The 529922-nt window shown below is 49.7% G+C and overlaps 6 protein-coding genes and 1 long non-coding RNA gene across 53 annotated transcripts; 3 read left to right on the forward strand and 4 right to left on the reverse strand.

Annotated features, from left to right (window-relative positions):
* The first annotated feature begins 11286 nt into the window (after window positions 1–11286).
* RNF214 (ring finger protein 214) lies at window positions 11287–33678 on the forward strand. 7 transcript variants are annotated; one of them, XM_043500858.1, is made up of 16 exons: window positions 11287–11455; window positions 12370–12492; window positions 13086–13662; window positions 14530–14589; window positions 15854–15994; window positions 16827–16966; window positions 18098–18166; window positions 19929–20025; window positions 20544–20632; window positions 21211–21301; window positions 23194–23292; window positions 23721–24097; window positions 25178–25310; window positions 25667–25774; window positions 26360–26455; window positions 27575–33678. In XM_043500858.1, exons 1-16 carry the CDS (start codon window positions 11364–11366, stop codon window positions 27845–27847), a joined length of 2565 nt encoding a protein of 854 aa, XP_043356793.1. In that variant the 5' UTR covers window positions 11287–11363; the 3' UTR covers window positions 27848–33678. The 7 variants fall into 7 exon arrangements, with proteins under 7 accessions (XP_043356793.1, XP_043356794.1, XP_038236635.1 ...); XM_038380707.2 differs by lacking the exon at window positions 27575–33678 and adding an exon at window positions 27294–27548 and having other exon boundaries at window positions 11303–11455; XM_038380711.2 differs by lacking the exons at window positions 11287–11455; window positions 27575–33678 and adding exons at window positions 11590–11771; window positions 27294–27548.
* On the reverse strand, window positions 29372–52754 carry BACE1 (beta-secretase 1). The gene is made up of 9 exons (XM_038380615.2): window positions 52046–52754; window positions 42625–42713; window positions 39739–39955; window positions 38787–38924; window positions 38409–38543; window positions 37470–37571; window positions 36781–36930; window positions 36118–36289; window positions 29372–35524 (listed from the first exon to the last, which is right to left on the reverse strand). The coding sequence occupies exons 1-9, from the start codon at window positions 52304–52306 to the stop codon at window positions 35283–35285; spliced, it is 1506 nt and encodes a 501-aa protein (XP_038236543.1). The 5' UTR covers window positions 52307–52754; the 3' UTR covers window positions 29372–35282.
* Window positions 47334–156739, forward strand: CEP164 (centrosomal protein 164). Of its 29 annotated transcripts, XR_006276621.1 has the most exons (36): window positions 55724–55882; window positions 60906–61018; window positions 61857–61968; window positions 62503–62716; window positions 64044–65771; window positions 69684–69842; window positions 71492–71620; window positions 72485–72562; window positions 77936–78046; window positions 80556–80996; window positions 83638–83712; window positions 84974–85057; window positions 88977–89062; window positions 90177–90335; window positions 95665–95877; window positions 101065–101196; window positions 102275–102491; window positions 104651–104728; window positions 104970–105101; window positions 105449–105571; window positions 106278–106421; window positions 106628–106711; window positions 107823–107891; window positions 109577–109755; window positions 110573–110699; window positions 111908–111975; window positions 112472–112679; window positions 113868–113975; window positions 115163–115277; window positions 116733–117098; window positions 121172–121238; window positions 129011–130268; window positions 132329–132430; window positions 139656–139698; window positions 146553–147881; window positions 156728–156739. XR_006276621.1 is itself a non-coding variant. In XM_043500844.1 (34 exons), exons 2-34 carry the CDS (start codon window positions 60931–60933, stop codon window positions 124139–124141), a joined length of 4512 nt encoding a protein of 1503 aa, XP_043356779.1. In that variant the 5' UTR covers window positions 55724–55882; window positions 60906–60930; the 3' UTR covers window positions 124142–127070. The 29 variants fall into 29 exon arrangements, 25 of the variants coding, with proteins under 25 accessions (XP_038236528.1, XP_043356785.1, XP_043356788.1 ...); XR_006276622.1 differs by lacking the exon at window positions 156728–156739 and having other exon boundaries at window positions 127915–130268; window positions 146553–155748; XR_006276620.1 differs by lacking the exon at window positions 156728–156739 and having other exon boundaries at window positions 146553–155748.
* On the reverse strand, window positions 151900–459522 carry DSCAML1 (DS cell adhesion molecule like 1). 7 transcript variants are annotated; one of them, XM_043500855.1, is made up of 34 exons: window positions 459397–459522; window positions 455220–455378; window positions 440027–440344; window positions 432554–432700; window positions 269337–269483; window positions 264754–265032; window positions 261920–262195; window positions 260362–260658; window positions 256392–256664; window positions 250044–250322; window positions 249557–249676; window positions 248292–248468; window positions 226441–226640; window positions 225420–225516; window positions 223999–224127; window positions 220848–221015; window positions 219384–219454; window positions 216986–217226; window positions 210768–210914; window positions 209901–210056; window positions 195940–196079; window positions 187981–188134; window positions 187438–187555; window positions 186952–187115; window positions 185783–185881; window positions 176769–176957; window positions 175175–175462; window positions 171941–172096; window positions 170042–170072; window positions 165501–165619; window positions 164534–164686; window positions 162304–162498; window positions 154889–155200; window positions 151900–152723 (listed from the first exon to the last, which is right to left on the reverse strand). In XM_043500855.1, exons 2-34 carry the CDS (start codon window positions 455239–455241, stop codon window positions 152305–152307), a joined length of 6081 nt encoding a protein of 2026 aa, XP_043356790.1. In that variant the 5' UTR covers window positions 455242–455378; window positions 459397–459522; the 3' UTR covers window positions 151900–152304. The 7 variants fall into 7 exon arrangements, with proteins under 7 accessions (XP_043356790.1, XP_038236539.1, XP_038236535.1 ...); XM_038380610.2 differs by lacking the exons at window positions 455220–455378; window positions 459397–459522 and adding exons at window positions 153000–153089; window positions 449566–449768 and having other exon boundaries at window positions 152583–152723; XM_038380611.2 differs by lacking the exons at window positions 455220–455378; window positions 459397–459522 and adding an exon at window positions 449566–449765.
* A 17088-nt stretch (window positions 459523–476610) lies between these two features.
* Window positions 476611–483429, reverse strand: FXYD2 (FXYD domain containing ion transport regulator 2). Its single transcript, XM_038380416.2, has 6 exons — window positions 483326–483429; window positions 480435–480473; window positions 479665–479739; window positions 477761–477797; window positions 477574–477604; window positions 476611–476824 (listed from the first exon to the last, which is right to left on the reverse strand). Exons 1-5 carry the CDS (start codon window positions 483378–483380, stop codon window positions 477580–477582), a joined length of 231 nt encoding a protein of 76 aa, XP_038236344.2. The 5' UTR covers window positions 483381–483429; the 3' UTR covers window positions 476611–476824; window positions 477574–477579.
* Window positions 483430–490745: 7316 nt separating this feature from the next.
* Window positions 490746–524901, reverse strand: FXYD6 (FXYD domain containing ion transport regulator 6). Of its 7 annotated transcripts, none has more exons than XM_038380845.2 (9): window positions 524785–524901; window positions 501683–501718; window positions 500811–500873; window positions 497529–497564; window positions 497278–497352; window positions 496554–496590; window positions 495523–495572; window positions 495352–495394; window positions 490746–493776 (listed from the first exon to the last, which is right to left on the reverse strand). In XM_038380845.2, the coding sequence occupies exons 3-8, from the start codon at window positions 500866–500868 to the stop codon at window positions 495366–495368; spliced, it is 285 nt and encodes a 94-aa protein (XP_038236773.1). In that variant the 5' UTR covers window positions 500869–500873; window positions 501683–501718; window positions 524785–524901; the 3' UTR covers window positions 490746–493776; window positions 495352–495365. The 7 variants fall into 7 exon arrangements, with proteins under 7 accessions (XP_038236773.1, XP_038236771.1, XP_038236775.1 ...); XM_038380843.2 differs by having other exon boundaries at window positions 497529–497567; window positions 524785–524897; XM_038380847.2 differs by lacking the exon at window positions 524785–524901 and adding an exon at window positions 524318–524552 and having other exon boundaries at window positions 497529–497567.
* LOC122457202 lies at window positions 503573–507082 on the forward strand. The gene is made up of 2 exons (XR_006276627.1): window positions 503573–505805; window positions 506648–507082. It is a non-coding gene; the product is annotated as an uncharacterized LOC122457202 (long non-coding RNA).
* Window positions 524902–529922: the final 5021 nt, after the last annotated feature.

Raw genomic sequence — 529922 nt, forward strand, 5'->3', positions numbered from 1 at the left:
AGCTCCCTCTGTAGGGTTTCTGGGGTCCCGGGGCGAGCTCACCGCTGTAGGGTTTCTGTGGGGTCCGGGGCGAGCTCCCTCTGTAGGGTTTCTGTGGGGGTCCGGGGCGAGCTCCATCTCTAGGGTTTCTGTGGGGTCCGGGGCGAGCTCCCGTCTGTAGGTTTCTGTGGGGTCCCGGGGCGAGCTCCCGTCTGTAGGGTCTGTGGGGTCCCGGGGCGAGATCAGTCTGTAGGTTTATGTGGGGTCCGGGGCGAGCTCCCGTCTCTAGGGTTTCTATGGGGTCCCGGGCGAGCTCCCCTCTCTAGGGTTTCTATGGGGTCCCGGGGCGAGCTCCCCTCTCTAGGGTTTCTATGGGGTACCGGGGCGAGCTCCCTCTCTAGGGTTTCTATGGGGTCCCGGTGCGAGCTCCGTCTCTAGGGTTTCTATGGGTCCCGTGCGAGCTCGTCTGTAGGGTTTCTATGGGGTCCCGGGGGGAGCTCCCGTCTGTAGGGTTTCTGTGGGGTCCCGGGGCGAGCTCCCGTCTGTAGGGTTTCTGTCGGGTTCCTGGGGCGAGCTCCCGTCTGTAGGGTTTCTATGGGGTCCCGGGGGCGAGCTCCCGTCTCTAGGGTTCTATGGGGTCCCTGGGCGAGGTCCCTTCTAGGGTTTTATGGGGTCCCGGGGCGAGCTCCCCTCTCTAGGGTTTCTATGGGGTCCCGGGGCGAGCTCCCTCTCTAGGGTTTCTATGGGGTCCCGGGGGCGAGCTCCCGTCTGTAGGGTTCTATGGGGTCCCGGGGCGAGCTCCCGTCTGTAGGGTTTCTGCTGGGGTCCCGGGGCGAGCTCCCGTCTCTAGGGTTTCTATGGGGTCCGGGGCGAGCTCCCCTCTCTAGGGTTTCTATGGGGTCCCGGGGCGAGCTCCCGTGTGTAGGGTTTTTGTGGGGTCCCGGGGCGAGCTCCCGTCTCTAGGGTTTCTGTGGGGTCCCGGGGCGAGCTCCCGTCTGTAGGGTTTCTGTGGGGTCCCGGGGCGAGCTCCCCTCTCTAGGGTTTCGATGGGGTCCCGGGGCTAGCTCCCGTCGGTAGGGTTTCCTGTGGGGTCCCGGGGCGAGCTCCCGTCTGTAGGGTTTCTGTGGGGTCCCGGGGCGAGCTCCCGTCTGTAGGGTTTCTATGGGGTCCCGGGGCGAGCTCCCGTCTCTAGGGTTTCTATGGGGTCCCGGGGCGAGCTCCCCTCTCTAGGGTTTCTATGGGGTCCCTGGGCGAGCTCCCCTCTCTAGGGTTTCTATGGGGTCCCGGGGCGAGCTCCCCTCTCTAGGGTTCTATGGGGTCCCGGGGCGAGCTCCCCTCTCTAGGGTTTCTATGGGGTCCCGGTGCGAGCTCCCGTCTCTAGGGTTTCTATGGGCTCCCGGGGCGAGCTCCCGTCTGTAGGGTTTCTATGGGGTCCCGGGGCGAGCTCCCGTCTGTAGGGTTTCTGTGGGGTCCCGGGCGAGCTCCCGTCTGTAGGGTTTCTGTGGGGTCCCTGGGCGAGCTCCCGTCTGTAGGGTTTCTATGGGGTCCCGGGGCGAGCTCCCGTCTCTAGGGTTTCTATGGGGTCCCGGGGCGAGGTCCCCTCTCTAGGGTTTCTATGGGGTCCCTGGGCGAGCTCCCCTCTCTAGGGTTCTATGGGGTCCCGGGCGAGCTCCCCTCTCTAGGGTTTCTATGGGGTCCGGGGCGAGCTCCCGTCTCTAGGGTTTCTATGGGGTCCCGGGGCGAGCTCCCGTCTGTAGGGTTTCTATGGGGGTCCCGGGGCGAGCTCCCGTCTGTAGGGTTTCTGTGGGGTCCCGGGGCGAGCTCCCGTCTCTAGGGTTTCTGTGGGGGTCCCGGGGCGAGCTCCCCTCTCTAGGGTTCTATGGGTCCCGGGGCGAGCTCCCGTTCTCTAGGGTTTCTGTGGGGTCCCGGGGCGAGCTCCCGTCTCTAGGGTTTCTGTGGGGTCTCGGGGCGAGCTCCCCTCTCTAGGGTTTCTATGGGGTCCCGGGGCGAGCTCCCGTCTGTAGGGTTTCTGTGGGGTCCCGGGGCGAGCTCCCGTCTGTAGGGTTTCTATGGGGTCCCGGGGCGAGCTCCCGTCTGTAGGGTTTCTATGGGGTCCTGGGGGAGCTCCCGTCTGTAGGGTTTCTATGGGGTCCCGGGGCGAGCTCTCGTGTGTAGGGTTTCTATGGGGTCCCGGGGCGAGCTCCCCTCTCTAGGGTTTCTATGGGGTCCCGGGGCGAGCTCCCCTCTCTAGGGTTTCTATGGGGTCCCGGTGCGAGCTCCCGTCTCTAGGGTTTCTGTGGGGTCCCGGGGCGAGCTCCTCTGTAGGGTTTCTATGGGGTCCCGGGGCGAGCTACCGTCTGTAGGGTTTCTATGGGGTCCCTGGGCGAGCTCCCGTCTGTAGGGTTCTATGGGGTCCCGGGGCGAGCTCCCGTCTCTAGGGTTTCTATGGGGTCCCGGGGCGAGGTCTCTAGGGTTTCTATGGGGTCCCGGGGCGAGCTCCCGTCTCTAGGGTTTCTATGGGGTCCCGGGGGCGAGCTCCCTCTCTAGGGTTTCTATGGGGTCCCGGTGCGAGCTCCCGTCTCTAGGGTTTCTATGGGTCCCGGGGCGAGCTCTCGTGTGTAGGGTTTCTATGGGGTCCCGGGGCGAGCTCCCGTCTGTAGGTTTTCTATGGGGTCCCGGGGCGAGCTCCCGTCTCTAGGGTTTCTATGGGGTCCCGGGGCGAGCTCCCCTCTCTAGGGTTTCTATGGGGTCCCGGGGCGAGCTCCCGTCTCTAGGGTTCTATGGGGTCCCGGGGCGAGCTCCCGGCTCTAGGGTTTCTGTGGGGTCTCGGGGCGAGCTCCCGTCTCTAGGGTTTCTATGGGGTCCCGGGGGCGAGCTCCCGTCTGTAGGGTTTCTGTGGGGTCCCGGGGCGAGCTCCCGTCTCTAGGGTTTCTATGGGGTCCCGGGGCGAGCTCCCGTCTCTAGGGTTTCTATGGGGTCCCGGGGCGAGCTCCCGTCTCTAGGGTTCTATGGGGTCCCGGGGCGAGCTCCCCGTCTCTAGGGTTTCTATGGGGTCCCGGGGCGAGCTCCCGTCTCTAGGGTTTCTGTCGGGGTCCCGGGGCGAGCTCCCGTCTCTAGGGTTTCTATGGGGTCCCGGGGCGAGCTCCCCTCTCTAGGGTTTCTATGGGGTCCCGGGGCGAGCTCCCGTCTCTAGGGGTTTCTATGGGGGTCCCGGGGCGAGCTCCCGTCTCTAGGGTTTCTATGGGGTCCCGGGGCGAGCTCCCGTCTCTAGGGTTTCTGTGGGGTCCCGGGGCGAGCTCCCGTCTGTAGGGTTTCTGTGGGGTCCCGGGGCGAGCTCCCGTCTGTAGGGTTTCTGTGGGGTTCCTGGGGCGAGCTCCCGTCTGTAGGGTTTCTATGGGGTCCCGGGGGCGAGCTCCCGTCTCTAGGGTTTCTATGGGGTCCCGGGGCGAGGTCCCCTCTCTAGGGTTTCTATGGGGTCCCGGGGCGAGCTCCCCTCTCTAGGGTTTCTATGGGGTCCCGGGCGAGCTCCCCTCTCTAGGGTTTCTATGGGGTCCCGGGGCGAGCTCCCGTCTGTAGGGTTTCTGTGGGGTCCCGGGGCGAGCTCCCGTCTCTAGGTTTTCTATGGGGTCCCGGGGCGAGCTCCCCTCTCTAGGGTTTCTATGGGGTCCCGGGGCGAGCTCCCGTGTGTAGGGTTTCTGTGGGGTCCCGGGGCGAGCTCCCGTCTCTAGGGTTTCTGTGGGGTCCCGGGGCGAGCTACCGTCTGTAGGGTTTCGGTGGGGTCCCGGGGCGAGCTCCCCTCTCTAGGGTTTCTATGGGGTCCCGGGGCGAGCTCCCGTCTGTAGGGTTTCTGTCGGGTTCCTGGGGCGAGCTCCCGTCTGTAGGGTTTCTATGGGGTCCCGGGGCGAGCTCCCGTCTGTAGGGTTTCTATGGGGTCCCGGGGCGAGCTCCCGTCTCTAGGGTTTCTATGGGGTCCCGGGGCGAGCTCCCCTCTCTAGGGTTTCTATGGGGTCCCGGGGCGAGCTCCCCTCTCTAGGGTTTCTATGGGGTCCCCGGTGCGAGCTCCCGTCTCTAGGGTTTCTATGGGGTCCCGGGGCGAGCTCCCGTCTGTAGGGTTTCTATGGGGTCCCGGGGCGAGCTCCCGTCTCTAGGGTTTCTGTGGGGTCCCGGGGCGAGCTCCCGTCTGTAGGGTTTCTATGGGGTCCCTGGGCGAGCTCCCGTCTGTAGGGTTTCTATGGGGTCCCGGGGCGAGCTCCCGTCTCTAGGGTTTCTATGGGGTCCCGGGGCGAGGTCCCCTCTCTAGGGTTTCTATGGGGTCCCGGGGCGAGCTCCCCTCTCTAGGGTTTTATGGGGTCCCGGGGCGAGCTCCCCTCTCTAGGGTTTCTATGGGGTCCCGGGGCGAGCTCCCGTCTCTAGGGTTTCTATGGGGTCCCGGGGCGAGCTCCCGTCTGTAGGGTTTCTATGGGGTCCCGGGGCGAGCTCCCGTCTGTAGGGTTTCTATGGGGTCCCGGGGCGAGCTCCCGTCTCTAGGGTTTCTATGGGGTCCCGGGGCGAGCTCCCCTCTCTAGGGTTTCTATGGGGTGAGCTCCCCTCTCTAGGGTTTCTATGGGGGTCCCGGTGCGAGCTCCCGTCTCTAGGGTTTCTATGGGGTCCCGGGGCGAGCTCCCGTCTGTAGGGTTTCTATGGGGTCCCGGGGCGAGCTCCCGTCTGTAGGGTTTCTATGGGGGTCCCGGGGCGAGCTCCCGTCTGTAGGGTTTCTATGGGGTCCCTGGGCGAGCTCCCGTCTGTAGGTTTCTATGGGGTCCCGGGGCGAGCTCCCGTCTCTAGGGTTTCTATGGGGTCCCGGGCGAGCTCCCCTCTCTAGGGTTTCTATGGGGTCCCTGGGCGAGCTCCCCTCTCTAGGGTTTCTATGGGGTCCCGGGGCGAGCTCCCCTCTCTAGGGTTTCTATGGGGTCCCGGGGCGAGCTCCCGTCTCTAGGGTTTCTATGGGGTCCCGGGGCGAGCTCCCGTCTGTAGGGTTTCTATGGGGTCCCGGGGCGAGCTCCCGTCTCTAGGGTTTCTGTGGGGTCCCGGGGCGAGCTCCCGTCTCTAGGGTTTCTATGGGGTCCCGGGGCGAGCTCCCCTCTCTAGGGTTTCTATGGGGTCCCGGGGCGAGCTCCCGTGTGTAGGGTTTCTGTGGGGTCCCGGGGCGAGCTCCCGTCTCTAGGGTTTCTGTGGGGTCCCGGGGCGAGCTCCCGTCTGTAGGGTTCTGTGGGGTCCCGGGGCGAGCTCCCCTCTCTAGGGTTTCTATGGGGTCCCGGGGCGAGCTCCCGTCTGTAGGGTTTCTGTGGGGTCCCGGGGCGAGCTCCCGTCTGTAGGGTTTCTATGGGGTCCCGGGGCGAGCTCCCGTCTGTAGGGTTTCTGTGGGGTCCCGGGGCGAGCTCCCGTCTGTAGGGTTTCTATGGGGTCCCGGGGCGAGCTCCCCTCTCTAGGGTTTCTATGGGGTCCCGGGGCGAGCTCCCGTGTGTAGGGTTTCTGTGGGGTCCCGGGGCGAGCTCCCGTCTCTAGGGTTTCTGTGGGGTCCCGGGGCGAGCTCCCGTCTCTAGGGTTTCTATGGGGTCCCGGGGCGAGCTCCCGTCTCTAGGGTTTCTATGGGGTCCCGGGGCGAGGTCCCCTCTCTAGGGTTTCTATGGGGTCCCTGGGCGAGCTCCCCTCTCTAGGGTTTCTATGGGGTCCCGGGGCGAGCTCCCCTCTCTAGGGTTTCTATGGGGTCCCGGGGCGAGCTCCCCTCTCTAGGGTTTCTATGGGGTCCCGGTGCGAGCTCCCGTCTCTAGGGTTTCTATGGGCTCCCGGTGCGAGCTCCCGTCTGTAGGGTTTCTATGGGTCCCGGGGCGAGCTCCCGTCTGTAGGTTTTCTATGGGGTCCCGGGGCGAGCTCCCGTCTGTAGGGTTTCTGTGGGGTCCCTGGGCGAGCTCCCGTCTGTAGGGTTTCTATGGGGTCCCGGGGCGAGCTCCCGTCTCTAGGGTTTCTATGGGGTCCCGGGGCGAGGTCCCCTCTCTAGGGTTTCTATGGGGTCCCTGGGCGAGCTCCCCTCTCTAGGGTTTCTATGGGGTCCCGGGGCGAGCTCCCCTCTCTAGGGTTTCTATGGGGTCCCGGGGCGAGCTCCCGTCTCTAGGGTTTCTATGGGGTCCCGGGGCGAGCTCCCCTCTCTAGGGTTTCTATGGGGTCCCGGGGCGAGCTCCCCTCTCTAGGGTTTCTATGGGGTCCCGGGGCGAGCTCCCGTCTGTAGGGTTTCTGTGGGGTCCCGGGGCGAGCTCCCGTCTCTAGGGTTTCTATCGGGTTCCCGGGGCGAGCTCCCCTCTCTAGGGTTTCTATGGGGTCCCGGGGCGAGCTCCCGTGTGTAGGGTTTCTGTGGGGTCCCGGGGCGAGCTCCCGTCTGTAGGGTTTCTGTGGGGTCCCGGGGGCGAGCTCCCGTCTGTAGGGTTTCTGTGGGGTCCCGGGGCGAGCTCCCGTCTCTAGGGTTTCTGTGGGGTCCCGGGGCGAGCTCCCGTCTGTAGGGTTTCTGTGGGGTCCCGGGGCGAGCTCCCGTCTGTAGGGTTTCTATGGGGTCCCGGGGCGAGCTCCCGTCTCTAGGGTTTCTATGGGGTCCCGGGGCGAGCTCCCCTCTCTAGGGTTTCTATGGGGTCCCGGGGCGAGCTCCCGTCTGTAGGGTTTCTATGGGGTCCCGGGGCGAGCTCCCGTCTGTAGGGTTTCTGTGGGGTCCCGGGGCGAGCTCCCGTCTGTAGGGTTTCTGTGGGGTCCCTGGGCGAGCTCCCGTCTGTAGGGTTTCTATGGGGTCCCGGGGCGAGCTCCCGTCTCTAGGGTTTCTATGGGGTCCCGGGGCGAGGTCCCGTCTCTAGGGTTCTATGGGGTCCCTGGGCGAGCTCCCGTCTTAGGGTTTCTATGGGGTCCCGGGGCCGAGCTCCCCTCTCTAGGGTTTCTATGGGGTCCCGGGGCGAGCTCCCCTCTCTAGGGTTTCTATGGGGTCCGGGGCGAGCTCCCCTCTCTAGGGTTTCTATGGGGGTCCCGGGGCGAGCTCCCCTCTCTAGGGTTTCTATGGGGTCCCGGGGGCGAGCTCCCGTCTCTAGGGTTTCTATGGGGTCCGGGGCGAGCTCCCGTCTCTAGGGTTTCTATGGGGTCCCGGGGCGAGCTCCCGTCTGTAGGGTTTCTGTGGGTCCCGGGGCGAGCTCCCGTCTCTAGGGTTTCTATGGGGTCCCGGGGCGAGCTCCCCTCTCTAGGGTTCTATGGGTCCCGGGGCGAGCTCCCGTGTGTAGGGTTTAGTGGGGGTCCCGGGCGAGCTCCCGTCTCTAGGGTTTCTGTGGGGGTCCCGGGGCGAGCTCCCGTCTGTAGGGTTTCTGTGGGGGCGGGCGAGCTCCCCTCTCTAGGGTTTCTATCGGGGTCCCGGGGCGAGCTCCCGTCTGTAGGTGTTTCCTGTGGGGGCCCGGGGCGAGCTCCCGTCTGTAGGTTTTCTATGGGGTCCCGGGGCGAGCTCCCGTCTGTAGGGTTCTGTGGGGTCCCGGGAGCGAGCTCCCGTCTGTAGGGTTTCTATGGGGTCCCGGTGCGAGCTCCCCTCTCTAGGGTTCTATGGGGTCCCGGGGCGCGCTCCCGTGTGTAGGGTGTTCTGTGGGGTCCCGGGGCGAGCTCGCCCGTCCTCTAGGGTTTTCTGTGGGGTCCCGGGGCGAGCTCCGTCGGTAGGGTTTCTATGGGGTCCCGGGGCGAGCTCCCGTCTCTAGGTTTCTATGGGTCCCGGGGCGAGGTCCCCTCTCTAGGGTTTCTATGGGGCCCTGGGCGAGCTCCCCTCTCTAGGGTTTCTATGGGGTCCCGGGGCGAGCTCCCCTCTCTAGGGTTTCTATGGGGTCCCGGGGCGAGCTCCCCTCTCTAGGGTTTCTATGGGGTCCCGGTGCGAGCTCCCGTCTCTAGGGTTTCTATGGGCTCCCGGTGCGAGCTCCCGTCTGTAGGGTTTCTATGGGGTCCCGGGGCGAGCTCCCGTCTGTAGGGTTTCTGTGGGGTCCCGGGGCGAGCTCCCGTCTGTAGGGTTTCTATGGGGTCCCTGGGCGAGCTCCCGTCTGTAGGGTTTCTATGGGGTCCCGGGGCGAGCTCCGTCTCTAGGGTTTCTATGGGGTCCCGGGGCGAGGTCCCCTCTCTAGGGTTTCTATGGGGTCCCTGGGCGAGCTCCCCTCTCTAGGGTTTCTATGGGTCCCGGGGCGAGCTCCCCTCTCTAGGGTTTCTATGGGGTCCCGGGGGCGAGCTCCCCTCTCTAGGGTTTCTATGGGGTCCCGGGGCGAGCTCCCGTCTGTAGGGTTTCTATGGGGTCCCGGGGCGAGCTCCCGTCTGTAGGGTTTCTATGGGGTCCCGGGGCGAGCTCCCCTCTCTAGGGTTTCTATGGGGTCCCGGGGCGAGCTCCCGTCTGTAGGGTTTCTGTGGGGTCCCGGGGCGAGCTCCCGTCTCTAGGGTTTCTGTGGGGTCCCGGGGCGAGCTCCCGTCTGTAGGGTTTCTGTGGGGTCCCGGGGCGAGCTCCCCTCTCTAGGGTTTCTATGGGGTCCCGGGGCGAGCTCCCGTCTGTAGGGTTTCTGTGGGGTCCCGGGGCGAGCTCCCGTCTGTAGGGTTTCTATGGGGTCCCGGGGCGAGCTCCCGTCTCTAGGGTTTCTGTGGGGTCCCGGGGCGAGCTCCCGTCTGTAGGGTTTCTATGGGGTCCCGGGGCGAGCTCCGTCTGTAGGGTTTCTATGGGGTCCCGGGGCGAGCTCCCGTCTCTAGGGTTTCTATGGGGTCCCGGGGCGAGCTCCCCTCTCTAGGGTTTCTATGGGGTCCCGGGGCGAGCTCCCCTCTCTAGGGTTTCTATGGGGTCCCGGTGCGAGCTCCCGTCTCTAGGGTTTCTATGGGCTCCCGGTGCGAGCTCCCGTCGGTAGGGTTTCTATGGGGTCCCGGGGCGAGCTCCCGTCTGTAGGGTTTCTGTGGGGTCCCGGGGCGAGCTCCCGTCTGTAGGGTTTCTATGGGGTCCCTGGGCGAGCTCCCGTCTGTAGGGTTTCTATGGGGTCCCGGGGCGAGCTCCCGTCTCTAGGGTTTCTATGGGGTCCCGGGGCGAGGTCCCCTCTCTAGGGTTTCTATGGGGTCCCTGGGCGAGCTCCCCTCTCTAGGGTTTCTATGGGGTCCCGGGGCGAGCTCCCCTCTCTAGGGTTTCTATGGGGTCCCGGGGCGAGCTCCCCTCTCTAGGGTTTCTATGGGTCCCGGGGCGAGCTCCCGTCTCTAGGGTTTCTATGGGGTCCCGGGCGAGCTCCCGTCTCTAGGGTTTCTATGGGGTCCCGGGGCGAGCTCCCGTCTCTAGGGTTTCTATGGGGTCCCGGGGCGAGCTCCCCTCTCTAGGGTTTCTATGGGGTCCCGGGGCGAGCTCCCGTCTCTAGGGTTTCTATGGGGTCCCGGGGCGAGCTCCCGTCTGTAGGGTTTCTGTGGGGTCCCGGGGCGAGCTCCCGTCTCTAGGGTTTCTATGGGGTCCCGGGGCGAGCTCCCGTCTGTAGGGTTTCTATGGGGTCCCGGGGCGAGCTCCCGTCTCTAGGGTTTCTATGGGGTCCCGGGGCGAGGTCCCCTCTCTAGGGTTTCTATGGGGTCCCTGGGCGAGCTCCCCTCTCTAGGGTTTCTATGGGGTCCCGGGGCGAGCTCCCCTCTCTAGGGTTTCTATGGGGTCCCGGGGCGAGCTCCCCTCTCTAGGGTTTCTATGGGGTCCCGGGGCGAGCTCCCGTCTGTAGGGTTTCTGTGGGGTCCCGGGGCGAGCTCCCGTCTCTAGGGTTTCTATGGGGTCCCGGGGCGAGCTCCCCTCTCTAGGGTTTCTATGGGGTCCCGGGGCGAGCTCCCGTGTGTAGGGTTTCTGTGGGGTCCCGGGGCGAGCTCCCGTCTCTAGGGTTTCTGTGGGGTCCCGGGGCGAGCTCCCGTCTGTAGGGTTTCTGTGGGGTCCCGGGGCGAGCTCCCCTCTCTAGGGTTTCTATGGGGTCCCGGGGCGAGCTCCCGTCTGTAGGGTTTCTGTGGGGTCCCGGGGCGAGCTCCCGTCTGTAGGGTTTCTATGGGGTCCCGGGGCGAGCTCCCGTCTGTAGGGTTTCTGTGGGGTCCCGGGGCGAGCTCCCGTCTGTAGGGTTTCTATGGGGTCCCGGGGCGAGCTCCCGTCTGTAGGGTTTCTATGGGGTCCCGGGGCGAGCTCCCGTCTCTAGGGTTTCTATGGGGTCCCGGGGCGAGCTCCCCTCTCTAGGGTTTCTATGGGGTCCCGGGGCGAGCTCCCCTCTCTAGGGTTTCTATGGGGTCCCGGTGCGAGCTCCCGTCTCTAGGGTTTCTATGGGCTCCCGGTGCGAGCTCCCGTCTGTAGGGTTTCTATGGGGTCCCGGGGCGAGCTCCCGTCTGTAGGGTTTCTGTGGGTCCCGGGGCGAGCTCCCGTCTGTAGGGTTTCTATGGGGTCCCTGGGCGAGCTCCCGTCTGTAGGGTTTCTATGGGGTCCCGGGGCGAGCTCCCGTCTCTAGGGTTTCTATGGGGTCCCGGGGCGAGGTCCCCTCTCTAGGGTTTCTATGGGGTCCCTGGGCGAGCTCCCCTCTCTAGGGTTTCTATGGGGTCCCGGGGCGAGCTCCCCTCTCTAGGGTTTCTATGGGGTCCCGGGGCGAGCTCCCCTCTCTAGGGTTTCTATGGGGTCCCGGGGCGAGCTCCCGTCTCTAGGGTTTCTATGGGGTCCCGGGGCGAGCTCCCGTCTCTAGGGTTTCTATGGGGTCCCGGGGCGAGCTCCCGTCTGTAGGGTTTCTATGGGGTCCCGGGGCGAGCTCCCGTCTCTAGGGTTTCTATGGGGTCCCGGGGCGAGCTCCCCTCTCTAGGGTTTCTATGGGGTCCCGGGGCGAGCTCCCGTCTCTAGGGTTTCTATGGGGTCCCGGGGCGAGCTCCCGTCTGTAGGGTTTCTGTGGGGTCCCGGGGCGAGCTCCCGTCTCTAGGGTTTCTATGGGGTCCCGGGGCGAGCTCCCGTCTGTAGGGTTTCTATGGGGTCCCGGGGCGAGCTCCCGTCTCTAGGGTTTCTATGGGGTCCCGGGGCGAGCTCCCCTCTCTAGGGTTTCTATGGGGTCCCGGGGCGAGCTCCCGTCTCTAGGGTTTCTATGGGGTCCCGGGGCGAGCTCCCGTCTCTAGGGTTTCTATGGGGTCCCGGGGCGAGCTCCCGTCTCTAGGGTTTCTATGGGGTCCCGGGGCGAGCTCCCCTCTCTAGGGTTTCTATGGGGTCCCGGGGCGAGGTCCCGTCTCTAGGGTTTCTGTCGGGTCGCTGTCAATAGCGCTCAGTGAGCGGTCCCGGGTCTGCGGGGGCGGCCTCCGGCCGCAGGGGGCGCTCTCGGGAGCGGAGCTAGCTCCCGCCGGCGATGGCGGCGCCTCTTCGCCCCGCAGGCTCCTCGGCGCGCGGCCCGGGAAGTGTCGGGCGAGGGGGCGCCGCTAGGCCTGGCTCCGGCCGCAGGTGGGTGCCCGGCGCGGCCTGCCGCCCCTCCCCCTCCCTCCGGCCCCCCTGGGGGGCGTCTGAGCCCCGCCCCTCTCCCGCCGCGTCGCCTTGTGGGCCGGGTCCCGCGGCCGCGCCGCTGCGTTCCGCGAGCTCCGCCGCTTGTGCCTGCTGCGGTGCCCGGCAGCCTCGGCCGCCCCGGGGCTTTCCCTGGGCTCGAGAAGCGCTGGAAGCGGAGAGGGCGCGTGGAGCCGCGGTGTTCCCGGCCGCCCGCCGCCTGCCCTGCTCTCCGGAGCTCGCGACAGCTTCGGCTCCCGCCAATGTGTTGGCCTCTGAGGTGCCCCAAGTCCCCTCTTGGTTTTGCGAATGGAGCCTGGCACGGCTGCTGCTCTGCAGTGAGTCGCACGGGACAGTCGTGTGTTGTGCGGCCATGGGACAGCCCACGGGTCACCGGCAGCGCCTTCTTTCCTCTTTCTTACTTTGTGTGCGCTTGTCACTGAGACCCTCTTGATCGTCTCTTTAATATTGGAAGACGGTACAGCTGTCCTTTGAGTGGCTTTATCGTTCCCCATCGCTTAACTAATGTCTGGGAATAATGACCCGCCCTGTCTGTAAATGCCGTGTACACATGTATCCACTTTAATGGGTCCCAGAGATTCTGTTTTAAACCGCTTTGTCTTTGTTGTAATGTGCTATACTTTTAAAGTTATAAATAAATAGGAAATGTATCTCTTTTTAAGGCTTCATGTTTCCCATCCGTAAAATGCTGATAGTGATACCTTCTTTTTTCAGCTCTTTGTCTCGTCTGTGTAGACGGTAAACTCTGCCGTGGGGCTTCTTATGACATGTTCATACAGTCCTTAGACAAGGGCGTCCTCATATCGCCAGGGACCTCTATGGGCTTCTGTAATACTAATGATAATTTTTAACTGCAGTGAAAGGACTATGGCATCAGAGCAAACCAAGGATGAGGTGCCAGTTCCTGAGAAATCTGCTGCTGGCCAGCTGGCCCTGCGAGAATCAGACCCATACAAAGAACTTGACAGTTTGCCTGTGAGGTAGGGGTGTGTGTGGGTGTGGGTGTGTGTGGGTGTGGTCACTCGCTGATGCTTTGTGCACAAAATCAGTCAAATGGTTCCTTTTAATGGCTTCTTACTTCTGCAAAAGCAGCACTGACCTTAGTGGCAGAAGTCCAATGTGTTGTTAACTTATTGAACTAGTTTGTTTTGAGACAGCATATGGAGGGCATAGACAATGGGGGAAAACTGAAGACCATTTCTCTTCTAGTCCTCTTCTCCCTACAGCCCAGTGATTGGTGTGGTGTTCTAGTTGTAGATTCTGAGTGAAAGTACCAGCAAAGAGAATGGAACCAATTAAAGAGTGTACAATAAATAGAGCAAATGTGGGAGTGTGGCCTAATGGTAACTTGGGTCTCCTTGGTCTGAGATTTTGGCTCTGCTACAGACTTGCCGTGTGGGCTTGGATAAGTTGCTTCTCCTCTATCTCAGTTTCCCCATCTGTAATATGAGAACATTGAACTACCTCACAGGTTGATTGTGGGATATACTTTTTAAAGCACTTATTTAGAGACTTGGGTGAAAGATGCAATCGGAATGCAAAGTATGGATTAGTATCTGTTTCTTTTGAATAGCATAAGTGACCTTTCTGTACAAGAAAATGAGAATGATCCCCTATCATTGGAAGCTGCCGATCATAGCCAACCAATAACAAGTGAGAGTACAGGAGATGCTCATTCAGGAGGAGCAGAAAGTGATCCTGGGATATTGCTGACTGATGCATCACTGCTGGCTGCAGAGAACAAAGGAGAAGAACCTATGCCCAGAGCGGTAGGACACTCTGGTGCTGTTTCCAGAGAGACGCAGGCGCGTTCCTCAAATGAAGAGCTTTATCAGTCTGGTTCAGAGGGTTCAGACAGTGCGGTGGAAGAAGAAAGAACCTTGCTGACTGGGGAAAATCTGCAAACAGTTTCTCTGCACTTCCAGGTTGATGTCCATGCAGAACAGCAATATGTTACCAATAATTGCTCTGAAGGTGAACTGGAAGCTTCACACTTGCAGCAGGCCAGAGGGGATGAGGGTCAGGAGCTGGATAGTAAACCCCAGGAGGTGCCACCAAATGGAGAGAATGGGATTGAAAACAGCAGAGTTGCGCAGGACTTAGATCAGGAAGCTTCATCCCAGAAGCCCTCTCAGAACATTGCAGTGCAGGTCAGGTACCAGTTTCCTTATGTTCATGAAGCTTGAGTTTTCTCTAGCTTGGGTTTTTTGATGGGGGGGGGGGAGGGGCAGTGTTGGCGGGTGGAAGACAGAAGCACTGATTCCCAACTGAGAGCCTGCTGCATGCACCCCGCAAGCTCTTCTGGTTTTCTGGTTGTTTTGTTTGTTTCAGGCAAGTAAATGCTTAATTGCTCCATAGGGCCTTTTAATCCACCAATCCACAGTATGTGATGTGGCAGAGGATCCTGCTGGAACTCTTCCTAGAGACAGGATCCCTTTTAAAGTCCAGTCATCATCTTGGGTTTGGACCAATCCTGGTTGTCCTTTGCCAGTATGTTCATGCGATATGTGCTTCTTGTAGCAGGAAGAATTAAAGCTTCTGTGTATCTTCTGAATGGTTTCTGATTTCCCTGGTTTGTAGAGGTCATTTTCTAGGCTCCCTGGAAGGGCTCTTTTCTTGGTAGGGTGTTACAGATGTCAGCTATTTTGTAGGAGGGAAGGATGTGAGAATGGCAGATAGCATAGTAATGAGTGAAATGGACTGCAGGCATTCCCGATACAAAGCATTACATCCCTCTATACCTTGTAAAATCTGTTAGAGTATGTGTGTTATTGTCTTTTGTAAACAAAAAAGAGGGTGGGGGAATTATGAGCACCAACTGATGTGAGCACTGAGTCTGGTCCCAGTCATGCTGCCCAATTATCTAATGTTTCTTCAAGGCTGATGAATGAAATGGTGTCAGGGCTGGCTCAGGAGACAACTGAAAGTTCCTCTAAAAGGGGGAACTGTCTGTGCATGAAACTATTGTTTGAACCTCCAAAGAGCTCTAACACAAGTAATCATTTCTACCTTTGCAGACTGACTTCAAGACTGCTGATATGGAGGTGAACACAGATCAAGATATTGAAAAGAACTTGGTGAGTACAGTACTAAAGAACAGCCAGTCTTGTGATTAGAACAGGGGACTACTTCTCAAATTCCTGGGTTCCAATCACAGATCTTTTACTAACTCTGTCACTGGGCAAGTTACTCAGGCCTGAGAAGGCCTCCATTCTCTGTTATCAGGGTTTGCAACTCAGTGAAGTCAGTGGGAACTCAGGATCCCAACAGGACCACTGAAAATGAGGCCCTAAATCCTCTCTGTTTACTTACAGGTAAAATTATATTGGGTGTGTCTATACTGCAGTGTAGCTCTAGATTCAGGCTCGAGCCTAGCCCCTTTCTGTCTATGCACAAATCATGATAACCCAGGGTCCTGGGACCCCATAAGGTGATGGGTCTAAGCCAGATTCAAGCCCGGGTTCAAGCCCTGTTGTTTTTCTTACAGTATGATACCTTGGACCTACCTTGATTTCACTTTGGCCACAAGGCTGTTGAAATACCACCGACTTATTTCTTTCTAAACCTCCCTCACCCTTGCTCTTTTTGAGCTCCTTTGCTCCCAAAGAGTTTGACAAAACCTTCGTGAATTGTCATAGCACTCATGTTAGGTTGGGAAACGTTAATATCGTATAAAGAAAAGGAGTACTTGTGGCACCTTAGAGCCTAACAAATTTATTTGAGCATAAGCTTTCGTGAGCTACAGCTCACTTCATTGGATGCATGCATCTGATGAAATGAGCTGTAGCTCACGAAAGCTTATGCTCAAATAAATTTGTTAGGCTCTAAGGTGCCACAAGTCCTCCTTTTCTTTTTGTGGATACAGACTAACACGGCTGCTACTCTGAAACCTGTTAATATTGTATCTACATCTGAAAAAATTGCACCCTGGAGACATTAAGTGAATTTCCAAAAGGTAGTATCTAGAACCCATGAATCTGATTCTTAGTCCCCCTCTGCTCTAACCACTAGACATACTGCCTCATTTAAATGGCAGCTTTTCAGTCCTGTAATTAGTTGTTGGACAAGAAGCTGAAAACTAGTTGATGCCTGCTCCAATGATATGGGGGTGTCTGCCTTTTCTGATCCAAGAGGGCCTGCACTTTTTAACTGGGAATCAAACTAACCATGGCTCTTCACAGCCTGCATCTTGCCTTCTCCTGAGCTTTTATACCCTACTGGGATGACTTGCTCTCCCCTGATTGCATCATCACTTTGTACTGCATGACAGGTCTGTTTGCATCATTCTCTTTGATGCAGTAGGGGAGATGAAACATTTACCTACGCTTTTGTCCATTACAGGGCAAAATGATGTCTGAGAGGGCTTTGTTGAAGGAACGTTACCAGGAAGTGCTAGACAAACAGAGGCAGGTGGAGAATCAACTCCAGGTGCAGCTCAAGCAGCTCCAGCAACGTAGGGAAGAAGAGATGAAGAATCACCAGGTATCAGATGAAGCACTCTTTCTCTCAACATCCAACCTGCCCAGCACCGTTCACAATTGTACTGCTAAACTGGGGTAATCCCGTGCTGTGCTATAGAGCACAAGATGATGCTTGGAGAGGTCAGGCAGGAATTTCTCTTATGGGGAACATAGCACAGCTTGCCAAGTGTGTGGGGATTCTTCTAAACATCAGATATTGGTCACGGCGAGAGTCAGGGCTAAGGACTTGTTTAGACTTGTCGATTTTTCCAAATCTTTAATCATGTGACTACATTTAAATAAACAGCATCTCGTGGTCAGGTCCCTTCCCGTTCATGATCTGCTAACATCCCCATGACAACAACAGCAATAGCACTAGGGAAGTATTTCATGTATGAATCACAGGAACTGGGAACAAGCAGAGTTAGCACTGTGTGACCAGTGTGGCCCGCAGCTTGAGAGCCATTGGATTAGACCAGTGGTTCTCAGCCTCTTCTTCCCTACTGCAACCCTTTGTCAGAACAGAAAAAAGCTTCAGCTTATCCTCTCAACTAGATTTAAAGAAAGGGAGGAAGGTTATTAACCCCTGACACCTGTCTGTGACCCCCCACTCCTCCCTGCACGAAAACCTGTGATGTAGACCACTCATCTGTCTTGTACAGCAGATTCTAGTTTCCTGTTCATAATCCTCAGCCCATTGCCTCGCTTAACCAATGTTCTAACATTAATCTTTTAAAACCTTTTGTGGCACATTTAATTGTGTGAATAATTACTTGTACCAAGTTCAGAATTTAAAAAAACAACCTTGTGGTGAGCTTACGTTCTTTATTTGCTTGGTGGTGGCTATACTCTAGGAGATCCTGAAGGCCATTCAGGATGTGACGATCAAACGAGAAGAGACCAAGAAGAAGATGGAGAAAGAGAAGAGAGAATTCTTGCAAAAGGAGCAGGATCTGAAAGCCGAAATTGAGAAGCTCTGTGAGAAAGGCAGAAGGTATTCCTGTGGGAGAACAAGTGTGTGTTTGAAATAAAACAGTGTGTGATTGAACACTAGGGCCCCTTCTGTTTAGTTTGATGCACTAGATGGAGACTGCACCACCATGCGACCTTTCTGGACTGTCAAAAGTATCTCTAGCAGCATGTATTTTAATATATTAGGGGTTTTCAGGTTTTTAGCAACTTGGTCTGTAGTAGATCTAAGTATACAGAGGCTCCCCAAAATGAATGTATTTTCCAAGAGACAATGTCAAGGTTGTTGGCTGTAAATGCTGACTGATCTTGACAAAGGAGACATACAGCTGAAGCCCTGAGTAGTTGGGGTCACTCAGTCCTTTGGTGCTTTGCCATCTTGGTGTTGTGGCCCAATTTCAGTTTGATTGATGACTCCCTGTCAACCCAGAGTTACCCGTGTGGATGGTTTGCTCAGATGCTGCATGGATGGGTGCCCTATAGAAAGCTAACAGTTTTGGATGGCTGAGTATTTCCTTGTTGCTCAACCTGAGGTGCTGTGGAAGATTGAGTTGGGATGCACTGTAAAACAGCTGCTGTTCTTCTCTAGGGCCAGATGCTGCTTGCCTTTCTCATGCAAATTGCCTCACTGGTTCCAATGGGACTGTTACATGGATAAAGTGAGCAGAATTTGGCTCATACTTTGTAAAGTACTTTGGGTTCCTTTTGGGAGAAGGGAGGGGATGATCTTAAACTCTCTCCCAAAGTGTATCATCCACTGTCCCATGCTGTAGGTCTTATTTTGAGAGCGCAGCCATTACATTTTTCTAAACAGTCTTTCTAAAACTATCTTCTTCATAATAATAATAATAATAATAATTAATAATAATTAATAATAATCCAAGTACCAAATCCACTTCCTGTATGTCCCTCTGCAAATCGGTGCTTGGACAATGGCTTTCTTTGCACAATTTCATGATATAGCAAAGATTATGCTCCCCTGAAAGCATCACTGGAATCCTTACAAAAATACTGATGTGGTTGATTTCTCAATGTAGATCACTGTATGGAGCTCCTGACTTTGATGTGCTTTTAGTTCTGAGCCCTGTAGCAGTGATAAGTGAAAGGCTCCACATTTGCAGTAAGTGACTTGGTCTGTCCTTTCTCCCTTTTGCAGGTTACTGAAAGAACAGGAGGAGAAGGAAAATAAAATTGTTTCTCTAATCGCAGAGCAGTCTGATGAAAAGTAGGACCCTGTTTCTATAAAATCAGTTCTGTGGAGTGCTCTCCTTCCATTCCCTTCCCCTTGATTCATTGGAAACATTAAATCACACACACTAGCTCCAAAGTGAGACTTGCTTCACCTTTTTCCCTGTGAGGGAATGTGATGCTCCAAGTGAGAGGCTGATAATGCGGGCTAGAGGCACGTGGGATAGTGTGCATGCTTTTTGTCTCCTCCCCAGCTCTGCCAATGCCCATCAGTCCCTACCTGTGTTATGCACAGGCTTCTCGTGAGCGGAGACTGCCAAGTGCTTCACTGGTGTGGATGAGAATTAGGCCATACAGAATGACTTTGTCACCTCTACCTGTAACTGAACTTGTGCTTGCAGAGGTCAAACTAGTCCATTTATCCCATTGTGCTATCATATACTTTTGCCCTAATGCTGTTTTTAACTTTGGAGTATTTCTGTTCTGAGTAGAGACAGGTTCGAGCTTCAAAGTTCTGATCCAGAGCCAAACTTGGGTGCTCAGATAATAGTAATGGGCAGTAATATAAGACCCTAAAGATAGAACTTCTTCAGAGTTTGGGCTGTTTGGATCAAGGGTTTTGATTCATCTGGAAGGGACCTCAAGAGGCCATCTAGTCCAGCTTCCTGCACTGAGGCAGGACCAGTAAACCTAGACCTCCCCTCACTGGTGTTTCTCCAGCCTGTTCTTAAAAACCTCCAATCATGGGAATTCCACAACCTCCATTGAAAGCCCCTTCTAGAGCTTACCTATCCTTATAGTTAGAAAGTTTTTCCTAATTAACCTAAATCTTCCTTTCTGCAGATTAAGCCCGTTACTTCTTGTCTTACCTTCAGTGGACATGGAGAACCACTGATCGCTGCCCTCTTTAGAACAGCCCTTAATGTATTGGAAGACGGTTCCCAGGTCCCCCCTCAGTCTTCTTTTCTCATGATTAAACATGCCCTGTTTTTTTAACCTTTCCTCATTGATCAAGTTTTCTAAGACTTTTGTTGTTGTTGTTGCTGCTCTCCTCTGGACTTTCTCCAGTTTATCCACTTCTTTCTTTAAGTGCGGCACCCAGAACTGGAGACAGTTCTGCAGGTGAGGCCTCACCAGTGCAGAGTAGAGCGGGACAATTACTTCCTGTCTTTCATACGACAGTCCTGTTAATACACCCTAGAATGATATTCGCCTTTTTCACAACTGTAGCTCGTTGCTGACTTATATTCAATTTGTGATCCACTGGAACCACTCCATCATTTTCAGGTCTCTTTCTAGTTCAGACTTGTTTTTTATTTTTTTTTTTCTGCCAAACTTGGACGCAATCTTGGCAAGGAGTAACCTTCAGCATTGTTAGGCACCCCTTCCCCCCCCCCCCGGCCCCCACACACAGACAAAGAGAAGGAGAATGGACCATTCATTACTACCATCTTTGAACCCCGTCTTAGAAGGTATAACTTTGAGGAATGAAAGTTTGCAGGGATCTCCATGGCTGATTCAGTGGTGCCCATTTCAGAGTAAGATGTTCAGTGTCCTGCTCTGAAATGACTGGTCACTTGTATGCACTGAGCCAGCTTGGTCTTGAGATCTACGGCCTCTACATGTCTGGTGAAGGTCATTGCTGCCATAGTCTGCAAACTGGGTGCAATCCTTGGGCTTCAGGCAACCAAGGAATGTACTGACAGCTTACCCAACATTTTGGCGGCTCTGTGGTCCCAGGTTGCCAGTCAGCATGTCACACTAGTGCCTAAACAGACGTGTTTTGCTTTTGCTTCTAGGGAGGTATGGGAGATGGAACTAGATAAGCTGAAGAACCAGCACAATGAGATCAATAGGAACATCCTGGAGGAAACAGAAAGGGCTTGGAAAGCAGAGGTTGGTATAAGCCGCATGGTTGCAAGTCATGGATTGATGCAGAACAGTGCATAGTCCAGTAGTTGTCAACTGATTTACCATTGTGGGCCACATATGCAGCTTTGTGTGTGTTATGTGGGCCACATCCGCACAATAGATGAACTACCTGTATGGCCCTGAGAAGTCACATGGGCCGCAGCTGTGTGCTGACTGGGCCACAAGCGGGCCGTGGATTGAGAACCACTGGCCTAGATTTAATAATCATGGCAAGCTGGGAATGGCACGGTGCGCGTCTTCCCTGCAAAATGGGTGAAAGGAACAGTGGAGAGTCAGGCTCTTTGGATGGGTCTTGCTCTTCACAGGGGGCAAGAGAAATTACTGCACTGTGATCTGCTGATGAATGTTTGTCAGGACTGGGGTCCCGTTGTGCTAAGCACTGTGCAAAGTGACGAGCTCAACCTGGGAGGATGAGCAATGTGGCCTGCGGGAGATAATCAAGTACATGAGCTCAATGTGTGTGGTCTCTCTCTCTCCATTAGATATTGTCCTTGGAGAGCCGGAAGGAGCTGCTGGTTCTGAAACTTGAAGAAGCCGAAAAAGAGGCGGAGCTACACCTCACCTATCTCAAGTGAGTTCTGTATAGGCCAATAGGGAGCGAAGTAACCCCGTTTGCACCTATTCATGCGTTCCTAAAACCCCAACTAGTCTGTGCTTGAATGTGAGAGACTTTGTTACAACCAAGTTAGGGTTTTCTGCCCTGAGGTCCTCAAAACACTGGATGGTGGAGTTCCAGTTTTCCATGTTTTTTCCTTAATCTTTAGCTACTCCATATTCTTTCCTCTTGTCCGCTGAGCATCTGTCATGCACCAAACCTATTGAGGTTTGTGTGCTGTAGTTTTCTTCACACGAATCCAGGAGATGCACATCTTGTGCCCTAACTCCCATGCTGCACCACCTGAAGTTCTGCCCTCTTATACAGGGGGAACCTGTGTGGATTGGACCCTCCTTTCCTGGCTTTGAGGAGAAAGTGGGTTAGAGTTGCAATGGAGGGACAGGGGAAGAGGGGCAGGGTTGGAAGAAAAACGATGGGGAGTAACATGTAAACAGGTGTCTCTGTTGTTCTGCTTGTAGCTGTTCCCATTTTGCCACCAAACAACATGGGCTCAAACCCTCTTTTCCCTTTTAATTCTTCTTGCCTCTGAGTAGGTCAGCACCACCCACGCTGGAGACCATACGACCGAAGCAGGAGTGGGAAATGAGGCTGAACAGGATACGAATGACCAAAGAAAGCGTCCTGGTAGGGTCTCTGCTGGGCATCAAGCAACCCCTAAAAATACTTAGGAGGGAGGAATGGGAACATAAAACAAATTTAAGTACTAGATTGGGTTTATTTCTCTCTCTCTCTCTCCCCCCCTCCCCCCCTTCATTGATTCTGCAAGTCTTGTCAGGTGTTCTCAAGCAAGCCCTTAAATAATCATTAGATTAAACTATTCGGGATTCACACTGTCCCTGTTCTGTATCTCCTACAGCTCCAACCACATTGCCAATGCTTAATGCTTAAACAGGTGATAGGAATAACTGCGTAACTCTGTCAATGAGCATGAAAATGGACATTCCCAAATGGCCAGGTGTTAATGACCTTGACAATGCGGTGCCTCAGGTGTGGTCTCAAACCATAGAATCATAGGGTAAGAAGGGACCACAAGGGTCATCTAGTCCAATATGCAGGATTTGTTGTGTCTAAACTATTGAAGGCAGATGGCGATCCAGCCTCCTTCTGAAAACCTCCAGTCAAGGAGCCTCCAAAACTGCCATAGGCAGTTTGTTCCATTGTCCTACAGTTCTTACAATTGGGAAGTTTTTCCCTGAGATTCAGTCTAAATCTGTCATTCTGTAGTTTGAACCCACTGAATTAGGGGACAGCTAAACACAGAAGAAAACTTTCAGGTAAATTCAGAATGCTGCTCGGACAAAGAGAAACTGTGACATAGGGTGTATAGTTAGTTTTTTGGGTTCTTGTTGCCTTCATGACAGGCTGTATACCTAGAACCCATCTCTGTATTTGTCTGTGGCGTTCAGTTGCGTTATTGTTAATCACACTTTCATGTAAATATTCTAACAAAATACATGAAGGCTGTTGTAATACACACATACGATCTTATTTGCAATGAAATCTCTTCCTAACATAGGGCTTTTGAAGATATGTTTGGTCAGCTAGGGTCTTTGTTTATGTGGGGCTGAAGGTCATTGCCTTGTGCTGTTCTGAAGAAACTTAGCTTCTCTTTGTAATAAAGTCTCAGATTTGGTCTGTGATGTTATTGTGGCAATAACTTTGCCATTTGTTAGAATATGTCTGTTCCTCACACGAATAGCTGCACTACTTTATATAGCAAGGCAGTTATAAAATGATCTGTCTTGTCCAGCCACTCTATGGTGGGCATGCAATCAGTAAGTGAAATAAATGAGCATTGTAAAAGATAGACTTGATTAGATAGGAAACACTAATTATGGGCATGTCCAGATGGGTCAGGGCCTAGGAATTAAAACACAAAATGCAAACAAGACAACTCAGGCAGGCCTGAGGATCTGGTTGATGTCTAACCTCAGTAAAATGCCCTCGAATACCTCATCATCATCTCCCCAGGAGGTTTGTAGGCTTGTTTCTCTTTCTTTTTTTCTTCCTAAATAACATTGTGTAGTAAAGCTATTTAGTCCTGGACTTGACTCATCTTGAGTCGTGTGTATAGGATTCACTTGAATGAGTGTCTGAGATTGCATTTGAAAGTTTGTACATCATCACTCTTTCCTTTGGTTTGTGAGCTGTACTCCGGGGACATGGTCCTCCACAGAAATGCAGTGACCCCAGATTAACCCTCAGAACTGACTATGGATAGGTATGCCTCAGCTTGCCCTGTGCCAGTATCTGAAAATCCAGTATGTGCACATGGCAGCAGGGGCTGGGGCTAGGCTTTTGCATAAGCAACAATTCCTTTGCCTCCCCCATATGGTCCAGTCCAGCAAAACTGTAGCTGTGTTAGGGTGTGGAATCAGCCTGCTGGTGCTTGCTGTTAGGACCCTTCACCCAGGCAGCCATGGCATGCCGGAGCGAGGGAGATTCTCGGGCTGATAGGGTTTGGTAACACACACCCCTTATGTTTTTTGTTTTGTTTTTTTCATCCTTTCTCTTAGGACCAGTTCAATGCTCACATTCAGCTGGTGAGGAATGGAGCAAAGCTGAGCAGCCTGCCACAGATTCCAACCCCCACCCTGCCACCACCCCCATCAGAAGTGAGTGTCACACCCCAAATCCTGGCCCAGATGCTCCGTGTGAAGGGTTCCTGGTCACTCGTGCACAGGGCTTTTCTAAGGCTAGCAAAGAGCCTCGCTGCTGACCTCAGTAGACAGTTGCCTGTATTGGGCAGACTGGAGGTGCAGGCTGGTCACAAACCCTGGCTTAGGTAGTGGTCTGGCACGTGCACATGTTCATGGTATTAGCCACTTGCCTGCTCAGAAGTTACAGTGCATCCCTTGTTCCTCTGGTGATAGCATGGCAGCTGCACTCATCGGCCGGCTGGGAGATGAAACTAGGGATCTTTGAGGTGTGGGTTCCTTGCCACGCACCCCCCCTGGTTTTCATGTCTGTGGTCTGGGTGGAAGGAGTTCCTGGCTGGCTTCCCATGAGCCCATTCTAACCGGTATTCTCTTCTCTCTCTCAGACAGAGTTCATGATGCCGGCATTTCAGCCCAATCCATCCCTTACCCCCAGGCTGCCATTCCCCATTGGGCCGGTCCCAGTTCCCATGGTCATGCCCAGTGCTGATCCTCGGGCGCTCTCCTTCCCGCTCCTTAACCCTGTTGTCTCCAGGCCTAATCAGCCCTCATCCCCTCTGCCTGCTTCCCAAGGGAGGAACAGCCCTGTATTGGCATCTCTTGTCGGCACCCATGGCCCTCACATGACATCTGCTGCCTCTATCCCGCCTCCGCCAGGGCTCGGAGGAGTCAAGGGTGCTCATGAGTTTCACAGGCCACAGCCGGTCGATAAGCTGGAAAAGATCCTGGAGAAGCTCTTGGCTCGATTTCCCCAGTGTAACAAGTGAGTGTCCCTGTCTGGGGTGGGGCCCTACATGTGGGGTAGCAACAGAGATGATAAAAGAGGCTGGACTTGAGTCTCCGAAAATGTGTAGCCAACAGTGCCATAGAAAAGGCTCCACGGTGTTTGTCTGGAGCATGGGAGCAAGCCCCGAGAATGCAGTGCTGCAGCGGTTCCAGGAGTAGGGCTGAGCAGTGCACGGACCGTTCTCAGCAAATAACCTTGGGTCCTTGAGTAGCATCCGTAACTGCTCAGCAGACAGCAGTACCTCGCTCTCGGTCCTTCAGCTTTCTGTCTGCATAATGGAGATCCCTCTATTTCTCTGTCTCAGTCAGGGCTTGGGACTGACTCTGTTACCAGTTGGGAAGTGCACTGAAGCCAGTGCATGACGTGTGTTACAGGACTTCGCGGTGTTCGCTAAGACCCTTCTGGAAGGGGCTCAGATACTGTGGTGGGAGGTGCAGTCTGGGACCCAGAAAAAAAGCACGCAGTAGTGTTGCATTGGTGTGTTCAAACAGCAAGGATGGCTGCTGCTGTTTGCCCTCACAGCAGGGCTCTCTGGGTGGACATAGATTTTTCTGGGTTCACTAGCACCACTAGACTCGCCTCACCCTAAGATATCCCAGTATTTCCAGTGCAATGAGAGCATGATCCCGGGGTAGGGCGCTAGCTGTGACACACTCTCCCTGTGTGACCTTGGACAAATCATTTGATCTCTGTGCCTCAGTTCCCCCACCTGTAACATGGGGTGATAGTATTGCCCTGCCTCCCAGGAGTTCCCTGAGGATCAGTGCATGAGGTGGTGAAGTGCATGGAAACCACAGTACTGGAGCCATATGTAGGCTGATGGTGCCCTGTTGTCCAAGTGCTGCAGCTTTCCTCTGGAGGAGAGCATGGCAAGTAATGGTACCTGTGACTGACCTCAGCGTGTGGTTAGGGAAATGCCATGGCAGACTCCAACCTATGGCAGCATCTCGGGTCCCTTGCTAGAGGGGTGCTGGTTGCCACGGTGAAACTGACCTTCCAGCTGACTGGCACCTGGGACCAGAACTTGTGCTCCTGACCCGCTCGCTGTCTCTTCAGGGCCCAGCTGACGAACATACTGCAGCAGATAAAGACAGCGAGGAGAACCATGGCAGGGCTGACCATGGAAGAGCTGAATCAGCTGGTAGCAGCGAAGCTGGCCGAGCATCAGGGCGCAGCAGTGGGTACCCAGGTGGGTCAGCTGCATGAGTAGTGGCAGGGTCCAAGTGGTGGCGGGAGGGGTCGTGTTGAAGGAGGCAGCGTTCGGCTCCTGGGCAAGGCAGCCCCGCGGCAGACGGTTGGAGCTCGTCAAAGGGGGGCTGGGCAGGAGAGCATGGGTCTGATCTGTGCTACTGTACAGGGCCAGTCCCTAGGAAACAAATGGCATCCACAGAGGCAAAGCCGGAGCTCCCCATCCTGTGCAAGGAGGCAATAGTCAGAGTCCAACAGGTCCCCTTCCTGCAGGCCCCCACCCCCATAAATACCCTGGGGTGACTTCGGTGCTCCCTCTAAAACATGCCTAATACCTTTTATCATCTTTGCTAACAGCCACTTGGCCGAATCAGGGCCCCCATGTTTCCTGCTCCTCTGCCCCAGATCAGCGCCCCTATGTTCCTGCCACCGGCTCAGGTGTCTTACCCAGGGACACCATCACATGTAAGATGTTCTTAGTTACTGGGCGTTCCTGCATGTTCCCCAGCATGCCTGCAGGGAGCTGGGTGCACCCCTGCAATGTGCCCCACAGGCTGGGCAGTACCCACAGTGCAGACTCTGGGCTCTCACCTTAGACTGGTGAGACGGGGGGAAGGGCTAGGGGCACAAGCACCTCACCATCTGCTGGCCGTGAGCACTCAGCGCAAGGGGAAGGAGTGAAACAGCCACCACAGCAGGGCACAGGTGAGGGCCTGAGGGGGCATACCAGAGTGCCTGGGATAGGCAAGCATGCAACACTGGCATGGGGCGGGAGAGAGCCCAATCGCGGTATGAACAAGCTGAGCCCTGAGGGAGACTGTCTGCTCAGTGCCACATAGCCGGTACGCTTCCCTGTCCCCAGGGTTTCCCCACTTAAATGTTCAGCCTTGGCAAGGCTCCCCTCCGTACCTTCTTAGTGGGGATGGGGACAGGAGGCACCATATCTAGCAGGACGTGGACCCTGGGGGATGCAGGACACTTAGAGCTGCGCCTGGTGACCGGGCTTCCGTGACTCTCATTTCTGTGTGCACGCTTGCTGCTGTGACCCAGGCCCCTGCTACCTGTAAGCTGTGTCTAATGTGCCAGAAACTCGTGCAGCCCAGTGAGCTCCACCCGATGGCCTGTTCTCACGTGCTCCACAAGGAGGTAAGTGTAGTGCACAGCCCTGGCTTGGGACACCATCTGCTTGGCCAGGAAATGCTCTTCTTGCGTGGCTTGTGCGGTTCAGGGTGCTGAGCCTCTCCCTGGGCTGGAGAGCCAACATAGCTGGTGGGAAATGCAGAGCAAGGGACAGGAATCCCCTGGGAAATGAGGATCCCAAAGGAAAGAATAGTCCTCCCTGGGGCAAGTGAAATCAGTGAGCCAGCCTTTCCATGTCCTCGTGTCAGGCTGGGAGATTTGCCCTCTTTAGATGGCCATTTAGTTGCGGTTTTTAAGAATGCACAGTCATCTGATTCCTGCTCTAAATGCTTCTCTCTCGCCCTCTCCGTGTTTGGAGGGTTAGACCCAAACTGTGCCCCGCTCTGGAGTAGGTCACAGCCGAAGGCTCTAGAATAGAGGGTGAATTGCTGAGCTGGCCCCCACTGAGTGTGCATCGCTTTGGGACCTGTGAATTGTTAACTGGGGGGAGGAGAGGCTGATCTTAGTGCCGGTACAGGAGACATCTCAACCATGGTTCACTAGGGTGAAATGCAGGGGGGGCAAAGCCCAGTTGTCTGCCCTTTGTGGTTAAGGAGGAAACAGGAAGCACATAGAGCATGAATGGTTGCTTTTTGTATGAGGAGAACTTAGTGATCTTGCCATGTTTAAAAAGCTCCCCGCTGTGGACTTGGTCCCCCAGATGCAGAAATCTTAATGGTGCAATCTGGAGCAGACCATTCCTTGGAGATAGCGCCCCGAACCAGCAAGATACTGGTAGAATCTCTGTATAACACACCACCTTCGAATCGGGCTGGTGGCTCCTTATTGACTCTCTCTTTTTCAGTGCATCAAATTCTGGGCCCAAACCAACACAAATGACACTTGCCCCTTTTGTCCAAGTCCCAAATGACAGCCACTCAAACAAAGCATCTGTTTTGGAGACGTCGCTGTGAATAGGCAGGATCGGTTCTGAGATTTCTACAGTTATATATTTATACAACCATGTATACACATGTACATTTTTATTATATAGGTAATGTGTGTATAGGAAGTCTGTATACATACAAATTCATAAATAAAAGTATGTATATTATGCATAGATTTGATATGGTTCCTCCTTTTCAGATCATACTTTGTAGCCTAGCTGTCTTCGTTGCTTTCGTGTCTGTCTGTCTGTCTCACAAGATGCTATGTGGGCCGAGCTGTTCTGCAGTTGTTGGAACCTGGAAGGAGCCGTGGGCAGTGCGGCTCTTGGGTACTGCATTGGGCTGTCTGGGCGCACACCTTGTGGTGGAAGAGCTCTGCACGCCGAGGCTCTTGAGATTAACAGCCCAGTATTCAGTGCTGGCTTCTTGGGGGAAGGCGAAGCTTGGTCTAGTCATTGGAGTGCAGGGCTAGTGCATGGGAGACCTGGGTTCTCTACGCTGCTCTGCCGGTGATCTTGGACACGTCACTTCTCTGCCTGTTTCTCCACGGGTATCACACTGCCCTATGCACAGGGAGAGACTCTCTTCCTCCTGTGCTTAGCTCCTTGTATGAAAGCACTATCCTGATAGGGGCTGGGCCTGGGTCTCTTGAGCTCCAGCCATGATCCCATTTCTCACCCATCTAGGCCACAGCACTTCCTGCTCCCCTGGGAGACGGCATGGGCAGCTCACAAAATGGGTTTCCCTATGGTCGTGTCGCTCCGTAGTACCTGCTGCCTTAGGTTAAAACAGGCAAACTACCAGTAGCCCAAGGGACCCCACTGCTGAAGAGAGGGTGAACGTTGCACGCTGTGTCGAAGGGTGATCGCAGTCCGTGTGGGGGAATGCGCAAGATCAGCATCCTACACAAATAATCGCAGCCCAGCACATGGAACTGGCCTCACTTAGCATGAGGTAGATGGTGCTTAAGCTACCATTAAATTGGCAGTTCTCAAACCTCCTGTGAAATGCCTTTGTGTCCACAAGTCTTTCTTCACTTTAGGGTAGGCCTGAGGCACGTCTAGCTGTTCAGCAATCCTCCATCCATGCAGCAGGTGCAAGCTTCCCTCCTCCATCCTGCCAGCGTCTCAACCCTGCCTTCATGGTTTGTCCAGTCTTTGGCCTCCACTGAGCCCCCACCGCTAGTCTGTTTGTACTGTAGACACCTTTCCCTGAGCTGAAACAGGTTGCTCCTCTCAGGAGCCCAGCCTGACTCACAGCTACTGCTGGCCTGGGCCGGATTTAAAATGAGGAGCCAGGCTTCCTATCTCACTAGAGGAGTGGACTGAACCGTGCAAAGCACATCCTGCCAATATTCAAACCTTGGAACAAACTCACCCTGGCTGAGTCACATTAGTCTTTGCTTTCTGCAGTTATGCTATTCAGTGGGATTGCTGGCAACAGCAACTTCAAATATTAGTCCCAAAATCTGAGAGTTAATGATCATCCAGGTGTGCATGGAAATGAACTACATGATTCTGCCTGCTGCTGCTGCACTGTTAAATACCTGGACTGAGCAGCAGCCCAGAGGTCATTGGAGAAATTAAGCAAATAATTTCAACCTATGAATTCATATGAGAAAAGCATGAACTGTTAATGGAATTTGTGTTGCAGTGTAATACGTCAGAGGTTCTCCCTCGCCCTACCCCGTGCCTGACCTGTGAGCCATCCCCACCTGTTGAGAACATACAACGAGGGAACTGCTAGCTCAAACTCCACACTGTTACCCAGTGTGCTTTCTTCCACCATGACCTTTGTGTCTTCCCATGGTACCTGGGATGTCTGTGCTCACTAACAACTTCAGTGCATCTCATTGAGTTCTCCACTCAAGTCAGGCACTTCCCTTACCTGCCCTAATCCTAAAGAGCCCTCAACAGCTCAAAGCCCCCCACAACCCTCCCCCACCTCCTTCCTTGCACGCTCTGAGTTGCCCCCCAGGCAATGAACAGGCTGTGAACACAAGGCTTTTCTGTTTAATGTAATAATTTACTGTGTAACATTCATTATTCATACATTGACATTAGGGTTACAGAGTATGGAAGTCTATAGTAGCCGCTAAGAGTAACTATCCCCAGTCCTTGTCCTGCTCCCCAAATAATTGGACAGAGAGTTGGACGCATGGTGTGGTCCTCGCAGTCTCCTGTTACTCTAACTCAGGGCCCAGGGGAAGGGAGTTCTTCAGGTGATAAAGCTGGCTGCACTGCAGCTCAGAATAACAAAGCTTTCAAGACCCAACTTGCCCCCTCTGAGCACTTCTTACTACATCGGGCTGGCATAACCAGAGTGATCGCTACTGATTACAATGGGAGTTAATGGTGCCCAGCACCTCTCAGGATCTGGCCCCTACTTTGTAGATTCTGCACAATCTTTGGGACAAAGTCAGCACTGGTGTAAGCAGCTGCAACTCCACTGAAGTCAATGGAAGTGTCACCTGCCTGCAGCATGGCTGAGTTTGGCCCATCAGTGAATTTCTGCACGCACACGGACATGTAAAGGCAGTGGTCCAAACTGAGTGGTGTCCCGGAGGTGTTCTGGGCAGGCACTGGGGTGTGGAGGTTGCAGTTGCATAATTTCCCCCTTGGTTGGAGTCGGGTTGCTCCCTGAGTGCAGGACTGGAGCAAGTTATGGGAACCAGATGGTGCTGGCAAAAGCAAAGCCTCTGTGTCTCGTGAAGTAGGGAGACATGGGGGGGGGAAATATCTTCTACTGGACCCGCTTCTGCTGATGAGAGGACACGCTTTGGAGCCACACGGAGCTCTTCTGCAGGGCTGACCTGTCCGTAAGCTTGAAAGCGTGTCTGTCTCACCAACAGATGTTGGTCCAATAAAAGACACCCCCCCTGTGTCTCTTTACCCTGGGACCAACACTGCAAACAACAGCGAAGTAGGTTCATAGAGTGGGAAGGGGTGGGGTGCTGCAGCTGTACCCACAGCCAGAGTTCACTTGGTTCGGCCTGTTTGTAAGGTTTCTGGCTACCCAGTGCAGGCTCCTTAGCTAGTGCCTCACTCCAGGGACTTCTTGCTGCTTTCTTTAAGGAATATTTTCGTAGACCCCTGCTCTTGTCACTTTTTATGCTGTTAGTTCTCCCATGCTGGCCAGGCCAGCCTGTGCTGCTGGGGAACGTTAACATTTTTAAACAAGGATGATTCTCATCAATGTGTAAAGCAAAAATTCCTGAAAACACTTCATGCCAGAGTCCCTCTTGTACCTGCCTATGCTTTCTTTTCTCCTCCACGAAGGCTCAAATTTGGGCCTACGCTCCTTGCTGCTGCCCCTTGAAATTCTTCAGAGCCCTGTTGAGCCTTCCCTTGGGGTCATGGCAGCAGCTCCTCTCCAATTCATCCCAGGAAAAGTAAAGTAGGGTAGGGAGATTTGCTGTTGTCGGAGCCATTGAACTAGGGTCACATATTGGAATCAGCTGGGGCTAGTGCTCATGGTCAGTTACTTGCCGTCAGGGGAGAGGAGAGCCCTACAGTCTGCCCTCCATCTTGCGCTGTCTTGCTGCCCTTGGAACTGTTCTTGCACTGTGCATGGGAAGTTTCCAGTAATGCTGCTCCCACCAGCACAGCATCTCTGGATCCCAGCTAGCAGGTGAGAGGTTTCCACTGAAGAGAGGTTTTTCTCTACCCTCTTTAGGAGTCAATAGCTCCTTCACAGTTGCAGCTGCCCCTGCATTTCCACCTGACAATGAAACTGTTGCAGAACAGCAGGGTGTGGTGCTACTATACATTTGTGAGGTACACTTGGGATCTAAACCCCCACCTCCCAAGCCTCTCTGCAAAGTGAAACAGTTCTGCATTCCTCCCGAATGGCTCAGCTTTATCTTGCTGGGCCATTTAGGGGCACGTTAAACCCCAAGTCCCCTTTAGGAGCTGCATTAGCAAAGCTCTGTAATAAGCAGCTCCCAGGCTGGGCAAATGTTCCTACAAACAGCTAGTTTCCTCGGTTGTCTCATTCACTAAAAGCTCAGGTGTTTGTGCTTGGCTGAGCACCTTCCCCTGCCCAGGCTGCTCTAGTACTTTTCAGTCTCGCCATGAAGGCCTACACATCACCTTGTGCTGAGGCTAGGAACAACTGTGTTACCAATTCCCCAGGAGGAGTCATCTGCAGGATTAAGTAGGAAAAGAACCCAGGTTGGGAAGAAACAAAGTTGCTTTTTAAAGCAACAATTAGTACCAGAACTGAAGCAAAATGTGCAAGCGTTGGTCACTGGGATTCAGGATGAGGGGTTCTTATGTAGTAGGAAAACCTACTTGAACAGAAATGGGACAGAAGCAAAAACAGCCTTGAGCGATATTTTTTTTGGCTTGTGAACCACTGCTGTGTGCGTGATCTAATTTCACCCCCCGCAACCCAGTGCCCCCATCACCTTCGCCAGATATATTACAAGTGATACATCCATCACAACAAATGCCAGATCGCCAACGATCCATAAAGTGCTTCCATCAGACAAACCACTGCTAAGCACCCCTGACTTGCAGCCTGGCCCCTTTGCCCACAACCAAAGCAAGGAGCTTAAAAACCCACCAACCCCCTCGAGTTGGGTTTCCAATGAACCAGGGGCTTTCAGCACTAGATTAAAAATATAAAAATATGTATATATTGTACAGGCAAGAAGCATTCATTATTGGTACACTCACATACAGCACAGCCTGCTACGTACACACGCTGCCCTCTGCTCGAGCACAGCATCCCCGGCCCTTTGCCATTATAAACAAGGAAAATTAAGTAAAACCATGTGTTTCAAACACACTAATAATGATGATGGTGAGGCTGCTGCTGACCCCCTGAAATAACAAGCGATTTATTGTGGTGGGCTGGGGCCTTCCCCCACAGCAGCCAGAGGCAGATATTCCAGGAGCTAATCGTCTTGGATGGTTAAGTCCAGCGCAGGGAATGGGGTTTCCCCTCATGACCGGTGCAGTGTGAGGCAAGCCTGTCTTGTGCTGCACGCCTTCTGTGGAGGGGCTCCGAGAGGAGACGACCCGCAGCTCTGGCTTTCCTGGGGCTTTCCCAAGCAGGCCCGGTAACAGTCTGGTTTCGTGGCTTCCACACCTTCCTGGGCTGCTGGTCCTGTTCTGGGGCTGGGTTCCACCCCGCCCCAGCAGAGGCTGCTGGTTCTCCCCCAGGTGCTGCAGAGCGAGGCCCATCGAAAGCTTCTGTGTGCAGTGCTTGGCAGGAGAGCTGGGAGCCAGAGGAGGTTAGGCCCTTTCCCATGATTTGCAGCCCAGGCAGAGATGAGGGGAATGGATGGTTTGCCCTGCCCCCACCTTTCCCCCCAGTCTTGCATGGGAGGGCAGAGGGCTCTGCCCCAATCCACTTCCCAGGGCCCAAGAGATTGAAAAGTGGAAGAACATCGTACCTCTCCCCCATCCCTTCCCTGATCCCAGCAGGCAGGACCGGCTCTAGGTTTTTTGCCGCCCCAAGCTGAGGTGGGGCTGGGGTTCGCAGGTGGTGCTGGAAGCAGAGGGAGTCACGTCCCCTTCTCCCAGCGCCTGCAGGGGCTTTCCCCCTCCCCTGCCCGGCTGCGCAGAGAAGCCCCGAGATAAGGGGTGGCACAAGGCAGTGCAGCAGCCGGTGCACAGATGCGGTGGCGCAGCCCTGGCTCCCCGGCAGGATTCGCCCTCTCCTCCCCAGATAGCAGCTGGGCCCTGGCAGCTCAGCATCCCGGGGCTGGGGCTTCCCCTTCCCACTGTGGCCGGGGGCGCGGTGCCCTCGCCCTGTCGAAGGGGCGCAGCTCCAAGAGCACAACTGCCCCGAAAAAAAGGATGGCCGGAATACCGCCCCTGGAAATGTGCCGTCCCCAGCACGTGCTTGCTTTGCTGGGGCCTAGAGCCGGTCCTGCCAGCAGGGGCTGCCAGAGCTGCCCCCTTAGCGGCACTTCTCCTGGGGAGTGCAGGGAAGCAGCTGTTCCCTATGAGCTGCAGGATGGGGAAGCGACCTACCCCTACATCGACTGGTCTAAGCTGCAAGCTGTGGAGCCGAGACCCCCCTTGCAGCCTGAGGTGCCCAGACTTCACTCCACCAGCCCGCAGCGAGCAGTCCGTCTCCAGCCCAGGCACGGAGAGCTGGCCTGGAGAGAAAGCTCCTCGGCCCACCGGCAGACCCCGGCACTCACTGCTGGGACGGCTGTCCTGCTCCCTGTACAACAGCATGGGATTGTGGTGGCTGCACACAGTGCCTAATTTGTGCCGGGGCTTGCCAGGGCTGAGCCCCAGCACAGCGAGGCTCGGCAGTTCAGGGTTTGTTGTGTCAGTTCTGAAAGTTAAAAAATGGCTTGAGCCTCAGCACCTCTTTCATTACCCATTAAGCCACTGGCTGCACACCACAGCCTTCAACCCCCCTGTAAGGAGGGGGCTGGCCCGAGTGGGGCCCCCAGAGCCAGGGCAGTGAGGCGCAGAAGAGATGCAGGAGCCAGTTGGGGGAAGATCCGTTCTCTCTGCTCCCGCTTCACCATGGCCAAGGGCCCTTGAGATGCAAGGGGTTGAGTCCAGCTCATGTAGGCATCCCACGGGGACCGGATGAGGGTGGGTGGGGTGGGGAGAAGGGGGCTGCAGCAAACAGGACAGCGACACGCACACACACTGCATTGGACTGCACTGCATGGACCCTCCTAAATTCCAGTGTGTGTCTGTCCCAGCAGTGCCCACCAGGGGAAAGGGGAGCTGCGTTGTTAGGCTGACTCGCTGCTAGAGGCCAGGCTCACCGCAGCTCCTGGGCTCTAGCTGAGAGGCCCAGTCCCTCCCGACGCGGGAGTGAAGGTAATATTGGGTAGATCTTTCCAGCTTGGAGATTTGAAAGGGGCACCTCCTGGGAGAGGTCATGACCTGCTGGCATCATAAATTAGTGGTTGCCTGGGGAGGAATATCCCCTGGATTTTAAATGGCTATTTTAGAATCTACAACTGTTCACAATATTTGAAAACCCAAACTATTAAGATGTAATGACCATGGGTTATGTAGGCCCTAAACAAAAACAATGTTTCGGGCTCCCTCTGCTGGCTTTGCAGCAGCAGCAGCTAACAAGCAATGCTCAGACCCGGGCTGATTCCCCTACAGACTCTGGGTGTGTGTCTATGCTCCATTGTAAACTCGGGTCTGGTGGACCTGGGCTGTGCACCTGGTGTTTCCAGGCTGCACTGTAAACCTGGGCTGACAGCTGCTGTACCCGGCTCTCCCAGCCGTGCTCCCGGGTCCATGCTGAACAACACAGACCGTCCGACTCGGGCCTGAGCTCTGAGCTGTGTCCACACTGCAAAGTAACAGGGCTTGGACCCGAGCCTGTAGGGCTCAGACCTACCCCCAGCAGGGTCCTGAGTGCTGGCTGACCCGAGTCAGACGGGTTTATGTGTGGACGGAAGTGGGGCTTGGGCTCAAATGTGAGTCAGAGCCCGGGCGTAGAGTGTGGCCTAGGAGTATCCTGGAGCACAAGGGCTGTGGTTTGGCGAGGCTGTATCCCAAACAGGGAGAGGGAGCGAGTCCACGTTGGCCAGAGACCAAAGGGGTTTGATTCCCAGGCTCTCCGGGGCTGCCACACGCAGAGGGAAGTTAAACAGCGAGCAAGCTTCAATGTTGACCGTATAAACCTGCCAACAGGCCCAGTGTCCTGGCCTGCTGCTGAGAACCCCTGCGGTGCTGTTCCGGTGCCCGCTTCCAGGGCAGAGCCAACAGCTCCAGGAAGTGTTGGCTGAGCCGCTGGAGGGGGAAGGGGAAGAACAGACCCGGCTCTGGCCTGGGGCAATGGCTGGTGCTGTTTCCAGCCTCAGCCAAACTCTGTGGGCAGAGGAGCCTGTGCCGATGAGCTCAGCTCATGCTCTCCCTCCCTGCCTTCCCCCCACCGGCTGCTCCCTCGCGCCAGCAGAGCGGGCGTCACTTGAGCAAGGATATGTCATCGGCGAAGTCATCGTGGTCTCGCCGCAGGCAGCGGAAAAAGCGCCACTGGAAGACCATGAGGCACAGCGGCAGCATGAAGAGGGCGCAGATGGCCGCCATGACGTAGGCGATGGTCATCAGGGTGGACTCGTCCGTCTGCGGGATGTTGTAGCCGCAGTCCTCCATGTTGGGGTGCATGTAGGGCCCCTCCACCGCCGCCGTCCGGAACTCGTCGTGCACTGCAGATGGGACCCCCAGTTCAGTGCACCAGTGATGGCCAGGCTGGGGCCGTGGCTACACTTTGCTCAGCAGGGGGAAGCGCTGGCACTTTCAGCTGCCCTGGTCACCAGGAGGGAGACCAGAGCTACCCTGTATGCACAGGCCTGACTGTTCAGAAACCGCATTGGAGTGGCATGAGTGGGCCCCCTGCGAGCCCCCCAGCTCGTCCCTGGCCTGGGGGGGGGCCCTGGAGCCGCCATACAAAGGATGAGGGCAGCTGTGGGCCAGGCTGCAGAGCTCCATGGGCTGCACCAACTGTGAGCAATAATTGTTCTTGTCCCCTGCCCCCTCTAACCACATGGACCCACGGCTCAGCTGGGTGGATGCGTCTGCCCCACAGGGACCGGCACCGCCCCCTTCCTTCCTGCAACCAGGAGAGGGGAAGCTGGGTGACCCAGGGGCGCTGCCATCTCCCCTTCTCCTGCAGCCATCCCTCTGCTTGCAGGACACCAGAATGAGCCAGGATCTCAGCCCTGTGGAGACGCTATCACCCGCCCCTGAATGCCCTGCCAGCCCCTGGCTCTTCCCCTGCGCTGCATGCCCCTCCCCTCACCATGGCAGGTGCTGACAGCAAAGCCGATCCGCTTGCGGGCGCGGTCGAAGACCACGTAGAAGCCTTCCATGATGACAGCGCCCATGACGGTGCCTGTGGAGGACTGGGAGATGGCGAACTTGTAGCAGTCGTCCTGGGATGTGGCCACGTCCTCAACGGGGCGCAGGTATTGCTGGAAGGAGACCGGGGGTGGGTGTTATCAGAGCCCCTGGGGGCGGGGAGCAGAGAGCTTCAGCCTCCAGCTGCGTTCTGAGAGGAGCAGCCACCTCCCTGTAGCCCCAGCTCACTGGCCAGGGACTTGTTCCTGGGCTGGGGGCTTTACCACTCTGAGTCCAGGGCAGCCCCCTTCACTCGACAATGCCCAGGCCAGCAGGGCTGGTGTTGGAGAGGGGCCCACATAAGCTATATTTTAAATTGCCCCCCCAAAATGTTTGGGGTGCTGGGCTCCCAAGTTCTGGCTTAACCCATTAGAGAGAGGGGGGCCAACTCTGAGTTGTGAGCTCCTCGCCTCCCACATAAAATCCAGGATGTCCGGTGCTGGCCCATGTCCAAGGGCTGCTGCTCCTGCAGACCCCCAGGGACTGAGCTATGCGGCTCCTTCCTGCTCACACCCTACCCGAGTGTTGCCTGTGAGCGCCCTGCCGTGCCCCGCTGGGGACCCACCTGGGGTAAGATGGTGATCCGGAAGGACTGGTTTGTCGCCTCGCCCATCAGGTAGAGTGATATGACTGGGAAGATATGCCAGGGGGTGGTGCCGACTTGCCAGCAAACCAGCTGCTCCCCCAGCCAGAAGCCATCCGGGAACTTCTCCGTCTGCCCCGTGGGGAAGGAGAGAGACCGTGAGACTGTGTTGGTGTTCAGTGACGCAGGGCTAGACTGTGTCAGTGCAGGGTGCTGCAGGGGATGGGTGTCAGTGCGGGGAACCTTCCCTCCAGGGCGGAGCTGATGACGGGGGTGGGGTGTTGTCATGCTAGAGACTCTTTTAGCTGAGACATGAAAGGAAGGCCCTGTCAGTCTGTGCTCTGTGCAGGTGTCATGGCGCTCTCCCCAAGGGCAGGGCTGCTTGCCCACAGCCTCCGAGCCATGTGTCAGCTCACACTGTAAGCGTCCCACCGTCCGAAGATTCCTTGCAGTTTCAAACGGAAACAGCATTCTTCCTGTCCTAGCCAGCTGCCACCTTTTACCCCAGAGGAGGCTGCCTTTCAGTGGTGGGCAAAGTGATCCCTGAATACAGTCTGCTAAGCACTCTGTTAGTGCCGGGTCACAATGGCTTGGTCTCTGGGGCCCTCAGCATTCATCAGGGATCCGGCTGGGGAAGGGAGGGGATTGGTTTGTCAGAGGGCGATACTGACCGAAGACACCATTTTGATGGATTTCACTGCAGCCTCAAACACCTTCTTTGGCAACCGGAGGTTGGTGGTCCCGCTGTCCACGATGCTCTTGTCGTAATTATACTGTGGGAGTGACGTGGCAAATGAAGGACCAGCCCCTGCTTCTCTCCTTCTCCATGGGCCCCCCGAGGCAGCACCCGCCCTGCTCCCACCTTAAGCCAGGAGGCTGCCATCAGGCTTAAGCAACTGTTCCTGAGGGAGGTGGAGTCAAAGCCCAGGGCTTGGGCTGATTCAAGTTGAGCAGGTCACCTCCTGCTGCCAAGCCGCCAGCTCTCCCATGACTCCCCCGGCATCAGTGACAGTCCCAGCAGAACTTCGCTGGCTACATGGAGACTGCCAAAGGCAGCCGGGAAGGCAAAGTACGGCACATGTCTGGCTGCAGAGCTCAGCGGGCAGCTCCTCGGCAGTGCATGGGCACAGGGGATTTGTCACATGTACTAATCCAGGGCCAAGCATGTGTGCTGGCTGTGGGGCTGGCGCATGCACCTGGAGAAGCATTTATCTCCCTGCTCTGGACGAGGAACAGGCCTGCACACAAAGAACTCACCCCGTTCACTGTCCGCATCGTGCTGCTCTGGGTGGGGGGCCCCTGCGCTGCCTCCAACCTCCCACCTCTCCTGGGCACAACGGGCCTCAGTGTGTAGGGCTGGGGGGTGCTGGCACCCCCCCATACACCGCACAGGTCTGCAAGGAGCCAGACCCAAGTAGTGTGCGAGCTCTAAGCCTAGCCTCCCTTGCCTCCATCCCTGCTGTGGTAATACATTGGTCCCGTCAGTGCCATGGAAGGCCTGAAGGTCAGGGTGTGCCAGGGGGCAGGGGAACAGTCCCCGCCATTTCTCTCTCAGTGCCTCCCACAGGTGTGTGGCCCTCGCACATGCAGCCCCTCGCCACCCCCGTCACCTCCTTGCAGTCCATCTTCAGGTCCTGCCCATTGATCTCCATCTTAACGATGATGACCTCATAGTACCACTCCTTGCGGATGGGCGTGTACCAGATGCTGCCAATGTGGAGGGAGTGGTCCATGCCCCCGATGATCTGCAGCAGGGAGAGAGGTGTGAGCCGCCATCAGCCCCGGGAGCAGGGCACAACCACAGGGGCTTGTGGAAAAGGAAATGAGCAACCAGTGAGAACACAGACTCTGGAACCAGCCCCAAGGGGCCCCTCCCAGTAATGGGTGGGGGCGCTCTCTGCCTCGCGACCGCTTGGCACTGCTGCGGCCGGTGCCTGGCACCGCCCCGAGCCCAGGGTCCCAGCACCGAGCTGAACCTGTGCACTCACCATGCTGCCCCCGACCGACGCCAGGGCCTCGGACTCGTTGGGAGAGAAGCCGGCCCCACAGAGCTGCAGGGAGAAGATGTTGGGCACCCGGGTCTGCTTCACCAGCGAGTTGAAGAAGGGCTCCAGGGTGTCGTCAGGCTGATGGGTGAGACAGAACCGCAAAGCTGTGAGCAGCCGGGAGACGGGGCGGCCTGGGAACACTCCTCGGGGACCCCGCGGAGGCCTGGCTCCATTCCCCTACACTTGCTACAGAGAGCCCTGGTGTTGGGCTCCTGGTGGCTGACACGGTTCTGAAAGCTGGAGCCAGCTCCCCCAGGGGCTGGCGGGAGGTGACAGCAGAGCTAAGAGGAGAGGGGATTGGCCTGCTTCAACAAGGCGTGCCACAGTCAGGGCAAGGAGCAGCCGGAAGGGCTGCAGCTGGGAATTTAGGTCTGGCTGATGGCAGCCAGAAAATATCGACAGTCTGGGATAGCCTCATACCTCATCTCTAGAGCAGCGAGTCCTGGGTCACTGTTACAGCCAGGCCTCAGGGCAGGACACAGGGGTTCTGGTCCCATCGCTGCTACAGCCTCGGGCAAACTGCAGCCTCTCTCTGTGCCTCAGTTTCCCCTTCTGTAAGATGGGGGCAGCACTAGGTGGCTGACTTGTGGGAGGGCTGGAGAAAGGCAGAGTGTTATTGCTCTCCTTTTTGGAGGACTAGGTTTGTGGTGCAATGACAGAGCTGGGGGCTGAGGGGCCGGGTTTGGGGTGCAGTGACAGAGGCGGGGACCGAGGGGCCGGGTTTGGGGTGCAGTGACAGAGCTGGTGGCCGAGGGCCCGGGTTTGGGGAGAATTAACAGAGCCAGGGGCTGTGGGGCAGAGTTTGAGGTGCTGGATGTGCACCTGTACACAGTAGCTGCCTGGCCCCTCCTAGGTCTTGTAGTGCTGAACCCCCCCGGGCTGCCGCGCTCACCCGTGCGATTTCTGCATAGGCCAGCCCCAGAATCCCTTCCCAGTTTGACCCGTTGATGAAGAATTTGTCGGACTCTGTGATGGCAGCAATGTTGGCGCGGACGGTGACGTTCGGGCCGTGGGGGATGGTGACCAGGTCCGTCCCCAGTTCCCCTTCCCATTTGCCCTGGGTGTATGGCACGTAGACCCCTTTCCGCAAGTCCCGGTAGGTGCTGGACCTGCAACGAATGCCAAAGACAAGCAAGCTGTCAGGCTAGTTGTACGAGAGCATGGGAGGAGCTAGGGAAAGGGTGGAAGTGGGGGGAGTGGGCAGGGGCCTGGGGGGGGATGGCAGTCTGGGCGGGGCCAGTGAACCCCCAGGATTGTGGAGCTGAGAACCGGTGAATGTGCAAATCTCCACGTGTGTCTGCGAGTAGAGGGATTGTGAACTCACATGTATGTGTGTGTGTGCAAGCAGCCATACATATGGGCAACACGCTAGTGAATCTGGATGTGTGTGTCTGGGAACTGGCCTGCGTGTCGGTGTGTTTGTGAATCTGTGTCCCTCGGGGTGTGCATATGAGCAGGTACCAGGAACACCCCCCCACCCACACACACACACAATGGGCCCCCAGCCCAGCTGCATCTCCACAGCTGGACCATGACCCCCTCTCCCCCTCCCCGGGACACCAGAGGTGCCCAGGCTAGACTGAACTGCAGCATCCCCATAGGCCCCATCTGCTGCTGGCCCTACCCTGAGGGAGTGGGATGGAGTCTGCTAGCAGCTCCAAATGCTTCTTGGTGTGGTCCCTGCACAGGGACTGGATTGCAGCTCTCCGTGTGCAGGGCACTCTGAGCCGTGGGGCTGATTCTAGGGCATGGGGGAGCTCCCCCCTCCTCAGACACTTGGGCCAGGACCATGGGAGCACAATGGGCCCAGCCAAGGGGCAGGCGAGGAACAAGCCCAGACATTGTGCCCAGTGGCCCGGAGGCCAGGCAGTGTTGTAATGTGCCAGGAGAGGCAGGGTGCAGGAGGATCTCCTCTGCCCCGCTCAGCACAGAAAGGGGCCATTGAGTCCGGCCCCAGTGCATACGCTGCTATCACAGAGGCCGACCAGCACCTGGCCGTGTTGGCCCTGAGCCCGGACCAGCGCCGTGCCTGGCATTGCCAGCCTTGGGATTTGAGGGCCAGAGCAGAGGCCCCAGCACATACAGTGCACAGGAGGGGGCTGCTCTGACCCCGGCTGCCAGGGAGAGGCCTGCATAGGCCCCCTCCGGTTCCCCACCAGGCCAGCAGCTGCCTGGGGCATCCCAGCGATGGAGCACGCAGGAGCCAGCCATGTGGCTGGCCTGGGGAGCAACTCCTAGGCTCGGCAGCAAGGACGCCAGACGCTCTCCCAGAGGCAGTCTCAAGGGTGGTGCCCCATGTCCAGGGCCTGTGTGTTGCTCCAGACTGTGGCAGAGGGGTGCATCTGGGGAGAGAGGGGCACTGAGCGACATGGCTCTACGCGCTCAGAGCTGGCTCTAGGAAGGCTGGGGGCCGATGCACTAGACTGCAGCTCAGCTCCCACCTTTGCCACTACCTCCCTTCGCGCCCACCCTCCGGGCTCTGCTCCCCGTCTGCAAGGTGAGGGCAGACACATCCCTTGGGCCACCCTCTTCCTGGCCTAGCTAGAGTGCTGGCTGCCTGAGCCGGGACGCTTTCACGAGGAGCGTGTGCAGTGCCCAGTACCGGGGTCCTGCTGCCAGCTGGGACCCCGAGGGTCTGCAAATAATGACACCAACGGACTGCGGTGGTGGGTGAAGGGGGATGAGCAGCGGCAGACGGAGAAGGGGGTCTGACGTCAGAGAACCGCGATAAACAATGTTCCAGGCAGGAGGCCAGACTCCTGTCAGTCACCTGGCTGGAAATCCGGAGTGGCTCTGCTGCAGCGGATGGGCTTACTGCACGTTTACACTGGCATCCCTGGGCATTGGCGCCTGGGGTGCATGCAGGCCAGTGACCCCTCAGGCCGGCCCCGCAGCTAGAGCTCACTCCGTTTGTGCTGTGTGAAGCGATGGTTCATCTCATTATTCCATGGGAGCATGCTGCGGGCCCCTGGGCCAGGCCCAGTGAATAAACCTGACCATTGCCTCATGCACCGGCTCCTTTCCTGCCCATAATTCCTCTCCCTGGAGGGGAACAGCCAGGGCTCTGCGAGTGCTAGCGGAGGGCCGAGGGGCAGCCTCGCCTCATGCAGCTCCTGGGGCTGAGCACAGAACCACCACCCTGCCCAAGGGGGGAGCCCAGACAACCCCCAGTGGATTCCATGCCAGAGTGAGCCGGCTCCTCGAGAGCCCCCTGGGCCCCAGGCTGTGAAAGGTGCCATCTCCAAAGTGGGATGACTGATCAACCTGAGCTGTGGGCACAGGGAGGGAGTGTTCCTGGGGGCTGCAGTCTGAGGGCGATGGCTGCTGTCAGCTCCGGGTGTGATTCTGTGAGAAGTGGCTTCTGCAGGCTGCCAGGCCAGGAGCCCGGAGCGGCAGATGGGGCCGCAGGGAGGTATGGGTAGGTTGGGGGGTGGAGAGGGGTACCACACTCTCTGCGTGGGCTGCTGTGGCCATGACCTCCCCTCACAGCAGCGCAGCTCAGGGAACACAGACCCCTCAGCATCTAGCTCTGTCCAGGGCTCTGGGCTCAGCAGGGAGCCCCCGGCATTGCTACAGCTGGGGATGCTGGCTCAGAGCAGGGTCCCCTCCCCAAGATGAGAAAGAGCAAAGTGGGGGTCCCCTTTCCGGGGCCAGGGCAGTGGGTGCCCCATGACGGACGAGACCCCCATGGCTGAGCCACCAGGCGGGGTGACTGGGCTTCCCCAGTGCAGCGCCGCGCTCTGCCCCCGCCAGCCCATAGCACCCTGGCCATACTCACAGCTGTCGCTGGTAGTACCTCCGCAGGAAGGAGTGAGGCGCTGCCCCCACGGCAAAGTTACTGCTCCCCGTGTCCACCAGAATGTTCAGCTGGGGAAGGAGGGCGGGGGCAGGTTACTGAGGAGCAGGAAACATCAGTGCACCCAGCCCCCACCTCTGCCTGGCACCACGGGGCTCCCAGCCCCCACCCTGGCCTGGCACTGCGGGGCTCCCAGCCCTCACCCTGGCCTGGCACTGCGGGACACCCAGCACCCACCCTGGCCTGGCACAGCGGGGCTCCCAGCCCCCACCCCAGCCTGGCACCCCAGGGCTCCCAGCCCCCACCCCGGCCTGGCACAGCGGGGCTCCGAGCCCCCACCCCGGCCTGGTCTCTGGTGCTCTTTGGGCTGTTAACGTCTTAGCTTTTAACGTTTGCATTTATTCACAGGGCGGGGAGAGCAGCAGTGCCCAGATTTCCTCTGCCCATGCCACATGCTCCAAAGGCCTCCACGGTGCCCATTCCTGAGTCCCCCAGCTCCAAAGCCAGCTGGGAACGGGCCCTTGCTGCCACTATTCCCAGGGAAGCCTCAGACCTCAGCTCTCCAGCCTCTCTCCCGCTGTGGCTGTCTGCGATCAGCTCAGTGGTTGCTGCGGCAGGACACCCGACTCCCGCCACCTTGCAGGAACCAGCCCACTCAGCAGCACGGCTGGGCACTGCGGATGTATCCGCTTCCCTGTGGGGCAGGGCGGGAGAGCCAGGGCTGCACCAAGGGCTCCGCATTACTCCGGCAGGACACCCTGGTGGGCGCCAGGCGTGGTGCAGCCAACCTCCAGGGGCTTAACCCGGAGCCCAGGGAATGGCTGGCTGGATCTGACCAGGGTCATCCAGCTCAGGACCTGCTCTGCCAGTGGCAGCTGCACAGGGATTTCCCCCTGGAGGACAGTTCTGGGAATCCAGTCCCCCGGAAAGGGTCCCTCCCTGGGAATCGCCCCCAGCCACCCCCACCCTGTAACTCCTGCCCAGACCCCCTTTGAGGTGTTGGGTCCAGTGCTGATGTGGAAGGAAGAGTCCAGCCCAGTGAACCCATCCCCATGCCCGGCAGTGCCAGGTATTGGTCCAGCTTGACCCCAAGGTGCCGGGCAGGGGGTAGACAGGCATTCAGAGGCATGAGAGCAAAGGCCAAGCAAACCCCTTCAGTCACCCACATGAGGAGGGTGTTCCCTGAACGCCTCCCAGTCCCACAGCCCCGAGCAGGAGCCTGTGCCTCCCAGGGGAGCAACACGGAGCAGGGTGAGTGGAACAAAGGGAAAGAGACAAGCTCCAGGCCCTGGTACCAGGCGTGACTTATCCTCCCCAGACTCCTCCCCATCAATTTGCACAAAGGGATCTGGCCCAGGCTAAACTCCAGGCAGACCCTAGCCCTTTGGCAGGCTCAGCCTGTGCAATGGGGCAGTGGGAGACCACTGGGTATCGTTCTACCAGAGCCTCTGCTGGGCTGATTTGCCAAGGCTGCCTTGTCTAACAGGCCCCAGAGGGGCTTCTGCTCTTAATCTGCAGAGCCAGAGGGCTAATGCACTTGTGCTAATCAGAAAATCACTCCAGCCGCAGCGGGGAGAGCGCTTACACCAGCGTCTCAGTACTGCACCTCCCCAGAGCAGGCTTTTTCTATTGCACCTCTGCCTCACCGTGCTGCTAGCTCAATGACGTGCGAAGCACCACTGTCTCTACGCGCTGCTAGCTCAATGCTGTGCGACACGCCACTGCCTCTGCGCACTGCTAGCTCAATGCCGTGCGACATGCCACTGCCTCAGCACAATGCTAGCTCAATGCCGTGCAACGCACCACTGCCTCAGCGCACTGCTAGCTCGGTGCCGTGCGACGCGCCACTGCTTCAGCACACTGCTAGCTCAATGCCGTGCAACGCGCCACTGCCTCAGCGCACTGCTAGCTCAATGCCGTGCGACGCGCCACTGCCTCAGTGCAGAACTGTGTCCTGCTGTTGCAGTGCCAGGCTGTCTCAATGCAATGCTGTTTCACGGTTAGGTTAATTGCTGTTTGGTTCATTGAGGAATTCTTTGTGAGCTATTGTTTGGGTGAGGCAGGGCCTCTGCTTGGAACAGCCACAGAGCAGCGAGATGTTTCTCCTTTGCCTTATGTTCCTGCTTTGACCCCTCCTCCTTGCAGAAACAAATCCAGGTCCCAGAGTAGCAGCCATGTTAGTCTGTATTCGCAAAAAGAAAAGGAGTAATTGTGGCACCTTAGAGACTAACAAATTTATTTGAGCTGTAGCTCACGAAAGCTTATGCTCAAATAAATTTGTTAGTCTCTAAGGTGCCCCAAGTCCTCCTTTTCTTTTTGCAAATCCAGGTCCATGTCAGTGGCCTCTGACACAAGCCTGCGCTCTGCTCCCGGTGGGGTCCCTGTCAACATGCTCTGTGATACCATGACAGCAGCCCTGCGCAGCCTCCTCGCAGCTCTCAAAACACATCCTCAGCCTAACCTGGATAAAACACACCCGGCTACAGCATCAGTTGAACCCAGACATCATCGTTACAAAAGAACCCCCCTGCCCTAGCCTTCTGCCCCTGAAATCCTGGGGGGTGGGGAGAGGGTCAGAGAGCAGCCCCCTCTGCTCAGGTGGGACCCATGGCAAGTGCCAGCAACCTGCTGGGTCTCCTTGTGAGCAGTGAGACCCACCCAGGGGGAGTTAACACCTCATTCATTTTCACTCCCTGCAAAGTACTGGGGCTTTAACATGTCATTAGTGAATGTTAATGCGGGAGCCGGAGGGGGCATCGCATGGCCTTCCCCTACACCAGTCCTCCTCTGCCCCTCTGTCTAGCCCTGTAGGCCCCTGTTAGCCAGGCCTTACACCTCCCACAGCTCTGCCAATGTCCCACAATCCTGCTCTGCAGCCCCACCTGCCCCTCATTGTCTCCTTTAGAAGCGGCCATTTGTGCCACTACTGTGTCCTAGATGGGTGCTGTTCTGCGGGGTGGCTAAAAGCGGGGGAAGGGGCACTGCTCATACCACCCAGTGATGTGTTTCACAGGGTGGAGCTCTACATCAGCCTAATGCACCCTCCAGATGAACCCTGCTCAGGTGTGTGTAAGTCAATAGGCTTAAGAGCACCCAGAGCTACCGTCAGCAGCTGGATCTCAACTGATATAGCAACACCTGCACTAAGGAACCCCATCTTCACTAGGCAACCCGGCGTCTGCAGCCACCACCTCTAAGCCCCTCTGCAGGGCTTCCATCGTTCGATCGTTAATTAAAGGCCATCTGTGCTAGGCAACTGGTTTTTGCTGGTTCCTTGAGTGGTCACTTAAGAGAGGTCTCGCTGGACCAATACCCTGCTAAACAGGCAACATACAGCAGCAGGGAGAGAGGATCAGCCCAGCAAGATGAATGGTTTGCAGCCTGAGCCCTTACCCCATCCGCACATGAACAGTGACCGAGGCGAGGCCCTGGGGAGCACACGGGTAAAATCTGCAGGGTAGCTGGGACCTGTGTGCTGGTAACAGGGTAAAGGCTTTGGACCGCCCAGGCGCTGTCCAACAGGCTGGGACCTGGCCTACACTGTCATTCACATCTGGGCCAAGTGGGCACGAAATGGCACCCAATCTGCATTGCAGCATTTTCCGTGGTTTTCATGTGGTGTCAACGACAGCACGAGGTGCAGGGCAGGAGGATCAGGCCCCTGCTAACTTGGGTTTTATGGGGATGATGCCTCTCTCCCTGAGACTCCACCCAGGCATTGCTCTGGACGGGGCCATGGGAGCCAGCAGTGCCTAGGTGGGGTGTCGGGGAGGGCCCTCCACTCCGGAATTCACCCTCGGTGCCCTTGGTCGGACGGAGCCCCCGTCAATGGAACTCCCAGGTTCCCTGCAGAGGCATCTCTGCACCTGAGGGCGAGAGGTTGGGGAGGAGCCTATGGGTGGCTGGGAGCGTTCACATGCTGACATTGCCACAATATGCAATGGGCTCTGAAGTCCGACTTGTTGCTGAACCTAGAACTGGGCGGGGAATGGTGGGAACAGAGAATCCTAGTGGAATGAAATACATTATGGATAGTGACTCCCTGGGAAGGTGCTGCACGGATCCATAATTACAGCACAATTGAAATGGCATAAAAATCTAGTGTCCAGAGAAATGAAACCTCGTGAGGGAGACGGGGCCAACCAGGAAGGAATTCGGGAGGTGATGGGAAGGCAGCAGGACTGAGACAAGAAAAAGCCTTCCCAATGGAAATGCCTCCAGGCTGATTGTTGGGGAGCAAGTTCCACCCCTTGGAGGCTGCCAGGGACCCCATCAAGGCACGTGATGCCCAAGCCAGGCTGTGCTCTAGGAGGCATTCTGGATGCAGCCAGGGCCTGAGGACAAAGCTCACCATAGCCGGTGTTAGTGAGTGACATCAGTGCTTAATGGGTCTGAAAAAGCCGGGAGTCTATCATAATCTGGGAGCAGCAGCTTTGGTAAGAAAGTGCTTAGAGTGCGCCCATCGGCCCGGCTGGCTTATAAAATATATTGGGCTGGGTCTGCAACCCCTGGCAAACCCCTCAGTATTGCTCGATGGCTCAGCCAGTGAGTGCGTCCCACTCGTTGAGGTCAAGACACAGGCTGACACATCCCACGATGTGAGAGGGCCAAGGGGCTTGAGGCTAGCCGCTAGCCAGCCCTGTTTGGAGCTGGAGCCCCTTTAAGAATGGAAGTTGGGCTTGAGAAGGGAGGATCAGACCCAGCTGGGAAGGGGGACAGGTGATCTTGATAGAGGCTGAAAGAGCCCAGCTCAAAGGAGGGGCTGCAGGAGGTGGTTGGAGAAGCTTATGTTGAACTGATTCACTCTGTTTGAAGAACAAGCTGGGTCTGAAGGAAGGGCCTGAGCAGACCTGGGGCTAGTCCTTCCTGGGCTGGGGAAAGCCTCTAGTAGTCTTACACAGGGGAGTGTGCTTTCATGTACAAATTAGGGGCAGCCCTAGGCTGCTGGTGAATGGCCAATGGGATCCCTAGGGTGGGCTAAGGTCAGGACCCCAGGCTTCACTGGCTGTATTGGAGCACTGCACTCTGCAGGTCTTTCTGGTGGCCAGGAAGCGTGGGGCAGCAGGGAGCTGAAGTGCCCGTGTGCCTGGACAGGGCTGTGCACACAAACTGGCCTGGCTGCTGAGTGAAGGTGAGTTACAGATTGGTGCTGGCCACAGTCCTTGTGTCCAGGCCTGGTAACAGGCAGATTCTTAGTAGGGCTGTACTTGGCTTCTGCCCTGGTTAATTGCAGAAGCTGATTTGACCCTGATCCTGTGGAGGGCTTAGCTCCCACTGTGGGTGCTGAGTGCTCTGAGTCTGCAGGATTGGGCCCTTCCTCTTTAAGCAGGGATTTTCTCTCTAATTTGACTTAAGTTGCACTGCTGATGCAGCATGCGCAGCTTGGTACTTGGTTGCTGCTCTTCACTGTGTCATTCTCTGCTCATGTCTGAGTGAGCATGACCTAGTATCGCTCTAGACTAAGGACCCATAAGGCAGTGGTTCCCCACCAGGGGCACGTCAAGGCCTTCCAGGTACATCAGCTCACCTAGATATTTGCCTAGTTTTACAACAGGGTACATAAACAGCCCTAGTGGAGTTAGTATGAACTAAAATGTCCTACAGACGATGACTTGTTTACACTGCTCTGAATAGATACTGAAATGTATGTACCATGTTTATATTATGATGAATTTTATAATTGGTAAAAATGAGTAAGTCAGCCATTGTTCAGTACTGGTATGGCTGGGACATTTTGTATTTTTATGTCTGATTTTGTAAGTGAGGGGAAACTTGGGGTTACACAAGAGCAATCAGACTCCTGAAAGCGGTACAGTAGTCTGGAACAGTTGAGAGCTACAGCCATAAGGGACTTAGCTGCAAAAGAAACAAGTGTATTTTACAAGCTGAGGCTGTGCAGTGCTGGGGGAAAGGAGCTTGCCGTGATGCAGTGATCCATGGCAGGCTCTGCCCTGTGGGCCCCTTGGTGGTAGAGAGGCAGTGCTGGGTGTGCAGGGTTCCCTTTGAGGAGCAGCAAGAGAGGGCAGGGGCTAGGGGAAAAATTCAAAAACTGTCCGAAGGAACAGTGGTCAGGGATGGGACACATGGAGGAGGGTGTGAAATTTGGTAACCCGGGATTTGTAATATCACTGCTGCCCTGTACCCTTTATGCACCCTTCACATGTAGTTCTTGAAGCACTTTGCACACATTAATGCATAGCCTTACTCTCCCCCTGGGAGACAGGGCAGTGTAATTACCACCATTTCATAGGTGGGGAAACTGAGGAGTAGAGAGAGTGAGGGGGAGATTTTCCAAAGGCAGTGAGTAGCTCAACTCCTGCGGAGAGTCAATGGGAACTGGGTGCCTGACTGCCTTGGAAAACCACCCTGTGAGGAACAGACTGAGGTCTCTCAGTGAATCGGCAGTGGAGTCAGGAGTAGAAGCCAAATCGTGTGGACATGCACACGCTTTATATAGACTTTATGCCCGCTAAAAATGCCTGCTGAAGGGATTTTGCACAAACTTAAAAACAAAATAAAAGCCCACTGTGGACGGGGCCAAACATGAAAGATCCTGCCCGAAGAGTGAATTTTTCAGAAGTGGGGGGGGGGGGAGAAAGGGGAGGGTCTCACTGAAAATGTCTGGCAGTCTGGATATATGGCAAGTTCCAGGCAATTGCTCCAAACAGACCAGTCAGCACCTAAAGCTGTACTGTATTACAAGGGCTGATCCTGCATCGTGCCCTGTGGCTGTCGGGGAAGTGCACAAGGCTACAGCTGTATTGTGTTTCCAGAGGGCTCCTAGGCACTATGGCAATGCAAATAATAATATTACAGGGGTAGGACAGGCATGCCAGATGCAGGGGTGTGCACGTGTTTGGAGGGTGTTGCAGGGAGGGGAGCTCTTTATACCAGAACCTGGCTCCCACTGACCCATTAGCCATTCTAAAGAGCTGCTCCCTGCTCTGTATGGGGTGGCTGGAGCTGCACAGTGAGGCTGCCAGCAGGGAGTTGGATGGGTGTAGGGCAGCCACTGGCTTGGGGAAACTTTCACTGTCCATATATGTGCATCTATCCCAGGCCTGGCTTTGCCCAGCACCAGATCTGCTCTACAGTATTATTGGTATAGCCCCTCCGCTGTTTGCATCCACGATGCGCATATGTGCACTATCATGTGCCACATGAGATGCCTGTTTGCAGCTCCCAGTGGACAACTGATCACATCTTATAACTGGTACCCATAGGTTGCCTCTGCAGTAGGCCAAGGGCTGAATGGACTGCAGAGACTGGACCATGCTCCTATCCCCAAGGTGGCCCCTCTGACTCATAACTGGGGCAAGCTACCAGGGGGCAACTTGCCTTGCAGCTGCCCACAAGCTTTCTGGAGCTAGCCAGAGGACTCCAGCCTTCAGGGCTTCCTGTGTAGCATTTCCGACCAGCCCCTTGGAAATGGACCGTGCTGAGCTGCTGGCCCAAGGGACACCCAACTCACAGAGAAGTCGGCAGGAATCCAGCACCCACCCAGGGGCAAGCACTGGGCCTAAAGAACAATCCATGCGACTTGGGACACTACTGTGAGCATTCCCAGGTTCCCCCTGTGCCCGCCAGCCACCTGGATGCTGATACCTGTGAGCATCACTGCCCTGAGGAGAGGGTGGAGCTACACAAGGCCACCCAGGCCCAAGGAAACCCTGCTTCTGATTAGATTATTTAATCTGAGAGGGGCTGGCTTGTTGCAAACTCCAGCTCTTTTTAGTTTGCTAATATGTTCACAGCATAGCCAATGCAGCTCACTGGCTCAAGTCTCGTGCATGTGAGTGTGAGCTACTCAGGAGCTGAAACCAAAACAAGCCCTGGAAGGTTTGCACTAATCAGGAATTCCATCCTGAATCCAAGCAGATGATGATCATGCTTAATGTGCTTAATAGAGATATTCTCTAGAAACTCAGACTCCACACAGCTGTAAACGCATGCATGCTATGCACACGTGCACATACTCGCTCACACATGCACACAGACTACACGTTCACCTCCTCCCCATGAACTCTGTTAGAACCTGACTCTGCATGACTGCAATCAAGAGGAGCTTTACTGTTGATTTCAGCGGGTGCAGAAGCAGGCTTGTATTGTGTGTGTGTACACACAAAGATACAATCCCCAACGTATCTACATGCTCATGCACACTTTTGTGCAGCCATACACCCCCCCATCCTTCCTCTTTTTTTTTTTAATTGTCATGTGGAGTGAAGCTCAAGTTCTCTGAACGACTGCACCCCACTTTCGTTTCTAGATGGCTGAAAAAAATGAAGAAAAAGCTGGCTAAGTGCCAGGCTGGTCACTCTTGTACGGCTCTGTGTTTTCAGTAGAGCAATTCTGCCATTTCTGAATCTTCCTGATGACGGGTGCACAGCTGTGGTGACATTCTCAAAACAAATACTTGTCATTTTAAAATAGATCTGTGTTTCTCCAGGGGAGATTGTATCCCCACGCCCTGCCCCCCACCCCCTTCTCATGCACATCTACATTCCGTAGGAATCCAAGATGAAGTTGCTAAGGCATCAGAAAACCATTGTAACCCCTGGATATTGCTGCTGTTAACAAGCAATGCAAGTTCCTTACTTGCAGGCTGGGTCAAGCTAAGCACAACGAAGTCAGCTAAGGACAGAGGCTGGCTTGGCGCTTTGCATTTCAGTGCTGCAGGGTTACCACTAGGATCCTGTAGGGCTGAAGGATCCATTTGGGGCCAAGTCTTGCAGCCCTGGGCTCTGACATCCTGGGAGTCTGCCTAAAAGAGAGGTTGAATTTGCCTCTTTGTGCTGCACTTCCTTTAGTGATTTGAATATTGGTAAAACATGTTCAACAACAACCACCATCATCCAGATGCCCAAAATAGCCAGCCATGAAACACAGGAATCAACAGAACTGAGGCCTATTCTGTGACTATATAGGGAGAGTATTTACCAAAAGACCTCTCATTTGTACATCACAGACCGTAATTGCCACACACAGTCCTACAGCCTGGAGTGTTTCATTTGCAAACACCTATGGAGAGCATTTTATAAACTGCTCTCCAATTTCTAGACCAGGCCCTGCTTTTTGTGTCCAAAATGGGTATCGGTAATGCCTTGTGCAGGCACACGGATAATGGCTCTGTACTCTGGCTACAAAATTCCCTTGAGTGAAGTTTGTATTTCTTGCTCTCTGGCAGTTGGAGTTGTCACTTTCTAAAATCGTATTTTTTCCCTGCTCAAAGACTGTTTTAGATTCTCTCTTGACCAGTGTGTGGTCTCTCTCGAGCACAGCCACACAGCGGTACACATACCAAACCCCACATGCCTCAACTTCTGTGAAGTCGGGGCTTGGTCTCAGCTTCGCAAACCAACCCAATAACCCATGGCCAGGGAATGAGGATAGCGTGCCTTACCTTTTGTGGGGGGCTCCCTAGAGTCATCTCCACATAGTAGCCCTGTCCAGATTTTCCTCTCAAGTTATCTATCATGTTCATAAAACTGTTTCTTTGTCTGGAATCCTCCCGCTCCTCCTCAGCGGAGCGCTGCATCTTGTGGGCCTGTTGCAAGGTCCCCACCCGATTCCTCAGAGGCACCCGGATCCCCAGATGTGGCTGGTTGGCTTGCACCATGCCAAACCCCAGCCACAGCAGCAACCAAAGCAACACATGAGCCATTTTGGTGAAAGCCCTGCCCAGCTGTTCCTGAGGTGATGGTGCTGTTGCTGTCCTTTTTTCTTCAATGAAATCCCTCCCCTTGCAAAGACGAATGCATAAGGACCAGGTAAAAGTTTTACTCAGATAACCAAATGCTCCTTCATAGCAAGCCAGCAGTCACCAGTAGCATCTTTGGGGCAGGAGAATTCCAGCTTGAAAATATATCTCGATTGGTAAATCTAAAGTAATAACCATCAAGCATCTAGGAGAGGAGATTCAGTGCAAATAAGAAACTGGAAGCAACAGTCATGCTGGGCTGATTTTTTTTCCTCCTCCTTCTTTTGGTTAGCTGAAGCATGGGAAAATCAGGCAATCCGGTCAATTTCCAGGCTCCAGAGACAGCATTTGTCAGTCCACCATAATCTCTTCACTCTGCAATCAGCATTTGGAGGCGGAAAGACTTGTGGCTGCCGCTGTCAAAGCCAAAGGTCCCCCCCCGCTCCAAAGATCTCTGGGAAGTGTAGTTTTCCACTTTTCCTTCCCGTTCAGGTAACAGCTATATCTGGTTTTGGTGCCCTTGGTGAAGAGAATAGCGTCTCCACTACCTGGACTGAATGGTCACAATTCTGGCTTTGTAGTCCATGAATTCCAAGAGAAAGGGGAAACAAATTTCAAGAACTTTTTTTTTCCCATATAAATTTCAGCCAGTGGGGGCAGCTGAAAAAGAAAGCTGCATAAGAAAATGAAGTTGCTGTTTGCTTTTTTTAAAGTATAAAGTTTATTTGCAACATGAATATGTGTAAAAAGAAAAGGAGGACTTGTGGCACCTTAGAGACTAACAAATTTATTAGAGCATAAGCTTTCGTGAGCTACAGCTCACTTCATCGGATGCACTCCAGTGAGCTATAGCTCATGAAGGCTTATGCTCAAATAAATGTTAGTCTCTAAGGTGCCACAAGTACTCCTTTTCTTTTTGCGAATACAGACTAACACGGCTGCTACTCTGAAATCTATGAATATGTGTGCAGCCTTCAAGAGGGTTATGAGTACGTGTGCTGAGGGATAGAGGAAGGTTGCTGGTCATAAGAAACAAGGTTGATTTCAGGATATGTAGTTTTTAGAGAGCCGTCTGTCTGTCTATCTTATAGCAATATTACCAAACCCAACCATTCAAAAAAAGCACAAGACGTGACCCCAAAAAATCATGAGATTGACTTAAAAAATGAGATTAAAAAATAATTGGGGGTTCTTTTTATTTGGGGAGTCACTTTTTTCCAGCTTTTCTCCGCAACTACACGACCCAGCCATGTATTTAAAAAAAAAAAAAAATGAAAACTGAGATTCTTGCAGAACTCCAACAGAAGGGGCTTTAAGAAAAACACCAAATATTGTAAGACTCACAATAAAATCACAAGAGTGGGTTATACTACTATAGAGCACCCTACTTCCCTCCCCCTACATTTTTGTTTAAATTAGTCTTGAATTAAAAATCTGCTTCCCAAACAGTTCATTTTCTTTCATTGTTTACACACTACTTTTATTTGTGTGTGTGTGTGTGAGTTTAAAATTAATTGAACATTTTTATGACCATAAAACAAAAAAAAGGAATTGAACCAGTTTGCGTGGAGATAATTTATATTCCCTGAAAACCCATACAAAAAAAGTGAAATTGAGCAGAAACCATCGTGAGTAAATGACCAGGCTCTAGGGCAAGCAAAGTGAAATGCACAAAGTCTAAACATATGGATCCTAATCCGGAACACATTTAGGGCTTGTCTACTCTGGAAAGTTATGTTAGTATAAGTACAAGTATACTGGTATAATTATACAGGCATAACTGCCTGTGTGAACGCTTTTTTCCTTTATAAAAGTGGACACTTTCAGTTTACTTTAAATCCCTTCCCAAGCAACGTAACCTAATTTAAAAAGGTCCTCCTAAACTATAAGAAGTGTCCCACAAGTGTGTGTGTCTGGTTTTTTATAGTGTTATAACTATAGCAGTTTAAATTCACAATATAATTTTATACTAGTAAAATTTATCTATGTAGACAAGTCCTTACTCAAGGACGTGCACTAGTAGCCTAATTGATTTCAATCTGGCTACTCAGACACATAAGTAACTCATGTAGGAGTGGTTCCCCCCACCCCTTTAACTTTAAAGCAAAGTTACCAAAAAAAGTTAACATACTATATTGTACACTACTTATTCAAGATCAGGTTAGTATTCAAAGAACATGGCTAAAGATTCTGGCTTGCTGGCTGGGAAGCCCTCCTCCGCTGAGTATGTTAGAAGGGGTGACCAAATTTCTAAATAAGGCCCTTAATTTTAATGGGGCTAAGTGTAAATACCAGAAGTTATTCAAATAGTTCCCTTTGCAGCATCAGGCCCTAAAATTCATTCAATTTTAATAATCTCAGGTAGAGGTTCTTTAACTCTCTCTTAGTGTGGATTACATCCTAACAGAGAGAAGGCCTCAGAGACATCTCCACTCCAGCGAGAAGGCCTCAGCGTTGCACAAGATCTTGCAATTACATCAATTGCATACATGGAAAATTAAAATTAGGAAATATGTGTATTTTTAACTGTCTCTTTATGTGATTTAGCTGGAGCCAGTGAGGAGGAGAGCTAGCAGAATATAATAGCAAGCCGGCAAACCTTCTACAGGCCACAGTTTGGTGCCTATTGATCTAAAATTGTGCTAAAGAAGAAAGGATTTTTAATATATTATTTTATAGTATATTTAAGTATTATTGTTTTATAGTGCCCCTTTAATGGGCATTTCAGTAGCTCACATCATAAAAAAGGATGTAGTTGGCAATTAAAAATCAGCTACTGTCTGTGGACTGTTCAGGCGAACTTGTTGAAATTGATGGCAGTGTGGAGCGATGGGCAGTCGTGACACTGTCTTAAAAATAATGAGATTTTAAATAAATAAAATTATTGTTAATTATTTTTCTTTCCCTTCAGATTTTCAAATCCATAGAGGGTCGTGTTTTCAAGCTTTTCTCCGCAACAGGGAGGGCTGGAAACTTGCTTTGTTTATTTAAAAAAAAAAAAAAAGTGACCCCTGGAATTCTCAGGAAGTGACAATTTTGGGGGGGTCGGGCCCCTGTGTGTGTCATCACAGGAGGTTTGGGGGGGCATGCCCCCGGGGAGGCATGGTGGCACCCAGTGTTGGGGGGTGATGCCTGGGGCCATGACACGCGGTGTTGGGGGGCACGTGGCTTGGGGGCTCGAGGGCCCTGGAGGGTCCCTGGCCCCGGGTTTGGGGAGGGGGCCGTTATGCCCAAGGAGGGTCAGTGCGGACCACAACTCCCACAAAACCCTGGGCGAGCGGCAGGAGCCACGTGACTCGGTCAGACGTCTGCACCAATCCACGGCCGCCGGGCCTCCCCGGCGCCCAATCAGGCGGAGGCTGGGGCGGGCCCTGCCGTTGCCAGGCTCAGACCAAGCCCGGAAGTAGTTGCTGGCCGGTGCAGGGCAACCCCCAGGCGTCCCTGGAAGCGGAGGGTGGGGAGCCCAGGCCGGGGGCCGCCTCCCCCCTCTGGCGCTGCCCCAGGGAGCGGGGCGCGCCCCGGGCTGGGGCCCCGTGGAAGGTAAGGCCGCCCTGTCATGGGCGTCTGCTGTAGGGGGCGTGAGTGTGCAAAGGGGAGCGGGGCGGGGGACCGGCGTGCAAGGGAGAGCGGGGGTGGGGGGTGAGTGTGGGCGTTGAGTGCGCAAAGGGGAGCGGGGCGGGGGACCGGCGTGCAAGGGAGAGCGGGGGTGGGGGGTGAGTGTGGGCGTTGAGTGCGCAAAGGGGAGCGGGGCGGGGGACCGGCGTGCAAGGGAGAGCGGGGGTGGGGGGTGAGTGTGGGCGTTGAGTGCGCAAAGGGGAGCGGGGCGGGGGACCGGCGTGCAAAGGAGAGCGGGGGTGGGGGTGAGTGTGGGCGTTGAATGCGCAAAGGGAGCGGGGCAGGCTGGTGCAGGGCTCGCTGTGCACTGGTGGGAGTGGGGGTGCCCCAGCTGTGCCGTGGGGGTAAGAGTGGGAGAGTTCCTGCGGAGAGCCGGTGGGGGTGCCCGGGGAGCGTGCGTGTGGAAAGGGTGTGAGGGAGCAGGTCTGCGTGCTGGGGGCTTGAAGTCTGTCCCTCATTGTGCCTTTGGCAAGGAGATCACGAACATCTGTTTCCTGGCCGGCTTCAGAGCAGCAGCCGCGTTAGGCTGTATCCGCAGAAAGAACAGGAGACTCGTGGCACCTTCGAGCCTAACACACTTACTAGAGCAGAAGCCTTCGTGAGCTACAGCTCTTGGCCAGCACTCTGCTTTGTTTGGTTGGTTGTTTTTTAAATTTTCTCATAGGTGGTGATTAAGGGAGGCATTGTTGTAGCCACTCATACCAAGCTGGGAGCAGCATACTCACTTGATTAGTGTGGTAGCTCATGGCTTCCCAATGTGTGTGGTGATATATACAGTACACACAAGTGACTTTGGTACATATACAAATTGGGATTCAATTAACTGGAATAAATCAGCACAGACTCGATCTTCTGCTGCTAAAGACTGTGTGTGAGCGAGATGACTATAAACACTAGTAAAGAAATAAGAATGGAAACCCCTTAATCTTAAATTGTTCATATTCAGATGTTTTAGGTCACGTATGTTAAGGAGAGAATGTGGAGTAGGATTTGTGACGCTGCTTTGATCCTGTGGTCCTGAAAATACTGCAGTCTGGGACCTAGTAGGATTAATTGCTGGTTACTTGGCTCATTTTACATAAGAGTTAAAAATACAGAGCCATCTGAGGTCATTGGAAAGGGAAAAGGCAAGGAGAGCTCAATGATGCCAGCAATGTGGTGCTAGTACTTAGAGCTGTCATTGTTAGCGTGTTGACAACATTGCCTGATACACTGCCTGCCCTTGATAGTGATAATTGACCAGTACAAAGGCCCACAGGAAGTGAAAGACCCACTGAACCTCACCGAGGAAAAAATGGATGGTTCTTTTGTCTGGCCTTTATGTGGGGTAACCTATGAAGTAATCATCACAAATAAGTGACTGTTCGTGTTAATATTGGGGATCGTCTTCTAATAACTTTATAAATGGGACACGGTATCATTATCATGGCAAATCCAAAGGGACATAGTGTCCTTGCAGATCAAGTGCCATCTGGATTGATCTCTAGCTAGATCCTTACGGTGGTCTGGCTGGATATTCATTTTATATCTGTCTTTGACAATCTTAGGACACAACTGAAGCTTTTGGTAACCATGGTAATTGCTGTCTGTGTAGCGGCATTCCTTGGTGCACATGCTTCATAATACATTGGTCTTCCATTCTAGTAATGTGTCTGTACCAAGAAACCGAACCACTGAAACCGAACCAGTGCTGATGGAGGCAGTTGCTGCGTTCAACGTCTAATATCCTCATTTGTGGTGTTGTCTTGCCACTTAATATAAAGCAGCTGACAGAGACAATGAGAATTAAAAACCTCAGTCTGGTGTTCTTCAGCTTTCTTGAGCACCCACATCTCACTGCCATACAACAGCACAGATATAACCAGGGTTCTGTGGATCTGTAGCTTTGTGGCAGGCTTGATGCCATAAGGTCCTCACAGAGGCTGCTGAAGGGCCGGCAATGTGGCTGCTCTACAAATGTCCACATCTTTTGAGAACCCTCCAGCACTGTCTGTGCTGCTTCCCAAGGATTTGACAGTTGCCACCTGCTTGATGTCCCATCTAGACAGATTAATACTAAACGGATTGTAATTTGGAGTTGGAGGCTGCTTGATGGTGGTGGCCAGGCATTAACCAGACCAATGCGCACTGCTTCTTGCCCAACTAGATCAGCCATCAGTGATTCACTAATCTGAGCCAACAAGGCAGTATGATTGGCATGTTTGACATCTCGAAACAGAAGGGTGTTCAACTCACTGTCACCGACAGCTGGCTCCTCAAGCTTATCCGTAAACTAATTGGTGGCGATATTGAATAACGATAGCGACAGAACACAGCCTAGCCCTACTCCTGTGTTCACAGATTTCTGTTTCTTTATAGTGCTCTTCTATCATTGACATTATCTTCCCAGGGATTCCAAGTCATCTCATCAGATCCTGCGAACTTGCTCAATGCACTGAATCAAAGGCCTGATGGAGGTCCATAAAAAGTGCTGCACGCAGCTTATTAAATTCATCCATCTTCTCAAAAAGCAGTCTCAAAGTAAATATCTGGTTGACAGTAGAATGACCAGGTCTGAAGCCACAGCGAGTATCCCGGTCTTTGCCATGAAGTGCATTGCTGGTTCAAGACATTAATATGGAAATGAAGGCTCTCCCTGGGACTGACAAAAGTATAATACCTCTGAGTTGCTACATATGGCCTTATCACCCTTTGGAACAGAGTAAAAAATAATGCCGCCTTCCAACTGTTGGCAGTTATGTTAGTGCTCAGAGGGTCTGGAAGAGTCTATGCAGCCTTGGTACAACAATACTCTCACCTGTCTTCAACAACATAAGGGTTATGTTACAAACTCCTGGTGCCTTCCCAGACTTCATCTTACAGACTGGAATCCGGATCTCTTCTTGGCTGAAAAACGGTCACTCTACCGGAACTTCTTGGCCCTCTTCAGGCAGTGGATAATTGAGGAACATCATGATGTGGTCTTGCAGACTCTGGCTGATGCTGCTATCCTGGTTCTTTACTGTACAGGCTGGTACCACCCTCCACTGCAGACACTGCACAGTTGCATAGAGACTGCAGAGATTGTGCCTGGTGGCAGGCAGCCTGTCCAAAACTGGCTGCCTGAGTTGACCACTAGGATTCCTGATTTTTCTTGCACAGTGACTGGATGCTGTTTCAAAGTTTAATCTATCCAGCCTCTGCTTTTGCTCGTGATAGATATATCTTTTTTTCTTTAATTCCAGCTGCAGTGAGCATCTCCTCACCAATCAGTGCTTGATGTTTGAAGGGCTGTGGCCACAGCCCTGAGCTCACAGTCATCTTTGGTGACTTGAAACAACTCCATTCCTTCCATCTGTAATGTTTCAACAATCTTGAGCAGCCCAGAACAAAAAGGCATCCAATGCCTCAATTCTAAGAACAGCTTTTGGTTGAATTGGACTAATTTCAGCCTCTGGCTGTGGTAGAAGTGGGAGGTGCACTCTTGTCAGCAGAAGCTGATGGTCATGTCAAGTTTAGCATATTGTGAACTTGTACATCCAGGACCATTGACTACCAATGATTTTTAATAAGGACATGATCAATAACAATTACAGAGAAGCCATGTGGCCTATACCAGGGCTGCTTGTGATTCTTTGTGTGTCGGAGGAGCGAGTCAGCAATCACCACATCATTGGCAACTGAAGATTTCAGCAATTGCTGCCCTGTCAATGCACCTGAGCCCTGGTCTGCGCTTCCCGATCATGGCCCCCGTAACCCTCGGAGTGCCTCCATGCCTACTGGCAAACTCCAGTCAGGCCTGGCAAAGACACTACACCTAACATACGCTTGTCATGGCATTTATCTATGAGGAATGTTGTATAAGGTATCTAATGAAAACGTATAGTGTACTGGTCATTAATAGCTGTGTGTGTGTGTGCGTGAACACTATAGGAGGAATTATAGATACTTACCGATATTATGCTTTAAGTCTGTAATCAAACAAAGAGAAAAGCAGGTTTTCTTCCAGACAGGAGAGGATGCAGTTATCTCCCTGTCTCTAAAGTTAGTTAATCAGGATTAGCTAAAAACAATGGGGACTATATTCGCATATTGAGGCAACAAAAAAAGCAAATTAACAGAAGGGTAACATCGACAGCTCGGCACCTACACCTCAAAGAGCAACCAGCAGGGCAAGGAATGTTGTCTGGAGTTACGCTTCACAGGATGCACTTCAAAGATGTCCTGGGGTATAAGAAGAGGGGGAAAAAAGACCCGAGGTTTATCGACATACTGAGGAAACCCTTTATAGGGCTTAGGGAAATCATGAAAGTCTGGATCCTGGTATGTCTGAATTCCAGCAAGCACTACAGGAGAAGTTTTAGGTTAGACACTGTTTTAGAAAAGATTAACTTCCTAGGGTTAAGTTCTAGACTTGCAGAAACATTTCTTTTTTTTTTTTTTAACCAGATTTTTCTATTATCTTTGCTTAGTATTATCACTTGAATTTCTGTTCTTTAGTAATAAACGTATTCTTGGTTTTACTATATGTTCTCCTCTTTGGTGTTGTAATACCAAAGTGTGGATCCTCAGTTCACCTAACGGGCTGGGGTGCGCACTGTCTCTTTGGGGACAGAGGATCTGGTAATTTCTGTGGGTGTCCAGTAACAGCTGGATGTGGAAGAGGCACATTCTTCCAGGGAGTTTCTGGGACTAGGGTTCATCAAGTGTTACCCGCAAGGCAAATTAAAAGCTGGCAGAGCTTTGGCGGAGATTGTTTGGCTGGCTAACACGCTGGGCTGACGGAGCTGTCACCCAGTTTAGTTCCAACAAGTCTCTCTCTTGGTAAGAGAGAGAGGGTAACGAGGTCACCCATAGTTCTGGGCTCCCCAAGAAAGCGTCACAGCCCCATATGCATATCTGCTAATTAATATATGAGTGAAATTCATTTATATCTGGCTAAGGACATTGGTTGTGTTTTCACTACTAGGTGCAGTCAGTGTGTCCCCTTATGAATGGACATGGCAGGACCTGCTATACGCATTGGGGATCAGCTCATCCTAGAAGAAGATTATGATGAAACGTACATACCCAGTGAGCAAGGTAACTAGCATCTGCCTTCCTCAGAGCAGAAAGATAGGGCTCAGGAGCTGCTCTTCAATATTGCAGGAGGATGAGTGACGGTCAGTATGTTGGAGAGTTGAAAAGATAGCTCTTGTGTTAGTGGCACTCCATCCTGCTGTAGTTAGTGCATCAATAACAGCTAGTCTCACAAAGAAATTCTGATCTGCTAGCAAATTCAAGCAGGAGGGGTTACAAGGCAGATTTAGAGGCTGACATTAGTCCAGTCAGACTGGCCAGTGCACTCACTGAAAAGAGGTGCTGTGTTGGCTCTTGGTTCCTTTCCCTTGCAGCCTTTGGGACTGTCGCAGAGGAAACCGGCCACCTGGGGCTGAGCAAGAGAGCCAAGCTCTTTTAGGAAAATGAGGGGCAAGTGTTTGTCAAGAGGAGATGGTGTCATCTAGTGGCTAGAGTGGGACACTAGGATTCAGGGTTCTTGGGACCTGATTGCAAGTAAAAGGACACTGGTTTTCACTGGAGTAACTCCTTTGACTTCCATGCAGTTAATTCTGATGTACGGCGGTGAGATGATAGAATAAGGCTCCTGGTTTTCATTCCCATGGATATACATCAGTTTGCACTGCCTCTATCTCCTACCCCTGCAGCCTTCAGCCTTGCCTCGGCCATTGTAAGATGCTCCCTGGCACATGGGATGTTTTCTATAGCTCTGTGCAGCCTAATTCTAGTGTCTTCAATGAGGGGGTTTCCCAGCACCCCTGGGTTGTACCTAGCACAGGTTTGCACAGTAACGCACAGCCTTGCTTGTCTGCCACACTGTCTTCTACTGTCTTTTGTTTCCTCTGCTTTTGTTCTACTACAGAAATTCAGGAGTTTGCTAGGGAGATAGGGATTGACCCTGAGAATGAGCCGGAGTTGATGTGGCTGGCCAGAGAAGGCATTGTGGCTCCTTTACCTCCAGAGTGGAAACCATGGTGAGAACTCTAAATCAGCAGCTATTTCAGTAGATTGCCAACCTCTCCTTGCTAATCCCTCTCTGGGAGCTTGTCAAATAAGTAGGGGAAAGTAGCCTAGTGGTTGGAGCAGAAGACTGGATATCAGGGCTCCTGGGTTTTATTCCCAGCACTGCAACAGAACCAGTTTGTGATCCTGGGTAAGTTACTTCCCCTCCATGCCTGTACACGCACCTGTAAAATGGGGATAATACAATACCCTACTTCACAGGGGTGCGGTAATGCTTAAAAAATGGTGGAAATGCTGCCTTTGTCCTAGGGAGAGGGAAGAAGTAGTTTGGGAAATGTGTGTGCTGTGGGGCAGCTGCTCCCCCATCCTGTGTATTTGGGCTTTTCTGGGGCAGCATGCTCCGCTTCTGCTATGCACCAGCTCCTGAGACGAAAGGTTCTGTGGCCACACAAAGCAGTATTGCTGCTCGCTGTGTGTCCTGATTCCCATGCACAGAGCTGATGCCCTGACTCTCTCCTGTCTTCGATTTCTTTTCCCCACATCAGTCAAGATATCACCGGCGACATCTATTACTTTAACTTTTCTAATGGCCAGTCCACATGGGACCACCCTTGTGATGAACATTACAGAGAACTTGTGATCCAGGAGCGGGAGAAGCTTTCGGCTCATGGCAGCATTAAAAAGAAAGACAAGAAGAAGAAAAAAGACAAGAAGGAGAAGAAAGACAAGAAGGAGAGAGAGCCAATGAAACATGCTGTGGTGAGTATACCAGAGGTGCTTATTGGGGAGGGCCAGAAGAGCCAGCCTGAGCGTAAGTGACCAGCCGCGAGTTGGTGATGGCTGCTGCTTATTGTGGTATTGGAGGTTAGGCTGAATGAATGACCTGCCTGGCTGGCTTCAGGCATGAAGTGGTTGTGGGGGGCTGTGCAGAGGAGCAGACAGAGGCAGGCATGGCATCGCTTTTCAATTATTGTTCTTTAACTTAATTTTTAACAACTGGGCCAAACCCTTTAGTAACCCGAGGCCAGAGGAGAAATTGGCCTGTTCAGGGGAGCTGCTACTGCCAGTTTCACCCTCAAGGTCACTGAACTCTCACTTTCCCCTCAGCAACTCAGCACTTGGTTTTCTGTGATGCTCCCAAGGACTTTATGGCCTGAGGGGCTGTGAGGTGGAAGGAAGATGGGGCTCAGTGGATGCTCCCTCCCTCCAGTCTTGCTCTTAGAAAAGGGAGCTGGGACTGTGGAGTTGCTGTGGTGCCAGAGGAGCCCCGTGTTGGCATGAGCAGTTCAAAGCCCCCTTCCTAAATCAAGTCAAGGATACTGCAGGGTGCAAAGGTGTCTCTTCTTTGCTTTGTTTGTGCTGAGGGCTGTCCAAGGTTTTCTAGCATATTGTTCTTCCCAGTTGACTGGGCCAAGGTATCAAGCTGCTCAGGTGACTTTGAGTTAGAGGGGGTCTTTGGCACACCCAGAATGTCTCTAGGATCCTCCTGTTTCCTAATGCTTTGCATACTCCCGTTTGGTCACAGGCCCTTGCAGAACATGGGCTCAGAGCTCTGAACTCATGCCATTCCTCTTACTTCCTGCCTTTCAGGGATGGAGTAATTGCTGTGCTGTGACGGTGGGTGCGGGGGCTGTAAAATTTTTGGAGCCGTATTTCTCATTGGAAGGAACAACCAATGTTATTTATGCAGTAACTGTGCACCTGTTGCTATGGTATCTAGGCTCCAGGCACAGTCTTAAAAGCAACAGATTCATCTGTTTTGCTGTTGGTTGACAACAAGAGTAGTCATCCCAATGGCAAACCATTCCTCCCTTTTCAAATAGAGAGAACTTTCCCAGTTCAACCAGTAATTGGTTAAATGTTAGGCTGATAAGATGTGCCTTGAAGGCCAACAAGCTCTTGGGGTTAGAAGTCTTTCAGGCAGGGACCTTCCATGGAAAAGGCCCAAGCCTTCAATTTGAGGGACTTCTGATAGTGTTTCTTATTTCAAATGCTGCAAGTATATCCTGTTCCATTTCGTGCTGTAGATGAGTGTATGTATTGTATGTTGTCTATTTTAGTTATCTGCTAATATTTATTTACTTAGGAAATGCAGCCAGAGCCAGGGATTCTTCCTTCAACATCCTTTTATCGAATGTCCTCTCCCATCCTGCCCTCTGAGTGTGCAAGTCCTGATCTAGATCAGGATAGCCAGATTAGGAATGAGGGTTTTCTTAAGAAAGGTAAAGGAAAGACCTCTGGGAGACCACCGGAGACAAGTGACTCAAACAGACAGTTTGCAGAGACTTCCTCAAATAAATTGCAGCCACTTCTCACAGCAAAGTCCAGCAGAACTCACCAGATCTTAGCTGATGTGGAGAAAATTTTAGGAAGGACGCCATCTTTTAGCAAATCGGATGTAGACAACCAGCAGGGCCAAGACGAGTCCCCAAAAATTGGAGAAAAGCCTTGTCTTGGTTTTTCTGACTCGGAGTTTGAAGGTTTAGATGTTGTTAGGACAAAGCCCATTTCCTATGTGTCAAAGAAATCGTGTTCACAAGACATTGATTCCCCCAATATCCTGGAGGACAAAGGTATGCTCTTTGTTGAGGAAAAGCTGTCTGATAACCGGAAGGAGGAGGAAATGACAGGAGAGTGTGTCTGTCAGCCTGATGACTGCTTATCAGTCAGAGAAAGATCAACAGGGCCTGGTGGTGATAAGGAAAGAGGCCCAGGTTTATCACAAGCCAATGAAAATGAAGCTTTCTTAACCCCCAGTGCCCCTGACCATGTTTTTTACAGCAGGAAATGTGAAATGATTCTCTTTGATGCCAGTCCCCCAGAAGACCCGAGTTTGATGGCGGAATTTGATGCTCACTATCCCCAACGTGAGCTGAGGGCACACAACAAAGCAGTCGAGAGCAGAAGGAAGAGAGAACTTCAGGATCAGGCATTGAGTCAAGCCACCAAACTTTGCAAGAGCAGTGAGGCTGTCGGCAAGCGTGAGAGAGAGAGCTCAAAGCAGGCAGAGTTGTTTGAATCTGAAGGAGCTGGCCTACATGTAGCCCAGAAAAAAGACATATTAGACAGCCACCTGGCAGTCCCTGAAGTGACTGCAGAAACATTACCCTACACCATAGGGGTAGAAGTTTGTGCTCAAGCAGGAGCTGAAATTTCTGCGTCAGAGCCTGTTTCTCTCTGTGCTGGACAGCACAAAGAAAAGGAGAAGGCAAATGGTTTGGGGCCTGAACCTGATAGCAGTGTTGCAAGCAGTTCAGCTGATCATTTTGTATCACAAATTTTGGGAGAGGTCGATAACTTCTCCTGGGATCTCCAGAGCTCTCATGAGTCTGACAGACGGACAGACTTGCTTGCTGCTGCTAAAAGTGCTCTACTCACTCATCCTTTCTCAGGAACTCTCCAAGCTCAGCCACAAAGCTCAGCCAATGAAAAGTCGCAGAGTGACTGTAACTCTAAGGATGAGAAGTTCTATCAGCATGTGCAGGAAAACAATCAAGTGCCTAGTCAGGAACATAGTTTTGTCAGTTTTAACATGAAACTGAATAGGTCATGTGATGCCCCTGAGAAGAACAATGAGGGCAGACAAGAAGAAACAGTAGAAGGACAGCAAAGGACAGAGCCAGTTCCTAGAGGGCTAGAGGCAGATTTGTTCACAGAGGGTTTACAGGTTTCTCCTGGTTGGTTTTATCGGACAGCTGAGTGCCAGGAAAGCAGCAGGCTCTGTTGGCAAGTGGAAGGAGAGTTGACCCAGAGTGGAAAAGCAACTGAGGATTACAGCAAACTGGAGCTTTGTGAAGGAGCAGGCAGTAATGAGGTAGGCAGCTTAGACTTAAAAAATCCCTCTGTAACTGGTCCGCTGTTCCATTATAAATGAATCCGAGGAGTTGAGTGGGCATTTTCTCTCTGCTGAGCTCAGTTTCAGGAGAAAGGGAAATTACCTTCCTGGTGGTAGTCACATGAGTTGATGTGGCAGGTATTTTGGGGGTTTATTAAAGCTTTGGAGTGCAGGATGAAAAATACCTTGCTGCTGACCTTCCTGGCATGGTAAGCACTACATAACTTACATCCTGGATGAATTCTACAATAATATAGTATAATATTTCTGTCTTGTGAACTATCGAACAGGTCACACAGAGCAGTACATGGGTTGGGATTATTACATTTAATTACAAAGTAATTTCTAGGAACATCTCCCTTATTTGTTTTTCACTTGCTTTGAGGCTCCACCTTAGATCAGGGCCCATTGTGCTAGCCACTGTCCAAATACATAGAACCACTCCCTGTCCTGAAGAGTGAACTGTCTAAATAGATAAGGTAGACCAATGGTGGGAGAAAGAAAGTGTCTTCATTTTACAGACAGGAAACTGAGGCACCAGGCAATCTATTGATTTGTCTGGAGTTATGTAGGAAGTATGAGCAAGCCAGGAATTAAGTCCAGTGCCTTAACCACAGGGCCACGCTTTCTGGTGAACTCAGAAAAACAAAGGTTGCATGAACTTGTTTTCTCATGGAAGTTGGGCATTAGCACAGTGACACCCCGCCCCCCGGTGCAGGCCTTTTTACAGGCAGGTGCTGCACAAACTACTTTGAGCAAACCTCAGTCTTGACCTGAACACCACTGCTGTTGTCTTATGATGCATCTTGGCAAACTCAAACCAGGTAAATTCATGGGAGAGCAGCAAAGGTGGGATTGGAATGGTGCCATCTCTGAAAGCAGTCTTCTCCCTCTTTCCTCTCCACCTCTGCTCTTGGTAAACCAAAAGACTCCAGAGCACCCATTAAAAGTGATGCTTCCCTGCAAAGCTGACAGTGAAACCGGGGACATGGGGGTATGCAACAGATGGCAAGCAATGCTCTCCGACTGTTTTGCTTTGAATATCATGGGACAAACTCTCCGCTCTTCATAGCTTGATAAAACAATTCTATCCAAAGTTTTCTTGTTTCTTTTCAGAGGTCCCACCTCTCCATTATTAGGACATCTATCCTGGGCTACAATTGCCTCGTTAATTAAAAACAAAAATCCAGGTAGTATTTAATGTTGGATGACGACAAGTGCTCAAGCTGTTTTGCTCTGGCCTGCAGCTGCATATGCTTGAAGCTCACTCTTCCTCCCCAAGAGGCAGCGCAGTTGAGCATCCCCCATTGCTATAAGATAGACTAGTTTTGGGCCATGGTGCTTTCCTCTACTGCATACAGTGGGAGGTGCCTCGTCGGTGTGAAGAGTGTCCTGGGCTGGCTTGTTCTTTGTTTCATAAGTAATTGCCTCGTTTTAATAAGGACTTGCCAAATCATGTGTTCTGAAGAAATAAAATGTCAATGTGTGTAATGTTAGTGAATTGCTTTGGTCCCGTATTGCTGGTATCCAGCTGTGACTCCACTGAATTGCTAGCTTCGATTTCCAGTTACCAGCGTGTGGTAGCACCCCTTTAGCTGATAATAACTATGACTATAAATATCAGATAAACTGCAGATTATCCTGAAAGTTTTAATTAGCTGGATGGAAGTGAGTTTTTTCTTGCTGAAGGACAACTAACACCCCCAGCTTCACACACACAGTTAATAGCCATCGGTAGAAAATCACTAGTTAAGCCCAGAATGTGTAATTTACACTATAACCATTGATTTGGCAACGACTTGGTGGAGGAGAGATGAGTGTGCGTTTATCTTCCTTCCCTGTCCCCTGGTGGGCTAGTGAATTAACTGTGTTTTCAGTCTGTAATTTTGTGTAAACATAGTGTACTGGAGACTGCTCTATTGATGCACACGGGCGCTGCCGACGCACACGTGTTTTGTTGAAGAAATGCTACAGAGCTGTCCTGGCAAACCATAGGTGTATTTGAAGCATGCATTAGTTTCCAGTTTACCTCGGGTTGGGTATTGCAAGGTATGATTTACTGGATAAAAAATTCTACTGTGTAAAATAGAGCTTTGAGATGCTCTGTGGTGGTAATTCAGGTCCTTGGTGGGGGGCCTGTTTGCGTCACTGCTATATGAGAGGGATTATTTCCGAGCTAGCCTATAGTTTCTCAGCCCACCTTTACAAGTGCAATTAAACTTTGGCTCTTCTGATCAGGTCAGTTGAGTTCAGCATTTTCTCCAGCTTGTCCTGTTTGATTTCAGCCCTTTATGGGACTTGCATTTGTTTAGAGATTTATAGATTCCAAGGCCAGAAGGAACCACTGTGATCATCTGATCTAACCATCTCCATAGCACAGGCCACAGGACTTCCCTAAATTAATTCCTGTTAGAGCTAGCACAGACCTTTTAGAAAATCATTTAGTTTTGCTTTAAAAATTCTCAGTGACAGAGAATCCACCACAGCATTTGGTAAGCTGTTCCAGTGGTAAATACCCACACGGTTTTAACAGTGAATCTGATTTCCAGTCTGAATTTGTCAAGCTTCAACTTCCAGCCCTTGGATCTTGTTCTACCTTTGCTGCTAGGCTGAAGAGTGCATTATCAAATATTTGTTCGTCACGTAGGTACTTACAGACTGTAATCACCCCTTAACCTTTTTTTTTATTAAGCTTAATAGATTGAGCTCCTTGAATTTCTCACGCTAAAATGTTTTCCAGTCCTTTAACAGTTTTCATGGCTCTTCTCTGACCCCTCTAACTGGGATGGAGGGAGGAATTATTCTCAGTGTTTTTGCTGTGCTGTAGATGGGAGAAGCCTCAGTAGAAATGATTAAGAGACCCTTGGTGAAGTTCTACAGCAGAATTGCCTGCCACTGAACAATTGTACTTCTCAGCCAAAGTCATTGCTGCAGTCCCAGCTGCTTATTGCAGCTTCTGGATGGCAGGAGACTTCTTGCCATCTCAGTGAGACTGTCATGCCTTTTTCTGCTTAGAGTAACAACAAGAAAATGATGAGAACACCCCCCTAACCCCTCATGGGTAATTGGAGGGGGAAGCTGCACAGTTAGCCCAGGTCCTACACAATCAGTTTGTTGGGCTGCTGAGCTGTTATCACTTCATATGGGCATCCCTGCTCCCCCTCTTCCTGGCCAGCAGCTTGAAACTCAACAGTGAGGCAAGGCTGGCATGGGAGGAACCAACTCAGGGAAGGGTTGTTTCAAATAACAGCAAGAGGGTACTAATCCTTTTGGTTCGTTCTTATTTGAAAAGTCACGGATTGATATATCTGGACAGTAATTCACCATAAACGTCACTTCTTTTTCTTTGCTGAGGAAACCGAATTTGTCAGCCGTGGTTTCTACTTCAGTTATTCAGTGCTGTGCAAAGCAGCAGAGGGCTACTAGATGGGAAATGCTGTCTGGCCTGATTTTATTAGACTAGGACAGAGATTCTGACCACCCTCCTAGGCATTCATATAATGTTCTTTGTGAATGTGCATCTATAAAGTTTGTGTATGCCAATATGGTTATATTGTATTTTATCATCTCCCTGATGTTTTGGTGGTGGTTTTGTGAACTTTGTGAATCAGACAAACTCCTGGCTTTTGTGAACTAAATAACTCTGTGTTCATATGGTCCTGAGCTATATGCACAAGTGAATCTACCTGTTATTTCTCACACATCTGAGTGTTGGGTCTCATTAGCAGCTTTTGAGCAGTGGTAGTTTAAATGGTAGCAGGCAGTGTTTAGATAGGAGTGACTCTTTCTTTATTTTTGTACCTACTTGCAGACTGTAAATAGTGCTTGCTCTCTTTCTCTTGATTCATCTCAATTGTGGTCAGATACTTACCTTGTCCTTGCATGCCCTAGTCTCCAGGTTCCCTGCTAGCACCTGTCCAAGCTCCCCCGGGGAGTCTTGCTCCTTTACGTGGTGTCGTGGATGGTTCAGCCAGTGCCCTCCGTGGCTCGCTAAGCACCAGTGTGGAGAATTCCGGAGTACCCAGTCTGCTGCTCAGAGAAGGAACTCTGGTAACTCTCTCCTTCTTCACTGAAAGTTCAATTTTTGGGATGTGTTTTATTGCAATGCGCCAGGTTTTCAGGAACCTCCACGGACACTGCCTTTGAAACACCATTCTAGTATCCCTGTCCCTCGTGCATGGTTTTTGTCCTGTTTTTGAAGCCATGCTTAGAAATGTGAAATGTGTTTCCTCCATCTACATTTCCCTCCCCCCCACCCGCCCCAAAGTCTGTACAGAACCTAGTCCAAAGTGGCCCTGATCCTGGGCCTGATGCTCTCCAGCCCACAGCAGTCAGAATGATGCTGCTGGAGCATAAGAGTTGCTCCTCTCTTTCCCCACCTTCTAGCTGTGGAAGCTCTTATGTTGGTGCCCATCATTCTAGTATTTGAGCCCCCAGGGAAGATGGAACACTCATTCGCTGTGATAATAGGATATCACAAGTGCCATCACACTAGTGGCTGAGCAGCTGTTCCCATCCGATGCTGAAATGAGATGGCTGGACTTGAGGCCCAACAGGAGAGGAAACATTCACTTTGTAAAATGGCCGCTGGCCCCTCATTGGTCACCCCACAGAGAGGGGAAAGACTAAATGGGCTGCAGAGACTGAATTTCCTTTTAGAAAAGGAGTACTTGTGGCACCTTAGAGACTAACAAATTTATTAGAGCATAAGCTTTCGTGAGCTACAGCTCACTTCATCGGATGCATCCGATGAAGTGAGCTGTAGCTCACGAAAGCTTATGCTCTAATAAATTTGTTAGTCTCTAAGGTGCCACAAGTACTCCTTTTCTTTTTGCGAATACAGACTAACACGGCTGCTACTCTGAAACCTGTGAATTTCCTTTTGTTTTCCAGAGGAGGTCCCTCCAGCAGAAAGCTGAGACATAGGGCTTGTTTACTGTGTGCTGGATCAAGGTGTGAATCTACAGTGCACCAGCTTGCTGTGCAGGACCATCCCGTGTGGACACTGCTGCAGCACACAGAAATCCTGGGGCGTGACTTTCAGTGCACTCTAGCAATGTCCATCAGGGATGTTACTGAGTGGCAAGCTGTTAGGCTGTAGATGCACATGCTGGCTTGTCTTTCAATAACTTGCCATGTAGAGAAGCCCACACTAGTGGGGGTGGGAGTGAGAAAATTTTGTTGCCATCGGTTTCTGTACTTGTTTGGTGGGTATAGAGATCTTGCATCCCCAGAACTATCAATCTTACACCTTCTACCAGCAACAAATTCAGCTTAAAAAAGAAAAGCGGGAGGGCGAAGTCTGTTGCAAATCCAACTTGATGAATTTGTATTTTCTTTGGTGGGGAGATTTTGCATGTGTGTTTCTTTACAGTGAAAGCACCTTTGCTATAATGGAAAGTTTTGCCTAAAGCAGACCTCACCACCTCAGTAGTCGAGATATATTTGCAATGATTCTCTGCAAAATAACTGTTTCAGAAGTCAAGTTAGCCTGCATAGTCCTTGATATTCTGGCTGTTATGCTGCTGTGTGCTACTTAGCTGGTGAGAGAGTCCCTCTGCTAGGGATGGAATTGGGCTGCCATGCTTTGATATGTCTGAGAGGATGCCTGTGTCCTTTCCTGTTTGGCTTGCTCTGGTCTAACTACTCTTTTTCCTCCCCCCCCCCTTTTTTTTGTGTGTGTGTGTGTGACTTTGCAGCCTCCACAGACCCTTAAATCCACCGGCTGCACTAAGAGCTTGCTGGGATCCATGCATGAAGAAAAAGCCTCCTTAAATCTCCTAGCTCTAGATGAAGGGGAAAATGAAGAGGAAGAGAGTGAGACTCAGGTAGCAAGAGTGCTGAGAAACCTGTTAAATTCCTATGAGTGCCGTGTGTTGTTTTTGTGAGCTGTGTGTAGATCCCATAAGAGAATAGACACTGATAGTCCTTGCCTCATGGGGGTTTTCAGCCCAGAATGTCCTGTGGTTCCAATGATTCTGGGTTTAACTTAGGCTAAGTTTCTTGTCTTTTTTCCCCAGGGTAGCTAACCCTATTCTCGCTCTGGTTTGAACTGTTAGGTTTTTGAAGAGGGTGAGTGCTACTGTCTGTAGGGGGTCTTGGCCATGAATATGTCAGCTAGGGAAGTTTCCCTTCCAAGTGCATAGCTGTGCTCTCTTCTACTCCTAGATGTATAGAGGGTTTCAATGTTTATTATGGCCGCGTTCACAATCTCTGTGGGCCTGATCCTGCCCCTTTGACCTCATTGGCAGCTTTGCCATTAAATTCAGTGGGTACAAGATCCCAGACATAGTGGACTAGACTGAAATCTGTATGAGCACACTCATTTGTGAACTCATTGTGCTACTGGGAAATGGCAGTTCAGGATAGCAATATGGAAGAATCCTGCCAACCCAGCAGAGAGACCCCTTACCCAGGTGACTGCCTGTGTGGATCACCTGCTTGCCATGTGTAGCTGGCCATCGCTCGCATTTGTAAAGAAGAATAATTCCCAAAGCGATACACTGCTAAGGAGGGTTTCTGAAACGAATCAGATGGTACCATCATGTTGCTTTAATACATTGTCTTGCAGTTCTCCTGCCCCGTTTCCACCAATTACTAAATCCTAGAACGTCCTCAAGCATGGCCTGAAATATGGCCAGTTGCAAAGATACAAACTCATGTGCAGTTGTTTTCCTTTTTTGAATATATAGAGTCCCCGTGGGACAGCGAGACTGCTCAAAAATCTGCACATGGATGTTAGCACCCTGGGAGGTGGCTTCGAGTATGAGGTAAGAAAGAGCATGTCCTTGGAATCGTCATGGGCAATTAGGGAAGAAATGGGTCACTTGAGATAGTAATGACTGGCTTGATATTCCCAGCTGTTTTAAGCGGATCTGGGGCTGAGTTGCTCTGCAGTTCATTAGTCACTATCAAACTTATTGTTCATATCATTTGCGGGAACCTGGGCTTTGTAAGGGAGGTCCTAGGATTGCATTTTTAAAATAAGGCTGATGAATTTACATTAGTTTGCATAAAAATAACTTTGTAGCATTGTGAAATATTTCTATAGAACTCGCTGTTGTTCAGGCTGCGTATCTGTTTAACTTGTGAGCCCTTTGTTTTCACATTATAGCTTACTAAAAAATTCACTTTTGGGGATGACATTTTCCTTGATTGGTCTCTGTCCAAAGATGAGTCTTTTTTTTAAGTTTGAACCAAATCCAGTCAGACTTTCTTTGAGTTCTCTGCTTCTTGGGTAGGTAGATTAAAATTCCTGTTTAAAAACCACAGTAAAAAATACCACACTTGGTCATGTAGGTAAATTTAAAAAATGGCTGAACTTTGAAACTTGGCATGTAAATAATGCTAACTGATGTGCTTTTGTATAAGATTGATTGAGTGAAAAAGACATACTGCGCATGCCCAGAATAGGTTTTTTGGGTATGTGTCTGCTGGGGTATTTAGAAGAGCATAATGGTATTCCCTCTGGAGCATTGCAGTCCATGTTTTCACTGCTTGGCCTGATCAGGGATTTGTATGTTCCAGGGTTTACTTCTCTCAAGTCAATGGTGGGGCTATTTATCTGAGAGAATTAGTATATGTCAATTGAAGTACACATGGCAGGATCTTCTAAGTTGTCAGGGCCGTAACATGAAAAACAGGAGAAGATGGCAGATTGCACCATTTTATGGGTCAAAGGTTTTTGCTGTATTTGGCAATATTCTGCAAATTCTGAGGTGTGGGTTTGTTTGTTTTTTTTTTCTTTCGGGGGGGGGGGAATCTGATCTCCTGTTGGCGTAAACAGGGTGTAACTCACTTGAAGTCAGAGAAGTTGCACTTGTATAAACTGATCATGCCTATGCTAGGTTTTTCTTCCAAAAATGTCCCACTATTGCTTACAATGGTGCAGCTACACCAGAGTTAACAATGTGGGAAGTTCATGTACAGACAGAGCTCCTCCATTTGCTGATGTTCTTAATGCAGCATTGTCTAGATCTCATCATAATACACAAGCATTTCCCCCACACTACCTAGTGTAAGAGGCAATTACATTTAAAAAATATATCCGTTAATGGAACTTCAAGTGTGCACAGTTAAAACTAAGTCAGTGAAGGGTCCCACAGCAATGATAGCTCTTCCCAGTTGTGCATCCTGTATATTTCATGATGTACATTTATGGCATAAATAGATCCTAACATACTCATGTAACTAGAAAAAATGGAATAGAAATACTACCTACGTGCAATGTGGCATGGTTATTATTCAGTTAAGAGACTTGTGCTTTCCAGAGACGCAAATGAAAATGCGGTGCCTGCCCTAGGAAGCTTAAAAGACAACCATGGATAATATGAGATACCCCAAGAGCATCTGTGGCTGGAAGTCAGAGTGCTTGTGGTTTTGTTCTTTGGTTTTATTTTTGAACTTTACCTTTTTGTCCTTCTTTTATAACGTCAGGGTCAGGTCAGTCATTGCCTGTCCTGGGTTAGCGTCTGTGGGTCTTCAGGAGAAGAGGATCTTTAGGAGGGATTAGAATGCAGAAAGTGAAGGGCCATCTATGGGGGTGATATGGAAGGAGGCATGAAAGCTGGAATGGGAGAAGTAGATTAAGTTGGGGAGGGTGGCTTTGGGAACGGAGGGAGAAGATCAGAAATGAGATGAGATGTATGGAGGGACCAGAGTGGGCTCTGAAGAGGGGAGTGATGGGTTCTGATTGCACACAGAAGATAAAGTTGGCAGTTGTGTGTTGACAGGACTGGGGATGGGGGAATTGGGAGCAGGAGGTCACCCAGAAGATGAGCATTGGGCCTGGGTGAATGTCAGGACAGGAAAGAAGGTTTGGTTTTTCACTTTACTCTGAACAAAGAAGCAGCAAAACTTAGTGACCATCTGGATGTGAAGGGAGGAGGGGAGGCCAAGATGACCCCAGGGTCGCAAGTCTGAGTGACAGGGGAGTTGTTGGGTAAAAGGGAAAAGGTGAGGGTTCGCAAGGAAAAATCAGAGCTTGGTTTTGGCCACTGTTGGGTCCAGCTGAACTCTTGGGGGCACAGTTGGGGAGGCCGTGGAATTCATGCAGGTGGATACGGATATCCCAGAGGTATCATATAGTGGGAGAATATCTGAGGGCCAAGCACAGAACCATCTAGCCCCTTCTTGAGCATTAAGGTTACTTGCAGGAGTGGCGGTATTTGCATTGGGCAGGATTTCATTTAGTCTTTGCCTTTTCCAATGGGTGAATAGAGGTAACATTCGCAAGTAAAATAACCGAATATGAAAATATGACAATTATATTTCAGCGAGATCTTCAGGTTTTTTTTTTTCCCTCTTAATAAATACCACTCCAGCTTCATCATTCCTTTTGGTAAGTGTGTTCTGGTTCTATTGTTATGTAGAAACTGAGAGGAATATTGGCACATGGCCACTTTCTTTAGTATAAACATAGAACCTTGATCACTGCTCCCTTTTCTGGTGCACTGTTGCCCTCAAATTCCTGCCCTCAAATGTTGAGCATCGACAATGATTTAAAAACATGTGTGGCCTTGAAGCATATATTTTTATTTTTCATTGGGTTGGGGTGCTCCTTTCCTGTACATAATTAAGAGCGATCAGAGTTAGGATGACAAGGAAACAATGGTTTATGTGTTGAAAGCAGTTTGTAGTGATTTAACCAGACTGTTCCTGTGGGCATTAATCCCTTCTTGATGCTTTAAAAATTCCGCTCCAGCATCTGAGAGGCAAATTAATTGATTTTAAAATGCTATGCAGTATTTTCATTATCCTTTTTCATGGCACATGAAAAGTAAGCTTTCAAATGCCTGCTGCACTGGGCATAGTGTGCAAGGCGGCTTGTGTTAAATTGGATGTGAATAGGAAGGACCCAAGCGGTCTTCATCTCCAGAACAACAAGAGTTCTGCTGGGGCCCAGTTCGTCACTGAAATGTTAATGTAGCTAGGAACAAAGAGAGCTTAGCATTCCACTGCCATGGCAGGGCTTTGGGATCTGTTATGAAATGGCAGTTGCCCCCCGACAACCAGACTGCCTCATAAGAGCTAGTAACCTAGATGGATGTTACCTTGAGTCCTGATGGGTTATTAATGCCCCACTGGAAATTACCATTCATGTTTAATGCCATAAGATGGCAGTAGGAAAACATGTTAGCCAACTCTCTCTCTGCATCCCAAGTCCTTCTCTCACTTCCTTTTGATTTTGTAATAAAGCTAAGATCCATAAAACAGGCCCCACAAAGGAGTGTGGGAATGAAGTGATAAGCCAGTTTGCCTACAGAGCTGGTAAAAATTCACTCAGTGGATCAAAGACTGAGAATCCGTATTTGGAGACACTAGGTGATAGTTTTAGTGAAATGCAATGGTGCGGTGATGCTTGCTGGGAAAGGAGACTGAAAAGAATGAAATGAACTGGTTGAAAGAGAAGGAGAACTGAAAATAATTCATAGAAATCCCAAGGTGTGTTAAGGGGGGAGCTGGAAGCTGAGTAACTAAAACTGGGGAAGGGGAGTAGGAAATTCAACCAGTCAGATGTTGGAGAACTTGATTTGATTTTCTTACGTTTGTGCTCATGGAAACACTCTCTTTTTTTCTGGGGTTTAGGAGGTAAGGAGGGTGAAGATGATGGGGTTTGAATTGTCATTGTTAAATATTCTCTGAACTGATCTTTGAGGGATTTCTGGGGTAATTGCAGCAAAGATTGTATTAACATGACTGGGAATACAAGAGGACTTCAGGCTATATGGGAGAGGCCTGAAAGCTTCTGACTGGGGGTGACTGGAGAGAGAAAATTGTGTATGACATATAGTAGCAAATCATTCTGTACCTCTAGCAGTTCAGGGAGCTTTGGTGCTCTGCATTCCAAAAAGGTCTGTCTGCAGGTAAACATTTGGCATCACATGGCCTATCTAAACGATGGAACATTAAAATGCAACAATATTTTAGCAGATGGAAATGTGTGAAACGCAAGCCATCTCCATAAATAAATGCAGCACAGTACAGTGTGCTAGTGTGTATTAAAACAGAGACGTGTGCAGGAGGGAGTGTTGTGTGTTCCAAGGAAGTCATGTGACATCCATAAATCATCAGCACAGTGTTGACTAACTTAAGGGTAAGAATAGATAAATTGTTCATTGCATTATTCTCTCCATTGTAGTGAAGAGCATGGTTAGCAACTTCTGTAACCACTAGCCTTCTCTTTGGGCCAGTGGAACAAGCCCCTGATGTAGCGAGAGCTTGGTAGAACAGTGAATTAATCAAACTGAAAAGCAGTTTGAAAAGCAGAAGCAGTAAAACATGCAGAGCATGTACAGTTTGACATTTGGGAATCCAGGGTGGAGGGGCTTCTCACTGTGTCTTACAAATCATAGAATATCAGGGTTGGAAGGGACCTCGGGAGGTCATCTAGTCCAACCCCCTGCTCAAAGCAGGACCAATCCCCAATTTTTGCCCCAGATTCCTAAATGGCCCCCTCAAGGATTGAACTCACAACCCTGGGTTTAGCAGGTCAGTGCTCAAACCACTGAGCTATCCCTCTGCCCCCCCCCCTTTCATTTGATCAGCTTTGGCCTTTAGCCAAAGGTGAAGCTTACAGTAGCTGCTAACTGGCAATTAATTCATTTTAAGATGACTGACCATGTATCCCCATTTGGGATTGTCTCAATCATTGCCCTTTTGCTACCAGTGTAGCATCACATCCAGGATCTATCTCGGTAGAAGAGGCTTGGTAGAAGGTATTAAGTTAGACTGTCTCACCAGGCAGTCACCTTGGTAATCTGTTGCTGTCACTCAGAACTCTGTGAAAATCTCAGGTGAAGTGGGTGATTTAAATGCAGCCGACACTCTGGACTCTCTTCTTGGCTTGCATGTACATTATCTGTTTGTTGTAAAGTATCAAAATCAGTCCAGTTAGTTTTTAGGAGAGAGGGGACATATCTCCAGGGTTTGAATACTACTACTAGACCTCTTTTTTTTTTTTTCTGGAAACGTAATTTCTCTTGCATTTAAATGGTATCAGTAAGAGAGATGTAAGCTGTGAAACTCCTTTTTGGGGACTGTATGTTGGCACTGTGTGGTGTGCGGGGAGAAAGTAAATGAAATGCCTCTTGCACCCCCAGTTCAGATGGGTGGCAGCAGATGTGTGGTGTTCTGCTCATCAGGGCAGCTGCAGGGCAGCGGAAGACAATTGTGGTACCTGGTTAGCCAGTGTTGCAGAACCTGGGCTCCAGCACCTAAGGAGTTCTAAAGATGAAGCTGGAAGTCAGAGAGAGGTGACAGTGGATCTCTGCTTTTCACTGGCTCGCATGATGTCTCTGAAGCTTTGCATGGCGTAGAAAACAGTCACCTGCTAGTGCTGCAATAAAGCATCAGATTGTTGTTGTTGTTTTCTGGTGATTAAAATGTTGCATAGAAAAGATTTATCAACCTGAATAGAAAATGGGAAAGCTTTCTAGGCTAACATTGCAGATCCTACACTGCTTTGTGTGCTTGTCTTCTCAGGAACAACCCAAACTTGAGAGTCTGGCTTCAAACAACAAAAGCCAAAGAGCTCACATTTTAGAAGATTTTTGTATGTCATATGTTTGTTTGTTTGTTTTTTTGTGTTTTTAAAGCTAAATTCCCAGCATTATGACCTTTTGTGTTAAACTTGTTTAAATATCAACAAATAAGCAGCATTGCTACATTGTTTTTCATGGGGAGTAGCAATTCAGCTTTAGTGATTGCTGCTCGTAGTGGTCATTCATTTCTGTGCATCATGGATTACTCTATGAAATCCAGTCCCATTGGTACTGGTGTGTTTGCTCCAGATTTTTGCTGAACTTTGGGGCAATCAATTTATTTGATAGGCAGGAATTTCTCATCATTCAGAGTGTCAGTCAGCTGCAGGTAAAGTATCTTACAGCTTGTGGGAAGACCCACTAGAGCCAGTTACTACCTGACTGACTTGAGATAGCACCAGAATGCCTGGTAGAATTTGCTCTGCCCTTGCCAAATGGGAGATTTTGCATTTCTGCTTGCATGTAATTTTGCATGGTTCACTATTTTATAGAACAGCATGTAGTGATAATTCAGATATAACTTTCAAAAACTAGGCTTGCCTATGTCTGTTCTTACAACCCTTCTGAACCATTCCAGTGTGTCATGTAAACTTGCTTAAAGAGAAGTCTCTTATGCCCATGACCTGTAGACACTCCAGTGAATGCAGAGGGGAGTTGTTTGTGTTCATCAAAGGGAAGAATATACCTGTTTTTAGCTTGGTTTTGTTCTAGGAATGGAGAAGGGTCATGTTGGGCATGTAATCTACTGAACAGTAAAATACCTTATGAAATTAGAAAGGAAAGGGGTGGCCATCGCTAGGCATTCTTAAAAGTTAAGTTTCTTGACTGTTTAGTGGTGAAACAAACAAATTCCAAAATGGACTCACTCATACGATACATCAATCAGTGGCCAATCTCTGCTGACACAGTAACATCCAGGAATGAGAGAAACTTACTCAGGACTGGGAATCGTATGAGGTCATGTCTGGGAAACATGAAAATATAAAATTTTTCTCTCATGTCAAATAAATGCGTCCCTTTGAAAAGCCCTGTAGAGGTGACCAATGCTAATCGTGCATTTGTAAGCCTGTGCTAACGGGGCCCTGAACTGAAGTAGGTTCAAGTTTTCATTTTATCACTTGGCAAATTGCCGGTGACACTCTGAAATACAGGTGTGGTGCAGTGTTTGGGGAGAATATCCAGTGACTTGTTGCTCTCCCCAACTCCGCTAATAAATCTCCTGAGTCCTGCTGAATTCCCGCATCTGAATGGCAGCCTGCTAGACATTCTTCCAGCATCTTGGCATTCTGGGCTTCAGAGTGACACTGTTCCAGCTACCCCGTGGTAAAAATGCCTAGATAAAATATGCTGTTTGTGTACAGTACAAACTGTACAAAAACTTTAGCTAAAGCCTTTGACAAGTCTCCACAGCATTAATAAAACCAGTGAGAAGCTAAGAACTGTCAGTGACTCGGTTTGCATTCTGATGAGGGAACCTTTCCCAGCTGTCTCCTGGTGGTTGTACTTTTTGCTGTGAGTTTCCTGAGCTGCCTGGCTACTATGAGATGCTGCTGAAGCTTTGGGTGACTAAGCTTGTTCAGATCATGTTTTCCAAGTCTAATATGTCCTGTTCATTGGACCTCAGGCTAGACTAGCTCCTTTGCTCTCATTGGTATCCCTTTTCCAGTTTTATTCTCATTCTGGGCCTGAAGATTGTGGGTTAGAATCCTCTGTCTGTTCTTGGCCTGGCACTGAAGGTAGACAATGCAGTGGGCATATCCTGTTTACCTGGTCTAGGTGACTGTTCCAGGCAAAAGTTAAAAAAAACAATAACACTCTTTCTTTCAAATTGCCTTCTCTTACTAAACAGATTGCAATGTCTAGGGCTGTGTGTGAGAGCTAGTGAGGGGCATGTAATGACTAATGTGCTGGCCTCTGGTCCCTGCAGCATCGGACGCTAACTCGCACATCTTGGGATCCCTAGGGTACGAAAGCAGAATTCCAGCAAAACAAATTCCCCCCCCTCAGAGATGAGGACACGCCTCACAATGAGGTTCCTTTTCTCAAAGAGTGGGATAAATTTAAACAAATTCAAACTGGCCTTGCTGAAGTCACCCAAGCTTTGTGATTCCTTGTCCTCCTGTAGGAGAATATAGACCTGTTTTGGTACAAAGGAACCTCCCAGAGAAGGGGCAAAGCATGAGCACTATGTAGCTCTAATTGTGTTTAATTTGCTGCCTAGAAGGAGTCCTTGAAAGTGAGTCATCCTGAAGAAAGTCAAGAGTTTCCTTGGGATTCTGATGGTGTGCGCCCTCCAACTCTGGACGAACTGCTTAACAGAGATGCTGACAGCAGCCTGTGTGGCCTAAACAAAGAGGAGTCCAATGGGAAACCCATGGGGAATGAACTGTTAGAAAAGGAAGATATTGATGTAAAAGATGTGGTTTCTGTAACTTACAAACAATCAGGAGCTCCGGAGGAAAGGACAGCGGTGGGGACAGATGTGGTCAGCAGTCAAGGGCATCCTGTAGCTGCGTCTCCAGATGTTAGAGCTGCTGAGACAGATCAGATGGAAAGTGTGGCTGTCACCATTGACACCATGTCTGTCAATGAAAAGATTGTAAATGGAATGAGGGAAGAAGCAGCTGATCTGAAAACCGACAGCAAGCTGGATGCTGGCAAAGTAAGAAATCTGCCTGCATGGGCAGGGCTTGTTGTGAGAACTGCTGCTTGCAGCCTCTACCGCTTTGTAAGGCCCTCATTCAGGAGAGCACTTTAAACATGTGCTTAAATCCCATTGACTGCAATAGGACTTGGCATGGACTTAAAGTGAAGCATGTGTGTAAGGATTTCCTAGTAGTAATGCATTCCTGAAGTAGGGTGCAAGTACTCTACAAATTCCCAGTTTTGTCTCTAGAAAATCCCTTGTTTAATGCACATAAGAAGTGCTGTCCAGAGCATCCAGCAGGCAAAGATCCTGAACTGGGATACACATTTCAAACCTTAGAAGAGAAATAAGACTTGGGTTTCAGTGCTGCTATCTGTAGTAAGTAAGCTGTTTTTTACAGCAACCTAGTAGCTTTCTTTGACAGGGGAACAAGCCTTGTGGAGAGAGGGGAAGCGGTAGATGTGGTATATCTTGACTTTTAGTACGGCTTTTGATACTGTCTTGCATGACCTTCTCATGAACTATGGAAATACAACCTAGATGGAGCTACTATAAGGTGGGTGCATAACTGATTGGAAAACCGTTCCCAAAGAGTAGTTATCAGTGGTTCACAGTCAAGCTGGAAGGGCATATCGATGGGGTCCCACGGGGATCAGTTCTGGGTCCGGTTCTGTTCAATATCTTTATCAGTGGGTTAGATAATGGCATAGAGAATACACTTACAAAGTTTGTGGATGGATACCAAGCTGGGAGGAGTTGCTAGTGCTTTGGAGCATAGGACTAAAATTTAAAATGATCTGGACAAACTGAAGAAAGGGTCTGAAGTAAATAGGATGAAATTCAATAAGGACAAATGCTAAGTATTCCACTTAGGAAGAAACAATCAGTTGCACACACATAAAATGGGAAATGACTGCCTAGGAAGGAGTACTGCAGAAAGGGATCGGGGGTCATAGTGGATCACAAGTTAAACATGAGTCTACAATGTAACACTGTTGCAAAAAAAGCAAACAGTCTGGTTGCATTAGCAGGAGTGTTGTAAGCAAGACCCAAGAAATAATTCTTCTGCTCTAGTCTGCGCTGATTAGGCCTCAACTGCAGTATGGTGTCTAGTGCTGAGCACAACATTTCAGGCAAGATGTGGACAAATTGGAGAAAGTCCAGAGAAAAGCAACAAAAATGATTAAAGGTCTAGAAAACATGACCTATGAGGGAAGATTGAAAAAATTGGGTTTGTTTAGTCTGGAAAAGAGTAAACCGGGGCGGGGGGAAGGACATAAAAGGTTGTTACAAGGAGGAGGGAGAAAAATTGTTCACTGAAGAAGGAGAAGAAGCAACGGGCTTAAATTGTAGCAAGGGAGGTTTAGGTTGGACATCAGGAAAAACTTCCTAACTGTCAGGGTGGTTAAGCACTGGAATAAATTGCCTAAGGAGTTTGTGGAATCTCCATCATTGGAGGTTTTTCAGAGCAGGTTAGACAAACAAACATCTGTCAGAGATGGTCTAGATAATACTTAATCCTGCCCTGAGTGCAGGAGACTGGACTAGATGACCTCTCGAGGTCCCTCCCATTCCTACAATTCTATCATTCTATGTTCACACCATGCCCGGCTATCAGTGGTTTCTCTTGGCTTGTTTAGAGATGGGGCAAATGTGTAAAATGAGTTACCCGTTCTGATATTTACAGCTCCAAGGAAGGACGCTGAAGGGAGGGTGAGAGGCTAGAGGGGACCAAGCCTCTGGGGTTTGGTTCCAGATGTGGATTGACTCTGCAGAATGTGATCCCTTCCAGTACACATGTGACATTTCCCACCATTCTTCCATTGAGACCCTAGAAAGCAGCCAAGCCAATAAGCAAGGTGTTTTACAGTGCAGTCTCTGGTGAGAGTCAGAGCCTGAAGTGTTCCCATTCCAGCAGGGCGTGTTAACTCTGCCCCCTGGAACTGGGTCCAAACAGATGCACAGTGTCCAGTCCATAGACAGCATCTCCCAAAAGGCCAATTCCTCGCCAGTCTGGCTCAGGTTCATAAAGTTAAGCATGTGTGTAAGTTTTGCAGGACTGGGGCATAGGGCACATTCCTGTACACTCTTACCCCCAGGAGTTGTACTTGCTTCTGAGCATAGTCCTTTTAAAGACCATATGCTGCTCACGGTGGTAGATGCTTCTGTTGTGTGTTCCAGGCATTCAGGGCAGAGTGAGATCTGGAGTGGGAGAAATAGCGAAGCTAGGTGCAAGGCTTGAGTTGGGAGCCAGAGCAGCAGGCTGGACTTGGGGAGGGAATAATGGTCAGAATTGGCAGTGGTTGGAGTTCTGAAGAGCTTTGCAGGAGAAGTGGAGGAGCATAAGCACTGTACGAACACCATTCATCAGGGGATGTCCAAATGTTGTGGAGACAATCTGAAGAGCACTTCTTTACCCTTTCCAGCCCCTCCTCCTTCCAAAAGCCCTTTCCCTCTGCAAAGTGGTGTCTTGTGCTTGTCTGTGGGTCACAGGCTTAGAAATGACTTTCGTGTAGCGTCTAAGAAACTTGGGTGCGTCTCTCTGATACGTACAGATTGGATTTGTTTTCCTAGTACCTGTAGGTCTGCTTTGTGTTGGAAATGGCCATGTATACACACACTGAAATGTAACAGTATCAATTTTGGATTTTTAAAGGAGTCCGAGGACAGTGAGTACATGAAAGAATTGCAGGTTTCTGACCGTTCGGATCATGAGCTGCTTCGTCTGACGGTGAGTCCTTGGGCAACAACCTTGTGTTCCTCTCTGAGCACTCAGCAAAAGAGTCCTCAGGTCTCCTGCAGTCCCCTATCCCTGTCTCCCCACTGCTGGGAAAGAACTTCACAGCATGGCCCAAACCACCACAATATTTTGCACTTGCTTAGCCTTGCTTCCAGGAGTCTCCAAACACTTTTTAAAGGCTTGGCTCGGTATAACTCCATTTCACTGCTGGGGAAACCCAGACCCAAGAGCTGATGTGTCTGGACTGAGGTTCTGCTGTGAGTCAGTGGTAGAGTTGGGAAGGCAACCCAAATCTGACCCTGGGGATATCCAGAGCTGTGAGCCACTGCACTACCCACCACCTCTGCTGGAGATTGGACTGTGTATCCCTCCCTGCCTCCCCAGCAAACTCCTCTACGCTCTTCCAGCCCAAACCTCGCCTGGCAGGTAGCAGTCAGTGAACTCCAGCCCCGAGCTCCTCAGAGACGGTTCTCTTTGACACACAGACTCTGTCACCGTTTGTTCACAGAGGATATTAAGTTTGCTGCTCTGTTAAAGCGTTGTTATATTGCATCTTAACTTAACTGGGGTATACACCCCTCCCTTAAAGCACAGCACTGAGTTCGTTTATAGCAAAAATAACATGAATTCATGAACAAAAGGATATAGGTTAAGTGATATCAATTAGTGGGATAAAGGTAGAAATGGTTACAAGCAATTAAAAGTGAAAACAAGAAGACTAAAACTTAATCTAGCAAGACTACAGTCTTTTGTTCAAGATGTTTTCTCTCACCTACAGTCTGTTTTCCAGATTTTACTGGCCAGGATCCATCACAGAGCTCAGACTGCTTAAAATCAAAATGACCAAACTGGGTCAGACCAATGGTCCACCTAGCTCAGTATCCTGTCAGCCAACAGTGGCCAATGCCAGGTGCTTTAAAGGGAATGAACAGAACAAGGCAATTATCAAGTGACCCATCCCCCATTGTCCAGTCCCAGCATCTGGCAGTCAGAGGTTTAGAGACACTGAGAGTTCTGGGTTGCATTCCTGACCATCTTGGCTAATAGGTCGATCAATGGCTATCTCTTGTTTTCTCTACACCATCCTTGCTGTTCAAATTTCAAATGTTCTGAGCAACTCGCTCTCACTGTGCAGAGGTGGGAAGGATATCCCTGACTGTGGTAGGTCTGTGCTCTGACTTCTAGGGATCACTGTTAGAACCTATGTACCCACCTGAAACCAGCCCCTTCTCCTTTTTTTTTTTTCTTTTAGGACTTTGGTTTCCAAAGTCAGATCTCTGAGCAGATCCTGGATATGGGTATTCTTTCTGCTACTCTGGACAGCCCTAAGGTTGAGGTGAGTGGTGGCCATGTGGTCAGCGAGGAGCTGTGGACGGGGGATAATGTAACGCTGGCACTTGCTCTGAGCTTCTCATATGAGGCTGTCTGAAGGGAAACAGAAGTGCAGTGTGGAGGCCATACAATAAATAGTGGAATAGCTGGGCTTAGAACCACGATCTGCTTGAGCCCCAGTGCGGTGCCCTGTCCATGCTGAATGCAAACCGCAGCTAAATGCAGAGGCAGCTGCAATATGTTCCTTGGCTGGAAAGTTGGTTCCCATTTAGAGCCAGCGTACGCATACCTTGTAGTGTCTGTGTATGGGCATGTTGCCTTTCCTTGGGTCCCTCTTTCTCTGGTGATTGCTGGTGGGACGGTGAGTGTATTTTATATTTTCCTGCTGTGTGCGTGTGTGTGTTTCTCTCTTTCTTTCTCCTAAGTGGATGGGTGGAATTTGGATAATGGAAAACAATGGCAGGGAAAAAATAAACAAATGTCCAAGAAAACCAGGGGCTGACTTGCTTGGACAGATGTCAGTACGAAGAGGTTCCGGCGTCTTACATTTTTTGTGTGTGTGGCCTAATTTGTTGGGAAAATGAGACCCTCTCTCTGGGTCAATGTGGCATGTGAACAGAGGTGTGTGTTTGTGGTGTGGCGAGTGTGTGCAGTTACCACATCCAGGAAGTGACTGAATGAGCGCAATTCTGGTTGAAGGAGGTTTTTGGGCATCTGGAGGTTTTATCTCTCTCTCTCCAGTTTGTTACCAAACCAATTTTTCAGCCCCCACAAGCCAATTTTACCTCACCCACTGTACGAGGTAAGCTTGGCAGTGCATCAGCTGAAGGAATGTGCTGCACTGTGTGTCAGTAAGCATTGGGTCGGGGCTCCAGCTGGGGTTTACTCAGCCTTGATCTGATTGTAAGTGAGTCGATCAGCCGAGTGGAAGACACCCCAAGTGGCAAACTCGCCACCTGTCTGGCAGAGAGTAGAAATCCAAGTTTGCTTAGGTGGCGTTTGGAGAATACACCTGTCCTCTTGTGCCTAATAATGAAGATAATCGGGTGTGAAAGGAAAACAAAATATGTGCCTGCTGTATATTTTCCCCTCTCCTTTTTGCTACAGCATAAGTATCATGCATACAAATTCCTCGTTGGATCAGACACATTTTTGAGTTTATTACAGCCTTGTCTCTAGGAAAGAGAGGTGGGTTTGAAATATTGCCCCCTGCAGAACTGCAGCTGCTCCTTTGTGTCGAAAGAGGATGTTTTCAAATGACACTTCTGGTTGCTTAGAATGTGTTTATTTCTACATAAAGGGCTTGCTTTTGCTTTGGCAAAATATCCTGTTTCTTTAAATAAAATTGCCTGTGTGACAGCTGAGCGACCAGTGTTAGGGTTTGCATTTCTCAGTGCGTACCCTGTGTCGGGATCTGCAGTAGACGAGCTCAATGGCTCAGCAGAGGCCGTGTTGTTTGTTGTCTAGAGTAAGGGATTGGACTCCCCCACTCATGATGAATAAGGCACTGCACTCTCCCCACCCTGCCCCCGAATCCTCCTTTTATAGATGGGGCGAACACCTACCTGGAGGGAGGGTAGAATGCTCTGGGGTTTGCCAAGGGCTTTGAGATCTCCAATGAAGATTTTGTATAGACTGGAAATATTTTTTCTGGCCTCTCTTTAGGGCTGGAAGGGAGGGGATTTCTCCTCTGCAGGTTGATGGTGGTGATTTTCATTTGACTCGGAGAACAACATTATTCATATTGGTCTGATCTATACTAGCATTTTCCCTCCAGGTGTTCCCATTATTGCTACGCCTGGCTCAGCTCCAGCGGTGTAGCTAGAGTGGACCAGGTGCCACAGCCGCAGCCATGTTAACCCTTTGCTGTATAGACTGGCTCTGAGCAGGCTTAGAGGACACGGTGTTTAAGCTGCTGACATTTGGCTCCACCAGTGAACCTGCATCAATGGTAGCAATAGTGGTAAAAGGCTAATAAAGAAACAGGCACAGGGCCTGGTCTAATCGCCTTCGAAGTCAATGGGAATCTTTATCTTGCCGTCTTTGGGTTTCGTGCCCTTAGAAAGGAATTGGGTTAGATTTACCTCTTGGAGAACAGCTTGTCATTTCTCCTCCCCTTCCGTCTCACTCTCAATGTTGTGTTTCATCCTGAGTGGTTTCGCAGATCTGCGTCCCAGCGGAACAGGAGACCAGACTAATAATACCACTTCACTATCATCCAGGATCCCCACTGGACGGTACTGAGGTATGGGGAGGGGAAGGGACTTGCCCAAGGTTGCACAGTGAGTCAGTGGTAAAATCTGGATTTAAACCCTAAGTCTCCTGACTCTCAGCCGCCAGCTCAATCCACTAGCCCAAAGCCGTCCCTGGGGCTAGAATTCTGATGCCCTGCAGAAGACACAGGCTAACCCCAGCTTTTAAAAATGAACCGAAGCAATTCCTTTAATTGCAGTGTCAAGGGGTGTAGGTCGCTCTTTTCTTTTTGCGAATACAGACTAACACGGCTGCTACTCTGAAACCTCCAGTTAGAGAGAAAGAGACCAAGTGAGAGCCCAGTGGCAGCTATAAGTGTGAGACTCCCCACCAATTACTGTAGTAGGGGAATGAGATCTTTCTATGTATAAAAATAGCCATTTGTGCTTTCAAAGGTGACAGTAGCGGATGCCATCTGAAGCCAGGGGATGTTTGCTGAGCTACCTGGTTTTTGGGACCTGAAGCCATTAATTGCACCGGGCAGGAGAGAGGGCATGAGAGGGAGCTGCCTGGGAGAGGTCTGACTGGGTTGATGTGATGAGAAGTGACAGCACTAGGAGGGAATCCTTCTGCTCTTTGCTTTGCTAGAAATTTGCATAAATCATTGCTATTTATAATTTCATTTTTTTTAAAACGTTGGCCCTGCCGCTTGGTGCACTTCCATATGGCAAAGTCACCGCCTCAGCTCCGGAGCACTCCGAGAGCCTCCGATCAAGAGATGGGCTGTTAACACTTTCCCTCCCAGAGAGCCACTCCCCTCACAGGAGCAACAGCTGGATTGCAGGGAGGCCTTGGGTCCAGGACGTGTAGGCTTTAACGGGCCTTGCCTTGCCCTCCATGGGTGGTGGGGGAGGCTGTTTCTGATGCCCTAGCCTTGTTCTCATCTGTTGGCCTCATTGTCTGCTTCTCACCCCGCTTATGTTCCTAGGCACCTTTTAAACTTGCAGGCTCCCTGGTTTCCTCTCTCCCCTGCTAGAAGATCCCCACTTTCCTTGGGCAATTGTGCAAGGCTGCTTTGTGAACCAGGCAGCAGCAGTCACTCCAAGTGGATACTAGTGAGAGAGTTTGTCTCCATGTGGTGGGATCTGACAGTGCCTGTACACACCTGAGTCTGGCCCCTCATGATCTGATGCTGTCCTGGAGAGAAGCCATGACGTAAGACTGAGTCAGGAGTAAGGGTCTGTTCCCAGCTCAGCCACTGACTCCTGCTCTGAATTTGGCCTGTCATTTCACTTCTGCATCTCTGTTTCCCTTCCTGTAAAATTGGGCTCGGGACGCAGGCCAACATTTTCAAAAGTGACAAGTGGTTCTGGTGCCCAACCCGACTTTCCAAGGTGCTGAGCCCCCGCTCTCTGAAAACCTTTTCAGATGTGTCAAGTTGGCCCCCAAAATCACTAGACAGTTCAAAGCATCTTGCAAGGGTGCTGTTAGGTTTATTAGTGTTTGTAAAGTTCTTTGAGGTCTTTCGTGCACCAGAGAAGGACAGAGCATTTTGATTTTAGCAATTGCTTGGACTGCTTTCTGAGGGCCAGTTTGTTTGCTGCTTCGGTGTGGTGCTCAGCTATAGGGACAAAGCAGCACAGGCTTCCCTCATCTCTACTGCAGAGCAACTGTAAATTCTCAAGAGTAATGGAGTCTGCAAACCCCACACCGTTTGCTTTTACCTGCAGGCCCAGGGGCTGGGAGAAGAGGAAAAGGACCCAAGCAAAGCCAGCTTAGAAGAAGAGCAAAGCAAAAGAACCAAAGCTGCTGAGAGGTATGGTATAAACAGGCCAGTACTACAAATGGTGGATGTGGCAGTCTAGATCCCCACTGCTCTCCTATCTAGCCTATACCTGAGGCTATTGTAGTGTGATCATTGCAACCCCTGCAGGAATCCCCCTGTTAAACACCCCAGGGTTTCTACAGCTTATCTTAAGGTTTTTCACTTTCTTCTCTTCTCTTCTCTTTTCCCTCTCCCCTGCTGGGAGAAATGTTCTGACCAAAGCAGCTCAGTCTTCCCGCAAGTCTCTGCTGGGAGCTGAAGAATGTTTTCTTTGGAGAGGAAATGTGTGTTAGAAACCTAATCTTCATGTGTAGTTTCAAAGTATTCTGGTTTGTTGGGCATTTGGGAGCCATGGTTCTGTGCCCTAGTGCCGAAGATGGCTCTGTTCCAAAAAGGGTGATGGAGAGACTGATCTGCAGTAGTCCTTACGACCCGCCGTAGACACTGGCGAACCCATTGAACTTGTGCTCTGAGATGTTGCTCATATGAAGGTTCCCTGAAAATACATTCTCTGTGCAGCAAACATCTTATCACTCTATACCTGCTTCCCAAAGCTGTGTGTTCACTCTCTTCATTCTTCATTCCTCCCCTCTGCTGGTAAAGCTGCTTTGTACTTGTCTGGTGTCTCTTGTCTTTCTGCTTCTAAGATGCTGTAGGACTGTAGATATGGGCATGCCTGCCAGTATTTCTAGCTGTAGTTCAGATACAGTATAGATGTTGCAAATGGGGTTGATTTGTTTTCAAATATGCTTTGGGAAATTCTCCAAGGACTTGGAAAAGAAGGGAAATTTTCCTTGGAAGGGATTCAGCATTTAGAGATTGACAGACACTCACTCATACCCCCAGCCACCTATTAGTCTTTCAATGCTTGCAACTCCTACGCTGGTTTGGATGATGGAAGGGAGCTGTTGTTTTGCCCTTAGGCAACAACAGTGTTGGACTAACTAACTGGTACCCTTGGCAGGTATGCAGTGGTGTTGCAGATGTGTGCATCCCTCACTCTGGCTTTGCATCCTAGTCTCCCTCCATCCTGTTGAAATGGAGCAAGCAGTAGAATCCACTTTTCACTAATCTGTTATTCTGTTACCTTTTTACTGCCGCAAAGTGAGAGGGACCAGCGCCTCTTCAGTGCTTGCGAAATGGCTGAAGAGAAGTGTTTAAGTTTAAAGAACACCAGCCAGGAAGAGACTGCTGCCCTGGAGCAAAAGGAGGGATCGCTGGATAGTCTGACCAATCCGGAGGAGCCTGCAGCCCCTCACCAGGCGTAAGGGCTCGCATTAAATTCCTCTGGCACTCTGAGCAGGAGAGTTCTTGCCTTCTTGTATGCAGTTCTCATATGTGACCCTTGCTGAATTGAAGATGTGGCTTGGTGCTTTGTTGAGATTCTCAGTTGGCACTAGGAGAATGAGTTTAAAAACGAGCACTTTAGTGTGCAGCTCCTAAGTGCACATGTTCTTAAGGCGCTGTTTTGCTGCCAGCCCTGCAACCAATAACCCAGTGTGTCAATTGTCTGTATTAGGGAAAATGAATTAGCTGCTGTTCTTGCCCAGCCATTGGGCCTTAGAGTCCAGGCTTCATGATCTAGTTACTGAGCGTTGGAAAATTCAGGTGACGAGTTAAATCATCAGGTTCATTCCTAGGCAGTGCAGAAATGATTGAAGCAAGATTTGCTCACTTCCTGCTTGAGAGAGAGCACTTCAGCATCTCTGTGTTGTTAGAAAGGCCAACCATGCCTGTCTAGTTTTATGCCAGAGAGCTGATTTCTCAAAGTATAATTGTTGAGCACTGCCGAGACCAGAGCCACCAATATCAAATGCATTTAACTGCCATCTGTGAACAGTGGACTGCATCTTGGCTTGTGTTATCTGGTGAGATCAGAGCCCCAGCTGATAAAACTAGAGTCCCCAATAAAGGCCAGTGGCTTATCACTTACTAAATTGGTGACCTTTGCAATCCTGCAGTCCTACCACAGCAACAGATCTTGGTGGAAACAATCTTGCAGATTTTTGTGCCTGTACTGAAAAAAACACCAGGTGTAACTGGGCAGAACTGGTGGTGCCCTCACAGGTACATGCAACTTCGAGACAATCTGTGATCACTGGTAGGGAAGTGTGAGGGTGTCTCAGTGCAGTGTCCAGGAAAATACCTGCCTTGAAAAACAGGGAACAGTTTGTGTAAATGCTTTTTAAAAAAAAGAAAATGGAGGTGGGGAATGGGGGAAATAATGACCAGGAGCTTGGAGTGCTGTCCAGCTCAGGACAATGAGCACCACCTGTTTTCTTTGGGCGTTGTTGCATGTAGTGTTGACATGGGCAATGCATTGGGAGGTACCACGGTGGTATGAGGAGTGCATGATTTATCTATAGACCCAAGGGCCCGCCCCATGCTGCTCGATTTCTCTGTAGTGGCTGCACCCTTTTTCCGGAGGTACGGACATCGCTGAATTCCCTGTTCCCCAGCAGCCTCTGCCTCAGTTCAGCGGTGTCGGAGCGTGCCAAGGCCTGCAGCTTTCGATCTCACCACCTGGGAAGCAGAATTTTATTTTTTACCTAGACCAGTGCAGTTTTTTTTCCCCCTTGAGCCTCTTTCAGGCCTCATAACTTTGCTGCCCTTTGAAAAAGCTGAATTAAAAACACATTGGTTTCTGTTGAATTTTTGGAGACCCTATCGCTTTCTATTACTGGAGGCCAGCAAGCTTCCAGCACATTTATATTACTGATTCAGAAAAATACTGGCCCATAGGTAGCGTGTTTGTTTGAGCCAGACACTGGTTGGTTTGCTTTAGCTGGGGAAGGGGTGAAGCTGGGTACGTAAAATAACCAGTCCCCAATCCCGCAGTGCTCCCATGGCAGGCAATGGGAGTGCATGCAGGCTGCAGAATCAGGTGACTAGACAAATGAAGAGAAGGCAGAGCTCTCTCTGAAAATCGAGGTGCAGTGGAAAGAGTGCCATTTTTGTGCATGGTACTTGTGTATTTAAAGAACTCCGGCTTTGATCTGGTAAGCTCAAGGGGCGTTATTATTGAGTTACATTTTCTTTTTAAACTCTTGACTCTTTTTCTGTTTTCCTTCCCCCCCCCCTTTCTTTTTCTGCCCCCATGATTGCTGTTCACCAGAATATTTGTGGGGAAGCCTCAGCTTTTCCCTGTTATAAGTAAACTTCCTTCTGACTCATGCCACGCTCATCTTCCTTTAACTCTAAACATGAGCCCACTTCATGGGCTGTGAGCTCATTTATGGAAAAGAGGGAGAGCCAGACTTTCCAAAGACATTGGCTGCTGGGTTCTTTCGAACACGTGGCCACACAAGCATGTGTTGTCATAACATGTGGCCTTTCTGCATTAGCTCAGTGGGAAGGTGCTGCTACTGGAACTGGTGGAAGCTCACGTCACCCAGACACCAGTGCTCCCCCAGCTTGAAGAGGCGAAAGAGAAACTCTTGTCCCTTGCCTTCTTCTGCACAAGCTTGAGGACCAGGGGGTCCTTGTGAAGATCAGCAAATTCAGGCGGTGGCTGGATGAGAAGGGGAGAGCCCCTTGCCTCTATTTCCCCCAATGTAGGTAGTCACATCAGAAGCCCCACAGCTGTGGGAGGATGGTGCAGGGAGAAAAGCAGTCACTTAGGTATCTTTCGTATCCAGAGGCTGATCTTTACCCCTTCCATCAATGAGGCTGTGCTGTATGTCAGTTCGAGAAGCTGAGGCATGAAGAGGGGAAGCTGCTTTCCTAGGTCACTCAGCATGGAGCAGCAAAGCCAAGACTAGAACCCCACTCTCCTGAGCCCCAGTCGTGTTTGGTTTAATGGTTTCTTTAGAGACATTGCTGTGCCCAGTGATATTGCTGCTTCCCAAGCAAGAAAGCTGCCTTTGGTCACAATCCAGGCCGAGCTGAGAAAGGGTATGCAGGAGCTTTTCCATCCCTCTCTCTGTGTAAGGGTTGTCTCAATGCATTCTCATTCCGTTTGAGTGAAGAAGCCTGAGTTTCCCCAAGCTTCCTCTGAGGTCCTCACCTTGAGTGTCCTCCCAGGGTTATAGATAAATTACTGACTAGTTCATTACCTGTACCAGGGACTTTGCTGCCCAAGCAAACCAGATTAGATCTCGGGGCATGGCAGAGATCAGGAAGAACATTGAGGTGTTTCCCCTACCCTTGTCTGAATTAGTCTGGCACTTTGGTTAATCACCTTCTGCCTGTAACTGTTCTCTGTAGCACTAGTGCAGCCCGGTCAAACCTCCTGCTTGTTTTCTAATGTACCCTGTGACCTGAGGCCTCCTCCCATGGTGTCACCTGGCCAGTGAGAGGGCTGGCGTTGCATCGTGAACTGGCAAGGAACCCACTGTGTGCTTTGTGGTTGGGGGATCAGGGGTCTTTTTGCAGAACCCTAATGGCTGGAGCAGCTCACTGGCTAGAGCTGCTCACTGGCTAGAGCTAACTTTGCCAACCTCATGTATAGGTTACCGAACTGGAGGGGCAAGGTTTTGCATTCATGGGCTTTTCTCTTTGTTCTTGTTTTCTTGTGACCCCCTGTCACAAGGTGGCCCATTTAGATGAAGGTCCAGCTGCCCTGTGCCAGCTCAGATGCTCTCAGTTTAGCCAATTTAAAGGGCAAGGCAGCACCTGGGGCAAAAAAGGATCAGGGTGAATCAGAGAGGGAGGAGGTCCTCGAAGAGAGTTGTAGGAGGTTCCTAGAGGAAAGCTGAAGGCAGGAGAGGGGTTTGCCAGTTGGCCTCCCCAAGGCTGAGACAAGGGCTGGAACGCTGGTGGTGAAGGCAGGAAAAAAAGCAGAGGGCCTGCTCACTTCTAAGCCAAAGAGTTGCAGCTGAGGGCTGGAGAGGGCTGATGGCAGGTGAGCAGTGGAGCGGCTAACCCACTGACACCTCCACACTGGAGAGCTGGATCCAGGGGACCAGTGAGGGGGCCAAGGGGAGCGATGGGCGCTACCTGGTGCGGATGATCTCTCAGCAGAGAGGCTGAGGGGTTCCCATTGGGAAGAGTGCATTGCAGTCCAGCTGTCCTGGCAGAAGGACAGGAGAGGATCGAAGAAGAAGCTGGGTGTGGTGGAAGATGGTAGAGTGCAGTAAGTCCTAAGTCAATGGACTAGCTATTGTGGGACTTTAAGGACTACTTGCACTGGAGGTGACAAACGGTCTGCCTTTTGGGGCGTTTGTTACGGACTGTTTGCACAATGTTTTAGAAATAAACTGGCGCCCAGGAGGGGTATTTCTGAGGCAAGAGAGTTGTGTGGCATTACTGGGGACTGTGAAGGAGGGACGCTGAGGCAGGCATGCCTGTTTGGTTGTGGCCTGCCACAGGAGGGCACCTGGGGCCGCCTTATGAAGCCATGTGTTCCACCTGGAGTTCTGCTTACTTACTCCCTGCTGCCTGATCCAACTGTGAGGCTTATCCACTGCTCTGTTTCCTGCTTACGCTAGAGGTATTCTGTGTGTCTATTTTTCATGACAGAATAATTGTTCCCCAGAGGTTACTCGGTTATCCTGCCCATTCAGCCGAGACCTTTCTGGCCTATATGGAAACAAAAGGCAGCTGCCAAATCCTGCTCCTCTACATGAGGCATTCTCCGAGCCCTGGCCAAATGGGCCCGTAGAACATACGTTGTCATACTATAGTCACTGCATGAAACTGCAGCTTAGAGCCTTTGGCCTTTCAGAGTGAGCCCATTGTTCTCCAGGCCGGGCTGAGACTCTGCCTCTTCCCTTGTCACTACTTACTGTCTGTTTGCCAGTAGTGCCTGGAAGCTCCAGTTGCGGCTGCATGGTCACCAGGCACTTTCCTCCTGGCCTGACTCTCGTGCACTGAAGTCCTGGCACATCTTGCAAGCGAAGTGGTGATGGGCCAGTACAGAACAGGAGTAGGCGACAAGCAAGGAATACCTAGATGCTACAGGAGGAGGGGTCCTTCCCTGCCTCAGTATTGGATTCAGTCAGTGGTACTTGTGGACTCTTGCTGGAAGGGCTGTCTTTGGAAGGAAATATAAAACTCATGCCCTGGCTGCATGTCCTTTATACTTGTTGAGGGCTCTTTTTGTAAGCGTTGCGGTATTAACCCTGGTGCGCTGCTGGTTAAATTCCAACTTGGTAATGACATGCTGCCTCCCTGAATTCCCCCTGCCGTCCCAACTGGATACAGGGCAAGTGGTGTAATCGCAAACAGAGAGTTGGGTGGGAGCTTGATGTGAGAATGGCTCAGTTCTCCAGTTGTGCTGAGAGGAACACCAAGAGGATAAGTTGTATGGTGAAGCACATTCCATCTCTTCTCCCGCCTCAGTACTTGCACCCACCTATACCACTCTTCTTCATCCCTTGTCCTGCAGAGCTGGTCAGCAGCAGCTGTGCTCCAGCAGCAGCTGTGCTCCAGTCCACTGGCTACATACCAGTGGTGGTGGCAGGGATTTCTGGGTATCCCCTCTCTACCTCACCAAGGTGTGTTGAGGGGTGCTTAGCTGGCATTTGTACATGGCTTTGAGATCCTTGCAGTGTAGGTGGAGTGGTACTGTTCTCATTGCATTAGCCAGTTCTCTGTAACCTGTTTTCAAGACAGCTTTTTTTTTTTTTTTTTTTTTTTTTTTTTCCTGGCAGACAACTTGGGGAGGAAGTCAAGCAAGTGGTGTCCTTGAACTGGCGTTCTGCAGAATCCCTGGAGGAAATAGCCAAGGAGCAGGAGCTGGAGCAAGAAAAAATGCGTTTACTGCATGCAAAGGAGGAGAAGTTTCAGCAATTTCAGGAGGAGTTGAGGCAAGAGGAGGAGGAAGAAGCTCAAGTGCTTCATCAGCAGAAAGAAAAGTCCCTCCGGTAATTTCCTTTGATACTCTAACTCATCCCCCACACACCTCCAAAACCTTCCCCTGCTGTGACTCATTGCTGGAGGCCCCACGCTTGTGCTGTACCACAGTCTGCCATCCCTGTGATCTTGAGGTATCTGCAAACGACTATGTGTCCTGTGCAAGAGACTGGTGCCACTTTGCCAGTGTCTTGGGCACAGGGGGACTGGACTGGGATTTTTGGGTGGAGACGAGTGAGGGACTCGTTTTGCCTCCTCAGTCTTTGTGCTGTGCATGACAGTCTGTGCATCTCACGACCAGTAGCGTTCCGCCATAAACACTGCTTATGGACATGATGTAAATCCTTGAAGTGTATGTGCAGCGTGTGCATCTGTGTCTGGATAAAGCTCTTGGTCTTTCCAGCGTAGAGCAGGGAGCCTTTTCCTCCTAGTTCAGCAGGAAGAGCTGTGATCCGATACAAATGCAGCTTTCAGCATATGCACCTGTCTCTCAGGTTGTAAACCTGGGTAAAGTATCCTTCTCTGTGCTCAACGCTTTACAGCACGGCAGATGTTCAAGCCTAGGCTAAGTGACGGTGATAGAATTGGAAATTGGAGCCTCAGGGCACATGGGGTTACTCCAGGAGTGCCACATGCTGATCTCCCAGGTAGTTCAGAACAAGGCTTTTAGGAGTGGGGAATGAGGCCCGCTAAATGTCAAAGCCCGGTGAGGCTGCCTGGGCTTGAAGGTTACCCAGGGAGCTGAGCCTTGTCGGAAGCTTCAGGTTCTCTGCTTAAAACTTTCAGTGGCGCTTCTGTACTCGGTCGGTTGTGCCTGTGCTGGTTCTGTTAAACGTGCTCCTCGCAGGGTGCGAGCAGGCCAAGTAGCATCTTCATGGGCAGTGCTGTGGGGAATCCGAGAAATGTCAGTCTGGAGGCACCTCAAGAGACCGTTGGTGAAGTCCCCTGCTCTGAGGCAGGACCAAGTGAATCTTCTAGACCCTCCCCGACGGGTGTTTGTCCAACCTGTTCTTAAAAACCTCCAGTGACGGGGATTCCACAACCTGCCTTGGAGCCTATTCCAGAGCTTAACTCCCCTTAGAGTTAGACGGCTTTTCCCAATATCGAATCTATATCTCCCTGGCTGCAGATTAACCGACTACTTCTTGCCCTGCCCTCGGTGGACATGGAGAACCACTGATCCCTGCCCTCTTTAGAGCAGCCCTTAGTGTATCTGAAGACTGTTCCCAGGTCCCCCTCAGTCGTCTGTGCGCAAGACTAAACATGCCCCGTTTTTTTTTACCTTTCCTCGTAGATCAGATTTTCTAAACCTTTTATCATGTTTGTTGCTCTCCTCGGACTCTCTCCATATTACTCACTTCTTTCTTAAAGCGCAGTGCCGAGAACTGGACACGGCAATCCAGCTGAGGCCTCGCCAGTGCCTAGTCGAGGGGCAGTCACCTCCTCTGTTTCGTGTGACATTCCCTATTAACACACCTGAGAACATTAGCCTGTTTGGTAACTTATGACGCTTTCTCAGGGTGCCCAGGACTGTGAGTTACCCTGTTATCCCTCCCCCTTCCCCCCCCGCCCCAACTTGGTGAGGCAGGCTGTCTTGTGGCCATTCCCTGATGCTGACAGCCCTTCAGTCACTTAAGCACTCTCCTCTGGGCTCTGCCAGCCCTTGGTGTGCTCCAGTCACTGAACTCCCCAGAATCATCCCCCCCGTAGTGTCTAGCCCTGTCCCAGTAATGAGCAGGTTCGCTGTTCCTAAGGGAACTGTACACACACAACGGATTCGGCAGAGTATCTGCTCCTATGTAACAGCACAGCACTGTACTCTACTTATAGTGAAAACAAATAAGGTTATTAACAAAGATTAAGATTTAAGAGATAGCGAACAAAGACAATAAGAACAGCAAGTTCCTTTTAAAACAAAAGGTACAACACGTTTCTTAGCATCTACACGTCGGCTAAAATCCTCGTCTAAAGCAATTTCTCACCTATTGCAACCTCCTAGTGTCACTAGCCATCATGGCCAGGATCCAACTTTCCCAAATGCAGAAAGTGCTGTGCTGTTCTCCTCAGTGATGGATAACAAAATGTCGCCTTTGTCTTCCTCTTGTACCTCCAAAGTTCATTGTCTTTGTACCCCAGAGAGAGAACAACCCCTGGGGTTTGGTCTCTGGTGTTTTGCCCATCCCTCCGTTTACTCCATATGTAGATTTGGCCTACCATGTTTAATTTACATTTGTCTGAGACTCATCTTATCGCCTATCTGAAAGAAACCTGTTTGTGAGCTCTGCCTTAATCCAAAATGTTTGCAGCCCTGCCCTGCTTGCCATAGTCCACAAACTTTAAGTGTACTCTCTCTGCCATTATCCAAATCATTTATGAAGATACTGAATAGAAATGGACCCAGGACAGATTCCTATGGAACTCCATTCAGTATGCCTTTCCAGCTTGACTGTGAACCATTGATGACTAGTCTGAGAGCAATTTTCTAGGCAGTTGTGCACCCACCTTACAGTGGGTTTGTCTAGGCCAGTGGTTCTCAACCAGGGGTCTGGGGCCCCCAGGGGGCCTCAAGCAGGTTTCAGGGGAGCCTCCAAGCAGGGCTAGCATTAGACTCGCTGAGGTCCAGGGCAGAACACCGAACCCCCACTGCATGGGGCTGAAGCCCAGGTCCTTGAATCCCGTCAGCCGTGGCTGAAGCCTGAGTAATGTAGCTTCATGGGGCTCATGTCTCAAGGAGCCCCAGGCAATTGCCCTGATTGCGACCCCCTAACGCTGGCCCTGGCTTTTATATGCCGAAAACTAGTTATTGTGGCACACGTGGGCATGGAGTTGTTATAGCATGTTGGTGAGGCCCTCAGAAAGAGGTTGAGAACCCTGGTCTAGGCTATTTCTCTAGTTTGTTTATGAGAAGATCATGTGAGACAGTATGAGAAACTTTACTGAAGTCAAGATATATGACGTACTGCTTCTCCCATATCCACAGGCTTGTTACCATGTCAAAGAAGACTATTAGGTTGGTTTCGCATGATTTATTCTTGACAAATCCATGCTGACTGTTACTTATCACCTCATTTTCTTCTAAGTGCTGACAAATAGAAAGTTTTTGATTATTTGCTCAATTATCTTTCTGGGTACAGAAGTTAAGCTGACTGGCCCATGATTCCCCGGTTTGTCCTTATTCCCCTTTTTATAGATGTCCAGTCCTCCAGCATCTTTCCTGTCCTCCACGAGTTCTCAAAGATAATTGCTAATGGCTCAGAGATCTCTTTGCCAGTTCCTGAAGTATTCTAGGTTGTATTTCATCAGGCCCAGCTGATTTGAAGACATCTAATTTGTCTAAGTAATTCTCAATTTGTTCCTTTCCTATTTTAGTCTCAGGACCTATCCTTTTTACTCTGATATTCACTGTGTTATCTGACCACTGCTAACTTTTTGGGTGAAAGCTGAAACAAAAATGTAATTTAACACTTTGGTCATTGCTGCGTTCTCTGTTTTTGTCTTTCCCCCTCATTTAGTGATGGGCCTACCCTGTTCCTGGTCTTCCTTTTCTTCCCAGCATTGTAAAATGCTTTCTTGTTACCCTTTATATTCCTAGCTGTTTTAATCTCATTTTGTGCCTTGGCCTTTCTTATCTTGTCCCTAAATGCTAGTGGTGTTTTGTTTTATATTCAGAATTTGCAATTTGACCTATTTTCCACTTTGTGTATGACTCCTCCTTTTTTTGAATTGCAAGTCCTTGATGATCTCCTGGTTTAGTCAGGGTGGTTTCTTACCATACTTCCTATTTTTTCCTTTGCATTGGTACAGTTTGTTCTTGTGCCCTTAATAATGGCTCTCTTAAAAAAAAACTGCCAACTCTCCTGAACTCTTCTTTTTTTTTTTCCCCCCTTAGACTTGCTTCCAGTGGGATCTTACCTACCAATTCTCTGCACTTCAAGAAGGCAGACTTTATCAAATTCATAGTATTTATTCTGCTGTTTTCCCGCCTACCATTCCTTGGAAGCATGAACTACATTGTTTCGTGATCAGTTTCACTCAAGCTGCCTTCCACCGTCACATTCACAACTAGTTCCTCCTTGTTTGTCAGAACCACATCCAGAACAGCCTCTCCTCTGATCACTTCCTCCACCTCTTGTTGATTTCAGATCAAGTCTCCAATTTGCCAGCGTCATTTTGGAATTCTAATCCTGCCCTCGAAAGTGCTTGAAACGCCCTCCCAGCTTGGTGTCATCCGTAAATTTTATAAGTGTACTCTCCCCTCCATTATTCAAGTCATTAGTGAAAATAGTGATTAGTGAACCCAGAACTGACCCCTGTGGAACCCCACTAGATACACCCTCCCAGCTGGACAGTGAACCAGAGGTAACTACTCTTGGAGTACAGTCTTTCAGCCAGTCTTGCACCTGCCCAATAGTAATTTCACCTAGACCACGTTTCCCTAGTTTGCTTATGAGAATATCACATGGGACTGTGTCAAAAGCCATACCAAAATCAAAATATCACATCATCTGCTTCCCCCTCCTTCCCCTCTGACCCTTCTCCACCATCCACTAAGTTAGTAACCCTGTCAAAAAGGGAAAGTAGGTTGGTCTAGCATGATTAGTTCTTGACAAATCCATGCTGGCTATTCCTTGAAACCCTATTATCCTCTCGGTGCTCATAAATTGATTGTTTAATAATTTGTTGTTGGAGGAATGGAAGATGGAGCACCCAGAGGAGATGGGGAGAGAAGCCAAGGAACAAGACAAGGGATTTGTAGTAGAAGGGGTGCCTAGAAGCAGCATAAAAAGAGTTTGTTGTGAGAACACACAGCCCAAATTGCTGCTAATGGATCCAGCCAGCCATCTGGGGACATCTTTTCATTTTCAGCTTTCACAGCACTATGTGACTTTATTGAAAAAAGAACTCGGTTGCAGTAATTTCCTGTTGGAATCCAGGGACACACTACCCCACCCCTGGGCCTTAGATTCTTTAGGTTATTTTGAAAGAGTGCTGCAGAACTTTGAACCTCCCAGGTTCTTTTGTGCTCAGGAGCCAAATTTTAATGCATAAGGACAACAAATGGGACTTGAATTCTTGGGATATCTTCAGATAGGCTGATAACACCTACAGGAACCAGCATCTGATCTATGGGTTTCAGAGGGAAGCTGGTTAAGGTTGTTAAAACCTCTGAATCTCTTTTCCTGCTGCTAATCATGCAGGTCTCTTAAAGAGGAGCTGGCGAAAGCTTCTGAGGAGGAAGAGCTGCGGATGAGAGAGGAAGAAGTCGAGAAGCTCTCAAAGCTACGAGCCCAGATCAGCTCAGAGACTGAGACAGAAAAGGAGAAAATAAGGTGAAAAATTCAGTGCAAGCTGTGTAAAGCTATGGGTGTGAGCCTTCCCTTTGCTCCCTGTAAATAGAAACCCAGCCCGCTATCAGGCAGCAGAGTGGCCAGACTTACAAATGTGCAGTTACTGTAGATGATGCCCCAGCTAACTAGATGGTTTAATCTCAGTATTGACAGGGTTCCCTTATAGTAAGTATTGGGGAATACTCATAACACTGCAAACATTGAGGTAAATGTATCTGTTTATGTGTGGCAAAACTGGCCAGCTTTCTTGGTGCCCCTTGTACTTTCTAAAGCAGAAGAGGTCAGTGGGTATGGAAATGAGCAATAGCAACATCATATAGGAGGATGTCTTTGTAATGTGTATCTTCTGATTCCTTTTGGATGGCTCAGCCTGTCCAAGTGTGTCTACATAGCCAAAAAAATAAAACAAAACAAAAAGGTCGTGTGACAGAGGGTCTCGGCGCCCGGGCTGCAGCCCAACCTTGAATGTCTACAGTGCTCTTTTCAGCCTCACAGCATGGCCCGACTCAGTTTACCTTGACTCTGAGACTCACTGCTGTTGCTTTATCCCCTCCCTCCCTCAGAGACATCTCTTTTGATGACCTGGGGGCTGTGAATGAGCCCCCCCCCCCCACACAAGTGAGTTGCACTGTCCCTTGTGATTAGGATGCTTGAGGAGATGGTTGGATTGAGTAGACCTCTTCTCTAGCTCTTTGAGGGGCATCAAGACTAATGAGAGTTGGAGGAGACAGGCAAGGGCAGGAACTGAAAAAACATGAGCATAATTTTCATCTCTACTCTTTATATACACACACCCACACCCACACACCCCTCCCTGTATTAAATGTAGACTACAAATAGTCTAATAGCTGCCTGCCTAACTATCCATTTCCAAGGCATACATTCTAGGTAACACTTTACTTGACTCATGTTTGAGAACCCGAGTTTGCTTTTGTTCATGTCTTTAGGCTTGCAATTTGCACTTGTACCATGTATTCCTATTGCAAGCTTGGTTGCTAAATGAAATGCAGTATTGCAATATGACTGTCCTACTTACCTGTGTCATCTTACCACTTATCAGGGCTGAGCAAGAGGCTGCATTGCAAAAGCTGAGAGAGGAATGGGAGTCCCTTCAGAAGGTGGAGAGGGAGAGCTTGGAGGAGAGGAAGAACCATGTTTTGGAGAAGCTGAAGGTGGAAGTAGAGGAAGTGCAGCAGAGAGAAGCAACGGAGCTGGAACAGGAGAAGGAACGAGTCCTGAATGAGTTAAAGGAGAGATTAGAAAGAGAAAGAAAAGAGGTGAAACTCGCATTTTTACCAGGCAGAGTCAAAACTGAGAAGGCTTGTGATTGTACTGCCAACCCTATGAGATCAAATAGCACCTGCATGAGCATTGGGCAATAGTTTTCTATAAATGCTGATACCTCAAAGTGCTGCGGAACATAATAGAGATGCTTCAAATCGTTTCCTACCAAATGCATGGTCCTTGGGGCAGATGCCCAGTTGATGAACCACCTTATAATCTCAAAGACTCTCTGGTTTCAAGAACTATTGTTGTTTGTGTTTGGTAAAAGGTGCATGTTGGTTTGGGCAGAAATCCTTGCCTGCAGCTGGGCCAGGTGAAGACTGACTGTACCTGTGAGAGCTGTGTGAGTAGCTGCAGGGTGTAGGCTGGGGGAGAGCAATTGGTTAGGGGTGTCGGGAATCTCTCATGCATTATGTGATGCACCAAGCATGCTTGTGGGCTCTGAGCACTTGGAAATTGGAAATAGTGGGGTAACGCTTAGCCTGCATAACTGCACAAGCTGAGTAATGGTGAGACGTCTCTGACTGGAACAGTCTTGAAAGAAGTGGGTGGAAACTCCCTTGATGTTGAAAAATCAGCATGGAGAATACGTTGCGGTATTGGAAGGACTAGGCCTGACCTAGTCAGTCTCTTCCCATCTCTGATAGCTTTGATTCTAAATAACAGATCTCTGCTTTCAAGTGTATCGTTGTAGTGAGGATTTTGACACAGTCCCATATGACATCCTCATAAACAAACAAGGGAAATGTGGTCTGTGTGAAATTACTAGAAGGTGGATGCACAACTAGTTTAAAGATTGTACTCAAAGAGTAGTTACCAATGGTTTGCTGTCAAACTGGGGACAAACATCTGGCCAGGCCCTGGAGGGCTCTGTCCTGGGTCTGCTACTCGTCAATATTTTCGTGAATGACTTGGATAATAGAGTGGAGAAAATGCTTGTAAAATCTGAGGCTGACATGAAGCTGGGAGTGGCTGCTAGTGCTTGGGAGGATAGGGTTAGAATGCAAAATGACCATGACAAATTGGGGAATTGCTCCGAGTTCAGTAGACAAGTACAAAGTATTACACCTTGGAAATAAAAATCAAATGCCCATCGACAAAATGGCCAGGCGGTAGCACTGCTGAAAAGGATTTGGAGGTTATAATGAATCACAGACTGAATACGTGTCAACAAGGGGATGCAGTAGTCAAAAAGGCTAATTTCATTTTAGGATGTAGTAACAGGAGTGTTGAAGGTAAGACACGGGAGCTGCGAGTCCTAGTCAGGAGTTCTGTTTACATGGGCAAATGGATTCAGATGAAATGAGCCCTCACCTGGCCAAAGCAAGCCATTTTCCCCAGATCTGGATATGCCCTCCCTCTATCTGTCCCCCAGAAGGCTCAGGCAGCCCTTGAAATTAAGGGTGCTATTGTGACAGGCTCTTTATTAGGTCTGCCTGTGCTCATTAACAGCCTTGATGGGAGCTGATAGAGGGCAGCTCTAGAGGAAGCCAAAGGGGGGGAGCAGGAAAGGGCTAGTGGAAGTGGTGGCAGAGAGCTAGAAGGCCCAGGCAGGGCAGAAGACTGGGAAGCTGTAGCTAGCTTGAGGAAGCATCTGCAGGGAGCAGCACCGGCTCCTGCACATAGTAAAGGGACGGTTTGAATGATAACTCAGCTCTGGGAAGGAAGGCTAGGAACTCCTGTCTCAAGGAGAGAGAACTGTTTGGAATTCTGAAACCAGTAGCCAGATGGGTGAAGCTGGTGTGCAGTATTAATCTGTGTAAGGCCTAAATAAATTGGACCCCAGAAAGGGGAGTATTTTAATTATGACTGGAGTGTTATGGTGAGTTATCGAGGAACGCCGTGTGAGAAGGGAAACTCGGGCCACCAGAGGGATGGTGGAAACTCTGTTACCATCCGCATAGGGTTTGTTTTTTTTAAAAAGAGAACTAGTCCCTTGTAGCCAATGCGCCATTCCAATAGTATGTCTCATTGGTGGCAGTAAATTCAGGACACTCCAGATACCTTGAGTGCAGCTCAGATTGGAAAGGGTATGAGCGTTGTGCTTTCTCAAAGGTTATGTATAAATTGCTGATTGAAACAGGGCATTTGTACATCACCTTCACATGAAATGGGTTTTTTCAAGCAGGACTTTGTGTTGACTCTCCTGCAGGCTGCAGAAGTGCTAGAGAAGCAGTTTGCAGCTGAGCTCCAGGAGCTAAAATCTACAGCAGAAGAGAAACACCAAAAGGTAAAAGCCAGTGTTGCTAAAACTTGTAATAAATCTGTAATAATTCTTCACTTAATAGCTTCCCTAAATGTCATTGGTGCAGTTTCTTCCACCCCCAAAAGGTGATTCTTATCTGGATCAGCACTTGGGCATGCTCAGTCAGGGAGAGGCGAGCCTGAGTACATGGATTTTTGCCATGCTGTATACAGTGGGGTGGCCATATCTGAAGGCCAAAATGACTCCCTGGTTTCTTTTGTGGCAGGTTGTTTCCAGCCTCCGGAAGCAAATAGCAGAAGCCCAGAGGAGTGAGGAGGCCCAGCTGCACGAGGAACTGGAGAAAGCAGAGCAAAAAGTGCAGCAAAAAACATACCGAGTAGCAGAGTTTGAGCGAGAGGTGATTATTTTTGTGCAACAGCCTTGGAGATAGATTCCCCTCTCTTGCCCCTCCCCCACATATGCATGCTTAGCCCTGGTTGTGAGAGCTTGGTTTAAAGTCTCCCTTTAGGTGGAGAGGTATGCCATAGATCAGGTAAGTTCCATACCACCTGCAGACTGAGTTTCTTACCTCTATGCTTACCCCTGCTCCACCAGCCAGACAATGAGTGCACCTGGGCTGCCCTAATCTCAGCGCTGAGATGCTTCAGTGTTGCTGGAGCAGCAGTGCATGTTGGGAGTTGCTGCTTTGGGGGGGAATTGTGCCTTACCGTGATGTAATGTGGTCTGCCTCTGTGACCACTGCAGCTTAGTGAACTCATGAAAGAGAAACGCCAGGAAGTGGAGAGAGACCATGACCGGAAAATGGAGAGGATGAAAGAGGAGCATCAGGAAGTCCTGGCGAGGATTCAGGATCAGTATGAGGAGGAGGTAATGCTGCTGAGAGCCACAGTCAGCCTGTAGATGTCCTTAGCGATTGGCTTATTGTCCCAGAAATAGTTACCAGGAGCCCCATAGTGACAGTCCAGATCTGCCCCTCGTACAGCAAGTTTATGGGTTGGAACCATGCCAGGTAGTAGATGGCCAAGCCAGTCTTTTTCCATCGAGCAGCAGTATCACAACCTGGAATGTGTCTAGGGCCAAGGCTCTGAAGGAAAGTGTCCCGGATGACCTGCCAGAATGGATGTGCCTCCTTTGTGTGTACTCCTGACTTGGGCATGCACATGTGGATTTTTGCACAAGAAACAAGTGCACAGTTCTTTGCAGATGCATCTGTTGTGCCTCCATCAGAAAACTTGGCCTTGAATATCTGTATGCCTCCAGTTTCGGATTACAGAATCACTAGTGGCACGTGTAGAACTGTGTGCTCCCTAGGCCCCAGGCAATGAAAAAGTGATTTCCTCGTTCTCTGACCTGTTTCTCTCAATGTTGCCTTGCCTGTAAGAGATTGTGGTCCGATCCAATTAGTCAGTCTGCTTCCCAGACTGTTTGGTGGTGGGTTGCTTGCCCACAGGGTGGGGGAGACGGTGTGTGCATGTCCGTGGGGGTGGTGGGGGAGAGAGCACATATGCATGTGATGTTGCTATAGACCTCTACACCTTTGCTTGCTCTTCTTTCTTGGTTTTGCATCTGGGAGGAGAGAAAGCAAAGAGCCAAGAAGCTCGAGGTGCTGAAAGGGGAGCTGGAGCGCCTGAGACAGCTCCATGATGGGGAGCTGCGGGCTTTGCAGAAGAAGCTGGATGAGCAGCTCAGTGACTTGCGGCAGAGCCACAAGGCGAAGGTGAGTGGTAACTTCCATTTCTACCATAGCTACTGTCAGCTCTGCTTGGAATAGACCATAGTCTCTGGCTCCATGAGTATGTGCACTGCTCTCAGGAGACCAGCGTGTCACAAGGTCCGGTTTTCAGAGATCGTTGCTGTTCTATCTTGTGGTGAAGTTTTGGCTCAGCAAACCCCTCATGTCAGGCTCCTTCTCGTTCTGCACAGGAACGAAAAGTCCAGGAGTTGGAAATGGAACTCGAAATGCGAGCAAAAGATGCCAAGGCCAGATGTGCTTATCTGAATCACCAGGTGAGTCAGTCCTACAGGGCATTTTGAAAGTTTCCTAACTGGCACTTCTCATCTCCCCCTATTTCTTGTGGAGGGGACTGGTCAGTGTGCCTAACTGCACCCATTAAAGTCACAGGAAGAACTGGGAGGCAGAACTGGGCCAGTGCTGAATGCCCCTGGAAATCCCAGCCTCCATGTATCGTGCCCCTCATTATCAGAGCCAGTGCCTTGGGCTTTCTGCCTTGCTTTGGGGGAATACTTTTGTAGGGTAAGGGGCCACGCAAAGCGTGGTGTCATGGAAGTATGTCATTCTCAGGGTCACTTTTGATTTCGGACCGTGTCCTATTCCCCACCTGTACTGCAGGGCAAAACTAACAAGCAATTTCTGGCTTTTGGAAAGCAAAATGGGCTCTCTTCAGTATGAGAGAGAGAGAGAGAGAGAGAGAGAGAGAGAGAGAGAAGGCCTTCCCATTGAGCTGGCAGAAATCTCTGGCTATGTATCCTTGGCTGGCAAAAACCTGAAGCCCTGGATTGTTATAAAGGCTATAGATACCTCTGCTTCTATTATCTCTTGATTTGATAAACAGTATTTGAGAGAGGATGCTTATGAAAGGAAGGGAAGGGAACTGAGCAGTGCTGGAGGTGGAAAGCTGTGTAGCTGCAGGACAGTAAGATGCTACGCTATGGGGAATTCTTCCATGTCCGTGTAGCTGAGCAGGGCAGTCTGCTCTTCCCACAAGCAACAGCAGGTTTCAGGCTCCATGCTTGCTGAAGCCCTGGGAAAATGGAGCACTGGGACGTTCTGAAGGGCTTGCATTGATTAGCCAGCCCTGCTCTCAGTGCCATGGAACGTAGTTGGTGTCGTGGGGCCAAGCACACAAAGGAGGGAGCTACCCAAACAGCCCTGTTAATTTCACATTCAAAATACTGGGGAAAGGCCAAAATGAATGGGGAGAGATCAGTGAAAGAGTGGAAACACTGCTGAAGTATTTCCCAGTGGCCTTGAAAGCTGGGGTTGTGTCATGCCTAGACTTGACCCCAAGACCAACAGTGTTCTAGAGTCAACTTTCTTCTGTGCCTTGTGTCATGATGCTCCAGCATTCACTGGCTTGCTCTTCACTTCTCTATACAGGAAGAGGCCATGAGAAAGAAAAGGCAGCAGCTTCTGGATGAAGAGAAACAAACTGAGCTGCAGAGAAATGTACGTAAGCTCCAGCTCTCAGGTGGAGCTGCTGCCCCATCATTCGTTGTATGTGTGAAACACTAGAGCAGATCAGCACAGTGGCTTTAAAAACACAAGCTCAGAAATAACTCTTGAGTCCTAGATCTGAACACCCCCCTTACAGTTCTGCTTCAGAGAGGAACGCTGTATTGTTGGCAGACTGATTAGCTGGGAGTGCATTTCATCATGGTGCAAAGGGAGAGGTTACTGCACACGGCTCTGCTTTATGGAGAACAGGGTTTGCTTGTCTGGACCCACGTGCTCCTTGCCAGGAACGAGGAGGCTAACTAATGCGTCTGTTGCTTTTTAATCTCACTGGGTTGAGAAAACTCTAGCCTCTGAGCGCTCTGTTAATTTTAGAATGTCCCATGGGTGGGTTGGTGGGACAAGGCTGAGAGGTTGGCTGATGGCACCATGCAGTGTGAGGGGCTAGCTTGAACTGGGGCTAGAAATCTCCAAAGCCAAGCTGAGGAACTGCCCGTGGATTAGCTTGGACGCTCCTGGGAAGCACGTTGACTCCCTTTCTCTGCACGTTCCCAGAAAGGGCTGGGCATGTCCTACTGTCTGCCTGCCTTTGCCTGCTGCTGATGGGCATTCCACATGTTATGCAGGGGTGATGGTGCTGCAACTCCAGTGTGGGCTTTGAGGTTATTGCAGGTGTATTGGCAGGAGTTAAGCAAAATCAAGTGGTTGTGCACCACGGAAATGGCTCCTGGAGTTACACCGTAACCTAATTGTCTGCTATGCTGTGAAGGGCATGCACAGCAGGGAGGGAGACAGGTGCTTAGAGTGGGCAGAGGGACATGGACAAGGAGTAATGGGGTAGATCTGAACAAAAGTAAATGCATGAGGTATTGAGGAAAGCTTCCGAACATTGAGATTTAGCAGACTGCTGCTTCCTCCTGGTAGCGCTGGGAGCACTGCACTGCAGGGGACAATCCTTTGCTGACCCCCGAGGAGGAGGAGGACTAGATGGGACATGGTTGAGCTCTTCCTTCTCTAGTGCTATAGTTTACCCATGGGGGAGCAGACACCAGTCAGGCCATCTTTTGGGAGGATGCGTTAAGCATATGGCACAAGATGGGATGGGCATTGTAGGCAGATGAGGACAAGGCCTCCATGGAAGGAAACCAACGGGTCGGTGTCAGTGTGAGCTGTTCAGGCTCCTCCCCATCCTGTGTTCTAAAGTGGAGAACAGAGTCTGTGCTTGTGTCAATTACTTGGGCTTTGCCTCTCCTCTCCTCCTGCAACGCCAGGAGATGGCTGCAGTGCATTGGGAGTGTGGGCATGACAGCTGCAGGAACCCTGGCTGCTGAGCTTCAGTCTGAACTACTGCAGTCAGGTTCGTAATTTCCCCCAAGTCCTCCATCTTGCTGCCAACAGCATCCAAGTGTTGTATGTACTAGGCATAATCCAGGTCTGGAACCAGATTTCCCAGCAAGCTCATGGCTGTTCAGATCTGGAGATTCCAGGTCGGGGCCATTTCTGGGTATGTAAAAGCAGGGACAAAGACCACTCAAAAACACAGGTTTGGAGAATGTGTTGTGCACACTTAACTTCCATTGCCCTGAAAGCTCTGTGTGCAGCACTCACATCTCTTGCGTGTTGTGTGCTTATATTTTGGTGCTGGGGGAATGAGAGAGTGATTTTAATTTCACTTCCAGGAAGCTGCTTCAGCTGCTCAGCTCCGCCTAGAGGCGTCTAGGAAAGAGCACGCTGACCTTGTGGAATCCATCCGCCAGTTGCGCAGGACTCTGGAGGAGCTTCAAGACCAGAAAGCTGAGCTGGAGTCCCAGGTGGATCTGTTGCAGACCCGAAGCCAAAGGCTGCAGAAACGGATCAAGTGGGTGTCCTAGAGACGGTCTCTGCTGCTCGTATTTACGCACCCACCCCCACCCTCTGCCGCTGACCTTCTTAAATGTTGGTGCTTCAGATTCGTGCCAGATTTATGAGGGGCGGTGTCGCTAGATGTTAAAGCAGGGTGCTGGGGGATAGAATTCCTGCTTTCTTTTCCTAGGGCTGCCATGACTCGCTGTGCAAGTTTGGCTTAAGTCACTTAACCTCTGTGGGCCTTAGGTTCACCCTCTGAAGCATGTATCTAGCATTCATCTTCCTCAAAGCTGGCTTCTGAGGAAATGTTTGTAAATGCTTTGAGACCCTTGGGTGACTGACAGACACTAGAAAAGACCTTTCTGAGACCTCTGGGTGGCATGCTTCCTTGTTCCTGTTTTTAAGGGTGTACATTGGCATAAACCAACTATTGTCCCAAGTAGCCAGTGGTCTTTGTTACATTAAAATATTAGTGTAGACATGATATTTACTTTGTTGGACACAAACTCAGTAGTTTGTCCAGCAACACTTCTCAGCCTGTAGCTGTAGGACCCTGTGTTTAAATAGCAGTCGGCAGTCTCCTGGCTACCCAGCCTTACACCCAGGCGCTCTTCCTAATGGCCTGGACTGCAGAGCATGAAGTCCCTGGTATTTTCCCTTTGGGAGATTGTGAGCAGGAGCCAGTTTGAGGGGTTCAAGGAGATTTGTTTCCTGCAGAGTGTTGTGAATTCTTGTGGGTAGCATGGCTCTGTGTCCCTGTCTGTTCTGTATGTTGATGGCATGTTCTCCCCACCTCCCCCTCCACCGCACATTGTGGACATCTGTGACAGTGAACTAGAGGCTGCAGTCAAGAGCAAACAGGAGACCCTGAAGGAGCTGGTGGCCGAAGACAGCATGGCATCTCCCAGAAGGGAAGCTGAGCTCCACATTGAGGACCTGAGAGACACGCTTCAAGCCGTGAGTAAAAGCCAGTGCATTTGAGCTCCCCATGGAGATTGGTATGTGTGTGTTTGTGCCTTTCAAAGGCTCCCAAATTAGAGAGACTGTGCACATAACTCCCTTAGATACCTTTGAAAATCCTGACTAGGTTCTTTGCTGCCTGTTCCGGCTCATAGATGCAGAGATGGGTGGTTATTGTTGCAGGTGGGAAGGGTTATTTGTTTGATTAAATTAACGGAAGCAAAGTCTAGTGACAGAGGACACAGAACAGCAGCCAGGAGCCTGGGATCCTATTTCTGGCTCTGCCTAAGATCAGTTCCATCCCGGCAGGCAGCTCACTTCTCCGTCATTTTAATGATTGTTTGTACAGCGCTTTGGGTTCCTGAATGGGAGAAGCCCCCCCGCCGTGCACAGTGTTGTTAGTCTGTATGTTCATTTCTCTGGTGCTTTCGTCATCCCATTTCTATACCCCAGGGAATGTAAACCTAGAGCGCCTCCCAAAGGTCACCTGTTCCACTAGATCCTTGGCATTTCCGAAGTGACTACTGCTGGTCCTAGGCTCCCCTGAGCTCTTGGGTGCTATCGGTGTCTGCTCTAAGGTGCTCATATTGAGCACGCAGTAACAATAGCTGCTTCTCTGATTCCCATAGCTGCGTGTGTTTCAACAGGCAGAGGATTCCCTGAGTCTTTTCAGCAGGGCAGTGAGATTCCCGGGACTGGATTTCTTGTTTCTCATTTTGATGTGGACAAGGGCTTTAGTGTATCACTTGTGTCACTTCAAAGCAGTAAAGTGTAGCATAGAAATGCCCCCTTCCAGAGCTTTATGGTTCCATTCCCTCCCCTAGCCCCCAAAGGAACAGATCTAAACTCCTAATTTACTCCTCTTTGCTGACATTATTTGCTGGGGTTTTGTCCTTCAAAATAGAAAAGGAATGTGTTGCTCTGGTTTTTGTTATCTTTGTTGTGCATTGGCTGGGGAGGTTTGGGGTGCTCTTATTCAAAAGTGGACTGGGGAACTTGGGGAAGAAAGCAGCTCTTGGGCGGGGCAGGAGATCTCTTTAAAAAACAAAGTGTTCCCATAGAGAAACACTCCTCTACACTGGGCTATTCCTAGGGCAGTTTCCATGCAGCTGTCATTCACGCTCTATACTCTTGTTCTCCTGGGCTTATGAGGTTCTTCCTTCATTCGCATATTAATTGATTTTGAAATGTTTTAAACCCTCTAGCACTCCTCCAGAGAGCCTGCTTCCTTAACCTCGCACAGCAATGAGGATAGTGACTTCCAACTTGATAAGTAAGCATCAGCTCACAGGCCATTTTGAAAAGTGCTGTCCGTGCGGTAGTATGTAAATGTAACACATTGAAGTGATGCTGTCTAAGGAGAAGGTATTGTCAGAGGTGCAGTATGGAATGCACAGCCCAAGAGAACAAGGCTGAGTGCAGTGCTGCCCTCTGCCACAGAGCGTCATGACTTGATGGGTTATAGCACCTGGAATAGTGCAGCCGTCAGTGGATGAGTCAAAATTGCGGATCGTGGCTGGTATGCAAGGCTGTTGCAGCTACAGAAAGGGGCTGGCATGCTTCTTGACTGCATCTCTGAGGCCTATGTTGTGCAGGAGAAGCAACCCTGTTAACTCTGAGGGGTTTTATCATACTTACCTGGTTTATTCAAGTTGGGTAGAAAACCAGCCTCCAAAATCACTGGGAAATTCCTGATGTCAGATAGCAGCACTGACACATTTCCAGGATAATGGGCTTTAAAAGCTCTCTCCCTCGATTCCTTCCGGCAGTGTCAGACACTACATTTCTGCAGAAGGAGTCTCCATAAAGAACGCCAAGGAGTTCCTGGTGCGTCAGACTCGCTCCATGAGGAAAAGACACATTGCACTGAAAGCTGCAAAGCAGCAGTGGCGTCACAACATGCAGCAGGCACAGGACGCGGTGCAGGATCCGGATAGTTCTCAGCTCCTGGAGGAGATGCGCCGGAACTTGGAGGAGGTGAGTTGGCACCCCTGTGTTCTGAGACTCGGGTGGCATTGTGGTTCTGGCCCAGGAGTGGGAGCCCAGGGACAAAGCGTGTTCTTGTCTCTGCTATCAACTTCCTGTGTGCCGTTGGCCAAGCCACTGAGCCTCAGGTTTTTGAGAGTGGCCCCTGAGTTTGTGAGCCCAACTTCAGACCGGCAGGACCTGACTTTTCTCAGAGATGTCGAGCACCCACAACTGCACTTGACGCTGGAGGTGCTCGTCCTCCTGGAAATTGGCCTCTGTGTGTCTCAAGATGGGCACCCAGAGTCACCATTCAGCTATGCACATCATCTTCCTCATCTGTGTGACAGGGATTAAAAATCTCCCCTACCTCTCACGGTGGCCGTAGAGATTTAATTCATTAAAGTTTGTAAAGCCCTTTGAGCCTCTGCTAGAATATGCAATGTGGTACTTTTATCACCTGGTAAGCTAGCTTGATAAAAACCTAACTCCGTTTCATCCTAATGAAATACGTGAATTTGGACCTTCTGTAAAATGACAGATCCTCCAGAGTGTTGCCACATCACAGAATCTTCTGCAAATTGGAAGGGATGAGCAACTCATGGTAATTCTAGTGCCTGCAATTCTGTAGCTGTGGTTTTGCAATTATTTTACACTTCTTTGCGGATAGATCCTAGGGCATTTGCTAAATGAGCTCATGCTCAGATTGTAGACAGGGATCATGCCACGGCCTCTGGCACGATCCTTGCAGGCTGCTTCGTAGTGCTCAGCATCCCTCCCTAACATTTGGAACAGGAAGTGAAGAAGAATCCTCTCTCCAGTGTGACTGAAAGTTAGGGCCTGCAGGATGTAATTACTCAGACTGTAATTTGGTCAGGATACCCGGGGGTTAGCACCTCAACTGTTATCCACACGCTGCTGTGGGATTTCCAATGAGAACAAGTGGCTGGCTGAAAACGTAGAACCAAAGCAGTTGGCCTTGTGGAAAGGGCAGGTTGGGAGCTGTAACTTCCTTTTGTCGAGAAGCATAAGAGTTTCCCCGCACCCTTCTCTCCTGTGCTGTTAGGGGTTTGGGCTGTGTTGTGACTCCAGGAACACCATCTTCTGGGTTGGGTTAAAATTATTTAAATGATTAAAAAATCCAAATCAGATCACTCTGATTAAATTCTCCTCCCTGGCTGGGTGGTTGCTCCGCGGCAGGAATCAGAGCAGCTGGACAAGATGAAGTCGGCCATGCGGAAAGGACAGGTGCTGCTGAAGAAGAAGGAAGAGAAGCTGAGCCAACTGGAGTCTTCGCTGCTGGAAGAGGTAACTGCCAGCATCTCAATCACTTGGCAGTAACCAGCCACACACCCACAGAGCAGCATCCAGAGAAAGCCAGATTCGCTCCCTGATGAGAGGACTTCATAGGGATTTCAGTTCCAGTGAGGGACGTTTAGTTGAAGGCTGAGGGTTGGTGGCTGGAGCTGGATTGCTTTGTGAGCTGGCTGGTATCCGTTGCCTGTGTGTGAGCACAGTGGGGAGAGGAGGCTGGTTACAGGTCTGCAAGGAACTACAAACCAAACGGGAAAGAATCTACATGATTCACTAGCTGTGTAGCAAAGAGGGGCTGGGGGATGGAGGGCTTCTCTGACGTGAGCAGCTTGCCAGGAAGGCTTCTGTTTTTAGTTAAGAAGCTGAGTGGAAAAAGCACAGTTGTTAGAGCAGAATGAATGATTCTTTCTTCAGAATTAGTCCATGAGGCTAGAAGCGAGTCAGTGCCGGCTCTGATGTACTAAAAAATAGAAAAATCCCATTTTTGTGCTGGTTTAAACAGAGGTTATATTAACTGTCTACATGGGTGAGATTACAGATACTGTACGTTCCCTTGGCTTGCATGGTACCTGCTCACCATTTAATTGTGTGACCACGGGGTTTCTGCGGTAAGTAAGCAGGAAAAATACTTGGTTATTGGTGTCCTCGGAAGCCGAGGACACATTGGCTAGTGAGTACTGTTAGCCAGTAGGCCATCCTAGATGCTAAGGGAGGTGTCTGGGAGCCAGTGCTCCTGGACAATGTTCTCAGCTCTGTCAGTGAGTTCTATAGGCCCAGGATCAGTGGGAGATTGAAGAGCATAACATCTTTGAAAGTCAAGCTCTTAATGGAGAGACCTCCCTGCCTACTCACCTCGTTCTGGGCCTTATGATTTCTGACTCCAGGGAGTCACTGCAGAAATTGTAATGTTCAGTCCCCAACACAACCCACCCCCTCCACAGACTGAGCCGTCTCCCTTTGCAACACTCCCAGCCTTAACTGACCCAGGAGCAGGGAACCCCATTTGTTCTGCTATCTTCACGTTTCATAATGCTCTAATGTGCAGCCTGTGAGAGCCGTTATGGGATATCTAGCTTGGAGTCACAGAAGCTTTAGACCTGGTTTAGTTTCCCAAGGGACAGAAGCGTGTAGGAGATCGTATTTTATTTTCCTCTACTGTAAATATTTCCTTCTCTTGGCAGCTTTCTGATGAAGATACGCTGAAGGGTGCTGCATGTAAAAAGGTGGTAACCTTTGACCTTAGTGATTCAGAAGACACAAACAGCCTGAGCAGCACAGATGTACCTCGGCACAAACGTAAGGGTTCAGTGTCTCTTGTAGCAGAGCTTGCCCTGGGCCGCATTTCAGAGCTTTGTGCATTGTACCCAATATTTGACATTCTGCATCTCCACACCCCTCCCACTGTATGTTCCTGGTCCCTGCCTTGTCTTGTTTTCGCTTGTGCTCATTAAACTCTAAAGCATGTAGGACAGGTGTGCTGTTTATGCCAGCACTCGAGGCACAATATTTTATACCAAGAATTGTTCCCTGCCTGTAGCACTGTGTGTATGTGGATTATGAATGTGGCTTAAAAAACATGGTTTTCACTATGGTGCCAGAAACCTTCAGCCCTCCCCAGCGATGCTAGAGCCAGGCCTATTGCCCTACTTCTTGGTGTCCGCCAGTCCAGTTTGGTGGACTGGGTTTCCTTCCTCTCCCTGTCTCCTTGGCAAGAGAGGCTGTTGCAATTCCTTGTGCCTTGCTCCTGTTGGGATTGTTCTTTACTGTCCCGTGATTAGAGCGGTGTGTGTGAATAGCGGAGCGCTCAGTAAATGGGTAATCATGCAGGAAGACTGTGCTTTTTCTAGAGATGCTGGCCAGGCTGATGGCTACAACTTCACCCTCCATTTAAAAAAAATAAAAATTGAACTATCTGTAAGAATCCAAGAAGTTTTAGGACCTTCTCCCTCCGTAGAATGAAGGTTCTCATATTGATAAAATCCCCACAGTCCTGCCTCTAACCTTCCCAAGCGCCAGGTTTCTTTGTGATGTGCACCTGTGGAGTGCAATCTGTCCGCTCTGTCTCCCTGCTCAGTTTGTGAACAATTTGATTATTGAAACGTATCAGGCTCCCGCTGTTCCAGTATTTCAGAGTTCTTGTACGTTTCAGTGTAGGGAGCAGGCTTTGTGCCGCTCTGCAAAGAGCTAGCCATCTGCAGGGGAAGTCCGTGCGCTACAGATGGGTGGCTGTCGCGGCGCCCAGTGGAAGTGCACTGGCCCCGCTCATAAATTTGTAGTGGGCAGGAAGGACAGAAGCGCGCTTATGCTGCAAATCAGGGCTTGTGCTGCAAGCCATATTTCAGCTCTGCCATCCCAGTGCTTGCTGTCCCTTTGTATCCTCCTTTCCCCATCAGAGTTTAATCCTTGGAATCTCCAGGATCCTGTCCCTTTTCATCTCATTTCCCCAACTTTCTCTCCTCCACACCACACCTGACCAGGCTTCTCGCCAAAGTTCCCTGCTCCTCGACATGGAACTGAACTGCCCCCTTGTCTCTTAATCCTTAATCCTTAGCCTGCAACCAGACCTCCCTCACTCGCTTAGTTGAATGTATAAAGTTCAGCCTCTGTGAAGCCTGGAGACGGAGTGCATGGGAGGGTAAGATGCTCTTGGTGGGGAGATGCTGGAGAATGGTGCTGCCTGTGAGGATAGACTCAAGGTCTCCTTTAAATCTTGTCCCTCTTTTGATCTGGGTTTTCTTTTTCTTTGACTAGTTGACTTGAAACCAGATGTCCAGTTCCCCCAGCTCGACAAGATCCAGCACTTGACCAACACTCTGCAGCACATCACCGCTGAGCTGAACGGGGTCCTTGGCACCTTGGGCTCTCTGAACCGTCAGCAGCCTCCCCTTTTCACTTCTCTGCTGGTGCCGATGCCTGCTCTGCCCAGTGATGGAGTTCCTCTTTCCGCGTACACCTCCTTGGCAAGAGTCCAGGCTGCTGGCCCCATCGTGCCTCCTGCTGGGATTCCTTTGGTTAACCAGCAGGCATGGAGTACTGGTTTGAACTCCAGCCGCTCTTCTACGGCTGGTCAGTCAGTAGACAACATACTGGCAGAGAAATGGCGCAAGTATTTCCCAGGTAAGGGTCTGCTGCAGTTCCGCCTCCTTCCGGGTTTGCTTATCATGTCTAAGTACCTCTTACGTGTTGTCCTGTGGGACTGCTCAGTAAGGGAACACACCCCATTTGACCAAGCTGAGTGAGCTGTCTCCGCTCACTCCCTGGCACTGCACGATCTACTCGACTCACCCTTCATCCTCCCAAGGCAGATGAACTGAGCTCCATGAAAAGTCCTATGTGGGCATGTTATCAATGAGCTCATTTAAAAATAAAACAAGATCCCATCTGTATTGCATGGGTGCTAGTGATGCCATGGCCCATCCCATAATGTCAGCAGGAATCTTGGTGTCCTTGGCCACAGTTCTTCTTTTCTGCTCTGTCTAGTGATTTCCTTCATTTCCATAGCATCTCTGCTTCCTCCAGGTATTTAACATAGAAACAAGGTTCTCTCTTCCCAGCCTGCAGGAGAAATGGCCTGAGTCATTATGATGGATTTTGTGTGTGCGCGCGCGTGGCATCTCGTGAGAAAGGCAAGTCAAAGCTGTGAGTGTCGTTTCAGTTCCGAGTACCATGAAGTCCCTGGTCTCTTATCTCTACTGGGAGCAAGTTTTATAACCTTGGTCCAGCTGCCGTGATAGTCTGTGTCCTGCATCCCAAGCCTTCCCCCGGGGCTGACAGTTCCTTTGCTCTGCAGTAATGTACCTTGGGGGCAGGCCAAGGTTGTAGAGGGAGAGTTGTGCCCCAGGAAGCCAGAGCCAATCCCACGGAGTACTTAGAATGTCAGGACAGGGGCCTTGAACTGGACTCTGTTCAGCTGGGCACCAGGGCAGCATGTTCAGTGTTCTGTGACACTGAGCAGATGGGCTGCTATGCCTTGTACCAATTGTCAGGGCATGCGGCTTCACTCCTAGGTACAATCTGCAAAGGCCAAGCCCGGTGAACATGAGCACATGGGTCAGCATGGCCAAGTCTGACACTGTCTGACAGGACAGAGTGCAATTTGCTGGCCAGTCGCAGGTGAAAGGGGCCTATTTAGAGCAACCAGTAGCAGCGAAGGATCTGGAAGGACCCTGGAGGTGGGGCTGCTGCTGACTGACCTAGCAATTTGCAGGTAAGTGCCGATGGCAGTGAGAGATGTTATAGAAGAGTCAGGTTCTTTAAAGCTCTCACTCTTCTACCAGCATCACCTCAGTCTTGTGTGGGTTCAGCTGTAGTCAGGTGCTGAATTCAGCTCGCTGTTGATAGAACTGTTGACGTCCTACATGAAGGAGACGTAGAGGTGTGTGCTGTCCGCACTCGGCTAGTGCTTTGGCCTGGGGGATCTTGCCAGCTTCTGAGGCTCTCTGTTGAGGGGTATGGATCCTGTGGGACTCTGCTGGTGGCAGTTTTGGAGGTGTAGTTGCCCATGATGACTCCCTGTTGTACAGCATGCTGGCTTCTGTCTCTCCCTTCCAGATGTAGCTGGACCTCACTGCTCAGAAGAGATTCCAGTGTAGTTTGTGGAGCACTTTGGGACAGATGGCCCAGTGTGGGCTATTCTGAGATGAAGATAATTTCTCTCTGCAGTTAACATGGCCCAGGGGCGCTGGATATAAAAATACCCACAGGGAATCGCTGCTGAAAGGAAGGGAAGCTAGAATTCCATTCCCTCTAGCAGGCTGGGCTAACACAATGGGCATAATACAGGGTCTGCAGCCTGTCTCAGGGAGGGCCAGAACCAAACCTGGGACCAAGCAAATGTGATGGGACAGGAGATAGACCCAGACTGGCCTCATGGAGGGTTAAGAAGGCAAGGATGTAATGGAGAGCTGCACTCTTTGCTTCCTTCCCCACTCTTGGCTCTGCATCCACTCTGAAGGGGAATGACTTCTCCTGAAGTGCCGGCTTGATGAATTGCCTGCAATGTGATGGAAGCTCTTTAAAGAGAACCAGTGGAGCTTCTGTGCAAGTCTGAGCTCAGGGCTAGTGACTGACTAGTCTGTGCTGCGGGCAGCCGTTCACCTCAACAGGTGAGAGTGAAAATCACAGATGAATGTGACTTTGTGTCCCTAATAGACAATGAGCTTCAGTGGCAGACAGTCCAAGGAGCTGGTGTGTGTAGCTCCTTGGACTTGGGCACGTGGCAGATTTGAAAAGAAGAGGAGATAACAACAGCTCATTTGGGAAGTGAAGTGCAAAGCTGATCTCATTATACTGTTTCCAGACACTTCAGCTTCTGACATTTGCACAAAATAGCAGTCATTAAAGGAGCCAGCAAAAGAAGAGGAGGAACTTTCTATTAGATTACGCTGCTGGCTGAAAACACACTGATGGGGAGGGGTGTTGAGACAGATGGTACACGTGGCTCACAATTTACAATTTCCTTAGGAGAGCAAATTTTTCTTTTCTATTTGTATCCCATTTAAACCCATTAACCAAAGACAAAATCCCCGGCCCCTAGTCCTGCTAATCCTTAGCCAGCAAAACCATGGCAGCCCCAAGATTAACGTAATGTTTTTTTTCACTCTGAAAGTTCTTGCTAGTCATTCTATTTTATATGCCCTCTTTGGATGCGGTCTGCTTTGATGTGGGCCAGCTGCTGGCATCAGTGTCTATGAAGCATTGCATGCATGTATTAAGGAAACAATATTCCCCTGGCCTAGACCGGTGTACCCAGATTCAATAGAACACTTAAGCACATGCCTAAGTCTCATTGACTTCTTTAGGACTTACCCATGTTTAACTTTAATCATATAGTTAAGTGCCTTTAGGGGCCTTAAGACAAGCATTTTTATGGGGCCTATTGACTTGTTTTTTGTGCCATGTTGCTTCATTTCGTGGGTGGGAATTGTCTCCCTAGCCTGGCCCTGAGTTTGGAGGTTGTGGCAGTAGCAGGCCCTCTGCTCATGTGTCATTTAAATAGTGTTGGAGAACTTGGAAGATTCCAGGTGGGTGAGACCCTCTTCTCTGCCTTTTTGGGGGCAAGGAAACCCTCAGGCTCTTTTGGGAGAGTGGTGCTTATTTTTATTAGAGATGAAACTTTAAGCACAACACAGACAGGGTATCTCTGGCACAATCTATGCGAATGGAGGGATTGCATCTTTGTTTGTGTGATACCGTCTGTGGCATGTACCATCATCCATTCTGACTTGTATCCTCTCTGGAGTGGCTCCTTTTGTTGCATGCCAATCTCCTTCTTGTCAGTGAGGATGCTCTTCCCTAGAAGAGTCTGTTGTGAGTTCTGCCCTTGGTCTTTGAAGTCACCTGGCAAGGCATGTTAGTCCTTTTGCCTTTAATTCGTTCTCCTCATGCTGTAGGTAAACTCCCATTACCCACAATTCAGAACTGTCCTCTGAAACTGTACTTGTGTTTTTCTGAAATTCTGATTATTCTCCCCCAAAAATTCTGATTTCCCAGATTTTGCATCTGTTCCTTGAGCCATTGAAATAACCCAGGTTTACTAAAACTGTGTCTCCTGCATTCGTTATCTCTTGACTGTGGATACTACCCTGATAGTGTTAAAATTAATGGGAGCCGCAGTGCTCGGTTTCTTTGGAAAATTAGGCCATTATGCCAGATGTCTGAACATGGATTGAGGTGTCTAACTTTGGGCAACATGTTGGAACATTTTGGCCTTGGACTGTGTTAGCAATGAAAGTGCCAGTCCTTGCAACACGAAAATAAAGCACTTTCAGAACATGGCGACCACCAGGAGCATAGACTATTACAATTCATGCCTCAAGGCTTATCAAGAATCATCCAGTTCCTATTCAGTTTTTCCCCTTAGTGGGAATAAGGGATGTCCCATTCTTGGGGGGGGGAGGGGGGTCCCAATAGACGTTAGCGATGAAGAGGATGTAACTTTAGAATAAATAACAGGAATTGGAGGGGGAATTTGCACGTTTCTTGTTCCCTGCCTTCCATTGGAAACGGAGTGGTAAGCACCAGAAGATCCTGCTGCAAGATTTCGCACGAGCACAGTCCAAAGGGCCTCAGCATGTGACTGTACCATGCAGGGATAATGTGTTTATAATGCAAACAATGACCAGGAAGAGGGAAGCCTTTCCTGTAGGGTATGTTTCTGTATCTGTGCTAAATGTTTCTCTCTCTTCCAGGTGGGTTCCCGTCGCTCAGTGGAAGTCCTGCCCCTCTGGACAGCAATCTAGGTTATTTACCTGCAGGGTAAGACTCCTGGTCTTTTGAGTGTGGCTGTTTCACAGAGCTGCTGTTTTTTGTTTGTTGTGGTTTGTAGGTCAGATACGATTTTGTTCCTACCTGCTTGTTTCATCAAATAGGTTAGATTCGGAGCTTAAGTTATTAGCCAGGTCCCCATTTAAATACTCAGTTGCAGGTTTTACAGAAGTGCTCCCAGTAAGGCTCAGCCGATAGCACTCTTGTTTCAAGACCAGAATGTTAGGGGTTCCAGTCCCACAACAAGTGTGATTTCACACTTATGATCAATGCTGCAGTGCAGGTCTGGGTAGGAGGGGCTGCCGCACTCAGGGCGACAGTGTCTTTTTGGCTGAGTTGTTGAGATCCTGGTGATGAGGTGGAAATAAAAGATCCTTTGGTGCTTTTCATAAAGAGCAGGGGATGAACCTGTTTTCCCAGGAAGACATGTCCCTCTGTTAATAAAAGAGGCTCTTCTCTCTAGCGCTGCAGCTGAGTTATTGCTGGGGCTGCAGTGCCCACTGTGATGCCGTGGTGATAGGCATGACCACAAAGCACGCCCTGTCCAAGGAGCAGCTTCACTGGTGGCTCCCTGGCCTCTTGTAATGATCCCCCAAGTAGGCAGACTCTCCCTCGCCCAGGAACTTTTCCCAGAATGCCTTTCTGCGACTAGTCCAATAGGGCTGCAGCTGCTTGGCTCTGCTCGATTTTAAGTCACCATTTTGCAAGTGGACGCTTGTGGGATCACTGCGTTTCATTCTAACTCATTGCTCTGTGAGATTCTTGGGTACAACCCCCAAGTCTAGTCCATTGCAAAAGTCTTGGTATTTTGTAGTTCCAGACCTGGCAAAGGACCACCCCAGCAGCACAGCTCTCTGCTGTCTGGGTTACACTAGGCTCAGAGTTTGTGTTTCACCTTTGCTGAACAGCTGCTCTTCCGAACCTTGAAGGCAGTCCTTTTAAAAGTCTTTTCCCAGGCCCATAGAACTCGTGCCTCGCTAAGCAGCACCTGGAGCGAGGGGAACACCTTAATTCCCAAGCTTTCTCTTCAACTCCCTTGTATCTTAATCCAGTTAAAGAAGGTGGAAAATCAGCCTAGAGTGTCTCTGTCTCTCTCTCTCTCCGCTGGGCTTTTGCTACCCAACAACACTGCATTTTTCTCAAGGGGCAGGGACTAGTGGGGAGCTGCCTATCCCCTTTCTTCCTGAAGAAGAATGTGCTGGTGCTGCTTGCCGGCAGAGGATAATGGGGTAAATGGAGACCCCTATGGAGTTAGCTGGGGATGCCTGGGTCCTTGCCAACAACGGAGGCTTTGTGGTGCTAGAGAGACCAGGAGAATGGCAGCAGCTGAGTAACGTGGCGGCTGAAACTTCTTCCCAGTCTGGTAGGGGAGAGGAGGGCAGGACACTGAGCCGAGAAGAGGTTGCTTTCTGTTGCATCAAGCTGTGGCTATTTCCATGGCAGCCCATCAGTTTCAATCTAATTCGTTGGCTCATTTATTGCCATATCTTTCTTTCTCTCTCTGTCATGACAGTGAGCAAATCCGCCTGTTCCAGCGTTCCCAGCTCCGAGGCCCTGAGACAGACAGGACTAGTGTCCAGGGAATGATTGATGCCAACAAGAAATGGCTGGAAAATTTCAAGAAGGATTCAAAAGTGTATCCTTTGCTTTGGTCTTGTCTTTATTTGCACTCCTGGCGCTGCTGTAGGTAGAAGCGGAAAGCAGCTGGTGAGTGACTATGGAGCAGCAAAGCATTGAGCAGTAGCTGTGAAACCTCAGAGCCTCTTGGTTTTGGTCCCTGCAAGGGACAGTGTATCTAGTGCTTAGAGCAGAAGGTGGACTAAGACTCTGGACTTCTGGATTCTGTTCCCAGCTGTGTCTTGACTCACTGTGACCTTAGAAAAATCCCTTCTTTGTGCCTCGCTATTCTGCAGTGATGGGCCCAAGTGCTGCCACTTCTAGTCGAGATACTGCACTGCTCTGGGTGGTCACGGGAGCAATAGCAGAGAAGGCAGCTGGGAAATGAAGGATTTAGTTTCTTGAGGTCAGTCTTGTCCCTGTATGCAGTGTAGTTGTAGCTGTGTCAGTCCCAGGATATTGGAAAGACAAGGTGGTGAGGTAAGATCTTTTATTGGACTAACTTCAGTTGGGGAGAGAAATATGTGTTACCTACTTATGCTAAACAATTTGTTCCACCTCCTATTTAGCTGGGGGACACTAAATAAGTATCCCAGCCCTGAAGAAGAGCTCCATGCAGCTCGAAAGTTTGTCTCTCAATCTCTCCCCAACAGAAGTTGGTCCAATAAAAGATATTGCCTCCCCCACCTGGTCCCTGTAAGACATTTAGCAGCACTGATGTTGGTGCTAGATACACTGTCCCTTGCACTGATGTTGGTGCTGTGGGCAATTTCTGATGAGAAGCTCAGGAATGGGAAGCAATGGTTACTGTGCTGTGCAATTGACTCAAAGGGAGAAGAGCCGCTAGAAAGAAATCTCCCTTTCTGTTAAATGGGGTAACAGGTTCCTTGTGCTCTCTGACAGCATTATGCTGCAGCTGTAAATCTCTCTGCAGTGCACATTGATATGGGCAACAAATCCCCAGGTTCCTGTGACAGAGCGATCTGTCTTGAGCACAGAGCTGTGTTGAGCTCCGTAACCCTGCTGTAAGTCTATTGGACCTGTGTGCAGAGGTCCGAATACAACATGTGAGCATGAGGCTTGATTCCTGCTCTTGTGACTTGTCCTCCTCCCATGTCTACATTCACGCAGGCTGAATTCACATGTAAGCAATGCTTTTCCTTCACTGAGCTTCCAGTCCTCTCTTTCCAAGCACACAGAAGCCTTCTGCCAGCAGCCCTTGCCTGGTGCAGCTTGGACTGGATGAAAACAACCAAATTAAAGTGTATCACTACTAAAAGGTGACGGAGCCCCAGCAGAGAGGGGCATAGCCTTCCCAGCCCTATGCCCCAGGAGACAGCCTGGCAAGAGAGCAACACAGCTGCACTCTGTTCCCTCTTACAATACATTGCGTTGCAGTGGTACCCAGCAGTCTCTCGTCTGTCTTTTTGCTCTGCCCTTGAAATAAAGTATCTTTCCAGGAGGAGGGAGGAAGTGGACTTCCCAAGTGAATTCTTCTAATCCTGTAATGTGTCCAAATATACTTTATAGACCGCTTAATCCAGTGGTGAAATGTCAGGGCTTCAATAAATCAACAGTTCCCTCATTAGTATTCCAGTGATCACCTGGTGGAAATGTGGCTCACTGAGGACTTGGAATAACTTGTTGCAGGGGAGGAGGTGAATTCCAACAGAAAACTGTTGCTAGAGGAAAAGAATGCACTGTGGATTCACAATAAACGGTGGTTGCAGGTGACCTCAGACCCGGACTCTGTGGCACAAACTTGAGCTTGGGAGAATGAAAAGCAATTGTCTATAATTTTTTACATGGAAGAGCACAATTGAAAGCAATATAGTCAGAGCTTCTGGGCACCACGTCCTGACTATAACGGGAAAAGAAAACCAACTCTGTTCAGTCAGGATTCTTTTTAATATCCAGTGTTGAGTTTGTTTCTAGTTGAAAATGTTTTGTATTCAGTGTGTCTGAGTTAGGAGGCTCAGGCTGATCCTTCAGGGGACAGTGTAGGCTAAGCCTCTGGGAAGGGTTTTAACAAACCCACTTTATTTTTGACAGGCAGAAGCCATAGGAGGAGACGGTGCCCGGTGGGGATGGCTTACAGGGCTGACGCGATGGAGGAGACCTCCCTACTCCCCCAAACTGCGCAGTTCGAGTTGGGGTGATTGGAAAAGCCTGCGGTGGGAGTCTGTCTGGATTCTCTCCAGTCTGGATTTGCTGAGAGCCAGGCTGGAGGACATGGTGGGCAGAGACTGTCGTGGGAGAGTCTGTGGCTGGTCTCCAGTAGTGCACCCATTGTTACTGCTGTCGATGGAACCATACCACCAATAATAATTTAGAGCCCCGGCCAAGCCAAGTGCTCTCGGTCCCTGGGGGAGCCCAGCTCCCGACTTGGGCTGGTATGGGGTCATTTCCGATAAGGGCTGAGCTTGACGATACACGAGACAGACTAGGAGCGGCTTGCTGCTCTGCAGGACTTGTGTGGGAGAGCTGGTTTGGTCAGTGAAATGGCTCGGACTGGGCCGGAGAGGAGGCTGACGTGTTGGATAAGGTTGTTTCTGCTTTGCACAGTTGCTTTTCTGACTGCAGCTGTCGTGAAGCCGCACACCTAGCTTTTAAGTCCCTCTGTTTGCTGGGCCCCTCCAGCTGGTTTCAATGTGTGGAGCAAGCCAGCATCGCTCCGGAGAGGCTGCTTTCCTGGGGCGGGAAGGGCACTTCTGTGTCCGAGCACTCACTCCTGCTGTAGTTCCTGAACCTGCGGAGGCAGCCGAGAGACTGCGCAGCTCGAAGAAACACGGAGCAGATGAGCCATGGGATTATACGGCGGGGAGGGTGTGTTGGGAGCCTGCCCAGGATTCAGACTGCCAAGTATCTGTCAGCTTCCCAACTGGGGGCCACTGAAGTCCACTGTAAGACGCTTTCCTCGGCGTTGGATCAGTCCCTTGGAGTGGCTTCAGCTTGATTTCGTTGCCTTGTGGACATTAAAATCCCATTTGGCATTTGCCTGAAGAGAGCCTTTAAAAAATATCATCCTATCCTGTCCTCCGTTCTGGGTCAGGGCAGTGAGGAGGAAATGCAGAGATGGGTGTAGAGGCAGGCTGCGTTTCTAGCTGCTGTGTGGTGCTGTGTCATTAGCCATCATTCCTCTAAGCTGGTTTGGGATAGTTATGCTTTTTAAACAACAATTTTCTTTCTGGCCATTATTGTTTGACTAAAAATCTGCATTAAAGGGATGAGAAATCATCCTTCAAACAGTTCCTACCAGAGATGACTAAAACAGAAAGGACTGGAAGTTGTAGCTTTCCACCCTTTCATATTGTTTGTGTTGCTCAATCTGGATAGTGAGGATAGGCTAAAATAGTCTGGTTCATTTTGCCTTCTGATTTTCGTGCGCCAGCACCTAGTTGCAATAGTTTGGGTTGCAAATGCTTCAGGGGACCGTTTACATGCAAACGGAAAATGTTTGTTTTACTTAAATTTTTAAGCAAGAGAAAATGTCCATTTTTACACTTTATAACTTTTAAAATAATACCTAATTTTTAAAATGTGAGCTACCTGACTTTGTTCTCCTTAAACAAGGGCTTGGACTGGTTCTGCAGACAGATCCAGGGGAGTGGATTTGTGCTCACAGGGTCTGGCACTAACATCTCTTACCCCTTTCCTTGCTGATATGCGAGGGCAGGTGACTCCCAGAGGCACTGCTGTATAACACAGCATGCTGATGTCCTTGCCTAAGGAAAGAAACCCTAGGGCACACTTAGCAGTACTGACTGAGTGGTCTTGAGTGGCCACTGAGAACCGGCAGGAAAGAATGGATCGTTATGTAGGTTTCCTGTCCGCTGTACCAGATTACACAAATCCTCGTCTGCTGGGATTTTGCTTTTAGTCTCTCTCTGCTATTGAGAGAACCACTTGGCAGCCCTAAACATTTTTTTTTAAAAACAGCCCCACTTGTCCTGGCTTTTCCCAGCACTGAACCCCTCTGCAGTCATTGGGATATTACACCCGAAGCACACACAGAGCAGAAGACGTGCCCCCTTTGGAATCATACCTGTACATTCTAGAGAGCATATATTCTTTGTGTGGGTAAAAGACTATTTTAGTAACCAAATTACTGTGTTTCTGTCGCAGGTCTCTTCTCCCCCTTGTGAAGCTTTAAGATGTATCCTCTTTTGTATGCAAATTAAATTGGCACGGATCTATTTTGTAAAATGGTGGTGTTTGCAGCTTTTGTTTTTTTCCAGCTGAGATTTTTGTCTCCCTCCCTCGAACCCAGCCCTGGTATCCACCTTGCTGTTCCCTTTCAGACACTTCCTTCACTCCTCTCCAAGTTGTATTGCTGTTATCCTGTCAAGGTCGCCTCTGCCAAGTTCAAAGACCGCTGCACAAACAAGTCTATTTGTTATCAGGTTAGGGTGCTAAATGGGGTACTAGAGAGCTCGAAAACGGAGCTACAAGAGAGAGTGTCCAGGCAGCTTTCAGCCAGCAGAAAACTCAGCATGGGCAGCCCTGAGCCAGGTTTCTCCCCGGGCCTTTCCCCCACCCCTTTCCATGCACCTCTGCAGTGGCTCCCTCCTCCCAAGCATGTGCTAAGGTCATAGGGCAGGTGTTGTGCTGCGATAGACTGGGGTGATACCAGCTGGAGGGCTGGGGAGAGGTGTCTCTGGCTGGGGTGGAGTTAATTACAGCCACGCTCTTTAAAGGGGTGGTGGGGTCTCTACACAGCTGTGCCTGTGCTGTGTGGTACTTGGCGGGGACCACCTCTCCCTGGGTTACTTGGTGGCTCCACAGGCCGCTGGCTGGCACCTGGGGATGTGTTAAAGTTGGGTAACTCTGCGGGTTGGCTGTCGTTATTGACTTTTACATTTATTTTAGAACAGCAATGCCTTCCCAAGTGCTATTTCAGCATCCTGCTCTCACCGAAGTCTGCTGATTGGATGGCTGAGAGACCATTTCCTTGGGAATCCAGCAGGATTGGGGCCCCCCCCTTTTTTTTTTCTCAAGGTTTATTTCTTTCCCTCTCATTTCCTACCATTGTCTTTTCTTCCCCTCCCAGCCCTTCTGCCAGCTAGATGACTATCCTCTGAGCTCTTCCTGGCTGGTTCTGTGCTGCCCCTGCATGGCTTTCCGTGTAGGAGAGCTCTTGCATCAAAGACTTAGCTTGCCGACCATCCCCTCGAAGCCCTGGGGCTTATCGAGAGACAGCCTGCATCAGAATCGCTCGTTCCGGGTCTGAGGGCTGCATGGTGCTGTTGCCTTGAGTGGCCATGGATGTGCATCATGGACGACTGTGATATGGCTGGCTGTGTGAAAGCTCTCGAATGGCCGGTCTGTGGCTCCCTGGCTCTCGTTCACCCACCCACCACTGGCGCAAGGAGCCTTTTCTTCTGCCTCCAACTGCCCCAGCACGCCACTGCCTTGTGCTCTGCTCACCTCTGTGACCTCCGCTGCTGCTACTGCAGAGATCAGTTGGCTGGGGCCAGCTATGGGCTTGCTTCTGCCGCCTCCTTTCTTCCCTCGGTCAAAGCGCGGCATGCCCAAACCATGGCCACCTGGACTCAAGGCTGCTCTCCAGTGTCTGTCTGGTAAAGTGGTTGTTGGCAGCACCAGGGGAAAGGGAAAACACATGGTGATGTATAAAACCAGCCATGTCCTGGGAGGCATAGAACAGGCGAAGCCTGATTGTCTGCCTATAAACCAGTGTCCTTGCAGAGCCCCTGGTGACTCCCACAGCAGTTGATTTAGTGTGGTGTGTTTGTGCTCTTGCTCCCACCACTGTCAGTCGGGAAGTCATGGTCCTGTATGGAGCTGGCAGAAGAGAAGCACTCCCAGTGAGGTGAGAAGACCATTGTGCTGTTGAAACTCCTATGTTTCTTGCTGAGCTGATCTCCCTTGGACATTGACCTCCAGGGAGAAATCCAGAGGAGAGTATTGGCTCCTCATCTTCCATTGCCCTGATTAGAGCCAGATGGAGCTCTGACGACTACTGAAAAGCAGCTCTTGGGGAGTAAAACTTGTTAAAGTCCTGGATTTGCCCAAGAGGAGAGTGATTCATAGGGGATGAGATGCTGCAATAGAAGGGGCCAGGAAACTAAGCTGGGGGGAAAAGGAGTCTACTCCAAGGGTTTGATTGTCTTTCTTCTTCCATCTAGTTCCAGCTTTGCCATCCTGTCTCTCCTGTGCTCAGCTCACTCCATCAAGTGCCTTGCGATCCTTTTGTGATGAAAGGCCTGCAGGGCTGGGAGCTTGAACAATGGGTTTGAGCAGTCGAGACACCTTAAAAAGTATGGGATGTGTGTGGGAGGGGGAGGGGGATGGGATGGTCAGGGCAGCCAGAGCAGAAGTCTGATGGAGTGTTACCCTAGGCTGTTGAGGTAAGTCAAATAATAATACCCTAGGCTGGCTGCCTCTCCCGAGGGGCTGTGTCCAGCACCCATCACTCTAGTATCAAAGTGCTTTGGAAGTACACTTTCCGGGCGGTTTTCTCTGACCTCGTTTAAGGAGAGTGATGCTGAGTTCCATCTGGGGAAGTAAATGGTTCCTTTATTCCCGTGACCGCTTGTGGCCTGCTGGTTCCATGGGGTTGTAGGGGCCCCTTGTCTGGGTTTCTTTCAGCTGTGGTGCTTATTGCTGGCTCAGTAAGAGGCTCCGTGCCCTGCTTTGGCAGAGGGCTCCCTCACCCCAGCCGTTGCTAATTACATTTGAAAAATCAATTAAAAGTCTGATTAAATGCCAGTGTCTTGCAGTCTACCCTGGGGTTCGTCCCCTCCAGCTCAGGTGGGGTCTTGGGGAACTGCGCAGAGAGCACCCTGCCAGCTATTCAGGTGCATCTTGGTCTGATACACGTCACTTTGTCATGGCAATAATCGAAGCAGTCGCGTCACTCCTCCCCCCAGCCCTGCCAGCAGCTTTGGCCATGCAGGGAGCATTGCAAAGCTCTGAAAAATCCCCGTCCCTGATGGAAAAGCAGATGGTTACTGGGTGCGAGAGGCATTGCTGTGCTACTGTAATCCCACAAGCCACAGACTAGTGCCTGCCTTTGCCACATCCCTGTTTGTTTACATCCTCACTCGGTGGGCCCATTCGTTTCTTGAAGGGGGTGGGTGAAGAGGCTGCACTGGTGCCGTATGTGCTGGACAAGCCCTGGCAATTAGAAGAGCGAAAGGACAGCGAACAATTACTCTGGCAGGAGGAGAACGAGCGCTAAGCTCATTAAGGGGTTGGGAGGTCATCTGCCCTGTTGCAGCCGGAGAAGGGGCCATTTCAGTTGCTGGTGACATTGTGACAATCGGGTCTCTGTCTTGGAAGATTTTTCTGTTTCCCGGAAGCGGGGGTAGCCGATTGTAGAGTCTGACCATGCTGGCCACGCTGATGACCGCGCTGTTCTTCATGGTGAGAGCGTTCGGACAGGTGAGTCCAGGCTGGGCTTTTGGGCTTGCTTGGTGTAATGAGAGGTTTTATTTCTAGGGAGCTTGTTATTCCGTTAATTCAGTGTGTGTGGCTATATTATGGACACTGGGAACTAGTCGGGGACTCTGGTTCTTGTTGGCTCGGAACTACCCCAGCCTCTGGCAACCAAGCCCAGCGGAGCCTCCTGCCGGCCACGGCTGACCACGGAATGGTGGGGTTCGTGGCCAGGGTTTCCAAGGCAGATGGCGCTGGCTGTGAAGCACAGAGCTGGGGCTGTCTGGGACACACCGCACGCTTGGGGACACCCCCTATTCCCTAGGCTCCATTAATCTCTCTCAATGAAATGTACGGGTGTTTTCCCCCCTTTTTCAAATTCCAGTGGTGTGTGGCTAGAGAGAACATGATGTACGGGAAGGTCGTAGAAAGCAGCTGCGGGATCCTCTCCAGTGCAGTGGCTTTAGGCACCAGAGCGAGTCTTCCACGGTGTTGGCTTAAAGTGTATTTGGGTGTTCATCATCTTTTGTGACAGCTCTGCCAAGCAGTGCTGTCCTTTTTTCACCTGGGCACACTCTGGAGCCAGCGTGAGCCCTGGGCTATGTGCTGGAGATGGCGGCTGCTGCTGCTTCTGCAAATCTGAATAATGGGGACAGAGCTCATGGGGCTGAGGGTAAGACTGCCGATTCCCACCCTTCCCTTGTCCAGGGCTATGGCTCTGCCTCGTGTGGGGTCCCCCAGCTCAAATCTGTGCTATCTACTTTGCAGTCAAGCTTCTCAGCTGCCCTCTGGAGAGGGGAACCAGCGGAGGCTGAAAATACACTAATTTCTCTTCCCTCAGACTGTGTCAATTTCCAAGCCCGTTATGTAATTATTGGAGGTACTGACTCTTTTTAAGGAAACACCCCTAGTGGGGGAGGAGGAAATCTAGCTGCACTGACCCTACGTCCCTCTTCTGTAGACCCTTCTCTAGCATCAGCCATCCATGGATCTCCAAGTGCTTTTCAAACGTTAATGAATTCAGCCTTGTGATGCCCCGAGGAGGCAGGTGTTGTCCCTATAGTGGGGCAAAGGGAAGGGAAGTGACTTTCCCAAGGCCATGCACTGAGCTACTGGCAGATATGCTCCCTCTCCATGTAGTGTGAGCTGTCCAGGTGCGACCCCAGAGGAAATAAAGGGGGCTGGAGCGCTCTCTGCATTTTCCCCTTTGAGAGTGTTTCCTGTGAGCAGACTACGCCTGGCAAGAAGCTCCTGCCGCTTCTGCCATCTCCAGCCTTGGGCCTTGCGGAACGTCCCGATGCCACATGGCAAACCTCAGCCATCCCGCTGAGCTGTAAATGTGCACCTGTGGCACTGGGTTTGCTGTCGAGTCCCCATCTTCTCCTCGTAATCTGCTGCCTGTGACCTCGTAACCATCTCCCCAGCAGCCGATTGTGATGTCACAAGCGGAAGATTGTGTCCGAACCAGGGTATGGGCATAAGCAGCAGGCACAAGGATTTGCAAATGTTACAGCCTCGCAAATAGGTTTGGGGGTCTTAACCTAATACCAAATGGGCCACAAAACTGCCCCTTGGTCCTGGGCTGGCATCTGAATAACACCTGGCATCTGCACTGCTGCGTTCCTTCATATTACAAATTGTATTGTAAATGTAACTGTCTTCTTGCTCATCCTACTTCCCCAGGCCCCCTTCGCAAGTCGCTGAGCCTGCATCATTGCTGTATCTAACCAGCCAGAGAAAGGAAGGCCCAGTGGTCAAAGTGCTAGCCCGGGGCTCGGGGTCCGTTCCCTGCTCTGCCCCAGACTTCTTGTGTGAGCGTGGGAAAGTCCCTTCGTCTCCCTGGGCCTCAGTTTCCATGTGTACAGTGGGGTACTGGCCCTGTCCGCCCCCAGGCATGTGGCAAGGATGTCACAGGACCTAAGGGAGACGAAGGAATTGTGCGCACAGGAGAGCACGGTGCAAACATAAGCACTGGCTCTTGCTAGTCTCCCTGGAAGTGGGCAGCAGGTCTGTATATAGACGAGTCTCTCTCTTTCTAACCTGCATTGCCTTTCTCCACAACTTAGCTCAGAACCAGCCTGTTCCATGAGGAGCCGCTGCCCTATCTCGTGTACCAGCCCCTGCCGTGGCAGGTCCAGTATGTGACCCAGAGCCGCCGGGACAGTGGGGTACGTGTCGCTCTCCTCGTCTCCTTTTGTAGTCATCGGTGCTTTAGACGGGGAGGGGCCAACTGCCCACAGCTAGAGGCTTGGCAGCGTGATGCTATATGGCCACAAGCCAAGCAGCCCAGCACCCAGGGGTGGGCTCATGTGCAGTGTCTCGTGAGAGGGATGTGGCAGTGTTGCCCAGTGGGTAGGGCACTGGAGTAGGTGTTGAAAGACTCCTGCCGCTGACCTGCTGGGTGTCTTTGGGCCAGTCACACCCCCTCCTGTGCCTCCGTTTCCCCCCCTCACCTGTGTCTGTTTTGTCTGTGTCGATTGTCAGCTCCAGGGGGCAGGGACTGTCTCTCATGATGTCTCTGTGCAGAGCCCACCGGGATGTACTCCTGATCTGGAATGCTCTGTCCAGTTCTGGAGCCCACCGTCTGAGAAGGATGCTAATAAACTGAAGAGGGTTCGGGAAGAGCCACGGGAAGGATTAGAAAACCTGCCTGATAGCGATAGACCCAAGGAGCTCAATCGGATTAGCTTCACAAAGAGAGGTTAAAGGGTGACCAGAGGGCAGTTTGTCCGTACCTCCATGGGGAATATATATATATATATATATATATATATATATATATATATATATATAATGGGCTCTTCAGTCTAGCAGAGGAAGGTGGAACACGATCCAAAGGCTGAAAGTTGAAGCTAGGCAGATTCAGAATGGAAGCACAACGTGCATTTTTAACAGTGAGAGTAATTAACCACTGGACAATTTCCCAAGGGCCGTGGTGGATTCTCAGTCTCTGACCATTTTAAAATCACGACTGGATGTTTTACTAAAAGATCTGCTCTGGGAATTATTTGGGGGAAGTTCCCTGGCCTGTGCTAAACGGGAGGTTAGCCTAGATGGTCACAATGGGCCCTTCTGGGCTTGGAGCCTATGGGCTGATGCATCTTGGAGAGCTCTCCATGCATTGCCACAACACGCAATGATATGAAGTCCAGTCATGCAGGCTAGCTGGGCCCAGTGTTGCAAATCCAGCAGTTGCTCTGTTTCCTCATGGGTGCTGCAGACCCAGAACAATGACTAGTTCCCTCCTGTTTGGTTAGTGAGGAAATGCCCGGCACTTAGAATCATAGAATATCAGGGTTGGAAGGGACCCCAGAAGGTCATCTAGTCCAACCCCCTGCTCAAAGCAGGACCAAGTCCCAGTTAAATCATCCTAGCCAGGGCTTTGTCAAGCCTGACCTTAAAAACCTCTAAGGAAGGAGATTCTACCACCTCCCTAGGTAACGCATTCCAGTGTTTCACCACCCTCTTAGTGAAAAAGTTTTTCCTAATATCCAATCTAAACCTCCCCCATTGCAACTTGAGACCATTACTCCTCGTTCTGTCATCTGCTACCATTGAGAACAGTCTAGAGCCATCCTCTTTGAAACCCCCTTTCAGGTAGTTGAAAGCAGCTATCAAATCCCCCCTCATTCTTCTCTTCTGCAGACTAAACAATCCCAGCTCCCTCAGCCTCTCCTTGTAAGTCATGTGCTCTAGACCCCTAATCATTTTCGTTGCCCTTCGCTGTACTCTTTCCAATTTATCCACATCCTTCTTGTAGTGTGGGGCCCAAAACTGGACACAGTACTCCAGATGAGGCCTCACCAGTGTCGAATAGAGGGGAACGATCACGTCCCTCGATCTGCTCGCTATGCCCCTACTTATACATCCCAAAATGCCATTGGCCTTCTTGGCAACAAGGGCACACTGCTGACTCATATCCAGCTTCTCGTCCACTGTCACCCCTAGGTCCTTTTCCGCAGAACTGCTGCCGAGCCATTCGGTCCCTAGTCTGTAGCGGTGCATTGGATTCTTCCATCCTAAGTGCAGGACCCTGCACTTATCCTTATTGAACCTCATTAGATTTCTTTTGGCCCAATCTTCCAATTTGTCTAGGTCCTTCTGTATCCTATCCCTCCCCTCCAGCGTATCTACCACTCCTCCCAGTTTAGTATCATCCGCAAATTTGCTGAGAGTGCAATCCACACCATCCTCCAGATCATTTATGAAGATATTGAACAAAACGGGCCCCAGGACCGACCCCTGGGGCACTCCACTTGACACCGGCTGCCAACTAGACATGGAGCCATTGATCACTACCCGTTGAGCCCGACAATCTAGCCAGCTTTCTACCCACCTTATAGTGCATTCATCCAGCCCATACTTCCTTAACTTGCTGACAAGAATGCTGTGGGAGACCGTGTCAAAAGCTTTGCTAAAGTCAAGAAACAATACATCCACTGCTTTCCCTTCATCCACAGAACCAGTAATCTCATCATAAAAGGCGATTAGATTAGTCAGGCATGACCTTCCCTTGGTGAATCCATGCTGACTGTTCCTGATCACTTTCCTCTCCTCTAAGTGCTTCAGGATTGATTCTTTGAGGACCTGCTCCATGATTTTTCCAGGGACTGAGGTGAGGCTGACCGGCCTGTAGTTCCCAGGATCCTCCTTCTTCCCTTTTTTAAAGATGGGCACTACATTAGCCTTTTTCCAGTCATCCGGGACTTCCCCCGTTCGCCACGAGTTTTCAAAGATAATGGCCAAGGGCTCTGCAATCACAGCCGCCAATTCCCTCAGCACTCTCGGATGCAATTCGTCCGGCCCCATGGACTTGTGCACGTCCAGCTTTTCTAAATAGTCCCTAACCACCTCTATCTCTACAGAGGGCTGGCCATCTCTTCCCCATTTTGTGATGCCCAGCACAGCAGTCTGGGAGCTGACCTTGTTAGTGAAAACAGAGGCAAAAAAAGCATTGAGTACATTAGCTTTTTCCACATCCTCTGTCACTAGCTTGCCTCCCTCATTCAGTAAGGGGCCCACACTTTCCTTGGCTTTCTTCTTGTTGCCAACATACCTGAAGAAACCCTTCTTGTTACTCTTGACATCTCTTGCTAGCTGCAGCTCCAGGTGCGATTTGGCCCTCCTGATATCTTTCCTACATGCCCGAGCAATATTTTTATACTCTTCCCTGGTCATATGTCCAACCTTCCACTTCTTGTAAGCTTCTTTTTTATGTTTAAGATCCGCTAAGATTTCACCATTAAGCCAAGCTGGTCGTCTGCCATATTTACTATTCTTTCGACTCATCGGGATGGTTTGTCCCTGTAACCTCAACAGGGATTCCTTGAAATACAGCCAGCTCTCCTGGACTCCCTTCCCTTTCATGTTAGTCCCCCAGGGGATCCTGGCCATCTGTTCCCTGAGGGAGTCAAAGTCTGCTTTCCTGAAGTCCAGGGTCCGTATCCTGCTGCTTACCTTTCTTCCCTGCGTCAGGATCCTGAACTCAACCAACTCATGGTCACTGCCTCCCAGATTCCCATCCACTTTTGCTTCCCCCACTAATTCTACCCGGTTTGTGAGCAGCAGGTCAAGAAAAGCGCTCCCCCTAGTTGGCTCCCCTAGCACTTGCACCAGGAAATTGTCCCCTACGCTTTCCAAAAACTTCCTGGATTGTCTATGCACCGCTGTATTGCTCTCCCAGCAGATATCAGGAAAATTAAAGTCACCCATGAGAATCAGGGCATGCGATCTAGCATTCTAACTTCTAACCTGCTCAGACCTTTCCTGGAGCACAGCTGGGGAGTCGCCTCCATGCTCTTTTATTATCTGTAGCCAGCCGTCTGTATGTTTCTGGCCAGGAGTCAGGGCGAGCCGGGGATGTTCAGCAGCCAAAGAACAGAATTGTATCTTGACGGTGCTGGCCAATGCCACTTGCAGCATCCCTGCTAGTGCAGGCGCAGGAAGGGAAATGTGGGTCTCAGGAGGCAAATGCCAGGCTTTTGAATTGTTAGTGAACATGCACCTTAACACACAGCTGTGACTCTGGAGAACTGGCCCCGGCTCACTCCCCATATCTCCCGGCTCCATTGACACAAGTAGGTGCCTGTTCCTCTTAGCCCTGCAGGGTAGTAAGCTGGAATTCCTTGCTCCGTCTCCAGCCAAATGGTTCAGAGTTCCAGCTGCAGACTCTGCATTGCTGATGGTAACACAGTGATTAGTAAAAAGTAAAGGAGTACTCGTGAGACTAACAAATTTATTTGAGCATAAGCTTTCGTGAGCTACAGCTCGCTTCATCGGATGCAGTGATTAGTAGAATTTATTACTGAGTTGTGGTAGTGCCTAGGGACCCCAACCCAGACCATGGTTCCGTTGTGCTAGGCGCTATACAAGCAGAGAACCAGAGGCTCTCTCTTCCCTAAAGAGTTTACGGTCTAAATAGACCTGGCCAGACAGGGCAGTGGAAAAATAGAACATAAAGGCCAAGTGACCCAAATGAGAGTTTGCAAGCCCCATCTTAATGCTAAGATTTATTTATTTTATTTTTGGGGTAGGTTTTGTTGGGAAGGGTTTAGCGAGACAGAGGCAAGGAAGGCAGAGGGGACATTTGAGGGAGGGTGTTTAAGGACCGAGAAGAAGGCAAACCTGTATGGGACAGAAAGAATCCAGCTGGCGGTCAGGTCCTAGGGGAATTTGCGGAGGTGAAATCATCTGTGAACTGTAAGACTGAACAGCGTGGGTCTGGACTCTCAAAGAGAGTAAAAGTGGAACTCCACAAAAGAGCCATTCGAGGGAGGTGTGTTTTAATGTATGTGATAGGAAATAGTTCAGGGGAAGACGCGAATATAATTCTCTGCCTCTGCCTCGAGAAGGAAAAAATGCAAGAGCACAATAACACAACAGTGAATCAAGCTACACAGCAAGTGGTCCCTGCTTACAAACTACATCCAACCCCACTTCCTTCTGAGGGTCAGTCTCCAAACAACTTTATCCAATCCCAGCTGACAAGTCTTTTGAACTTGGCGACACAACATGATCCAGAAAAGTAGTGACCTCGTGCAGTAATTGGAGTTTTCCAAAACTCCATGCACTTTCCCTTTCCCTCCCTCAATTCCTTCTCCCTCATAGAAATGTGGGGCTGGAAGGGACCTTGAGAGGTCATGTAGTCCAGCCCCCAGCACTGAGGCAGGACCGGTACAGCTAGACCATCCCTGACAGGTGTTTGTCCAACCTGTTCTTAAAAACCTCCAATGATGGGGATTCCACAACCTGCCTTGGAAGCCTGTTCTAAACTTTAACTACCCTTAGAGTTAGAAAGGGTTTTCCTAATATTTAACCTAAATCTCCCTTGCTGCAGATTAAGCCCATTACCTCTACCTTCAGTGGACATGGAGATCAGCTGATCGCTGTCCTCCTTATAACAGCCCTTACCCTATTTGAAGACTGTTCTCAGACCCCTCCCCCCCAAGCCTTCCTTTCTCAAAACTAAACATGCCCCATTTTTTAACCTTTCTTCATATGTCAGGTTTTCTAAACCTTTTTATCACTTCTTCTGTTCTCTTCGAGACTCCAATTTGTTCACATCCTTCTTAAAGTGTGGAGCCCAGAAATGGACCCAGTGGATCCAGCTGAGGCCTCACCTGTGCTGAGTAGAGTGGGACAGTTGCCTCCCGTGTTTTACATCTGACACTCCTGTTAACACGCCCTCCTCGGCAAACATGCCTAGGGTATTAAGCACCGTTGTACCGGCCAGAATGATCGTGGTTGATGGTGTTGCACCAGGTGTTGTGTAGTGAAGTTTCCAGGTCTGTCTCAATCCAGCAGATCCACAGTCTGTGGGCTGGCCCTGCGGGATGTCGATGGAAAGCTTGAGAGCACAATGTGTGGGGATGTTTTTGCTATCCTGGTGACATGGCTGAAGAGCTTCCAATGCCACTTTTGAGTAAACTGAGCAACTAAAGGCAGCCAGATCTTTGTGACTTTTTGCACAAAGTCAGACAACTTTATGCTCAGGATTTGGTGCTACAGCACCTGTGCAATGCCTCTAGCTGCTCCAAGTCTGCCTGTAAGAGGGTCCAGGTTTCCAGGTGGAAACTGGAACTAGGAGTGACCTTCCTGGAAGAGAGTCGCCTTTCTCTCCTCCAGCCTCCGCTATCTTTGGGCCTATCACCATCCCCTTTCCCCTTAAACTCTTCCTTGCCACTCCTGTGCAGAAATACTAGGGTAGGGTAGGCATGAAGTGGTTCTCAGTCCCCTGTAGCTAAAGAAGCAGATCTCCAGCTCCGCTCCATGGTCACCCATGCCACACCTCCCCAGTGGCAGCACCACACACAAGGCTGCCTCTCTTCTCTCGCTGGCCAATGGACTTGGTGCTGCGTGCTCAGCCAGCGGCTGCTTTGAGCACAGATGGCTTCCATAACGGTTGTGACTGGCTAAGGTATTTCATAGTAGGTGAGCAGCTGCGCCTTGGCTGAATTTCCCAGACCTTGTGGAAGTCCAGGGCCCTTTCTGTAGGCCAAGGGACGGCAATAAACCATTGACCTCCATATTCCAGAGGCATTGGAGAGTTTCCTCAGCAGCATCCTATTTGTTACTGTTTTATTTATTAGAACTAAGGGTCTTCCATGCCTGAAATGTGAAAAATAACTAGTATTGGGGGACTACTTGGCCAGGTTTCCTGGGCTCTAGGTTAGACAGCTATGGAACTGCTGACTCTTGCATGAGGGATCAGGAGACCATGTTGGTAATGATACAAATGGGCATATTTTTATTTTTAATGAAAAAGCGGGGTGTATTTGTTAATTAAACAATCTGCTTAAAACGAAGTCTGTGCGGGAGAGATTCTTTTTCTCCAAAGGGCAGAGAAGAGCATCACTAAAGGGACAGCGCCAGGTAGAAAGGTTTGGGGGGTTTTAAGTACATTAAAACGGCTTTTCCTTTGGATGGAAGCATCCCCCTGCAGAGCTTGCATCGTAGGCATTGCAGCATCCTGCGAGGGCGTGAGCGATGGACAATGAAACCGACCAGGCTAGTTTCACTGCCTTCTTTCACCTGAACTGCATGTTTAGGCATTAATGAGGCTAGGTAGAGCAAATTTAATCTCCCGAGATGTCAGGGAAACAAATTAAAGAAATCTTGTTTTCAAAAACTTGATTTTTTTTTTTAAAACAGGAGCCTTTTCTATAACTCTGCCTTCCAAGTGCTCTCATAAATATTAATTAATGGAAGCGTTACTCCATGGTGCCCCTCTATGGGGACCACTATGCTATAGTCGGGGTCTCAGAGTCACTGTGAGCAATGGAGAGTTAAAAGCACATTGAAACCAACCCTGCCTCCTTTTAGCTGCCTTGGCAGGGACCATCCTCATGGGCTCAGAACTAACTCTCTTCCTATTTCTGTTTTGTTTATTTCCAGAAAGGTGGGAGCTCTCGGCACGGCAGCATCTACTCGCGGAAAGGTGAGTGTGCAGCGTGCCTCTGGCGTGACGAGGAGGGATCGGGGACCTGCTGAGATGTTAACTGGAACAAGACTGGGTTTGTGGGAGGGATTCGCACCCCCGAGCAGCGCTGCTGCGACTCAGCAGAGGCGGCACACTCCACTTTTAATTAATTTTTAATCATTTCTGTGCTGATTAGAATGTACCCCCAGCCAGAGCATCTGGGAGTGTGTACAGGATCCCAAGCAGGATGGCAGCTGTATTAATTATAACTGGCAGCATCAATAGCCAGACGCCCACCCCGTGTATCCTTTTGGAGCCTCGCTGCTCAGACCCATTGTCCAGCTGGTGCAGAGTTCTGTGCTGTGCAGCAGGTCTGTAATGTGCTTGTTTCTGCAAGGAAATCCCTCTCCTCCTGCAAACCCGCCCAGCTGAATTTACAATGGACAGAGGTGGGTGTTAGAAGGTCCCTCTTTCCCAGGCTACCCAGGGTCTCATCCTCTTCCCTCCTTGCCTGGCAGGAGCCACTTTGAAATGTCCTCAAATTCTGCTGCCTCTAATGAAGTCAAGTGCTCAGCAAATAGGATTTGTCCACATCTATTCTCAGTGCAGCTCAGGCAGTAATCGGATGAAGGCCGGCGCACTGATGCTCTCTGCGGCGAAGACTGGAATGTGCTGCTGAGCTGTGCGCTGAGTCCAAGGGGGATTGGAGGCTGCTGCTGAGGAGGATGGACAGGAACTCTGGCAGGGAATCCAGTGTGACGACTCCTCTCTGGAGTCCCGGTGGGCCACTGGGCTGAATTCCAGCTTCTCATGGGCATCCTTCAGGAAAGCCACATGCAGCAGAGCAGACGATGCTTCTTGCCTCGGTCATGGTTGCCCTTTCCCGACCCCTTCCACGGCCCCCTGCAGGGGATTCCGCAGCAGGATCTGGTGCTCAGCGGGTATGGGCCGTGTGGCTTCGTGCTTCTGACCAGATCATCAATGCTCCAGCGTGGAGCTGGAACAGAAGTTTGAGACGTGCTGCTGTGACTTGCAAGTGTTTTGGAGCCAGTGTCTCTTGCTGCTTTCTGGCAGGGGCCTTGACAAGCCATTGGGGGAACTTAGGGGCTTCATCATTCGTTCAGCTCTTGTCTGAACAGCTCCTGTTTTTCCAATGGCCAGCCCTTTGAAATCGAGATAGACTGTTAACGTTTCCCTGTTGCTAACCCTCTCAGAAGCACTTCCAAGTGTGCCTTGTGGATGTCTGATTTTTCCAAGGCTCTTGGGCATTTGCACAAGAAAGATGCACTGACTTAACTCAATCTGTTTAGAAACTTAGTTGGTTAAACCAGGGTAATGCCTGTCAGCTCGTATGGGTTAGCTCGTACAGATTTGACTGGGCTGCACTGACAAGAATCTCTCCACTCCATTTCAGTGTCCATATAAAGGATTTGCACCCGTGTAATTAAATTAGTTTCTAAACTGGGTTTAGTTACATGGGTGCAAACGTTGTAGTTCAAATGAGGCCTAAGTAGCTAGCACCTCCCGTTGTCCCTCCTCTCCAGGCTGGTATCAAATAGAATAGGACTCGCGTGTCCGAAAAAGGGCTACAGTGTAATGACGTGGTCTGATGTAAGCACCTGAGCATTCTCACCTGTGTGAGCTGCCGGTCATCTCTGTCCCAAATGTCCAGCATAGTTACACAGATCACCAGGTCCCTGTGTGACTGCCATAAAATTAAAGTGTAACAATCCAGGATGCCAAGCTCCATAGCGTTGGAAGCCAGGAACTACTGAATTCTATTCCTGGCTCTCCACTGACTCCTCCTGTGGCTGTGGGTAAGTCACGTCTCCTCTGTGTGCCTCAGTTTCCTGCTCTGAAATGGAGCTGGTAATCCTGACCTACCTCCCAGGGTGTCATGCAGGGCAATTGGTTCTTTGAAGGTGGAAAGTGCTATATCAGTGCTAAATGTTCTCCATAGTTCCGTACGGGGGCACTGTGATGGAAGAGGGGCAGTGTAGCCTTGTGGTCAGACGTGCCAAGTGCAGGGATCCACACTTACCAACCAGGTGGTTTTTGCTGCATCTGTTTGTTGTTCTGTAGCCTGCAGTGATGGACAGTGAAAACCAAAAAGGCCTAAGTGACTTTCACCCTAACAGGAATATTTTGGCTGCTTCCCAGCTGAGAACTGGATTTGTGGGGTTACAGCAATGCAGCGTTATCGATAGGGTCAGAGTAGCAGCCGTGTTGGTCTGTATTCGCAAAAAAGAAAAGGAGTACTTGTGGCACCTTAGAGACTAACAAATTTATTTGAGCGTACGCTTTCGTGAGCTACAGCTCACTTCATCGGATAGCTCACGAAAGCTTGTGCTCAAATAAATTTGTTAGTCTCTAAGGTGCCACAGGTACTCCTTTTCTTTTTTTTTTTTTTTTTTTTTTTTATCGATTGGGTCAGTATCTGCTCAGCCCCGCAGAGATCCTTTGGCTGGTGTATTTCTTTAAGAGCTGACAACAGTCCACATAGAGATGGGGCTTATTCCTGGTTTACTGCTGCATGTTCCCCCCACTTCCAGCTGCCTCCATGGCCTCTGGCGTTCGATAGTGCCGAGAACAGGATTTATGGCCGATGAGGTCCGTTATAGGCAGGCAGGCAGGAGCTGATTCCCAATGTGGGCTGTTTTATGTGTCTTTTACTTTGCAGTTCCTTTTAGGATGTGAATAAAAATGAGTTCAGCTGACACTGATGAGTTTATACAGCAGCATCTGGCTCGGGCATGTCGGATCACTGCTAGGGGGTGCTTAGCTGTGACACATTCGCTTAAAAGAACGCTGCCGTGCTGCTTTGATTCAGTTTCTGTTGAATTTCACAATACCTCCCTAGTGCAACATTAAGCATCGGGCAGGGAGTGCTCCCATTTATCAGCATGAGAGCTTCGTTCCTGTACAGCGCCACGCTTCCTTTTACTCTTCTCTGTGTTTGCGCCAGCGAGTGAGCATCCCGCTCCATGATTAAATGCGGGGAGGGCTTTGGGGAGCGCAGCTGTCTAAATAGTGGGATTCGTGTTGGCAGAGAGCGAGGGAGGGTTCTCCCTTCTGTATCACTTGCCCGCTCCAGCGCTTCTTTGACCTGGATGTTGTCCATACAGACCCGAGTTGAGTGGTTGTGTGCCATTTCTGGGGCCCTTGGGGGGAACTGCACAGTGCATTTGGAACAAGTCTATGGTGTAGACGCCTGAAAAATAGGCAGAGAATGGCAAATTCATTGAACTTGTGGCGTGTGCTGAGAGCCTGGATTTTGTCCTTGGTAGCACCTGGCTATTTATTTTTAGTCAATAATGAAAAAGGGTTTTCCCCCCTTCCCCCCACTGGAGCAGGGACTCGGTGCCTTGGAGGATGGCCTCTCTGCAGAATATATGGCAGACAGGCTGATTTTGACCAAAGGACTCAAAGGCAGATCCCTGACATAATTCTCCTCCGCTTACCCCAGGACCTGGGTGACAGCTGACAAGTCCGGCAGGCACGGCTCCAACCCCCAGCTATGATGGGTTCAAATGACCCCCTCCATTGCTGGGCACAGCTAGCTTTTTGGCTTTGTTTCATTTCTACCCACGGGGTGCAGAAAAAAATAGGTCTCTTGCTAAAATGGGGCAAACCTCGAGGAGCTTTCTATCCCAGAGAGGGCAGGGTGCTCCCTGAGAGTTGTAGTGAGATCTTCCTCCAGAGTGTGGGCTCTGTTTAGTGTGAGTAACAGGGTCTGCGCTCCTGCTGTGCTCTGGAGGGATGTGAAACGTGCAGCACCGTGACTGTCTTGGGCAGCTCGTCTCCTTCATGGCAACAGTGGTTGCTTGGCCTCATGTTCTGGGTTATCTCCCCAGCCCAGGAAGTGGGGAGTACTTGGGGTGGCAACCAGTCTGGGATCTCTGAGGCCCTCACCCAGGAAGTGACAGAACTTGTGCGGTGTGTCAAGAGCTTCCCTGGGTTCCGCAGTCCCGGGGCGTGCAACCTTCCTGGCATAGCTGCATTTTTCATCATGCGAATCAAACTCTCTAGGCCTGCTCAGTCCCTCGCCTTGGAAGTGCCCTGTACAACTCTGTAGAGTCCAGGTGATTAATTACCAGATGCTGCATGGACTTGTGTAATATAGCAAACGGGGCCGAGAACCTCGCCTAGTCTCTCCATGTTTAACTGCCCCTGGGAGTAACCTTCCCATCTCCTCTAGCTGCTGGAGGCGGGGGTGAGCTCTGTTCAGCATGCTGGGTGTGTTACACCTTGGAAATCTAACGATTTAACATCGTTCTAGCAAAAGGATTCCCTCCCTTCCTCTGGCTGCCTCTGAGACGCAGGAGCAGCACAAAGCTGCTTGCAATGTAAGTGATGTGGCTGTAGATGAGTGAGAGGGCTCTGAATCCAGGCTCAGCCACTGGGGTACAAATACAGCAAGCAAGACAGCGTTGTATAGCAGATGAGGTGTCTTGAATGCCAACTATTAATATGCTGCCTTGGTGGAGGGGCTGTGTGGCTCAGGGGCTTGGCAATAGGCTAGTCACAGCCTGGCGCCTTGTTCAAATCCAGACTAGGTTGGTGGTGACTAGAAGCTATTACCTGGTGATGGCTGTTCCCTGCCCTGCATGTAAGGAGGTTTGTAGTTCTTGGTTCAGTCCAGTGAACAGTTCCTGGTGCTGCAGTAGGTGTAAGTGACTCCCTTGTGCTGGTCTGGGTGGAGATAGGAATGCCCATAGTGGGTCAGACCAATGTATCCTGTCTTCTGACAGCGGCCGGTGCCAGATTCTTCAGAGGAAGCAAACAGAACTGGACAATTATCAAGTGCTCGATGCCCTGTTGTGCAGTCCCAGCTTTTAATGGTGGAGATTTAGGGTTGCTCAGCCAATGGGGTTTCATGCCTGGCCATCTTGGCTAATAGCTATTGATGGACTTATTCTCTATGAATGTATCTAGTTCTTTTTTTGAACCCAGTTATACCTTTTGGCCTTAACAAAATCCCCTGGCAATAATGAGTTCCACAGGTTGACTGTGTGTTGTGTGAAGAAGTATTTCCTTCTGTTTGTTTTAAACCTGCTGCCTATTAATTTCATTGGGTGACCCCTGGTTGTTGTGTTATGTGACTAGGTAAATAACACGTCCCTCTTCACTTTCTCCCCCTAGTCATGATTTGACAGACCTCTGTCATTTCACTCGTTAGTCAGCTCTTTTTTTCTAACCTGAACGGTCCCAGTCTTTTTAATCTCTCTTCCTACGGAAGCTGTTTCATACCCTTAATCATTTTTGTTGCCCTTCCTTGTACTTTTCCCAATTTTAATATGTCTTTAATGAGATGGGGCGAACAGATCTGCATGCAGTACTCAAGGTGTGGGCGTACCATGAATTTACGGAGTGGCATTATGATATTTTCTGTCTTATCTATCCCTTTCCTAACGCTATCTAACATTCTGTTTGCTTTTTTGACTGCCGCTGCACGCTGAGTGGATGTTTTCAGAGAACTATCCACAGTGACTCCAAGGTCTTTCTTGAGTGGCAACAGCTAATTTAGATCCCATCATTTTGTATGTATATTTGGGATTATGTTTTCCATTACTTTTCAGTTATCTGCCATTTTGTTGCCCAGTCGAGTGAGATCCCTTCACGGTCGGCTTTGAACTTAACTGTCTTGAGTAATTTAGTATCGTCTGCAAATTTTAGCACCTCGCTGTTTACCCCTTTTTCCAACTCCTTCGTGAATATGTTGAACAGCACACGTCCCAGTACAAATCCTTGGGACACCCCACTATTTGCCACTTGCCCCTGTGAAAACTGATCCATCGTTCCTACCCTTTGTATCCTGTCTTTGAACCAGTTACGGATCCAGGAGAGGACCTTCCCTCTTTTCCCACTTTTACAGCTTATTTTGCTTAAGAGCCTTTGGCGTGAGACCTTGTCGGAAGCTTCCTGATGCTAAGAGAAGTGCTAAGGATTCAATGGGCCATGGAGGCCTTTGCTATCTCATCTGTGATTTTTAAATAAGGGGCATGAGTCTCTCCAGGGTCATCGACCCAGCTACTCTCCCCAGGGCTAAATCCACAGTTAGAAAGAGAGAACTGGAGTCTCCTTCCAGTTGTGTTTAGTGCTGAGTTCCCCGAATGCTGGCTTCTGTGAGGAACTCCCCCCGGGAGCAATTCCCATCCTTGTCGTCCATTTGGGACTCCCCAGCGCACTCTAACGAGACCACCTACAGGGTGGGGGAAGTGGGGATAGGTCTGGTTAAGAACCCTAGGTCAGCCCTGGTTGGGCAGGTTTTGTTCTGCAGAAATGTGGCAGCCTGTTTGTGTTGGCCTGGAGAGAGGAGCAGCAGATTAAGGATGTCATATGGACGGGTGGCAGATAAGACCCCCCGCATCCATTACCGTGCGGGAGCAGAGGCCTGCGAGTTGTCAGCATAAGCGGGGGCTTCTGTAAGAGTGCAACAGAATTCCCAGCTCCGAGGTCTGCCCATCGCTCGGGGGCAGGAGGCTGGAGCAAGTCTTGGCAATGGCGCACTAGAGCCTTTGGCCTTGAGGCCGCTCCGTTACGGTCAGTTCTGTTTGGCAGCGACTGACCATTGCCACCTGCGGTCTGTCTTGCAGCCCCCGGTGGACGAGCACCCACGTGCCAGAAGACCCCCTGGCTGATGGCACGAACTGGGTCCCTTGGTGGTGGTGTTGGTAAGGCGGAGGCTGGCCTGGGCCACGTACACTGAATTCCCGCTCGTCCCTAGGAGTGGTCAGCGGTGACGTGCTGGCAGGGCTCTGCTGTCCCTGCCGTGTGGATCTAGAGTTCAGTCTGCAGGGCTGTTGCTGGCGCCTTTCACCAGCACGCGTTCAGACGGTTGGATTCATCGTGTTGCTTGCCTGTCTCCCCAGGTAACATGATTCCTGATTCGAGCAGCAAGAGCCAGTGCTTGTGTGACCCGACCGAGCGGGCTGCCGTCACGATCCAGACTCACTACAGGAAATACCAGCAGCACAAGCACGCGAAGAAATAGACATGGCCGGGATCCCTTTCTTATGTGTTTCCTTGTGAACAAGAAGTTTTTCCGTCACTGTTGTGGTGGCTCCCTGAATCCACGCTCGCTTGCTCTCTGCTCCCTTCTCCTTAGTGCTCCCTATGTGCAGAGATTTAGAGACATGTCCATGTTTGTCAGGGTGTCTACGTTGGCCCTCAATTGCAAGCCTTGTGGCAAGCCCATCCCCGCATGCCGTAGGCTCTGCTGGGGGTCTGAGCAGGGCACAGGGAGAGCAAGTGTTTGACTGGGTGGGAATTGGAGGCCAGAGACTGACACGGAGCCCAGCTTTGAGACCTGCGGGCCCAAATCTCGGCTTTGTGGGTGCTAATTGGGGCTCCAGCACCCTCACGCCATCTTCAGTGCTGGAGTGCCTGTCGGTTGGATGTATGTTTTTGCACACTGCTCTTTTCCCGTCTTTCTGGCCTCTCGCACCCAAGGAGGTGGGTGGGAGGGAGCAGAGAGGCCACATCTGGCAACTCTAAGCATCTGGGCTTGTCTGAAATTGGCATAGGGCAGGACACCCCTCCCTCAGTGCAGTGCAGTGCCGAGCTAGGTTCACTGTGGCCCCTCGTGAGATAGGTGCTGGTGCCACCATGAGCAACTAGACCTGGAATCAGCGTAGCAGCCGTGTTAGTCTGTATCCACAAAAAGAAAAGGAGGACTTGTGGCACCTTAGATAATAGTCTCTAAGGTGCCACAAGTACTCCTTCTTTTCTTTTTGTAGATCTGGAATTAATCCCTCCATGGTGACCCTGAGCTCTTGGGCCAGCTCCACCGTCTGGCCATGTGACCGCGGTTGACTGGGCAGGAGGCAGCAGTCCCATGTCCACGTAGTAACTAACCCAGCATGCCGGGGCATGTACTGCCTGCTCTGGAGCCCTTTTGGGAGCAGGTCTGTGTCCTGGAGCCCAGCAGGGGCCAGTGCTAACTCTTAGAGAGCTAGGTACTTTTAGCAGGACAAAAGCTAGAGCGAGGGGCCAGGTTACTTGGGGGAAGGGGGAGCTGGCAGCAGGGGCTGTAGGGTTTGTGGTAAGCTGGGAGGGGTCGTGGGGTCACGGGAGTGGGTTGAGCAGCTGGGAGAGGCATAGAAAGGAGGCGCTTGCAAACGCGCGGATGCTGACCACCACCCCTGCAATTAACTTGATACACGGTTGACGGATCTTCCCTGTCTCCTTTCTCCTGTCCCGTCCCCCTAACCAAGTAGTCGTTCCCTCTGCTAATCGCTCCCGCCCGACATGGGGCTAGTCACGTGGCTGTTCTCTAGCTAGGCCATAGTTGTCCATGACATACGGCCAGGTAAGAGACCCACTGTTTGCCTGGAGGAGTTTACGGTGTCCTCGGCATTAGGCCAGAGCAGTGCATGCAATAGACTGGGGGGGGGAATGTGGTGATAAGCCTTCACAGTTATATAGGGCTAGTGACATGTACTTCCAGGAGGTGGGGGTGGAGTTGCTAAGTCCCTGTCTCTCTGAGGGTTTTGTAAGAGGACTGTTTTTGAGGGGGAGGGGGGAAATCCAGGGGGAGCAGGGTAAAGGTGCAAAGCCCTGGGATGTGTATCTGCATTGGGTAACCCAGGAAGTGCAGTGAGAACGACACTGAGGGGTCAGGATGGATTGGCTGGTTACGTTAGAACAAACGTAAGGGAATTTTATATGCTGGTGCGTTGCAACCCTCCAACAGCTGGAGAGACTTTGCCCTGGGAGGGTGTGGGCGGACAGGCATGGTGACCTATGACTTGTCTTGTGCACAGGATATTGCTAGTGTTGAACTATATTGCTCTGGCCCCTTGAGAAGGGTTCTCAGCTGCCTCCTTGCTGTAGCTGACAGTGATTCTGTGCAGTACCCACAATGGACTCTGGCCCTTAACCCTCCTTGAGAGCACCTGGTCCCCCATCTCTAGCCTGCTCTTCCCCTCCCCTCCTACCCCGTGCCCCCAGTTGCAGGCTGACCTAGCTCCCTCCCACATGGTGACAAATGCCGCTGCACCCCCAGCTGCGTGCTCGTTAGTCAATGCTTGTAAAGTGCTTTAAATATGTAAAGCCCAAAGTCAATGCTCAGTGAGGGGGTTACTGTCTCTGGGTTCTCTCCTCTCCCCAGTAGTTAGTTCTGCGCCCTCTTTTCCTGTATCTGCCTCTCGAACTCTGATCTCCTATGTACTCGTTCCAAGCCGTGGGCTAGTGACAGCTTGTTCTCCCTCTATTATTGCACAGCTGGTTCCAGCTCCTCTGCACAGAGGGTTGTGAATCCAGAGCTAGTGAAAGCCTAATAGAGTCTTTCTTTGTTGCTTGTATTGTGGAGGCACTGTGCCAGGATCAGGGCCTCTTGTGCTGGATGTGGCACAAACAGCAGGTAATGGGGAGACTAGATTTGTGTCCTTTTTAAACTTTGATTTTTTCACTCAATATTTTCTTGCACCTCCCATGTTTTAAGGCAGGTGAAACAATAGGGAGTTAGTTACAGCTTGGCCAGTTTGACTTGACTTGAATTCCTTTAGGCAACTTTCTCCTCCCCTGAAATGCTGGTTTGTAATTTCCTACAACGATATGCCTGTTATAGCAACAATAAATGAGGCTGGACTAGGGCTGAGCTATTTCCCCATCTTTCTGTAGTGGTGGAAATGAAGCCAGACTGGATAAAGCTGTGCAATAGCATGGCCTGTAGTTGCATGGGAAAGTACAATGGAGAATTTGTGTTTGTTAGAATGTAGGATTGAGATTTGTACCAGCTACATGATAATAAAGAAGTGACACTCTAGTCTTCTGCCTTTCTTTATTTTGCCAACCCACTTGGTCAAACAGCAGAGAGCATTCTTGGCTCTTTCTTTCATTTGCAGATCCTCAGAGGAACATGTGGTCACAGACTACAGCACTGTGCTGATGCCAGGGGTGTTTACAGGGCCCTCCTTTTAGGACTCGTGTGTCTGCCTTGTTTCAGACTGTTCAATTGTAGTAGAAATGTTTTTAAAGATTGTGAAACCGTGTTAGTGAAATGTTAGTTTGCTTGTAAACGTTCCTGCCTTGGTCTAATGGGGAGAACCAGAAGATGACTAGAAACAGGCAGGTGACTGGTCTCAGTGTAAAATCTAACCGGCACCCAGGCTGAAATGTATGTATGTGATCTGAAGAATGATAATCCATGCTGATAACTGAGGGGCTTCTCAGTAAGGATCGGGCACAACCTTTATTTTAAATCTAACCTGACTGTCTCGCTGTAGCACGTAGGGGCGGTGGGTTGTTCTTAGAGAACTTGCTGCTCGGAAAACATTGCCATGGTGGTGGTCTACCGGGATATGCGAAAACGTAACGTGTCCCGGTGGTTAGAGCACCCTGGTTTGCCCTGTGTCTGTCCCATCCTTTGTAGAGCACACTGTGGTCTTTTCCCCAACCAGCACCTCACAGTCTGATGGTCTCCGCTTCCTGTTTGTTAGCTATTAAGTCTTCGCGGATCCACCTCCTCTCAGCCCCCAACTGGGGGTTTGCTCCGTCTCTTCCTTTGGTTTGTCCTTGTAGAGACTCCCCTTTGCTCCTTCACCCCTTTCTCCAGCATTTCCCACCTGGACTGCACATTCTGGGTTCGTTGGTTTTTGTCTAGGTTTTTTTTTCTCTGCCCCGGCATTTCCTATCTGGGCCTCATGGTTTTGGCTTGTGGGTTACTCATATCCCCCTGCTTGGGGGTCTGGGTCCTACACTGACCCTTCTGTGTCCTAGTTTCCTCCAGTGCGCGGCCCTTCATATCCTTAAAGGGAATGGGTTCCAATCGGTCCCCGCAACCATGGGATGGGGGACCTGTACCTCCTGCACAACTCGATTGGGATGATGCTGCTGGAAAAGGCTTTCTTCCCCGTGTATACGCTCCATTCCTAGAGCATGTACCCCTCCCAAAACCACCGTGACGTAACCAGCCTGCTCCGCAAGAACGAGTCACTGGCCTCCGAAGAAATAAATAACCCCATCTCCGGTTGTCAGCCCCCCCTTACCGGAATAGTTTTTACTCCCTGCTGAGAGCTTTCCATCACCCCAGTCTAGCCCCAATGTTCCCCCAGACCACGTTCCGTATATGAGCTGTCCCACTTGATGCCTTTTCACCTGCGCCGCTAGCAGGTTATATCCTGTCTGACCAAGCGGCCTTCCTTTCGTCCTGTCTCACGCCTGCAGGTCATACTGCTTGCGTTGGACAAGCTGCTTTTCTTTGAAAATCTTGGAACGCTTCTCGGCCAATTTTGACGTTGTCTCTGGTTGGTGTCTCCAGACCCTCGTGGTCTCTGGAAGGCTCTGCGTAATACCACAGCATCCTGGACTGCTTCCACGTCTTGCCTCAACCAGTAGTTGGCCCAATCTGTGCAAATGCTCTGGGCCTTACCCCATATGTCCACCTGGGCTGCCCTGTATTTTTGCTAGTATCTTTTGGCTGACACAACCCTACACGGTTCAATATAGCAGCATTTAACACCTCATCGTTCTTGGCCTGCTCTTTGCTCGATGCCAGGTAAGCACTTGGGCTTCTCCCGACAGGTGAGGGCTAACTATATGCCCACAAATCTTTACCCCAGCTCACACCAGCAGCAGTTCTTTTGAAAGTCAGTACAAAGGCACTGGGATCCTCCCCGGGCCCAGCCCCTCTCCCCAGTGGCAGGACTTGTCAGATTCTGTAATACCTGCTGTTGTACGTGGATCTGTTCCTTCAGGAACTCTGGAAGTAAATGCCTGCCGTTTCTTTGCCTGCCATCCCAGTGGGGCTTGGTGCTCTGCCTGCCTTTTCTTTCCAGGTTCAGCCTGTCCTCACACAGGCTGCCTCTCAAGCTTTCCTGGCTCTGTCTGGCAGATGTGCCTGCTCCCTGCCCTGCTGCAGGCTCACAGCTACTACCGAGAAGCAAGACAAAAGGTAGGCAAGAAAGCGTATGCCCTCGCCATTCCTAGTGCCCCCAGCTGGCCTGACACTTGCCCTCTGGACAGCATGGGAGGGGGGAGAGTTTCCTGCTGCTCTGTGATGGATTGGCTTGTGTCTCTCCATTCCGTGCCTCCCTGCAGGCTTAGTGTCCTGGCTAAAGCTTTGCACATCTGCCTAAAATCCGTGGCTGTAAACTGCCACGGGCTACTGAGAAGCTAAGAGCACTAAACCCTTCTCTCAGCTATTTGAGCTCTTCTCCCAACCCGGTCCACTCCTCGTGCAATCCCGAGGCTTGAATCAGATGGAAAACTCCAACGTATAAACATAACTTTTATTGCACACGGCGCTGGGTTTTTTCATAGAAAAAGGTATTAACACATAAGCATTTGCAAATCAAAGCAACTCCTGTTGTTTTCAGAACAGTAAACAGCATGCAATGTCTTTGAGAATTTGCTTTTCAAAACCACCAATATCATCAGGGGAAAAAATCGCTGAGTCTCTTTGTGCTCCTTTCAAAATGATGTGAAATATAAGATCACACATATATATATTTTAAATCTGTAACATCAAATTCTTTGTGCCCTGGCTTCTTTTTCAGTTCTGGAGAAGAAGAAAATAGTTTCATTTATACAAAAGAGTTCATTATGTACAAGAGTTTATTTTATTTCAATATAAATAATGCAGGAAACCAGCAGTTTCTTTTAAATTGGTTTTCTAATTTCCTACACAAGAGTGTAGGATTTGGAGTACGCACCGGCCCCTTGTTTTTGAGATCTCCCTATACCGGATGTACTCATTTCTAGTAAAGAGTCTCTAGAGCCTCCCATTTTGGTGTGTGTGGGCACGCGTGGCTCAGCGCTGGCGGCGGGATCGGCGGCAGGAGCAGAAGCGGAGTTTGCCGAGACAGGCATGGTGAGTGTTCTTTGAGGTAAAGTAGTTGTGGAGGAGCCCGGGTGGGGCAGGCCCAAAGGCTTGCTGCCTGGGTCTAGCGTCATATGCCTCGCTTGCGCGTGATAAGCCCTGGCTAGGTTTCGGATGGAGGCTTCCCTGGGTGGGACCACTGGACAAGGGTCGTGGGTGTCGGGCTTGCGGAAGAATGCTTCTGATGATTTCATGTACAAGGGAAGGTTGCAGTAATCGCCTGCAGGGAACAAAGACAGAGGTAAGGCGCTTGAAATGCCTAGCAGTTTCGCATAGAGTGTGGGAAGCAAGAGTAACGACCGACCGACCGACCCCTGTGTGTGCCTGAGAACAAGCACCCGTTTGTCTTTCGCTCTTCATAGGTCTCCTCTTTCTACACAGGCACGAGTGGCGTGTGCTTTCACGCCAGGAACCTTGCCCTGCCTTTGTGCTTTTCTTATCAGGATCAGAGAGGAAAGATCCCTGTTCTTTATGTGTGCCACGATTTGATACTCACTCCCTCTTTTTACAGCATGGGTCCTTTATCATCCTCGGAGAAGAATCTAACGTATGGCTGCTCTCCCTGCCCAGTAATGATGAGGAGACCCTAAGGAAATTACAAACCATGTGAAGTTATTTTCAGTCTGTCTTACTGTACCTTTGGGGTAGCCCCTGTGTGTTTTTAGCAGCTGTGAGAAGCCTGCTTGGAGTCTTAAAGAGAGTGTTCCATTGCAGAAAGAGCAGGATTGTTATATTTGATGATGTCTTCTGCGGTAACATTTTGGGAACACTAGCTGGTGAATCCACCCTGATGTAAAGTAGCGTTAGCGGGAGGAAACCGAAGGTTGAGACCTGAGGGGCCTCTGCCGCTGAAATGCAATTGAAATAGCGATGGGGGAAGAAAGATGCTGGAGTTTACTTTTGTTTGCTGGGACTGGAGTCCCGTTCCGCCCCAGGGCCTTCATGGCTGAAGTTTGAGAGGATCATTTCGTTCTAGCTTCCCCCAGCCCAGCAGCGGTCGAGAGAAGGAAACCCATGCCCCACGGGAACATCACTGCAAAGGCAGAAGAGGGGTCTAGGACAGTAGGTGACCCTTCCTGAGACTGTCGATCGTGAAGTAATGCAAATGCAGGCGGCTCTTATACAGATCACAGCAGATTCAGGCCTGGTGAATGCTAAAGGTGGAGTGATGGTTATAAGATAATGAATTCTCTCGAGTTCAGCACCCCGAAGGCACCTATAGCTCAGTAGCAGGTAAAACGCAAAGCTGGCCAGCGTCTCTCAGCAGCTTGGAATGGCATGAGCCCTAGATGGAAAAGCATTGCATGGAGCTAGCAAGGCAGCAACCGCGCCCATAGGATCCAAAAGGTCAGTCCCTAAATGCACAAGATAAAGGGGAGAGTGCTGTCCTGGTGCAGGTGGGAAGCTAGTGGCTTATCTAGCCCAGCTCCTGCCGAATGCAGGGTTGAGTCCATCCACTCCTAATTAATAAGACTTTGTGGGCTGTCAATTGGGATAAACCTCTGGTGGTGAGATTCACCTGTGTCCCCACTCAGCCAAACCAAGTCATTTGCTCTTCTAGGGTCCAATTCCACGGGAGTAATATCTGTGGAGGCAGTGTTTGCAGGACTGAGCCTTTAACCTTGCCACATCGCTGGACTGCTCTTTAGAATTTCAGGAGTGAGGACTGAACGCAGCACCCAATACATAACAGCACAAGCAGTAAATTACCAGGGACCATCTGTGTATAATAATCCTTATAACAGACATGTAAGGCTAGTAGGGAGAAAGGAAAGCAGGCTTCATAAGCATTGATCACAGTGTGAACCTGAAGGCTCTAAGTTAGCCACTGGAAAGGATTATGGAGGTGTGTGCAGCCTAGAGGACAGCAACAGGGTCAGTGGCACTTGACTCTGCTTGAGAGCAGAAGCTCTGTCTAGTTGTCATCCACGCTTCAGTTTGGCCTTAGAAGGGCCGAGAGCGTAGCGGGGTTAAACTGATGTGACGCGTTCTGTGGTAAGCGATCGCTTCCCTCTCCGGGCCCGTGAGCCCTTAAAAAGTGGGAGCTAGGGATCAAACTCTTATGTAAAATAAGCCTTGTTTTTTGTTGTAGCTACCGCCAGAATGATGGAACAAAAATGGAGGAGACGGTAGCAGCAAATTTAGGTGAGCACTCGCCTTGCAGATGTGGCCAGACACACACGGGCCCACACCCTGTTGGTCGACACACCAGGGCTGCTTGAAAACCAGTCCCGAGGAAGGCCGTGCGCGCGCTCTACGGGATGACGGTGCCATGCCGAGCGCCAGCCCTCAGGGGCTGGGACCTCAGTGGCTGTAGTAGCCACGTTGCAGCCCGACTCCTGCCTGGGTGACGGGGGCGCTCTTAGCCATCAGAAGGATACTTACTCTTGTTAGCTCTGTGCGGGATGGGCACCGCCACGTTCTTGCCTCTGTCGCTGTCCTGCGGCTTGGGTGGGGAGGCGGTGAACCTGCAGATGCCTGGCTCGGACGGGGTGCTCATGGAGGTCATGCTGTCTGCGTTCTCGTTGGTCCCTGTGGTCATTTGGTCGGAAGAGCTATCTGAGATGAAGCACTCTGTGATCTCGAACTTGGCGTGCTGCAATTGCTCCTCGAGCTTGGCGTGCTCATAGGCCCGGGCCAGCTCCTCGTAGGTGGATGAGGCGCTCTCCGTAGACACCATGCTGTTCCGCCCTTTGTCTGAAAACAAGGTAGGTAATCAATGAGATCCGGCCCGGGGACGGGGAGGTGGCGGCACGGGTGTGGAACGCTGAGGGTAGAGCTGTTTACTGACTAAAGTTTATTTGGAAACAACCATATTGAAATGAAGCAGTCTGCCTTTTTTTTTTTTTTTTTCCCAAACGTTATATTTATGTTAATCTAAAAACTCGCACCCAAATCACCAAACATTAAAATATTTGTGTAGGGTTAGTACGTATCCTTATTGGTGCGTATGTTTTGTGTCAAAAACAGGTGTGTCAATTTGCGAAGGTATGTATGTTTGAAACTCTGTGTTTTGTATTTATTTAACCAAACAAGACGCGCATCTTTCTGGGTATTGTGTATCGAAACAAAACGTCAAAGTTGGATGTGGTGTTCTTCCTTAGCGAGCTTTTCCCTTGTGAGGGGCAAAGTCACTTAGTGGATGGGAATGTGTCTGTCTGTCGCACTGCCCACTGGTGCATGCCCCAGCCACTCATGATACTGACTGACTGCAGAGCAGGGTGGATAAAAGTCTAATCTATGATTTAAAAAAAAAAAAAATGGGAATTGTTAGATAGATAGATAGGTTTTTTTCCTCAAAAAGCATTTTCTCAATCTAAAGAAAATGTTAATTTAAGATAGATAGAGATCTCATCGTGGAATGGGGATTATCAATTCTAATTCTATAGTATGAGACAGACAATATATTCATGTAATGTTTTTAAGAAAAGAAGGTTTTTAGATTAGTTCTAATAGTTCATAGATTAGGGGACCCAATCTTATCGGGTTCGAGGAGCTTCCATATGGATTAATCTTTGTAATCTACTTTGATGTTGTTGGCAATCTGTAACTGTGTCCATCACTGTTTGTTTGTTTGTTATATATTTGCAGGAAATATTGTGTAAGGGGTCTATGGAGATTATGCTGTGTATCTATCTATCAATCAATCAATCATTTTTGTAGTTAGTTAAAGTTGGTTATGAATATTGGCTCTCTACTGTCTGTATTTCACGCTTATGCTGTGCTTCTGGGTGACACCGCAGATAAGTTGGTGTCAGCTCTGCCGAGCCTGCTGGATGGCCCCTTAAAGACCATCAGCGATACAACTGACTCACTCATGGAGAGAAGGCAGACGTGCCTGGGGACTTGCCCATGTGACTCCAAAGTCCATTGAGCTGTAATTTTCCACAGTCAGGACAAAGAGGGGTTCTTACTACAAAAGGCTGATGCCTCATCTCCATCTGGTCTTCAATCCTGCCTCTGGAGGGACTTACTTTGCTACAAGTGGAAGCGCTACACAAAGGACGGATGACCCATCCAAGCTGTGGATGGACTCCAGAGACTTGATTTGAACGTGCAGTTTCTTCTATCACTGTTATAAGCGTGAACCAAGAACTTTGCCATGACTATGTCATTGATTCCATTTAAGCAATTGTAGCTCTCGTCATCTATATCTTTTCCCTTTTATAAATAAATCTTCTGATTGATTCTAAAGGATTGGCAACAGCGTGGTTTGTGGGTGAGATCTGATTTGTCTATTGACCTGGGTCTGGGGATGGAGAGAATGTCTTTTCTTTTACGGGGGGTATTGGTTTTCGTAACCATCTGTCCCCATGATGAGCGGTACTGGTGGTGATACATGGAAACTGGAGCGTCTAAGGAAATTGCTTGTGGTTAGTCAGTGGGGTAAAACCAAAGTCTTTTCTGGTTGGTTGGTTTTTCCATAGAGGTGGCAAAACCCCAGCCTTCGGCTCTTACGGAGTTGCTTGAAGCAATGTGTTCAGAATTGGCACTCTCTGTTGGGTCCTGCTGGAACCCGCATCGTTACGCTCAGTGCTCTGTCTAGAAGATGCCCTCAGGGATGCTTAGTTTTGCAGTTCTCGACTGTGGCTTTGTGCCTCCAGAGATAACATAACATGCTTGTTAACAAACAGCACAAAGAAATGGAGAGGGAGAAGTAAATGACAGATCTCAAGTCTATTGTCCCTCTGCAAATTGGTGTACACAGAGTCAATCCCTAAGCTCTCTCAAAGTTCAATGAACAGAAGATTTGTTGAGGAGTAGATCTGGACAAGGAGAAGGGAGGGATGGGCAGTAGAAGCAACAGTTAAACTGTTTGTTTGGGCAGCATAGTCTGGATGTCTTGGGGTCTTTCTGAGTGTAGTCTTCATTGATTTGAGATCTACTGTACCATCCTCTCGCTAGAAGGGAAAACCTGTAATGCCAGGAGGCTGTAAAAGAGATCCAGTTTGGGATTATCGTAATGAAGTTCCTCTACCTGTGGACAAGACAGGTGTGTGTGTGTGTGAGAAATGTAAGGCCTGATTGCCTGAATGAAACAACATCATGAGAAGAGGGCCTCATCCTCCCTGATTGAACTAACCTTGTTATCCCTAGCCTGATTCTTGTTTGACCAGTTGGTATATCTGCCTCTGGAAATTTCCACTACACGCAGCTGACGAAGTGGGTAGGGACCCACGGAAGCTCATGCTCCAATAAGTAAGTCAGTCTGTTAGGTGCCACAGGTCTCTTTCTTTGCTGCTCTCATGAGAAGTGTTTCTTCTCAGGCAGGAACTGTGTTGAGGATGATGAAAGGAACATGCAGGATCTTCAGGTTGGTAAACATTTCTAGTTCATATTTCTTTTGTAGGGACTGCCTGTCCTCCTTCTGGACTATTCTTGGATTCTTGTGTTTGAGCAAGCAGCGATGCTAAAGGTGAAGTTTGTAAAAGCCAGATCCGCCCCTTTCAGCGGTTTGTTTTCTATCTAAAATGATTGATAGTACCAGAAAGCAGTACTGAGTGTCAGTGAATGCAATGAGTAACAAACACTAACTAACTAACTAACTGATGACGATAATAATAAATAAGTGCATTGACTTACGTTGGTGAGGAGAATTTGGTAACGTACAGGCTTCTGAAGCCTATCCACCTTCAAGATCAACATCATTTTCTATAGCGTCAGAGTTGTCTGCCAGGGATTGATTGATAGCAGTTCAGCCCTAGCAGGTATGTCACATAGGCCCAGTATATCCTGTGTAGCGAAAGGAAAGGATTCTCCATTGTTCAGAACCAAGCCTAGAGAAGTTTGTGATAAGACCCTGCCGATCCCAAAAAGAGGCAGGTAAGCGACCAAACCCAGTGTCTGGTTTGGTTATGCCACCCGTTCTCCTTTCTGTATGATTTGAGAACTCACAGCTCATGAACATGGTTCAGTCAGGGAGACTGGGATACGGTCTGCTGAAAAGAGCTGATGTTGCAGGCCAATTGCTGGACAAAGTGTATGAAAGGGAAAGCGATGATCAGTGTGCCACAGGTCTAGAGGGTGACATTGTGAACCTGAGTCTTGATGGGTGGAGCAATGGCCACAATGATCCTGTTGTGTTTGCTGGCGTGACAATGGAAGCGGGGCATGTCTTCCTTACGGAGACAATTGAGGCACTGGGAAATGCACACAAAGCGGAGTCCTTCCAAGTAGCAGTGAGAAAAGGGCAAATGTCTAGTAGGCAGCTCGGTCGTGGACAATGCTGCAACTGTATCTGAGATTAGAAGAGAGTCCCAAGCTAACAGGTGGTTGCGGTGCTTGGTTGATGCACTTTGTAGCTGAAGACCTCAGGGTTGTAGGAATGATGGACTGGTGTTGTGTTGTTTTGTGGGGGGGGGGGTGGTCTCCAGGTGAAGGAGGAGTGAGGGCGTGACCCTTGCGGAAAGTGCGTCTGTCGCTGTGTTTGTGGTATGCCTGCAGCTTGGCTGACGGAGAGAGACTGTGGGCTCTGATTGTTTGTGTGTGTGTGTGTGTGTGGGCGGGGGGGGGGGGGGGGGCTGTGTGCAGGTGAGCCTAGTGGTGTGCCCGGCAAGGCTGTGAGCACTAAGCCCCACTTAGCACTCACCAACCCCTGAGCAGGGGGCAGGGCCGGCAGGGCTACAAGAGGCCGGCCCCTAAGCGACCAGAGGAGCTTGCGAACAGGGGTGGCTAACAGGGGAGTTTCGCAAGGGAGTTTAGAAGGGGAGTGTGAGGGGGCCAGAGCACTGCAGCCGATGGGGGCTTCGGTCAGCATGGGCCCGAGTGACTGAGTGCAGGGCACCTGCTGCAAAACAGCAGCCAGGCCCACTGACTGTTGATTTCACCTCACAGGCATCTGCCAGAAGGATGGTGAGCAAACAAGCAAGCAAGTAGCTGCTGGGCCTTTGTCCACAGTGCAAGCCAATGACCCTGCTGGAAGAGAAGGCTCACGGACTGGAGAAACAAGGATCAACCCTGCCTTGCCTAGCAGGGCCAGAAGCACCATGAGGACAATTGGCAGCATGTGACTTCCAGAAGCAGACAGACCGACAGAGAAGCATCCCTGTACCAGCAATGCAGAAACAGGTGAGCACCCCCTTTCATGTTCTCTCCCCAGGTCCTAATGCAGAGAGCCAACTAGCTGATCCATCCAAGGGAAGGGAGCAGAAGGAGACTCCACCACTTGGAAGGGATGGAGGTTCCACGACCACCACTCCCAAGAGAGAGGAGGCAGCAGGTGGTGAGGGTCAAAAACTCCCTCCTAAGGGAGACTGAGTGGCCAATCTGCCATCCCATCCAGGAAAGCCAAGAACTGCACTTCGCAGACAGTCTAGAGGTAGGGGCTGGAAGAATGGCCTATAAGATGCACAGAAAGCCAGCTAGATTCTCAGGCTCTACAGCGAGCAAGCAAGGGCTCCATGTCAAGTTGCAAGCAGAGCACCCCAAGGGTCAGTCCTGCAGCCAGTTTGCTTCAACATCATCTTCGTTAACAATCTGGAGGATGGTGTGGATTGCACCCTCGGCAACTTTGCAGAGGATGCGAAACTGGGAGGCATGGGAGATGACGTAGATAGGATACAGAGAGACCTAGACAAATTAGAGGAGTGGGCCAAAAGGAATCTGATGACATTCAACAAGGACAAGGGCAGAGTGTGGCACTGCTACACACTAGGCAGCAGTTCTGCAGAAAAGGACCTAGGGGTTACAGTGGACAAGAAGCTGGATATGAGTCAAGGGTGTGCCCTGGAAGGTCAATGGCGTTTGGGGATGTATAAGTAGGGGCACTGCCAGCACATCGAGGGACGCAATCCTTCCCCTCTATTCGACATTGGTGAGGCCTCATCTGGAGTCCTGTGTCCAGGTTTGGGCCCCACGCTACAAGAAGGATGGGGAAAAATTGGAAAGAAAGAGTCCAGCAGAGGGCAACAAAAATGATCCAGGGACTGGAACGCATGACTTACGTGCAAGGAGAGAGGCTGAGGGAACTGGGATGGTTTAGTCTGCAGAAGACAAGAAGGGAGGGGGTTGATAACTGCTTTCGAGTCCCTGAAAGGGATGGAGCTAGACTGTTCTCCATGGTAGCAGATGACAGAACAAGGAGTAATGGTCCCAAGTTGCAGTGGCAGAGGTTTAAGTCAAGTCACATAGTAGGAACAACTCTTTCACGAGGAGGGTAGTGGTGGAATCTCCTTCCTTAGAGGTTTTTAAGGCCGGGCTGGGATGATTGACTTGGGGGTGGGACTAGATGCCCTCCTCAGGGCCCTTCCAACCCTGACAGTGTAGGATTCTAAATGGCAAAATACTTCGGCAACAACCACTTAGCTTGATTCCTCCCACAAGATGTGCAATGCAACAGTAGCGGACTGTTTGGAGCGCTGGCCTAATCAGCTGACAGTTTGCAAACAAGATCATGAAAAACAGAGGATGGCACAGTCCCAGCCAAAAGTTCTCAACATTGGGCTCCAGAGAAATGTACCCTGAAGCCTATTTCCGTAGCCTTGAAATAAATACCTGTTTTAATTTGGAAGGAACTGAGTGAGATCTTAAAAAGAGAAATATGAAATGACCGACTTAACTTACAAGCATTAAAAAATAACAAATGGCACAAGCACTATCTCCAGCTCATTTTCTTGCAAATAGTTTCAATACTCGGTACCACAGTCAACCCCTAACTAACTGCTGAAGAGGAGGAGTTGGCTATGACGTGGACATCCAGCACTCATCCCTCCAGAATGCCAACTATAATAAACTTCAGAGCTAAGCGTGAACCATTCAAACAATAGGGTGGCTGCCGATGTTTTACAGAAAGTCACCCCAGCGCTTGGATTCAGAGACTGTGGAAGTGATCATCTCACTTTTAACAGCAGTAGCTTCTTCTGCCAGTGTAGAAAGAATAGTTTCCTTCTTGCGACCAATTCATTCCAAACCGAGAAATCGTTTGGGAAGCCAGAAAGCTGATTTTTCTTTGAACACACAGGAAAATGAAAGTGAAGACGACCACGTTAGCTGCAGAATCCAATATCTTCGGTTTCTCGTGTTGACCTGACTGACAGTCAATTTAAAAATCTGGAGGGTGTGTTTGTTTAACACAAGTAGTTAGTTAGTTTAGTTAACTTCCTGGGGTTGGTTTCACTTCATTTTACTATACGCTTGTTTTGTTAAAACCATACGTTTGTTTGCTGACAAGAAAAATCCACAACACAGTTCATGGTTGTTTTTTCATTAAATAAAAAAATTTAAATGTCTGTCTGTTGATGTTCTCCTCCTCATACAGCAAGGCAAGAAAAGCCTCCAAATATTACTGATTAACCGGTTGGACGGGAGAAGGATACTTATGAAGTCATTGGGCGGTGAACTGCTTCAATTACCTTTGCTAAATGAAATAACCAATCCATCATTTGGTTTCTGATATAGCTGTAAAACTCATCTGAAAAGCTTTTCAAAATAAATCACTTTAGAGTGTGTATCTTCTAAAATTGAAAGCTATATCCATCTCTGAAAAACATGGATTAAGGTTAGAACAAGAATGCTCTTTTGTGTAGAATTTCACGATTAAATCGAGTCTTCCTGACTAGTGATTTAAATCTAATCCACCCCACGGCAGAGTATGCTCTGCCTGGACTCTGAAGAAAATGGCAGGAGGCTTTCTGGGGATACCCTGGGCCATTTCCTGCTGGAGCCATGGGAGAGGCAGAAACTGCTCGCAGGAGTGAGGAGCTGAGCCTCTGGTTTTTCCTCTTACTCCGCTAGGTGTGCCAGCTGCCTGGCCTTTCCCTTGGACAGTGATCACCACCACATTCCCCATCCCGCTGACTCACCCGTGTCCTGAGATAAACTGGCACTGTAGCTGTCGCTCTCTGTGACCGTAATTCCATGCTGGGATCCCACGGTCCTCCAGTCAGATGTAAGAGTACGTGCAGGAGTAGATGCCTGGCATTTGGTGAGAGTCCATTGGCTGGAGTACCTGTTCCGGGTGCTGTGTGCAGATTTCACGCTCTTCCGGGAAACTGGGTCTGAAGCACAAAAGTTAGTTACACAACACAGTCAGGTTTGTTCTCTGAAACGGAGAGATGTGCCCTCATGAGGCAAACGCAGAGCCTTCCTGGGACCCACCGGTCTACAGGTGGGCACGGGCGTCTAGAGCTAGACATGGGCAAACACAGATGTCTGTCATTTACCAGCCCCGACCCATTTGGGGCACTAAGGGGTAACTCATCGCTTAGAAAAAGTTGATGGCTGGCACGGATCTAGTGGTCATCACCAGCATGGAGGTTTAAAGATTATCGTCGGGCATCCAATCTGAAAAAATCAGAAAAAGCGCCATAACTGGTAGAAAGCTTCTCAATACAATTGATAACGCAACCAAGTACTCAAAATAGTACTTTGGAAAACAAACACTTTGATACGAGCTGTGCTTTTTTGCCTTCCATTAGAGCAAGAGTCTGTGGATAACGTGGCACAAACGTCAAAATATTTGTCATTATTTGTAGAATAGACTGATTGATTTGAGAAACTTTTTGTTTGTTTGTTTGTTATTTTTATAAAGTTATACAGATAGATAGATATTTATTTAGAGTCCCTGCCCGCTCATTATAAAGCATTCAGCTGGAGACATAAGCAAGCCAGTCTAAAGCATACAGGTTACCACTCTAATTGTTTTCTTCTTATCACTAATCCACGTACACTATTTACATAACAGTAATAACTCTTTCTTTCTTAGCAGAAGGTCTTGTGTGCATAACAAAACATAACCATGCAATCCCTACATGCGACTATGAGCTACTGAATGTCTAACATAACACCCCTTTGAGCTCGACTGAGTGCCGGTAATGTGCAAATAGTTGAAACATTTTCACTCCCTCTCAGAATCTGTCTGCTGTTTGTTCAATGCGCTGCCGCACTCGGCCCTGTCTCAGGTCACATGCAGCATTGGCTGCACAGGTGCTCTCACAGCCATGCTGCACAACAGGGAGGGTGGCAACACCACCATGCTAGGTAGGTAACAGGAGCAGGCTTGGCTTATAAATGACACGGTGCAGTTAGGTTGCCGACACACACCACAGCTGGTATTTCACACTTACTTACTTACTTACTTACTTAGATGGGAAGAAATCGCTTTTCTTTGGCGGGAAAATGAGCCATATTCACATAGCACCGTGGCCTTCCCTGATGTGACCCACCCAAAGCTCCAACCCCCAGTAATCCAAGCTGTATTAGATTTTTCACTTCCGTTCTATGCACTTGTGCTGCCGTGAGGAAGACAAAAACTGCCAGCAGCCACCTGGGAGAGAGACAGGCCGCAGTAGCATTTTTGGTTCAAGCACTTTGGACATTTTCTTTTAAAGTTCACAGACCGTCACTGTGTCGTGTATGCTAGTAGGCGGCCGTGGGTCCCATGCCTGGTGCACGTTTGGGGTGATGGCGAAGGGGCTCCTGAGGTACAACTCACTTCCTCTCCTGCCATCTGACTGGTTTAATTTTAAAGCGCTCTAAAATGCAAACAAAACACAGCCCAACTGGCTTGGCTTGGCATGCCTGATGAAGACACGGAACAGAGGCTGGGGTACAATTTGAGAGTATAGAGCCTTCCTGTTCCTACAATAAGGCAAGCTACCTCAGCACCGCTTTAGCTGGAGCTTGAACTGAGAATGAGTGAGCTTAGCAGGGGGCCCCCATGCACAGAACTCAGACGTGCAAAGATGGGCACACAAAGCCACACAGCAACTGAGGTGCCTAAGTCCCACTTTTACACACCATTGCAATGCCCCAAACCCATGTGGCACCTAAGTTTGGGTTCAAATAGTCCTCTAGGTGCCTGCGAGCACATCTATTGCTGCCTCTCTCATGCCTAAGCCCCAGCAGGATTCTCGAAGCCAGGGCACCTAGGCATGGCCCTGGCAGGCATGCTCAGAAGCGGCCTAACTCCACCCAAGTTGGTTACAACACTCGGCTCGATGGCTGGGGTACTCAGCCAGCAAACAGCCTGGGTCAGTTGCCTCTCTCTGCCTCTTGAGGAAAGGGATCTGCCACACAGCCTCGCGTACTTACTGGTTCCGGGTCGAATGTCAGACATGTCGATCAAGGGTCCGGTGTTCTGTATCAGAGCTGGATGATGCAAGGACACCCCAGTGCAGAAGCTCTGGGGATTCACAGCTTGGCTGAACTCCGTGTCTGTCACTGGTATTGTAGCTTTATCATCCCCTGCAAGGAGAAGAGTTTGGGGACTGAGCTCAGACAGCTCCACCGAGCCATCTGTTGCAAGTAACCAGCATCACCAGCCCGTGCTGCCCTGACCCACTTGACAGTAGCTCCTTGCCTGACCGATCTCCGGCTTCGCTGCTTGGGGGAACTCCTCCACCTGTGTCAGGCTCAATACACACAAAAAAGCTGGGGCTTCACACAGCTCCCCCCGTGCGGTATGGGTGCAGCACTTCTTCCTTCCCAGGCATGAAAGGGGGGCAGGGCACAGGGGACTCTCAGCTTCCAACCCAGTCCCCCCCAGAACTGGAATGTGAGAATGATCCCAAGCGATATGGGCAACTTGGCTGAAAATGGAAGAAATACAAAGGGGAGAAAGATGGAGGTGGGAAGACCCTCCAGTCCTAAGGGAAACCACGTGCCCTGGCCAAGATGGGCTCCTGGCATGGGGAGCTGGCACTCAAAAGCCAGGGCAGGCAGATATCTACCCGAGAATAGTATTTCCCCGGCCAGAAGTGTGGCAGGGGAAAGATTCTCTTCTCCTAGGGCCCTTCTGTGGGTTCCCTCCAAGTACGGCCATACCTGTCCCTTCTCACAGGGCTTCCTGCAGCTGCCCTCATCTCTGCTGTATGAGCAGGAGTGCATCCCAGCATGCAGCTCTCCAACCGGGCCCCCAGCCAGGAGCCTGTGGGGCTATCGGTAAGGTGCAGCCATGGTATCAGCAGGGAAGGGTGGGGGGAAGGAGGGTGTGCTCAGCGATCCTTTAAACTGGAATAAGGCCAAGTGCCATTAGATCTGAGGCAAGAGCCCCACTCACCCAGCTGCTTGATGCCCTCCTTATCCTCAATGAGCAGCTGGACCCGAGGAATATCGATGTGCAGCCGGGGACCCTGGGGGGGGCCTTTCACTGGTGTGTCGAAGCTCCGGTTATTCTTGCTGCAGAGAAAAGAAGTCAATGAATACAGCAGAGTCTCCACTTCACTGACGCCTAACCAGCGACCAGGTCTATGACCCCTTTCTTCCTGCTGCAGGGGAGGGAGAAACAAAAGGGCTGTGGGCGAAGAACAAGTCCTCACCCCATCACATCCCGATGCCTGCCACGTATTGGAAATGGCTCGGCCATGCTTTGAAAAATCAAGCAGAAAGCGACGCGCCAGACCCGCTGCTGTCACGGGGAGATATTCAGTGTTACAAAGTCCCCAATTAGTGGGTAAAATGGCGTCTTTGCTGTGCTCCATTATGACAGGATCCAATCCCTGCAGCGCTGTGTGCACACGCTACCCCAAACGAGCAGGCAGGACTGGGAGGCGAGTCAAGCAGCCGCAGCCTGCACACAGCGCTGGGTCTCGGCGCCCATCAGGGCACCACGTCTATCCCCTCTTCTTCAGGGCAGCCTCCCACCTGCAGGGTCAATGCTGGGTATGATCCCAGACCCCCAGGGAGGGATTTAAACTCCCCCGTCTGGTGGAGAGCACCACAGGGCCATTTCTCACGCGACATTCATCTGCTGTCATCCGCTATCGTGTTGGCACTTCCCTTCATGTGGGCCACGTCCATGTCATAATCCTGCAGGCTTTGAGAAAAGCCACCGGCTACGCCCGCTTTCAAGCAGCATTAGAAAGGGAAGCTTGGAAGTGACACCCCTGATCACTGTGGGTCTGTCTACACTGCGAGTGGGAGGTGTGACTGCAACACATGTAGACACACGCTGAGGGTGCGCTCTGGTGCCACGACCGTGGAAGGAAAAGGCCTGGGTAGAGACCGTCGACTCGTGGAAGTCAACGAATGGCGACGCAGGTGGTGTCGGAGAGAAGGCTTTGGATTCTTTGACCATGGGATGGTGTTCCAAGAAGGAGGAGTGCTAGGCAGAGACGGGCTCCATCTTACGAAGAGCATCTTCACAAGCAGGCTGGCTAACCTAGTGAGGAGGTGTCACGGACTGTGGGGGAGTCCAGGGCCTGCACCCCTCTTCCTGGGATTCACTGCGACCCTCAGCCAGCCAGTAAAACGGAAGGTTTATTGGACAATAGGAACACAGTCTACAACAGAGCTTGGGGGTACAACCAGGACCCCTCAGTCCAGTCCTTCTGCGGGAGCAGGGAGCTTAGACCCCAGCCCTGGCACCTGGCTGCATTCCACCACCCAGCACCAAATTGAAACTAAACCCCCTCCCCCCACAGCAGGCTCTCTCCTGCAGCCTTTGTCCACATTCCCAGGGCAGAGGTGTTATCTCCCCCGCCCCCTCTCGGGTATCCCATCCGCAGGGAGTGAAACTCCCCCTGCCAGTTTCCAGGTCAACACTCCCCCCTCCCTGCTGCGTCACAGGAGGGCTTTAAACTAGGTTCACTGGGGGAAGGAGACCAAAGCCCCAAGGTAAGTGGGGAAGTGGGATACCGGGAGGAAGCATGAGCCAGGAGAGTGCGAGAGGGGAGGGCTCCTGCCTCATACTGAGAAAGCGGGACGATCAGCGAGTTATCTCAAGTGCCTATACACAAATGCAAGAAGCCTGGGAAACAAGCAGGGAGAACTGGAAGTCCTGGCACAGTCAAGGAGTTATGATGTGATTGGAATAACAGAGACTTGGTGGGATAACTCACATGACTGGAGCACTGTCATGGATGGATATAAACTGTTCAGGAAGGACAGGCAGGGCAGAAAAGGTCGGGGGAGTTGCATTGTATGTAAGGGAGCAGTATGACTGCTCCGAGCTCAAGCATGAAACTGCAGACAAACCTGAGAGTCTTTGGATTAAGTTTAGAAGTGTGAGCAACAAGGGTGATGTCGTGGTGGGAGTCTGCTGTAGACCACCGGACCAGGCGGATGAAGTGGACGAGGCTTTCTTCCGGCAACTCACGGAAGTTACTAGATCGCAGGCCCTGGTTCTCATGGGAAACTTCAAACACCTTGATATCGGCTGGGAGAGCAATACAGCGGTGCACAGACAATCCAGGAAGTTTTTGGAAACTGTAAGGGACAATTTCCTGGTGCAAGTGCTGGAGGAACCGACTAGGGGCAGAGCTCTTCTTGACCTGCTGCTCACAAACCGGGAAGAATTAGCAGGGGGAGCAAAAGTGGATGGGAACCTGGGAGGCAGTGACCGTGAGATGGTCGAGTTGAGGATCCTGACACAGGGAAGAAAGGAGAGCAGCAGAATACGGACCCTGGACTTGAGAAAAGCAGACTGTGACTCCCTCAGGGAACTGGTGGGCAGGATCCGCTGGGAGAAGAACATGAGGGGGAAAGGAGTCCAGGAGAGCTGGCTGTATTTTAAAGAATCCTTATTGAGGTTACAGGGACAAACCATCCCGATGTGTAGAAAGAATAGTAAATATGGCAGGCGACCAGCTTGGCTTCACTGTGAAATCCTTGCTGGTCTTAAACACAAAAAAGAAGCTTACAAGGAGTGAAAGATTGGACAAATGACCAGAAAAGAGTATAAAAATATTGCTCAGGCATGCAGGAGTGAAATCAGGAAGGCCAAATCACACTTGGAGGTGCAGCTAGCAAGAGACGTTAAGAGTAACAAGAAGGGTTTCTTCAGGTACGTTAGCAACAAGAAGAAACTTGCGGAAAGTGTGGGCCCCTTACTAAATGAGGGAGGCAACCTCGTGACAGAGGATGTGGAAAAAGCTAATGTGCTCGATGCTTTTTTTTGCCTCTGTCTTCACGAACAAGGTCAGCTCCCAGACCATTGCACTGGGCAGCACAGCATGGGGAGGAGGTGACCAGCCCTCTGTGGAGAAAGAAGTGGTTCGGGACTATTTAGAAAAGCTGGACGAGCACAAGGCCATGGGGCCGGATGCGCTGCATCCGAGGGTGCTAAAGGAGTTGGCGGATGTGATTGCAGAGCCATTGGCCATTATCTTTGATAACTAACTCATGGCGATCGGCGGAGGCCCCGGACGATTGCAAAAAGGCTAATGTAGCGCTCATCTTTGAAAAAGGGAAGGAGGAGGATCCGGGGAACTACTACAGGCCAGTCAGCCTCACCTCAGTCCCTGGAAAAATCATGGAGCAGGTCCTCAAGGAATCAATTCTGAAGCACTTAGAGGAGAGGAAAGTGATCAGGAACAGTCAGCATGGTTTCATCAAGGGCAAGTCGTGCCTGACTAATCTAATTGCCTTCTGTGACGAGATAACTGGCTCTGTGGATGAGGGGAAAGCAGGGGACGTTTTGCTCCTTGACTTTAGTAAAGCTTTTGACACGGTCTCCCACAGTATCTTGCCAGTAAGTTAAAGTAGTATGGGCTGGATGTATGGACAATAAGGTGGATAGAAAGCTGGCTAGATTGTCGGGCTGAATGGGTAGTGATCAACGGCTCCGTGTCCAATTGGCAGCCGGTATCAAGGGGCATACCCCAAGGGTCTGTCCTGGGGCTGGTTTTGTTCGATATCTTCATTAATGGTCTGGAGGATGGTGTGGATTGCACCCTCGGCAAGCTTGCAGATGACACTGAACTGGGAGGAGAGGTAGATACGCTGGAGGGTAGGGGTAGGATACAGAGGGACCTAGACAAATTAGAGGATTGGGCCAAAAGAAATCTGATGAGGTTCAACAAGGACAAGTGCAGAGTCCTGCACTTGAGACGGAAGAATCCCATGCATTGCTACAGACTAGGGACCGAATGGCTCGGCAGCAGTTCTGCAGAAAAGGACCTAGGGGTTACAGTGGACGAGAAGCTGGATATGAGTCAAGGGTGTGCCCTGGAAGGTCAATGGCGTTTTGGGATGTATAAGTAGGGGCACTGCCAGCACATCGAGGGACGCAATCCTTCCCCTCTATTCGACATTGGTGAGGCCTCATCTGGAGTCCTGTGTCCAGTTTTGGGCCCCACACTACAAGGATGTGGAAAAATTGGAAAGTGTCCAGCGGAGGGCAACAAAAATGATTAGGGGACTGGAACGCATGACTTATGAGGAGAGGCTGAGGGAACTGGGATTGTTTAGTCTGCGGAAGAGAAGAATGAGGGGGGATTTGATAGCTGCTTTCAACTCCCTGAAAGGGGGTTCCAACGAGGATGGATCTAGATTGTTCTCAGCGGTAGCAGATGACAGAACGAGGAGTAATGGTCTCAAGTTGCAGTGGGGGAGGTTTAGGTTGGATATTAGGAAAAACTTTTTCACGAGGAGGGCGGTGAAACACTGGAATGGGTTACCTAGGGAGGCGCTGGAATCTCCTTCCTTAGAAGTTTTTAAGGTCAGGCTTGACAAAGCCCTGGCGGGGGTGATTTATTTGGGGATCGGTCCTGCTTTGGACTAGATGATCTCCCGAGGTCCCGTCCAACCCTGATGTTCTATGAGCTACACCGGCAAGCGAGACTGGTTCTTACACTGGGAAACAAGGCGCTGCTCACCCACCTTATTAGCATTTCTGCCAAGCTCTTTGCATCTGCAATACAAAAGAGAGAGATGTTTGTAAGGGAGAGATTCTGTTCCCACTGCAGACTGATGCATGGGTTGGAGCATGTCTCTGCAAGCAGGCAAGTTTCTAGAACAGCCTTCTGTGTGATATGCTAGGCGGGAGGGTACGCGACATGCACACAGACACGGTCAACATTAACTCTAGTGTAAGGTGTGCCCAAGCACAGTATCCTGCCATCAAACTATATCCAACTACTATAATAGCACAGTTAGTTATTTTTTAAGTACCTGACCAAACTAGTTAGTTTGCTATTTAAAAAAAAAAAAAAATCCTTCCAGCCAATGACGCTCTTGGCCTCACCTACCCATCCAAAATTCAACCTTGTTCAGCACATGCTTAAAGAGCAACACAATCCACTGCCCAAGAGAGCCTCCAGGATCTAAACTAAGATCTACACTGAAATGGATGAGCACAGAATTTAGATGCAAAAACTCACGGGGGCACTGTGTCTGCCTACTTCTCCCAGGCACAGCACTGTCACGGCAGAGCAGCTTACAGATTCTTCTGTCAGATACCATCTCCCCTGCCTGTGCAGGACTGTTGCCTATACTTAGTGCTTTCCGTTAGGAATCTATGGTCTCCTATTAACTGTTGCAACGTGTTTAATCCATGTTAACTGAACCCCCATCAAAGTTTTCTGTTTCATTAAGCATCTGTCTATGCTTCAGGGACTGGGTAGGGAAAGACACAGGGAAACCTGCCCAAAGATGTGAAAGTGCAGGCTGGACTTTATAGGGAGATAGATAGCTCCCCCAACTCCCTCTCCTGCCCTGCCATATGCTGAGCTGCAGATGTAAGTTACAAAGACCAGTTGGGAACACAGCTGGCCACGGTCAAACCCTCTAAAGCCCAAAGGTGTTCAATGGCATACACCACCTTTGACGGTTGCAGTTAAAGAACTGCAAGGATCGCCTTCCAGGAAAACTCCCGTGAGACCTCAAATGCTTGTTAGTGTAAACTAATCCCCTCCCAACAAACCCACCCAAAATATCAACAAAGCTCATGCAACTAGCATGATGCTTCGTGAGCCTACCTTGTTTGCTCTGCCTAAATCCCTTCCTCCCGACCTGCTAGGGCTCCGCTACGCGCTTCAGGGCAGACTCTCATTCTATGTCTGTTCAGTGCGTAGCGCAGGGGGCGTAGGTGCACGACAGTAAGAGAAATGATGGCCAAGATAGTCCACAGTGACTAGCGATCTGGGAGGGGTCTCCGGAAAGCACCGAGTACACCTTCTGAGAACGACGCCTCTTCGTGGTGTCCGCAGCAAGGGCCCCAGAATCACGAGTCTCAAAGAAAAACCTCAGCCTACATACTTAAGTGAATAAAAGAGGAACTTCCCGATCACTTCCTTCCCTGAGGGACTGAAGCCAGCCAAGCGTTGATAGGGAGCAAAGCCTGCGTCTCATGAAGATCCCGCTGCTGAACATTCCTTCCCCCCGTTCACAATGCAGAAGCCGTCTGTCAGAATTTGCTTGCCCCTTGGGAATCGGACTGCGTGACTCTTGTTCTATCGTTTCTAGACAGTGGGGCACCCTCCCGTAGTTGCTGGCCTGAGCAGCGTTAAATTAACCCGGAGGAGGAACTAGTCTTTTCAGGATGGTGTAACTCACAGGTTCCCAACATGCTTTCCAGCTGCAAGCCTGAATCTCTCTGTCCTGTCCTGCCCTGCCCAGCGCAATCAATAATACGCAGCCTCCTGACCAGCTGGTATTTAATCAGTGCATCTAATGACGGAGGAGACAGACTCACTCAGAAGCCTGGCGTAGCTGCCGTTTTCCTCTACCGCAGGTGAAGCTAAACCCACCACCCCACAGGAGGCTGGACTCACACCTCACCTCTCAATCTCTTCAGACGCTTCTCCTTCCTCTTCTTGCGGATGATGAAGAGCAGGGCCACCCCGAGCGTAGCCAGGATCACAGGGCAGGCGATGGTGAAAAGCTTCTTCACGTCATCCCCCTCCCCCTGAGCAGATTTGATTGGGGGTATGGTACCTAGGACAGAACCACACACACACAAGGCAGTAAGACAACACACCCATGTCAGACCTCAGCTCGGGGACCTGAGCAGAGCCCAGGCCAGGCCCAGCTGACAGGGGAGGGCTGCGGACAACAGCTTCCTCCCAACTGCAAAGCGGCTTCAGAGGGATGTCAGGGTGGGGGCAGGGGGAGAGGTCTGGGACACCCAGATAAATGCATACATGCGCTCACTCTCTCTCACCGCTTCCAGCCAGGCTGGGAACCCAAGAGACAAGCTGGCTTTATGGTACCTGCAGCTGAGGCTGGCGGTAAGTGTGTTTAGATGAGGGCTCACTTGTGCAGACTCACCCAGCATCTGCACTGCAGTGCGAGGCGTGACACAGCTCGTGGCAGCATACCCACACTAGCGTTCGTCAAGCTAGCACGACCACCGACAGGGATGGCCTGGATCCCAGCATTGGCTGTACCGACCTGGGTGTGCATTCAGCTTGGCAGCCCGTGCTGCTGCATCTTCACTCCTATTTTTAGCCACTGTAGCCAGATTCAAGCTTTGGCAGGTGAACCTACCCACGCTGGATGCCTCTCCTCCAGCTGCAGCACAGACCTACTCGCAGAGCTGGGCTGTTGAGGGCTCACCCCAGCCAAGCCACAGGGCTACAGAGATTCACCCGATCCTTCTTACAGCCGGTCATGGGAACCCACGCTAAGCACACGCATGATACATGAAAGCACGTGCAACTGCAAGTCCCGGAAATGGCAGCTAAGAGGTATCCTGGCCCCAGCCACCTCTTCCCCTGCCAGGATTCACGCTCCTAATGCACAGCCACGTGCTGTAAAACGCTCTGATCTGACCCACCAGAGAATTTATCTGGCACAGAGTCACTGTCCCAGCCACTGACCATGGTAACCTCCTAAGGATGTCAGCGCGTGGAGGGTGGGGATGTGGGGCCACTGGGATGCATTGTTGCTCCCCTGAGAAGACTGCATGCAAATCTCATTTCCCTGCTGGGTGGTGTGGCCTTTGCAGAAGGGGGAGTGGGGGCGGGGTGGGGCAGGGCAAACAGTATTCAGTAGGTAACGGGCACACCTGCCCTGTGTCATCTCCATCTCCATCTCCCTCTCAGTCCACTGATAAAAACGAGGCACTTGCAGTCACCCTGGAGAACGAGCATGTGACCAGGCTCTGAGTAGAAGCATCTGTCGTAAGAACACACCAGCCCTACCACAACTCTGGCCCCACAGTCCCTGCTGACAGCTGGCCCTGCCTGGCTCGGGCGCTACTCAGGAAGGGGCCAGCATAGATCTCTGGCCTCTTTGTGCACTTGGAAGAAACCCACCTGCCCCCTGAGCTGCCCTTGTGGAAGGTGAAGAAACAAAGCAGGTGTGACCCTTAGAGGGGTTTGCTTTATGGCTAGAACCCCCCCACAGGCTGAATACTAAGGGGCCGAGCGTCTAATGGTAACAGCAAGGGACTAGAAGCCAGAACTCCAGGGTTCATTTCCTGGTCTTGCTACTGACTCCCTCACTGTGCAAGTCAGACCCCTGCTCTGTGCCTCAGTTTCCCCATGTGTACAACACAGATAGTGATACTGACCCCTGCAATCTTTGCAGGGCGTGGAGGGGGGCAGGGGAGGACAGGAACCAAAGCGGGGGAGCAGCCGGGATGATAGCTGGTTCTCCAGTGGCAATTACTGGGACATTTCTCCATGTTCTTTGGACAATAAGGGAGGGAGGAGGCATGGGAAGAGCTGGGGTATCCGTCCAGTTCCTGGGTGTCTGCATCACAAAACCAAAACCACTGCAGACAGCCTGCACAGGGATGCCAAGGACTGAAGGGGTATGTCTACACAGCAGCTGGGCGTTTGCTTCCCAGCGCGGGGAGGCAGACAGGCGCTAGCTGTGCTCGAGCTAGTACTGTGAAAACAGCAGGGGAGCTGCCTGTGCCTGCGCCCCGGGGTCAGGCAGGATTGCACTGGGATGGCTCGCCTGCATCGACATGGCCACACTGCTATTTTTCACATGCTACTTCAAGCACAGCAAGTGCCTGTCTGTCTACCTGGGCCGGGACGCAGGCTCTCAGCGACAGCGTAGAGGTGCCCGTGGAGAAAGGACAGCACGCTGCTCATTAAATCCACCCTTCCAGGAGGGAGGAGCCTAGGCCCTGGATGGGAGAGGAGGAATGGCTGCTGCAGCACTGCCGTGCCTTGTCAGACCCCAGCCAGCACAGATGCTGCAGAGATGGCGCTGGGTCACAAATGATCAGGCTGGGGGTGTGTTTAAACCTGACCCCTGAGCTAAGGATAGCCAGGAGCCAGAGCTAACGTGTACAAAGTAATAAGGCAGGAGAAAGACCTGGAGAAGTCTCTGGCTAGGACAGGCCTGTGATGAGCTAGGAAGACACTTAGCAGGGAGTCTCCAGCATACGCACTCTGTGGTTGGAGAGACGGCTTCCCTCCTGTACTCCTCTCCCCATCAGCCTAATCTAGTTCAGAGTGTGCTGGTTAGCCGTGTCACTCCCAGGATAGTAGAAAGACCGGTGTGTGTGCGTGTCTGTCGGTCTTTTACCAGACCAGCTTCTGCTGGTGAGAGAGACGAGCTTGCGAGCTACACAGAGGCCTGAAGAAGAGCTCGGTGCAGCTTGTCTCTCTAACCTACTTTAGGCAAATCTCACTGCTCGTGCTCTCCTCCCAGCTCTGGGCCCGGCGCCAGAGCCTCACGTGATCCCAGCTGGGGGGAGCTGTGGGCAGAGGAGGAAGAGGGGCAGGAGGAAGGCTAGTGGTAGCTGCATGGAGGGCCTGGCTAGAAAGTGAGGAAGGTGGGGTGGGCAGCACTTCAGAAGCAGCGAATTCTGGGTGCTGCAGCTGCCTGGCATGCAGCTGAGTGGCTCAGCAGGGCCACAGGCAGCAGCAAAATGCAGCATTAAGGGGCTGTCTCTCATGCTCAACACCGCCGGCGCACTGTGCAACCTGAGGCTGGCGCGGGAATCCTACCGCTGGCCCGCACCAGCCGCCTAACCCGCACCACATCCCCCGGCCCCCTAAAGCACGCTGTGCCCCACGGCCAGCCCCCGCCCCATGCTGGGTCAGCTCTTACTGCCGTCGTAGTCCAGCGTGGCAAACTGGGTGGTCTCGTTACCGCAGCCAGCGCTGTTGCAGGCCTTCATCCGGAGCTCATACCAGGTGGCCTCGCGCAGCTCCGTCAGGAAGACCTCGTTGGAGTTGTTGGTCTTGAGGCTCTGCCAGACCCAGTTGCCCTTGGGTCGGTACTCCAGGACAATGGCCACGATGGGGCAGCCCCCGCTGCTCCAGCCCTGCAGGTTCAGCCTGGCATGCGTAGAATTAAGGTGGGTGAAGAGGTGCTGGTCCTTGCTGAAGGAGGGCTCTGTGGAAAAGGACATGGCATGAGGGCCTGGGAGAGGGCAGCTCTTACAGGACAAGCTTCCCATCTGCCCCACACATGGCCTCCACTCACTCAGCCCAGCCGACAATAGAAGCTGGCTCTTACCCCATCCCCATCCTGCCAGCGACACTCAGCGCGCTCAATCCCCTCCGACCCAGCGACTGCCAGGCAGCCACATTTCATGCTGTAAAGCCAAGCTGGTGACAGAGCTCCCAAGCACAAAGCCGCCTGCCCAGAGGCTGGTAAATGCCTAGCAAGTGAGAAGAAGCAAAGGGCCCCTTCCGCCACATTGCCCAGGCAGAGGCCTGGCCAATAAACTGACCTCCTGCACCTTGCACCATACGTTACAGAATACGATTCTAAACACCTCCTGGGAGTGTCTCATTTCAGCAAAGAAAAGGACAGACAGTCGCACAGAGGAGTCAATTGGTGGCCCCTGCAGCAACCTTACAAAACCAAATGACCCTGCAACAACGGACGAGGGCAGGAGTTTTCCTGCTTCTCCTGCTCTGCCCACCAGTCTACCTTGCTTGATCCTTGCAAGAAGACAGAGCTGGCCTTACTGGACCCTCTCTGGACGCCTAACCATGGGCCCAGCACCATCCACGCACCCCCAGGATCATGCTGCTGTCACTCCTCATTGTGTTCCCAAAACTGCAGCTCAGCAAACGGCACTGGGGCAAACTGGGGAAGAAGGCAGGGTGCATGGCAGCGTGACAGGAAGATGGGGAGGGGTTAAAGCATCAACACCTGACCACACAATGGGCAGGTCAAATGGAAAATCTAAAAGGGAAAAGAAATGCAGCTGGTGAAAATCTCTGCACCGGGCTTGTGAGGCCCCTGGCCATGCTAGGGGCTGGGCAGTGGCACGGAACAGCGCAGAGCAAGTTGCCTCAGGACCTTTCCTCGCTGGGCTGTGGGAGGCCCTGGTGAGCGCGTGCCAGAGTACCAGCTGGTCCAGGATGCCCTGGGAATGGCCAGCAGCTCTGGAAGAACATCGTCCAGGACAGAAGCAAAAGGGAAGCCCTCCGCCTTTCCCTACTGACAAGCTAGAACCAGCTTGTCAAGCCCTGTGTCCTGTATTCTGCTTCCAGCAGCAGCCCGTAGTGCTGTGCTGAATGAGGGCAGTCTACTTCCTCCCCGCCCCAACCCCTCCCTCCTCAGGAGCTAATGAATGCATTAAAGAAGGGAACCAGCGCAGGTGGCCCGTGACGTACAAGCAACTCTACCGGCATCAGGCCAGCAGACAGACCAATTCCGAGTGGCTGGCCGGCCCCTGCTAGTTTACCTCTGCCATGTGTCTTGGCCTCGATGATCTCACTGATCCGGCCGGCCCCCACGCTGTTCTTAGCTGCCAGCTTCACCTTGTACCACGTGCCGCACTTGAGGCTGTCCAGCTTGAATGAGCGCTCGGTGGAGCTGATGAACACGTCCTTCCATTCCTCGCTGTTGTCCACCGAGTACTGCAGCACAAAGCCTGTGGGGGAGAGGGGCAGGGGCTGTTGGCGCTCAAGATCTAGAGGCAGTTGGGGAGAAGGGGACAGAGCACAACATGTTTCTCCTCTCCAAGGGGGAAGGGCTGGTCAAAGAAGCCCTGGCCGTTCAGGTCTATTGTGCTCTGAATCTGTGCATCCAATCAAGCAGGCCTCAATCCTGCCCGTCTGAAGATAGGTGGCTCTCAGCCCCATTGTACAGATGCATACGCTGAGGAGCCAGATTTGCAGTGCCTTTAGGTAACGCTCTGGAAGGTGTTGCATTAACTGCCTGTGCAAAGTACAAGGTTAGCCAATTTAATGTGCAGTTGGCCAGGCACTGCCAGCGGCGTACGGTTCAGGTTTGCATGCTGCACGTGCTCCAAGTTCACAGGAGAATCTGGTTCTAAGTTACTTGCCCAGTATTGTGCAGCCAGTCAGCGGCAGAGTCCTCCAGAGAACCAAGAAGTCCAGAGCCCTAGCCCACTGTTTTAGACTAAGGGTATGTCTACACGGCAGTTTCAACTCAGGCTCGAGCCTAACCCCGCTTCCATCTACATACAAATCACGCTAACCCAGGACCCCACAGGGACGGAGGGTCAAAGCCTGAGTCAAGCCGAGACCCTGGGTTCAAGCCTTATTACTTTGCAGTGTAGATGCAGCCTTCCTATCGCTCGTGTTCTGGGAATCCACCAAAAGTATCCCACAATCCCAAAGGGCGACTTTCTGTGTCCTCTGGATGGTCAAGTTTGGTGGACAGTCAAGTTTTCCCACATTGCACCACGAACAAAGGGTAGAGTGGCCACATTCTGGAAGGGTGCTAGGAAGTCTGGGATATGGGTGGTTGGACTTGGGCCTGCATAATGCAGTGCAGATCCTGGAATCCCAGGTTGGGAACCAGGGTTCAACAATTCCTAGCCTGGGGTTACAAATGAGTGTAGACACTCAAGCCCTAGGTTAACAAACCCAGGGTCTGCTAACGTGAGTTCTGCTGCAGCGGGGCTTACATTACAGGATAGACAGATCCTACAAGCTCCCTACTCCTTGGTTTGTTGCACTTTACAATTGTAACCCACCCCTGCCGCCAGGTGGTACTCTGCAGTTCCAGGAGCTGAAGCAGCCAGATGAGCAGACTCCAAAAAGGCAGGGGGAAAATAATCTTTATGCATCTATAACGAATGCAGAGGAAAACAATTCCCACGGCTCCCCCTTTGTCTCCCCCCAATGCAGACTGACACAGCCCTGGCATGGCATGGGGCTGCTAGCAGTGGGAGCCTGATACGCAGCAGGAACCCAGATCAAAGCGGCTCAACACCAGCCATGCATAAGGGCCCACCTGCATAATGCTAAAAGCTGACCAGCCGAGGGCACCAGCACGGCTGCAGATTGGGGACTGCTCCGCCCCACCAGTGTGTGTTTGGGGAGGGACTGCGCTAATGGCTCCCGCCGGCCACGCATCTCCAGACCCATCCTGGGGGAGAGGGGTTCGTTAAATCCCCAGCAGGAGGCTCTGAAGTGATGGCAGTGGAAGGCAAAGGCCTCTGTGAGATTCTGCTGCCGGCCCTGCCAAGGTGCCCGTCTCGAGGGCAGAGTGGGGAGTGCCATCTCTGTGACTGTCCTCGGCCAGTCCGTGCTGATTGCAAGGGGGTTTTCAGTGGGCTGGATCCCAGCTGGAACCTTGACAGACCCCTTACACACAGCCCCCCGAGGCACCTTCCAAGGGGAGCTCTCAGCCACCAACTCGCGGTTTCTCATCCCAGATAAAATCAGGCAGGTGTTAGCCGCCCCCCCCCCTTGCCAAATCAACAGCTACGCAGCGCTAAGGGTGGGGGGTGGGGGGGGAGTGTGACTCCACAGACTAACGCCAGACCACTGCACTCTAATGGCACTCCACAGCCTCTCCTACCCCCCTCTGGGCCAGGCCTGGAAGGCGCCCTGATTTCCAATTCAAATCCAGCTCTGCCTCCGCGCACATTAAACATGTCTTCCTGCCCAATTTCATACATATGAAGGGGGAAGGAAATGGAGCCCTCTTTTCTTAGATTATTAAAATGGAGCTGGAACGAGGGGGGAGATTCCACGCTTTTATTATTGATATTAGTGCCGGGGTTTGAAGCTGGCTCGCTTGGCAGCTACAGAGTCTATGGGCAGGAAAATCCAAGTCTCTCAGCCAGCACCAAATCCTTCCACAGACGTGCAGGTGTGTTGGGGCATCTGCCATCCGGATCGGTTTGTGGGGAGAAAGCTACTGACCCCACAGCTGTCTGAGCAGGATACTGGGGAAAAGGCAGGAGAAGGGAGTTTCCAGATTAAAAGGCATGGGGCCAAAGCCTGCACTGGAATACATAGGTCATGGACTCTGCAGCCTGTCACAGTCACAGTTCTCCAGCCGCCCTGCTCTGGCCCAGTGGGACTGTAGCAAACTAGGAATGTTGCACACACTCACACACATGCCCCCACCACGCTGCAATTCCCGTCATGGTGCAGGACCCAGTTCCAGCACAGCTGTGGGGACTGGGGGTGGGGAGATGGGGCCTGATCCGTGGTCTGGAACGACACTAGAGCCTTGGGCCTTTCCAGGGTCCAAAACCCATATAAAAATGTGGTCTGCTCCCACGTGCCCTGTGAGCTGAACCACGCCAGGGCTGCCATGTTGGAAGTGGGTCCCCCACAACCCAGTGAGAAGCTTGTGGTGTGGAGGGCCCCCGACCAAAAGGAGGAAAGGAACTTCAGCACTGTTTCCTTAGGTGAGGGGGCACTGTGAAGACTGGGGGGGGGTGTGAAGTGGGTGGGGAGAAGGGATTCTCAAATGTCGGAGCCAGCACTGAGCCGCCATGCTGGAGATACAGCTTCAGACTCCACTCCCTGCCTCCAGCTCTCCTTGGGAGAAGGGCCACAGTGCGAGGGCAATGCCAGGGGACAGAAATAACCACAGCTCTTGAGGATAATGGGCTTCCTGTCCCATGTTCCCCAGTGGGTTGTGGGGCAGGGCTGGGGGGCTGCGATACAGAGATCATTCAGTACAAAGCAAGGTGCACAGTTCTGGTGCAAGGCGAGGCATAACACTGCCCTATCACCTACCCCCAGCATGCCTGCAGCTTTCCTTGGGGTCTGCTGCCCACTCCCCCACAGGGTTCACAGTCTGTACACAGCATCCCCTTTGGGCCGTAGCCTCTGCCCCTCCGTCCTCCCAACCCTGATCACTCTCCAAACCACCGCCCTGGGGAAGGCGCATGCCCGCACCTGACGGCCTGGTCTGGCCCCTTCAGCAGCTGCCTCTCCCAGGCACTAGCAATTCTGGGGACTCCCATGGCTCCGGTCTCCCCGGCTCCCTCAAGCAACCTGCCTTTCCATCTCGCTCCCTGGGACACGGAGCGTCCTACCTGGCACCATCAATAGCATTTTCACCAATTACTTGTTTCCGCATCAGAGTTTGGTGAGTGGGGAATGTGATTGATTGGAGCGAGGCTATAAAAGGAAAGCCAGAATTAACTAGCTCCCTTGGGAAGCTGCTAGGAAGTGGCTTCTGTCATTGAATGCTGCCTCCTTTCACATGATTAAGAGTATTAGGAAACACACCGGGACCTAGATGAATAAACCTGTTACACTCCCATCAACAACATGTCTTAAAATGGCTCTCGGGGCTTTATTGGGGAGTGAGGCAGGCTCGTATACACACAGAGAAGCAGTTGTTGCACTTCATTGAGGTGATTATTATTCTGAGCTGATCCCCTTGCAATCCCAGAATACGCACAACAAAGAATCACCTGTCAAATGACTAACGCATAACCTATTCCAGCAAAGCTCAAAGGCCTCACTTCCATAGGTGTGTCACGCAAGATTCCCAAAGAAATGACTTGCTCACCCACACACACACACAATACTGCTGCTTTAACTGTAGGCTTGTCTACACAGAGAAATTGCCCTGTCTAGCGACAGTGGAATAATGACACTGTTACAGTTTGAGCCAGCATAACCCCGTGGTTTAGAACAGAGTGTCCCGTGCACACAAGCCCTGTGTTATGATTCTGTTTACACACAGAGCACACACGCATTCCCAGTCTGAAGGATTTATTTCAGAGTTGGAGAACTACAAAACGAGATTAACACAAGTCCCTAAGAGAGAGAGCACAGTGTCGTTCTCTCCTCTGATAGTCCTCACTGAACTGAATGCTTAGGGTGACCAGACAGCAAATGTAAAAAATCGGGACGGGGTGGGGGTGGGGGTGGAAGGGGTAATAGGATCTTGTATAAGAAAAAGACCCCAAAATCAGGACTGTCCCTATAAAAATCGAGACATCTGGTCACCCTATGAACGCTAAATGTCTGCCACTCCCTGCAGATTTTAAGATGTGATGCAGAGAAACCTCCAGGCTCGCTTTGCAAAGTGTCTGAGTGGGTGCTCTTATTTCTGCATCCTCCGATAACAGTTGGTGTGTGCAGGAGTCATTGGTTTAGGGACTACATTCAGCTTGGGCACCATTATGTAGGCTGCAGTAGCAAAGCGGAGACTCACCCGGGCGGGGGGGCGCCTCCTGCTGGTCATCTTGGAATTAGCTCTTTTCCAGCTTCAGAGCACCCTCTGCTGGCCAGTGGCTTGCCTGCCTCAGGCCCCGTGTCCCTCCCGGACCCCGCTGCCCCTTTACCTCAGGGTTCTGTCCCAGCAGTGCCCCCCACTCTCTGGGTCTCCTCTCCCAGGGGAACCCCCAACCCTCTAAACCCACCTTGCCTCAGTGGCTACTGCCAGTCACCATCTAGCCCCCGCTCACTGGGGCAGAGGGCCGTCTGTCATGGCCACTCATCACTGGCAAGAGGGGTAGGACCAGCTGCCTCTGCCTACTCCCAGCCTACCCCTCTGTAGCCCCAGGACCTTCTTCAGGCCTTGCACAAGGCCTGCAGCCTGGGGCGTTACCAGGCTGGAGCTCCCCAGCTCCTCTGGCTTTTCCCCAAGCACTGCTCTACCTCCGGTACCCTGCTCAGCTCCCAGGCAGCCAGGTCCCTCTCTCTCCAGAGCTAGAGAGAGAGAGATCCTCTGCCTTCTGGCCCACAGTCCTTTTATCAGGGCCAGCTGGGCCCTGATTGGCATGGCCCCAGCTGTGGCTGCTTCCCTAATCAGCCAACCTTGGCCGCTTTTAACCCCTGTTCTCCAGGAGTGGGGCAGCTGCCCCACTACAGGTGCCTGAGGAGGACACAAATTCTTAGGACCCAAGATGGGGCATTTCAGATCACATTCATTTCATAGGCAGGGACTGAAATATGCTGTTTTGTTTCCTCAACGGGAGCTCTTTGATGTTACAATGGAGCCAAGTATCTTAACGAGTAAAACCTACAACTCCCAGGATGGGCTGCAGATTCCTAGGGCTCAATGAACTTCGTGCATGGCTACTGTAGTTCTTTCTAATGGGAATCTGACATGCAGCTATTGGATTCCCGGCTTAGGAACTTTTGTCTCAGTTACTTTGGTGAGAGAACCTACGGACAAAGGAACGTTTGCTGTGTCAGGTAATGCAGGACTGTGCTTGACTTCACAGATGTTTTCACGGTGATCTAAGATGTTGGATTTATAGCTGAATGATCGTATACAGGACCAATACATACAATACACAAACTCATCTCAACTAACCACAGTATAAAGTTACAGTTGTTAGACACTCAAAAGAGCAAGGAAAGTCAAAAGTGGCAGCTGGTGTACCTGACGCATCATGAGTATAGGGTTCATGTCACAGTCCGCGTGTAATGAGGAAGACTTACCGTTGCCGGGGGATTCATAACTTGGAACGTCTTGACTTTTTTTATATACGCAAATCTCAACCTTCGCTTTGCACTGACAGGTTTATTTATTTTTGCATTTACTTTCGCTCATTCTTAAACAAAAATAGAACAGGAAGAGAGGCCCATGTTTGTGCAAATGTGCGTCATGAGCCAAATGAATGAATATTCAAATGAACGTAGTAATGTTCAATTGGACACTCTCAGATGCCTGTGAGATTTGACTGTCGGACAATATTTGATCTCTAGACGGACATACAGGTAAGTGCTTTTGGTTTACTACAGACATATCCACACAAACTCAATGGCAACCCAGGTGAAACAGTGCAAAAGATGGTCTTGTTAAAAGACACGGTGTTACCATAGCACCTAGACGTCAAAACTGCAGCTTCACTGTGGTAGGTGCTTCACAGACAGACACATAATAAGAGACCATCCATGCCTTAAAGAACCTATAATCTAAACAGACGAGACAGTCACATGGTGGGAGAGGAAACTGTGGCACAGAGAGGGGCAGGAACTTGCATCAGGTCACCCATCAGGTCGTTGGCAGACGAGAACAGAATCCAGGACTCCCAAGTGGCAGTCCAGGCTCTCTGCACAAGACTGCACTGTCTCCCAACAGCATGGAGATCTGGGTTCTGTTACCGGATTTGTTACTGACCATGTGCCACTCACTTTCCCTTTCTGCACCTTGGTTTTCCCATCAGGATAATGGGCAATAATGTCAAGCTACCTCTCGGCGTGGATGTGCAGCTGGATCAATTAGCATTGGCAGGGCCCAGAGACCCGGCATGAAGGGCAGAGGCAGAGTGTTGTTATTAACATGCATGAGCCCAAGGAAGCCCCATCCCAAACAAACTGGCCTAGTTACACATTTCACCACAAACTCAAAGTTCAGCCAGTATCGGGGAAGATTCATGGATCCACGGAGCCTGGGCCAGCCCCCTGACCCAATCCAGGGCCAGTTCAAAGCATGGGGTAAAAAAATGCCATCACATTTGCAGCAGCATGTGGCTCTATGTCATAAAACCAAGTAAGAAAAGGAGTCCTTGCGGCACCTTAGAGACTAACAAATTAATTTAAGCATAAGCTTTCGTGAGCTACAGCTCACTTCATCAGATGCATCCAATGAAGTGAGCTGTAGCTCACGAAAGCTTATGCTCAAATAAATTCGTTAGTCTCTAAGGTGCCACAAGTACTCCTTTTCATTTTTGCGAATACAGACCAACACGGCTGCTACTCTGAAACCTGTTATAAAACCAAGTGAATCTCAGTGGGTTTGAGTCTTCTGCTTCCAGAAGCTCAGGGGAGCGAAACCCACACCGAGCCGAACCGCAGGAAATACTCGCGCCTCTTCCCCAGAATGAAAGTGCCCGGTTCTGTCCGGCAGTGGCCTGCAGCACAGCCTGTGACTGCTCACACCGACCCAGCCACTCCTCTCCCTCAACGCCCATTTCACACCAGACTTCCATCCTGCCACTTCCAGACCAGCCCCATCAGATGGCGCTGTCTCCCCCTGCAAAGCCAACACCAAGGAGCTTTGCAGAAGGAAGAGCCCGGGACGGGGCATTTCAACAAGCTGTGCACTCCTGTTCTGAAGGCTCACACCACAATTCGCCAGGACAAGACACCCAGCCTTTAGTTATTTATTGATTTTTTATATGCAGCATGTTTTTAATATTTCTAATCCAATTATAACCAAATGTATCAGAGTCCACTGAAGTGAAAGGCTGCTGGCTGGGGAGATTTGCTTGTAATTACTTTCATGCTTTTAAATTAATTGTAAGTGAGGTTTCCATTCCCTCCCACCCCCAGTCTGCAGCTGTTTCAACATATAATTCATTAGATGAATCAGAGCAGAAAGGAGGCTTCGGAAAGCCAGGAAATTCCTAGAGCTCTCTAGCCGTCCAAGACCTGCTGGGAAGGGTAGAGGGAGGCAGGAGATGAGCCCTAGTCACTCAGGGTCCAAGCTTCGTAAACACCAGGTAGCTACAAGAGATCTCCCAGACAGCCAGAAACAGCAATTAGCAGCTTGGCTTTTGCAAGCCACTTCAGTCCCACGATCTTGTAAAAACATGTAACAAGCCATTTAATTGAGACTTGCAGCCCCCCTGCAAGGTTTGGAAGCATCACACTTACAGATGGGGAGAGTGAGGCACACAGACTAAATAGTTTACTCACCCAGCAGGTCAGTGGCAGAGATGGAAGTAAAAGCCAGGAGTCCTCCTGGCTCCCAGTTCTTAGCCCTAAGCCATAGACTAACGTTCCTTCTCAGAGGCAGGAACAGAACGAGTCCTGACTCGCTGTTCCCCTGCTCTAACCACAAGACTACATTCACCTCCTGAAGTTGGGTGTAGAACCAGAGTCCTGACCCTCGATTCTCAGCTCCAAGAGTGGATCATGCGCTCTTCCCAAACTGAGTCAAGTTTCTGCCTACCCCCAAACATGGCCTTTTTACATCTCTGCTGCAAACTGAGAAACTCTGGGCTTTGTGTCAGGGCACGGCAGCGTGAATGACATGGCGTCTCCAGCCTTCTTCTCTAGCAGCAACTGACCACCATGGGAGCCACGCAAGGATCTCCTTCAAAATAAGGATGCATGCCATTGCACCTTCCGTGACAGACTCATCATTCATCCTCAGAAGGCCAATTAGGATCTCCAGAAGCTAAGCCCTAATTGCTAGCATCTGGAGCGTCAAAGCCACTAGGCCTTCCCTCTTTGAGGCCATGTGCCTCCATCTGGCTTTGCTGCCCCAGTGGAGAAGTAGACCCAGCTAATCACACATGGCAGTCTACCCCCAGCCCCTCCCAGAAAACTTAGCAATATCAAGCTCAGACACAGGATCTGCCATCTCCCCAGCCCCTTCCTGAGAAAGGCATGCAGAATCCCCAGAATTTATGCCACTTCCTCTCCTCCCTTGGCCTTGGCTGTGGAGCACAAGCCATGCAGAGCAGAAAGAGGGAATCTTAAACCTGGGCTCTCAATATCACAGCCCTACAGCTGTCCAGCCACCCAGAGCTCATGATGCTCTCCAGTCCCTTGCCCTTCCCCGCCTCACCTCTGATGGAGCTGCCACCGTTGTCCCCAGGAATCCAGGCCAATGTGATGGATGAAGCTGAGGTTTTAGATACAGTCAAGCGTGGCTGGTCTGGGGGAACTAGATCAAACAGCATAAAGTCACTGAGTGCATTTCACACTGGAATCAGAGCCAGGCATCTGCACCTTTATAGGGTTGATTTCAAATACAAGCCCCGTGCTCATGGATGACCTTTGAGCACTGAGCCCCGTGTGCCCAGGGATGGCCCTCTATCCTTTCATCTAGTTGGGAAGAGACATGCAGCTTCCCAGCTTCATCACAGTATGGAGAAAAATCTAATGGTTGGATCTTTGAGGTACAGAATTTGGGGGCAGTTTACAAGGTGTTCAGCAAAACCTAACATGGAGGGAAATTTTTGCATGAGAGTTTTTTTAATTCAATGTTTCGGACACCCCCGGCAACCCAGACAGCAGCCATGGTTTAATGCACAAGACCTGAGAGTAAGACGGTCCTGAAACAGAAAACAAAATAATCGTGTCTCACCTGCCTGCTCCAGAGTGAGTGAAAAGTGAAGTGTAACACAACAGCATCACTAGCAACGGGTCAACCGGACCCCACCCTCCCAGTGCACACAACTTTCATGGCTTCATTAGCATCAACGCAGGGAAGGAAATGCCTGGGGCTCTCCCAGAGGCATCACACTGATCTAACTCCATAGACTTCAGGGGGGCTCAGCTGGATGGACACATCAGGCTATGTGAGACCAGAACCAATGCAATAGCTACATTGCTGGTGTGGGCACTTTCACCGGGCGAAGCGGTGTTTGGATGGATGGTGCTTGTGGAAAGCAATTCTCAGGCCCAAGGACAAAACTCATTTAATTGTAAAACAAAACTTGACTTGTGACAAAGTGCGATTGGCTTCGGGCAACAGCAGTTTATATAAAAGGGAAGCCTGCCCAATCAGGGAACAAACAACTGCATGTAACTTAGGTGGCCAATCACAGAGCTCCAACAACTAATTCCAAGCTCTGATGAGCTGAATGAACAATTCCAGAGGCCGAGATGCGTCTGCAGAAAATCTCTGTCTAGCCATTTCCAGAAACAATTCGCATTCTAATGATGGGCAAAGTGGACAAAGGCAGAGCATGGCTGAGCATGCCAGGCTGGGTATCCTGGCACAGCCCTTACCTTGCACCAGCAGGTTGATGATGATGGTATCAAAGCCCCATGTGTTGGTGGCAGTGCAGGTGTAATACCCAGAATCCTCTGCTTTCACCGAGCGCAGGACCAGCGTGCCATTGGCCTGGATCAGCCGGTGCCCATCCACTGCTACCGGGATGGCAGAATCCTCGCTGCAAGGAACAAGAAATGCCAGCAGCTTATCAGTGTAAATCCCCACTCGTGCCTCCCAGCAGCAAGAAGCTCCCAGCGCCTACGGATGGGGCTCCAGAGCGTGTTGCCCCAGGAGTCCAAGAGCCGCCCAGATGGTGTGCAGCACTGCCTGGCTGCTCTTCCATTCCACAGGCCAACGGCCAGGCAGTGCCCCCAGACAAAAGGTCAGCTCCTCCAGGGAACAAGGACCATGGAGCTTTTCCCTTTTGCCACCTCTCTGCCACAGGGATCAGGGCTCCTCCCGAGAGGCTGCACGGTGGGAAAAAGGTAGGCTGTAGTTACCTGTCCTTTGTCCATTTAATGGCAGGGGCCGGCTCCCCAACCGAATTGCACGGCAGCCTCACATCCTTCATCCACGGAGTGGTGACGGTGCCGCCAAAGGAGATGATCTTGGCTGGGGCTGTGGGGAGAAGGGAACGTCAGTCTGGCTGGACGAGCCACACACACAAAGCCTGCCTATCCCACCAGTGCAGAGCCCATCCTTCTGCACCGGGGGCTGAGATTCACCACCTTTGTTGATGACGCAGAACCTCCTCCAAGCCAATGGGCAGACGGAGTAGCCAGCGCTTCGCGAGGTGCTGGCTATGGCGAGTCCTGGAGACAAAGGGCCGACCCAGAGCCAGCACCAGGGCACACGTCAAACCCGAGCCTGAATCCAGAGTGTGCAGTGGGCCCCGCGCCTCTACACTAAGCCAAATCTAAATGCCAGATGACCTCCCCCACCCCACCCAGGACTCTGTTACCCAGAGCGAGACCTAGCTCCCCTCCATTCAGCCCCACTGCCCCATCCCATCTATCCACCACACCCCACCGGCCCTGCCTCACCTTTCCCAGCAGGCTCAATGGTGACCTTTTCACTGATGTTGCCGCGTCCTGCCGAGGTCACGGCCGCCACCCACAACATGTACTGCTGCCCGCGGTTGAGGTGGGCGATGCGGTAGAAGAGTTGCTCGGGGCTGGTCTCGTACTCACTGGGGGCCTGGCGGGGGAAGGAGGGGATGCAGCTGGTTAGCCAGGACAAGATGAACCCCCTTTCATGCAACTCTTCCTGCCCAGGCTTTGATGCAGCCACCAACCCCGCCCCACCCACCAGTACAACCATACTAGTCATAACAACAGTCTGGGCACCCTAACCCCTGCTCGGACAAGTCCTGGCTTTAAGGGACCACCTCAGATTATCCTTGTGTGACGGTCACCATCTCGGCTGACCCTAGGATCAGACGGGGACCCGCAGAGCTAAACGCTGGAGCTTTTGCTAATGAGCACAGACTCCACTGCTGGGGCGGAGAAACCCACAGGGATTGGGCACAGAGGGACAACCTGTAACACACCTACATTTAGGGACTGGGCAGGCAGGCAGGCACTCCAGGGAGGGCTATTTGCCAGGGAAGTTTCCGAAAAAAGCGGTGGACGCCCCAGCATTTGGGGTATTTTTATCTAGATTAAGCAAATTGTTATATGTTATTATTTATTACAGTGTCTTCACTATCTTTGAAGTGAAAGCCACAGGGGGTGGAGACAAGGGGTTCGGCGTGGGGGAGGTGGCTCAGGGTAGGGCAGAGGGTGGGGTGTGAGGTCTGGTTGGGGATGAGGGGTTTGCGGTGTGGGAGGGACTCAGGGCTAGGGCAGAGTATTGGGGTGCAGGGGTGAGGGCTGTGGGGTGGGGCCGGGGATGAGGGGTTCAGAAGGGGGCTCAGAGCTGGGTTGGAATGTGGCGGGGGGGTGAGGGGTCTGGCGGGGGTTGCGGGCTCTGAGGTGGAGGCAAGGATGAGGAGTTTGGGGTGCAGGCAGGCTGCCCCAGGGCTGGGGCCAGAGAACTCCCCCCAGCCCTCTCCCTGCCAGCAGCAGCAGCTAGCTCCGGGGAAGGGACCTTCCCCCCCCCCCCCCCCAGCCGGCAGCAGGGAGCTCTGGGGCCGGGGGAGAGGCCCACAGCAGCCCTGCAAGTCCCAGCTTGCTCCCCCACACCTCTCTCCTCTGCAGGTCCCTGCTGTGTGGCTATTTATAGCCTGCTGTTCTGCCTCTGCCCCTTCCCTAGTCTATGCATTCTCCAACAACTCCTGGCTAATGTCCCATGTAAGGGACAGCCCCAAATCCCTGCCTTTGCATCTCCTCTGAACAACCCGGGGATAGCAACACTTGCTTCTCCAGCCCCATGGCGTACCCAATCAACCCTGTAGTTCAGCTAGCAGCACACCTGCAGGGGCTCGGGGGCGCTGCCCTCACGGGTGTCCCCCTTACCTCGCGTTCCGAGGGGCTGGGAGCACGGTTTGTTGGGAGCAGGGCAGCAGCTGCTGCTCCTGAGGACTCCCAATAAAAGTAAACCTTCAGTGGTCCAGTGCCTCTCCCTGTTGTCTGCGTACGTCCCCAAGGAGGGAGGATTATCGCAGGCAGGCAGGCGAGACACGGGAAGGTGGGTGTGGTCGAGCTCTGGAAACACACCAGGCCTCTCGCTGGTATATTTCAAAAGGCTCATGATTTTTATGTAAAGGGAAGCTAACAAAATCTGCAACCCCCCCCCCCCCCCGCATCAAGCTCCCCCCGGCCACATCCCCTTCCTCTGCCGAGGATCCATCAGCTCGAGGAGGTACAAGGTTAGAGATGAGAAAGCCACCCCCCACTCTCACAAATCGCTGGAGTGGCTGGGTAGCACTCAGAGCGGCTCTCTCTCTTTGTGTTGGTTTGCTTGGCTCTAGTTTCTGAAAGCTAATCCAGCTCCATTTGCCATTTCTCAATGCCAGTGTAAACCGGCTGGTGTCGTCATTTCTCCAGGGAGCCCAGTTCTGAGCTTCAGGAACAGATGGTGGCATCGGTGTGATGTGTTCCAGCGATATCACTCCTCCAAGGGCCCACGATCCCTCCTGCTGATCTACAGCAAGAGCAGGGCAGGCTGGGAGGGCAGGAGCCCATGATGGCCCGATGAAACCTCCCCCTCAACAATTTGCTTTGCGGCTGCTCAGTGTGAAACATTCCACAAAACATTCGCCTCATCCAGCCCAAAATTCAATATCAAAAATACTGACCCCATGTTATGGCTCTCCCCACCTCCCACACACAATTCTTCGTCACCCTCCCATTTGCTGTACTGCATAGGGCCCTTCCTCACTCCCCTCTCTGTAGGGCATGCAAAAATCCTGGAGCCAAGAGACAGGTCTATTTCAAATAAATAAATGGATAAAAATCACCCCACCTCCAAACCCACTCCACTCACATAACGAGCTGCCCCAGTGCACCATAATTGTCTCACTCGCATTTAGGACTAGCCCTGCTCCTGCGCAGGTTTCTGGCACGTTGCTTGTGGGCTCAGTTGCCCTTTGGACATCAAACAGACCAGAGAAGAAAAACTGAGGGCCAAGCCAGGTTTCCAGTTCTCTCCCATGCAACAGACTGTCGGAAAGGAAACCAGCAGAGCAACATAGCAACCACGGGGCTCGCTGTTGCACATGAGAGAACCATTTGGTGGCAGCAACTTCTAGGAGCTTGCACTAAGGAATTGAGGGCAACCTGGGGCAAGAGGCATTCCTGATATTATGGGATGGGAGGAGGAGATAAGTAAGAGACGGGGAGTTGATCTCGTTACCCATTCGTTATGAGTAGCCATCCTATAGTGCACCTAGCAGCTCCTACCGAGATCAGGGCCCATTCTGCTTGGTTCTGTACAAACACAGAGTAAGAGGGAATCACTGCCCCAAAGAGCTTATAGTCTAAATAGACAAGACAGACAAAGGGGTGGGAGTGGGACGGACACAGTGACAGAGCTGGTATTAGAAATCAAGGCTCCTGATTCTCAGGGCAGTGCCTTATCTACCGGGCCACACGTCTCCCTCTCTAGTGCTTCCTGAGGAAGGGCTCAGAGAACAGCAAAATCACTTTTGTAGGCAGCCCCTGGCATAAAGGGTGCATGAGCCACAAGAAGGGTGGTAAACTATGGCTGGACTAGGGGTAACAGAGATTATTGACGAGGAGCCTCATGGAGTGCAGAGGCCGTTATCCTGTGCTCAGACAACGCAGCCAGCACGTTACAGCCGCTGCTCCCAGCGGTGATAACAGGGAGAACTCACAGGAAATCTGGCATGCAGAGGCTCTAAGAAATCTATGGCCCCATGCAATGTTAGTCTTGGCCACCAATGAACCCCCAGGATCTAACACTGAGGCCCTCCGCTTCACCAAAACCACATGCCTCTGACACTGGAGCTAAATTACAATCTCTGGCTTTTACATCACTAGGGGCGTTTCCGCCATTTGTGGGTGAGCCAGGTGAGGGCAGAAGCGCGTGCGCGCACACACACACACACACACACACACACACAGAGCACATGACCAAGTGCAATGGATACGAAAGCCATTGACTCTGGGGCAGTGAACCTGCTCCAGAAAAGACCCCTAATGAACAGGGACTGGCAGAGACTTCCTGAAACCAGAGGGGGCTGAATGCCAAGCTGGGATAGAAGGCACCTTCCAGGGCCATTGCTCCTCACCATCATGCCACCATAGGGGCATGGAAACGCTGCACCCCCAACTGTCAAACAACCGGAAGCCATCCACCCAGCCCATCATCAACATGTCGTTTGTCTGGTATCCCAGTCATAAGGGAAGGGATGGGCTGTGCGGGAGAGGGAATTCAACAATTAATTTTCTAGTCTATAGGATGGATATTTTGTTTATACACACAGACACACACACACGTACGTAGAGACCCATATACGTAAAAACACTTACATGTGCATGTGTATAAACACACACTATTCATTCCATAGAATAGAGACTTAATCGTGTATACACATATTTACATGTGTGTGTATACACATACATATATATAGATATGTATGTTACAATATATGTAAATATATCCAATAAATAGATATACAGATATAAATATTATATTGTATGCATAATTTTTTTAACCAAATGACAGTTTTGACATTATGCCAAGAAAACAATATCAGATCCCAGCAGTTTTACCAGTTGCTTTGATGAAAAGATTATGTTGCCCTGGAAACCAGAGGCTCAGATATTGAAATGAATTTGAGAAGGAGCTTTTGATAAGCACTAGTTTGCAGACCTCCTGTCAACCTCTTCCCCTCGTGAAGACGGGATGGGACCCTGTTTAATTTTTATTTTAATTTCGGTCAGCTGCTGGTAAGAGAAATGTCTTGTAAATTTGCCCTTTTGAAATCCGTGCAGGGACAAGGAGTGGGGTGGGTGGTGGAAGATAACAAACAGATAGTGAGATAATGATCCAATGCAAATTGTACACACATTTATTTGCACAAACCCCTCTGTAACAGGAGTGTGAGGACCTGCACCATGTGTGGAGCCGAATCAAAATCGACCTTCATCCACACCACTTGGCTCTATTATTTATATTTTTTTTCCTAGCCAATTAATCCCTCTCCCCTGCTCCATGCAGCAGCAACACCCAGTTCTGGGTCCTGCCGCTGTGAATCCCGCTCCAGCAGGAGCGGCCGCTTTGTTTCAGATCCTTTGCTTTTCCTTCCCCCTCCCCCAGCAAAGTAGAAATGGCATCAGTCTAGAAACCAGTCTACACCTGCCCCATGCAAATGGGGACATGAGCCCTCACCTTCTCTTAGGAGTTGGCAGAAGATGAACTGCCACAACTGGACCCAGCCTGGGTGCTGGGAGGGGCCAAAGGGGCCCAACTGGGCATGTGCTTGCAATGCAATATAGAAGCCTGAAGCCTCGGCGAGCTGGGGCTGGTACATCATGGAGCAGGAATTGCCACTCTGTGCCCGAGCCCCCATACTGCAGAGCACCCAGAACCAGAGAGTGACCAACACAGGAGATTCAGAACAGAACAATAACAGTTCAGGGACAGAGGGAGCCCCCAAAGAGAGAGAGGGGAAGAGCCAAGGCCTAAGTGTCCAGGGCTCAGGGCCTAAACTCTAGCACCTGAATAAAAGCAGCCTGAGGTCCTGACAGGATGCAGCACCCTGATTCTACTGGCTGCATGGCACCTGGACAAACCAGGCCATTGACATCTAGGCACCGGGTTTGAGGCTCCCAAATTCAAACCATTTACTTAAGGCTGGGATTTCCCAAGGGAGGCAGGCGCCCAGCCAGTGCCTATTGAAATCTTATGGGATTTGGGCACCAATTCTCCTCGGCTCCTTTGGGAATCCCAGCTGGAGTGTATCCCCATGACAGACTTTGGCTAAAATACAGCAAGGGGTGTGCAGGGAGACACACGAGAGCTGTGCCCACACAGTGATACCTCCCTTAATGGAGAGCAGGGCAGATGAAGATCATCTGCTTAGTCGAGCAGGGTCTTCTGAAAGGTGCAGGGATACTCCTGTGTAGCGCTCCAGGGGCTTGTCTACTTGGGGAGTTATTCCTGATTCACTCCCTGTGTGGATTCTCTTATTCCAGAATAAGAGTGCTCACAAAAGTGGTTAATCAGGAATAGCTAGTCTGCTTTAAACTCACGCTTCCTGGTGTAGACAAACCCTAAGACAGGGAGGATGGCTAGTTTAGGAGATTTCCTGTACAGGCTTCCTTTTGTCTGAAGAGGGTGGAATGTCGGGAGAAAGAGGAGTGGGTGTAACTAGGAGCAAGGGATGAAGCTGAGCAAAGGAAATTTTAGATCGTGTCTCAATGCCTCCCAGCAGGAAGAGTGATCAGCCTATACAACAGTGTCCCCTAGGGAAGTTCCCAGGTCTTGGATTCCGAGAGAGGAGATGGAAAAAACCAACGGCCCACACATAGCGAGAACCAATCCTGCACTGACCCAATGGAACCAGCTGGGCTATCTCCTCTGATTTCTGAGGCACAGTATCAAGTTATTTTGCTTTCAGTGGGATATTTTCATGCTGCCTGACACGGCCTCCCTTACACACACCTGCCGCTGGAACATCACTCAGATATTTACTTCAGAGAGGTTTGTAAACAACAGAACATGAAAAAAAATCTATAAAACATGAATCCACTAAGCAGCTTGTTTTAGACAGAGTCGGGCATGGTAGATGAAGTGGAAGTGTCTACAGGTAGCATAGACCTCGGGGGGATTGATGCCAGATGCAAGGAGCCTGAATCTTCCACAGGCCAGGCTCCTTGGAAGTGTCAGGGCGGATGTACGGGGACAGGGCAGATTCCTCCATTTTCCCCTTACACTAGAAGTGACCCGGGATCCCAGCTCAGTTCTTTAAAGGTTCCCCCTCTCACTGCTGGAGTTGATCTATTTTTTTTTAAACTTGATGCTACTAGTTTAAGGGAAGCCCTCCTACCCACATGGCACATCTCCCTGCCTGGCCTGCAGGCAGGGAGCTGCGCACCGTAACTAACAGTTTGGGCTTCTCCCCTCTAGAAGTAGGAATTCAAGTTAGTTCACGTTCAGGAAGGGACTGGGGGTGAGTGACTTCTATAGGTGGAGGGAGTCCTTCAGCTCTGCCCATTTCAGAATAATTAGCAGCCTGTGGAGCAGAGAGTCAGAACTGGGGTAACAGGGCCTGGTGGGGATCAGGGCTCTGGGGCATCAGCAGAGCTTGGGGGGGGGGAAAAACAGTGTTCTCTGGAATAACGGGGATGCTGCAGGTCCAGGCTACTGGGCAGCTGACGCGACCCTTGTGGGCTGTGTGCCTGGCTCTCCGCTCAGCCTCACAGTCTTACTGAAGACTAGCATTCACCCCCCAAATGTGTGCACTCTCTTACACATGCGCTGGCCTCTTTCTTTCTGCCCTCAAGTTTCCTGCAAGAAGACAAGGGCTCCTAGCAAGCTCTAAACACAAGAAATGCTGTTGCACTGGACACCAAGGCCTGTTTGTTGAAGGCGTCACCCAAGTAGAACCACCAAAAGACTGCTTCCATTCTGGAGAATTCCGCAGGGTCGGATAAATCCCCCATCCAGAAATTGTGCCACAGCAACAGCGTTGCTCTTTCTCCCAGGAGGGGCTCTGTGCCTGCAGGCTGCAAGGACTGGGGGACCATACAGGACCTATTTTAAAATATATCTTGTGATTTGGTTGCTTTTAAAAAGCACAAGCAATCCCTCACAGCAGTGCTGAGTTTACACCCATAAACCACTGACACCACAGCAATAAATGTACAAGCGGAGGGGTGTCTAAGACAGAAACCATCTGTGGTGCACTCAGAACGTCCACCCTTGCTAGAGAAATACACTAATCCATCGTAAAAACAACTGATTAGCTTTCATACGCAGGGCAGTGGGTTTCCGCTATCACTGCTAAGAGGTGTCTTTAGATTATGAGCATCAGGAATGCATAGGGCCAGATGAGCCAGAGACAATAAATGCAAAATGACAGACAAATGTTATGTTCCCTTCTACAGGATGGTCCATGTAGCAGATAACAGCCCACTACTCCTATCTGCTAACAGTTACTTGTTTAGGTCGAGTGGCAAGGACTTGTGCCCTGGGTTTGACTCTGGTGGGGCAGGTTGTTAAACAAACAAGGGGTGACAGCTAGGAGTATAAGAAGGCACCCAGGCTTTCCCACCTTCATTTCCATTTGACCCATTAACTCGTGTAGTTGAGGGCCCCCCCGCAGGTGCTTTCTGACCCCTTGAGCACTGAGCTGAATGTTTCCCAGCTCCCTCCTACGGCAAGCCAAGTGTGCCTGTTTGCCACATCCGGTGCCAGGCTGCTAGGCAGCCCAAGGTGGCTCTGCTAGCTGGGGGTGCATATTGAGGGTGGGGGGCCAGGGTGTTTTCATGCATGCCCTCCAGGGGTGCATGCGGTCTCCACTGAGCAGAAAGGGTAATTCTTCATTGCCAACCACCCGCCCAATCACCCAAGCTCCCTCGTGTCCTACTTACTGGCTGTCCGGACCCAGGGCTGGAGCAGAAGATGGTGTACTTCCGGATGATCCCATTCGGCTTAGTTGGGGGAAGCCAGGACACGACCACACTGCTGGCAGAAGACGGGACAGCTTTTATCCCAGCGGGGGGGCCTGGAACTGAGCGAGAGACAATTCATTTTAGACCCAGCAGCTTCAGCAAAGCCGGCTAGATCCACAATGACCTCCCGAGCAGGGCACTGATTCTTCTTCCCCGTGAGGGGAAAGGCCAGACCACTCTTCCTGCACACCCAGCATCTGCAGGCATTCACATCATTTGAGGTCTTGTTCTAAGAGGAATTCCATAACCAGGAACGCCACAATTCTAGAAGGAGTCAACCCTGCAGAAGGGCTGGTTCCGGATCCTGTCCTGGCTTGGTGTTGGATGCAGATGCTATTTTGGCACAGGACCACTTTGGGTGCACAGAATGGAGGAAAGCTATTCTAGAGGCTGCATGTAGGGTACACCCGCTGCCGCAGGGCTGAGCCTTTCACCCTCCCATCCCAGGGAGGGCAGATGCTGAGTCAGCCCGAGGGGCAAAGGAAGCAAATCCAGTGGTGGACAATCTGTCCTACCTTTCATTTTGGGTTCAGAGCTTGGCTGGGAAAGTGGGAAGCGCCTGGACTGGGGTTTTCACGGAACCATAGAAATGTGGGGCTGGAAGGGACCTTGATAGGTCATCTAGTCCTTCCCCTGTGCTGAGGCAGGACCAAGGAAACTCTGACCATCCCTGACAGGTGCTTGTCTGATCTGTTCTTAAAAACCTCCAGTGATGGGGATTCCACAACCTCCCTTGGGAGCCTGTTCCTGTAGCCTTAGAGTTACAAAGGTTTTCCTAATATCTCACCTATATCTGCATTGCTGCAGATTAAGCCCATTATTTCTTGCCCTGCTTTCAGTGGATATGGAGAACAATTGATCCCTGCCCTCTTTAGAGCAGCCCTTAGCACCCTTGAAGACTGTTCTCAGGTCTCACCTCAGGCTTCTTTGCTCAAGTCTAAACATGCACAGTTTTTTTAAACTTTCCTCACAGGTCAGGTTTTCTAAACATTTTATCGTCTTTGTTGCTCTCCTCTCTTCCATGACAGTGTTCAGCCCAGACCAAGACTCAAACCCTTAAATGGTAGGTTTGGTTCAAACACATCGTTACTGCTGGTGCCCTCCTGCAGCACAAGAGCACAGGTGGCATCTGGGCTGTGATGCCCAACAGTTTTGCTGTCTAACATTGTGGGGATTCTAAGGCCTCATGTTAAAATCTACTTCCACAGGGATCATTCCGAGGGGGGAAATCACTGCTGCCCACAACACACCATCGTGCTACGTCTTGACTTGTGCTCATTTCTACCACCTCGTGCAGCTGAAATACCCCTGAAATACAGGCTGTACATTGTGGCCCCACAAAGCCCTCCCTCCTACCCCGGCGCCATGCAATGCAAGGACACTTTATTCTGCCGGACGCCTATCATACCAGGATCTCAAAGCACTTTCTAAACATCAACTAGCCCCCCCTCACACACTGGTAATGCTAGATGCCTATCCTGGTTTTGCAGAGGGCCCCATGGCCAGGAGCAGGGACAGCAGATGCTGTCCACTCCTGCGTCCCTCCCTGAAGATTTTTGTCTGCAGGATTGAGGGTCTACTCATGTGTTGGCATCAACCTGTTAGGAGACCACATCTAACAGTGTCGCCACATCTAACGGAGGGCAGCACCTGCCTCTTGCCAAGCCGGAGGGTTAATTCCAGCTCTCACACATATTTAGAAGCTGTGATTGGCTTTTAATGTCTGTCTCCTTAATCCACTAACATGCCCGACTGGCTTATCCTTACGCTACTCTAATGTGCCTTCCCAGCATCTGGTGCTTTCCAAAGACAGGCAGCTGAGGGGCTCAGGGCCCCCGTCTCCTATTCCCAGCCCAAGGACAGCACAGAGCCAGGAAAACACTCAAACTCGTTAATGGAATTAAAGTAGGCCAGGCAGACAGTGTAAATATTTAAATAACCAGAGCTTTTTAAAAAAGTGTTTATTTCACCAAGTGCTGATGGGTTTGGCAGCAGGAGGCCGGGCTTGCGTTATTTTTACTGCACTGACTGTTTCTTCTGCTTCCAAATCTCCTCCACAACCCAAAGCACAAACCTCTCCAGACCCCACCCAACTGCCCTGTGTAGGGGGAACGAATCTGGCACAAGCCGTTACGGAAATGAGCTGGAAAAATAATGATCCAACCTCTGCGCCCCGCTCTTCCTAAAGGCCTAAATATCCATCCCTGTGGCCCCAGGAATTCACACTCTGCTCACTTCCGTGGTGTCTGAGCACACCCCAGACTGGCTGACATTGGAGATTATCCTGCTGCACAGCCAGCCCCCCTAGTCCCCTTGCAAGGATGCTGTCTTGGGGGATAGCTCCATACAGGGAGTTCCCAGAGAGTGCCAGCTGATCATCTCATTCCGCTCCAGAGCCATGGTGCAAAGGGGCTGTACTGCGCTGGGGGCTGATGCCAGCAAGGGCACGTGCAGAAAGCAGAAACTTTGGCTACAAGAGACATTCGTCCCTGGTTGGGATTGATCCTCTTCTGGGCCTGGGGACTTCAAAGAACCATCACAGTGGCTCCATCTCCCGAGAGACAGGAGCTCCCCACACACACTCCCTAACTCCCCACGTCCCTTGGCATGGAGGGTGTTGGTACCCATCCTACCCCTGACCCCCAGCCAGGTGGGGCGAACCGTAGTTCTATCCTAGAACAGCTGCGGTAGGCCCTGCTCTAGCCCCTGGCACCTGACCCCAACAGCAAGTGGATCAGTATTCTCCCCATAAAACATAGGAGGAAACTGAGGCCCAGAGAGATGAGATCTGCTGGATGCTCACAGCAAAACCTTTCCCTCCCCAGAGGCACTTGCTATCACCATCTCCCTCTGCCTCACACCCCCAGCTGGCAAAGCTCTCCCATGTAAATGCTGGAGACAGTGATTCCTGGCTCTCCAGCTCCTCTCCCATTTCCAAAGCTCCTTCTCTTCTCCCCGTGCCATCTTCTCCCCTGGTTCTTATAACTCAAGGGCCCCTCTGCAGTGGGAAGCCCACATGGCTCACAAGCCTATTTCCTTTACGCCTCAGCTTCCTTAGACATGGCCCCAGTGCAGGGGCCATCTCTTGACAAAGGACTGCATGGTGCCACACATTCTCACAGCACTGGACCACACCTGGATCCCTCCACTTGAGTCACACACACCTCCTGAGAGCAGGGACAAACCAAAGGCCTCTGGAAAAGAAACGACTACAGGAGGATGTGACAGAGGTTTTTTAAATCATGCCGGATGTAGAAAAAGTAAATAAGGAAGCGTTACTTACTCCTTCTCATAACACAAAAGCTAGGGGGTCACCAAATAAAATTAACAGGCAACACACAGTCAGCCTGTGGAACTCTTTGCTAGGGGATGTTGTGAAGGCCAGGACTATAAGAGGTGAGACAAAGTTCCTCCTCTGCCTTGGGGGGGTCCTGCGCTTTCTGGCAGATTTGCTCGCCTCAGAGCTTCACGGCAGCCCCCAGTTTGGCTGTTTTTGCTAGAGACTCAAACCTGCCATTCACTCAGCTGACCTCATCATTAGCTAGCACGGGGGAAACAGAGAACCACCACCGAAGTCTCTGTGTCCCACCTAGTGGGTCTGGGACAGGCCAGATCCCTTTCCAAATTAGACCTTCCCTTCTGGTGTTGCTCACAGACCAGGTCAACTCCTCCTGTGTCGGATCAGGGGATGCGGGGGACCCGGGCCTGCCCTCTACACCGGGCTCCAGCCCAGGGCCCTGTGGATAGCAGCTGTCTACAATGTCTCCTGTATCAGCTGCATGACAGCTACAAGTCCCTGGGCTACTTCCCCATGGCCTCCTCCCAACACCTTCTTTATTCTCACCGCAGGATCTTCCTCCTGAAGCCTGATCACATGTGTACTCCTCCAGCAGCACACCTTCTCACTCCTTGCATGCCTGCCACTAACTGATGGGAGGTCCTTTTTAAACCAGGTGTCCTGATTAGTATGCCTGCCATAATTGATTCTACTATGTTCTTAATTGGCTCCAGGTGTCTTAATTAGCTCGCCTGTCTTAATTGGTTCTAGCAGGTTCCTGATTGCTCTAGCACAGCCTCTGTTCTGGTCACTCAGGGAACAGAAAACTATTCATCCAGTGGCCAGTATATTTGCCTTCTACCAGACTCCGGTACCCCACTGGTCTGGGTCTGTCACACAGGGTTAAAAAAAGAGCTAGATAAATTCATGGAGGATAGGTCCATCAGTCGCTATTAGCCAGGATGGGCAGGGACAGTGTCCCTAGCCTCTGTTTGCCAAAAGCTTTGAATGGGCAACAGGGGATGGGTCACTTGATGATAACCTATTCCATCCATTCCCCCTGGGGCACCTGGCATTGGCTGCTGTCGGAAGACAGGATCCTGGGCTAGATAGACCTTTGGTCTCTGACCCAGTATGGCCGTTCTTATATTCATGGTCCCTGCCCAAAAGACTGGGCAGCCCAGCAGCCTGGGCAGCACAGCTGCAGATAGCTATGCCCAGCATACAGCAGTATGCCCTTTACCCATCTTTGGGAGACTCGCACCTTGTTCTGCCATTGCCTGAATGTGCTGCAGAATGGGGGCCTCTTGCAGGGCAGACAATGCACTGCCTCTGCCCTGGTACAATCTAGCCTAGCTGGGTCCTCCTCCTTCAGGGAGAGGAGGACTGGTCATCAGGCTGAGCAGGGCTGACTTTGTCAGCTCCTTGGAATTAGGTGCCTGGATTAAAGTGCACTAGATCAGCGTAATAAGTAGAAAAACATATGCTTGTCTAAAAAGCCCTTGACAGATTGCAGCCTGCAGTGGTCTAAAGATGTACGGAGCAACTTGGCACCACATCAGCCAGTAAACTGATTGCCCATTGAGCTGAAAATACAGACGTATCAACTGCAAAAAGGACCATGCAGAAACAGCAACAAAAGTCTGGTTTTTGATAACACAACGCTGGCAAGTGCGCTGCCAAGGTCGCCCAGTGTCCCTGGGCCTACCCCACTGGGCCCAGAGCTGCAACTCCTCCTGTATTTTTACAGCACCTTTTATCCCAAAATGCGTTCCAACTCTACACAAAGAGCACCTCTGAAATGCAGCCACATCTGGGGGTCAGGGTGACAGCTGGCTGGCTAAGCAGCAGATTGTAGAACAGTGAAGGTTGGGGGAAGGGATATTTCTCTAAGGACTTCCAAGGCAAACCCCATCCTCTTGCAGAAAGAGCAGCAGGACCTGCCAGAGATAGTCTTTAAGGACTCACCTTGGAGCCCCACACAGAATACAGTACACTGTGTGGAGCTCAGCTCCTCCAGCGATCTGCCGCCAGTGGCAGGCTCACTGGAAATAGCAACAGCAGGGAGATTAGAGGCCTTCATAGAGTGAAGGGCTGGGCCCATGCTGTCATTTACCAAAGAGTCCTGGAGAGTTCACATAAGGTGGTCCAGTCCCCACAGTCATCCCCTCCTGCACTCCAAGTCTCTCAGCATGGCAGTGAGCATCATATGCATACAAAAAGCAGCTAACTTTGGGCCGATTCCTGCTCCAGCTGGATTCAACAGCAAAGCTCCAATTGGTTTCAATGGCAGCAGGATCAGACCCTGTGGATTCACGTGCCTCCCCCCGCACGCGCACACACACACTCAGGATCTTTCTCTGCTAATATTCTTTAGCCAGAATCTGCTCCTGCCCATGTTTTTAGGCTAGAAATGTCTCCTACGACAGCACTTTAACGTACACTAATGTAGGAAACTGCACTGTCTGGCTTCCTGCCCCTCAGTCACCCAGGCCCTAATATTCAGAGCTGAGCTACATTTTCAAATATACTGATTTCAGTTACAACACAGAATACGAAGGGTACAGTTCTCACTTTATATTACAAATATTTGCACTGTAAACAGATAAACAAAAGAAACTATTTTTCAATTCACCTCCTACAAGTACTGTGGTGCAATTTCTTTATCGTGAAAATGCAACTTACAAATGTAGAATTTTTTTTTACATAATTGCACAAAACAATGTAAAATTTTAGAGCCTACAAGTCACAGCATGAAAGGGCATGTGAACATTTAGTGCATCTGGCATGTAAATACCTTGCAACACCAGCTACAACAGTGCCATCTGAACGCCAGTTCTCACTTTCAGGTGACATTGTAAATAAAAAGCAGGCAGCATTATCATCCACAAATGTAAACAAACTTGTTTGTCTAGCATTTCGCTGAACAAGAAGTAGGACTGAGTGGACTGAAATTAATCTAGTTAATTAGTTTGGCATTAATCGTGTGTGTTAACTGAGATTAATTGACAGCCCGAGTCCTAAGCATTGCACATGATCTGGTCCAAGAGGTGAATGTAGCTGAGCAATATCCCCAGCAATGCAATCCCTTTCCAAAAGGGGAACTACACAAGCAGGAGGCTAGTTAGCTGCAATAAAAAGGATAAGTGACAGGGCGAAGTGCCTGCAAGCTGCATGGAAATTCTTTAAAAGGTTCGTGAGTGTTGGGCTGGGTGGGAGGGCGAGCAAGCGAGCCGCTGGAGGGCAGTGATTCAGCCCGTCTCTGCTTCATCTCTGCTGACCGGGAGTGGCCTGGAGGTGGGTCCAGCTGACTGGGTAGGAGGCGCTGGGTGGGAAAGCCCAGAGGTGGATCGAGCTCGCAGCACAGGAGACGCTGTGTGGGAAACTCACTGAGGTGGCTGGCTCTGACAAGGCAGGAGGTGCTGGGCGGGAGAAGCCTGGAGGTGGGTCCAGCTGACAGGACAGGAGATGCTGGGTGGGAAGATCACTGGAGGTGACTCGTGCTGGCTGAGGAGGAGGATTTGGGAGGGAAAAGTCACTGAGGTGGTTGGCGCTGACCGGGCAGGAGGCGCCGGGTGGGAAAGCCCAGAGGTGGGTTTCACTGACTGGGCAGGAGGAGTTGGGGGGGAAAATTACCGAGACGGCTCGCGTTGACGGGGTAAGAGGCGTTAGGAGGGAAAGCCAAGAAGTGGGTTTTTCTGATTGGGCAGGAGGCGCTGGGCGGGAATATCATGGGGGGCGGCTGGCGCTCTCTGGGCAGAGGCGCTGGGCGGGAATATCATGGGGGGCGGCTGGCGCTCTCTGGGCAGAGGCGCTGGGCGGGAATATCATGGGGGGCGGCTGGCGCTCTCTGGGCAGAGGCGCTGGGCGGGAATATCATGGGGGGCGGCTGGCGCTCTCTGGGCAGAGGCGCTGGGCGGGAATATCGTGGGGGGCGGCTGGCGCTCTCTGGGCAGAGGCGCTGGGCGGGAATATCATGGGGGGCGGCTGGCGCTCTCTGGGCAGAGGCGCTGGGCGGGAATATCATGGGGGGCGGCTGGCGCTCTCTGGGCAGAGGCGCTGGGCGGGAAAGCCCTGAGGTGGGTCGAGCTCACAGCACAGGAGGTGCTGGGCGGGAATATCACTGGAGGCAGCTCGTGCTGACTGGGTAGGAGATGTCAGGCAAGTAAATCACCGAGACAGCTCACGCTGACTGGACAGGAGGTGTTGGGCCGGAAAGCCCAGAGGTAGGTCGAGCTCATTAGCACTGGAGGTGCTGGGCAGAAAAATGACTGAGCTGGCTCCTGCTGATTGCGCAGGAGGTGCAGGGCGGCAAAGCCCAGGGGTGGTTCCCACTGACTGCTCAGGAGTGTTCAGTGGGAAAAGCACGGAGATAGCTCATAGTGACGGCAAACGACATGCTGGCTCAGAAACCACAGAACCCAGCCCCAAGGCCTGAGCAGAAGCTGCTGGGCAGGTAACACAGTAGATGATACCCTTACTGAGAAGGGACACAAGGAAGAAAGTGAAACAGGGTCTTTGACAGATATGAAAAAAAGTACTGGGAAGGAAACTCCAAAAGCACCGTGCACTCACGAGACCAATGATTCTAAGGGGCAACTCTGTGTGTAGGCTTCAGCTTACCAGGAAAGAGATGCTAACAAAGAAAAAAAGGAGTTTGGTCTGACGAGGAAAAAGGTGCTGAGTTCTGCAACCTCTCCTGCTCTCTGCAAGAAATCAGTACCGAAAACTAGGAATTAGGGTAATTCCTCAGTCATACACTCAGCCAAGTCAAAACCAGCATACTCTGGCTACGTCCACCTGGACCTCCGTTCTGCTGGGCAGCGAGACCACCCTCTCCCGAGGGAACGGAGGTCTCTCCATTTCAGCGCTTTTCGCTCTGGCGCATTGGAATGCCACTGGCTTTAGGACCACCCTGTAAGCAGGGTTCGGGTCCCCTTTGCCATGGTAATTAAGCCACAGGGCACTTTGAGACGCCAGGTAAAATGACCGCCCTGTAACCGGGGGTAAGGTTGTAATCCTCTCGCGCTTAAACTAGGGGAACCTTTTTGTGCCTCCGGCAGAGCGACCCCCCTTTAAGAAGGGTTGAGGGTCTGTTTCTGTCAGTCAGAGTAAATTCCCCCCAGAATGATTTCTACTTGGCTTTTTGGAGATTTGAAGTGAAATCTTACTCGTGACTTATCCCGGGCGGATGGAACATGGTGTGGCGAAGGGCCGGCTGTAAGGGGATGATGGAGGCCGTGGAAAATTCGCCCCTTTTCTCAAAAAAGCCAAGAAATCGCCCAACATGTCACAAAGGCTGGAAATGAACAGGTGAGGTGGGGGGCTCCTTTCAGACCCTCACTTCCGTGTAATCCTTCCGCAAGTCCTCTTGCCCTGCCCAATTTACACTGCTCAACCAACCTCAACTGTGACCCTTTCTTTTCTTGTGCACAAGAAAGACACTGTCGGACTGATGAGGTTTAACTGTCGAGATTCGGACAGCTCCCTAAGTTGGGTCCGAATTCCAGGCCTTGTGTCTCTTTGGGGATAGTCAGAGGATATTCCTAGGGCTATGTTTGAAGGGATTGATGTGGCTGTCCTTTCCGAAATGTGGTGATGCTCGGGTCTTGGAGGTAGATGTGGTGATATTCAGAGCCGGCACGTTGGGTGCACCTAACCCTATTAACAGGGCTGCGTCACAAGTAAGAGGTGTCTTTTCTGGTCAAGGTTAGGGGGCACAAAGTTGTAATTTTCTTGGTGGGGTAGGAAGGTAAGTCGGGAAGGGTGTCGCTGAGGGAGGGAGGAAGGATTGATTGGAAAGGGGATACTCAGCAGGACCCCTCCCTTACCTGTTCATTTCCAGACCTTTTGACACTGGGGACTTTCCTTTCCCCCCCTTGTTTAAAGGACGAGTATTCTCCTAAAGAAAGGGAGGACCGCCCTGTAATCAGGGTTCAGGTCTGTTTCCCTTTTCTCCACTCTGCATTGGCCCTCTTAATGCCAAGCTCTAAAGTGAGCTCCCTCTAACTGGGGTGTGGGTCTTTCCCTGCCTTTCACCAGAGAACGCTGCCATGTGGAAGGTAGTTATAGAAACCAGCCTCTTGAGAGGGTTCAGGGTTTGTCCTACTCGCTGTGCTGTGCCCTCCTCACTCATGCACTCTGCCAAGTCAAAGCCAGCGTACTCTGGCTACGTCCACCTGGACCTCCGTTCTGCTGCAAGCTCTCCTGCTCTCTGCCAGAGATCAGTGCCGAAAACTAGGAATTAGGGTAATTTCCACCAGGGGCGAGTACCCTGCCAAGTCAATCTGAATGGACCTTGTAATCGTGCTGTCTACTGAGCCACACCTAAGCCGCTTCACCTCTCTCTTTCTTCCTCTCTCTTTCTAGCAACTCAACGCACAGAATGGACAAGACGACCCAAGCACCAAAGAAACTGCAGGAAAAGGGAAGGAAAAGCCACGGCGAAACGCTGCACACGCACTGCACCCCGTACCGAGGGCTCGGGATCGACACTTCTCCGCACAGGCTTAATCCCCCTTGAGGCGCCGGGTAAAGGGACCTCTCTGTAAACAGGGATCAAGGTCCATTCCTTGCCAGCCAAAAGGCTTGATGGGTCCCTTCCATAGCTGAGCCTGAGCGACCCCCCTTTAAGAAGGGTTGAGGTCTCTCTGGCTTTGAGCTCCTTAGGACCTAGCCTTTAAAAATGCCCTGTGCCATTGACCTCTCCCTGTAAGGAGGGTGCAGGTCTCCCCTTTCAAGCTTGACTTGGGCCCTTGGCACTGGCTGGGCAACGAGACCACCCGCTCCCGAGGGAACGGAGGTCTCTCCATTTCAGCGCTTTTCGCTCTGGCCCATTGGAATGCCCCTGGCTTAAGGGCCACCCTGTAAGTAGGGTTCGGGTCCCCTTTGCCGTGCTAATTAAGCCACAGGGCACTTTGAGACGCCAGGTAAAATGACCGCCCTGTAACCGGGGGTAAGGTCGTAATCCTCTCGCGCTCGAACGAGGGGAGCCTTTTTGTGCCTCCGGCAGAGCGACCCCCCTTTAAGAAGGGTTGAGGTCTCTGTGGCTTTGAGCTCCTTAGGATCTAGCCTTTAAAAATGCCCTGTGCCATTGACCTCTCCCTGTAAGGAGGGTGCAGGTCTCCCCTTTCGAGCTTGACTTGGGCCGTTGGCACTGGCTGGGCAACGAGACCACCCTCTCCCGAGGGAACGGAGGTCTCTCCATTTCAGCGCTTTTCGCTCTGGCCCATTGGAATGCCGCTGGCTTTAGGACCACCCTGTAAGCAGGGTTCGGGTCCCCTTTGCCGTGCTAATTAAGCCACAGGGCACTTTGAGACGCCAGGTAAAATGACTGCCCTGTAACCGGGGTAAGGTCGTAATCCTCTCGCGCTTAAACTAGGGGAGCTTAAGCCAGCCTCTTGCGAGGGTTCAGGGTATTTGGGGCGGTAGAATTCCAGTGGCAGCATTCCGGCCACCCTTTTTTTTTTGTTGCTGTTTTTGTTTCTGCTTGGGCAGTTGTGGTCTCGGATCTTCGGGTGGCAAAAAACCTAGAGCCGACCCTGCGCATAGTCACGAATCAGAGGCCAGCGAAATAAGTTATTCTGGCGTAAGGAAGTGCTTCATTCTCACAGCATCATCTAAATGAGACTTATTTTCATGGTCAATGACAGCAGCGCCGAGCCTTCACCATACCCTGCTCCCAGTCTTTTTCCAGTCCTGTTGTAGCCTCACTCCTGCCTTGCAATCAGCCCTGCTTCTGTCTTCCCTGCCCCCAGGTTACTTGCTTCTCATCCTTGGCTCTGATTCCTAGCTCCAACTCTGTTTTGATCCTTGGCTCTGGCATTTGGACTCTGACTACTAGCCCTGACTGCCTACAATCCAGTCTCCTGACAGTCACATAACTGGATGTTATCAGCCATGCCACTGTCTGATCTTTTCTGAATCCCAGTGGTCTTTTGGCCTCTAGGATACCTTGTGGCAAGGAGTTCAACATGTTAACCTTGCAATGTACAAAAAAGTGTTTCCATTTATTGATTTTAAAATTTCTTCCTTTTCAGTTTTATTAAATGCCCTGTTGCTCTTGTACTTGGAAAAAGGGAGAACAGAAGTGCCTGATTTACCATCTCTAACCCATTCATTATTATGTACATCTCTACCATTTCTCCTCTCTAAACTGAGCAGTTCCTCATCTGATCATGTATTGTCTCATAGAGAGGTTTACTTTGGTTTCTAGTTATTTTCACTGCCCATCTCTCAAACCTTTCTGTCTGCACTCTATGCTTTGTGAGACAGTGCGACTTGAACAGGACACAGTACTCCATAGGCAAACCACTGATTCCTAAGACATTGTTTTCAGTATTATCTTCTATCCATTGCTTATGCATTCAAACCTTCTGTCTTTCTTTTCCTGTTCAGATTCAGGGGTGGGTGTGTACATGCTTCTTTAAACACACACATGGTGTTTTGGTACTTGGTGCATGTACTCACCCCGGAGGGGGCACACCCTCTCTCTAACAGAGGTGGGCTCACACAGCACTAACCAGACTCACCTGTAAGGCTTGTTCTGCTGGGATGGAGGAAGCTCAAAAAGGAAAGGCTACAGGATCAGCAAAGGAAGACCATCACTGACCTTACTGCCCCAAGAGTGCATGGAACCGGTGTAAGAGGGGATGACGAAAAGGAGGAGCTGGAGGCAGTCCCTAACTCTGAGCACAGACCCTACAACCCGCAGAGAAACTGAACCTTAAGGGGTGACCAAAAGCCTGCCTAAGATACTGGCCACCTTTGCCTTTTTCTTTTACTCTGATTCTCGCCTGCTCGGGAAGGAGAAGGGAGAAGACCTCTTTCTATTTGGAGAATCCCTTGTATACCACAGCCAGAAGGATTATGTAAGCAGCTCCAGTCATGGTCTGCTGAGGCCAGGGGTGTCCCACCCACCACCCCATACATCCTCCACCCCACACACACTGTATTGTAAACATGCCAAATCTCTACTCCATTCAAAGTCTGCCAGGGAATGAGCTCAGCTTTCTGCAACTGGGACTATGTGTCGCTTCTTAACATGAGAAGAAGGGGAAGAAGCAAAAAATCAGCCGAAATTCCTGCCTAATCCTTTGTGAGCCCTAATTTGTTTTTCTTTTTGATTCTGTGGTCTGGGAAACATCTTGGCTGTTTTATTCATTGCTAATGACTCATTCACAGCTGAATCTTCTTAATTCTAATTAACACATGTTGATCTTGTATCAGCCAGGGGAAGGGGAACACACACAGATGCTTAAATTCATAACCTCCCCCCATTTTCTCTGGTAGCAGCAGTGGATGTGGTGAGCCAAGCCTCTGAGGTGAGAAGAGCAAGCTTGGCTGCATCTCTTGGAGGGAGGGATTTTTATATAAAGTATCTAAAACTCAGACCCAACCGCACTGCTTGGGTTGCAGTTCCCTTATGAAGAGCACAGGAAGGTATCGACTGCCCAGAGGTAGGAAATACACAGGGACCCCAAACAACACAACCAGGATGTACTTGGCTGCCCGCAGGGCTGTCCCCAGCCAGAAAAGAGGATGCCCATCCCCCTGGGGCCCAGTGCAGTTGGAAGGGACAGACACCAAACCTGGCTGTCACCTCCCTATCCTACACCCGTGTCTTTCTGCTTGACGCCCCAGCTATCCAGCCCGATCTCAGCATGCGAGCTGGGAGGGACAGACTGGCTAAGAGCTGTGGACAAGTCGATTAAGGCATCAGAAGCAAACCCCTGAAAGGAACTGAGAGCAGAGGGAGAGAGAGTGAGCCAGGAGTGCCCCATGTGCACCTGCCTGCACTCCTCCAGAGGACTGCAGCCCAGTGCCTATGACCCCTCATGGCATCTCACTGAAGGACCCCGGCACATCACTGTACTTGGGAGGGTGGGGGAAGTGAGTTACATGGGCTTCCCATATCCTTCCCTCAGACTGGCTCAAGCCACCCAGCAGCAAGAACATTCCCAGCTCAGCCTTAGAGACCCCACTGGCTTGGTGCAGTTGTGGGGCCAGCATCCTATTCCATGCTGGCCAGAGGGCTGACACAAGGTGGGGTGCAGGGCAGGGGGCTCCTGAGCAGCAGGCACTGGGCTAGCAATCATCATCTAGGGCTGTGCTCTGCAGGGGGGAAGACAGGAGCTGGGGCCCTCCCAGACTGTGTCTGGCTGAGTCAGCATTTGTCCAGGGGCACTGGCTGGAGCAATGGGTGAGGGCAGCCATTTCCTGAGGCTCCTCAGTTAAACAGGCGCTTAACGGCCCTGTTCAATATCATCTTCCCCTGCCACCCCCTGCTCCATTGCTATCTCCTTCCAGCACCCCGGGCATGCCATGCCCCAGCTAAACCAGAACCCACCCCACCCGAGCCATGCCCTGGCTGCCCCAGCACCCCGGGCATGCCATGCCCCAGCTAAACAAGAACCCCACCCCACCCGGGCCATGCCCTGGCTGTCCCAGCACCCCGGGCATGCCATACCTAGCTGCCCCAGAATCCACATCCCTGCTGTAGCAGCAACCTTCTTGCCCTCCCCCCTGACCTGTGACACCCTCTCCTGCCTTGCTCCAGGCCATGCTGGGCAGGAGGGGCCCATCATGCTCAAGCATGACTCACTGTCTTCCTTGGTCTGGATGTAGAGCACGTTGCTGCGGACGCCATCGCCAGCCTGCGTGTACGCCAGAACCTGGACACTGTAGTTGGTGAACTTCTCCATTCCCCGCAACTCCACTCGCTCCCGCGTGGTGGTGATGTTCTGCATCTCCCCCCACTCTGCAAAGGAAATATGACAAGGGGATCAGCCTGGGGCCTGGAACCAGCCTGCTCCCCAGGCAACCTCGGCAGGACTAGATTCTCTGCTCCTGCTCACCCTCCCATTGCAGGACACGGGGCCATGCACTTCCAGGTGTCTCAACCAGGCACCAAGATCACTCATTGCTTTCAGACCAAGGAGAGACACAGGAACAGTAAAGCCAGCTGCATTACAAGATTTCCAGCTCGTTTCTGCAGAGCTATTGCTTCAGCTTCTGGGCCCAGCTTCTGACCTTCTCTGTGACCAAGCTGGGTAGATTCCCAGCCTTCCTCCCCCATGGCTCCATGGCCTACCAACGCACAGGGGCCTTGAGAACAAGTGTGGGGATGGGCTCCATTGCTCTGCTCTATAAGCACGGGATCCAACTGACATGTTAGCTCAGGTCACAAGTGGCATCCTGGCTCTTTATGGACATGTCCACAGTCACAGAAAAAAACAAGCAATGCAGCAGGCTTGGCAGCAGACTGCAATAGCAGGGGGCCTTGAAGGTCAGGTGCTAAGTGGAGCTACAGCTGTGTGTGTAGGTGAGGCGGGAGACATGGACGGGACTCACATAGTTCCAGCCTCCATTATGGCAGATCTAGCTAGGGGTCTCAAATTCGTGTAACATTTTAGAATAAGGAGAGTAAGAAACAGAAAGCAAAAACAGTGAATCCCATCCGAGCCCTCACCTCCATCCATATAGAGAGACCAGAAGATCACCCTGTACCCCTTGAGCACGCCATTCAGGGTACTGCGTGGGGGCTCCAACCAGGAGATCACAGCCACATCTGACGTGATGGATAATGCCCTCACGTTCTCCGGGGGCTGGCTGGGAACTGATGGAAGAGTCCATGGAGAGAGAGAGAATTAATCAGTGAGGGAGGATGCAATGCTGTATGAGCAGAGCATCGGTAATGCTCTCACCATCTGTCTGTTCAGGTAGACTAGTCCTCACAGCATCTATTCTTAGGGTTTGGCTCCCTGCTGCATTTGTCAGCAATGAGCAGGTAAGAATTTCAGACTTTCACATTCGCCATCTCAGAGCATGTGAGAAGCCAGACCACAATGGGGTGCTACGTGCAGTTGGATCCCATCTGGACTGAGTCACAATTTCCCAATGAAAAAACCATTCCCATCAGAAAATGTGGGCTCATCAAAAGCGAAATGTTCCCACAGGAAAAATGATGATTTCAAAGAAACGTTTCATTTTTCGCCTTGTGTAACGTTTTGTTTTGACTCAAAATGTCATTTTAATGTCATGCTGAAACCACATATTTTATTTCAAATCAACATTTCAAAATGAAGAATGACGCTGTGCAATATCAGAGCACTTGACTTTGATTGGAAGAGAGGGAATGCGTCACTTGGACATTTGCAAATCAACCCTTTTCAGAATTTATCCAAGTTCTGTGAATCTTTTTGATATTTTGAGACAAAAACAAAAGTTGAAATATTGGAATTTTCCAGGGGCTGGAACTTCTGCTTTCCACTGAGCTCTAATCCCAGCCTTTCTGGGCAGCTAGGCCAGCACCTCTCACTGTCCTGGCAGCTGCTCATCCACCAGAGAGGACTCCATTCTGCAGCAAAGCTTGGATTGAGAGTGATGTTAGCAGCAGCCCAAATGTGGGTTAGAACATGCAAAACCAAATCAGTGGCAGGCAGCACTGGAGTAAGGGAGCCCAGTAGAAAGGTTCTTCGCTAAAGGGTGGGTGGTGTCTAGCCTGTGTCATGAGTAGGGTAACACAGCATACATCTACACTGCAGCTGGGGAGGTGTGACTCCCAGTGAAGGCAAACAGATTCGCAATAGCTCATCTCGAACTAGTGTGCAGAAAATAGCGGTGTGGGTGGTGTGGCACAGATGGGGGCTTGGGCTAACCACCCGAGCTCAGATCCAGGGGTCAGGCAGGTTTGGACTTGGGTGGCTAGCTCAATCCACCACCAGTGCTGCAAATTCCATGCTGCTAGTTTTAGTGTGCTAGCTCTAATCTGTCTACCCTTACTGGGAATGATTGCTCCCAGCTGCAGTGCAGACACACCCACAGGGCTCCCACCAGTCTTGACGCTAAAGCCCTGGTTCAAGCATGCCCTGGAAGTGAAATTAACCAAATAAAGGATGAGTTTGCAGCACAGGGTCTTGTAAACTGAGCAGACCTGCTGCTGTCTACTGAGATTTCATCAAAATAAAGTGGAAAATAACATACGTGAGACTGAGCTTGCGACAGGAAAGGGGGACTTGCATAGAACACAGAGTTTCAAAATTTAGGGTTAGGGCTGGGGTTGGCCAGTGGCAGATTTGGGGTTGGGTGGAGAAGGGGGACCGTGGGCTTGGCATAGGGGTGGGACCAGCTTGGGCACTTCTACAGGCTGGCTGCTTAACACAGGTGCTACCCCTAACCAAGCAGCCAGGTTCCAGACACCCTCCTTTGTCCAGCAAAGGGAACTCACTGCCTCAGGGTGTCAGAGAACACAGGTGGCAGGCATTACACAGAGGTGTCAATCCTGCCGGTGACCATCCACTAAGGCTTTCGCAGGGACTCAAAACAACCAGCCCAATGGGGTCATGGCTACACAGCATCACCACCCCGGAAGCTAGCACTGTAGATGCTGAGCTGCTTTCTGGGTGGCCTCCCAGGGGTCTATCCTTCCATCTCCAGATTCACACTGCTGAGCCATTCAGCATGGCTGAGGAGGGCACAGCACTGTGGGGAGGGGGGTTCAGTCTGACCAGCCCCGAATTCTCTCTGCTTTTGAAGTCGAGGCTCAAAACTACAGAAGGGGCCTGGCATTGGGTAAACAGAGCGGGAAGTACCACCAGTGCTTTGTCCATATTGCTTAGTATTAATCACCCAGGGGGAAGGCATGGGATGTGCCACACCCATGCCACTCTTTTCACATCTCCGTTGCCTCTGTCTCATGAAGTCCTGCCCCTTCCTGCACATTGCCCCCTGCCATCTCCAGCTCTTCTCTTGACTCCTAACAAAGTGGATTGTCAAGCGGACCTGTGAAATACCCCCAGACAAAGGGCCAAGGCAGCTTTTGTTTTCCCAGGGAACTCTCATCGGACTCTTGAGAAGTTACATAATCCCACTCCAGGACTGTGGCCTCTGCTCAGCTATGAGTCAAAACCACGCTCGCTTTCCCAGGTGCTGTTATGGATGGCAGCATTTGAAACACACCTGGCACAGAGGGGACCCAAGCCGAGCTGGGACCTCTGCGTGCTACCAGAACACAAGCAGTGCTGCAGAACTAGTAGGGTGCCCAAGGTCAGCGCTGTGTGAAGGACAGCCTAAAAATGTGTTGCTCTGCAGCAGCAACTGGCCACACATCTACCCACCAGGAAGGTGCAGAACTGACCCAGTCCCAGAAGTTTTGCCTCAACATTCAGTCCACCAAAAACTCTTTGCCAGCACAATTGCGTGAAACTTCACAGCTTCTTCAAAACCAACTAGAGCCCCATAATCCAGGAAACAGGAAAGAGGTCTATACTGCACTTAGAACAAAAGGAAAAAACGGGAGAGCTAGCTGGATGCAAGGTAATTAGATCCCATTGCCCCACAAGAGGTAACTCTAATTTTTATGAGCATTTAAATGATAATACATCATCCTAACGATCCTCTTTGAAAATGATTATTGTTTCACATTACTTAGGTGTAAAAATATAAGCACCATGTAATTAGGGACTGAGTGTAATAACTAATACAGAGTTCGTTTGAACAAAATGAAGGCAATATAATTATGGAAAAGACACTATTGCTAAAACAGGGGCCCTTGAATACCCCAGGAGGAGTGCTAATAGAGCCAGGGAATGATCATGCTTTGACAGGCTAATGAGAACCTTAATTAAGTATGAAAAACTGCTGAGCAAATGCAGTGTGAAACTTTTTTTTTTTGTTTTTAAAATGACTCCAAGGCCAACCAGGATCTCTCCCCAATGGAAACATCTAAGGCACTTTGTAAAACAACCCTGCAAGGAGCAGGTAGAGCAGCTGCTAGAGCTCACAGGCTGGGCCCCCTCCAGCTGCTACCTGCAGTTCCAGAGCACGTTCAGTCACTCAAAAAGGCTGGAAGCTGAGCAGGTGCCTGGCAGGGCAGCACAGGCTGGGGGAGCCTCAAATACCCAATGAGGCCTAGCACTTACATAGCACCTTTCAGACAGAGACCTGACACTGGAGGGCAAGGACTGCTAGTCCCACTTTACTGACATGGCAACTCTAGTACAGAGAGGTTACGTGATTTGTTCCAGGTCACACAGCAAGTCACTAACGGAGCCAGGCACAGAACCTCACCTCCTCACTGTGGCACTGGGGTGCCCATGCCCCCTTGCTCCCAGATGGATTTTATGAAGCTCTCCTATTGTTTGGACAGAGGGAGTGTGTCTCATGGTGAGAACAAGGGTGCATTGGCCAGGGCTCTATTCCCAACTCTGCCAATAGCAAACTGCGTGTGATCCTGAACAAGTCACTCAATCTCTGTGCCAGAGCTCACCTGTCAGCCAAATGGGCATAATACCTACCTACCTAGCAAGGCTGTTATGAAGCTTAATTAACACCCCTGAAGTGCTCTGAGCTCTTCAGAGGACAAGTGCCACCAGATGTGCAGGGAAGGACTGCAGTGCATGTGATTGTGTTTCATGCACCACCTGCCAGCAAGACCCTCCATGCTAAGCTCTTTCTTTTTAAAATAGAACCTTCTTCTGTTTAATTCCCACCCCCCAACCTTTTGCTTCCTTGTGATTGTCATTTAAGTGCTCCCTGCCTCAGCCATGGCAGAGGGAAGATAGGGGCTGCTAGCAAAACAGGAATCATGCCATGAGCATGAAAGAGGAGATGCAGCCATGAAATTTTAAACACAAGATGAAATAAATGCCAGTCTGAAGGACAAACTCAGAGCACAGAGCTGCGGGCCTGGGGCTGCTGAAGAGGGGGCCCCAGTCACCTCTGATACTCTGACACACTGTCTTTGTGTCTCACTCATGTGCCATGACTGGAAGTAAGTATTAATCATAATATAGGAAACCGATTCTTTTCTTAAGAGCTAGTCCCCTGATTCACATGGTTGTTTTCGCAGCATTCGCCTTATGCGCATGGCTGTTAGCGTTTTCCCAGGCTCCGAATTTGCTTAATAGAAAATTACTTCCAATTCAGCTGGAGTCTGTTCTGCGGCAGCCATTCAAACAGGCACCTGGCATCTGCCGCGCCCGTCCCTTCAAGGGCCTTGGCGCATTCTGCAGATATTAGCACTGCTACAACAAGGTGAGCAGCATCAGCCCATTCCACAGATGGGGAGGCTACATCACAGAGGCTATGGGTCAGATTTTCCCAAGTGGGCTCTCATTTTGGGTTCCTAGCGTTAGACATACGGAGCCTAATTTTGAGAGGTGTGAACACTCGCCATGCCAGCTGAAGTCAGTTGGAGCTGTGGGTGTGCAGTACTCCTGACAATCAGGCCTTTTGTGTGTCAAGCTAGGAACCCAGAATCATAGCCCACTTTGGAAAATCTGACCCAGATTTGAGGCACCCAAAATGTGGCCCTATCTGACCCAGTGAATCACAAGGGAGATAGGTGCACAACTCTCCTGGGCCCCTTTGCAAATCCCAGCTGAAGTGACTTACACAAGATCACGCAGAAACCAGGAGTTCTGAGTCCAGGGTCCTGCTTGGACCACTAGACCACAACCTCCCTCTGCAGGGCAAGTGGGATGGGGAAAGGGTTTGATCCAGTTTAAGTGACTAATGTTCTTTGCCAGGTACCAATGCTCTTTGGAGGGCACAGACAAATATTTCAATAGAAACGCACCTGCATCTGCTCCTAGGCTCTATCAGAGGTGGTCATGGGGTGAGGAATTTGCTCCTTTCCTGCTACTTTCAGATCTCTCTGCTGCTGGAGATTCGGCTGATATAGGAGGAGGATCTGCAACCGCATCACTCTCAGCAGAGTAAGCAGATTCTTTCCATGAAGTGTCATGCACCTCAGAAATGAGACACTGAGGGAAGGTACAGAGGCTTTCCTGATCCTGGGTTTGAATGACCGGGGCAGGAATGCCATTTCCCCTATGTAGGGTAGTTTAAAATACACCAGAGTTGGCAAGGACTCTGCCAACAATGGCCGTAATTGAATCAGATAATAGCTCCTGCAGGATTAGTGGGTCTCCATTCACTTAAGAATGATCAGGGATGTGGTAAATCCACCCTGACGTCCCTTGATTAGGCTACAAATCCAGTGTAATTTGGATCCCCGCACACTGACTCAGGTCTTTTTGTTCTTGGGAAAAATTTATATATATATCTATCTCTCTCAAAATCATGTGATCTAATGAAAGCCAGCCTCCCTGTCCATCAGGCAGAGAACAAATCACAGATGCTCTGCCCCTTACCAGAAGGGGGCAGAGCCCAAAAGCATTTTCTGTGCTGGCCACGGATGAGAAGTGGGCAGAGGGGTCAGGCAGCTGTAAATTGCTTTCTGCACGACACTCAGGAAATCACCAAGATGTTATTCCCATAGAGGGAAGGGCTGACAGATGGAGACAGAACGAGAGGCGGAGACACTGCTGCCCACCTGCTATATACGCTCCAGGGCTTTGCCTCTGCTGAGTTTCAGCCATGGGTGGCCAGCTCCCTGGACGGGGTAGACAGTCCAGAGTTGCTAGTTGTACCACTGCTGTTTGCTATGCTTGTAAGCAGGGTGTAAATCATGGTCTACACTAGGGGTCTGCATGATGCTAGACAGATGGTGCAAATCCCCCGTGTCGACAAGACCTACCCTACCTCAGAGTTTCGGCTGCTGCTGCCACAGACTAATCAGGCTGCACCAGAGACCTGGAGAACAAACACCCTCAGAATGGCTGGAGGCCCTTCCAGATGGCTCTGTGCCCTTGTCTGTATGCCCGGGCACCTTGGTATGCTTACCATCCTCGAGCGTGGTGGCATTGATCTCGCTGGAGGAGGGCCCCGTCCCCGCGCGGTTGAATGCCTGCACCACAACCCCATACTGTGCAAACTTCTTCAGGTTGTCCAAGGTGTAGACCTCACTGTCCCCCGTGGCCTTCATCTCCACAATGCTGTATTGCCCGTTGCTGCCGGGGCTGTTTTCCCGGTAGCCGATCTGGTAGCCACGGATCACCCCATTCTGGAGTTCCTTCTTTGGGGCCTGCAGAAGCGAGGATACAAATGAAACAGGGTCACAGGACGGGCAGCATCCACCCCTACCTCATCAGCCCGTCAGCACTCCCCCAGCACTGTTGGGGACAACACGCAGCAAAATGGGAGGTCTCAGTGACCGGAAGCAGCGTGCCCATGTGCACTGAGCATAAGGCGAGGGGCCAGGAATGGCCAGGTTCTAATCCCAGCTCTGCTCAGAGCTGGAGTGAATACTTAATGTGCTTTATTCACCCCTGGGGCTGATCCTAGCGACCCCCCTCACAAGGGGAGAGAGACTGTGAGACTGTCTCAGAATGTGTATGGTGCTTTGGAAATAGAAATTGCAGGTGTTTTATTAGTTGTCTACACAGCCCTTTGCAACTCAGCTCTCCCAACGTCTCCTGCCCAGCCAGAGCAGGTCTTCCATTGTTCCCCAGGTCCATGCTGGACTGGGATGAAGACCAGACTCTCTCAGCTGCGGGGAAGGGCCTTCTACTCCCACTCTGACATTCTTTAGGGCACACTTGGGCGCATTCATCTGAACTGGCCCATCCTGGCTGTTTGGGCTCCTTCCTAGTTTGCATTTCTTTGCTGTTTGTGTGTAATCTCATTCTGCATCCTTGGTGCCAGAGGACACTGCTCCTTTGGAATAGCGAGTGGCTCATCTTGCAGGCTACAAGGTTTTGCTCCTGGGCTCTATCCTTTGGTTTTTAGTCTGACCAGATCTTTGTTGGTTGATTTTTTAAAATACTCCTGCATTTTGGCTTCTACTAGGTAGAGCTCAGATGCTGATAATCAAATAGTAACAAAACCAGAGCCATTCAGAGCCTGGCAGAGGGGCTGATAACTGGATGCTGATTGGCTGATGAGGAAGTAACGATTTACAACACCTGGTTAGGGCTAGGACTCAAGTCGGATGATCTGATTAGGAGGGGGTGGGGGGAAAGGGGCTGACAGCCTTAAAAATGCATGAAGCCAGGTTTAAATCAATTTTAACAATATTTCTCTGAAGCATTAAGAAATCAATAGGGCTGATTGCAAATTTATGTTGTAAAGACAGAGCAATACATCTAGCTGAAATACTCTTAAAACCAAGTGACTTATCTTTCAAGTGAATCTTATTTTTCATTAATCTGTTTTTCAATGATAAAAGGGGAGGGGAGGAATAGAAGATGGAGCCCTAAATTTATTGACTTGCTGGTTCATTCTGAAGTCCTAACTTTATAATCTATTTTATTTTTCATTATGCGGCTTCTGAAAAATAAATCTGATTCTAAATTTTATTGCAAAAAGAAAAGGAGTACTTGTGACACCTTAGAGACTAACAAATTTATTTGAGCATAAGCTTTCGTGAGCTACAGCTCACTTCATCGGATGCATTTGGTGAAAAATACAGTGGGGAGATTTTTCCACCAAATGCATCCGATGAAGTGAGCTGTAGCTCACGAAAGCTTATGCTCAAATAAATTTGTTAGTCTCTAAGGTGCCACAAGTCCTCCTTTTCTTTTTGCGAATACAGACTAACACGGCTGCTACTCTGAAACCTAAATTTTATTGATCTTTGCACAAGCATTTTGTAGCCAAGCGTCTTGATTTTTACATATTTATCCTCTCCGCCCTGCATGGATATCCTGTAAGATAATAAGCATCTTATAAAACATGATTAGGAAGGGCCTCGTATGATGGAACTGGGGTACATATCTAGCCCTGAAGTTTTCATTCTGTCTAGTGAATTTTACTTTGGCCTGGGCATCATTGTGAAAGGTGACGATCCAATACATTCTGAACCACAAGAGCAGGGCTGCTGTTTAGGATTGTGATCCTAGATATTCTTGCCCCTAAAACCGGCTTTCTTACATCACTGCCATAATGAAACAACTATCTCGTTTCGCACATCTCTAGTGCATTTTCATCTAACAGTCTCAAAGCACTTTATGATCACTAACTGATTAAGCCTCCTTGTAAAATATGTGATTATATTTCCATTTCAGATGGGGAAACTGAAGCACAAAGGAATTAAGTGACTTGCCCAAGGCACCCAATGTGCCATCTAGGGTGCTGTGCAGTCAATGGGCCTGCCTCCATATATCACCAACATGAGGGGTATCACCAAGCCAACAGAACTCCACACATAGCAACCCCCTGCCCCCCCCCCACAACAATGTACCTTCCAGGTGACCTGGATGCTCTGCGATGTCATTGGCTGCAAAGTGACATCCATTGGGGGCCCATCCGGAGCTGTGGTTAAACAGATCAAACGGAGTCATGTTTACAAGCTGCAGAGAAAGGAGTCCCTTGTAGCAAAACTCACTTTAAAGAAACTCTGCAGTGGGGCAAACATCACAGGGAAAAACCAAAAACAGAGAGCTAGAGAAAAATAAATGCACTTGGGTACCACCACCTGTGTCCCTCCTGCCTTCTCTATTATTGAAATAAACTGCCTTAAATAAAGGCTTTTTCATCCTTCCCAGATCAGCTCTCTTATTTCCCACTGACTAATGCAGCACTGCTGAGTGCACGAGGGACGGTTAAAGCGATGAATGCAGCCATTCTAGAGAGAGAACAACATGCAGAGAGAGTGCTTGCCCTATCTCAGACTTAGAGAACGTTATCCAACATGCCTGCTGTATCACTCCTGTGATACACGTTTGACTGGGCCCACGTGCAGGTCCTAGCCAGAGAGGAAATCAATCCCCTTGTGAGTGTCTGAGGAGAGGACTTGGTTCCTTACAGGGGTTCACACACACACAGTGAAATGAGCAAAGGTGAAACACACGCACATAAAAACAGCTGTGCTTTAACAGCACAGATTTCATGCTCTGCCCAGAAATCTCTCTAAAAACTTCAGCTGAGAAATCTTGGATCCCAGAGGCTCACAGGCCAGTAAGTACACACATGTGCATTCCTGCACATCAACAGAACTGTGTGGGGGTCAAACTCCTGCTAAATCTCAACAGGTGCTGCAGGGAACATGCAGAACTTGAGTGTGACTAGCTGAGCTAGCTGCCTAGGCTGGAACGTTTGCTTTGCTGACAGAGATGGAGCAAATGGCACCGTTAACTGTCGGCTCGTGTGCAGTGCCCTAACTGTGCGCTGAAGTTAACAACAAAGGGGGAGGCCTGAGCAGCTCATTTCCCAAATCCTGTGGCGTGCGGTAGTATGGACACAGGTCAGGACAAGGGGCAGTCCCCTTCAGTTCCCTTATTCCTGAATCGCTCGGTCAGGACCATGGAAAGCTCCCTGCTCTGCATTGCCAATAGGAAGAAAGTGCTCAGCACAAAGGCCGGTTCCTGTGCCCTGGGCACAACTCACCGTGGTTGCCTGTTAATTGGTGCGGTGAAAGCCAGAGGGACCTGCTGTCACAGGCAGTGCAGTGATCCACTCCTGCCTGCGCATGGCCACTCCCACACACAAAGCCTCAGACTTTTCCCATCCAGCACCACAGGCTCAATGCTGCATCCAGCTTAATTTGTCCTTCCTGGTAACTCCCTCTCCTCATCACCTCCCCGAACAAATGTTGCTGCTCAGACTCAGCACACAGAGTGGGGGGGGGGGGGAAGGCCTGTGTAGCCAGAGAAAGGAGTGCAGGAGGCACGCACGCAGCAGAGGAAAATGCATGAGCGAGAAGCACCTGCTTCCTCGGTGCTGATGGTGAGCTCCTTGCTCGGCTCGCTGCGCCCAATCTTGTTGAAGGAGTACATGCGGATGCTGTACACGGAGGCTGGGTGCAGGTCCACTATATTAGCCTGGTTAATGGTGGGAGAGATGTTGCGGGTAGATTGCTTAAAATCCCAGGAATCTGGAAAAAAAAACACAGTGAAAGAGGACAACGATCCTATAAAGAGTTCTGGAGTTAATGGCTCTGCAGAGGCTCTGTCAGCCCCACAGGCTAGAATGCCCATTCATTTTGGTAGGATCTCAATAACAAAATGCCCCAGAACTTGTGTCTGCCTGTCTCACACACCACCACGTCTTCCTGGTCTCATGACTCCCTTCCCACTGAGCCACAAACATGCCAACTCCTCAGCACCTGACACATTTATGCCACCCATGCAGGGCAGAGCATCTGGAACCTACTGTAAACATCAGAGAGTGCTGAAGATGGAGAAGGAGCAGTGCTTGGTAATGCCAGGACATGTATTAACCTGCTGCCAAGAGTGTGCTGACTCACAGCTGCGGGTTGCTGAAGTGTGGAGCTGATGGCTTATACAGTTCCCGCTTTTAAAACCCAATTCACCAAATCACTGAGCACTTCCCTCCCCAGGAGCTGAGGCTCTTCAGTGCCTCCAGGAATTGTTCAGTATCCTGCAAGATCGAGCCCTTAATGCCTAAAATTATCCTGAGGAGGAGCTGGAGCAGTATGTGAGTGAAGTGTATGAGGCTCTATGTTTGGCCTGGGTTTAATTCATTTGGAAGCAAAATAGACACAGACACAGACAATTTTTAATGAGGTGAGCACAAGTTGATACATTTCCATGTCATATCTGATTGTTCAGAAAATCATCATCAGCTCATCTCCTGTAGTGACATTGTTGAAAAGCGACAGACTCTAGTGGAGGTGTGGGAAAGAGGCAGAATCTTAGGTTTCCAAAAGAAGGCACCTGAAATACCCCCAGAAGATTAGGAATCTACATCTTCCGACCAAACTACATATAGATGTTGGATTCATGCCAGGCAGAGGCACCAACATGAACTGGGAAGTTCAGCTGAAGAAATTAACAAAACTCCTGGTTCCTCTGGGCAGCACTGCTCACTACAGGACATTGATCCAGGCTGGATCACAGCAAGGGGGCCGAAATGGGACCTCTGGTAGCAAAGGGCATTTCCTAGCCATGCGTCCCAGGCAACGGGCCCTGCAGAGGAATTTCCAGGTCAATTCGACCCAATGTTCTGCAAGGTGCTGTGACGTCTCTGAAAAGTGCCTATTTCCATCAGCTCTGACAGCCAGGCTGGGGATGACTATTTTATTGTTTACTTATGGCCTTTGTTTATCTGGTTCCCATGTTTAAAGATGCAAGGATTTTCCCTCCTTGCTTTTGTATAACTCCAGGTTTGGCTGTTTGCAAATATTGTCTCTTTTAATATTCCCTTTCAAACGCTCCCATCTAACATGAATTAACATATTTCATTAATCCTGCTCTCTCCTTTCTTCATCAAAGGGACTGGGATGCAGAATATTCCCAATAAACACCATGAAAGAATGTGCAGACGAGGCCTGCATCCCCTCCCTTCCTTGAAATGACCCCACCTGTCTTCAGGAAGCAGAGGAAGTGGCAGTAGGAGTCCCAGAAGGAGACCCCTCTCCCCGAGAGAGACTGGGGAGGGGAGACAGGACTGAGCACCCTCCCTGCCACTGCTGAGCATGCAGGGCTGGAGCCAGCCCCAGCACTCTCAGTGGCAGGGTGCACTGGGGGCCACTACACCACACTCCTTCCCCCCACACTAATAAGTCTGTGTGTCTCTGTGCGGCATCAGCGATTAGGACGTGAAAAGATCAAACTGGCCAGCTAGCTTCATAGACATTAAGGCCCGAAGGGACCATGATGATCATCCACACTGATCTCCAACACTGCACCGGCCAGAGACCCTCAAACAGGAATTCCTGCATTCAGCCCAGAACCCCTGGCTGAGCTAGAGCATCTCTGAGAATGAACTCCACTACTGATTTCAGTACTTCACATGAAGGCGAATCCGCCCTGCCCCTGGGGATGCTATTCCAATGACTAATTACCCTTGCTGTTAAAAATGGGAGCCTTATCTAGTCCCTCTCCCTATCACAGGGTTTTCCTTCTGTGGATCTGGAACTACTGCATTAATCGTTACTACGGCAATGAATGCAGTCTTTATAAAGGAGAGCAGCCACTCAGAAAGAGAACAAGCTAAGCCTCAATTCTACAAGGTGCTAAGCACCCTGGAGTCTCACAGCAGTCGGTAGGAGCTGAGGGAACTTAGAACTTTGCAGGCATGGGCTATAAAATGCCCCTTTCAGAGCATGTCCTGATTTGCAAAGTCACAGTAAGATCAGCCTCCAGCTTGCTGCACTGGGAACAGAAGGCTCTACACAAAACTCAATTCTGTTCCACTATTACAGCAGGAAGCAGAAAAACTACCCTGGTAATTCCCAGCAGTTCGGGTCTCACCGGCAGTACCAAGTAGAGCTGGGGGGGTGGGGGGTAGAGAAACAGTTTTCCCATTCCATGAACAATTTTGAGATTTTGAAAAAAAAAATCCTGTCCAGAATTGACCAAAAAAATTAAAATATAAAAAATATTTGCAAACCAACCCCCCCGCTCCAAAAAAGAGGGTGTGGGGCCAATCACAATGTTTTGCTTTGATCATTTCAAATCATTTCATTTTGATTTTGACTATGTTTTTTTTTACTATAATTTGCTGAAAGTTTGAAATGGAAAGTAATTTTGAACCAGAAAACTGGAATTCTTCACAAAAAAGTCAAAATTTAATGTTTCAACAACTTCAGAACATTTTTTCCTCAGAAACTTTTTGAGTTGAAAAATCTGTCGTAACCAACCCTTTCCTGCCAAAAGCTTTGGTTCTGACAAATCAGCTTTTTCTGACAAAAGCCATGTTGTTGAAAGATTCCCTCCTAGTTCTAATTATAAATTCTTCCTCAGGCATAGTACATATGATCTCCTATGTTGACACACAGACTATTGTCTTCTTCCACTGTTTTAGATTTGTATCTATGGATAACAACTCCACAGAAGCATGTTTGTTTCAGTCTAGATTATACGTACATAGTGGGGGGAAATGCAATCACCTACCAGACTTATTCTTGTATTCAATATCAAACCCAGTGATGATGCTGTTTCCATCAAATCTCTGAGTCCAACGCAAGTTCATGCTTCGGGCTTTCACCTCGCGAATTTCCAGCTCTGGCGGGTCAGGAGGCTCTTGGAGAGAAAAAGTTGAGGCCAAGTGAATAAACCATTCCCAAAAATATGAAAACCATTTCACCCCTGGTGGTGACATTCTTCCCTTCCCCCACAGAGGAAGCAAGTTGGATGGTTACTTCCTTTTGTTTGGGCCTTAAAATACAAGTCGGCTCCTGCAACGGATTTCAAGGCAGAAGATCACAGAAGATCTTGCAGTCAGCATTTAGGTGACAATTTTGTTGATGATGCTGAAGGCAGACCAGACCCAGCTCCCTCTCCTGTAGCTGTATCGGTTGTGCAGGCGTCACACAGATTAAGCCTGGTTTGTACGAAGTGAGCGGGTCTGACTCAAAGACACACGGGTAAGTGGCATGTGGAGTAAGAAGCAGCCCTCTTTGTGCTGTCTCTTTCCTGCATGCACTGCACCTGGTCTCGTACGTGGCACCTTCTCTGTGACATGTTTTCGCAGGCCATGACTCAGGAAAGCACTTGCACATGCGTTAAACACGGGCTTAAGTTCCTCTAAATGGGACTTGAGCACATGATTAAATGCTTGCTTGAACAGGCATGTTCTCTTCATCCCCGTGGGGTCAAAGATTCCTAGGCTATAAAGCCACAAGGGACCACAGTAAGCATCTAGTCTGACCTCCTGCAAAGCACAAGCCAGAGGACTTTTGCTATTAACTCCTATTTGAATTAGAGCAGATCTTTTAGAAAAACATCTAAACTTAATTTAAAATTTTCCAGTGACAAAGAATCCATCCCAGGTGACCCAGGTTCCTCTCTGGTGTCCAGTTTCTCTTTAAGAAAGAGGTGGACAAATTGGAGAGAGACCCAGGGAGAGCAACAGACATGATGAAAGGTTTAGAAAACCTGAGCTATGAGGAAAGGTTAAAAAACTGGGAATGTTTGGCCTTGAGAAAAAAAGACAACTGAGGAGGGGGACCTGAGAACAGTCTTCCAATACACTAAGGGCTGTTGTAAAGAGGGCAGGGATCAGTTGTTCTCCATGTCCACTGAAGGCAGGACAAGGAGTAATAAGCTTAATCTGCAGCCAGGGAGATTTAGGTGAGGTATTAGGAAAAAACATCCAACTCTAAGGCTAGTTAAGCTCTGGACCAAGCTTCCAAGGCAGGGTGTGGAATCCCTGGCACTGGAGCTTTTTAAGAACAGGTCAGACAAACACTTGTCAGGGATGGTCTAGGTTTACCTGGTACTACCTTAGCTCAGAGGAAGGACTAGATGGCCTCCCCCGGTCCCTTCCAGCCTCACATTTCTATGATTCTACCTAGCAGGTGGAAAACGAGTACCTTGGACAGTGAGCTGGATCAATCCTCTATCTTCACCATAAGAATTGATTGCATGGCAGGAAAAGAAGACAGAGTCTCCCCGGTCGGCTGGTTTAAGCTGTGGATATGCAAGGAGCAAAAATGAGGTCATTTCAGAATTTCGCTGCCATTGTGACAGTGAGGGCACAATATGCCTTAATGCGGGAGATGTGCTTGTTATTCGCACAACGCTCTAACTGTACAGCTGGTGACAGACACTAAACAGAAAATACACGGGCCCAATTCTCTCTTCTGTTACGCTAAAGGTGCAGCTACCCAAAGTGCCCTCCATCCATGCCTTACAGAGCCTGCACCCAAAGCAAGGTCTCTCTTCCCACCCCAAACTGAGGCTAGTGTCTAGATTCCTTTTCTCCCCTCTGCTCTTCTGCAGTCTCTTCAGAGCAGCAGCATTCACATGAGGCACATTTCTGAACTTACGTTTTAGTGGATTCAAGTGCTGGCAAAATGAGCTTGCCAATCGCTAACACCACTCAATGAAAGCTCAGCCCTAGGTCTGGAGAGAAGGACCTGAGCTACTTCTTCAGGTGTGACAACTGTGCCACCCAGGCTCCCAACAGCCAGGACTGAGGAGCTCACACACACGAGCGGGCTGGAAAGTTTCCATCTTTGGATGAATTGAGGGAAAAGATTCGTTTCATTGGAAATTTTCCCTTTTCTCACAAACCCAATAAAAATCTTTCGAGGGTTTTTTTTTCAATTAAACTGAAAAATTTCTCATAAGAAATTAAAAAAATTTCCCCATAATTTCCCTAGCTGAGGGGGAAGATGGTTTTTACAGAGAAGCCCGAGTAATGCCAGGCACTTGCAGCCAAACCGCTCTCAGGCCGTTCCCAGCACAGACAGGTTGTGGAGCAGCAAATGGAAAGAGAAGGGTGACCCCTTGTGATCAGAAATGTAACCAAACCCCATTGGGGTGTGAAATGCACCCACCGCTCCACTCATGGACCTCAGCGCTGGTACATCTCACCCAGAGCTCTCTCACCTTGAGCGTTGAAATGACCTCGTCACCGTTATCCTTGGTGGTGATGGCATATCTCATGTTGCGGTCGGGGTCGATGATGGTGTCGCCTTTCTCCCAGCGAATGATGATTGGCCGCTCCCCTCGGGCTGTGCAATTCAGCTCCTTCATCTGGCCCTTGATCGCAATGGTCGTGTTGGGATGGGAAGTGATCATGGCTGGGACTGAGAGGAGGGGAAGAAATGAGTTCAGTAGCAGAGGCTTCAGAGACACGTGCTAAGGTGTGAGGCAGAACAGACCTTGGGGAACTTAGCAACTGCACTGTTCTGACACTCACATCTACAGCAAATCGATCTGGCCAAGGCTAAACTGGCTGCCTTCAAAGCAGAGTGCTGCAGAGTGCTAAGGTCAGCAATCCTCCAGCCACCAGCCATAACCCCCTGCTGCCTTCCAAAGGCTGCAATACCTGTCCCAGATAGTCTTCATTCACACACAACCCAGCACCTCAGAGCCATGTGCCGGGGTCCCCAGGAGCTGCTGTGCCCACAAGAGGGGGGATTACTGTTCAGTTAGCCTGGGAGCTCTGCGGCCAGAGAGGGCACAGGCCGTGGGGTTCCAAGGCTGAAATGAGCCAGGAATAGGTCTGCACTCTGTCATTGGCTTCACCATCCCTGTGCCCTGGACAGCAGCAGCTGATGTGGCTGGAGCCACCAGCCCCATAGGAGCCAGCAATAATCAGATACCTAATGAACATTGCTCTCCAGCTCTAGTAACTGACCAGGCATTAAAGAGGGGGCTGTGAGAAAGGGTGGTCTAGTGGGCAGGGCAGTGGATGGGACTCAAGAGATCTGGGTTCACCTCCCAGCTGAGCTACAGATGTCGACATCTCATCTCTCCAGCTGTACAATGGTGAGAATATTGTCCTGCCTCTGTGGGGAGTTGCAAGGATAAAACCCATTCCCCACAGCAAGGCCCTCGGACACTAGGGCGATGGAGGCCACGAAAGGACCTGGCTAACTGCAGTACTCAGCTAGCTGTCCTTACTCTGCACTGTGTGCCCACTAAGCGTTAGCAAGAATACGACGTGTTACGTGTGTGGCCAGATTCCAGCCATGCTCCACGGGGTGAAAGGCTAGAGAATTAGGAGTTGTTAGTGAACACACACTTCTGTATTAACCGACACAGCGAGGAACTTCCTTACTATTCACAACAAACCACCACCACCAAGGCGCATTTAATTGTTTTTAAGCACATTCAAACCAGTCCAAGATTTCCCTCATGCTGGGGATGCACTGAGACCCACAGGGGTTAATGTCCACTGCTGCACTTGGAGAATTAAAGACAATTCTTCCATCCCCAGGCATGTGGGTAGGGCGCACCCAACTCAGCACGCTCAAAGTTTATCCCACAAACAGCATCAGTGAGGTGGCCGAATGCAGTTTATCAGCTGCAGATACAGCCAATAGGCCATGCAGTCAGAAACAGAATCATTTTGTTGCATTATACAGCTCAGGATCATAAAATAATGAAGCAGATAAATTTTATAATGCATAGCATTACACCAGCATATACAATAAAATGTGAAAGACAAATAACTAGGTGCAAGTTATAATGAAGAGAAAGCCTCCAGTCTGAGACACACAACTATGAATTATTGACTAAGGTTTTACACTCTCAAGGATGTGAGGAGGAATATTTTTCCATCAAAAATTTGCATAATTCACTCACATAAACCTGGGCAGAATATAGAGTACGATTTTACATCAATGAGTCAGGCTTTGCATTGCAGATGCCAGAGATTTTTTTATATCCATACAGAATATTTCAATAAAATACAATAAAAAGAAAGGCATGCACTTCCTAGTGCCTCTTTCCCAGCTAAAAGGGGCAGCTCTCGACCGACCCCACAAGGGAACAGACTGAGCCAGTAACTACGGCTCGGCTCAGCTAGCATTTTCTACAATACACAGGTGAGCGGTCACATGGGGGTCAGCTGCCCCATCCTTTCACCAGCCTCACGCAAGTTACCTGGAAAAAGTGACAGCCCCAGTATGCCCTGGCGCAGGCTGGAGTGAACCCATTTACTGGTGGGTGTCATTCAAGCTTTGAGGGCCAACTATCACATTTCTGACAATCACTGGACAACAACAATGCTTTCCTGGGGCTTGGAGATAGTACGAGTTGGCCAGGACAGGTCTTGGCCTTGGTTCCCACCCACCTCGCACAGCCCTGATTTCATTTCAGCCTGAAGGGAAGACTAGAGAAGGGGTGGAGTCTCCTTGCTTGGAGACGAGCCAGCAAAGATGGCGACTGGGCGTGACAGCTCTTGGGACGTGCTGGACACTGGGCTGTTGGAAGCCGAGAAGACACCAACACCATACGCAACAGGCTGCCAGGCAGCTGAAAGAAGGCTGTCCAGACCCTCTAGGACTTGCACAACCCTGCTCACTCCTGTTCCCATCTCCTTGTGTCTTCCTCCCTGCTCCATAGCTAATCATTGTAACTGCCCATCCTCCAGCCATCTCTGCGCCTTCTGCCCCACACTCCTCTCAGCCTGGAGCACACCCCCACCCTGACCCAGCCATCTGGACCACAATACTCCTCTCTGCTCCAAGTCCACTTTGGCACGTCCTCTCCCAGGTAGCTCCTAGGTCTCCCACGCAAAGAAGGGAGAACAGTTTCACACAAGCTCAGATTGCAAGATCCCTCTGGCAGGGACCCTGTGCTCCTAGGTCACTGCAAACTATCTAACTTGCAGCCGGTGCAGTAACAATAGCTAAACAGTAAAGTCCCAGTGGAGGACAAGGACCTAAAAATTCAGAGGCATGCTGGAAAGAAAATGACGGCAAGATTTCTCTTATACTGTGGTCTCCTGAACTCCTAGTGCCACCTTCCCCTGCCCCAAAAATAACCAAGGAGAAAGCGAAAAATAAGGCTGCAGATTATAAACCAGCCTTTGTGTTCGACAAAGGTCACTGCTATAAAAGAATACAGGGAAGCTGTGTGGCATTGTAGAGTGAAGACAAGCTTCCGAAAGAAAGGCCAGCTTTGGCCAGCGAGTACCCTAAAACAGTGATGATGAGTCCCTGGCCCCATAGAGGGTGACCCTTCTGGGTCCCAGGTGGGAATCATCAGAGAAGCGAACAAAGGTCCCTGCAATTCCAAGTGCCTGCACAGCATCCCCCCTCTGGAGACACATGGGGCTTCCAGTCCTTCCTGCTGACAAGAAGTGAAGGGGAGCAGGCAGCATCTCTTGAGAATTCCCAACCCAGCAGCAGAGCAAAGCTGTCAGGATATATAGATATAGATACATACATACATATACACACACACACACACACACACACAGTGATTCATATATCCATGTAATATGTTATAGGTCATTGAGGCCTGGTATGAATGACGCATGCTTGACATGGATATGTGCATTGCAAGTTGGCAACCAAAACAAGAACTTAAGGTCAAGAACTATTAGAACTATATGTGGAAAAACAATCTTGTTATGTTCTGAGAAAAATACAGAGAATCAACAGAAAAGGAAACAACACCAGCTGGACTGATATAAAATTGTATCAGAAATTGAGGAAATGGCATGCCTTGGATCATGGCGGCCCGCCCAGGATTGTCTCTGGAATTGTGTGGGTAGAAGGCCTAGTAAACAAATGCAAAAAACTGATGACACGATGGAATGGACTATAAATGGATGCCTAGGATTTCAGCAAATCAGAGTCGTTTATTGATCCAGAGCCCCGTGTGGATATAAATGTGGTTTTCACTGGCTCCCCACATCTTATGATCAGAAGGAATCTCGACTGGCCATTAGGCCCATTCTGACCTTTGGACACTGGTATAGTATGTTTGGAGTGTGACTGTGGCGTGAGTAAGGTTTGTTTTGTAATCAAGAGCATTTAGAATATTATATATCAACAGTGTCCAGTATCTGCCTGCTCCCGATCCTGTAGGGAGACCTCTATTGTGCATCTAACAAGGGAACCCGGCCTCTGGAAGAAATGAGTTGGCCGCACTAATTACTGGGAAGGGGAAGCCAGCCAGCTCCTTGGCAATAACCTGGAAAACAGGGGCCTCAGCCTGGCCCCTCTGGGCATCTGCACACTGCTGGGGGGGGGCCACTCAGTCCCTGCCCTTCCACTGGCCTGGCCTGCTTCCAGCACCTCAGAATCTTTTCTTCAGTCTTGATCAGGCACAGAACTATGAATGCAAATCTGCATGGGAGTCCAGCTCGCTGGCCTGTGTCCTTTGTATATTTAACACTCGCTGGATATGGCAATTGGCTACAGAAAGTGATGGCCATCTCAGAAACTGAACAATAAAGTGGAACTGCTGGCAGGCCTCCCACTACGATAACGCCTTCCAAATAATGAGCCTTTGAGAATACTTAGGGTCCAGTTAATAAAATACACTCAGCCCCACCACACTCCAGGTGCTTGTGCATCCACAGCTGGTGCCCGGGTTCCATTCCCAGCACAAGAGAATCAGGACACTGTCAATACTAAATAAAAGTTTTGCCTCTCTAGAGTGTCTTCCACCAGCGGGCTTTGCAGACTGCTCTGCAGTCACTGTCCTGGCACCCATGCAAGGGAGGGTTACACCCCCATTTCACTAAGGAGGAAACACTCATCCAGGGAGGTTCAGTGATTGGGCCAGGGTCACACGATGAGCCAAGGGCAGACCTGGACAGTGAACCTCCCTTCTCCTGACTCTCGGCCTGATGCCCGACTCTCCAGACCACATTCCAATTGCAGTAAAAGTACAAGAATCCCAGGTGAGGAAACGTACTGACCAATCAGCCCCAGTTGTGTGCAGTCCCCCCCCACCCAACAGTGTCATGTGCTGCGATAGCTCCTACCCAACGTACCCCTTCCCGCTGTGAGGGATGGCACGACTGTAGTAAACATCATTCACCCACCTCGCAAGCACAAACACACTGAAAACAAAACACCGCAGAGCCCCTGACACAGACCAAGCCTGCAGTTAATCCAGCTTTAGGAAAATAAATTTGGCTTTCACTAAAAAAGTCATTATGTATCCAGCAAGGGAGGAAGGCTGCAGCTTCACAGTCCCCAGAGCGGTATATACCATGCAGGAAAAACAGGCTTCGGGCGGTGGGGGAGGGCTGGGTAAGCAGGGAAAAAAATGTAATGCATAAACAAACAGCACTGCTGAGTCCTGCAGTAATATATGATAATGACAATCCGCAAAGGCAACACACACTGTTCTAATGGGACACAAGAGAGTTTAATGAGCTACGACTTCTCGGCTTTCTATGGCAATGTAATTCAATTAACAGCTACAGAAACCTTTCCTCTCTGGCTACGTGTGCTAGTGGGGTGTGGAGCAGGCAAAGCAGATTTGGGGGAGTGGGCACAGAGGGGCGGGGGCTGTTTCTGACGGCTGGCAAGGACGTCTCTGCCTTGTGACAAGTCTTCAAAGCACCCTGTAAAAATTCCGCCTGGGGCCTGCCCCCAAGGGGAGCCGTGGCCACACAAAACTTTACACACGAATGACGTGAGTCTCGCAGTGCGGCTCCAATGGCGACGGCAGACAAAACCCCGGGGGGGGGGACAGGAGGGGAGGAGGGATGGCAAGCAACTGAGGAAGGGGAGGACCATTCCCAAGCACCAGGGAGCATGCGAGTCAACCGGGACACAGACGCCAAGCAGGGGGGCAAAGGAGAGCGCTCAGAGACGGATGCAAGAGCTCTCCTCCCTGGGTCGCTGTTCCATACCTTGGGAGGAGCCCCCTAGTGCAGTTGACTGCTGGCTGTATGGCGACTGGAGAAAGGGAAAAGGGTCACGGCAGATGTGTGTTACGTGGGGGGAGGGTGGATGGCCGGACTAGTAACTAAAGCAAGGGCTGGGAGGCTGCAATCTGAAACTGATGTCCCGTGTGACCTTGGGCGGGTGACTTCCCCCCTCTGTGCTCCAGGTTCCCTGTCCGTGAAAGGGGAACAGCAGCACCTCCCTGCCTCCCGGGCCTTGGGAACGGCGCCGAGATCCTGGCATTCGAGGGGCTACAGAAGTGCAAAGCACTATAATAAATCTGTACCCACCTTGGGCTTCCTGTTTGTCATGCTGCTGCATGCCAGGCCAGAGGGAACTTCACAGCCCCACTAGAAACAGAACCCGCTGCCACAGCCCTCGGGCTAAAGGAGAATCCCTTAGCAGCATAGGCCCCATGACACACAACTGGGCAGTTCTGATTCCATTCAATCCACAGCGCTGGTGTATGCACACACTAATCAGTACATTCGTGTAAACTAGTCTGGTCACTGCATGTGGTGAGTCTGGATTTCTTTGTGCAGAGGGGCTCAATGTGGTGTCATATTTCGTGCTTCATTCCAGCAAGTGCTAGTCACCAGCCTCACCCAGCCAGCTACAATGGTCACTCCCGAGTCCTGCTTGGGCTCCTGCCTCCACCCTTCCAGAAACGGCCCAATTGCCCCTGGAGTCACAGTCCTCTCAGGAGGTGGGCAAATAGCCCAGCTGCAACGGAGACAGGTGTTAATTACTGGCCATTCCACAAGCCCCATTACCTGCTTCTGAACAGAGTTTGTATCTCCCTCTAGTAGCTGCGGTTCACAGATGTATGAATCCTAGCATCGGTGCAGCTAATGAGGCTCAAGGGGTACAGGGCTGTGTTTGGGAGCAGGAGGTCTGGGTTCCAGCTGGCCACACCATATGTGGATTGTGTAGCTGATAAACATAGGTCTTCCAAGAGCCAAGAGGAGAAAAGATTAGGGGTGGATGAGTTCCCTGCACGCCCTGAGCTCAAACCACCCTGAACCAATGAGATGGGGCATAGGAGAGGGAGACTCTTGGATCTCAAGGCAGCCTTCATCCCACAAAGCTTCCAGCCTCAGTGACTGCTGTCCTGTGGATTAGCCAGCATGAGCCCGGTATCGAGATGAGCTGCCCCTGAAGCGTCTCTCCCCCAAAGAGAAGCAATAGGAAAAGACTTAACAGTTGCACAACAGAGCGAGGCAAAGCCAGGGCCATCCTGAAAGGGGTTAACGGCCAAGGTGCTACCCGCTGCAGACAGGTGACCTTTAGAGAGAGGACAGAGATTCCGGTGGTTACTGGTGCTTGCGTTGGTTACCCTGCACCTCTGGGGACTGCTGTGTGGCACTCAGCCTTCTGGCACATCTCTGCACAGACACATGCTCCCTGGTGGCCCCATGGTTCAGTTAACGGGGGACTCAAAAGAGCAAGTGCAGACACAGACATACCCACCGAGCAGCCCCAGGAACAATCTAAGTGCACAGCTGCCTCTTCCTTTGCCCATCCATAGCCTGTCATGGCAGCGCTGGCTCTTTGTTTCTAACAGAACTTTGCAGCCATCAGCTGACCTGCCCAGGCCTCGCTTATCACACTGATGCCCTCATGGCCCAGCCAGCCTGCAACAGCTTCCCTAGCAGCTGCCCCTGCAGAAAAAAGGGGTCATGAGTTTAAAAGGACGTTTAAAGAATAGGCACCAGGCACCGAAGGATCTGGCACACAACTGAGCTTTCAGATTTCCCCTTCACGGCACTGCTTGTGGGCGCTAAATGCCAGGGGAGCAGTAAGAACATACAGCCCTGTGCACAGAGCAGAGATGAGCCTGGAACCACACACCCAAAACTTTGTGGGAGGAGGGGGTCCATGAATCCCATGAGCAGTCTCCACCTCTGGACTGGCACCCCGGACTCAGCTCATTGGGAAGCAGCGGCCACGTCCAAAATTCCCTCTGGACTCGGGGTGTTGGTCCAGCTCCTTACAAATAACCCCAAACTTCAGGCTGTTTGCAATTCAGATCCAGATTGCGCAGCCCGAGCAGAGGAGGGGAAAGGCTGTGCATTTGGTTGGCAGGGGCGGGTACAAACCATTTCTCCACTGCCTGCCATGGAGACTGTTCACAGCATGCCGAATTCAGGGTGCCAAGTGCCAATGCTCCTTGCATGCCCAGCTGCTGAGCCCTAACCAAGTTATCACACACATTCTCCTGTCTCCTGCCGGGGGGGGGGGGATCCTGCAGAATGCGGCCACCCCAGAATTCCGGTCTTTACAAATCCAAAATTGGTTCTACAGAAAAGTGACCAACCAGCAAACCCGCCAGAGCCAATTTCTGGACAGGATGGGGGGCAAAGGGGGCATGGGAAATACACACAAGGCTGCTCTGCAGCTGAGCAATTAGCCCATTTCCCTGGGAGCAGTGGGCTCAGAGGGCAGCTCTATTGCAAGCTTTGCTTCGCTGACATGCACTTATTGATGTTTGATTAAAAGCAGCACACTGGATGTAAACATATCAACTTCTCAGTGCTGCCGGGTTCCCGGGAGAGCAGCGTGCTGCCCAGAGAGGGGAAAGCAGCAAAACCAACACCACATACATTTTACATTCTAATTTCCCACAGCCTGGATTGGCGCTCCAAGGATCAAATAGGGAGCTAAAGGATTTCCCGCTGCACCAATTCTCCTTGAGCTGGGCTAGGGCTAGGGCTATGCACCTCTTCAAGAGACCTCTCTCTCTCACTCACTCACTCCCCTGCCCTCTCACCGGTTTGGGCCTCTTTCCAGGATGACCAGCCCCCCAGGGAGGGAGAAAGCCAATCTAACCAATGAAGTGCTGCACCGTCCCCAGGGGACGGGGAGCAGGGCAGAGAGCGAGCTGAGGGGAGAAAATCAATTTCAGAAACTAGACAATTGTCAAGACATGGTGTCACCTGTTCCGGCTTGTGAAATGGCTCCACAGAGGCTCCTGCCACTGAGTGGGGCTTGGCCACCTGGCAGATGCTTTACATTTTAATTCAATAGTAATGGAAATGCAGCTACCAGCAGAAAAGCTCAAACTCCTGCTCAGGGAGGAGACGGGATGAAGAGACTAGAGCATGGCAGGCAATGGGGGAGTCAGGACTCCTGGGTTCTATTCCCACCTCTGGGAGGGAGAGTGGTTGTAGGGATGAGAGCAGGGGTGCAGGGAGCCAGGATGCCTAGGCGCTATTCCTAGCTCTAGGAAGGACTATGGGCTACTGGTCAGAAAGAAGGAAAGGGAGAGTCCGGTCTCTGCCCCCAACTTGCTGCAAGACTCTGGGAGAGCCAGTGGACTCTTTTTACCCGCTTTATGGACAGGGAAACTGACATTTATCCCATTCCAGGGGGAGCAGTGAGCCTTAGTTAACGGACGCTTGACAAGTGCCCTGAGTTCCTGGCCTGGATGGATGGGCCATGGAAGGACAAAGTATTGTTAGAGGACACTTCGCTCACCCAGGGGCTGACCCTCTCGACTCACCCCTCCTGAACATACTCCAGCCAAGGATTCACAGCCTCACCCACTGTGTGGCCTGTGACTTACTGTGGTGAGGTAGCAGCCCCCATGTTCAGACTGTTTACATAAGATACCCGTGCTAGACTGAAGCCCCTGATTAGCCACAGAGCCAAACCAGCAGGCCAGGGCAAGCTTCCCCCAGGCTGCACTCTTCCAAGAGGCCAGCTCAGGAGGCCAGAGGGGAGGGATCAAAGCTCATGACCCACTCCATCTATCAGCCTTGCTCCTGAGGCACCAGCTAGAGAACAAGGGGCTATGCGTCTACCCTGCCTGCCAGGAACCAGACTGACACCCCACAAATTCAGGACAGGTGGAAGGGAAAAACCCCCAGGGAGTGAAGGGGAAAAGTCACACTTTAAAGACTCTGCACTCATGCAAAGCGGCACAGGGGTCATGCTGCAGCATAGCTAATCCCATGCTTCCACAAGTCATGAGCCAGGCCCCAATATCACGAGACTAGTTTAAAAATAGTGAGATTAAAAATATAATAAATGGTGGGGTTTCTTTGCCTTCTGGTGTCTGACTCTTTAGGATGCATTTGGGTCACATTTTCAGGCTATTTGCTACAAACAGGAAGGCTAGAAATTAACTTTTTATTTTAAAGGAAAGTGGAAATTCTCCTCTCATCACAGGACTCCAGGAGCTGGGGCTTTAGTAAAACACGCATTACTGCAGGACTCATGATAAGGACGCGAGAATTGGTGATACAATAAAAGTGACACCCCCGCATGCACCCTCTCCCACCACATACCTTGGAATTTTTCCTATTTCATTCCAAGTTCAAACCCTACAGGGCACCTGTTCTGGATGCTCACTGAGCTGGAGCCAGGTGGGAAACTGGCTTATGTCAGACACTGGAGTTGGACCAAATGCTGCCACTCAAGCTAATTAAATCATCCCATCTGTGCAAGGTTTGCTGCACCACGGCTTCAGGAATTCCCCTGGCAGGGGCGCAGCCAAGGAAGGGGAGGAAGGGTTCTGACACAGCTTCTGGCTGTTACTGCCCGGGAAGTTCCTGACGGAGGAAACCCTGGAAGTGTCCACCTCTTTATGGAAGCTGGATACCGCAGCACAGAGGCTCGTCACTGGACACACTGGGAGCCGTTTCCGCCTAGAGTACAAAGCCCTGGGCATGCGTGCCTGTGGTAGAGGCGTGTGGGACGGGTGTGCCCAGGGGAACAGCTCCAGGTTGGACTCACATTTCCAGCATTAAGTCACTGGACATCCTGACTAATAATATTCCATGTGTCTATAGCCCCTTCTAGCCAAGGATCTCACAGCAGGGGAACTTTTCCCTGGTTACGGGTCCTACAGGGACCCAGCATGCAGCTGGAGACACTGTGGTTCAGAGGTGAAATGGCACCCAAGGTCACAGGATGAGACACGGCTGGGAGTGGAACCCAGGAGTCCTGACCTCCAGCTCCTAACTCTGATAGCAAGGCCACACCCTGGGAGAACTGGGGGAGCACGAAGCATCATTCAGATCTCCCACCCTGCCGTGGCTTCCCTAACCCCCCCTTGCAATATGAATTGGGGGCATGGGGCATCAGTGCCTCTGTGCCACAGGAATGGAGTCCCATGGCCTGGGCTCAGGCTGCAGAGGGTTGCTCTTTACAGCCAGGCTCTACCAGTCTCAGAAGGAAAAGTTCAGAAAAGCAGCATCCCTTCCCCTCTGGGGGTGGAACGTTAATAACCCTTCTCGTGCAAGGTCTCTTGCCCTGGTCTCTCTCTGTTAATAATTTCCTCTCTCTCTGCCTACATGGTTTTGACAAGTGGCTGAGATTCCAGCTGAGCATCCACCATGGCATGGGCTGCGCTGAGGTCCCTGGGGGGAGAGGAGCTGCGAAGACGGTGGGGAGAGAGGTCCGAGAATCCACTCCACTGGCCTGATTCACCTGCAAGGCTCTTTTCCTGAGGCATCACGCAGACTCCATGGGCAGATGTTTCCTACTGCACTAGTTCTCTCCTTCAGAGCGGTGTGCTGCCCAGCCCAGGTTGTGCAGTGATGCTCCCATCTGGTCTGAGCTGCCCGGGGTTCGCTCCGCTCCCAGATCAAAGGCTCAAAGGAACCCACAAGCTCAAAGCAAAATCAATGCTTCTCATGAATTTGACTGGAGACAGGAAGAGAACTCACCCTTGCCTGCGGGTACGTCTGCACTGCAATCAGACACCCAGGGTTGGCCCATGCCCACTGACTCAGCCTCACGGAGCCTGGGCTGGTGGAGACATTCGGGCTCAGGCTAGAGCCCAGCGCAAGGACCCTGTCCCAGAGCTCAGGCTGCAACCTGAGCTGGTACATCTGCACGGCCCTGAAACAGCCCCACAGCCTGAGCCCGAGTCAGAGGGCACGGGCCAGCTGCGGGTGTCTGATTGCTGTGCCTGAGGCCACACCAGCATCCAGCTCCATCCCCACCGCAGACCTGCATGTCATGGCTCTGGCCCCATCGTCACATCCGTCCCCATTGTGGATTCTGAGCTGCTTGCACCCTGTTGTATTTCGGCTTGTGGCAAGGCTGAGGGATGCCAGCACATCTGTGTGCAGGGCACTTGGTGAAGGATTGAGGAGTGAGAGCAGTGGTGAAAGTAAGACAGTCCGCCCCGGTACAGCATATCGGTAAGAGCCGGTGTGCTGTACCAGGACCGGCTTTCTGAGAGGGCAATTTAAAGCCCTGGGGTAGCAGCAGCAGGGCTGCGGCAGGGATTTAAAGGGACCCGGAGCTCCAGCTGCTGCTACTCCCCACCCCCCCAGGGGCCCTTTAAATCCCGGCGTGAGCCCTGCTGCCTGAGCCCTGGGGTAGCGGCAGTGGGGCTCTGGCAGGGATTTAAAGGGCCCTAGAGCTCCAGCTATTGCTACTCCCCCGGGGCCCTTTAAATCCTGGCCCGAGCCCTGCTGCCTGAACCCCGGGGTAGCGGTGGCGGGGCTCTGGCGGGGATTTAAAGAGCCCCAGAGCTCCAGCTGCCGCTAACTCCCCGGGGCCCTTTAAATCCCTGCCTGAGCCCTGCTGCTGAAGCTCTGGGGTGGCGGGGCTGCAGAAGGGATTTAAAGGGCCGGGACGGTAACGGCGGCTGGAGCCCCAAGCCCTTTAAATCCCCGCTTGAGCCCTGCTGCCCGAGCCCTGGCGGGGATTTAAAGAGCCCCGGAGCTCCAGCCACTGCTACTGCCACGGCCCTTTAAATCCCTGCCGGAGCCCTGCTGCCGAAGCCCTGGGGTAGTGGTGGGGGGGGGGCTCTGGTGGGCAGTTAAAGGGCCAGGGCGGTAGCGGCGGCTGCAGCCCCGGAGCCCTTTAAATCCCCGATGGAGCCCGGCCATCGCTACCTCAGGGCTCGGGCAGCAGGGCTCAGGCGGGGATTTAAAGGGCTCGGGGCTCCGGCAGCGGCTACCAGTGGAGCCCCAGGCCCTTTAAAGCTCTGCCAGAGCCCAGAGCCCCGGAGTAGTGGTGGCAGCCGGGAGCCCCCAGGGCTCCTCAGTGATTTAAAGAGTCTGGGGCTCCACTGCGGTCGCGGCAGCTGGAGCCCTGGCCCTTTAAATCAAGATTTAAAGGACCCCGGGGATTTAAGGCCACGCCTCTTCGGGTTGAGGCCACACCCCCTGCTCAGGACTGTTGTACCAGTAAGTCCTCTAACTTATTTTCACCCCCGTGCGAGAGAGAGGAGGGAAAGCACAGAGAGGCCATAGGCATGGCGAGGCCGGCACGGCCCAGCCCCACTGGGGTGGGGTGAGTGTAACCCAGCAGCTAAGCCAGCTGTGGACCCCCTTGCCCCTTATGACTTTCCGGTGACATAGTGCGCCGTAGTCCTGTCAGGGCAGGTACGGGAAGGGCATCGAGAGGCGTCTGCCCAAAAGTCTCAAGTCAAATCCTCTCCAGCTCACCTGGTTTCCCAGCAAAGGCCGGGACGCCCCTGCCAAGAGCCAGCCTGGCAGCAGCCACAGAGAGGCGGGGACAGGTGAGCAAGAGGACAGCATCCACAACTCACCAGCCCCGCGGGAGTCAGATGCCATCCCTTGACACAAACGACAGGCTGGACAGACGGACAAGCCTGGGATCTAGCAGGGTGGCCCCTCCCCTGCTAGGAAGGGTCTAAGGCCCGATGTACAATGCTGTCGTACTCAAGGCACTCCTGAAACATCATGCCAAGACAAAGCTCTTCCTTGTGCGGGAGGTCCCGGCACAGAAGGGTTTCTACCTTGGTGCCTCTATTTGTCAGAGATGCTGGGCACCCGCAGAAACCACTGGGAGCTGTGGATGCTCAGCACCTTTGAAAAATCAGCCCCTGTATCTGCGCACCATTCGCTTCCACCATGGCACACGGCAGGGTCAGGAGGGCAGCTGACACAGCGGTGGAACGTGCATTGTAGGGTCGCTGCTTTTTAAGGTTTCCTTGGGGAACTATTTTTCTGGCAGTTACTAACATTCCCCCACACCCCTCCTCATCTCCTCCCTCAAACCACAAGCCAGAACAGCCACCTCCTCCCCAAACAGCATTTCCTTCTCTTGTTCCCCCTTTCTTGTTAACAAGACACAGACAAGAGGCTGATCCCATCTGGTGGGCAGAGATAAGATTGCTCCAAAGGGAATTGTCAATGTGCTGTGCGTTCTGCCATCCTGAGCCCAGGCCGGGGGTAAGGAAAGCAGCACCACGCTGGAGTGATAATCGAATGAAAAGGACAACAAAGAATGATTTTTTTTTTTTAAAGAGCTGGCTCCATGATGTTAATTTGATTGCACCCATTTCAGCTTCTTGTCTACACTGATTAGCGAGTTTCACCTGAAGCATGAGATTAATTCAAATTGCATGGAAGCAATCAGTTATGCTCTTGGAGTACTGACAGCGAACCTCCAAATACATCCCAGCTTGGTGCCTCTGCTGGGCCTGCTGGCAGAGAGCATGCATGTGCCAGAGCGGGGGCACGCGCATTCTGCATGCGTGTGCACACCATCTCCCAACTCCATCTTAGAGCCTTGACCATGCAAGGTTCTGAGCGCCCTCCAGCACCAGGGACTTTCAAAGGGAGCTGACGGTGCTCAGCATCTCGAACGAGGAGCTCAGTACCCAGCAAGATCCACACCTAGAGTTTCCAAAATGTCCCCCAGCCCCAGTGAGAAGGGGTTTCCAAGTGACTGTATAAAGGATGACTCTCCCTTTTGCTGCATGCTTTCAATCCTGCCCTAGCTCACTACATAGTCTCGGCCTAGTCCCTAGGGAAAGTCTGTGAATCTCTCTAAACCACTACACAGGCTGGGACAGACTGGCTGCCTGACAGCCACGCGCTGGTCAGGAGAGTCTCAGGTACCCAAACAACTGGAGTGCAGCACATCGACACAGCTCATGTCAGAATTGTGCCCTGCTACCGCTTTTAACATCGCTCTCCTAAGCACTACTTTTAAAGGGACAAAACATATGGAAATAGTCCCATGCTGGGAATTTGCTAATAGAGACGAAAGCAGCTGTTTGGATTGTTAACTGCCCCTGCAGCATTTGCAAGCTGCAGGCCAGTTGCCACACCATTGCTCACACTGAGTAGTATCGTCCTCCAAAGGAGCCCCATTGCCTTCGGCCTTCCTCACAGGGGACAGGACAACTCAGAGTCGGGACATCATAATCTGGACTCAAGCACTGCACGAAGGCCAGGGAGAAAACTGATGGATATCTGCTCGCTGTCCAGCTAAGACAGAGCGCGGAAACATAAAAAGAGCATTACAGGTGAAATGCAAATCTGATTCTTCAAACTCCCGGACTTTTACACAAGGAAGCGTGCGTTTGTTTGTTTGAAATCGTTATTTTAAACTTGACAGCATCACCTTAAATTTCCCTCCAATGCACACGGAGCAAAAATGCTCTTTAGAAAACCCTGCACGTAAATTCACTATGTTATTATCACACACTTACAGCCTAGAGACTAGCCAAGAGTGGGCCCCATTGTGCAGGGGCTGTACAGACACTCCCTGGCCTAAAGAGCTACAAAAATAGGTATTTCAGCAGGTGCAGGACCAGGGGAATTGAGACCAGCAAGTGTGCAGGCACTGAGGGTGTTGCTCCTCCCCGAGAGCATGGCTGGCCTATGCACTAACAGTCTAGGCTTTGATGAAGCCGTCGATAAAATTATGCTTTTATCTTACAAAGTCTGAAAATCCATAGTCCAAAAAGCAGCATGACAGATCTAAACTTCCATTCCCACCTCTTGTCATCTCTCCCGCCCCCACTCACTCTGCTGCGGCATGTCCAAGACATTGGGGAACATGGACAGTTAGATGGAGGCCCAATGAGACTCCTGCCCTGTGGGTGAACGTCTGATCTCATGCTCCGCAAGCTCAGCCGAAGAGGGAAGCTGTTTCAGATGCTTTCCCACTTCTTTGTAAATGCTGTAGACATCCTGATTGTTGGCCTATTATCCAGACACTTGATCATCTCTGCAAAGGAAAGGTGATGGCCCTCTGCAATCTTCAATATTGTACTCATGTCATTGTCAAACCAGCTGACAGGGAATGGGGCTGGGGGAAGGGAGGATAGGTAGCAAAGGTGGAGAAAGAAGTAACTGCTTGAAAATGAGCTCAAGCCACTGGATGGGGACTAGGGCAGGGTCTGGCAGCCCCTGAAGGCCACTCCCACCCTCCAAAATGTGTCTTGCAAACAGCAACCTGAGCTGTCCCATAGCACGGTTGGTTTTTACATCTGCTGCTGTGTTTTCTGCATACACAAAGCATGTCTCTTTAAGTCTCTGCACCTTTTATTTCAGATTAGCGGGAACACAAATGAACAGATGCAACATCTCCCCAAGAGAGCACAGTGTGTGACTTGCTCTGCTGCAGCAGCCATCTTGAAGCAGAAATCTGTGTCCGAAAATGGAGGCCCTCCAAGCTGATGGGCAGGCAGGGTTCCTCAGGAAGGTAATGGGACAGCTGCCTTAACAGTTGCACTGCTGCACACTCCAGGAGAGAGCTCCAAAGTATGGCCCATATAGAATGACAGACACAGCTTTCTCAACCTGCTCCTCATCTCCCCTCAATTTACAAAGAGCTCCTTTAACCTGGCTAGCATCCACCCTGCAGCAGAGACGGGACTATCGGAGATCACTCCTGGACTGGCGGGGAGAGAATGCACCTGGACTTTGCACTGCAGACACAGAAACAACGGTACAGGAGCAGCCCAAATCCTCCCCAGGGGAGATGCCACGTCTCTTAAGCACAGTGCATTTCCACCAGACCGGATGCTCAGCGGATGCAAACTAGCATAGTTCCATCACATCCACATGCATGGACTTTCCACCCGCTAAGGATCAGGCCCTCCCTCTCGACACCCAGCATGGGGCATAACTGTGTTCTTGCCCCTTTGATCCCCTCACCGGCACTCTGCTTACTGAGCCTTCCCCCAGGATTACTTCTCACATTCCAAATACCTGAGCAACTTTTAACACCTGCCTTTCCGCCTTTAATAAACTCAGCCTGCTACAAAAAAACATTTCCCCTGAACTTCCTTGCCAAAATCACACTGGCCCAGCACAGGTGCTCAACGGAGCAGGATCAATGACTAGGTTCAGAGCATAGGGAATAAAATAGATCAATACAGTAACTCGTCACTTAAAGTCGTCCTGGTTCTGTTCATTGCTGGTCAATTAGGGAACATACTCCTTTAAAATTGTGCAATGCTCCCTTATAACGTCATTTGGCAGCCACCTGCTTTGTCCACTGCTTGAAGGAAGAGCAGCCCGTTGGAGCGAGCTGGTGGGGGCTTGGAATCAGGGTGGACCGGCAGACCCCCATCAGCTCCCCGCACCCCTAAGTTCTCTGTGCAGCAGCCACCCAGCAGGCTACCAATTGCCCCAGTTCAGCTGTCCCTCCCCCCACTGCCCTGTGCTGATCCTGCCCTCTGCCTTGGAGCTGCTCCCAGCAGCCTCCTGCTTGCTGTGCAGGGGAGGGGGAAAGAGGGGGGCTAATGTCAGGGTGTCCCCCTCCCCCTACTCCTGCCCCCTGCTTACCCCTTCTCCATATAGAGCGGGGTGAGGACAGGACAGGGCCTAGAATGGAGCTGCTGTCTCAACTTCCTGATTTTTTTAAAGGCAATGTACTTAGAGTCGGTCAGCGTACTTAAAGGGGCAATGCACATCACTCTCTCTCTGTCCCCCACACACAGAGGGCGTGTCTCTGTCTGCCATGCTGTCTCCCCTCCCTCCATTGGTGTTGCTTTGCAGAGTGTGAGGCTACATTAACAACAATGTGTTAACCCTTGAGGGCTCAGCCGAATGCTAGTTCATCATTGAGCAGTAAGGGATTCCCTGGGAAATATCCCACCCTCTAACTTCACCACCTCAACCAAGTTTCACAATTATCATTGCCGTGTACAATATTAAATTGTTTGTTTAAAACTTATACTGTGTGTGTGTGTGTGTGTGTGTATATATATAACACAAATAACAACTATATATATATATATATATATATATATATATATATATATATATATAGTTTTTTGTCTGGTGAAAAGAATTTCTCTGGAACACAACCCCCCCCCCCCCATTTATATTAATTCTTATGGGGAAACTGGATTCGCTTAACATCATTTCGCTTAAAGTCACATTTTTCAGGAACATAACTCCAACGTTAAGCAAGGAGTTACAGTACTGACTTTGCACTTCCAGAGGGAAAACCCCAAGTTTTAAGAGCCTCTCATGTCTTAATCAACCCAAGAGAGACTCACCGACTCTCATGTTCTGAACAGAACAGCTGTCTCCCCCCAAACCCCCCCGCCCCGCCCTCTCTCTGTGGAAAGAACCACACCAACATTATCAACAGTTACTTGGGATCCTTACACAAAAGCTTCTACAAACCCCAAGGGACTTTACTAACCATAAATCGTGCCAAACCATCTCTGTGATGCCTGTAGCATTATCCCCATCTAACAGGTGGGGAAACAGAAACTGGCCCAGGGTCACAGAGCAAGCCAGAGGCTGAGCTGAGACAAGCACCCAGGAGTCCTGACCACGAGACAATACTCCTTCATGAGCACACATACGTTCCGTACCGCAGTCTGGGAGCCAACGCACAGCCCCGTACTACCTTCTGCCCACTGGCATGCTCTCACGACTCCCACCCAGTGTTTGTTAAAGGCAGGAAAGAAGGGTGGAGAAATGGCAACCCAAGGGGTTAAACATCCAAGGAGGATAGAATCAGAGCTGTTTTCTTCACTTGCCACCTGACAAAAGCAGCAGTTCAATCTTTGTGGGGCTGGTGGGTTTGCAGGACCCCAAGCCACACCCATAAATCTCTACATGGGATATTCTCTCTCCATTCTGGGGATCAGCACAGTGCCCATCACTGCAGTATCTGGGCACATGGCACAGACACAGAACCTTCCCCACATATAAGAAGTCTCTAGACCCTTTTCAGCAATGTGGCTTTAAAAGGCCAGTCCCCGTCTCTCTACCGCACACAAGCACATTTTGTTTGGACTCTGATTAACTTTCATTTGACTCCATCCACAGCGACCTGCCTTTAAATGAAAGCTCACACTGATCTCACTTTAATTGGCCTGACATTTCGCTAAACAAAATTAAAAAAATGAAAAAACGAAGAACCCTTATAATGTTTAATTGGCTGTTGTGCTTTGTCTACCTATTCAGTCGAGCCTTTTCAAAGGCTGCCGAGGTCTCTGAGAAACGTAAAAGCACGTGCATAATAAGGTTATGTGCTATTCAAGTCAGCAAGCAACCTGTCCTGGGATGCAATTACACAAGGCAGTGGGGACGAGGGGACAGTTCAAACTCTGGATAGTTCTGCACATTCTACTCTGGATTAATCGTCCAAGCTTTGTACCTGCATTTTATTGAAGTATTTTGTTTGAAATTGCTCTTTGCAATTCATCAATCCACAGGAGAAATTAACACATGTGAGGGGTGGGAGGGAAAGACCTTGGTGAAGGGGCAACCAGAGCCAATCTGTTTGTTTCATTTTGGTGACCAATTTCTAATGTTTGAGTCCTGGCTGGGAACTGATAAGTGCCGGGTGCAGGGATTCGGGAGTGCCAAGCTAGGGAGGCCAGTCCCAGCTGGAGTTGGGGTGGCTGCGTGGCTCAGGCTGGGACTGGCCTCCCTAGCTTGGCACTCCCGAATCCCTGCACCCGGCACTTATCAGTTCCCAGCTTATTTTGTAACGAAAATCTTTGTGCAAACAAATACAAATAGGAGACCCTGGGTGCAGTAAGCATCAGGTGTTAACTGGCCCCATTTAAAGCTAATGGAAATAATCCCCCAACTCCTACCAAACCTGAGCACAGCCATTTGCAGCATGCTGGCAGACAGCCTCAACATGTGGGATGGGTTGTGCCTGGACCAGTCAGAGGGTCTAAAACCTCTGTCCAGCCCCTGCCAGTCCCTAAATATGCCACCATAAAGGTCTGATCCTATGAACCCTTACGAACAGGAGTAACTTTACTCACGTGAGTAATCCCATTGAAGTAAATGAGACACGCATAGATCTACTCACATCTATTTTCTGAATTGAGGCTTTATAACCAACCGGCTGGGGGAAGATGCATTTTAAATAATAAAATCACAAAGAGACAGATCCTGAAATCCTCACTCAGGCAAAGCTCCTACTGACTCCACTAAGAGCTGTGTACGTGCAAGGACTAAGAGGAAAGCATGGGTCATTAAGGGTTAGCCTGTCCAGAGTGCCTTTCTCCCAGTGGATCTCAAAGCATTTTACTTGTGTTAATTAGCTTACCAAAGCCAGGAAGGGTTCAGCACTGAAATGGAACAGGACAGCAACGCTACACTCTTTAAAGGCAGGAAGTACCAACCTGTGAAATTTGGTGAATAAATAGCTCAAAGAGCTCGCTGCAGCCCTGAGTGATATTGCTTCACAGCCTGGTAATAAAGCCCTGAACATCTGACGCTCTGTAACGGAGCCATGACATATTCTTAACTCAAGTGACATGAGTGAACCGCTGCAGTAATGAGCACAATTGGGATAGTCTGCTGCTTCTTTCAGATTTAAGCTCTTGCAACAACCAAACTAAATAAAAAGGAGCTGGAGATTATCTATTCCACTGATAGCAGCGAGAGAGGAATCCAATACCGTGCGCAGTGTGAACAAGGTGTCTAACACCACTAACAGGCCCATACGCAGGGAGTTAGCAAAGCTATTTTCCTTCCTCTTTTCCCCATGGATGATGTAGATTGATTGCCCGGTTTTATTAAGGACAAAGTGTTTTTTGATAGGGTAAGGTAAGCAGCTCCCCGGGGGATAGGAATCAATCCCTCTTTCAGCTCTCTCTGCATTGATTTCCAGGAATTCACATGCTGGCCTGCCGAGGCGGGAAGGGCTTTGTGTGCGATAAAGTATCTCCAAATATAAAAGGAGGGAGCTATCAGATGACACTGCACTGAGCTAGCTGAGACACACCGCTCCAGCGAGGAGAGCCTGGCCCACAGCCAGCACGCAGGGGCTGAGCTACGCAGCACCAGGTAGCAATACATATGATGGAAAATGACCATGCGTCATCTTTAGTACCCAGGTGTTTTGGAACTTTACCCTCCACCTGGCCCCGGGGATTCAATTTAAGACCTAGCTGGGGCATGAGGCAGTGGGGGGAAGAGACACAGGCCCAGAGACCCAGGGACATAAACCCGCCTAGACACTGCATTTGTTACTCCCCTCTGCTTGCCAACACCTGCAGCACACTAGGTGCTGTACAGACAGGAGACAAGGCACCCCCTGCCCTTGAGGACTTAAAATCTAAGCAAATTTGACTCCCAAAACCAGACGGTGAGATGCAATCCTGGCAGCCCGTAAAGGGTCCCATTCACCCCCGCAGAACACCACTGATTCCCTCACCCAGGGCAACTGTCCCAATGAATTTACACTCTGCAGCATAATCACTCCCATGATGGCCCCGGGATCTCTCTGTACCAGCCATTCATCTCTCTGGGTGCCCCTGCCGGTGGGGGGAAGTTCCCCCTGGGGAGAGCTGATCAAACACATTTGAAATTTCGATGACTTTCTTCATCAAAATTTCCCACAACTGGAAGAGTTTTCTGTGAAAATCGAATAACCTGACAGACAACCTCCAAGGCCAGTGTACATGCAATGTCCTACAGCGAAGCAGCAGGAGCCATAGTCTGTGCATTCCACGGAGACCCTCTAGCCGGTTTCCCCAGCTCACTAGGTTTTACCACACACACCTCTCCAACGCCTGGTGTCTTTGTTCTCTCTCTGGGACTCTGTGTTCCAATTTCCTGAGCTCACTGGCACCCTGGCTTTCCTGGCACCCCACTCGCATCCCAACCCCCAGCACGCCATGTGGCTCCACAAGTAACTGACCCTGTCTCTTCCCCACCATGCTGCTGTTCTTTTCCCACAAACGCTCATTTGCTCTCTCCCTCCAAACATTGCAGGCCACCCAGAGTAGGGAGCATGTCAAACACTGAGTCTGTTCCCTGCTTCCCCTCTTCTTTCCTCTCTGCATCCCATTTGCTGGGTGACTTCTCCCCTCTACCCCCTGGCTGGTTCTCCCCTGCTCTCCCCACCTCGGACTCGCTGTGAAACGGCTGAGCTACTTACTCTTGACGGTGAGGAACATGGACTTGCTGATGTCCGTCCCCACGCCGTTGCTGGCCTGGCAAAGGTAATAGCCAATGTCCTCCTCCAGCACATGACGAATAAGCAGTGAGCTGTTGGGAAGGATTTGAATGCGGCCCGTGAGGGGCACAGGATGATACTGCTGGGGGTTCCCGCTTCCTAGGAGGAGAGACAAAGAAACAATCCTGAGAGGACACAGCTGAGGCAGAGAAGGTTTAGGGGCGCCTGAGGCTGCTATTGTCTGTTGTTTTTAAATGTCCCCCAGATTCCTAACGCCTCCCTCTCAGCCTGCTCTGACCTCCCTCTACCCAGAGGAGTTCAAGAGAAAAGACAGCCGCCATTCCTGGGAGAGTCCCATAGAAAGCGTGAGCTCCTGGCTGGGTCTGCACACACAGCTGCCTGCCGCACACAGGGCTCAGAACCCGGCTCATACCATCGGCCAAATGGCGAGCAGATAAAAGATGTAGGCCATCAGCAAAAGTGACACCAGACTGGCTTCACCTCCCTCCACAGCACAGAAGGAGGAGAAATAGCCATGCCTGCTGGGGAGAGGGAGAGACTTAAATGTGTCAAGCTTCACAATGGCACCCTCAGAACGGCATCCAAGCGCCAGCACATCAGCAGCAGCTGCGGTAGAGGAGTGGACTTCTGGGCCGGACAGGCTGAAAAGCCCCAGGACAGGTCTGGTTACAAGACACTGACCTGCGCTGGGATTTTACAAACCAGCAGAGCTCTCTCCTAGGAGCCCTTGCAGATGGGCCCAGAGGGCAGAGCAGTATCTGGAGCATGCTGTGCCAGCCTGCGTGTGGCAGAGAGAAAGAGGGGCTGCAGCCCATGAGGGCCAGTGGAGAAGAGGTTTGCTATTTCCTTTCTAAAATGCCTGGTCAGGCTTCTCAGCTCTCCTCTGGAACGGGCTCAGAGGCTGGTGCAAGGAGGAACACACGTATGCAGGCGCTAGCAGTGCAGGTGGGATCCGAGTGAGCTATAATCCTAGCCGAGCAATATCACATACTGTCTAGCACCGCCTTGCTAAGGCAACTACCAGATAGTGACTAGCATCGAGGAGAGCCCCTGTAAGGGCTGTCATGGGATAGGAAACCCCCACAGGGAGGGGCGGCCACGGCTGCCATGTGCCTTTTCACCCCACAAGCATGTCCTTCGCCCAGGCAGAGCAGCTGCCACGAACGGGCCATTCCCCGAGCCAGGCGTCACATGCGACACGGTGAGACACGGTAGCTCACACCTACCTTTTGCATGCTTCCACATGACCTTGGGAGGGGGGTACCCATCCACAGAGCAATTCAACACCCCCGCTTTGCCATAGATGCCATCCTGGTTGTTGGGCTGCACCACGAAACGAGGCGGCACTGGGGAAAGTTAAAGAACAGCACGGTCACCATGGCTCAAATCCACCATGCCTCTTTGCAGGCTCATCCCGCTGATTCAGTGGCACCAGCCTCCTGCCTGTACTGCTGCAGTCTCACCAGTGCTGTCTCTGTCCCGCTGCCTCATTTCACACCCCACCTGCAGCGCTCTTTTCTCTCCCATCTATGCCTCTGAATGTCTCTCCTCTTGCCATCCTCTACCTCCGTCTCACTCACGCCCAAAGAGGGCACAGGCTGCTTTGGATTGCAACCGCTCAAACAATAGAGAGGACGCCCGTCTTGGTTCAGAGGACAGAACTACGAGCGCGCCCAGCCACGCCCCACCCCCTGGGGCTCCCCAGGCTCTCACCTCGCACGATCAGCTGCCGCTCACGGCTGACTGTGGCAGCGGCGTTGCTGGCGATGCATGTGTAGTTGCCATTGTGCTTGAGGGAGACGCTGGAGATCTGCAGGGAGCTCATGAACTCTTTGCTCTCGATAGTGACCCCCGAGCCAGAGATGATCACCTGCCCATCCTTCCGCCAAGTGATGCGGATGGGCATGTCCCCCGAGGAGACCACGCAGGGGATGTAGAGGAGCTGGCCAATCGAGGCCGGTGGGAACTCAAAGGGCTGGATCAGGGGAGGGACTGGCAAGGCAAGGAGCAAAACAGTGAGGAGCCTGGTTTGGAAGAAGGACCCAGAATCATTTAAAAATTAAGGCTGAAGTCACTGGGGCAAATTCAGCCCTGGGGGGTGTAGACCCAACTCCTATGGCTTCCAAGGAGCTGCTGCGCCCACTCATACTGTGGGGAACTGAACCCAGCACCTTTCTTGTGGCCACACAGTGTTCCCTGTGGCCCCACTAACAGTGGGTGTTATCAGTACTATTTTGCTGACCCACCGTGTCACACCAGGGCAATTTAACATGCCTTTAAGGGGGCACCTGGCCGCAAGTTGAGGGGCTCTGTGCAATGAATGATGTTATGTCTCATGGTGACATCTGTGGCACAAATCTATTGTCACATCAGCCAAGATGGCCCTCACTGCTGGAAACACAGAGGTTTTTATTCCAACAGTTAACGCTCTCAGCAGAGTCCTCTGTGGTGCTCTGGGAGCAGATAAGGGCCGGGGAACCTCTTTCCAATGGGACTAGGCTGCTCCATTAGCTCAGCCGCAGAGGAATGACTCAAGAAGCTGGAGCCATGGAGCCAGCAGTGCCTGTTTTCCATAATTAATGAATAATTAATTGTGTATGCTCTGCAGTCTATTGCAGAGGGGAGGAGGGCTTGGGTATCTGTGCACTGCTCTCTCCCAACACACCTCACAGGCCTCTTTAAACACCAACAAAACAACCCAGCCCCAGCAAGAATTCGGCAGAAGAACCTCCCGTGTTCTAACTCTCCTTGACAAGAACCAGCTCTTGAAGGGTTTTTTATATTCGGCATTAACTTCTTGATGTTGGGACAACTACAAATTCTTCTCTCTCTGGAGCTCCCGCGTGTTCAGCAAGAGCACACCCTAGCTACGGCAGCTCAGGAAAGCTCACAAGTGCACGAGTCCTTTTACTCCACAGACTTGGGTTTCAGAGCCTGGTAATTCACAAGTGGAGTAAGTGCATGTGGGGGTCTCATCCCAGACTCTTAGTCATTTTAGCACAGTGGTGCCAGAGCCCCGGATTGGAATTAACTGGGTGGGGGAGTGCAGTTCAGGCCGGAAGCCACACAGCTGGGCTGGGAGAGTCACTGAACGGGGTCACACGGCAGTGTTCAGGGTTTCCTTCACAGAGAAAGCTTGTCTAAATGTAAGCCCAGTCCAGTCTTGGCTCTGAGTATCGCTATTTAAATCACAAGCACCAAATCCACACAAAATTAGGTTAAAAGAAGATAGAGTTTTAGTCTGCTGCCTGGAATAGTGAGCACAGCTGTTAGAGTGGATCCCCGGGGGGAGGATGCTCTGACAGTGCTGTCAGAGGAGACAAAGAGACCACTAAGGAGAAGAGGTCCCAATGGTGACAGCTGATGGCTTCTGTAGCTGTAAGAAACAGGATGGGTTCAGGGCTCCATGTCTCCCAGAAGCTGCAAGAACTTGGATGAGCAAGAAGGCTGGGCCATGAAAGAGACAGGGATTCCAAACTAAATAGCACTAATGAAATCTGAGCAGGATTTTGAGGCTGGAACGTAAAACTGTTGGAGCCTAAAAGTGACACTCTATGGAGAGCATGGAGATCATTGCACTCCAAGAGACTACAGCCAAAACAGATTTTAATGTAACTGCTGATACAGAATGGGGAGGACATGGGGGTGGGGGATTTCCATCACTCCAAGTGGAAGGACTATCTCATGCTCACCTCCTCTGGATCACAAGAAGTTGCTGACCTCAGGGGGGCACTAAGACATTGTCACTTGGGCGGAGACAAGCTGAGCTGAACTCACTGCTTTTCACTTTCCAATTGTTTCCCAAGGTTGTCTTGTCTCTCTTCTTTTCTAGTAGGCCCCTAATTAGCACAATACAGGGCCCATTCACCCACCCCTGGGCTGGGCTGAGTGCACAGGGTCCGTCTCCTCAGCCCTCACCCCGAAGTGAGAGGGTTACATTTGTAATCAGGACTTTGGGTCAGCGCCTCTTCGGCTCCCTCTCCACTAAAGCGGGGATCAAGCCTCCCAGCTCGGGCAGACAGACTTGCAGTAGCCGGGCTCCAGTTAGCGAGCTGAAAATAGCAATGTGGACGTTCTGGCTTGGGCTGAGTTGGACCCGTAGCTGTCAGAACCCCAGCTCCAGCCCAAGCCAGAACGTCCACACTGCTATTTTCAGCTCGCTAACTAGAGCCCTGCCAGTGCAAGTCTGTCTGCTCGAGGTGGGAGGCTTATTCCCAGCTACAGTATAGACACACCCTTAGTTTCAGCTGAGTCTAGGCAGCACTACTGACAGAACCGGATCCCCGGGCGAGGAGCCCTGGTCCTGCACCCTCAGCTTGGCCTGGAGGTCAGTACGAGGTGATGCTGTAGGAACATGAGTAATGCAGCCGTCCCGAAACCATTACTGCTCCCTACTCCATTGCATGCCCCCTAGTCATACCACTACAGGCAGCAGCCAGAGAAAGCAGCTCAATTCCTTCCTGTCCCAAGCAATTCCCCATTCACGCCACTCCTGGGGAGAGCTCTATGCTGAGCATACCCACAGCATCAGCTCTAAAGTGACTAGCCCCCAAAGAGGCAAAAGCAGCCGGAGACTTAAAAACAGGACTAAGATTTAAAAAAAACTAGCATGAACACACTAAGCACAGGTGCAAGGGGTGCTATAAAGCTTGTATCATCACTTGCTTCGGAAGACTTGCATAACTCACTTGTTGCACTTAATGTGGTCACCCGGAACTTGTGGCAATAAAAGCTTTTCAGCATTTCATGCCATCGCATACTCTATATGTATATACCATTATATTTATTTACTCTGGTCTTTGGAGCAGCTCGGATTGTATTCCAGGGCATTTTCAATTTTTTTCCATGGGTCTTTTATCTGACGGCCAATAAATATATAAATAAATAAACAAACAACATCTAAATTCTGGTATAAATTCTAACCAGCCATGCTGCAGATGAAATAAACCTGTCTCCCTTCCAATCAGAATGGCCCTGTCAGCCAGACCGGAGAACATTTAAATCAGCTCACCTTTCTACAACTGCCACCAACTACTGATCAAGACAGTAAATCCAGGCTCAGAAGGATTTGCATATCAATGGGAACCCAGAATATACGGGTCTGCAGCTCATCTTCACCACACTTACATTCTCTAATGGCACCTTCTAGAGATTGAGAAGAGTTGAATTATGTTATGCTTCACGTGCACACACCCACATAGGCCTTCTCTTGCTCTCTCTCACACACACACACACACACACAAACACACACATTGAAATAAAGAAAAATTGTATGGCTAGCTAACAAAAATGTAACCCTGCCTCATGCAGCCAGAGAAGTGAGAGGTGGGAAAGACCTATGGGCTAACAAAGGGCTGTCCCCTGCTGAAATTTTTTCCTAGTGCTTTGGCCAACCTAGTTCTCAAAAAGAAAAGGAGTACTTGTGGCACCTTAGAGACTAACAAATTTATTAGAGCATAAGCTTTCGTGAGCTACAGCTCGCTACTCTGAAACCTAGTTCTCAAAGTGTCTCAAGTGAGGAGACTCCTGCCGCCTGCTGTTGCAGGCCGAGTTCTTTTGCTGGGAGGCTCCGTTCCTCAATGCAGCCACATGTTGGAGAGACACCCAGGGCATTCTCCACTGCAGTCTCCAGGTACTCCCTGTAAGCCCATCCCTTTCGCACCAAAACTCCAGGCCAGTTTATGGACATTTTCTCCTGAGCTTTAGCACCTGCACTAGACTATGCAGGTGTATAGAACATTGTTGAGATGGTTATCCCTGAGTGAAGGAGGAGAGATTTAGGGTTTGGTGCAAACTCAGGATATCACATGGTTTTCTCAGAAAGCATGATGTTTTCATTCCAAGTTTGGCTTTGTTTACTGTAAACCTGTACTGACGATCCACAAGGGTCAGCTCTCCCCACAGGAGCCCAATGAGTTTTGTAAAACTCAAACTACCAATAAAATCTCAGATGAACTGTAGTTTGACGTGTAAGGTACAGAAAGGATTCGTGACAAGAAGAAGAAGAAATGCAAATGTCCTCTTCCTCTTCCCAGCTCTCCTACTACTCATTTCACACGAACATCAAGGGCTCCCAAACATATGGACAACAGGTGTCTTATTGCCACACTCCCAAACTGTCCACCCTGAACCTACCCCACAAGGAACTCACCCAAGATATCCTCACTTGGAATCCCCCTGAACTCTGCATGACCAGTTGCCAGGATGCCTGGCAGCCCATTAACTTTAGTGCACTAGCAAGTGCTACTGAATGCACTGTGTCCTCTTGAGAGCTTGTGTTCATAGAATCATAGAATCTCAGGGTTGGAAGGGACCTCAGGAGATCATCTAGTCCAACCCCCTGCTCAAAGCAGGACCAATCCCCAATTTTTGCCCCAGATCCCTAAATGGCCCCCTCAAGGATTGAACTCACAACCCTGGGTTTAGCAGGCCAATGCTCAAATCACTGAGCTATCCCTCCTGCCGAGTTTCAGGGGTGGTGGCTTCCAAAATAAAATACCTCCTGCCAACAAAGATACCCAGTGCAGTTACCAACTCTGTAGGGCTCCTGATGACAGAGAAGGCCTTTCTGCAGATCTCTGATCCATGCCATCTACAGAACACAGCTTCCTCCATGTTCCTTTTGCAAAGCCTTGGAGGAGAGTACGAGCTAATCAAGTGGCAGAATTCATAATCAGCATGGATGTATGCTCCTGCTAACCCAATTCCAAATAAGGCTATGAAGGATGGGGCATCAGAACAAAACCCAATGCAGAACTCAAGGGCATTCCAGAAATACTCGGCTCCGCGAGACGGAGAGAAAGAACTGCCCTTCTTCTCCCCTGCTGTGGCTGTGTTTGTCGAAATGATTTACTGCACCCACCGAGCTGGCGACAGGCTGAGGAGCCCCGACAAGCCTGAGGATGGAAGATACTGTAGCATCGCACGCTTATAACACAATCTCAGCAAGTCACTGGAATGGAATGCATCAGATTCAATTCATTAGGACTGATAGCTCCCTGAATGGGGCTGAATAATTGATGGGCTGTAGAAGCTTTTAAGATGTTCTGTATGCTCGGAAGACTGAGTGTATTATTTTTTTAAAAGCTAACACACACTGTAAAACCTCAACGAAGGTGATCTGAGCAAAGGTTAGATGTTTTAATACTTTGTGTTTACACTGTAAATTCTTGCTCCATTGCTCGTAATGGGAAATGGATACACTATGGAGAGGGGCAGCAGAGGGAGCGGCAGGTCCAGGCAGTTATTCAGCAGTAACTGAACTAATTCACTGGGGCTGCAGCAGCTAACCCAGAATGATGGGAATTGATCTTGGACCCATGTAACGTTAGCAATGCAAGGCCACGGTCTGGACGAAGAGCCCATGGTGTGTCCAATGGAGCAAGACGCGTCCCTGCTTGGCTTATCCATCTTCATCCCACAACTTGCTCACAATTATTCGAATGCAACCTCTGCTCTGCCTGGGCCTGCAAATGTGCGACCCATGGTGAAGAAGTTGTCCACGTGCAACTGAGCACTGAGAGCTATTGGTGCCCCATGGCTGTGGGTGGGAGGCAGACTAGTCAGTGCAGCCGAAAGGCCCAGAAGAGCACGGGAGGGGAGAGGTGCCTCATGCAGCATCAGTCAAGATTGCCTGGGACTGGCAATTGGCAAAGGCTTCTGCAACGAACATCTCGCAGGCAGGAGATTGGGGATTTTCCAGCAGCATTCCTGACGGTTACCCTTTCTCCCCTCCCCACAGCTGGGCTCCCCAAGACCAAACAAGGCTGAGGTGACTGTGCTCTTCAGTTACAACTCACCTATGTCCCTCTTGGTAAAACCCAGGCATGGTGGGATAGTTCTGACTCTGGTGTGCGTGCGTGAAAGAGAGAGAGAGAGAGAGAGAATGCCAAAAGGACAATGCTGAAATTAGCCAGCTGGGCTGCTGGCTGCAACAGGCACCTCCCTGAAAGTCCCCTGCAACTAACACATGAGAGACTCCAAGAACTGGCAGGACACCAGAGTAGGAGAGTGAGTCCCCTGCTAAAGCCAGGGACCACTTCAGCACTCCCATCCTCCTACCTTTCACAGTAACGTGGACGCTCTGGCTGATAGAGAGCTGCGGCTGGATCAGGACGCTGCAGAGATACTCCCCTTCATCCATGCCCTTCTGCACATCCATCAGCTTAAGGGTCCCATTCTCAAAGACCACCTGGCGGTGGTTATCTGGCAGCAGCAAGGCATCCTTGTACCACTTGATGGAATAGTATGGATACCCGATCACCCTGCAGTTGATGAAGGTATCCCTACCCGCCACTGCTGTTATATTCTTCATGGCTCGGATACTCGGGGGACCTACATTGTGGGAAGGAGGAAAGAGGCAGGCTAGGTTAATTCCGAAGAGCAATTTGTTTGCACACAGATCTGTTGCTATTTCAGAGCACATTTCATAGGCAAGATAAACACTTAGGGTTTGCTCATGTTTGGGAAGGGGGAGGCAACAGCTCAAATATGGGTGAGCTCCCCCCATCCTGCACGCACTCAGAAATTGCAGAGCCAGCTTTTGATAAACTTTGGCACCAGAGTCACTTGTGCACAAAGGGTGGGATATTCCAAAGCGCCAACACAGCACAGGAGAACGCACCCCCACTGAAAGTTGCTGGGGCATGTGCTCCAGAACCACTTAGGTGCTTTTTAAAATCACAGCCAAATTGTGTGGGTGTCACTTCTACACTCAGCTGTGAAAGTTCTGTCCACGGGGCACTCTCTGCGTACCTCTGAAACCACCCCCAGTAATGCTAGGGACGGCGCGGCTTTGCTGAGGAGGTTGTATGTTTCTGTGCTGCTTCCCTAAGCTCCATTCAGCTTCTAACACACTTACAGCTGCCCTGCATGTCTCTGTAAAAAGGAATATGCCAGGAGCAGGACCTCCCACCACCAATCTCAACTGCAAACTATTTTACCTCCACTTTAATATCAGCCTGCCTGAGCCTCCAGCAAGGGATCCATGTTTTGCTGAAAAGGCACTGTTTAGCAGTTTCTTTCTGGCTTTCAGACTGGTTTATGGATCAGGAGAACACTACACTTGAGTATTTCAACACCATGTGTCTTAGATCAACAATCATATTGTTCTCCTGGTTGTCCACTGTTGCCTAAATGAAACAGCAAACTAATACTCCACCTACAGTGTAAAGATCAACTATATCTTGACTCCCAGCCTGAGGCGAAATGCAGAACTCCGAGTTAATGCAGGACACTGTTACGGGAGATGCATTTCCTTGGCATGTAACACAAACGCATTCAAAAGCAGTTTGCTGCTTTCACTTTTTAATGCTTTTCCTATCTCTCCTACCCACTCTCTCCAAAAATTACTGAGAAGGAATTTCACAATGGGGGAGTTTTTTCTGGAAGCTCTGAAAATAAGATGAGATTGGGGATGGGCGGAGGCAGAAGTGGGGGAAGGTGCTTTGGTGATGCTTTCAGCTGCCTCATGTTCTGGTAAAGCCACAACTTCTAATGCTCCAAAGCAGTCGGGAAATAATATAAAAAATGGATTTAAAAACGCTCTTTCTGCCAGCCCTCGTTCTGGGGTGCCGATGGTAAACAACTTCAAAAACAGAGAGTCCATCAAAAGAAAACACCCAGCAAAGAAAAAAGTATCTTATAAGAAGCATCAGCCACAAAGTTCTCCCCTGAGCACTGAAGGGGAAAAGGGCTGCACACCCCCAGACAGTTTTGGGAGCGTAGTGGAAACAATCCAGGCAAACCTAGAGCTACCAACCCTTCCTGCCTCTATCTTGACTCAAATTCAGCACCGGTAGCTTCAGATCCAGCTAACTCAAATAGGGCAGCCATTATTCAGGAACGCACACCCATGCATTATACTGGCCACGGAACGCTGGCTTCTTGACCAGCAGAAAAGAAAGGGTGTGGTGGGTGTGTAAAAGTGGGAGTAAATTTGACAGAGGACTTGGAAAAGTTTTAAAAACTTGCTCCTGATGAACAGCCCCTTGGCCCTGTCAGAGAGATGTGCATGTACCCAGACTAAGGAACCCTGCATTCTAATCTAGGGATCTGTAGTTAAAGAACAAAAAAAAGTTCAACAACAAACTTTGCTAGTGGTTCCCATTGCTAAGCGATGAACTTGCTCCAGATTTAGCGATCAACGGCTGCCAAAGCCCAGCTTCACTGGACTTCCAGACAAACACCATCGCAAACCGGAGACACAGATGAACACGGCCATTCAAACTTGCTTCTGGTAGATAAAATAATGTTACTTTTGGCTTTGTCTAGCTCGGAAGTGGTCAATCGGAAGCTTTAACTGTTAACGGTCACCCCGGCTAATACTGTACCTTGTGTCTTAGAATTTTGCCCACCAGAAGTCCCTGTAACGCAAAGAAGAGCATGCTCCAACCATAACAAGAGGAATGATTAACAGCACAATGGATTTTAGCAGACAAAGAAAATACAGCTCTGACAAATCAAAGAGAAAATTCAGCTCATTTGTCATGATTTAACAAATTGGCTCGCCATCGGGTTTAATCACATTCCAATGCCTAGGGGCAGTTAGTGCTGGGAAGGAAGGACAGAGTCAGAGTTATGAGGTGAACAGGTCAGAGGTGAGGCAGGGCCCCAAGGCACTGTGCAGTTAAAACAAGTAGGGAAAAGTTAGGCTGAGGCTTTGCAGGGCACATTCCCGCTGGCCATCACAACTGCTCACCCTCTGGGACTGGGCACGTGATCAGCTGGAGCCACTCTCTGGGGGAACAGACATATTTACCAGCTGCACTTTGATCAACAGGATGAGAGCAGAATGGGTGCATGCGCTAGCTCTCATCTCCAGGGAGCTGGGCTCTAAATCCTCCCAGGGATTAGTGGGAATTAAATTGGTGGCTCCTCCCAAAGGCAATAGTTGGTGAAGTTGGCAATATTTGCTCAGAAACCAATGACTGGTATTGCTGGGGGTGCTGCAGAGAACACTGCAGGTTAGGACCAAGATGCATTAGGTTTAGAAGGGAGGAGAAGATTGAAATAGCAGGAGGTGGAGCAGATCAGGGCTGAGTTACACTGGCAAAGCTGGGGCCGTGGGGCAAGCCTGGAATTGGGGGTGCTGCAGGTCAGGACTGCTGTGCACTGGCAGGGCGGGGCATACGATGCTTGTACGCTTCCTAACTTCCGGCAGCAAAATCCTTCACTTTGATGAGCGTTAGTTTCTCCCACAACATTTGCAGAAAAAGAAATGGAAGGGACATGCAGTTTTAAGGTGGAAACTGCAATGAACTTCGCTGGCATGTGACAACCACCAGCTTTGGGGGGATCTGGATCTGCAGTCTGCCCCAATGTAGCCCTGGAACATAACCCCTAAGGAGCAGGGAACCACATGGCACTGAGATGCGGGGGCTTTCCTCAGTCAGCACCTCTGCAGCACAGTGACCCTGACAACTCCCAAGGAATAGTGCAGAGCCACTCTCCGAGAGCTGGACCATGAGACATGGCTCTGCTTTACAAACTGAGATGTTTGCCTCAATATGTTACAAAATGTTTCGAATGGGACAGCCACCACCTTGGGATGGCTAGCCAGTGCCAGACCGGGGCCCATCCAGCCCAATCTCCTGTCTCCGACAGCGGCCGGCACCAGATGCTTCAGAGGAGGGTGCAACCCATTCCCCACTGCTGAAGCTTGGCTTCGGGAGAGCAACATAGGGGTTCACCACACTCCTCGTGGATTTTAATCCTCTAACACAGCTGTAGATGTCCACAATAGCCACATAAACACCCGATTCTTCTGGGATTCCTGCTAAGATTTTGGCCTCAATATAATCTTGTGGCAATGAGTTCCGTAGGCTCCCCACGTCCTGCCTCACTTGATGAACCACAGGGAAGGTTTGTTCGACCAAGTGCATGCTGATGATTTGAAGCAACTTTAAAAGTACAGCAAGGGCAGTGGGGGAGCTGGGTGGAACAGCACAAAAGAAGAGCGATTCTACCAAAAAACAGAACAGAACAAAGCCCAGTATGAGTCCTATGCTGATATTTAAAAGTAGACAGGCACCTCTTACGTTTATTCGCGCTTGGTATTCGGCGCTGCCCACCGAGTTCCGCGCGGCGCACCGGTACACCCCTCCGTCCTTGATCTGCGGGCTGGTCACGTTCATGTGGCTCACGGTGGTGCCGTCCGACATGGTATACTGATTGGTGCGGTGCCCGTTGTCCCTCTGGATGGGCTCATCATCCAGGGCCCAGGTGATGGTGGGTGGGGGAGCGCCTTTGGCAGCACACATCAGGGAGAACTGCTCACCTGGGTTGACCACTTTCTCGCTGAAGGAGGACACAATCCGGGGGGTCCCATCTAGGAGAGACATCCAGAGAGGGGCATGTTAGGGCTTCAGGCTGGGGCCCTCGCAAGCAGCTGCATTTAGGCACAAGCTTGACGAAGGGTTTGAAACACTACTTAGACTGTCAGTTCTCTGGGGGCAGGGGCATCCTGTTCTGTTTGTCCAGCGCCCAGCACAATTGGGTTCTGGTCCAGGGCTGTGGCTCCTAGTGCTTCCACGACACAGATAAACAACAAACCAATGGGGTGAACGTGCCTGACACGCCATGCTCCCTGGCCAGGGCCCCACCATGCCCAGCCTGCGTTCCCCAGGGAGGAGGGCTGCTGCTTTCACAGGGGCTGGTGAGAACCGAGGGGACATTGGCTTAGTAGCATTTTTCAGAGGAGACATAAAAGGGAGCATGAGGGGCAGGGACATAGGGCTCAGCCTGCACCCTGGCACATGCACTCAAGGGAAGGACACTACTTGGGAGGCAGAGGAGGGAGGATGCCTTTGGGGAGGATGGGCACATGCTCAAGGCCAGGGGACCACAATGAGCCCCATCTGGGCAGCTCCTCCTTTCTCCATCTAGTTACTGTTACTTATTTTGCTTTCTTGGTACAGACCCTCTCTGCAGAGGACAGGGCCCAGCTGTGGTTCTCTCCCTGCAGTTACTACAGCAGGTTACACTAAAGTCCTGGCCATCTGTTATCAAAAGCACCCTAGGACCTTCACTAATGGAGAGCAACTTCCTGACCACACCATGTCTGATAACTACATTCTGCCTCACCCAACTCCTCCTGCAAACGGGAATTCTTCTTCTTTTCCTTTCCTGAAATACTGAGCAGCGTTGCTAGGTGCTGTTAAATAACTGTTGGTTCTGCCCCACAGACGGCTGCATTTCAGTGCTGGGTTGACCCCTACATCGCATAGGCATTGCATGGCGTAGGTCAGTGAATTGTTGTGAAGCACCTTGGGAGCGTCCAAGCACTTGGGCAAAGCACGGGGAGCGCTTGGCATCGCAGAATCTCACTTCCAGGTGCAGAAATGGGCAAAGCTTGCAGCTGTGTATGGACACAGCTCTGGAACCCACTGACCAGTACACACATGCCTGGACACAGGCCAGGAAGCAGGGGAGAAGGGTCTAATTAAGGGGCAACAGTCTCCTCTCCTAGCGATGCTGTAAATCTCCCCTGCACTTGTTCTGCACACAGAGATTTCATGGGTGGCAAAGGACACTGGAGAGACCCTCTAATGACTCCCCTCCTCACCGTCATGGCTGAGAAGCCGACTCACCCTCCAGCGCAATGATGGAGAAGTCCTGCGCCGTTTGGGCTTTCCGGGTGGCGAAACACTGGTAGGCCCCAGAGTGGCTCTTCTGCGCGGCAGTGATGAGGAGGGTCTCGTTGCTAATGCCCCGGATGGAGATGTAGTCGTCCAGCACCACCAGGTCTGTGTTGCGATACCAACGGAGGGCATACTCTGGCGAGCCTCTGAGGGCGCAAGAGAGGATGACTGTGCTGCCAATGCCAGTCTTCAGCTTCTTTGGCGTGAGGCTCACGTGCAGAGGGTCTGTGCAAGACAGGGTGAGAAGCAAAAGAAAAAAACACTCAGGGCTCATGGCCTGGGGAAAGGATTTAGCGATCTCTCTCTCGGCACAGGAGGTGGAAGGCCCCAGGGGAACCCGACTGGCGCCAGCCGAGTTGCACCAGGGCAGAATCTGGCCCATCACACTGAGGGGCAGCGAGGTCTCCCTTCTACTCCCCGGGCTGCAGCAGGAGGATACCAGCAAGCTGCTGTCGGGAACGCTGCAAGTGACCTGCCACAGTGAGCACAGCAAGGCCTTGGCTTCACTAGGAATCAGGTGTGTTTTCAACACGCGCTAGTGAGCACACGCTCAAATCCTAGTGCAGACAAGGCAATTTGTATTCGAACGTGTGTTTGCTGGCTGGGGTCAGGAGTCTGCCTCGACCAGCAAACTCCTGGGAAGGGTAGACCAGCTGCAGGCCCAGACCCCTGCTCCTAAGCCTTTCCATCAGCCGCTGAGTCAAGAGCAAGAATTGATTTGGCGAGGGGAAAGGGGGCCTGCTGGAATCAGGAGCCTTACACAAAACCTACCCCGATGGGGGCTAGATGGGGGGTTAGTGCAACTGCACCCAGCACTGCCAGGAGGAACCATCACAGTGCAGGGGGCAGGGCAAGGCTGGCGTGACAGCTGGCACCAGCGAGGCTGGGAGATGGAGCACTCCTTGCACAGCGCACTCCATGAGTCCCTTGATTAACGTGGTCTCTCTCCCGGGGAAACATTAGCCTGACTGCACATGAAATGTCATTGCACAATAAGCCAGGTGTGTCCCAGACTTTCCTCAGAGTCTTCAGCAAGGGCCCCTCATCTTAATGTCACCCCCACACACGCTCCTCTGCGTGGTGTGGGCAGCATGCCCACCAGCCTGGAGTGCGGGGGGCAGGCAGTGCCTCCCCTGTGTATCGTTTTCGCTCTGACTGCACAGGAGCTGGCGTGAAGGGGCTGGCTGCGTTTGGAAACGGACATCGTGGCGGGCTGATGTGTTAGGTGCGACAGGCCTGCTCTGAGCAGAGACTTCCCTGGAGCTGCCCACTGAGCGTGCTGCTGTGTTGGGTGGAGCCTCCCGTTCCGATCCAGCCCCATGTGCGCCTGCCTGGGCATGTCGAGATTTTAGCCCCTCCACAAACTCGCAGAACATGCCGAGTGTCGCTGTGGGAGCTGGGGCAAACATGCCTCCCACCCCAGGGCCATGCTGCATAGCTGGGTTACTGGGGACCGAGGAGATCCCCAGGAACAAAGCCTGCAATAAATGCATGTCCTCCCCAGACAGAATTTACTGTTTGGCTGGAGTTTATTAAACATAAATTCAAACACAACACAACATGCAGGCCCTGAATATAAAACTAACACTAATAACCCAACCAGTCACACAACACAATGCTCTGGTTTTCCTCCAGTCCTGGTCTGTTCCCTCCATTAAAATGGTAAATCTGGGGCTCTCTGAGATATTTTGCTGTGATATAAATAAACAAACTTCTTTCAAATGCTCTGAGCTCTACGTGTAACAAGGCGTGTGCTCTGGCATACAGCACAGGCATGTCCCTGAGGCAATGTACCAGGCACTGTACGATGGCCAGGGCCAAGAAGGCGACTTCATTTTGATCACCCATCCACCGACAAAGCCCTGGCTGGGATGATTTAGTTGGGGATTGGTCCTGCTTTGAGCAGGGGGTTGGACTAGATGACCTCCTGAGGTCCCTTCCAACCCGGATATTCTATGATTCTATGACTCATGCAGTTCTGGAACAGGGACCAGCAATAGCCAGGCTAGAATCCCTCAGAACCACCTGCCCCATGCAAACAAACAGCCCTGGGATGACCTCAGGCGTGTCTCCAGATTCCTGGCCAGAACTTTGGAACAACCCAAGAAGGGGCTGCCCCCAGACAATCCATCCCAGGTTAACAGAGAGCCAAGGAATGCCGGGCCAGGACTTTGGGAGGTTAGAGAGGACGCCCCCACTATGGCATGATCAATGAAATCCAGAGTTGCGCACCTCACTATTGCTAATGTTTAAGGAGAAGACAGTAAAATAGGCCATAACACTAACACATAGAACATAACCCAGGGCATATAAAACCCACGCAGGCCACGGCATCAGAGCAACCGAACCTGACATGCAAGGGAGAAGAGAAATCAAAACTCAGTTACAGCACTGGGCTATCCGGCAGCAGTCACGATTCCCCTCTAACACCCACTTTGGCTGATTGTTCAGGCTCTGGGGAGTCCAGGTAGGCCCTTTCTGATCTGAGCAAAGATGGGCCTGAACCATGGACCTCAGATCCAGATTGGAATCCCACTTGACCCAAAGTCTGGAAGGGGGAGGGGGTGGGATCCACCCTCTTGGCCCATGCCCAGTTCCAGTATTAATAAAATGAGATGAACAGAAACCAGGCTTACTGTCTCTGAGGAGATGGATGGATCCTTTCTAGAGATGTGCCCACCTCCCATTCCCCTGATGAGCCCACTGCCCCCAACCCCCATTCCCCAGATGTGCAATGGAGCAGCCCATAAGTTTACATTCTCCATTGTTTTGTTGGCTCTCACCTATGACTGTGAGGGTCCCGGTGACTTCGGCCGACCCGAAGGTGTTTGTGACCTCACAGATGTATGTCCCACTGTCCTCCACACGCAGGTCACTGATTGTCAGTCCTGTGATGCGCTTGGTCCACCTGCTGTCTGCAGGGAGTGGGCGCCCATCCTTGATCCACCGGATGGCTGGGTTCGGGTACCCGGAGGCAATGCATGGAAGCTCCACCAGCTGGCCTGCCTTTACCTCCCTGGACTGAAAGCCATCTAGGATGGTAGGGATGGATTCTGCTGGGTCTAAGAGCAGAGAGGAAACAAACTGCTCAAAAGCAGATATGGAGCAAAGGCCGACACACCCTTTCTTCAGCCTGCACCATCTGGCTGGTGCATTACGTGGGGGCGGAGGGCAAACTAGAGCATTTGGTTATAAACATTGGGGACCCAGGAGTCTTGCCTGAGCCATCACCAGGACAGGGATACCGGGGAAGGCCTGTGCTTAGTGACCTGGGGGCAGCCACACAACTCAGCTACAAACTATCCAGACACAGGCGCTCCTCCTCTGAAGACCCCTGGTTATTCTAGATGGCAGGACAGCCACGGCATGGCCAGGAATGGGGCAGCCAGCTGTGGCCCTGGGTCCAGAATGAACACATGCTGCTGCTTTTGGGCTGGCCAGTGCAACGTACCCAACCTACGATCTCAGTTGGGGCCCTGCCAATTGCAGCACGGTTTTCATGAATACATGAGGTAGGGACAGGTGAGGGCAGGTGGGGGCCTAGCATGTGCTCAGCAAGCAGGGTGACTGGCCTAGGGTAGGGCAATACCTGGGCTGACCTTCCCTCTCCCCCGGCTCTTCCCAGGAAGGCTGGGAGACACACTCACTAGGAGAGGGTGAGATAAATACAGCACTGTAGGAACTACGCAAGGGGACCTAACTTGTGCAAAAGACACAAATTCTGTCGTATATTTCAAAATTTACAAGGACAGGGGCCCATCGGGCGGCCAGGAGGGGAGAAAATTAATCACAGAGTCTTAGGCATGAAATTCAATTCCAGCGGAAAGACACGGTTTTCATTGCTCCCACGCTGCAGTAGAAAGCCATGGCATGGAAATACTAGCCATGGCCAGCACGGGGCCAAGCCAGATTGAGCGCCCCCACCCCAAAATAGAACACACCCCATCCTGGGAGAGGACAGCGCAAAGCCCAGGAGGGGTGAGTGGAGGGGTCCTGTCCATATGAGAAGACTGTATGAAGCCTGGTGAGAGGGTCTGGGGGGTCTTGACCTCAGGAGAGGACAGCGCAAAGCCCAGGGAAGGGGCGGTTCCTGTTCATGCCCTTCAGGTAGGGACACATACCAGTAAGAGGTCTGAACGTCTGGTCTGCCTAGCTGCTAACTCTGGCACAACATGCCACGCTCCCTGCTGCAAACCCAGCTCCACCTCCTTCCCCGGGCCTGCCTCCTCGTGGGCAGATGTTGCCAACAGGTGACACAGGACCCTGCCCTTCAGACAACTACTTCGCCCAATAGCCATGGGGCGGCAAGGTGGTGGCTCTTGGATACGAATGACAATGCACAGGTCCTCAGCTGAGAGGTGCACTGGGGAAGTACAGGGTGCTAGCAAACTTTATTTAACCCATGCAACCCCGCTGTGGGGTAGCTACGTATTATCCCTCCTCTACTGATGGGGCCTGGAGATAAAAGTGACATGCCCACGGTCACACAGCGAGTCAGTGCCAGAACCTAGGAGCCCTGGCTTCCATTCTCCATCTGCCCCTCTGTTCACCACGAGCCCACACTGCACAGCCAGGGCACAGCCATCAACCAGTTATAACACGGGAGCCAAAACCAACACAAACAAGGCCAACAAACATATGGTCAAGAACTAGGGATTCGAAGTTGATTGGTGCAAGGGGTGATTTGAATTCAAGCTGAGTGAAGTCCCTCCAAATCAGAGTAACTTGGGCAGGCAGTGAAGCCTGGAGCTCCCCACGACACCCAGCAGTACAGACTGCGCTGTCTGCTGCAGTATCACTTGCATCTTCATCACATCGCATCGGGCTGCTCACATACCGGCCTGTCACATCACATCACATCACATCCCGGTGTCATGCTGCATGGCTTCCCAGGATACCTAACTGGCAGCTGTACTTCACTTCCAGGTTGGGGGGGGAGTGGAGTGGGGCGGGGCGAGGCTGGAAGACAGGTGGGCAATTCAATTGGCAGATGAGCTAACTTGGATGGAAGGCGGCTTGCGGCTGCATCTGGTTCTGCATGAAGAGCTGCCACTAGAGAGATCCCTCTCTGGCCAGCCAGACCTGAGCCAAGCCCCTGCACCTCTTCCAGTACCTCCTGATGATGGACCAGGAATGCAGGGGGGGTGTCTGTGCCTTGTTCAAGGAGCTGACTCCGAATCTCATTAACCTCCACAAAATCGCTTCCAGCACCACCTCATCCTGTGTCACTCTGCCCTGTGTCACTGTGAGGAGAGTCAGTGGACAGCAGGGAAAGGTGAGGACAATTGTTAAAGTGTGCCAAAGGCCAGGGTCAACTGTCCTGACACAGCTCAGGCCGGGGGCTCCAATCCTGACCTGTCACCCCCCAAAAACCTTCTTAAGCCCTGGGATCCCCACATGCACCTCTGCCTAGATACTTCAGTCCCGACCTCTAGTGCCTCCTGCTTTCCTGGTCCTGCCCCCAACACCCCACACAAACACACAGCTCAGCCCACGCCCCTCAGTGCTCATCTGCAGTACCCCCTGCACTTAATTCCAGTCGTGGGGTCCCCACACCAGCCCTGCCAACGCCCTTCAGACCCGAACACTCATGCCCCCTGTAATTCCAGCCCTGGGCTCCCCCACACCAGCCCTGCCAATGCCCTTCAGACCAGAACGCTCGCACCCCCTGCAATTCCTGCCCTGCGAAGAAACTGCCGTGGTCATTTCTGCCAAGTGGAAAAATGCTCAGGAAGGAGTGGGCTGGAGTCACCGCTCACGTGTGCTTATGACCTTGGCGGCCTTTGAACAGAAGCCCGTGGAGGTGAATGGCAAGTGCATTAACTTGCTGTACTATCAAGAGCCTCTCTAAGAACTCTATAATGTCCAGCTCATAATTAATATATAGAGGGAGTTAAGTCCATTATACTGCTAAGAAAATGGAAGTCAATGTAAATAACTGATCTGCTACCTTTTGAGGGCAAGAGCCATAAATTAGTACATGGTAAGAGCTCCTTCCAGCAGACAGGAGCCCAGCACGGGTCCTGGCATCTTGGCCAGGGCACAGTGCCTGGGTTTTAGATCTACCCCATACAGATCCCAATGATTCCCATGTCAGGCTCTGTGACAGGGTGCTGGAAAAGAATTGCTGACTCAGCCCTCTGTCACGCCAGCACCCATGAAAGGAAGTAAATTGGAGCTTGCTAGAGAAAACCTGCACCTAACTGGTGAATGGGAGACAGCTGTTCACCCTATTAGCCAGGAGGAAGGAAGCCAGGTGGGGGAGTGGAAGCAGAGCAATAGCTCTTCCCTCCCTGGTGCACACATTAGAACCCAAGCTGTGTATGGTGAAAAGGTTGGCAGGAGCACAACCCGTAAACCAACGACACCAGTGTTTACTGAACCCCAGGGTCTCTGAGTGACCCTGTCGGCACAGCAGGGGCAGGAACCAAGAGGGCCCTGCAGCACCCTGCCACAGGCTCCTGTCTGCAGAGTCACACAAGGAGCAATCAAACAGGACCCGAGCCAAGCCCCTCCATGGGGCAACTTGTGCTGGATTCTTCTTGTCAAGAGCTAGCACTCCTGGGGATGAACAGGAGGATAAAATGTTCCCATCTCCACCCCTCGCCCCATCCAGGCTTTCACTCATCCTCATTCTCTCTGTGCTACCACCATCTCCACACCCACAGAAAAAGCAAATAAACAACCCCCCACCCAGGTAATATAAAGGCCATTGTCCCTGCTGACTGGAGGAAACAGAGAGAGAACTATGGCCAAGATTTCCCAAAGTGCCTAGTGACTCAACTCATCACAATGCAGAGTAAACCTGCGGAACTCATTGCCAGGGGATTCTGTGAAGGCCAAAAGTATAACTAGATTTAAAAAAAAGAATTAGAAAAGTTCATGGAGGATAGCTCCAACAATGGCTATTAGCTAAGATGGTCAGGGATGCAACTCCATGCTCTGGGTGTCCCTAGAATCTGAGTGCCAGCAGCTGGGACTGGACGACAGGGGATGGATCACTTGATGCTTACCTGTTCTGTTCATTCCCTCTAACACACCTGGGATGGGCCACTGTTGAAGGATAGAATGCTGGGCTAGACGGACCATTGGTCTGACCCTACATGGCCATTCTTAATTTGAGATGCCAGAAAAGATGGGTGCTCAGCACCGTCTGAAAATCTAGCCCCTTTCAAGGCTCATGCTGGACTTCCCAGTCATATTAGAACCTCCTGGGCTGTCCTTTTATGTGCATACACTTTACCATTTTGGGAGACTTCCGATATCATGGTGACAGGAGCCAGATAAGAAGATTAAAGACACAGACTCGCACACACAGATTGACAGCTGAGTTCTGCTGGCTGCAGGTTCAGATCCAGAGACTTACCTGACACGGAGAGCCTAGCCCCATTGCTCTGGCGTGTCTCTCCACTGTACTTGTGCTTGGTGATACACCTGTAGGTGGACAAGGCATCTTCCTTCTGCACATCCGATATGTACAAACCTCCATAAAAAGTAATAAAAAACCTATTTTCTGGAGACACAAGCAGAAGAGAGGGAAAAGTCTGGTTATTTCTCTGTGTTTGATCAAACTAAACATATTGCATCGCCAGGCAGTAAGACGCATCCCAGGGATAGGGTGAGCGAATGCCCGCTCTGCAGAGAAGCATTCACCTGTGTATATATTGAACCCCAACCACTGGAGTCTCTCAGTGAAGATACCATAAAATAAGGGAACTCCCACAGGAAGTTGCATAAAGTTACGGAAAGGAACAAGGTCAAAGCTGAATTCAAGGGGGAAAATTGGTCTTTCACTTGCCCTGCTGCATCTCAGGAGCTCCGCAACTGCTAGCACAGGATGAGAGCCCGCTGTGGTCAATACAGCATCTGGGCAGTCCAGACAAACCAAGGGTTGGACTCCTCCCTTAGCTCGGGGGCTGCAGTTTTAAATGGGGATCTAAAATCAGGAAAGGAGAGCACTGCAGCGTATGTTCAGATCAGAGACACATACAGACGGAAAGCCGGATGCACAGATACCATTCTGAGTGTGGATGAATCTGTCTGAGAATGCAAACCTGGGGTCGGGGCGCCCCAATAAGTGGACCGTGACATTCCATAGGAATGGTGTTAGGCGCCCATTTTAGAACTTATTTGTTGGTCACAATCTTCAGGTTAACTTAAAATATACCCCTCATCTGATTGAATGTGCTCCCAATATAAAAGCTCAACAAGAGTAAGCAGTGGTGCCAGCTGGTTGCTGAAATGCACTGGACAGACAGAATTTAAGGCTGCACTCTCAGCTCTGGCACTGGCTTCACTCTGGGTCTAATCAGACTCCATTTTACTATGGGCAAACTAGTACGTCTCTGCAGTACCCCTCCACAAGCTCAATTTATGTGCAGAAAGGGACCTGAGACCCTGGGCCTGGGAGGAGAGTGAGAGGTGGTTCCGTGGTGGCTTGTTAAAGAAGGCAGGGCCAGGCGAGAGGCAAGCTTGCAACTCCAAACTCTGACCGCGCTGTGCAGTCTCAGAGTGCCATGCTGCAATGTGGCAATTAAAAGGGAATCCATCCTGCCAAGTCAATAATTAGCTGAACTTACTTAGAAGCTTGCAAAAACAAATCTTAAGTTGATACTTGAACACCAGGAGGAAGATTCCAGAGGACAGCAGGTAACAAGCAGCATAAACCGAGCCAGCTGGAATGGTGAGAGAGTCCACAAGGAGACATTCCCGCACTGAAGCACAAAAGTAAGGCCTCTCTGTCCATGCCTCAGGCTAGTGCGCAGGTGAAAAAGGAGTCATTAGCCCACTTATTAACCTGGTCCCCGCTTTATAATTCACCATGAATATTAATACATACTAACGAGCAAACGCCCATGCTGTGGAAGAACATAGCAGCAGCATGAAAAGGAAGGCAAGCAAATGGCTTTGGAAAGAGGCTAAAGTTGGCTTTCCCCATTGGAAAGCACACTGCAACCTGCTCTAACGGCGCTCACAATTCCTAACCGTTAGATAGAGCCTTTCACCCCCAAAGAGCACAAAAAGATTGGGCCCACCACTGCAATGCAGCCACCTCTTGAGTGGGACATGGCAGCTGTTTACTAGCAGCACAGCGCTGCCACATAGCACCACTGCACAAGCATGGAGAATGTTGGTAGAATGTAATTTCCTGAGTCTGATTTCGGTCATGAAAATGAGCAGTGCCATGGGAATCTTCTGTGACCAGAGATGGGAGGTGACATTATTGATATAATCTGTAACTGTATAGATCACTATTGCAACCACTGTTATATATTTACAGCAAATATTGTACAGAGATTGTCATGTGAGGTGTCTACGGGAAGGCTATGGTTTGCTGGTCAGGGATAATGCTATCTGTGTATGTATATCATTTTTGTAGTTGAAGTTATGAATATTGGTTCTATACTGTCTATTTCAAACTTGTGCTATGCTTCTGGGTGACACCCCAGACAAGTTGGTGTCAGCTCTGTCTAGCCTGCTGGATGGCCCATTAAGGACCATCAGCTACACAACTGACCCATTGAGAGAAGGCAGACACGCCTGGGGACTCAGCAAAATAGGCAGGAGCCTGCCTATGGACAGAACTCTGAGGTTTTTCCAGGCCATGTGATGGACAGCTTGTCCTTGGGACAAAGAAAGCAGAGACCACATGGCAAGAGACTATAAAAAGCTGCTGCAGCTCCTCCATCTTGTCTTCAGTCCTGCTTCTTGCCTCTGGAGGGACTTTGCTACGAACGGAAGCTCTACACAAAGGACTGATGACCCATCCCGGCTGAGGATGGACTCCAGAGACTTGATTTGAATCTGCAGTTTATTCTATCACTACTACAAGCCTGAACCAAGAACTTTGCTATCACTGTACGTCATTGATTCCATTTAACCAATTCTAGCTCTCATCTATCTTTTTCCTTTTATGAATAAACCTTTAGATTTTAGATTCTAAAGGATTGGCAACAGCGTGATTTATGGGTGAGATCTGATTTGTATATTGTCCTGGGTCTGGGGCTTGGTCCTTTGGAATCAAGAGAACCTCTTTTCTTTTACTAGGGTATTGGTTTTCATAACCATTTGTCCCCATAATGAGTGGCACTGGTGGTGATACTGTGAAACTGGAGTGTCTAAGGGAATTGCTTGTGTGACTTGTGGTTAGCCAGTGGGGTAAAACCAAAAGTCTTCTCTGTTTGGCAGGTTTGGTTTGCCTTGGTGTGCACAGAAACCCCAGCCTTGGGCTGTAACTGCCCTGCTTGAAGTGATTTGTCCTGACTTGGCACTCTCCGTTGGGTCCCGTCAGAACCAGCCTCGTTACTGGCAGAACCCCAGTTTTCTCTCTCATCTGAAAGATGGCTCGTCCATCAGCACAGCACCCCTAGCCACAGACCTGGGAACAGGTTCGATACTCATTCAACTGCCAGCACCTAGGATGGGGCCTTGCTTGAGAATCAGCTTCCACCATTTGGAAGTAGCCTGGACAGTTCTGTACTCAGGCAAAGGAAAGAGCATCTTTTATGCTCAAAATGGAAGCAGAGATCTTTTAAAGTGAGGGGGCCATAAATTTGAAACCAATCTGGCACAAAGGCTCACAACCCACTCCCTGATCCTTCCTGATGCCCCCCACCCTCCTCCACCCAGCAACACTCACAGGCTAGTCCAAAGAGGAGGCTTCCTACCACGTAGCATATCCGCAGCAAACCACGACACAAGGCAGAGCAATGGTCAGTCCCAACTCCAGCCGGCACATTCCCATCTCAGCATAAGAATGGCCTTACTGGGTCAGACCAAGGGTCCAGCTAGCCCAGTATTCTGTCTTCTGACAGTGGCCAGTGCCCCAGAGGGAATGAACAGAACAGGTCATCATCAAATGATCCATCCCCTGTCACTCATTCCCAGCTTCTGGCAAACAGAGGCTAGGGACACCATTCCTGCCCCTCCTGGCTAATAGCCACTGATGGATCTATCTTCCATGAATTTATCTAGCTGAATATCAGCCAGATATTCATTTATCCTACTCTAATTGCAGTAAGAGCAAGTTCTGTGTCAGGGATTCTTAACAGAGAGAAAAATAGTGACTTCAATGAACAATTAACATTCATCTAACTTAACAGAATGCCTAAATAAACACAAAGACTGGAAAGCCACATGCAAAAATGCCTTTAAGGCCCAGTAACTCAATGTCCAGCCCTGAAGCCAAAAGGAGACCTGACAAGAAATCAAAATGATCAATGAATGAGTTGTTTGTACACTCAGGTTTGCAAAATCTGGAAGGGGAGGGGAGAGGAAGGAAGGGAGAGAGAAGAGATATTTCTATCTCCGTGTTTACAAGGAGGGGCTAGATGCTCATTAGCCAAAATCTGCATGTGTTGTTTTGTCTCTGTGTTATGACATGGCAAAGTCAATGCCGCAGCACACACATAATTGCAGAGCCGTCACAGCTCTGAGCTGTCAATCTGAAGTATCGAGGGATTAATACAGAGATCCAAAAAAGAAAAGAAGAAAGAAAAGCCCCACAGGTGCAATTGCAATAAAATGCAAATAGATCATTAATGTTTCATCTCTCAGCAAACCAGTAAGCACAGAATATTGGCTGTACTGGAATTTTAAGCAAGGGGGGAGGCTGTTTCTATGGCAACGAGCGGCCGCTGCATCTTGCAAACTGCTGCTCCACAACCCTGACTGTCCTCATTCCTCCCCCCACTATTTTTTGGTGCATATTTAATTGTGGTACCATTTTCAGAACGCCGTGTTACTCCTCCGGAAACAAAGGCTTCCCGAGCTGGAGCGACACGCAGCGTGAGAGAGGGAGAGCAGACAGCAGCAGTAGGATGTTCAAACCTCTGGAGGGACCTTCTGCAACATGAGTTCTGCATGTTTGATAAGAATCAAATTATGGCCTGCTGTGGGGGAAATGGATGAGGGACCTGCTGAGCCTACACAGTGGAGAGCGAAGAAAAGCCCAGGGAGACCAAAGGCGGGTGGGGAATATCCCCCACCATGAAATGAATACAAATAAAGCCCTCACACCTATTTACACTTGGGCTCCCTGCCACCAGGTCTGAAAATGGCCTCCTTACGTTTATAAGAATGCTCCCTGCCTGCCATGCAAAGGCACTGGCTCCCCAGGGTGAGGGAGCAAGCCAGCCACAGGAGTTCAGCCTGCTAGAGGCAAGGTGGACAGGGAGCAAAGCCGGGTGGGAGTGCTGTGAGGGCAAATGGACGTAACCCATGTGCTGGGCCAGAAAATACACATATGGCTCCACCTCAAGCCATTAGACTCCAACGAGGAAGCTTGCCTCGGACAAGGGACAGCAGCTCAGCTAGCTGAAGAGGCTGCTTGTACTCTCCATACATGAAAGAAGGCAGGGAGCCAGCAAGGGGAGCTGGGATATGTGCCTCTCCAGCCGACCAGACCCTGGTCCCAGCTGTGCGGAGTAGCTTCAATGGAAGCCTAGAGGCACCGGTACACACAAAGAGCACTCTGCCGGCTCACTCTGAGCTTCATGAGCACTCACCAGCCCTGACTCAACTCCCCAGTCCCTGGGTGCCAGGTAAAACCTGCAGCAAACTCGCTGGGGTGGTGGGAATGTTTCCTGAGCTACTCCAAACACCTGGTCCGGGGGCACGTTCCCTGGACACCAACAGAATCAGCATTGGCGGGATGATCTGTGGAGGCAGGCAGACAGATCTCCTATTTATCCCAGCCTGCTGCCTGGAGTCACTCTATGATAATGGCATCACGACTGGTGGCCTGGTGCCAGGCAGCTGCCACTGAGCTCAATACAAGAGCTCAACACCCGAAAATCAGGCCATTCAGAATAAAGGGCCCATGGACCATTAGCACCACATTGATGCTTCTCATGTGCTTAAGAAAGGCAAAATGCCCAGCATTCTCCATAGACCCAACTGCAAGGAGCACAGCAAGTCCTTCACTCCTCTCAGTCTGCATCACGTGGGAGCTGCTCAGATTTGGACAGAAACATTCTGAGAGAGAGAGAGAGACCGACCCCTGGGACTCCCTAATAAGCCAGCCCTCTCTGCAGAACAGGACTGCCTGGACCATGGCACACCCTGTCCACACCTGGAACTCTGCTGGTCACTAGCATGTGCCACATTGCCAACCCAAGGGCTGAAGTATCATGAGTCACGACCCCCAAATCCAAGAGAGTTTAAAAAATAAACAGATTCTTTCTCATTCCCTTCTATCCTTTGAGCTGTCAGGGGTCACCTTTTCAATCTTTTCCTTGCAACCATGAGGACTGGAAACTTATTTTCCCCAGTGAAAGCTGAGATTCTCCCATATTCACATGACTCCAGAAGCTGGGGCTCTTAGAAAAAAACCCACCAAATATTGAGAGACTCACTATCAAGTGACAATAACTTGCCTGTGGCTCTGCCTGGATCTACAGGTTGAGTTCTGTATGAACTGAGTTATGTACAAGCTGTTCTCAAATCTGTACGGATTCCATGACCAGGGTATCAGGGAGGGAAGAGCTTCATCTCTGAAAGTAAGTGCAAGATGGGAAACAATTACCTGCATACACAGTACCCTGCAGGCCATCCTTCCCATGGGCACTCCCCAGGAATGGGGAGCCTGGGTTCTATGGATGTTCCATCATTTATCTTCACAGCAACAAGAGTGTTTAGATGTTAAACCCTTCCGGGTGTGCAGTAGATTCATCCATTTTAATACTGTTCAAAGGTTGGACCTTTTGAGTGAAGACAAAATCCCTCTGCACTGGAAGTAATGAGCACCTTGCCCATTATAATACACAATTTTAAAGATACTGTGACATTAAATTTAGGGTTTACACAACCTGATGGAGTCTCTTCAATTTTTAAAAAAGGGACAAATAACTTTGTCTAAGAGAATTACACTGGTTGGCGGGAAAGACGTGGGCGATAACTGATGTGAACCACTCCAACGGACACCTCCCCAAAGTGACTTATTGCCAGCTCCTCTAGCAAGATTAACGTCGATGGTTGTGGAATAAAGTCAAATCTTTCTGCCTGCCAGGAGGTGGGAAAGGTTTACAGGAAGCAGAGGATTAAGTGTATCTGTGGCCAGACTGAAGCTGCATTGTTTTAACAGCTCTCAGAGCTAGACACAACTAGCAGCCTCTGCAAATAACCTTCCAAAAATCCCACTACCAAGGGATGGTGGGAGGGAAGGGGACTCTGGTATCTCTTACTCCTCCATCCTCCCTCTCTTGTGTTCCCACAGAAGGTGGATCCAATGCATCACGCTCCCCGCAGGACATGAGAGTAGAAAACAGGGACACAGCAACTCAAGCAAGGTTTAAAGAGCCAAATCTGGGGAAGAAGGCAGCCACTTCAGACTTGCCTTGACTAAGTCCCTTCCCAGCTCCGTGCCTCAGGTTTCTCCTCTGTCCAAAGGAGCCGGCTTCACCCTCCGAGGGATGCTGCAGGGAGCTAGCTGATGTTTGCCAGGTACTACAGCGAAGGGCTACTCTTGTTATTTCACACCCATCTGATAACTGGCTTCAGCTCCCTGCCTGGCATATATGGGTTTGGCCATTAGTCTCGTGGTGTCATGGCCAGCCAGTGCTGGGAGGGGGGAGTGTGACTACAGTCTGGCTGTGCATTGGGTGACTTGTCTTGGGATCAGATTACCTAGACAGAGACAGGAGCATCTTGGCGAGCGGGCAAATGGATTGCAGAGTCGTCTCCATGCATGGCCATGTTTTGGTAGGTTATTAGAAAAGTATCTCAACTCCAAAAAGCACATACAAGCCTGGGGCATTGCCAAAGCCCATTTCCAGACCCAGAAGCCTGCAATGGCCAAGAAACCCCAGTATCCATCCCAGGTGCCTTCCAATTTCAAGTGAAAAATTACAATCAATACAGGTTACCAGTTCCTGCTCTATCCAATATAGATTTATAAAAACAGCAGGGTCAGGGCTGCAGGAGAGAGCACATTGTATAGTTCATAAGACTAATGAGATAACTTTCCCTTGATACTCTGGGGCCAATATTTCCTTACGCATTCTATTTTAACTGCTGGGGAATCAATAGGTGCCAGCATTTATGAATTAGCTGTAGTTTGAGCATATGCATCCCATGGCATCCTGGGCAGTCGGTGATTGTTGAGAGCTATTTCTGGCCACGGTTAAAGTAATGAATATATCCCCAGGGCAAAGACAGGGAGGGAGGCAGGGAAGCCCCAAAGACGAAGCCTGTGATTTTCAGTGTACCTCTGCTTTCCTATCCCGCCTTTCAATGTAGATGTCATTTGGAGAAGGACAGGGAGTCTGTGTTCTCCAGCTCAGCAGTAATGGAAAATCTCTGCCACCTGGCATCCAAGCACAGGCGTTATTTTCTAGGCCTGCTGCCCGGATCATGTTACCCCTCTGTCTCAGTCTATCAACACCCCTTCAGCTACCTCCCTCGAGATCCTACACAACCCAGATGCCAAGGAGCCATCCCCTCCAAGTCAGCAACTGGGGCATTGCACAATGGGCCTGCCTCTCCGCACAGCCACTGTAATTAGAAGGCTAACCTGCCGGTCGGTAGCTTTACACACACCTAAACTAGAGCTAGGCTAGATTAGACAGAGATTAAGGATCCATCCATCCATCCAATGGATGTTAAATAGAAGCCATTGATTAATCCAAATGCAAATGTAATAAGTACTGCGAGATATACAACAGATGTATTTACATGTTTCCCTGCATACATAATCCCAGGGGGGTTGTAAGGCAGTGGCAGGTTTCCTACCCCTTTGAAAGGCGACATATTTCTCCTGTGTGGCTGTACAAGGCTGAGTAGTACAGAGCAGCCAAACGCCCATACAGAACACATCCACCTTCAAGTTTCATGGGCAGCTGCGAAATAACCGATTCTAGCTCTGTAAGTGGGTCACGCTTTCTACCCAAGACTCCCTGTCCTCCTCTATCCGGAAAGAACAAGGCTTAGCTTGAAAGAGAATAACATGTCCTAGAAAGGTCATCTTGCCTCCACAGTGGTTTTGGGAGTCGGAGGTCCAGGTGAAACTCTCAGCCCTGCCTGAAGGGGCCATCTCCTGGGAGTGAGAGGGTAGTTCAGTCTGCAGGGCCCTGGGGTACACAGTGTGTATACTATAGAGATATGAGACAGACACTGGGAAAGCAAGATACCCTCTCCGAGCAGGGCGTGGCCAGCCCAGAGCAGGGAAGAGGCATATTCACGGCATGTAGCAGGGGAAGTTTGCACAGCCAGTGCCCTTGCTGCTCCCCCTTACAGTGGGGAGAAGAGGATCTCCAGTGGTGCCCAGTGGGGACTTTCACCAGCACTCAATTTACATGTGCACATTTAAACACTTACCTGACTTGTACTGAGCAAGAGAACTTCCTCCATATGAAAGGAGAGGCTACGCCTGGAGACCAGGGTTGTAGGATTGCCAGTGTATGACTGGGGCCCGTCTCAAGCCAGCCCAGTGCTCTGCTCCACCATGCAGTTTTTGCCCACACAACCTAAGGCTCCAATTAAGAATTCCACTGCGGTTCCATAGGTATTGTTCTTTTATGTGCTCTCATTTTAACTTTAGTCTGAAAGGGACCATTCCAGGAAGTGATTTTAAACAATAAAAAGAGGGCCGCAACATCTGAATGACCCACTTTTGCTCTGAAGAGCCTGGGCTGGGATTTGAATACCTTGTGCATATTAAGTAGCCAGAATACACACAGGCAGCAGGTAGGGTCTCTGGGGATGGGGTACCTTACAGAGCCAGGGCACTGGCCTCCCTGTGCAAAGCCCAAAAGAAACCTGCAAGGGAGGCTTGCTTACAGAGCTGCCTCAGACAGCGGAGCAGCAAGGCAATGTAGAGCTCACTGAAGACCTAAATAGAATCCCTTGCCACACACGTGCCGAGCTGCTGACCTCCCAGTGACTGAGTGAGGAGGCAGAAATGCTCCAGAAATTAAACCACCCCGAACACCGCGACTGATCCAGCTGCTGTGCTAGGTGGGATTTCTGTGTTCTTGACCCCTGAACAACAGGAGGGGAGGGTGCTGACATCTCACAGGGCTGGGGGCATTTGGAAAAACTGGTCCTCTCTCAACCAGCTGCAGCAAGTGACACTGAATAGATGCTGAGCTAGAGAGAGGGGAAAAATAAAATAGGAGGGATGAAAATTGGGGAGTCATGAAAAGCTTTTCTCTTTCTGTCCTTGATCTCTTTTACAGGCACATCTTTATCTTCCCCTGTTACAGGATTAACACCCATCTCTCATTCTCCTAGTGCAACTAGATTTTATTTCTAATTATGCTGTAATAAAACTGGGAGCACTCCCAGGGTTTCATCCAAATGACTTGTAGACACTCTGCAAGATTGGATCCCACTCGGCTCCATTGTAATAGCATCTCCCTGACATTCATTAGATATGCATGAAGGGGACGTTTTGAGAATGGAACTGCATTTAAATACATTTTCTGAGCGAGGAGAATGACACCAAAGAAGAGAAAAAGGAAGGGAGGAGGTTTTGAAAACAGGATGTAACTGTTCCGGGGAGTGAAAATAGAACTGCCCAATTCCGAGCCCTTTCCAACCACAATGCCCTGTCATTTGGTGGCACCCGATGGAGGCCCACCTGCGCTCAAAGTGCTACAACAGAAATGGCGACCCCTCTGAAACAGAAATGCAGATTTTATCCTGCAGGTAAAATCGCTAGCAAGCCAGCCATGGGAGCTATGCTGCACAGAGGGCCCAGACATTGCTGGCTGTGCGATTGCCCCCACAACAGTCAGCCCCTGAAATTCTCACCTACTGGGCACGCAGTGGGATGCAAGTGCTGCTGGGGCGGGGGTCAGCTCAGGTCACTGCAGAACAAGAGAAGCTGCTGAGGGAAAAGACTACGTAGGTGCCAGCTCCTCCCAGCCAAGGCAGGACAATTCCCTGCAGCACATCCTCTAGCGCTTTGTGCTGCTTAGTTCTGCCATGTCCTAGCTGATGAGCCTTCCCCCTGCCTCTCCCCTTGGAAGACTAGTCCACAGCCAAATAAGACTCACTGTCCAGATAATTCAGCCTTAATTTGCCCTTCTTTAATTTTTCCATAGACTGTAAAGCCGTGAGGGACCACTGCGCACTGCACAGGCCCTAGGACTTCCCTGGTTGAACGACAGCATACCTTTTTGAAAAACACCCAATCATGATTTTAAAATAGCCAGTAATGGAGAATCCTTCATGACCCTGGGTCAGTTGTTCCAATGGCTAATTACTCACACTAAAAAATGTCCACCTTATTTTCAGTCCGAATTGGCCTAGTTTCCACTTCCAGCCCTTGGATCTTCGGGTCTAGCGGAACAGGTGTAACAAGAGCCCATTATTAAATACGTGTCGCATGCAGGTACTTACACATTGTGTTCGAGCCACCCCATAACCTTCTCTTTGCTAAACTGAACAGATTGAGCTCCTTGAGTCTGTCACTACAGGGCATGCTTCCTAATTCTTTAATTATTGTCATGGTTCTTCTCTGAACCCCCTCCAACATCAACATCCTTCTTGAATTGAGGACACCAAAACTGGACACACATTCCCGTAGCAGCCAATCCCAAATACAGGGGTTATATTACCTCCCTACTTGATATTATCTTGTTTATGCATCCCAGGATCACATTAGCCCTTTTGGCCACAGCATCACACTGGGAGCTCATGGTCAGCTGATTATCCACCATGATCCCCAAGTCACTGCCTCCCAGGATAGAGTCCCCTATCCTGTAAGTATGGCCTGCGTTCTTTATTCTTGGATGTATATATACACATTTACATTTAGCTGAACTAAAAGGCATATTGTTTCTTTGTGCCCAATTACCAAGTGATTCAGATTGCTCTAAATCATTGACTTGTCCTCTTCACTATTTATTTACCACTCTCCAATTTTTGTGCTATCTGCAAACCTTATCAGTGATGATTTTATGTTTTCTTCCAGGTCATTGATAAAAACATTAAAAGGTGTAGGGCCAAGAACTGATCCCTGCAGGACCCAACTAGAAACATACCCATTCAATGATTGCCAGTTTGCAGTTACATTTTGAGACCTATCAATGAGCCGGTTTTTAAACCGTTACATGGGTGCCATGTTCCTTTTGTGTTGTTTTACCAGGACTCTGGGTTAGACTCCTGTGCAACCGCCTACCTGCTATTTCTATTGCTACAGCTCCCAGAATGTAGTCCAGGCACTGTCCAAATGCAGAGCAAGTCTCTGCCCCAAAGCGCTTACAAACAGTAATTCCGCTCTATCCTTGTTTACACCCATAGAGCTGCTCTGTCACCTCATTTGCTATCTAGGAACCAGACCACACAGGCTTCGCTCTTCTAGTCTTGCTAGGCTTCTACAAGCGGGGCCATATGTGTTTTAACGTGAGAACTGCCAGCCACCAACACACTGTAGCTGAGTGTTAGAACTCGAGTTGGACTGTGTAGGACGAATGCCACGCCCTGCTCAAGGCTGGGTCTGCACTGCTCTGGTTCGAATGTCAGCCATTCAGTAAATCCTGCCTTCTTTTTACACCTTCCACCTGTTTTTGGCCTGTCATCTCCCAGCGTTAAAGAGCTCTCCTTGGACTGCCGCTCCCCACCTATTATTGCCAAAGGCTCTTTTATTCCTTGTGCTTTGCAACACTTCCTTCTCCCCGCAAGCAACCCCTAATTAGCATTGCCTTCCAGCCAGCCCCAGACTCACAGGAACTCTTCCTCCCATGAAATGGCTCTGGGTAGTGAAAAGTTGAGCTCATTCACAAGACGGATGCTATTTCACACACCTCTGACCTGGAGAGAGAGAGAGAGACTTTCTGCCTCTTGCATGATTGATCGCCACAGCTGTCTCTACATCCACCTAATATTATCTCAGGTTTCACCTCGTCTGATGCGCGTGAGGTTTAACACATCTACCTCTGCCCTTTAATAGATGGCAATAATTACTCATCATTTGCAAATGCTCTGTTCTTCCTTAATGTCCCTATTATAGGAAGTCTCTCCTTTCAGCTTCCAGGGCCCACTGTACAGGGCCCTGCATTAGCGTGTTCACCCTCCCCCCGACCTCAAAGAACTCTGTGCTTAGGCCATGCCACCTCTTGGTCTCCACAGCGATCATGTACATTGGCAGGGTCTTACTGCCCAATACTATCGCCCTGCCAGGCCCTATGCTGGCTACTGAGAACCAGAGAATACAGATTTATTTTGTGGATGCTAATCCCCTGACAAATCCCATTCCGTGCATTTCAGAGCTGCAGCTCAGCAGTGGTGCTTTTCCAGTGAATTGGTTCTTTGGGGTTTAAAAAAGAACTGCAGGATCCCAGTCTAGCATTAAAAATGCCACATTCCCCCTAGCCTCCAGGTTTGGTTTCAGTTTTGATCACTGCATTTAAGCCTGGGAGAGCCAACAGAGCTGCAATGTCTTCTCCTCTACCAAAAACTGTAAAAAAAGAGTTAAAAAACCGTCCCTGCTGTGCCAGCTGCCATCTGCCACATCTCAGCTCCTGCACCAAACGCAGCTCCGCACCCTGCATTCAAATAAAGCAAGCTGAGGAACCACAACAAGGGTTGTTCGTCCAAAGCAATAGCCCCTTTTTTTGCAAAGCAATTATTGCCAGGTCAATTTAACCTCAGCTGCAGGTGGTGCTCTCCCTCTTGTTTCACGCCCAAGGCATTTGGAAATGTTTTCTGTCTGAAAGCTCACATTGGGTGTCCAGCTTTTGCAGGTCAGAACAGATGTTAGTCAGCATAAGAACACGGTGTTTACCAGACTGGATCAGACCCATGGTCCATCTGACTTGGTCTCCTGTCTCCATCCGTGCCCAGCACCAGCTGCTACAGAGTAAGGCGGAAGAAACCCCAGAAAGGGCACGTATGGAAAAATCCTCCCCCAGAGCAAAGTTTCTTTCTAACCCATCAGCCGGAGGTTAGGTTAGGTCCTGAAGCATAAAAGTTTATAGCCCTAGTACATTTCTATCTTATGCAACTGAGGGATCTGCTTAGCCATATAAATGTCTATAAATTTATATATATAAATATTATATATGTTTCTTTAATATATTTTTGAATCTTGCTTAGCTTAATGCTATGCTGTGGCTAGGAGTTCCACCAATTACTTCTGCATCGTTTTAAAGATTTATTTCCACTGACTTGTTGGAAACATTTGGCTTTTCAGCTTCCTTGGAGGATTACTAGTGATTGGGAAACTGGGCAGTTTTTTCAAACAAGTGTCCTGCAAATATTTGTTCAGGTTTTAAAACAAATTGGCCATGCCTGTCTGTTAACCCCTTTCAGCATTCACCTTCAACGAGAAGACCGGCAAACAAGTTCTGCAGCTGGAACATCCCTGAAAGGAGAAATTTTTTAATGCAGAGCTTGGAAAATATTTGTTGAAAGAAATACTGACTTTGTAAAATCAACTATTCACATCCCAAACCCTATCCCAAGAGTTCTGGAAAGTGAGGTATTACTATGAAGCTTATGTGCCCTGTCAAAACTCAACACCAACCAACCAAATGACATGTTTGTATACCAAATTGCCACCAGCAGTTGCTTGGACACAAGCCACATTTCAAGAATTAGTCACCAAAAGTATGGCAACTAATTGCAAATAAAACTAGAAGAAACTAATCTGTTCATGGACACTCAATGAATATAAAGAAGAAAAATTAATTGAATAAAAGGACATTGTCAGGTTAACAATCATTTTGAAAAACACCAATTTCCTGCGCTAAATTACAAATAATCCTGTAAATGTTAACAGGCAAAAGGCTATCCAGTGTCCTCATCTCTTTCCCATTAATGCAATTTGTTTACTTTTTTCCCCTCTCAGAAACGCACCAAAACAGCTCTTTTGTGCATGATAAGCTGGAGGTTTTAATGCAGGAGCAAAACGCTGCACCGTGAGCACTGCAAACATGGCATCTTTACATTGTTAAGCAAATAATTTTGCATGGATTTTTTTAATTTAATCAAAACCATTGTTATTGGTCTTCTGCTTTTTAAAAGCTTTGCTTTCTCAAAATCTACCTTTTGATCTAAAGTCAACCCCAAAGCCCCTTTTTAAAATGATCTTTGAGAAAATTCCTCAGGCCTTTTTTCCCCAAATTTCTTTATGTTTAGCTCCCAGTTGTGGGTGAGCATGTCCAAAAACCGGACCCACCTTTACAGATATGTGCTCATACCTCACTAAAACTGGTATTAACAGAGACCTCTTTTTAATAACTTCCTTGGGGGCCATGTCTTCTGTCTGTTATAAAGAATTATTAAATTAAGGGTAATTATTTATCATGGGGCCAATTTCTGTTCTCATTTTCACTGGGGTAAATCCAGAGTTACGCTACAGAAATCAATGGGTTTACACTGGTAAATGACAGCAAAATTTGGTCCATAAGGTTTTAATGCATCTGTCTACGCAACTTTCTATAAAAGAGACAGTGCTATCAGAAAAGTGGTGCCTTCTAATACAAGGCAGAGTATTTTTGAGTCATTTTATTTATATGCAGAACTTACTTTAGGAAAGACGTCATTATCACAAAAACAAACTACCTCCTCGCCTCCCCACCAGCCCAGCTGCCTCCTCCACGCCTGGGTGCAAGACTTGTCCCCTGCATCTCACAGGGGACAGGGCTGCAGTGTAGGAGGTAGCTCGTGGACTGAGGGGCGCGGCAGATTTCAAGAGACGAGGATTCTCAGGGAAAGAGTTAATGGGGGTTTCATGTAAATTAGCCATAACGACAGCATGGCAGCTGCAGAGTGCACCATTCTGGCAGATCAGCATTCACACTATCACAGGACAAGCAGGAATTAATCTCCCCGAGGTGGTCCACAGACGCCTAATACCAGCAGAAAATTACAGAACAGGATGAAGAACATTACAAAATGAATAGGAGGGGACTAGAGATTTCCATGGCTAATCCTGTTAACGAGACAATTTCTTATCAAACTCATTATGTGCTAGAGAGAGAAGGGGGAGCAGGGAGGAAAGCCAATTGGGGGGCAGGAGAGGGAAGAAAACTGATGCATTCCTGACTGTGAATTATAAATGGTAAGTGACGGACGTGGAATTTTTGTGAGCTGCAGTAACAGAGTCTGCCCCGCAGGGTACAGCCACAGGCCTGCACAGGCGGCTGGGACGGACACCACCGTTTGAGTCACATGCCTCATTTCTCATTTGCAAAGCTCAGGAACTCAGACGGGGAAGCACTTTCGCCCCAGACAGTCTCCAGGATGCACATAGTGCCCTAGGGAGCAGGGGACCCATCTTAGGGTTGCTAGCCCTCCAGGATTGTCACAGGATGAAACCTCCAGGACTACCTCCAACCAAAACTGGCAATCCTAGCCCAGCTTGAGGCCAAGGAGGGGTACAGGCCAGTGGGGACCAGGGGACCCAGTTCCAGGGACTGGGGCCTAGCTCCGACCCAAGGAGTGACCCAGTTCTGCTCCAACAGGAGCTCAGGATCAGTGGGGACCAGGGAACCCAGGTCATGGTCAATGGGGCACCAGAGGACCCACTCAGCCCCAGAGGGACAAGAGGACCAACGGGAGTGGGGGAGCCAGGTCCAAGCCAGCAAGACACTCACCTCTGGGCCCATGGGGCTGGGGATGACATTTTCAGAATCACCTACAGAAAACAGGCACCAAGGCAAGTTTTCCAGTTTTCCAACTGGCATCAGGACCTTGGCTAATGGAAGCCAATGGACTCAGGCTCCCTGGTGCCTAAAGTGATCCTGAGAACGGCCATCAGTCTCTTGGGACCATGCGATCCCTGGATCCCACTGGGCCTCAATGGGGGCTGCGCTCATCTCCCTCCCTGTCTCGCTCCTTGATGCCCTGTGGGAAATCCCATCCTCAAAGCGGTGACAGGTTTTTCAGCCCATCCCCCAAGATATTCCCAGCAAACCGTGGGGCGTGGCCCAACCCCAGGGCTGGCTGTTGGCTTCAGGCAGTGGCTGAGGGCTGCCTTTGTTCCAGTGAGATGGACGGGGTCTCTAGGGTAGTGACTGGAACCCCTTAGCGAAGGGGGAGCTGGCGGAGGATGCAGCTGGATTCATGGCATGAATTCAACTCCGCCTGCCTCTCACCCTAACACCTCGGCCAATCCATGCTCTCAGGGAAGCAACACCTCCATACGTCCCCCCAGGGCTGACTGGAGCTCTGCTCTGCTGCAGCTCCCATGCCTCCACCCTCCCAAAAACCCTTCTCCGGCATTGCTGCCCCAAGAAATGCGCTCCAAGGAGGGTACAGCACTGTCCAGTGTCTCCTCGCTGCAGCTCCGCCACCCGTGGGAATGCGCGAGGGAAGAGGGGAATCCTGCGCTGTGCATGAAGGTGGCAGGGGTAGGACACGTCTAGATTTCCTGTGGGAGGCGTTGGGACAGCTAGAGAGGAGGCTCATGCACCAGCTCCGTAAGGCATAGCTCTGGCTCCCAAAGCTGCCACACAGGAACCCAGGGCTGGGCATAGAAGCCCACGCTCTCCAAGCTTGCCTGTGAGCATCCACATTGCATGGACAGGAACACCCCGCACCCAGCTTATGCCCTGACACTGTGGCTGGGGAGCGTGAAGCCCAGGGTTCTGATCATCTTGCTCGGTGTGGTCACTCTAGGGCTTGGCTCACAATGTACTGTAGGAGAACTTGTCTCTCCATCCCACACCACTGGTCCAGAAGTGCTCTTAGCCCACCAACACATCCAGCTGGGGCTTCTCTAGGTCTGCACGCCCCTGCTACCAGAGACAGGTCCCACCACCCCTGTAAGAACATCACAGCTCAGCTCCTCAAACCTAGTTAGGCTCCTAACTCCCATGGAAACCAATGGAAGTTAGGCATCCACATACCTTTGAAGATCCAGGCTTTGATGCTCATCACTAGGGGACTGGAGCCACCGCGCCTGGGCACACAGGGGTGCTTTGTATGCCCACAGCCAAGGGTGCCGGGTGCTACCAATGACGGAGTATGAAGTAATGTAACTATCCCATGATAATTAATTTTGGCGGCCAGCGCAGCTTAGATACAGCTGCATTACACTGCTGTGCTTTGCTTTGCCATGCGTTGCAGCTTATGCAGTAGTATTGCTGGGCCATGGAATTCCGTTATTATGAACATCATAAAACCTGCTAATGTAACATCCTTGTTCTCGGCTGCAACCCAAGCACGACTGGAAACATACACTGCAATAAGAAAAGGAGTACTTGTGGCACCTTAGAGACTAACAAATTTATTAGAGCATAAGACAAAGGAGGTGCTGTCATCATCATGAATAGGTCGAAGTATGAACAAGAGGCTACTAGGCAGCTCTCCAACACCACTTTCTACAAGCCATTACCCTCTGATCCCACTGAGAGTTACCAAAAGAAACTACAGCATTTGCTCAAGAAACTCCATGAAAAAGCACAAGAACAAATCCGCACAGACACACCCCTAGAACCCCGACCTGGGGTATTCTATCTGCTACCCAAGATCCATAAACCTGGAAATCCTGGACGCCCCATCATCTCAGGCATTGGCACCCTGACAGCAGGATTGTCTGGCTATGTAGACTCCCTCCTCAGGCCCTACGTTACCAGCACTCCCAGCTATCTTCAAAACACCACTGACTTCCTGAGGAAACTATAATCCATTGGTGATCTTCCTAAATACACCATCCTAGCCACTATGGATGTAGAAGCCTCTACACCGACATTCCACACAAAGATGGGCTACAAGCCGTCAGGAACAGTATCCCCGATAATGTCACGGCTAACCTGGTGGCTGAACTTTGTGACTTTGTCCTCACCCATAACTATTTCACATTTGGGGACAATGTATACCTTCAAATCAGCGGCACTGCGATGGGTACCCGCATGGCCCCACAGTATGCCAACATTTTTATGGCTGACTTAGAACAACGCTTCCTCAGCTCTCCTCCCCTAATGCCCCTACTCTACTTGCGCTACATTGATGACATCTTCATCATCTGGACCCATGGAAAAGAAGCCCTTGAGGAATTCCAGCATGATTTCAACAATTTCTATCCCACCATCAACCTCAGCCTGGACCAGTCCACACAAGAGATCCACTTCCTGGACACTACGGTGCTAATACACGATGGTCACATAAACACCACCCTATATCGGAAACCTACTGACCGCTATTCCTACCTACATGCCTCTAGCTTTCATCCAGATCATACCACATGATCCATTGTCTACAGCCAAGCTCTACGATATAACCGCATTTGCTCCAACCCCTCAGACAGAGACAAACACCTACAAGATCTCTTTCATGCATTCCTACAACTACAATATCCACCTGCTGAAGTGAAGAAACAGATTGACAGAGCCAGAAGAGTACCCAGAAGTCACCTACTACAGGACAGGCCCAACAAAGAAAATAACAGAACGCCACTAGCCATCACCTTCAGCCCCCAACTAAAACCTCTCCAACGCATCATCAAGGATCTACAACCCATCCTGAAGGACGACCCATCACTCTCACAGATCTTGGGAGACAGGCCTGTCCTTGCTTACAGACAGCCCCCCAACCTGAAGCAAATACTCACCAGCAACCACACACCACACAACAGAACCACTAACCCAGGAACCTATCCTTGCAACAAAGCCCGTTGCCAACTCTGTCCACATATCTATTCAGGGGACACCATCATAGGGCCTAATCACATCAGCCACACTATCAGAGGCTAGTTCACCTGCGCATCTACCAATGTGATATATGCCATCATGTGCCAGCAATGCCCCTCTGCCATGTACATTGGTCAAACTGGACAGTCTCTACGTAAAAGAATAAATGGACACAAATCAGACGTCAAGAATTATAACAAACATTCAAAAACCAGTTGGAGAACACTTCAATCTCTCTGGTCACTCGATCACAGACCTAAGAGTGGCTATCCTTCAACAAAAAAGCTTCAAAAACAGACTCCAACGAGAGACTGCTGAATTGGAATTAATTTGCCAACTGGATACAATTAACTTAGGCTTGAATAGAGACTGGGAATGGATGAGTCATTACACAAAGTAAAACTATTTCCCCATGGTATTTCTCCCTCCCACCCCCCCCCCCACTGTTCCTCTGATATTCTTGTTAACTGCTGGAATTAGCCTACCTTGCTTGTCACCATGAAAGGTTTTCCTCCTTTCCCCCCCTGCTGCTGGTGATGGCTTATCTTAAGTGATCACTCTCCTTACAGTGTGTATGATAAACCCATTGTTTCATGTTCTCTGTGTGTGTATATCAATCTCCCCTCTGTTTTTTCCACCAAATGCATCCGATGAAGTGAGCTGTAGCTCACGAAAGCTTATGCTCTAATAAATTTGTTAGTCTCTAAGGTGCCACAAGTACTCCTTTTCTTTTTGCGAATACAGACTAACACGGCTGCTAATCTGAAACCTGTCAATACACTGCAATAACACATACAAAACCATGCAGGCAGGCCAGTTGTCATCAAGAAGCCCAACACATAGTGTGGCATCAACCACCAAAAACAACGTGGGAAACCGGCACGCTCAGTAAAGTGTCACTGGTCCAGGAACTGCCCCTGTGCCATCATTCTCTCCTCGAGCTGGGCTGCTTTGGCTCTCCCACAGCACCCTGCCCGCCCACCTCCCTCTCTCCCCAGAACTTCAGCTCTTCATCAGGCTCCTCCACAATGCCCAGATGCATTTCAGCCCCTTCTTTTCCTTTTCCCTTGTCGGGTGAGCATCCACTGCCCAGGGTTCTGATTCCTTGTCTCTGTCAACAGAGACGGAAGGACCTGCCAAGGAAGTCAAAAAGCACATTACCCTTTTTCTGGGACCGGGGAAATGCCACCATTTTTAGGGGCTGTGATATTTATAGCATCTGGGTTTTGGTTTGTTCAAAAGCTCCAGCAAGCCCAGACACACGCTCTGGGCAGAACTATATATTACACTCATTCTAAAATCTCCCTACAATTTGTACCCATGGTTGGGGGCTGGGAGTTCCTATGAAGGGCCCCATCACTAGCTTCAGTTTTAACCTCCTTTGAGGCAGGACAAGCCTTGGAAGGTGTACATTTGAGTCGCTCTCTGGTCATGGTGTGTTGTCCAGGCTGTCCATGCAGGTCAGTGCTGACCATACAGGGACTCAGGAAACGAAATATATCCACGGCACCCACTGGGATGGATACTCCCAGCCCAGGACATTTCAGCAATACCAGGAGGGTGTTTCTGGTACAGGCAAGTTACAAACAGAGCAGTGCATGCTGAAAATGAATTGGTGCTTCGTAAGGCTAATCCCTAACCCCCTCTCAGCCACAATGCGCAAGTCTAGTAAAACATTAATGCTAGCTGCTTGTTTTAATTTTTTGCCCTGGTTTGAAATCCATCTCAGCTGCCACGTGATGGGGTGGGGTGGGGAGCCATGGAGACAGCCCGGCTTCTGCCCTCAACCGAAGCAAAATGACCCCCGGCATGCAATAATAATTGTATTGGACGTAGCCTGGAAACTCCTCCCGTTTTTAATAAGTATAATATACAGAGGCAATTGCAACATACCAGGCTTCAGCTCAAGCTCTGCCTCTGTGGGCTGCTCCCCATGGCCATCCCCAAACCATTCCTCCAAATCTTGGCCCAGGAGGTCTACTGGATGATCTGAGGCCCATGGCAGCACTGTGGGCTGTTTGGGGGTCTATTCTGGTCACTCCAGGCTCTCCTCTGGTGATGTCCGTGTCCCCGCTGCCTCTGGGGCTAGAAGCATATTGCCCCAGCTCACAAGATGGTCATGCAGGGCTCTGCAGGGCACGGTTCTCAGCACCCCAGCACCTCCTCAGTTTTCGAATAAGCTGGTCTTGGCTGTGTTTAAAACCAAGCGGTCTGCATGGAAATGAAGGGTTAAACACCAAGCGGCTGCATTTAAGCCAGGTGCTTGTCCGCAGATCCGGGGAGGTGAGTGGGAAACTGTGTGATGGAAAGGGTGCGACACGCAGACACAGCTCTCTCACCACTAGCCTGGTGACACAAGCTGCAGCTAAATCCTCACTGCAAAGTGGGAGAGCCTGACCATGCCCTACAGCGGAACCCAGGCGTGTGCCCGTCCCCCGGGATGAGCACATTGGCCCATGTTCTGAGGGGATGCAGGCCCCTGGCAGAGAGCTGTCTGTGTCGACAGCAGTGGGGAGTGGGTGTAAGCCAGTCAGAGCCTGAGCACACAATGTAGTGTAGACGTACCCAGTTTGTCATACAATCCTATCTGCCAGGGTAGGATCCAGAACACAGAGGGAACTCCATGCAACAGCGCAGCCCTCACTCATTGAAGGCTTTTATCCTGGCCATTAAGATTCAGCTGCAACATGAGCGTTTACTACAAAGCATGGAGAGAGCAGGGGCTGGGTGTGTGCAGCAGGAAGGATTGCATTGGCAGAAACATGCATACCTGATGCCTCCCCTACCCGTAATCTAGCCAGTACTACCAGCACCTCAACTTCCTGGTTGCTAATTGCACCCATAACTTTTTTTTTTTTTAAAGTATTTTCATCCCAACGAGAGTTAAATATTACAAGAATGACATTTACCAAAAATAGTGCCTTATGCTTCCGATTTATCACTAGCAATCTCCCAGCTCACAGATTTAACGTGTGCAGATTATGACATAAAAAAAACATCCATGGAGGTAAGAGTCATTTCAAAATGATTTTTCCAGGGTAAGTGTTTTTAACCTTCTGTAATGACAAACTTCATTTTCCAGGCAGAGGCAAAAGTAATTGTTTTACAGCAAAAATTTTATATCCATTTGCAGTTGTGAAAGTGAGACAGAATCTGCAGGTCTGTTTTTACAGGGGTGGAGGTACCGGGAAATTATTGCTCATCAGAGTCCACCAAGAGGGGAAAATCACTTAGGGTTTCAGCGCATCTCTGCAAAGGCAGCTTGTCCCCATCTGCACAGACCACCTCTCAGCTGTGCCCATCTTGGGGTTTCCACAGTTAATGGCTTTCTCCTGTTTAGATATGCAAGAGCGAGGCTGGCATGACAAACCCCCATTGCTGATCATGCTTTGTTATTCCCAAAAAATTACAGCCGTATACACACCCGTTTCCCCACTAGCTCTCCCAGCACTCTGCCCATGAAACAGACCAGGAATCCCACTGTAACTCTCCCCCTACCTACACATACATACACACACAGTTTAAAAATTCAGAAAGCAGTTATTTAAAAAATGTGGAACTAGTCAAATTTCATGCTAATGAGAAGAAAATCCAGATCAAGGATTGTGCAAAAATTTGCATCTCAAAGCTGAAAACTGGAAGTCACTGAGAAAGGAAAATCCACCACTGAGTTGGTAACATTTATGGCCATAATTAGGCTAATGCTGCCTCTGTTCTGTCAGCTCATTTTCATCAGCCTCAGGGTAACAGGGGAAAACAGTCTTCTGCATAACCCTTTCTGCAACACAGAAACTTAACCCACTGTGCTGGCATCCACCTCCTCACAATCCAGAGAGCGTGGCTGCCATCCCAGACCCATACTGTCGAACCAGGGAAGGAATCACCACAATAAACGTAGAATCATGGGGACAGGGTAGGGGAAGGGGCAAAACATGTCTGCCATATTTCATATTGTTGAACTGTCTCTGGTTAAGTTGGGGGACATACTAAAAAGGAAGGGTTTCCCTTCTGTATTTAGCTATTCTCTGGTGTAAAGACTGGTTTATAACTAAGGATGTGACAGCTGGGTGGAATTGGGAAGCTCAACTAAAAATCATAACAGTGCTATGCCAAATACAGTGCCAAACAACTGGGCTGTGGTCCCAACACCTAAAATGTGCTTAAGTCCTCTGCTGTCCAGGAAAGCACAATTAATTTCTTTCCTGAACAGTGATCAGTGTTTGCAAAAGATACCTGGATCTAGAGAGTTCTCTCAGTATTGTCAGCAGGGTAGACAGGCCGCAAGTGCATTCAGGAATATGCATCAGCTACCACTGGAAAGTCAACTTCTCTCTTCATGTGTTAGGCCCTTACTGAACAGCAATTATGCATGTGAGCAATGACAGTGAAACTCAAGTCCACGATCTAGTTGATTTAGCACCATATTTTGTCCATTTTTTCATATTCAACCTTTAAATAGCAAATGACTAAATTGCACCAAGATTACCACTGTCAAAAAAAATGGGAAACTGGTTGCCCAAAAATTGTTTCTATTTTGCAGGGTTCTAAATGGGCAAAATTTCCAAGATATTTTCTATCATTTTTTGCCGAAATCGTTTTGAAATGTTTCACTTGATTAAAAAAAAAAAAAAACAAGTTTTTAGTAAGTGAAAAATTTCTGCAAATGTTTTTGTTTTTTGAAAAAAAAAAGCCTTTTTTGGTCAAAAAACTTTGGTATGATTTTTTTAAACAATTAAATATAAATGGAAAGTGCTTAATGGAGGTTTCCTTGTAAAAAAACAACAGTTATTGCATAGTCCCTTGACAGATGTGTCAGCAGCCTCAATGCATATCAGGAAGGGAATGATAAACATACAGGGGGAAAGTTACCATTTGCAACAATACTGCCCACACATGTCCCCATCCAAGTCAGAAGGAGTGTTACCATCAGTTCTGGCATCTGGGGAACATGTGGATTTTTTCCCCGTGTATATTGGCCAATGGTTATTTAGGCATTGTAATGAAATCTCAGGTTTCAAAGTAGCAGCCGTGTTAGGCTGTATTTGCAAAAAGAAAAGGAGTACTTGTGGCACCTTAGAGACTAACAAATTTATTAGAGCATAAGCTTTCGTGCATCCGATGAAGTGAGCTGTAGCTCACGAAAGCTTATGCTCAAATAAATTTGTTAGTCTCTAAGGTGCCACAAGTACTCCTTTTCTTTTTTTGAATGAAATCTCAGTAATTATAATGATGAACTATCAAAGAGCAAAGAAAAAACGCTAATGGAGTGGTGAAATAACCCCAATCAAGTTATTGGAAATGCAAATCTCATCTTAGATGCCATTCAACTCATAAGAGATTTTTGATTACCTTTAACAGTACAAAGAGCCACATTAGAATTATTATTAAACAGCTGAACAGCACAATGCAACTTTGAAAGCCATATTTGAGGTAGAAGATTTTGCTGAACAGAGCACAAAATGTTTGTGGTCAGTGCTGTCAAGTTTCCCTTGCTGAGCGCTGGTTAAAAACATTTGGGAGGGACATGCTTTTAGCATAATGGAGGCCATGGTAACCTGGTGTTCACACTTAGGCACTGAATGATCTCCCAGCCCCTGTTAGAGTTTTGCAACAAGCCATTCTAGTTGTAGAGAGGGAAATTGTCCTATGAATGGTTTTATATTAGATAATCTGAGTCTATTTCTACAGAGTAAAGAATTTAGACATTTGGATAGATAGAACATGAGTTACATAGTGAGCAATCTAAGCAGTGGCTTGGCGCTGATCTGAACAGCGACTACCTATTAGAGAGAAAAACTGGGGGAAATAAAAAAGGAAGACAACGAGGGGGGGGATAAAGAACATGAACAAGGAAAATAAGATGACAGAACGCTTGCTCCACAGCCCTCGGCTAAATTATAAACCAGTTTACTGAAGTGGAAAGATGCAGCGAGCTGGGGAGGAATATGTGGAAACCATCTGCAGATTTTAAAATAATCTATTTTATGATCACTCTGGAACATATTCTTTTGTGGAAACCAGAGAAGAATTATTTGTTTGTAGCAAACAGTTTAGGAAAAATTACTAGAAACATTCAGGGATTTCCCCCTATTTGAGATGGAAGTACAGAGTCTAAATATGTCCTCCCTTATGTTAATAATAGTCTTCGCCCTCAAAGCTTAAAAAAATTGTTGCAATTCCAGGACTCTGAAATCCAGGACCTATTTCTGCATTGAGTTAACAAGCATTTCTTGCTGACAGATGTCTTCCTATATACAGTAAATATAGGTCGTCTTTCCCTAATCAGAGAACTGTGTATTTTAATTAACCAGGCCACTAGCAGCATCTGTAATGATTTGTGCAGCTTGCTATGTAAATCACCCCTTGATCAGGTATAGGAAAAACAAAATGTAGGTGGAAAGAGTACTATCACCACTCCTCAGCTAACTTCCTGGCTCCAGCTACAGCTTTCCATGCAATCCCTGCGATACAACTATGCTCATTATTTCACACTCTGAAATCTGTCTAACAAGACAAAAAGGGTGCAGAGTCACTCTTCCCTTCACGCTAAATATAACCAATAGTCTCTCTACCCATCAGTAGGAACCCGAGCCACCCTCACCTCCCTCAAGCCCCAGCATTATCAATCACGGCCAAGGGGGGTTATTAAGCTTTGTAAACTAAAACCTCGATCCCCATTGTGAACCGCTCCCAGCTTAAATGACTTGAGGCTCGGAGGGCCCCTGACAAATGAGATAATGATATTCATGCTGCAGTATGATGAAGTCTCACTGAATCATTCGGCAGAGGGCTATGGAGCGGAGGCTGCGGTGGCTAGAGTCCAGCTAGAGCTATATGGGGCACCCTGGGTGCGTAACCTTGCAAACGTGTTCTCCAACATGACAGAAAGGCTTAGCTCTCACCACACTTTGTAAGCCTTTTTCAACTCTTCTTCTGGGAGCACTACCGTCAGGGGAGCACTCGACTTGCCACATTTTTATGAAAGGTAACTGCGCTGTCTTATTCTCTCACTCCCACTGCCCCCAAACGATGTACATTTTAGTCCCCTTGACCATGTGCTGGGTTCCCCTATATGCACATGAGAAAGCAAGGGAGAAGCACAGACCAGCGAGAGGACTCTCCGTGCACTGTCCTGGATTAAACAAAGCAGTCACTGACCAGATCATCAGTACACAACGAATTCCCCTATGACCTGCACGGGGAGTCGCCAAGACTAAGGGTGCTGTGCTGGCGGGCCAGCGAGGTCCTGCCTGGCCGTGCTTGCTCATAACCCTATAACACTGTGCACGAGGAGAAGCACTAGCCCCAGCATGCCAGCTGTTCCAGCCAGGCTAGCAACACTCTGTTTTCCTAAATGCCTCTGCAGTTTTATAAATGGATACAATATCCTTCTTCACTTCTTGCCCATGCTGTGCACTGTTGAAGAGCTGCAGCATTCCACCCCAGAGGTGGCTGCATTTTAATGGTGGATGAAGGTTATGCCTGTGTGTCATTTAAATTTATTTACACTTATTCAAATAACTTTATCATCATTCAGAAAATACACACCAAGCTGGAAAAGTGAAAAAAGTAAAATTCAGCATCTTCAACACACATTTAAACCTACTTTCCTGGAAGTTGTGCTCAGCTGCTCTCAAAATCTACCCAATTTTCTTTAGGTGCCTAACTATGGATTTAGGAGCCTAACTTTAGGCATCCACATTTAAGACATTTTTTACTTTACTTTATTCTGCACATAAGTGTTTTTCACAAGCATCGGAGCACTGTGCACAACCCAGACCACAAAACCGCAACTAAGGGGCTAAGGAGGACACTTCACCAGCACAATGGAAAGGGTTTGTAGATGGAATTTTGAATTGGTGCACTGAACCAGCCGCATGTCCCACCAGCAGGAGAATTGTCCCCTGCTCGGAAACCAGCTGGGACTTAGAATCAGCAAAGGGAATGGATGAGATCACATTAAAACTCAACTACATCCATGGAATTCAAATCTCCCAGGGAAACGGCATCCCAAAGGGAAGAAAATCACTCAAGGCAAAAATCGCCGCCGTTTGGGACAGGAAGTGCAGAGTGCTGTGTCCATTTGAAACTACGGGGGAACAATGGTGTAAACACAGAAGGCCTTTTAAAAAATTTCCCAAGATGGCTTCTAAAGTCACCTGTTTCCTGAAGACAGGCTAAACTAGGCTGGTACTAAAGGAAACCCTGGAACTCGAGGGTGGCCATGGTGGAGCCCACGCATATGGTTTGGATCTGCCTGCAAGTTGTATTTGTTACAGGGAGAAACAGCAGAAACTTAAACATGATATTGTAAGCAGCTCTATCCACAGAGCCCAAAACTTTATTTTGGGGATCCTTGTAACAAGAACTTCTCTGTACTGAGATGAAGTCTAGCTGCCAAAAGGTTAATTTGACAAAAACGGAAGTCTGCAGAACTGAAGATCATTGCCCAATGTAAAGCTTAATTGATCTAGCTCAAGTGAAGAAGATCAGGTTTCGATCCAATGCGGAAAACAGAACACAAAAGAAACCTGCTCTGGCCTTCTAAAACTCAGAATTAAAATTGGATAATACTGTGCAATAGTTTGCTACCAAGCCTCCCTCTCTCTCTTACACACACACACACACACTTTTTGTACCCCCTACATTCCCTCTCTGTTACTTACCCTGGGAAAAATAATTGAACAAACTTCAAAACAGAGAAGAAAAACTTCTTCCTGGCTCATCATCCCTGGAAAAGCAAAGTAGTTCTCTGTGCTTCACCCTGGACCCAGCACACGTTTTTATTAACAAAACTTGTGCACAAAGAACAAGTGTTTAAAGAAAAGCAAAGACAGGCACCCACAGAAATAGGAAACACACAGTTTGAGTCTGCAACAACCTGGCTTGTGCAGGCAAATGCCTGTTTGCGCAGGCACATGCATACATATACACCCATTGCTCCTTATTTGGAAATCTGGCCAATAGAATTTACACTCCTGCTTATAGCTGAGCGACAACCTTCTTGGGAGCTGCTTTGTGTCCCTTTCATAGCTTTCTTCCCCTCACAACCACTCAGCTGCGGTAGCCTGTCACTTTTGGAGCCTGTGGTTTGCCAGACATCCCCACCCTTTGACCATCAGCGCTCTGGGGAGACCAAAGACTAGAAGAGCAGAGACTCCTGCAGTGTTAGATGGAGGGACATGGGGGAGAAAGCACAACCAATCAGCTTTCTGAGCACTACAATTCACTACCAATAATGAAGATGATAGATTACAACTCCTTGCACAAATCAGTAAAGCCATCTGTTTTCTTCACAGTCAGGTTGTCACAAAGGCCTTGGGTTGTTTGCTTGGGTTTTAAGAAGCTACGAGCATTTGATACACCTACAACATTCTAATATTTTATCTCACACAGAGGAATCAGGGTGCAATGCACTTTAAAAGGAGGAAAAACAAGCCTCAAAATTGCACTGGGCTTTGGTCCCCCAATAGTTAAATTAGAGGGGGCTGTCAACAGCTGATCCAGGAATTAGATAAACAAGAGCATCTTTTGCATATGCAGGGTCTCTAATGAGATCAGTGCAGCAGGAGCTGGGTTCCTGTCAGGCACGTGATCCGCTGCATCTTATCAATAATTATTAAGACAAGAGAAACATGTGTTGACCTAGTTAGAGGTTTAAGAATATAAATAAATAAGGCTGCTTCACTTCAGGATACCATGGTTAATGTAATGGAGAGAGGGGGCAGACTACACTGGCCTGTTTGGATGTTAAAAAAATTCTGATCGTTTCCTGAAACTTGAGGCATTGTGCCAAGAAAATGTACTAGGGGCTGGAACCAGCTTGTGACACTGCTTCCAACAGCAGGTGAGCTACTTTGGGAGCATAGTGTGGAGGGAGTTGGAGAGGGGATGTAATGTACAACCTTCCCAACCCCACCCAAAAGGAAGGAGTGGAGGAGGAGCAGGAAGGAACTGTCTTGCTTTCAGTCTTTTCCCCAAACAAATGGCACAGACACACACCTAATCAGGAGCACATCCAACAGAGTAACATGCTTTAAATACTTCCCACCAAATCGGTACATTAATCGGGCCATCAAACACTTCCCAGAAGGAGATATTGCAGCATACGAGTGAGCGTGGACAGCGATATTACCGAAGAGTGGGATCATATTTATAAGGTACTTCTATTTTTCTTTTTAAGACTCAGATTTGAAGGCCAGCAGGGACCTCTGTGATCATCCAGTCTGACCTCCTGCACCACTTGGGCCAAAGAATCCTACCCAAGGATCCATCCATGAGGGCTTCACAGATGAACACCTGTAGCCAACATCCTCTTCACTATGGAGAGCGCATCACGGCCTTGTCAGCTAGGTGACTGAGAATATCACGACTCTCCTCCATGCTCCTTGTGATTTCTCTTGTCCTAGTTATATCCTGCCTTTGGCGTGTCGTTGGCCAATGAGGAAGTATTCTGATGATGTAATGATTGTGTTGTGCATTTCATTGGCTGCCGGTGGAGTTTTGTAAAACAGCAAGTGCTCTACTCCTGCTCATGCAGTTGAATTTAGCTTTTCATAAGAAGATTTTTTCCCCTCCTGCTCTGGACTTTGCCTCTGGACCATAAATTACCATCACTCCCAGCACAACAGTCTCCCTCTCAGACAAGCTAAACATGAACAGAGACCTCTCATGCATGAACTAATAATACATGAGTAAGTGGCTCCTGAGCAATAATTCCTACTGAAGAGTTCCCTTGTACAATGTACAAGGACGAGAGGATAGCTACCAGGGCCGGTTTATGATGATTGTCTGTGTATTTAGCTGTCTGGCACAAGGTAACATCTCTTTAGAAAAGAAACACACTTCAAGGCCGCCCTCTGTGTTTCTGCATGATTGGCCGGAAGTATTCGAGTATTGCAGGATTGCTTAATCCATTTCAGCTGGAGGGACCCTCTTTGCCGATAAGGATGGAGTTGCAGAAGCAGTTCTACTACGAGAATTGCTTGAAGCCAAGTGGTTCTGGTGACCAAAATGCTAACAAGACAACCCCCATGTGAAGAGGCTACCCTCGGCACTATCAATACATTACAGGTTGCTATGCAGGAAGCATGTCAAGTGGTTGAAGTGGAAGACCGGGCTCTTTTCCCTCAGTTCACGTTGATGTTCTTCCCGGCTGTATATTTGCCCCTCTCTCTCTCTCTCTCTCTCTCTCTCTCACACACACACACACACACACACACACACACACACACACAGGTAACGTTTACTTAATTATATATTTTTCAAGGGCCTTCAGGTACCCCGAGGAAAGGCCACCCCTTGTTTCTGAGGCGGAATTGCAATTAAAAATTAAACAGGAACCGTGAACTCCTTGAGCTAGTCATAGACCTGCCTCTTAGCAGAGCCCCCAAAGTACAACCCCTATCTTGCTCTCCTTTCTCCTCCCCATCACCTGCCAAGATTGCAACCCAAAGCTGCTGGCATTTCCCCATTTCCAAACATCCTCAGTGCTCCAAGAACAATGTTTATACCTGGACTCTTCTGTGTCCAGCACTTTATGGCAGTCCATTTGGGGTCTCTATTTTGAGGAAGTGCACAGACTCCTGGAGTCACAGGGTTGGTTTGCTGTCACAATAGCAGACACACGACGCCCCCATGCTCTGATTATGCTCCTCTGAGTTCAAGGGTGTTTTGGTTCCTGCGAGTTAGGACCTGCTAATTTGTCACTGACTCAAAGTGGGATCTACAACATCACACTTACCCCCGCAATCCTCCCAACACACACACACGATCATGGTGTCCCAATGATGCCCAAAGTTTGCCTTATTACAGGAGGTATACCAGATCTCTCCATTGGTTTAAATGAACACTTGAAGGGATATCCCACCATTCCAGACAAAGCAAGGTCAGCCCTACACTTGTTCTATGTAAGTGAACAATGCACGGCTACTGTGGCTTCTCAGAAAGACCAGTCATTGGTCTAAGCCACTAAACTATTATCGGAGTCTCCAATCATGCCCTGCCCTGCTGAGATAGATTTCAAGGAGAGCCCATGGTACATCTCAGAGAGATCCAGCTGTGGAGAAGGGAGCACATGAGATCTCTAGGCTAGTGCTGAAGATAAGACACCCAGGAGAGCAGCTAGGCGTGAGTGTACCAGCTGGTGGGGTTTTACCTTTATTTTTTGTGCTGCACAAGAAAAGCAAGTTTCTAAAGCTAGGCCCAGCCTGGAGCCTCGATCCCAAATCCCTTTAAACTTCAGGGTATAGGGAAGGATGCTTCGATTCCCAGGATCCAAACCTGCTCCTGTGAGTGTCTGGCTGCAGATTGGCTCCCATTCCCCCCAGGAGGAGAATTCTCATGTGAGTAGCCATCCTCCGGCAGGCCTGTCCCCAGACAGCAGGAGTCTCATGGCATTCGTGAACCTGAAACCACACACAATCAGACTGGCCCTCGAACACCATCCAACCACTGGTCTCTGGGGCCCATCTCTGCCCTGGGACAGCCACCCAGATCACCTGGAATCTCCGACAAAGTCTTTGTTGGATGATGCCCAATATCAAACATCACAGGGAACACATCCTGAAATATGCAGAGAGCAAGCAACTCCGGTGGGGCTCCACAGTGGTGTAGGTTCCCACTGCCTCTCCAGAACTGGTCCATTTGTTCATGGCCGAGCCCTAGGAGACCTCCCCAACCCCTCTCCTCACCAGCTGCAGGTGCTCTCTATTCCCCACCCCCATGCCAAGGCTCGACATTCCAAAAAAAGTCTTTCAAAACCAATGGTGTACAAATTATTCAGTTATCACTGCTATTTAAGCACAGTGGCCCACCATCCTGCACAGCTGCTACTGCTGCACGTGCATTCCTCTATGGTCCTTCTGAAGTGTGGGCTACACAACATTGACTAGATGTTGACACTGAGTGGGAAGGAATCTGATGTCACCAAGGAGGGTCTCGTCATTCGAAACCATCAATGAGGGTCATTTAACCGCAGTGCACACAAAAGGGGAGGAAAATTCAAAAAGCAGCCCTTGGAAAATGGTGCATAGATCATTACACACAGTGGCCATCACAAGCTAGGATCAAAGGTGTCTCTACACTGAAATCACAGGTGTGATTCCAGCATGTGTAGACGTGCCCAAGCGAGTTTGGATCGAGTCAGCACAAATACCAATAGCATTATAGCCACGGTCACACAGGCTCAGCCGAGCATATACCCATCGTTTTCAGTCACTTCCTGTGCTACTGCAGCTACACGGCTATTAGACTCCTGCTAGCTCAATGGGAGCTAATGCAAGCCCATGTACCTGAGCTGGAATGACATCCCTCGCTCAGCCTGTCAATGTAGCCTAAAACGTGTGTGTTAGTACTTGCTAGCTAACCCATGCGAGCATCACACCTTGAATCCCAGCTAGACAAAGCCTCGGTGTTTGGACTGCATTTAGGATCCCAAACCATAAGGCCTAGAGAATGTCTGTTCAATCGATAGGCTGGGTAGGAATCGGGAAGTATCCCACCCCCCTCTTTCCATGCATTAGACATTGCAAGAGGTTCCCAGCTCCCAACTTTGGGGATGAATTTCCTTTCGCTCTTGGTGCATTCCCTGGGGAAGCACCAGCTCGCTATGGTCTGCAGGCTAGTGTGGCATCAAGCACGAACAGCCCCCTGCATGAAAGGGGCAAGCTACACACTGGCATGTGGCTGTGCTGTGTCCATGCAGCAGAACACCTGGTTCCTGGGAGTCATGAGGTTCACCTGAAGATGTGTTACAGAAGCACCTCAGGGCGCCAACCGGGGTTCCACTGTGCTGGGTGCTCTACACACACCAGAAAGGCAGCCCCTGTCCCAAGGAACCGACAATCTGAATGGATCGGAAAGGCTGGATCTCAGCTGGGTCCAGACTGAGTCCCCTCCGTTCTAATGCCCAAACCTGGTCAAATGTCTGCAGAACAACACAGCAAGGGCCTGTGGTGTCCTGCCAGTTACAGTCCATTTCTACTTTTGCCATCTGACCGGTATGGAGGTGAGACCAAGGGCTCAGACAATGCTGGAGACGACTCCAAATCCTTTAATTGCTGGTTCCTTTTGCCTCCTCATAGCAGGCTATTTATCGGTTCCTATTCCATTGTCATTAATCGGATCAGCTAGGGTAAACCTAAAACTGGGGCTGGGCCAATAACCAACAAATGTTATTCACAAATGTTCATAAAAATGTTGCAATGTCCATGCATATTCATGAATATTCACTGGATTACTCACGCCCCCCTAGGAGCCAGGTGAATAATGAGAAAAAAAATTGAATAATGTATTCAAAAACTCACTGAGAAATTAACTGAATTGATTATTCCAGCAGCTCCGCTTAGCCTATTGAGCATCTGCCAGTACTTGGTACATTATATGACAACATGTATTTACATACAGCCTTCCATCCTATAGTACTTTAAAAACCGTTTGCCTCCTCCCCCACCCCCACCCTCTCATGTTGCCCACCACTGAAATGCAGCTGTTGTTTAAGATCACACAGCAACACAACACACCCTATCATGTGTGCAAGGCTTGCTGTATGGTTTGAGACACACCCAGTTCTCAAAGGAATGGTCAGGAGGTATTTCCTTATCCGCCAGTCTCTCTACCAGGTAGGAGAATCAGGCCATGACTTGCCAAGGCAGCCTGCGACAGTCACTTGGACAACTCGTCTTTCAGGCCAACAGCAGGTAAGTGGAAAATAAACCTACAACAGCGGGTAGGTGGAAATTCACCGTAACAGGATTGGGTCACTCCATGTATACAAGACACACACAGCTCTAGTGCATCACCTGCCATTTAGCGCTTCCATGCACAAGCAGCACAAACATCAACCAACACTGCTGCTTTGGAGCTCCTGATGCCAGCAAAGATACAGACACACACACCCATCTTCAAAGGCAAGATCTTAGCCACACTCAGAATGTTTCCACCAGACAGCCCAGCTAATTACTTCTGCTAATCCCTAACAAACCAGCCCAGGAGAGCAGCTCCCCTGCCCTGTAAAGAGTTTGGCCCAAAGAAGCCCTTCAAAGGGAACTAACATCTCTGCATGTCCCAAGCAAAGGAATTAGAAAGGTTCAATGTAGCCAATTTCCTGGAGGATGAACCAGGTTTTCTCTGCTCTGGCCCTGTGCTTCACCCCATGCACAGACAATCTCAGGGGTACTTTTAAGAGAGCACTTTGCATGGCTCACACTCCCAGCCATGATTCAGCAACGAGATTTTTCAAAGGCTCCTCAACACTCACAACATGCAAAGAGACATGACGAAGAAGTAGTATTAAAGTTCTCTCTTCAGGCTTCTTTCATGACAGCAGCAGAGCACCCGTAAAACGTTAAAGGTACAGTAGAGGGACCCAAGTACACGCTCTCAGGGGAAACAGCCTTAAGAACTCTGCAGTGAAGCCCATGGTAAAAGCAGCTCAGCTCCCCTTCAGACATAACGTATGTGTCTTCTCTTTACTGACTTCATCTTGATCCCAGCACCAAGACAGGAGCTGGCCAGAGTCAGCGGATCCACGTTCAAATTCCCCTTCTTAGTGACAGGTGCTCTGGATTACCCAGATTTATTACTGTTTCACCAACTTTTAAGTACGAGTGGAAAGAGCTTTGCTAAAAGGGCTGCCACTGAAGTAACCTGCTTTCTTCACTGCGATGTTACTTTTGAATCACAGAATCATAGAACTAGGGATCTGCAAGGGACCTTGACGGGTCATCAAGTCTAGCTCCCTTGACTATCCCTGGCAGGTGTTTATCCAACCTGTTCTTAAAAACCCTCCAATGACAGGGATTCCACAACCTGCCTTGGGAGCCTGTTCCAGAGTTTAACTCCCCCTAGAGAGTTAGACATTTTCCTAATATCTAATCTAAATCTCCCTTGCTACAGATTAAGGCCATTATTTCTTGTCCTGCTTTCAGTGGAGGTGGAAAACAGTTGATCACTCTCATCTTTATAATCAACCTTAACATGTTTGAGGACTATTACCAGCCCCTCCCTCACTTCTTTTATCGCCCAGCTTTTTTAACCTCTCAGAAATCAGGTTTTCTAAACTTTTTAGCATTTTAGTCACTCTACTATAGACTCTCTAGAATTTGTCCACATCTTCCTTAAAGTATGACACCCAAAACTGGCCACAGTTCTCCAGTAGAGGCCTCACCAGTGCCAAATAGAACAGGACAATTACCTCCTGTGTCTTATATTTGACACTCCTGTTAATATATCCTGGAATGAGATTAGCCTTTTTTACAACTGCACCACACTGTTGGCTCATGTTCAATTTGCGATCCACTAGACCTCCCAGACCTTTTCAGCTGCACTATCACCTAGTCAGTTATTCCCTATTTTGTAGTTGTGTATTTCGCCTTAAGCGTAGTATTTTGCACTTGCCTTTACTGAATTTCATCTTGTTGATGTCAGACCATTTCTCTAATTTGTCAAGGTCATTTTGAACTCTAATCCTGCCCCGCAAAGTACTCGCAGCACCTCCCAGCATGGGGACATCTTCATATGGTGATTGTTATTTAACATTTGCATTGTGGGAGCACCTAGAGACCTCAGTCAGGTCCTCAGCGTGCGAGGTGCTATACAAACATATAACAGGGTCCCTGCCTCACAGAGCTGACCATCTAAGTAGATCGCTCTAAGCATGAGAGTTAGTAATAGGATAGGAAGTGGAATGCTCCTGAGTAAATTACAACGTATATCACCATGCCACAACAGCTTCCCCTGAATTTCAGCAGGGGTGGTAGAAGCATACCCATCCTGAAAAGCTGTGTGGCAGTTGATTCACTGACATGACTTGACCCTGCCCTGAAAGTGCCTTTTCTGCACTGGTTCTTCGGAGAATTACAGTTCTTTTCAACTGCAGAACAGTATTTAGTTGGATAAAAGTATTTTATTCAATTTTTTTTAAAAAGCTCACTGTCACCAGTGCAAAAGCAGTCCCTCACCCCGCCACTCCAACCCCTTGCTGAGGGACAACAACATTCACTCAAGGTTTCCAAACCTCTCCATCCAGCCATGTTTCCTCACCAGGTTCCATACCAATCAAGAACCGCCCCAGCAGATCCCACATGTGCTCACGCTATGTCGTGGCTGCATGGAACCCGTGTTTTCCTCCTGACCAGACCGTATCAGTCACAAACATGGAGGAGTCTCCCCAACCTTTCTTCAATCAAGGGTTCTAACTCCTACTGGAACTTCCTTGAGAAGAACAATTGGCTGCTCTGACCTTGCCCCATACAGAAATGCTCTCACCACATAGCTGATCTCATTCTCATCTCATCCACTCTCAGGATTCATCTGTAAAATTTCCGCATCTCTTCCCTCAACACCTTTACTGCATAGATTCTCAGATGCCCAGCTGACATTTTTGAAAAATCTGGGAGAAAATTCATTCTGGGTTCATCCAAAACCACTTTTTCAAAATTAACAATTAGAAACAAAAAAACCCCATTGTGTTTAAATTTTGAGTGGGTTTATTGCATTTTTTGTAATTTTTAAATAAAATTGAAGGAAGTTTTGAAACAAAACGTCATCTTAACCCTCTAAAAATCAAAATGTTTCAACTTTGGGGTTTTTTTCCCTCCCCATCCCCAGCGCAAACAATTTGGCGAGATTTTGAAATGAAATTAAAGATTTTGGGGTTGCTGAATCTGCATTTTTGCCCAAAAGAGTTTCAGTCAAAATCGGTCACACCCTGCTGTAGTCCTAAAAGCGATATGCTGTGGTTCCGCAACAAGTTATTGAGCCTGATGTTGGGATCACTGGGAGAAATTCTATGCACTGTTCTAGGCAGAAGTTCAGGCTAGATCAGTGGTTCCCAAACTTGGTTCACGGCTTGTTCAGGGTAAGCCCTTAGTGGGCCGCGCAACACTTTGTTTACCTGGAGCATCCGTAGGTATGGCCACTCGCAGCTCCCAGTGTTCCCGACCAATGGAAGCTCTGGAAAGTGGTGGCCCAACCTGCATCACTCAGGTGAACAAAGCGTCTTGTGGCCCACCAGGGGCTTACCCTGAACAAGCCACGAACCAAGTTTGGGAACCACTGGACTAGGTGATCACAGTGATGATCCCTCTGGCCTTAAAATCTGTGAAAATGAATTGTGGTTTCAAAGGAAGTTTTGCAAAAGGGACCAACTCTCGATCTAAGAAGGGGATTCAAATAGCATTCGGGATACAGAAAAGCAGGGTGATTTTTCTTTTATTACCCCAAAAGGGGAAAAGCTCCAATTATGGCAAATATTCGCCCACTAAATTAAAATACAATATGAAGTTCTTTGCACTACTCCTGCCCTCCTGTTCCAAATCTTTCCATCTCTCACTCTTCTTGGAGCCTTCATGCACAGAATGCCTGCTGTCTGCTCCATCATCAACTCTTCCTCTCTCTTTAAATCCCCACTTATTTGGGGCTGGATCCTGTATTGTGCTGAACGCTCTGGCTCCAACCCAGGAAAGCACTTTTACACAGAAATAGTTCCCCTGATGACAAAGGGTTAACTTTCAGTGAGCACTTATGTGTTGGTTTGGAGACAACATGGCCAGTACTTTGCAGGACTGAGCCCTGCGGAGACCTCGCAATTACAACCGAACCAGGTACCTGAGCAGGTAGCAAAGGGAGTAACCCACCACATTTGGGTCAGTATCAGGATCTTCCTGAGGGCCAGGGGTTGGACTGATCCAAAAACATTGGGAAAAAAGGCCCAAAAAGGGTGACATTATTTCCATTTCACTGATTTTCTATACAGCCATTATTTTTGCATCCATTCTTGTTGAAGTGGTTATTATTTGCATTAAATATTTTTTTTAAATCCCACCCTTGGAATGATCTGACCCATATGGTGAGATTTCAAGAATCTTTTTAATTTTCAATTTAAAAAAAAATCAGAAAAAAAATCACAGAAGTGTTTGCAAAAAAAAATGGGTTTTTTATTTTGAAAATGGGGGAGTGGGGAGGGAGGGCATTTTTCAGGGCAAAACATTTTGTTTGAAAAACTGAAAGGGTCCAGTGGGGAATCTTCTGACGTAGGGTTTGGCCCAAGCCTTCTCTCTCACACTGCCCTGGAGCCACCCATGGGAGGTTTCAACTGCCAGCCTACAAGCTGTAGTAAGTCCAGGGACACCACTGTCACTATAGTCATGGCACATGCAACTAGAACTCAACCCTCCTGCCCCAGAAGCCCAGGCCCTGCTCAGCTAAGGGAGCATTTCCACCGTCTGCTTGCAATACAAGGCCTACGAGACATGTTTGAGCAGGAAGAGGGCCTGATGCTGCCGGCATAGTAACCCTTCCATGCACAACAAACATGCCTGCACAGCACTGTCTGTTCGTAATTTGGATGATCACATATTTGACAGGTTTCAGAGTAGCAGCTGTGTATGTTCCATTCTATGCATCCGATGAAGTGAGCTGTAGCCCACGAAAGCTTATGCTCCAATAAATTTGTTAGTCTCCAAGGTGCCACAAGTATTTCTGTTCTTTTTTCAGATATTTGAGACAGGGATCTCATCTGTCCCTGTGACCACACGACTCTTAACACAAGTGTCACTGCTCAGACAGAACTTAAACCAAAAGGCCAGGCTCCAGAAAAGCCTCCAGTGCTGACTAGTGACACCCTCCGTCCGTAGCCGATGGTGAAACGTGTGATACAGCAAGGTTAGGATCAGGAGACACAGGTGCCATCTGGACAGATGACAAGATTCCTATTTATACATATACATGCACACACAGGGAAGGCTGCAGAGGAGAACAGCCGCAAATGAATTCAGCATCAATTATTCTAAAATATTTATGTTAATATGGGGGAAGGGGCTTGGCAGCTGAATTCATCTCAAATTCTGTTAATTTCAAGCATCAGAATATGACTGAGCAAGATGACAGCATCTGACATCCGAGTAACACATCCGTGAGCCTGGAAAAGGGACAATTTTTAAAAAGAAGACAGACTGCTACATATTAAAATACTGTGCACAAGGCTTTATGTTGCCATTGCAGTCTGCTTCAGAGACTATTGCTGGGCCATGGTGAATTAAAACCAGAGCAGATTATTTCATTTTTAAGCAAATTCCATCTCCTCTTCATCCTGGCAGACAAAGCAAGCTCTCTGGGAGCAGTGTTCCTCCCCAATAAACCCATATAAAAATGCATTTTCATTAATATAAATTGTTTGCAGTAGAAAAATTAATTCTGCGAATGGTTTTCATACATGACAAATTATACAGGCAGTGCAAAGACGCTCTACATTCATAATAAAAATCTCTGCATTTTCTTTAATGCAATAGGTTTTCTGGGTAAAATGTTTGGTTTTATTAATAAATAAAAAGGGGATCGAATTTGCAATGTTTAAAAAGATCTTCAGAGTTAAAAGGATTGAGCTGGTCATGCTCCTGCTATTGAACTACCAGCAGTTTCTGTAATAATACAGCTCTGACACATATTCATTATGATGCCTCCTAACAACAATAATAATATTTAGCACTTAACTTTGCTAGGAGCGCTCTCCAGACATTAATTAATCCACCCAATAGCCCCATGTGACAGGGGAGGGACTAGCAGCCCCATTGTTACAGATGGGGAAAAGAGAAATTTGCCAGTCATATTTTCAGAACTACCTCTTGACTTTGAGTGTGCAACTTGAGACACTTTGGCCCTGCTTTTTCAGAGGTGCTGAGCACCCACTGGGATCTGCCGATGCTCAGCACCTCTGAAAATCAGGCCCTGATGGTAGGGGCCTCAACATAGGCTCTCAAAAATGGTGGCACCCAACATTAGAAGCTGCTGTTCAACATTCAGTGTGAAGTGACCCACCTGGGGTCACCCAGCAAGTCAGCCCATACACAAAATAAATATGATGCTATTCAACAGTAATGAGCCAAGAACCACTGCTGCAAACGACACTGTTTAACTGGTGGGCTCAGAACTCAGGGGCTGTTAGCTCGTAGCCTGTCTTGGGCCCTCAGCACTACCCAAGCACAGCTCCCAATGAAGGTCTATTCCACAGAAGTGAAAATTGCACATTTGGCTCATCACTGCTGGGTGCGAATGGCTGCGCCCTACCAGTGCTGATTAAAAATGGACCGTGCCATCTGGAAACACACCCGTCAGAAGTATGGTGTGAATGGTGGAGGAGTAATAGAGGGAGATGCTCACCATAGGCTACTGCAGTATTAAAAAACAAGTGAAAAAATTAAGTTCTCCCCTCAAAGTTTCTCTTCTACTTCTGAATCTTGTCCTCTGTCTCCGTTACCAGTACCCAGTCATGAGCTTCTGTCTATTGAATGAGGAGTGATATATAATTGATGAAATCACAATGTGATACAGCCTCAGAATCATCGTCTGCTAGAAGACATCTGTTCAGCACAGCGAATTCACTCAGCTACTGTCACAATGCATTTACTGTACTGTATCAGAGACTTACTGAATATGCTGAAATCAGGCAAGCCAAGATCTGTAATATTATATGTCTCAGGATGTAGAGAGCCAGGAACACAAGCATTTGTTTTAGATATTTATGTCTCTACTGCTGCTCTCTTGCCTTCCATGCCCTGCATTTCTTCAGACTTATTTCCATAAATTTCCTTCAGCTTTCTGACTGATTTCTCATATGAGCAATAACACACGCTTCCAACTTCCCTCTCTTCATATCACTTTTCTTGCAAAAAGGCTTCAGGGATTGGATTGAAAAGGAGAGAGCAGAGAGCATTTCACGGAAGCAAGAAGCCAAAGACTAGTGCAGCTTGCTTTGACTGTGCTAAGAAATTTCCTCTCCAGGTATTTCATGTGCTCCCTGACCTTCCCACACCATCTCTGTTGGCCTCCCTTGTTTGTGCATTCTGAAAGGCTCATCTTGGAGCCAAATGCTCAAGTTACAGGAAGATATGACTGCTACAAAGCAGACTGGGTTTGGGGAGCGTTGGTGGGTCATTATTTCAAGATGGCAATATAACAGTGATCCTTCTCTGCACGATACACATGATGGATGCACATCTCTATAGAAATATCAAATGCTTGTGCTAATGTGTTGACACACCAGGCTGGCTAAAGAGCTCATCAGAACCAAGCTCCGCTGGAATTCTTTTCTGAGCAATCACAGCCTGATTTTCAGAGGTGCTGAGCAGCTGCAGCTCCCCGCAACGTCATGGTTTGCACTCAGATCAGATCCATGGCATCCTGCTGATAGCAAGTGGCCCTTTCTCTGCTACACATTTCAAACAACAATGCAAATGCCTTTGGTAGAACACTGTCACAGACAGGCCTAAGTCACTCCTACCCGAGTTGTCACATATGTGCTGATGACCTTTCCTCATAATTATATCTCTGAAAATCCAGACTAAATGAGATCCTGGTCCAAAGCTCGGGACAAAGAAAGAATCATGCCATGCAGCTTTAATAGTCCTGTGGATATCACCTCTGGTTCTCATTACTGGGGACTTCTCTGGGAACCATGCAGGGAAGAGGCAGCATTGGCACTGCAGTCTGACACATCAGAAAATGAAGAGTGATCAAGGGTTTTGTGTCACCTCTTAATTACCTATTCTGGGTACCTTAAGATGGAAGAAATGCCTGTCACGGTGACAAAGGATTCAAGATGAGTTCTGTATTCAAAATATTTGCACTAATTATCAGAGATCCCCTTTGAAAAGTGCTTTGAGGGAAGAATGGCATTTCACAGTGAGGCTCAGCATTGCGTGGCTACACACACACACACAGTCTGCAGGCCTGGGGTCACCATCTTGGTGTCAAGTACTATTCTGGACCACCTCATGGCACTCTGCATTATGTCCCTATTTACTGCTTGAGTATAACCTGTATGCCTAACTATTCTTGCACTAAATCTAACACATATACCACTAGGTCACCCCTTTTCTTCAGCAAACATTTAATCTGACTGGACAGGAACAAAACCATGTAGATACAAATGGTCCAAGAAGAAAATAGCAGGTTTCAGGTTCCTTGAGAAAGCATATGGGAGCAGGAGACTTATTAATACATTCTTTTTTGTTGCATATAGTCTGTGATAAATAGGCACCCTCAGCATCAATAACTGCAAACATCCTTGGGAAAGAGATATACACACAAACCCATCGTACCACTGAAAGCAGAGGACTGGATTCAATTTCAGTTCTGAAGGCTAATTTCACAGCCCTAAACAAAATTATCTGAAAGGGCTCCTGCCACCACACACACAATAAATGTAAGGTTATAGCCACTAAAGTGGGACAATGTCTCCCAAGAGTTGTAATATCTTAAGCTAAAAGAGGGGAAGAATAGACCCATTCAAGACTCTGCCTTTGGAAAAATAATCTCTTATTAAAAATAATGCTCTTACTGGGAAGCACAATACTTTGGAAATTTTAAAGCCTTGGAGATAAGTCAAGCTTTCCCTGCTCCCTCTACAGCAGTAAGTACATTTCCAAAAGATTTAAACATTGCTGAGCCCTTAACTTGGGGTGAGAGGGAAGAGGGAGCAATGGCAAAGAACATTCCTAATGGCAAAGATAGGAGAAATGCTGCCTTTCTTATTATTAATTATTATTATTGCATTAGATTGATCATCACTGAAATGAAATAATGAACAGCTACCACCTCCTAATTCATTGCCTGGGGAAACCAGTTTCACTCCACTTTTGTATGACAAGAGCACCACAGTTTGGGGAAACAAGTTATATTTTAAGAGGAGGCCATTCTATTGTGAACAAATAGTAAGCTAGTGTAATGAACATGTATTTAATGCATGAAAAAGCCCAGCTCCATGCTCAGAATGCAAATGAAACTCTAGGCTCCTGGGTTGATTAATTTAACAAGCAATAAAAAGGGGGGGGGAGCTAAAAGCTGGGGATCAACTCACTTGGCATTTACAAGTCTTGCATGTTAATATCTCTCTTCCTGGTGTGTGTTGGGGAGGTTGGAGGGCTTGGGGGGCAGTTGCACAGAATGGTTACTATGATGAGCCACCATACAAAGTACAATATAAATTTTTATTATTGTTGGTGGGTATTACTTGGGGAACGCCACAGTTCTGCACGGAGGTTTTCAGACACAGCATAATTACATTCTGCAGGTTTGCAAATAATGACATAACCCAGTCACCTTACTGTGGGTATGATTTATTGCAAACAACAAAATGTTATTATATGGAAATTAGTCTCCACACAACAGCAGACTGGAGGGGATAGCTCTGTAGTCAATTTAATCACCAAAGTAGCAATCAGCTGCTTTTCAGGACCACGGACAGCACAAAAGCAAAAAAACCCCAAAACCCTCAGCAACAATCTGAAAAGCCAAACGGGGGGGGGGGCCCTTAAACCATTCACAGACTAAAAGGATGGAACAAGAAGCATATCACATGGCCAAGGCTATAGTCAGGCTAGAGAAAAACATTCAGTCCAGAACAGGCCTTCCTCATTGGATGGGCGATCCCAATATTCCGATTTCCATGCTATTGTGTAGTCTCTTAACGTCTTCATTTGCTCAGAACACACGTGCTTCAGGCCACATGGGATCCAGCTCTCCCCACCAGACCACTCCTTCTGCCCCAAGTGCTGCTGTGTTCTCACTCCAGGGGGGCCAGGGTAGCCACACTGCGGAACATTCATCAGCCCTGGCCCCCTCAGCCATCTGCTGCCTTAGCGCTAACCTGGCAGAGCAAGCCTTTATCGAGTTACACTGAACCCCCGCACAAGTTTCCCAAATCCTGCCCTGCCTTGCCCTGCAGGACTTCACCCACAACCACTGTGCGCTGGCCTGCAGTGAAACAAGGGGCCAAGACTTACCCACAGAGGTCCTAAAGTTCATCCTGGAAAAGGGCTTTGGGATGGGCGGAGGGGGACTATTTCTTCTGTAAAAAGAAAAGGAGTAGAATCATAGAATCATAGAATATCAGGGTTGGAAGGGACCTCAGGAGATCATCTAGTCCAACCCCCTGCTCAAAGCAGGACCAATCCCCAATTTTTGCCCCAAATCCCTAAATGGGCCCCTCAAGGATTGAACTCACAACCCTGGGTTTAGCAAGCCAATGCTCAAACCACTGAGCTATCCCTCCCCCTGTACTTGTGGCACCTTAGAGACTAACAAATTTATTAGAGCATAAGCTTTCGTGAGCTACAGCTCAGCTACAGCATCAGATGCATCCGATGAAGTGAGCTGTAGCTCATGAAAGCTTATGCTCTAATAAATTTGTTAGTCTCTAAGATGCCACAAGTACTCCTTTTCTTTTTGCGAATACAGACTAACACGGCTGCTACTCTGAAACCTATTTCTTCTGTGAGATTCACATGCAGCACAGCCCCTTCACGGGGACTCCACTTACTGCCAGCGGGTTATTAAGATAATTTGATTTTCCTGGGCGAGGAGGGGTGGGGGGAAAGGCAGGTGCAGCTGGTGAATTTGTGTGACCGTGAAATTAAACACATTTCCTGCATGCTGGGACAAAGCTGCCGTACTTTTATGGGGAGCAGGGGGGTCTAAAGGTCCCAGGACACAACTGGGTCCAGGCACAATGGAGTTTAAACCCAGCTATGTTCCTACTTCCGTCCAAGGCCTAGCGCAAGCCACTTCACCCCTCTGTACTAGACCCCTCACATGGATTGACCTGCCCCTTGCTGCACTGTGAGGGTCAGGTGCCATGCCAGATGCTCTGAAGATTAAAAACCCTCAATCAACGTAATGTTTGTGCTCCTCCCAGCTCCCACTTGTGATTCACTTGCAGCCCCCCCGGCCTACTCCAATACAGGCCTCATTCCGAGCACATCACCCCAAGCATCACTCCAGACTGTAGGGAGTGCTCTGATGTGGACCAGCGGCTCCTAGATGCCACAATCACAAGACAACATATAAAGCAGGCTAGGTTCTGAGTCCAGGTATGGAAAGAGTGCGTTGAAATCAACTGTGCTATCTACCCTCTTGGCCTTCGGAAGACTCATTTTAAAAACAAAAGTAAGAACATCCCGCCCCGCTGCAGAGATACAAGTGAATTTGGAAGCCATTTTTTTCTTAAGGATGTGCCATGGAGCATGCTCCATTAGGGAGACTCAAACATGTATTATGTCTTTAAAACCAAAAGACAGTGTGTTTTACTCATGTTTAAAATGTCTAAAAGGCACTGTGAGTGCCAGAGAAAGCTATTTTAACAGCAGCTTTGGCATGGGATCCGCCCCTTTTTTTCCCTCCACATTAATTCTCTGCTCCATAACCATGTTTCTATAGGCTTTCACTTGAAGTACTAGGAGTTTGAAAGGATAAAGTGCATTAAGAGTTTTAACACTGAAGAAGATAGCACTCTGACATTTTAATAACCCTAATGCAGTGGAATTTGCAGAATTATCACTGTAATGTGTATTTCAGCGTCATTTCCTTCCTTAGCACAAGTTTTCTATGCCATTAAATACCACGACCTTTCCCTCACCTTCAGCCATGGGAATCACCCTTTTATAAACATCTGCACACCTGAGATCTGTGCAGGCTTACCACCACCTTGCATAGAGACATCCCAGGGATTCATTACTGCTCTTACAAGAGGCTTGCTTACCCTCCCCTTTAATAAAGCTAGAGTTCTCATTTGCATACTGCTCTTCGAAGCAAAATAACCCCACAGTGTAGAAACTAAGGCTCTTCCTCTCACACTTTTTTTGTACCCGCAAAAAAACAAGCAGTGCTAAACGTTATCATTTCCTATGTCTTGTCTTGCAGGATCATTCCTAAGTATTGCTTACACGAATGTGAATCTGTATTTAGCATTACCCGAGATCATATGTTACTCGGCTTGCATCAAAGCAGAAATTCAACATGAGCCAGCACTGTTTAGCCACCGTGTAAATCAACAGGATAAGATGCATTTTAGATGATGCCATGAGGTATAGACAAATGCCAAGGATTCATTTAAAAACAAAGAGAAATGTTGCTGTTCAGAGGAATAGAGTGGAAAGAAATAGATGTAAACCAGCTCTGCTGAAGCAAAAGCCGGAGCATGCCAAATAGTACTATGGACAGGCTCATCTGTTTGCCTGTAAAGCAATATCAAACTTTGGAGTCCATTGAATAGTACGGGCAGCCTTTCATATCTACAGCAGGACGCTTCTTTAGATTAGTATCTCACACGCCATCCCTTACTACAGTTCAGAACTACCAGCATCAGCATTTCATTCTGCACCACTATTCTCTGGCTCAGATTCTCTGATCCTTTATGCTTTCCTGCCAGGCCCCTTCTTTGGGTCAGAGGCCCATTTAAACCAAAATAAATAAGAAAGTTGACATGAGTGATGAGGTGAAAAAGAGGCTAAGATCCAGTGACAAAAGTACTACGGGAGGTAACAGGAGCAGGCCGAACGAAGTAGCGAAGTTCTCTGGGGATCGCATACAGCATCCAACAGAGCCCTAATCCATTGCTCCATCGCTCCCTTGCACCTTCCACCTCCTCACCCTTCCCCTGCCCCTCCCTCTCATGGCTGAGTAAGGTAGTTAAAGCCCAAAGAGAGTTGAGAGGATTAGCTCAAATTTTGGCCAAAAATGTAGATTTTGATAAACACACACAAAGATACAATTAAAGGCAGATCAATAGCAAAGCTTCTTTTGAAAGCTAACAGGAGTGTTTATTTTCTCTCTCTCTCTCTCACACACACACACACACACACACACACACACACACACACACACACACACCCATGCACACAACACTCAGTGCCACAGACAAATGCCAATGAATTTTTTTTAAATATCAACTGAAACAGTTTAATTTTGGTGACTAAATAAACATCCCCCTCAATGCTTGCAACTCAGCCACCACCACTCTGTGCTAATGCATGAAAACCTGAAAGTGAAACTGACTAGAAACTCAAAGCAATCTGTATTTCATTGTGCAAACTCATATACCAGAAATAAATTAGCTGCACAAACAGGAGTGATTGCAATTGTTAGATTTCATTCACGTTGAATAAATTTCAGGTAATACTGGCAAATTCTACTTACTCAAGGACAGTACTAATTATCTGTTGATGGGCAAGCAAAGTACTTTTTTTTTAAATCATCAGCCATCATCAAAGGATAAGAGAATGTTTTCCAGCCTGTGTTGGTAAATTTTCATGATACTTTTCCAAGTTCAGTTCAGTTAGTGAAATTTGTTTCTCAAATTATATTAGGTCAGATCCTCATCTTGTATAAATGGCTGTAGCTCACTGATGTCAATGGAGCTAAGTCAATTTACAGAAGCCAAGAACCTGGCCCATTGCTTCTTAGAAAAATGGCCCCACTAAGAATAAAGTAATCAGCATAAGAAAAATTTGGAGGCATTCCGTTTGAATACTATAGCAATGGGCACTATAGAAAGCCCTACAATAAATCAGATATTTTGTTTTAAAAACACTTATGCCAATTACCTCTCTTTAGTCAGAGCTGTATAAAATGCTGCAGAACTATACTCTGAGCTCTGCGCCCCCAAAACGTTGACAGATGAGTGTTTGTGATTCGTAATGAAAGCACCATTATTAATGTCGGCAAATTTCTCTCCGCGCCTGATTCAGGATCCAGCAGGCCAAGTTGCACAGACAGTTTGCTGTGGCCTAGGCAGCAAGAGCTCCCGGTCACGTGAGGAAGCCTCATGGCTGAGCTGTGATGCGTAAAAGGATTTACAGATGTAAAGCCACATCTCGATAACGCTTGGAACAAATCCCTGACATTCTTCACACAGCTCTGCACTAACAGGGTAGGCTCTACCAGAGTGGAAATGCCAGCGCCCCACTATCTGTATGTTTCAATTCCCATTAACCATTTAATGGCTTTTCCATTGCCAAGGCAAGAAAGGTTTGTGGGTTTTTTCCCTCCTCCTTTGCAGACAGGATTCTGAATGGTGACAATTATTCTCTGTTCAAGACCAGTCATTTGCATGCAATTCATTTGTGTTGCAGAAAAGCTTGAACCTGTCATCATCATTTGGCATCAGCACCATGCCATGAAAAGATGCTGCTCAGAACATGCGCATAGCATTGCATCCTAATGTCTTTAGCCTAGGCTACAATGACAATGAGAGAATTTTTCCCCCCGAAAGACAGGACCTTAATTCTCTAATGAGTGAAATGGACACAGCTCTGCTCTGTGCTCTGAAGTTTTTTCTACAAAGGGCTTGAGGGGGAAGAGACTTTGCCCTGCTTATAGGCAGGAACTAGCCAAGCTTGCAAATATCAGCCCTGAGCATAAGGAAACACACCTGGTCCCACCCTCGCTGCTGGAGTTTACTGAATAAGCTTAACTCCTGACAAGTATTCAAAGCCACCATTTGCTGCACTTTCCAGAGCCTAACAGAAGACACATGCCACAAGCACCCTTGGGCACACTCTCGCATCCAGCACCTCCTCCCCCTACTCCACAGTAGTTATTCTCCACTTAAGGACTAAAGTAAAATCAAAGCAATTTTGGAGCACAGATTCCTGCAAAATGCTCACTTCCTGTGGCCATTGCGCTGCTTCATAGCAACTGGTGGCAGCAGGGACACAGTGCTTTTCCTCCCAGAATTCCCTCGCCCCTGCAATCTAGCTAGGGGGCATTTTAGAAATGGGAAACCTGTGGGGCAGATAAGTGACGTGACTTGCCCATGGTCACCATGAGCACAAAAGGTCGCATGGCCAGGAATGGAGCCCAGGAGGTCCGGCTCACAAGCCAGGGCTCTAGCCGCTAGGAAATGATTGCATGCATTTGTTCTGTACAAGCCATCTCTGCATTTCTTGTTTCTGCTTGTACCATAAGGCTTACCATGGCAGGTAATCTGGATTTGACACCAGGTGTCAAAGGAAATGCTCCCCCGCCTTCCAGCATCCATGCAGCTGGCTTGACTTTATGCTGGGTGAACCCGAATTTCAAACCTAACCTCTGAATTCTTCACACCATAGGAATGACCAGACTGGATCGGATCCAGGTCCATCTGCTCCAGTATCCTGTCTCTAACTGTGACCAGAGCCAGATGCTTCACAGCAAGGGGCAAGAAACCCTACAGCAGGCAGATGTGGGATAATCCCTAGTAGCTGGAAATCACCTTAAGCCCTGAAGCATACATTAAAATATCTCTTCCAAAACTTATGTTAGCATAAAGTATCACAGCTCTGGGTATTCCTGTTATCCATATAAACACCCCACACCTCTTTGAATCTTACTAATTTATAGGCCACAATGACATCCCTGTGGCAAGAAGTTCCACGGTCCAGTTACATATTGTGTGAAAAAGTATCACTTTTGAATTTGCTACCTGTGTGTTTCACTGAATATCCCCTTGTTCTCATGTTATGAGGCCTTCCCAAACAGATGTGGTTGTGCACATCATACCATCCTATCCATAGGCCAACAACATCTGCCCCATCTTCCAACCACTGCCATGTTTGACAGCCTGGCAGCAAATTAGCTGGTGCAACTGGGATTTTCAAAGATGTTCATGTGAATTAAGTGCTCAAGTCCTACTTTTCTTTCTGGCAAACCTCCCTCCTACCCCCTCAGTGAGCCCTCTGCTCACCAGGGAGAGGAGAAGCAGACACTGGTTGTCTTCCAGGGAGCACAGTCCACTAGGTGCTGGGATCTGCGTGCTTTGCAGAGATGTGTGCTTTAGAAGCCCCAGGGACTGCACCACCCACTCGCTCGCTGCACAAGCTGCTCGGCTGCCCCAGAGTTTGGAAACAGCTCTCTCCCTATGTCCCCTCTCTGTGTTCTAATCAGTGCAAATCACAAGCAGTGTCTGTGTCCAAAGCAGAGAGGCTGTGGCCAAAGCCAGGGCCTCAGATCTGTGCTGCTTAGTTCTTCTGCCTGCAGAATTCCCCAATTGATTTTGCTTATTAAACATTTAAAACCAGAGACCCGGACACCGAGTGTGTGTCATTAGCACATGGCCAGCAGAGCTCGTGTCAATCCTCGCCGGTCTGGTCATCGCTCTCTATGGTCTAGCCCCGCTCTCCTGGATAGGAAGCGGAGTGGGGAAAGGTGCAACAACTTGGGGCGCACCATCCAGCAAGAAGGGTTTATCTGCACAGGTCACCAGCATGGGGGGCTCAGTGATCTGGGCATGATGGCTCCCATCCAGCCTTTTCTCCAGCCGAGTCCCCCCCGTACGTCCCCACACACACAGGCACATTGACTGACAAATAGACTGATGCCAGAAGGGACCATTATGATCATCTAGTCTGATCCCCTGTACACCGCAGGCCACAGAACCTCCCCCACCCACCCACTCCTGCAATAGGCCCAGAACCTCTGGCTGAGTTACTCAAATCTTGATTTCAATACTTCAGGTTACAAAGACTCCACCGTCTACTCTCGTTCTAACCAGCAAGCGACCCGTGACCCACGCTGCAGAGGAAGGCGACCCCCCAACCCAGGGTCTCTGCCAGTCTGATGGGGGAAAATTCCTTCCTGACCCCAAATATAGTCACCAGTTAGACCCTGAGCATGTGGGCAAGACCCAGCAGCCAGACACCTGGGAAAGAATTCTCTGAAGTAACTCAAAGCCCTCCCCATCTAGTGTCCCATCGCCGGCCATTGGAGATATTTGCTACCATAGGCCACATGCCATTGTTGGCAACTTCGTCATATCATCTCCTCCATAAACCTACCAAGCTCAGGCTTGAAGCCAGTTCGGTTTTTTGCCCCCACTACTCCTCTGGGAAGGCTGTCCCAGAACGTCACTCCTCTGACAGGTAGAAACCTTCATCCAGTTGTAAGCCTAAACTTGCTGATGGTGAAGGTGACAAGCCACACATGTGGCCTTGCGATGCTTCTCAGGGTATCAGGGTTAGGGCCACACAAATATCTCAGCGAGAGCTCTAAACGCACCCCAAATCAGGACTTTCCCTTTGCACCCATACAGCAAACACAGCCCATCTTACCGGCCCCTCCACCAGTGCCCCCACCACATCCCGAGGGCTCCCCACATCTTATCATGGCTGTCCCCAAGGTAGCACTTGTGGCCTTTCTTCAGGTCCTTCCCACGTTGGAGAGCCAGCTGACAATAACTTGGGGCCTTTAAAGGTGAATCACCACCAATGACCACTGGTTCCCAGTTTAAATACACCCTCCCCCAGAAGAAGGCAGAGAGCACCCGTCGTATGACACTTTTCATTCCAACTTGGAGTAGAAACTAACCTCGAAATACCAATATTCCCACACGATGAAAATGCTGTTTTCCAAATGCCCCTCTCTCTGCCCAGCCCAGAACTCCAGCTAAAGGGGAACCAGCTGAGGTGGTTTCAGTACTGGTTCCTCCGGAGTCCAGTTTGTGTTACCAGCAGGGTTCATTCAGCATTTGTGTTACACTACACAGTAACCCTCATACATATCCATGTAAAGGAGCATCTCAGACAGGCTATCGCTACATAGCTCAGCAACGTGGTTTGCCAGTCATCCCGAAGAGCCAAGAGGGTGAGAGCATAGTATAGACAGCCATTCTGTGAGCAACCACACCCCAAAGGACACTCACAGCCATAGGAGCTGGCCTAGGCACACCTACTTCCCAATATCCTTAACATCTCTCTCTCTCGAGTCAGTCCAGCCATTCACTTGCTCTTTGGTTATTAATGCCCTCTCTGGTGGGCATGGGCACCTGCCCTGTGTGGTGCCCTCTGGGAGATTGCTAGTGATACCCAGGTGTGACTGTGTGTCTATTTAGCAGCAATGCACGGAGCAGTTTGTGAGCCATCTTGATCAGGCCACCATTGCAAGAAGGAAACCTGTTCAAAATGGATAGAACTAGCTTCAACATGGACTTTCACTGATCTCAAGTGATTTCCTGTTTGATTTGATCATAAATCCTGCCTGACTTTCCTCTGCAGCTGTAGGCATGCAGCTTTGGGTCACACTTTATGCCAAGCGTATATTTAGAGAGGGTTACTAAATGTTGTTTTAGTACCTGGTTAATCTTTTTTTATAGGTTATTACAGAGTACAGCGGGTTAACAGATTGCTTATAACCATCTCTAATGTCTTCTACTACTCTGTTTATAGCCATCTATTGTACATACTACTCAGGCTTATAATCACTTAGTAACGCTTTGTGAACAGTCTACACAAAGGGTGACGCAGACCCCTCTTCTCACCCACTGTGAAGAGAGCCACCTTGGACCAATAAGTGCAGAATTGACCATTCCACCACTTGCCATCAAACTTCCCTCCTCGTTCGCATGGGACAAAGTTCCCAGCACGGCCAGAGTGACACAGCATGCTCGTGGCAGCCACGGGGTGTAGCTGGGAGAGACCGAGCAGCCCAGCTAGCCCCAGTCCCCTGCCAATGCAGGAGTGTCCCTATCCTATAGTGCATCGTACAGTCTAGTTACGATGGCCCGAGCGACAGGGCTCCCCCCACACCAAGGCACTTTCTCAGACATGGTACAGAGAACTCGGAGGGAAGACCTGCTCTAGCTCAAGCAGGAATTCGTTCAGGGAAGTCCGATGCCCTATGCTCTGAGGAGCTCAGGCTAGATGACCATGATGGTTCCTTCTGGCCTTAGAATTAAGACAGTTGGGGCAGCAGTTCATGGCAAAAGGCCAGCCCCATGTCTCTGTTCTCCTATTGCTGGTACAACAGGCTGCACTTGGGTTTACGGAACTGGTTCTAACCCACAGGCTCCGGTCTGGGAATTCAAACACCAGCCCTCTCTCCCCCGCCCCCGTTCCTTAAGCTGTGTCTGTCATAAATACCTATCCCCCACAGGTGAATGGGGTTGACAGAACCAAGATGCTAGCTTTGCAGGGGATATGGCATGGAGAGAGGAAACACTTCTCACTCCTTGGGTTGGAGGAAAGGCAGAGGCCTTAGGAAAGGTCAGTACTGCCCGGTGCTCTCTGGCACCCATCACCAAAGACCTGGTGGACTCCTGCCTGTCTGAGCAACACCCAGAGCACTGTCTTTGGGAGGAGGACAGGAGAGGGGGTGTCATCCTGGGTAGGGAGGTGGGGGAAAGTCTACAGAGTCTCACTGCAGTCACTGGCTTTGGGAAGCGAAGGTTTCACTCACTTTCCCCACCTCCTGGCTGGAGATAAGTAACAAGATGAGCTGCTTCAAATGGATTTGAAGAAAGAATATTCAGTGAAGTTTCTTTACCTACTTTCAAATGGTATTATTTCCATTCCAGATCCCAGGTAATACAGTCAGACAAGTCCAGCATGTCTCATGACTTCGGAGGGATTCTATTTTCATTCTGACAGGTTTCAGAGTAGCAGCCGTGTTAGTCTGTATTCGCAAAAAGAAAAGGAGTACTTGTGGCACCTTAGAGATTAACACATTTATTAGAGCATAAGCTTTCGAAGTGAGCTGTAGCTCACGAAAGCTTATGCTCTAATAAATTTGTTAGTCTCTAAGGTGCCACAAGTACTCCTTTTATTTTCATTCTCTAACGCAGCCTCATCCTATCAATCTCTGATAGACACACACTCCCTACGCATGCATGGCAGCCCCCGCTTTCAAATCAATTTTAGATACAAAAGGTTGATTTGCTTGAAAAATGAAGCTGCCCTTCACAGAGGTAATAAAGAGATCAATACTAGTTGCATGGACTTTTCTTCCCCCATTGTCATGATCCATCTGCACTCCCTGCATCCACTCAGAATTCCAAGAGGGGGCTGAGCCGCCAGCACACTCAGACTTACTATCCCTCCGATGGAACATGTATGGTACCCACCCCTGGGCAGGCAAAAGGAGGTGGCAGGGGGAAATGGGAGAGAAAAGAGCAGGTATTATTTATAATGCATCATTAATTTGGTGAACAAAGCCTCATGTAAGGTATCCGTGAGCCCATCGCAGTCCCTTTGAATCAATGTATTTCCAGCTGTCCAAATGTGTTAGAATTTTGCCAGTAAATTATCATTTAAACTATTGATTGCTTATGTTCCTCAATGTGCATTCAGTGTTTGCTGTTCAAGAGAACTTGGTTAGTTGTGGTTGGTCAGATAAAGTCACATGGTATCGTGTCTGTTCCCTGATTTCATGAGCCCCTGGGATTGATTCCACAGAGAGTGTATATAATGTTTGGGTTCCACAAGCGTTCGCCCACATGGCTGGAATCTGCTTTGCAAACACTTGTGGGAAATGAACCCAAAAGGGATGCAGATATGGACAGAGAAATTAGAACTTGCAAACAACATTCACGGAACTTGTTTGCAGCATGTGCCCGCTGCAGTAGCTCCTCCCCAAGGCCTTCATGGAAAATGTGGCACATTAGAAATAGAACCAGTCAAAAAAAATTCATTCTAACATCTTTGAGAAGACCAGCTTTTCAACCAAAATGCAAATTTTTGTGGAAAGTTTTTCATTTTGATCAAAAAAATTTCATTTTTCGAATGAAAAAACAGTGTACAATTTTGTGGTTGTGGGGTTCCCCCTTCTGCCTCCTTTTTTCTCTCCTCCCCTCCCCCCCACCCCTTACAGTATTTTTCCTCCACGGGAAAAGGAGTGAAAGCAACAAGTAGAGAAGAGGGGAAAGACCCTTAAAAACTTTTGAAGAAAAAGGAAATTTTTTCATTTGATTTGAAATTTCTAAGTTTTTGACCAGCTGCAATCATCAGCCTCCTCCTTCCCCATACATCCACCTGCCCAAAGGAATCCAGTTAGCTCTTCCCTGAGATGATATTTCAGAAAGAGCAAGTAATAAAAAGTAGACCACAGAGTTAATAAACATTCACTGTCGCCTGGTTATTGGAAGAGTCATTTCATAACATGCTGACATCTACCTGGAATAGCAGGTCACAAGGGTAAGCCAGCCCCCCTGCCAGCACACACACACACCAAAATGTCACTAGTGCAAGAGCCATGCCTTTCTTCAAAATTAACTGTAGCATCCACCCTGGATTGTTATTAAATAATAGGAACCCAAAGTACATTAGACATTTCACTGATGGGGAAACTGGGGCACAGAGGGGGGAAATGACCAGTCCCCAAAGCTGCACAGGCAGCTAGAGTCAGGGACAAAACCCAGGTGCCCGAACAGTTGCAAGCACCCGACTACTACTGAAAGAAAAGAGCTGCATGTAGAGACTGGAGGAGATTAACAACCCCGCGTGGGGGGGTGGGGGAACTGTCCCTGCTCCAAGCCCTTCATGTTATTTCTAGGTTCCTCTCTTTTCAGTTTTAATTTCATGCCCTGGTAGAAGAGGCCAAAAGCAAATGACATGAGCTTCCGAGCTGACAGTGTTTGCAGACCCAGGTAAGTCCACCGGGCGTATGGTACTTTAGTATCACACACAGGCTTGTTAAACATGAGTAACACATGCCTTGCCTAGCATATTTCTCATCCAAGTACCAGACACCCTGGGACAGGAATCACTCAAGCAAAGCCAGCTAGCACTGTAACCCCAAATGTCTCTCACTAACAGCTGCTGCGGATGAATGGCATTTCTCAGAGCTCCCCGCCGCCTGAGAGGCGGGGGACAGATGAGCACAGGTGTGAGACAGGCCTGTCTGGTGACATGTGATTAACCTTGGTGCCAATGTCGCCCGGGAGGAAACCGGCCACGTTTAATGGCAGGAGACGATTGGAAAGGGCTTGTGGTTTGTGCTGCTGGCCCACACAGCACTAAGGAGATGTTGGTTCGCACAGATACAGCTGGAAGTGTCCCTTGTGTTCAGCTCCGAGACGCTCCTGCTACGCTGGGTGCCGTTCAGATGTGGCACACCACCGTTTCCTGTGCTAAGCCTGGGCGGCAATCATGACCTCCCAACCTGCATTCCTGGATTTTTAATGGTCACCACCACATCCCCCTTCCAACTGCACATCCTTTACCCAGTTACAGAGCTTGGGTTTGGAGCAACCCACATGCCACTGAAGGCAAGGTAAGGAGAGCTGGTGCATTCAGACCCAGCGCAGAGGGCAGGGGAGCCCTGAGTACCAGATTTTACTCTATTGCACAAATCTCACCAAGCGAGTCAGAAGGAAGGAAGGAGTTTGACCAGCCGGTGAACCCACGGTTATCCTTTGGAGCAGAGGGGGAAGCCAGCACCAGGAGCACTGCCATGCCTATCCCGGCGTACACGCTGCATGTACCATCCCCGTTCTGCTGGCTGATATATCCAGGGCCTCTCGCAGTGCTTTCATTTCTGGCCTTTTGCCACCCCAGCATGACGGGGAGCACGGACGTGCCTGGCTCTGCACAGACCCAGCGTTGAGCTACAGTCTGGCATCAACTTATTTGTGTTCCAACTGCTGTGGGTGCCACTGGCAAGTGCCCAGTGGAGCTGCTTTGTTAGGGAATGCATGCAGCTAGGCTGTTGCTCAACACACTGGGTGGAGAGCTCCAGCTGGTGACTTTGAGCCCAGAGCCCAGGATTAGTAACTGAGTCTTGTGCAGATTTATTCCCCCACCCCTCCCATCACAGGCATTTTAGCAATAAACAGACAATAAAATGCAAGGACCCTGACTGCAAATCCCAAAGGTCAGTTTCTAACACACACTAATTAAATACACTCCAGATCGGATTCTTTCCTCCACCATTTCCTGGTACAGAATCCTTAAGACAAAGAGAAGGTTAAGACAAAGGCCTGGTTACAGTCTGTAAGTACCTACATGGGGAATAAATATTTGATAATGGGCTCTTCAGTCTAGCAGAGGAAAGTAGAACATGATCCAGTGGCTGGAAGTTGAAACTAGACCAGTTCAGACTGGAAATATTGCACATTTTTACATTGGAACAACTTACCAAGGGTTATGGCGGATTCTCCAGCACTGGCAATTTTACAATACAGACTGGATCTTCTAAAAACTGATCTACTCTAGGAATGATTCTGGGCCGGTCTCTGGCCTGTGCTGTACAGGAGATCAGACTAGAGAATCATGATGTCTCTTCTAGCCTTGCAATCTGTGACGACGGAACTGGAGCACCCCCCAAGCTCAGGTGTTCCACTCCAGGGTTCTGGGCCTGGCCCTCCCGAGCAAAGGGGCTGCCCTAGTCTGTGGGGTAGAAGGAGTCCTTGCAGCAGCCCACACCATCTCGCAGTAACAATTCCAGGTTCATCCTGGAGCCAGTGGACAGACAGCCTGTGGCTGCTCCCTGACCACCAAGAGCCATGTGACTGCAAGGTCTCAGCAGGCAGGGTACCAACCCATGTTTCCTGACCAGCATAGCCTGGTGTCTTCTGGGAGTCCCGCTCGCTTAGCTCATCCCAGCTAATCCTGCTTGGATGCCTCTGCCCTGGGTTTATTCACAGCTGTAACGCAGATCTCAAAATGAAAAACCAAGCCCTGGCGACAGTGGTCAGGCAAACTGCAGGGAAGCACTGATGTGGTGCTGTGGTTTGGTTTGGTTTAACAGTGCGGGAGATTAACGGCTGAGGGAATTGGTGGATTCTCTAAATCCAGACTGGCTGCCTTTCTGGAGGATGTTTCAGTCGGACATGTTACTGGCTGCTTACGGGGGTAGCTGGGTGTTTAATGGCTTGTGCTATGCAGATTAGATCACAGTGGTCCCTTCTGGCCTTAACCTCCATGAAACTATGAACGAGTTTAACTAGCACCAATGTTTGCCGACAGCTCACTGTTACCTGCCACATGCCAACACTGTCTCCCAAAGCCCAGGTCTCCAGTTGCAAAGTGAGGGTCTCTTGCCAATCCAGATCTGGAAAATCTACTTAGTGACTATTTACTTGGACTGGCTAGGCTGTCCCCTACTGAATTACCAGCACTGCTGGCTGTGAAAACCGGGTTTTCCTTGAAAGGTTTCCCATCCAAGTACTGAGTAAACCCCATTAGAAACCAATGATTCCTCCTCCCATTCCCAGCAAGGAAATCCCCAATGTAGCTGTTGTTCCCACTGCATTTGTAAAGAGCTCACCATGCTACATTTCCCTCACCCTCTGTCCACTGGCACTAGGAAAGCATGTGGTTGCACCAGCCACAGTGGAAACTCAATGGGCTGGAAGCAGGTTTCACTCTTCCCAGACTCTGCAACTGGATCTGGTGTGATATGTGATGCAATACCAATCAGTGATATGATACCGGATTACAGTGCCCAATTCATTTTGTATACACTCTAATTAGTGTCTAGGATTACAGCACTGTTACTCCACGAAAAACAGCAAAGAAGCAGGTTGGAAAAGCTTTATACATGCATGAAGGCAGAGACAGAGCAGCTCCACCCCGGTTTATTAAATAACTCCTGCGGGTGAGAGTTGGATCACAGAACAGGGCCATTGGATGGACAGTTAACACCCTGGATACAAACTCCGGTACCAGACCCCAAGGTACAGCATGAGATAGGAGGAAGCTCTGGCTGGCTGCAGCTACCAACTTTGGGAGTGGCAGAAAGGCAGTGCTTTCTCATGGCTCGAATCAGGGCTGGGAGCCAGAGGATCCGGCCTTGGCCCCCATCTGTGCCACTAACAGTGTGTCATCCCCGGATGCTTATTGTTCAAAACCAGGCAATTTTTCATACAATTTCAGTCTACTTTGTGTTTCACTCCTTGAGATCCAGAAGTGGAGCCAGGCCCTTCAGGCAGGACCGGCAGCCATGCCACATGGAATAGTTTCTCTTCTCGGATTGTAAGCGTTACACTCAGCCAATCAGGTTTCTCATTCAGCTGGGTAAGCCATTGTTCGCTGTGTATTTCAAATCCCCTTCGCGGTGCAAACCCAGGAGTATGAGTGTTACAGCTCCCACAGCGCAAACAACAGCGTTTCATGCTTTCTGCTGTGAGGGTCCCCAGTTCCACACCCAGGCACAGCCAAGATGGTGGTCAGCACAACAGCTCACGGTGAGTGAGTTACACGTTCATTTGGGTGAGCATTCAGTCGTGCAAACTCAAAAGCCCCTTTCCATGACCCTTCCTGCTAGTGAGCCTCAATCACCAATGCTCATAGGAAGCGAGCACAAGACTTTCAGACATGGGGAAAATGAACTTGTTTAAACATTCGAACAAGTGTTCGTGGAATTATTATTATTGCAATATTCTCCTAGCTCTGCAAAGCACTTGGAGATCCCTGGACGGGCGGTGCTGGTTTTTGCTGGAGGTTCACAGAGTGCAGGCCACTTCCAAGTGCCGTGTCAATTGTCTTCCACTCTATCTTGGTAGAAAAAAAATACTGCTCACACTATACCCAGAGGATCAGATTCTCATTTACATTGAGCCCACGTACATGACTCCAGCAGTGTAACGGGGCCTGGACACATAATTAACATCTGCTTTAAGTCATTTTCACCTTGCCAGAGTGGGGTAAGGGCCCTATGGCATAAATGAGAGTCTGGCCCCGGTGTTAAAAAAAAATAATAAATCTCCAAAGCATTTTAAGGAGTGAAAAAATGTATCACTAATTTGCCACATTGCACATCAGCATGGCTTGCTCATGCCGTTATTCCCTGCAAATATACTGCACTGTGCAATGCCTGCGATATTTTTTTTTACGTTAATAACTTTTTGTAATTGGATGAGTTTATAGAATCATGTGAGCAATTAACTATAATTACATTTAAGACACTTAAATTCCAGGATGTGCCACAAACACTGAATTATTAAGCTCTAATATATAACACCCTCTATTGTACATTCAGATTACATTAAGGTTCTGTTGGAAGGAATGTTTTCCTGATTTCAGGAGTGCGGTTCTGCTCTGTTTATCTGAGATTACGTCAGACAATAGGTAGATGCATTTTAGCAGCAACACTCTCTGCATCTCCGTGAGCAACACACCACTCGTGCGTTACACATTTGCCTGATGGACAAACAGGTATGCAGGCATGCAAGCCAACCAGGTGACTGGTTTAGCAAGTGTGCAAGGTGAGGACACTGGCTGCCGGGCCGACACAGGAACACCCCTAATGACCCAGTGCATGGGATTCTCATTTTTCACACGTATACATGTGCACATCTGCTAGCACACACATACTGCAGTGCTATACACACATTTATTTGGCCTCCAAAGAGTACTCGGAACGTCTCATGTAAGACATGGGCCCTATGCCAAAAACATTACAGTCTTATAAAAAGGGAAAACAAAAACGGGAGCAGGGGAAAGAAGAGACAAATTATAACCGAAGGCCACCCCATTGCTTTGGCAACTCATCTGTGCATCCTATTGGTTTGGTCCAAGGTTTTAGGGGGTTTAAATGTATTTTTTGCATTTTACAATGTTATACCTGTAAAATCCTCCCCACATCCCTGTCTTATCACCACAAAACGATGCTTGAGAATCCATGTTCCCTGCTCATTGCAGCAGCATCCCGATTAAACAGCAGAGTCAAATCATGGACTGCAGTTGGTTTGTGATCGGTGCAGGTTTGGAAAGCACCATTAGCTTGGGCTTCTGCGCAATGGATACACACTAGAAATGAGAGTGCAAACCCAAAGAGGAACTGGGTCAGCGCTTATTCCATTTTAATCGCCAGGTGCCAATGCCAATTATTTGCACGGTCTGAGTAACAGGTACGGCATTTTATTGCAGTGTCTTTAATAATGCAGGACTCATGATACTTCACACTAAAACCTAAAACATCAAGTCACCTCCAGTTACTCTTGCCACGCAGAGAACCGTCCCCCCGTACTACCCTTTCTTGTTCTAGCTAAGGGATCTTGTGCAGGGGCCCGTCTGTTCTGGCACACATGCTTGTAGCCAGAACTGCCAAAGCAGGCCCACACACAGCTCTACAAACCCCCTAAACACATTCATGCTGCATTTCCGGCATAGCTTTTCAATGCAGCAGAACATGGCATTGGGGGAGGGACCATACCCCAAGGGCATTGAGCACCCTATGGGAAGCTTTGGATCTCTTTTTAAAAAAATCCAGGTGTGATTTAAACATTTCCAGCGACGGAGAATCCAATGCAGTCCTTGGGATGCTGATAAGTCGTCTCCCTAAAATCACTTTTAAAATCATGACAGTGTTTCCATCAATGGTAGGTTTTTGATAAAACCCGTGGAACTTTATTGGACTTTAAACCCAAACTGAATGTCAATGGAAAGCACCATTGGACTTCAAGGCTCCAGTCCAGATCACCTTGTTCAGCATTCAAATGACTCCAGTGGAACACACTTATGCGCTGGCACCTCTCTGATGAAACAGCACTCAGCATCCATTTGTTCCCTTCCCCACCCCACCCCTCGGCCCAAGGATTCTCCCAGAGCGGAGGGGTTGGTTAAATTAGCGTATTTCATGCAGGCAGTAACCCTACCCTTGCACATGCTCTGTACAAAGATAAATTCACAGTACAAGCTCCAAGATCCGCTCCGTTATACTTCTAAAGGGCAAATTATGCCACGAGTCTCCTCCTACAGTTCTTTCTAAAAGAGATTTGATTCAGCAAATATTTACTTTGCATGGGGAACAGCTATTTGACTGTTTCATTGGGGGGAAAATAAATATGTTTCCAGCACTGTTTAAAGTTTGTGTTACACTTCAATCCTCATTCCCATGTGTGCCTGGAATTTTCACCACAAGCCACGAATCAGAAACATTTGCAGAATGCAAATAATACATCAAGGAGCCCCATCGGCTAATGGCAAACGCAAAGGGGACATGGCAGCGTAGCGCCCAAGTGACCCCTGCAACAAGTCCCCATAACTCATTTGCCCTCTGTGGAGAAATGGATGCCAAGGAAGAACCCGGACTTGGGAAGAGGTACAATGCTGGCAGACTCCAAGCTGGATTCATCCCCACCAACTCTGGCAACTCATCTCACCCACACTAGATCAGTAAATGCCCCGCAGCGCTGACATGCAGACCCGGTTATTCCAGTTCTGGACCCTCAAACAGCTCTGCTGATGTCCCTCAATTCCAATCTACCCCACCTGGGCTCACGTCTTACCTACAGCTCTGCCAACACCCCTCAGTCCCAACCTGCAGCCCCCCTGCTATTCACTCCCCATGGGAGACTCTCCCTCACCTTTTTATCCACGGTGCTCCGCAGACAGTGGGGTGAATTGACAAGATGAAAGTTGGCTCAACACACTGAAGCCAAAACTTGTTTAATTATGACTGGCAATCTAACCCCAGCTCTGGCGCTCTGAGTGGAAGGCCCCACCAGCCTGCCCGCACTACAGACTGGGGCAGAACCATCTTGTGCTTTAACTTGGGTTTGCAAACCCAAGTCACTCTGGTGAGAATGGTCCCCGGAAGGAAAGTGCATCACATAGGCCCTTTCACCTCGCTTAATTCAGCGTGCAGCACGCTGAAACGTGAGAAACCAACCCACATGGCCTGATCAGAGAAAAGGGGCCATTTTAAAGCCACAAAGATTTTGGGGCAGCAAAGCAAAAGCAGCATAATGTCTCCCATTTTGGTCTGGGCATTTGCTGCCTTCCTGTGCATCAGGAAAGGCAAAGCACCTGCTCCAAAGAGGCTAGCTAGACAAGCTTCCATTGGGGTATGAAGGAAAATTCTAGGGGGAATAAGATTCCTGGTGATTCAGAACCGGAGAAGTATCTACCAAGCTTCAGGACTCTAGAAGGAAGCAAGCACTGTTTAATGGTAGGACCCCATAATGGCTTCCAATGAACCAGTGAGAGCCCCAGACTGCAGAAAACCTGGTTTTCCATTTGCATTTTCAGTCTCTGGCTTGGAGGGGATTTTCCTCCCATTTATCTGTTTCTTTCCCCTTCCCCCACATAACCCATAGCAACTGGTCAAATGCACTGTGGATGGTTTTGCCTCTCCTTGCAGCATCTGGTTTGGATCAGTAGCAGAGGAAAGATACCAGGTTGAAAGTACCAGTGATTGGATCCAACCCTACATTCTTGCAAAATGTTCTGCACAACACTCTGTGGGGTGACTGTTGGTACATTCCTGCTCCCAACTGCCAGCCATGCTGAGAAGTAATTGTAACTTCAAAGCTGACAAACCTTAAAGATGCTATAATTTACTGGAGAACTTCCCCCAGATTCAGATTATGGTTTTTTTTAATTGTGGGGGAGGGGGAGAGAGTGGGCAATATAACTGGTTGCTGTCCTCACAGGAGAACAAACCAGCAAAGCTCACTCCAACTAGTGCCAGAGCTGCATTATCATTAGACAGAACAAATCTGGAAGGTCAGTGGCAAACACCAATAACTCCCTTCCCCGTGTCAGGATGGTCCCCCCATTCTCCCCGTAGGAAAGTGAGCAGCTGCAAGGCAAAGTGCTGTTGCATAAGGCTGCTGCCCATCAGTTATGGCCCATGCCGCCATACTGTCATTTTTAAACACACTAGTGCATGTATGTCTACCTGAACCGGGAATCGTACCTCCCAGCTGCAGCGTAGACATACCCTAAAGGTGCTTGCCGATGGGCCTGTATCTAACACAATGGTATTCACCACAATTAAAGACAGGACAAGGGAATAAAGCAAGGGAAGTGGGTTCTAGACATGTCATGGATATCCCAGGTGACCTTGTGCAAGTGACTTCACTTCTCTGCGTCTAACTGCAAAACAGGGACAATAATATTCACACATTAAAAGAGACACAAGGATGAGACTGTACGTCCACACCGTTCTAGAATATCAGGTCCATTCTGAGCTAGCAGCCCAGAGCTACCTCCAGTTACACACACACACACACGCACACACACGCACACACACGCACACACACCCCTTCTGCTAAACAACCAACGCATACACAAAGTTTTGCGAGAGAGGAGCAAAGCCACGTGCAGGGGAAGGAGTGGTAGGTGGTTTTTTCATTCCACAGGCTCCTTCCTGCCGAGTGATTAGAGGGGAAAGTAAATCATTGTTTTCTAGGTTCTCCACTGCTTATTAAGTACACATTAACAGCTCCCTGCCTAAAAAAATTGGCCAGGCTTGTCAGTGGCGGTTTACCACAAGCCTTTACATTCAGACAGCACAGTATGACATTTATAGTGGGAAGTTTTATTCCGGTTCTAAATAACCTCTAATATGGTAGGTTATTACACTAATTACAGAAGATAATTAATTTTCTAATTCTTGTTAGACCGCTGCATATTACAAGGAGAGCACAATTCATTATTTTTTTCATGCAATTCTGACCTCGCTTTCCCTCCTCTCCCCTAGCCCCAGGTCACCTCAGGATTTTAACACTTGGACAAATTATTTATCAGCCATCAAGCAGTTGCAAAGACAGGGCAACTCACAAGCTCCTCGCTTCCACCCTCTCCATTTAGACCTGGGATAAAATCAACAAGCTTCCCAGTCACTCTCCATTCTTCTGGAGACACCGCAGAGCTCAGAGACGGGGGAGCTCCGCTAGGTCACCGCTAGCCCTTCTCCCTGACAAGGCCAGACTGGGCCCTAGCCCAGCACAATTGCATCTGTAACTTTAGCAGTCGGCCTCGCATGGTTTTACATGTCACCTTCCCTCTGTTCCACAGCCCAGATGACCTGGCTGTCAGGAAACTGTTGCTAATACTTGGCCTAAGCTTTTCCTCATTTCATCCTGTTACTCCCTTAAATAATCCCTCTCCCCCAGCCCTGCTGTTTATACCCTTGGGGTAGCTGCAGGGCTCGGTCCTTACTTAGTTACTGAGCTCTGAATATCTAACTCAATCTCCACCTCTCCTAAGCTCGGTTTGTTGCTCTGCTTTGAATTGCTGCCAATTTGTCAGCCACTAAGGAGGCGCCAAGAACTGAAGGCAGTAGCCTAGGTGAGTCCGTCTGGATAAAGAAAAGGAGTACTTGTGGCACCTTAGACACTAACAAATTTATTAGAGCATAAGCTTTCGTGAGCTACAGCTCAGCTACAGCATCAGATGCATCCGATGAAGTGAGCTGTAGCTCATGAAAGCTTACGCTCTAATAAATTTGTTAGTCTCTAAGGTGCCACAAGTACTCCTTTTCTTTTTGTGAATACAGACTAACACGGCTGCTACTCTGAAACCCGTCTGGATAAAGAGTTTTCTATAGCGTCCATCACTGCCTGTGTCTAAGCGTCTCAGAGCCAGGTTGCTCCCGCTCCTCATCCAAGTCTCTACATGTGCTGCACCAAACCTGCCTGAGCCTCTCCTACCACGTAGCAGAGTGCACTCGGATCTAGCCGCTGCTCGCTGTCACTCCTGGGTCTCTTTCAGCTTCCTCCTTCTCGTTACAAGCCTAGACCTGGGATTCGTTTTCCCCAGCCAGGTCTCATCTTGTTCATTTTCTCCCCACAGTTCGAGTCTCTCCTGGTTCCTTTGTACCATTCTTTGGACCTCCCGGGTGTTTGCAACCCCTCCCAGGTTAGCTGTCTTCTGTCAATCTCATTAGTGCAGAGTTTGCTCCTTTCTATAGGTTTTTAGTGAAAATGTTAAGGATGGCCACAGCCAACAGTGACCCCTCCAGGGGCCCACTGGACCTCTCGGCCCAGATACCCCTCCCTTTCCGTACGGCTCCAGTCATTTCCAGCCTGTGCAGCACTGTGAGTTCTTATCAGAGATTCAGTCTGAGCTTTTGCAGTACATGGAGCGTCCCCTCCTTCTGGGCTCCCTCAACCCTCCTGCGCTGTAAATCTCACCCCACAGTGGCATCACATAACATTCCCAGAGAGGCACAGGAGTTTCGGCTGGGTTGGCTGCACGCTGCCAAAAAAATCCCTAAACTCACCACTTTGAAAACGTCGCCTCCAAGAGGCCAACCCACTGGCGACTTTTCTCGTGCAGCAGATTGAGGATGATTCTCTTGATGCAGCAATCGTTACAAAACCCAGTCTGCAAGAAAGAACATCTGCAGGGTCTTATCACTCCACAGGGCTACGCACGCAGGCACCTCTCAGACAGGCGGCAGGGCAAAGACAACCTGGCACTCAGCAGCTCTCAGAATTTCATTGTCTTTGTCCCATCCACGACCTTAAAGATCCCTCCCCCCACTTCACACTCCTGGCACTCCACACTCACCCCAAGATCTCTCAGTGCTTTACAGCGGTTGGGTTGTGTTCCTAGTCACCACTGTGCCATACCCACACTCATGCCGCATGCTAGGAATCGCTCCCAGGACTAACTCCTAGCCCCCCAGCTCTAACCACTAGTCACTCCCACCACGTGGAATGCATTACCAGCTCCACGCAATCCTGAGCTTTGGAAGCTCTCTCCTCTTAGGACAGTGGCGATTCACACACTTGGCAAAGCTGTTTTCCAGGAGGAAAAGGAAGTCTGATGGGCAGAAGCAGAGAGGTGTCTGAGTGCTATGCTGCCTTCAGTAATTCTGCTTTTGCTATGTGCACCAATCTACTGCCCCGGGGCTGGTTTTATTACAGTAATTTCTCAGGAATGGATATACAGCCAATAGGAGGGGTTGCCAACCTTTCCAGGCAAACTCTGCCAGCTTAGCAAGCTAAGAACTTCACTATAGAAGCCTCTGCCTGCTGCCTTAGGCCCACAGTGGGGCACAGGCTGTGCCAAATGCCAATCTCAAAGCAGGAGGGGGCAGGGTCATGGAAAGCAGAACTCCCGGGGACGTTATCACCATTTCTTTAACAGGACAAGAGTGGCTGAACAGCAGCCACTTCCACTGACGTCGCTGACCCACATCCTGCTACAGGCTGGGGAGCTCAGCATCTCTGACGGGCCACCTTAGGGATTTAGGCAGTTGACTTTAGGCCCCTCAAAGGCTTTGGCATGGAGACTTTACTTTTGTTCTTCCTTATCTTGGTGCTGCCCTCAACAGCTGTTTGGCTGCTCCTTGTGCAGGGAGGAATATTGCACACATCAATGGCACTAAGTTAAGTAGTGCACTTTGGTCATGACTGAAGCCTGGCTCCTTCCAGTCCCAGCACCAGCCGGGGAGCAAAGACATCCTGCCTCCCCACAGGCAAAATCTCTGTGGTAGGTGTTCCTCTGACTTCCTGCCTAGTCTCCTCTGCCCCTGGATTGGCTCTCTGGGAGGCCCTTTCTTTCAGTATTGTACCTGTCAGCTGTGACCGCTCTAGCCCATGCTGGGAAGCTGTGCAAAGGCCTATCTGCCGGCTACATTTGTGATGCTTGCACCGTACAACGGACAGAGAATTCCACTTGACAAGAGCTGGGTCAAGAAACCAGACTAAAATGGCATGTGAAAGAGGAGCTGGAAGGTGACATGCTCAAGTTTTATTCGAGTCTCTGTTGGAGCTGGACAGTTATGGGGACCTCGCACTGTCATAAGCACAGCCAGAACTCACAAGGGTTTCCCTTCCTTCCACTCCTGACAGAGCTGGAGTAGGGATCCTAAGGCATCACACTCAGATGGTAGAAACCTACTGTGCTCAGAGAGAAGGAAGTAGCTGGAGGTTCATGGTGCAGGGCAGGATTGAGCAGAGGTAATGTGTGGAACAGGAAAGCAGAGGAAAAGGGGGATGGCTTTAGAAGGACCAGGCACCACACATGAGCCACTGCCCATTCTTTACTCAGGGTTTTTTTCATTGCCTTTAAATCTTGTAATTCTTGCAGAATTCCTTTTTTGCAGGGTTAAACAGGAGAAAGTGTTTATTCCCAGCCAAGTGAACACTGACACCCCGCCCCAGCGGGAAGAGAAAACGTCAGAGCTCAACTCCCGCTCACTTGGAGCTGGAAGCAGCCTGGCTCTATATCCATACTGTAAATTTGGGTATCAGACAGGTTTTAGTGGTAATCAATAGTAACAACACACATGTATCTCCAACCCGGTAAGTGGAATATTATGCTTTAAGTCCAACTGCAATTGGAAATGGCAGATGGATGGGGACTAACAAGGCAGTTCAGTCTATTTCTCCCTCACAGTTGTGCATTGCTGCTAACAGTGTTCTGCCACACTGATGGGTTCCCATTCCACTGAATGCCTCGTCTCTTGTCTCCCACCCACTTTCTCTCAAGAATGCCAATCCTTTATGCAGAAGATCCACATCTTATTAAATCCTGCCACAAGGAACATGAGCTAACCTGACTTTCAGAGGTGTTCTATACCCGCACCGCCCAAGGGCTTACGTATCTGGGGAAGAGAGAAAAGAGACAGGCAGACCTCCAAGCATACGCAACATGAGCTTCAACTTACTTACTCCCTTAACAATACAAGGGGACACTCGATCAAATTAATAAGCTGCATATTGAAAACTGACAAAGGGAACATTATTTTTACCCAATTGATATTTAACCTGTGGAACTCACTGCCATAAGAATTCAGAGGCCAAAAGCTTAGCCAGGACTCAGAGGATTGGACATTTTTCTAAATACAAATACCTACTGTTATATCCAAGATGAATATTTATCCCAAGGGATATAAACCCTCTTTCTTTAAAGCATGAGCCAAGCACTAACTGATGAGGGTTAGGAAGAAGTGTCCTCTGTGGACAAGTTATGCCACATTTTCCACTACGGGGTTTCTTTCATCTTCCTCTGAAGGATTTGGCCACTGTCAGAAATGAGATAATGACTTAGATGGACCCACTGGTCCAATGTGACTTGGCAACTGCTGTGCACCTGTAACATACTTGTACAAACCTATACACACATCAGCATTGATAGCCTGTAACAATACCAACACCAACAACTCTCTGTAACAATACCATCCCTTGAGTGATGTGAGACTGACACACCCTGGCTGGAGCCATGACACGGTCCCCTGACCCGCAACAGGTCAGCAATCCTCAAAAAATGCAGCCAGCTGCCTGGAACAGACAATGTCTCAGAGCACCGGGTCACAACCGTCGCCTTCCGTGCGGCAATTAGCCAGAAGCAGGAAGAGTGCAATTCCCTTGGCAGGCTGTTGTGACACCAGGCAGGCTTCCTCCTTTTGGGAAGGCTTGAAGCAATCAGAGGGGCATTCTGGAGAGAGAAGTGGAAAATACAGGTGTTTGATTGTGCCTGCATTTGTTCTTCCCACAAGCTCCCAGCGGGACAAAAACAAAGGTGATCACATGAGAAATCAGCAATAATGAAGGATTTGTGCTGGTTTAACATGGCCCCTATATCAGGAAGAGAAGAGAAGCTGGTCTGACTTGAGGGGGCTACCACTTCAGAGTGAAAGCAGGCATGTGTGGCAGGTGCACCGCTCTCAGCTCATTCATGGGTGGCCCAGTGCTGAGAGGTGACTGTTTGCACGCAGGGACACCTAGCGGCCCCCAATCTGCAATCACTTGGGGAGTGGTAAGGCACACGCGTGCGATTGCACACACACAAACATAAAGATGGTCCCTGCCCCAAACAGCACGTGACCGATGCAAGAGATGCACAACTCCCAGAGAAATCCCCAGACCTGGCTTCTCAGCACTGTGCAGGGTCAGACCCTTGAATTAATTTTCAGTCTTAAAGAAACACAAGTCAATATGCTGAGGTTTAAACCACCCTGACGACTATAGAACATGTTGCTCGGAAGAAAAAGCTTTCATCTGGATGTTAATGCAAATCCCAAAGAGTATGAGAGAGGCAGCTTGACCCCACACAAAGGCAATGGCCTAAGGTGAAAAAAATACACAAAACTCTGTCACTGCACAAGACATTGCAGCAGCTTTGAAAATGCCAGCACAGTCAATTGGGTTGTGAAAACACCCCCTCCCACCCACATCAGTATGAGAGAAAAGTGACCTCATCTCAAACACAGCAAGGGTGAGTGAAGAAGGCACTGTTGAGGTATTGGGCACACTGCAGAAATGCACGTATTTGCTCTTTCTTAACAACCTTTGGAGAACGTGAAAGTCAAGTCTGTAGCAACATCATTTTCAGACACAGGAGTTTTTAGCAAGGCACCTTAAAAGCCAGCCTGGTTTTCAGAGATGCTGACCATCCATAGCTCCAGATGCAACCAATAGGAGCTGCTGGGTGCTCAGCACCTTTGGAAAAAAACACAGGTGTTTTGCTTAGAATTCGGAATACAGATTAAAGCCCCTAAATGTGGGCCCCTAAGCATGACCATACTGACCTGTCCCCTTCCCCTCTTTGATTTGGACAATCTACTGTACAATACTTAAGTTGGGGTTTGTGCTAGGCTGACAGGATTTTATTTGTTTGTTTAAACAAAGATTTTTTGAGGGAAAACCCTCAGGAATGATGGACTTTGCAAACAGCAGCAAGAGGTAGATGAACTTAGGATGCTATTTGGAGCCTATTTGAATGAACAGATCAGCAGCATAATGCACAGCTCCTTGACTGGTGTCTTTCACACACACCTTTCACATCAATCAATTGTTTGGCTGTGTGTTTGTTTTTTTACCTTATACACACATTGCTTCCCCCCTCCCACTCCCCCCCCACACCTCCCACTTGCTTCCCACAGAGAGCCCCCTGCATAGCCAAAATCAAATGCAGCAAAGACAAGGACCCCACTTGCCAGAACACTTTGCACATTTGTTTGGCTTTAACAGATCTTCAGATTATGCCTCTGCTCAGTCTAACATCCTTGGAGACAGTTTCAGTCTCTGTCCCAAAAAGCCTAACAACAAACCATCAGTTCTGGACACTGGAATCCTGAGCTTGTTTCCAGCAGGCCTGGCTACACTGCTGGTATTTCCGGGGCATGGTGCCCGCTGCGTTATACAACCCACCCTCTGCTTAGCCACCTACATGCAATAGTTTATCGACGAACCTCTCTGCATACAAAGGTTTCAGAGTAGCAGCCGTGTTAGTCTGTATTCGCAAAAAGAAAAGGAGTACCGGTGGCACCTTAGAGACTAACAAATTTATTAGAGCATAAGCTTTCGTGAGCTACAGCTCACTTCATCCGATGAAGTGAGCTATAGCTCACGAAAGCTTATGCTCTAATAAATTTGTTAGTCTCTAAGGTGCCACAAGTACTCCTTTTCTTTCTGCATACAAAGAGCTCTTTCCCCCTTTCACTGCCCCCATTAAAAGGCAGACATAGCCTTTTGTCACAGAGCGCACAATGGCGCAGCTTGGAACACTCACAGCATCCATCTCGTTGCTTGGGGAAGCGCAGCCATTTCAGGAAGAAAGCGTGGATGGAAGGCAGTAGGCCTCTGTTAGTTTATTTTTTAACTCTGAGAATCCCGGGGAATATTCTCATCCGGATGGGTGTGTGTGTAAATTTTACAGGCAATGCTACCTGAGATTTATTGCAGCACATTAGTGGTAGAACAAGCAAAACAAAGAGTAGCCAGTGTGCTCTGTGGCTGTTTGTATGTCAGTAGTTAGCATCTAGACAAGAAGCCAATAGATAGGGCTCAGGATTACATAGAACAGATCCTGAGCTCCACAGGATCAGTAACACCTGTTGTGTTGCTGCACCTGCATGAACCTCTTGATATCAGCTCTTAACGTCAAGCAGGATCATTGTTGTCTGTTTACTGGAGCCCACTGGTGATGCTAATTACCATTTACCACAAGAGCGAACAAATGTCATGGTGAAAGGAGCCAGCAGCCCCATCAGACAGTTACTGGCTTGCAGCCATTGCTATCCCCCAGCCCTGCAAAGTTGAAGGAGATACGCTACACTGCATCCGGGAGTATGATTCCCAGCACACGGACTCAGAGGTGCTAGTTCTGATCAAGTTAGTGCACTAAAAACAGCAGCATGGCAGCACAGGTGGGGCTCAGTCTAACCCCGGAGTCGAATCCTCCCCAGCCCTCCGAGTATGTCCTAAAGCAGGTAACCCGAGTGGCTGCAGCCACACTCTATTGCTAGCGTGCTAGTTCGAGCAGAGTGAGCGTGTCCGTCTGCCCACGCTGGGAAGCACCCTCCAGCTGCTGTGTAGGCATACGCTCCCCGTGGGGTTATCTCGATTTGGCAAAACAGAGCTAGTCAATTGCCTGACCCAGTCAGTCAGGACTAGCAACAGCAATGGTTTTCTATCCCATTCAGGCATCCACAAGGAGCTGTGCGCATGGCACATCACTTCCTGCTTCACAGCAAGGCACAACGGGAAGACACTTAGACTCTTTCCTTCCCAGTTACACCAGCCCAGCAGAGCAGATGGGCTCCGGGGACCAAGCCTGTCATGTCCAGGTCGCCAGTCCAATTCAGGTGGCCAAGAGTGGGTCCCATGTGATATCTATTTGGTTAGATGAACCACTGACCCCAGCCCTGTCTCCTAGCACCAGACATGAGCACAGCAAAGCCACCTGGGTCCGCCACTGATGGGTACGTTTGCCGGCTGCCCTGGGAGAAAGAACAAACCTTAAAATGGGCATTGAGGGCCAGACCCCCTCAGCCTGAGAGCAGACCCTGCCAGGGAAGGGCAAAAGTGCTGTGCCCTCCAAAGACTGTTCCAGGGCTCACTAGGCTGTCAGTCCAGCACCTGTCACTCGATGAACGTTTAAAAATACAATCAAGTGCACCGGTAAACAGCGGGCGGCCCTCAGCACAGGCCAGCTCCGGGAGAGCGCATGGCCAAAGCTCCCCCTTATACCATGTTCAAACCACAGCTGCATGGAAGTCACGCCCGGCGGAGCTTGCCAGTGCTGCTCTGCCTAGCAGCCCCCATACAGCAAGAGCCAATGACAAATGCCCCCTAAACAGTGTTCTTCTGCCACCTTGCACAAGGCAAACCCGTCAGAGCATTTAGCTGCACCTGAATTGTAAAGTGTTTTCCTACAGCACATGAAAATGTCAACCTAAAGGCCAGATTTAAAGGGAGAGCATTTAAAATGGAAGCCCCCTCCCCCCATTCTGAAAGGAGAAGCCCCGAGTGCTTTAAAAACTGGGTTAAAATGGCTCTGCTCTACCTATCTTATCTTCTTTGCACTAAAAGCCCTGCAAGAGTGGCAGGTTTTCCCGCAGAATGTACATGTCTAATCCCCTTTTGTTAGCGGATACCGGCATTGCAATACAAACCTCATCCGGGCGATTTAGGGGGGATTACACGCCCGCAATCCTACAGCACGTGGGAGAAAAATGTTTCCTCAAATCAATTTTTACACAAACCAGTATTTGAAAATAATCAGAACACAAATCCCTGCCATGGACTGAAAAGGGAAGGTGGATGGGGGGTAGGGGGAGTCATTTCTACAGCCAAGCAAGCTGTGTCATTTGAAAAGGCCTGGCCCAGTCTGCAAACAATTTCATCGATTAATTCAAGGCCTACAACCTCACCATGCCTGATTCACACCTTCCATTTAAGCCACGTTAAGGTTGTGGTATAATTTGACCCCAAAACATGAAAAGGAACTTCACCTGAGACTGACCCCATTGCATTTAGCTCTTATGGCGCGTATAAGATAGGAGAAGGGGAAAATACAGTGGCAGTTCGCTCTGCTGTTGGGATCTGTGAGCCTAGAAATCAGTATCCCACTGTGCCATGGGCAGAACACACCAAGCGAGAGAGAATCCCTCCCTTGAAAAGCTGTCGATCTAACCAGCAAACAGAGGCTAAGGGAGAGGAGGGGCTCATCTTCCCCTTTCAAGGACAGGGAGCTGGGGCACAGGGAGACTAAGTGATAGGCCCCTGGTCACATGGGGAGGCCATGGCAGAGTCAGGAAGTGAACCCAGGAATTAGGGTTGCCAATTTTGGTTGGACATATTCCTGGAGATTTAATCACATGACAATCTTTAATTAAAATTAATCTTTAATTCCTGGAGACTCCAGGCGAATCCTGGAGGGTTGGCAACTCTAACCCAGGCCCCAGTCCTGGGCTTTAACCACAAGGCTGCACTTCCTCTTTACTCCTCCCTTGCAAGGAAGCCTCAGCTACCTGTTAACGAACCTGCCCGAGGGGGTCTGACCAGCACCAAGGAGTTCAGATGGAGATGAAGGGAAGCACCACAGAAGCGAAGCTCCCTTAGATAGTAAGCAGGCTGCTCCCAAGGGAAGCATCAGGTGTGTCCTGCACACGCAGCGGGGACCCCTCGCACTGGCAAAGGGATGCTCCAGGTTGCCTTGAAGGACTCTTCCATCTCTGGAGGCCCTGTTACAGTCTCTTCTGTATCGCGGGGCAGCTTAGACTGCAGACAACAGCCGGTTGTTTCTCACGCTCCACACCAAACCGTCAACACTTCCTTCAGTCTAAAGCCCCTTTCAAAGTCTCATCGGTCCCTGGGCTTGGGTGTGATTTCTCCAAACAAACTCACTCGGGTTGGTCAGAGCGGCCCTGTGCTGTGTATGCAGCCCAAACACGTCCCCCTGCATCAGCACCAATTCCAGAGCAACAGGCCAAGCTCCTGGCAAACAAGCCTACGCTTCTTGTATTTTATAGGAGCAAGCGGAACCCTTGGAAAGGCACCGCATACTGCATATCACCCTGCCACAAGGAGCAATTTAGGCTAAACACCAGGGATGTGCAGTAACGGCCACCCCCCTGACATCAATAGCACCTCTGAAAATCAGGCCATTTTCCTTTTGCAGGCTGAGCGTGCTCAAGCAGGAAGGGTTGTGTGGACTGGGCTGAGTCCCCTGCCAGGATAGGGCTACGGCTACGGAGGAAGAGATTAATTACACTACTTGCCATTTGCCGTCTTCCCCATGGTACGGGGAACTTCCCAACACAAAGGCAGACACAAACAGCCCCTAGCAGCAGCATGAGCCTGGAATGGGAGTGCCATGAAGTGTTCACAGCGTAGTTCAACATATAGAAAATCAAATCGGTTTAGATCAGCTACATCCAGCATGATAAGATGACACACTCCCAAAGAACTAAATGCTGCATCTTAAAGCCTTGCTCTGCAGCTGCTAAACGCTCCCTGCCAAAGCGTACTCTGCAGTACGAACTCAGGCTGTGTCCGGAGCAGACTCACACAATGACATACAGAGTAATTAACCAGGGGGAAACTTACAATGCCGCCAGGTCAGAAAACCCAAGTTTCATTGTCGTACAATTTCCTTATCTCCTCCAGGGGAAAAAAAAAAGTATGTATATGTTTTATTGGCTGAATTAAATTTCTCTCTCAAATTTCGTTTAAGTGTCTGCACCTCATGCTTTGATGCTGGTATGTACATTACAGAGCTAAGGGTGTGAGATGGAAATTGTATTTATTGCCCATTTCCTGACATGCCCCAAAATTCCCCATCAATACTAAAAAATCTTTACCCAAATTGAAAAGCCAATTAGCCTGGATCACCGTGGGGAGTTAACTTTCACAGAATCACAGAATATCAGGGTTGGAAGGGACCTCAGGAGGTCATCTAGTCCAAGCCCCTGCTCAAAGCAGGACCAATCCCCAATTTTTGCCCCAGATCCCTAAATGGCCCCGTCAAGGATTGAACTCACAATCCTGGGGTTAGCAGGCCAATGCTAAAACTATCCCTCCCCCACAAACTTTGGCCAAATACATACTATTACTGAGAGACACAGTGCAGGCCATTCTCTATGTGAAGCCTCAGTCTTCAGATTGCAGAGAATGCAATGGTATTCTCACCCATCATCCTACATGACCCATGTGATGCTCTCCCGCCGACAGAGGAGGTGGAATCATTATGCAGAGAGCTCTCCCGTCGGCATGGCTTAACCAGATGCGCTACACCAGCGCAGCTGCATCAGTGCTGATATAACACTGGGTGTAGACTTGCCCTTAGATTCCCTCAGAGAAACCCACTCTTTCACCACAACGACTACTTCACTGCATTTAGTGAACGTGCATCCACAGCATCAGCTCGGACATGGATTCTCACCTGGGGGCCACGACCTGAGGGGGGTCATGTACAGGTCTAACGATGCCACAACTACCCTCACTTTCTTTAGGGCAGGGGGAGTCTATTTTTTGTCAAAGTCCAAATTTCTTGGTAAAGGTATAGTCAAGTTCCAGACCAGAGAAAATACAAAACCAGCAATAACGATAAGTAAATAAAAAGATTTCACGCTCTGTTCAAAAGCGCCTGGCAGTCCACATTGGGCCCGCGGCCCACCAACTGACTATCCCTGCTTGAGGGCCAGAGAGAAGGCAGGTCCCAGCAGGTTTCCTGCTGTATCATGGGTCAGGATATGGCCAAAGTTGAAAAGCACCGAGCTAGAGACATGAGCACAGGTGGGGGGATGAGTGGCCCTGTGATGCTCTTGGACAGCTGCATTGAAGAACAGGCATGGTGGGAGAACCCCTCTTTGGGGAGGGCTTGGGGGAGCTTTTAATCCTTTCAGAAACTGATTTTTTTTAATATATTAAAAGCGGGGCCTAGCAGCTACTTGTTCAAATCCTGAGGAACACAGCGCCCCTTGCTCTGAGCAGCGCATGGGCCTCCCCCCCCGGCCCCCGGAGAGGATGCAAAACCCCCAAACTGCTAGCCCTTTATGTGGCTAAATGGGGGTTGCATTGTGTGTGTTTAGCTCTGCTTTCCAGATGAAATATTGCTGATGCCGCTTCTGTAATATATATGTCACAGATACAACCTCATTTTATTGATCTCTCGTAGCTGCTGGGATCTCCATGGTGGAATTAATATGTCTGCATCTCTGGGAAAAAAAAAAAAAAAAAAGGTAAAGCCCATCTGACAGTTTCAATTAAGGGAGCGTGAAAAGCGATTTGCGTAAGAGACTCCGGCTTTGTGGGGAGAGAGGAGGGCAGCCTGAAGGCAGCATGTCTGTACACTCGCATCTGGGTAAGTGAAGTGATTTGCTACAGGAAGTGATGGAGGACAGACTGATGCCTTCTCTAAAGCTGTCTCTGGCTGAGGAACCCCTCAGCCTGCCTCCCTTTGTCCGCCAGCTGCCCGGACAAGCACACGATCTGACAGACAAGGATAAGCTCTCTGGATCCTGCTTACTGTGGCTGGGCTTACCATGGAACAGAGCGAGAGGGGAAGCAGCAAAGGTGACCAGAGGAGCAAGGGGAGAGTGGACACAAGGGAGGGAGCCAAGAAACAGGGATGGACGGGGACAACTGCTAAGTGAGTTACAGCCAAATGGAGCAACAGCAAAGAGCGATGCAAATATTCCCTTGAAGAGCCCAAAGCTCTCAGTGGGAATTTACAAGAGGCCATCACACCCCGCCCCCCAAGTACCGCTCTGCTGCAGAGAGGGGCCCAGGGGAGCCTGCCCTATGATTATAGAAGCTTCGATGTAAGTGAGAATACTCTGCCCTTCTGAAGCACCTTCACCCAGGGAACTCAAAGCACTTTGCAAAAGGAGAGGGCTAGCCCCATCTCACGGGTGGGGCAAGCAGGGCACAGAGAAGGGAAATGAGCTGCCCCAGGTGTGTCTGCTGGGATCCCGCTCTTGTGGAGTCAAATACTTCCAGGCCTCCCCAGAAGGAACCGGCTCCTCCATCTCACCCACCTTCCTATTGTATTTTCTTAAAAAGCATTCACTAAAAAAACATCTTTGTTTAAGAAATAAAGTTCAGGGCCTGGGGCATTATCTGGGGTTATGGACCAGCTGGAAATTGCTGATGGTGCATGAACAGGACCAGGGACTGGGAATCAGAGACCTGGGTTCTATTCCCAGCTCTGCCAATGACTCTCCGGGGGACCTTTAGGGGAGTCACTTGTCCTCCCTCTCCCGTACCATCTTCATGTGTAACACAGAACATAGGGTCTGTCCAGCTGGATCAGACCAGCAGCCCATCTGGATTGGTATCTGGTCTGACAGTGGCCGTTACCAGGTGCTTCAGAGGCACGTACAATAACCCACTAGTGGATAATTGGGGAATAACCTGCCCAGACAAAGCCAGGCAGGTAGGGTGACAATGCTCCATCCCCATTGTGCACAACTGAAGTGCGTGGATAAGAAGGGCTGTAACAGTATAAGTGCAAAGCAGTAGCACCAACCCCCCTCCCAACCTTCCTCCGCCATCCCCTTTGCCACACAGAGCTGGCTATTCCTATGGTATGCAGACAGTGACAAAAAATCATTGTCAAACATCTGAATGTGTGTAAAGTGCAACACGGTCTCAGTTGGCACACAGAGGGCAGAGCCAAGGCATTGCCGTGCTGCGTGCTACGCAGTCAGATACCAGGAACTCACTCCACTTACACTAAGGCTGACCATGTCTCTTTCAAAGTTTCCTCTGCTGCAGGGTCAGGAGAAGGAATGGATCCGGGGCATTTCAAGTTTCACAGTCAGCGGCCTGGAGACCAAATCTGGTTTCCAAAGGTTTCCAGGCTGTTTCATTCCGATGCACAATTCTCGGAGAATCTCTTTCAGCTCACCTCTCCGAAGCCCAGCACCTCCATGCTACCTAGAAGCTAGAACTTGTCCCCCACAGCAATGCAATTATTCACTCACACCTTATAGCAACGAGGTTCACTGCACTGTGGTTCCCACCCCGTTCAGCCTCTGAGCTACGTGCCTGGCTGGTCAATTCCACATCATCCGAGGCCCATGCAGCACCAAGCTCACCTTTAATGCTCAGGGAACCAGCTCATGAGTAACTCAAATGGCCTGTTATCTTGTCCCAAATCATAGAAACATACAAGTGTTAGGCTGGAAGGCATCTCAAAAAGATCCTCTAGTTCAGATTGGGGGGCTGTCTGTAGGCAGGATCAAGGAAACCTAGACCATCCCTGACAGGTGTTTGTCCAAACTGTTCTTAAAATTTTCCAGTGATGGGGATTCCACAACTCCCCTGGAAGTCTATTTCAGAACTTAACTATCTTTGGCATTACAAAGTTTTTCCTAATATCTAAACTACCCTTGCTGCAGATTGAGCCCATCACTTCTTGTCCCATCTTCAATGGACATGGAGAATAAATTATCACTGTCCTTTTAATAACAGCCCTTAACATGAAAGAGGTGAGAGTGCAGAAGTTTGGAATTTTAACAGCCACTTCTCTCTCTACAGCAAATAAAATCAAGGCACCTGGTTATCTCTGGGGAAGCCTGAGGAAAAAGGAGGAGACTCCCAGGCAGTATGACTGGTGTTTTCAGGCCAGGCTGAGCAACATGGAGAATGCTTATTAAGGGCTGGCTGTCGGGACACCTAAGATAGGCACGTGGCACATTCCATCCATGGCCTACTAGGATCCCATTTGACCCGCTACATGACACTGGGAACTCCTGGGGAAGCTTGGTCAGCTGCGTAGAGACAGTTGTTCACACAGATTGACAGAGCCAGAAGAGTACCCAGAAGTCACCTACTACAGGACAGGCCCAACAAAGAAAATAACAGAACGCCACTAGCCATCACCTTCAGCCCCCAACTAAAACCTCTCCAACGCATCATCAAGGATCTACAACCCATCCTGAAGGACGACCCATCACTCTCACAGATCTTGGGAGACAGACCAGTCCTTGCTTACAGACAGCCCCCCAATCTGAAGCAAATACTCACCAGCAACCACACACCACACAACAGAACCGCTAACCCAGGAACCTATCCTTGCCACAAAGCCCGTTGCCAACTCTGTCCACATATCTATTCGGGGGATACCATCATAGGGCCTAATCACATCAGCCACACTATCAGAGGCTCGTTCACCTGCGCATCTACCAATGTGATATATGCCATCATGTGCTAGCAATGCCCCTCTGCCATGTACATTGGCCAAACTGGACAGTCTCTACGTAAAAGAATGAATGGACACAAATCAGACATCAAGAATTATAACATTCAAAAACCAGTTGGAGAACACTTCAATCTCTCTGGTCACTCGATCACAGACCTAAGAGTGGCTATCCTTCAACAAAAAAGCTTCAAAAACAGACTCCAACGAGAGACTGCTGAATTGGAATTAATTTGCAAACTGTTACAGATACAAAGATACAAGATACAATTAACTTAGGCTTGAATTGAGACTGGGAATGGATGAGTCATTACACAAAGTAAAACTATTTCCCCATGGTATTTCTCCCCCCCACCCCACCCCCCACTGTTCCTCTGATATTCTTGTTAACTGCTGGAATTAGCCTACCTTGCTTGTCACCATGAAAGGTTTTCCTCCTTTCCCCCCCCCTGCTGCTGGTGATGGCTTATCTTAAGTGATCACTCTCCTTACAGTGTGTATGATAAACCCATTGTTTCATGTTCTGTGTGTGTGTGTGTGTGTGTGTGTGTGTGTATAAATCTCTCCTCTGCTTTTTCCACCAAATGCATCCGATGAAGTGAGCTGTAGCTCACGAAAGCTTATGCTCTAATAAATTTGTTAGTCTCTAAGGTGCCACAAGTACTTCTTTTCTTTTTGCGAATACAGACTAACACGGCTGCTACTCTGAAACCAGTTGTTCACACAGAACAGAAAGAGAAGAGTAGAGGGAGAGACAGAACCATTCGAATGGACCCTGACCTGTGAATCCTGCTATCTTCCCAGTTCCCCCAACCTCCGTGCACCTACCATAGGTACCAATGGCCAGACTCAAGGTGCCAGTCTGACACCTGGATTCCAACCCAGCTGGTACTCTGCGGCTTACGAACACAGGCCTGGCTCTGAACACCATTGTGCAGTGACAGCAAGAAGCAGCTGAGATCAAACGACGACATCTTTCTGCCAAGCAGCCCTAGATCTTGACATCTGGGGTCTAGAAAAAGGGGGGCAGTTGAGTGGAAAGTTGGTGACTCCCAAATCGGCTTCTCCTGCGGCATGGACGAGTCCAGAGCCGCTGGCATCAGAGCAGGCAGTAAGACGCAGGAAGAAGGAAGAATGGGTATTTGAGGGGACATGGGGTTATAGGGGAATTGGCTTTTCTTTTGACTCAATCATTAGATGTACTACCGGTACATGTTGTGCAGCTGCCCAAGACCTCTGGGATCAAATATGTCCGATACATTAAACAAGATTTTAAAATGCCAGAAAATCCCCCCAAACAGCTGACATCTTTACTGGACACCCCCAGGTCAGTTCTCTCCCTTGCCTTGCACCACCAGGTAGTAGAAATTCCTTCTCATTCTAGTCCCAATAACATGACTATATTACGTGGACTCGCCCAGGGCAGCCACATCCTTCAGGAAGAGCCCTGGTGATTTTAAATGGAAGGAAACCAAGAGGGTTCTATAGGAATTATTCTACCAATCTATAGAATTGGATAGACACTGAGAAAGTTTCTGTAGGATTTTTGGCAGCCTATAGAATTCTATAGCAGAGATGAAAACCTAAGTAGCCTATAGAAAGGCACGTGTTTTCTATTCCGTTGTATAAGCTTTTTCCACAGGGAAAAGTCCATCTGACACTCCCCTGCCTCCACTTCTCATTAGCCTCCACACGGTGGAGTTCCACTCGGCCTGACACCAAACTAAGTGCATTAGGATGCTGTAAGCCTGCAGCTCGTTTCTTCCCTCCTCACCCCGGAGGCGCATTTCAGAAAGAGGGTGGGGAGAAGGGGCTTTAAAAATGCAGCATCTGTCAAGCAGAAGTGTAACCATGTCCACGCTCTCCAGGCCTGGAGAGCTCTTCAAAGTTCGTGCCTTCTGTCACCCATATTAGAAGGCCCCGTCTCATCATCTCACCTTTTTTTTTAACCCCGTCTTTGAATAAAAATGGCACAAATGTCCTCTCCTCAAAGCAGCCCTCAGGAAAGGAGCTGAGGGGAGGCAGGCCAGCCAGGACAGGGCACAGGAAGGTGCACAACACACTGCAAACTTTGGAAATTACCGCTCAGCCACTGCTCAAGCTGGCAGTTGTAGCAAGATGGGAAGCCCCATGCATCAGCAAGGGCTGTTCAATGCAGTCAATGCAGAAAAGGGTCTTGCATAAGAACTCCCCTTCCCGCCACCCCCCAAGTCCCGAATGACAGCTTTCACATCTGAAGTTAGAGCCAAGAAATGCAGAGGTGTCCCAGAGGTGCAGTGAGGTAGAATGAAAGCCTCAGTTGCAGATTTCAGTGGGGCCAGAACAGCGCACATTAGCTGCGCCCCAACAGAGGCTGAGAGAGCAAGGAGCCAGGCCTCTGCATTTAGCAGGGAAGCTGGTTTTAAATGCAGCTCATTCTTGTTTGCAGGACCTGTTTACCCAGAAAGGCATGCCAGCTACATGACAGGAAGTCTGAGATCAGAGACCGAACTGGCATCAAATGTATGCAGGGCCCAGTGGGAGTCAGGAGGCCCAAATTCAAGAACTTCAAAATATGTATTAATAATAATGGCAGTCACATCATATGTCTCATTCACCCACCCACCTGCTCTCTCTCAGGTGCCTTCCATCAGTGTCTCTAGGATCCACAGATTACAAAGCTTTTTACTAAGGTGAACGTTATCCACGTATGACAGCTAAGGAAACGGGCAGCAAGAGTCAAGGGACATGCCCACAGCCAGTCGGCTAGCGCCTGAGCTAGAAATAGGGCAGGAAGGTTTGGTGCACAAGACATTGCTGCCTACAGCACCGGTATGCTAATGGAGAGCTTGTTCCTGGCAGACAAACTTACAGCAAAACTGTATTTCTGTGGGTCAAATTCTGCTCTAGCTGCCTCTGCTGCAAAATCACCCACTTCAGCCAGTTACTCTCAATTAGGGCCTTTGTGACAATTGTGCCTACAAATTTACCCAAACTGTGTTCTCAGCTGTAAAACGTGTGCCACGGTCCACAGGATGTCACCATCTCCTACAACAACCAGTGTTGCTGGGAAAAGGCGTGAGAGGGAGACAGGACAGCTGAAATAGTCTAAACCAAGTTGATATGAGTCAAGGACTACGTTGAAATTATGCTAGTTAAAAACAGGAGATGTGGAACAGGACATTAATGAGCCAAAATTAGTATTTCGGATATTAGGCCTAATTGGAGGACAAAATAACCAAACCAGGGGATGATTCCCTCCATCCCTCCTCCTTTTTTGGAGCCTTCAAAGAAAGATTTTGTGGGGAAGGAACAAAAAGGAAGAACACAGAACAAAAGAACAGACCAAGGCTCCAGGAGTGAGCTTCACCATCAGGGCTACCACGCCCAGTGTTTCCAGGACCTCGCGCCTTCATCATCCTGAGCCGAGAGGTGTCCTGACCAGACCAGCTTGAGAGAGAGGACGCTGCCACCCCACCAGCTCCAGCTGAACCCCACATCCCACCTGGGATAACAATTACCACACCATATTTGGTACCATCCACGAGACAGTCACACAAGGGGGCTTTTCCTTAGACCACCAGAAGCAATGACCTCTCAATTAACTTCTGCTCTTCTCCCCACAAAGACATGTCTTCCCATTGTTACCAAATCAGACTGTCAGTGGGCGGGGGGGGGGGGGGCTTTGCAGCTACAGAGACAGGGAACAAGGGATGTTGTTACGGTGAAAGCCTTATTTAATACTTTGCATTTCAAAAGCTTTAACTGGTTTCCCATTGTTTCTGTATCTTTAATTAACAGCTAAAAGGATGGTTAATAGTGGGTTTGCCATGGGACTAAGCAGGCTGTGTCGGTGTACCAAGCTCAGGACTTTGTTTACCACTGTTTAATGTTGGGCATTGACATTAACACCTTTAGCCCATGTATTCCACTTAAATTAATACAACCGGTCTCCTTAGCTATTTCTAGCAAACCAGCTTATTTGACCCCTTTTCTTCCTTCTATAGTTCATACAAAAAGCTCCCATGACTTTTAGAAAAGAACAAGCAACTAACCCATCCCACAAGGTTCCTCTAAGCTTCCGAACTCTGCGTCCAAGGAGACAACTGAACTGATCAGGGGGAAAAGGACCAAAGCATACATGTCATGCAGCAGTGAGCTAAAAGCATCAAGGGAGAGGGGAAGAATAAGAAGCCCATGCAAACTGTTCCCCACTCCGCTATCCTCTGTGCTTCTGCCTCCACACACTGCCTCTGGGCATTCTAGCAGCCCGCAGACTTGGTCCAATCAAGCCAGAAGAACCACAGCATCACAGACATCCCTAGAAAGAGCATGCATTCTGACAGAGCCCTTCTGCCTTTTGGAAACCCTCAAAGCAAGCTCCTGCAGCGTGTTGTTTTCAAAGAATCCCTCCCTGATTCACTGCACCTTTATACATAGCTATCTGAACATAAATCCTTGATGGTATTTTTTACTTTCTGGTCTGTTAGTTGCTGTTTCCTCCCCAGCCTCCATAAGCTAATACACCTGAATGGCTGTGTGTGTGCTATCATCCAAGCTGTTAGGGCATGTGATTCCTTTCCCTTCCGAGACAGCTATGACTGGCCAAGCACCAATTTCAGTTGCTGAACCTGGACTTCCTCCATTTGTGGATGCTGAAGTTCCCACGGTGGTTTAGATGTGAGATTTTCAGCTTTAGGGCAAAATTAAAAGCCATGCACACAGATAAATCAATTCACATTTTGTTTGTTACAACACCTAAGTATATATCTAACCAAATCCAGGGTCTCCAGACGACCTGCTGTCTGAGCACTTGGCTTATCCTCACCAAGACCCACATCAACACAAGAACATCTGAGAACACTGATTTATAGAAGAAGCAAAGCCCCCTTATAATCCTCTCACCCATTAAATGCTGGGCTGATTGGCTTCAAGCAAAGCCACTAACTCCTCAGAAGAGCTTATGGGCAGCAAAGCTCACTAAAGCAGGACTCTGGGGGAGGGCGTGCAGAGGGATGGGAGAAGGTGGAGCAAACATCTGCTCTCAGAGTAAAAAAACAGCCTTTGAGAGTCAACATTCCTCCCCATTGTTCAATACAGCCTTCACCTATGACACACACTTAAACCAACTCCCACTTCCTGACAGCACCTCAATAACACTTCAGACAGGGCTGGGTCTGTTTAAAACAGGGATCCCAACAGGCAAGCCACCAGTCCTGCAAGAAAGAGGAACATGCCTCATTGATCACGGATGTCCCTGTTCTTAGGGCAGGGCGCTTTCTGATCTCAGGGAAATGCACATGGACACTCCTGCCAGGTAATAACCCGCCACCACATTCTGACATCACTCTGCTTCTTGTTTGCATCTTACAAGTTAGCATGGCAGAGATGGACACTGGATCCCCCATGATCCATAGGCAGCCAATGTAGCGGAGCGATCACAAGGAAGCCTTCCCATTGGCTGAGCCAAGAGGATTGGACCAGAGTCCCGGCCACACATTTTAATGGCCAAAAGCAATGGTTGGCTGGCCTCAACAAGGTCTCCGTATTGGAGAAATGGGAATGGATAGAAATATGCAGCAGAGGCAGGAACAACAGTCCTTTGCAAACAGGGCGGTTTTGACTGCACATTTAACAGATCACAAAAGCAGAGCCTCACTTGACCGGATGTTGGGGGTTTGTGCCCTTAAGCCCATCATAAGCACTACTGCCAGAGAGTTCAAGCAATGCCAGGGAGCGCTGAGTGGGCAGCACGCGGAGACGCCACTAAGAGGAGGACAGCCGGTGTCATAATGGGGAGGTGCTGTGGGTCCTAGCCGGAGTGCGTTTTCCTGGCTACATGAAACGCTGTGCCAAGGCGCTTTGGGTTGAGGGAAATGCCATAAGCAGAACCAGGCCTCAGGTTCCTGGGTTAGTTTTTATTGTGCCACGCAGTCAATGAAAAATAAACACAAATACAAGGGGAGAAATTTGTCTCTACTCAGGTTTGCCAAATACTTCCACTCTCAGCTCTACCTGGGTTTCTGCACAACCTAAAGGGGAAACCCAGTAACCTCAATGTCTTCGTAGCCTTATTTCAAATCGGGGCTCTGAATTATCCTGCATTCGCTACACAGAGCACACCCAGGCTTTTCTAACTACCATATTATCAGTCACATTTATGCAATATTTATTTTTTCTCTCAGGGAAGGGATGATTATTAAATACTGATATGACAGTAGCACTTAAAGGCCCCAATCAGGACTGGGTACCAAATGTGTTGAGTGCTGTAAAAACAGAAAGATGTCAACTGCTCTGAATTGCTTATAGTCTAGACACAAGTGCCATAGGAAGGTTGTGGGATGAGAGAAACAATCAAATTCTATGCACACGTACTCACACAGCATTTGATACATGACTTATAATTTTTTAGAAATGCAGATGTTTGTAAATGCCAGCTAACCCCATCTGTCCTTTGCAATGTCGTTAGTATGAAAGAATACATAGCTCTGTGTACTATGTATACTCAGCTGCATTTTGCTTTCCAATACCAAAATAGCCACCTCCCATTTCTGGGAACTCCCTTTCAAAATATTTTATTGCATAAATATTTCATTTTAAAAGATAGAAAATGATAAAAAATAAAAATGACTTTTCTTTAGCTACTGCAGTATAGAATGGTGCAGTATTGCCCACACTTGTGATTTTATTGTGGGTAGGAATATTTGATGCTTTTCTTAAAAGGCCCAGCTTCTGGAATCATGAGATTATGTGAGAATCTCAGTTTGCTCGCTTTTTCTTTTTTAAAATCAGTTTCTAGCCCTCAAGGAACAGCATGAAATTGGAACCCTATCAGCTCAGAAAACAGAAGGCAAAGACAAAACATTTCCCCCCAAAATCCCATTATCTTTAATGCAATCATTTTCATAGGGCTGGACTCATTTTTGAACACTTGGGATTAATAATACTGCTCTTGTGGTGGGGAAGTTAGCTTCAGTCTGCAGTTATCCAAGTAGCCTCCCCGCACCGCCCCCCCCCTGCCTCCCCCCACACAGTCCTGTCCTCTGGGCAATATTTTACCTGGTTATTGTGCTCCAAGGCTGTCCCACCCCCTCTCAAAACAGGGAAGCTGAGGGACACCTTATCTCAATACTACTGAAACAATACTGTACTAAGAAGCTTTCCACCGTGTGGCTCTTCCCATTGGTTGAACTGCCTTCATTAGCAGCGGGGAAGTATCCAAAATACAGGTAGGTGAGCACACTCCAAGGTACAGAGCGCACAAGTGAGGCAAGCACTGGATTTCAGCTCCAAGGGAAAATGGAAGGAAATTTTTGCTTCTCAAACCGCACAGGGACATCAGAGCAAATCAACTGCAGCCTTTTATTTTTTGGTGATATTGCTGGTAAAGGGCGATCGTAATAGGACAAACCCACACAAGGCTGCAGCAGCACACAGTGGGTGCCTGGAAGACCCAGGAGATGCAGGGAAGGATTTGCATTAAACGCAAACACTGTCACTATACAAACCCCTTCCGTCCTTCAGACAGCGAAAGAAGACTAGAGGCCATTCAGCTTCATTAGCATTAACAGGTGCCCTGTTCATATTGCCATAGAGAAGCACAAAGAGGCCACCTCAGTATGTTTGAATCATTTCGGTCACTAGTGGACAGAAGATGGCTCTTGCAATTCAAGAATGGGAAGGGAAGAACCCATGAGGCCACCACTCTCTGTATTAAGATGTGGCCTATGCACCATGGAAAGGTTTGAGAACCTCTGCTCTGCCTCACTCAAGATACACCAGATGGCCAGGACAGCGGCAAAAGGTAGAGCAACCAGGAGCCTGCAAGGAGGACAATGGAATGAAAGGGTTCATGCCTCAGCTTCTAACGGCACAGAGAGAGAATCATTCAAGATGGCATAAACTGGGACTTACTATAAACTGGTACCTTTTAAAATGGATATGGCAAGCTGTTCGGGGCAGGGACTGCCTTATACCACATTTCCACCGTGCCCAACAAAACAGGGCCCAGATCCCAAATGGAAACTCTGGGTGTTACCAAAGTACAAACAGCAACAGAGAATTTCACAATGCTTCTCTCTCTCACCCCCCTCATCCATGAATAAAAGGGAAAACATTAAGGAAAGACATTTAGACTGCAGTTAGCTATCGGGAGTAAACACCCTAATGGTGAGAGCTATCCCACCAACATTACCTGAAACATTCTGGGCTTGATTTCCAGAAGTGCAGAACCCATAGTGATTTCACCTGGAGCATAACACCCCCGTCGTGTATCAGCAGCAAGGTCTAAGCCCAGAACCATCTGCACTAGAAACACAAACCTCTTCCACCTATGCTATAGGAATACCTCTGCTAGATGTTAGCAGCAGTAGGCTGTTATCTTCCATGTAGTCCAGCCACTAACAGGAGACAGAAACAGACACTTTGCAAGTGTGTTACATCTGCATATTTGAGAATCCGGCTCTTACAAACCCACACTGCAGGGCACAAAGCCTGCACTGATAAGAGAGATGACATACTAGACATCTAAGTACAATTAGATTTCAATTCAGTTACCTTTATTACAAAGCCAACTTCATACAGGCTTTTTCTGCTTACAACAAAACAGGCGCCTTCCTCTGCTTTCTGCCTTCTTCCACCCACCTCCTCCACCTGCCCTTCACAGAACTACCCTCACAAGAGCTGGAGTGGTAGTGTTGTGAGCTGGTGCTCTCCCTCTGAACGGAGCTGTGTGTGTCAGTCCAGCATAAAAGGGGCCATGTGTCTCTGAAAAGGACAGTCCTGCTCTAAGTGGCAGCACGATCACTTACTTCACAGCACAGCAAACTTCCCTGATTTCAATTGATTTACTCAGTTTCAACAGTTTAATCTCCTCTTCCCTTGCAGCAGAGCTGCTTTCCTTCAACTTCCTGGTGTGAAGCTTTCAGTATTGGACTGAAAAAAAGGGAAAAAGGGGAAAAAACAGAACACACACACACATGCATGCGCGCACGCCTTCTGGCAAAACCCAGAGCACCACTTACACAACATCTTTCCCCACTCCATTATTTATAGCACAACTGAAACATTTATTCCTACACTGCGCTACCAAGAGCATCTGTGTTTGTGCTGAGCTGTAACAAGTGCTGAGAAGCTCAATTGGGAGCCTGTCCCTTCAAATCCTAACACCGACCGTCTGAAGCAAAACAGTGCTTTGTGGAAAACAGCACAATGCACGAAGGGGGTGGCGGGGGAAGCAACTGGACCAGAAGCACGGTTGTCACAAATTATGACTGCTACACACCACTAGAGAACCCAATATACAACACAGTCATTGCATCCAACACAAGCCATCATACTAGCTCCACAAACCACAGGGGATGACTTGATGGACTAAGCATTAGCTATGAAATCGTTATGTGCTCCTTAGAACTACTGATCAATTCCTAGCAGGGTCAACTTAGCCTTTTGTCCTTCCAAGGTACACACACACACACACACACACACACACACACACACACACATTACACAAGGTTTGCCAAAAGGGGCTCTTTAAGGAGACCTTACACACACTAGATCCCATCCAACTTTGGGAGCCTTAGCCCCCCATGGCACTTCTCCCAAGATGATAGTTTACCACCAGTGTCCTTAACTGAAATATTTCTTTTCCATGGATGTTGTGAGCCATGCCATCTGCCCTTCTCCTTCCTACAGGTGGCTGCATTTCAGTAGCAAGGATGTCAGCATAGGGCCTAATTCTCAGAGGTGCTTACAGGCTGACTTCAAGGGAAGTTGTGCATGCTTAGCACCTCTGGATATCAGTTCGAGAAGGGAAGTGGAAAAGCAAAATGTTACAATGGAGCATTGTACTTCCAGTCTGGCAGGTTGGGTGTCTGGTTTAGTCTGGCTCTAATGCTGGTGCACAGGTAGCTTTCAGGTTGGTACTCCCATTGCCTTTTCTCCTCTAGTTTTTGGTGCAAACAGGATGAAACAACAGGAAAGGAGTGCTGGAACACTCAGCAATATCTTGAACAAGACGACTCCATAATCAATGAGTAAGCAACATGCTGGAATTTATATTAATTACGCTTCTAAGGACTGTCTCTCCTCCCATCTGCACTGCCTCTGTCCTCCATCAGGCTTAAAGACGTCACAGCACCATAAAATCACTTTCCCAGCACTGGACTGACTCTCAATCCGGGCTGACATTCCAGCCTTGAAGCTGGAGGGATCAGAGTGAAGAAGTTCAACTCTAAAAATAGCCGGTCTCCTGGCCCTTCCAACATTTGCACTAATACAAGGAGGAGTTCATGCACATTAGGGAAATCATCCTTTAGGTCCCATCACAGCAGTAAGACCTCACATTCAGCTTTGGCACAGGCTTGAGATTTCCACAGGGTGCTTACAGAATAGGAGTTCCTGAACCCATGTGTATATTTTGGGCCCCTTCGCTCCCCTCCCCTCCAACCTGAAATTTACAGCAGGAACCTGGAAGTTCCTGTCACCCAAAATATCCTATGCGCGTTATTCCTCCAGGACCCACTCCTGTCAGGTGCTGAATTCACACAGCAGAGCCGGTAGACGAATCAGGCCCTAGCAATCGGTAGTTGTGCAGCACTCTCCTAGCTGCTGGAGGCATTAGGGCAACCATTATTTTCCCCCTTGACAGCTGTCACTTCCACAGACTGGAAGCAAACAACAAACAAACCCGCACACACCTGCCAGGTGGTTAGATGTACCAGTTCAGCCTAACAAATGGATTCCACCTACTAAACAAAACCATACATCCTCAATGCTAATGGGAAGCAGGGACCATTCTCTGCTTAAGAGAAGTGAGTTTACATGTGTAGTAGTTTGTATGCAAGATGTTTGCTGTTTTACAAGCCAAAAACAAAATTCTCAACAGGAGCTTTCACCTCATGAGGAACCTTGTGTGTCTAGTGCCCCACAACAAGCTAATTTGTACAGCTGGGAAATAAAGGGGATGGGCAACAGCTCCTTAACTAGAGGCCCGAGAGCACTTCTGCAATTTCATAAATAAAACTACCATTTACGGGACCCTTACTTACCGACCAAAATCTTTAAACAGCAGCTGCTCTGGTGGCAGGATAAAGTGATTACCGGTGGATTATGTTCAGAATGTAGTTTAACTGTCTCAAAGTCACGTCAGGCAAATCAGTAGCAGTTAATCAATAGATTGATCCATCATTTGCTACCAGTAATTAAACTGCAAGGAGGTACAAATCCTATTACATATATCTTTAGTCACAGCCGTCACAGCCAGTGTGGGGTCTGTGATGAGCTAGATGGATTTAAAAGGGTGTAATCCTTCATTCCTTGCATTTCAAACAGGCCCATATAGAGCTTCACAGCTGGGTTTGCCCTGGGGGCAGACAGGCAGGGTTGGTTTTAGAAAAGCACAGGACTATTGGCCAGCTCAGTGCTTTGGTCTAGAAGACGTAGCTCTCCTGTCACTTTGCCAGCAGGCCAGCACAACAGCTAGGGCTGCCTGCCCTTCAGGAAGGAATCTTGACCTTCACAGAAAGACCCGGAGGCAGGCACCAAAGAAGCCCCCCCACCAATGAGCCAGGCACCTGAGATGGGAAACAAGATCCTTCCTTCCCATCTGGGACCCAGCCAGGGGCTACCAGTGCTGCCACCAAAGCCACTCGGGCCTGCCAAACCCAAGGAAACACTCACCAATGGTTGGGCAATGGACAACATTCTCGGGGTTTCGCTGGTTTAATTGGATCTGTCATCTAACAGTCTAATTCGATTGGATGAAAATAACGAATACAGGTCCTGGTCTGCAATGCAAATTAGCCCAATCAGTCCTGAGTGGCTACTTTATTGTTCAGCTCACTGGCACCAGCTGTGCGTGTGTGCAATCAGCCCTTAATAACCATTACACTCCATTCACTACAGCCGCCCAGGAAACCAGCAATTCATCTGCAAGCCTTTCACACTGCCCAGAAACTCAAGGAAAAGAGATGGTGGGTAAGGCTTTTGGTTGTCTTGTTTGTTTTTTTATACACTAAACCTAAGAGTGAACAAATAAACGCAATAGAAACAAGAACCCAGCCTATACTAGTTTTCACTAGCTTGAAGGGACATCAAATAAAAAAATCCTGTTATTTAAAAGAACATCCCTCATGCTGAGACTTTTGCACCATTAACATCAATTGCTACCTTCAACTTCTAATGAGAAAATAGTCACTTTTATTTCTGTGCAGAGTCAATTTCACTTTCTGGTTCTTGAGTGCATGCACGTTGCAGTGTCTCCTTTGCAAAGGGGGATCATGGCCAAGCTCATCCGCTGACCCACTCTGGTGGTCGGTGTTGGGATGCTGCTGGCAGAAGCTATTAGGTGTGTGTTGGCTCACAGTTGCAGGAGAGTTCTGTTCTCAGAGCACTAGAGAAAGAACCCCGAGGAGCCGCCATGCCTAAGGCGGCAGCTTTGACTGGAATTTACTTTATTGTTAACCTTGCCTAGCCCCAAGAAAGGGCGTGTGGCTCTCTGCAGTGTGTGAAGATGCCACTTGCTCAACGATGTTTAAATCCAAACTGAACGCTTTTGTGTTAATGCATTGTCTTTTTTTAATTTATAGAAACGACTTTGTTCATCTCTGGGTCTTTAAACCAGAGATGAACAAAGAGATTCTAGATTCCAAAAGCAAAACACTTGAAGAATTGTCTCCTCTGCCACTGATCTCCCAGCACTTGGTCAGGCTTCCATGAGCCGTTACGTATTTAGAACAGAGGAGCCTATGGGGCACCTTTCATTGGAGGATTTAAGAAAGCCCTGCAACACACCTGTAAAGATGCACAGGGCACCTTGGAAATGAGGGTCTCTCTGGGGTGGAACATAGCTGCTGTTTAACAGTACACAGAAACACTATACTACATTGCGAGGGGATGAATTAAACAAACCTGTAAATTTGCACTGGCATAGATGAGAGCTTTGCCTAGATAAGGGCTTTGTGTCCATATTATTAGCTACGATTCCTTTTTTATCCCTTCAGTTGGATTCAAACTATAAAACTTGGTCGTTTTTAAATTAAAGTTCATTCTTCAGGGGAGGAAGTCTCCAGGACAGAGAGAGAAGTGAGGACAAGCCACATAGATGGCCAGCTCTCTGGAACAGAGGCCATCTTCTGGGGATGTGGGGGATAGGCACATGAACAGCTCCTGGTTCCCAGTTCATGGCTGGGCTATGGGGATACATATAAATAACAATGTGCGGTTTATCCCCTCAGCCTGTCGGGCAGGAAGTCAGGAAGAGGCAGAACACAGGTCTATGAAAAGGATTATCTCCCTCCGCTAACAAATATTTGTTAACCCGGGAAGATATCTCCTGCATCCACCAGATGCGAGATAAATGTTCAGTGCCACGTGCACATTTAATCAACGCCCTGGTGGCTTCATACATTTTATGGTGACCAAAGGTTATATGATTGGTTTATGGCTCAATCACCCAGCCCATTCAATCAAACATGGCCTGGCATGTCAGGAGACCTCATAATCTCACTCTTTACAAGCAGCAGCGCTGCAAAGGGGAGCTGTGCACTTCTGCCGTGCAGTGACAATCATAAAATACCCAAGTCTTGATCTAGAACCAAATCGTGTGTGACCCTATCACTAACGTGCAGACCCCAAAATGCAACCCCTCTCCCATAGCGCGTGTTTGAAATCTGGATCCAACCCATGCCACTCACCTCATCTCAATTTAAACGTTATTGTTAGGTACATGTAGCGCAACAGGTCCCAGCCCCACTATGCTGCACGGTGTCACCTCCTGGCGCAAAGAGCAGGCCTTACGGCAGGTGCACAAAGCCCAGCTGCTCTGGCTTGGAGGGAGTTCCATGAACATTCCTTCAGCTTTGACTGAGACAGGTTCCCACCCACCTTTGGCTTTGGTTTCCAACAACTCAGATAGACTCCAACTGCCACATTCGTGCATCTAAACCAAAGTCTAAACAGGCCGAGATGTACTGGAAGAGCACAAGAGAAAGCTAGAGCTGGGAGAGTCAGGTTGAAGACAACAACTGTAACAAACCCGTGGCTGCTTGTCACTAGGCTGCATGGAGCGCTGGGGAGGTGGAAAAGACGTTCGAGCCTCCTGCTTCGAAAGCACAGGCCCCAAGTCCAGAAGCTGAAGGACAATAGCTGTTCACTTTTAGCAGGTCAGGGCCGATGAAGCAGAGTTGACACGCTCCAATTCCATCCACCTGCAAGCAGTAGTGCATGCACAAATGCATGCATGCTCACCTGCCCAAAATGGGTAGTTCATTACAAAATACCTGCATTTTACTGAATCTGGGAGATCAGCAGCTAATTCACAAACAACACAGTGCATGAGTGTCATGAGGCATGAAGTACAAGCCGCATTCTACACAGGGAGAAACAGGAGGGCTTGTCTGCATTGGATTAGTTTTTAAGAGGGGTAAATCATTCCGATGCAAGCCGCAGTGCACTGAAGGGGTGTCGGAGTATCCACACTGGGGGGTCGCACTGGTGCAAGCTACACAGATGTGAGACAACTCCAGTGAGGACAAGAGCGGAGGCACCCAGGTATTTGTCCAAGGTCACACAACAGGTCTACAACTGAGTAAGAAACAAAGCCTCAAAGTCCTAACTTCCAGCCTGTTTCATTATGTCCCAAACCCAGTGCAAGAGCTAGGGGCCTTCCAAGATCTCCCTTTCCCTCTGGGGTGCCCCATAACCCTAAGGTTATTTACATTGTTATTTACATATATTTACATCTTTAGGATGCAATTAGCCAGTGGCAAGGGAAGGATCTGTCAGGCTGCAGTGTGTTTTCCTCCTTTCCCTGTTCTCTGTTGGATCTCAAAGTACTGAGATCCTCAGCACAAGGTCCTTTTCCACTTTGGTCAGTCAAGGGCTTGGGTTTCCCATGAGTGTGTGTCAATATTGCACATCTTCATGTTGGCTTTGAGGGTGTCTTTGAAGCGCTTTGCAAATTCCATTGTTCGATTTCACCCACAGTAAGGTGGCTGCTCTGGATGCAGTTATCCAGGCAAGGAGAGGCGAGGCAGACTATGTTCGGGCACCTTTCCTAGCCTCTCTCCCAATGCAGAATAAGCAGAGTGGATCCTAAAAAGGGTTGCTCAGGTGTGGTTGCAGCTGCTGAGTTGCACTCCTACCTCTGTCCAAATGCAAAATATGACCATCTGCCAGCCCCCGCCTGCGTGCCAGTCTGTGACTAGGAGCTTCCGGTCATCACTGTCCTGCTCCTGTCCCCACTCAGTGGTCACCATAGGACATGGACAAGGATATGGGAGACACGTGTGTGAGAATTCTTTTAACATGGAGACACCATTGCCCACCAGTGTCCACACTGGGTGACAGGATGACGATTGGACACCTTCATCGTGCTGTAGCCTTTATCTGCCTTCCCAGTCACGGGGAGACATTGTCTCTTCATTGGCCTGCTCTGCTGTTGAGGACGTGGAGGCAGGGGGGCGGGTTGGATTGCTGTTTGTCTGGAACCTCACCTTTGACCTGGCCTCCTTGGGTGACCCTGCCAGGAGTGCGAGACTCCCTGCAGCATTGCTCTCAGGATCATGGGAATACTCAAATTACCCCAACGCTTCCAGGTCACAATCCACTGGAAAATGTCTGCCCCATTCATGACAAGATCCCTGGACTGATCTTGTTAGCCAGCCGCGGATCCAGCAGCAATAACAGGCTATCATTCTATGGAAGGCAATCTGCCTTGAACTGCGAGCTATCACCTACAAGTCAGTGGGAAGCACCGAATCAGTGGCTGGGTCTCTGCCGATGCCCACCTGGCTGAGAGCAAAGAGCAATGTGGTCTCCCTCACGCTCCCATGGTAACTATCAATCCGGACCCTTCACACAAGATAAAAAAAATAAAAATAAAAAAATCAGACAATAAGGATGGGAAGAGGAGCTGGAGGACTTTAAATGAAAACAGAGACACCTCAAGGCAAAAAGTGTTAGCAAAGTGCTGTGAGGCTTTAGGAATTACTGCCTAAGCCAGCTGGGAAGTGCACATATTGACTCAGATGCGAGCCTTTAATAAGGCAGCTAAGAGCATTGCTTTTACATTCATCCCCACTACTCAATTCACATGCACAGGACAAGTTAATGCTCCAGTGCCCTCCGGTTCAATAGTGGGATTACCAGCCCTGGTAACCCCAGCACACGCCGGCTCTTTGTTTCTCTTTTGTTCCTTGGTGTCAGGTCGGAGCAGTTCTTCCCTCCCCTTGTTCTTCATCGTGCTTTGCTGTGTAGATCAGACAAGCACCTTGGGGCCGCCTCCATCGCTCTGGCTCCACAAGACCTTCCCTCGTTCCAGCAAAGTCAATGGAAAGGATTAAATATTTTCACAGTTCCCGACAGGTGCGTTCAGCCAGCGTGGGGGGAGGGAGGCATCGCTTGAATGACTGAAAATCAGACATGCTGCAGGGAATAACCCTGTCCGGGCGGGTGAGGGCTTGGGGAACCAGCAGGGATGGGGCCTAGATAGACCTTCCCTGTCCCTTATTCCCAGCTACCTGCCTCAGGACCCCACCTCACGCAGGGAGCACTTGGCCAGAAAGAGCCGTTTATTCTCCAGCATGTGCCAACAAGGAGCAAACAATCCCCAGGCATGTGTGGCCAAACCCATAATGCTGAACATACTAGTCTTGCTCACACTGATGTAAATCTGTGTTAATTCCCCTGAGTCAGGTAGGTGCACAGCTCGTGGGTCCTGGCACCCCCTGCACCAGCCAGCCTTTTCCAGGCCGGCAGAGCATGGCCCAAGTCCTGGGACTGCAGTGTGCGCACCATGGCAGAGTCACCGTGGCCTGAACGCTGTGTCGGCCAACATGCCTGTCCTCCTGCAGAAGGAGAGCTGGCCATGTGTGCCCCTTCCATGGGCCATTCCCGCAGTCCCTGCACACTGCGCATGTAGCTCTTTTGTGTGAAGGAATGCACATGGTCATTCACAATCAGATACTGAACACATTCATTTAAAATCCTCATCTATCCCAGACTACTTCTCCCCCATTAAACAGTTACTTTATTCACTCCTAGCATAACATTGTGGAAACGGATCCATGTTCGTTTTCAGGGAAGGACACGCTGTCCCCACATTTATTAAAGAAATCAAGGAGAAGGAAAACCTGGTAGGAACATTTAATGAAGTGACACACAGGAAGAGAGACAAGTACTGAAAGTCTCAGGGCTGTATTCAGTTCCTGACTGTGCTACTAGCCTACTGAGCGACCGTCTGTGTGCCTCCATTTCCCCATCTGCAAAGTGGGAATAATGAAACTGACCTCCTTTGCAAAGTGCTTTGAGACTTACTAATGAAGAGAGCTAGATATCATCATCATACAGGTATAAGCACCTAGGTTTATATCTAGTTCACTTTATCTGTTAAAAAAAAAAATCAGGCCCCAACAAACAGTGATGTCTGTACTACACCTGTGTATAGACCAGGCCAAAGAGCAGGAGAGTTAGTGCTGTTCAAACACGCTGGGAGCGAGACACCTTTGGGAAAGAAAACTGCATCTTTGACTCCTTACTTGTCATAGTTTTAACAATGAAACCCTGCACATTTAAGTCACTAACTATTCAACTGAATGGGAGAGGGGAGGATAAGCACAATTATTATTTGCGTTAGAGTAACACTTATAGTCCCCACTGTGCTAGGCACTGTTCAGACCCATTGGGCAGCAGCGGTCTCTCCCCAAGGGCTTACACGCTAAGTAGACTAGACAGACACAGTGGCAGAGGCCACAGAGGGAAAGTGACTTGCCTGAGGTCACACAGCCGGTTAGTGGCAGAGCAGAGACCAGAACCCAGGCTTCAGGAGCCCCCGTATAGGGGCCCCCCCAAGCCACAATCCTGCTAGAGCTTCCAGCAGAGACCGCTCACTCTAACATGCTCTATGTGCGAGGACCCTGCTGAGTGAATGCAAACTAACCTGGTTTCAGATGCTGATTTCAATGCTCCACAACCTTCCCATGACTGGATTAGACAAAAAGCCAGAGAACACACAGAAGCACTTAAGTGCTGAAAACCCACCACAACATCTTGGGGCAAACACAGGAAGAAGCCAGGCACTCTGTCCACCTGGGTTTGCACAGCTGGCTGTGAACTCAGCATGGAGCCTGCACTTCTGTCCTGTTTCTTTGCTGTTTTTCAAAACAGAGATTTTCACAACGGTGGGCTCCAGGCTGCCAGCCCAGGTCCCTTTGACCAACAGAAAGTCGCTAAAATTTAAACAGACATGCACAAAATAAAGTACAATATACCAAAGCCTCTCATTAAAGAAAAGGCAAATAAATCTCAAGCTCCCTATGTAGCTGCCATGGTTTCCAGCCCAGGAGTGGCTAGGTTCCAACCCACCGCACAGATATTTAATTTATGTCCTGCGCTACCCACTAACATCCCATGGAACTGCACCATGTCAACAAGATTGAGAGACTCTGAAACCTGCATGGCACCAGCACGGAACGGCAGCAATTGCATTAGAGCCCCGTGTGTTGAAGGCTGCTGCCCTCTCCCCGCATTCCCAGAGACCACCAGGGATGGGGCAAGTTGTGGGAGTCACTCCCACATGAAGCATGAAGGTTCAATAATGGGGGGCAGGAGGGGCCAGAACAACAGGCTGCTGGAGCCAGCTCCTTCCTTCATCTCTGAGAGGAGGAGAGGCTGTTCTGGATGTTCTCTTCTTGTTGATTGACATGTGCTCTACGAGACTGTATCCTTCTTTAGTCCAGCTAATTCAGCCGTGGTGAGACAGGTCAGATTCCTCCCCTCACCCAGCTCACACCATCTCAGCTCAGAGGAGCGTTTGTATTTCTCCTGCCATTCTGTGTCCCACTTCCCAAGGGAGCCTCTTGCACACCCATTCTCATGAACTCCTGGCACTGCCTTACCTCCAGCCATCCCCACCCACAGGAACTGGAGACTCTGCACGTTCACATGGTTATCTTGAATGCTTTCCTTTCCCATCTACCTGTCATCAGCTGCTCAGGCAACCCCACTTCCCAAAAGCAAACATGACAGGAGTCCATAGCCTGCCTGTCTCAACCCAGAAAAGAGGAAGCTACTTATCTGAGCTCTTCCCCTTTCCATCTACCCTGCCACGTTAATGCTTAACCAGGTTGGAAAGGAGAAGCTCCCAGAGCAGAAAGGAAGAAAGAAACAGAATCTCCCTTCCCCCCCACACACACTATACAGACTCCGGCTAGGTAACCCAGGTGCTGGGGTAGAGAATCATAGGAACCAGAGGAGGAAACCCATCTAGTCCCCTTCCCCTTGGACTAGTTGTTAAACCAACATCCACTTATTGGGGGCCTTTCTGATGCTGACAAACCTGGGGCTCAAAAGCCGAGTGGCAGCAGCAGCTCACCACTCGTGCACCATCAGGCTGCTCAGAGGAGTATTTAACAAATCACCTCCTCCATGGGGCATAGGGGGAGGGGGAGTGAGTGTGGAGGAAGGAGGGCCCATCTGGGTTAAGACCACCACTGGGAATGAGGAAAGTTTCAATGTTTCAAGCAATGTGTCCCCCCCAAAATGAACGGGCCCAGGGTGCCTCAGAGGGGCTCAGATGTGCCCAGCCCCCCTGGGGCTTGCTCTCATGCCATTGCAGGCCCCTGATCAGGTGAAGTGGAGTTAAGCTTTCTTTGGAAAAAAACAGTCGTGTGTTTGTTTTACTGAAACCATTGCACTGGGGAAAGCGCCTGGCAGCCATTGGCCAGAGCCAGAGGACTCCAGGCTCCAAGACTGCATTGCTATAAAGCAACGACGGAGCGATGCACCTGGACTAGACAGCTCTATACACACCTGGGGTGGAGCTGGGATCACCTGGGAGCACTGTCCCTCGAGAAGTTCAGTTTAGCACCGCTAGTGATGCTGCTGCCTTTCTCCAGCTACTAGCAAGGAGTAGAGAGGTGGCCAGGATGGCAGCAACAGGAAGGGACACAGGATGAAAGAGAAGGGAGAGAGGATATTGGATGGATCTGGGCATGGGACAGCCCAGCCCAGGACAGTAGTGGCCAAAACGCCATTATGTTTGTCAGCCACGCCCCAACCCAGGCGTGTCATTCTCTCCACAGTCACCCCGAGTGCTGCATGGCCCTCAGCAGCGATGTCAAGGACGGAGTGGGTCAGAGACCGCACTCCATCTCATCCTCCCAGGGGGCCTCTCTAGGCAGGGTTAAGAAACATTAGGGGGAAGCAGGACCAGGTGCAGGGGTAGATGCTGCTGCTGGCTGAGCTGCAGCCCAGACCAACAGAATGAGGTGCAACTTCCCATCGGATCCCTTCTCCCATCCCAGGCTTGCCACTCGTCTGAATCCGTATCCTGGACGGACAAGGCCCCCTTGCGCATAGGCTGGGAGAAGCACCATGACTGGGCAGCAGGGTTCCGAGCTGGGGAATGAGTAGAAGGCAGAGAGCACACGCTGGCTTGGCAGCTCTCTCACACCTCTGGGGGCCCCGTATTAGACACTGGTATGACAGGGGGCCAGGAGCAGCACGTTGCAGAACATTGCGCCGGACGAGACCCAAAGGTCATCCCGACAGCAGGGGCAGGCGAGTATGAGCCAGGCACTACCAGCCAGCCCCAGGATGCCACCTCCCAGCTCCCTTTGTGAGCAGGCACATCTGGGCGGAATTGTAACTGCGCCTTCTGGCTGCTGCCAGTGTTGCTCCTGCTTGGGAAATGAATGTGGGAGGTTTTTCATCACTTCCTGCCCTGGCCCCAGCACTGTTCACTTGCACAGGTTTAGAGCACCCCAAGGCCCTGCAAGGGGGACGGGGTATCTCAGTGCAGAGGGCACTGTCCCCCTTGCTGGCATTCTCAGCAAAGCAGCCATTTGCGCCAGGGAGACTCCATTGTCATCTCGTCCTAGACACTGTCCTTTCCAGGCAGGGTTGAGGGATGGTCACAGGGGTCGGGGAAGCCAGCAGTGCCAGCGTTCGTGCTGTGGACAGAGACAGGGTTTCGCTAGCAAGTGCCACCAACCCAGCTGCAGAAATTGGTGCAAAAAACCTGCCAAGTCGGTAAGAACAAGACCTGGAAACAGGGAGAACGAGGAGGGGTCTTCCAGGGTTTACCAGCTAACGCATTTCAGAGGCCTGCTCCCTGCATGTGTCTCAGGCTAGTAGGCTGATCCAGGATGCTTCTAGTTAAGTTTCAAGAAAGGCAGCAGCATGTGGTAATAGAAAAATTGCGTGGCAGGAGCTGGCCTGGACTGGCCATTGGCATCGACACTGACAATACTTCAGACTTTTGGGGTAGGAAAAATAGTGGCAAACCCTGAATCCCACCTGCCTGAATTGCCACAATAGCAATTTTTGCTTTAGTTATTCCCCCTTCCCTCCCCCAGCTACAGCTAAGGCGCTGGGGTTTTCTATGGGGAAGTCAGGCTGAAAGGAGCTTCCGTGACCTCAAACCAAGCCTGTGTACTGCTAAAGCCCAGAGGCTCTGTCAGACAGATCGCTGCAAATGAGCTAGTGAGCGGAGCCACACTGCAGCCCCCAGATCAATGTCAACAGTTCTCAGCACACACCCTAACATCGGCAAAGTGCTGGCAAGGAGCAGGAGGAGGCTTCTCCCAGACACAAGCACAGGCCGGAGTACATTAATGCTCCCGGTGCACTGTCAGTTAAGCTAAGAAGGTACTGCAGTCCCTAAAGTGTGGGCTCTGTGTTGTTTAATAATAGGGAGCCGGATACGCTGCAGGCCCTCTCAATGTTCTGTGCAATGAATTTGCTCATTTTCAATTACTCTTCCCAGCATGTTTCCAGATCCAGTTACTCTCGGCGCAAGGCTGAGACAATGCAGTAGCTCAGGAAAGGACTATGCCAGGTGTATCATCCTCAATTTGGCAGCATCTGAGCATATCTTTCCTGCACTGCCATGCTCTTTCCCTCAGTTCTCCTACAGGGGATTTACAGGGGCATGAAGCCATGCAGAAGGGAGAGGGTTGATACTAGAGAAGCCAGAGGGGTGGGATTATTGCAGGGTTTGGATTGAAGGCTGGGGTTCAGACGCATCCATGTGGACAGCTGCCAGCTAGTCTGATCAGCCCCATCAGAATAAGAAAAGAACATCTCCTTCCAGTTCCGGAGCTGACCTGTACGGGTATGAAGGCAACCCAGTCCAACCAGCCACCCACAGAGTCCAAGGGCTCCAAGATTCTGCCTTTGGCTCATATCTAGCTCGTACATTCACGAGCTGGGTTATCAGCCTCTCACCTGAACTGGACAGCAGCTTAGGAAAGACAAAGGCATTACGTTCCCCATCTGCGCCACTGTGATGGAGGAGGATTGAGAGACCCCACTGGGCCCTCAAGGGGGAGTGCATTCAGTTTGAGTGATTAAAAGCCCCTCCGCCACCATGAGACACTGGATAGGACATACAAGAGTCCCCATGACCTGCAAGTAAGCTGTAAAAAATCCCCAGGGTCCCTGGGTTTTATTTCCCGTTTTAGAGATGGGCAAAGCGAGGCAGAGAGAGAGCAAATGACTTGTTTATGGTCTCAGAGTGAGTCAGCAGCAAACCCAAAGCCAGAAGTCAAGAGAGCACTTAACAAGCCCCCTGTTCTGCACACTGAGGTGAGCTCAACAGCCACCTCCAGCCTACTACAAAGGAGCTGGCACTTGCCACGGGTTCCTCTTTTTTTTCCCCACCAAATGCATCCAATGAAGTGAGCTGTAGCTCACGAAAGCTTATGCTCTAATAAATTTGTTAGTCTCTAAGGTGCCACAAGTACTCCTTTTCTTTTTGGGTTCCTCTTTGGAGGTTTGATTCCTACACTGCCTTTCTGAGGCTTTGAACAATTCTGTGATGGGCAGAGACAGGAAATTATCTCCCCAGACACGAACTCCATCTAATGAGATCTGGAGAGGGGACGGGAGGGGATGGCAGGAGGCAGAGGGGGAGATTGTGCAGCCACATTTATTGCTGAGCCCTTAAGCTTTGCCAGCCTAGCTCATGCTGTCTATGTGCATCTCCATCCTGGAGTATCTGTGCTTCACCATGGAAGGAGCGTGGAAGTAAATATCAAGCACCTTGGGGATGCTTGAGCTACTGTCCAGGCTCCTGATTGCTTCCTGATCTGTCCCCAGCCCCACAGGGAGAAAGAATAGCGGGGCTCTCCCTCCCCCGCTGCATGGAAAATGGGGTGTGACACATTGTTCTGGCAAGTGGGACAGGGCTCTGGGGCTCTCCCCTGCACTCCACAGGGGTCACCTGATAAACTAGGAGATGGCTTACATCTCCAGGATGCAGGTTAGAGATAACTCAGCTCCCAGGTTTAAATTCTAGCACCTAATTCCACCCAGGTGTGGAGTTTGTTTTAAGATTCTCTCTTCTTTCGGGGCTGGCTTATTTTTATCTTCACCATTCACCTCTTTCCCAGTTCCTCTCCCATCCTCCTTCCCACCAACAGCTTCTTTCCTGTCTCTGCTCCCCACCAGTCCTCTCTGCTCCCCCATTCTCTTCCCCCACCATCCCTCACCCAGCTTTGGCCTCCTGGCCCCTTCTCCTCCTTCGTTCACCCACCCAGCTGCTGGCTGAGGCAGAGGAGGGCACTAGGGGAACACAAGACGTTTCATTCAAAAGAAGGTAAGAATTCTGCCCATGACAGCTATCGGTCCTAACTCGTGCACAGACCAAGGTCCCACGGGCAGCAGGGAACGGAACCCAGCGCTCCAGCCTGGTGCCCTACCCACAGGGCCTGCTCTCGGGCAAGAAGCTGTATACCACTATGAAACCCAGCACAACATCCTCTCCAGACACCAGCTGGGGGCTTCCTGCAGGAACACCCCCACTGCCATGCAAAGGCTCACTGGCTCTCACTGGGCAGCCAACCGGGGCCCGGCAAGGGAAGCACTGCATAGGTACCACAGTCCTTAATGGCAGTAATCCTCCCCCGTTGCAGCATCGCCTGCCGCTGCCAAGGACATCCCAGACAAAATAATATTAATAAAATAAATGAGAGAGGAACAGAATCCGCAGCACGAGTGGGGGGAGGAGCGACAGGCAGCATATGTGAAGATAATGACCCAGAGCGTTGGATCTGTAAAACCACTACAGCGGCACAAACAAAAGGCAGAGGAGAGGGATGCAGTTAATGATGCCCGTGATCCATGAAGGAGGGGCCCCCGGGAAGACCCTTTGGCCTCCCACATGCTCGCTGTCAGCTCCACACATGCCAGGACTCTGATGCTCCCACTCACTTCACCACAGCCAGAACCCCTTGTTTTGCCATTCCACGCAGCCAGAGACGGCAACGGGAGAGGCCACAGCTTCCAGCAGCGCTCAGTGCCAGGAGCACCAGTGCGTTGGACGAGCCCGGCACAGGAGAAAACAGACAGGAAAGGGGCTTGCAGAGCATCCCCCCAGAGTCACCCCAAGCACCACACTGCCCTCCCCTCACCACACCCAGGCCCTGTGCTCAGCAGTGCTCACGAACAGTCTGGGAGCCCCGCAGAAGAGCTACAGGCAGGGTCCAGAACACCCTTCCAGGGGAGGGCTGAGAGAGGGACGGAGGGACTCCCGAATGACAGTGCCATGGGGCACAGATCTGCTGCTTCTCCCCGTCCCAAATCTCCACAGAGCCCAGGGGGCGGGGGGGCTATCTATGAAGCTGGGTGGTGACAGAGGAACTCTGACTCCGTATCCCCTTCTACACAGGGGTAATCTGTGTGCAAAGGAGACCCGTCACACACATCCAGCCAGGGTGCTGCTGCAGCAGCTTCCTCCTGGTCCCTCATTCCCTGCTTCCTGCCCCATGTTTAGGGCGGACTCTGTGGCCTTCCAAGGCAATGAAACAAAGAAGAGGGGGACTCTCCCATGGCCCCAGTTCCCTCGCGCCCTGCAATGTTCTCAGGGAGCCCTGAATGGCTCCGGATCTCCACATGCCAGCAGCGAGTGCCTCCACCATCCATGGGTTTTGCAGCTGAGCTTGCGACATGGACAATCAATTTCACACACAAGGCGACCCTTCCTCCAGCAGGGCACAGAACCGCAGACAGCCTCCTCCATGGCATCTGACTTCTGCATGGCTGGAATGAAGCTGACCCCATGCAAAAAGCATGCAGCTGCTATGACCCATGGATCCCCAGACCTGTGGCCAACCTGCTCCTTCCCTGAGCCTCCCACGTCTGATGTGCATGGCAGGGTTCAGAGTCCCTCCTCTTCCACCCACCACGCACGCAGAAAAGCCATGGTGCATCTGCAGCAGGAGAGTTTAACCCACAGTGAGCACAGCAGCAGGTGGCTGCCCCATTTCACCACCCAGGCCCGAAATCTGACATAAGCACTGCAGATTATATGCAGGCAAAGCTCCCTGAATAAGGGCCACATGTGATCAGCAGAATGGGGCCCCTGGGCTTGAATCATGGAGTAGCAAGAAGTCAGGTGGTTGTACCACAAAACCCAGAGCCTTCCACAAAATGGAGAAGGAATTACTCCCTTAGCTGTTAGCATTAGTAGGCTCTTATCTAATACGTGGGCCAGCCCACACAAGAAGGCAAAGGATCCTTAGAGAGCACCTTACACATGTATCGAAGAAGAGGGGGCTTTTGCTGTGAGAAACGTTTTAACTCCTATTTCAGGTGATGGATTCACTGCGAGCAAATGCACAGGCTTGCACTGTGGATGGCAATCCTGCAGCGACACTGAAATACAACGGTGGAAAGTCCCATACTGTTCCCTGCGTAGCATTTAATCTTAATAACATTTTATCTTGGATGACAAGCCTGTGTAATGTGGTTTAAAAGCCACGACTACACTGACACCGTAAGAGGCAGGGGGAAAAAAGGCTCTTTCCTCCCGTCTAATACATTTGCTAAGGTCACAACTTTAAAACCTCTTACAGTATCTTACTCGCCAAGCTGGGAGGCTGCTTTGTAGAGCAGCTCAGAGAGAACAGCAGGAGGCTCAAAACTTCCTCCTCCCTTCAATTCAGTCTTTCAGCTGTAAAGGGCTTTTATTTTATTTTATTCTATCCAAGAGCATGAAAACGCTTTATGCAGTAAGTGGAGGCTTTGAAGGGGCGAGTGCAGCAGACACACTGTAGTAGCCAGAGACAAGAGGCAGCGCTAACAATGGTGGGGAAGGTTTGAATGCTGACAGTCCTGGAGACCAAGGCCCCTTCTCAATCCCCACAGGACCATCTGCCTGCCATAGTCTGGGACTCGGGAGACCAGGAGTCAATCCCTGCTCTGCCAGGTTCCCTGAGACACTTGGGGCACGTCACTGTCTCTGGGACTGCACAGTGGGGCTCAGGGCACTTCCCTGCCTCCCAGGGTGCTGTGACACTAATAGGGCCAAAGAAGTCAGCTTCCTCCACCGGGTACAGCTTCTTCCACCCTGTCATGTCCAGTTCCTCCACTCCATCCTCCACTGCCCATTCCCATTACTCGACAGAGATGGCCATTTCACAGGACTACAGGCATGTCTATGAAGCTGCCAGCTGTCCCATAGGAACTGGGCTGAGAAACACACCCCCAACTCATTTCACATGAAGTCAGTCACATCCGATGGCAAGAATCTTCCACTCACCACCAACTGGAACTGAACCAGTGACCTAAAGTGAAGAGCTCCAGACCCCATAACCAATCCCCTCAGCCATCCAGACCTTCCCAGCACAGAGAATTTTATGGTCTAGTTCAGGGGGAATCTCAAACAATTACATTTTCATAAATAATAATGCAATAACTTAAAAAAACGAATATGTTTGTGCCACACACTGAAACATGCAAAGGCAGGTTATAAGCTGCATAAATATTTTATGAACTTATTTTGCCTTGCCCTTAATGGCAAAGGATGAATTTTAATCTTTTTGGAGGAAAAACATCACCATGCTCACACTTCTACAACAAAACCTTATGTAACCCTTTAAGTGCTGCTTTACTCTCAACTCTCGCTCTCCTTCCTTGCTCCATGCACTCCATGTCCAGCTGCAATCAAGCCCACGTTTGGATAGGAGGCGAGCTGGCTGTGGGGTTGATAGGTATTCCCTGTTAGAGCAAGGGAAGAGGGATCAGGATTCCCGGATTCTATCCCCAGCTCTGTCACTGCAGGCTACAAGAAATGTAGATGAAAAATTTGTACTCATACTCAACTCACATTACACCCCTAAGTAGAACTAGTCAACTTTGTTACAACCAAAGAGTGACCATTTGTTGAATGGAAGGGAGTTTTTGCAGGGAGAATTTCAGCAAGAACAGTGAAAGGTAAATGCCTCATGCAAGATTATTTTTTATCTAAAAAATAAAGTCCAACTTATTTGTCCTCGTAGCCTGGAAAGACTCAAAGAAGGAGCTCCCTTATTAGCTAAGCAGCAATAGGGCACAGAGTGTGGTGAAAGACATAAAACGCACACAGTGCCTGCCCCAGACAGCTCACCCTCAGAGCAAGGCAGACGCACGCTGGACTGGACGCACTAGGTAGCACCCAGTGGGGATGGAGTCCCTGGTGTGGTTATTTTATACAGAAAGACCTTTCCAGAAGGTGTTTTAATTGACACTCCCTGGACAAAGATAGGGCATTACAGGGCTGCTCCCATCAGTCCCTGGGACTTAGACTAGAGCCCTGGACTTGGGGATGCGAAGCATGCTCGCCATCAGTGCCGGGTTCTCCCTTTCTGCATGCACCATGAACGGAGAAGTTAGCTGCATAATGGCAGCCCTAGGTAATAAGACAGCCAGTCCACCCAGGGCTAGAGCCCATGAAGGACAGCAGACACCTGCCCGGCCCTTTCAGGGGGGATGATCATGGCAAAGAGGATAGCCTCCCTGAAAGTGCTCCTGCACTGGGTCCCTCATGGGAGAAGAGGGCAATGGCTTGTGGGTTTGGTGTACGATTTGCATCCAGACTCTTGTCTCCACCACGGCATGCAGTTCTGGGACTCAGCCGGGCTTGTTCTGGGGGCTGCATCTCTACAGGCCAGATCCTGTGATGGAGACTTGCCAGAGGCGTTGGTAGAACTTGATCCTGTTCCCACCCATGTAAGCCCCCCCAGAGTTTGGCTGCCATTTTTGTTCTCCAAGCTCACGGCAGCCCATGACAGATGCACCGCATGGGCTGGGCTCTCTCCTGGAGACTAGACTTTCCTTCTGTCTGGTTTTAACACTCAATCTAGAATAAAAGCCATTCCAAGTCACAGGGCTACTCCCTGTGTGTGCGAAAAGGGAACACTTCACTCCCTGGCCCGAAGGAGGGGCAGGTTTTGTGTTGTCATGAGTGGGTGGTGTGAGGACAGAGGTGTGTCTGCTGCCCTGCCAACTGTCCAGCATTCCCTCCCAGCTTCCTCTTGGCACCTGCAGAGAGGGGCTCCCATCTTGCTCCCACTGAATCTGGAGGCAAAGCACCCTCATGACACCACAGGAGCAGAAGCAGTCCCAGAATCCTTTGGGAAGATTCGCACGAGGCCCAGAGCTCACCCACAGCACCTCAAGGACAAAGCGGAGCCTTCCCCACATGGGCCCGATACTCAGCCAGCTCTGCTCCACCACGATGGACAGCTGGGCTCCAATTCTCAGTGCTAATCCATTATTTACACCCTCCATTGCTGAATATTGATGTTAAAAGCCATTTCCTGGCTTGCCCCTCATGCGCGTTTCAGATTAGTTCTTTGTGCCACAGGGAACCCAGTTTAGAGGTGCATTAGGTTCCAATACCCCAACCCCACACCCATCCATTAGGCCCTCTCCACAGGCCCTCCCCCACGTACAGACACAACTGCTGCATTCCTGTCTCCCATGCAAGAGGGAGCATGAAGGAGTGCGGCATGAGGGGCTTATGGAATTACAGTGGTCAGCTGGTTTAAGTTCCCTGGAAGCAGAGGGCTGAGCCGGTAGAATAAGTCACACGGCCCCCGAATCAAGGGCTTGCAGGGAGCACAGGGGCGCTCCTGGCGTATGGTGTAAAATTCTACTGAGCCCTTCCCCCAACTGGCATTTTGACTTCCCCCCAGTACGAACCATGTCTGGAGTCCCCCACAACTCTTCCTGGAACAGCCCCCACCCCTCGCCTTTCTCCCTCAGGAAAGTTATTCACTTGAGAGTGGCCAGAGGCATGCAAGCCACAGTAAAGTTCTGCTCAGACCCGAGAGCTGCTGCTGTCAGAGAGAGCATGCAGCCACTGCCAAGCGGGGGGACCACCCAGTGGCAGGACCCCTCTCGGCACAGGATGTAGGGCAGCTGCTGAGACATGCGACATGTTTTCACCACGCACCTCCAATCGTCTCGGCATCAATCCAAGCCCAGAATCTACGGGCAATTAAGGAAGCCCGGGACTAACGGGAGCAGGAGACCATCAAATGCCAGGCTGGCAGGTGTGGCTATTTGAGGCTTCAGTTTACACCTTTTGGTTTCAGGGCATGGAGATCACACTAGAAGTACAAGGGCCACCTTCCCAAAGGGTAAGAGAGGGAGGCAAAGGGGCTGAAATGAAAAAATACACCCTGGATTTGACTCCACTTCTGTCCCCTGAACTAAAATAAAAGCAGCGCATGTCTGAAGGGGCCTTTGGCAAACTGGCCTGAATCTCAAATACACATGTGCAATAAATAAAACTGACAATTCCAGATAAATGGTTTCCCCTAAAATGACTCAGCCTTATTGTCTCCAGTCATTTCTACTGATGTGGCCCAAATACATGAACAAGAAACCTCTGAGTATCTCTCATTTCCCTAAATTTAACATTCCTCTCAGCAATTCAGGCTGGTAACAACATGAGCGAGAGCATATGGCCCTCTGTTCAGTGTCAGCCAAAAAGCAATACGAAGGAAGGACGGAAGGAAGGGCACTCGCACACGCACCCACACACTCCCCCCCACACACACACCCCCTCTCTGCATATAACGGACTATGTTCCTGACTGCACAGAGAAGCCCATTTGATTTCGTAACAGAGGGTTGTGCCAGAGCATGCTGATTTCATTTCCCCTCTTTTTAGCTGGGTGTCCAAATGCAGAAAGTTATGACAGTTTTTTAAAAACTCTGCAAACAATGGGGTTGTTTTAAGAAAATGAAAATAAACGTTCTCCCACCTCTGTACACAAGAGCTCCTTACAGACACAGAATGGAAGCCTGCCCTGCCACTGTGCACCACCCCCCATTACTGCAGGATGCTCAAGAATTCAGAGGGCTGGGGAGGAAAAGTAAAGGGTCAGACCATTTTAGAGACAGATAAAAAGAAACACAGGTCAAAGCAGGAGCCTCCTGGCACCCCAGAGAATCTCTGGCTATGCAGAACAGCTTGCATTGCCTGCACATGTCAGGCCCACAGAGTGATCTCAGCGCCAGGGTCTCAACCCAGGACGCATCATCAGCACAAGACATGCTTTCACTGCTTCAGCTGAAGCGGACATTAGCTGACAGCTATAGTAGGCTCTTATCCTCCATGCGGACCAGCCCCGGGCAGAGACAGTACACACCAAGCTGGCACATTACAATCATGATCTCAGCTGTGGGCTCTGAGGGCCACCTTAATACAAACAACGGCTGATAGAGCCAATGATAATAGTTCCATAAATAACCAGGAGCTACAAACACACACGCTGCCCCCCGGTCCCTCTGGACAAAACCAAACCCCCACTTTGCTCTCCATTCATTTCTAAAAACCATGCTCCAAACAAACTGAACAGCCAAGGCAACTGCCTTACAGCCCAGCGTCCACAACCCCACACCCACGGTCTGAGCATTGCTTTGGCAAAGAAATCAGCGTAATAACCAACTCCTGATCGGAGCCAACTAGTTCACTGATTATCCCAGTGTCCCCTGGCGAACGGTTGATGGGTGCTGTACGGCCACAGTAAATAGCCCACTGGTTCTCTGTGCCCTGAAATTCTCCCCTGGGAGACAACAATGCAAAGGGTTAAAACACGCCAGCCAAAGTGCTCAAACACAACCGCCCTGGTGGCACATCAATATATGCATATCACAAATACAGAAGTGAGCAATAAATGTCACCTCATCAGTTCATTTCATGCATCACTCATAGCCACAGAGAATCCTGCAGAAGGAGCGTCAATGACCTGCTCATCACACCACAGCTGTGTTATTTGTCCACGCACAGTCCTTCCTCATTTAACACACCAGTAGTGATAAAGTGATTGCCCAGAAAGAAGAGAGAAGAGGAAAGAAGTGCACCGTCTATACTCTTCCTCCCCTGAGCACTAGTGCATGGGGGCATTGTGTGTGCGGTTTTGTGCATACGCCTATGTGTATTTTCTCCCCCTCAAGTAGTGTCTGAAGGTGCAATTGAATGATTTACATTACCTATAAATCCAGGGCTTTCTGTGAGCCAATGCTCTGAGTTTGACACAATCAACCCTTAATGCACACCATCCCAAAACAGGAACTCGGCAGATGCTTGCACTCAAGCATGCAAGGGGAATGGGTTTCAGAGTAGCAGCCGTGTTAGTCTGTATTCACAAAAAAGAAAAGGAGTACTTGTGGCACCTTAGAGACTAACAAATTTATTTGAGCATAAGCTTTCGTGAGCTAATGCATCCGATGAAGTGAGCCGTAGCTCACGAAAGCTTATGCGCAAATAAATTTGTTAGTCTCTAAGGTGCCACAAGTACTCCTTTTCTTTTTTAAGGGGAAGAATGCCACTGCCAACTCTGCAAGAGCAAGCTTAAATGCTACGTGACTAAATAAATAATATGTTTATAGAGTGAAAGAGGAATGAGGACACACAGGGAACTTTTAATGCAGTGACAGCACACAGAATCCGTGTATCAGCCTCCAAAGGGGAAGGGGAAAAACAATGTTTTATTGGTCTCTCTTGTCCCCTGGTCACTCGTCATCAGCTGGGGGGACACTTTCTGCACAGGTCCAGCCTGAACATTTGTCTAACTAGAGCTTGCTGACCTATTGCTACTTGTGTCCCCTAAAGGCAAATATTGTTGATGCTGGAGTGACACTATGCACCTCGATCTTGTCCTTAAAATATCCCATTCACGTGACCCCACAGTGACCATCAAACTAGGTTTGTTTACTATCACTTTTTCCTGGTGAGATGGACATTCTCTGTTGTCTTCTATTGGGGAACAGGACAAGATGAGTTCCCTGCTGGAGAACCCCAACTACTCCGAACGACACCTTCGCAGGTCAGACTAACAAGGGTCGCAATGTCAGTGGGAATCCAGAGAGTTGCCACCTTCTAAATTTTGTGCTCAGTGTCCGATTCTTTCTCTCTCCTTAGTGCTACAGCCCCAAGGAAGCAATGGGATGGCTTTTAGCACCCAACAAGGAATGGGCGAAACCTTCTCAAAAATCAGCCTCACTCCCCTTGAAAATCTGGATGGATGCAGCAAAGCACAAGGAAGCAGTGCCGAGAAAGTTGATCTGCTCTGCAGCAGACAGAGCTCAAGAACAAGGGTGGTTGTTTTAGTGGGAACTCAGCAGAACTAGGAGCCAAAGTAATGCAGCTTATTGAGTAACCCAGAATAGCCGTGTAAAGAGCCCGCACCAGCCCCTTCTATGGAAAATGCCAATTCCTTTCATGAGGCTCACAGAGGAACAAAAAGTTTGAGGAAAGGAGATCAAGTCACTGCAAATCAAGTGTGAACAGCCAGGCCAACTTCTACTCAGGCAGCTACATCTGTGGGACAGGCTTTAGGTCAGATGCCAGAATGACACCAGGTCAGGAATGTACAGAATTAGTGAGTATCTAAGGTCATCATAAAAATCATTATCTAGTCCCCTTTATCCTAGAATCTGAGCACCTCCTAACCTGTGAAATATTTATCCTCAACACTCCTGGGAGGCAGGGCGGGACAGCTACCCCCATTTTACAGTTGGGGAACTGAGGCAGAGAGAGACTAAACAACTTGCCAAGGACATACAGAAAGTTTGTGGCAGAGCAGGGATTTGAACCTAGATCCCCAAGTCCTAGGCTGGTGCCCAGAGCACTGGACCATCCTTCCTAATTGCACATAAATTCTCCTCCCCTACACAGAATGATTTTGTGACAACTGCTTGAGTAGCAGGAAAAAACACTGAAAGTTAAGATTTTAATTCACTTTTAATCCTTATTTAGCACTAGAACAAACAATAAAACAATGAGGTTCATTACAAATCTAAATGAACGATTATTATAATTGGCAGCTGTTGCTTGGCCTCAGTACCATAGGGGTGATACGGGAGGTTGACAAGTGCCCAAGACTAGGCTAGCCCTTCCTGCAGCAGGGGAACGGCTCCAGAAAACTCATCTACAGATCATTGCTTTGATTTCTCAGACTTTTTCTTTTATTTTACGTTTCTGTTTATCGCATTAATATCTCATCTTGCCAATTCATCTTGGTTAATTGTTAAGGTTCCTTCCCAGCTTGCAGAGATGCCTCTGCTTATCATAAAAATCTCTGTCGCAATTTCAGATTAATTAAAAGCTGTAAATTGCAAAGTCAGCCGCAATAATTCACATCCCCACCCTTCCAAAAAAGGGAATGAAAAGAACTTTAAAGCATTTTATTTCTATAGCTCAGCCCTGTGCCGGAGACATTTCATTCAGCCTGCAGCCATGTCACTTGTGATAACTAACTGGATCAGAAACAGGACAATCACAGCACGTGTGAGCGGGGAAGTGCTTCTCTGGGAGGTCCTGGGGAAAAAAGTTGTGTTCAAAATCTTTGAGTCAGCCCCAACTAGTGCTCCAGCACTTCACAGCCTGTCCAGCTGGAGTCCAACAGCTAGGGCCCTTCTATCAGTCAGGGCTTTCCTTCCACCAGAGAGCACAGCCTTCTTCATTTGAAAAGGAAACCAGGACACAGATGGCCAGTAGAAATTATGCAGAGAAAGGTTACTAGCCAAGACCCAAATCCTTACACCTGTGTGTCTCTTCAGCAGGGCTTCTCCTGCACGTAAAGTTAGCACTGGGTCAGGGGCCCAAGTATGGGGGTACTCGCACCGTAATGTCATCAAAACTCCTGGTTATTGAAACAAAACATAATACGCTAGGCAAGGGACACAGTGGCAACAGCTTCCCTCTCCCCATGAAACAGAAGAACCTCAGGAACAGCCCCATCCCATCTAATTAAGCTCGGGTTGCAATCATACTTAGAATGCAACATGTTCCTAGCTGGATTGACCTGTCATTCCAAGTAGCGCTATCAGTCTATTAAGAGGGGCCAGACATGTTCCCCTATGTCTGGGATACTGCTTTTTACACCCCTTTTTGCATTCACGTAACCAAGACCACCATCTATCCTATGCAGATGCAGGGTCTGGCTCAGGTCTCCAGCTACTTGTAAGGCACAGACTTGTACACCAATGCAAGGAACAACAGGGCTCACTAGCTACATGCCCACTGAGCCAGTCAGAGCTCTACCCAACCTGCTCAGTTCACAGGACGCCATCACATCGGACAAGCTATGTTCACCTTTGGAATCCCCCCCATTCCTACACTGCATAGACAACCGGTCAAGGTGCCATGTTTGGTGTTCTGGTCTGTCGCATAGCAACCAAAACCAAATGGAAATATCCTTATTTAGGGCAGGTTCACCAGAGTTACTCACAGCTCAGAGTAAGCATGCTTGCACAACGTGCGTCTGACATCAGCAAGCCTGTTTACAGGGACACACTGGCAATGTTGCAAAGTAAGTCACCTGGGAAATAACACCAGAGACACTTTATTCACATTGGCAGCTATTCACACCTCTTGTGGCCCCAAGTTCCTGGGATTTCCTATTTCAAGGCACAGACTAGAGGGAAGTACACAGCTTTCTGGATCATGCTTGCACTGTGTGAGCATTCACCCATCCCTCCTTCACCACCCAAAGCCCCAGTCTCAGTGGGATACCTAGGACAGATTCTCAAGGGCACCCCCACGTTCAGCTGGGCCAATTTAAGCTGTGGTCTGGAATCTGGAGAGGCTTTCTCAGCTCGTTACAACTGCAGCCCAGTCTATCCTGGGGAGTTTCACAGTATAACTGGGTCTGTTGGGCGTGTGACTTTTTTACCTGAATAGTTTTACCAGTAATAGCCCTAGTGTGAAGCAGTTGTGCCAGTGTAAAGGTGACACACACCAATATAATCATTCCTCTTCCCTTACAGGAATAGCTATACCAATATATCGCCCCCGACACTGGCACAACGGTGTCCACACTAGGGGGGTGCGCTATATTGGCCTCCATGTCAGCGACTGTGCGACCAGCTCATCTTGCTGAGAGCTGCCCTTTCCACACCGCAGTAGCTGGCTCAGGTTTTCCTTGTACTATCTCCGTTCTCCTCTCCCCTTTTGCTTTGTGCGTGGAATAATGAGATGGGGAAGTGGTGCTCAATTCTTTTGCTCCTGTTTTCTACAGCCTGCAATGCATTTCTTGGTCAGGGGTTAGGAGTTTAACATCCAATAGCAGGGAACATGACAGTGAACTGACAGACCTGAATTTTCTGCTCCTGGTGACACTCAGCTAAAACATATGCACAGAAGTCAGTCAGCGCCACAAAAGTGCTTATTTGCCAACCCAGCACCTATCACTCAGGCCTGGGAGTCAATCTAAAACCAAATTCACTCCTGTTGATTGCAAAATTGGGGACCAGCCATTTGCTTCAGCTCATCATAAAATTGCTTGCATTAGCCTCTTGCTGTCCAGCATGAACCCGCCCACGAACCGCTACAGGATACACTGGTTTCCCCACCAGACACCGAAGGAATGAGATAGTCCTGCATCATCCAGTAATGACCAAAACCTAGTGTGTGTGGAGAAGGGGAATGCTGGGATGTGTCCCTTCAGCAGCAAGGCAGAGAGAACTCTGTGCAAACACTCTCTAGCTACCTCTCTCCATTGGGAAAATGGATCATTTATTCCTACCCTCTGTTTCCTATCTTTTAACCAGTTGCTGATCCAGGAGATGACTTTCCCTCTTATCCCATGACTGCTTACTTTCCTTAAGAGTTTTGAGCAAGGGACTTTGCCAAAGGCTTTCTGAAAGTCCAAGTACACTGCATCAACTGGATCACCCTTGTTCACATTTGCTGACCCCCTCAATTCCAAGCGATTGGTGAGGCATGATTTCCCTTGACGAAAGCCATCTCGACTCTTCCCTCAACATATCACGTTCATCTAGTGGTCTGATAAGTCTGCATGAAACTATAATAAAGAACAATTTATGTGGTACTGCAGTCAGGCTTACAGGCCTGTAATGGCTAGGATCGCCTCTGGAGCCTTTTTAAAAATTGGCATCACGTTAGCTATCCTCCAGTCATCTGGTACAGAGACTGATTTAAGCAATAGGTTACGTACCACAGTTGTTAATTCTGCAATTTCATATTTGAGTTCCTTCAGAACTCAGGTGAGATACTACAGTTTAATTTATCTATTTGTTCCAAAACCTTCTCTACTGGCACCTCAACCTGGGACAATTCCTCAGATCTGTCACCTAAAAAGAATGGCTCACGTGTGGGAATCTCCCTCATGTCCTCTGCAGTAAAGGCTGACGCAAATAATTCATTTAGCTTCTCTGCAACAGCCTTATCTTCTCATAGTGCTCCTTTAGCTCCATTGGCCCACTGATTGTTTGGCAGTCTTCCTGTGTCTGATGTTTGGGGGGGGGGGGGGTTAATTGCTCTTGGTCTGTCTTTTGCTGGTTGCTCTTCTAATTCCTTTTTGGCCTGCCTAATTATACTTTTATACTTGATGTGCCAGAGTTAATGCTCCTTTTTATTTTCCACATATGATTTGATTTCCAGTTTTTAAAAAGATGTCTTTTTGTCTCCAATGGCGTCTTTTGGTCTGTCGTTTAGCCATGGTGGCACTTTTTGGTCCTCTTGCTGTTTTGTTTTTTTCCCCCTTAAATGAGATGCACTTCAAGGAAGAGCTTACACTGCCTTCAGTCCACCATGTAGCTGACTTAGGGTCATCAAAAAGCAGAGCAGCAATTGCCCACATCATGCAAAGCTATGCCCTACACACTTCACATACATCAGGGGAAAAGCAAATGCACTGAGCAGAGATACCCACTGCTGCCATTGCCCAGAGCCAGTCACCACATTTGCCATTGCCACAGAAAATAAAGATGGGAGAAACAACAAGCTTCTTTCTGGGCAGGTGCCATGGTATAGCTGCAGCCTATTCCCTGGAAGAATGGGACAGGACTTAAATTGGAAGATTTCTGAGGGGGGGGAGGGAAGAGTGTCAGAGCAGAGTGAACGAGCTGGAGTGAAAGATCCAGGATGATGGACATTTACACCCAATCTCTCCCAGTGTCCCCTTTTCTGGACAAGCTCATGCCCACGTTTCATTTAGTGGAGGAGAGAAAGAGAAAGAAAATGTGGAATTGTGTGGTTAAGGCTGGGAGTGCAGGGACAGGGATTCTGCTCTCAACTCTGTCACCAGCTCTATTATGTGACCTTGGGCAAGTCACCAAATCTTTGCCTGTTTCCCCATCTGGAAAATGGGGTCATAGCTCCTGCCTGGCACGGCTGTTAAGAGGGATAACGTAGTGTAAGTTACTAGAAGGTGCCTTAGAAGAGTGAGGTATCTGCAGAATACTCAAAACAAAAATAAAAAGTGACGCAAGGGCACAAACTCCAATGCCAGAGATATTTCCTGTTCAGCGTATGCAGAAAGTTTGGTAACTGTGGACAAAAGGGGGTTTGAATTTTTAAATGGTCATCACTGAAGATGACTAGAAACCCTTGAAACTTCCAGTTACCCTGGGTCACAGGTGGTTCAATCTCTGCACGCCTGTAAGACAAACTCGAGAAAGGAAGAATAAGCTTCACCCCTCCTGTGACACTCCCTACCGCCACGAAAAGTTCCCTTCCTGAGACTGTGAAATAAAATAATGCCTCCTCTTTCAGCTCAGAAAGGCTGCACCCATCCTCCTCTGCCAGTTGGCTGTGAGGATTAAGATTCATTTCAAATGAAGTTTTCATTATTTTCTGCTCTCCTCCTTCATTCCCAAACTCATTTCCATTACAAAAAAATTAAACAAAAGCTGCTTTTTAAATCTCCACTCATTACTCCCATTACAATTGTTAACATCATTATCTTCAGCCGAAGACGGCAACTATTATCAAATGTTGCAGAGCTTTTGTAGACCTCTCGCTATATTACTCAGGAAAATTGCTTTAATGCATATGCTTTTAGTGGTTTTTAAAAAAAAACCCAGCCATAGGATTAGAAGCCATAAAATGCTGCACTTTTTTATCTCCCTGATAATACACGTATTTTCCCCTTTACATTGAAATAGAAATATATTTGTTATGCAGGGCATAAAAGCTTCTGTGGGAACATTACAAGTGGATGATTCCTGCTAGCTGACCCCCAATTCACTAGTAGCCACTCTCCACAATTCCTCTCATCTCCAAAACCCCCTTCTTTTTGGTAGAAGTATTAAAGTAATAGGTTGGATTCAGAGGAAGAAATCTTTATTCTTTTGGGGATGCGGAGGGATGCTTTTCCTCCAGATTTCAGCAAAATAGATTTTGTTCTCATTGATTTAAACTGGAAAGCAGATAAACTGCTAATAGTTACTGTAGTAGCTGCTGAATTTCTACATTTAGAAGGAAAAAACACCTGTCTCTCTGAAGGCAATGGTGCAGCTTGAAAATGCTGGTGCAGGGCGAGGGAGGTGGGGAAGGATTACAGAACCAGCCTGAAAAGCCATGGGTTACTCTGAACAATACCGTGCAGGGCGGGAGTTAAGGAGGGTTTACTGCGGGCCGGTTATCTTTAGAGAGAAAAGCAGTGAGCATTGCTGGGACGGGGCATGTTCACCTGCTTTTGACTTTTTTTAAAAACAGGGATGGACATTTATTACAATATTAAAACCCTGCAATTCCAAACTCTTCCTACTGCCCTTATGGGAGGAGAACTGGCAAGCTCCTCGGGCTCCATTTAAAGCCCTTGAAATCAGCAACAGCCTATTCTACCCGGTTCTGTTTCGCCCAAACAGAGAAGGCTGTAATTTTCAAAGGTGCTCAGGCACTCTACGCCCATCAACAGTCACTGGGACTTGTGCTCCCAAGTCACTTGGGTGCTTCTGAGCACCTCACTCCCTTGGTTCCTTTTCCAAATCCCAGCTGGGTTTTCCAGCCTGGCTCGCTCTTTCAGATTAAGGAATAGAGCACAGCAAACACAGCTCTGGACTCAGAGACACCGCAACGGTAGAACATGAGGCATAACAGTCCCCACTCACCTGAAACACAAAATAGCAGCTGCCTCTCAGCTGCAGGTGGGGGGGACTCACCTGCCTTCAAAATGTGCCAGTGCACAGAGCACAGCCTCCTACAGACAATACTATACCCACGCTGTCCCTTGACCCAGGCAAGATCATTCCCAGCAGCCTTTTCTCCTCCTATGCTCTGTCCAGGCTAGTTTTAAAGCATCCCCAGCTGTGGGACATGCTCCTGGCCCAAAGGAAGACTATGGCCTAGGCTAACAGCTCATGCCATCATGATTTCCCGCCCTCTCCGATAGCCTGTGTTTCCTGTTACTCCTTTTCATCCTGCTCCACCTCACTGTGCCTCTCGCATTCCACACTTTGTGCTCAATGCCACGGCAGCCAGAGCTCGGGAACCCTGCTGCCGGGAAACAAGCATGGGCTAGCAGACAAGACATCAGAGTAGGAATCAAGAGAGACAGGTTCTACTCCCAGCTCTGCCACTGACCTGCTGCGTCCCCTCGGTCAAATCCTTTAAGTGCCCCTATTTCCTCTCCCCATCATAGAATCATAGAATATCAGGGTTGGAAGGGACCTCAGGAGGTCATGTAGTCCAACCCCCTGCTCAAAGCGGGACCAATCCCCAACTAAATCAACCCCCCTTTTGTCTTGTCTGCTTAGATTTTATGCTTCCTCTCTACACTGGAGCTGGAGATGTAATTTCCAGCTCAGACACACATACCCATAGCAGGGAGAACTGGAGGTCCTGGTGATGTCAAGGAATTATGACGTGATTGGAATAACAGAGACTTGGTGGGATAACTCACATGACTGGAGTACAGTCATGGATGGTTATAAACTGTTCAGGAAGGACAGGCAGGGCAGAAAAGGTGGGGGAGTAGCACTGTATGTAAGGGAGCAGTATGACTGCTCAGAGCTCCGGTACGAAACTGTGGAAAAACCTGAGTGTCTCTGGATTAAGTTTAGAAGTGTGTGCAACAAGAGTGATGTCATGGTGGGAGTCTGCTATAGACCACCGGACCAGGGGGATGAGGTGGATGAGGCTTTCTTCCGGCAACTCACGGAAGCTACTAGATCGCATGCCCTGATTCTCATGGGTGACTTTAATTTTCCTGATATCTGCTGGGAGAGCAATACAGCGGTGCATAGACAATCCAGGAAGTTTTTGGAAAGCGTAGGGGACAATTTCCTGGTGCAAGTGCTAGGGGAGCCAACTAGGGGGAGCGCTTTTCTTGACCTGCTGCTCACAAACCGGGTAGAATTAGTGGGGGAAGCAAAAGTGGATGGGAATCTGGGAGGCAGTGACCATGAGTTGGTTGAGTTCAGGATCCTGACGCAGGGAAGAAAGGTAAGCAGCAGGATACGGACCCTGGACTTCAGGAAAGCAGACTTTGATTCCCTCAGGGAACAGATGGCCAGGATCCCCTGGGGGACTAACATGAAAGGGAAGGGAGTCCAGGAGAGCTGGCTGTATTTCAAGGAATCCCTGTTGAGGTTACAGGGACAAACCATCCCGATGAGTCGAAAGAATAGTAAATATGGCAGGCGACCAGCTTGGCTTAATGGTGAAATCCTAGCGGATCTTAAACATAAAAAAGAAGCTTACAAGAAGTGGAAGGTTGGACATATGACCAGGGAAGAGTATAAAAATATTGCTCGGGCATGTAGGAAAGATATCAGGAGGGCCAAATCGCACCTGGAGCTGCAGCTAGCAAGAGATGTCAAGAGTAACAAGAAGGGTTTCTTCAGGTATGTTGGCAACAAGAAGAAAGCCAAGGAAAGTGTGGGCCCCTTACTGAATGAGGGAGGCAAGCTAGTGACAGAGGATGTGGAAAAAGCTAATGTACTCAATGCTTTTTTTGCCTCTGTTTTCACTAACAAGGTCAGCTCCCAGACTGCTGTGCTGGGCATCACAAAATGGGGAAGAGATGGCCAGCCCTCTGTAGAGATAGAGGTGGTTAGGGACTATTTAGAAAAGCTGGACGTGCACAAGTCCATGGGGCCGGACGAATTGCATCCGAGAGTGCTGAGGGAATTGGCGGCTGTGATTGCAGAGCCCTTGGCCATTATCTTTGAAAACTCGTGGCGAACGGGGGAAGTCCCGGATGACTGGAAAAAGGCTAATGTAGTGCCCATCTTTAAAAAAGGGAAGAAGGAGGATCCTGGGAACTACAGGCCGGTCAGCCTCACCTCAGTCCCTGGAAAAATCATGGAGCAGGTCCTCAAAGAATCAATCCTGAAGCACTTAGAGGAGAGGAAAGTGATCAGGAACAGTCAGCATGGATTCACCAAGGGAAGGTCATGCCTGACTAATCTAATCGCCTTTTATGATGAGATTACTGGTTCTGTGGATGAAGGGAAAGCAGTGGATGTATTGTTTCTTGACTTTAGCAAAGCTTTTGACACGGTCTCCCACAGCATTCTTGTCAGCAAGTTAAGGAAGTATGGGCTGGATGAATGCACTATAAGGTGGGTAGAAAGCTGGCTAGATTGTCGGGCTCAACGAGTAGTGATCAATGGCTCCATGTCTAGTTGGCAGCCGGTGTCAAGTGGAGTGCCCCGGGGTCGGTCCTGGGGCCCGTTTTGTTCAATATCTTCATAAATGATCTGGAGGATGGTGTGGATTGCACTCTCAGCAAATTTGCGGATGATACTAAACTGGGAGGAGTGGTAGATACGCTGGAGGGGAGGGATAGGATACAGAAGGACCTAGACAAATTGGAAGATTGGGCCAAAAGAAATCTAATGAGGTTCAATAAGGATAAGTGCAGGGTCCTGCACTTAGGATGGAAGAATCCAATGCACCGCTACAGACTAGGGACCGAATGGCTCGGCAGCAGTTCTGCGGAAAAGGACCTAGGGGTGACAGTGGACGAGAAGCTGGATATGAGTCAGCAGTGTGCCCTTGTTGCCAAGAAGGCCAATGGCATTTTGGGATGTATAAGTAGGGGCATAGCGAGCAGATCGAGGGACGTGATCGTTCCCCTCTATTCGACACTGGTGAGGCCTCATCTGGAGTACTGTGTCCAGTTTTGGGCCCCACACTACAAGAAGGATGTGGATAAATTGGAAAGAGTACAGCGAAGGGCAACAAAAATGATTAGGGGTCTAGAGCACATGACTTATGAGGAGAGGCTGAGGGAGCTGGGATTGTTTAGTCTGCAGAAGAGAAGAATGAGGGGGGATTTGATAGCTGCTTTCAACTACCTGAAAGGGGGTTTCAAAGAGGATGGCTCTAGACTGTTCTCAATGGTAGCAGATGACAGAACGAGGAGTAATGGTCTCAAGTTGCAATGGGGGAGGTTTAGATTGGATATTAGGAAAAACTTTTTCACTAAGAGGGTGGTGAAACACTGGAATGCGTTACCTAGGGAGGTGGTAGAATCTCCTTCCTTAGAGGTTTTTAAGGTCAGGCTTGACAAAGCCCTGGCTAGGATGATTTAACTGGGACTTGGTCCTGCTTTGAGCAGGGGGTTGGACTAGATGACCTTCTGGGGTCCCTTCCAACCCTGATATTCTATGATTCTATGATTCTACCCGCACTGGCTCTGGTCAAGTAAAAAAGCGAAAAGTCGCCATGGCCCTGCAATCCGTCCTGAGTGTCCGCCCTGAGTCTCCGATGGGATCATACTTGGATGGCTAGTCTGTCACGCTGCTTGAGCCATCCAGCTCATCTCTGGCTTTAGCTATCGAGCTTGATCAGAGCTGGTGCCCGTATGTCTGCCTGACCTGGCACGTATCGCTCTGGCTCTGGTGTAGACGTGGCCTAAGATTCATAGCCTAGCGAGGCCCCAAGTCTTGGTTGCAGACTCTCCACATGTGATTTGCCAAACAACGATCCATCAGAGAAGAGCCCAACACGGTTTAGGGGAGCAAGCAAAGGGAAGTATCACAGCGGATTACTCTAGAAAGCTTGGCCCCCAAGTGGCTCAGCCACACAGTTCAGGAAGGTCCATTATCTTTATAGGTGTCTCACGTCTTGGTTAACAATTCCCTGGGTCTAATCACAGCACGCACATCTGCTGGTCTCCATGCAGCTTGCTTTCAACTGGCAACCCACAAAGATAACCTTCAGTGCACTGAGAACATCCTTCCTCAGCCTAGCCATTGGGAGGGAGACTAAAATAGAGAGCAGGGTAGAGATCTGTGGAAACTCGCCAGAATTAGGAGATGGAAGACTCAGTATTGCAGACGGGAAGCAGGGGACAGTGGTGATGGAGGGAGGTGGGGGGCTTCTAACTTTGTTCTAACAACGAATCACGTTTCTCTGTGATCACCATTAAAACACAGGCCTCCAAACGCAGTTGCCTGGGAGCACAAAGGAAGCTGAAATCGACACAGCGATGGTGGCAAATAGGAAGGCACAGTGTGAACCACTAGGATAGGGAGGTAGCTCTGTTGCCTGGGGGCAGGACCAGAGCAACACGCTACAATTAATCAATCAAAAAGCTTTAGGGAGCCTGCTCACGGCCACAGCAATTAGGCAACAGCAATAGATGGGCACACACAGCCCCACAGGCACTGCCGTGGATCTGCACGGGGGCTCACGAGGGTGAATTCCTGTCTGCAGAGCACTTTGAGATCCAGGGAAGAGGGCTAGAAAAAGGCAGGGGGCTCAGAGTTTTCTTCCAACCTGGTTATGTGGGATGTGTCACGCCACTCTTCTCACTCATCTCCTGGTCTCTGGCCTGGAAGTGCCCACGTCTGGGGGTGGAGGGTTTATTTTAAAACAAATGCAACAAGATGACTATGAAATCCCTATGCCCCAACCCCTCAGATCAGAGAGATCCTGCCTGTCACACTCGCCAGACTCACGCGCCGCCAAGCACAACAGAGCAAGTCAGGAAGAGAGACGTCACTTGTGTACAAGAGAAGGGGTGTGGGGAGCTCCAGCATCCACGGGTGGGGGAGGAGACTCAGGTCTCGTCTCTACTGTGAGCATGTTTTGAAGCTGGTGCAAACCCATGTGGATGCTCCTAAATCAGCACAAGCCAGTGTTAAATCGACTTACAAGTGCCCACACAGGGATTCACACCCATTTAATCAAATCTAACTAAAATCCTTGTTTAAATAAAGTGGTGCAACCCATTACATAGACGGGGCCTTAACCTTCCCTGCCAAGGGCTGGACTGACTCCAGGCAAGTTCCCAAGAAGCTGAAAGTGGCTCTTTGTTTTGCAAGTGGCACTCAGAGATTTGTCTTCCTTCGCCTCTAAAAGCCAAACCCAGAACTGGTCTGAATCAACATGGAAACCAACCCTTGCATTCTAGTTTCAGGAACCCTGATGAACTGGCCATTGCCTTATGCTGCACCAGACATGTCTGTTTGACCAAGGTGTGTGAGAGAAAAACAGCAAAGTGTTTTGGTCCATGAGGAAAGCCCCACGCCCCACTCCCCATCCCCAAAGCCATGGGTTCCTCCAAACAGCGTGAGTGGATTTATAGTGGCTATAAAAGGAGGTCAGGGTCTGACTGGGTTTAATAGATCAATTAATTAAACAAAAACAAACAACAAATATAAAAATGTACAGTCTGTCACCTGTTCAGATGTGCCCCATGCGGAGCTGTGACAGCTCCAGCTCAGTCCATTCATCTCGCATCCCAACAAGGCTAAAACGGCCACTCAATCCCTTCCTTCGGGGAACTGGCAGATCCTCAAACCACCCCCGAGCAGGAGGGACAAACAGTGGGGGAGCACTGGGACCACCAGCACACCGAGTGCCCAGCATTCCCAGCATAGGAAGGCTGGAGAATATTACACCTTGAGGAGCTGTCACTAAGAATAGTGGCCCCATCTGCTCTGCATGCAAGTTAAGGAACCCATAGGCCCCCTAACCTCATCGGCACCATCCCCAGCACTTTGCTGCTTGAAGTGCATGTAGTTGGCATATTCCACCCCAGGGGCAGCTGCATTTCAGTGGGAGTCTAGGCTGGAAAATGCTTTAGGATTTTTGGGAATGCAAGGGGCCCTATAACACATCTGTAGACAGTTGAGTGTGCGGGGGGGCTCGATGAAACAACATTTTTGAACCCGTATTCTTGCCTCATGTTTCCTAAATGGCAGATTTTCTTCCTAAGGAAGGGGACCTTGAACCAGAGTCCATGTCTGTGAGAGAGAGAGAGAGAGAGAGAGAGACGCGCATGCAATGTAGAATCTCTGTGTACCTCTGGGGAGATAGAGCCAGTTCATTACAGAATAATGAAGACCCAGTGGATTTCACAGCATGCATTGGAGTGAACTGGATTGGTCCGTTTATGTTAGGACAATCCTAGCTGTAGAATAAATAATAATAATAGCAAACTTACAAGACAGACAACATGGAGGTGCTAACCTCTGCCAGAAATGAATAAATTAAAAACACGGCTCTCCTGAAACATAGGCCAAGTAAGGCTCTGCAACAGCACATCAAGAGACATCAAAGTGACCTGCTTTAACCATGCCCAGGATATAAATTCATGATTGGTCACACAGCCCAGGAGACACAGCAAATAGATTTAAATTGCTTTATTTTCCATCAGGCTGTTGGTGTAGATTTATGCTGTCCAAACAATTAGGGCTTTATCTCCATCACACAGCAGCATTAGCTGTAATTCATCGTGTTTCACTGTTGTTTCATAAATATTTTATTGAAAGGGGAAAATCCAGCCATTCACATCTCGGAGGAAATCAGCCCAATAAGACACTCCCTCGCCAAGATGATGAAGGCAGAGGCATTTGGTTAAATCTGCTATAGATGACAACAAATCATCTCCAAATAGGTCTCTTGCATTTGGTAACAGTTGCCATATCACGGTCATTAGGGGGGAAAAAAGGGGTGCCTTTTTGGCAGCTGGTGGGGAGAAAAATCAGAGAGATCTACTCAAATAAAAAGTGCAGAGCTTGGTAGGAGAGGAAAGAGCCAAGAACCACAGAGGACATGCAACTGGAAGGACTGAGCCAAGTCCAATGAAATCCATTGAATGGGCCCTCCGCAAACAGAACTGAGATTGCCACCTGTAAAGGATTTTAATACAACTTTAATTCCATGGGTGCAAAGCCTCTCCCATGCACTGATTCCTGTGCACCCATGGCCAGGTCACTTCCCCCCTTTGACACTGTTTGCCCCGCAGTAAACAAAGACGATCTCTCCCTTGCAAGAGAACTACGAGGTTTAAAAGCTTTACAAGCTACTTTGAGTGCCCCAGATGAAAAGCACTCTAGTTCTGCCAGGCCCCTACAGAAGGGCGAGCTCCGCCTTTTGCTTGTTGTTCCCAAAGCCAGGCTGGGGGGGCTCCCATACTGCGTCCCCAGTCATGAGAAAAATTGCTGACCAGTGAGAACAGCAAGATGCCTCTAGGTCTAAACTCTCTGGAAAATGAGAACAAGGTGCCACTGCCCAATTCCCACCATGCCACTCCCGCTCTGCACCCTAAAGAACCAAATGAAGGTATGCAAGAGACTCAAGCTGAGGTGGAGTTAAAACGACTGTTGTCCATTCTGTATTTAACAGGCACTTCACCACCATTTCTAACTCATTTGCTGCTAAGAGGCGTTCCCTTCACAGCTCTGGGTGGCTGCCAGACTGACATAAAGATGTCACCAATGAGTTTCACAAGCTTCTTCTAGTGCAACACCAAGACTCTTTACCCTCCACCCCTTTAACATGGAAACCAGCAGCCAGGCTTCTAGCAAGCGGCTCGCACCCACACAGCGGGAATGAAGTCACGGTTACTGCCGCCAGCATCGAACTCACCAGAGGAAGAAGATTCTATTCCAATCCTTGCCTGAGCAGGGTGGAATCCCCACATAGCCAACATAATACAGTGCAACTGGTCTGAGCCAAAAGACCAAGATGCGGTGGTATTGTACCTCCACACAGAATCGCTAGATACTGCGGGACACGTCACGCTGGAATTCCACTGGGGAAGATCACAGCGAGTACTATGAAATTAATTGCTGACACCTGTGAGTGAGTGTGCGTGATGCATGTATGGTATGCCATATCTATAGCTCATTTAAACAATGGGCCAGGCTAGGATATCTGATTATACCCTAGTAACGCTTGTGTGATGCTACCCGTCTATGGAATCAGGCCAAAAGGCAGAGTGACTTTACCTGAAGAGGTCAGTAATAATCTCCCAGCAGTGAGTGGCTTGGAGGGTTGTTTTGCTATTAAATAAAGGAAACGATGCAGGTGAATGAGGACCAACAGAGACACGGGCACAATGCCATACAGAGACAATCCAAGATCAGCTACGGCACCGAGGGTGACTATCTGTATTTATAGAATTACATGGAGGGATTGTATGCTTTTTGTGGCAGGGAACATGCCTTGATTTGTAAAGTGTCCTGGAAGTTTGCAGCACTTTATATCAAACGAGTTTCTAACTATATCTGCACAGAACGAGAATGGGCATGGCTTTAGAACAAAGATTGCAGACAAGCCCAAGAAAACAATGCAAGTCACAGTTCAAGATGAAATCTCAATCCAAGGGCTTGGACACCTTACAAGGTAAATAAAGGTGTAAGACCCAGGGACACGCATACGAAACCCACTCCAGATGCCTTATCAACGGCCTTCATGTGTTCCACACATTCTTGGAAAAGCAGTTGCCATATGTCTGAGGGTTAACGTTTTAATGACCGCTTCCCCTCCAGGCACGGCTAGGGAAGACATCTAAACACAACAATACACATCAATTGTTAATAGACTGGCTTAGGCAGGGAAATCAATACAATATTTTTTATAAAGGCTCAGCCTGCAGCAAAGCTGCCCCTGTATGCAAAACAGGGGGGAAGGGATCAATAGGATATCAGTTTTCTACATTATTGCAAAGGCAGGAGTGAAAGGATGTCCAGGGCAGGAATGAAAGGCTTTTGCACGTGCAGGAAACTTGTTCCTCAAATTTCTTCATTACAAGCAAATACTTTGTGCTGCTGAGAGAGTAGAAACTCATGACATACAAGAGGGAAGGTACTGGAGGGGTTGCAGGTTAGTAGTTGGGGAAGGGAGTTCTCTACGTGCCTGAGACACCCTGGGCAAATTACCACTCACTTCTGCACCTCCACATCTGTAGAGCAGGGCGCATGGTTTAATTCACCCCACACAAGCATGGCGTGAGATTTTAATCAACTGATGTTTCTGAATGTCTCCCCGAGATTCCATGACCAAAAAGGCTACAGGAGTGTATGTATTCATACCCACACCCCTCTCGGATTAGCTACACTCCTTTGCCTGCCACTCAGAAATCCTGCCAACTCAAGAGCACAGATCAGAGTTTAACCTTTCACTGCTCTCAAACCACATGTGGGGCCCCTGCAGATTTCAGTGGAAAGTCAGCACTTTAGGACACAGATGGGGTTGGACACAATGTTAACAACCAAAACCGTGTCTTTCCCCACATCCGGCAGAGCGCTGAGTGCTTTGCCAGCGGCCAGGAGAATGGCTTGGCTCCATCCACCCTACACCTCACTTCCCCACCTGGCAGATCACTTCCCGGTCCACAGTGGCACCACTCCGAGGGGCTCCATCCCACCAAATTGTGCATGCAGGCAGAACACGTGCCAAGGAAATGTCCTCGTTCCGCCACCAGTGCCACTTTGTGCTTTGTCTGTCTCTTTATTTTATTGACTAAATAATGAACCAGGGAAGCTCCGTTGGGACAGAATCGCATTGGCTGGAGAGCCCTGATAGCAGGCCACAGACACACACATCATGTAACGGAGCAAGTCACAGGAAGTTTGCCTAGCAGATTCAAAGAAAGAGGAGATTCCCCTGGCCCCTTTCGTTGCTCACTACTCCGCAGATACAGACTCCAGGGGAGCTGCAGGGACTGGTACATGCTGCAATCTGCTGGTTTGGTTCCGTGAGGTTTAAAACGTGCCCACCGGAAAGCGATGCTGGATAGCTCTGGAGTCTGAAGACAAGCCATGGATCCTTGCGGTCTTCAGGTCCACCAGTTCAAATCCAGGCCCCATCTGCTGTGGCAGGAGGAGGAGTCAGGGCAAAAATAATTAAAATAAAAAGTAAGGGAAGACACCCAATACACTGTCTGGGCAGAGGTGAAGGGACAAGATGGACGCTCCAGAAGTGACAGGTTTTCCGTCTGTGATATAACTAACCCAGTTGGTACCCACTCAACTGGCTTCTGCGCTGTTGGTCAAGGCGTAACCCAGATGGTTTCTTTCATTTTATGGATTTGCTCGATCTGTGCATAATACATGTTCTTGGCATCCTTGGGACTTCGCCACAAACTCTTATATTGTCTATAGTACCACAGCACCAAGGACCCCTAGTCCTGGGCCAGGATCCCATTGGGCTGGGTGCTGGACACACACAACTTATTCAAGAGTTGAAAGTCACCTGCTTCTAAGGGAAGAGGCGGAGGAAGGTGGGGGCAGGGCATGAAAGGTCCCCTACTCTAAGTCGTGCTGCATGCAGGGCAGCTAGCCTCTGGACACACAGGAAATCCCCAGTGACTATAGACGGAGCCCAAGTTTAAGGGGCAGGAGGGGACCGAATCATACGGACAGATATACGCATGTGGGGCCCTTAGTGAAGGCATCCAGAGTCTACTAAAAACAAGCAAATTAAAGCTCTTCTCTTCCAGCTGTATTTACATCCTCATTTCTACCATCCTGGCCCTTTCCCGTCACACACAGCTCTGCCAGGACCCCTCAACTCTGAGCTCTTCCTGCTGCAGTTGGATTGCAGAGTCAGGGCAATAACCAACCACAGGCAAAACTGCCAGAGATTTGGATTGGACCTTGTGCAGCACCCAACCTTTCTGCAAACCCCTTAGACTCTGCAGTGCTCATGCCTCCAGGGTTTCCCACAACACACTCATACTGCACCTCCTCCCAGAGCAGGCTAGACTATTAATGGGCATTTCTGCATGTCCAGGCCCAACCCCAAAAGAAATGCAAAGACAGGCAGTATGCCGAGGCTGGGAGAGGCAGAATCAGATGTCAACCCTCCAAGAAGATTCCGTTCTAGTTTGTAGGATTTGTTAATACTCCCCCGAATAGCACCATCTCACTGCTCTCCCAGCTCCCACGTTCGGCTTCTGATCATTCTTTGTTTGTACTGCAGTAGCACCCAGGGGCTCCCAAACAAGATGGTGCTGTGCAGCTATGCAGGCAGATATAGCACACACAGTTCCTCCTCACCCACCCTTACGAGTTGATATTGTAATTAAGCCAGATTACTTTTTCACATGGTCACAGGGTTCACTCACTGTGAGCAGCAGCAGCACCTCCTGCTGGCCATCCTGGGGCTTAGCACTGCCCACTTGCCCTCTCCCTCGACACTGGGTTCCAGCCCAGGGACCCTGTAATGAGCAGACACAGCCCCTGTATAGTCCTACCTCTTGCTACTGTTTCCCTGGGCTTCCCCCTACTTATCTGGCTTCTCCCACTTTGGGTTTGCCAGCCTCCAGCTCCCTCCACTATGCCCTGGTCTACACTAGGCGTTAAGGTCGAATTTAGCAGCGTTAAATCGATGTAACCCTGCACCCGTCCACATGACGAAGCCCTTTTTTTCGACTTAAAGGGCTCTTAAAATAGATTTCCTTACTCCACCCCCGACAAGGGGATTAGCACTGAAATCGGTTTTGCTGGGTCGAATTTGGGGTACTGTGGATGCAATTAGATGGTATTGGCCTCCGGGAGCTATCCCATAGTGCTCCATTGTGACCACTCTGGACAGCACTCTCAACTCAGATGCACTGACCAGGTAGACAGGAAAAGGCCTGCGAACTTTTGAATTTCAATTTCCTGTTTGGCCAGTGTGGCAAGCTGCAGGTGACCATGCAGAGCTCATCAGCAGAGGTGACCATGATGGAGTCCCAAAATCGCAAAAGAGCTCCAGCTCTTTCAATGGAGATGGAGGCAACATGGAAGCAGGTTTTGGGGACAAGGAAGACGATGAGGAGGAGGTTGTAGATAGCTCACAGCAAACAAGTGGAGAAACCGGTTTTCCCGACAGCCAGGAACTGTTTCTCACCCTGGACCTGGAGCCAGTACCCCCCGAACCCACCCAAGGCTGCCTCCCAGACCCGCCAGGCAGAGAAGGGACCTCTGGTGAGTGTACCTTTTAAAATACTATAAAAGGTTTAAAAGCCAGCATGTGTAATGATTAATTTGCCCTGGCATTCGTGGCTCTCCTGGGTATACTCCCAAAGCCTTTGCAAAAGGTTTCTGGGGAGGGCAGCCTTATTCCATCCACCTTGGTAGGACACTTTACCCCTCCAGGCCAGTAGCAGATACTCGGGAATCATTGTAGAACAAAGCATCGCAGTGTATGTTTGCTGGCATTCAAACACCATCCATTCTTTATCTCTCTGTGTTATCCTCAGGAGAGTGATATCATTCATGGTCACCTGGTTGAAAGAGGGTGCTTTTCTTAAGGGGACATTCAGAGGTGCCCGTTCCTGCTGGGCTGTTTGCCTGTGGCTGAACAGAAATGTTCCCCGCTGTTAGCCACGTGGTGGGGGGGAGGCAAAATGCAACCTTGTAACGAAAGCACATGTGCTATGTATGTAATGTTAACAGCAAGGTTTACTGTGAAAGAGTGTACCCATTGTTCTACAAAATGTGTCTTTTCAAATACCACTGTCCCTTTTTTTTTTTTCTCCACCAGCTGCATGTGTTTCAAGGATCACAGGATCTTCTCCTTCCCAGAGGCTAGCGAAGATTAGAAGGCGAAAAAAAAACGCACTTGCGATGAAATGTTCTCTGAGCTCATGCTGTCCTCCCACACTGACAGAGCACAGACGAATGTGTGGAGGCAGACAATGTCAGAGTGCAGGAAAGCACAAAATGACCAGGAGGAGAGGTGGCGGGCTGAAGAGAGTAAGTGGTGGGCTGAAGAGAGGGCTGAAGCTGAAAGGTGGCGGCAGCGTGACAAGAGGAGGCAGGATTCAATGCTTAGGCTGCTGGAGGATCAAACTAATATGCTCCAGCGTATGGTTGAGCTGCAGGAAAGGCAGCAGGAGCACAGACTGCCCCTACAGCCCCTGTGTAACCAACCGCCCTCCTCCCCAAGTTCCATAGCCTCCTCACCCAGACGCCCAAGAACGCGGTGTGGGGGCCTCCGGCCACCCAGCCACTCCACCCCAGAGGATTGCCCAAGTAACAGAAGGCTGGCATTCAATAAGTTTTAAACTTTTAAAGTGCTGTGTGGCCTTGTCCTTCCCTCCTCCACCATCCCTCCTGGGCTACCTTGGTAATTATCCCCCTATTTGTGTGATGAATTAATAAAGAATGCATGAATGTGAAGCAACAATGACTTTATTGCCTCTGCAAGCGGTGATCGAAGGGAGGTGGGGAGGGTGGTTAGCTTACAGGGAAGTAGAGTGAAACAAGGGGCAGAGGATTTCATCAAGGAGAAACAAACAGAACTTTCATACCATAGCCTGGCCAGTCATGAAACTGGTTTTCAAAGCTTCTCTGATGCGCACCGCACCCTCCTGTGCTCTTCTAACTGCCCTGGTGTCTGGCTGTGCGTAACCAGCAGCCAAGTGATTTGCCTCAACCTCCCACCCCGCCATAAACGTCTCCCCTTTACTCTCACTGATATTGTGGAGCGCACAGCAAGCAGTCATAACAGTGGGAAGATTGGTTTCACTGAGCTCTGAGTCAGTAAACTGCGCCAGCGCGCTTTTAAACATCCAAATGCACATTCTACCACCATTCTGCACTTGCTCAGCCTGTAGTTGAACAGCTCCTGACTACTCTCCAGGCTGCCTATGTATGGCTTCATGAGCTGTGGCATTAAGGGGTAGGCTGGGTCCCCAAGGATAACTACAGGCATTTCAACATCTCTAATGGTTATTTTCTGGTCTGGGAAGAAAGTCCCTTCCTGCAGCTTTTGAAACAGACCAGAGTTCCTGAAGATGCGAGCGTCATGTACCTTTCCCAGCCATCCCACGTTGATGTTGGTGAAATGTCCCTTGTGATCCACCAGTGCTTGCAGCACTATTGAAAAGTACCCCTTGTGGTTTATGTACTCACTGGCTTGGTGCTCCGGTGCCAAGATAGGATATGGGTTCCGTCTATGGCCCCACCACAGGTAGGGAATCCCATTGCAGCAAAGCCATCTACTATGACCTGCACATTTCCCAGGGTCACTACCCTTGATATCAGCAGATCTTTGATTGCATTGGCTACTTGCATCACAGCAGCCCCCACAGTAGATTTGCCCACTCCAAATTGATTCACGACTGACCGGTAGCTGTCTGGCATTGCAGGCTCCCACAGGGCTATTGACACTTGCATCTCAACTGTGAGGGCTGCTCTCATCTTGGTATTCTTGCGCCTCAGGGCAGGGGAAAGCAAGTCACAAAATTCCATGAAAGTGCCCTTATGCATGCGAAAGTTTCGCAGCCACTGGGAATCGTCCCAGACCTGCAACACTATGCGGTCCCACCAGTCTCTGCTCATTTCCCGAGCCCAGAATCGGCATTCCACCCCATGAAACTGCCCCTTTAGTACCATGATGACCACATTGGCAGGGCCCGTGCTTTGAGAGAAGTCTGTGTCCATGTCCTCATCACTCTCGTAACCGCGCTGATGTCGCCTACTCGCCCGGTTTCGCTTTGCCAGGTTCTGGTGCTGCATATACTGCTGGATAATGTGTGTGGTGTTTAATGTGCTCCTAATTGCCAAAGTGATCTGAACAGGCTCCATGCTTGCTGTGGTATGGCGCCTGCACAGAAAAAAGGTGCAGAATGATTGTCTGCTGTTGGCCTGACGGAGGGAGGAGCGACTGACAACATGGCTTACAGGGTTGGCTTACAGGGAATTAAAATCAACAAAGGGGGTGGCTTTGCGAGAAACTGAATGGCCGCCTCAAGGATAGAACTCAAAACTGGGTTTAGCCATTGATTTCACAGAGGGAGGGAGGAGAAAATGAATACAACACAAATCTGGTCTATTTCTTGTTTTGAGCCACTTCATCTATCTTTATACATCATGCTGGCAGCAGACTGTGTAGTACGACTGCTAGCCATTGTCACTTCCTGGGTGCTCGGTAGAAGACGGTGCAGTATGACTACTGGCCATCGTCTTCTGCTAGCTGCAGATTAAAAGACAGTGCACTGCCGGTAGGACTCAATCACCATGAGACGAAACAAGGGAAATGACCTGGCTGAGTCACTCCCATGTTTGCCCAGGCACCCGGTTAAAAGAGCACCCAGGACTACGTTGACGACGGTTACCAGTCATACTGCACTGGCTGCTGCCAAAAGGCAATAAACTGCTGCTGTGTAGCAATGCAGTACCATGTCCGCCAGCATCCAGGAGACATTCGGTGATGGTGAGCTGAGCGGACTCCATGCTTGCCATGGTATGGCGTCTGCACAGGTAACTCAAGAAAAAAGCCACAAAACGATTGTCTGCCCTTGTTTTTACAGAGGGAGGGAGGGAGGGAACGGGGGCCTGACGATATGTACCCAGAACCACTCGCGACAATGTTTTAGCCCCCATCAGGCACTGGGATGTCTACCCAGAATTCAAATGGGCGGTGGAGACTGCGGGAACTGTGGGATAGCTACACACAGTGCAAAGCTCCGGAAGTCGACTGTTGCCTCGGTACTGTGGACACAGTCCGCCGACTACATGCACTTAGAGCATTTATTTACTTAGAACACACACTCGACTGCATAAAAACACTTTCTACAAAACCGACTTCTATAAATTCGACTTAATTTCGTAGTGTAGACATACCCTCAGGGAGTGGCTGACACCTACTTCCCGCAGAAGCAGCAGTCCCCTCTCTGCAGCCAGCTACCTGCCTGTTCCTGCACAGGTGAGCCTGTCCTTAATTAGCTGCCTCCAGCCTAAGTCTCCTCTGCTTGCAGCTTAATTAGCTGATTGGGCCCACCTGGCCTACTTCAACTCTTGCAGGGAGAACACCTCCATCACACACATGCAGAGCAGATATGTTTCTAGGTAATCTCCCTTGTAAAATATTTCATTAACTCCACTTGTAGAAGGATCTCCAGTCCCTCCCTCCCACCCCCATGATCTGACAGTTTTCTGTTTGTGCCTTTTCCCCAAACACTCACCAACAAATCCTTTAACACCACAACACACACAAGACTTATACTCATGTGACTACCATAGTTATTTTACTTGAATTCACATGAAAGGTCCGCAAAGCTTTCTGCTCTGTGTCACCTAACACATGAACTGGGGTCACCCAATGTTACTAATGGTCAGCAGATTTCTCCCTCACACACACACACACACACACACACACACACACACACACACACACACACACAGTCAAGCTGCAGAATTCATTGCCAGCTGATGCTGTGAAGGCCAAGAGTATAACTAGGTTAAAAAAAGAATTAGACAAGCTCATGGAGAATAGGTCCATTAATGGCTATTAGCCCGGACTGGCAGAGAAACAATCCTATGCTCTGGGTGTCCCTGTCCTGCCAAAAATACAAGATACTGGGCTAAGATGGACCATTGGTCTGACCCAGTACAGCCATTCTTATGTTCACTTGGCCCCATGCCCTGAACTAGAAAAATGGGCAATCAACATGCAACTGCTCATTGCTGAAAAATCCACCCTAGCTGCTTGTTATTTTACAGCCTACTCTAATTACATTAGGAAGACAAAGGAGAAATTCCCAGTGTGTGTTAGAGCTCACAAATGTACAAGTAGAACTTCTTGTATCCGCCTAGATAGATTTCTCTCTCTGTTACACACACACACACACACACACACACACACACAGAAAACATTGTGAATAAAAATGTTAAAATGCCACAGCTTGGAAAGTGTAGAAGGGGAAGATAGAAGCACCACAACTGCTTGCATTCACTGCTGTGTTAATTTTTACAGTTATTACTACACCACTTAGCACATGATGCTGGGAAGTGCACAGTAGAATGCAAACAAAAACAGATATGAGAGTCAAATCAAATGGACATTGCGTTAAATGACAACGAGCAATTTCAGTGGTGTCACCAATTTTCACAGCCTCCAGCAGAACTTTCCTCCAGCATGAGATGGGGATTTCAGACAGAGGTAGCTCCAAGTGATCAGAGTCAGCCTGGAACAAGGTCACAGGACCTGGTGGATGCAAAGCAATAACTAGCATGAAACTTCAAATTTCAGCCACTGTCAAAATTCCCCAACCCACTTCTTGCTGCTATCAGAGGGAGCTGAATATCTGTGCTTCTCCAGAAACTAGCAGCACACAAGTCTCATTGCTATGGGCTCAGATACGGTCAGTCCAGTTCTTCCTGAAACCCACATAATCTAAAGACTAGAATCTGCAGAGCCTTGGGATAGGTTCTCTAATTCAAGCAGCAAGAGAGGATCCAATCTCTTTGGAGGTGCCAAGAAAAAATTCTCTAAACTTGGTTCCATTTAGTTTTTGGACCTCACAATCTTGACAGAAGATCTTGCCCTGTAGGCTGCGGTAGGATGGGCCCACATAGGGATATTCAACCTGTCCCAAAGTTGGAAGGGCAAATACACAAAGAGCAGCTATATCTAGTTTTAGTCTGAGTGTTTTACCTCACAGTAAGAGAGGCAGAAAGCCATAAGACAAAAACTCTTTCCCCACGGAGAACAGTGTATTTTTCCTTTGAAACATGCCTGAGCAGCTGAGAACAAAATGGCTGCTGTCTTTTAGCTCATGTGGAGTTGTAAGAAATGTAAAGGCACAAGACACAAAACAAATAAACCACAGTGTCATAGCTACAGCCGCCAGGTACAAAACCCCTAAGGTCATGTGGACAAAGGATGGTCTTCCCACACACACACCCCTACCTTGATGCTGTATCACCACATCCCTGAACACCAGTGAAGCCATGACATGACAACTGAGAAAATCGGCACCTCTACTTTCTGGTTTCAGGGTGGGCCAGCCCAGGGGGGTCTCCCTCACTAGTGAACAGTATTTATTTTGCCTCTCTAAACTTGCACACATGGAAATAGTGTTCCCTGTAGCAACTGAATGCACCATTTGAGAAAGGGCCCCAAGAAACGGAGCAGAAAACTATGCAAGTTCCAAAACATTAGCAGGAAGATGCCTCCTCTCAGTTCTACTGCACTTCGCTAGCACCTTACATCCAAGGATTTCGCACAACACAGCCCTCAGGAAAAAGGTCAGTATCTCCCACTTTACACCAAGAGGAACTGCGGTACAGGTATGGAGAGGGTAAGCGACTCACCCAAAGTCATGCAGTGAATTAGTATGGGGGGGGGGAATCAGAAATACAGCCCCAAAGTCATGACCTCAAGGTCTCTGTTTCAAGCACTAGCCAATACTCTTCCTTTACACAGGAGGTTTTTCTGACCTAATTCACAGAGGTTTCATGGCTGAAACATAGGGCACAATAAAAATGCTACCAAATATTAATAAGGCTCAACAACTCCAACAAATCTGCACCAAGTGCTTCTTTTCAAATATTTTTTTCTTTATAATACCATGACACTGACTAACCTTTCCTGGTGTGGTATTTATTTCACTTGCCTTGAAACAGGAATGGCAGGCACTTAGGTAAATGGATTGAAAAGTTGTCTAGTTGCACTGAAGCTTGTGTAAGTCGTTCTCTATCCTCTGTAGAAATGCTCTTCTCTAAACTTCCTCCACGTGCTCGTCGCGAGCAGCACATGCCCGTGGCTCCTGTGCCACAGCAAGACAGCAAAGGGACTATTTTCCCTCCCCCATGAGGGGGAAGCACATCTCAGACCCTAGTAGAGCATCAAGGCACAAGGGCCCTTGGGCTCTTACGACCAGAGGCCATCAGATCCGGCACCTGACACCTGTAAACACACCTTGCTCTCTTACGAGAGCCACCAAGAGACTTAGCCACACAGTCCCTGTTACAACTCTGGCCAGTCAGTGGCACTTTCTTAACACGGTAATTCATGTAAAGGCCTCTGCCCATGTGCACTCTGGTTCTCAGCACAGTCACACCTCATCTGCTCCTCCCACCACTCCATTTTCTATTGCAATTTACCTTACAAATAGCACTGGGAGTTTGTTCTTTTAAACAGGTTCCTCTTCCTTTTTATCAGGGATTCAGTCAGTGCCTTCCTGGATGGGTTTGCTCTACAGTCCTCCAAACAAATATCCTTGAAAAGCTTCTTCTCAGTGGAGGCCACATTAACATGCACTCCCTGGGGTGGGAGCGATCCAGCCCAAGGAAAAGCCAGAGCTCTCTCTCAGCCACCCTGCAGGGGACATGGGTTGCTGCCAAACATCCTCACCCTGATCCACAGGATAGGGAGAAGATTTGACCCCAAACCGCAGGCTCTAGGGCATCTACCACAAGTACTGCCCAGCTCCACTGCTTCCTCTAGGATCCCACCCCTTTAAGGGGCATTTCCCCAGCACAGAGAAGACTAACCAGCACAAAGGCACTCTCAGTGCAGCATAAGTGTCTCCACGTGGGGAGCTAGCGCGGAATAGCTGCTCCGCTTTAAATTAACATCCTAGTGATTTTGCACCAGCCCTCCCGTCAACCCAGCACTGTCTCCGCCGGTTTGATGGCTTTCCTGAAAGCCATAGTTATACCGACACAAATCTCCGGTGTAGACCAAGCCTAAGGGTTCACCCGGGGAACTATTCTGCAATAGCAATTCTCGGCTCTTTCCACATAGAAAGATTGCACTTAAATTGCACATCCTTCAACCCCAACTCGGCCCTTCCCTCTGCTACCTCGGATCAGAAAGTCTGGGGCAGGCAGCTTCTGTAGAAGTGACTCCACAGGGAGAGGTTCCTCTGCCCCAGGAGATGTGGGCTGACAAGGGAAAAGCCAATAACTCAGTATTAATAGCAATAACTACATTCAAGTTTGGCTCCTTTATTTTCTTGCTAGAGCCCCTTTTCTTCATCCAGAGCAAGCCGAGTACTGGGGACATCTCCGGCAAGAGAAGTCTTTTGTACTGCAAGCCTGATTTGCATGACTGAGCCCCGCACACCAAGCGCAAACCCAGTTCTCTTTAAAAATTGCATGGAGGAAATGCAGGAGCATCGAGAGATGGGGAAGGATACACAAATACACAGGGGGCATGGGGGGAGGGGAAATCAGGTGAATCAGTGTGTTACATGTTGGAAATAACAGGTGCAACTCAGCAATGGTTTATTGTTTCAGAGCTGCTTTCAGTGGAAAGCAACAGCACAGACAACCGAGGCTCCAGAATGGAATATTAAACACGGCAGAAATAAAAGGTATTGCTCAGGAGACATTGTAACAAGGCTGAAACCCAGCATGGTGCAGCCTTCAAATGAAATGGAGATGAGATTCAAATGAATTGCTCTCTCTTAAGGGAATTTCTGGCTATTTAAAAACGCAGTGTAAAAGAGATCCTTCCTGGCCTCGCCCTGGCATGACCACATCGTGCTGCCAAGCCCTGGGAGCCCACAGCAGGACACATTCAGAGAGAGATCCAGTCCAAGCTCCATCCCTCCCCGGGGCAGCAGCTGCCACTCAGCTCCATGTGGACACAAATCCTGTTCCAGCTCCGCTCTTTATCCCAAATGAACTAGCGGAGTGAGGGAGCCCCCATCTGACACCAGAGCAGACTACAGGAGATCATCGGTAAATCCCAGACAGGCATTTTGCTCCCCTTTGAATTAGATTCTGCTACTAGAGTGCTAGCCAGAAATTATCTTACTTTCCCCTCTGTCCACATTTATTTCCTCCTCTGTTTTAATGGAGCAAGTTTCAGATGAGAAGTTGAACACAATACTGCTGGATAGCAAAGAGGGCAACTCTGCCCTGGGTTATATTCACACTCCTCTCCTCCCCCCCAGCAAATATTCTTCAGTATGCACAGCTGATCCACACCCATGTGACTCTCCAACATCCTTCCCTTGGTTTCTCCCTCTCCCCTCCTTGCCTTTGCTCTGCAAATGTTGGTGAAGCTGCAAAGACATTTATTGGCTCTAAGGCGTCTAGGTCTAGCTGTTTGTCCCGTACCCACCAATTCGTTTCGCAATGGCCATAACTTAAAGGCCATTTGTGCACCCGGAAGTCTTCATCTGAGGAAGGTGCCAGAGATGGACCATGCCCCATAGCCCAGTGTTTCCAGGTTGGGAGGTGGGAATACAGGAGGAGAACTCTCAAACATGGAAAAAGTCACTGGAAAAAATATCAGGACCAAGCTTTGAGCACAGATATTTCTGATCAAATTGTGCCATTAGAAATAGCAGTGTGGCCAGCACACAGGATTGCATTGTGAGTCACATGATAGTTGGTGTTCTTAAAGCCCCAGCTCCTAGAGTTACGTGACTGCCTGGGAACCTCAGACTTTCATTAAAAAATTCTAGTGCTGGTTGGGATGAAAAGCTTGGACATGTGACCCACATGCCCCAGGCCCAGGACCCAGAAGGCAAAGAACAAGAGCCCGCATTCACTTGTTTAATTTGTGATTTTTCAGGCCAATTCAAGATTTTTTAGCACTTGGGGTTGGCACCACAAATTTGCACTCCTGACCCTCCACTGGTTCCCAATGGGCAAATCATCCCCTCTCTTCCTGGAGCTGGAGCTGCCAGTGATTCTGGGTTCAGAAAACCTCTGAGCACATTCTAGTAACACTTGGAGACAACTACACCTGGCTCTTACCCCTCTCACCCACCCCCTGAACCCTTTTCATTCTCCAACACAACCAGCTTGGTGAAACCACATCTGGCCACATTACAGGCATTCCCCCACCTGGCTTACTGTTCTCAAAGCAGAATTGGCTGGTCAGATTGTTTAACTCCTTAATGACTAAGATCCAATATTCTGCCCAGTCTGCTTCATTGCAACCAATATATTAAACAAGAAGTGGGGGCGGGGAGCAGGGGAAGAGTACTTCTAGAGTTGTGCAAAGTGATTCTGCAAAGCCCTGGTTTCACATTGCTTAGCTTAGCTCAGTGATCTTACCAAGAACAGTCCATCAGCCAAGGTTTGGTTCATCTCTAACCCAGGCAACGGCTCACACTCCACGGGAACGAGCACTGAGTCTGGGCCATGCATTTGGCAGGTGGGTTCCGCTGGGCAAGCTCTTCAGTGCCTAGGTTCTTTGCACCAAGCTCTGATTTTTTAGCATGGCTATACATTGGCAATAAACATCTGGTAGACACATGTGCCTGCAGTGCAGACCAGAGCTGGTCGATCTTTTATTTTATTTTTTTATGATAAAGCATTTTCATTGAAAAATGTTTTTTGTAGAAATATTTCAGCAAACTTGTATTCAGGTTTTCTTAGGAAAACGAAAAAGAGTTTCAGAGTTTTTTGTTAACAAAACCCCAACATTTTTGGTGGGGAAAATCTCTTTTCCCAACCAGCACTAATGGAGATGACATGCCACCATGAGGACATAAATGAGAGATGGTGAAAACTTGAGCCTTTTACCCAAGCCTTCTGAGCTTTTGTAGCTTGGCTAGAAGGAACCTGGATCTGAAAAAAACCCAACTTGGTTTTCCAAAGTCAAGACAAGTTCTTCTGCCCAGGTCCAACTCAAACTAAACCAAGCTGAGCAGAGCTCCGTTTGGCAGCATTTTTTTCACGGTCCATGTTTTGTTAGCCACTCTCTTTCCACTGCGCCCCTGAACTCATACACATTTTCATAGAATTATTTGGGCCATGTAAATCTAAATAATCTCTCCATAAACAAGCCCAAGCTGAGGAAAGGAAAATAGACCCCTTCTTAAAATAAATAAAATATTGAAATAAGGGAATGTGTGAAACAAACAAAGACTGAATTAAGTCAGGGCAGGTGTGGGGGTCCCATGCCAACTCTCATACATTTATTGATTTTTTTTCCCTCCAACTCCCAGCTCATGGAGTCACGTGAATATAGGAAAATGTCAGCTTTGACTTAAAAATAAAAGTAAGTTTCCAACCCTCCTGGTTGAAGAGAGCTTGAAAAAAAAAAAATGACGACACCAGAAGGCTTCAGACACCAAAGAAAATTAACCAAACTTTTGTGAACATTTGAGATGTGGTTTTTTATTATTATTATTATTTTTGCCTTTTTTTTTAAATCATCTCAGGATTTTTGGACATTTGGGATTGGCAACATTGCCCTTTGTGAAAAATTTGTCACACTTTATAGTAAGGTTTCCTTTATATAAGGCTGCTAATAGGTGTTTAATAAATGGTTGAATCAATTTTTAAGAGTCCAACAGGCCAAAAGACTGTTTGCAACAGGAGTTTATAACCACCATTAACACATATCACTCATTTATAAACACTTCTAACAGGCAATATTGTCATGCATGTAGGTGCCTAAGTGTCATTGACTTTCAATGAGATTTAGAGTCCTAAGTGCCTAAGTCACTTGTGAAAATGGGACCTGGACTCCCAAGTCACTTAGGAGCCTTTGAAGATTTTAACCCAACATCTATAAATCATTCATTAGCCCTTTATAAATAAACCCTAAATATCAAGTGTGACCACAAGCAGACTGTAAAGAATCAATATCAATCTAGCATCTAGAAGTCGGAGGCTCCAGTTCAGCAGGGAGCACCAGTGGGCAGGGGTCTGTAGGATCGACGCCAACCACAACTAATCATCGGTGCTGGAACTAGGAGTGCTGCCGCACCCCCTGGCTTGAAGTGATTTCCATTATACACAGGGTTTACAGTTTGATTCAATGGCCCTCCACAACCCCATTATACGAATTGTTTCCGCCCCCCTGCAACTAATACAGCAGAATAGGGCACAAAACTCAAAAGGTGCAGAGTCCTCATTGAATGCAGGGCATGTTAGGATGAAAGGAGGGGAAAGACAGAAAGCTCGTGAACACTGGAAGCTCTTTGGGGCAGGGCCTTTCATGTATCATGTGTCTGTACAGCAACCAACACAATAGGGCCCAATCTTGCTGTAAGTCCTTTGTGCCATACCACAATAGAAGTGTTACATGATAATCGGGGAGCCCATTTCTAGCATGACAGCTTCGAGGTTTCATGCCTTACAAAATGGAACTCTGAAAAGGCTGGTATATTTGTAGAACTCACGCATGACTAAATCACGAGGAACAATAAGATCTTTTTCCAGATACGGCAAACATCAGTATAATAAAAAAAATTAATTATATGCTTGAAAACATGCACCAGAGCAATGCCCTGTATTTTCTCCTAATTGTTCTCTAAGCCTTACAGAGCCACATTTAAATAAAAGTGAAGCAATTATTTAGACTGCAATTAAAGATGGAGCAATTTATTTTTAAAAATAGGAATATCGTCAGCTGGTGCCAAGAAGAAGAAAAAGGCAAGGGGTATAAAGACCGCACTCACGGAAAGCAAGATGGATATGAAGGAATGCCACAGAGAACAGAAGCTTAACACCTCTCACAAAGTCAATCACAAACCTGCCCAGCTACTCCTTAGAGTAGCTTTCAAATCCAGGGCGCTGAACTTTAAACACACTCCTGGAGCTTATTGCCAAGAGTGCATGCACACTTCTGTACCTGGGCCAACTCCACTCTGGGAGTGGGCATGAAATTTAACGTGCATGCTTTGGGAAGCACAGCCCTGCATTGTCTAGATTTGGTCACACCTTGCACACTTCCCCAATGATTTACTGAATAAAAACAAACACCACAAGGGCACGGCCCTGCGGCTCAATATCGTGCTGGTGAATGGTGCTGGGCTGGCCGCTCTGGAGACTGATGCACAATTTGTCACCAGCACAGGCAGTGGCAATAGAAGCTCCCTCTTAGAGCACTAGCCTAAGCTGGAAGGACTAGCTCTAACTGGGCGGACGGCAGTTCAGCCCTTGGCTTCACTGCTGGAGGATGCCAAACTGGGGGAAAGGACCATGACAAGAGACCGAGTTTTGCATTGGACACACCCACCAGAACACACTAACCAGCCATCAAAAAGGAACAACTCTTGGTCTCTAACACTGGATTTGAGCCAACTGTTTCCAGTCTCCAGAGATGTGTATAGGGAGAAGAGAGTTTGGTTCTTGGACTACGGGTAGTTTAATCCTTTCCCTTCTGACCTCAGCTCAGCTGGTTCACGTCACTCCCTAACAGAGAAGCCAACAAGGTCTCAGTTTCTCAATTTATATTTGGTAACATTATGAATACAGCTCAATAGACTATTGAGTAGTGAGGATGCATCTCCCTCCCTTCCATGTGCCTAATGCCACGTCCACAGGTCCCCTCGCCAGGACAGTTTAGGAAGTCCAATCCAATTAAGCAAGTTGGAAGCTCAGTGTCCTACAGAAGGACAAGACAGAGAGAAGAACATCCCTTCAGATAAAAACACTGCCACTGTTGCTTTGTTGGAAGGGGGGCCAGGAGGTGAAGTAACAAAAAACCCCTTTCTTTTCATAAAAGACTGAAGAATTTATAAGCCTGCAGCCGTTCACATCTGTCTCCTCATACAAAATGAAAGAGGCTTTGAAAAACAGAGGAGATGAAATAAAGCAGAGGCTGTGCTGGGAAGCTGGCATCTCTGCTGCTGCCTCGGTCACCCGAATAGAAATAACTACCACAATTGTTCCAGCACCCATGGTGGGAGGAGGGGTACACGTACGTACACACACACACACACACACACAACTGCACTAGCAGAGTGTAGCAACCCCACCACCCACGCACATCCCCGCTAGAAGCTAGAGATGCGATTTGTCCAGTTCCATTTCAAGCATATGTTACCATCTCTGTTGAATGCGTCAGAGAGGATTGTGTAAAGCAGGTGGCATTAGCTCAGCACCATCTCAGTTCTTCTCCATCTAGCTCCGAGTTCTCCTCTCTATATGGTCCAGTAAGTCCCGAGCAGTACCTGACTCGGGCTCACAGAAGCACAGTTTGAAACTATTTTTGACCTAGTGAGTTTACAGGTTATTCATTAATTTTTTTTTTACCACCATAGAAAGTTAGTAATTATTGCTGCTGAGTCAACTAAGTTACCCATTCCTGGAGGGGAGCAGAAGAGGGCTCTCTAATGAAGCCCTGTGTTCAGGCAAGCTCGCTGATACCTTCCGCAGGGCCAACGCCACTTCTGATGGAGCACTCAGGTGGTGAGGAAGGAGGTAGCGGAGACTGATTTCATGTGATCCGCTTAAAAATGATATGCAAGACAAAGCAAGAGAGACTCAGACGTGGTGAAAGCTACAAATGTGCCTGGACACAGCTGATGAGCCCAAACCTCACTGCCCCAATGTGTAGATTTGTAATGGTTGGGTTTTTGGGAAAAGAGGAGACTAAGGGGGGGATATGATAGAGGTATATAAAATCATGAGTGGTGTGGAGAAAGTGAATAAGGAAAAATTATTTACTTGTTCCCATAATATAAGAACTTGGGGCCACCAAATGCAATTAATGGGTAGCAGGTTTAAAACAAATAAAAGGAAGTTCTTCGCTCAGCGCACAGTCAACCTGTGGAACTCCTTGCCTGAGGAGGTTGTGAAGGCTAGGACTATAACAGGGTTTAAAAGAGAACTAGATAAATTCATGGAGGTTCGGTCCATTAATGGCTATTAGCCAGGATGGGTAAGGAATGGTGTCCCTAGCCTCTGTTTGTCAGAGGGTGGAGATGGATGGCAGGAGAGAGATCACTAGATCATTACCTGTTAGGTTCACTCCCTCTGGGGCACCTGGCATTGGCCGCTGTTGATAGACAGGATACTGAGCTGGATGGACCTTTGGTCTGACCCAGTATGGCCGTTCTTATGTTCTTTCCAAGCCTCTGCCCACCTCACACCAGAGTGCCACTGCCATCAGCATCCTTCTCGGCCAGCTTTGGAGACAGGCCAATTTGCTGCCCATGCCAGAGGCTTGACTCCCCTCTCCCTCCCAGACACAGGCCTCACACGCTAAGGGCCAAGTCCATTAGCACGGCAGCTTGGACTGTTGTTACATGTCCACAGAGCAAGCCCAGCGCCCAGTCTGCAGGATCATCCAGCTTACCCTGCACCAGCACTACACGTGTTGTCCATCTCTCTCATCTCGAAGTGTGAGAAACAAAGACAAACCCATTATCTAGTGCCAAATGCACCTTGAACCACCCCCACCCCTTTACATTCAAATGGCACCCAAAGGCCCCAGCAAAGATGGGGTTCATTGCGCTGCCTCCTGCACAAACCCGATTGTCCCTGCTCCAAAGAGCTTACAATCTAAAGACAAGAGCAGAGGAAGGGTTGGGGACAGTCTAATCCAAGCTTGATTTGTTCCAGGTCTTGTGTGGATCCAAGACCTTAGAGGTCCTTGTCTCAGAAGATTCCAGGTCCTCTGTAGCAGAAGTGTTTTTTAAAAAGCCACAGCAAAACGACACCCCTTCCCTTTGACCCCAATCAACACTTACTGCTTAATGAAGCCCCATGTCCTCTGTGCCCAGTTTCACAGCCAATAACCAGAAGCAACACCTTTGAGTTCTGAGATGCACACACACACATTTCATTAGACAGTTCCACTGGGATGCTAGCTGGTCACAAACCTTGTCTCAGAAGCAGGCTTCTGACAGACATTTATAGCCAGGATGCCCCATACACAAGTCTAGGAGCCATTAAGCTGCCCTAAGAAAGTCCAGATACATACACAAAGTAAGGGCAGGGGAGTGGTGTGTGCAAGGGGTTAATTAGGTAGGGTGCACACTCAGCCTGAGTGCTCTGCCCCTTTACATCTCACATAACTCTGAAAAGATGATGGAGGAAAAATCCTCAATGAATTACCAAGCCTTATCGAAGGGGAATCCTGTAAATCACATGCTTGAACAGCAATAGATCTCTGCTCATTGGGGGGTGAGCTATAAAGCACCTCACCAGTGACACAAATCCTGTTGCCTAAGGGACCAGACGAGGGCACCAAATGGACAACTGAATGGTCCAGTTAAGAGTCTGGAGGGGGATCTCTAATCCCACTGGCTTCAAATACCAGCACAGCGACTTAGCGTCCCTTTGCTCGAGTCCCCCTCTGGCTGACCAGGAACATTCTCCAGACAACCTTCGCTCCAGCGGGATGCATGAAGGGATAGCATGAGAACTGCAGTATCTTCCGCTCTCTCCTCTGGATTCTCCCTTGTTTTTCACGCTCTAGGCTCTGGAGATAAGAATTCTTACGCAGCCTGTCTCCAATACTCTGACATGCTGCTCTTTCAGGATCTGGCATCCCACACACCTTTGCGAGGCGGGTCAGAAATCCACCTCAAGCCAGCAGTGGGAGCCCATCTCACAACAGCAATGGGCTAAGTGCCATTTTTGCCTAGCTTACTGGTACAGAACATAGACATGCCACTAAGAGCAGCAGGAGCTCACAGCCCCGCCGCCGTGCTGCCTGGCAAAAGCGGAGGGCCAGAGCGCTGGCGGCGCAGCAAGATGAGGCTGCGGGGGAGAGGGTACAGCAGAGGAGGGGCTGGGGGCTAGCCTCCCCGACCAGGAGCTCATGGGCCACGAAGGACAGTTCCGCGGGCCGGATGTGGCCCGTTGTTTGCCCACCTCTGCATTAGTCCCTGACCAGAGAGTTTACAATCTAGATTCTAGACAGGGCGCTGTCTGGGGCAGAGGCCACTGCTGTTGTTTGCTTGCATGGGGCCTGATCCCCGATTGGAGCCCAGAGGCACTAGCTACCAAAATAGAATAGTAAATGTGATCCACCCGGTCAGCTAGCTTCCCATCTCCTTGCCAGGGCAGGCGTACAACCAAGCTTTGCTTTGTGCCCACTTGGAAGGTGCTTTTGAGCATGCCCCTGAATTCATAGAATATTAGGGTTGGAAGGGACCTCAGGAGGACATCTAATCCAACCCCCTACTCAAAGCAGGACCAATCCCCAACTAAATCATCCCAGCCAGGGACTTGTCAAGCCTGACTTTAAAAACTTCTAAGGAAGGAGATTCCACCACCTCCCTAGGTAACACATTCCAGTGTTTCACCACCCTCCTAGTAAAAAAGTTTTTCCTAATATCCAACCTAAACCTCCCCCACTGCAACTTGAGACCATTACTCCTTGTTCTGTCATCTGCTACCACTGAGAACAGTTTAGATCCATCCTCTTTGGAACCCCCTTTCGGGTAGTTGAAAGCAGCTATCAAATCCTGCCTCATTCTTCTCTTCCGCAGACTAAACAATCCCAGTTCCCTCACCCTCTCCTCATAAGTCACGTGCTCCAGTCCCCTAATCATTTTTGTTGCCCTCAGCTGGACGTTTTCCAATTTTTCCACACCCTTCTTGTAGTGTGGGGCCCAAAACAGGACACAGTACTCCAGAGGAGGCCTTACCAATGTCAAATAGAGGGGAACGATCACGTTCCTTGATCTGCTGGCAATGCCCCTACTTATACATCCCAAAATGCCATTGGCCTTCTTGGCAACAACGGCACACTGGCATTCAGTCGGTTCCGCTTAACTTTGAAATTCACTGCACTAAAAATGCAGATGTTTGTGTACTACTGTGAGATTACATGGAACCTCTTTAGCAAGAAGACAGGATTAACGCAATCTCTAGGAGATATTAGGAACTTCAAAGGACTTTTGGGGACAATACCTGGGAATTGGGTTTCCTAAGAAATGTTTGGGTTGAGGAGAATGCAAGTGATCCACTTCAAATCCACTCTTTTGAAGCTATGCCTTGGAGAGGAACCAATTCTCTATCCATTACCTGCTCCTAAAAACTCCAATTCCAAGACCTCCAAACAGCATAAAGGATCCACTAAACTCTTCCTGAGTGGTCTCATTCAGAGAAAAGGTGGGGGGATGGAGTGCCCCTGCCAGAGCCCATGCTGGAGTTGGGGTGATCTCTGGTAGACTCAGTAGCAAGCTTGCAGGTTCTTTTAGTGTTTTTAATAGGTTCTCTCTGTAATGCTCTCACCTTAAGAATAAGATCTGGTGCTTAGCAGACTACGTGGTAATTTAACTGAGGGCAGTTACACTGGTATCAGTTTCTGGAGAAACAGCAAGCAGATCCGCTTATGCGAGATGTCATCTGCTGGGACCATCCCAGTGAAGGCAGGGAACTGTTCATTCTTGGAATACCCCGCTCAGAAGGGAAAGAGATGCAGGGCTCCACCCAAGAGGGGAGACATCTAAGGGGCCAGAAGCCCAAGACTGGTGCCCTGGCTGGGCTGCTGAGGAGACATTCAGGTGCAGTTGCCCTGAACTGTGACACTTACATGGTTGGTTCCTGCCCCAAAGAGCTGACGATCTGGTGTGTGGTGTTTGTACAGTGCCTAGCACAGAGAGCCCTGGTCCATGACTGGGAACCCTCGGCACTGCAATGCAAACAACAAACATTTCCCCTCCTCTCTGATACTCACAGCCTTGCCTTGCCACCCCTGAACTCAGGGGATCCATCCCAAGCCTATAGCAGCCAGGCAGATCTAGGGACACTTCCTCCGTGGCAAGACACATTAAATTAGTGTTAAATTACTAGGTGGGCTTAGGCAACAGGCAGAGAGATTTACAGCCCCACACTTCAGCCATCTTGGGACCCCCTCTTCAAGCACCATGTCCCCAATTCCCTACTGCAGGACTCGGCGGGCAATGAAAGATTTACACGCCAGATACAAAAGGAGTTGGCAGCTCCAGGAGTGGATACTCCTCAGTATTTCACATGAACGGAGGCAGGAGAGGATGAGGATTGTCATACCATCCCACAATGACTTCCTAAGGCAGCAAAACCCCTCAATATATACCTAGTGTGCAATCCTGAGCATAGGCTGAAGAATGCCTCGACCGCATGGACAACCTCACCGTCAGTGGTCCTCCTCCCTTTCCCTTCTGGGCAGGCAGCTGCAGAGCCCTAGAACCTGCTCTAGTCCTTACTCCTCTGCCCCTGGATGGGTCTCAGACATACAGCAGGGGCAGAAGGCCTCTGCAACCCACTTTGATATTCCAACAAATACCACAAGCCACAATGTTTTGAGTGTGAAAATAAAACAACTCAGTTCCCTGTTGACACGTCAGAAACGGGGGTTCCAGAAAGTCAGGACTGTTCTGACCAGGCTATGGGCTGCTGAAGGAGCTGTGAGGATTCCTTCAAGGCCTCGCCCGAATGAAGAGGGGAAGGTTTTGGTTTCAAAGATCAAGCAGCTCCGAAGCACCATCCTGCAAACAGGTTTCACAGACGTGCATGGAAGATCTCACCACAGTGGTTTCCCTGGTCTGGCTGAACACCACCTGAAGTGATGTCACCCCAGGCACTCTTTATATCCTGCCTGATTTCTGAGGCTTTGGCTGCTGTTCCATGGGTGCATCTTGGAGACAGGACCCTTCTCTGTGCTGCTCACATGCATTTTATGTCCGTATTTTAGTCCCATTTCTGGGCGTATGCAGTTGCCTCCGGAACATGACTCTGCATTATCAAGGTTATAGTGAGTCCTGCTAAAATGGATTTGCTGGAATAATTATATTCCAAAAAAAATCTGCAAGAAACTGCTCTCTCTTATTAAAGGGCAGGAGCATCAAATGTTTGTGCCCCGTTATTTGCAGTCACACTGTCTGTAGCATCTGGTCCCTTTAAAACGTCTAACTCCAATCTGATCTGAATATATAAATCTGAATTATCACGGCAAACAGAGATGTGCTCACACCTTTTTTTTTTTATCTGTTGCCATGGCGATTAGATAAAATTCATGCTAACTCTCTGGGGAAGGATGGAATTATTTCAGACAGAATCTCACCCCACTTGGTGAGAACGCCTGGAGCAACTTCCCTCAGTAACAGGTCGGGGCACATGTCTCACTCTGGGAGGGCAGAGCGGGGGAGGACAGGACACCTGTCGAGACAGCAAGGGGACACTGGATGATTTTAAGATTGCACTAGGATTGGTAGGGATTCGATACCCCCAAAACATCCCAATGCAAGTTCAACTACAAGCCAGACAATTCCAATCGGACACTAAATATAAATTATTAGTAATTCTTTGCACGTCTATCATACCTTCCATCTCAAAGCTGTCCTCATACATCAAACCATGAGCAAGACAAGCTTGATCTTCACATCACAGATTGGGAGAATGGAGGTAGAAAGAAGTTAAGTGATGCAGGCCCAAATCTCGCACCGATTTACACATGCCTGTCTCCTTGACACCGGTGGCCATGTAAAGTCCAGCATGTGCTTAAGTCTTTGCAGAATTGACGTCTCACATAGCAAGTGAGTGGCAAAATGGACATGTTCTATTTCACCAGCCCCGGAGCCGGTATGGAATGTGTGCACCCAACAGCCGTCTACACTGGCAGGAGCGCGTAGGGTACACGTAGCGACACGCTGCAATGGAAAGCGGGCTGCGTCCATGCTGCAGTGTGGAGCTACATGAGATTAGGAGCAGCTCTGGCAAAGGGGAGGCAGCTGGGAAAGGCTCTGGCAGTGGACGCTGTCCTGCTAAAAACAGACAGGGGAAGCCCCGTTTAAGGGTGTGGAGAGCTGTGTAGGGTCTATGCGCTCGAAGGTTTGACATAGCTGTACTCTACTTGCCTCCCCATCTACACGGCTGTTTAGGCCTGCTCCAGCAGGGGATGCAGTGTCTGTACACTACAGGCTGCTTGAAGCGTAGACAACCAAAGGTTCCATTACCCCAGAGAGGAAGGGGAAGACACTTTATAGAGAGAGGTTCTTGCTTAGTTGCCCAAACAATATGGTCACAGTCAAAGGGAAGTTTCCAAAGAGACAGGCACTGCAGTAAGACTGAACAGATCCAGGATCAGATGATCAGTAGCATCAGGCACAATACACAGAATGATTTGCATTTACTTAACCATTGTCTCACCATTGTGACTTTAACAGCACTAAGCAACTTTAATAGCTGTATTTTAAGAGGTCATGAGTTTTAAATGAAAAATATCACAGCAGGGGCAAGCCCCACCAGCTCACAGCTGCAGCGGAATTCAGCACACAAGTTCAAGTGCTCACAGGCTGTCCTCCCATGCTCGCGAGGGCTGCATGGGAACCAACTGCTCCACGAGCATCAGGAGAAGACAGGCCAACGTGGCACAAGCCTGGCCTCCAGGAGAGAAAGGGATAATCTGCAGACAGGTAAGGCTGGCATCCCTGACACCACAGGGGACCCACCATCCCGACCCACAGCCTCTCCCTGCCCAAGAGATGCTTACCACCACTACACTGATCACTGCTCGCATGCTCTATCCCTTCCCTGCCTCTGCAAGCTCTTGGGGGCAAGGGCTGTCTGCTACTTGTTCTGAACAGCAGCTCTGCAGCCCTCTTCTCAGCTCTACCGGCAGGATGGTTGACACCACACACCATCGCTGCTTCAGGAAGTGGAGGAGGTCACAGTCGCAGCAGCTGAGGTGTGGGTGGAGTCCTTCCCAATACGGCATTTCCTGCTGTACCAGGAATATCACAGAAAGGAGAAAAACACCACGTCAAGGGATGCAGCAATGGAAGCCAATCATTGCTGCTGTGGAAGTACTGACCTTTTGCTCAAACCATTCCCCTGGCTGCCCCCTGCACTCCTCTGTCCCACAGCACCTACTTTCCAGAACAGCTTCCTGGTATCTCTCCCAGGGTCAGCTGGAAATCGCATGTCCCTGTTGCTGACACATCTCCATTGGTCTCATTCTGTTCCCTTTGCTCCATAAAGCATTGGTCAACAGAGATGGCATTCAAGGCACTAAACACAAAGGTCTTCATGCCTCTCTCTAGGTAGGGCCGTGGCTCTCATCCCTACACTGTCAGGGCTCGGGACCAGAACCAGCACCAAACTTCTCCACCTTGTACCATGTGCAAAGAGCCAGGGCAGTTTGCATTCTGCACAACTCAGTGAGAGAAAAAGGCCGTGGTGTCCCAGAGATCCAAGTGAGCCCACCTCTGAGTTTAGAGCGGACTGCACCATGACTTAGGGAGCTGGGTCCACGTCATCTCAAAGGGAAGGGAACAAATCTCATAACTCAGCTACATGCAGAAAAATTAAAGATGCATGAAAGCCAGCAATGACAACTCATCTGCTCAGCTCAGTTCATTGACAGGCCTAGAAGGAGCCGCCCTGTATTTACAGTACCTCCTGGTAAAGGTGGCAAACAGCAGCCACAGAAACACCTCTCTGCAAAGCATTTAAGAGGTAGGACCAGTTATTAAGATGGGGAGGGCACGCAGAACTGTCAGCCTCAGATCTACTTTTCTTTTAAAACTAGTCCAATATCAGGGCCTGATCCTGGGAGGGGCTGAACACCTTCAGTTCCCATTTATTTCATGAGGCATGAAGGGTGGCCCACGTGGTGCTGAGTATCCCCAATTCCAGCAGACATCAAACCGCCCAATTTCAAATGGGCTGCCTTCCCACTATGGATAAACCCTCCCTTGGCTTTTGAAAACATCAGCAGGATCGGGAAGGGATTCAGTCGTCAATCAACCCCAGGGCTTGAGAACCTTGCCAGGCCCTTCAAGATTTCAGCTTCAGCCTCTCCTCTTGCACACATGGGCTTGCGGGCAGCTAACCAACGGCCATTGCATGCTCAGCTGGCAATGCACACTCACCAGCCAGGCAAAGCCTGCCCAACGAGCCTGTGCAAATGTGGATTTTGTATGCACAGAAATGGTGCCTGACCTTATCAAGTGCATGTTGAAAAATGGGATGCGGGTGCATGCTAAACAAAACAAGATTGCTCGAGGCTGGCACTCCACCTGCCCAGTGAACAGGGAGTCCCAATGCCCACCCCACACCAGCACTCTGAACCCTTTCCAGATTTCTCTATGTAATGGAAACTTGGTAGGTTCCAGCCACAAGTGATGCACAAATTCATTGGCCTCCTCAGGTGACCACCTAGGAAGAGGCAGGTAATACAAATGCATTGTTCTTCATTCTGACAAATTCCAAACCACAGGCTGCCCACTAAAGGGGAGGGGGTTGCAATGGTTAGAATTACATCAGCCATGGTTATTTTGTATTAAAGCAAAAACAAACAGAAGATAGCAGCTGGTAAATAGACCCTGTAAATTATCTCCTATCCCCTCCCCACCCCACCCCACCAAAGATAAACACACAAACAAGGATTGCCTTTCACCTCCTATTGCAGTGTTTATTCTGCCCCGGCTTCCAGCTTTCTCCAATAACACGAGATTGATGTTCTCTGAAAAAGAACCTATTGATAAAGGACAATGCTTAATTATCTATGTTCTGGTTATTCTGTGCCTTAGATCATCTTTCTGCGCTGCCCTCTGTTATGCAGCGCATGCATATTGTTTAGAGAGGAGCAGATGAACAGCACCTGCTTGCCACTAGTAGCTGAGCTGAGCTATAATGCAAATGCTAGTTTCATTTCCAATACAGCTGAATATAAAGGGACATGCTGGAGGAACATTAGACCCATAAATACTACGGGCGTTTTTAATTTTCGGTAGCCTCATGCTGTGTCTCTAGACTCTCATTACACTTTGAGACAGATTAAAATGGAATTTTAATATAGTTACATTTACTTCCCATATTAGACAGAAAATAGAGCATGTGACAGATGTTCCAAGGTGCAACAGAGGAAAGATTAAAACACACATGCTAAAAGTGGGCATATTTAACCATTAAAATGCTATCTCAATTTTGTTTCCTACATGGCCACAAAAAACAATGCTGAGAGGAGTTTAAGAAGATTTCTAGAACCCCACACACATGCCAAACATAGGCGAGTGAGGGGAAGGGGGTCAGAAATGGGCTGCTTAGATCAAATTAAATCCCAGCTCTATGACGCCGCAGGTAGAGTTGGTCAAAAATTTTCAAAATTAACGATAGACAAAAATTCTCATTGAAATTTTTATTAAAAATAGATGAAGTTTTTGCAAAAAACTTGCATTCCGTGTCGGGACCAGCTCTAGCTTCAGTTTTTGATGTTGTAAAGTAAAGATTTTGTTGACATCTAATGAGTTGCCACGATATTAGAGCACAACAACTCTAAAGCAGCTTCAGGTGCTCACACCAGAGACTTGATTCCAAGAGAAATAAAATCAAAGGATACGATCCATATTTAAAAACAAATTAAAATTTGTACTTACTTCCTAGACTTCTCAGTATGATCCAATCTAGAATTGTTGGGTGTTTTTCTCCTTTAAAAAATACCTCATTCAGTTCTCAAACTGAAATTTTACTGTGCAAGAGTTTCCACTCATCAATTCTCCTCCCTCTCTCTGGAGAGGAGAGAAACCTGGGGGGGAGGGAAAAGGTCCTGCTCAGTTGCAGATCCCCCCTTCAAAAAACCCCATAAGATTTGTTGACAGCAACATAGTTCAAAATCGCAGCCCTGGCGTGAAGTGCAATCTTGTACGTAGGCCACCATTCTGCAAGCGCTGTTGGTTTATTCTGAATAAATGCTACCCTACATTAAATGCCAGAACTCAGTGAGTGGTGCTGCATGTTTGTTAGGAGGTTGAGAACTAAAGGCAAGATTGATTTTGAAGTGAGCACCAGAAAAGCAAATGGGTTTTTGAAAACCCTATAATTTCTCTGCAACCCTTGACTTCACTAAACACACATTTTTACACTACAGCACAGTTAGGTAGGCATTAAACAAAAATGAGGTAGACTAATGATGATTTATGTGCAGGATAACCTTTTATAAAGAATTTATCTTTGATTTCAGGGTAAGTTACAGTGTTGCCAAGTTAACCAAATAACGCAGCTCACTAGGAAAAGAAAAAAAAAAGAAAGCCAGAAAGCCACTGCAGCAGCAGGATACAGATATCAAGCATTTTTCTGCAATTGTTTTAAAATATCTTCTGAAATACACACAGTAGGTGCTCCTGAAGAGCAATGCTTGTTGGGAACTAACCAGAACAAGTCAGGCAGAGGCACCCATTGCAAATGAAACAGTTCTGTGTAGTTAAGAACAAGAGCAGCTAGCTATGAAATGTGCCACAAGCCTCAAGTTCTGCCTATTGCATTTGATTAAAATGAGTTGGAATAGCCATAAAGACAAAAGGTTAAACCCAAAAGACACATTACCCAGCATTAAAAGGGGCACTTCCCACCCCTACAAAACACAATGAAAATATCCTTTTTTAGGCACTCCCTGTACCCCTCTATATCAGTGGTGACCTTCAATATCATTAGTCGAGTTACACGGCACATAAGAGCCACTAGCTAGCAGTCCATGGTGGCGGCAAGACAGACGTGGGGTCTGCTGTCCTCAAACAGCACAGGCTACCTCCTGAGCTACAGGAAAATCTTCATTAGCTGCTGCAAATACAGGGTCTATGACAGTTCAGCCGCTCTGGTTCTGTCCGGCAGAGGGCAGAAAAAAGCATAAGCACTAGCCCACTCATTATGCCAGAGGTTCTCAAACTATGGCCCATGGACCACCAGTGGTCCACGAGCTCCATTCAGGTGGTCCGCAGATAGTTTCCTCTAAGATGTGCACTTGAGTGGCCACACGTGATAGATGAAGGACCACCCACCTAATTAGTGGAGCCGCACAGGCGGGGTTCCACTAATTAGGTGCCTGGACCCTGGAGAAGATGCATATGTAAGGTGAGGTGGTGGCCTGGGGGGTAATAGGAAGTAAGTGGAAGGGGGCAGTGGGGTGAGAAGGGGGGTGGGGGGAATTTGGGACTTGCAGGGCTGCAGCGGCCAGAGAAAGAAGCGACTTTCCCCAGCTCCAGGGCTGCAGCTGCCAGGGAGAAACAGCCCTCCTTCCCAGCCCCAGCTTGGGGGCTGCCGCGGTGGGGGAGAGAGGGAGAGATTCCGCTCCTTCCCAGCCCCAGCTCGGGGGCTGCTGCGGCGGGGGAGGGAGGGCACATCCATCGCATTAGAAAGGTGAAATTACTGAGATGAAAATATGAGTTTTGTGCTTTTATTTGTAGCGCCAAAAAAAGATTATTATTAAGGTTTTTTTTATATAGCACTTTTATCCAAAGCGCTTTACAATAGTTAGTTAATGGTACAAACAACATTTAGAAAGATCATTAAGTGGTCTGCAGAAACCCTCAGCAATTTTCAAGTGGTCTGCAGAAAAAAAAAAAAAAAGGTTCGAGAACCACTGATTATGCTAAGGAAGAAACTGGACACAGATTTAAATGTCCAGGTCAGCTGATGCAGTGAAGTTAGATAGGAGCCTCAAACTCTGTGCCCTGCCAGAATTCAGTGGGTCACACCCTCCAGTCCAGATCCAACTGTGGAGCCTTTGTAGAAATTTAAACATTTGGACACAAAACCACTGAAATGCAGCAGTTTGGCCAAGGTTTTACCATGGGAATGTGTCTATTTGAGCATAAAATGGAAAAACAAAAAACCCTAACTCCAGGAGGTGCAAAGCCCCCTAGAGCCTAACCCAAAGGAAGCGTTTCCACAAGCAAGATCTGCCGCTCGTGCCCCAAAAGGGACCCAGCCCCACCAAAAGCACAAAACAAACTGGGGCAGGAGAGCCCCAGCGGTTAGTACTGCTGCAAAGGGAAACGCCCATTTGTAATTTGGTTCGGTCACATCAGGGGGCATCCTGTTATCTTGCACCCACCCTGCTGCCCGTAGTTGCTCGGGATGTTCCCTTTTTCATTATTAACATGCAGAAGAAGCAAAGGAAGAAGCCAAGGGGAGTTCAACACCACAGGTCACCAGCTCAGACGGCCACCAAGCCCAAAGGCAGAACAAGGCAAGTGCAGACGCTGCTGCCGGCTGCAGCACTGAACTCAGAACAGATGGGATTTTAGGTCAGAGAGGACAGTTATTTTTTAGAGATGGGGCCAAACTGCCCCATTCCCCCTTCCCATTCTGAGCTGGGGAGAGATAGACATGGGCATGCAGCCCCAGACAGCTAGAGTCTTGTAAGGGTCGCAATTCTGGTGACACTACCACCATTCAGGTCTCCCGATGTTGGTGCTGTTTCGTTTGAACACTGGGGCCTGCTCTGGCTTCATGCTCAGACACCCACACCAAGCCCTAAGTCCAACACTCCTCTTCAGCCCACCAGTAGCTATTCGAGGTTTCTAGTTACATGGCTCAAGCCAGGCACCCAAAGCAAAGCAGCAGCAGGTGGGCTGTTAAGAGGAAGCTGTCTGTGCTTGAGAGAGGAGGGAAATAAACTTACTCTTTCCAACCCTCCTACTAGTTATATGCTCCCTGACATGTAATGAGTGTTGTGAGCCCTGGAAAGCAGAGCTGGTCAGAAAGTCAGAATTTTTCCAGTTTTCAAACAATTTTCCAAAGGGGGGAAAAAATGGGAATTTTTACAGAAGCAGACACTTCCCATGAAAACGCTTATTTCTCGTAAATCCAATTTTCCAATCAAAACTTGTTTTGACCAGACTGAGTGGAGATTTAGGACTTGGCCTATCTTGCTGGTCCCCTGAAACACACCAAGAACAGGTGCAAGTCTCTATCAGTCACACACTGTGGGCCAAAGGAACGTTTTGGAGGACAGCTGCAAGCCGCAACAGTATTTGGTACAGGCTCATGGTAACATACCCACCAGGTTATACAGCTAGCATCATGTTACTGCTTAGATTTACTTTTTAAAGCAGTTGTCCTTCCATAGATCTTTTCTTCTTAAAGGACGACTTTAGGAGAGCATGGCAGTGATGTATTTGTAGGTTTGTTTGACCTGCAGTTCACAACACAGATTTTTAGGCAGAAAATGGCTTTGACGTTTCAAAACCAATTTTCGTTAGTTGGTTTTAATTAACCATACAGAATGCAACAGGAACCCACCCTCAATTATCCATTCCCCCTGCCACCATTAAGAACCCCCCCCCCCCCCCACACACACACACACACTTAGGATGGAATCAAAGCATCACAAGAAGTCAAAACAAAGACCCTTTTTTTGTAGACATGATCCAGTCATAGCTCTAACACCAGAGCAAATTTAAAAATTAGCTTTGGGCAGATGCAATATTTACAATCCAACAGCAAATATGTTTGCTTGTGTTGACTCTACATATAAATTGTCTCTGTATTCTGTCTTTAGGGTAATTATTGCTTTAAAATGTTAAAATTGTTCCACTCTAATTACATCACCATATTTAAAAATCCAGCACAACTGCAAAATTTAAGTACCAGCCCAGCTTAAAATCGTGCAAGTGCAGGATGTCAAGTCAACAAACTGAAGTGCCAAAGAAACTCGTTGTGCTCTGTAAAGGAGGCCCAAGTTCAAGCCTGCAGACTGAACTGCTCTGCTCCATCTACCCAACGGAGCAAATAATGCCAGGGGAGCTGCAGAACAAGCTTTCCCTCCACCAGCCCCAACCCAGACCTGGAACTATGCATGGACAAGACTCTTCTCCTGGATGCATTCTAGTTCTGGAGTCTTTGCTAAGAGGGCCAGCTGAGTTAGACAGTTGGGTGACGGAACCACTCGCATCATTCCAGCTCCTAGCAGGACCTCGTCCTCTGACCCACTAATAGGGCCCTGACGAGCCACTAGATGACAACTATCACTCACTGCACTGGATTTGCACCGGTAACTAACTAGTTTCAGTTAAACTTCCCTCTTTAATTTGACATTCCTTCGCTCTAGTGCGGCCCCGAAGGTATAAATGGAGCGTGAGAGATTTGCAAGGAAAGATTATTCAGATCAAGTTACTTGTGATACATACTAGCATTTATAGGAGAGAACGGGAAAAGCTTGTACCTGAAGAAGGTGGGCTACAAACCAGCGTGAAAGGGTTTGCTGTTTAGGGCCCATTGACACTAGAGCCCCAGCTGCGCCAGGGTCCCTGCTCCATTGGGAAGCCTAGTTAGGAGCTAGACACATTGCTAAACCATGGACAGTTCAGTCCCATCTACATTACAGAAACAGAACCATGCTGCTACAGGGACTTGCAGTTCTGCTGCACTTGTAAGATAGGTAGGAGTTTCGCTATGGTGCAAACACTGGATCCATAAGACGTCTGCATGTTCCTGCAACAAGGACAGCCGTAGCGCACCACAATCCCAGCTGGAGCATCTTCCAGGAAGACGTGCTAGATAAGGCTAGATCTGAAATCCGCATCCAACCTCTCTGGGAAAGTCCAATTTGCTTTGTTGTTTACAGAAAGTAGCTTAAGAAATCTTGGACGAACAGTTGGTGTGTAAGTCATTGTCCACATGGCGCTGCTGCATGGGGCGATTTCACTTTGCAGGGATCTTTAAGAGCAGAATTTTCACCACAGTTACAGACAATGGAAAGCAGCATTAGACTCCACCGGGTAGCATTTATGGGAAACAATGGGATTAATGCACCAGTAAATGGCAGTATTGCAAGGCAACAAGAAGCCAGAATGAAGAATATTAATGCAACAGGATTATACTAGGCTGGCATGCACGTGCATTAGTGCTATGGGGCCAATCCTCAACTGGCATAAATCAGCAGCTATTTACACCAGCTGAGGGTCTCCCCTGTAATCTAACCTCCCATAGGTCCCACTTACATTAAAGAAACGCACCTCACTCCAACAGCATTGATTTATACACACAGCTCAATTCCCTAATCAGTCCAGGTATGCAATACCAGACCAAAGCGGGGCTAACACCACCACAGTATAATCCAGTCACTCCCCAAAAATGAGAAACACTGCTGTCAGACATCCACCACTTCCCTCTGAGTCCCCATAATCTTAGAAGCTTTATCAAAATTTCCCATTGACTGAAAACAGGGTAAACATCACAATGAAGATTTTTGTGAAAAATTCATGGTTTTTTGGATATTGCGTGTGTAAAAACGTTGACCCGCCAGCTCCTGTCCCTTGTATTAATAATCTGATACAGGGCTACCACATTGAACAGCACTCCTTGGGCTGGATCTGCTGGTTGGAGTCAATGGAATCCCAACTGGAAAGCCAGCTGCCCTCCCAGGAGATGGGACGCAGGAGTGGGGGGCGAAGAAGATAATGCAGAGATGTTTAAAATGCATCTCCCAAGGCCAGTTTGGCTTTAGCCCTCAGAGTAACCACATGCCACTCTACAAGCGAGCTCTTAACTGAAGCATTCCTTCTGAGGGTGGTTAAGCCTATCAGCTCACAGGTGTAGCCAGCACCTGCTCTTACGAGGGACAACTTCAGGTTTGCACACGAGGCTGAACTGGTGGCATCACTAGCGTGCGTGGTGCGAAGCTCTTTACTAACACCTAGAGTTGGACTGCCAAGCAGCAAAACGCTCGGCCCCTTCGCGACATCACAACTACAGCAATACTGAGCCCCCGAGGGCTGCTAGGATTTACTGACCTGTGAGCAAATATCAAATACAGTGCATTCACTTTGGGCAAAATCCTTTAATTCTTTCCGGATCCCCCAGGGGACACAGTATTGATGGCTTTACTACTAGCTTACACGTGCTGTGCGGGAGGGCCAGCACTGCCATCAATACCGTCTCCGAGCAGAGAGCCAGAAGGTCACCCCGGTACAGAGGAACGTCCACACTGACCTCTTCAGCCACTCGTTCCGCTCTGGGACCCTCCTCACAATCACCAGGCTCTGAGATTCAAGGTCACCCACCTAACAGTAACCAGCGTTACACCCATGCCAAGGCCTCGGTGATATTCAGAATTTCCTCTTATGCTTCCACAGTGAAAGCGCCAGCAGGAGCGCTTGAGGGCCAGTGATACTGGCCTTGGAATCACCATGTCTCAGACCTTCTGCAACAGGGTTAGATGTGACACTCATACGAACGGCCGTATTGGGTCAGACCAAAGGTCCATGCAGCCCAGGATCCGGTCTTCCGACACTGGACAGTGCCCAGTGCCTCAGAGGGAATGAACAAACAGGTAATCCTCAAGTGATCCATCCCCTGTCGCCCATCCCCAGGTTCTGGCAAACAGAGACTAGGGACACCATCCCAACACTAGGAGCCCCCCAGAGCCCAGCCTATACCTGCCACTAGTGCTGGGTGCCACCGTGCCATTCATTGGGGGAACCGAACCTATGGGAGCAGCAGGGATACGTTCTGCTAAACAACCAATAAATCTCAGGGTAGGTGGCAGCTCGAAACATACCCAGTGGCGAACGCTCGGCTCACCGCAGCCCTTTGCGCATCGCCCAGTGAATTCTGCCATCCAACACCTCACTGCAAATGCTGCGCTGTCAATCCAAGAGCCAGCTACAAATCCACACAAGAGCATTAGCCAACGAAGCAAAGCAGCAATTGTTTCTGTGCGCAATTCGCTCACAAATCAATGAGCACTTCATACAGTCTTGTGTTCTTCTGCTCAAACAACAATGTGCTCACTAAAAAGGTCACCGTGGCGGGAGGGTGCACTAGCCTCCTCTTCCAGGTAACTTCCCATGCCACCCCTCACCCCCTTACAATTCCCCAGGGGTTCTCAAGGGAAGTGGGCAAACAACAGATTTTTCAGTGGCAACATTGGGTCAGACTAAAGGGTTTCTGCAGCGCAGGACATTTTGTTCCACTGTCACACATTTTTAATGCTTCTGGGGGAGATTTAAATATACTTAAAAGGGACATTTTAAAATGATGTCACTACGAACCAAAACATCAAGACATTTTGTTTTGAAAATGTCAAAACAAAATATTTCTATTTCTTCAGAATTGTTTGTTTCCCATCAAAACAATCTGGTGAACTAGACCTGAATTTATGAAATGTTTTGATACTGCCAAATCTGCACTTTTTTGCCCAAGAAGTAGTAGTAGTAGTTGTGCATGAAGCGCTGGGCCCAGCTGAAGTTCTGATGAGTTTGCAGAGTGCACCCTTTCCAGAGGATCACACGTGGGCTGGCACAACCCAGGCACCTGGGCCCACCCACACAAGACTCCTCTGCTAATGAGAATCAGGCCCAAGCACCGAGGAGCAGAAAGCGCTAACCATCACACCCGCCTCTTTCAACTGCTCACTGAGATGGACCCAAAACCCAGAGCCCTCAATGCCAGGGAAATTTGGATCCTAACCTCCCAGCAGGCCCTTATCACTGCAGTGGGCCACACCAAAACTCTGGGTCCGAACACCCCAGAACTTGGGCCTGGACTCATTCTGCACCTGCCTTCAGCAGTGCCTGGTATTTCTCCATAGAGGCTTTAACTCTGCTCCGCAATGGGCCAATCCCGCACAGAGCAGAGCGCCTCCTACTAGGCTTTCGGGGAGTCGGGGTGCTCAGCACCTTGCAGAATTGGCCCCAGGAGCTGGATTCCTCAGCACCAGGCGCCACAGGAGCATGGCCTCTGTGATCCAAAACTAGCTAAGCAAAACTTTCCCCAAGCTGCAGCGGCCACCGGCCCAGACCCCACAAACAGGGATGTCGGTGCCAGCCACTCTGCCAGGCTACATGGGCTGGCAGCACATGTTCTCTGCACCATCACCTCCCCGGAGACAGACCGGAGTTAATTACTCCTCTATGGCGTTTCCTTGCTCACAGGTCTTAATGGACAGCAACGGTAGCATTAACTGGAATGCTGCCTGGGCACATTAACAGCCTGTGAGGGCCACAGGGGAAGGCAGGGAGCACATGGGCCATGGACATCCGTGCTGGCAGGAGTTAAGGGGTGTTTGAGTGGAAGGGTTGTAAAGAGTCATGAGAGAGCCTTTATTTACTCTTGTCACGCCCCGCTCCCGGCAGGAATACATGGAGATGGAGGGCATAGGGTGCCTCTGCCTGACTCCCCGCTGTCACGTACCCCTCCAGGTTGGCAAGGTCACCAGTGGGTGGGAGAACCCAGAAGACATGCACATATTGTCACACTTCAGTTTTATGCACCTAGGAGCTTCAAAGCACACACTGCAATCCTGGCAAATACAACAGGCGCCACAGAATACGTAGCGCAGTCAAATACCGCTCATTTCCAATGTAAATCCAGCCCACAGGCTCGGCTTTCGTACGAAGATGATTCATCAGCAACCCCCCCCCCTTGCTTTTGGGGCCCAGGGACAGAGAAAAACCAAAGAGCTTTGTATACAACAATTCATGCACATGGCAATGCAGTTAGTATTTCCTGGGAGAATGAAGGGTCCCCCTCCTGCTCCTCTCTTACCTGGGATGATAGAAACAGTATCTTTCTCCCAGGACACAACACTAACATATTCCTGCACTGAAGAAGGGATGAGGCACTTGAAGACAGCCACGTTTCCACGCATTGATCTTTGATCCTCCACCCGGACGGTGTAAGGTTCCCTGAAAACTGCAGAGAGAAAAGCAGATAATCACACAATGATCAACGCACCAATGCCAAGTTGCACCGGGCACAAACACATTAATTTAAACAGTTCCCAAAGATTATTTTTTATCCAACATTTTGAGCAGCTCCAGCGTTTGCTGCAAGGAATGAGCTGGAGGGAGAGCAAATTCACATATGCACATGTGTCTGGGGGTCTCAACATCCCATGTGCTCACGGGGCCCAAAGAGAAGAGAAATGCCAAGAAGTATCGTTTTCTGGGAACGGCTCTGAAGTGGAGCATTTAAGTGATTGCGTTGGCCAGTAAGGAAGTGAAACACCAACCCACAGTGGGACATTCAACAGACTATAGCACAGCAACAGCGGTCACTTCCTCCCGTGCCACCATGCCACTGCAAGCAGCATGGCCCTTGCAATTCCTTCACTGCAACAAATCACATCCCAGGTGCACCTCCTCCCAGGGACTCGCAGCCCCCAGCCTCTTCCCTCCACCACCCTGCCGCTGTCCAGTCATGGGAAGAGTCCTCCTGGGGTGGGAAACACCCTCGCGGCAGGGCAGAGCAGCACTTCCCAGCACCCCTCCCCATCATGTGAGGGTTCTGTGCCGGCCCATCAGGGCAGCATTTGGGGAGGGGGAAATGGCTCTTCTCTAGCACCAGAGCACGGCAAGGACTGGCAGATTCCCACAGCAATAGTGCACGTTTCAGACTTCAAGCGAGCGTGAAGCCGACAATCCCTGCTCTCTCTGGGCAAATTCCTCTGAAGAGACCCTCCTTCCTGCCATGCCTGGGTTCCCATTTGCAGGGGCTATGGGTACCCAGAGCTCTCTAGATGCAGGCAGCACCTCAGTGGGGCAGGCCTTCCACAAGGCAGGGAAGAATAATTTCTCCTCTTGCCGAAATGCAGCTGGGTCTGGGCAGGAGTTGAGCGTGCATCAGCATTGCTCAGCACTAGGGCACAGGGAGGGAGGTAGAAAACGATACCCTGTTGAAAGTGAAGGGAGGAGGAATGCAATTCCCCAAAGTGGGGTCTGCCCAGGGCATTAGGGCAGATAGCCTTTCCCCTTGCAGGGCGACCCGGCAACGCCCACAGCCTGCCCTGGCAGCTCTGCAGTGTTCTCTCTCTCGGGAAATAATGAGGGATTATCCAGACTAGCAGCAGCCCTAGTGAACTCTACAAAGCACTTGGTCAGTTTGCTTGATCGGCTGAACATCCCAAGGTCTCTTTGGTAAGGAGACACGTCAGTGCAACCAATAAGGAGCGCAGGCAGACACACCAAGAACCATTAAAGTTTAAATATTTTCCATTTAAAATCAGCCTAGCACGTGGGTGCATGATCTTGTCATGACAACATGCCTGCCCCAAAGGACATTGGTTTCTCATTCATCACCGCCTTGGAGAGGGAAAGAGATTGATCACCGGGTCATCTGCAGCTCCCCCACTGGTCAGAACAGCAACAATCCAGGGTGTGTTTTAACAGAAAACTCTCAACAGCCACGGGGGAGTTGCTTCCAGCTGTGAACTCATCTGTTGGCAGGTGCAGACTGGGCCTCCTCTGAATAGGCCCAAGGAGTATTTAATAAGTAAAACAGAAGGTGATGCTACTTCTGCCTGCTATTTCTCCCCTCCAAGTGCCCATGTCTTCACTGCAAGAGCTCAAGACAGAAACCTGCTCACAGGCTGGAGGCAAATGGCAGCCCATCCCTCAGGAAGCCCCGGTGAAACTTGCCAGCAGGCTCCACACAACAGCAGTCTGGTACAGGAGGTGCTGAACTGCAGTGAAGTTGCAGCTGGCCCAACCCGAGCAGTCCCTGAGAAGACCGCCTGTCAGCAGAGAACGCACCTTCAGAGAACAGCTCCAGGGCACCAGCTGGCTTGACAAGCCGCCCTCACATGAACGGTGAGGGGTGGAAGGGGGGGCTACAGTTCAGACAATCCTCCCTCTCACCGTACATATGTGCAGGATGCTCTGCAGGTCCACAGGAGGGTATGCTCTCTGCCCCCAGAGATCCCATGCCAAGCAGTCTACAGACAAACATAGCAGATGACCGGGGTCTGGGGGAAGGCAGACGGCTGGTGGAGGCAGACCCAGCAGGACACAGGGATTGCTCTGCAGTAGAGAGCAGCTCAAGGAAGCAAAGTGGATTGGTTAGCAGGAGCCTCATCAGTTACACAGGAGCTGCTTCCTTACTCCTTCCTAGATGGTTAAAGGAGAGAAGTGTCCCTTCTGGTCACCTAGCCGGTCCTCCTGCTTTAGCAGAGACATAGAAACTTGCACTGGAATCTCTGTATGAAGCCCTTCACTTCTGCCTGAGGTAGACTGGACCTTTTAAACCCCAGGCAATCGTGCTTTAAAGACTCTAAGTGATGGAGAATCTAGCCCACCCCTGCGTAAGTTGTTCCAAGAGTTAAAAATTGCACCTTATTTCTAGTCTGAACTTGTCTAGTCTCAGCTTGCAGCCATTAGATCGTGTTGTCTCTGTCTGCTAGATTAAAGAGCTGTTTTCTATCAGAAATCTCTGCCCTGTGCAATTGTAAAACTGTGATCAAAACACCTGATCTCTTCTCATGGGGAAACTAAAAACAGATTGAGCATCGCAAGACCCTCACTAGAAGGCAGGTTATACAGACCTCGAATCATTCCTGGTGCCTCTTCTCTAAAATCTTCTTCAGGTTTTCAAACTTTACATTTCAGTTTATTGTGTGTTTGTTGTTGTATGTGGTTTAAATAGCCTTTTTCGGGGATTGCCATTACAAGGTACAGAAGAAGAGTGTTTGGAGACAGGATTTCAGTGGCAAGAGGATAATTGATTAGGAAGGATAATTGACAGGAAGCAGGTGGGAACAGAAGCACGCTCATGAGAAATAGAAGTTGGGATTTTTACTAAGTGTTTCCAACTATCCTAAAGCCAAACTCATTCTAATGGCCATGGACTGAGCTGTCCCAGTGACATCCCAAGGAATCCTGTGAGGAGGTCCCATGGATACGTATTGAATGAGAAGGAGTGGCACAGGAATGAACTACTAGCCAGGCCTAGCAGCTGAAAGCCTATTCAGATTTGCAATGCCCACCTTCAAACAAGAGATGAAAGCCACCGCACTGTATAGCAGTAGCCTGCAGTCACTCCATGAGGTTCAGTAAGTCTAGTATTTAGAACAGGGAGCTGGAGTAAAGACTCCTGGGCTCCAGCCCTGCCACAGACTCACTGCATCACCCTGGGCATGTTACCTCACCCCAGTGTCTAGAGGGAGGCAACAGGAACCCTGGTCTGCAGGGCCAGACAGTGTGACCAGAGATTGATTTTCACCTCTAGAAACTTCCTAGGAAACAACAACAAAATTGAATCTGCCACTCCCAGCATTTGCTTCCCGTGAACACCCTGGCACAGCTAGTGCCTTGTAAGAGCGTCTTCAGAAACAATACATTTTAAGTTATTACTAGAGAGTTGGAAGGGTTCTTTTTTGAGAGGGTGCGATTAAACAGGAAAAGAATGTTGGACTCCAGATGCGAGTATTCACTCCGGAAACCTGACTGCAAGTGTATTGCTCATCCAGCTGGAGAGCAGAACTAGGACCATGTGGCCACCATGCCTGATGCAAACTAAGCAACACAGCTTGAATGCTGGATACCCTCAAAAAGCTGGGAGAGGGGGTCCTGCAGCAGGGAGATCAGCAGTGAGGCAGCTGCCAGCAGAGTTGTGCCCGCTGCTCTTGTTCTCAGGCACCAACCCATCTTGGGTGTTGGGAAAGTATCAGTTACAACAGCACCCTCCGCATACTTCCCCTCTGCCTGCTTCATGTCAGCTAACAGAGCCCACCACCTGGTTCCACAGCCTCACATGGCCCACACTGGTTCCATCCCTGCTGGGAGCAATTTCACAGCATGGCCTAGTGGACAAGAGCACTGACTGTGATTCAGGAGACCTGGATGCCACTGGCAGACTGGGTGACCTTGGGCAAGCCACTGCACTTCTGTGCCTCAGTTTCCCCATCTGTCAAATAGGGATGATGACTCCTTTGTAGGATGGATGATAAGTTGTATAGAAGTGCCAGGTGTTGGTTGTATGCGGTGTAGCTGTAGCTGTGTCGGTCCCAGGATGTTAGAGACACAAGGTGGGTGAGGGAATAGAAATTGGTCCAATAACAGATATTACCTCACCCACCTTGTGTCTCTAGGTATTATTACTACGTATTAGACAGCGACAGTTAAACTTCCACTCCAATGGGAAGCTCAGCCTCCACCAGAGCTGGGCTGACCCGAGCTGCAACATGTCACACGTCTGACAAACAACATGTATTTACATTCCCCTCCCTTAAACATACACCCCAGCGTATTGCTCACTCCCCTCTGCTTTGGTTTATAGCTTAACTGCTAATGCTGGTAAATAATTCACTCCCTAGGCAGGAGGGGGTTTCATGCCGGTTTACTTTGCAGCATAATGAATTAAAATAAAAACACCCTTTAGTCTGCTCGGCTGTGTTCTCTGTGCGAGCCCTGTTTTTAATAGGTTACATAATGAAGTCATTCCTGGGCTATTAGCCCTCCTCAGCCTGGTCAATAATTTACTATAATCACTTTGGAAAGCAGCACTTGGCTATATTCCCCCTCCTTTTGTTTTCTTAGAAGTCTTGGGGTGGTTGAGCTGGAGCCTGCAATGCAGATATAGGGGCTTAGGAAGGGGGGTTAATGAGGCAGGGGGGTTCCCCCCTTGCAGGGACCTGCTGAAGGACTGGGCAATTATACAAGACTATCCAGGAGTTACTATAAAATTGATGCTAACAGATGTTTGGGAACAGAGATAAATCCTCATGCTGCAAAGCTGGAGTCCATCTCTGACTATGGATGAGACCTTCACAGGCAGATTATCCCACATTTGCTAGCTACTGCATGGTTTCTTTCACCTTCCTCTGAAACATCTGGCTCTGGCCACTAGTCCATCTAATCCAGCATCTGGTCTCCACAACAGGCCTGATGCAGTCTGGCAATTCTAGATCTCAATGGTATGAATGACTTGTTGTTGAAGAGAAGACGCCCCTGGCTTTCTCCATTGCTCCCCAGCCATGGACACCAAGCCTGCTGTCCTGCTACTTCAATGGCTGAGACACACGTCTGGTTAGCAAATCATTTTGGCCTGTTATGGTGCTGGATTTGAACAGCCATAGAATCACAGAACCATAGGGGGCTAGCAGGGATCGCAAGGGTCATACAGTCTAAGCCCGCCAAGATGCAAGGTTTCTGTACCCACATCCCACCTCCGGAAGGGCTCAAAGATCGCAGTGAATAAAGCATCCCCTCTTGTTCCACTGCAGGCGGGTCACAGTCCCTGGAAGTTAATGGGATTTATGCCCTTCTTGAAGAAAAAGTCATTTTTGCATCTACTCTTCCAAATCTACCTAGCTGCAATGTCATCATTAGAACCACAATCCACTGTTGTAGCTGGCTGAGCTATACCAGCACAGCACCTCTCTGGAAAAGCCCCTTGACCCTTCCCCGCCTGCCTTGCTCTGGGGAAGTTTTCTCAGGCGAATGGACCCGAGGGTTTTGTCCCAGTGGGACATGGCAGGGCCTAGCTCTCCCAATATTTGAAGGGGCTTGGCCTTTGCCAGACAGGGATTAGTCCTGGAGATCCATGCTCTCTTGTTACTATCAACTTCCCCCAGAATCATCCCCAGTGTGCAGCACTAGGATGGCCCTCGGCTCTCTTCCCCACTAATCACTCTACAGAGCTCTCCCTACCAGCAAGTGGCCTAAATTATTGTTTGTTCTTGGCTCGGGTAGGATGCAGTTTTTGAAACATTATTGACACTCCGCCTCCTGTTTATCCAATACCCTGCCCTCATATCTACTATCTGTCTATGATGATATCAATCGATCCTCTTACAATAGACTATTACAGTCCCAGTTCCACGGCCTTGCCGGAAAAGCCTCTCCAACACGCAAAACCACATGGCAGCTGCATTTTAGCCTGCATGCTCACAGGCTCCACAGGGCACAATTCCTGTGGGAGCAACAATAACATCCCCATATATACTGTATTCATCATGTCAGGAAGGCTCACTTGGTAAAGCTCACCTCCAGACCCAGAGGTCACAGGTTCAAGTTTCACCCCAGGCTGTCTGCTCTGCTCTCTGGCACAACGCTTAGGGAGAAAAGCTAAACTCTTAATAGGAAACTAAACCCTTGTGCTTTCCATGGGCCATGTCCAAGTTACAGAGCCCACACAATAGATTCTTGGGACAGTCTGTTTTCTTGAGAGACAGGTAAGTATCATCACCCTCATATCACAGATGGGACGCAAGGCAGGAAAAATTAAGTGATTTGCCCAGGGTCATGCAGAGAATTAGCACAGAGATAGGACTAGAACCTTGGTCTCCTGTACCCAAGTCACAGGACTCTGCAGTCTCCATCCCATTTCTTGCAAATGGTGCAAGACGATACCCAAGCACCCTGGCAAATACACTTCCCAAGTAAACAGACTAACGTCCGTGGCTGAGTGTGAGCTGAAGCTGAGCCCAGAGGCTGCCGCCTTTGCCTGCACTATTGGCACCTTTAGAGTGAAGGGCGCAAGGCAGACACAATACAAAAGATACCAGGTAAAAATGAAGTTATTGTCTATCCTGGTTGCTGGCACACAAGGCAGTGCCCAGTTTGGGCCCTTGCTATGACCTGCTCTCTCTGCAGAGGCTCGTGCTCATGTGGCAAAAGGTGCTAGATACTGTTCTAAACCCATTATCTGAAGATACAGGCAGAAGGCCCCCGGAGCTCACTGCTGGCCACTGTGCTGCCTCCGGGCCTGATCCTGTGAATGGTTATTCCCATTCACACGCTGACTTGTGCGCATCGGCCCACTGGAGGCTGAGGCACTCCACCCAAAGCCTTGGCAGGAGCAGGCCCTACATTTACAGCTCACTCAGCTAGGACTTCCTCAGGTCTCCTTCCAACCTCAGGAACAGCCAGGCTTGGCTACCCAGAGGCTCTCCAAGTGCCATGCGGTCAGCGAACACACGTCTCCACAGCATGCTTTGCAGGGGACAGGCATTCATTCACTTGGAGGTGAAGTAACTTGCCCATGGCCATGCAGAGTTAGCAGCGGAACCAGGAATAGGACGCAAGCGACCAGAGTTCCAGCCCTAATCACCAGCAAGCCCTGATGCCACCCTCTTTAGTGGTTAATTGATGAAGTGAGCTCACTGTATCAGCCACTTTAGGCAATTCCATGGCACTGGAGAGAATCAGTCGGGACACATAAATGGGCTAATCATCGTCACAAACACAGAACACCAGCACCCCACCAACATCTCCAAGATCCGGCCCCCGCCCACGGCCCTACCTGCTTTAACACGGATATTGGGACTCCTGATTTTGCCCGCTGAGTTCTCCGCGGTACAGAAGTAGTCATTGTCGTGGATAAAGCTATTGAAGGCTGATGGCGAGAAGGGGTAGAGTTGCAAAGTCCCATTGGCATGGACATGCCGGATGTGCGGTACATCATAGATGTCGTCCCCTGTGGCGAGGTACCAGCGAAGGGCGGCACTGGGTGACCCTGCTGCGGGGCAGGAGATCACCACCCCGACCGTGCTGGAGAAGGTCACCTGCTGGATAGAGTCATTCACAAAGTAGAGACTGGTTCCAACATCTTCAGTGTGTGCTGTGGAGAGACCAGAGCCAACGGCATAGAGTTACTGCAAACATCCGACTCCTCTTGCCTGCAGAGCAATGGCTTCCCAATGACATGCCCCGGGAGCCCTCCTCAGGGAGCGACAAACAGCCCCAAAGAGAGCGGGCAAATTGGTGTATGAACACAGTGGCCCGGTACTTCCCACCTCTCCTAGGTCACCGCTCTCCCCAGCAGCTGGGCCGGGGCTGAGGGGATGCCTTGGAAACCCCAGCCCTTTCACAGCACAGCTATTTCCACAATTGCTAGGACACCTACGACTAATACAAGCTACATTTCCCAGGATGCCCTCGTGTGAGCCTCCCCACAGGTAAGTCACCTGTCCACTCCCTCCCCCGGGCCAGCTGAGTTAGGGAGCGAAGAGGCAGCCCGGGGGGGGGGGGGACACCTCCTGAGAGGTCTCCTCGGACAACAGGCCCCAGAAACAGGCCGAATTCTAAAGCGTGGGGATGGTTTTGTGACAGGAAGCTGTGTGAGAGCAGTGGGGCTTTGCCAGTCTCCCCCTCCAAAAAGAGGGGGTAAGGGAGCAGCTCTTCACAGCTGGGTCTCCCAAACTGCAATCAAGGTCTGGAAATGTAGGAAAGCCTCCCTCAACCTTCCTCCTCCTCCAGTGCAGGCGGAAAGGCCTTTCCCTCCCAGCTCCTCCACTCCGACACCTCAAACCTGGAAGGGGAGGGGACAGGTTTGCCGTCAAGGTGCCGAGTGGCTTAGAACCGATTTTTTAACTGCGCTACTTTTACGTAGGCAAAAGGACACTAATATAGAAAGCAGTGATCGGTGTTAGGGTATTAATAGCTCTAGCAAGAGCACAATCTCTCTGCTTGTGCTATAGCAGGGCCATAAGCAAATAACTACTCTACCGCTGGTTCAGAATGAGTCACAAGGGACCTTTCATCACCTCAATTTCTTCAACTTTGGGAGGAGAAAGAAGAGGGGGAGAAGGAAAAAGAGTCTCATCTGTATTAATATTCTTAGCTTAGCTTTTAGCTGCCCCTCCAGGGAGAATGCTTCATGACTGCTCATTTGATGAAAGGCTATTAACGCATTATTGGCCACAGCAACTCACATCAAAAAGCCGTGATGAGACCATCAGCACCCGCCTCCACTGAAAAAATAATATTTGTGTTTTCATCAGGAGGGGTGTTTGGAACCACACTCCTTGCTATGGGTAAGTGTCACGTCGCCAGCTGGCTCAGGCTTTCCTGAGCTGACAGGGGAAGGCAAACGTGGGAATGTTGTTATTTTACTTTACATAACAGAATCTTTAACCAGCAGGTCTCCCTCTCAGTGATGATAATAATAATAAATAATAATAATAATAGAACTACACTTCTGTGGAGTTGCTTTGATAAATTCTATAGAAAATTAAACATTATGGCACTTGACTTAGGTATTCTTGTTGTATAGAGATGGGGAAACTGAGGCACAGTGAAGCAAATTGCCCATGGGGTCTTAGTGCATCAAAGGGAAACCCAGGAGTCCTGGCTCTGGTCTTCAGCTGTAACCACCAGAACATGCTCTCTCATTGAGCTGGGAATACAACCCAGGAGCCCTCTACTCTACTCACTAAACAATTCCCCCTCTTATTTAATCCTTCCAGAGATGGAAATATAATCTCAGTCTCTCTCAACACCCATTAAACAGCCGATTTCTTGTTCCTCTCCATGTTTTGAGCAGGAACATCGACTATGACAACAAAATTTCCTTTCTCAAACTAACCAGAGTTCTACCAGCCCAAGTCAAGGATGCTGCAGTCAGTTTTGTGGCTACAAACTGGTAGATATCGATGATAAATTGATTGGGAATGTTACTGCTGATTAAATAACAGATTTACGGGTAAAGAAAAGATGCTTCATGCCCCCTCCCGTACATTCACAGCTAATGAGCCTTTGCACAAACAGAAATGGACAAAGACATTTATTTATTTTTTCTTATTGGGCTGACAAATGCTAGGAGACTCATGACAAAGACGGGGTAAGACAATCAACAGCTGATCCTCTGATGGCCTTTGAAAAGCTACTTGTGCTTTCTGTGGCACAGTGCCACTAAACAATCACATTGTGACACCTAATCTCTTTGGAGCAGGGGCCATCTTTTTGTTCTGTGGCAGCGCAGAGTCTAGTACATTGGGCCCTAGTCTATGACTGGGGCTCCAAAGAGTTATCCAAATATAAATAATGTCTTAAGGCTAGTTTGTTGTGATGAATCAGCATTTCTGCTGTTCAGAACGTCTTGACACTCATCCTGCCCATACACAAGAGCAAAATATGTCTTTACAATCAGATGAAGGAAAACAAGCAGAGAGAAAGCATTCATGTGCTAACCATCATGATAACATTTTGCATATTCCCTGAAACACAAGGCATGGAGACTACTCTACCTTTAAAGGTAGAGTGCACAAAAAATAGAACATCCTTTCTACTGTGTAGCTACATGCGTCATGTAAGGACCTAGAACCATGAATATTCTGTAGCTGTCTGCAACTCTGGTCCATGCCACAGTCCCTCTCCCTTTTCATCCACCCCCGCACCTCACAGCCCCTCCTGGAATCCTAGAGGTGCCTTTTAGCTGTGTGTGAGAAGAGGGCGGATTCTAGTAACTCCTTCACATCCCATCCCTTTTCTCAGCACCCCTCATTGCACTATTGCTGGAGGCCTCCCCGCTAGTCCCAACGAGAATTCCACTTGCTCTGCCCAAGAGCAGGCAGAATTGACTGTGCCAACCCCCCAAGTGAGTATCCCTGCTCAAGTGGAAGCCACAATTTGCAGGACACGTTGCCAGCTGTATGATGCAATGATCAGATATCATCCTGCTAGAGAACAATTTTCTCTGCAGACATCACCCTTGCATGCTGGATACACAGAGGGGGCGGGGGGAGGAATGGAAAAATACTTCATAAATAACAAGAGAAATTCAGATTACCAGCAAAGCTTTTTCAGGTCAAAGGGGAAAACGGATTTTTAATAGAAAATGGAAGTTATGGGATTGGTAGTAGTTATGTGACAGACGCATAGAGTTAAATCCATATAATCTCCTTTACCATTTAACATTGAGCACCATCCTAATCCCATGTTTCATAAAACTGTCTCCAAATCACAGAGAGATTAAAAATTTAGAAATAGCACTGCAATATTTTTAAACCAGAAATCGCTGCTGGCATCTGGTCACATGTGTTGACCCTAACCTAAATATTGAGGGCATTAATTTATACAGACCTCAAACGCTGGGATGGGTGTGGTGAAAATCGAAGTGTCCTATGGAAAGACAATATGTCACTGGCAGGGGCATTGTATTGAGTGCTGGAGTCCTGAACTCTGCCGGATGAGAGCTGCACAGGTGGACTAATATGTAGATGGACCGTGCCTATCTAGCACTGAGGAGAATATATTTTGAGTTATCACCGTGCAATCTTCTTAAGTCCTAGTAAATTACAACCTAGGATATTGAAATATTAATACCTCTATCTCAGCTGGGAAAAGTGAGTCATTTTGTTATCATCCCTTCGCAATATTTACTAGTCTTGTTCGCTGGACTCTTCAAATTGCAATATCTTTAGAAGCAGAGCCACTCTCAGCACCGCAGAAAGATGTGTTAGATGGAAAGCACTCATTTACTCTAATGAGAAGCCAAGGCAGAGTGACCATAAATTCACCCCAACCCTATCACTGAGCCACCTGAAGCTCAGGCTTGAGTCCTGTGCAAGAAACCATGCACGCTGAAGTTTTCAGTATGTGTATTCATCAAAAAAGATGCAGTTTTAAAAGCTTAATGCAGAGTGTATGTGGCTTTCAGGCCCAAGGCATTGGCTTTTCCCACTATACATGACTCAAGAGCTCAGAGAGGTGGTGATCACTAACCATTTACACTACACCTTTCCTCCCAAGGCGCTTCACACAAGCCACACACTTCTGCATACTGCAGCGCAGCCATCTCTACGATGAGATGTACACAGCAGCGTTAAGTAGGGGTTTAGGACAGGAAGTGAAAGAATAGGGAGTCCAGGTCACAATGCAAGAGGAATTTAGTGGGTAACTTGCAATGACTCCAAATGCACCTGGAGTTGCCATCCTACCCTTTTGCAGGATAGTATGGAAACATTAACCACAAGTGGTCAGGACCCCCCAGCATCACAACGTCCTCCGTCACACTGAGGCCCTGTGCGCCTGTTAAGAGGGCAGAGCACCACACACTGAACCTCAAATCCTAGTCCCAGTTGCACCTAGAGGCGAGATCTGATGCTGGGCTCACAGCCCAAATCAGCATGAAGGCAGAGCAGTCTCAACTCCCACCTTCCAGAGAGCTGAGAAGTCAGTCTCTGCAGCCTTTGCACACACCCAAACCAGACAGAGCATGTACACCAAGTTCTGATAAAACAAGCACACCCTAAATCCCTGCACAGAAAACACAACGACGACATGCACATTACCTGGTGCCCTACCTCTGCAAGGCAAAACTAAGCAAAAGAGGAGCTTGAAATGCAATTCTCCACCTCCTCCCTCTACCCTGAGATATTATGCGGGGAACAAGCAGAACTAGACAAACGGAATTTGCAGTGCCAGAGCAGGGGGTGCATGCACCAGCCTTTCATCTATGGAGACCTGATTTCAAGTTCTGCTTATGTCACATATGCAGCAAGTCTGGCAAGTTTTACCGGAGTCTCCACTGGACATTTGGTGACATCACTGAGCCAACACACATTTCAGGACCATGTCAAGTGTCCAATCAAGGGAGGCTCAGGACTGGACTAAGGTCCGGACTATGGTACATCTGAGGAGCATGTACATCAGCTGCTAAGCTCCGTCCTGAGTCAGCAGGCCATGACTTTCATTAGCCTTAAGCCTGCCTGCATGCTTCTACAAGCAAAGGTCAATTTCCCTCACACGTCCCGCAAGGTGTAAGAAATAAACCAAAAAGTGACTCAATAGACTGAACAAGCAGAAGGGAGTACTGAAATCCACTCAGTTGTGTCCTTTTCCCCAGTTCGTTAGGATGAATGTTAGCTATCTTTGGTTCCCACCAGCCTTTCAAAATGTAATTCCTGGTCTGGTCAGCAGATTAGCAAAGGCCAAGTAACTGGGTTTCTAGATATTTGATACAGGTTAGTCAGCAAGGGGTGTTTGCAATGCTATAGGGGACACTGGGGGGCTATTTTTAATTTAAGAATCTGGGGAAAGATTCTTTTTTTTAAAAAAAAAAAAAAAAAAAAAGCTACTTAGAATTTTGATTTCAAGGTACATAAAATTTTGGGCCTTAACTAGCCACCCTGTAAATGCACCAGCAGGGTACTTCCAAGTCTCCTGAAATAACCAAATACATTTGTGCTTCATTCTCTCCTAGGAAGTTGTATGTAACAGCCTGCCTATTCCGGAGTCTGCTGAATTCACATTATCCAACATACAGCTCAAAACTCACACGCTTCCATGTCAGGAGAATTCTTTCCACAAAGACACCTCCAATTTGATTCTCACACTGAGCTCAGCAGCTGGTTCAAACGAGGCAGGTGCATCTCAGTGCCACATGGGCAGAAAGAAGGGCACCACATTGGACACATATGGTGTCTTGTGGGTGCTCAAAGCATGGCCAGTGGATTCCTAAATTCACAACCCACTGCCAACCTCTGCAAGCTGGGCGAGGACAAAGGCTCCGAGCACGGGCAAACTGACAAGCAGTGATTGTTATTCCCTTCTGAAGAACACAAGTACCAGAAAATATTAGGGTTGCCTGTGTTAATTCTTCATTTAAGGCACATAGAGCTTTACACATGAGCAAGGCGTAGAGACTGGTCTCTTAACGAGTTGCCATCATGGCCCTGGTGTTGTAAAATAACAACACTGGGCACTGCCAGGACTTCAGTACTGCAAGCTCTTCCTCTGTGGATTTCATGGATTCCACGTTTCATTTCCAAGATAAATGAGCACCGTACCACATTGGGGGGCAGAGGGGGAGAGATTAAAAAATGCAAGCAACATATTTCACTGCTTCTCATATTTGAACACAGCATACACAAAATATCAGCATCACAAATCAGCAGGCAGAGAACTCCAGCAAAATCATACAGGGAGATTATTCCCCCAGTTTATCAAGATTTTGACTCGTATGCTCCTCCTGATCGTACTGCTTCCTATTTACATCGCCCTCCCTCCCATTGTTATGGCTCCTCTTTAATTTGTGTAATCAACCACCAAGCCCGCTTTCGCTCAACTCCTCGCTTGCTAACCGCCTATTTTATTTTATAAGCTAAAAAAATAAATAAATAAGCAGCTACAGTCTATTGAGGGATTTCTCAACTTTACTGGTCCCTGGGATCAAATGTTTATTTGCTTTTTGTTTCTAATTGAGCTCTTGTTCTACAGCAGAAATGTATTAAATGGTTATGCTTTGATACCTAGAAATATTAAAGTAGCTGAAAGGTTTATCATGCATTAAGCAATTCAATTTTTTATCCTATTATAATGAAACTTCCACTGTATTACTGTCCTCTCTTTGGAATTGTTCCACTTTAACACTTTCAGCACAGAGACTCTTCAAAATAAAATCTCTCTTGAACTGAAAAGAGAAAAAAATAATGAGGCCATAAGGTATAGTGCTAATGGAGGGTTTTAATTTGCTCTTCTCAGAAGAGAGAGCTCGGTAGCAGAGACTCTTTTCTAAGAGGCTGGGGCTGAAAATGAGCTGTGTTGGATTTATTATTTTCGATGTTGGGGGAGAAAAATCATTTTAGTGCCTTGGATGGTTATTTGTTTTGGTTTTTCTTTTTTACACAGGAAACATGCAAAGATATGCAAAGCAGACACTTCCATGTTCAGTACAGCAGCTCCTAAAAGCATGTCTAACAATAGCAATTTTGACTAAAGCTCCCAAACACAGATTTATTCCAGCTTTAATAAAACTATTTCATATTAAATAATTAAGTAATTGACTGTCACAACCACTCAGAGTGCACCATTAAACCTCAGTAAATATTTTAATTATATTAACATTAAAATAAATTCAATATACAATAGCAATCATATTTAAGGATGCAGCCCACTACCAATTTGTTTCCTTCACTACCTTTTTCCTAAGATTGCCTCTTGCTGTTTTCAGATGATGAAAGCGATTATTAAAGAAAATGTTTTGTAAACTGAAAGTAGCTCATTTTCCATAACATGGACGTTTCTGTTATTACTTTCGGGGGACCAGATAATAAAAAGGTAATTTACTACAAAAATCCCTGCAGAATCAGAATAGGGTCGCTTTTTTAGCTAACCCCAATCAAATATTATTACAAATGGACTGTAATTTAGCTACTAATGTTACATGCAGATGTCTTTTCTCTTAGATTGCATCTCTAGTTGGGGACCTTAGTTTAGAGCGCCTGGCATACTCATTGGGATGATGCTAACAATTCCCAATTTACAATTAATCCAGTGTGGTGGCTCTTTGACAGTAATTTTTTGTCCCAATCGGAGGGATCAAACCACTGGATTACATTTAATGTAGCATTCCGAGAGGAGAGGATGCGATTTTAAAGCATCCCTGGATTGAGTTTGTTTTGTGGGATTAGAATATTGCCGTAAATAGTCTCCGAGAAGTAAGGACAGCAGAACAAAGCTTTTAAAAAGTATCGCTACAAGCTTTAGCCTTTGAAATCTTGCCTGCACAAAGAGACGCTGGATAGGTAGAGAAAAATTTTAATATTCATGTAATTAAGGCGCTTCTGTGGGGCTGGAGAGCTGTGTGGGGAATCCCTCGCCACGGTAGGGATTTCAGCGGCTGCAAAGAGTTAACGTCACTAATTATCAGGTCGGGGCTCCCACTGCCAGGGTCCGCTGCCCCCATTAAAAAGCCTCCTCAAGCAAACTCTTCGAGTTGGGGCTCTTGGGCTTTTATTTTGTCCTTAAGACAGAAGTAGCGGCGTCACCTTCACTCCGAATCGAGTGTTAATGGAGCCCAGCGGGGCTCTGCAGCAGGTTCCATCCAGAGGAGGTACCGGTACCCCCACCCCCGCCACCCACTGGGCGGGGGTGCAAAGAGGCAGAAGGGAGCGGGCAGGGGCCCCACGCCCGGGGGTTCAAACACCCCTCCAACACCGGGTAGACGTCTCGAGGGGATATTTTTTTATTTTAGTGAAGCAACGACCCCCCCTCAATTGAGACCCTTCCCCGTGATCAGCAGGGGCGTCTTTACAAAGGCAGCGCTACCAGCTACCCTCCCCGCGCCCCACACACCCCATACCCCCGGCAGCCCTGGGCTTAGCATCCTTTCCGGACGGGCTGGGCTGGGCTGAGCCCTGCCTGCTCCAGCCCCACGGAAAAGCGGGGGGTGCCCCCCCCGGGATCAGGTGCATTGCAGTCGGGGCTGCAGGTCTGGGCTTGCCCGTCACCCGGACCTTGATTAGCCCCATGGCAACCCGAGCCCAGAGGGGCCCCGGGCGTGCAGAACCAGCCAGCCCCGTGGGCACTACAGCTGGCGAGGCGGGTCCTGCCCCCCTCCCAACGTCCTGCTCTTTGCAATTACACCCTCACAACCATTAATTGTTGAATTAATAATCCAGGTCGTTGCAGCAGGGCTGGGAACTGCCCCTCTCCCACGAAGTCGGAGGGGGAGGGAGCTGCACAAATCCCCTTCTCTCCCCCCCATCATAGAAGATCAGGGCGGGAAGGGACCTGGGGCGGGGGGGTCTAGTCCAACCCCCTGCTCAAAGCAGGATCAACCCCAACAGTGGTTCCTCCTGCCAGCTCCCAACCCCCCCCATACCAGGGACTCGAAAGGGTTAAAAGCAGCGGGGGGCAGCCCAGGGCAGGCTCAGAAACTGCTCCGCATCCTCCGTGCGGGGGGCACGGGACTCAGAGCCGCTTCGTGAGGGCCCGAAACTCCGAGCCCCGAGGGGAGCTGCCCCCCCGCATCAGCCTGGCACCTGCCCCGCCCCCCCCGACTGACAGCCGGGCCGGGCCGGGCCGGGCCGGGCGGGGGGCGGCTCCTGAGCCCGAGGTGCAGCAGAGCAAGGGGCTGGGGGGCTGCCCGGACCCCTGCCGGCCCTGGGCACCGCTCCGGCGCAGGCGGGGACAGGGCTTGGCTGCAGCCCGACTGGTAGGAGCGGTGGGCTGGGCGCAGACACGCCCCGGACCGGCCCGTCCCCTCGGGCCGGAGCACAAGGCGCAGGACAAGAGCCCGCTGGCCAAAGAGTAACCCCCCCCCCCGACGGGACATACCTTTTTGCAAAGAGTACAGCAGGAAAAAAGTTACCAGCCACATGCCATAAAGAGCACCTATTTTCTCTGGGATGCAGTGCAATTCCTTGCCGTGCTGTGCCCCCAACGTGCCGCGATCCCTGCCTTTCCCCGGACTATCCAGGTTCAGATGCTCCCAGCTGAGCTCCCAGCAGCTCCTCCTTCCCCTTCTCCCCAGCTAGTGTCATCTGGAGGGTGGGCAGGGCTGTCTGTGCACTCCCCGCCCACACTCGGCATGCGCTGGGGGGGAGCAGCCTGGCCATATGCACTTCCACTTGGTACGGGTGGGGATAGATTATCTATTTTATCTGAATAGTGGGGGGACATTTTCCAGATTCAATCTCTCTGCACCAGGGAACGTGATCATGTATAAAAGCTTGTCATTTGCATACACACAATAGAGCTCCTTTATTAAAGGAAAAGGCACTCACCTCCCTGGCTCCAATGTACAGACCAGCATTTCACAAGTGCACACGGAGACACCTGCTTGCACATGTACAGGGTTTGGTAACTGTACAAACAGATTGTGCACAGACGTTCATCCTTCCCCACCCAAGACCTGGGAGCACTCCAAAATGCACCTTGGAAGAGGTGGCTCATAAGATGCTCCCCCCTTGCCTGGGACTGCCCACACCTATAAAGTTAAACATGCACAGAAGATACAGAAGCAGGGCCTATACATATAGGCACAGTGAGAGGCAAGATACAGATTGTTGTGGGGACGGTGGTTGTGCCCCACCACAGTAAGTTGGTTTTGCACTTAAGTAGAGTGATTCAGAACAAACAGTTCTAGCGCTCTCTCTAAAGTAAGTGTATGTGTACACACACACACACACACACACACACTTCTGTTTATTCATCCCTGGAAGCTGCATTCATATCAATAGTTGGCTGTTTGTAGTCCATTCTGTTCATCTTCTCTCCCCTGTAGGCTATAACAAGCTTTGCCTACGGCTGTCACTGCTGTACAGCTGGGGGGGCAGAACTCAGCTCTCCCAGTACAAAGAGGCACCCCCCCCTACTGTTTGCATTTCAAGTAAACTCTTCTTTAACTTGTTAGTGGTACAGGCCTAGGACAATCAAGTGGTACAGGGCCTAGGACAAACAGATCCTATTCCTGCCAACAGATGGCCAAGTTCAACCCTACTGGGCAACTGGCCTATTTACAGCACTGTTGACTAGGAGCACTGTTGAACTGAGAAGGCAAGAGCTAGTTGGATTTTTTTTTCTCCCTAAAAACAAAAATAATTTTTCACTCAAAACCCAACAGCTTTCATGGGGAAATGGTTGAAGTTTTTCAGTTTGACAAAAAAATTAAGAGGTAAAAGTTTTCAGGTTTGGGTTTTCAAAGAAAAATTTTAGGCTTTTCATTGAAGACTTGGAATTTTTCATGAGAAATTAAAAAAAAAAAAAACAAACAACACACACCTAGATTCTCATGAAAGTGATTTGGCATTTTTTGACCAGCTCTAGTTCCTACTAATTCTTAACGTTTCTAGAGCTCTTTGTACATGCTGGAAAGCTACTAGCAAGATAACCCCACACAGTGCTCCTAGGAGGCAGGTAAGCATTATGTTCACTGAACAGCTGGGGAAGACAGACATTATGAGGTGACATGACATATGACCACCCAATAAGTCAGCGATACCAGAACTCCAGGATTCCTGGTCCAGTATCCCCTGGGAGCTGCTATCTTTGGGTATTGTCTACCTCCCTTTTCACCTGCCCTTGACACAGCCTGCACTATCCTTTCCCTCCCCATTTAGGAGCATCCAGTGGTAGCATCTATCATCCCAAAGGGTCTGTCCCCCCCAGCACTCATGGAGTCTGGGAGAACAGCTGTTTGCACCTTCACCGAGCCTCTTGTCTACAGATCTCAAAGCACACTGCAGACATGAGCTGCCCTTCTAGCCAAGCATGGCACTGGAGGTGCTCTCTGCCTCCATTTTCCAGCATTTGCTGCCTCTCCTGGGGGCTCAGCCCTCCAGCTTGGTCACTCCGATTTCAACCCTCTTCCAAGTGAGGAGTCCAAACAAAACATGTCTTTAACCCACTCTGCAGGCTGGACTCCCAGGCCCACCTGTAAACCTCTCCACTTCAGGACAGCAACCCAGCTCCCCTGCTATTCTCCTAGAACCCTTTCACTGGAACCCACTTTGCTCCCTGGGGGCCTGCTGCTGCCAAACTGAATTCTCAGCCCTTGATGATGCCCAGGTGTTTCAAACTCACTTGACCCCAATTAGCCCTGCTTCCTTTTGCTGGGAGGCAACTAATTATGGAACAGGTGGGTCTGATTGAAGTCAGCTGGCTAGCCACAGGCCTCCTGGCCCTCAAAGGGGCGGGGCAGACCAGCCTGTTACAGACTTGAAACAATCCTCACCCATCTTTGTAAAGCATTGTGAGCTCTGGCCATAAGAGGGGCTCTGAGCGCATTGTACCCCCTGCCCCCTTCCGGGGAGACAGACTGGTAAAGACTGCCCTCATTGTACAGAAAGGGACTTTCAGGCACAGAGTGGTACCTGCCCACAGTCACACAGCAAGCCAATAATAGTACCCAGAATAGGACCCAGGAGTCCTGGTTGCCCACCCCATTCTCCAGCTGCTAGAGAAAACAGTCCATCAGTCTGGGCAAACTTGAGAAATGGTCCAAAGTAAATGGGATAAAATTCAACAAAGACAAATGCAAAGTACTCCACTTAGGAAGGAACAATCAGCTGCACACATACAAAATGGGAAATGACTACCTAGGAAGGAGCATGGAGGAAAGGGATCTGGAGGTCGAAGTGGATCACAAGCTAAACATGAGTCAACAGTTTTCAGAGTAGCAGCCGTGTTAGTCTGTATTCGCAAAAAGAAAAGGAGTACCCGTGGCACCTTAGAGACTAACAAATTTATTAGAGCATAAGCTTTCGTGAGCTACAGCTCACTTCATCGGATGCATTTGGTGGAAAAAGCAGAGGAGAGATTTATATACACACACACAGAGAACATGAAACAATGGGTTTATCATACACACTGTAAGGAGAGTGATCACTTAAGATAAGCCATCACCAGCAGCAGGGGGGGGAAAGGAGGAAAACCTTTCATGGTGACAAGCAAGGTAGGCTAATTCCAGCAGTTAACAAGAATATCAGAGGAACAGTGGGGGGTGGGGTGGGAGGGAGAAATACCATGGGGAAATAGTTTTACTTTGTGTAATGACTCATCCATTCCCAGTCTCTATTCAAGCCTAAGTTAATTGTATGCAGTTTGCAAATTAATTCCAATTCAGCAGTCTCTCGTTGTAACACTGTTGGAAAAAAAAAAGTGAATATCATTCTGGGATGTATTAGCAGAAGCGTTGTAAGCAAGACACAAGTAGTAATTCTTCTGCTCTACTCCACACTGGTTAGGCCTCAACTGGAGTATTGTGTCCAGTTTTGGGTGCCACATTTGAGGAAAGATGTGGACAAACTGGTGAAAGTCCGGAGAAGAGCAACAGAAATGATTAACAGTCTAGAAAACAAGACCTGTGAGGGAAGTTTGAAAAAAATTGAGTTTGTTTAGTCTGGAAAAGAGAAGACTGAGAGGGGACATGGTAACAGTTTTCAAGTACATAAAAGGTTGTTACAAGGAGGAGGGAGAAGAATTGTTCTTAACCTCTGAGGACAGGACAAGAAGCAATGGGCTTGAATTGCAGCAAGGGAGATTTAGATTGAACATTCGGAAAAACTTCCGAACTGTCAGGGTGGTTAAGTACTGGTATAAATTGCCTAGGGAGGTTTTGGAATCTCCATCCTTGGAGGTTTTTAAGAGCAGGTTAAACAAACACCCGTCAGGGATGGTCTAGATAATACTTAGTTGTGCCACAAGTGCAAGGGACTCGACTAGATGACCTCTCGAGGTCCCTCCCAGTCTTACAATTGTAGGAGTCTATGATCCCACCTATTCCTTTCCTTTTCCTTCACTCCATCACTGTGTGTCATTGTTTCCCTTTCAGCCCCTAAGCTAGTGACTGTGCTCCTAGAAAAAAAGCTCTCTCGGGGCTGGTCTGCTCTACAAAGTTAGGTCAGTGTAAGTACATTGCTCAGGGCTGACAAAAATCACACCTGGGTGATGTAATGAAGCCAATCTAAGCCCCAGTACAGACACTGCTAGGCTGACAGAAGAATTCTTCTGTGAACCTAGCTACCGCCTTTCGGAGAGGGGGATTTCTACAGCAATGGAAGAGCTCCTTCTGTCACTGTAGTGAGGGCTACAGCAGCGCTGTGACATGGTAGCAGTTCTAGTGTTAACCTACCGTTCAACTCTCATGGCTTCTAGGGCACATTGATGGAAATTCTATAACAGTGATGTGTATTGTATGGGTGTGTGTCTATTTTATAGACACACACACACACACACACACACACACACACACACACAGAGGAAGCTCTTTGCTCATTCACACTGGCATCCGTTACCCCTGTGTGGAGTCCACACTTTCCCAGAGTTCCTCGCTGCCCCAGGTTTTGCAGCCCACCTGTCCTGCCGTAAAGGCCAAGGCAGAGACACTGCTGTGGCTGCCAGGGCACAGCGCGTGCTGCAGGCTCCACTCCAGTCCTTCCCTCGGGAGTGGAGGAGCACGTCAATTGCTGGCTTCAGAGCCAACCTCGGCACGTTGGCTACTCAGTGAAGAAATTGATATTCCCGGCCATCCCCAGGACAACAAGCTCACCCACCTGATGCTCCTGTCACCTCCTTCCCCAGTCAGGAACTCACCAACAGCTGGGGAAGGTGAGCCAGCTAGTGCAGGGGGCCAGTGAGTCTGAATTACTAGCAGGACACTTCTGGGGAACCCACGCCCCGGGTGGCAAGCCCCATTCCGAAACAGCTCTGCCCCTTGTGAATACACTCAGTCACACAGGCAGCTTGAAATGGTAAGAACAACATTTTGCACCTCTTGCTATCTATGCACTTGTGCTTTTCTTCCAAGGATCTCAAAGCACTTTACAGACATTGGGCTTTATTCTGCTCTCACTTGCATAAATCTTGAAGCCAGTGGACTCACTCCTGCCTTATGACAGTGTAACTGAGAACCAAATATGTGCCCTTATCCAAATAACACTCACTCATGTGAGGTAAATTTAAGTGATATATGGAGGTTCACTTCACCTACCACTGAAATGCAGCCACCTCTGGAATAGAATGCAGCAGCAGTTTAATATTGCACCATTAATATGCCACAATAGTTTAGGTCAGCAAATGAAAAATAACCTATCCAATTGAAACTGCAGGGTAGAGCTTGCTATAGCCTCAGGAGCCTTAAAATATCAATAAAATAAGTAACTAATTTAGGGAGGCAGAATGCGATTCCCTGAATTGGAGACTGGCCAGGGTACCAGGGTAAATATCTTTACTGCAGCAGAGAACTCCCTGAGATCCGTAATGAGCACAAACTATTATTAATTATTATTATATGAATTACAGTAACACAGAGGCCTCAAATGAGATCAAGGGCCCAATGTGCTAGGCACTGCATGCACTGAAAATAAAAAGCTTTAAGTTCCATGTGGCAGGGCCCAAGCTAAGTATGTGATGAGAAGTGCCAGGCGGGTACAACGGACAGATGGGGGAAGAATAAAGACAATGGCTAAGGTGCTGAGACCACTGCTTACCGTGCTGGTAATATTGTCTCATTGTTTCCTCCTATTCATCCATTGGTCTGCCTGTATGCATCCGTTGTCTCGTCTTCTACTCAGATTGTACGCTCCTTAGGGCAGGGACTGTCCTCCTGTTGTGTGTGTGTACATAGCCATGGCTGGGGTTCCTAGGTGCTACAATAACAACAGCGAGATGCCTGTGATCAGCATAACAAGCAGCCATTGATCAGTGCTTTGCAGGCATCGTGGCAGAGGTGAGCTTTAAAGAGGGATGCAAAGGACAAGGGGTCAGAGCCTCAGTGTCACGTCCCACCTGACCGATGCCACCTCCAGGCACCAGGCTGGGGCCCTGCTATAGCACTGATCACAAAGGAAGAGTGGTCGGGACCTGAACCAGCTGATCAAGCTGAAGCGGTCCCTAGACCCTGGGCCCAGAGAAGCACCCAAACAGTGAGTTCTCATCCTAGCCTGAGCCTGCAGAAGTAGGCTGAAGTCTTGCAAGAACAGGCTCACATGCAAGATTAATGGTCCTTCTGCTTCTGCTCCCAGCTGGCAATGCCAAAAAGGACAGCCTCTCTCTGCCATCCCAATCCAGCCAAGTGGAAGAAGCACATTACGGAACATCAGACCCTCTGGACAGGTAGTTCAGTAACTAGGCTGAAGCCCAGTGGGGAGGGATTCTGTCTCAGGGAGACAGCGTTACCTAGTGGTCAAGTGGCAGGACACCTGAGTTCTATTCACTGCTCTGCCATTGGCTTGCTGGGCATGTGTCTTCCCCTCTCTGCATCTCAGTCTCCCTATTGGCAAAATGGGTGTAACTACCATGATCCAGGCCCTATGGGGGTCAATGGGAGTTTTGCCATTGGTTTCAATGGGGCCAGGATTTTACCCTCTGCAAACTAGGTGTTATCCAACCTCCAGCCTGCTCCCCCATCCCTCTGGTGAACCAGCCCATTTCCTCCCCCAAACCCCTCACTGAGGCAAGAGTGGGAGCCTCCCACCCCGGACGCATGCTGGCTGCCTGCCCTCATTCCCGGCTGACAGCTATTACAAAGAGGGCAGCCAAGAGAAGGCTGATAGTGGGAATCTGCTGGCCATCCAAACTGCAACAATAGCTTCCTCTTCTGTGTAGGAACATTGGCTTCAGGTGCAGCTGTGGCACTCCCACTCCAAGCCCCCAATGAGACCGGGGCGTGTGGGCTGGGAGGTGCAGGAGACAGCGCTGTCGGGAGGCATGTTGGCACTGTGGTCGAGGCCTTGGAGATATCCATTCGCAGCACATGACACGGGGGAGCAAACGCTGCTCCACGTTTCATTTTTAGCTTCTCTTGCTGTTCAGCATCGCTGATAAGTTCCCTGGTCACTCCCACCCAGGCAGCAGGGCTAGAAAGGTATTAAATGGCATCCATCCCCGCAGGGCAAAACTACCTCTGTGTGAAAGCAGCCAGAGAGAGGGCAGAGAAACAGCTGGTGGCTGGGCAAGTTGGGTGACAGGCACAAGCCTGTGCTCTCGACAGCTTTGGTCCAGTCTTTCAGCTGGCTAGTACCTTTCATTGAAGCCCCTTTATTCCTCCCATTGATTGTTCAGAGGAGGCTGTTCAGCTTCCATCCTCCCTGCACTCGGACACACGCTACGCTAATGGCCCTCTGGATTCTGCTAGCTACATCTTGGAGCTGGCTCCTGCCAAGCCAGCGCCTGGGTGCTCTGCCGAAGTTCACATCCCACACACATTGGTGCAAATGGGTTTTTACTAGCCTAGGTATTCTTGGAGCTTGCCCATTGGGATACTCATGGGAAGCATTTTTAAAATTTCTTTCTGCAAGTGTTCAAACCGGACAGCTGGTATCACCCCATCGGGGACCTTGAATGACACCATGGGGTTTTATACAGCTGTGAGCTGACAAAGGTGAAAGTCATCCAATTCATTATTTGTTCAGGTCTAATCCACACTTTTGGTAGCACATATGAGGCTCCATGAAAGCGAGACAGTAAAAGTGCAACATGGGAAAAGTGTGCGTCACAGCCTTCCTCTAGCGACTGGTCCACCAGCAGGTAGCAGCCTACCGCTGATAGTAGCTAATGGAGTTATTCTTTTAGTGGCAGAGGTCTGTGCTGCTGTTCTGAAGGTCCCTGGTTCGTATCTCACTGATGACACTGGGGGGAGGAATTACTGCAAAAACTCATCTCTTCATTGCTCATTTTGGACCCAAATATATTTCTATCCCTCAGAGCCCTGAGACACTCTCCATTTTCTCACTGCAAATGATTTCCCTCTGGATTGTGCAGCCAGTACAAACAAACAATGTTTTACACCACTCACATGAGCATGATGTATGCTATTTTGAACCCGGGGTGTAATTTTCAGAGTAGGGCCCAGCCGGGGACTCGATAGCTCAGATTGGCCTGATGAAAGGCTCAGGCACTGAGCCTGACAGTCAGCAGCGAGTGGCTGAAAGTTGTTGCAGTCTGATGGACGCTGGGTGGCCTGTTTGCAGGGGTCTCACTCCAGTCATCAATCACAGCCATGGCCTCTGCCCCAGGGGCTACTAGCAGCCTGGTGCTGAAGCCAATGACAGAATGGCCCGTGGTAACTAAAGTTTCTCACAGCAAGCTTGAGGCAGGCTAGTGGGACAGCTTGCCTTGCTGTTGCCCATGCTGTAGCTGTTCTGCAGATAAGCAGAGTTTCTCCATTTCCCTTTTCCCCCAGCATCAGCCTCCCTTGGAAATATTTTCCAGTGCAAGGAGAGCAAACTGCATCTGTGCCCACCAGGGCGGTCTCTGGAAAAAGTCTGCCAGCCCCAGTTCATCTGCTTGGGCCAGAAGCACCCTGGCATATGGGCGTAGTTTGGGGGCAAAGGGGGGAATGGGAGGATGTCGCCCACCAAAACTGCAAGCCTCAGGCAGGCCCTGAATTTGTTGTTCCCCTCCTCCCCCACGCGTGGCCCTTTTGGCCTGACCAGAGCTGCCTCCCCAAATATAGAAGTCAAACTGCACCTATGCCCTGGTGCCAAAGCGAGCAGCTTTCTCAGTGGCCAAAGAGAGCAGCCCAGCAATCCAGAGGCATCCCTCACATTTACCCTTGCCAGCCTTTGTTCCAAGGCCAATAACAGTCTGACAAATCCCTGGACAATAAACCCTCAAAGAGGCACTGTTAATTACAATAAGAGGAATACGTTCCCCTCCTTGCTCGCAGACACTCTCAAAGCACTTCACTGACTCATTCACTTCATTAGCCTCACCACACCCTGGGGCGTTAGCAGAGAGATAAGGGACTTGCCACAGGCTAGGCAGCAAGTCAGTGTCACAGCTGGGACTAGATCCCAGCCCCTGCTGTACCCACAAGACAGTGCCTTGGAACCATCTAGTGGGATTAAAAAAGGCTCCACTTAGCTGACGGTGGAACAAGCACACTAGGGCAGGAAGCTTCACCCCAGAGCTGCTCCATTGTTAAAGGTCAGGCGAGTTTGAATCCAAACCAAAGCAAAGCAGAGAGGGGCAGTGCACATGGACTTAAACTTGTTACGTTTCACAGCAAACAAGTTAGATGAAAACACAGAATACTCTTGGTGGAAGGGTGGGACATAATACTACTTGATTGCTTAGAATTCAGAACAATAGCACACAAGAACCCCAAAACAGAGAGAGACAAAGCAGGATGCTCCCTAAAGCAGGGACTCAATCCACCTACACCTTACTGTTGGCTGCAAATGGCTTGCAGCTAGGCCCAGCTCACACACTTCCCCAGAATCCCCTCACCTGCAAGCCGGACCAGGAAAAATTCCTGAAATTGAAAGTGACTGCTCCCAATACACCATAAAATGGAAAGTCTCGGCAGGCTGTGTAACTTGCCAAAGTACTGAACTTTTACTCAGCTCTGAGTGGTCCAAAAGCCTGCAACTGTATTCCCATTGCCCAATTTCCCCAACCCCTCCAGGGCACCAAATGCCCCACTGAGTTCAAGTCCCCCTACAGTTTCCATTATTAGATAGCACTCCCCAGCCCAGCCTGTGGAGCAGCAAGGCTGTGTGCTGATCCACGCCTTGCTTTGTGGGTGCCCAGATGGCACCCTCCTAGACATGCAGAGCCCAGGTTGTTTTCTGCAGGGCATGTGGAGATAAGCAGGGGGCATTAGGAGATGATGCGACATTGAGAGACCGGGACTGTGAGCCTAGACCCAGCCCAACCACTGACCTGCTGTGGGACCTCAGGACAGCACCTTCTCTTCTGGCTCCCTTTCCCCCTCTGCACAGCGGGGTGAGGAGACTTCTCCCCTTCGGGAGAGTCCTTTCCAGTCCACAGCACAGTGTGTGGGACGCACCAGTCTGCCCCAGCCACAACAAACAGAAAGCAGCAGGAGGGACTCAGAGCCCTGACAGCAGGGGAGGAGACACGTACAGCCTGCAGCAGCTTGTAACTAAATGGCCATTATAGGGCTGCAGCTACCTGCCAGCCTCTGCCAGATTTAAAGGCCAGCTCTTAGTGAAGTGTGCTGGGGAGAAAACTCCTATGAGTGGGCTAATCTGTAATCATTGGGAGCTAGGCTCCTAAAGAGCTGTGGAGATCTGGGCCTTAGTCTCTCTGTACCCCAGCTTCCTATCTGTAAAATGGGGATAATAGCACTGCCCTGTGAGGGTAAATCCATTAAAGCTTGTGAGACACCCAGATGGGGGCCAGGTAAGCGCCAAAGATGCACAGACTTCAGTGGGGCTCAGTGTGGGCACAGCATTCCATCTACCCCTGGTGGGCTGGATCCTAAATGAGCACCTCCTGCCATGTTCCACCCCAGAAATGGCTGGTTTTCAGTAGGGGGTAAAATGAGCCACCCCCTATAGCTTGTCAAGTGCTTTGTGTCCCTTCAGGGTAAAGTTGGAGACCACACCTGGAAATTCAGCTCGCTGTGCAAATGGACTAGAATATCTGGAGTTCAAGGAAATGTGCTCTTTAAATAAACTTGATACATTGGTGCATTGTGTGGTGAGCACAGGCAGCTCAGTGAGGGGCCAAGCCCTGGGCTCTGGCGCTGAGGAAAGGACAGGTGATCTCAGGCTGGGACCATTTATCCCCTCGGCTCAGAATACTCCGGGTGGCTCCTCAGTCACAGGCCCAAGGAAATCTTTCCAGGAAATAAGCTTGTTTCATGCCTCCCCCTAGTGTTTGTTGAGGACCACAGCGAAGAGAAGAGCCTGCTGTAGCTCACGAAAGCTTATGCTCCAATAAATTCGTTAGTCTCTAAGGTGCCACAAGTACTCCTTTTCTTTTTGGACCAAACTGTGCACAATACTCCTATGCAGTTTAGCTGTAGCCGTGTTGGCCCCAGGAGATTAGAGAGACAAGCTGAGTGAGGCTATAGCTTGTATATAAAAGATAAAAAATATTCCCTCACCCACCTGCTCTCTCTATACACAATCCTGTCATGCAACAAACAAAGGCCTGGGAGATCTCAGAGCTTCCGTCACTCGTGATTCAGCAATGCCTGAAAGAGAACACACTGGTCTGTAGATGTCCCCAAATCATCCCTAAAGAGCTAGTAGCAATGGGCTCTGCATTTGGGGTGCCAATTTCCTTCATGGTGTTACACAGGCTGCTCCTGGGCAGGGTATCTTGTTCCAGTAACAGGCAAGTGTCCAGGACCCAGTTCTGCACTTAGCCATATATATGGCTGTTTAAGCAGGTCTCTGCCAGGGACTTTCCACTTTGCAGCATGCAAAGAACATCTACAACATCCAGCTCGGCTCCATGTGGGGTTCAGCCACTGGCGCATGTGCACATACAATACAACTGTGCTTTTCATAGCCTCCCATCCCAAAAGCTGTACAAAGACAACAAGTACACAACAGCCGAGAGGAAGAGCAAGACGACACACAGACAAGGGGGAAGAATTTGTAGGGCTTCTTCTGAGATTTGAACTGTGATGGCAAGTCAACGAGACAGAGATGTGGAGCCGACTGTCCCAGAGCTCAGCCCCCACCATGCACCCAAGCATGCTGAATACCTTCTAAAAGCAGGCCACCTATTAAGGTGCCTAAATGAGGGCTAAGGGTGGGATTTTCTAATATGCCTATGATTTAGGAGCACAACTCCCAGGGGCTTTCAACAAGATCTGTGCTCCTGAATCACTTAGGCACATTTGAAAATTGAAAATCCCCCCCCCCCCCCCCGAGCTCTTTGGAAAAATCTGGTCCTGGCTGCAGTTGCTGGCCACAGGCAGAAGACTGATTCTGATAACGGCTGGAGTGCATGGAGGTGCAGCCAGCCATAGGCTTAATGCAGTAAGGAGAGAGGGTTGGTGAGTTACTCTGCTGTTCCACCAGGGCCAAATTCCATGAGCAAGCCTAGAGCAAGTACAAATGGTGGCATGAGGATCCTTCATTTGTGAATGAGCTTCCAGTCCCCAAGGGACACATCCACTGCTCAGGTTACGTAGCTAAGACCAGAGACAGAAGATCCAGGTCTCCCAGGTGCAGAATACACACTGCTCACACTCCATCCTTCTCTCCGAGGCACGTCCCCGGGTCTTAAGCATTCTTTGCTGCTCATGGGAACCCCTTGGCTGCAGTAGGGGAAGGCATCCATCTTAGGTGCAATCAGTTATTGTGTAATAACTGCTGTGGGGCATGTGTAATGTGGAACTAAGGACTGAAAGGTTATTTGATTTGGGCAATGGGACAATTTATTACCTTGCTGTGCTGCTTTAATGGCAGCCCCCTTGTTACTGATTGATGTGGGGGCATTCAGGGAGCCAGACAAAGGGAGAACGAAGCATGCGCCTGGCTCCTCACCAGCCTGGCCTCAGCTCCTCTGCATTGTCAAGTGTTTCTCATGGGCTGCATTCATCACCGTTTATTGCTCTGCTGTTTTAACTATTCAGAAGACATTTTGTGTTGATGTTTCTCTGCAAAACTCCTGGGCCAAGTGCACCCCTGTGGAGTCACTGGGATAGAGTCAGTGGAGTTACCCTGGGGATTTGACTGGTTGAGGGAAGCTTAGACCTTTATGAAAGCAAAGGATGAGGGATAGCATGGCCTAGAGCCAGGCACAGCACAGGCAGGGCTGGAAAGCATCCCTTGCTACAGCTCTGCCCATTCTCCTCAAGCCTCACCATTGGCGCCTGTGGAGGTCTACACATCTTCATGCAGCCCATAACGCACTCTCCTCTTTCCGTCTGAGCCTGCGATCATAGGGCTGCTTGGGATTTTGGTCATTTTTGAATAGTTCCACTGTGCCTCCTCAGGGCAAGACCATGTTCTATATTATTTTATTATATATTATTATCTATATTATAGCCCAAAATTTAGGGTTTGTAAAATACATAGACGTGTGCACACATATATACTACACCTCTGTACGGAGCGGGAATGGATTTTACCCCTATATTAAATATTTTACAAACCCTATGTGCTTACCCTGATATATTACAAAACATAGTAGGTATAGAGAGAAGTTCATAATTTGTTAAAAGTTTCAATTAAATCATTTTAATTTATTATTTTTTTCTGTCTCTCTTGGAGCTAGTGCAGGACACCCAGAAAAAGAAAGTGATTAGTAGCAAAAGTCTAGCTATTATTTCTTTGAGTTCTGATTTGCTAAGGTGGTGTTAGTAACATAAGAAAGGTCATTTCTAAAGGCAAGAAGCCAAATCCTGAAGTCTTGTCTCAATTGTCAATAAATCCTGTCAGGCAAAACTCAATGAGAGTTATAGTTCATTGTGGGCTCAAGGATTTGGCTCAGTAATTTTTGCATCCTGAGACTCTGCCTAGCATTTGATTTCCTTGCTTTCCATCTGCTGAATGAGGATAACCTTGGGTATTTCTTGCACTTCCATTTCCAATGTCAAGAGTTCCTATAGAAAAGCACCTAAGAGTTTTATAAAAATTGCAACAGAGCCCAAGTTAAACCCAAGCCTTTATTCACTCTGATCTATCCTGGAAAATAATTTGTCCCATGGCTTTGTCCCCAGGTCAGTCAAAGGCAGACAAAGCCAAGCAATGGCAGCAGGAGCTGCATTAGATTCCACAAAAAGGGGAGAGGTGCCTTTAAGATCCTCCCAGAGGAGAAAGATACTCCAGTTGTCCAAGGGGTATTATTTACCCAATCTCCTTTATGTCACAGGGCAGATTTAGATTGAGAAGATTAATGGCTCAGAGGAGTGTGAGAGAAATCCCAAGGGACTGCTTGGTATTGAAAACAAAAAGTTTCCTCTCCCCCCAAGGTTAAAATACAACTGAAAATTGACCTGTATGTGTCATTGGCCCAGCGCTAACCAAGGGGCTTTAGAGGCTTCCACATCTCAAAGGTTTGGCTGTTTATTCAGGATTATATCTCCAATTGCCTCAGCTAAGGCGTAGCAGGATCCTGGGTGCTCCAGGGGACTGATAGCAAGGGAGGGCCCGAGAGCAGGGGTGGGGAGGAGAGTGCCTGGCAAGGATCTTGCCTGCCATTTTACAGGATCTAACACCTCTACCTCACAGATCTCTCCTTTCTCCCTCTCACTCTCTGTCCCTTAGTTTCTTTCACTTCCTTTTTCTCATATTTCCCCTTTAAATCTAAATCCTCCTTTCCTCAATCTCTCTTTTATCTCCCTTTCTCTCATTCCCCACACCCTGCCCCCGGCCCTTTCTCTCTCCCTCTGTCATCTCTCTCTCTCATGTTCCTGCGGGACCCCTGCAGACATCTGTGCCTTTTCCCCTTGCTATTCCTGGTGCTCCCCTTTTTTCCCTGGGGGAGGTTTCCTCAGGCACTGTGCTGGCCAGAGGGCATTAGAAAACCCTCTGGAATTGGCCCATGAGCTGTGGCTCCCATCCAAGTAGGTGGGACCACTCAAGACGTTTCCCTGATAATTGTGTGACTGATGAAAAGTTGATGGTAAAATGATACAGCAGCCAAAAGTGCAAGCCTGACTCCATCTGTACTGTGAACTGGTCCCCTGAGCACAGCCCCTCTGCCACAGAGGAAGCTAGAGCAACCTGAGGGTTGCTCTAGGCTCTGTGCACTCTGGCCACACGCTTTCCCCACCTTGCTCCCTAGGTCAGGGGTAGCAGGATGGCTGCCAAAGGTGCCAGCTATACCTACTCTACATCTGCTGGGGGCTAGCCCAGCTGGGGAGATGGGCTCCGTTCTCACTCCCTTTGGCCTGCTAAAGCAGCATGAAGGGGACGGAGCATGGCCCGGAACTGACCTCTGGTCTGTGACTTCAGAACTGCTGTCCCGGAGATCTGCAGTCAGATTTGAGCTCCGGTATAAGCTCTGGAGCTGCATGCACCAGAGATGAACAAGCAGAGCCTGTGGGAGCTGCTGTCATGCCAGGGAGTGGGGAGTTCTTGGCTACGCCCCCCAAGGGCCATGAATAAATAAACACTGTAGGCTCCCGGTGCTGGAAGCTGTGGAGTTATCCTTGTCAGCACCTCTGACAGCAGCCATGATCATTTATTTATTTATGGATAATTAGGGCAGCAGCTTCGTTATGCTGCACAGAAGCATTTATGTACCAGTGTCAAAGTCAAGGCAGCATGCAAGGGCCTTGAGATCTGCCGTGTGGAGACGGGGATGCTCCAGGAGCACTCAGCATGGAGCTGCTGCTTGCACTCTGGTCGTGTTATGATTGCTTACCCCAGGCTGGGCAGTGCTAGAGCAGGCAGCTGGGAGACTGCTTGTGTGGAGAAGGCCTGTAGCAGGCTAGGATCTTGTTAACAGTCTGGGGAAGGATAGCCAGGCTCTAGAGTTCTAACCCTAACAAACCCCCCTCAATCACGCCCATTCTCTGGCTAGTTCTGTAGGGTTTAGAGCAATGTCTATAAGTCCCGGGGAGGGGGGTTAGTCCCTATTCAGTTCTACAGGGCTCTTCCAACAGGTCACCACTTGGGTTCTAGTCCTGACTTAGCTGGGTGACCTTGACCAAGCACGTTCACCTCCCTGTCCCCAGCTGGAGCTAGATGGGCTGCTCCTTGCTCACTGGGAGGCTGGCTTGTTTATGGCCTGTAAAGCCCTCTCTCGCTCCTGAGCTGGAAGGTGACACGAGGGGTTGTTCTAATCTCAGCAGCTTGTCGCTTAGACGCCCTGTCACAGGCAGGAGTTGGGGGCAGATGGGTTCTCCTCAGGGGTAGGGAATCCCCTCCATGGGCGGAGGGGGGGGCGGGAAAAGAAAAGAAGCAGCAGCACTGCTTTGGGTGCCAGGACAGAGCAGAAGGTGCTGGCAGCCAGTGCGCTCCTGCCCAGGGAGGCCTGTGTTCCCTGGCCCCTCACCTTGGACTTTGCAGCTTAGGGCAGGCTTCCCGTGGCCCCGTCTTGAAGGGCTTAGTTAGGCTTCTCCCAGTTTAACTCTAATAATAGCCTGCCTTGGAGTTTAACCTCTGCCCCCAGCCAACTGCTCACCAGTAGATTCCAGGTCACAGCCTTCAGGTGCTGGCAGCTGGGTCTGCCCCCTGCCCCGACCCCACAGGAGGCCCCCTAAGTGTTCCTGTGCCCCCTTCTCCATGGTGTTGGCTCAGAGGCTGCTGGGCCATTTGCACACAGTGCAGAATAATGCTATTAATGCAATCTGCTGCCCAGACAGATCACCTGCTTAGGAGATCCAGACATGGCTTTTTGTGCCTGTTAATCTGTTCACTTCCAGCCACAGGGGACTCGGGGAATGGGCTGTTCCCATCTGTGTGACCCTCCCCATTAACATGCGTGAGGGACGAGGAGCTGACAAGGTACCAATGGAAACAAGGCAGATGCCCTAGTGTGGGCCATGGAGGCTGCTGTGCTGGCCCTTCAGGAACACATGGGGGGCTTAGGGATGGTGGGAAGATAATGGGAAAAATGAGCATTTGACCCAAGGTCTGACTGGAGTAACTGCACTGTAATCCCCGCCCATAACCCTCTCCCTGGCGTTCTGTCATCCCAGCACCCGTCTCCTCTCCCCTGCACACCATGAGCAGAAGGGCATGGGAGGTACCTGCATGTGCTGAAATAGCTGGGCTCCCCAGGGAGGCAGCCCTGGCATCTGGGTGGGTTTGCAGCCATGCCATGGCCCAGGGTTCATCTCACACCCCTGCTCTTTCCCTTAGGTCCCACACGCAAGTGGTCAGTGAGGGAGACATGAACAAGGGACCAAAACAATCTGCTGTCTGGAAGAGGGCCCTGGGCTAGCATTATCCCCACACAGGGATGCACTATCAGGGTCTGGGGTTAATGGGCCACTTCACCTTGAATGGTCCCTTCAAAAAAGTGTTTACTTCTGCTAAACATTCAGTGTCACCCTGTATTTAGCTGTGACACTCTGAGTACCTTTTGCAGACCTAAAGGAGAGTTCTCAGGCTGGAAAGCTCATCTGTCCCCCAAATCTCGTCTCTCTCCCCCCCAAACAGGTATTACCTCCTGCACCTGCTCTCTAGGAGCCAGGGTGTTAGTTCAGGCCCCAAATTTAGCTCATTTGACATCTCCACCCTCATCCTACTGTACATTTTGTAGCTCAGGCCCTTTTCCAGCCAAATCCTCCATTGCTTGGCCTCCAGGCCTGGCAGTCTCAGGAGAAATCTCACGGCCCTGAGCTCAGGATGCTTTCAGGGGACATGCCATAAATATAAAGGGAAGGGTAAACACCTTTAAATCCCTCCTGGCCAGAGGAAAAACCCTTTCACCTGTAAAGGGTTAAGAAGCTAGGATAACCTCGCTGGCACCTGACCACAGTGACCAATGAGGAGACAAGATACTTTCAAAGCTGGAGGGGGGGGGAAAAACAAAGGCTCTCTCTGTGTGTGTGATGTTTTTGCCGGGAACAGAACAGGAATGGAGTCTTAGAACTTAGTAAGTATCTCGCTAGAGATGCGTTAGATTCTGATTTCTTTAAATGGCTGAGAAAATAAGCTGTGCTGAATGGAATGGATATTCCTGTCTTTGTGTCTTTTTGTAACTTAAGGTTTTGCCTAGAGGGATTCTCTATGTTTTGAATCTGATTACCCTGTAAGATATTTACCATCCTGATTTTACAGAGGTGATTCTTTTTACTTTTTCTTTTATTAAAATTCTTCTTTTAAGAATCTGATTGCTTTTCATTGTTCTTAAGATCCCCGGGTTTGGGTCTGTGTTCACCTATGCAAATTGGTGAGGATTTTTATCAAGCCTTCCCCAGGAAAGGGGGTGTAGGGTTTGGGGAGGATTTTGGGGGGGAAAGACAGTTCCAAGCGAGCTCTTTCCTTGTTATATATTTGTTAGATGCTTGGTGGTGGCAGCAATAAAGGCCATGGGCAAAAGGTAAAATAGTTTGTAGCTTGGGGAAGTTTTAACCTAAGCTGCTAAAAATAAGCTTAGGGGGTTTTCATGCAGGTCCCCACATCTGTACCCTAGAGTTCAGAGTGGGGAAGGAACCTTGACCGGACATGATAACATTTCTTCTCCTGCATATCTGGAGTGTGCTGGCTTCTCCCCTTTTGCTGGAGTGGTTTGAGCCAGACTGGAGCTCTCAGCACCCTGCACCCCCCCACCTCCCACCATGAGTGACTGAGCCAGTCTGACTTAAGAGTCGCATTTCAGGGGATTTTAAAATGAGCAAGATTTAAGGGGGCTCTACCACCATATGCCAAACACCCCCGGGAACTTCCCATGGGCCTTCACCTCTGTCCGACAGCATGTTCCCTAACCATGGCCAATAGACAGGGCCTCAGCTTAGCATGGCAGCAGCGACGGGCTGCTGGGGAATTGGTACACTGGATGGCAGCGATTCCACTAGCCCTGTCTATTCTGTATAGACCATATTAGCCAACATGCTTAATTATTTACTCAGGTACTCCCAAGGTGGCATGTCACAACCTTGTTGAGATCTCTTAATTAGCAGATCATGGACTCAGTTCTCTTGTGATGCGATTGTTTAACTAGGCCATTGGGTAGATGGCACCTGCCAAAAAGCCATGTGGAAAAACAGCACCTGCCTGAGGAGTGGCATGTGTTACAGCTGAAACCTCTCCTGTATTCCTGTCTTAAGAAGACATAGCCCAAGGGGTTAAAGCCCATGTCAAACAATCCCCAAAAAGGTTGTTACACAGAGCAGGGAGAAAGTTTGCTCTTGTTAATTTTAGAGGATAGGACAAGAGGAAATGAGCTTAAATTGCAGCAAGGGCAGTTTAGGTTGGACTCTAGGAAAAACTTCTTGTCAGAGTGGTGAAACATGGGAATAAACTACCCAGGGAGGTTGTGGAATCAGTCATTGGAGGTTTTTAAGAGCAGGTTAGACAAACCTGTCAGGGCTGGTCTAGATAATACTTAGTCCTGCCTCAGTGCAGGGGCCTCAACTAGATGGTCTCATGGTCCCTTCCAATCCTACACTTCTGGGATTCTATGAAAGGCTGGACTTTTAATACAAAGCTAGTGTTGCTTAGACCAGAGGAAAAAAATGGTACTTCAGCTTCACCCTATTACTTCTTTCAGACTCTCAAATCTCTGAACTGGATAAATGAATTTGGGTTTTTGCAAACAGGAGAATGACAAGCTGCATTCATGTAGTCAGAATCAACATAGTGCACCTCCCTCAAGGCCTTAGAGAAAATGACTCTTCTCTCTCCTCCCCCCTCCCCCCAGCTAGAGCATGAACATTTAAGGGAGGCAGAATGAATGGAAAGGATTTCAGAAAGGACAGCAACCTGGTGGGCTGCTGAATAGGACCCCACAGCCTGCAATCCTGTTTAGAGTGGGGAAAGAGGAATGGCTGCAATCCTGCTGCAGGGCCATGCACAGGGGTACTTCAGAAAGCAGCAGTCCTCTTGTACCCAATCCGTGGGATGTCAATGGAAAAGCAAGGCTGTGGGCATGGAGGAGGAGATGGATGGGAAAACAGGAGCTCCTGTTACTGTGTGGGGAAGAATTCCCTGCTGCAACTCATTGAGCACTAGTTTATACTCTGGTAATCTGAAGCGATGAAGCAAATACCTAGCCCCTGAAATAAAACACTCAGCTGGGGAGGGATTTAAAATATAAATGGGTGACAGACACCACTAACAGGACATAACAGGACCTTACAAACTGTACTAGCCTATGCATTGCACAGTAGCATATCCTTGTTTGTATAAGTAATAACACTGCCAAAAATATAAATCAATGACTAAAAGGCCATTGAAAATACAGCATATCAATTCTTTAAAGCTATTCTGTGATAGTGAGTTACAGCACAGTCATGTCTGCCTGGCCCTCAATGAAATTAAAGTGAGGCACTTTATTCCCACCCATCCTCCAGGAATTCTGATTGCTATTGGTGCAATGGGCATTTGTACAGTCTCTCTCAAAGCTCTGTATCTGTGTTTATTAATAAGCACCTTAGATTATAAAACTGAAAAGATTTTAAACATCTAAATTTTCTTTTCACCGTGAACCCTTTTTTAGTCTCATTATCTGAGCTGAATCTATTGTAAAAATGAACCAAGTCACTTTCACTTTTGCTGACAGTCAGCTTCTGTTTTAGGGCTCTCTTGTTTTAGCAACATGTTGCAATGTTTGAGTTTCAAACCTTCTAGAGGAAATGTTTGAATCTAAACAAAAGCCAGCTTTCAAGGGATTTAAAACGGAAAGCATAACATTTCTAGTGATCTTGAGTTCTGCAATATTTATACCATATTGCTGTGAAACACTGGAACATGAACTTGACGGTGTCCCCTGAGAAACAGTTTTAACATGCAACTCAACTTCCATAATAATAATGCTACAGCCATAACCTATACATGCAAACAGAGTTGGACACAAGGTGGCAGTAACAGCACATCTGTGTTTATCCAGGCCCTTATCCCATGCCTAGCTGTGTTGCTGGGGAGCCTTCCAGATGGGCTCGAATGGGATAAGAAAGATGAACCAGCCGTAGATTCACATAGGGATGAGCTGACCCAGGGATAGACCCAGAATCACTCCTTGGGAGTCACTCTCCACGCCAGGGTCTTATCCCTCCATCGCCATCCTGCTGTTCCTTCCAGCAGTGAGGCATGCATTCCTGCTGCAGTATACCTGCATCCTTGGCCTTGCCCTGAGCTGTGGCTGTGTCCCATAGTTACTCCATGCATTTTTCTGCAACACTCCTTGGGAGTGCAAGGCCCCATACAGACTAGCTGCCCACCAGAGGATCTCAAATGCCTCTGCATTAATTGCTAGTTTGCTTTCTTCGTGCCAGGGATTTTAATTAGGGCTGTCAATTAATTGCAGTTAATTCACATGATTAACTCAAAAAAATTAATAATGATTAATCACAAACAATAGAATACCAATTGAAATAAATATTTTGGATGTTTCTACATTTTCAAATATATCAAATTACAACACAGAATACAAAGTGTACAGTACTCACTTTATATTTATTTTTATGACATATTTGCACCATAAAAATAGTATAAGATGAATTGAAAAAACAAGTACTGTTATGCAATCTCTATCATGAAAGTGTAACTTAGAACTGTAGTTTTTTGTGCTACATAACTGCACTCAAAACCAAAACAATGTAAAACTTTAGAACTTACAAGTCCACTCAGACCTACTTCTTGTTCAGCCAATCGCTAAAAGAAACAAGTTAATTTACATTTATGGGAGATACTGCTGCCCACTTTTTAATTACAGTGTCACCCGGAAAGTAAGACCAGGCATTCGCTTGGCACTGTTGTAGCTGGTGTCACAAGAAAATGCATCCAATGAAGTGAGCTGTAGCTCACGAAAGCTTATGCTCAAATAAATTTGTTAGTCTCTAAGGTGCCACAAGTACTCCTTTTCTTTTTGCGAATACAGACTAACACGGCTGCTACTCTGAAAGATATTTACGTGTCAGGTGCGCTAAAGATTCATGTGCCTTTTCATGCTTCAGCTAGCATTCCAGAGGATATGCTTTCATGCTGATGATGCTCGTTTAAAAAAAAAAAACTAATGCGTTAATTACATTTGAGACTGAACTCCTTGGGGGAGAATTGTTTGTCTCCTACTCTGTTTTACCTGCATTTCAGCAATATATTTCATGTTATAGAAGTCTCGGATGATGACCCAGCACATGTTGTTCATTTTAAGAACACTTACACTGCAAATTTGACAAAATGTAAAGATGATACTAATGTGAAATTTCTAAAGATAGCTATAGCACTCGACCCAAGATTTAAGAATCTGAAGTGCCTTCCAAAATCTGAGAGGGATGAGGTGTGGAGCATGCTTTCAAAAGTCTTAAAAGAGCAACACTTTGATGTGGAAACTACAGAACTCGAACCAGCAAAAAAGAAAATCAACCTTCTGCTGGTGGCATCTGACTCAGATGATGAAAATGAACATGTGTCGGTCCACACTGCTTTGGATCATTATTGAACAGAACCCATCATCAGCATGGTCGTATGGTAATTGAAGCATCAAGAGACATATGAATCTTTACTGCATCTGGCATGTAAATATCTTGCGACACCAGCTACAACAGTGCCATGCGAATGCCTGTTCTCACTTTCAGGTGAGATTGTAAACAAGTAGTAGTCAGCACATTATCGTCCACAAATGTAAATAAACTTGTTTGTCTGAGTGACTGGCTGAATAAGGAATAGGATTGATTGTACTTTTAGAATTATGTACAAAAATAATCTGCATTCAAAAACAACAATGTAAAACTTTAGAGCCTAAATTTGTACATTCAATTTTCATGATAAAGGGATTGCACTACAGTACTTATATTGGGTGAATTGAAAAATACTCTTGTTTTTACAGTGCAAATATTTGTAATAAAAATATGAAGTGAGCACAGTACACTTTGTATTCTGTGTTGTAATTGAAATTACTATATTTGAAAATGTAGAAAACATCCAAATATGTAAATAAATGGCACAGAATCAAAATATTAATTTTTAATCTCAACAGCCCTAGTTTTAATGCCTCTGAACAGAATAAAATAAATAAATGAGCTCATTAATTACTAACCAATTCTCAGAACAAAGCTTAGGAAACAGTGCACTGTTCACGTCCTGCACCTGGTGGTCAGGGGCATAAAGCGACCACCCCAGCTCTACTGAGGGCAGCCACTCAGTATCTAGTCAGCTGTGTTTCCAGAGAAGTGCAAGTGTGGGGATTCCCAGATAACCCAGAGCTTGGATTACACCAACTGGACGGCAGATGTCCCTGTTGGTCCAGCCAAGCCCACACAATGTATGTGCCACTTTTACGTGCCACTAAATATCAGATTGCACAGGCTATGGGAACGCCTCTCCAGACTCCCTCTAAAAGGATCAATGACTCTCCAGCCAGGGAGGGTGCTTTCCCTGCAAGCAGCATAGCCCTTGCTAAAATATACCCCAGCTCACCATGTCCCTAGGGGCTCAGCTCCAGCAGCCTCATGGGACTTTCTTCTTCTCCCATAGCAATAGCCCACTGAGCCACACATTCCAGGGACGAGAACAAAGTGCTCATCCCCAAGATATCACAGGGGTTGTGAGCATGTGGGCATGCATGGCCATCCCCCACAGTCAATCTCCTAGGGCAGCCACACCTCTTCACTATCACACTTAAACAAGGGGGAATTCAGCTCTCTCTCGGACTCAACCCCTCAGCCCAGGCAGGGCACCAGACAGTCTGCAGACCTTAGCTCAGCAGACCAGAGACCAACACAGGTCTCCTAGCCTAAGGTGGGGAGGCTACCACCCCAGGTGGCAGGAGGACCCAGGCCCACCCAACTCCTTGGGTCCCACCACAGGCAGTGGCAAAGTGTCCCACCACTGGGTCAGCAGGGATCTACCCACAACACACTGACCTGTCTTCAGGCAGCAACACAGCCTGACTATCATCAGCTGTCCCTGAGCTACTTCCTCCCCTCCTTTCCCTTCCCGGTGTACCTGAGTTCCAGGGTCATCCTCCACCTCCCCAGGATACACAGCCAGGGGCAATCCCAGCTCAGCATCAGCCAGGTCTAGCAGCTCTGGAGAATCCTCAGGGCAGTCAAAGTCTTCTGCAGGCACCTACACCAGCAGCAGGGAGAACACATCCATCTCCCTTGACAGCTCCAGCCCAACTGAGCCGCAGGACCCGCCTTTTATATTTCCCGTCCCTGCCCCGCCCCTCTGCTTCTGGCACCATGGGTGTAGCCTTCCTGGCGGTCCCTCGCTGTCCATCTCCAAGGGCAGCCATGCCTCTTTGCTACGGGGGCCAGGGCAGGCATCCCTCCCCCACTCCTGCCTGGCTTCTGGAGGCCGCTTGATTTGCTATCCTGAACCTAGCTGTGCAGACCCTGTCTTTGCCTGGGCTGGTTTCCTCCCCATGACCAAGTGGAGGCATGGTGTTCAAAGACACCGCGCCAGAATAGTGAGGGCAGGAGGGCGCAGCAGAGAATGCACCAGTAGTGTGAGAGTCAGGGGAGCCCAGAGAGAGAGGGACCAAAATGGGGTTTTAGATTATTCACCCCTTTCTTAAAAATGGGACATTTCCCATCTGCCTCAGAAGGGCAGGTCAGTTGGCTTCAAAAGAGAGGGGTGGATGCAAAAATCCAGGGTGGGTTTATGCACAGGACAGGGGCACCATTCATTCCCTCTAAGAAGCCTGTGATTCCCTCTCAGAAATAAAAATAGACAAGACCAGCATATGGGTGGGTGACCACCCCGGGTGGAAACATCAGTACTTAATTTGTGCTGGGGATTGCTGGGGCTGAGGCATGACACCTCTCGGCTTGGCAGTTCATAGCCCTGGCACCTGGGGCTCCCGGCCAGCAGCCGCTGCTCTCCAGCTGGCAGAGGCAAGAGGCAAGGAAAGGGGCGGGAGAGGGGTGCAAGGTTGCAGAAGGCAGCTTGGTGCAATGGGGCAGGGGAGGTAGCAGGCCTGGGGGTGGGGAGCCCAGGGAAGCAGCAGGGTCCAGGGGCAATGGGGGAGATGTGTGGGGAGACCTGGGAGGCAGCAGCAGACAGGGCAGTGGGGGGATGGACGTGGGGGCTGGGGGGATGGATGGGGAGGCAGCGGGGGCCAGGGGCACGATTATCCTTTAGGCCAGCCCTGAATATCCCTCTCTGCCTGATGAAGAGAAGGGATGTGAGGAGCAATCTCCTACTGCCCGGGTGATGGGCCACAGAAATTGGGGGCAGGGGGCTCCCTCACACTTGCCTGGTGAAGCTGTTCTACTTGGCTTAACTATTCTTTGAGCCAATGGCAAAACAAGCCTCTGGCAGCAGGCAGGTGATTAGGCTGCATGCCTGGAGTGTGGGAGATGATAGTTCAGATCTCTCCCTTGGGCTGAGGTAAAGGAGTTTGAAGTGAGAGCTCCTGGGTATTGTGCTCAGGGGCTCCCTGCCTCTTGAAGCTGTTCCAATTGAATTAACTATTCTTTGGGCTGGGCCAGGGCCAGGACTCCCTCTACAGACCCAGGGTTAGGCTATGGCAGGTTCAAATCCCCTGCTGGGCCTGCTGAGAAGCAGTTTGAAGAGGGCTCTCCTGCAGCCTGGGTGTGCGCGTTGAGGGATAGTGCTGAGTGAGGGCCTCCCTCACTCTTGCCTTTTGAAGTTTCGGATGTAGAAGCCTCTACACCGACATTCCACACAAAGATGGACTACAAGCCGTCAGGAACAGTATCCCCGATACTGTCACGGCTAACCTGGTGGCTGAACTTTGTGACTTTGTCCTGACCCATAACTATTTCACATTTGGTGACAATGTATACCTTCAAATCAGCGGCACTGCGATGGGTACCCGCATGGCCCCACAGTATGCCAACATTTTTATGGCTGACTTAGAACAACGCTTCCTCAGCTCTCGTCCCCTAATGTCCCTACTCTACTTACGCTACATTGATGACATCTTCATCATCTGGACCCATGGAAAAGAAGCTCTTGAGGAATTCCACCATGATTTCAACAATTTCCATCCCACCATCAACCTCAGCCTGGACCAGTCCACACAAGAGATCCACTTCCTGGACACTACAGTGCTAATAAGCGATGGTCACATAAACACCACCCTGTATCGGAAACCTACTGACCGCTATTCCTACCTACATGCCTCTAGCTTTCATCCAGATCATACCACTCGATCTATTGTCTACAGCCAAGCGCTACGATATAACCGCATTTGCTCCAACCCCTCAGACAGAGACAAACACCTACAAGATCTCTATCATGCATTCCTACAACTACAATACCCACCTGCTGAAGTGAAGAAACAGATTGACAGAGCCAGAAGAGTACCCAGAAGTCACCTACTACAGGACAGGCCCAACAAAGAAAACAACAGAACGCCACTAGCCATCACCTTCAGCCCCCAACTAAAACCTCTCCAACGCATCATCAAGGATCTACAACCTATCCTGAAGGACGAGCCATCACTCTCTCAGATCTTGGGAGACAGACCAGTCCTTGCTTACAGACAGCCCCCCAATCTGAAGCAAATACTCACCAGCAACCACACACCACACAACAGAATCACTAACCCAGGAACCTATCCTTGCCACAAAGCCCGTTGCCAACTCTGTCCACATATCTATTCAGGGGATACCATCATAGGGCCTAATCACATCAGCCACACTATCAGAGGCTCGTTCACCTGCGCATCTACCAATGTGATATATGCCATCATGTGCCAGCAATGCCCCTCTGCCATATACATTGGCCAAACTGACAGTCTCTACGAAAAAGAATGAATGGACACAAATCAGACGTCAAGAATTATAACATTCAAAAACCAGTTGGAGAACACTTCAATCTCTCTGGTCACTCGATCACAGACCTAAGAGTGGCTATCCTTCAACAAAAAAGCTTCAAAAACAGACTCCAACGAGAGACTGCTGAATTGGAATTAATTTGAAAACTGGATACAATTAACTTAGGCTTGAATAGAGACTGGGAATGGATGAGTCATTACACAAAGTAAAACTATTTCCCCATGGTATTTCTCCCTCCCACCCCACCCCCCACTGTTCCTCTGATATTCTTGTTAACTGCTGGAATTAGCCTACCTTGCTTGTCACATGAAAGGTTTTCCTCCTTTCCCCCCCCTGCTGCTGGTGATGGCTTATCTTAAGTGATCACTCTCCTTACAGTGTGTATGATAAACCCATTGTTTCATGTTCTCTGTGTGTGTGTGTGTGTGTATATAAATCTCTCCTCTGCTTTTTCCACCAAATGCATCCGATGAGGTGAGCTGTAGCTCACGAAAGCTTATGCTCTAATAAATTTGTTAGTCTCTAAGGTGCCACAAGTACTCCTTTTCTTTTTGATTTAATGGTTTCAGAGTAGCAGCCGTGTTAGTCTGTATTCGCAAAAAGAAAAGGAGGACTTGTGGCACCTTAGAGACTAACAAATTTATTAGAGCATAAGCTTTCGTGAGCTACAGCTCACTTCATCGGATGCATCCGATGAAGCTCACGAAAGCTTATGCTCTAATAAATTTGTTAGTCTCTAAGGTGCCACATTTACTCCTTTTCTTTTTAGGGCAAAGAAACCGGCAGACTCAAACCCACCTTGGTACAAGCTTTAACCCTCTCTAAGCAGGAGCTTTATTGAGGGAAAGAAGCACTGAACTGATTTTACAAAGGAAAGCCATGAAAAGGATTTGTATAGAGGTGCAGGGCTGAGAGGGTTAATGTCTCCGGTGCAAGGGGCTTGGCTCCTGGAGAGAACTCCCACAACTCCGACAGAGCACTGGGCAGGAAGCCTCTTTCCAGACAGTCCAGGCAGCTCTGGAATTGGAAAGAAAAAATACGAAGGGTTAAATCAGCCGGGCAGTAGAGACCTGCAGACCAGTTCTCAGCTCAGTGCTGCACCCTCTGCTGGTGCACACAGCACTCCTCTTGCACAAACACACCCTGCAGACACACACACCCCAGTGGGGATAGGCCACACCTACCGGGCAATCCCATTCTCAGCCCCTTGAGCCATCAGATTGGCTGAGAAGTTTTTGTCCCAGATTGCGGCTGCACTGTGTGGATGTCAATGCTGTTTCCTCACATTGGATCAGACCCAAAAGGTTTGTGCCACCTGGATCCTTTCCCCCGCATCCCACCCTACGTCCTGGCCTCTCCCAAACTGCTCTACAGACACAGCCCGCACAGCGTGTAGAGCCCAGCCCCAGCCCTTCCCTGGGGTCTGGCTTTACCTACTCAATTGATACGTGCATAAAGCTAAGACTCGGACATTCTCCACAGGCTGGGAAGCTCCTAGGACTCCTCTCTCTAGGCTGCTCAGTCCACACCCTAGATCCTCTGCCTCCCAGAGAATCCCTCCCATCTGCCTTATGTCCTGGTGGGGTACTGAGCCTCCTGCCCCAGGGAGGAGCCCTGTCAGCAGAGCCCACTGCACCCTTTACTAGCAGGATGGACACCTGTTAATGGTGCGGTGCATCTGGCATCACCCCCAGCCTGATACACCACACAGCCCGGCTATCCACGCTGCCTCCCACTCCCTACTGCTCTCCCTCTGTTCCACGTACCTGCAGCTACAGCTCGTCATCGTCACCTTGTCTAAGGAAACAGAAGGAAAAGAGAGAGAAAGTAGCATCAGCCTGAGCCAAAGCAGCCAAGGGGAAAGTGAATGTCCCCGGCCCTTGAACCATCTACAGACTCCCACTAAAGGGAAGACGTGGGCTGACTGACTTGGACATTTAAAATGACACCAACCTCCTTCTTTTCTTTGCTCCGCAGCGGAACCGCCGACCTGGAAACAAGAGAAGAAGAGTCTGAGGCCTCCAACGCCTTGGCTGATGCTGCCTCTCCCCATCCCAGTGCTCCCTGGCCCCACCTCGGCGCTCCCTGGCCAACACGCCCCCTCATTGCTCTCAGGCTCCCACCCCACCTGCTGCTGCTCCTCTCTCTTTGATGCAATAATCCTGCTGCCTCTGTGGGGCAAAGAGCCCCTCCCTTGCAGCCTCGGCCTGCTCAGCTCAGCCTGGCCTCTGCAGCCATCGCGTAGGGACCAAGGCCACCCCACCCACTGTGGTGGGAACTCTAGGCACAGCCCCGATTCAACAAGCACCAGAGTCTGGCTTGGGATCCCCAAAGCTGTGGGGCCGGCCAGCCACCGGGCAGTGGGGATGGGGACAGGATCAGAACCGTGCCTGTTTCTGGACTGACCCCTAGCTTTGGTTTTTGAGCCACCAGGTCTTGGTTTAGACCCGTAGTTGTTTTCCTCCTTGTTTGACTCCAACGTTGGGCAGCCGCCTGCCCCTGCCCAGCCAGGAGGGAGGTGCACTCTGGGAACATGCTCTGGGCTCTCCCCCACCGGCCTGTGGGTGCCAATGGGACACGTCAGCCTCCTTGAGCTCTCTGAACAAACGCCCTGTTCAGCCAAATGCCCCCACAAGGCCCAGCCAGGCTCGGACACCAGCTGAGAGAGCCAGGGCTGGGAGCTGCCCTGAGCACAGCAATAAAGAGCAGCCCAGCGTCTGGCACCCCACATGGAATACGCGGTTATTCCCATCTGCAGAGTGTGCAGCATTTGGGGTTAGTGGATGAGACTCATGGCGTAGGTTATTAAAAGAGCCCTTGGCACTTTGCACAGAGGCCGGGATGCTGACCCAGTCTTTCCGGCCGAACTCCACCCCCAGGTCGTTCCATTCTGCATCTCTTGCTTAACTGCTGCTGCAGTTTCAAGTACATACAGTTTTCTCCTTCCCTTTCTTCCCTACAGCGTTGTGCACTGTTATTGTGTTTCATCCCAGAGCTGGCTGCCTGTCAGCCGTGGGCAAAGTGTCCCCTGGGTATATGTGGCTAGGTTTGCAAAACAGCCCAGCATGCTGGGTCACCAGTGAGTCTGCAGGAGCGGAGCACTTTGGAAAACCTGATTTCTGCCTCTAGAAATGTCAGATATTGTTGCTTCCAATTTTAAATTGGTGACCTTTTCACCCTGAGCCTTAAAGCTGGCAGGAAAATTCAAAATTGTTTCTGCAAATATTTGCACAATCTCCTCCCCACCCCACCCCCATTTTCTGTTGGACTCTTGCCTTGATGGAAATTTTCCTACCAGCTTCTACTAAATATTAAAATGCACCCAAATCTGCATCTAAGTTCTGAACCAGGTACCCAGCCTCCGGTCCCCAGCTCAGTGGGGCCTCCTGCAGCGAGAACAAAGAAGAGGGAGATATGAGAGATAGAAACCATTGTTCTCACTGATGTCCAAGCCCAGGGCAGAGGGAGGGCAGGGGAGGCCAGGTTAAACATTTCAGGGAAAGTTGAAGCTCTAAGCCTCGCTGACAAATGGAACTGCCGTTGCTGGGGTCCTTCAGAGCTAAGCCCTAGGCCCCTCTGCCATGTGATGGTTTAAGGATAATGGACCTCATCCTGCCACAAAGCAGGGGCATGTTAGCAGGCCCTTCCGACCCCCCCCCCCCGGTCTCTGACGCACACTGAGGCAGGGCTCTGCTTGCCTGTATCTGTGCACACAGCATGGACGCACCCTCCCCTCCCTTCCCCTGAGCGAGGCAACCATGTGCAGCATAGTTGGGGGGCAGAGAAGAGCCCCCACGCGACCCCAGCCTTTGGGCTTGCAGGAGACCAGTCTGCAGCCCCCTAGTAGTGACACTTACTGAGGATGATGAGGAGTCCGACCACGAAAGCCACCACGGCAAAGATCAGCCCCCCATTCCGAATGGTCTCGTAATCTCGGAACGAGAGAGAGACACCTGTCAGCCTGGCAGAGCAAAGGGAGCCAGGCCGGGGGTGGGGAGAGTCGCATCTCACCGAGCTCTGAAGCTCTTGGGCGAGCAAGAGTTATCATCTGCTGCTGGGGTGGCCTGTGCCTTCAGTGCAGCTCCAGCGCCAATGGCAGCTGGGCTTGGGCTGCAGCCCTATAACACGCCTTGAGAGGCTTTGCTGCTGATTCCCAGTGCCACGCAGCTTGGTGGCAGGCCCCCGGCCCCTCTGTGACACACGTGTGACATGTATGTGCGCCACCAAAGGCATCCCACACAGCTACCCACAGGCTCACCGAGCTGTGCGACTGGCTATAGGATGGTTACTGGGGCTGGCACTGCCTACAGATCCATGGGCTAACCATGGGGCAGAAGGGTGACCTGGGGGCTAAGGTCTATGTCGAGATCTGGGCTCGATCCTTGGCCCATCCCAGACTCCCTGTGTGACCAGGGGTGAACCACTGAATCTGCCTCAGTTCCCCGCCAGCACCCAGGGGCCAATAGCCCTCCCCCTCTGTCCTATTGACAGGGTAATGACGCAGGGCAGGGGCCATCTCTTCCACGGTGTTTGGTGCACACGGGGACTCGAATCACTGGACAAAGAACTACAGACCAAAGGCTGGGGCAGCCGGGTCCTCGTGGGACGGTGCAGAGACGAGTCTTACCATAGGTGAACTTGTCAGGCACCTGCTCGGGGACGATCTCTGGAAAAAGAGGGAGCAGTTTGGTGAGGAGCCAATGGGGTGGGGTCCCAAAACTGTTGGTGTATCGTAGCTCCACGACACGAGGAAGCTGCTATGGATCGGGCTCCCCGCACTCCAGACTCCAGGCCTAGCTGCCCCAGGGAGGGCAGGTCTGAACAGTGCCCAGGGCTCCATGGGAGAGCTGGGAAAACAGCTGATCCGTCCCTGCCCAGGGCAGCCAAGAAGAGCCTTCAGGGCAAGCCAGCACAGTGATCCCAGGCTACAGCGGCCACACTCTGACTGGCTGATGGTGAAGCCCTGTGGGATCTTGTGGGGCTGCTGGCAGTGGAGACTGGGAATGCCGGGGACAGATCCTAACCTAGCCCACGAGACCAGCTCCCAGTGGCTTCCACAGCTACCATTACACACCTGCCCCAAGTGCCAGAGAGTCTGCAAGTCCCGTGTACCTCCCCGCCCTCTGCCCACTTGCCCAAGGTCAATGTGGGTGCAATTCATTTTCAACAGCATGTTTCAAAATCTACCCTTCAGCTTAGACCTGAAGCCCCTTCCCCCGCAACCCCCCATTATTCCAGCCCTTTCTCTCTTGAACATCTGTGCCAATGCACTTCCTCTCTGACCCACAGACACTCCCTGCTAGTCCTGTCTTTGGTCTCCCAAACTGATCTGCCAATGCAGCTCTGGTCCAACCTGCACTAGGGCCTGCTGTCCTGGTCCTGGCGTCCCATAGCTCCGCCAAAGGACCACAGTCCTAACCTATAATCACGCTGTGTGAGCCAAACTTTCGCACTATGTATAACTGCTTGCTGGCCCTAAATAGTACCTTCACCAGGGCCACATAAATACCTAGGGATCAGCTGAGAGTGGCAGGCTTGGGCACTCCGATCACGGCACACAGCACTCATGCCCAGGCAATCCTGAGCACGACCTCTGGAGACTCTTCCATGCTGGGATTTCACAGCCAGCCTAGGAAGGGCTCCATTTCCCAGGCTAGTGGTACTGGCACACGTATAGCCCCAAAGCTCTGCAAGCCTACAGTCCCAGATCACCAAAACCTGCTCTGAACGGACAGATTGTAACTGCTGCTGTGTGCCAGCCCAGCACCCTGTGCACCAGGAGCGGCATCTTGGGGGAGTCGTAAAACCTAGCAGGGTCCCTGGTCCCCACAAAGAGCTCTGTGAAGGGAACAGGTCATGACGGCAATGGAGAGTGGAGCGGGGGTGGAGTAAGGACACAATTGATTTCACAGGCTACATAACACAAAGGTCTCCCTTGGGGCGCATGATTGGCTTTCCAAAGAGTCCTCAGCAAACTCCTATGTTTTACAGACCATTTTTTCCATCACAGGAAGCAGCTAGAGATAGGTTGGATTCCAGGTCCCTGGGATGGGGGGGGGGGTGCGGGAATTGGTTTCCAGAATCAAACTTCCTGGATGGATCCAAACACCCCTTAAACTTTGGGCAAATTCCAGTCTCGACCATGTCTAAAGCAATATGTTCAGGAGGAGGAGGAGGAAAAGGTTAACCTGGGTAGAGTAAAGTTACACAGCTGCAATCAGTCACTGGCACATTCAATATTCACCTTCTAACCTGCCTTTCCAACTCAATTATTTCTCAACACGTGCGGAGCACTGGGTAGAAAACAGCCCATAACTCAGACTCTTATTCATCTGCCTGCAACCACCTTGCCTTTTACAGTGCTGGCTTTGTTTGCAGATGGGGTGGGGGGGCCTTGTTAATCACTGCATTCCAAACAGGGCACGTGGGGGTTGGGAGAATAAGACAGAAAAGAGGGATAAAAAGGAAAGCGCAAGAATTGTCACAGATTCATATCTCCATTTTAACCATGGGCAGATTTACTGCTTAGCTGAATGGCTCCAGGGTGTCTGGGGACTGTGGAACAAACTCCTCCTAAGGAACCTGTGTTTGCACAAATCAGCCACCAATTGTGGGTGTTACATCACCAACACCCCGGTTTCACACAGTGCCCGCTTGTAATCTGAGGGGGCCAGCAATTCCCACTCCCTTTGGTGAAATGCAGGGCAGAAGCTGGCCTCCTGATTCCCCAGTACCACAGCACAATGCCCCAGGCTGGAACTACTGCTTTCTGCTCAGGCGGGTCACACAATAATACCACTGCGCTGACCCCTCATTCTGTCCCCTTGCTGCTTTTCTCTGCTCAGGGTCCCCTTCCCTTGCCACAGAGTCCTATGCTGAGAACAACTGTGAAGGGAAAATCCCTCTACAAAAATACTGACCCTTCCTAGAACTACTACTCCCTCTGCTGAGGGGAGAGCTCTTGGGGTTATTTGGGCATCTCTCCTGAATCCTTAGAAGGTTTCCCCAGCTCAGCCTCTGGGCAGAGCCCTCTTTCCATGTGAGAGGATGAGATCACTCCACGCACTAGGATAAGGCATCTAAAAGCATCAGCCAAAATCTTCACACCTGAGAGCCTAATGGCCGGCTCCTGATCCCTTGTGAAGGCTCCATCCAACAGAGAGCAGTCTGGCTTCCCGAGGCACTGAGCATCCTCAGGCCAGTGGGGCAGGAGCAGCCTGTGCTCAGCACCTTTGACAATCAAACCACTCTGCTGATTTAGATGTCTAACTGGGGCTTTAGCCCCCAGCGTCTCAGAGCATTGGGAACACTTCCCTGATAAAAAACCATTCATGTCTGTCTGTCTGCATAAGCATAGAGTGCTGTCTGCCTGCCACACCTGCCAGCAAAGCCTAAACTCCAGTTGCAGAGAGGGTAAATGAATGGCAGCATGCTCCCAGGTACAGCCTGGCAGAGTGCAGCCTGCCTCTGACAGGAGCGAGTTTGTCCCTGGGAGCTGAAGAGCAGCGAGACCCTTACCGTCAGCCATCTTCCCAGTGAGCCGTCCAGCATGTGCACCACCGGGAAAGCACATTAATAGGGGGCGGGTGGACAAACATCATTAAACATTAACGGCCTCGGTATGTTTATCCCAGTCACAAGGTGAGGCACATGGCCCAGACCCAGGTTTTGGAAACATCAGACACCTTGAGGGGCAAAGGAAAGAACAAACCCCTGCAACCAGCTCTCTCCAGTTCACGTGAAGCGCAGGGGCTGAGCCTCAGCCTCCATTTGAAAGGCCAATGGGAGTGTCATGGAGTTCAGCGAGGGGCATCTCAGCTCTGACAGCCCCAGCAGGGCGAGAGGAAGGGCTAAGAACCAATTAGCACTTTTCATTCTCCAGGGGCTTGGCAGACCTTCCTACTCAGCCCCCACAACTTCTGCCTGCTGTGCCCTTTCATTAGCCCCATGTTACGGGGGGAAACTGAGGCGCTGAGCGGGGAAGGGACTTGGCCGAGGTCACCCAGTGAGTCAGTGGCAGAGCTATGGGATTTCCTGGCTCCGGGCCTTGGCTCTGATCCCTTGAACATGTCTCTTGGCTGGCTACTGGCTAGCAACGTAGGAGGGGAAGGGGAATCCTACCCCACCACTACTCTGGCAGCTTGGTGGGGAGAGAGGGGTCCTACTAAGGCCAGGCCAGAGTTCAGCACTGCTTGGCAGGCCCAATGTCTGAGTTGCTGATGGAGCAGCCTGCCCCAATCCCAGTCCTTCGGAAAAGATACAGTAGAACCTTAGAGTTATGAACACCAGAAAGTTACAAACTGACCGGTTAGCCACACACCTCGTTTGGAACCAGAAGTACACAATCAGGCAGCAGCAGAGACCAACAACAAAAAAAGAGAAGTGAATACAGTACAATAGTGTGTTAAACATAAACTACTAAAAAAATTAAGGGAAAGCAGCATTTTCCTTCTGCATACTAAAGTTTCAAAGCTGTATTAAGCCAATGTTCAGTTCTAAACTTTTGAAAGAACAATGATAACGTTTTGTTGAGAGTGACAAACATTTCAGAGTTAGGAACAACCTCCATTCCCAGGGCGTTGTAACTCTGAGGTTCTGCTGTAATCAACACACGTCTCAGCAAAGGCAGCATCCTGTACCCAGGGTGGCAGTCAGTCCAGTCCATGCCATTGATTTTGCCAATGCTGTCTGCATACACAAATCGCTTTGTGCCCCCCCCCCCAGGTCTATAAACCTCCCACCTCCCCAGCAGCCAGAGGCTAAATGCTGAGCGGTCTGTTAAGTGCAGTTTGTTCTGTTCTGGCAATGAGTGACCAGCAAGTCACGCATCCCAGTGGATTACTGTTATGGTGCTTACAGAGTGGAACCTGCCCCAGGGAGTTCTCTCTGCACCAGATTCCCAGAGCCGACAGGGAACACGCTCCGACACCCCAGTGCTGGAAACAAAATAAGAACCTCGCTAGCTGAACAGCCTGACAGACACCATCCCAGGCCGGCTCTGAGAATCTAATCAGCTCCGATTACAGCCTCAGTGATATCAAGGTCTTGTATTAAAACCCTGGCCCTGAGGAACTGCTCGGGGGGTGCGTTTCAGAATGTTTGTCTTTGTTATAAAATGGCTCCCCTTCATGCTTTTCATAAGCAAGAAGCAACAGTTGTAACATTCGGGGCTGGGAGGACAACATGCCTTTGACTGTCTGTCTGTTGGTCTGTGGATTTATGCCAGGTACTGATCAGCATAATGTCTGAGTGCCAGGGTTACAGGCTATTTACTGACACCAGGTCTATCGTTTGTCTCATTAAAGCAGACCAAGGTATCACCCCTGGAACTCGGATCTTAGCATTATTGATTGGAGACAGTCTCAAATCAAGCCCAAATGCTGGGGTACTGGAAATCTGAATCCTACTTCTGTGGCTTGCATCAACCTCTGTCACTGTTCTGGCCCTGTAGCACCCATGCCCTCTCTGACCCGGCTCACTAACACTCTGGGTGCAAGATTCTCCTCCTCTGCAGCAGCCCCTGTGACACAGCCGCCCTGTTCTCACTGCCACATGTACACACTCCCTCTCTGTTTTCAATGCTCATTTCAGACAACATCTCTCCTCTGGCCTAGACTTCACACTCCTTCTCCCCCGACCCCATCCTACACTTTCTGACTTTGCAACCTGTTTAACTCTGTGACACATCTGGGATTGCAGTTTTTAGGAAAGGGGCTGTGCAATAGGAAACTGAGATGTATTGAATCCAGATTCTTATTGCACAGCTTCAATAGTGCAAAGTGGCTGGCTCGCCACACACACACACACTTCTGAAAATCTCTGGTTATTGTTAAAATTGCTGCAGAAAATGGGGCCATTGAAAGATGACTTGGAAGGATTCCCTCCTCCTAGCACAAAACTGATTTTATCGCCTGTCATTAGTCAGGAGACACAGTCAGCTCCCCCCGGCCCCTAACCAGTTGAGCACAGGCATTGTTTGCTGTTTGCACTGGCCACTCACAGGGCTGTAGCAAATGGGCACTAAACCACAGCTGAGCAGCAGGGGCAGCTTCCCACAGTTTCTTCTGCTACAAGCTTCCAGGGGAGGAACCCTGTCTCCCTGGGTGACATTAGCACAAAGCTGGTGCGCAGGTTCTACAGATCTCACAACACACACACAAGATCCAAATTTTGCAGCTTGAACTCAGCTTGGAAAGGGCACAGTCCTCCTCCTTGTAACTAAAGCAATGTCTACACTGCACACCTTACAGTGGAACAGCTGTGCCTCTACAACTGTGCTGCTATAAGGCACGCAGTGTAGCCGCTCTTTGTCAGCGGGAGGGAACTCTCCCTTCGACAAAATAAAACCACCCCCAACGAGGGGCAGTAGCTTTGTCGTCAGGAAAGCATCTCCCACCAACAAAGCGCTGTCCACACTGGCACTTTTCATCAGTAAAACTTTTGTCAATCCAGGGGTGTTTTTTCACACCCCTGACTGACAAAAGTTTTACTGATGAAAGTGCAGTGCAGACAGAGAGTTGAAAGCGAATTCAAAAGGAACATGACATCTTACAGAGCTCCCCAGCCTGGCGAAGCAGCAGCCAGAGGGTGCAGCAGAGACAAGGCAAGGGCAGACTAAGACAGACTAGGGTCAGGAGCCAGGAAATCCTCAGGCTCTTCTTCAGGCTTCTCCCAGCCCAACTACTCCCAGCCCCGATTCTTCCTTCCACGCTCCCATCACAGGCTCAGCAATACTGCCCTGCCTCAAACTGATGGCTCAGTTCAGGATCCCCTGGGGCCCAGAGACCCCTGGAGTAAACAGCAAACCCCTGGTTTCATTGCAGCACGATCAGGCCCCATAGCTGCCCTAGTGCACAGGCTGCAGGATCTACCCGCCAGCTGAAAGCATGCACCACTACTCCAGAGCTAGCCCCATGCCGTTGCTCAGTGCTCAGGGACGTCTTGGCAGGTGCATTACACCCCATTCCATGCATGCTCTGTCGGCTGCCTGCACTGTGGGGAACTGGGGTTCTGTTGGTTGGTCAATGGTGACCTTGCCCTGTGCCCCAAAAAGCAGACAGACAAATATTCCCTTCATTAGCCAGTACTTACAGTCTGAGCCATAGGATCACATCACAGCTCTCCATGGACCTCCAGGACACAGAGGGGTGACTCCGGCGGAGCTCTGCTAGTGATGGGCTGGGGCAATAAACACTTCGCCGGTACATGGCTGGGGGACCTTCTCCTCCATCGCTTCCATCTGGCCGTGGGTTCATGCAGATTGTTAAACCGTGGGTCAGTGAGCATGTCTGGCTTTGCACAGCAGAGCCTGGCCCTTTGGCTTTCTCTCCTAGTCACTCCTCCGCTCAGCCAAGATAGTGCTTGAGGCTTTGGGGGTTTAACCATTTCCTGACAGAGGAGCTGGCTAGAAGTTGAGACATTTGGAGACAGAACATGACCTCTGTCCATTGGAATTTACCAATGCCAGACCAAGCTATCCCTGGGTTTCTGCACTGCCTGCCTTGGCTCATGTCCGGCCCTGCACGCAGCACTGGAGAGCTACGGGACGAGAGGTGGCTTTTCAGTCCTCTCCATAGTCACATTCACCCTTTAACTGGCTCTAAGATTCACCAGGAATACTGAGAAAATCCAGCTTTCCCCTCTGTTTTCATCTGCCTTTGTCGTTCTAAAGTTTAGGAGCGGGTGTGGGTTTGTTCCCCCTTTCCAGTATTATCACCTGTGCAGAAAGGAGTAACCACTTCCAAGCTGTTCTGACTCTTCCCCAGACAGACCGGAGGTGGTCCTGTGCTGTGGATCAAGCCCTGTCCTGGAGACCCAGCCCACAGCCTAAGTGTCCCTTTGATTTTGCTGTAGATAGCCCAGGAAAGGAAGGAGAGCGCCATACAGCAGAATCCCTCGCCCCTTGCCCCACAGGCTGCTGCAGGAGGGAAGCACACTGGAGGTGGATCTGAGGCCCCTCGAAAACCTGCTCCTGTTGCAGCTGAGAGAAGATCAGTTGAAGGGAGAGAGGTGGCTGCAGAGATACTCAGCTCTGCCGTGTGGAGAATAAACCTACCAGGCCCTTTTGGTACTCTGCACACTAGCGAGTCTCAAAACGCTTTACCAAAGTAGCGCAGGGAATTGATGCGATTCGCCCAATGCCGCACAGCAGGCCAGCAGGGAATAGAACCCAGGAGTCCTGACTCCCAGTCCTGTGGTCTAACCACAGACGGGCCCCACACGCAGCCTTTGCCTGTACAAAAGCCGCAAGTGTCTCCAGGTTGCGGCTGTCATACCGAACTGAGCAGTGCGTCCTTCAGAATGACGACATGAGCAGAACAGCAGCTCCTTGGTGTTAGAGAACATCCTCTCTCCCCACTGGGAGTTGTGAGTCCCGCCAGGCTCAAGTCCGGGGAGCCTGCTGGATGCAAGGCTGCCATTCCCTGCTGCCTTTCAGAGAGGCAGCAGCTTTATGCAAGAGGTGCTGAGGCCCATGAAAATGCCCTAGGATCTTTAGATGGCCCAGCATCTAGCTGTGCCTGTGCTAAGAGCATAGGCAGTGTTGCCTTCGCCACTCCAGATCAGGTGCAGCTAACTTTTTTCACCCAGCTCGTGAGCATGAGGAAAACTCGTCCAAACTCAGATGTACCCAGCAGATGAAGCTGCACGTCCAACCTAACAGCCCAGCTGTAGGACAAAATTAGTTTCAATTATGCTTTGCTTCCAGCAAGAATTCAATGCACGCCCAGTCAGCACGCAATGTGGTGTTAATTGGAAAGGTTGGCTGCTGGGTGGCCTTCATCAATGAGCCCTGACTCATGGGAGAGCCACAGCGGGAGCAAACACAGTAACTCACCACCTAGAATCCACCTGCTCCCGAGCAGTGTGGTGTGCCAGCTATGCTGCACTGAGCTGTCCCCAAGCCTTGCTCACGCCATGCTGGGCTCTGTCTCCAACCATTGCAATTTGCTTTAAAGGAAACTTCCAAGTGGCCTCTGCATATCGTAAAAAAGGCCTGCCCCAGGGGTGCTGTTTTCTTAAGTATTTTCAAAACTGCTGAAGCAGCGAAGCACAAAAGTCTTGGAAACGCTGAAGTGAAAACAAAACTTTCCAGAAACACTGCTTGATCTTTCCTGCCCAGTGAGTGACCTTGTAGTGCCGATCTGCTAAGGGGAGAGCCATGAAACCAAAGGGAATTTACCAGGGTTTCTGATTAGACGGAGGGTGACACTATTTCATCAAAGTAAAATAGGCCCGAAGGAAAATATCTTTCATGGGTCTGGTGCTTTGAGGCAGTGGTGGGAACAATCCATGGTTCTGTCCCCATCTCCACCTCAGACCCAGCCACTGGCTTGCTCTGTGCCTCAGTTTACCCCAGGATAACAAAGTCTGCCTCCTGGAGACCTGGTTGGCTTCATGCATGGCATGTTGGCTGGGAGCACAGAAACCTAAAGCCATTATTCAACAGATAAAAGGCATCTTTCTTGGAGCTGCCTCTGTCCCTTGGGAGACAATGGAATCCCTACCCATCCTCCCCTTCCGAGCAACAAGAACCAGTCGGACGCTACCAGGAGCTCGTTACACACCTGGAAATCTAGCTTTTCTATTAAAATAAGCAGAATTTTGATTTTGCCATGAGACTCATGGGGAGTCTCAGAAACATCTGGGCATTAAACTACATCCAGCTTCCGCGTGAGGAGAGCAGAGCCTCCACTGACGGTGGGCAAAAATAAATAGCTTCCTGCCCTGGCACCGTCTGAGCCAGCTCCCCAGAGCAGACATAGACACACTGTACTGTCTGGGAGCCTCGTGATTCTGGCACAGCTCTACCCCCGTGAGCTGCTGGGGCCAGCCTGCAACGGAAACATCCTGCAGAGAGACGCTGCCAAGGGCTAGCAAAATCCACTGCCAGGGAGCCAGGGGCAGCCCTTAGGAACACTGGCTCCTTATTCCAATGCTTGTGGGGGAATGGGGGGGCATGCGACTTGAGCTAAGTTAACTCCAAGTCTTCCAGAGCCAGCGCAGAGACCAGGTGGAGATAATAGCTTTTATTGGCTCAACTCCTGTTGGTAAGAGAGACAAACTTTCGAGCTGCAGAGAGCTCTTTGACACGGTACACCCACTGCTAACCTCTAGCCTTCACAGACGGTTATACTACCCTCCGCAGCATGCAGAGACCTCCACCTGCGTGCGTCTGCACCATCCCCATCCTCCGCTGACTGCGCCACCTCCCTAGGCCTGCCAGGATTTAAGTCAAAATCACCCCTTTGTCTTTGCTGCTCCACCTGGCCAAGCTGGGCTCCGCCCAGAGCAATGTGAGCAGAAGAATGGCCATCCCACGGAAAATCCCAACAATTAAAAAACCAAACAAACATTTGGCCCAAATTGGGATGAGAAGTTGACATATTGAAATTACCTCAGAACAAAAAGTTCCAAAATACTTTGATTCCGAAATGGGTACACGATTCAGCGCTCCAGAGCAAAACCTTTCGACATTCCAGAATTTCAACCTTTCCCTTTGGTTTGTGGAACTGACCCCAAGCGTTTCACTTCCAATCAGTTCAATAGTAAATTGCATTTCCCTGTGGCGGTGCACAGCCTCATAGGAGTGCCCGATACCCCTGTTCTGGACAGCCTATATCTCCCATGATGCACCATGCTGCTTGGTCAAGGGAAGATTGCACTGCATCCTGGGAAGCTGTAGCTGTGAACTTGAATGACTGTTAAGAGTAATCATATTTATTATTTGTATTGTGATATCACCTCTGAGCCCCAGTCACGGACCAGCACCCCACTGCGCTAGGTACTGTGCAAACACAGAACAAAGAGGCAGTCCATGCCCCAAACCTCTTACCAGCTGGGTCTGCTAACCACCGGCCTTTGCTTCCATTCAGGAAAGAGGATTTGGTCCTCCCCTTAGACATCCCTGCATTATGGTGCAAAACAGTTAGAGAATCACTGAGATAGAAATGATATTTTATTCCTTTTTTTCCCCCCTTAGATTCTGGATCACAATACAGAAAACAACAGTCCGTTATCACAGCAGCAAGGTTTGCTGATTTAAAATGAAAAACACAACAGTTGGTTTTATTTTACAACATTCAAGATTTTACCATTTTCTACATACTTGATTTTTATTTTTTTTTTATACTGACTGCACACTACAGACACTGAAGTCACTCTGAACATAGAACTCATGGTGTACATACAGCTAACACTCGGGGGGGGGGACTGGGAGGGGTTTTGCTTGTTTGCCTGTTTGAATCAGTAGAATGCCACCAAGAAAAAAAGAACATATTACTGCCTGCTACAGGTTGGACAAAGATAAGAGTCTGAGGTACACAACACGCATTCATTCTGCCTCACACTGCGGGACATGAGATGCTTCCCATCTCACACACCACTGGAGGAAAGCAAACTATGGTGTCCTGAAGTCATGGATCCCAAACAAACCTTCCTTCTGCTCACCAAATCTTCCTGGAATGGATCTGGACCTACACTGATGTTCTGAAATCTTCATCCCCCTTGAATTTAATTTTATTTCTTTCCCCTTGTTTTATCTCACATTGGGTTTGTGCATGTGCCTGGCAAGTGCTGGGAATCTTACGAGGTCACCTGACCACATGAGTTTTCCCCTTGTAATGCATAAGTCACCAGGAAAGACGACAGGACTGGGCCATATTCCTGGGTGCTCAGAGGTTTGGATAAGTGACAATACTTTGGGAAGTTTTGGGGGGAAAATTCACACTGTGCCCTAGGCCAGCACAGAGGCAGGCAACACTTAATTCCTAGTTACACCTGGGATTGTTTAGTCTGCGGAAGAGAAGAATGAGGTGGGATTTGATAGCTGCTTTCAACTACCTGAAAGGGGGTTCCAAAGAGGATGGATCTAGACTGTTCTCAGTGGTAGCAGATGACAGAACGAGGAGTCATGGTCTCAAGTTGCAGTGGGGGAGGTTTAGGTTGGATATTAGGAAAAACTTTTTCACTAGAAGAGTGGTGAAACACTGGAATCCGTTACCTAGGGAGATGGTGGAATCTCCTTCCTTAGAAGTTTTTAAAGTCAGGCTTGACAAATCCCTGGCTGGGATAATTTAGTTGGGGATTGGTCCTGCTTTGAGTAGGGGGTTGGACTAGATGACCTCCTGAGGTCCCTTCCAACCCTGATATTCTATGATTCTATGAAGGCAGCGTAAGAAATAAGTGGTGCATGGCCCACCTGCATGGAGGCAGCCTCCACCCTATCAGAGCTGCCCTCTGAGCCCTGGAGGGTGACCCAGCATCATTCAGGGCTCTGTTTTCTCTGCAGAGGCAGATGGGAGTGTTGTACAGCAAGTGGGTACTGACAATGTCTAGCTGCTATGCAATTACACATGACATTAATGCCAAGGACTCAACCCCCTGTACCCCACCACAGGGCACTGCAAAGGAATTAACAAAGGTGTGGCCACTCACAGTAAAGTGCTGCTGCATTTAATCTCCTGCAGTGCTCCATGGATTCCTTTGCTGGTTTAGACAAAAAAGAACTGGCCCTTTAACAGAGACAATGTCTGAGACAAGACCTGTTTAGACCTCAGAGACAGTCTAATCTCCTTCCCAACCCCGACCCAGCAGAGTCACACAGAATGGGAGGCAGGGAGCAGGATTACTGACTGCACAGCCAGCTTTCCCGCATAGTGTCACTGTGCTGGGGCATTTCACAGAGATCACATTTAAAATAACATCTCCCGGGGGGAGGCGATTTTAGCTGTGAGCTCAGAGAGGAGGGTGCTGCAGCGACAAGCCACATGCTGCAGAGAGCTCTCTTGGGTTTAAACTGGCATGAAGGTGCGGTCTGAGAAATAAAAGCATCTGGCTTTTCTGCTTTCTCCTCACCAGCCAGGGCCCTTGGGGCCGTGCTCCAGGGGCACATGAAGGTTATTGCTGATACTGCAAAACGCAACTGCAATCTCCTCCCCAAGGGTCTCTTCCAGCCGTACTGTGTTGTATTTTATCTGCAGATTCAGTTTCACCGAAACAAAACAGAAGTGATTCCTGAAGCCCCGTCTAAATTAAACAAAAACTGCATCACAAGAACCTGCTGCTTGCAATGCTTTGAGCGTGCAACATTTGTGTTGCACATGTGCACACACCAGCCATCCACAGCACAAGCACTGGCTGTAGTGGCTGGCTGCCACAACTGGGACGAGGCCTTTAGCTGAGCTCTGGTTCAATTGGTGCCACTGGCCATAGGTTTCTCACTAGAGCCACAGGTGCAGAGCCTGAGCCAGGATTCAGATTTCAAACTCCCCAAAGCCCAGGAGGGTGTCTGGGCCTGGGCTCTGGGTTTGGCCACCTTAGAAATCTGGATGCGAGTTCAGATTCAGACCCCCCCGTCCCTTCATCAAACATCCAGAGTCTGGAGCCGGGGGATTTGTTTGGACCCATCTCCGGTTCTAACAGATTTCCTGCCCCGCCAAGAGAATAAAACACAATCAGCCCAGATGTGAAAATAATACCTCTCTCCAACCCCTTTCCCATTCCCACCCTCCTCCCTTCCTTAGTTAGCAGTGTGGCGTATGATCCATGCTCCTAGGTCTGAGAGGCAGCCACCCAAAAACCTCCCCCTCTCCACAGAAAGGACAAAGAACCATGCCCCCCAATATGGTGCCAAGCGAAGTGCCATGGGGAGCACATCCTCACATTCTCACACAGTCGCGCACCACTCAACTGCACTTGAAAAATGAAAAGAAACTTACTAATACAACATCGTCAACAGCTAGCCTTAGAGGTGATGGTCGTTATACATGAACATTACACATTACTGTAGGCAGACAGTATGGCGCGTGGAGTTTAGTTAGGTTTTTATACAGAGAACCAGTATTAAAATACAGTGGGTAACACAGACACAGCTTCTTTGCATCTCCTTAGGAGGACCTGTTGCTATCATTCTCGCTTTCTTGCAGGTCGCTTGCATTTGTGGTCCAAGCGTCTGTCCTCAGGTTTCTGATCTGTGAGAAGGGAGGACACTGAGTCAGTCTGGCTCCTGCTACTCAACCCCTCATCAGGGAAGAAAGCAGAGGAGACACTAAGAAAAAGCCAGAAAAAGGCAGATTGCACTTGCTTTGTCTGGCAAAGATTAACTAGAAGCAGGTACTTGTTCACTGCAGCAGGCACTTCTGGGACCCAAATTTACATTTTTCTTTTTAAAAAATCCTGCATTTTGGTGCCACATTTTCACATCTGCCCTTATGCAATCCGAGAACAGACCCAATGGCATTGATCTGCCTGACGAGTTCCCACTACCCAACAGAGCACGACAGTGAACACTCTCAGACAGGGGTTCACAATCTACCCATCACTTTAAGAAAATGTCACCATAACAAAAACATTCAAGGAAAACTCCATCTGTGAGCAGGGAGTCCCTGAGCAGAGAAAGAGGGGAAATGAATCCATGCTTCGCGAATTCACTCAGCTCTACATAGAACCAGTAGGAAATACAGATGGAGCTGCAAGCAGCACGCGCAACAGGACATCAGCAGGTGGAAGCAAGGAAATGTAAGCCAAGTTACCGGAGTAAGTGCCTGGTTTTGCAGGGTTTGTAATGTCTTGAGAGAGAGCCCACAGGACCCATCCTGGTATTTGAGGTTCCATCCCAAATTAACCAACTAGAATTCAACCTCCAAATAAACAGCCCCAGCAGAAGGGCCACAGATCTTAACAACAGGGCCCCTAGAACCATTAATGCTAAGCACCCACTTTGCCAGAGGCACAAAGCCCGTTTCCCTGGTAGCAAAGCACCATCTTAAGTGTAACTGATCCACCAAGCCGCGTTCAGAGACTACAGTGAAAACCCAAAATCTCCAGAAAGACCATGCCTCTAAGGTGGGTTATAAAGTAGGAGGAGCAACAGTAATGTAGAGCTCCTAGAGAAGGGAAACTCACCAGCTAGCCATCCTATACCCAGTGGCCTTACGGCTTGCATGAGAGACATGAACACTAGGGAGCGCTGGCTTGAGGAATGTAAAGTGTCAGCCCTGCCCAGGCAGCGCAGAGGCAGGTTACACAAACAATCCGACGCACTGCGGTGCTCTGGACAGATCGCACGTGCGTGGTTTTATGGTTCACAAATCGCACTGCTGCAAACCAGCCCGGATCTGAGTGACAACAGGATGCCTGCATCCCAGCCCCAGGGCCAGATCTTGAGGGCCACGTCGGGCCCTGTTCGGCTCTCACGCTCATCAGTCTCACCTTCGGTGGATTTACACACAGGCACGGGAGACCAGAATCAGGCCCTTGGGTTTTTTTACAGGTGTCACACGGGAACTTTATCTGAGTACAGGCCTCAGGGACCGGATCCTGGAATGGACCCGATACTGCAGCGCAACCAAGTAACATGTAATCCCCTCCCCCGCCCCAATTTGTGCTGGGGTCCTGTACTCCCTGCTCAGAGCAAACTGCACTCCCTGCCCCATGCTATCCCTGCTAACATCTAGCGAGGCTCTGACATCAGCCCTGTGTACGGCTCCCATTAACCCTGTTCGGCATGGAGAAGCAGCACATACGAAAAGCTGGGTGTGGCTCACCTGATGGCTCTAGTTCAGTTCTCTGCTTTTTGTGCCCCTGTTGCTGCAAAGAAAATGGCAAAACGTCTTTAAAAGTTCAACCAGAGGCCTCAGCCATCTGCCCAGCAAGCAGCCAGGGGCCATCTTTCAATGAAACACAATGTGCGTGCAGCAAGAAAACAAGGTCCTTACCGTTTGAGGCAATCAAGTTCTCCACCTGAGCCTCCTCATCCCCAGGGGCTCTGCAACGAGAGATGCAGTGAGAACTGCGAGGCGCCACCCCCTGCCAGTGCACAGAGCAGGACTTTGGACACTGCTAACAGTGCGTGATGCTGGGAGGGGCTGAGCACAGAGACCAGGTGGGCTATGCCTGCTCAATGCCTGTCAGGTTAGGACCTCAGTTTTATGACCCAAATGCACCCCAGTGAAGAAACATGGACTCTCGTCCGTAACCACCAAACCAAGAGCAAACTGACTTAGCCCAGGGTGGGAGTTGGGGTGGGTGGGAGCCCCAGCAACTCAGAGATATGGGTACTACAGAGCAGTGGTCAGGGGTGGCTGTGAGCTCTCGGAGCACTGGGGAGGAGATGCTCTCAGTCTGTTGGAGGGAGGGAGGGAGGTGTGAAGGGAAAAGGATCTGTTGTACAGTGGCTGGCTCTCTTGGTTAGCCTAAGTTTGCACAAGCCTCTCTGACCTTGGCAGTGCCCTATATGAAATAAAGCAGGCTCCCATCGAGCCCCCGGCACACCACTGCACCACCCTGCAATGCGATGGCTGGTGGGGCCAGGGGACTGCATGTCAGGGTCCTGGATGTGCTACACATAGGCTACAACCTCTACTGAATTGGCAGGTTCCCTAGGAGAAAAGCAATTGGAACATGCAAGGAAAAGCGTGTCCCAGGCGGGCGAGGCTGGTGAGTGCACTAGGACTCTCCTGATTGGCTAATAACTTGAGTCCTGGCCCTTGGGAAGTGCACCCCAGACAGCTATGTCCCCACTGGGGTAACCTCCCCAAGCAGACATCCTGCCCTTGCGACTCAAGAAACCTTGTGGCACTCCCTGTGCTTTTGCTGTGGAAGCAGCACACAGTGTGGATCCTCATTTAGCGGGAGCGTTCTACCAGTTGCTATGTATCTATGGATTTATTTATGGGTCAAAAGTCTAAAGAGTGTTCCAATTCCAGGCAGAAAGAGTCCGCCAGCTAACCACTACTCGCACACATACCTGGGCTTTTGGTTGAAGCTGCATCTGCACCTCCTGCCTGGAAGAGAAAGAAAACATCATGAGCGTATGAGAGAAACCCTCTCTTTGGAATAGCCATTCACCCCAGAGCACCAGCGGTGCTTCCCCAAGAACTTCACTACCCAGGAGCTACCGAGTCCCCTGGCCATGGGTCCATGTTTCGCAGGGCTGCGTTTGCAGGTACACTATGGAGCTGCAGGATTCCCAGCAGCCTTACAGAGTCACATGCAGCAGTGGTGAATGACAGGCAGGGAGCTGCCGCAGAGCTCTTTCATGTGACGGAAAGGACCCAGAGCCACATCACAGGTTAGAAAGTCACTTCCTGTGCTGTCTGAAATAGCACTCAAAACAAACGCTGAGGAGTTGGAGTGTGCAGCTTCCCACTGGGGAAGGGGGGATAAGGGAAGAGGTAGCCACGGCAGTGAACTGAGAGGGGCATAAGGGCCCTTCAGCAGAAACATGGCCCTCAAAGCATGTTGATTTTCCCATTTACACTAAGGTCCGTCTACACTGCAGCTGGCAGGGCTGTTTCCAGCTCGGGGCGATGTAAAGAAGCAGTGTAGCTGCAGCAGCACGGGCTGTGGCATAGGCTGGCCACTGGAGCACAGTCCCGAGACCCTAGGTACGTCCCTGGGCAGCCAGTTCTTAGCCATGAGGTTCTTTACACTATCTCACTGGGCCACTGACTCAGCCCTCACCAACTTACTGAGTATAAGGAGAATTCCAACAGAAAACAAGACCACGGCAAACACCAAACCGCCGATCCTCAAACTCTGGTAATCTAGGGGGGAAAAAGGCAAGGGAATTTTCATTTCCAAGGGGGCTGCAGTGTTCAGACAAACATGGTCAGGTCTCACACATGCATGCACACACACACACACAGTTCTGTTAGCACCATGAGGGTATATACTGTGCACACTCATCCATGTGCGTACCACTAAGGACTCTGATGCTCACCATAGTTGAAAGGATCTTTTTCCTTCTCTTGATTGGCTGCTGGAAACAAAACAGACAGAAAGTTTGTGAATATGAGCATTGTGATTACAAGCACTGTACCAAATCCCTCTAGGCATGCAAGGTTTAACTTGCATTGAATTACTACTTGTGTTATTGTAGAGCTGAGGACTCTCCATCAGGGATTAGGGCCCCATTGTGCAGGGTGCTGGACAAACACACAAGGAGATAGTCCCTGCCCTGGAGAGCTACAGGCTAAGTGTCAGGTGAGAGACTTGTCTGCATGTGTCCAGGCAGGACCCTAAAATCTAGGCTGGGAACGTATGTGAATAAGAGGGTCCAAGATTGGGATGAGTTACTACTATATTTGCTGTTTGCTTACAGGGAGGTACCCCAAAAATCAACTGGCTTCTTCCCTTTTGATCTCCTATACAGAAGGAATGTGAGGGTACCCCTAGATGCCTGCGAAGGGGACATGGAGGCAGAGGGAGAGCCAGTAGCTGAGTACGTACAAAGGTTCAGAAAAAGAGTTAAAAGACATGATGGGTCTAACCTCACTGATGGTCAGGCCAAACGAACGGCATGGTATGATAAACATACTTGGAAACACTCTTATGAAATAGGAGACTGGGTGTTAGTCCTAAGCTCAGCAACAAAGTACAAAATGCAAAAAATCTGGGCAGGACCTTTTGAGGTGACAGAGGTGAATGAAGATACAGACCATGGGAAAAATCCTCATGGGAATGCTGTCCCACAGCTGGTGCATGTAAACAGATGTACAGCCTATCACAGAAGGGGAGCCATGGTAAACATGATCTGCTGTGCAGAAAGGGAAACTGAGGCACACCACCTCATTGATTTGACGGCTGAATGCCAAACTGACTCGGTCTCTGGAAAGCATCAATATCTGCAGTGCGTTAACACCAGCTGAAAAGGCAGAGGTGTTGTCTGTGCTGCAAGAGCACAAAAAAGTGTTTTCTAGCAAGCCAGGGAAGGCATACTTGCTCACCCACAAAATTGTTACAGAAGAACCAAAACCACCTCCCAGCAGACCCTACACGGCCCCTGGCAAGGTGAAAGAGCAAATTCGTGCAGAAGCACAAAGCATGTTATACCTGGGAGTAATTAAAGAGTCTGACAGTTCTTGGCATCACCTGTGGTCTTGGGCCCTATGAAAGACAACACTGTAAGCTTATGTGTTGATTACAGAAAACTCAGTGCTGTCACAATACCAGATGCTTATCCTATGCCTAGAATTGATGATATGCTGGGTATCTTAAGCAAAACTAAATATCTCAGCTCTTTTGATTTGGTTAACACAAACTGGAAGATTCCTTTAGATGAGGATGCACAGAAAAAATCTGCTTTCATCACTGATATGGATCTCTATGGGTTCACAACATTAGCATTTGGGTTAATTAATGCAGGAGCCACCTTTTAGGGGCTGGTCAACCAAGTGTTAAACAGTTTGCAGGACTCCGCAAAAGCCCGTGTTGATGATACAGCAGTGTTTAGCAACACCTGGGCTGGTCACAAAACACACCTAACTGTAAAAGCCTCTAGGTGTAAAACTTGACCAGCTGGAATTCCTTATTTGGGACACTGGGTAGGGAAGATCAAATATCCCCGGATCCCTTCAAAGTTGAAGCCATAGTGAATTGGCCTGTGCCCCAAACAAAGAAGCAGGTCCAATCTTTCATAGGTCTGGTATTATAAGCTGTGACAGAAGGTTTGTGTGTGGGTTCCATGACCTCTTGTCTGCAATCACAAATCCATGTGAAAAGACAAAGCCTAAAGAAGCTGTATGCACAAAGGCATGTCAAGAGGGGGTTGATAAGGTGAAAAAAATCTTGGCTGAAAAGCCTGTTCTAGCTAGCTCAGATTTTGACAACAAGTTTAAACTGTGCATGGATGCATCAGACACTGGTGTAGGGGCTGTATTAAGGCATTCTGGGAAGAACAAGAAGAAACATCTCCATTGCTTTCTTAAGCAAGAAATTGTCACCCACTGAACAAAACTATTCTGTCATAAAGAATGTTATGCCATTGTGTGGGCAGTAAAGCAGTTACAGCCCTATCTCGTCAACAGAAAGTTCAGGATATTAATAGATCATTCTCCATTCATCTGGCTGCACAAAACTAAAGCCTCAAACGCCAAGCTTCTGCACTGGAGTCTTACACTATGTGAATTTGATATGGAAATTGTGCATATCAAGGGAAAAGAAAACATGGTGGCAGATGCCCTATCCAGGAGAGAGGGCCCCGACCTGTTGCCTCCAGGTCAGCCAGCGGCTCCCCGGCTGTAGCTTTCTCTGGGGGTAGGTGTGACAGAATGCACCCCTATATTCACACCCTAGACACACTGTAATAATCAGTGTACAAGGCATGCCTTCTGAGGGATCATCTGAAAATGCATAACTTGCTGATCAGTAATATCATGGCAAAATGTATGGAGCAATGTCATGTGTGAAGTCATGAACATAAGCTAAAGCCATGACTGAAGTGTGTTTCCCAGATAAGTCTGGGGAGGGGCTAAAGCAGTTTCTCAAAGACAAAGGGAAAGTGGACGACCCAGCCAAGTGTCAACAAATCAAATGGGCCATCCCCTATCAAGCAGCCATTCTTTAGCAAGAAAGAGGAGGCAGGGAGAGGACAGCATGGCTTAGCTGTGCCAAGTAGACACTCACCATTTTCAGGAGTGTTTGTGCTCTGTGTGGCTTGCAATACCCATGCTACTGTGGGGACACAACTCTCTATTGGTGCTAGCTCTCATCGAGCTACTGTGAGCGAGCTGGGGGTTGATTTGGCCGCAGTCAGACGCCCTGAGGCCAATTGCTCACATGCAAGGCAGCGTGAGTGGGTGCAGGCAGAAGATGGAGGAAGCTGTAGGGTAAAGCATGGTGGCTACGGACAGGTTCTCATGGCCTCCTGCTAAGTGCTTTTCTCAGTAGCTGTGTTACCCGAGCTTATAGCACCATGTTCCCAATCAGACTGGGTAGGGCTGGCCAAGCAGGTGTCCCTGAAGCTGGACCAGTGCCCTCCCCTAGCAGCTCCCCTGATGTTTGTTTGCTGTGAGTTATATTTTCCCAATGAGTTATATTTTTAAAAGTCCTGATGCTTCCTCCACCCATCAGTTGTGCCCCTGCCAGCTCCAAGCCCGGGGGGTATGCAGGCCAGCACCCTGATCTGGATGCATAACTGCTTTTGTCTGCCTGGGTCCCAGAGGCCCTTTGGCTGTGCCCCTTCCCCCTTCAGAGTGCAAGGTGTGTGATTCTTGATACCTACCGTCCGCTACGACCACAGGCACCAGCAGAGAGCACAGAAAGATCAGCGCTGTTTCCATGGTCACTAGAACAGAGAGAAGGACAGGAGTTACTCTTCGCAATAGGCAGGACAAAAGCAGCCGAGCAAAGGAGCGAGGAAGGGAGCAAGGGGGCTGCCTTCGGTGCATCAGATTCACTCCAGCACATCAGACAGTAGCTGCGCCTGGACTAGGACTCTGGATCCAACAGCTCTGGAACGTCAGGAGAAGTTCAGAACCAGAATCCAACTCCATCACTTGGGTTCAGCCCATCGAGTTCCATACCCTGGCTCCAGCAGCAGCCAGTGTTTGATGCTGCACAGGGACAGCAGTGCACCAGGCTAACAGTGCAATCCTGTCTGTGTGGAGGAACTACTCCTTCCTGACCCCTGCAGGGAACTAGCTTGCACCCTGAAGCCTGACAACTAATGACCCTCAATTACTAATAGATTACCTCATAAAATTATTCAACCTCTTTTAAAGCCCAGCTGCAGCGTTATACTCCCGGCAGGCTGGCTGCGAGGTACCATCAGCTTTCCCAAAGAACTGGAAGGCCGGCATCATGCTTGCTGTTAAAGGTGTAAGTGTTGGCCTAGTGGGTGAGTAACCTGGAGCCACGCCTGGTACTTGGCCCCTTGTTCTCCAGACTGGCCGGAGCTGGGACCCCTTTTGGGCCGGGGGGAGGTGACTTTGGCTTCCAATACCAGTTAGGGGAGAGCTGAAGGAGCCATACTCAGATGGACACCCAGCTTGGATGGATGGTGGCCATTGCATGGTCCCCTTTGAGGATCAGGGCTGGGGGAAGCAGGACCCCACACCCAGAACAAAGACAGCCCCTGCAGAGCCTGCAGCTCACCTGTGGATGCCTGGTGAGTGGTGAAAATGGAGCCACCTGGAACAAAAAGGGACACAATGATGAAACTGCAAACAAACAAATCTTCTGCAGAGAGGTGGGTCCCTAGTGAACCTATGTAAAAATGAGCCATACCAGTAGATGTGCAGGGGAGACGGGCTTCACCATGCAGAGTCCCCCCACCAGATGCCTGTTCAGGGCCCCATGTAAAGTGAGTTTGTTGACTCTCAATACCATTGTGAGTGGCCAGGCATCCACATCAGAAAAATCACCACCACAGTTAGCCCCAGAGTGGCGACCTGTGCCCACAGGCCAGGTCTGCATGGGCCACAGCCCCCAAAGAGGTGGTTTCTATGAGTCACCACGGACGCACAGGAGGTCAATATACAGAGGAGGCAATTCGGCACCTGCTACTAGCACCACACTCACCCAGAACGAACCAAGCAGGGAGGACTGAGAGGAGAATGTCACGGGGGAAGAATGAGCACCTGGACTAAGCTCTGCAAGTCTCACATTGCTGGGGTCTCCTTCAGCTGCTTCCAAAACACTCTGGACAAGAACACCCAGCTCCCTCCCCACTGGTGACCAGGGGCCTGCAGGTCTGTGTGCAACTTTGGAAAAGGCTGGGAGCCCACCAGAACATAATGCTGCCTGAGGCTGCACTGGCTCTGTGACCCTTCTGCAGCCAGTGCAGGCAGTTCCTGGCTCTGTTTGCTGCCAGGGACAAGGAGGAGGGAGCAGGGACCCTAAGGGCTCATGTGGAAGGGCAAGATGTCTGCCTGTTCCATAAGGGGACACATCCCCCTGGCCCCCCAAAGATTGATGTAGAGAACCCCCTGTAATGGGCACCCTCCCTGGCTCCGATCTCCTCTAGCTGGAGCATCCCACGGAAACTCCTCTCAGCAACTCATTCGGCCGGCCACTGGGTGCCAATGCTGGGCTGCAAGGACATGCCGGGAAAGGCCTGGCTGCAGCACTCCACTCAAGTCTGGGCTGGTGCTCTGGGTTTCATTACTGACTTAGAGGCAATTCATCTGGATTTAGATGGGACCCCAGCCATGGCACTGTGATTCCCTAGTGGCCATATGGCAGTGCCCAAAGTGGGGGTGAGCCCACCTGACCTTACTCCCCCAGTAATGCTAGCCAGCAAGCCCAACTGCCTATCCTCGCAGGGCTTCCCACAAGACTGCCACCCACCATCGTCTTCACCTGCCCCATTTCCCAGGGCCAAAGGGGTGAATGGGCCAAGGGTAAGCCACAGCATGGGGAAAGGAACCCAGGAGTGCTGACTCCCAGCCCCTCTCCTGCTCTCACCACCAGACCACCAGGCAATTAAAAACATTGACTGGCACAGTCCTGATCAGATCACTAAGCCCCCAGGCCCACTGGACTGTTAGAAGACAGCTGCCTAGACAGTAACGATGCTTGCTCTCTCATTCCAGGAGCAGTTCCCTGTTGCTAAACAGAGGGACAGTCTCCAGGGGATGCCGCTGTTTCAGATAATGACACTTCCCAGGTGCTGGGGAGTTTTGCCTTTGGCCTTTTCTGAGCCCCTGGAGTGGCCAGGCAGGACCTTTCAGTGCTGAGAATCAAACATTGGATCAGATGCAGCCCCATGATACAGGCCCAGATGCATGACACAAGAGTCAGGCTTAGAGGCCAATGCTAATGCCCATCTCCCCCTCCGGCCTCAGAGGAAGCCCTGCCCACAGACCGGCCCCCAACAGGGTGAGAGCCCTGCAAGCTGGGTTCCTAATCAGCGAGGAGAGGGAGGGAGTTTGTCGGAGCCGGGGAATAAAACCACATTTCAGACAACCTGGACGGGTCATCTCAGCACAAAAATCCCCATTCCCCCGCTGGCCAGGGCTGCGTTCAGACATGCTGGACCTAGCGTGGCTCTGAGGCCAGTGTGGAGAGGGGCCCAGCTTCGCCTTGCAAAGTGGGATGTATTACCCCCCGACACACACACAAGCACATACACGCACACACGCTTCAGCGTTAGGCAGGGCCATCAATCTGCTTGCACAGCACTTGCTGGCCTGCGTCTGGGTGTGTCACCCATGTTAGGAGCCGCCCATTGCTGTAGCTCAGCAAAGCACATCCAGGTCAGGAAAGTCACTGCGCATTGCTCCAGCCCCCCCAACACAGCAGGACCTGTGGGACCGTCTCCACGCCCTTCCTCTGGGCACCGAGCACAGTCAGCCGTTCCCCCGCCCCTAGCCCTGTCGGACTATATTACCATACATGGTATAGCAGTGACAGTAGCTGCGCTGGGCTGCGTGAGCTGCTCACATCAGGGGAAAGGAGACAGAGAGGCTCTGTGCAGCGCTGGTAGCACACAGCTGGAACACAGCTGCCGCTGCTGGCCTGGAATAACGCAGACAAGAAAGGAGCCCTTTCCGAGCAGCAATTCAATTCCTGGGGTGACAGATGCAGAGAGATGCTGGTGTTGAGTGGCTCAGCCCTGACAAAGCCTTCCCCAGACTCAGGAGACTGAACCTCTGTCTAGCCAGAGCCGTGGTTACACCCCTTCCCACGACTGCCATGGCCTTGGAGAGACGTCTCCCCGGGGCTCCTTCTCCTGGCATTGCTGATGCCCCCCTGGCCAGAATGGCATCAGGGCTGCCCATGGCGGATCTGGGTCCTATTCTCCCTAAGTCTCATATTCCTCTCCTCTCTGCTCCCTCCCTGCCTCCTCCATCAAGGAGCAGCGTGCTCACTGGCAGAGCCATGGTGCTGCTTTGTACCCAGGAGCACAGTATCTGGAAGGCCGAGCTGGGCACCAAGCCACGGCTCCCCAGATACAGGAGCATAAAATGGCTTGTGTGGCTTGAGAGTCAATGATAACCTCACAGCCTCTTGCTGTCCCCGGCTTGCCACGGTGACGCTCCCTGGCCTGGCGACTGCATTCCCTCCAGTCACCAGAACAGCATTCACTCAATGCACGCCCAGAAGGTCCAGCAAAGAGGCCTGTGCCCCTCCCCTGGCACTGCGGGGCACAAGCAAGGTGCTGTCTGCGTAGCTCAGGCTGGAAGCACTGACCCACCATGAGCATCCCTTTGATATCACGTTGGTGTGACCAGTCAGCACAGTTGGTCAGACACCGAGATACACTCCCAGCCGGAAATGCCCCATCAGCACCCCCGTCAGACCTCCCAAACCTAGAGCGGAGGGGTGTGCATTGCTGGAGAAAGTCAGGGGTACTCTTCTTCTCAGCAGAGGGAAGGGAACATTTGAATAGTCTCTACCCCCAATAAATAGCTCCCAGTTGGAGGCACCCACACTCATCAGCCAAAATAGCTCCATGGTTTAGCATGAGTCCCACTGAGGCTGGAGGCTTGTGATGTTCTATGGCTCCTACCAAGGTCACCAGACACCCTCAGAAAACGTCGTGGCATTTGCCACGAACACCCGCATGAAATGTCTGTCGGTTCTTTAGCAGGATGGAAGGTGCTGGTGGCTCAGCTATAAGTGGCAGAGCTGAGGGTGAAGGAGGGTGAAGTTATATCCCCTGAGAGCCATTTCGTTTCTCCCTCTCTTTACACTTTGCTTCTGGGGGATTGCCCCTAAGCAGGAAAGCATTCAGCCACCATAGGGAACTGATGAAACTTGCTCATTGAAATCCACCTGACGGGGGTTTGGTGTCGGGACACAAAGCCACCGATCCAAGGCTCACTCGAGGCCTAACCCCCAGGGCTACCTTTGGGATCCACTAAATGCTGGCAGCCTTGGTGGATCCTTGCAACTCCCAACATGCAGCCTGCTGGGGTTTGCTGCCCCAGCTCCAGTTTGGGCCTCAAAGAGGGGAAAGGGATGCAGAGCAGTTACTGGAACCAAGAGACCAAACAAAACAAAGCCAGGGGGCATAGAAAATAAGGCTAGGATCACCCTGGGTGGAACCTCACAACGTCAGTTACCCCAAGGTTAAGTTTGGCCCAGTGTATGTGTGTGTTCTTAAAGCCAGAGGTCTCTCAGAGCAAGCACCTCCGTGGCTACCCTAGCAGCTGGTGTCTCCTGGATACTGGACGAGGGGTCTGGGAAACAAGAGAGCAGATTTCAAACGAAAACAGACCAGGCAAATACCAGGACAAAACGAAGGGAAGGCAGCGAGTGCAATGTACATACTGTAAGTAACCTGCAGGGAGCTATCACAGAATAACTCCTCAGCCAAAGCAGTGAGCTCCCCTTCAAGGGGAACATATCACTCACTCTGCATAATTTAGTTGGGGTAGAAACACTTCCCAGCCCTGCATGGATGTCAGCACTTATGAGAGCGAGTGAGCGGGATGCTCTCCTCCCACACGGCCCCACCATCCTGCCCCTCACTCCCCCTAGATTCATCCTATCCAAACAGAATTAGCTACATGCCATCACCTGGGCCTTCCTCAGCTATTTCGTGACCCAGCTGACCTCAGTGGGGACAGCTCCTTCCACTCACAAATCTCTCTTAGCTAAAAAAAGAAAACACCACCAGCCCTTAAAACGTCAGAGCCCTGTCCAGTGAGGTGCTGAGCTCTCTCATCTCCCAAAGCAGCACAGAGGGGACAGTGATGGTCGATATCAGGGAGCATTTTCAGAGTTTGTTTGCTGGCCATTGAGCCTCAGTCTTTAAGAATTTCATTTGTTAAGGCCCAATTCCACAAAGGATTGTGTGGAATCCCACTGCAGCCAGCAGGACTCAGCCCAGGAAAAAGGGACGACCTGCTGGGATCCCACCACCAGATCAGGGCCTTGGCTTGTCAGCGCCTTAGAGCAGGGACCTCAGGCGGGTGTAAAAGGGCAGCAGAGTCAGCCTCTTGCTTTATCTCGGTGCTGTAAAGCTCAGTGCGCACTGATGGAGTGATAGCCATTCTTCATAACAATCCACATCCCATCCTGATCGGTCTCCTCCCTGCACGAAGACCGGGCCATTTTGTAATAAACACATTCTATCCGAATAGGCTTTAGTTTAATTTCCCTTCCCTGCAGCTCCCGCTGCTGCTGTTCCCCAGCTCTGGGTTCATTACTTTCGAGTGTGCAGCAGAACATGGGGATCAGTTGGTGCAGCATGCCCAGGTGATTATCTTTATATGATGAGACACTTCATTTCATGTAATTACTGGGTTAAAAAGACCACCAAGCAAACCCAACAGCTGATGATCCAGCAATGTGTGGCCTTGTTTTCTGTAGATGACATGGGTGGTAAGTAAACAAGATACTTTAAAAATATCAAATACTGTTCTGAGTGTAACGTGGAAACTATCAAACTCAAAATGCACAGTGTGCATCATGCAAAATATATAACAGAGCACAACACACTATTTATTTTCATGAGTCAAAAGTCAAGCTGAATGAATGGTGTTAATTGAATCTGATGTTCTATTAATAATGCCATTGTTTGTAGAATAAATTATTCATCAGGTACATTTTTTGCATGATTTGACTACCTCTGTTGATGGATCATGCTCACTGAAAGACACAGCCCATCAATAATTTATTACGCATTGAATATATTATCTGACAAATACTACGGCTGAGACATACCCCAGCACCAGTGGGCCCAGTTCTCCACTTGGTCATGTCAGTGTTACACCAGCCTGACTCCACGGAAGTCAGTGCAGCCTGATTCTCACTTACACTGAGGCCACTCCACACCCTCTGGCACCAAAGCTGCCCGAGTATAAACAGACATCAGGCGCTGGGGAGCTCACTGAAGCAGGAACTGCAGACTCGGACCCAGGCGCTGCTGTGACATCACGTGTCACTAACCCTATTACAGCCTGTCATCACACTGCTTTCCAGCCAAACCCTGCCCACCCTCACAGACAAACGGTCCTGGGGTGCTCACTGCACAGGACGCAGCAGGGACATGGGGAATGGTTTTAACCAGCCACACCTTTGAGAGTCACATTACATCCTCAACTCCCGTCGGGGGATGGCCCTGCGCAGTCACTCACACCCCACTGAGCCTCTGCCAATTCTTGGCTGGCGCCCACCACAGAGGGAGCCAATCACCATGATAGGAGGTTCTCTGGGCGCCTCCAGCCACATCTCTCCCCCTTTCAGACCTCAACCCTCGCTCCCCAGCACTGCCATACAACACATTGCAAGTGGTCCCCCTGGGTAGCATCCCAACCCCTGGTTTGCCTCTGCCCCCAGAGGCCTAGCACGATGCCCCCGTTGTGTAAGGAGGTGCCCTCAGGATGCCTGCCATGGTACCTTTTAGGGCCTAAATCAGCTCATTCCTGCACTGGGCACCTGCCAACATTTGCAACGACGACTCTCCCACAGGGCCAGACTGTGCCCTCCAGGAGGGGGAGAATCCCAGCCCGCCTGTTGCCCAGAACCCAACCCCTAGGTTGTGTTGCAAGGAAGACGAAAAAACGTGACCTGCCTCACCAATCCGGAGGTATGGGGAAAATTCCTTCCCAGCCCCAAAGCGGTGACTCCACCTAGATAATGGGCTGACTACTGGAATCCAGCAAAAGGGACGTGGCCCTGAGCACAGGGCTCCTAACACGGCTCCAAATCTTGTGCCAAATCCTGCAAGGGCTTCCGCCCACCCAGAAATCCTATGTGAGCTGGAAATCTCATGGGATTCGGCCCATGCTGTCCTTTTGCCCTCCTCCATTACCAGAGCCCCCAAACTCACCCTTGCTAGGCTCAGAGCCCCCCATAGACTTCAGTGCAGCTGCCTGCATGACACAGGTAAGCAGGATTTGCACCCTTGCTTGTACATATGTATTTTGCTTTTTATGGAGGAAAATCATTCACTCATGAATCTGTCATTATCTCGGTTTGCTCTGGGCAAGCTACAAAAACAATAGTATCTAACAAGTAGAATTATCCTTTTCAATTCTCCTATGCTGGTATCTCATTAATGACTTAAAAATTGCTACAAGATAACATTTTCCATTTCACCAGCCTATTAGCGCCACACTTGCAAAGTGACCAGCTTGTCTCATAAGGAACATTGTGCTACAACTTCCCACCCCGCCCTGCCTCTACTGTCTTCGCAAAAGGAGGAAAAAAAACACTTTTCAAACTTCAGCTGATAATCCTTAATGCTTGTAGATGTCTTCTCATCTTCAAAGCACTTTGCAAATATTAATTAATTATAAGTCATTTGCAGATGCAAACTGTACACACACACACGCGCGCACATATACACAGAGCAATGTAATTAAATATATGCACACCCAACACTCCGTGAGTGCATACGAAACACACACTGTATACCTCACCTCCATGTGTGTGTATATATAGTAAGCCTATGGGAAAAGGCTTTCTGATACTATAGACTATAGAGGCAGTTTGTATAAAGGGTTCTGCAGATGAATTAGCTCCTCTTGGGAGCAAACCTCCAGCCTCCTGCATGGATATTTGCATCTGGTGTCTCACCTCTAGCCGTTCTGGGACTGGCATAATGCTTTGTACTGGAAGTACCTGTGAATTAATGCTAGCATTTCCTACACCTATTCCCAGACTTTCCCACCCAAGAGCCCTAAATCTAACAGCACATCAGCACCAACCTACGAGCCTCTCGCCAAAAGTCCCTGGCGCTTTTTCTATTTCAGGGATTTGCAATTTGCCCCTGACCTCCTAATTTTCACCTTCCCCAGCACTATCAAGGGGGAGGGAGTGCTCAGCCGTGGTGCTATCATTCCTCCCTCTCAGAAACCATTTGGGGCCCCGCTGTGATCCAGTTCGCTCCCCTGGAGTTACTCCAGGTTTGCACGGAGAGCACAATCAGCTCCTCCGCTTACCGAGGACCCAATTCCATTCTCCCGCTAGCGGATACAGATGGGGAAGGGCTCAATGGGAGGAGCCAAAGAAACCAGGCTTATCCACCTTCCGCAGAGAGAAATTGGAGAGTCATTATTTCGGACTATAAATAAGCCAGTGGCTCTCCAGGAATTGCTCTGATCCTGGCAGTTAGAAGGCAATGGGGGGCAGGCAATGGGCTCTTTTTGAGCATGGTTCCGGGAGCCCTTTAAGAAGAATAAATATGGAAGAGCACCTGAGCACAGAGCTCCGCCAGCACTAGGTAGCAAACTTAAAGAAAGCGGCCGAGTCAGAAAAACTAACAGGCTCATACAGGAGGCCACAGCCCGACCCCTTCGCTGACCCTGACACAGGACCTGCCACGGAGCCACAAGGCTGGGCAGCCCCACCCCAGCATCTCTCTGTGCATACAACACAAATTCACATCGCTCCTGGCAAGACGCTTGCACCATGGCTACCCCTGTGAACCAGGCTGACAGTTTTCTACTTGACCTTTTTAGAAGCCTGAAGTTTATCTTAAAAAAAAATAACAACAACACGCTGCGGCCTGAAATCCCACCCAGGCTCCACGCTGGATCCCTTCTCATCCTCCTGTGAGTTCCTCTCTAGGCTCCTGGTAACTTTCCATTACTCTCACACACCCCTGCCTTCAGACAAGAGGAGCAAGTGTCTTCTCCCAGCACTCCCAAGGGGCTTATTTTGAATAGATGATGATGGAGTGCTGATCACTCAGCGTCTCGGGCCCAGCAGAGATGTGACAAGCCTGCTAACTCATGGTGGACACACTACATAGAGGCTTTCCATGACACAGTCACTTTATAGTCAAGAGCAATTCAGCAGTGGGATAGCCACACCCCAGTTTGTAACAGATTAACCACATGCTATGGGCCTGGTTCTGCCCTGCCCCAGCCATTCACACTAGTGCAGAGCAGGCTCAAAACTCTAGCAAATCAGCAAGTTACAGGCTTGAGTCCCCAAGCTGCAGGCCAGTGACGCCGTGGTTCCTATGTGCCCACATACAGTTTTACTTTCCTACCCACTAGCACTGGGCTGCCCTGCGAATCAGCTTTGCTATAGCCATTATACAGACAGGCTATAGCTATATGGGCAGCAGGGGGTGACATGGGGAATCAGGGAGTACATTCGTTCAGGGAGACACTGTTTAAATTCATGCCTCTCCGTGGTTCTGCTGAGCCAGTTACAGGTGAAATGAAAAAGGCCCCAGTTCTCAGGAGACATCTCTTCGAGCTGAGTCCGACAGTCAGTATGCTGCAAGACAAGTGTCCCACATGGAAAACGAACAATATGGCCTTGTGATTCCTGCTACACAGTCAATGATGTATGTCTGGGGGCGTGTTTTGCAGCATAAGACAGCTCCATTGCTGGTAACAAAATGATTTATAGAGAACAAAGCTCTGGGAAAGAGAATGACATGCTGGGTCACATTTTCTGAAGCAACCTCTACAATGATGCCAGATATTTTGCATATGCAAAGAGCTGCATGCAATTTTTTATGCTCATGTAATTGCATGCAAAGATCAGGCTGGTGTCTCACTTTCAGGATCTGCACACTCAAACAGTTTGCATACACACACAAGCTGTTGTGCACATAGAAACAGGTTTGGACAAAGACACATGGATACAAAACCATGAGTGCAACCTATGAGGCCTCTTGGAAAATCTGTCTCATTGTGTCTAGTCCTTGAGATCCAGGGGACACTGAGCTCCAAAAAGATGCAAATTGTTAGCAGCAGAGGGTGACGCAAATGAGACTGTTGATTTTTACAAATCAAATGGCACCTCCCTTCCGTATCACTCACTTGCATAAGGAATGAGATTTTACTACCTTATGCTCCCAGATTTGGGCTTTGGTGTATCTTTGTGCACTGAGCTGATGACACTTGTTATATCCCAAGTGATTACAGCACACCATATTTTGCATACTAGCAACTGCATCCAGGTTAGGGTTGAAGGTGCTGGTGTGGGGAACATGTCCATCTTCACACTGCTGATCCTTAGAGAAGGGAGTAGGTAGGTACCCGTCAATCTTGTGGCAGGCCAGCACTGTGCTGAGGGCCTTGGCCAGGAAGCAAAGAAATGCTCCATCTGGTTTCACGTGTGTTTTCTCATCCCATCTCACCACACAAGTAACTGAACTACAGGGTGATACGTACATGGAGACCCATGTCAGGAAGTTCTGGCAGACAAGGACTGCATAAAACTGAACGGCTGGAAGCTGATGCTAGACCAATTCAGACTAGAAATAAGGCACAGGTTTTAGTAGGGTAATTAACCATGTGGACAACTTATCGAGGGACACAGGCATCACTTGAAGTCTTTAAATTGAGACTGATTGTCTCTCCGGATGTTCCGTTCTAGCTCAGCCAACAGTTCTGGGCCTGATGCAGGAATCCCTGGGGAGGTTCCCTGCCTGTGCTACGCAGGAGGTCAGACTGGATGATCATGGACCTTTCTGGCCTTACAGTCTACAAATCTATTCTGTGCATGGCAAGCCCAGGGGGAATTGCTCTGGTTTGTGATACCACCAGAGCCCTGAGATGGAGCCACGGAAACGGGCAGGTCCGTTTCCACTTGTTTTCTAACTCAAACCCACAACAGCTCCACTGACATTTCAACGTCCCCAGACCGTTCCAGTCAGAATTATGGCTTTAGCTGGTGAGGGAAAAGACCCGAGAAGAGGTAGGCAGAGTGGCAAGTAAGGATCAGTTATTTAATATGAATATAAATAAATGACATAAATAAACAAGATGTGCCCATCACTGACCTGGTCACTTTGCTTGTACGTTGCATCCTTCCCCCCATCCCAGTCTGTCTTTGTCTTTTTAGACTGCAAGCTCTCCAGGGCAGGGCTGTCTCTCCCTATCTCATTGTAGAGCACCCAGCCCAATGGGGCCGTGAGCCTGATTGGGGCATTGCCAGTAAATAATATTAATAGGTGGAACCCAGGCAAAGCTAAGTGGTTTCTGCCCTTACACATAATGGCTTCAGGTGAGCCTGCCTGGCGCTTCAGTTTGTGGTTTGAATCCAAAACTGCAAATGAAATGTGGGGGCTGATGCAAGCCCAGGCCAGGCAGAACCAAGAGATCAGACACTGAACTAAAACCTGGGGAGATCTCTGCAAAGGTGTAGGGGCGCACACATCCCCTGGGCGAGCAAGTGCACCCACTTACACCAGCCTTAAGTTTGGTCCCAGTAGGTCCAATCACAGTCACAGTGTTGCTGCATTGTGATTTGTGCATTTGAAAGGCAACATGAGATTTTAATGTAAAACATCAATTAACCTCACACAGAAATTGTGTCTTGGCCCTTCTACAGTAAACCCTCTAGGACAAGAGGACACTTGATAGATACTTTGAACTTGCAATTTGATCTTAAATTAAAACTAGTTGGGGTGCAGGGAGGGGAATTAAAGGACGGGACTAGGTCAGTAAAAGTAATTCATCCCTACAGAATGCCCTTGCTTGCCCCAATTTACACCCATGTAACTGAGTGAAGAACAGTTGTCTTCTGCCACTTACACAGTCAAACTCAGTGCCTTTGCACGCTGTGGTTGTATTGGCTAAAACACTGTGGAGGTTGGGTTCTTTCCAAAAGTTGTATTTTACAGCTTTGAGGCACAGCCTCCGGTAACTTTACAGCTCTGGAACACGGGACGTTCTCTTACACGTCGCTAGCAGCGAGGTTTTGCTACACGCATTAAGTGCACGGCTCGCTCTCTGTTGCCTGGGGGATCACCAAAGCCAGAAAAGCTACAAAATTTTTTTTTTTAAGTCAGAGATATTTTGTGTGGATTTCCTCTTCCTCCTGCTTATGCGGCAGTTCAGACTTGCTGCACAGCATCCCGTGGAGGCTAGAGCCCAAGCTCTCTGAAGTTAATGGACTCCAGTTTTCACAACTACAGCAATAGCCCGAAGGGCAGCTGGCAGAATCAAAGCAGCAGTCTTCCCTATCCGAGAGGCCCCGTCCCTTTAAATTGTAGGCTACGTGACCGGTGGGGACTGTGGCTTTTGAGAGACTCCATGCCACAGGACTGCCGTGAACAGAACATTATGAATGAATTTAGTTTACATATTAGTGACGGGCCAAATCCCAGAGGACGTACTGTCAGATTATAAAAAAACAACAGGAGGACTTGTGGCATCTTAGAGACTACCAAATTTATTTGAGCATAAGCTTTCATGAGCTACAGCTCACTTCATCGGATGCATTCAGTGGAAAATACACTGGGGAGAGAACATGAAACAATGGGTGTTATCATACACACTGTAAGGAGAGTGATCACTTAAGATGAGCTATTACCAGCAAGGGGGGGGGAGAAAACCTTTTGTAGTGATAATCAAGGTGGGCCATTTCCAGCACTTGACAAGAATGTCTGAGGAACGGTGGGGGGTGAGGGAAATAACATGGGGAAATAGTTTTACTTTGTGCAATGACCCATCCACTCCCAGTCTCTATTCAAGCCTAAATTAATTGTATCCAGTTTGCAAATTAATTCCAATTCAGCAGTCTCTCGTTGGAGTCTGTTTCTTAATTTTTTTTTGTTGAAGAATAGCCACTCTTAGGTCTGTAATCGAGTGACCAGAGAGATTGAAGTGTTCTCCGACTGGTTTTTGAATGTTATGATTCTTGACATCTGATTTGTGTCCATTCTCTCTGGTCACTCGATTACAGACCTAAGAGTGGCTATTCTTCAACAAAAAAACTTCAGAAACAGACTCCAACGAGAGACTGCTGAACTGGAATTAATTTGCAAACTGGATACAATTAACTTAGGCTTGAATAGAGACTGGGAGTGGATGGTCATCACACAAAGTAAAACTATTTCCCCATGTTATTCCCCCCCCCACACACACACACTGTTCCTCAGACATTCTTGTCAACTGCTGGAAATAGCCCACTTTGATTATCACTACAAAAGGTTTTCTTCCTCTCCGCCCCCCCCCCCCCCCCCGCTTGCTGGTAATAGCTCATCTTAAGTGATCACTCTGGTTACAGTGTGTATGGTAACACCCATTGTTTCATGTTCTCTGTGTATATAAATCTCCCCACTGTATTTTCCACTGAATGCATCCGATGAAGTGAGCTGTAGCTCACGAAAGCTTATGCTCTAATAAATTTGTTAGTCTCTAAGGTGCCACAAGTACTCCTTTTCTTTTTGCGAATACAGACTAACACGGCTGCTACTCTGAAACCTGTCAGATTTTACTCAGTCCTGGCTCAGGCAAAGCTCCCATGCACTGTGCGTAAAGACTGCGAAAGGGCTTCTGAAACGTTTTTTTACTGAAGCAAACACTCCCCCGTCTTGTGCAACAGGCACATACTGGATAAATACAGACATACCTAAATATCTTCCCGCTTTGTGTGAACTCACCGCAGCCAGAAAGGAGGGCTTAGGAAAAGACCACATTGGTTTAAGCAGTATAGACTTTGCATTGCAACCCTAGGGAGCAGCCCAGCTGTGGTAACCTACACCAATCTGGACTGGCTCTGACAAATGGGAAAACCTGTTTTCTAACATTTTTTGTGCCTCTTTTCTCCATTTGGTTCCTGGGGGGGGTTGTGCCAGAGTTCCATTTTTTTCATGACATTTAGCAAATTGGGTATTTTTCACATTGAAACATAATTTAAAATTTGATTTTTCGCACATGAAAAGTCATCTTCATACCAATTAAACTGCAGAATTGTCATGGTTCTCACTAGAGAAAGAAGACTATCATTTTGGAGTGAAAAATGAACCCATTTCTCCCTCAAATGAGTATGTTTGTGTGAAACATCATAGGCTTTTCATAAAATCAGACTGACAGCTGTTTTTGTGAGACTGAAATAAAATGAGAAAAGCAAAAATGTCAACGGTTGTGCAAACATTTTCTACAGCCTGATTGCATTGCACTGCCTTGCGCCTTTAGACTAAGCTGGCCAAGCCATGGAGCTGTTATTTGCCTCTGGTACAGGCATCCCTACAGTAGGGCACTGTATAAATAATGAGAATAGCTGCGGAAGGAGTGTCTGAATTATCTCAGGCAGAACTGCCCCATCCCTGGCTGGGTTCTTCAAACCAAACTGTAAGTTTAATAAACACCGTTTGTAAATGTTTTTCCCCTCAGTAACTCTAAATCTGTAACCATCAAATATTGCTAAAACACATACACACAAATCCCCACCAGTCAGGAAGGCAATGTAGTTCCATCTGACTTTAATCAAAACATGTTTTTTCCCTGTTATATTATAAATAGAGATCTAGACACAGGGGAAAACTGAGCAGAGCTACACCAGATGGACGACATTCTCCTTTCCCTCTTGTCTACAGCCAGCCACAATTTGCAATAGAGCAGTAAAACGTCATTCACTTTTCTCACTGTCATCATCGTGGAAACAGCAGGCAAGTAGATTTTGTGCCTGGACTGATAAATGCTTGTGACAATTTTGCAACCTGGGCTATAAGCATACATGCATGTACACACAGGCACGCACCAGGATTCTGATGCCATCGCAATCAGTTAGCCACCAGAACACCTTGATATGCCAGTGCAGAGCCCTCTAATCCACAGTCACCTATGCAGTGATTCTTGCTTTCTCCGACTATTCACCGGTTCCTTGTGGTAACAAGGTAGGAGATACCCAGGCACAAGGCAGCTGAGAGAGAAAATTCCTGAGCCAAGGCAGCCGTGAGACCCCGTTCTACAGACCCAGCTAACGGAGGGTGGAGGTGTCTCGTGGCTCGGGTCTGGCTGGGGTTTTGGTCCAGGGAGCAGAATATGGGGGTGCTTTGTGGGACAATATCTTAACAGAAACAAACCAGGGCACTCCGCAAATAGGGTCAAATCCAAAGCCCATTGGAGCTGATGGAAAGACTCTTGTTGACTTCAATGGCATTTGCATCAGGCCCTTCCCTTTGCAGTGTGACACTGCAGCCAGCATTTGTAAGGACCAGCTTCCCCTGTGCTCACCACGCCCAATCACCAGTAATCCTGACGACCTTTTCATTCATTTAGCTATTTCCATGACACTCATTGCGATAGTGACTTCCCCTAAAATTCCAAGGAGTGAAGATCCTGCCTGTTTCTCTGGAAGGGGTGAGAGAGTTTGTTTGCTTTGCTGTTAATATTAAATTATAGTTACTCATCTTTCTTCAGCATCTTTTGCCAATGACTCCCAGGATACCCTGTAGGGCCAGTAAGTACCATTATCCATTTTACAGATGGGGAAAACTGAGACTCAGGGAGGTGAAGTGACTTGTCCTAATGTCACACATCATGTCAGTGGCAGAATCAGGAATAGGACCCTGGAGTCCTGGCTTCCAGTCCCGAGTTACTGTGACCAAGACAACACAGTCTCCCCATGCTGTCTGCCCTACTTTCAAAAAATCTCACACTCCCTTGCGACAGCATTCACCACAGAAACAAGAGAGTAACAGGTTTCAGAGTAGCAGCCGTGTTAGTCTGTATTCGCAAAAAGAAAAGGAGTACTTGTGGCACAAGTACTCCTTTTCTTTTTAAGAGAGTAACAGTGCTTGTTGGGTCATTACCATTACTCTCCTTTGCGTTGCAGTAGTGCCTACGGGCCTTAATCACAAATCAGGCCATACCATGTATGTTATCCATCCCCGCGCTAACACAGGGCCAGGAGCTGAGCTGCTGAAGAAAATCTTGGCCATGTAGTGAACAAATCGCTGGCCAAATAGGGGGGCCTTGTTTATTGGGCCCCACTTGAGTTTTCTTCAAATCTGACATTTGCAGGGGCTCCTCCCCTTGGTGCAGTGCAGGGCCTGGCCAGCTATGCAGGGACCTACCACCCTCCAGCCTGGGCAGCCTTGCTTTCTCCCTGGCTTTAGAGCGGGAGGCACCAGTGCACAGTAACCACTGCTGGCTGTTTACTTGGCTGAGGCCTGGCTCCCTCAACATGCTGAACCACTCAGCCACCAGGCCTGGAATTAATCCGCTCTCAAACTCGGTCCCCAGCTCACAACAGGGTGTGGAAGGATGCACGTGGTCTTGTGAGCGGTACTGGACTGGGACTCAGGAGATCTGGGTTCGATTCCTGCCCTTAACCCGCTGGGTGACCTTGCACAAGTCACAGTCTTCTCTGCGCCTCTCTCCCAATTGTAAAATAGGGATAACAGTCTTGCCTTTGTAAGCGCTTTAGAGCAGGGACCGTCTACAGAGCGCATAGGGCCCAGGGGCCCTGATCTCAGCTGGGGCTTCTGGGTGTTGCCATAACCCAAGTGATAAATACACTGTTAATGTTTTCAGTGGCATTGTTGACACGTGTCACTCCATGAGATGCACGTAGGCTCAGGCTGGCTCTCAGAGAAGGACTATCTGCCTGTACAGGCAAACCTCCAGTTCCTAATCACACTTCATCTCTCAGGGAGAGGACAGCACTAGCGAGAGGTTATCTTCCCCCGCCGGAGGGGAAATCACTACCTAGCATCAGCTAGCAGATGCTGTGTGGCAGCAGAGGGCTAATGGGGAGCAGGAGGGGAGGACGTGTGTTATGTCTGCAACCTCCTTCCTGCAGCTCAGCTGTTCATGGCCACCTAGCAAGGGGGCTCTCATCCCAGCACATGGCATGGGAGCCATCATCTGCACCAATGCAAAGTCAGGGCAGAGAACATGTAAACGCTGCCTACATGGGACAGTGGCCAGAATTCACACATACATGCTACCCCACCTCTCACACAGTCACACCCAAGACAGGCAGATATTTTCAACTTTATGATCACGGGGTCACTGCGCTCTCTATACCTCTAGCCTACATGCCACCCTCAGAACCGCCCTATACTGAACATATTGAAAGTCATAAATCTCTCTCCCCATTTCCTTGTTTCTCTTCAAAAATCCCCCCTTGCAATTTTTCATTCTCCTCACGTTACTGAGGCGGGGAGGGTGAAAGCCAGACAGACAAACACAATCTCTTCTGAAGGCTGATCAGCCCCTCAACAGCACTGAAAACTCTCAAGAACAAGAAAGGTGATTTGTAAGAGACTTGGAAAAAAAAATTTAAACACTTATTTTTAATTGTTTCAAATAGATCAGCCCATCAAGTCTCAGCCATCAGAATTAACGCTGGGCAGTCGCCTTCTTCTTTCAAGTGTCCTCGGGACATCTCCCAAAAACTCAGACTGAGTTAAAATCTCCAGTTTCCCTGCAAAGCCCCAGAGCCCTTGACAGGGCTGCTCAGCTGCCTGAAGGAAGTACGAGTGTACGTGTAAGAATGGACATTTGCAGCTATGCGTATAATGTGCTCTTCTGCCATTTCACATCAGCATCAATTTGGCTTCTCATGCAATTGTTGTTATTATGTCTCTTGATAGATTTCCAGCCTACACACTTGTACCATGCAAGACACCACTCATAACTTTCCAGGTCTGCGCTGATTCATATGCTGGTAGGATGAGAGACTCGAGACAGCTTTTGCTAAGATTAATTTGTCACTTGCAGGCTTGGGATATCTGCCAAAAGCAGAAGATGCTCAAAGGAATCCTAGTGCTTTCAGGAGATCCGGGGATCCAAACCTCAATCCAGGCTTCCACTGAGTGATCTAATCTCAGATGCCACCAAAAGGCCAGAAACCACATGGATCACTCGTGATTAGGGTCAATCAAGAACAATGAGAACACCAGAATGATCACAGATCACACTGGACAAAATTACGAGGCTCTGTTCCTCCGCCCCGGGCCCTGAGCTCTTTCCTTTACTAATAAGATCACACAAAACAAGTCTTCTGCAGGTTTTTTCCCTGGCTCCAGGCAGTCATGTCTTAACACATCAAAGAATGGCTGCCAAATCAGTGTGGAGGTATTTGTCTTGGCCCTCAGTCCTCAGCTCCTCAACATGACGTGCATCTCATAACATAGAGCCTGGCAGACCGAAAACAGCCAAGCTAGTCCTTTCTCCGAGGAGTATCTCAAATGGGATTATTGCTGTGCTAATGGCAGGCTGTGTGGAGCAAGCAGGCTGGGAACTAACAGCGTCCGCTGCGAGGGAGGTGAGCAGGACAAATAAAACTTGCCTCTCGACGAAGCCAAACCAATACATTGTACAGTTTGCTGCTGGGAATGGAGATTCTGTTTAGGTTGTTTTTCATAAACATTCCCTCTATTCATTTGTTCAACACCTACCGAGACCACTGTAATGACTCTCTTATGCAAATACACCTCTACTGCCTCTACCTTTTCCTGCTATTCCCCATTTGTCTGTTTACTCATCGGTTGCATATTGCCTAAATCCTGGATGGCAAGATCTCTGGGCCACGAACTGTTGATGTCATGCAATAATGGATAAATAATACTAATAAATGTTACCTGATGCAGTCTGGTTTGTAATATCTATGTCCTGGGAAGCAGTGAAGTAAAGGCCTAAGGTTTGCTAGTTCTACCCCTTGCTGATATTGACAATATTGGAATACTTTCTTAGTCAACAGCCTGTCAAAGAATCCACACTCTGATCACCCCCTCCAAAGCGATTTGCTCTCATTTTAAAAAGGAATGGCTGCTTTTAACTGCATGTACATAAACAAAACCAGACAGAGGAGAGAGACAATTTCCCACTCCATCTCCTTAGCATTAATGGCAGCACAGCCAGCATAGAGACAGATACACACCACGCATCTCCTCATTCCTGAGTTCTTCTGGCTGGTTCTGATTATAATCATGTTTTGCACTTTACTCCTGGGGGAATTCTGCGCCACTGCGCATGCACAGAATTTATGTTCCCTGCAGATTTATTTGCTTCCCCGCAGAAAAATGACTTTCTGGCAGGGAAGCAAAGGGAAGCCACAAGAGTGACCCTCCCCAGCAATAGGTTTCAGGTGCCCAGGGCAACTGGCAGAGAGGTAAATCACTGTGGGGCAGGAGGCAGGACTGGGAAAGACCCGGCTGGTGGCTCCTACCCTTGTGCTGGGCTCAGCTGCTAGTCCCGGCTGGGCAGGACAGAACTTCCTCCGCCCCTGCACGGCATCAGGGGCCGGGTCAGACTCACCCCAAGATTTCTCCTCCAGCTGCAGGAGGCTCTGCAAACTCCGCCCACCCCTGCTTCCTGCACCCACCGCTCCTCAGCTGCAGGGGAGGAATCCCTGTACAGGGAGCTGCTCCCCCATGCGCCCAACCCCCAAGCATCCAGACCCACACATACTCAGACCCTCCCACCGAGCCTCACCCTCCACATTCAGAAACACCCCCCCGATGAGCATCCAGACCCACACATACTCAGACCCTCCCACCGAGCCTCACCCTCCACATTCAGAAACACCCCCCCGATGAGCCCCACTCCCCCTGCACCTGGACCACTCCAACAAGCCACCCACACCCAGACTCCCACCCCACCAAGCCCCAACCAGCTGCACATGGATCCCCACCCCACTCCCCCAGCATCTGGACCCCCCACTGAGTCCTCCACACCCAGACCCCCGCCAAGCTCTAACCCCCCCCACACCCAGGCCCTCCCACCCACTGAGTCCCAACCACCTTCATGTGAACCCCCTGCAGAGTCCCATTACTGTTGCACCCAGAATCCCCAAACAAGCCCCTGTGCATCCAGATCTCCCCCCCACACCCAGATCCCTCACTGAGCTGCCCGCCCCCAGACTGCCCCACACAGAACCCTCTCAACCCACACCTGGATCCCCCCCACACTAACTCCCTCCCAACTTGGATCCTGCCTTGCACCTGGCACGGAGCGGCAGGGCCCTGGAATGTTTCTGGGGCAGGCCAGGTCCTTGCGCTGTGTCAGGGCTGGGTGCAGCCTCACTGCTGAGTCCATGTCCTGGGGGGAGCTGCACAGTGATCTCCCATCTCTGTTCATCCAGTGGCCTGTGGTCCCCAATGCCATGGTGGATCCTCCACATTTATTTGACAAATACAATTTGCAGAATTTTACAGAATTTTAAAACACTGTGCACAGAATTTTTATTTTTTGGCACAGAATGCCCTCAGGAGTAACACTTAGCACCCCAGCCTGAGCAAATGCCAGAACCAGTCCTTGGATAATTTGCAATTATGGAAAGAAACACCTTGAGGACAAACATGTGAGAGGAATAGATTTAAGTTTCTAAAGTTTGACATATTTACGAACATAAGTACAGCCATACTGGGTCAGACCAATGGTTCATGTAGCCCAGCGGCCAATGCCTGGTGCTTAAGAGGGAATGAACAGAACAGTGAATCATCAAGTAATCCATCCTCTGTCACCCATCCCCAGTTTTTGGAAAACAGAGCCTAGGGACACTTCAAAGCATGGTTTTGCATCCCTGCCCATCCTGGCTAATAGTCATTGATGGACCTATCCTCCATGAAAGTTGTCCCCACTACAGAAGTTTAAACTACTGACAAATTCACATCTATGTGTGATATTTTATCCAGGCCAGCATGTGTCAAGCAATCACATGTAATTAAAACCTAAAAGTAAAACACAAATCTCATAGCAACAAGATGGCAACCAACTCACCCCACATCAGTCAGATCCCTCAGCGAGTCTAGAGAGGACATCGTAATACGAATGTTGTTTTATACATTTCCCCTCAGCATGGAATTAGCAACTACTGTCCTTGGTTTGCAGCATCTAGAACAGCTAAGAATCTAAAATGTTATCTGTCATTCCTCAGCTACTGTTCCCCTGCTGCTCGACTCAAAGCCACACTGTATTTCTGCAGAAACATTTCCATATGGGAAAAGGAATTTAATTCTTGGGAGTTTCCCTCTCTTTAATAAGGTTTTCTTTTTGTTTTCAACCCAGAGTTAAGTGCTAGTGAAAACAACCTACAGGAGTAGAAATTTCATGTCATGCTGAGAACAGGGCACACGACACCTCCAAACAGCGGTCTCATTGAAATCGTACAAGAGAAGCTAACATAAGTCATAATCCTCATGCAGCTTTGAAAACATTTCTTCAGAGGCTGCTCTTTCATGTTGTAAAGCTTCTACAGATCCAGATATGCCACCTGTCACTGCCCCTCCTGCAAATCACTCCTTCCAGATCTGAACTCTATTGGATGGATTCAGAGATACAATTTTCAGGACTCTTTAATTAAAGATATAGCTAGAGATAGATAGGGCCTCCCTTTTCCTCTGCAGGATAAAGTGTTTGATTTGTTTATATTACTGCAGCTTAATTAAAATATTTAATAATATAAGAAGATGTATTTCAAAACATTTTGATATACACAACTAGATGCTCCTTTGCTCTTCTCCAAATCCACGTGCATTACAACACCCAATTAGACAAGGGGGATTTTTTTTTCTAAAATCAGATTAAAAGGACTGCTTTCCGGATGTGGCTGTGCGTATGGGAACGTGTGTGTGAGTGGATGTGAGGGTGTGTAAGTGATGTCTGTGACTGTGAGAAGAGGCGTGTGCAACTGTGTGTGCACGTGTGAGGCTGTCTGGGAGGCTATCCGTGCATATGTCTGGATGAGTATGCAAGATAAGTGTGTGTGTGTGTGAGTGTGAGTGTGAGAGAGAGAGAGACTGTGCAAGAAGGTGCCTGTGTTTGTGAGAGTGACTGTGTGTGCATGCTCATATGAGTGCGTGGAAGTGGATCACACTGTATGTGTGCACTAGAGGATGCCTGTGAGACTATCCACCTAGCACTGATATCCGTAAGGTATCTCTGCCCTTGGATTGTATGGGTGTGCACACGCTTGTGCGGCTGCCTGTGGAAGAGGGGAGACGGGGAGCAGGCAAGACAAGAGCATCCTTCCATACCAGGCAAGGATAACTGGTATCCAGGCAACCATGTGAGAGAGGGGGAATCATGGTACCAGGGAGTTGGCATGGAAACGACAAGGCAGGTCACGTGCCTGGAATAGAAGGACTCACAATGAAAAGAAGAGACGGAGACATGTGCACACGCAGCGCCAACAAGTAGCTGGGTGGGAGGCAGCCAAGGGGACGCACCGTGAACAATGGGGCTCCGGCAGGCTGCCTGCTCCAAGCACCCGGCGTCCTCCTGTGCCAGCCCAGGCCAAGCTGCCGACAAAGCGCTGCCCTGCAGACAAGGGGGGCAGTGGGAGGGATGCACGCCTCCCAGGCATGCCCCCCAACTCCCAACCAGGGGTAGGGGGCACAATGCATGCCCTCCATCCCTCCCAAAAGGGGGGCTGCAGGTCTGCCCACTGGGGGGGTGAATGCCTGGTGGGAGGGAGCATGGGGGGCCAGGCCCCAGGCTGGATGGGGGGCTAGGGAGGGGCAGGCTGCCTGCTGGGGGCGGGAGCTGTAAATGGGCGGGGGGGGCTGCGGCGGAGTGGGGGCCGGGCTGTCGGGGCACGACACAGGGCGAGCCGGGCCCTGGCTGCTCCTAGTTAACTCCCAGGTCACGTCGCCTGCCGCCTCCCCGCCGCTTGTAAACTTCACAATCCGCTATGGGGGGCTGGGCCCCGGACAGACAGAGCACGGTGGGCGGGGGAGACCCCAGTGGGGGCGGGGGGCTACAATGCCAGCAGGGGAGATGGGTTTGGACTGACCCCGCCCGGGGGGCTCCCCACTTGGAGCCCAGGACCCTCCTTCCCCCCCACCTGCCCCCGAACGCGACGCCCTGGGGGTGGCGGCTCGGCCCCCCAGCTGGTTTCGGGCTCAGCCCGTGAACGGGGGCTGCAGAGCCCGCTGCTCCCGCCGCCCAGCCCCCCCGTCTGCCCCGCCGCCGCCGGCTGCAGGAGAAGAGCAGCGAACCGGGGGACACGCGGGCGGAGCCGCCCCGCCGCCCCGCACCCAGGACCCGCGGGGTGGCTCCCCGCCCCTTACCTCCCGCCCCCGAGCCGGGGCCGTGGGGGGCTCTGCGGCTGCCTCCTCCCCCGTGGAAAGAGCCGAGCTTGGCGTGTGCGCGGCGCAGGAGAGAGCGCTGGGCTGGGCGAGCGGCTTACATGGGAGGGCCAAGCTGCACCGCTGTCGGCTGCCTAATGGCTTCTCGGTGGTTTCAAACACCCCGTCCCCGTCCCCGTCCCCGTCCCCCTGCGGCGGGCTGCGCCCTGGGCATGGGCATGGGCATGTTTGCCGGCCCGGCAGCGAGGGCGTGCTGGGCTGTCCGGGAAAGGGGAGGTGGATCACAGCGGAGTCCGCAAGGAGGGGCGGGAGGAATTTGCAATAATCTGTTGCTTGACGCTGGGGCGGGGGGAGAGCGTGGGCGAGGGAGAAAGGAGGAAACAAGAAAAGAAGGAAACATCCTTCACTGGGAAAAAAGTGACCGGAGCCAAAGGAGGGAGGAGGGAGCTAACCACAGGCCTTCCATTTATGGGGAAGCTCCAGCGAGTGAGTCTTAGATGCCCTTGGCAGAGCGGATGGCTTGTTCCACACCCTGCAGCCCCTCTTTAATTCAAGCTTTGAGACGCACCTGAGATTTACTCCAGTGTAAACCAATGTAGCAGCAGCGTTCAGAAACCAGACCATGAATGGAAGGAACGTGCCGCCGCCCGGGCTGCCTCTGTGCACACACACAAGGCTCGTTGGGCTGCTCCGGCGCTGGGAGATGGCGGGAGGGGGGAGAGAAGACACTCTGGGGAGCAAAGCAGTAGAGCCCCTCCTCCGGAAAAGAGAAGGATCATTTCACAGGGACTGGAATGGAAAACAACAGCCTTCAACCTCTGCAGCCTCTCCTGGGCGGGCCCTGGGCTGTCTGTGTAATCCTTTGGTTACAGCAGTGTGTGAAAGGAAGTGTAAGAACAGCCATCAGTGCACCCCGTGGAGTGCCCAAGTAACTCCACTGACCTCAGTAAGGAATGGGACACCCACCACCCAGGCACAGTGCACATGAAACTCAGTGAAGTCAGTGAATTAAAAAACTAAGGCGAGACCATTGCAACTCACCTAATATTCACCCAGCTGTGCGGGTGTGAGAGAGCCGCACAGGGTTCCTGCTCACCAAGAGCCAGGCCAGTTACAATGTTCACATCAGTGGGACGTGGATTCAGCACTAGAGAGCTCATGTTGCAGCTCTGTAGCATCCTTCCTTCCACAGGGGTCCACAATCCTTTCCAACCTAAAGCACCACTGACCTGCAGCCACCTCAGGGGCTAACTGGGGCTGGCAAACAAGGGGCATAAGAGGAGGGGGAGTTTTGTCAAGGACACCCCTCCCCTCCCCTTCTCATACAAAAAGCACAATGGCTTCTTTAGAGCCAAATTACACTCCTCTGAACATCTATGAAGCCCCAGGCCCACCATCTCTGGGTGCCACTGCGCTAGATGCAGGATGAACATAGAGTAAATGACCGTCCTTTCCCTGAAGAGTTTATGCTATAATTGGCACTACAGGCAAGTGGTTTCGTGACTACATTTCCCAGGTGAAATGGAGGAAATCCAGACCAGGCTGGTGAAGGCTGAGGGTCAGACATTCTGCTTCAGCACCAGTCCAAGGTTAGCTCTGCTAATGAACACAACTGCTGGATAGTACTTGTGGGATCCACACACAGTACCACTTTCAGACAGACTGAAGGTGGCAGGCAGAGGCTCATGAGACAACCCTTTGGGATGTTATTTATTATACCAAGAACATGACACCAGGGCTGCACAGAAAAATGGCCCTTTCAGTTAAACGCTGCATTGTGTAGGAATGGCCACAAAGCCACATCCTCTGCCAAGCCTCCCTGATGGCAGCTCCAGCACCCGCTTGTTACATTTCCAAACAATCACCTTTGTGCTTTCTCCCAGGCTGCCCCTGGCAGGGGCGCCCAGAAACACCCGCAACACTAATGAATAAGCCTCCTTCAAATCCCTCCTTTGCTATGGTGCCTACCAAAAATTTGACAACAGCGAGGCTGCTGGTGTGCCAAGACCACTGCCTGGCATGGTGACCAATATCGTGTCAGTGTTTCCTTGTACTCTGCCGTCTTTCTGTAACCATCTGACGTCTCGTCTTACAGCTAGATTGTAAACTCCTTGAGACAGAGACTTTTTGTTCTTGGTATGTCCAACACCGAGCACCCTGGAGTTCTGGTCCATGGCTGGGGCTCCTAGCTGCTAAGGAAATCCAATAATAAATAGTCAATAACTGTCTGATCGGTGTAGGAGGAGAATGGGGACTGGGAGTCAGGTCTCCTGGCTTATATACCCAGCTCCACCCGCTTGCTGTTTGACTCTGAGCAAGCTGCTTTAACCTCTTAGCCTCAGTTTGTCCAGCAGCAAAAAGGATAGAACAGTATCTATTTCACAAATGACACAAGCATGGTGAGGCTTAATTTACTGTGTAATTTAAAATTTAAAAGTGCTCTGAGAGCCTCTGCTAAAAGCAGCATTAGCCCTCAGGATGCTTCAGTAAAAAGGGAATGTTTATAAACCGCTCTGAAAGAGCCCTTTTCAAACTAGACAGCAGATGTGGTTCAGTCCCTCAGGAAAACTGCCCCCAATCAGATATCTGTTTTGGAGGTACTGGGAAAAGCAGCCAGCTGGGAAATGTTCTGAGGAGCTCCTCAGAGATCAGGAAAACACTTTGGAAAAGAACTTGGTAAATGTCCTATAAAGGCTTGTTTTGCCTAGCCGCTGTCCTAGGACAATACAGGGTCCAGAGCGAAAGAGGGATTAGGGAGGTGTCAGTTCATCTCACTAACGTTACAGAATAAAATAGTGAAGAGGGGCTCAGGGAAAGGCTTTCTCTTGGGGGGCACCTGGCTAGATAGCATGGGAGTGCCTCAAATTCTTCCCCCTGAAATCAGCAAGAGCCAGAGTGGATTTTCAGAAGTGTGCAGCACCCGGAGCTCTCATTGGCTTAATCTGGTGTTGTAGGGGCTCAGCACCTGGAAAAATCAGTCCCTGGCCTTTGAGCCAACGATGGACCAAAACCTGCATAACTCACAAGGGCACCACAAACTGTCTCCAGCCACAGGAACCAAGGAGGCAGATCCTCTGCAGGTGTAAATTACTGTAGTGCCACAGTGGACAGAGGCAGGCCAGTTTACACCCACCTTACACTAAGAGTCTGGTACAGTTCTGCTTTGCTGCATGCACCATGTGGGGAGATGAGTCAAGCAGTGTGATCTAGTGGGTAGCTGTGTTTCTGGTAGTACACAACGCATTTTCCAGGCTTGATGTTGGAAGATGGAGAATTCACCACTTCCCTTGGGAGTTTGTTCCAGTGGTTAACCACCCTTACTGTTAGAAATGTGGGCCTTGCTTCTAATTTCAGTGTGTCTGGCTTCAGCTTCCAGCCATTGGTTCTTGTTCTGCCTTTCTCCGCTAGACTAAAGAGCACCTTAGGACCTGGTATTCTCTCTCCATAAAGGTCCTCAGAAACTACAATCAAGTCACTTCTCAATCTTCTTTTTGATCAGCTGAACAGATGGAGCTCTTAAGGTCTCTTGCTGTCAGGCATTTTCTCCAGCCATCAAATCATTTTTTGTGCCTCCTGCTTGCACCATTTCCCATTTTTCAACATACTTTAAAAAATGTGGACACCCGAACTGGATGCAGGATTCCAATATCAGTCTCACCAATGCCAGATGTAAAAGCCTCTCTCTGCTCCTATTCACTATCCTTAGAGCCAAGGAACACATTAACCCTTTTAGCTACAGCTTCACACTGGGAGCAGACTCCGTCAGTGCCCCTTAATATCTCTGAATGATCATTCCCTGGGACGTTTTTTCCAGCCTGGACTCTGCTAACTGTGGCTCACCACGGTCTGGCGAGGCTGCGGTGTGATGAGATCTCTAATAGGAAAAGCACCACCTTGTCTGTCTCTGGCAGCCAGACAGTGAACCAGTTTAACAAAATATAACAAAATGATCCCAGGTTGTCAGGGATTGGCTCCGGGGCCTGTCCCAAACTCTAATATTTGCACAATCATTGGTGAAAATAGAGGATATCTGTGGTCATCCTGCCTGTGTGAAAGTTGACTAAAACTTTACAATTCAAATGTTCAAATACCATAGTATCTCCTCTGTGCTGTATTGCCAATCTTTTGGGCTTCAAAACCTTTAATTTCTTTGCAAAGCAGCACTTAAAGAAAAACTAGCAGACTTTGTTGTGTCTAACACAAGCAGAGAGAGGAAGCATGAATTACTTTGAACTAGCGACTGGGAATCAAGAGGTCTAACTTATATTCCTGGCACTGTGTGACCCAGAGCCACGTCCCTGTTTTGTGAGGTCATTTCCCCACCTGTAAAGTGGGGATTATTATAATGACCTACTTTATAGGGTTGGGAGAGGATGCAAGTCCTTAATTCCGGTCTGTAAAAACATTGAGCTCTTTGAATGAAAGGTGCTAGATAAAAGTAAAGGATTCATTAAGACTAATGTGAGAACAATAAACTGCAATTCTTGGAGGGACACTGGGGTTTGTGTAATTGATCTGTAGGAGAAGTTAAGTTAGGGAAGCCCTGGTTAGTGAAATGCACTGGAGAAGTCTAATGACTGCATAGTTAGCATGCAAGTTCATCAGGACAGGGGCTCTTTTATTTGGTTTGTACAGCACCTAACACAACAGGGTCATGCTCTTGGTTGAGTCCTCAAGGTGCTATTGTAAATAAAAACAAGAAATGTTATATAGATGTGTCAGAGTTAATTCTTGGCATCTGTCTTTATCTTGCTTATGCACAACGCCACCTGTAAGTGGCACCATTTGAGCACTTAGTGCTAGCCACACCTGGATGGTTTGTGGATAGGTGCCACATGAGAATCTGACCAGAATTTACAAGAGACAAAAGAATAGGGACAAAAGCATAGAGCCACATGGCAGTTTTAAAAATCAATTAAATCTTAACTCTGACCCAACTAATTCATTCTCTATGCCCTCGCTTATTTAGAGAATAATGGATAAGGGAACATACTGAATTAAAACTGCTAAATGAGTGAAGGTCTTGTACATTAACTGAGCATCACTGGCGTAGTAATAATGTAATGAGGTCAAGTTTAACAATTGCCTGAAAAAAACCCAAAATCACCTGTCAAAGATGAAACTTGCTGCAATCAGAGAAATATTCTGATGGAACAACATCATCTATGACGCCAGGCAAACATATCCAAACAAATAAAAGAATAAAGAGTTACAAAAGGGGAGTTTGGGAAAGACACCACTAATTAGTGGTAGCTTATATGGTGCCTCTCAGACTGTATTAGTATAACTTATATCCTCTTGGATGGCATTGGCCAGAGATTTTCAAATACAGCGGAATATAGGAATTGCCAGACTAGGCCTGTGGCCCATGTAGTTCAGTGTCCTGTCTCTGGCATACCCTGAACCAAGTGCTTCGGAAGAAGGTACAAGGCAGTTATGGAATACCCTGCCTTTGGGGGAAGTTTCTCCCTAGCGGTTCAGCCTCTCCAGATGGGGGTACGGTCCTGATCCCTGAGCATGGGATAGCAGCGCTGGCGAGTAGCACGGCTCAGGACAGTTCAATAAAATCAGAAAGTTCCAACAAAACACAAACAAAATTTGCAAAACTGTTTCTGATTCCCCCTCCTCCATTTCCCAACCAGCTGGGGGCGGGTTGGGAACAAAATAAGTGATCAGCTGAACTGAGAAGCAGGCTGAACACCCCTG

This window comes from Dermochelys coriacea, chromosome 22 (assembly GCF_009764565.3).
Source record: "Dermochelys coriacea isolate rDerCor1 chromosome 22, rDerCor1.pri.v4, whole genome shotgun sequence".
Taxonomy (NCBI): Eukaryota; Metazoa; Chordata; order Testudines; family Dermochelyidae; genus Dermochelys; species Dermochelys coriacea.

What these genes read in the sequence shown, in the direction of transcription:
- RNF214 (XM_043500858.1), top strand. Translation starts at nt 11,364, where the DNA reads ATGGCGGCGCCTCTTCGCCCCGCAGGCTCCTCGGCGCGCGGCCCGGGA. An exon ending in TGACCAAAGAAAGCGTCCTG is followed by an intron (nt 21,302 to 23,193) that starts GTAGGGTCTCTG and finishes CCTTTCTCTTAG; the next exon opens with GACCAGTTCAATGCTCACAT. An exon ending in CGATTTCCCCAGTGTAACAA is followed by an intron (nt 24,098 to 25,177) that starts GTGAGTGTCCCT and finishes CTGTCTCTTCAG; the next exon opens with GGCCCAGCTGACGAACATAC.
- BACE1 (XM_038380615.2), bottom strand. Translation starts at nt 52,306, where the DNA reads ATGGCTCATGTGTTGCTTTGGTTGCTGCTGTGGCTGGGGTTTGGCATG. An exon ending in GGATCACCATCTTACCCCAG is followed by an intron (nt 36,290 to 36,780) that starts GTGGGTCCCCAG and finishes GTCTCCTTCCAG; the next exon opens with CAATACCTGCGCCCCGTTGA. An exon ending in TGCTGTCAGCACCTGCCATG is followed by an intron (nt 35,525 to 36,117) that starts GTGAGGGGAGGG and finishes TCCCATCTGCAG; the next exon opens with TGCACGACGAGTTCCGGACG.
- CEP164 (XM_043500835.1), top strand. Translation starts at nt 60,931, where the DNA reads ATGGACATGGCAGGACCTGCTATACGCATTGGGGATCAGCTCATCCTA. An exon ending in GTACATACCCAGTGAGCAAG is followed by an intron (nt 61,019 to 61,856) that starts GTAACTAGCATC and finishes GTTCTACTACAG; the next exon opens with AAATTCAGGAGTTTGCTAGG. An exon ending in AAGGAGCAGGCAGTAATGAG is followed by an intron (nt 65,772 to 69,683) that starts GTAGGCAGCTTA and finishes TGCATGCCCTAG; the next exon opens with TCTCCAGGTTCCCTGCTAGC.
- DSCAML1 (XM_038380611.2), bottom strand. Translation starts at nt 449,608, where the DNA reads ATGTGGCTGGTAACTTTTTTCCTGCTGTACTCTTTGCAAAAAG. An exon ending in GCGGCAGCTGATCGTGCGAG is followed by an intron (nt 249,677 to 250,043) that starts GTGAGAGCCTGG and finishes AACTTTCCCCAG; the next exon opens with TGCCGCCTCGTTTCGTGGTG. An exon ending in CATTGAGCCTGCTGGGAAAG is followed by an intron (nt 187,556 to 187,980) that starts GTGAGGCAGGGC and finishes TTCTCCCCACAG; the next exon opens with CCCCAGCCAAGATCATCTCC.
- FXYD2 (XM_038380416.2), bottom strand. Translation starts at nt 483,380, where the DNA reads ATGTGCTTTCCCGGTGGTGCACATGCTGGACGGCTCACTGGGAAGATG. An exon ending in GCCTGACAAGTTCACCTATG is followed by an intron (nt 479,740 to 480,434) that starts GTAAGACTCGTC and finishes TCTCGTTCCGAG; the next exon opens with ATTACGAGACCATTCGGAAT. An exon ending in CGGACTCCTCATCATCCTCA is followed by an intron (nt 477,798 to 479,664) that starts GTAAGTGTCACT and finishes TCTTGTTTCCAG; the next exon opens with GTCGGCGGTTCCGCTGCGGA.
- FXYD6 (XM_043500860.1), bottom strand. Translation starts at nt 523,233, where the DNA reads ATGCCAACTCCCTGGTACCATGATTCCCCCTCTCTCACATGGTTGCCT. An exon ending in AGCTTCAACCAAAAGCCCAG is followed by an intron (nt 495,573 to 496,553) that starts GTATGTGTGCGA and finishes CTCTCGTTGCAG; the next exon opens with AGCCCCTGGGGATGAGGAGG. An exon ending in GAACTTGATTGCCTCAAACG is followed by an intron (nt 495,395 to 495,522) that starts GTAAGGACCTTG and finishes TTTTCTTTGCAG; the next exon opens with CAACAGGGGCACAAAAAGCA.